The sequence below is a fragment of the Mustela lutreola genome, chromosome 12 (assembly GCF_030435805.1).
Source record: "Mustela lutreola isolate mMusLut2 chromosome 12, mMusLut2.pri, whole genome shotgun sequence".
In the NCBI taxonomy this organism is placed as follows: Eukaryota; Metazoa; Chordata; class Mammalia; order Carnivora; family Mustelidae; genus Mustela; species Mustela lutreola.
Genome location: NC_081301.1, coordinates 53,674,989 through 54,251,704, shown reverse-complemented (window position 1 = coordinate 54,251,704; position 576,716 = coordinate 53,674,989). Strand labels below are relative to the sequence as shown.

The following is a 576,716-nucleotide window of genomic DNA, read 5'->3' as shown; positions in this document are numbered from 1 at the left end:
CCCTTCCGAGTCGTTATTTCCTAGGACACGCAGAACACACCCTGTTTCTCATGGTTAAAATTCAGTTAATTCAAGTCTACATCTCAGTCCCTTTTTTGCCCTGAACTATATTGCTTTTTGGACTTATTTTCAATGTGTTTCCTTTTGCAACACTCCCTCTTGGCATGGCTTACCAGTAGGAATAAGATCATTTTCTTTCTTGTTGCCTTCTTCTACTTTCCGGATCCCTCATGGTTCACTCGTGCTCTGGACTATACTGGATACCTTGTGGCAACGGATACTTTAATATCTGCAGATCAAATACAATGAAACTATTTAAGATTTTAGGATTCTTACCTGCACTTGACTACTACTTTGAAAATGAACCTAGCTCACCCTCTGCTTTAAAAAATGTCCCTTCCTCAGCATCAGTGGTTGCTTCACACAGCGTTCACACAGCCTTCGTTATTACCATGTGACACCCCACCCCGTCATCCCCCATTCCCCACAGCTGATGGGCATGGGATCCAAGGTCTGCAATCAGACTTCCTCACCAGAAAATTTGGAAAAGTACCGAGGATGCTTGAAAACCAGAGCTGGTGTCCATAACTAGCTTTGCGAATTTGGAAGCCAATGGGGCAGCCATGTGCATAAAGAAGCGGAAATAGCCTGTCTACTGAGAGAAACGAAGAAGTGGGAATAGAGAATGTGGTAGAAGAAGCATGTGGGCTCAGAAAAAACAACAAGAGACCTGAAAACGACTGACTTGGCTGCATTCCCATTCCCCCTCTAGTCCTTCCGAAGCCAACCCCTCTTCCTACCTGCACGGACAATCTGAGAGACTCCCCTCTGATCTAATCATGATTTCTGAGGTTTTCTTAATTCTACTTAAGTTAATTTGAAGGGAAATACCATTGCTTCTTTTGACGTGGAGGTGAAAGTTTTATTTGAAAATTTCTAAAGAGGAAATTGTCTTTGTTTTGGAAAAGACCTTGATGAACCAAAGGCTTAGATTAGAAGGGGAGGTCGGACGACTTGGCAGGTGTTCAGGCAACAAAGGAGAACATTTAACTTTTCTGCATAAGCAGGATCTTTTTCTCTTCTGAAATAGAGGGAGTAAAGAGGAGAAACAGGTAAAGGGAAATATAAAAACAGCTATTAAGATGGCTCCAGTCTAAAAGACTTCACAGAGTCCATTGAAAATCCCCAGCTGGTGGAATGAGGCCGTTTTTAACATGGTACTTACTGTCCAGTGTTGAACTTGGATTCTTTGTTACTGCAGGGATGACTCTCCCTTTGTCTGCATTCCACCTTCCGATCTCCCATACCTACCTATGCTTTGTTTGTGAGTGAATTTTTATTGAAATTGAGCAGTGGGCTGAGTTTCACATGTTTATTATGATACAGAATTAACTAGGAGGAATCAGGAGCACAGACATGGAGGTAAGCATGACCTCTTGGTCTAAACTTTTAATTTCTACATATGGTGAAATAGGGATTAAAGACCATCTTATTAGAACCCACTGAGCCCTGCCTCATGTGTGCAACCCATGAAAATTGAGAACACTGATTAACCCCTCATCTGCCTGCAAATTCATCGGATTTGCAAACTTACGAAGCATCTCTAGTTTGATTCTAGTCTTTGTGGATGTGTAAATCTCACCAGAATCCAGAAGCAACACTTCAAATGCATTATTTGCAAAGGCTTTGGAGGTCTTCGGGTGCAATGTGCTGGAGAAGTAAACAAAATGAGGATCACAGCTGAAATAAATTTTACTGAATGGCTTCATGAACTTGGAGCCAAGATATATATTAGAACTAAGATTTCATTTTTAAAATAGATTTGGGTTTTGTTTTGTTTTGTTTCGTTTTGTTTTGTTTTGTTTTGCTTTCCAAAAAGATTTATCCTAGCTTTCCTTTAAATAGCAAACTCATCTAATGCATTTAAAATATGATTTCGTTTCACAAAATTGATTTACAAGTAACTTTTCAAGAACTCATCTATTGACTAAGGAGAGGTGTATCTCTTATGCAAAGCACCATACTTAAGTATGTTAAGGAATAATCCCAGTCCATTATTTCTTAGCCTATCTAGTGGGTATTTGTATTTCTTTTATAGCTTTTTTCCTTCTTTGATTTACGTTTACGAGACAATCGAGGAGGGATGATGTGAAATGGTTTTTATTTTTATGAGCCAGAGGAACCGCACCAACCACAAGTAGTAGAACACAGCCACAACTGAATTATGTAGGACTCTATCGGCAGAGTGAAAATTAAAAGAGTATATTGTTCCTCCTTTCACTTCTTATGGTGAAGTCATGCCCTAAGGATGTCCACTGGACAACTCCATTATAAATATGAAGTTGTGGTTGCACCTACAGTTGCTCATGTTACCAATATAATCTGAAACCAATTTAAATATATTAAACTTCAGTGAAGTTTTGGGGGCTTCATTTGTGGTTATAAGCCAACCACCAATATGACCCCAATTAGTCAAGCAAAATATTGAAGAATGGCTGAATTCGCTTCTTTCATGATTCCATGATAATATATCATAAGAGTACTGAGTTAACATCTAGATGTGCCCACTCTTTCTAAAATAACATGAAGATCAAGACCATGCCATATTTACCTCAGGTTACCTAACTAAACCTTTGCATAAGCGTATTGAATTGCGTCAGTAAATATAATCCCTTCACTACTACTGTCCTAACTTGCCTGTTACACACACACACACACACACACACACACACACACACACCCCAACCTGTATTTTTCAGATGGTACAAGTTGGCAGACATCAGCCAACGCCCCGTCCACAAATGAGCCTTGTTCTGTTCAGATGTTAGAGATCACACTATTATAAGAGCGTTTGAATTCACATTTGAAAATTAGATGTCACACAGAAATTCACATTTCTAGCTCCTCTTTTTAAAAATTCTGGCAATACTTGGCAGGAATTCCACATGGCAACCATCGGCTGGAGCCAAGATGCAAAATTCCCCCAGGGGCCCTCTTGGCTTTGCCAGAGTCCCCACCATATTTCATTATATTGCCCACGTCTTACCTTTAGCTACCCTGCCTCTGGGGAAATTTGGATTTGTGGCTTCTGTCCCCTACTGCTTCCCTCCCTTGTGCCTTTGAAAAAGCCACTTCTCTCCAAACTTACTAAAATCTAAGCTGCTTCCACCAGAAAACCTCAGGAAATCTGCACCTCTATTTTGACTTTTATACTTCTAAAACTTCAAAACAGCATCCCTCTATAGAACTGGAGGCCTAAAAACACAGGTGCATGCCCCTTTAAAAACACAGATTTTAATCAGAAGCATATTTAAGTATTTGTGCAGCAATACAAGACTTCATCTACCTAATTGATTTTCATCCAATGGATTAAAAAAGTAACATAATTGTTTAAAATTATTTTTTTTTTGGAAACTAACATTGCAGTAGAAAAAGGAAACATTGCACTGATAGCTTACCATCTAGGTTAAAGAGCAGTGTGCTTTTCAGTGTGAAACAGAAGGCTAAAAAGTTGACCAAAGGTATGTCAGAGAAAGCCGATATTAACAATAGTGCTGGTATGTTTGGGAAATGAAGGCGATTATTTGTAGGAAAAACTCAGTGTATTCAAATGTTGCGTACATCCAGTGATGCTAACATGTCAGAGCCACACACTCAAGGCCATAAAACACCTTGACTATTGAAATTCCTGAACCAAAAATAGCAACTTTGTTATTGTGCCTCTGAAATGTACAATCCCCAATCTCTTCTTTTCCCCTAGAAGCAATGGTTCAATGCCGCTTGCTTTTCAGGGAGTTCTCCTATTGCTACTTGGTAAAATATTACTGTATTGGAGAATATGGTCTGTATCACAGAAATGTTATTCTTACTCCAGTTAGGGGTTGTGATATTTTTATACAGAGATTTCCTTGGAATATTCAAAGTATACCTCATTGAGGAAAATTTCTTTTTACGTAACTTTTTAGGTTTTTATGTACTTAGTGAAGTCCAGCTGAATGGCATTGTGCTTTCTGAGGAGTTCCAAGCCCCCTGGAAAACATCTCCTTTGTTCTCACCAGACATACAATAAAATGCACCATTATTATCCGATTTCAGATGAGAGAAGTAAGACTCTAAGTCATTTGCTGAGTTTCATTTGGCAAACCAGTGAAAGGAAGAGTCTCTGAACCAAAGGCAAATAGTATATATAGTTCTCAATCTTGATTACCTCCAGATCTAAAACTTTTTCTGACTCACTTTAACATGAATATGTCCGTACCGAAGCACTATAGTTGTTGATACCATAGACTAGTGGTAAAAACAGGCTTCAAAGATGGATTTGCCGGATTTGGGAATCCAGCCATGTGATTTAAATCTCCTTAAATCTCAGTATTCTCATCTATAGAGTGGGTGTGATGGTCCTCATTACTTTTGGCAGGATATAAATTTAAACATATAGTAGTTAAGTCTCTTTGTTACAGTAGACTCATCTTACCCTAAGTCAGTGGAGTAGTTAAGTAGCCACCTTCTCAGTATGTAGTTACCCTAACTCACTCACTAGCTCTCAAACATGAGCGTGCATCAGAACCACCTGAAGGGCTCATTAACAGGCAGATTACTAGCACCCATCCCCAGAGTTTCTGATTCAGGAACTTCTGAAATGAAGCCTGAGAGTCTGAATTTCTAACAGTTTCCCAGGTAATGCTGATGCAGCCAGGGCGCACACTCTGAGAAGTACTGCTTTAACACTATAGCTAAGTCACTAAGCCATAATGCCTGGCACAGCGGGCTCTCAGGAAAAAAAAAAAATCATTATTTCACTATTTGTTGAAATCTTATGGGTAAATAAAAAATTTGTTACAGGTTTTTCAGAAAGGAATTCTAATAAAAATAAGGATAAAATAGCAATATCAGATACACTTTAATTCCAGTTGATTCAGTAAAACATCGTTTTGGCAAAATAGGAAGTTATTATCTGTTCGAGGCAACACGCTGACTTCACCATTGTTTTCTATGTCAGTTTCTATAGGTAATCTTGTGCTTTCTCCATTCTGGCAATTCAAAGGAACTCATAAAAGATAGGTCCAGCTACTTGACCAAATAGAATCCCTTGATAGAGATGACACATGATTGCTTTTATATATTATACGAGTGCATGAATACCTCTGGAACTCAGAAATGATAATATTCTCCCTTCCCACATCAAATCAGGAAGCCGGGTACATTAAGAAGCATTTAAAAACCTGCATGTCTAAAGTTAAAGCATGACTAATGCATTGGAGAAATTGTTCAACAACAGTTCATCCCGGTAAAAATCTGACTTCTGTAGCTATGCCAAGGTTAGCATCGGGTTAGGTTATCTGCAATTCAAGGGCCAAATACATGTACACGTGTGGGTGCACAAGTGTGTGGACACACAGACGCAGATATGAGCATCCCCCTTAAAGAGTTATGGACCCTCCCAGGCATGACTTTACTGAAAGTTTCCCCAACAGAGAGCTATGTTCAGCTCTCCGGATAATTTTGGGTATTTCTGTGCCCTCTGCATTCTCTCTCTATCTTCTCCTGACACTCTTTGTCACGCTAGCTACTGTTTTTCTCCAACCCGCTAGGTTTTCAATAAGTTTCCTGTTGTGCATTGGGATAACTGTGTTCATGGAAAATTGCTTTGCCTAGGTGATCTGAGCCAGCTCCCTCCCACCTTTTCTTTTATTTTCTTTTTAATAATTTAGAGACAAGTAACGAACTGCTTACAGTGCATGAATTTACTCCAGAAGACTCCAGACCATTCCCTGACATGGTACAGTTTAATCCTAGCTTCAATTTCATAACTGGTGCTCAAAGAAGGGCAAAGAGGTGCGGGCTTGAAAAGACATTTAGAGCTTTTCCTTTTAAGGTTTCAAAAACATTAACCAACATTCAAAATGCCCTAAAATTCATACGGACAACTAGTACAGTACACTCTTCAAAGCACTTGGAGAATTAAAGCCAAAGCTGGTTCAGTAAGTACTTGTGAGCGTAACAAAGATTGAAATCGGAATTTTTACAGGAGCCTATTATTTGTAAGAAAACCTTGGGAGTTCAGCTAGTTCCTTCCCCACCATACAGGATTCTATCACAAAGTACCACTTGTGAAGACTAGCTGCTTTGGCCTCTGTGTCAAATTAGGTGACTGGTGGCACTTAAGCAAAAGACAAGAATGTCAGTTAGCACATATACACTATTTTAAGAACTTCACATGTATTAACTCTACAAAAATCTGATAACAAACCTGTGACTGCAGCTCAACTCATTATCATCCCCGCTTTCCACCCAAGGAAGCAGAGACTTGGAAAGGTTAAGTAACTTGCCCAAGGTCACACAGCATGTGAGTGGCAGAACCAAGATTTCAACACAAGTGTTGTAGGTTGAAAGACTCTCACAGTGGAAGCTTCTGAGGACAGAGGGAAGAGAACCCCCCCAAATTTCTCCCCAAACTGCATCCTGGGGGGGGGGGAATGAAATACACTTAAAATAAGCATAAAGCCAAAGCCGTATCTCTTTTAACTTGATTGGTGGTAAGATTCCTTTCTAATCTCCTGAATTGGTTTCTGAGAAGCAGCCCCCAGGGATATACCAACCACCCAAAATCAGCTGTGCTTCTGCCAGGTGACTGGTCAGGCATTTTACCTTATCATCTTAGGGCCTAAATTGAGGCAAAGACCAGAGGCCACCATGCCTTGCGGCCACTGCCCTCACTCCCCTACCCTCTAGGTGTCACAGCTTCTTAGGTGCAGGAACACAGAGAGAAAGCCAACTGAAGGGAAAAACTTTGAACTTTGTGCTCCTCCAACCAAAACTCCATCCCCCTAGTATGACAGCTTCATTGTGTGACCTGAAAAGTCCACGTAGACCTTTTCAAATACCAGAACCTTCCTTTTCCAGTTTCGAATAATGAGGAAGGTGTTGTGTCAGTAACACAAAAGAAGAAAGAGTGGTACCAAGGTCCATCATTCATGTCCCTTGAATTCATCCAAGTAGCTCATGGTCCCCAAAGAGCTCAGGCCCCACCTTTGATACATGTGATCATTACTCAAATCCTTTTGACCCATTCGCTTATCCCACACATATTTACTGAGGGCCTAGCCCCTCCGTTCATGAAGAGTTAGAAGCCTAGACTTCTCTGTGCCTCGTTCTCTCCCGAGCGGAAACAAGAACGACCTGCCACTCCTTCCCAAAGGTGCCACGCAAACTTCTGAGATATGAAAAATGTGGGAAAGAAAGTTTCTGCAAAGCCCGGAGCCTTAGAAAAGCAAACCTCCCCGCCACAGTACACATACAACGCTCCAGCATCACGGGCTGCCAAGTAGCCGGCCAAGACCAGACTCAGCAGGAGCGTTGGAGTCTCCAACTAATGGCCCGCTTTAATTCCTCTCTTCCCTGAACACTTTTAAACTTTTCTTCTGGAGTCAACCCAAGCTCGGCAGAATTTCCAGATCCATGGAAGTGCAGCATGCAAGCAGCCCATTTCCTGACAATGCTGCAAAGCTTCAGGGAACACATTTTGTTATTTCCACATTTATGAGTGGAGCCGGAGCCCTGAGCCTGACTCCTGACCAGGCCATCCCCCACCTGGGAGTCCCGCAGGGCTGGGGGGGGCGGGGGGGGATGCCGCTAAACAAAGAAAGGAGCATGCGCAGACAAGTTAATAAAAATAAATGTTCCAGTGGCTGCCTAGACAGCAACACTGGCATCCATGGGGTCTCTAAAAGGGACTGAGGTGTGAAGATCATTTTCTGAGCCCTATTCAAAACTCTTCCCATGATAACGTCCTGGCATTGGTGCAAAGAAAGCAAAGTTTGGAGAAATGCAGTTCAAACTAGGTGGTACATTCTCTAAATGAGCTCCTTCTTTTTTAAAGCGATCTGAAAAATGAGGCAAAAGAATGATACAGTAGTTCACCAGTAATAAAAATACTAACCCATCATGCTAGGCACTGAGCATGGTACAAACACAATGCAATCGGGAACAAATTATTTTTGAACAAACACAAGGCGTCAGACGTTGTGTTAGCTACCAGCAATGCAAAGACAGATAAGACATGGCTCCATCCCTTGGAGGAATTTTTAATCTGGTTTTAGAGAAATCAAAGAAAATGGAAAGTTGGCTATGTTGACAGATGGTATTTAAGAATCAGAAGTTCTTTGATCTCTCTCTCTTTTTTTTTTTTTTTTCTATTTTCTGGAGAACCGTTGTTGATTGGTTGAAGTGGCTTTTTAAGGAAAGACAATGTCTTTTTGTTGACAAGATGATTAGGAAGGAAGGAGCCCCCTCCACTTCTAAATTGTAACTAAAAATCTTTGAATGGAGGGGAATGAATTTGAAAGGTGAGTCAAAGACAAAATTGGACCTAACAGAGTGCTAGTTCCTGTTGAACTTCCATGACATGGCTGGCCTTGTCAGTATGGCTGATGCTGCCATATATATGGAAACTGGTACTTATCATCCATATGTAGCATTATGTCAAGGAGGACTTTACCAATTGCCTTGAGATTTCTGGGCACCTGGAAGTAGAATTCCATACATTCTAATTTCAAGGAATTACGGCCCGTTTACTTCCTTATGATGTACTTAGAAGTACCAGAGCAGAGCCAGACCTATAGACAATACCTCTTTCTCTTTCCACTATAGTCCCTATGTAAAGAACACTGAGAGATGAGAGGAAGTGGCATCTGTGGGAGGGCAGCATTGAGGAACACAGATTAATTGCTCCCTTTTCATTGCAAAAGGGTTGTACAGTATGTCTTCCTAGTAAGAGAGGGACCCCTTGCAGGAAGCTGTTAGGCATGACACTTTTGGGTGCAAAATCTGGTATGATACAGAGGAAGAGAAGCTGGAATTGAGAACTGTGGAGTGGGAAGCTCCTATAGGTTCCCTGAAGAGCTCAACCCATGAGAGAAAGAACATTTGGATATCTGCAACACAGAGAGACGATTGATGGATGCAGCAGTCTACAGATCTCACCAAGATTTCTACCCCCCCCATCCCACCTTCCCACTCTGACAGCAGATGGTCAGGACAGAGAAGAGGAAGAGCTAGAGTGAGCTTATAATGTATTATGTATGCAAGCCAAGACAATTTTGAGAATTAAGGGAGTTGCTATTAATAACTACACCAAAACAACAGGTACAAACTAGAAATACCACCGAAAATTGAGGTATATGATCACCATGGTGGGATCAAGGGGTATATAAAGAGCAACTGTAGTGTCTCTCCATCTCCTACCATCCCTGCTACAACTTCATCCACTTGACTAGAAGTATACTTCACCTGTGCTGGGGGAGAGGAGAAGAAGAGTGTCAAAACAAGTTTGAGACTAAGGTTTACCAGTGACCAGAACTGAGCCTCAGGTATTAGAATAAGATTTTGCTAATGGCAAACATGGCTGAAATTGATAGAATCTCTCTAAGATGGCACTAAGGGAGCTACTACCCACAGAGAAAGATGATTTTCAACACAAAACCATTGGAGAACTGGGAAAAAAATCTCACTTTTAGGTTTATACTAAGAGTGAGACTTTAGTAAATCAGTTTCAAGTACATAGCAAAGCACAAAAAGTACTTACTGGCCAAACAGGACAGTAAAGGTAGCCTAAAGGAATAAAAATGTATACTGATAAGATAAATATAAGAACACCATTGAATGAGAAGCAAACAGCAACATATGCAAATGCATTCCTTAAAAAAATGAACAAGAAAAGCACACAAAACACAGTAGAAGTGTCCAAGCCGGCACATGCAGTTCAAACTCTAGCCTTCTCTGTTTCTCACTGGGGATCTTTCTGTGAGAGATTTAACCCGGTGAGTTTCCATTTCCACATCTGTAAAATGAGAATTGTATCATTGCCTCCAAGAGTTGTGAAGTTATATAAAAGCACTTAGAAAGATATTTGACTAGTTGTGGTGTGTTCCACAAAGGCTAGCTAGTCTTTGGCTTCCTTTTCCTCTACTTTCCCATAATAATTCCCCAAAGTTCTTTGAGAGTGAATGGAATAATGCTTTAAAGTACCTAGCAGAGCACCCAGCACAACTGATTCCCTTCCTATCCAGATTGCTGAGCTACCATGTAGCTGGACTCTTGAAAGCACCCAAACAGTGGGCCATTTCATGTCCATTTCATGTATTCCTACATGCTCCAACATCCTGGAACAAAACTCGAACACATGTGTGGACTTAGGAGTGGAGGGAAGAGAAAGTCCATAAAGCTCACAGCCTGCCATCAACTTAAAACAGAAAACTGGTACAAAGGATTCATCCTAAGGAAGGAAAAGGATCAGTTCTATAGGACTCAAGGAAAAGGAAATTAGTACATGCTTTCTTCTCCCAACAAAAATCCTATACACTGACAAAACTGATTCAATGAGAATCAATTTGAGTATACAAAGACAAAGTAAGATCAAACACAAACAAGGGTACAACGTTCAACCAGAGAACTATGTGGAGAAGAGGTAAATCTTTCCTGGTTTTGGAGATGGGTGTGGGGATGTCTGGATGAATGGCACATAAATGAGTCTGAACTTCTTTTCTCTTATTTCTACTTGGGCAACCTTTGTACATTCCTCGGTGGAACAGACTTGATATTGAGCAGGGACCATCCATTTAGTTATCCAATAACATCTACTGAGCAGCTACAGTGTTTCAGATACTGTGCCAAGTATGACACATATACTTTGGCACATTCCAATACAGATATGCCTCTGTAGGGGAGAAGAGAGGAAATGGTTGGTTCTATCAAGGTAGGAACTCCTAAAGGAAAGACCACTAATTAGTTACAACATTAAAAGATGACAGATCTTGGGTTCATTTCTAAATGTTTCATGAGAAAACAACACTGCCTGATTGACATGTTCATTTTTATTTTAAGGAAATTATGGCTATTACTTGGTTAAGGTATAGGTTTAACTGTATCAAACATTTGATGACCCAAACCGGGCAATAATATTTGCCTCTACATGTGTTTATGTATCTATGGTAGGAGTGAGAGATAAGTGATAGGTCATTGTAAGATGCTCTAGGGAATCCCAACTGGGTCTTCAATAATTCTCATTCAGATGGGGAAATTGATAAAAATAGAGAGGTCTTTTTGTCATCAAAACTGAACTGGAGATCAATGGAAAAGGATAGAGAGCCTAGAAATAAGCCCACACTGTGACTCATTAATCTATGATAAAAGAGGCCAGAATATACAATGATGAAGAAGCAGTCTCTTCAATAAATGGTGCTTGGAAAACTATACAGCTACATGCAAAAAAAAAATGAAATTAGACCACAAAAATATACAATGTATACTACACACAAAAATGAACCTAAATGGACTAAAGACCTAAATGTGAGATATGAAATCGTAAAACTCCTAGAAGGAGGGCACCTGGGTGGCTCAGTTGGGTACGTACTTCCTTTTTGTTCAGGTCATAGGATCAAGCCCTTTGTCGGGCTCCCTGCCCATTGGGGAATCTGTTTCTCCCTCTCCCTCTGCTCCTACCCCCACTCATGCTCTCTCTTACTCTCTCAAATAAATAAATAAAATCTTTAAAAAAAAAAAAAAACTCCTAGAAGAAAACAGACAGTAATCTCTTGGACATTGGCCATAGCAACATATTTAGGGATAAGTCTCCTGAGGAAAGGAAAACAAAAGCAAAAATAAACTATTGAGACAACATCAAAATGAAAAGCTTTTGTACAGCAAAGGAAATCAACAAAAAAAATGGCAACTTAATGAATTGGAGAAAACATTTGCAAATGATATATCCAATAAATGTTAATATCCAAAGTATATAAAGAACTTAAACAACTCAATACCAAAAAAAAAAAAAAAACACCAAAAACAAACAAACAAACAAGCAAAAAAACACCCAAATAATCTAATTAAAAAATGGGACAGTTGCCCCGAATAGACATTTTTTTTCAAAAAGGACATATAGATGGCCAACAGACTTATGAAAAAAGGTTGAATATCACTAATGATCAGGGAAATGCATACCAAAACCAAAAACACAATGATGTAACATCTCACATCTATCAGAATGGGAAATATCAAAAAGAGAAGAAATAACAAGTATTGGTGACAATGTGGAGAAAGAAGAACCACCTTAGCACACCTTTGGTAGAAATATAAATTGCTACAACCACTGTGGAAAACAATACGGAGTTTTCTCAAAAAATTAAAAATGGAAATACTATATGATCCTTTTCTGGGTATTTACCTAAAGAAAATTAAAATATTAATTTGAAAAGATATATGCACTCCTGTGTTCATTATTTACAATAGCCAAGATATGAAAGCAATCTAAGTGTCCATCAATAGACGATAGATGAAGAAGATGTGGTGTATATATATGTATGTGTATTTCTATAGATAGCTATGATATTTGTCTTTCTCTGACTTATTTCATTCATCATAATATCCTCTAAGTTTATTCATGTTGTTGTGAATAGCAAGATCTCACCCCTTTTAATGGCTGAGTAGTATTCCATTGTGTGTGTATACCAGACACATATGTGTCTATATGTATATATAGTAATAATATATACATACCACACATATACTACATATACATATATGCATATATGGTATATGATAAATATGTTGTATTTGTCATGAATAGTAAGCTCTCATTCTTTTTTATGACGGAATAATATTCCATTTTTCCATTTTGTGTGTGTGTGTGTGTGTATACCACATACGTATGTGTAAATATATATTTATATATGTATATATAGTGAATATATGTGGCATGTGGTATAATAAATATAGTAGTCTATAATATATAATGTAATATATAGTAGTAATAATAATATATTATTAATAATAATAATATATGGTAATAATATACATAAACTTTTACATATATATGTATATGGTATGTGATAACTATGTGGATATATATATGGGATGTGTGTGTGTGTGTATGTGTGTCTGTGTGTGTGTGTACACACAATGGAATATTCGTTGGCTGTGAGAGAGAATGAGAATTTGGCATTCGGGACAACATGGAATGGCCTAGAAGGTATTACACTAGGAGAAGTAAGTCAGCCAGAGAAAGACAGGTGCCATATGATCTCACTTATATATGGATTCTAAAAAACAAAACTGATGAGCAAACAAACAAAAAATAGAAACAAACTCATAGATACAGAGAAAAAACTGGTCGTTGCCAGAGGACAGTAGGGTTGGGGGCTGGGTAAAATTGATAAAGAGGATTAAGAGGTACAAACTTCCAGTTATAAGAGAAATAAGTGAATGAAAATTACAGCATCATTTTCATAGAGGGAACCTGGGTGGCTCAGTTGGTTAAGCGGCCACCTTTGGCTCAGGTCATAATCTCAGCATTGTGGGATAGAGCCCCACGTTGAGCTTCCTGCCCAGTCGGGTGTCTGCTTCTCCCTCTCCTTCTTCCCCTCCCCCACAACTTGTACTCTCTGAGCCACCCAAGCACCCTCAAAATTCCCTTTTTAAAACTGAGCCTGGGTGGTTCAGTGGGTTAAAACCTCTGCCTTCGGCTCAGGTCATGATCCCGGGGTCCTGGGATCGAGCCCCGCATCAGGCTCTCTGCTCCACAGGGAGCCTGCTTCCTCCTCTGTCTGCCTGCCTCTCTGCCTAGTTGTGACTTCTCTGTCAAATAAATAAAATATTTTTTAAAAAAAGAATTGTCAAATCATTATGTTGTGCACCTGAAACTCATATAACATTGTATATCAAAAATATACTTGGGGCGCCTGGGTGGCTCAGAGGGTTAAAGCCTCTGCCTTCCACTCAGGTCATGATCCCAGGGTCCTGGGATCGAGCCTAGCGTCGGGCTTTCTGCTCGGCAGGAGCCTGCTTCCTCCTTTCTCTCTCTGCCTGCCTCTCTCCCTACTTGTGATTGCCCTCTGTCAAATAAAAAAATAACATCTTTAAAGAAAAAGGGAAAAAAAGATATACTTAATAATACTTTTTAAAAAAATACTTTAATAATAAATTTTTTAATGGAATTTGGGGTTACTACTGGCATTTAGCAGAACAGGGCCAAAGTGATTAAAAGTCATACAAGTCACAAAGTTCTCTCAGTGAAAGGAGGGTTGAGAGAGAAAAAGGAGACCTCTTAAATACTTGTTTTAATACCAGCCATTTACCAGATGCTGCAGTTGGAACTTAACGTATATAATCTAATTGAGTCTTTAAAACAAGCCATGAACTCTTCCATCAGATATAGCAATAGCTCCCCCACTGAGAGATTCTTTGGAGTCTAAATCAATGTCCATCACCAGATTCTTTCCAATGAACTAGGCATGCCTCTCAAATTGGTGCCTGAAATTGGCTGAGAAAGGATTTCACAGATCATTTAGGTTTCTTTTAAGCATGTAAGGGGAATCATTTGCTTGCCCCATCATTTCAAAAAACAAGAAACACTGAAATATCAAACAAAGAAGAAGAACATAATCTCAAACTAAATGATGGTCAGTATGAGATGGGTTTAGTGTATGAAAAGCCCACTGGGTTATTCGTTTTTCTCACTCCAACCCAGAGCACTGACTGCCTCATCATGGTCCATGTTCACCCTGTGCACCAGCGTTCGGTGACCACTGACCTAAACATCTTGGGCAATTTGATCTTGGCAAGACTACTTCTTGAAGAATGAGGTAAAAATTCAAAGACTAATTCATAGTTCAGGGAATGCAGAAAGGTCCCAAACCAATGACCCTGAGGAAGTTAGGTGGGAATGACAAAAGGCAAAAAGCAAGGAACCATCTTTGAAAAAAAAAAAAAGTATCTGGGATTCCCCGGAGCTTTTGTCTACTTTTTAATAGGATTATTAGAATTAGAAACCTATCCTCTGGAAAATTCATGCCTTAGGAGTACTGTTTTCTTCTTTCTATACTTTGTCAAAAGCTTAAAGGCTTTTCTCTGCCTGGAAGTCTTTTGTGATTTCCATTGGGTTTTCCTTCTTTCTTTCCACTCTTTTGTTCTTCTCTCCTCCCCTCTACATAATAGTTTTCTAGTCATCTTGTGGTAGTCTTCTGGCACACCAGTAGCTTCTTAGAAGTAACTGCAGTTTAGTGAAAACAGTCAGTGGTAGAATATACTAACAGTGGAACAAAGAGTCCAGGGGGTTCAGAATCATGGGGGAATCCTGGTTTTGAATCCCAGCTAGAGTACCTCATGGTGGCTGTTACCTAACCTCTTTGAGCCTCAGCTTCCCTATCTGTAAGGTGGGTTTAGTATTATCCAGCTCACTGGGATAAAGAGGAAATAATTGTATATATCTAGCATAAGTTGCTTTCAAGAAATGCTAGTTTCTTCAGCTCACTTTTCTCTCCCTTCGGAATTTGTGAGGCATATTCTGCCATTTGCCTATCTAGGAGGTCTTTCCAAGGCTTTTAATTTTTTCATCTCCTGTCACTATATGCTCTCTGTGACAGAAGATAGGCAGGCTACAGTCCAGGCAATCAACCAAGACCTACTGTTTTGCATAAATAATTTTCAAACACAGCTAACAACGCACAGCCTGCTCTTCTTGCCTTTTAGATATGTTCCCAGATGAAAGAACCTCAGCTTCAGTTCAGCATCCTAAATGAAGAGTTTTTAAGGGCTCATCTGACTGGCAAAAAAGATCAAACTGGGAAGAATTCAATATGAATTTATCTGATTGATATAATTTGGGATTTTTCTGTTTGTTGGGATTGGGTGTTACTCTTGTTTTTTTTTTTTTTTTTTTGACACTTCTTTTTTGGATATTGAATAAAAGCTCATTTAAAAGAAGTACTCATTAATTCAATGTAAAAGTACTAATTCTTTTCTTTTGGCCTGTATTTTTCCTAATGAGGAACAGTAAATCGATACCCACTTCTTATAGAGAAGCAGTCAATCTTGGCAGTAAGCCAGACAGTTTGGGTTTAAATGACAGCTCTGCTACTTACTATGTGACTCTTAAAACTATTCAATTGCTCTGTGCCTAGATTTTTCCTCACCTCTATGATAGGATAATATTATTTACCTAGGAAGTCATTGTCAGGAATCAAAAATGAATACAAAGGAAGTATTTAGGACATTGTCAGGCACATGGTATGCACTCAGAGGCTATGACTATTATTAGTAGCTTTTTAACAGTTAGTGAGTTCCTACTAAGTGTTAGGCACAGCCTTAGAGACTATGAAAGATTAAAAAAATAGATTGCCATCTCTGCTTTCAGAGATAGTATACTTAAGGAATAAGAGAACTATTGGAGATTCTTGATTGCCTTACAAAGCACCTTCCTCAGGCAAGTGATACATTATTACTGTGCTTAAATAATGGGAGGCTTAACATTAAGTAGACACTTGTTACCAATGTTAGCCCAATGTTACTTAACTAAAGAGCAATATTCTTTCTAGGATCTGAGACTTGAAAAATCCGTGCTATTTCACGTCCAGTACATTGTGACTCACAAAATGTCTCAGAGAATATATCATTTTCCTTTACCTTTTTAAGAATTTAGTTGGTGCTCAATAATCCAAGTGAAGCCATAACAGTTATGCAGAGAGGATCTTTATCCCCAGCTGTGGGAGGCTCAATAGCCCAGGGCATTCTTCCACTTCAGGGTGGCGCTCCTGGCAACAGAGACATTGCCTTGTCTGGAACCAATGTCAAAAGCCTTCCTTGCCCATGTGAGTCTGAAACTGCAATCAACTCTCTAAAGGAGCATTAAAAGCTTTGGATCAATATTAAGATTGAATAATTGAGCCTTTAAATGGTTCCTGTCTATGGGAACAAATGTATTTATTGATGATAGTAGAAAAAAACAAACAAACATGATAAAAGAGACAAGTTTCATGTGCTCTTTCTTTTGATATCTCCACCTAACACTCTCACAATCATAACAACCCCAGTGTCTAGCACAGGACCTGGTACACAGTAGGGGCTCAACAGGTATTTGTTGGATGAATGAATGACTCTGTCCTATATAAAACACTAAAAAAGTCTTGAAAGTCAGTATTTTATATTTATTATTGAGAAACATGGTCAGCTTCTAAGAATACTTTGTAGAATTGGGGTCCCTGGGTGGCACAGTTGGCTGAGTAGACGACTCTTAGTTTTAGTTAAGGTCATGATCTCAGGATCCTGGGATCGAGTCCCATGTCAGGTTCCATGCTCAGAGCAGAGTCTGCTTAAGACTCTTTCTTCCTTTAGCTCTGTCCTCTGTCCCACTTGTGCCCACACGTGTGTTCTCTCTCTCTCTCTCAAATAAAACAGAATAAATAAAATCTTTAAAAACAAGAATATGGGGTGCCTGCATGGCTCAGTCAGTTAAGCGTCTGCCTACGGCTCAGGTCATGATCCCACTGTCCTGGGATTGAGCCCGGCATTGGGGTCCCTGCTCAGCAGAGAGCCTGCTTCTCCCTCTGCCTCTGCCTACTGCTCTGCCTACTTATGCTATCTCTCAGTCAAATAAATAAATAAAATCTTTTTAAAAAGAAAGAAAGAAAGAAAACAAACCAATCCTCAAAAGAGAATGACATTTAAAAAAATAATAATAAAAAAAATAAAAAAACAAGAATATTTTGTAGAATTTCAGTGGTTCCTAATTTAATCCTAATCCCAATCCTAATCCTAATCCTCTTTCCTTTTTTTTTTTTTTTAACTGTGAAGAGAGAAGTAGCCTGGCACATCTCGAAGCACTGGAGGAGGTTTCCACAGCCTGGGATTCAGTCCAAGCCTCATGACTGTGTTGTTTTGTGACATGAAATTTGTTAACACATTCTCCTCAGGTCTTGGTTGTCTATGCTGTGAAGTGTGAGAGCTGGACTAGGTTAGTTCAGCTCTCACTGTCTGTGCATTTAAGTATCACTTTTATAGTTCCATGACCTGAAAATTAGAATGAAAAAAAGGTCTGATGAAGGTGAGATAGGCAGACATTGCCCTGTACATCTCTCTCGTTCACAGGCAACCTCTTGCAGAATTTGCTCTGTCCTGACAAAGGTGCTTGCCCATTAAAGCCTGCCCTCAAAAAAGATGTTAATTTTGGGACTCCTGGATGGCTCAGTTAGTTAAGCACCCGACTCTTGATTTCACCTCAGGTCATGATCTCAGGTTCGTGGGGTCGAGCCCCGTGTTGGGTCCCATGCTCAGTATAGGGTCTGCTTGTCCCTCTCCCTCTGGTCCTCCCATGCTCACACATTCTCCCTCTCTCTCAAATTAAAAAAAAAAAAATTTTTTTTAATGTTTTGGTTTAATGTTAGCTATCATTTGCTGCATAATAAATTACCCCAAAAGTTACTGGCTTAAAACAATCAAATACTTGGCATTCACTGTTTTCGTGGGTGTGTAGAATCTGGGCATTAACTTAGCTGAGTGCCTCTGGCTCAGGGTATCTCGCGAGGCCGTAGTCAAGCTGTTGGCTAGGGCTGCAGTCATGTCGAGCTCAACTGAGGCTGAAGGATCTGCTTCCACTCTCACTCAGCTGGCTGTTTCCAGACCTCACCTTCTTGCTCTGTGGACCTCTGTATAGGCTGAATGTCCTCATGACATAGCAGCTGGTGGTCTGAGAAGGGAGAGCCAGAGACTGCCCAAAACAGAAGCCATGGTTGCGGTGCCTGGGTGGCTCAATGGGTTAAAGCCTCTGCTTTTGGCCTAGGTTATGATCCCAGGGTCCTGGGATCGAGCCCCACATCAGGCTCTCTGCTCGGCAGGGAGACTGCTTCCCTTCCTCTCTCTCTACCTGCCTCTCTGCCTACTTGTGATCTCTGTCTGACAAATAAATAAATAAAATCTTAAAAAAAAAAAGACAGAAACCATAGTCATTCAATAACTATCCTTGAAAATGACATACCATCTTCTGCCATATTCTATGTGTTAGAATCAGGTCAACAAATCCAGCTCACACTGGATTACACAAGAGTGTGAATACCAGGAGGCAGGACCATAAGCAGCTGTCTTAGAGACTGCCTTTAGCACAGCTATCGTTTACACACTAGCGTGAACTTTAGATATTTGTGTTAATCAGGGTGTCGTAGTTTGTTTAGCCTGCTATAACAAAATACAACAGACTTGGTAACTTATAAACAGCAGAGATTTATTTCTCATGGTTCTGGAAGATAGAAGTTCAAGATCAGGGTACCAGCATTGTTAGGCAAGTGCCCCTGGGTTACAGATTTCCCATTGCATCCTCACATGGCAGAAGGTCAAGGGAGCTCTCTCAGACCTCTTTTATTTTTATATTCATCAATCATCTCCCAAAAGGCCCCACTTCCTATGACCAACACTCTGGTATTAAGATTTCAATATATGAATTTAAGGAGAACACAAATATTCAGACCATAGCACAGGCAATATTTATTTTAAGCGTGGGATGCCAGCCTCTATTCTCTCTACAAGGAATGTAAGCATATTCCTTGAATGGAGGGCAAAAAGTAGGCGATAAGCTAGAAAATAATGTGGAAATGGGGACAGGGAGGATAAGGTTCCAATTAAAAGTGAAACCATAGCCATATCTGTGAGTCCTACCATATGCTAGTCACCATGGTGGGCACCAAGCAGATATGTTTATATATAATTTAGTTGGCTTCCCTAAGGTAAAATGTATTTGCTCTTGGCTGTTTCCCACAAACCTCCACAACCCCACAAAGAGAATTAACTGAAAAAAATTTCTCAACCTATTTGAAGACTAGAGGTAGAATATTATAGTGAATGGAACCCAGGTCTCTTGCAGCATTCCAGTGGTGAGTACATCATTTAAATTCTCTCAGATTTCTTGTGGGAAGGAAAATGGTGATACCATCCAACCAATCTCTTTCACAGACATACGATATATAGTTATTTCCAAGAAAGGGCTTTAAAAATTAAAGCATTAGGGGCATCTGGCTGGCTCAGTCAGTGGAGCATATAACTCCTGATCTCAGAGTTGTGAGTTCAAGCCCCCATTTGGTATAGAGATTACTTAAAAAATAAAATCTTTTTTTTTAATTTTTTTATTATTTTATTTTTTAATTTCTTTTCAGTGTACCAGAATTCATTGTTTATGCACCACACCCAGTGCTCCATGCAATATGTGCCCTCCATAATACCCACCACCAGGCTCACCCAACTTCCCACCCCTTGCCCCTTCAAAACCCTCAGATGGTTTTTCAGAGTCCATAGTCTCTCATGGTTCATCTCCCCCTCTAATTTCCCTCAACTCCCTTCTCCTCTCCATCTCCCCATGTCCTCTGTGTTATTTCTTATGCTCCACAAATAAGTGAAACCACATGATAATTGACTCTCTCTGCTTGACTTATTTCACTCAGCATAATCTCTTCCAGTCCCATCCATGTTGCTACAAAAGTTGGGCATTCATCCTTTCTGATGGAAGCATAATACTCCATAGTGTATAGGGACCACATCTTCCTTATCCATTCATCCATTGAAGAGCATCTTGGTTCTTTCCACAGTTTGGTGACTGTGGCCATTGCTGCTATAAACATTGGGATACAGATGGCCCTTCTTTTCACTGCATCTGTATCTTTGGGGTAAATGCAAAGTAGTGCAATTGCAGGGTCATAGGGAAGCTCTATTTTTAATTTCTTAAGGAGTCTCCACACTGTTCTCCAAAGTGGCTGCTCCAACTTGCATTCCCACCAACAGTGTAGAGGGTTCCCCTTTCTCCATATCCTGTCCAACACATGTTGTTTCCTGTCTTGTTAATTTTGGCCATTCTAACTGGTGTAAGGTGGTATCTCAATGTGGTTTTGATTTGAATCTCCCTGATGGCTAGTGATGATGAACTTTTTTTCATGTGCCTTCGCAGATGACATGATACCTTCTATGGAAAACCCAAAAAACTGCACCACCAAACTACTAGAACTCATACAGCAATTCAGCAATATGGCAGGATACAAAGTCAATGTACAGAAATCAGTTGCTTTCTTATACACTAACAATGAAAACACAGAAAGGGAAATTAGAGAATCGATACCATTTATTAGAGCACCAAGAACCATAAGGTACCTAGGAATAAACCTAACAAAAGAGGTAAAGGATCTGTACTCCAGGAACTACAGAACACTCGTGAAAGAAATCGAAGAAGACACAAAAACAATGGAAGACCATTCCATGCTCATGGATCGGAAGAATAAAAATTGTTAAAATGTCTATACTGTCTAGAGCAATCTATACTTTTAATGCCATTCTGGTCAAAATTCCACCAGTATTTTTCAAAGAGCTGGAGCAAACAATCCTAAAATTTGTATGGAATCAGATTGCTAAGGAAATGTTGAAAAAGAAAAACAAAACTGGCAGCATCATGTCGCCTGATTTCAAGCTTTACTACGAAGCTGTGATCACCAAGACAGCATGGTACTGGCACAAAAACAAACACATAGACCAGTAGAACAGAGTAGAGAGCCCAGATATGGACCCTCAACTCTATGGTCAAATAATCTTCGACAAAGCAGGAAAAAATATGCAGTGGAAAAAAAACAGCCTCTTCAATAAATGGTGCTGGGAAAATTGGACAGCTATATGTAGAAGAATGAAACTCAACCATTCTCTTACAACGTACACAAAGATAAACTCAAAATGGATAAAAGACCTCAACGTGAGACAGGAATCCACCAGAATCATAGAAGAGAACATAGGCAGTAATCTCTTCGATATCAGCCACAGCAACTTCTTTCAAGATATGTCTCCAAAGGCAAAAGATAAAATATTTTTTAAAAAATTAAAACAACATTCAAATTTACAAATATAATTATACAATTTTTCTTGGGGCACCATGAGACCAGCAATTCTTGACCTCTCAGCATTTTTCAACAGATTTGTGCAAACTCAGTCATTGGACATCTACAGAAACATGTCATTCTTATTGAAATGTGTGAACCCATCGACAGGGCTCCACTGGTCAGGATTGCTTAAATTGCACTGTGGCAACAGACAACCCCCTACATCCGTATGGCTTAAAACTGGAAAGCATTGTTTTTCTCTCTCACTCTATGTTCCCGGGCTGACTAACGCTCTGCTCTGCATCATATCAATTGGATGAGTCCTGGACTGATGAAGACCAGAAACGCACAGGCTCTTAAGTGACCCAGAAGTGACACACCATTTCCCCTTTCACTATATTGTCCAAGATGAGTCCTGTGAAAGTCAAAACTAGAGAGTCGATCTCCCCCTGTGCCCAGGGAGGAATGGATGTTCACCAAGGGCATAAGGAAGCAGCACTAACGTCTTCCACATTGCCTTCTGAGAAAACAGAGAGCTTGTATTTTCAAGCTACAAGAGACAATGAACTTGTGACAGAGTTCTAATTTGTAGGCTAAGCCCTCTTATTTATGAACCATCTAAGATGACTTTTGTAAAATGAGTGATTATACAAAACTATTTTTTATTTTAGAAAAACACAAGATTTATTAGGCACTCTTACCATCACGCCTTCCTACAGTAAGTCTCGAACTGTTTTCTCAGAGAAGTGGTCCTCTATGCACATGTGCATATTTTCTTGGGATGTGAGTATTTTCTTGGGATGCTGGGAAATGGAAAGACGTGATGGGCTTAAGGTCAAATTTAGTCAATGCTTATAAGTTTCTATTTGCAAGGTTAATGATGTAGCACCTTCTAATTTAGCAGCACTGAAACTTGTTATAAATTTGTTAGTTCAATTGCATCTGGTTTAGATCGGCCTTCAAATCACAAACTACTCAGATTCCCTCCCCAGGCTTCCTCTCCTTTGGATTTCTAGCACCATGCTAATCCCTAGGAGTCCCCGAGTGGAGCCTCCATTCGTTCTGGCTTCTTGTCCCAGTTCTGCTATTAACTGACTTCACTGCTTGGGGGAAGTTTTTCCACCTCTCCAGGGCTTATCTCTAAAATGAAGGAGCTGGCTGGCAGAATTCCTTCCAGCTACAACTGCTTATGGTTCTAAGTCAGCTATGCAGCTTGAGAGAGAACCTTTGTGTGTTTCCTCCTTTTCCCAAGTTGATCAGCAACGGAAGGAGCTCTCTCAGCAAAGGCAGGTCTCCCTAACGTACAACAGAATGCCTTTGAAGATGACTCATGTTTCAGCACCTCTCAATCTATTATTTCCTGGGCTCCCTCCTTGTCAGCTTTGGTGTCCAGAATCTCGGCAGCCAAGTGTAATTTACATGCATGGTCCTTTTAATACCTTGCTCCTAAGGCACCTGGGGGGGCTCAATGGGTTAAGCCTCTGCCTTTGGCTTAAGTCATGATCTCAGTGTCCTGGGATTGAGCCCACATTAGGCTCTCTGCTCAGCGGGGAGACTGTTTCCTCCTCTCTCTCTGCCTGCCTCTCTGCCTACTTGTGATCTCTCTCTCTCTCTGCCAAATAAATAAATAATTTAAAAAAAAATACCTTGCTCCTGACTTAAAGAAGGAAATACTCAGAAGCTGAAAACTATTCCTCTGATTATGACAGTGACTGTCTTAAGAGATTTTGCTGTGGTAGTGATTTGCTGATCTCAAGCTTGGGTGAAGAAAGTCACTGTTATGACTTTTAATTGTTTATTCTCCTAAATACTTTTTCCATCCACGTATGTCATATTGATGGATTCAAGCATTTTGGAGCACTTGTCTAGAAGAACAGTCATACATATATATGGTTTTGTTGACTTGAGGTCACCGGAGAAATTATTTTTGTAGAAGAAAAATGCTTTGGGGGTGTGCAATAACAAATAGATTTCTAAAAAGTGGCTTCAGGGACAAGTCAATGTTTTGCTCAGAAATGTCTCCAACACCTTGAAAATGTTTGCTCTTAGATGCACAGTCTTTCCTGAATTTTCTGGGTAACTTGGAAAGTCTAAACTTTTTGAAGTCCTGTCCAATTTGAGTGGAGCCAAAGTGACCAAGTAAACTTGAGCAAGTTACACTGACTCTCTGAGCCTCAGTTTCTTTGTCAACAAAATGGAAAGAATACCTCCCTAACCAACATTTGCAAATAGTAAAGAAATGAACCTAAGTAAAGCTCTGAGTACAGAGATTGTACATGACGGACGACCAACACCTTCATTCACACTGAACTGTCAGGATAAGTTGTGTATCATGAGATGAGGTTTGTAATTGGCTACACATGCAGCCCATTCCAAACATGAATGAAAATACTAGGCCAGACATTTAATGAGCATGAAAGGAAAAAGAATGCCGTGATTTAGGCAACTATATCTTATGAGTTAAGACAAACCATGTCTTTGGATTTTGTCACAATTTAACCAGAGGGTTTAAGCTCCTTATTGATCACTGTGAATAAGATTCATTTCTGTTTTACTTTATTCTCCGACTCATTGTTTCCGTAGTGTACAGGGAGTTACAGTATATGGCTAAACCAGAGAGGGTAGGGATGTGAGACATCTATGTTTTCAATGTACCCCGACCTTAGGCAGGCCAGAATGAAAAAGAATGCATACATAACTCATTTTATAAATTTTATAAAGAACTTGAGCTGTTTATTCTCAAAGAGAAAACATTTCACACCATCATTCAAGCAATCGCTCTGAAAAATGTCCTTCCAGTAGATCTGAATTAGGCAGTACATTATTGTGTATTTTTAGTGTTTTTATTTATTTTTATTTTTTTAAGATTTTATTTATTTATTTGATACAGAGAGAGAAAGCACAAGCAGGGGGTACGGTTGGCAGAGGGAAAGGGAGAAGCAAGCTTTCCACCAAGCAGGGAGCCCAATGTCATGGCTCCATCTCAGGACCTTGGAATCATGACCTGAGCCAAAAGCAGACACCTAACCAACTGAGCCATCCAGGTGTGCCTTTTCAGTGCTTTTCAATAGAAATCCTGAGAAGACGTTGAACAAAATAAAATTTCATGCTAACGAAGTTCTGTCTATATTTTTGATCCATTTAGGATCCAAAAGCTATTCTTTCCTAATCTCCATGGGCCAAGTTCGGAATTTCATTGTTTTTATTCCACGTCTTTAGGCCTTTCCTTACATACTTCTATAACTTCTCCCGCCATTTTCTGGGGCGAGGAACCAAACCTACCTCTCCAGATTTAATGTCTTTTGAAAAAACTCGACACAGGGCTTTATTTCCAGGTCTCTCTTCATTCTCATATACTAAGATTTCTTGCTCCAATACAGTCATCCATGCCACCTGCTTGCATTTTTTTTCTGTTGTTGTTGTCCCTCTTCCCAAATTCAGTTTTGTTTCCTCAGATCCTCGCTACAGAATCTTTTGCTGGAGGAGATATCACGTATTTTATAGCCTTTTTTTCTATGCATGGGGAAACAAATGCCCTGAGAAATGACATGAACTATAATTTCTAGTTCCCTGTCCTTAAAAAGGAAGAACCAAGCCTGTCCTCTCTTCTTCTGGCAAAATGCAAAAAGCACCACACCCACCCCCCAATCACGTGCTTTAAAGCAATCGCTTGCTTTAATGAGAGCAGGTAATTTTGATTCTTTAATTTCTTTCCTCATGCCTGAAATGTGGATGTTTGAGTGGATGGGCAGTATGGAGGGGAATCAGAGAAAAGTAGATGCATGGTGGATAAATTCATTGGCAAGTTAAAAATCCATGTCTTGCATCTAATGTAGTCATTTAATCTGTCTAACAGGAAGGGGAGATATCTGACAGGCTTCTTTCTTTTTGCCCAAGTGCCACCTTCCAGCTGTGGTCTTGTGGTCATATGGCTGGTACAATTAGAAACCAAAATTAGAAACCAAGCAACCACAAGAGGAAAAGCCTTTGGAACAACTCTAGGCCCTGACCCAGAATTTCTAGCTAAGGACACTGCAGGAGCCCATGCTCTGCTGTACATATGGTCTCCAGCCTGCAACTAAGCCTCCAAACAGTGGGCAACTCTGCATACCTCACGTGCATACCTGGAAACCTTCATGCTCATTTAACTGAGACTTTTCAACAAATCTCAGAGAAAAAGAAAACTAGATAACCAGTTACTTAACTAAGGGCCATAACTCAACTCATCTTTGGATGTCATCGACAATTCTCCTGCCTGATATGTGTTTTTCATCAGAACCCCTGATACGGGCTTCCCTGATGTTGAGCTAGGGCCTATATTCTTATTTTAAAGAAAAATTATTGTCAAACACATGAATTTCAAAACATCTGTTTTCATTCTGAATTCCTTTTTTCCCAACAAAACTTTCATCAGTCAGAAGTACCATCGAAGACCCGGGAATTTGAAATTGTTCACGAACTCCTACCCCCAAAATAAACGAGCTGTCAAAGTCACAGATTTGGGGGGTGTGGAGGTGTGAAGGAGAGGAAGTTGCAAACCAGTCCCACTGGTGATCTGACCTTAGGAGAGCCAAAGGTGCAAAAGGACCCACTGAATTTCTTCTTTCTACCCAGTTACGCAGTGAAATGAGGACAAATTCCAAGATTTACCATCAGTTTAAAATTATCTCATTATGACTCCGGTTTGTCTGAAATATACATCAGTATCATCTCCCAGGGAATCACGGTGAATCAGAGAAACACTTCCGAACCCTAAAGTCCCGAACTCCAGCCCCTCACCCACCGATGACCCACACCAGGGTCAATAATACTTGCTTTCTAAAAAAAAAACAGGAATGTGATAGTACCCATTTATTAAAACAGCCTTGTGAACTGCTCTGTTTATGGGAATTGAAAAAATATATTGTGTTGGTGAATTATGTGACAATTAGTGAAATTTCAGGAAGGAAAGCATGCAGGAATCATATTTTATGGCCATGCCACACCCGGAATATTATTGTTAGTCTCTGATTTATCCACAGTCTGCTAGAGAGATAATATTCTCCTTCTGTGTTTTTAGGAGAGTTGGAGGGAAGATGAAAACAGTTGTTATATGGCCTAAGATGGGTTTATATTTTTTTACATTGCTTCCTGTTGCATTCACATAATCTTACGTAAAAAGAGGAACAGGGTAATGGTAACACTACAACCTCATGCCGTAAGATATAGAGCCTTTGCTTTATGCAGAGTGTCTCAATGTCAAGTTCCACTGGACTTCCAAGCCAGTGGAAATCACAGTTGTCGTGTAATTACCAAAGGTATATCCTGTGGATTGCAAACCACAACATGATGACGGAGAACAGAGGACCGAAGATACTTGGGGCATGAAGATGCGTGAAATCCTTCTTTTTTTTGGTTTGTTTTTGTTTCTGTTTTTTCATCATAGCTAACAAGCAAAGTAAGGACCAGCTCTGTTGCCCACGGTTTTGACTCAAATACTAGTAACACGTGGGTTCGAAGAATACCACCGAAATCCAACCCCAGCCTGTTGTTAATCATGGGTCTCTGATAGTGTGTCTGAGGCCCTGAGTTCTGTGACCAGGGACAAGCTTAGCGAAAACAACACTGTGGTTTGGAGGAACATGCCTGCCAGGATCCTAATGAACTTAGAGAACCTAGGGCTGGGCTGAGTGTCATTCGGTCGTTTTGCAAGGACAGGGGGCAAACACTATTTTAAGAACAATATGGTTTTTGGTGATCTCTGTGAAGTTTATGAGTAGTTGGAGAAGAGAACATAAAACTAGTTCTACACATGTAATTAAAATACAGGGTAACTAAATGCATGTGTAAGTAATAGGAGAGCTGAGTGGAGCCAAGGAATCATAATAAGCATCCTGGTTGAAATGCAAGGCAATTTGTGGTGGGGCTTTCAAATTCCTATTTTAGTGGACAGATTTGGAAACCTCACCGATAGTCTTCCTGGCTGGGTGTCTTGACTTTCATAGCCCTTTCATTTACAAAATGTCTCTAAAAATAGAAGCTGGGGTTGGTTTTGTTTTTTGTTTTTTTTGGTTTGCTCTCCGGCAGGAGAAATCACAGCTTTATAAATGAATCCGTGTCTTGGGAACAAACAGCAGAGTTCAACAGTGATCAGAGATCCTCTCTTACACTCCGTGGTGGGGCGGGGAAGTTCCCGTGCCTCAGTGGCATCGTCTCCCACTTGTCCACAGGACGTATCAAGTTCCAAAATCTATTCTAAATGCATATTTATGAAATGAAGATAATGGAATAGGGACTTTACAAAAAAAAAAAAAAATAGATACTGCTATCCTGAAATTTGCAGTTATGTGGACCAAACATCTGTACGAAGGACTAAATCGTTCCCTTTGTCCCGGGGCGATGGGGCAGCAGGGAATCACACATTCCTTCCATCCAGAGGTGGGCAGCTAGACTGGCTCCTTTGTTAGTGGTGTGAGATGGTGATGTGGTGGTGCTCCTTTGTTAGTGGTGTGAAACGTTACTGTGAAGTGGTGGGCCTCCTATGTGAGCCAGACTCCCACCACGTAGAGGGGTTTGCCCATTGATTCTTAAAAGCCCTCTACAACAGACCCCAGATAGCCATGGACCGAATTTCTAAGGCACTTGGGCATGGTGGGGTTCGGTGGTTGGATGTGAACAGATTATGAAGGAACAAAAGATCTTCCACGTGGTTTTATATTAGAAAAGATGTGTAAAAAGAAGAATCATGCAAAAAAAAAAAAAAAAAAATCCTTGTCATGGGCTATGGTCTCCAGAATCTCAATGTCTAAACCATATGTGCATATTCTGGAGAGAACAATCTCCCTTCTTCTTAAGTGAGCCATTAGCTTAAACCGTAAACTGTACGGAATAGCAGAACGAAAGAGTGCAAAGGGTCATACGCTTTATCCTTACTAATCACATCATTTCCCCACCTGGGGAAAAACATCCAAAGACACAGAGCAGACAACTTTCAAAACTGCAGTCCAATCCTCTGTACTAAAGTATCATGGTGAGTTCTGGATCAGACAGATCTGGTGTCAGACCCTGAGGCTGTCACTTCCTGACTGTCACCTCCCCTCTCAAAGTCTCCATTCCTATACGTGTCAGGTCAGGGTAATAAGATTGAAGACAGCAAAGGCTGCTTGGCCGTAAGTGTGGTACCAGCCCCTGCCAAAGCAGCATTAATAGTAAGAAATGTGTTGAATTGGGTAAAATGAGAAGATTCAGGGGAAAAAATAATAACTTTTAGTGGATAGGCAGAAAAGGGGAGAAAAAAATCAAACACGCCACTGTTGAAGTTTTCCCCCAGAGCTCTGGGTTTTCTCAAGCCCAGTCTTCCAAGACCACAGGGGCAAAGCCAACCTGGGAGAACGGGCTGCCAGAGCCTCCCACCCCACCCCTACTCCCTCCTCAGCCAGAGAGACTGTGCATCTTTCCCTTTTCCATGCTGAGTTTTTGGCTTCTCCCCTACAGGAGAAGATACAGATAGACGTAAGTACATGCTATCCGCTGCCGAGATACTCCCGTTGCTTCTGGAAGGCACAGCACACACAAGACTGAATGTACGAGGCTGGGCAGCCTCAGACAAGCCAACTACCATTGCTGCATCTCACCTCTGCAATGAGAGGCTTGGACCAACCACCCCTCCACCAGGTCTCCTTTGGGTGCTAACAGCCTCACCTCTTACCCCAAACGCAGAGCCCCGAGACCCCTGTATAACGGAAATGAGTGCTTCCTTTCCCTTTCCAATGGAAAGAAGCCATTGTAGACCTGCCCCGCCCTCCAGCTGGCCCTTCCCGCCCCCGTTAACGCAAAAGACTCAGACACAGCCACCCCCTCACTCGCTCCTCCACTGCCACCTCAGGTTTTTCCTGCAGCCTCTCCTTCCCCTTAGGGCCATGAAGAAGGGGAGGGAGGGAGGGATCCTCAAAAGAAGTCAGGTGTTTCTCCTCATTCTAACTCCCATGAGGGCCCCCAATATCATCCTGGCAAGAGAAAGAAGAGGGGCTCACTCTGCACGTGGGGGAGGCAAAGTGGCTTTGAGCAATCCTGAGGAAGGTTGCCCATGTTTGTTGAACTCAGAGACTTGAATAATATTGTGCACTTTATCTTTATAGCCTCTTTTATGCTAACAGGCCTAGGGGTAGCAAAAAAGGGCAATGTACTGTGGTCTGCTAAAAGCCTTGCCGTTTGATTGCTTCATAATTCCTCCATTCATCTAATTTGGAGTGCGCATTCGAGCAACAAACCTGTCTGTCACCCTTAACAAGCTCTTTGGGACAGACCGGAACAATCTCCCATAATGTAAACAGCCTTCTCCTTAGGCAGGGAAGAAAGCACACAACACGTTCTTAACACTCACAGATGTAATTGCTTTGGACTTTCCACTCGTGGTATTGGATTCCTCAATTCCCCAGACTCCTCATCAACGGGCATCTTTTAAAACCTGCTTTCCCATTATATGTTTATAAAAAAATTTAAAAAGTTTAATAAAAAAAAATTAAATAAAAAATAAAACCTGCTTTCCCCTATTTTTTTCCTCCAAGCTGTTTCATGCACATTTTCTTACCACCTTCCATGCCCAAGCCACCACACAAGAGGAGGCAGGAGATGGGACCCTCTGTAGGATTAGGGCTTGGCTTCTTGGAACAGGAGCCACTGTACTGATGGGTAAGGCCAATGTGGTTGTGACTGCAGGTCTTCCATTCAGAGGTTGTGTGACGTTAGCAAGCGAACAAACCTCTTCCAAGTTCTGTCATTCGTAAAGTGGGGTCCTAATATTATCTGCTACACAGTGTGGAGGTCAAATAGGATATTTCTGCTCACCCACCCGTCCACCCAGCTCCCCTCCTCTCTCTGACCAGCCATTCTTCAGAAACGCAAACACAGACATACCACAAGGGGAAGAGGGAGTGAAGGAGAGTGAGAAGAAGCAAGAGGAATTTCACATCAAGTAAATATGGAATTCATTTCAGTACTTTAATAGCATCCCGGAAGGTCAAGACCCTCCCTCTGTTAACAGAATGTCCTAACTTGCACGATGTGATAGCTGACGTGATTGAGTAGAGGAAGGATCCATGCCCCATTTCAACCAATCTGGGTAAATCGTCCAATGTCTGTAAGAACAGAAATGGTTTAAAATGAAGACAATTCTCAAAAAAGAGGTCTATTGAGTGACATGGGGGAAACTTGAGGAATGCCAAATCAACAACCACAATGCAAATTATGTCCTAAACTTGAAAAGTAACCTGATCAATTGATTTCACTGGATAAGGGTAAGTGATCCAAGGATTCACCTGGATAAGGTTGACCATTTGTTTTGATGTCATAAAAAAACAGTCCCTTGCAAATGTCATGAGAGTCAGGGGACCATTTCTTGACATCCTTCAGAAGTGGGTAAATAGGAATGTGACTCCTTTTTGAATGAGTGAGGGAAGAAGTTGATGACAGAAGAACATTAAAAACAGAGGATCCCGAATATCTTCTTTACTGTGTGGAAATAGTCAATGCTGGTGAAATAATGAGAGAAATAATGAAATCTGAAATAGACAAATAACCGTAGAAGGAGAGAGAATGACCAAAGGTTACTCCAGAAACTTTTACTTAGTCAAGCATTCTACCTAGCTGGGCCTGGAGCTAGGTATTTCAGGGAAGCTAAGAAGCTAACAGAGGTAGAAGTGTTTATTTGTTTGGGTGCTTTGTTTTGTTCTGCTTTAGATCTGCTGGAAGCCACAATTATAAAATTGTGTCTGTCATGCTTACCAAACCAAGATGACCTGTGGGGCTAGGATCTAATCTTGGCATCTTAGGGTCCAGAGCCAGGCCCAGCTTATAGGAAGCTTTTAATAATGATGATGCCAAAAACTATGATGACAGCATTAAGAAGAATAATAGTTATAGCAACTGAAATAGCAGTATTTAATATTTATTCAGCTCTTGCTATGTACCAGACACGTTTCTAAGAATTACATGTAATATATATGCCTATACACAAACACATGCATACACACACGGAGACCCACACTTGCATTTAATACTTACAAACTCCCTCAGTAGAGATAGTACTAGTTTTCTGACATTTGCAGAATTTAATTTAGTATCTTTTTTGTTCCTGAGAATATCCAGTTCCTTGCCAGTCCATTCTACTACTACCAAGGGCCATAGCTATCTAACTGAGTTCACAGGGAATCTCCTGTGGGAGACAGAAAGGACCCTGGCAGCAAGAGGGAAATGGCTAGAAGTGATGAGAAGGCCAACCTTCCCTGCCCTGAGAACTGGAAAGCCAAAATCTTAATGGGGGGCTGTCCCTGAGCAGACCGATTGCAAATAATTTTTATCTTTTTCTTTTGTATGTGATATTCCAAATATCAAACAATAAATGTGTATTACTTTTAAAAGACATCAAGAAAAACACTGAAGAACAATTTTTTGAAGAAAGAAAGATGCTATAGTCTGTAAATTGAATTTGATTCAACAGTAAAATATATGATGCCAGGATATATTACGATCAGTGTCACAATGGCAAGACAGGAAGTAATGTCATTACAAATACTGGCCAGGACTCACTTGATTTTTCTGTCCAGTTTGAGGCCTGACTTCTCCAAGCCCTGAAAATGGTAATAAAAATGATTTTGGGGAAGAAAAACAGGACCTCTCTAGGAAGGTTAAGAAAGCTGGGATGAAGGAAAATAAGAGAGACAACTTATCAACTGAATTCAAGTGTATGAAAATTGTCATAAAAATGACATTGGCCAGCTGTTCACCATCCCCATTGGGGACAACACAAAGAAAAATGTCTCACATTGCAGTGAGAGTTGGTGTTCAACAAGACAACCTTCCTGAAGATAAATGTGACAGACACTGGAAGTTCATAGCTCTCTGTCCCTGGAAATACTTAAAACTAATATAAACAGGCAAATCTTTTGGTCTGCCGGGATAGTTTTGCATGGAGTCTGACACGTTACAATCTTGCATTTCTAACCTAGCTCTGACAGACTTAATCTACTGCATTTGCATTGGAGCTAGGATGGGAGAGTTTAAGGTGGTGTTGTAAGCAAAACAGAATTTCTCTCTGATGTGCTTAAGAGTTAACCCAATTGTAACCACATTACCATCTCACTTACAAAACAGTTGAATAAAACAGTCTCCTCTAAAACGTTCCCTCTGAAAGAAACTTTGTAACAGAAACTATTTTAGAATAATGCTGAATCTCTGCTCATGATGTCTCTCTTGCTGATCTGTATTGACAACTGGAATTGTAATTGGACATGGTAGCGTCATTCAACTGGAACCCATTAAATTGATGTTGCCAAAACCATGGTATTCTGGTTTCCTTTTTAGGGGTAAATTAAAAGAATATCCATGTTCCTTCACAAATAAACTCAAGAGATCTAGTTTGTTATATTTCATACTTCGTATCTAGTCAATGAATGTTCATTAGACATACTACAACAGGCCAAATATTTATGGGATATTTTACAATATTTAAAGAATGTCCCTAGGTATAATCTTATCTGAGCCTTATAACAATATGGCTAAGCAGTCCCAGAATATTATCTTTTTAATGATTCTGAAACTAAGGTTAGGAGAAGTTAAATGACTTACTCATGTCTACTCAGCTCATAAGCATTTAAGACTAAAACTGAGGCCATAAGACTAATCTTTCACATTTCTTTGTTTTTCACCATTCAGTCCTACATTCTCCATCCTTTAGGGTTTACTGAATACTTGGTGACATGCAGTGGAAAAGGTAGAGTATTAAGATTAAATAACTCCATAAGGCAATAAAACGCCACAGGTACCCATAGAATCAAATGCCTAAAGAAAGGCCTAAATCATACAGGCTGCTAGAATTTAGAAAGCCAAGAAATCATGGTGGCCTGAGGGGTCAAGACTTAATTGAGGAAATGGGACTTGATACCCTGAAATATGGATAAAGTTTATAGACTGAGAAATGAAGGGAAAATGTCACAGGTAAAGAAAATGGCAGAAACACTTAATTGGAACATCACCCAAGTCTCAGAAGACCCTGAGGAGTTTAGCAGGAGTGCAGGGTTCACACAGTCACTGGGACCTGGAAGAATTTTGAAGGCAGAATTAATATTGACTGAGTATCTTACTTGAGCACTTTATTTTTTTTTATTTTTTGAAGTAGGCTCCGCTCCTGACACCAAGCACAACCCGAGGTCTGAGCTTACAACCCTGAGATCGAACCCCTGAGATCAACACCTGGGCTGAGATAACAGTTAGATGCCTTACCTGACTGAGCACCTAGGGGTCCCAAGGCATTTTAAAAGCCTGATATTACTACATCTCAAAGTACCCTAGAGGTGGTTATATTGGCTATTTTCTACATGGGTTTCAGCCATTTAAATGGTTTATCAAAGATCACGGAAGTGTTATGGTCAACTGCAAGGAAAAAAAGAAAAGAAGAAAAAACAAAAAAAAAACTCAAATTCCTGCTGTCCTGGAAAGCATTCCCTATTTCATGATGTCTTTACCTCTCCTTCCAGAAAGAAATACAGTCTATTTCTTCACCCCTTGAGTCAGGACTGGATTTGTCATGGAAATGTGGCAAAAGTGACATTACATGACTCCCAAGGCTAGGTCTTAAGAGACCTCATCACTTTGGTTTTTGTCCATTGAAACATTACCTTAAGACCACAATGAAAGGCAGCTGGCCTAGCCTCCTGGAGGATGAGAAGCCATGTGGAGCAGAGCTGAGACACCACAGCCAGCAGACAGCCTCTCTTCCCAGATATGAGTGGGCAAATCTGGGTCTTTCCAGTCCAGCCATCTACGCAGCTGAATGCAACTGTACAGGCGAGCCCAGGTGAAACCAGCAGAGGAACCACTCACCCACCATGCAGGACCATGGGAAATAACAGTTCATGGGTTGGGGATTTTTTTTGTTGTGGGGGTGGTTTCTAAGCCAAATTCTTTCTGTCATAAACACCACTTCCTGAAATGTCAGGCTAGTGCGATTGGGCTTTATCTAGTTATTAATTGAAAATTAATGAAGTATTTGAGCTATGGAATGAAATGAAGAGAGTCCTCTCTAAAACAGGTCAGCATTCTGGACTTCTGGAGAAGAAAGTAGGGGCACTTCATGAGTGATTGTATTAATCCAGGGTCTCGTTCGTGAGTATCACAGAGGTAGTATAGACTGAGAAGGCTAATTGCCTACCTTATTTTCTATTCTCTCCTCTCTTAAAAGAAACCCCCAAATTTTCTGATCACAGGGGCATCCAGAATAGAAGCTACATTTCTAATCCTCCCTTGTTTATAGTTATGGCCATCAGACTACATTCTGGCTGTTCAATTACAGCTGAAGTGTTATATGGGAGCTGCTTTTGTCCCTCTTTTCCTTGGTTTTTCATAGTACCATCAACCTAAAGCACACATACGCAGACTCACACTCATCCAGCATCCTGGATCATGAAGACAAGGGCCACATATTCAATATAGTAGAGCTGACAGATACCTGCATCATTGATGTCCCTGTGGTGCCACCATCCCAACCCTCCCATCACTGCTTTATTCTTATGTCAGAAAAAAGTGAACTATTATCTCCATTAAACTACCATTACTTTGGAGTTTTGTCACATGCAAGTTAGCAGTTATCCTGAGAAATGAGTGCAAGGAAGATGTAGGGAGGGAAACACCAGAGCACCTTGGTGTCTGAGGTAGAGGACACCGAGATGATGTCCACAAATTTGATGAAAGTCACTATAGCACTTCCCCTCTTTTAGCTATTCAGAAGCATAAAAGCCCAGTTGCGGGCATTGGGCAGTCAGCCTTCTCTTTCTGTGCTCTGAACCCTTCAAGGACAAGTTCAGAACGGTTGCCCTTTCCCAAATGCAACAAGGTAGAAAAAGCTTGTGGTATGCATAAGATGGTCATAAGAGAAGCCTGGCCAAGGCCAACATTTCATTTCCTTTCTTATCAGAAATATAGTTCCTCTTATCTAAGATACACTATCAACCTATACTATTAAAAAAAAGTGTTCTTTGGGGTAGAAAGAGATAGGGTTGATAGAGTCAACAAAAGAAAGAAAGACAGAGTTATACATTCCTTCACAGAGCTTACATTCTGGAAAAGAAAAGGCATCAAAGAACAATACCCATGACCGGTAAAGTCAATGACATGGTATGTTAGTGATACATACGCTGTAAAAGAGTCGGGGGAGGAAAGAGCAAGTGGGACCAGCAGTGTCCTCACTGGGACTGGGCGGGGGAAGCAATATTCATTCAGCAAGATCCATACTTGGCTAGAAGGCACATTTGCTAGAGTATTTGGAACTTTCTAGAAAAGAAGTTTGTACACATCCAAAAAAGTTATGTATTTACTCTAGATTAATTTGCAGGAATAATTATAAATGCATTTGCTCTCTGTGGGTCAATGAGACTCCCTGAGTGGTTGAGCTAAACATGTTTAAGAACTTCCCAGTATGGAAAAATAAAAAGCTCAATAGAATTAATATTACCAAGGATACTGTTTAATAATTAAAATCATATAATAACTATAATCATTTTAATATAGCTCATGTTTTTTTGAGCTCCTACTGTGCTAATTGCTTAACAGAGATGAACTTTCGGAGGAGAAGCTCCTTAGGTAGCAGGACACCTTCCTGAAGCATTTTTAAAGAACAAAATCAGAAATGTGTTCTTAACTTCCACAAAAATGTGTGTGTGACTTTTCGTGTGTGTGTGTGTGTGTGTGTGTGTGTGTGTGTGTGTGTGTGTGTTATATACCAGCCCTTTAAACACTGGGGTATGCTTGCCCTGGGCACCTGAAGACTTTAGTAAATACTTAGATGCCAGCTGCTTAAAAGAGCATTAACTGGAACATTTTTTAATATTCTCTGGGATGGGGGATGGGTGGTGATATAAATTTATTGGCTGCTATTTAAATGAAAAGAATTACAATGCACCATAATGTTCATTCTAATCAAGTGATGCTCGAAGATTGAATTTCAGACTATAAATGTGGTGTGCACATTTGTCTCTGAGTGGGACCTTGGGTCCCAGCTGTTGAAACATTTGTGGGAAGGTGAAAGTTTTGTGGACTAATAGATTCCTGCAGCAGGGCGTACGCTTCATGCAGCAGAAGATGTTTTCACTGAACAGACAAATCATCTCTTTCTTCATAGACACACAGTTAATCTGGGTCCGCTTAAGCAAAACTTACTCTCCCAAGAAGAGTTTTGGACAGTGGAGATCTATCTGGGAGGGAAAAGCAGTTTCTCCTTCAGAAATGGGGATAACTTAGGAAAGTAGAATTTGGGGCAACCTTCATGACATTAGCTAAGGGTACCGCCAGTGTTTTTAAGCAATTATTTAATTATCCTGAGATATTGTTTTTATTTGTGGCAGGAGTAAGCAAAAATAGACAAATGAGGTTGTTGATAAAGAACTTACTTATCTTTTCAGAAATGATGCTGAGTTAAATCCACCCCCCCCCCAAATCTCTGTAGAATAAAGCCAAACCAGAATTTTAAATAGCTCATCAAAAAGTCTATGAATATGGGTCTGTTGGTTGAGCAACTGCCTTCATCTCGGGTCATGATCCTGGAGTCCAGAGATCAAGTCCCTCACTGGGCTCCCTGTTTTGCAGGGGGTCTGCTTCTCCCTCTGACCTTCCCCCTCTTGTGCTCACTCACTCCCATTCTCTCTCTCTCTCTCTCTCATATAAATAAATAAAATATTTTTTTAAAAAGTCCATGAGTTTAGTTACTGCTAGAATTAGGATTTGGGTCCAGGATTCTGAAGTTAGTGTATCGGACCAGCATCATTACCAACACATACACACACACAGGCTCATGCACAAACACACAAAATACATACATACATACATACATACATACATTTTGAAACTAATTGACCACATTACCATTGTCCCCTTTAAACATCCAAGACTCCTGCAGTGGATAAGTTTTGGACTGTTGTTTGGACAAGCAGCCTCTGTTCCCTCTTCCTTTAACAACCGTACCCAGATCTTTCTCTTAGAAAGAGCCTTCTCCCAGATGAACCTCAGGCTGCCTCCTAGTCCAGCTTCAAGAACATGATCACTTCAGTCTTGGCCAGAGACCTGCATTCCCCTGGCCACTGCGCTGGTTCATGGTTGCGCATGTGAACTAATCTAAGCCAGACCTGGTGAGACATTTTCTGGGGCTACAAGGAGAAAGCCAGTTTCTCCTTCCTTGCCGACATGACACTGGAAGGGACTCATTCAGTCATCATGCCAATATATGGAGTCTGAGAAAGAAGCCAGACTTAGAAAAAGCAGATATGGGTCAAGATGGAAATGGACCAGCTCCTGGGGACTTTTGAGTCCCTCAATCCAGTCATGACCAAAGCCAGCCCTGCCCCCACACTTTCACATGAACTTATAAAACACCATTTTATGTAAGCCAATTTAGACTATGTTTTCCATTCCTTCCAACAGTGAAAGCCCCAAGGGGTACAGTTCTCCCTCCCAGGAAAGGCAGGATAGGAAAGGGACAGTCCCACGTAAGTGAACAGAACAGGGCTCAGAATCTTAAAGAGGAGTATAGAACAGAAAATGTCAGTTCAGGGGCCAAGAAAGCAGTAAGTCATACCTGAACATCACCTCCCTCCCAACCCCAAACTGTACAGTGGGATGAGGGCTCATTCCTCTCTACACTGTCTCCATCTTTAGGTTTCTGGAGTTTGGAGAAACATGAGGGAGCTAAATATTCTTGTTGAGAAGATAAGGGGCAAAATCAAGGAGTGAAATCTTTATTTGGCTGTGCAGTACCTTCTCTCTTCTCCCTTTTCTCCCTCTCTCTCTCTCTGTCTCTTGTGCACACACACACACACACACACACACACAACCACACAACTTTCAGACCCCACTATAAAGAACTTCGAGAAGAGACACCACGCCTTTTCCTGTTTCTCTCTATCTCCAATCTGTACAGAGAAAAATATCCCAGCATCATGACGGCTGTAACATAATCCAGGCTAAATGCTGAAATTGCAAAGCTGCGGCTGAAATCGACACCACATCCTTAACTCAATCTCCCCGAATCTCTTTAAAACAAAATAAGAAAGGAAAGGACAAAGACAAATCGTCCTGGGGAGAATGGTCGCCTAAGTAAACCGTCGAGTTTGGTCGGTCTGTCTTTTGTCAGTGCGAGCCCAGACTCTGCCTGCACTGTCAATGTACTTTTGTTGAGAATTATCATTGGCTGCATAAACAAGGCATATCTTTTCATGGCAGCAATAACGTGCACACACACACACACACACACATTAGTGCTTTCTGGCCATTCTAGTGCTCTGTCCCAGACCACGACTGAGAGGTTCCGAGGTCTGAATGACTTAAAGGGGAAATGGTATGTTTCCTAAAATGAGGGCACTGTGCTGTCTCTTCTCCTCCCTCTACCTCAAGGCTCCGAGGCTTCGAACACAAACCGAGGCAGACAAAAGCCGGGAAGCCCGGGCAACCGCCTGGCAAGGGTTAAAACCAGATCAAAATCAAATGGCATGCTTCACCACGTCTTCTGCATGACTGGTACTGCAATCGATCTGCAGCGGTTCATTTTCTCCCTGGAATCTCTGCCTACTGAGAACAAACACAAACACAGGTGGAACCAATAGGAAGCAGACTAAGGGCTTTAAGAGTTCTGCACCAACCTGTGTCAGAGAGCTCTCACTTAGCAGATGGGGCAATTAATAAAGGAGTCAAGCGGTATGATTCTGTCAAGGTGCCTTTAAGTGCTAACAATCCTCTTTTGTCTCCCTACTGTAGGGTACAGATGGATTCTGGTGCAGAATAAGAACTGTATTGTGCCCCAGTGGACTCTTGTACGGTGTCCCAGTAATAACAGAGGGCCAGGTGTCCTCCGCCTCCCGCCTTCAAGACAAACATGATACTGGTTCCTTCCCCTTCCTAGCATTTTAAGTGCTGACGTGACCACTAATCTGGGAGAAATTCAACTTTATAAGTAAATTGGTCTTTCAAAAGTATCCAAAAAGGAAGGGCCGGCTATGAAAACATTTGCCGGCTCATGGGCACAGATCTCACTCCCCCTGATGCTAATCACAAGTGTGTAATTCTTACCCTTTAAATGACAGCTGGGGTTTACAAAAGTCATCGAAGAATGAACCTCTAGCAGGTGGAAACACTGAGGTGTCAGGGTCACAGGCGGTCAGGGGAGGTCACGTGGCTCTTTTTGCCAATGTGAGTCCTGGTATTCTGGTGAATTTCCAACTCAGCTAATTGCCTGCTGCCTCAGTCCCTCATCCCAGGTGTTGGCTCCTGAAGCCACCACCATCGTGGACGGTAACCACTGTTCTTCCTTTGTGAACCAGGCCCAGAGCTGTGGAAGTGTGTCTGCCACTCCCAAGGCAGCTACAGGAAACTGAGAAGGTGCACAGTTGCCCAAACTCAATGTCAATCTGAAAATCTGGTTTTCTCCTTGTCACGATGCCAATCTCTCATAACTCCTGTCTCAAAATACCACAAGGAAAAGAGCACATTAGATGTTGCATTGTGTACTCCTTATCTTAAAAACTATGTGGGGGATGAGATAGATCCTGGGTGGCCGTTGGCTATCCATGGACCTTCTCTTGGGACTGGGTTCATCATTCAGAGAAATGGGCATCTGGTGTAGAGAGATGAGAAGAAAACTCATCTCCTCGGCAGCTGAGTAAAGATCACAGAATACTCAGTAGGCTGTTGCTTGTGGTTGCTTCTGTTTTTTAATGTTAGGGGGGTGGGCTCCCCATGTGGGCTGAGGGTCAAGCCACAATTTCCATAGCTAAAATTAAAACCAAAAATTTAGTTAGGTTCGACAAATATTTCTTGAGCTCTAACCCTAACTGCTTCCCACATTCAGTTTTAATGCCTGTTCAAAGTACATTTCTAAACTTCCAGTTTACTTTGTCAAACAACCTAATTTAGAGGTGAATGCCAGAAAGGCCAAGCAATGTGGGAAGAATCATAAATCTAGAGGCAGAGCTAGGGCAAGACCAAGCTCAGACCTCTTGACTGGACCCAAAGGATGCTAATGTTCTCTCATCCATATTCTTTCCTCTCCATCTCTTAGCATAATGACATTCTACTTTTTTTTTTTTTTAAATGCACTAAGTCTCACGGTTAGTGAGACTTACTCTCCCTCTGATCCTGTGCTTTGGAGGAATCCGAAGGTGTTCTTAACTATGCTGTTAATTCCTCCTTCAAGGAAAAGTTGAGACCAACTCATTCACAGTTGTTCTGACAGAGCACTATTCATTTTTACCTCATGTGAGGAGTAAGTAGGAAACAGAAACATCAGCTACACTCAGATAAGAGATCACATCTGTTATGAAAAATACCATGACAAAACAGCATTTCCACATGAAGACCAATATAGTTGTACCACTCACCTCACAGTAAAATTCTCCCTCACAAATTATTTTCTATCGAATTCCTACCATACTTGATGGTCCTCCACAGTTTTCAGAAGAAATTTCTAATACCTTACCTTAGCACTCTATTTATATATGAAAGGATTTCTGCTTCCCACCCTCTCCTCCTTACCTATACTGGAAACATTGTCCCCAAAACCTATTCTTTCTTTCTTCTATCGAGCGGATGTGAGGCATGTAAGTTAGAAACCCTACATTTCCCAGCATCCTGGGTAGTTAGGTATGACCCATGATTAAGTTCCAATGCAAGAAGAAAGGGTATGCAAAACCCCAGTCTGAACATAAAGCAACACACAACTGTTCTCCCAAATTCCTTTTCCCCTTCCCATGGCCTGGAATATAGTGAGAAAACTGCTCCAACCAATTAAATGAGGCAACAGTCAAGGGAGGGATGAAGCAATGAATAGAAGGAAACTGAGTCCTTGAATAATCACATAAAGCAGAGTTGCTTGCCAGCCAAGACCATCCAGACTCGATCATTGGACAGAAATAACATTCTTTCTTACTGAAGCTATTTCATGTTTAGCTCTCTTTGATAGACTAGCATAACCTTTACGTTAATACATACCTATCTGTCTTAGGTTTGGGTTTCCTACAGATCAAATTCTGAGCCTTAGATAGATAGATAGATAGATAGATATAAATATGTGAAGGAGGTTTATTGGGAAGGGCTCTCAAAATTAAGAGGTAGAGGAGCAGAGGATTTGGCAGAGGAAGATTTGAACTACATGCAGCAGTAGCAGAACCCACAGGTAATTCTAGAGGAAACACAGAATTTGAAATGGTTCTTCCGTTGAGGCAAGACTAGACATTGAGACCTCCATAGTGACCAATCATTACATGCAGGTTGTTCCTGGGGAAGAAAGGGGAATATGATTGAACATCCTGTCTTTGGCTAAAGAAAATAACCCAGATATGGGTTCAGTCAACATCCTAGAGCCACCAACATGTCCAGCAGTGAAGGATGAATTCCTCAGCCCTAGAGGCAGATCTAGGTAATGCACCACAGCAGCAACCACTTGAGTCCACACCTAGCAAGCTCTCAGACCCTCTTGTTTCATATCATAAGTTCTTAGAACAGCAAATCCTAGATTCTGGTTGGTCTCTTCCCTTGGGGAAATGTACCCCCAAAATTACATAAACTCCAGCCCTAACCACCACCTCTAACTCCTAACATCCCCTCTTCTGTCATGTTTTCAAAATCCCCTCACCTCAGCTAACATCTCTGCTGGTCCAGGTAGCTTAATGATTCAGAACTTCATCTCTAAAAGAACTTCTGAGTCTCTGGTTTCCAGGCTCTTCTCAGGTTTTTGCCATAACATTTGTCCTTTGGGCAAGGAAGGACTATGAGATACTCCATGGATCACCTGGTACAAAACACAGTTCTCTGCATTCCTGACATAACATCATCCCTCCTTCCACCAGATAATCAGGGTCAACTACTCCTGGAAGAATGGTGATTCCATTTTTTGCTTGTCAATTGGCACAAGGAACCCTAGTGGTCAGATGATAATATAGCCTAAAGTTTAATGGGACATTTGCTGGGTCTCCTGGTGCAAGTGTTTCTCCTTTGAAAACCAGGAATCCTAAATACATGGATGGCAGTGTTGGGCAAAGAAAAAGTACGAATTTCCCAAGTGGGTCCCTGGAAGTGATGGTAAAAGAATCCACTTCTGCTTCCACTCATATATTCCTGAATTTGTGTATTCTTCCTATTGGAAGCCAAACAATATTTAATCATCACTAATAGAGAGTGGATAGTATATCCTAGAGCATGGTGCTTTATTCTTACTGGGTATCATCTTTAAGCTAGTGCTTCCCTTGTGCTAGGCCAGTTTGTAGGCCTGTCAAGTTGTCAGCTTCTGGGTCTGAAGAGTGATAGAATCAGAGTATTCTATGGTCCCATCCTACCACATCCCTTCCTTTGCTGAAAAAGAGTGCCTTGATCTTACCTGATATTATACGAGATTCTTTGTTGGTGTCTATATGCTGTAATGATGACTAAGTCAAACTCATGTATAAATATGTCACGATTTCAGTCAAGATAAATGGTGTCCATTCCAGGATGGTAGGATTCCATTGCAATGAACTTGCCACAACACAGTACCTGCTCTTCTCAAAGGACTGTGTTATACTAGCAACTGAGAATTGATCTGCATTGCTGACACATTGGATATTAACCAGCAGTAGCTAAGTCAATCCTGGTGAGTTAGAGTCCATGCAACTGAGTCCATGAAGAGCCTCTTCCATCCCAATATAATTATTCATTGATGCATCCACTATGTTGATGAAAGAGCTGTCTAACATCAACTGGTGAAGCCCTTCTGTCTACTCACTTCTTTGTTGCTTCTTCCTTGGTAGATGCTTTCTGGAGGCTTTAAGACATGACATGAGGATATTTACTCTTTTTACTCCATCCCATAGGTCTATACATATCTCTTCACCAGATGATTCTGTACCACATCTTCTAACATTTCTCTTTCCAGGCCCTTGACCAACCAACCAACCCATTCACCACTACCCATGAGTTTATATGTACTTTTATCTTGGGATACTTCTCTCCCCACAGAAAATAGATGACCAGGTATACCATTAGAAGCCCTGCTCTTTGGAAGAGTTTCCTCTCAGGTCCTCCCTGTATGGGACTACAATGTAACCACAGTCTACTTTTAATTTGCACTCACATGTTGAGCTGACCCATACATAAACCAAAATTGAGCTTTTCCTCCTCTTTAAGCTCCTGCTATATACGTGGTATATCTTTCAGTGGTCCAGGTCCAAAATCTGTCTCAGATCTGGAGATGAGGCAAGGCAGTTGGCTGTACTCAGGCTTCTAATCATCCATCCTTCATTTCTTTTGCCTGTGTAGAGTAAGCATACTCTTGTTGGGCTATCCATCTGTTTTTCCCCTAGGGCCACTATATTCCATTGACCATCACCATAACTTCCCCACCAAGCTGAAATTCTGATCTTGTGACCCATTATAGAAATCTCATTGCTTCCAATATCAAATGTCATCCCTGACCTCATTACCTGGAATTCTACCATGCTCAGAGACATCAGTAAACCCAATTTTCTAACAACATCCCCTACCGTCAGCCACCACCAAGTTTTTCAGCAATGCTTGAGCCTATCTCACCAGCATATTCCTGGTCACTTAAGTAAATAGAGTGTCCATCAAGCCCTCCTGGTAATTATAGTCAGCTGACAGGTTTTCCAGCCTTATAATACTTCCATTCAAACATACCCACTTCTCTGAACTTTTTGATCCCTTCTAGTACCATTTGCTGGAGGACACCAGCTGGGAGAAGTGTGTAAGCAAAAAGTAAATAAATAAATAAATAAATAAAAATTAAAAATTAATTTAAAAAATAAAAATGAGAAAAGAAGTGTGGTAAACAAGATTAGATAAAGAAGTTGAACTATGGTGCAATTGTAGCAGAGGCTTCAGAAGATCTTACTGGGAGCTTTTGAAATAGATGATATATTCAGAATTGTCTGCCTTGAAGTAAGGAGAACTGGTTTTATACCATGGTATCTTGGATTCATACTGTCCAGCAGAAGGGGTATAAACTTGGACAAGGCAGTTCCCTCTGGTTGAGGGCAATTCTCAAGAAGGTTCAGCTGAGAACAGAACCATAACTCCTTCTAGCACCTGGCAGAACGTATGTTTAAACCCTGAAGAGGGGTCTGAGCTATATATAGCAGTCCTGACTACACCAATGTCCACTACACTGCACTCAAAGCTTATGTCCAACATCATGCCAAAACCGTTCACTTCTGGGAGCCTGGGTGGCTCAGTTTGTTCCAGGATCAAGTCTTGCATCAGGCTCCCTGCTTGGTGGGGAGTCTACTTCTCCCTCTGACCTGCCCCCTCTCATGCTCTCTTTCTCTCTCTCTTTCTCTCTCAAATAAATAAATAAAATCTTTTAAAAAAAAGAGAGAAAGAAAGAAAGAAAGAAAAAGAAACACTCGCTCCTGACTCCACCCATGTTGCTCTCCCGTGATGTCACCCCTGACGTCTATTACCTGGAATTCTACTGTGCTCAGTGACATCAGTAAACCCAATTTTCTAACAACATGCCCTACCATCAGACACCACCAAGTTTTTCAGTGATGCTGGAGAGACTATCTCACCAGCATATTCCTGATCGTTTAAGTAAATAGGATGTCCACCAAGCCCTCCTGGTAATTATAGTCAGCTGACAGGTTTTCCAGCCTTATATTTCCATTCAAACATACCCACTTTTCTGAACTTCTCTGAGTTGAGAACTCCTTCCATATAGCTAATTCCTACTTTTTTCTCAAAACCACTCACATATCTTCTGTCTTCTCTGACCTCCCTTGGGATATTCTGCTTTACGGCCTCTCTCTTTGTGCTCCTGTAGTCACTTTATCATAATTTCATCACATTATATTGGAATAAGGACTTCAACCCACATTAAATTGCAAACTCCTTGAGGGAAGGGACGACTTATTTTCCCTCATACCCCTGATGCTGACATGCTGCCTGACATGTAACAGGCAAGCATCCAATGGGATTTATTAAAAGTGTGAATGAGTAAATGAATGAGTTAATAACTTAATGAATGTTCACATACGTTCTCACTTTATTTCCAAAACGAATATGAGGCAGCCAAGTTCCAAAAACCCAACATACTGCAGCTGATGGAGAAGTAGCTCAAAATATGCAAAATCTGGCAGAAATGCATGTCTCACTCTATGGAATGGTGCACTATTGGGGTATAAATACGAGTCTTGGAAAAACCCTCATTTCAATGCTACAGATACCCAGATTGGTGACAGCAGGGTGTCTTCTCACAAGGACAAGAGTTCCCAGCCAATAGCACTTTCAAGAATGTGCAAGCAAAGAGTTAACAGTCTCACAGCTGCCTTTCACTGGAGGTGTTAATGAGGTGACAGGGGGGAAAGATTTTAAAATTAAATTGCTTTCACTTATTCCAGTTAAATTCCAGTACATTGGAAAGACCTGAGCCTCTCTCCACATATCCTCTCTCCCTACCCCCATTCTAATGAGGTCTGACCTTAGCTCTGTGGTTGCATGCCTTGGAACAGTCCACTAAGAACTTGGAACTTCCCACTTGGTTTCCAAACCTCGGGTTGCCTTGGGGAAGTAACCAAAATTTGGTTACCAGAGATACTTACTGGGGTTAGGGAAAATGATTCAAAAAATAATGTGTGGTGAGACAGAGCCGGGATGTCATCTGTGCAAGCAATCAGAAACTTAGGCATGAAGTCATTCCAACATACTTTCTGCTTGTTTATTTAGAAATTCTCTGTTTCTGTGGCATGAATCAGAAGTAAAGGACAATATTCGAGAAAGAAAGGATTCCTAACATATTGTCCTGACAGAGTCTTTGAAAAAGGTCCCCAATGTGGCCGAAAGACAAGAGAGTCCTGCCAGCTTCCCATAGTACCCACCACTACCAAAAAGTCAGAGATAAAAGATGCTCAGTGGGAGACACTACGTGGCACAGCGATGATTTAAATTTCTGGGGAGATCATTCCTTCAAGGAAGAAGTGGATAAACACTAATATGACATAGACAGAAGGCCACGGTCTAGGGAGTCTGAAAAACGTGTTCATTTGAACAGGGAAAATGACTCACCACAGTTGAGTCTCAAGTTTCACATCTAACCATCCCACCTCAGTGAATTACTGCAAAGCTAAAATACGGTAAGATACAGAAATATTTAGCATAAAGTAGAAGATGATGATGTTTATTATCATTCTTTAAGAGGAGGAGCATTTGCCTATGTATCCTCTATTCATGCATTTTCTTTTCACAGAACGCACATGGCATTTGTGTGCATGTAATAGTAAATTACCCACTATCCTGTGAGTAGAAGAGGCTACTTGATTTTCTCAGGACTAGCTAAAAGCACATGTGACAAGAAATCCTAGTTGTTCAACCGGGATGCTTCACGCTATGGAGAAATTACTTAATCTCTCTGAACCTTAGTTTCCTTATCAATAAAATGGGGCTCATAAGACACAGCTCATAAGGTTTCTGTGTTGTGCAAATGAGTTAGAAAATATAAAGCAAATAGTGCAGTACCTAAGTCACGATAAAGAGTTTTATTGTGACTATTCCTAGGTTTTTGAATCACTCTCTAGTGAGCTCAGTGGTCTTTGTATCAGGATACTACTGAAGAGGTCCCTATTAAGGGGAAAGGAAAGAAGAAAATAAAAAAAGGAATATTCCAGTCAGTTATTTGACTAATTTGACCTGATTTGCTAATTATTTGTTCCAATAACAAATAGCCTTCAATTTAACCCAATTTTCTAATGAACAGATCCACATTTCTTGAACTATATCTATTTCAGCTGCTTACCAACATACAATAAATGAAATTTTCTCATGGGCCTCAAAAATGCTATAAAGGTTAGGAATAGACCAGGGAAGCCACTATGCAAATAACCTGTAAGCCCAATCTACACAGTGGATAGAGACTGCTGAAGGGAAGGGTAACAGGCCTGTAGGCCTGCTATTTGCTTTTCCACTAACACAAAACAAAAAGGGAAAAAAAATCCAAGGAAAGTTTAGGCTAGCAAAGGAAGAACACATTTTTTAAGGATCAGTAAGTCAGAAAATGTTTTGTCATAGTTCAGTTTAATATTTAGAAGAAGCTCTTACCTTCTGTTAGATTTTTCTGTGCACCTTAAGCTATTCTAAAAATTATGTCTTTAAAAAAACAGATGAAGGAAAACTGGGTCAGTCTAGGCATATTTCATAAGGAAATATAACTTCAGATTTACCTTAATTTTTTTAATTTTTAATTTTTTATAAACATATATCTTTAACCCCAGGGGTACAGGTCTGTGAATCACCAGGTTTACACACTTCACAGCACTCACCGTAGCACATACCCTCCCCAATGTCCATAACCCCACCCCCCTTCTCCAACCCCCCTCCCCCCAGCAACCCTCAGTTTGTTTTGTGAGATTAAGAGTCACTTATGGTTTGTCTCCCTCCCAATTCCATCTTGTTTCATTTATTCTTCTCCTACCCCCTTAATTTTTTTAAATTTTAGCAGTATACTTGTATTTTACAAATTTTTATTCTTTATTTTAAAATATTACATAGATGCGATTAATGATACAGAATTCCCTCAAGAATAATAAGAGCATTGAGTTTTTATTCCCTCATCTTTATACAAAACTCAGGGAGACTAATAAGAAGACTAAGATAATAGTAAATTACCAGAGGATTCAGAATTCCCTTTCAAATCTCCTTACTTCTTACTCCAGGCTCTCACTTGCTATATTTCAGACAGAAGGAATATAATACAAGGAATTGCCTACAAACTAGTTGGAAGAGCTGAAGAAACAAAATAGGAGGGAAGCAACATGAGTAGAAAGTAGTGAGTATTCTTGTGGTTAAAGTTGTTGGAAGGAGAAAAGAAGAATGAAGCGAAAGAGAACGAGATGTTCTTAGAGTCTGGTGAGAGGTCTTGATGCCAATTCACTATCCAAATATATGGTTTCTTAGGGAAACTCAATATCCACATCTTATGACATTTAATCCGGCCTCTCTATTGATTTTTGCATTAGAATAAAAATACAAAAAAAAAAAAAAACATAGTAACATAGTAACAGGGCATATACAAGATGTAAAAGCTTTCTTAAGAACTAGAACCATCCTTGGCCATTAGCTCCTCTGAGCTAGCTGTGACAGACCCAAGTAGGGAAGGAGGAGGCAGGCCCACCAAAATATTTTGGGAAAGGGGGATCTCTGGATGTCACTTGTTTTCAGAGGCTTCCTGACCTGGAAAGAATGCATTGTTAGAGGACTGTTCATAGTGAACCACAAAACTGAGATGCAAACATACACAAGTGTTAGCCATATATTCAAGGACAACCCAAAATAAAAATTGTAGCCATTGTGTCCAATAACTGAGTTTTGAGCAATTATAATTGATATTTGTTGAACTGATTACGTGTCCAATACTTTACTAAGTGCTTCTATCTATGATCTTATATAATACTCACCAAAACCAATGTGCAGTAGTTTCTTTTACTATTCCTATTTCCTGAAGATGGGGAAATTGAAGCCAAGAGGTTAAGTGCCTCCCCAACGTTGCTCAACTAATGAATGGAGCTATGATATGAACTCAGACTGTTTAATATGAAAAACACATTCATAACCAGTGCTGTTTTCTTCTATGTCATTGGAAGGATGACTTTTTTTCCCCCCAGTTCCTGTTCTAAACCCCTCCGTCCTTCTGAACATGTGAAATTCCTCTATTGGTTTACAATGGAAAGTTAGGGTATAAGCCACAATTTGCTTCCTGATTACATTATATTCACATACATCCTGTCAAGTATAGCTCTTTACACCAAGCAGTAAGTTGTTTTCTTTTTGTATGCATGTAGTGTACTTTTTCTCATCAAAAGTACATGGCCTAGAGCTGGTACAAAGACTTTTGGAGCGAGTAACATTTCCTGTAGTTTGTTTTGCTAATGGTTTTATTCCTCCTGGAGGAACCCACGGCTGACTTAGAAGTTTGAGTTAGGGAATTAAGAGTACCATGTACAAAGGTACCTATAGCCAACTCAAAACTTTCTAAAGAGACTCTAATAGAAAACTAGTGAAAGGATCAGATGAACTACAAAGCTGGAAATGTAGGGTTTGATTGATCTCAACCAGCTTTATGCTATTTGGGGGATTTTGTTCTCTATTTTTTTGTTTTGCTCTCTCCTTGTGTGTGTGTTTGCAGGGCACAGCTCAAATGGTAATCCATTTCCTAATCTTCTATTAATACAAGAGACTTCCTAATTCCAACCCACAGTCATTACAGTGGCCATTAATACTGTATTCTGCCAATGAATTTGTTAGTTACAAATTATTACATTCTCCAGACATAGATGATGGACATAAATTGGAGAAATCCTATCAAGAAAGAAAAGAGAAATTTAGTAATGGGAACATGCCATCTTCCATTTAATACACGGGAGATTTGCCAAAACAAGATAAGTAGGCTCACCTACTAGGTGTCAAGGATTTTCACCTTTATTACTAACATGCAAGTCCTCCTCTTTCACCTCCTAAGCTCTTGCCAGTGCCGAGACCTACACTGCAGCGACTGGAAAGCTTTTATCCTGCCCTCGAAATCACCCTCTACACAGTCAAGCGTTTGGCACAACCTTGGATTCGGGAGCCCGGAAGGGCTTTGCAAACGTAGTATTTTAATCAGTGCTTTTTAAAACATATGTTTAAATCATATTTTCCAGCTAAGGAGTGGTCTCAGCGATCATCCCTATCCCTCTTACAAAAGAAAGTTCTCAGGCCAACTTGGCAGCTTCAAGCGATTTGGTAGATCTGGAAATCTTTCAGCTCCCTAGTTAACATTCTTTGTGTCCAAATCCAGGTGCCAAAACTTTCACTGAGCGATAGAACTACCGCTTAACTGTCTCTCTCACCTGCTACTGTCACGGAGCTATAACTACTACTATGTTTAGAGCTCCTGCAGGAAAAGGATTGTCAAGCCATATGTTGCAAACTGACAGTTACACGTCCCTTTGCTGCTTCAGTTAGTGCAACCGTGCAGCTTCCCACCCAGCAGCAGCGTTGTGCCCCTGAGATGGATCTGTTAAACCAGGAATTCAGCTCAGGACTAAGAGCACATTCAGGTAATCCATATACCAAGAGTGACCACACACTCACTTTGTCTGAAACAATCCCAGGAGACACTGACTGTCCAAGTATAAATAGCAATGGTGCCTACGTCCACTCACGAACTTGTACCAGTATGGAGAAACATGGGGTCACCCTGCTTATACCTCTAAAAGATCAATGGACCAGGATGAGAAATTTCTTCACCTGGACACCTACACTGGGAACCTTCATAGCTCACCTCACCTCCCTCTTGGCAGTTGCCAACAATTCCACTGTTCAAGAGTCAAACTGTAACTTACCATAGCTCTAGCATTTGCTACACAGTCTGACACAAAGTCTAGCAACTTTATAATTTTCTGAGGTGGAAAATGGCAAGTCAAAGGCATGGTGCTCATTCATACAATCTTTATATATTTATTGTATCCCCACTGTTTGCAGGCACTGTGCTAGGAACCAGGGATCTACAATGAAGCTGGTAAAGGACGAAACTCTGTCCTTAAGGAGATTGTAGTCTCCTGGGAACAGCTACTTTAAGATACAATCTTGGTGCTTGAAGTGATATAAATATCAGGTGTGACTGGGTGTACAGAAGGGCCAACTAACCTAGCCTTGAGAAGCGTAGGGAGACTTCCTAAAACATGTGACCTATAACTAATGAGGATAAAAAAGAGATTGAGGAAGGCTCTTTCCTCCATTTTATGTACAAAGGCACATGAAGAGAACCGGTGGTCTTCAGAGTGTCTACAGTGAAGATGCTAAGATGAGTAGCGGGGCCGGCAGTGGGGACACAGAGGACCACAGAGCAGGCTGCCTACTGCCTGTGTCATTATGGAGATCGGACTCGATCCTGGGGCAATGGAAAACCAGAACCTACCCCTCTATGGAAAAGTGATCTGATCAGATTCGATTTTTGAATGATCCCCCTGGTCACCACATCATAACTGCATAAAATTATGAAGTATTTTGTGTTCTCAGGGAGGGCAGGGGACATTACTTTCGTGTTTTATTTGAAGCTGTTGAGTCATCTATGAAGAATAGTCTCCTTGATAAAGTCAGCCATGACTCAACAGGAAGGCACTCTGGCTTTAGTTACTGGTTCCAGGGTTTAATTTTCTGGTGTCCTCAGCCAAACCACACTACCCTTACTTGGACCTCAATTTCCTTGTCTATAAAATATGGACTGTTGTATTCACCTTTCTCAGAGAGTGGTGTGAGGAACCACTAATGAAAAGCAGCCAACTTTGGGGGGGAAAAAAGTGTTACAAAAAATGCTTAATAAGTCCAAATTACAGCCAAGAAAGATGAACTCTTTGTGTGTCAAATGCTCAAGGGTGCAGTGAAAGGATTTCAACTATAAGATTTAATGATTTGGAGACCCATTTTCACTAGGACTATCTGTCTCAGCTAAATCTGAGGCTGGGGTGACAGTCTTGCTCACCAATTAAAAGATGACAATCTGAAATCATCTCTGCTCTAAGGCGTGTTCCTGCATCGCGCTTGGGCTCACTTCCACAAGAAACCTTCTTTGAATTGAGGAGACGAGCCCACAACTTATCAAATCACATTCTGAAACCAAGTTCTGGAGGAAATTAATGTGTGGTTTAAATGCTTTGTTTTGTTTTTTAAAGAATTGAATGGGGAAAGAAAGAATTGGATGTAAGATGATGAGAGAGAGAGAGACCATTGAATCGTTCCACTACACTCTTTAGATCTCGTAAAAGAACAAACTCGTTAGATTGAAATAAAAGAATTATTGGTAATAATAGCCATCATTCATTGAGATCAGGCTGTGTGCAAGGGGCTATTCCAAGTATTTGCAAGTATTTGCTCATTAGTTGCTCCCACCAGAGAGTTGTAATTGTTCCCTCCTACCATATCTTAGTTCTCAAAACTTGAGTTTGGAGAGGCTAGGTCCCGCCCATCTATAAAGTCACAGAGTTTGAATTACAACCTAGGCTGATATAAATTTAGGTTTATGCTCATTGCCTCTGAACTGCTCTATTAAAAGGCCTATCACACTGCTGTCTCCTTCTTGGGCTCTTGCTTTGTCACCCCTGCCCAACTCTTCTGCTCATCTCATCAATGGTATGTGAAGCTACTGTTTCCAAAATATGAATCAGTCAAGATAGGAGGGTTAATTTATTTTAGTGGATATGTGTCAGTGACACTATTTTTAAAAAGTACATCATGACAACTTGCACATCACACAAAATCTCTCCATTAGGTCATGCCAATAAAACCCTAAAAAGAAGGGAATGATCTGTCCCATTGCACATGTTCCATCAAGAACACCTGTCAGCAATTGATGTTTTGCATCACATATCCAACAATATAAGAAAAATCCAGACTTTTTTTGAGAAATAGATCCAACAAGAGGGAATAAAAATACCCTTAAGATAAACCCCTTTGGGGTATGAATTGCTAAACTCTATAGCTTTTTCTTGCCATACCACACATTAAAAAAAAAAATGATCATGATAATTGTATCAAGTTATACTTTTTACATCAACAGTATCTTGAGTTTTAAAACTGAGCCCCATGGAAGTTCTGAAATTTTAGCTCAGAAATTCTGCAAAAATATGATTCAAATTCATGTTTAAATGTATTCTTAAATTATTCTAAGACAATTTTAAAACCATATGCATATTCAAATTCACACAGCACACACACACATATCCATGCTGAACTCCAGACTTATGTATCCAGCTGCCTACTTGACATCGATCCTTACCATAATGTGTGCAAAATCATACACTTTCCCACCCTGTCCTCAAACCTGTCCCACCTGCAGGGTTCCACAATTCATTAGGGGCAGTCTGTACTTCCAGTGGCTCAGAGTCTTCCCTAACTCACGCTTTCCCTCTCATCTCACATGCAAATGTACCATCATGTGACCAGTTCACATCCCCTCCACTGTCCTGATCTTGGGCAAGTCACCAACATCTGTCACTTGGAGCACTGCAAAAGCTTCTTAATTGGTCTTCTTTCATCTGATCTTTTCCTGTGATCACCTATTTTCAACCCTGTTCTCAAATTGATCCTTTTAAGTTAGTCAGGTCGTTCTTCTCAAATTTTATCTCTCAAAATCTTCCAAAAGGGTCTCGTCTTATTTTGAGAAAAGCCAAAGCCCCTTTCCTGACCTACAGGAGCTTGTCCATTCCCACTCCCTTTGCCTTACTAAACTCAACTTCTACGCCTATCGCCCTTGCTCACTCTACTCTAGCCAGGCAGTACCCCTTACTGTTACTCAAACAGCAAGAGGAAACAGTGTGCTGTTTCCTCCTCTTGTTCTTTCTCACCAGCTTTAAGTCTTTGTTTGTTTGTTTGTTTGTTTGTTGATGAGGACTTCTTTAACCACACAATTTATGTTTATTTTACTTTTTTTCTAATCATAAAATTTAAAGTTGAAATCTCTCATGTAAATCCCAGCACTTTGTGTTTCTGTTTCCTGCATTATTTTTCTTCACAACACTTAACACTACCTGAGGTGCCTGGGTAGCTCAGCAGGTTAAAGCCTCTGCCTTCGACTCAGGTCATGATCCTAGGGTCGGGGGATCAAGCCCTGCATTGGGCTCTCTGCTAAGCAGGGAGCCTGCTTCCCCCTCTCTCTGCCTACCTCTCTGCATACTTGTGATCTCTGTCTGCCAAATAAATAAAAATCTTTAAAAAAGAAAAAAGACATTAAAAGAAAAACCACTTACCACTACCTGATAGAATATGTATTTAGTATGTATTGTTCATTGTCTGTCTCCTTAACCAGAATGTAAAAGTCCCATGAGATCATGATGTAGATTTCTTCTGTTCTGCTGCTCTCTTACCCAGGACATTCTATGGCACCGACATTTGTAGAAGGGAGTTATGAAAGAAAGTAGGATAAAGAGATAGTGTAACAACAGTGGGGACATGAGCATATGACTGTTTCAATGGGGAGTTACAAAAGCTCTTTGAGGGTATAGCACTAGAACCTGAATGTTGAGAAGAGGCCAGCTCTACAAAAATCAGGCAATAAAATATTCCATGTGTGGAGGCTTCAATTCAGGATACATTTAAAAGTTTAAAGAGGGGCACCTGGGCAGCTCAGTGGTTAAGCCTTGCCTTCGGCTCAGGTCATGATCTCAGGGTCCTGGAATGGAGTCCCACGTCGGGCTCTCTGCTCAGCAGGGAGCCTGCTTCCTCCTCTCTCTCTGCCTGCCTCTCTGCCTACTTGTGATCTCTGCAAAATAAATAAATAAAATCTTTTAAAAAAAAGGTTGAAAGAACAAAAAACCACACACATAGATCATGGTGAAAAAGTAGAAACGACTATTTGTTTACTGCAGAATTTTCATTACAAATACAAGAAGAAAGTTTGTCTGGTTGTAACAGCCAAGATTCAGTGGAGGACTAGAGGGAAAAAACATGATAATATAGAGTTTTAAAAAAATAGAAAATTTTTGCAGCATCATAAATAACCTTATAAACAGTAAAAACAACAACAAAAACCTGTTTTACTCCAAAAGTTAAAACAAAAATCTAAAATTTGAATGTCAAAACAGTGAAAAGATCAAGGAGGTTGACAGGAGCTTTATCATATGAGCAATAAAGAAAAGACTGAATTTCATCCTTCTGATAATGGTAAGCTTTTGGAACATTTAAGCAGAGGATTGATGTCATTTGATTTACATGCCTAAAGGAGTGTATTCACTCTTTAAATAATGAATACACGGGCATAGCAAGAGAAGAGTGACTAGGAAGTTACCACCATTAGGAGACATATGATGATGGATAGAGACTGGAAAGCAAGAGAGCAGTAGTGTTCAGATTCTAGGAATGTATTGGAGGCGAAACTGCATTTGCTGATGGAGGCAAAGAATAAATGACCTTTATCCCAGATATGCAAAGCTGGTCCAGCATTTGAAGGTATAGTCCATCATATCAACAGGTTAAAGAAGAGTATTGCATAATCTTATCAATAGATGCAGAAAAATCATTTGACAAAATCTGACAACTATTTGTGATAAGAATTCTCGGTAAACTAGAAATACAGGAAAATTCCCTGGATTTAATCAAGAATAGCCACCAAAAATCCCTACAGTTAACATTATACCTAATGATGAGAAACTCAAAGCTTTCCCAGTAAGATCAGGAGCAAGACAAGGAGGTTTCCTTCCATGAATGTTTTTCAACATTGTACTGCAAGTCCTAAATAATGCTATAAGACAAGAAATATAATAAAAGATATGTAGATTGGGAAGGAAGAGATAAAATTATCTTTATTCACAGATGTCATGATCATCTTTGTAGAAAATCTGAAAGAATCAACAAAAATTTCTGAAAGTAATAAATAATTATAACAATGTTAAAGGATACAAGGTAGAAAAGTCAACTTTCCTAATTACCAATAATGAACAAGTGAAATTTGAACTTTGAAAACACAATGTCACTTACATTCACACCAAAAATAAATATATATACTTGGATAAAAATCTAATAAAATATCTATGATAGCTATAGGAGGAGAACTATAAAACATCAACCAAAACGCTGATCAAAATTCTTAACTAAATCAAAGAATTAAATAGAGAACTAGTCCTATGTTTATAGATAGGAAGACTCAATATGGTCAACATGTCAGTTTTTCCCAACTTGTTTATAGATTCAATGAGGTTCATTTAAAAATCCCAGCAAGTTATTTTGTGTCTATTAACAGAGTCCAAAGTTTATATGAAGAGACAAAAGATCCAAAATAACCAAGACAATATTGAAAAGAACAAAATCAGAGGACTGATCTTACCCAACTGTAAGATTTACTATAAAACTAAATTAATCAAGACAGTGTAGTATTGGTGAAAGAACAAACAAAATTGATCAATAGAACAGAATAGAGAGCCCAGAAATAGACATAAATAAGTCATAAACATAGCAACTGATCTTTGATAAAGCACCAAAGGCAAGACAATGAAGAAAGGATAGTCTTTTCAACAACTGGTTTTGAAACAACTGGATATCAACATGCAAAAAACTGAGTCAAAACACTGATCTTATGCCCTCCACAAAACTCAAAATGGGTAACAGATCTAAATGTAAAATACTAAACAACAAACGTCCCAGAAGATAACACAGGAGAAAATCTAGATGACCTTGAGTTTGGCAGTGATTTTTCAAAAAGGCATGGTCCATCACAATCCCAGATTTAAAGGTATTCTACAAAGCTAAAATAATCAAAACAGTATGGACCTGGCACAAAAATAAACACATAAGTCAATGGAACACAATAGAGACCTCAGAAATAAACCCATGCTTTTTTTTTTTTTTTTCAATTTTATCTTCATTTCTTTTTTTTTTTAATTTTTTATTTTTTATAAACATATATTTTTATCCCCAGGGGTACAGGTCTGTGAATCACCAGGTTTACACACTTCACAGCACTCACCAAATCACATACCCTCCCCAATGTCCATAATCCCACCCCCTTCTCCCAAACCCCCTCCCCCCGGCAACCCTCAGTTTGTTTTGTGAGATTAAGAGTCACTTATGGTTTGTCTCCCTCCCAATCCCATCTTGTTTCATTTATTCTTCTTCTACCCACTTAAGCCTCCATGTTGTATCACCACTTCCTCATATCAGGGAGATCATATGATAGTTGTCTTTCTCTGCTTGACTTATTTCGCTAAGCATGATACGCTCTAGTTCCATCCATGTTGTTGCAAATGGCAAGATTTCATTTCTTTTGATGGCTGCATAGTATTCCATTGTGTATATATACCACATCTTCTTGATCCATTCATCTGTTGATGGACATCTAGGTTCTTTCCATAGTTTGGCTATTGTGGACATTGCTGCTATAAACATTCGGGTGCATGTGCCCCTTTGGATCACTACGTTTGTATCTTTAGGGTAAATACCCAATAGTGCAATTGCTGGGTCATAGGGCAGTTCTATTTTCAACATTTTGAGGAACCTCCATACTGTTTTCCAGAGTGGCTGCACCAGCTTGCATTCCCACCAACAGTGTAGGAGGGTTCCCCTTTCTCCGCATCCTCACCAGCATCTGTCATTTCCTGACTTGTTGATTTTAGCCATTCTGACTGGTGTGAGGTGATATCTCATTGTGGTTTTGATTTGTATTTCCCTGATGCCGAGTGATATGGAGCACTTTTTCATGTGTCTGTTCGCCATCTGGATGTCTTCTTTGCAGAAATGTCTGTTCATGTCCTCTGCCCATTTCTTGATTGGATTATTTGTTCTTTGGGTGTTGAGTTTGCTAAGTTCTTTATAGATTCTGGACACTAGTCCTTTATCTGATATGTCGTTTGCAAATATCTTCTCCCATTCTGTCAGTTGTCTTTTGATTTTGTTAACTGTTTCCTTTGCTGTGCAAAAGCTTTTGATCTTGATGAAATCCCAGTAGTTCATTTTTTCCCTTGCTTCCCTTGCCTTTTGCGTTGTTCCTAGGAAGATGTTGCTGCAGCAGAGGTCAAAGAGGTTGCTGCCCGTGTTCTCCTCAAGGATTTTGATGGATTCCTTTCATACATTGAGGTCCTTCATCCATTTTGAGTCTATTTTTGTGTGTGATGTAAGGGAATGGTCCAATTTCATTTTTCTGCATGTGGCTGTCCAATTTTCCCAGCACCATTTATTGAAGAGGCTGTCATTTTTCCATTGGACATTCTTTCCTGCTTTGTCGAAGATTAGTTGACCATAGAGTTGAGGGTCTATTTCTGGGCTCTCTATTCTGTTCCATTGATCTATGTGTCTGTTTTTGTGCCAGTACCATGCTGTCATGATGATGACAGCTTTGTAATAGAGCCTGAAGACCGGAATTGTGATGCCACCAACGTTGGCTTTCTTTTTCAATATCCCTTTGGCTATTCGAGGTCTTTTCTGGTTCCATATAAATTTTAGCATTATTTGTTCCATTTCTTTGAAAAAGATGGATGGTACTTTGATAGGAATTGCATTAAATGTGTAGATTGCTTTAGGTAGCATAGACATTTTCACAATATTTATTCTTCCAATCCAGGAGCATGGAACATTTTTCCATTTCTTTGTGTCTTCCTCAATTTCTTTCATGAGTACTTTATAGTTTTCTGAGTATAGATTCTGTGTCTCTTTGGTTAGGTTTATTCCTAGGTATCTTATGGTTTTGGATGCAATTGTAAATGGGATTGACTCCTTAATATCTCTTTCTTCTGTCTTGCTGTTGGTGTAGAGAAATGCAACTGATTTCTGTGCATTGATTTTATATCCTGACACTTTACTGAATTCCTGTATAAGTTCTAGCAGTTTTGGAGTGGAGTCTTTTGGGTTTTCCACATATAGTATCATATCATCTGTGAAGAGTGATAATTTGACTTCTTCTTTGCCGATTTGGATGCCTTTAATTTCCTTTTGTTGTCTGATTGCTGAGGCTAGGACCTCTAGTACGATGTTGAATAGCAGTGGTGATAATGGACATCCCTGCCGTGTTCCTGACCTTAGCGGAAAAGCTTTCAGTTTTTCTCCATTGAGAATGATATTTGCGGTGGGTTTTTCATAGATGGCTTTGATGATATTGAGGTATGTGCCCTCTATCCCTACACTTTGAAGAGTTTTGATCAGGAAGGGATGTTGTACTTTGTCAAATGCTTTTTCAGCATCTATTGAGAGTATCATATGGTTCTTGTTCTTTCTTTTATTGATGTGTTGTATCACATTGACTGATTTGCGGATGTTGAACCAAACTTGCAGCCCTGGAATAAATCCCACTTGGTCGTGGTGAATAATCCTTTTAATGTACTGTTGAATCCTATTGGCTAGTATTTTGGTGAGAATTTTCGCATCTGTGTTCATCAAGGATATCGGTCTATAGCTCTCTTTTTTGGTGGGATCCTTGTCTGGTTTGGGGATCAAGGTGATGCTGGCCTCATAAAATGAGTTTGGAAGTTTTCCTTCCATTTCTATTTTTTGGAACAGTTTCAGGAGAATAGGAATTAGTTCTTCTTTAAATGTTTGGTAGAATTCCCCCGGGAAGCCGTCTGGCCCTGGGCTTTTGTTTGTTTGGAGATTTTTAATGACTGTTTCAATCTCCTTACTGGTTATGGGTCTGTTCAGGCTTTCTATTTCTTCCTGGCTCAGTTGTGGTAGTTTATATGTTTCTAGGAATGCATCCATTTCTTCCAGATTGTCAAATTTATTGCCGTAGAGTTGCTCATAGTATGTTCTTATAATAGTTTGTATTTCTTTGGTGTTAGTTGTGATCTCTCCTCTTTCATTCATGATTTTATTTATTTGGGTCCTTTCTCTTTTCTTTTTGATAAGTCGGGCCAGGGGTTTATCAATTTTATTAATTCTTTCAAAGAACCAGCTTCTAGTTTCGTTGATTTGTTCTATTGTTTTTTTGGTTTCTATTTCATTGATTTCTGCTCTGATCTTTATGATTTCTCTTCTCCTGCTGGGCTTAGGGTTTCTTTCTTGTTCTTTCTCCAGCTCCTTTAGGTGTAGGGTTAGGTTGTGTACCTGAGACCTTTCTTGTTTCTTGAGAAAAGCTTGTACCGCTATATATTTTCCTCTCAGGACTGCCTTTGTTGTGTCCCACAGATTTTGAACCGTTGTATTTTCATTATCATTTGTTTCCATGATTTTTTTCAATTCTTCTTTAATTTCCCGGTTGACCCATTCATTCTTTAGAAGGATGCTGTTTAGTCTCCATGTATTTGGGTTCTTTCCAAACTTCCTTTTGTGGTTGAGTTCTAGCTTTAGAGCATTGTGGTCTGAAAATATGCAGGGAATGATCCCAATCTTTTGATACCGGTTGAGTCCTGATTTAGGACCGAGGATGTGATCTATTCTGGAGAATGTTCCATGTGCACTAGAGAAGAATGTGTATTCTGTTGCTTTGGGATGAAATATTCTGAATATATCTGTGATGTCCATCTGGTCCAGTGTGTCGTTTAAGGCCTTTATTTCCTTGCTGATCTTTTGTTTGGATGATCTGTCCATTTCAGTGAGGGGAGTGTTAAAGTCCCCTACTATTATTGTATTATTGTTGATGTGTTTCTTTGATTTTGTTATTAATTGGTTTATATAGTTGGCTGCTCCCACATTGGGGGCATAGATATTTAAAATTATTAAATCTTCTTGTTGGACAGACCCTTTGAGTATGATATAGTGTCCTTCCTCATCTCTTATTATAGTCTTTGGCTTAAAATCTAATTGATCTGATATAAGGATTGCCACTCCTGCTTTCTTCTGATGTCCATTAGCATGGTAAATTCTTTTCCACCCCCTCACTTTAAATCTAGAGGTGTCTTCGGGCTTAAAATGTGTTTCTTGGAGGCAACATATAGATGGGTTTTGTTTTTTTATCCATTCTGATACCCTGTGTCTTTTGACAGGGGCATTTAGCCCATTCACATTCAGGGTAACTATTGAGAGATATGAATTTAGTGCCATTGTATTGCCTGTAACGTGACTGTTACTGTATATGGTCTCTGTTCCTTTCTGATCTACCAGTTGTAGGCTCTCTCTTTGCTTAGAGGATCCCTTTCAATATTTCCTGTAGAGCTGGTTTGGTATTTGCAAATTCTTTCAGTTTTTGTTTGTCCTGGAAGCTTTTAATCTCTCCTTCTATTTTCAATGATAGCCTAGCTGGATATAGTATTCTTGGCTGCATGTTTTTCTCGTTTAGTGCTCTGAAAATATCATGCCAGCTCTTTCTGGCCTGCCAGGTCTCTGTGGATAAGTCAGCTGCCAATCTAATATTTTTACCATTGTATGTTACAGACTTCTTTTCCCGGGCTGCTTTCAGGATTTTCTCTTTGTCATCGAGACTTGTAAATTTTACTATTAGGTGACGGGGTGTGGGCCTATTCTTATTGATTTTGAGGGGCATTCTCTGAACCTCCTGAATTTTGATGCTCGTTCCCTTTGCCATATTGGGGAAATTCTCCCCAATAATTCTCTCCAGTATACCTGCTGCTCCCCTCTCACTTTCTTCTTCTTCTGGAATCCCAATTATTCTAATGTTGTTTCGTCTTATGGTGTCACTTATCTCTCGAATTTTCCCCTCGTGGTCCAGTAGCTGTTTGTCCCTCTTTTGCTCAGCTTCTTTATTCTCTGTCATTTGTTCTTCTATATCACTAATTCTTTCTTCTGCCTCATTTATCCTAGCAGTTAGAGCCTCCATTTTTGATTGCACCTCATTAATAGCTTTTTTGATTTCACCTTGGTTAGATTTTAGTTCTTTTATTTCTCCAGAAAGGGCTTTTATATCTCTCGAGAGGGTTTCTCTAATATCTTCCATGCCTTTTTCGAGCCCGGCTAGAACCTTGAGAATTGTCATTCTGAACTCTAGATCTGACATATTACCGATGTCTGTATTGATTAGGTCCCTAGCCTTCGGTACTGCCTCTTGTTCTTTACTTTGTGTTGAATTTTTACGTCTTGTCATTTTGTCCAGATAAGAGTAAGTGAAGGGGCAAGTAAAATACTAAAAGGGTGGCAACAACCCCAGGAAAATATGCTTTAACCAAATTAGAAGAGATCCAAAATCGTGAGTGGGGAGAAAGGGGATAAAAAGAGGTTGAAAAAGGAAGAAAGAAAAAAAAAAAACAAAAACAAAAACAAAAAGAAAAGAAAAAAAAAAAGAAACGAAAAGAAAAGAATTTTTAAAAAAGAATACACCTAAGAAAAATGTAAAAAAGAAAAAATATATATATTAGATAAACTAGTATAAAATCGTTAAAAAAGAAAAAGGTAACAGTTAAAAAAAAAATTTTACCCGAAGGCGAGAAAAAAAAAAAAAAAAAGAAAAAGAAAAAATTAAATTAACTGCAAGACTAAAAAAAATCACAGGAAAAAAGCCATGAGTTCCGTGCTTGGCTTTCTCCTCCTCTGGAATTCTGCTGCTCTCCTTGGTATTGAAACCGCACTCCTTGGTAGGTGAACTTGGTCTTGGCTGGATTTCTTGTTGATCTTCTGGGGGAGGGGCCTGTTGTAGTGATTCTCAAGTGTCTTTGCCCCAGGCGGAATTACACCGCCCTTACCCGGGGCCGGGGTGAGTAATCCGCTCGGGTTTGCTTTCAGGAGCTTTTGTTCCCTGAGCGCTTTCCGTAGAGTTCCAGAGGACGGGAATACAAATGGCGGCCTCCTGGTCTCCAGCCCGGAGGAGCCGAGAGCCCAGGGCCGCACTCCTCAGTGCGCGCTCAGAGAACCGCGCCCAGTTACTCCCGTCTGCCTGACCTCCGGCCGCGCTCCAAGCTCACCGAGCCTGCGACCGGTTCAAGGTAACACGGAGCTGCGAGCTTACTGTCGGCTCTGTCTCTGTAGCCGGCTTTCCCGTTCCAATACCCGCAAGCTCTGCGACACTCAGACACCCCCGATCCTTCTGTGACCCTGCGGGACCTGAGGCCACGCTGACCCCGCATGGGCTTCGCCCCGGTTTAGCCTCTGGAGCGATGTCCCTCAGCGGAACAGACTTTTAAAAGTCCTGATTTTGTGCGCGGTTGCTCCGCCGCTTGCCGGGAGCCGGCCCCTCCCCCCGGGGTCTATCTTCCCGTCGCTTTGGATTCACTTCTCCGCCGGTCCTACCTTTCAGAAAGTGGTTGTTTTTCTGTTTCCAGAATTGCTGTTCTTCTTCTCTTCGATCTGCCGATGGATTTTCAGGTGTTTGCAATCTTTAGATAAGCTATCTAGCTGATCTCCGGCTAGCTGAAGCAGTCTCAGCTTGCTACTTCTCCGCCATCTTGATTATCTTCTAAACCCATGCTTTTATGGTCAATTAATATTGGAGAATATACAATGGGGAAAAGACAGTCTGTACAATAAATGGTGCTGGGGAAACTGTATAGTTACATGCAAAAGAATAATACTGTACCACTTTCTTACTATAGACAAAAATAAACTCAAGTGAATTAAAGACCTAAATATGAGACCTGACACATAAAACTTATAGATGAAAATGTTAGCAGTAATTTCCTTGATATCAACCTTTGCACATTTTTCTAGATATCTCTCCTCAACCAAGGGAAATAAAAGCAAAAACAAACTATTGGGATTACACTAAAATAAAAAGTCTTTGTATAGCAAATGAAACTATCAACAAAATGAAAAGACAACCTACTGAACGGGAGAAGACATTTGCAAATGATATATTCAAAACGTATAAAGAACTTACATGACTCAATGTAAAAAAATAATAATAATAAGCTGGATTAAGAAGGATTGAATAGACATTTTTCCAAACAAGACGTACAGATGGCCAAGAGAACATGAAATGATGCTCAACATCATTAATCATCAGGAAAATGCATATCAAAACCACGGTATCACCTCACACCTGACAGAATGATAAAATCGAAAACATAAGAAATAATAGGTATTAACAAGTATTCAGAGAAAACCCTTATGCACTGTTGAAGGGAATGTAAGCTTGGTGTAGCCACAGTAGAAAGCAGTATGGAGGTTCCATGAACACTTAAAAATAGAATTTCCATAAGATCCAGTAACTGGGTAAATACTGAGCATTTACCCAAAGTAAACAAAACAAAACTAATTTTGAAAACATATATGCACTCCTATGTTTATAGCAGCATTATTTACAATAGCCAAGATATGGAATCAATCCAAGCATCCATTGACAGATGAATGGATAAAGATGTAGAGAATGTGTGCGTGCATGTGTGTGTGTGTGTGTGTGTGTTCATGAAATGGAATATTATTCAACCATAAAAAAGGATGAGATCTTGCCAATTTCAACAACATGGATGGACCTAGAAGCTATTATGCTAAGTGAAATAAGCCCAAGAAGGACAAATACCATATGACCTCCCTTATATGTGGAATCTGAACAACAACAAAAAATGAATAGACAAAAAATGACTAAAGATAGAAAGAGACTCATAAATACAGAAAACAAACTGATGGTTTCCAGAAGGGAGAGAAGTGGGGGGATTGGCAGAATGGGTGAAGGGGAGTGGGATATATAGGTTTCCAGTTATGACATTAATAATTTATAAAAATAAAAGTATTATGATAACATTGTATAGGGGTAGATGGTAGTTACATTTGTGATAAGCATAATATGTCTACACTTGTTGAATCACTATGTTGTATACCTGGAACTAATATAACATAACAATTATAACAATTATACTTCAGTTAAAAAAAAATAAAATAGGGTGCCTGGGTGGCTCAGTGGGTTAAAGCCTCTGCCTTTGGCTCAGGTCATGATTCCAGGTCGCATGTCGGGCTCTCTGCTCAGCAGGGAGCCTGCTGCTCCCCTCCTCTCTCTCTGCCTGCCTCTCTGCCTACTTGTGATCTCTGTCAAATAAATAAATAAAATCTTTTTAAAAAATAAATAAAATAGAATGGCACAATCCATCAAACAAAGAATTGATAAGCTGGACTTCATTTAAAATTAAAAATGCTCTGGGAAAGACACTGTCAAGAGAATGAGAATACAAGTCATGGACTGGAAAAAAATGTTTGCAAAAGACATAGCAGATAAAGGATTGTTATGCAAAATACAAAGAACTCTTACAATAAGAATACAATACAAAGAATTCAACAATAAGAAAACAAACCACCAGATTTAAAAAATGTTTCAAAGGCCTTAACAGACATTATAGCAGAGAAAAAAATACAGATGACAAAAATAAGCACATGAAAAGTTGCTCCAGGGGCACCTGGGTGTATCTGTGGGTTAAGCAGCTGCCTTTGGCTGAGGTCATGGTTCCCAGAGTCCTAGGATCGAGTCCCACATCAGGTTCCCTGCTCAGGGCGGAGAGCCTCCTTCTTCCTCTCCCTCTGCTGCTCCTTCCACTTATGCTTTAAAAAAAAAAAAAAAAGATATTCCACATCATATTTATCAGGAAAATGCAAATTAAAACAATGATGAAATAATATTATATACCTATAGAATGGCCAAAATCCAGAACACTGACAATCCCAACTGCTGATGAAGACAGGAAGCTATAAGAACTCTAATTCCTGGCTGGTGGAAATGCAAAATAGCTCAGTGTCTTTGGAAGACAGTTTGGTGGTTTCTTATAAAACTGAGTAAGCTTACCATACGGCCCAGCAATTATGCCCCTTGGTATTTACCCAAAGGGGTTGAAACTTCTATCCACACAAAAACCAGCACACAAATACTTGTAGCAGCTTTGTTCACAATTGCCAAAACTTGGAAGCAACCAAAATGTCATCGGTGGCTGAATGGATAGTAAACTGTGGTACAGGCAGACAACAGAATGGTGTTCCACACAAAAAAGAAGTATCGAGTCATGAGAAAACATGGAGGAAACTTAAATGCATGTGACTAAATGAAAAAAGCCAGTCTGAAAAGTCTACATACTATATATACAATTCCAACAACCTGACATTCTTAAAAAGTCAAAGCTATGGAAATAGTAAAAATATCAGGGAGTGCCAGGGGTTGGTGGGAAGGGAGGGATGAACTGGCAGAGCCCAGAGGATTTTTAGGGCAATGAAACTGCTCTGAATGATTCAATACCGGTGGTCACATGACATGAGAAATCAATCAAACCCCACAGGCTGTGCAACATTCTGTGGACCCTAATGGAAACTGTGATAAAGATGTATCAGTGTAGATTCATCAGTTGTAACAAATATACCACTCCTGAGGGGACTGTTAATAACGGGGAGACAGGAGATATATGGGAAATGTCTTTATCTTCTAAATTTTTCTGTGAACCTAAAACTGTTCTAAAAAAAGTTTATTTTTAAAAAAAGTTTTACTTTTAAAAATGAGAGACAAAGAAAAACTAAAGATAACACCTACATTTTTTTACCTGAACAACTGGCAGAATGTTCATAGAATGTTGTACACAATTCTGTGGGGCACAATGGAAGAGAGGCAGGTATTTGGGGCTGGGACAAGAGTTCTATTCTGTAAATCACTCTACCAGTTTTAACCCTTTGAAGACCAAGAACGCAGGTCATAAACATGTGGTTGCCATTTTTTTTTTTTTTTTTTGGTCTAAACTTTGAGATAACGTTTCTCTTTCTATCTTTGTGCATACCTTGAATTGCTCTAGATTCTTCTGCATATCTACACATACAAAGAAGGACACTCTATAGAGATTGCTCAGCTGTCGAGGTATGCTTACATGAAGAAATTCCATCTAGGGAAGGAAGAGGAATGTCGGAGGAGAGTTCCATGCTGGTGTGGGTGTTCACAATATCTGTGGCAAACCCGACTAAATCTTGGAAGAGGAGAGGTACATAGAAGTCCCCAGACAGGTTAAAGGGCCTGAGAGCAAGGCGCTTGTTGTCCTTCTCCTGACCGAGACCCAGACTGCCGAAAGACCCAGCTGTCCATAGCACCCAGGGCAGATGGAACCAGGAAGGCAAGCTAGCAGAAGAGCCTTGGAATGTCCCCACACATCCGTCATTATGGTGAAGTGGTTAGTTCAACAAAATGCTTCCCATGGGCCAGAGGAAGACACAACCACAGGACAGAAGAGGGAGTGGAGAAGGGAAAGGGAGGAGACAGAGAAGGCTGAGGATCTTAGCCTCTAGTGGTTATCCAGTTGGGCCTGGACTGAAAAAGAATGACCTAGGTGAGCAGGCAACCGCTGGCCAGAAGACCAGCAGAAATGGTTGATGATAGGGAAATAGCTGTTCCTCTTCCCACCCTGCCTGGGCACCCTGTAAGCATTCGAGAGATCCAGACACAACCCCATGTAAGGGAAGAAGACCTTGCATTACTGGAAATTTGCACTGGAACTCTTAGAATTACAAAAATAAGTCCAGTTAGAGAAAAAACAAAATTACATGGAAACCTCATATATGCTCTGCATAAATGGTGTTAGTGTTTCCTGAAGGGTCTGTTTGGATTGACAAGGAGTGTGAGCAGGTCCTCTGTTCCAATAATTCACTATTCATCTTCAAACAAAACTGACCTATTGCTCTTCTTTCAAGCTTGTAACTAAGAATATTTGATACATATCTTGAGAATTGCAAGGTGAGGGTTTTTGTTTTTGTTTTTGTTTTTAAGTTATGGTCTGCAATTACTTACATATGTGAATCAAAATTTCCTTCACTCATTGCAACCAAAATAAAATGTAGCCATAAGCAGGATGTCCAAACAGGTATGGGCCAGGCACTGTTATTTAACTTCCAGTTAATTTGTGTCCATCAAAACAAGTGCATGCTGTTTGTCAATTGACCCTTTAATAATTAATGTGTGTTTAAACTTATCATATACTTCTAATTGAAAAGCATTTTGACTATTATTTATTTTATAAATCAGAATGGTTTGAAGATGTCATTTGAAAAACAGTGCTGTTGCAAAAAATATTTACAAGATGCTGTTCTATATGATATTAAATTTTTTCTTTTAAATACAAGATTTTGGCAAATATCACCTTTATTACATAAACTGTTTATATATGTCATTGTACATACTAGATTAATACTAGTGATAGTAATTATTTTCTTTTTGTCTTGTGGTAAGAAGACAACATGAGATCTACTCTCCTAACAGAAATTAAGTGTACCAGACAGTATTGTCGACTCTTACACTGTACAGCAGATCTCTAGACCTTACTCATCTTCCTTAACTGAAACTTTATGCCTGTTGATTCATAATTCCCTAATTCACCTTCCCCATAGCCCTTGGTGATGACCATTTCACTCTTTATTTCTATGAATTCAACTGTTTTGGTACCTCATATAAGTGAAATTATGTCATCTTTGTCTTTCTGCATCTTGTTAATTCCACTTAGCATCATGTCCTCAAGGTCCATTTATGTTGCCACACGTTAAGGAATTTTCTTCTTTTTTTTTTAAGCTGAATTGCCTTCTATTATATGTATATACCACACTGACCTTACCCATTTATCCATCATGGACATTTGGGCTGTTTCCACATCTTAGCTATTGTCAAGAGTGCTTCAAAGAACATGGGAGTGCTAATATCTCTTCGAGATCCTGAATTGAGGTTCTTTGAATAAATACCCAGAAGAAGCATTGCTGGCTCATTTGGTGTTTCTACTTTTAAATTTTTTTGAGGGACTTCCACAGTGAATAACTACTTCTTGATTGGAGCTCTGTGCAAGAAGCCATGCTAAGAATTTGCTTCTATTCTCTCTGAGTCTTCCTCTTAACTCTTTGAGGCAGATCCTCCTGTTACCTCCATTTCAACGTTTGAGAAAAGAGACTTAATGAAGTTGTCCCAAGTCTGAGAGGAGAGAATATTTGGAGCTATCTCACTAAAGAATTTTTTCTCAATCATCTGTCAAAGCCAAATTTAAGAAAGATAAATGAAAAAGCCAGTAAGAGAGCTCTAAACACCAAATTAAGGGATGCCTGGGTGGCTCAGTCAGTTAAGCATCTGCTTGGGTCATGATTCTAGGGTCCTGGAATCGAGTCCTACATTGGACTCCTTGCTCAGCTGGGAGCCTGCTTCTCCCTCTGCCTGCCGCTCCCCTTGCTTGTGTGCTCGTGTGCTCGCTCTCTCTCGCTCTCTCTCTTTCTCTCTGTCTGACAAATAAATTTTAAAAATCTTAAAAATAAATCAGTAGCTAAACACCAAATTAAGTGTACAAGACATGGGATCTTGAGTCACTTTAGAAAACAATGGAACTTTATTGACAACTGTGTTTCATTTTTTAGGACATGGTTCCTCTCTCTCACAGGTCTCCTGGGTTGCAATGGTCTAACGGGAGTTGCCGTCAAACAAAACCTTCCCACACCCGGATGTCATGGGGAACTTAGTTTTTCTATGGAATAACTAAGAATATAGCCATGAGAAAGGATGTTGAGATACCAAAATAAACTGAGAACTCCCCCTCTATGACATGAGTTGAGGCTCAAAAGAGTGCAGTTGGAGGAGAAAAACTAGATATTACCCAAAATAAGCTAGTTCCAAGGAAACTGGTTCTGCCTCAAAATTCACCTTCTATGATTGGGACCATCTCAGTGGGGTCCACAATCCTCGGGGTCTGGTCTCCACAGCATACACTCTGTCAGTGTTCTCATCAGCAGCTGGAACCAAGAGACCTCAAGTTCAAGTGCATTGTCTATTACTGTGCATATTAAAATATATATAATATCCAATTCTCTTGCTTTTCCTCCAACCCAGATCAGCCTCAGTATTTCTCTCTCTCTCTCCCTCTCTCTCTCTCTCTCTCTCTCTCACACACACACACACACACACAACTATAGACTCAACTACAGACTCATCGAAGTGAATTCCTAGTCTTGTCCCCAGATTGTGCTGTATCCATGAGCTTTACCCTATTGGTGGATGGAAACTCATGTAGAAAATCTACAAAAAATGTCATGTAGAAATGCCAAGATCTTTGTTCTTAACTCTTCTATTGCTCTGACAGCTGGTGCCCCAGCCTCTCAGGGAATCCTGTCCTCTCTATGAGCACACCACATGCAGAATCAAACCACTTCGCACACGCCCCTCATTGCTGTCTCACCACCACCTGACCTTGTCATGGTCTCTCTCTCGAGTTCCCTGGATTACAACAGCCTCCTCTTCCTCGGTCTATTTCAACATACCACTCAGAGTCACACTTTTGAAAACAAAGATCACATCACACTCCCAACACCTCACCACGCTATCCCCACTTCACTCCGAGGGAATGACTGGCGAGGCTTGGTATCACCTGTGTGGGCCTCCTACTTCACCTGCTGTACCCCGGCCACATAGGAAGTCCCTAGGCACATTCCCATCTTAAGCCCTTTCTTAACTCGTAGGCTGTGGTCAGAAAGCTCTTCCCTCAATAATGCTGGGCTAACTTCCTAACACTTCTAAGTCTTTGTCAAACATCACCTTCTGCATGAGGCCCTCCTTGACTGCCCTATCTAATCTATGAAACTTCTCAGCCCCTGTACTCCTAATCTACATTACCTTATTTTACATTTTTGATTTTGCACATTAATCCCCTTTTGATAAATAGGCATTTATCAAATTTTTCTTATGGTCCTATTCCCCTGCCAAAAAGTAAGCCCCTAGAGGTCAAGAGTCTAGGTCTGCATTGTTTCTTGTGAATTTCAAGCACCAAGAACAGATCAGAGAGTAGGTATTCAATAAGTATTCGCTGAATGAATAAAAGAAATTGAGTAACACAGTTTAAGACATGGTAAATGTTAACTTTCTTTCCCTTCATTATCTCATGACCATTGGGCCATGTGCCATAGAGTACACTGAGAAATTCTTAAATCTCTCTGAGTACCTAAAAGAGTAGAATCTAGAAGCCTCTTAATTCCTGAGGAAGACCCTGGGACAAATCAGATAGTTTCCATATAATTAAAAAACAATTCGCATATTAGTGAAATAAAATGTTTGATAATTAACAAGTGGTTGGGAAAAGCAAGCATTCTCATGCATTTCTTGAGAGAATAATAATTAGTTAATCTTTATAAAGCCATTTTTAATGCCCTTCAAAATCATAAATACATAAATACTCTGACTCACCAATTACACATCTAGGAATTTCTCCTACATCTATACTCACCTATGTATCAAGTGGAATATACGAGAATATATATTCCTTTTGACATTGTTTTAACAGCCAAAGACTGTGAATCTAAATATCCATTGGTAGGGGACTGGTTTAATTAAGTTTGGGGACATTTATAATGGAATATTCTACAGCCATTAAAGAGAACAAGGCAGTATTTATGCATACAGATATGGAGTGATGTTGTAGTGAAAAAAATTACAAAGCACTAGATGTCACAAGCTTCTGCTTGTATAAAAAAGGTAGATACCCATAGAATATCTCTGGAGAAATAAATACCAATACTGGTAATGTTTGTTACGTTGAGATAGAGGAACTGGGCTCTGGGGAACAATGCTGGAATGGAGGTCTTTGCACTACATACCCTCTGCACTGTTTGGAATGTTTTGCCAAATGGAAAAGCTATTTATTTGAATTCATCACTTTTAAAACTCACATCTCCCTTGCATACAATGATTTTGGAGAGTCACTATTCCTCAGCATTTCTTGAAGTCAATATTTGCTTTTTAAAATTTATCCTTTTTTTTTTTTTAAAGATTTGATTTATTTATTTGACAGACAGAGATCACAAGCAGGCAGAGAGAGAGGGGGAAAGCAGGCTCCCCGCTGAGCAGGGGGCCCGATGTGGGGCTCGATCCCAGGACCCCGAGATCATGACCCGAGCCAAAGGCAGAGGCCCAACCCACTGAGCCACCCAGGTGCCCCTAAAATTTATCCTTTCAATTTCTCTCAAACTAGTCCTATTCTGGTTTATTGCTATTACCACGAAATACATGTTATTGGAATGGAAGCAGTATTGTTTTCTCTTTCACTCTTTTTCCTGCACAAATGTGCTGATGACACTGATGATTTGGGGACTAATAATAACCTTTAGGATCAGGGTTTGGTCTTGAGTACAAAGGAGAGATCAGGAGTAGGAGCAGTTTTGGGACAACACCACCAGCCCCTTTTCCAGTCACTCTTCCTGGTCTTGTGGGGGGAAAAAAAAAATCAAAACACAGCATGTCAAGACAGCATACCTCAGAGGCATGGAAATTGCTTTTGGAGTTAAGATGTAGTGGATTCTAATCTTTATTTCCGGGCCTCTGTGATCTCACTCAAAACTCTCCTAACCCTGCCTGGGCCTCTGTTTTCCTGTTTGCAAAGTAAAAAGTTTATACCTCCTAAGTTCACACAAACACTGTAAGGTAATGAGCATAATTGCCAAATATAATACACAGTAATGTTTCTCAATCCAACAACAAATGTGCCAAAACAGTGGCAGGAAACCACGTCTTAGAAAACAAAGCTGAAAAAACCCTTAAAGGTCAAGGATTACAGCATTGACTCCCACTCATTCTAGCCTTTGCCTTCTCAAAGGATGATGTCACTGAAAAACTGCAGACTTGGAATCTGACAAACCAAAGTGTGGACTCAATTGGGAGCCCCTTTAAACTAGAGGCTGGGTATCATGTTTGTGGGGCCTTCGGGGCTTCCATCAGACCCTGAAATCTGGGATCACTCAGAAGGCTCCCCAGACCACCTTCTCCATTCTCATAGCTTTCATAATTAACCCTACATAGATTTTCATGACTTTCCATCTCAGGCGTCTCCTGGGTGGCTTGGTGGATTGAACACCGGACTGTTGGTTTCGTGGCTCAGGTCATGATCTCAGGGTCCTGAGATGGAGCCCCAACTTCAACTCTGCACTCAGCATGGAGTCTGTCTGTCCCACTCTCTCCGCACTACCCCCGCCCCCGGTTCTCTCTCTCTCATAAGTAAATAAACTCTTTTCAAATAAATAAACAAACCCCAGGCATATTGATGCAAATTAACATCTCCTCTTAAATATCTAAATGATATCTTACAATATATTCAAATCCATTGTTATAAATGTGCACCTCAAACCTGATTGTCTTCACAGTTCCCTGGACAAAGAATGGCCCCATCATCCAGCAACACTTGTAGGCAGAAATTTTAGAATAGTCTGTGTCACTATTCTCTTCCTTATCCCCATGTCCAATCCATCAGCAAGCCTCTCCATTGGACGGCCTCTCCCTTAGCTAACGCATCCCTGGTCTGCATCCAACTCCCATCACCGTCTTTTCAACTGTATTCTCCATCGCCAGACCTGGTATAGCAGTTTCCTACCTGGTTTACCTTCAACCACTGGCTTAGTACTTTCCTCCTGGTTTACCTTCAACCACTGGCTTAGTAGTTTCCTGCCTGGTTTACCTTCACCCACTCTTGCCCTTCCTCTGACTGCTCTCCATATTGCACAGAGTAATCATGTCATGCCCATCCCCCAAAGTCCTGAATGCGTACACGGTTTTCAGGAGGAAGACAAAGACAAGCAGAGAGACTTGTATTTCTAACTTCATACCTCATCAATCTCTCTCTCTCTCTGTGTGTTCCCTTCTTCATCCACACTATACACGCGCACGTGGGTGTGCACAAACACACAAACACACATACACACATATACACAAACACACACACTCCAGTCAAACTGGAATCTTCCAGTCTTTCCTACCTGACATTTTCTCTCTACCACAAGGCCTTTGCACTTGCTGGTGCCTCTCTGAGTGTGTTCTTCCTTCCTCATTCATCTGGTTGACCCTTGCTCATCCTACACATTCAGTCCAGGTATTATTTCAACAAGAAAGAAAAAACCTTTCCTTCCTTCTCCGACCTAGTTCAACAGTCTATTGATCCCCAGTGGGGATCTCTAGCCCAGCACTCCACAGAGTTGCCCTTTTACATTTATTTAAGTCATTTTGTGATTTGTGTATATTTTTCCACTCACCAAAGTACCATGAAAACAAGACCTGGGTAGATTTTCGCTTGTCATTAAATCTCTACTCTGTGAACGTTTGTTTTCATGAATGTTTCCATGAACACAGGGTTGTAGGGGAAGAAAGATAAGCAAGCTCTGACATACACTCTCTGTGTGATCCCAAGCAAAAAGTTCAAAACTTCTAAATGAAATATCTTAATCTGTAAAACTAATATCAAACATAATGGATTTACCAGATTTGAGGAAGAGTTAAATCAGGGTGTATCATGAAACTTTTAGCCCTGTGTCTAATAAATAGCATTTTAATAGATATCAGCTTGCTTCTCTATAACCTTTCATCTGGTAGATTGAAGAGTGAAAATGATCTTTTCAATAAATAAATAAGTAATGTATTAAAGACACATGATTCGCTTAGATAATGCAGTGTTTCGAACAGCTGGGGTAACCAAAACATAGAAGACCAGTTTTTTCAGGCTCTTTGGGAGGTTACAAGACAGTAGAAAATACAAAGTAGAAAAATGAAATGATAATGTGAGTTACACAACAATATCATCCAACAAAAGAATCTTTTGCACAAACCCACGCAGGATTAATTGCCAAATAAGCTCAAAGTGTTGTGAGTTCAAGGAAGAGGGAGATCACTCAAGGTGGAGGTGGGTAGGACTTGGGTGGGGTCCTGTAGGAGGTAGACGAGGAGCGCCTGTGCAACTGGGAGAGAGCATCTGAGTAGGGGTTGGTCAGCTCCGGTAAGATGCCCGAACAAGAACAAAAGGAACAATGGGGAAACCAGGTTGCCTGGGGCAGGGGAGTCAGAGTAGATAAGGCTGGGAGTGTAGTTAAGAACCAGGTGTGCAAAGTTTCCAATGCCAAGACCGGGAATTTTGACTTTCTCCTCTGAGCAGAAGTAGGGAGAACATAAACTGGTACAAATCTAGACGTATCAGAACCATTCTGAAATTAAATACAATATAGCTTCCTCGATATTATCACTAAGTTTCTCCCCAAAATTGCACTTCAAAGGAAGAAGAAGGAAGGAAGGAAAGAAGGAAGGAAGGAAGGGAGGATGGAGGGACAGAGGAAAGAAGGAAAGAAGGGAGGGAGAGAGAGAGAGAAAGAGGGAGGGGGGAGGAGAAGGAACGAGAGTCGACATCTGGCAAACAGCCTATGCCTCATAAAGGTTTCACGTTGCGTATAAATGTGTGGTTGAATCGTATCTCCGTGACTCCCTAAAGTATGCAGATAAAGAGCATGTTGGCTTTTAGTGTCTTGGGGGATATCATCTGTGCTCCAGTGTGTGCTTCTGACACTCTGTTCGCTGGATCTCTCCAAATCACAAGTTACTTGCAAGGCCCACACACACACCCAGTGAAGGGACACAGGGTCCCAGATGGGATGTTCATGTGTAGGACAACAGTCCATGAAATCGTTTCTGAATTACCCCTAAGCATTCTGATTCATGGGATGAATCTGGGTGACCTATTCTGCCTGTTTCACGGCCTCCTTCACCACGCCCACCACCACCCATTTACCCTTGTTTCTCCGCAATCCTAGGAACACCTAAAACAAAGAGTAACTAATCTTCTACAAAGTTAAGGGGAGAAGTTCAGTGCAAAAAAAAAAAAAAAAAATTACGTGTGGTCTGTGTGTGTATGTGTGTGTTCGTAAACACACCACAAGAGCAGTCTCCTTCCTATAGACATGGGGAATTTCCAGGTGAATGCAACCTGAAAAAAAATCTAGGAGTTTCATCACCAGTCTTCAATGCTCTACTGTTTTTCTGACCAAGTATGCAAGAATTAGAGTCGTGCACCTTTCTGTGTTTGATTACTTGGCTTTTCTGAGATTCTACCACCTGAGCAAAGTCAGCAAAATCAAGCACCATTATGAGACTGCCATTCCTTTACTTCCTAGTAGAAGAAGAATCCCCGTCACCCCTTGCCTCCCATGAACAACAGCTATAGGTCTTCCCTTAATAAGGGACCTCATGTCCACCTGACCTCAGGAACTCCTTCGGATTGATTTAACTCTTTACTCTAAAAGTGCACTTCCGACTGCCAACCACTACCTATCAGCTCCCCTGACCAGCTCAGGTCCACCAGAATCATGTTTATATAGACCCCTAGACTTTTTTTTTCATAGTGTTTATCATGATTGTATATTTTGTGTGTTGTATTTATAATGTTTAATTTTATATTAGCTCCATGGGGCAGTGTATCCTCAGTGCATATCCCAGCAACAAAACACTTAAGTGATAATAAATCTTCACGGAAGGAAAAGAGAAAGTGAGAGAGGGAAGGAGGGGGGGAGGAGGGAGGAGGGAGGTGGGAGGCAGAGAGGGAACGGAAGGAAGGAAGGACGGAAGGAAGGACGGAAGGAAGGAAGGAAGGACGGACGGAAGGAAGGACGGACGGAAGGAAGGACGGAAGGAAGGACGGAAGGAAAGAAGGACGGAAGGACGGACAGACGGAAGGACGGAAGGAAGGAAGGAAGGACAGAAGGATGGAAAGGGAAGGGAAGGAAATAAATGTTGGCCAGAACTCCCTTCTTTCCCAACTGGCCCCTTCAGTGCTTCTCCCTACTGTATTTTTTTACATCAATTCATGAAATCCCCTAAGAGCAACTACTGACTAAAAACAGACAACTATTCTTGATAATTCTCAAAAATAGACACATCTATAACGGAGGATTAAAGTCTAATATTTACCTAAGTGGGGCATCATCAAGCTATCAAAAGACAGGACTAAATTTAAACTTGTTGTGTATCTTACACATGGATTAGTAAGAACTACGGGTATTCACCTTTGAAATGACACGTGCTGATTACAACAGAGGTAGGCGCACGTCGCTGTGAGACTGGGAAGGTGAGATCCCCCCTGGGCAGTGAGGGAGCCTAGGGGACATAAGCTCTTTGAGGACACCAGCATGTGGACTGGGCTTTGAAGAGTGGGTGGTGGGTCGTGCTCAAGAGAAGGAAGAGAAAGTCAGGGTGGCAGAGGCAACAACAGGTGAAGACCCAGAGATATCCAAGGACCGATGAGCCAGACAGCCAGGAAAGGTTTGTTTGGGAAGACTGGGAAGGGAGGTGAGAACCAGGAGCTGAGGAGACGGAGCTAGAGAGATACATGCTCTTTGTATTCCCCACAGGGAAGATGCACAGAAAGAAGAGGGCGAGACCCAGGTGGGTTTAGGGAGGAAACAGGAGGGAGGACACGGAACAGGTTGGGGGGAGAGGAAGGAGTCCAAAGGGCAGATGCTTTAACACCAGTTGTTCCACAGTCTAATTTTGTCATGTCAAACAAGGTTATTTAACCTCTTAGAGCCTCAGTTGCATCATGGGAAACAATTCATAGACTACCAGCCTCAAGATAAAAGCCCGCAACAAGACCAAAAGCAAAACGATCTGCAAAATCCCAGCCCATAGCTGGGCTTTAAAACATGTCTGATCTCTCCTCCTCGTGAGTTTCGTTTCAACGGCCTGAACTTCCCCCTGCCAATCATCAGCATCACCCGCCTCACGCCCAGTACCTCTGAGGGACCACTGTTAGCTTTGGTCACGATGGCTGCGGACGACTCTATTTTGCCGCTGTCTGATTTAAGGCGTCATCCCTGATCTCTGCATATCTACTTGTTCCTGTTCCTCAAATGGGAGCATTATCAAAAGGTTTCAGTTCTCTGTTTGTAATTGCTGGGTTGAGTACTAGCTCCTTTTCACTTCCCGCCCAGCCCACATCCTCCCTAACTCGCACCACAACCGTCAGTCAAACTTCCACGCCAGTAGATGGGAAGAGGAATGTGTGACGTTCCCTGGGAGCCTGGCTATTGTTTGGGAGAACTGGAAGCCACCGTGCTCAGAGTGTCCATCCTCTCTCCTCACCACACACCCTGCTTCCTGTCAATCACCCTGGAACACGGAGTGCCGGCCGACAATTTTGTCCACAGGATGTTTGTTTGCAGACACTGCCTTCCAAGTCTCAAAGCTCAAGACTTCCGCTGCCAATCCAAACACCAAAATGGGAGAGGGGGAAAAACCCTTGGGCAGTTCTTTTAATGCCTAATACAGTCTATTTATATTCAAAAATAGCAACAGGTTATCTCAGCTTGCAGAAACTGAAGAGGCTAGGAAGCCTGATCCTTCAAATCCTGAGCCCCTGGGAAGTTGAACTACAGGTTTCCAAGTGTGGCCATCCTGAAAGCATGTCCTTAAAGCACCTTAGGATATTCCATGGTCAGCTTCCATAAATGATCAACCCCTGTTTTTATGGGCACTGCTCAGAGGGTAAATGCCTTGCTACTAAGCCACAAAGCAAAAGAATTTGCAAGAACCATGTGCACAGAAATCCAAGGTGTCCAATCAATGCTTTGGGATAAATTCAATAGCCTGAGGTCACTGCATAAATTTCGGCAATCCTTCCAGAGCTGTAGACGTTCTAAGAAATGTTAGGTTTGAGACTCTAATGATTACATATGAAGCAATTATGTTTGAAAAATGGCTTTAAAACACTGTGATATATGTTCTTCAGGGAGCAGAAAACAGTTTGCCTGCATGTTAATAATGAAAAAAATCACCCAGTTGTCTTCCTGAGTCACTCAGTGGTTTACTCGAGAGCCTTGACTTGTCTATTCCTACAGCTTCTATATAATTACTAAACGGGGATTTGAACCTCTGTGTGTTTACCAGCTACCACTTATAATCTTTATATCTGTAGGGAGGTGACCTATCTCTTGGAGTTATTTATGCCTGTAAAAATGAATCGTTATACAATTGGATACAATTACCATCCAGTGGATGGTAGTGAAGCTGAAACAAAACTGAGTGTGAAAGGTATATGGCATGTAATAGGTGCTCTATAAATGGTAACCTAGAAGACAGGAAAGCAAGGGGAATGTTCGTAGCAGCAATGCCCACGATAGCCAAAATGCAGAAAGAGACAAGGTGCCCTCCAACAGACAAATGGATAAAGAAGATGTGGTCCATATATACAATGGAACATTACTCAGCCATCAGAAAGGATGAATACCCAATTTTTGCATCAACGTGGACGGTACTGGAGGAGATTCTGCTGAGTGAACTAAGTCAAGCAGAGAGAGTCAATTATCACATGGTTTCACTTACTTGTGGAGCATAAGGAATAACAAGGAGGACATTAGGAGAAGGAGGGGAAAATGAAGGGGGAGAAATCAGAGAGGGAGATGAACCATGAGAGACTATGGACTCTGGGAAACAAATGGAGAGTTTTAGAGGGGAGGGGGTGGAGGAAAGGCTGAGCCTGGTGGTGAGTATTAAGGAGGGCGCGGATTGCGGGGAGCACTGGGTATTATACACAAACAATGAATCATGGAACACTGCATCAAAAACTAATGATGTACTGTATGATGACTAACCTAATAAAAAAAACAAATAAATACAAAATAATTTACAAAATTAAAAAAGGAAAGCAAGGGGGGATGTGAAAAGCTGTCCCTGGAATGGCTTTAAAATGACTCCAATTACCACTTTCAGCTTCTTAACCAAGTAGTAAGGATGACCTGGCAATGGTCCTGCTACATTAAAGAAAATCCCAGAGGTCTTCAGTAGGAACAGCTTTAACAGAGGACAGGTAAAGATAAGCAACATCTGCATGGCTTAGTCAGTTAAGTGTCCTGGGATCAAGTCCCGCATTGTGTCAGGGCCCCCTGCTCAGTGGGGGGTCTGCTTCTCCCTTCCTCTCTGCCTGCCCCTTCCCCTGCCCCAGCTCATTCTCTCTCTCTCTCTCTAATAAATATAATCTTTAAGAAGGAAAAAAAGAGAGAGAGAGAGACAGGTAAAGATGATCCAAAAATGCATTTTTGGGGGGAAAAAAGCCTAAGTTCAAGAATTGTCAAATGGGTTACTAGTTTATGAGCAGAATCAAAACCAAAAAGCAATCTGCCCCAGTTCTCTGGACCATTAACACACACCTGTGGAGGATGCTACCACAAAAGCAAGATTTTCACAATCCTTTGGAGAGACTGGCTTGCACTGGGTAGGTCCTGAGTTAGACTGACTTGGGAGGCTTAAGATACCCTTTGGGTTGGTACCACTTGTTCAAGTTCTGGCCAGATTTCCATACAGTACTCAGTGGTTCTAATAGAAAGTTAATTCCCAGGGGCGCCTGGGTGGCTCAGGTGGTTAAGCCGCTGCCTTCGGCTGGGGTCATGATCTCAGGGTCCTGGGATCGAGTCCCACATCGGGCTCTCTGATCGGCAGGGGGCCTGCTTCCCTTCCTCTCTCTGTGATCTCTTCCCTTCCTCTCTCCTACTGTGATCTCTCTCTGTCAAATAAATGAATAAAATCTTTAAAAAAAAAAAAAGAAAGAAAGTTAATTCCCAGGTTGTCAAAGGGACATGTGTAGTCTGAGAGGTTTCAAAAGAAATGTCTAGTATACCAAATGTGGGTTTGGGGAAAGCTTCCTAAACCAAGTCACTAAAAACTCAAAAATTGAAAGATATGTTCTTTTAATAATTATAAGAATGCTGATTAAAATTAATTTTATCATTTTATATATATTGAACTGCAAAAGACTTAAAAAATAACTACCACCCACCAGAGTACTGAAGAATAGAATGAGTTTGACACAAACTTGACCAAGAGCAGTGGTAGTAACTTGTCGTGTAGACTTTCTAAACCCAGGTACAAATATGTACCCAAATTGTTAAGATAGGTTCATAATCTTTGACCTAGTCATGCCAACTGATGGAATATCTGTCCTAATAAAGCAAACAGAAATAGGGCCGAAGCTCCATAAGCATTTATCTCATTGTTATATATAATGACAGTTCCATTAAAACTGGAAATGCGCTGAATGTTCTGTAATAAGGAAACAGTTATGTAGATCATGATGTCATAAATTATGGAGCCATTAGAAACCATGTTTTCAAAGAATATGTAGACATCAAAAAATAATAATGATGGAAGAGAACTTGGAAACCCAAGTACACACTTAGAAGATAAGCAATGCACGTCAACATCAACAAAAATTTCAGCCTTGGACTGTTTTTTTTATTTTTATTATTTATTTTTTATTTTTTTCGGTCCATATTGCTTTATCTAAGCAAACTGAAAATGCCCTGAGAGCCATATGGGAGATGTACTTCTTCACAGCTGCAAGGGAAACATTTGCAGATCAGAAAACACCCGAAATCACAATACATTCTTAGTCATAGTAGATTGGAAAGTGCAGGAAACATTTAAAACATGGAGCTGAGATTTCATTTTTAAATATTTTAATTGCCAGCACAGCACTGCTGTATTTTCTTTCAGGGCTCTGGAGAGGAACAGCCACGAAGTGGGGGTGGGGGGGCGGGGTTTGGAGGACAAAACAGCCATCATTAGAAGTGGAAACAACCCTGAACAAAGGGCAAAGAGGAATGAAGGTTTTCTTTAGTCCGGACGGTGTTTTGTTCCTTGCCCCGGTTTTGGTGCTAAAAAATGCGGCACATTTTAGACTGTGTGCGCTCTCCGAAAAGCCAAACAGAAACCAGTCATCATGGTTTCGAGAGAGAGCAGGGCCTCCCCTTTCTCGTGTTTCAACGACACAGTCTCCACTTGGGCTGGGGAGCATATCCTATATCATAAATCACTCTCTGATAGATATTTGGCATGCACTCAGCCCCCCCAGGCTAGGCAACAACGTACAGGGTGGAAAATTTTTAAGGTGGAATCTTGATTTTTGTAACTTAAAGACTTAATAGCACCTCAAAACATTTTACTACTTCCTGGTACACACGCACAAAAAGCCAAGAAAGCAGAATTCTCCATATGGTTTTTGGTTTTATAGGATATATACACAATAAGCCATACAACCAACCGTAAACCTGGAGGCGTTCGTTCTCTTGCCATGGTTAATTCCACTCCAGTGAAAATGAAAAAAATAAAATAAAATAAAAGGAAAGAGTTTGAGCCTAACACATCCCCCTGAAAGAGTCAAGTCCCCAGGAACTTCTAGAATCTGCTTTTTAACTCTCCATGCCCCCATGGTCAAAAGGTGTCACCATTCGACACCTTTTTGGAAAGTGGAGGAGCAGCAGGACCCGCTGGTTGGGGACAGGTTTTATTGGAGATAATAACAGGCTGTCAAAGGCACTGTCAGGGATTTCAACAGGAAGGCTTAGAAGTTGATGGGGATCGGAGAAACCCCAATAGAGTCTTTCTCCTGATTCCGGGCCCAAATCTGAGCTTTTGAGGGCCCTGAGTGAGCAGTCCCACCTTCTCAGATGTTGCACACCACTGCAGACATGCATGTTCTTCTTCGGGAGCCTCTTTTGATAAATCAGGCTTTTTTTCCCTCTTTTTTCTTTTCTTTTTCTTTTTTTCTTTTTCTTTTTTAGAAATTGCAAACTGTGTTTAACCCCAAAGTCGCATCATCAAGGCAGAAACCAGGAGCCCCAAGTGGGGAGCACAGCTACCAGGAGAGCCCCTCTCTGTGCAAGGAGGGGTTAACGCCACGGTGCTGGGGCTGGGACGTGCCCAAATGTTCTCAGTGTTCTCGGGTTGAGTAATTCTTAGAAGGGCTAAACAGAATGGGGGGGGGGGGGGAGGACCCTGTGGCCTGGAGCTCTCTCAGAGGCAGGAAGACAATGCATGGAAAAAACAAAAGAAAGAAACTGAATAAACCCTTTCTGGAGTTTAAAATAAATGCTGCTTTTGTTGGTGTGGTGTTCACAAATTAGCCAGAGTTCAGACAGGCTAAATATAAAACTTCCAATGCAGTTTATTTAGACACTTTCTGTCCTATCCCAATCAATCCGAGGAAGAAAATTAAAGCAAAATGTAGACAAAATGGGGGTGGGGGGAGGTACGCGTGTGCACGCTAATTCAAAACCAGCTTATACTTTGAGTAAGTTGTTCATCTCCTTCCCCCCTCCCCCTGCCGTCACCAGTCAGCTCATTCTTGAGATTCTGTTTCCCAGCAGCAATGTCTCCGGCCTGGTCCTGATGAACTCGGAGGCTCCCTGCTCCCCCACCGTCACTTGAGAACCAGCCATCAAGTTCAAGACTTGACCTCCTAACCACTTCTGGAAGGCAAAAAAAAAGAAAGAAAGAAAACACTTTGTAAGGAAGCCCCGGGGAATGGTCCTGCCCAAGCCTGACACACCTAACGTCCCTCAGCCACCTCCGTTTCCCCACCTCTTAAATTAGTGGTTCTCTGCCCAGGCTGCAAATTAGAATCCCCTGGGAAGCATTTAAAAATTTCCAAAGCCCAGGCTATATCCCAGACCAATTATATCAGAGTCTCTGTGGGTGGAACAGAGACATCAGTATTTTTTAAATCTCCCCAGGAGACTCCAGGTGCAGCCGGACTGAAAACCACTAGTCTGACTGCTACTGCTGGGTCCGGTCTTGCTCTGCACCCAGCAACGATCCCACCGAAGATTAGGAGCCAGCTTTCTAAAGGCGTACATCCGATCAGGTTTTCTCCCTGTTTAAGAGGCCTGAAGGGTTCCTTATTGCCTACAGGAAAATATCCAAATACCTTAGCAGGACCATCAAGTCTTCCCAGCCTCCATTTCCCTCTCTAGCTGAACTTCCTACCAGTCCCGGCCCCCACGCTCGCCAACCCCAGCAACCAGAAGCTCTGGAAGCTTCACGTGCGCGCGTCCTAGCCTTCCACCGGGCTGCTCTGCTGGGCTGGAAGCTTCTCTTGCCCCCAACCCGGGACCTTCTCACATCTAACTTCCCATCCACTTTTGGTTTCATGTCTGTTGTTTCTCCTTATGAAATCCCACACCTGGGTAGCTGCTCACCATCACCAGCATGGCCCCCGAACCCTAAATGTACCTGGAATCTAGGTGAAGAACATGTCTATCGCGCATCCGTGTTCTCTCCAAATCCTGTGTTTTACTCTAGTCCAGGTAGAAAGCCCCCTTACGTGCTTTCTCTTCCACCGGCTTGTAAACCATCAGGACTAAAGTCAATGCTTTGTCCATCTTCACGTCCTCGGCGCCCAGTTCGGCCCTTGGCAGGTGCTGAAAGCACAGAACCAACAAGGACTGAGCGGTCCCAGCCAGCTCTACCCAGGAAACTTCACTTTCCAATTCAGTGTTATACCATTCCTAGCTGCGAATCTCTCCCGGAATACTTGAATTGTTGCAATAAAATCCAACCTACCTTTCCTACGGTACGTACAAATGGCCAAGGCTCCGCAGCTCCATCCAGCTGATCCTGGGGCAGCCGCGAGAGGACGGCAGTCAGCTCTGGTGTCAGAAACCAAAGGGTCTTGCAGGCCCCTTCCTAAGAAGGTAAGGACCTCTGCTGCAGCGGTCAAGACTCGGACCGTAGTTGAGGCTTGCAAGGCTTCCGACACAGCTTTTTTTGAACTGATTCCCACTGAAGAAGATAGAAAATACTACCAGAACTGATGGAGCATGGGGAGAGATTTAGACCATCAAAGCCTTCTCTGCCTTTGGGATAGCCTGGACTTCAGCATCAGTCATATGAGCATGAAGGTAGATGAAGGCCGGACGTGAATGCTGAAAGCCTTGCGTTCTGGAAAGCCGCACTGTTTGCCCCAGGAGTGGAGGAGGGATGGACAGTTCCTAGAACAGAATGCCCCAAGATGACTTATTGAAAGCATAAAACTAAGTGGGTGGGAGAGGGCCCTGGGCGAGGGCTCATCAGAAAGAGAGGAAGAGGCAGAGACAGAAAGGAGGAAGGAAAAAAGGAAAGGTAAACAAGAGGGAAAAATGAAAAGGTTCACCTACGTTCTCTCCAGGAGCACTCCTACCCATGCCCGTGGGGCTCTGCCCCAGCCAAGCCTGCTAACCAAAAATGAAAGTATTTAAAGATAAGATCCAGGGGCGCCTGGGTGGCTCAGTTGGTTAAGCAACTGCCTTTGGCTCAGGTCATGATCCTGGAGTCCCAGGATCGAGTCCCACTCAGCAGGGAGCCTGCTTCTCCCTCTGACCTTCTCCCCTCTCATGCTCTCTGGTCTCCCTCTCCCTCTCTCGCTCTCAAGTAAATAAATAAAATCTTAAAAGAAAAAGAAAAGAAAAAAGATAGGACTCAGAGAGGACAGGGTAAGGGAGGGGAGGGAGTCAACACATTTGGAATCTGTCTCCAACCTCTGGTGAGTATCTTACTCTCATTTCAGGGATAAGGAAAATGCAACAGAGAGCAGTCAGCACAAGAGGAGGGAAGGCAGCCGGAATAGAACAAGAAAGTCATTGTCCAAGAAAAAGAGCGCAGCAGGGACGCTTCTCAGACATTCTGCATAAACCCTGCGTGGCCCTGGGACCACACCAGCCTGGCTCTTTCCAGAGCTTATGGACCTTTCTTGGGCCTAAGCCCAGGAGCCCATCTGCTACCTATCCAGGTTGTAGACTGGTTGTAGGCTGGCTAACCCTTCGGTTGACTGCAGAGTGTAAGAAGGCAGAATACATTCTCTTAACTTGTGCCCCAGGCCCGGAACTCCTCCAGGCCCGGAGAAGGGGCAGCCAGGCCCCTTCCTGCCCCCCTGACTCCCCTCCCCACCCTCCTTCTCCAGGCCAGACAGAGACAGGAGGTCTTTCTAAGCCACACCCCCACGCCAAACACAAACTGCATCGAAGACCCCCTGACAGAAGCTTTGCCATCCTCATGGCTTTGGCTCTTTTAGTGCACGTTTGTGGGTTTTGAATGCTGATCTGAGTCTGAAGAACCCTCTCTCTTTTCTCTTTTCTCTTTTCTGACATGTTGAAGGGTCACAGCTTTCAGAGAGAATCTGGCCAGCTGGATGGGAAGGATAAATTCAGACTGGAGGTGAGCAGCCCACAAATTTCTCACATTCCTGTTTTCGGTTATCAGCCATCACTTTTCAACAGGTTCCCATAATATGCCCGCCTGACTGCGCAGAGCTCCCAAACTCTAGCGCTTTGCTAGGGAATGTTCCTAAAACAACGAGAACAAGTTGGAACCAAGTACCCAGTTATATCAGGCATTGTGGGGCTAATAATATCAACCATAACAATAATAACAAATTTTATATGGCACTCAACATTTCACAGATGGCTTTCACAAGTGTTATTTAATTTCATTGTCGTTAGCAATCTTAAGTGGTAGGTGGGGCAAATATCTTTCCCCATGCCTAGATAAACAACCTGAGGTCCAGGCAGGTTAAGGCATTTGCTCAAGTTCACATGGTTATTCAAGGAAGGGCATGAAATTGAAACATCCAGCCTTCAGTTTCCTGCTCTTTCCACCATATTACAGATTTTGATACATTTATCTCTCGTTTGAGAAAAAAAATTCTCACCGTAATTCCCACTGGTGGTATTATTTCCGATTCCTAGAGTTTAATAGGAAAAAAGGAAACAGTTTCATGTTTAGTTTTGTTTTGCTTCTCGAAGAGAACTTGAAGCGGCTATTGTCCTGCATATAAGACATCTCTTCTTCGAGTTAAATATCAGCGTTTCCTTCAAGCGGAAAGATCTGAAGAGGTGAACAAACACATATGAAGGAAAGGTCCTAAGACATACCCATCCCAGGAGCCCTAACTTACTAACTTCTTAAAATGACCTAATCCAAAGGCTACCGATCAGCCCTGTTTCTTTCCAACCTCAGAGGCAGGGAAATAAATTGTCGTTTTTCTTTCTTTCAGTGTTTATTTTTTGTTGTTTTTATTCTCATCATTGAGTATTTGGTGACCGCATGTGCTTGGGTGATTTTTAAAATTGTGTTTATAATTCTTGAAAAAGCCAATCCCCCAGGAATGCGTCATCTGCTACAGCAGGTGGGTTTTGTCCACACGCATTTTGTTGGTGCATAACATATTTTAGTTGTAATCGCTTCAGTGTACATTCTGCTTAAAATAGCAATTCTTTGTTGTAAAGAACTACCTGGGTTTCCTCCTCAAAACTAGAAAGGAGTAAATAGACGAAGCACAGAAATCTGCATGCCAGGGAATTATGGTGAGGACACAACTTCTTTAGTATCCCACTGTTGAATGAATACCCTGAGGGCGGGGACTGTGTTTATCTACACCAAGGTTGTGTGATGAAGCCAAGCAGCCCTGAGTTCCAGTCCAAATCGACTCACTTACTAGGTTTCATCTTGGTTAAGTCATGGAACCTCTCTGGAACTCAGTTTCCCCATCTGGACATCAACTTTGCAGAAGTATGGTGAAGACTGTGTGAAATAATGAATACACAAAATCTGGCACAGAAGAAGCACTCAATAAATATTAGCTCCCTGTCCCATTATTCATCTTAGCAACCCCACATGGCAAACACTCAATTACTTGTTTGCTAATGTTCTGAGTATGTCAAACTCCTATTTGAATTTTGTTTATCTCTTAATTTAGAAAAAGAAAAAAATGGGGAGGTGCCTGGATCGCTCAGTCAGTTAAGCATCTGTCTTCTGTTAGTTCATGATCCAGGAGTCCCAGGTTCGAGTCTCACATGGGGCTCACTGCTCAGCAGGGAGTCTGCTTCTCCCTCTGCCCCTCACCCCGCTCCCATACTCTCTCTCTCAAATAATAATAATAATAATGAAAAATTTAAAAAGGGGGGGGGAACGATATTAAAAATAAGGCCAGACAGTGTTAAACACACTAAGAGAATGTAGGAATGTAGGATATGGAACTGGCGGCAAAAAGCAGCTCTGCGCACATGTTTGCCCAACTTTAAGCCCATCTTAAGGTTCTAGATACAGGGATTGGATTGTTATCATCTAGAGTGCTTTTATTTTTATCTTTGTTTTTGGTCTTATAAAATGGTAGTTATAAAGCGTAAAGTAAGATGAACGACATCACCTGACCTCAGGACTCAGAGTTCTTCATGCCGAGTATCTCCTTTCACACAGACCCATTATTAATTAGCACCAGATATTTAACACAAAATATTTAAAATGATTTTTGTCAGGGCATGCTTAAAGTAGTGAAAAATTAGAAACAACATAAATGTCCAAACATAAGAGGATCACTATATAAATTGTTAATGACCCATACAGTGGAGTACTGGGTGGCCATTATGAGGCGGGTCTGTATTTACTGCTCTGGAAAAATGTTCATAATGATAACTGAAATATGCAGGTTACAAACACCCCCATACACCTCAAATGAACACTTTTAAAATGTATTTATCAGTTTAACATGCACAAAAGTTCTGACAGATTATACAGTAAATGATTTTCTTCTGGGTGATGGATTTAGGGTGAATTAACTCATGTTTTCTTTGTTATTTCTTACTATGTTCTACTTTATCAACAATTTTTATTGCCTCCGTGATTTAAAAGAGGGGTGTGGCACACAGTTATTTTTCAGTAATTACATATTTGTTTACAGCTTCTCGCTCCTGATGATCATGCTTTGAGATCAGGCAGCCTGAATCATCTGAAGGACTCTACTTTGGTCACCAGCATCTCATTCTTCTCCTAAATACACATTTTAAAATTTATATTAGATTCACAAGAGAAAAAAATAAATAACTCCTGCCAAATATGGGACATGATGAAAATTTTGAGTTTTTAGTTGTTATCTGCAGTGAATCTGCTTTTTTTGATGTAATTGATATAGAAGGTCATAATGTGCTATTCACAGAGATACAGTAGCTAGCGAATTGGCAAGCCTTAATGGCATTTACAATTAAAACTTAAAAAAATTTCAAAACCAAGCAAATACATTTAAATATAGTGGTTAAAAATGTCATCATAATCACAATAGAAATAAAGTCTATCTCTAAGATTTGAGTTGCCCAGGCAAAGTAATGGGTAAGGCCTACCTAGCTTTCAAAGGACAGATAATTCCTATATTGTATAAATGCTTCCAGAGTGTATAAAAGGATGGAAAGCTTCCCGGTGCAATACAAAAATCTAGCCATAATCTGTATATCAAAATCTATAAGGACATTTATGGAAATGTATAGAGGAAGACGTGGAAGGATATACTTCATCTAGATCAATCTCATTTATGTGTATAGAGGAAAAAACCTTAAAGTATAAGAATATAAGAAAGTCCAATCCAGCTTTGTATGATAGCAATCACAGGAAATAAGATTTTCTCTGAAATACAAGGATACTTCAAAATCAAGTAATCTATTACTGTAATTCCATGAAATGGGGAGATTGAAGGAGAAGTTTTTAAATTACCTAAAGAAATAGATTTTTTAAAATTATTTAATTTAGGAAAAGTTTTTTTTTTTAATCTCAAGAAGAAAAGATACATAATTAAAACTGCATTATACAAAGTGACATCACCAAGATGGCTACATAAGTCATTCCGGACTGCTTCTTCTCACAAGAAGAACAACTAACCCCTATTCAAGAACAAGATGCCATTGAAAGAATCCTAGTACCTGGGGTGAGGCTAAAGCACCTACATACCCCTGCACCCCAGAGACCAAGACAGACTGCATTGGAAGGGTAAGAGGAGTGACTACACACTGGCCACATTGCCCTCCCCTAGGACAACACAACACCACAGAGAGGTCTCTTCCATGCTGCTGATTTTCCAGGAAGGGAAAAAAATTCCAAGAGGACAATCAGCCTCTCCCAGCTTTGTGGGTTGCTATCTGGGAGCCCCTATTCTGATCTCACAATAAAGGGATTACAGGGGAATCTGTAAGGCATAGCCACTGGGAATTGACTGTGACAGAGAAGGGAGGAAAAGCTTGCAACAATCACCACGTGGATACTCACACCAAGTAGGAGTTCACACTCAGAGTGCTCAAGTAGGAATACCAACCTGTGGCTTTACTCATCTGCAGAAACAAGTCCAGAGAACCGAACCAGAGTACATGGGAAGCTGAATAGCCCATCCAGCAGCCCTAAGTCCAATGATACTGGAACAGAGAACACAGCCATGGCTTCCCCCATCTGCAGAACAAAACCCAGGGCCCCACCTGACCAGGGAACTCAGAGTACACTCAAGCCTAATTCAGGCTCTCAAACAATGAACTGTACAAGCTCTGGGTCCTGATTTGATGCCCTGCAAATTCAGAGAAGTTAATTATTAGCCCCATCTACTACTACCCCATCCTAACCATCTAGTAAAACTATCCAGAGAATTCAGAAAACTGTAAAGCCTTTCCTACAACCTTACTTGGGTAAGGAACAAAGACAGTAGTCCCATTCAACTCTTCTCAGCCAATAGTATATGCCCCTCTCCCATCCTCAGAGTTCAAACACGGGGCCCACACAAAAATAGCAGACCTTATGTGCCCAAAGATATTATTAGTACACATACCCAAAAACCCAAACTGAGGCAACTGGTGAAGAATTATCTCTGCCAAAGTAAAACTGTAAAGTCTGGAAGAAGAGTCCCATTACTCAAATGTGCAGACACCAACATAAGAAATCAAGAATCATAAAAAAATCAGATAAGCATGGCATCACCAAAGGAAGCTAATAAAACTCCAACAACTAATCCTAAAGAAAATGAGATGTATAAACTGTCAGTTAAAGAATTCAGAATAATCCTCCTAAAGAAGTCTAGGGAAGTAGAAGCAAAGAAAGACAGACAAGTTTGACAAGGAAATAACAATCATCAAAAAATAAGTAAATCAATCAATCATAGGATTGAAAACTACAAATACTGAACTATAGAATTCATAGAGAGTTTCAAAAGTAGACTCAACCATGCCCAAGAAAAAACTAGCAACTTGGAGGAGGCATTGGAAATTATACAGAGGAACAAAAAGAAAAAAGAAGAAGAAGAAGGAAAAAGAGTGAAGAAAGCCTAAGGGAATTATAGAACACAATGAAAAGAAAGAATATTTGTATCATAAGAATTCCAAAAGAAAAAGGGAATGGGAAAGGGACAGAATGTATTTTTGAAGCAATAAAGGCTGCAAACCTCCACACCTGGAAATAGAAATGAACATCCAGGTCTGTGAGATCCAAAGGATTCCAAAGAAGTTGAACCTGAATAAGGACATCAAGACACATTGTAATTAAATTGTCAAAAGTCAAAGACAAAGAATTTTAAGAGCAGCAAAACAAAAGAAAGAAGTTCCACATAAGGGAACCCTTGTAAAACCAAAAGGATTTCTCAACAGCAATATTCAGACCAGGAGAGAATGGGATGAATATTCAAAATATTGAAAGAAAATAACTCTTAACCAAGAATTCTATACCTGACAAAGCTGTCCTTCAGAAACAAAGAAGGGATAAAAACTTTCTCAAATAAACAAAAGTTGAAGGAATTCACTACCATCAGACCTGCCCTAAAAGAAATGAATAGAAGTAAAAGAACACCAGTTAACATCACAAAAACACACAGAAGAAATATAAATATTACAGATAAGGTAAATGTATATGCATAGATCTCAATATGGTAATAGTGGTGCAACTCATAAATCTAACTTAAAAGCTTTAAAAAAAAAACCCTACACAGTAAAAATAACTATAAATGCAGTAGTCTGTTATTAGTTACACAATTAAAATATGTAAATTGTAACAGCAATAATCTAAAATGTGAGAGGGAGAAGAAGTAAAAGGGTAAAGTATATAAATTCTACTAACGTTAACCCAGTATCAGATTAAAACAGAGTGTTATAAGTTTCAGGTTTCTTATATAAGCATCATTGTAACCACAAAGGAACATATTATAACAATTACACCAGAGAACACAACAAAAATATCAAAGAATACTAGCATCAAGAGATATCAAAAACAAACCAAAAAAGATCACAGGACAAGAAACAAGGAACAGGGGCACCTGGGTGGCTCAGTGGGTTAAAGCCTTTGCCTTTGGCTCAGGTCATGATCTCAGGGTCCTGGGATTGAGCCCCACATTGGGCTCTCTGCTCAGCAGGGAGCTTGCTTCCCACCCACCCTCACCTCTCTGTCTCCTTATGATCTCTGTCAGTCAAATAAATAAATAAAATCTTAAAAAAAAAAAAAAAAGAAAGAAACAAGGACAAGGAACAATCTATAAACCACCAGAAAGCAATTAACAAAATGACAGTAAGCACACACCTATCACTAATTACTTTAAAAATAAATGGACCAAATACTCCAAGCAAGAAACATAGAATGGCTGAATGAATAAAATACAAGATCCAACAACATTCTGCTTACAGGAGACTTTAACCTAAAGGATATGTAAACTGAGAGTTAAAGTATGGGAAAAGACATTTCAAACAAATGGTAACAAAAAGAAAAAAAATCAGAGGTAGCTATACTTACTGATATCAGACAAAATGGACTTTAAGTTAAAAGTGGTAAAAAGAGAAGCAACTGGGTGGCTCAGCTGGTTGAGTTTCCACCTCTTGGTTTTGGTTCATGTCTTCGGGGTGGTGAGATCATGGGGCTCCATCCTCAGCAGGGAGTCTCTCCCTCTCCCTCTGCCCCTCCCCCCCAAAATAAATAAATAAATCTTAAAAATAATAAAAGTGGGAAGAAGAGACAGAGAAGGTCTTTATATAATGATAAAGAGGTCAAAATATTTTTAAAAAGATACATAACCATTGTAAGTCTCTATGTGCCCAACATCAGAGCATCTAATTATATAAAGCAAAAACTAACAGAGCTAAAAGAGGAAATAAACACTTCTACAATAATAAATAGGGACTTTAATATCCCACTATCAACAATGGATAGATCATTCAGATAGAGAATCAATACAGAAACATCAATTTGAGCAACCCTACAGAACAAATAAAACTAACAAACATGTATAGAACATTCTGTCCAATAATAACAGAATACACATATTTCTTAATCACACATGGAACATCTCCTAGGATAGAGCATATGTTGGGTCACAAAACAAATTTTAGCAAATTCAGAAAGATTGAAATCATACCAAGTATCTTCTCTGACAACAAGGGCATGAAACTAGAGAACAAAAACAAGGGGAAGAGGAAAATCCACAAACACATGGAAATTAAACAACACTGCCTTGAACTACCAATGGATCAAAGAAGAAATTGAAGGGAAAATAAAAATTTCTTAAGACAAATGAAGATGAAAACACAACATACTAGAACTTAATGAAATGCAGCAAAGGGAGTACTAAGAAGGAAGGTTGTAAAAAGAAACACCCACTTTAGGAAGCAAGAAAGATCCCAAATAAACCTAACTTGACATCTTAAGGCACTAGACAAAAGAAGAACAAACTGAGCCCAAAGTTAGCAGAAGGAAGGAAATAACAGATTAGAGCAAAAATAAATGAAATAGAGAACAGAAAAGTAGAGAAGAATAACAAAGCTGAGCTGGTTCTTTGAAAAGATAAACAAAACTGACAAACCCTTTGTTAGACTAATCAAGAAAAATAAAGGACCCAAGTCAACAAAATTACAAATGAAAAAGGAGATATTACAACTAATACCACAGAAATTCAAAGGATCATAAGAGGCTACTATGAATGAGTATACACCAACAAACTGGATGACCTAGGAGAAATGGAAAATTCTAGAAACATACAACATACTAAGACTGGATCAAGAAGAAATGGAAGATCTGAATAGACCGATTACCAGTAAGGAAATTGCCGCAGAATGAAATATCTTCCAATGAAGAAAAGCCCAGGATCAGAGGGTTTCTCTGGCAAATTTTACTAAATTTTTAAAGAATTAACACAAATCCTTCTCAAATTCTTCCAAAAAATTGAAGAGGAGGGACCACTCCAAACTCATTTTACAAGGCTAGCATTATCCAGATACAAAAGCCAGAAAAGAACACCAGAAAAGAAAACTACAGGCCAATATCCCTGGTGAGTATAGATGTGAAAGATCTCAAGAAAACACTACCAAACTGAATCAGCAGCATATTAAAAGCATCGTTCACCATTAATCAAGTGGGATTTATCCCTAGGATACAGTGATGTTTCAATATACACAGATTAATTAATGTGAAACATAACATTAATGGAATGGAAGAAAAGAAACAATCATCTTCATAGATCCAGAAAAAGCATTTGACAAAATTCAATATTCATTCATGATAAAATCTCTTAACGAAGTAGATATAGTGGAAATGTACCTCAACATAACAAAGGCCATATATGACAAGCACACATCTGACATCATGTCGAATGATGAAAAGCTAAAAACATTTCTTCTAAGAGCAGGAAAAAGAGAAGGAGTGCCCATTTTTACCACTCCTGTACAACCATACTACTGGAAGTCTTAGCTGGAGCTATAAGACAAGATAAAAAAGATACCAGAATTCAGAAGGAAGAAGTATAATTGTTTATATTTGCAGACAGCATGATTTTATACACTGAAAATCTTAGACTCAAGCAAAAACTGTTATATCTATGGATGAATTCAGTAAGGTTGCAGGGTACAAAATTAACACAAAAATCAGTAGCGTTTCTACATACTAACAACAAAATTTCTGAAAAAGAAATTAAAAAATCAATCTCATTTACAATAGCATTAAAACAATAAAACACTTGGGAATAAATTTAACTAAAAAGGTGAAATATCTCTACACTGAAAACTAGAAGACATTGATGAAAGAAATCAAAGAAGACAGAAAGAAATGGAAAGGTATCTCATATTCACGGATTGGAAGAATTAATATTGTTAAAATGTCAATGCTACCAAAAGCCACCTGTGCATTCAATGCATACCCTATCAAGAGTCTAATGACTTTTTTACAGAAGTAGGAAAAACACTTCTATAATTTGTATGGGACCCCAAAGATCTATATGGATTGCTATATGGATGGCTAAAGAAATCCTGAGAAAGAAGAATAAAGCAGGATATATCACACTTCCTGATTTCAAGCTATACTACAAAGTTCTGTCATCAAAACAATATGGTACTGCATAAAAACAGACAAACAGACAAATGGAACAGAATCAAAAGCTCAGAAATAAACCCAAGCATAGTCAACTAATCTTTGATGAGGGAGCCAAGAATACCCAATGGAGAAGAAACAGTGTCTTCAATGAATGGAGCTGTAATAATTGGATATTCACAAGTAAGAGAATGAAACAGGACCCCTCTCTTATACCACTCATAAAAAGGAAACCCAAATGGGTTAAAGACTTAAATGTAAGACCTGAAACCATGACTCCTAGAAGAAACCACAGGAACAAGCTCCTTGAATGGGGTCTTGGTAATGAATTTTGGATATGACACCTAAAGCACAAGCAACAAAATAAAAGATAAACAAGTGGGACTACATCGAGCTAAAATGCTTCAACATAGCAAAAGAAACTACCAACAAAGTGAAAGGACATATGGGATGGGGAAAAATATTTGCAAACTGTATGCCTAATAGGGGGTTAATATCCAAAAAATAAAGAACAATACAACACATTAACAAAATAATAATAATAACAACCCAATTAAATTGAGCAAAAAACCTGAATTGACATTTCTCCAAAAAGGACATATGAAAGGGCAGCAGCTATATGAAAAGATGTTCAACCTAACCAGTCATTAGGGAAATGCACATTACAACTACAATAAGATATAATTTCACACCTGTTAGAATTGCTGTCTTCAAAAAGGCAAGAGATAACAAAACCTGGCATGGATGTGGAGAAAAGGGAACCTTTGTGCTTTATGGATGGGATTGTAAATTGGTGTAACTCCTATGGAAAACAGTATAGAGGATCCTCAAAAAAACTAAATATAGAGCTGCTGCATGATCTACTAATTCTACTTCTGCGAAATATCCAAAAGTAACAAAAACAATAATTTGAAAAGATATTTGCACCCTCATGTTCACATCAGCATTATTTACAATTGCCAAGACATGGAAACAACCTAGTTGTCCATCAACAGATGAATAGATAGAAATATAACTTACAATATATATGTATATATGAATATTATTCAGCCATAAAAAGACAAGGAAATCCTATCATTTACAACAACATGGACCTTGAAGGTATAAGTTAAGTGAAATAAGTCAAACAGAGAAAGGCACACTGTATGATCTCATTTATGTGTGGAATCTAAAAAAAAAAAAAAAAAACACAAACTCAGAGAAAAGGACACTAGGCTTGTAGTTACCAGAGACCAGGGTGTGGAGTGGGAAGTGGGGTAATTGGAGGAAAGTGACTTTGAGTTATAACCGAAATATGTACTATGCATGTATTGTACAACAGGATGTCTATACTAGCACTATTGTACAGTGTATAGGAAAGTTGTAAAGAGTGTAAACCCTAAGAGTTTTCACAGGGGGGGCATAATGTTTTCCTTCATACTATTCTTCTCTCTTTTCTTTTTATTGTGTCTGTATGAAAAGATAGAGATTAACTGAACCTCCCGTGGTAATCATTTCACAATGTATGGGAACCAAACCATCATGCTGTATGCCTTAAACTTATATGCTGATGAATGTCAATTATTTCTCAATAAAACTGGAAAAAATGCATTTATAATGCAAGATTGCACAATTAGATTAATGAAATAGAATAGAGAGTTCTAGAGATAAACTCACGTCAATGGAAATTCAATATACAAAATGCTATATTCCACAACAATGGAAAAGAACTAAATTATTAAACAAAATCATGTTGAAATAATTTGCTATTTACTGGCCACCTATTTAGGGAAAAAATTGAGTTATACTCTTAATTCTTATTATACTCAAAAATAAATTCCAGATGACTTTAAAACACACACACACACACACATACACACAATAACAAAAACTCTTAGCAAAACAATAAAAGAATTAGAAAAACACATTGGAAAACATTTTATAGACACCATAAAGAAAAAAAATGATGAAAAATTAAAACTGGAGAAATATAACATCTTCAAAGAACAAGGGATAGAGATCTATAAAATATAGGGATGTTACAAATCAGTAAGAGACAAATCAACAAAAAATGGGTAAAGTATATAAAGAGGTAATTCACAGAAAAAGAAATGAAAGGATATATAGAAAACATATATAAAATTTTGTTGCACTTCCCTGTTAACCCATGAAATAGCTTCTCACCTAATAGAGTAGCTAAAATGTACATATTGATAATGTGCAGTGTTGTTTCATGATTTGTTGATGGGGGTGCAATTTGGAAAACCTGAACTGTACCTTTGGAAGGTAATTTGACAATATGTACCTAAGTACATGTAGTAACTATTTGCTTGATCAGTTGCATTCTTAGAATCTCTTCTATAAAAATGCTTGCACATAATTACACAGAATCTAAAACAACTTAACTGTCAGTAAGTGTAATATCTTTAATAACATTAATGGCATTTCTAGTCTATGGAATAATATGCAACAGAGAAAAAGAATAAAATGGGGTTTTTTTACTGTTCTTTAATGATCTGTAAGGCATACTGTTATATCAAAAACAGAAACAAATTTCAGAGCACAAAGTATACTATGATTATTTTGCTTTAAATCCCCAAATATTTGTGTTAACATATGGAGAAAAATGAAAAATATGCTCTAAACCCTTACCCAGGGAGAGGAAAGGTGGCGGTGGAAGGGTGAAGGTCACTTCAGCCAACCAACTTGACCCTGGCACATATTTCATTGGCAGAGTCAAGATGTGGAGATAGTGACTGATTAACAGAAATCAATTCATTCTTGCCTCCAGTTCCCTGTTACTGGCTGAGATCACATTGGTAGACTTCTTTAGAGTTTACTTACAAAAGATTTCAATAATAACACTTCATGACTGAAATACTATACAGTTCAACATACTGTCTTCCTCATGATTGCCTTTGGTGAGGAAAACTGAGCAAATGCTAATACCCTCATTTTCTGGGTGAGGCAGGATTAAAGGGATTGTCTAAAATCTCTCAGCTGGAAGAGCACTGACGTATCTCCATTGCCTGTCATATGCCGGAGTAAAGCTCACTGAATGGACATACTGTGGCTGACAGACTTTATATACTATGAGCCCATGTTAGACCCGACGGAAGGAATACAGTTATTGAAGAACACAGAGTTCCCACTGTGCATTTCTACATGTTAACATCGTCCCAAGTGATGAAGATAACACTAGTTTTTGACTGACGAGCCCAAGAATTTAAGTGGCTTGATCAGTACCACGTGGCTAATGAATAACAGAGTGAGGACTAGACCCCAGCTCTTCTGAACCTCATCCAGATCCTTCCATCACTCCCCTTTCTACTGCATTCCTGTTTTGTACCCGAGTCATTGCAGGTGTAGAATACATGATCGAAGATGGATGCTGTACAAACTTTCAGCTGGCTTTTCTTCCCAAGAACCTCAATCCCATGGTATAGGGATGGAGCCAGTTAAAAGGCACCAGGAGCAGAAAAAGGCAGGAGAAAACAAATGCCAATAGGTTTAATTTTTTAAAGATGTTATTTATTTGTTAGAAAACACGTGCACGAGCGACATGAGTGGGGAGAGGGGCAGAGGGAGAGAAAGAAGCAGACCCCCACTGAGTCGGGAGCCTGGAGCAGGGTTCAGTCCCAGCACGTGAGATCATGACCTGAGCCAAAGGCAGATGCTTAACCCACTGAGCTACCCAGGTGCCCTGAGATTTATTTTTTAGATGAAAGAATGAATGAAAACTAAGGAGGTGAAGTGATTTTTTTCCCATGCTCGACCAGGAAGTGTCACAGACAGTCGCAAAGTGTCCTCCCACTTCCCCAGCCCGTCTCACAGATTAGAAGACCGCACCAAGCATAGGAAAGTCCAGGAAGAGCTGAGAGATGAGAGGATGCTCTCGTGAAAACTGGGAAGAAAGAATCCAGGTTTGGAAAGAGATAATAAAAGGATGAAGAAGCAGAACTAAAGAGATGAAATCAGTGTTTTAAATACAATCTCACATCTTTGCTTTTATCACTGGAGCTCGGTCCACTTATTTAAGGTTTGAATCCATCCCCTAACCCTTCATTTTCTTTTTTCTGCCTATTCTATATTTTCTTTTCACATCTTCTTGCCTCCTTTTGGATTAAATACTTTATTGGCCAAGGTGTCTGGGTGGCTCAGTGGGTTAAAGCCTCTGCCTTTGGCTTAGGTCATGATCTCAGGGTCTTGGGATCGAGCCCTGCATCAGGCTTTCTTCTCAGCAGGGAGCCTGCTTCCCCCCTCCTCTCTCTCTGCCTGCCGCTCTGCCTGCTTGTGATCTCCTCTCTCTGTCAAATAAATAAATAAAATCTTTTAAAAATATATAGTTTATTGACCATTTTTCCCTTTATTAGCTTTTTGGTTATGTATTCTTCTACTCCTTTCCACAGATTATGCTCTGTGCCCTGCATTTACAGGGCCTAGAATAAATTCATATTTTTGTCCTTTTCCAAGCAATGGAAGAGTTTACTTACTTTACTTTAACCAAATTTACTCTACTCACAGCTTTTTTGTTGTTGTGCTCATGTGTTTTCATTCTTCACAAATTTTAAATCCCATAGATATTCCTACATATTTTATAAAATTTACATTTTTTTAAAAAGTTTACTCAAGTCTTTATTGGTTTTGTTGCTCTTCTTTACTTCCTATATTTCCACTCTTCCATATGGGAACATATGTCCTCTCACTGAAAACTTCTTCTAGTATTTCTTTTTTCTTTTCTTCAAAGATTTTATTTATTTATTTGACAGACAGGGATTACAAGTAAGCAGAGAGGCAGGCAGAGAGAGGAAGAAGCAGGCTCCCTGCATAGCAGAGATCCCGATGTGGAGCTCGATCCCAGGACCCTGGGATCATGACCTGAGCCGAAGGCAGAGGCTTTAACCCAGTGAGCCACCCAAGCACCCCTAATATTTCTTATATAGTATGGGACTACTAGCAAGAGTTTTTGAAAGTTTTTGTCTGTCAGAAAATTTCTTTATTTTGCCTTCACTCTTGAAAAAATTCCTTCCTAGATGTACAACATTCCAGGTAGAAGGTTATTTTCTTCCAGCACTTTAAGATGTATTGTCTTTTGACTTCCATCTTTCCTGTTAAAATGTCAGACTTATTGTCCCTTTGCAGATAGTATAACTTTTTATTGGCTGCCTTCAAGATTTTTCTCTTTGTCTTTGTGTCTCACTAATTTTACTAGGATGTGCCTAGGTGGATTTTTCTTAGCATTTATCTGCTTGGGATATAATATGCTTTTTGAATTTTGAGTTTAATATCTTTCATCAGTTTTAGAAAATTCTCAGACATTATCACTTTGAATGTCTTTATGTCTCTTGTTTTTTTTTTTTCCTATACTAGTCATTATTTTTCTTTCTTCTTTTTTTCATGTTTGTATAGTTTTTTTTTTCCTTCTTTTTCTTTTCCCTTTTTCTCACCATTATGCTTCTTAAGTCTGGATACCTTTTAATAAAACTGGGCTATACCCAATCTCCTGGTTTTTTTTTTTTAATTATTTTAAATTTATTTTCAGCATAACAGTATTTATTGTTTTTTGCACCACACCCAGTGCTCCATGCAATCCGTGCCCTCTTCAATACCCACCACCTGGTTTCCCCAACCTCCCACCCCCCGCCCCTTCAAAACCCTCAGATTGTTTTTCAGAGTCCATAGTCTCTCATGGTTCACCTCCCCTTCCAATTTCCCTCAACTCCCTTCTCCTCTCCTACTCCCCTTGTCCTCCATGCTATTTGGTATGCTCCACAAATAAGTGAAACCATATAATTATTGCCTCTCTCTGCTTGACTTACTTCACTCAGCATAATCTCTTCCAGTCCCATCCATGTTGCTAAAAAGTTGGGTATTCATCTTTTCTTATGGAGGCATAATACTCCATAGTGTATATGGACCACATCTTCCTTATCCATTTGTCCGTTGAAGGGCATCTTGGTTTTTTCCACAGTTCGGCAACCGTGGCCATTGCTGCTATAAACATTGGCCACAGCAACTTTTTTCAAGATATGTCTCCAAAGGCAAAGGAAACAAAAACGAAAATGAACTTTTGGGACTTCATCAAAATCAAAAGCTTCTGCACAACAAAGGAAACAGTCAACAAAACAGAGAGACAACCCACGGAATGGGAGAAGATATTTGCAAATAACAGTACAGAGAAAAGGTTGATATCCAGGATCTATAAAGAACTCCTCAAGCTCAACACACACAAAACAGACAATCATATCAAAAAATGGGCAGAAGATATGAACAGACACTTCTCCAACGAAGACATACAAATGGCTATCAGACACATGAAAAAATGTTCATCATCACTAGCCATCAGGGAGATTCAAATTAAAACCACATTGAGATATCACCTTACACCAGTTAGAACGGTCAAAATTAGCAAGACAGGAAACAACATGTGTTGGAGGGGATGTGGAGAAAGGGGAACCCTCTTCCACTGTTGGTGGGAATGCAAGTTGGTGCAGCCACTTTGGAAAACAGTGTGGAGATTCCTCAAGAAATTAAAAATAGAGCTTCCCTATGACCCTGCAATTGCACTCCTGGGTGTTTGCCCGATCTCCTGTTAAGTCTGTCTCCCAAGTTCATTTCAGTTACTGCATTTTCACTTCCAGAACTTCTATTTGATCTTTTATCACTTTTACAGTCTCTTTTTAAAAATATGTTAATTATAGTTACTTTGGCTGATTTTTTGCATGTTTGTTTTTGTTTTGTTTTGTTTTCTTGTTTGTTTGGTTTGTTTGTGGTTTGTTTGGGGAGTTTTTTGTTTTGATTTTTTTGTTTGTTTTTTGTTTTTTTGAGAAAGAGTGAGAAGGGTGGGAGGGGCAGAGGGGAGGAAAGAAAGATTCTTAAGCAGGCTCCATGCTCAGCCTGGACGCAGATCTCGATCTCATGACCCAGAGATCAAGACCTGAGCTGAAATCAGAAGTCAGATACTCAACCAACTGAGCCATGCAGGAGCCCCTTTACTGGCTGTTTTTATTCCTAGTTTCCTTTGGTTTTGTCTCATGGCATTTCTAGTTGTTTGAATGTCAAAAATTGCATATTAAAATTTGTATAGGATCTAGATACCTCTTTAACTTTGTCAGGACATATCACCTTTGTCCAATCAAACAGGAGTTATTTCAGGACTAGATTTCCTCTTTTTTTGAGCCTTGGCTTGTTTCCAGTTTGACCTTACCGCTAGGGCACAGACCTTCAGATGTCCCAGCTGAAAGCCTTGGGTCTTCACTGGTGACCTCCCTTCCTTGGCAGAACCTGAGCTTGAATTTTTATTTCTGTATCACCTTAAGACAACTGAGAGCTCTGTTTGGTTCCTTGGCACTTCTGTGTTCTGAGAGGTTTGGCACTTCCATTCCTGGCTATCTTCATAGCCTTAGATTTCAATTTTTGTCTTCCAAGCTCTGAGGAATGAAGCTCTTATCAACATCTCTCACCCTTAACAGATGCTCTGTGTTTGGCTTCCTTGCTTATCAACCCACACCCCTTATAAATCAAGGGGGAAAAGTTGCCTAAAATACCAACCTTACCTCAATATGTTTCCCTTCTTTACAGGATCTTGTACTCTCCAATCCTGGCTGCCTTGGTAGCTCTTTGATGCCTTAAAACAGATTTGTTTTTAATTTCATAGAGCTTCTCTAGTTGTTCTCACTTGAAAGTTTGATCAGCTATGAGATATTATTATTAGAAGTAGAACTCCTATAGAAGAAATTGATGTGAAATACTATATTAAGTTTTCTGTTAATCTTTTTAAAAATATATTTTCATACAATTACACATATGATATAATTACCTTGAACACACACATAAATAAACACTAGAATAGTGAAATCTGAATAAGGTCTGTTCTACAATATAATGTCAGCTTTGGGGGGAGGCATGCTGAAGAGCCATGACCCAAGTTATAAGGCTAATAAAGTGGAAAAGTTAGTATAGAATTCTTCATTAAATGCTCCTTTTCTTTGATAACAATAATATTACTTGTTCTCTGTAATAAAATTAGAATATTATAGAAACACATACACATAGGAAGTTGGACTCACTTAAGTACCATCATCCAAAGGAAACCACTGTTAACATTTTGCTGCATATTTATCTGACTTTATGTGACTAGTCATTGCGGTTTGCTGGATAATTTCTAAAGTAACAGCTCTTAATTCTTTTTCTTATGACTTTTTAATAATGTTTTCATTTGTTTCTCTTTTTAGTTTCTTTATAATAGACTCAAGATGTATTTTAAATTTAGAATTCTCAGGGCACAGAACTGTTTTATATATTTTCTTTCCAATGTCTTTTTAATCCCTAAATACTCAAGTCCTTCCTTATTTAATATTAGGAGCTTTAATGTTAGGACTTCTACTTTTATGTAGCACAATTAAGTATATACTATGTAACATTTTTAGATTCCTTGCTCTTCTATGTGTTTATATCTACTTTTTTTGTTGTATCTATTATAAATCTGCTAGACATGTCATCTATAGGAAACCCATGTGAAAAATTTGTGTCCCCTGGACATTTTTTTGGCAAATTTCTGTGGATCTATATACTTATTTCAAAAGTAAAAATTAAAAAATACATTTTCCAAATATTATCAAAGGAAACTTCATCTTTGAGAATTGCCCCAATCTTGGTCAAAAGGCACCCTTCTTGACATTATAAGATAAACTTTTAAACAATTTTCCCAGAAGACATTCACTTTATGGCATTTAAGGTGTTCTCCATCCAGACTTAAGGAAGAAGCAATTTTCTTTGCCACATAAACAAGTGAAATTGTGCTAAGGGGGTTTAAGGAAGCCATGGGCCCTTTAAGATATATCTATAGATAGATAGATAGATAGATAGATAGATAGATTTTTTTTTTTTTAAGAAAATAGATGGTGCGAAGTCCACTGCTTTCACAGATCAATCATTTGTGAGCATGCCAGTTCAACCGGAGTAATTTCCGTTAGCCCATTAGAGAAAAGTTATAGAGAAGCCCGGTGTAATCTTCTGAATTTATGGTATCATCTGAGAAGGGATATTCTGTGACTATGAAAAGTTATAGTAGTTTGAGGCTAAAGAGAGTGGGGGCAAATGGTATGATTACACCTTCCTTCATGAATCAATTCCAGATGTTGCCATTAGATTTTTTTGAGTGTTGAAGGAAAAAATATATATATTGGTGCTACAGACATCATAGAGTTAATCTAGCTGAAGCTTCTCCTTTTACAGAGGAGGAAACTGAGGTCTGGAAAGACTAACTGTATGTGCAGATCCTACAGTCAGGTGGGAATGGGTCTAGAACCCAGACTTCCCTGTCTAACCCAATAATATCCAATTTGGGGTTCGCATAAACCATAGCAATCAGGAAGTAGAACTCAGCGTTGAGACAAAAGTTCTTTTTATCCCTTCATTTATCCCTTACAATAGTTCAAAGGCTGTGTTATATAGATAACTGAATAAGAGAAAATGATGAAATGAGAGTTTGGGAGATGCATTGGTGGGAAAACTGAAAAAGATCTAGAGTCTTTGGTGAGAATACAACTAGAAATATACTAATTCACTATATTATACTTTACCTCTTTTTAAATGGGATATCCTTGAAAATTTGACTCTTCATAACTTTTTCTAATAGAAGAAAAGGTATCAAGTATGCCTACCTAGATCTGTTACTCACTTAAATGGTTTCGAAAAGCAATCACTTGAACCATTGTGTGGTTCTTCATATGTCTAATTAAATTATTTTGCCTCATCATCCCTAGAATATTAGTATCACGAATATTAGTATTCAATGTCTGTTTATTTGGAGGCATTTGGGATGGCTCCTCAGTCAGACTCCTTTAGAATGAGCACTTGACGAATGCTCATCCACCATTGTTCTTTCCCAGAGGATCTAGAGTCCAACTAGAAGCCCTCACACAGCTTGGAAGGCACAATTTGCATTTCATGAAAAACAATTTTGAATTTCTGCATTCTAGCAGAGTGGGCAAGTATATGGGCTTGGATCCCGGAGGAGGAAGATGAGGAGGTAAAATCTCAACACGCAGGATTTTGGTTCACTCCAACTGGGTTACAAAATTGCCAACTGGGGGCCCCTAGGTTGCTCAGTGGGTTAAAGCCTCTGCTTTCAGCTCAGGTCACGATCCCAGGCTCCTGGGATCGAGCCCCACAATGGGCTCTCTGCTCAGCAGGGAACCTGCTTCCTTCCTCTCTCTCTGCCTCTCTGTCTACTGTGATCTCTGTCTGTTAAATAAATAAATAAATAAAATCTTAAAAAAGAAAATGACAACTGATCCTAACCCAAGTTCTAACCTGTGGATTAGATTTGGAAATCTCTATTATCATCTTATAGCTCACATCTGAAAAAGTAACTTATTAAAGTATTAATACAAAAAGCAAATATAGCAGCAACTCGATCAAAAGGCACATTTTATGAGTCTAGTTTGTTAAAAGCAAATGGCTTCTAAATTCCAAGCCTCAATTTTCTCATCTGTTAAATGGTGATAATAACCCAGGTATTTTTGGTTTAAGTTCAGTTGAAGTAATGCATGAAAAAGAGCTATTGGGAAATGGGTAGACTATTGAGGGTTTGTTGTTTGATTATTGTTAACAATAGTCCCTCATCTTATAACCACAAAGTACCTGTTCTGAAACCATGGTGCTTATTAACATTTTCTCATTAATGATAATAGGCAGAACCTTTAGTTTGAACAATGACAGAGCACAGAAAGAAAACAACATAAGACAATAACCACAACCATTTTGCACACCAGATGATGTGGACATATGTAAGAATTTACACATTCAGAATGCCCAGGGAGAAAGGAATATCTGGGTATTATAGGCTTTAAAAGGTGCAGGAGGGGTGCCTGCGTGGCTCAGTCGGTTGAGAGTCTGCCTTCAGGTCAGGTTGTGATCCCAGGGTTTTGGGATCAAGCCCAGGGTCAGGCTCCCTGCTCCACAAGGAGTCTGCTTCTCCCTCTCCCTCTGCCCCTTCCCCCTGCTCGTGCATTTTCTCTCTTTCTCTCTCTCTCAAATAAATAAATAAAACCTTTAAAAAATAAAAATATTAAAAGATGCAGAAAACTGATAGTTCATAAATTAGTATTAATCTAGAATGATCCTACTATGCTCCAAAGAATCCATATTTTTGTAGCTTATGTGACAATCAAGCATGTGGGGTTTAAAACAACTTTTTAGTAAGGGCCACAGTATGAGTACACATTCCAACACAGACAATATGGAGAGGGGCGTCCAGGGGTGCACAGTCATTTGAACTACAGAAGATGCTGGGTATTATTAGAATCTGCTCACTGTGTGGTACTTGTATATGTTCAATAAATTCCACCTAAGGGATATTGCAGAGTATAAGTTCTGTCTTCTCTAAACATCCTTTTATTGGCTTCATAAAATCAATTTAAAAGTCTATCTAGATGGTGATAAGAAAATAGTCAGGTTGGTATTATAACCAAGATCTCATTACCAAGAAACAGCAACACAAAATACACAGCAGCCCTTACAGAATGGTCCCTATTTCGTGCCATCAAATCCAGTTCTTAAAATTTCAACATGAATCATACTCTAGTAGGAAATGTGTCAGTATACACTTTTAAGCACTGGCCAAAAAAAGCTGCTTCTGGTAAGTGTTCCTTCCTTCAGGACTTACTCGGAAATAGGTGGCAATGACATTTGCATTCTGAATCCTTTTGGAAACTTTCTCTTACATTTCTCTCCTGGGGCTGCCCTCCAGCAAAGACTCAAGGCCAGTTTAAGCATATGATCTGCCTGTGTTTGAGTGAATGAACAAAGATGAAGCAATTCTTACCTATCAGGAAGCATGGTGATAAAAGGGACCCAGACCCCATGGTCAACTCATCTCATTTCCATTTGCAGCCACTTTAAGACTTAGCAACATCACAGTCGCTGAGTCTTACTCCTTTTCCTAATAATCCACAAAGCTTTTACCCAAAGTAAGTTCATCAGGACCCAAAGAGTGTAATTTTGGAAACATGGCATCAAGATCTTTAATCTAGGAAAAAAGATTCCACAAACTCCATTGAATAAAAGGCCTTCAAGAGAGCTCACTATCCCTGGGCGCCTGGGTGGCTCAGTGGGTTAAGCCGCTGCCTTCGGCTCAGGTTATGATCTCAGGGTCCTGAGATCTCAGGACCGCATAGGGCTCTCTGCTCAGCAGGGAGCCTGCTTCCCTCTCTCTCTCTCTCTCTCTCTCTCTGCCTGCCTCTCCATCTACTTGTGATTTCTCTCTGTCAAATAAATAAATAAAATCTTAAAAAAAAAAAAAGAGAGAGCTCACTAGGAAAACATATTTTTCTTTTACTTATTTTTTTTTTTTCATAGTGCAAATTGATGAGAACACCCAAAATCAGACTCTGGCAAATCAAATCAAGAGGGAATGTATGTTCCGAGGGGCAGCATGTTTTTTGGAAAAGATTTTAGAAGGAAAAAGCAGACCCAGCTTTTTTTTTTTTTTTTTTTACATTACTTACCTTCATTGCCCAAAGCTGAAAATTTCTCGAGTACTGTAGAACGAAGTATTGATCCAAACGTGTCCTATCATACTCAGCTTTGTTACCACTTAGAAAAATGTAACATAAACATCATTTTTTAAAAAACTCTACAAGCTTAGGGCTTAGTCTCACAAATAGCTAGTGGATTTTGCTCAATGACTTAAGTGTCAAAAGCTCAGCCCTAAAATGTATAGATTAAATTCCCCTTGTTTGTATCCTGTGACTGAACGGGACTTCATCAGACATCAGTTAAAGAATTGCTCAGAACGGCAACAAACAGGATACAGTGAGCTTTCTGGGTTCTTGTCGTAACTAATGTGTGTTTCAGGTAGTTAGCCGATAGGAACCGGAGGGGGACTCATCCGACCTGAATGTTCCTCTCAGGGGCAGAGGTCTGGAGTCTGGTGTAATGTTCTCGTAGTTCCCCAGAGGAGGGGGATTGGAGCATCCATTAGCATGATTCCGTGTATCAATAGTGAAATAAAATCAACTGCAGACCCTTAGATGAAATATGGCTTTACCACCAGAGCTGAAATTGCTAATAGAATCCTCTAAGGTACACAGACAAGATGTTTGAAGCAATTTAAGAAGTTGGGACCCGCTTTACAACTATGTGTTTCCATTTTAAACAATGTCCATCAACTCTTTGAAACCTAAGCTGACTCCCCTTACATTATACTTCCTCCCCACTCCCGTACTTGTCTTGTTCCATGTTTCTTGCTTTTGTTCTTGTATGAGGTCAGCGTGACTGACTTTCCTACTCCTTTCTGCAGTTGCTGTTCTCTGCTTTGTCTCATCTTAGTTTCACATTTAAATGAGTGCAGTGTTTCTCACCATTTCACCACAGTTTGTTTCATCCCAAATTCTTGATTTTGACTCATGTTGTTTGGAGTAATTTTCTAACAAGTGTTTTTTGGTTTTTTTTGTTTTTTGTTTTTTTTTTTTCAAGAAGGACTTATGGGTGCTACATCTGTTGCCTTTGTTCATATTTGAGGATGTCTGGAGTAATATTCATATCTGAACGACAGCATCTTGCTTCCTAAGATTCTCCCCACCCCCACCCCTGCCCTGAAAGGTCGAAAGATACTTATCCATTGTTTTCATATTGACCATTACACATCCCACCAAATTTCTCTAGACAAACAGGATGCCCTTTAGAAGGAATTTTCTTTTATTACATTTATAAATATCATTCCAATCACTGGGCTTGCCACCTTAGAAACCGAGAGGGCCCTTTGTTAAATCATCTTCTCTGTCTACTATGCCTTTCATTTCTGCTTTAATTTTTTTAATGTCTTTCCCGTTTTTTCTGTGAATTCCCTGGAAATAGCTCAAGTCTTCTCTACAAGTATCCAACATAATTTCATGTTCAAGTCCTTCTTAAGAACACATGAAAGAATTATTTTAACTCATGCCATGCTAAAGAAGGAACCATATCCAGCCAAAATAGATAGGAATGTCTCATTACATGAGGATAATTTATAGTGGAAAATTCACTTAAAGCAAATACACTGAAGTAAACTGACTGAAATTTAAAATTATGATATGACTGAAATTTAAAATTATGAAGATAAGTTTGTCTCAGTTTAGTTTATGATCTGTTAATTCTTTTTTTTAAAGATTTATTTATTTATTTTAGAGAGTGAGATCGTGGAAGGGAGCACCAAAGAGAGAGGGAGAGAGAGAATGTCAAGCAGACTCCCCACTGAACACAGAACTCCATGGGGGTCTTGATCCCAGGACCCTGAGATCACCATGACCCATGCCAAAATCAAGTCGGGTGCCTAACAGACTGAGCTACCAGGCACCCCTGATCTGTCGATTTTTAAAGGATTGCCTCTTAGAGTTTAAGGGCATCATTCCTTGACAAAATTCTGTGGTTGCTTGTTATAATATCCTTTCCTTCCCACTTGACTTCAGTGAAATGATCATAAGAAGAGCCATTTATAGAAAAACACTGAAGAGCCTCATCAATTCTTCTAAGAGTCTCTCTTATCCCTTTGACATTTAAGTCATTGTTTTCGAGCATACCTATTACATCACTTCTTTGTTGATTTTCTATTTTCTTCAAATGTTAACTGATCTAAAGCTGTGCGATGCTCAAATGCTGTGATTAGAGTGATTCTTCAACATTATTTTCGTGAAATCTCACACTATTGGCAGAGTTTTTTATTTAACTTTGCAATCAATTCCTATTGAATTTTTCCATGTTACTGCTGGATGCTGTGAGAGGACCCATCCAGACACTGATATGAAATATACTAGTCTTAATGTTCAGGTGGATGAAAATTTTATACAAGTTGGGTTTTGTGAATGTTTTTTACTTTTCATTTCCCTATACAACTTATAATTCCAGGAAACTAATTCATAAATTCATTTTTAAACACTTATTACACACCATAAGGAAGACTTTTAGGAAGATTTTGAAAGGAAAGGTTTCAAGAGAAACTACTTTGGTGGGGTTTTGGCAGTAGGGGAGAGAGATGACACTCAACTTAGAACAAGGACAAGAGGAGACTGATAGCCAAGGGGCAGGGTGAGGGCAGAGGATAGAAAATTATCAAGAGGAAACATTGAGCCTAGAGGGATTCTTACAAAACCAATTCAACAAGATTCTTGATAAAGGCAGGCAGGGTGATAAGATACCCAGGGCAGGAGATAAGGAATTTCATCAGGTATTAAGGGTGACCACAGACCAAGGGTAGGAGATTTTCTTGAACAGATTCATCAGGATTCTTCCTAAAACTGAACTAAACAGGACAAGAACAGAGCCTGAGGTCAAGACCTAGTCAAAAAAGAGGGCTCAAGTTGATCAAAGAGAATCTGTCAGTGGTCTTTGTCCCAGTACTGACCAAGGCTTTCTCCTTTTCTTTGTGTTGATATTTGTATGTTGCCCTTTAGCCAATTTTGTAGCAAAGTCTCATATTGGACACATCCTTTCTTGAAATAGGGTTATTAGCCAATTTCAGAATTCTGAACCGCATCCCCCCCGACTACAATTAACCATAGCTTCCTATAATTTGCTAGTTTATGAATTCAAATCAGGCTAGATTCTCCAAAGGGGTCACTTCATCCTGTCAAAAAGTGCTCTTTTACTTATCTCCCCAAAATGTCCCTTTCTCCATGCTGCCGTAGAGTGTGGAGTTTTATATTATAAACCTCTCTGGATTTAGGTAGGAAAAGTCTACTTTCAGGCTGATGGCTAACAGGAAGACACCCCCGTTTTTCAAAATTCCTTTTCCTGTGGCTGTTTCCTGCCTAACTCCCTCTATCAGATATCCCCCTGAAGCAGCTGGAATCAACACTCCTCTGACTCCCGGGCTTGCTGAGGATTTCCTTTTTAACTCTTTCACATCTAAGGATGTGTGGTTAGCTCTGGGCCAATTGTAATGGGCTAAAATTGCAAGATACCATGAGCCTAACTTATAATCAGTCTACTGTCAGCGAAGGAAAGTATAATAGCTCTATTTCAAATGACTTCTTCATGCAGAAAATGTATAAATCACAGCCACGATGGCGTAACATGAGCTGTTCTTGGGTTTATTATTTCCATTTTGAAAGCATATTTAGTGACGCTGTGTGCAAGGTCAAGATTCCCAAAGCATAACAAGCCACTAGATCGATGAAGTCTTTGTAGGCAACTATACATTGATTCAAATTTGGGTTCTGTCACTTACCGTCTTTGGGAACATGACAAGTAATTTAGCCAATGTGCCCCTCAATGACATGTCTTTAATGTGGAGGAACAGTGAGTCCTTCACAAGACCTCTGGGAGGATCAGGAGGTTATATGTCGAGGACTTAACACCATCTGGGCCTTTAGCAGACTCTCGATCATTGGTAACTATCCTGAATTCCAACTTACGTGTTACAGGTAAATACCACTTTTTCTATAAAGACAAAAACTTTAACATTGTTGCCAGAATTTTCATAACCCAGGAACCCAGAGGTCCCTGCTCTGGGCCCAGTTGTTTTGGGGACACACTGGAGAGCACTTACTTAGCAATGTCTTCTCCGCCTTCTTCCCAAGGGGGATGCAAGCCACGAAAGGACCTGAAGCAACAGCATCTCCTTGAACTTCGACTTCTTGGGGTCTCAGGCTTCCCATCCAATGGACTCCCTCATTTCAGCCTCTAGTCACATACTTAAGAGAGATTAATATCTCACCTTAAGGGGCCTATGACAACCAGCTAACAAATAACGGAGTGAATCTTCAATCGGTACCCGGCACCCCTTACCACTGGACAAAACGTGAAAACGGAAAACAGAAAAAGGATTTTCCCTGCAAGAATTCCTGTTAGATATACTACCTTGACCTGCACCTTGCCAGTTCAAATCATGAAACTTAGAATCTTTTATGGTTACTGGGAAAATTCATAGTTTATCATATTTTGTCGGCTGAAGAGGAAGAAACGAATTGGCCAGGTTCCTGGGGGAAAGATAGCCTGTCATATTTGCTGAGATTTATTTATGAAAAAGCACTCGGGATGAGACTTTTGTGCAACACGCTCCCCTCCTGCTCAGAGCACCAATAAGTGCCAAGTGGACAGGAGAGGCTCCCAAACTTGTCGGGACGGGAGGTAAAGGAGGGCACTAAAATAAAGAACGTGGGGGACACTCTCAACTGGCATCACTTAAACTTCTTGATTATTTAAACTTCTGCAGAATAATGATTGCATTTTTGAAAGTAATACATCTGTTCCTTTCCCTCCCCACCCCCATGTGGTTTTCTAATCCCGAGGTAATTACGTTTTGACAAAAATTTATTGGGACATCTGTTTTTTCCCTTAGATCTGCAGGTCACTGTGTGACTCTAACAGCAGCCCAGCGGAGAGCTGAGCTGGGGAAAGAGAGCACAATAGCTGGCAAGATCCAGGGCGCCCTGGGCGGTGGGTTTCAGTTAGAGACAGAAAGGACAGTCCCCTGGTGCCACCAGCCTGCACCTTGTGTGCTGCCTGGCTTGGTGCTCAGCTGGAGATGCTGGCCTCCGAGGGTGAGGGGAATCATAGACGTGGCGGGGGAGGGGACCGGGGAGGGCTGGCTGGTAACAGGCTGCGGCGTGCATCAAGATTCATGCATTTTCTAGGTTGGCATCCAATATAAAAATAATTCATGGAGGGAAGAAGATGGGGATGCAATGCACAGGCCATATGTTTGGAACTCCTGCCCATAATGGCTGGCTGTGGTTACCAGCGTCTGGTGCCACCAACTAGATTAAATGATGGTACCCTACGGAGGCACAGAGACCAGAAAGAGTCCTCTAACTTCAGCATTTGATAAACCAGAATAACCCAAGAGCTTTACCTATCCCTAAAACCTCTCTTTTAATTTTTTAAAAATCACAGCTTTACATCAGCCCTTTTTTCGGTGGATAAACAGCCAAAACTTCCTACCTTCTATTTTTTTCTGCAAATCTCGGCTCCCACAGGAAATGGCTCTATCAGAATTCCACAGGGAGTGCCTTTTCTCCTGTGTTTCCACCTTTAAGCTCTCATAAGGAAGTTCGTTTTCCTGAAGTGTCCAACCCAATATCTTGGCCTCACATTTAAAAGAGTCTGAGTGACTTGCCTTCTGTGCCAAATGAAACCTTGGAACATTGTGGGGGTGTTTCTGCCATTAAGAACGTAATTAAGAATTTCAATAACTAAATGAAGTTCCATTTCCCTTTCCCTAGTTTATTGATTAAAAAAATTAAAGGAATCATAAACATGATATCTCATAGAGACATCATACTCTCTTTTTTCCTGAAAAGGATCAAACTACCATGACAGTGATTACAGATAAATATCCACTCCCCAAACCAAATTTAAGAAAGGAAGATGGCTCTGGATAGAATAGTACATCTCTTCCATGAATAGGAAAGAAAACAGTCATGTTATTTCTTAAATTTCTTTATGAAGTACTGAACAGGAATGAGTTTCCAGTTTTCAGATGGAAACGTTGAGACAGAGGGGCAGGGAATTAAAGGTCATTAAGAATCATGTTCCGGGGCCATGCTGGGCATGGAGCTCAGCTCTGGGTCTCAGTGCTGGGCTCCATTCTTTTGATTATCAAAGTGTCCAGTGATAAGGCACCATCCAGTGGATTCTGCAGAACCCTGGTTTCCCATGAGGTAACTGGTAGTCTGTGGGAGGGGAAAAAAAAAAAAAAAACTTTTTCTTTAGAATGAGTTTGGAAATACTGAATTTAAAAAGAAACTTAAACAAAGGCACCTGGCTGGGTCAGTTTTTAGAGCATGTGACTCTTGATCTCATTTAATCTAATCTTAAGTTTGAGCCCCAGGCTGGGTGTAAAGATGACTTAAAAATAAAATCTTAAGGGGTTCCTGGGTAACTCAGTTGGTTGAGCATCTGACTCTTAATTTCAGCTCAGCTCATGATCTTAGGGGTGTGAGATGGAGCCCTGCATCCAGCTCCATGGTCCGCGCGGAGTCTGATTGTCCCTCTTCCTCTGTTCCTCCCCTGCTTGCTCACTCTCTTTAGCTCTAAAATACATAAATAAAAAATACTTGAAAAATAAAATCTTAAAGAAAAAAAAAGATTAAACAGGTTCTTTAAGGCTGGAAATCTTTCATTTTCTGTGAATTATGGAGCTCAAAGGCAAGAACAGATGATGGGGGGTGGGTATCTTAGCACAGGTTGCCATAGCAGGACACCATGGGGAGGATGGGGCTTAAACCACAGAAAGTCAGTTCTCATAGTTCTGGAGGCTTGAAGTCCAAGATCAGAGTTCCAGCATGTTTGCATTTTGGTGAGATCTCCCTTCCTAGCTTGCAGCTGGCTGTCTTCTTGCTGTGTCCTCACATCAGGGAGAGAGGCTCTGGTGTCTCTCTTCTTCTCAGGGCACTGATACCATTGTGGGGCCTCCGTTCACATGCTCTCTTAAAACCCCATTACCTCCCAAAGGCTTCACATCACCTCCTTACACCATCACATCAGGGGTTATGGACTCAGCAGAAATTTGTGGGGGGGACACATCCATCCCACAACCAGGTGTTGCCCAAACTTTTTGACTGCAGAATAATGAGGTTTAAGAAATGTCAAACTAGACTCCCCCTCATTTGATGATAAAAAATGAATATCCTAATTGTATCCTGGAACAGGGCACATAGGAAGTACTCAGTTATTTTTGGAATGACCTCATTCACTCTTTGTGATATCTATTTATTTATTTATTTATTTAAATTTTTATTTATTTGTTTGTCAGAAGAGAGAGACAGAGCACAAGCAGGAGGAGAGGCAGGCAGAGGGAGAAGCAGGCTCCCCACTGAGCAAGGAGCCTGACGGGGGATTTGATCCGAGGACCCCAGGCTCATGACCTGAGCCACAGGCAGACGCAAAACCAACTGAGCCACCCAGGTGTCCCTTCATGATATTTATTTTCGTGCCAGAGTGTAGACCCAATTTATTCATAAATATAGACAAGAAATCTATTTTACTATGGTGGTTTGGTTTTGTTTGTTTTGCTTCTCTAAAGCAGAGAAATCAAGTTCAATATATAGAACAAAAAGAAACTTCCAGGATAATAAATTTCAACATCTCTGGGTTAGAGCTTATAGAAATACTTGGAAAGAAAATAGACTTGGGCTTTTCACTTAAAAACAAAACAAAACAAAACAAAAAACCTCCAGAATCCATGATATTCCTCACGCTATTTTTCAACATGAAATGCTGCTGCTTTTCAACTCTTCCCCTCAAATCCTAGTCATTCTCTAAGAGGCAACTTAAATACCTCTCCCATAAGCCTTTCCCAGGTCCCCAGGAGAACCTACCTGTTCCTCTCTAGTGCTCCCATAGCCCCTCTTTCTTCCACTGTGTTCACTTTAATCGTGCACGAAATAGGAATAACAATGTTGCCACTGCACTGCTGTAAATCTTGTAGGTTACAATCTCCCATGCTACCTGGGCACTTCCCTTCTCCTTAAGACACAGAATGGTACCAGGAAAGTGCTAGGTGTCTAAAGAACGATTGTTTGTGGAGACCAGCAGAGCACAGAGCTAGGGAATTAGGAAAGCATGGTCGGAGCCCTGCCTCAGCCTCCAACTTGCTGTTTGACATCGGGAAGCTCACTCCACCTCTCTGTGCCACCAACAACCCCCCCCCCCCCAGCTCTCCCTGGAGACAGAGGCATGGGTTGGGTGATCTCTACCTCCAGCCGTCCCCAGACATGGCAGAGCTTTCTATGACGAAAATGCATGAACGTTTCCTTCCCAGATGGCCTCATCAGAAAATAGCCAGTAGCTCAGAGAGAACACTCAGTGCACAGGTCCCACACTGACATTTTAAGTCAAACACAGATGAAAATCTCTCAACGCCCAGATGAAAATAATTTGGTCTTCCCCGAACCTATTTTCCTGTCACCCACGTATTTGCAATCACTGTTTCAATTTTCCTCCTCTTAGACCTCATGGAGACATCTTTCAAGAAAAACAATACGCGCCCAAACCCAGCAGCCTGCCTGGAAGGGCTTGGATGTGCTCATTAGAGCATGGGGGCTGTGTGGGGCTGCGCTCCCTCGGCGCACAAAGAGCAGCAGCTGGATGGACAGCCCGCCGAGGGTGAGCAGAGGGCCCTCTGCCAAACGCTGTTCCTTTAATTCACCTAAACGCTGACCTTGAAAAATTGCCCTTTATGGGATGTGATGAGGTGTGAATTCAATCTCCATCCTCACTTGGGGCTTGTCATTTTCTGTGCTGTGATTGCCAGTTGTCCCAGACAACATCAACCGGCCTGGCAGAGGGTCGGGGAAATTGACAAGGTCCTCTGGGGAAGGCTGACATCCAAAGACCCACCCCACAAACTCATTTCAGTCATGCCCCTCTCTTGCCATTATGATTTCTTTTTTTGTTTTTTTTTTTTCAGTCACACCAGGTTGGTACCCATTCAATGACATCACTGGCATGGCTGAATTATATATACCCTCTTTGATAGGCAGGCAAAAGGGGGTGCTCTTCTGAGAGCAGGCTTGGGAAGTTTCTCTGTGCATTCCCTTTCCTCCTTAAATTCTCCAGCTCCTGACCCAAACCAGCTCACGCCATACTTCTTCTGAATGTTCCAAAAGGGTGAGAGAGGGGAGCGGGCATTCTGCAATTTTTCTTGTGCTCAAAGAATCAAATGCAGTCAATTTAACTTCATCAAATCACTGACAACAGACGCTGATACAGAGGATGGAAAATATGCAAGGCCAGAGAACAGCCAAAATCCTACAGTTTCTATCAGTATTAAAGCCAGATGTTCCATGGGCTTTTCAAATTTGATAAAACCCACCAACGATAAAGGCTTCTCCCTGGATCGGTTGGTCCCAGGGCCCATTCATCAGTATGTGGGTCACGAGGCACCACACCAGGTTAGCAGGTAACATTTAAGGCAACCTGAAGGTTTCTTGGGAGGCTAGACAGGTCCTCCTTTGTGTGTGGGCTGCTATAGGTTGTGGCTCAATCGGTCTGTTTACACTACACTTGCTATGGCAACGTTTATCTGATATGGACAAAAGGCATCTCAATTCTTGAATTAATAACACTTGAGTCAAGCTTATGATTCAACAAGAGGTATTCAAACAGTTTGAGCGAAGGCAATGTTTTCTTTGAGGCCAATGAACACAGCAACAAACCTTTGGCTGAAGTGATCCAAATGTTCAGGAAGCAAGGGTTACCAGGCTCTGAAAACCATCAGCCCATCCTTACAATTAGAGAGCAGATGGGAGAAAAATAAGTAACTGCCCATCCCGTCGGATGGGACCCAGGCGCATTAGAAAGTACAAGAGGGCCCCCGCATGTAGCAGGGACTGCAAATTCACCGCCTAGCCCTTCCTCCTTGTCCCAGTGACGCCCTAAGGCTGCATTTGGCCCCTCCTCCTTGTCTCTGTCCCCAAACTGCTGGGCCCCACAAAAGTCAGGTGATTTGATTTCATGGCAACACTTTTCTGGGAAGCAGATGGAGCCCCAGGGGCTCAGGTAAATGGCTTTCCCCTCCTTCCTCCCCACAGTTCCCAAACAGAGGTTTCCTTTTCTTCCCTCCATTGAAAAGTTGCCAAAACCACTCCATACTGTACAGCTAACCCCAAAACAGGCAACGGAGAATGATGTTAATTTAAACTTCTGCCTTATTAAGTAACAAAACCCAGAAATAATGTGATCAAAGCCAAAAGACACAAACTTCTGCCATCTTTCTTGAGATAAAAGGAGCAAAACACCCATTAACTGAAGGAGGCTTGGACACTTCATAAAAATAGCTAATTAAGTGTTGGAGTAACTTAGCATTTTGCCTCCCGAGCCCTGCAATACTCAGGACTAGCCTGTATCCCCTCCAATCTCACTCCTTCCTGCCGTGACTCAGGGAGTCACATAATTCTTTTCTCATTCCCTTCATTGTGTGCCAAGGCCTGTTGTAGGCGCGGGGAGCACAGGAGCCATCGGTAAACCCGATCCTCACTCTTGAGTACTTACACCAGGATGATTAGTAGGGGGGTGAGCAGGACAGATCAGGCAAGTGTCAAGTGCTTGGATGAAAATAAATGAGCATAAGAGGAGTGAAGGGCAGTGGGGCAGGACAGAGGCTGCTGTTGGCCATCGCATCTGAATCCTGAAACGCTCGCGAGAATTTCTCCCTTGCTACGGAACCATCTCCTCTCGGGTGTGTCATTACCAACTTGGTTTTTCAATGGTGTGAGTGAATTCATTGCTCCAACTCACCATGAGTTCTACTTGCTTTTTACGTTTTAACCTGCAAACAGTTTTGAACACCCACCCTATACCAGATATACAAAAACAAAAGAGGGCTGGTGTCCACTGGACCAGAGTCCATTGCCTGGTTAAGGAGACAGATGCACACATCAGTAGCTCCAATGGATATAAAGCTGGGGTCCCTTAGTATTCCGGGGCCACAGACTCATCTGGGCGGTGAGTTTAAAATGCAGATGCCTGGAATCCAGCCCAGATCTGCCAAATGAAGACCTCTGAGTAGGGAGGGAGAGAGCCACAGTATTTGCATTTTCAATCATGTGCCTCCTTCCCTGAGATTAGTTCTAATACCTAATGAAGACTGAGAACCACTGGTATTGAGAAAAGAACATGAGACTTGGTCAGTGGTTATAGTTCTTTAGGGCAGGTCCCAGGCCCTATCTGCTTTGAAATTTTGGGTTTCTAATATAGTACCTAATCCCAAGTGCAACTCTATCGGTGCAAACATTAATGAGAAAAGAAACAGGTTCAAATGGAGGACACGCTTGATTTAGGTTCCTGGAGAAGGGAGGAAGGAATATCTCCCCCCATGAGTGTTGTGTAATTGAAATGAAAGAAACCCAGGAAGAGCAGCTACCATGGCTCTTTGCAGGTAAGAGATGCTCTGAGACGGTGAGTTCTCACCAGCCGTGGCTTCCCTCTGCAGAACCCTTCATGGTAAATGCTGTTATATTGCAAAATGTCCTCAGGATGATTTCATTTGAAGAAACAATTCTGTTATTAAAGATCATTGAAAAGCACTGCTCTCTAATGTTCTAGACTTTTCCTCCCAGGTCTGTTATCTGTTCCTTTTCCACCACTGAACTTACTGCAGTCAGTATTGGCAAACAACAGGACGAATGTAGACATTGTGCTTGGAGCCTAGCACTTGCATATCTTCCCATCCAAATGTCTTCCTTCCTTATAAGAAGATAAAAACATGATCAGACTTCCACTGAAAAACTGTAAGAGAACAGATGAATCTAATGAGACCCCATGGGCAGGATTACAATTGCTCAGGGGAGGATGGACACCAAAGGAAGGCCAATACATGTCTTCTCCAATGTATTGTTGTAGATTGAAGTATGGTTAATTAGCTCTATATTATTATAAAATACTTTAAATATGCTTACAGTTAGAAGATTAATTAACTTTTCCATTTTTCCCTTATGACTTTTTAACCAAAGAATCTGTGAAAATTCTAGCTAAGATTGTTGATGTGTTAGCAACTGCTACTTGCCTACCAAATAGCCATTCTCTCCTTATGAACAAACACTAATTTTATTATGGAAGGAAATGGGCCCATTCGAATATGTATCCCACATCCCTTATAACTGAAGGATATCATGTGAAAGCATTATGATCGATGGGAAGTGAGTACAAATGGCATAGAGGAACAGAAAATGTCTTAAAATAAAGCTTCCCAGACATATGTTGCCCTTTATGCATCTAGTTTTCTCAGTCTAAACATGGACATGATGGCTGGCATTCCAGCAGTCATCTTGAGAGCATGAGGTCAACCATTACACCCTACAGATGGTAGAGCACAAGGCCAGAGAGACCCTAAGACTTTGATGATATCAGGGAGCTTTCCTAACAGGTTGAATACCTGCTCCAAATGTATTTTACAGGAGAGAAAAACAAACTCTTAATATCTTCAAGTTACTTTTGTGTTTTGCTTTTTCATGTCTGTTACTAGCAACCAAACAGAATTCATAACTAAGACAATAATAAAGCTAATATGCTATAAATGAAGCAAAGCTTAAGAGTATTACCTATATCAGGAAGCATTATCCGCCAGCAGTCTGCCCACAAAAGCGCATTCAGGTGAGATTTCCTGACTTTTTTATGTGTTTCCAGATCTGAAGGTTTTGGAAAGTGTATATGAACAGTAAAGTACATGGGGCTGTTATCCAGAGAGGATCACATTTTGTTTGCCCAGCACTGCACAATGAACAGTGTTAGACATGAGTTGTCAACGATTCTAGAAAGTTACATTTTAAACCATTTTCAAGAGGGGTATATTGTATATGAAAAGGCCACTTAGGGTCATTAACTTTGAGATCATTTTCAGACTTGCCATATGATTGTAACATTAAATGTCACCCCTACCTACCACCTCTTTGCTTAGCCTTTGTATCTGTTCTCTTAAGCAATATGGACTAAAAAGCATGAAAGCACTAGGTCCCCATTAGACATCCTTCCCAAAACCATGCCAAAGCATAGGAAGTGTGCATTGAGCACATTTATATATGTGTCAGGTATAGAAAACAGCAAACTTAAACAGAGCATGCCCTTTGAAGTCCTGAAGTTGACTAATGAGCTGGGTGGGGAATGGCACTGAGAATATTTCCCTCTGGCTTTTGCAAGACAGAGACAAGCAGCCAGGCTCAGGAAATCCACTCAGCAAGGCACTGGGCAAAAAGGGGAGATCAGCTGGGATCCTAGAGGCACTCAGACAAAGCCATCAACAGACGCAGTGGCAAGCAGGAGTGCCAAGAACATGGCCATTAATGATAGAAGCAGCCGACCCCAGAGACCCTCAGTAGACATCCCGAATAGGAGCCATCTTGTCCTGGGCCTTCCTCGCCAGTAGGGACCAGTGATGCTGAAGGATGTATAAAAGACTGTGATGTACCTGGCAGCATTCCTAATTTCCTTAAGCAGGACACACTCTATAGTTACATATAGACATACAGACACCCTATTAGTTAACCAAAGAAAGTGATGCTTAAGGAGATTAAATCAGTTGGCCAACATGACATCGTTTATAAGCAACAAAGCCAATGCTCAGATTTGAGGCTGTCTGCCTCCAAACCCCATATTTACAACTCTCATGCTATATAGGCTTTCTGAGAGGAAGACCTCCCAAAGTTGAGGGCCAAAGGTCCTTACTAAGGAATCATTTAAAAAAAAAAAAAAAAAAGAGTCCTGTTGTTTTAATGAGTAGGTTGGTTTTAATCTTGTAGGCAAGACTTAATGTTCTTGAGCTTATTGAAATATTGAAAGTAGTTCATGGTTCCGACAAGGAATGTAAAGATTCTAATTTGGAAAACAAGGGATCCAGGGGGTATGGGGAGAGTGAGGATGAGAAAAGTCATTATCACAGAGACAGTCAAGCTTTGATAGTCTGAATGTGCCAAGTGATTTCTTTATTTTTCTAATTATGGCTTTCCCATTTCCTGAGGTATAAAATCCAAATGTCAGTATATAGTCACAACTGTCCTAAGAATACAATAAGATACCTTTATATTCCTTGGTTGGAGCCTAAAACTTGAAGATAGCTCCCCACTCACTGTCCTCACACACCTCATGCATTGACTGGAGAATTCACTATGTAACTCAATCATCCCAGAACACAGTGGTGTCCGAGGACATTGCTACATTCCACTACTTTGGATCATTTTCTACCATCACCTGAAATGACCTTCCCCTATTCCCTACATGGCAAAACTTTATCTGTTCTTAAAAAAAAAAAAAAAAAAAAAGAAAGAAAAAAAAAAGAAAAAAAAAGATTTATTGAGGGGTGGGTGGGTAGAGGCAGAGGGAGAGGAAGAATCTGAAGGAGACTCCCCATCCCAAGTGCAGAGCCTCGTGGACTCCACCCCATGCTCCAAGACCATGACCCAAGCCAAAATCAAGAGTCAGATGCCCAACTGACTGAGCCACCCAGGTGTCCCAAAACATCATCTGTTGAAACCCCACTCAAGTACAAACTCTTTCTGAAAGCTTGCCTCAAGCTAGGTGTCTTTACTTTACCTAAACTTTCATTGTCCAAACAGAATTGGCCCAAGAGAATTTATCTCCCTCTGCACTTTGTTTAGGTCTCTGTTTGATAACATTGTAACGTTGTTTATTCATTTTGCTTAAGTGTGTCTATGAGTAACTTATTAGTATGTGAATCTCCAAACTCTGACAAGTACCAGATACACAGTGGGAAGTCAAGGCTGAATGCAGAGATAAATTGTAGTGGTGACTTCAATAGAAATCGAGTAAAAAAAAAAAAAAAATCAGATTTTAACATACTGTGATTCAGATGTTTTCCTGGGTTTGTTAGACCTTCACAATATAAAATATTTTGCAAAAGTCTAATGTATAATTCTATTATAAATCAAAAGGGAATTAATTTTATATACTCAAAAAAGGTTGTGTTCATTTTCTAGCTTGCTCTTTTTCCTGTATATTCCTCTCAAAGTCTGCAATTCCTGTGAAGCTCAGTGTCTTGGTTTATGAGAAACCTTCAAAAGCCACCCTGGTAAGCTTTTGAATATGTAAATCATTGATTCTTCACATCTAATATGGGAACACACCTGAGCAAGAATTTTGGACAAATCTTCAGATTCCTGTCACTAAAATCTCTGATAACCAATATTTATTGAGTGCTCGTGTGTGTTGATGCTTTCCTAAGCACTTTCCATGTATTAACTCCCCTAAACATCTAGAGGCTAAGACAAGGTCCAACTCTAACAGAGAGCATTACACATAGTGAAGAGAAAGGAGAAAGATTATATAGGAATTGCAGCTCAAGACCCCTAAAGATTCACCAGGAGTAGTAAGATTTTTCAGAAAAATCTGCCTGATACCCAGACCAAATATTAGGTACATCACTACCTGTAGGCACATCACTACCTATATTCATACTGAATATAGAATTTACTTCATCTTGAATGGGTAAAAAAGATGTGGTCCATATATACAATGGAATATTACTCAGCCATCACAAAGGATGAATACCCAACTTTTGCATTAGCATGGATGGAAGTGGAGGAGATTATGCTGAGTGAGATAAGTCAAGCAGAGAAAGTCAATTATCATATGGTTTCACTTACTTGTGGAGCAGAAGGAATTATGGAGGACCATAGGAGGAAGAAGGGAAAACTGAAGGGGAGGGGGCGTAATAAGAGGGGAGGATGAAACACAAGAGACCTAGGACTCTGGGAAATGAACTGAGGGATTCAAAGAGGAGGGGTTAGGGGGATGGGGTAGCCAGGTGATGGGTGTTAAGAGGACACACATTGTGATGAATCCTGGGTGTTATACATAACTATGAATCACTGAACACTGTATCAAAAACTCAGACTACAGTGACTAGCTGAACATAAAAAAAAAAAAAAACAAATAAATAAAAGAATTTATTTCATCTTGAAGAGTTTTTAAAACTACAATAGAATTGTAATGTGATGAAACAAATAGCAATATTTTAATTTTTTCAGTTTTTAAAAAATACTTTATTTATTTATTTGCCAGACAGAGAGAGTACAAGCAGGGGGGGCAGCAGGCAGAGGGAGAAGCAGGCTCTCTGCTGAGCAAGGAGCCTGATGCGGGACTAGATCCCAGGACTCTGGGATCATGACCTGAGCCAAAGGCTGATGCTTAACTGACTGAGCCACCCACGTGTACAGACAAATACCACTATCTTTTGAAAAAACAAGCAGAACAGAACCCCTAAGACCGGGATGGATAGCAAAGTGAGGCTGGGGAGATTTCACTTTAAACTCTCGCTCCTGCCGATTAATAAACACGAGGAGAAAGTGACTTAACCTCATGGAGCCTCAGTCTCCTGAGCCCTCCCGCTACAGATAAAGTAGCTTAACCATCTTAGAGGGAAAGCTCCTTCTGAAATTCTCATGACCGTGGGAGGTACTTCCAGATGCGGAATGAATGTATTCCCTTTGCTGCCTCCATCCGGGTTGGTTTCCACACACCGGACTCTGCCGCCGGGTCTTGGGTGTAACCAGCACTCCAGCTGCCCCCACCCCCTTTGAACACTCACCATTCTGACCTTCAGAGGAGAAGTGAGTGAAGGAGAGATGCTCTTGTGCGCTGCTCATTCATTCCGTCCTCCACTGATGGAAGGTGTCTCTTGGACTTGCTAGAAATGTGTCATCTCCTTGTCACTCCTAATCCTTAGTGCTAGTTGTGCTCATCCGAACCTAACAAAACTAGGCACGCCACCCTCCCATGTGACAGAATTTCAATATCGGACAGCGGTGGGTGAGCCAGTCCTTCCTGATCATCCTTCCCGGTCAAATATTCATTGTCATCCACCTCAGTGTTCCTTGACCCTTATGCCGTTTAAGATGAGTTTCATAGTAACTCTTTAGAGTAAAATATGGTTTTCTAAAAATAAAAGGAGGTCATAGCTACATCTTTGCAACAAGAGTGGAAACTTGGTCAACCATTAGTGTGCAGGCTTCACGTGTGGTAGAAGTTCAAGGAGAGGACCTTAGATGACAGAGGCCTCACGGGAGACAAAATGTCTATCACTTGGTGTGAGGTTTTCTGTTTGAGCTAATTGACCCATTCAAAGAAATGGAAAAATCACCCTGGAAGGGTTCCTCCACTTGTCTGAAAAGATTATTTTTAATATCCCCCCATTATTATCTGATATTGCTCCAGAAAGGAACCTAAGTAACGGTTCCTTCTTCCCTTCTTCTCCTTCCTCCTCCTTTTTCTCCTCTTCCTCCTCCTCCTCCTTCTCCTTCTTTTATTTTTTTAATATTTTATTAATTTATTTGAAAAAGGGAGTGTGTGTGCGTGTGTGCATGCATGAGTGGGGGAGGGGCAGAGGAAGAAGCAGATTCCATACTGAGGTGGGAGCCTGACTTGGGGCTCAATCCCAGGACCCAGAGATCATGACCTGAGCCACCACCAAGGGGTCATATGTTTAACTGACTGAGCCACCCAAGTACCCTCTTCTCCTTCTTTTAAATTGGAAAGCTAGAAACATACTGCTTGAGCAAGATGACTATACCACACTAGATTAGGCTTTTTAGAATAAAGAATATATAAAACTTAAAGTAAACAAATGCATGATTTAATGCATGACTCAGATTAAACATCATCTTTAATGGTGATGGAGTGGTCATGACCATTGGGGATCCGTTCTGGGGGGAATGGTAACGTTAGGTCTCCAGAGGGGCTTCTCGACTGGTTGCACGGTAGAGTCACGTGAGGAACTTTCAAAAATGGTGTAGTTCCCCATGAGATTCAAATGTGTAGAGAATCACTGGCATAGAAAGAACATGGTGACCTGTAGAAGCTGGAGTCATTAAGGGGCTTGGGAATCCCTCAGAGATGGAGTCCCCAGCCTCAACAGAGAGCTGAGCTCATTCTGCCCATTTCCAAAGAGGCTTGGTCCACTGAGCCTCTTGTCTCCTCACCAGAATCAAACCCTTATGGCCACAGGTAACCACAGGTGATACATGTTGTCATTGACCCCAAGCAGGACAGCATCCTCGCCTCTCCTTGCTTCTTCTTCATCCTTCTTTGGCTTCTCTGTTTCCCCAAGGCAGCCTGAGTTCACAACACTAATGAGCAGATGAGGACAGCTGTTGCTGCCACCATTGTAGGCCTCCTTAACATTCATCCCTCTCTAGGACTGGTCTGAGGTTGAGATAGAGCAGTCCAAGAATAATGTTCACATGGATGATATATGAAGCATCTTTCATGTAGCACCAAGCTAGAAGCTATACATCATTTCTAAATCTTCACTCTATAGCTGGGGATATCGAACCTCAAAAGGGTTATGCAATTGGACTCCACACCCATGGCTGGGACCCAACTCTATCTGGTTCTGGAAGCCACGTCTTTGTATGAGATACTGTCAGTCTCTAAATCTTGCCCCCTACAGAGTTTCTTTTCCCCGTCATGAAGTTAAATGAAGTCCAATCCAAGGGAAAATAGCTCTGGGGAAGTGGAGAGAAAGGGCAGGGAGAACCGTAACTAGTCGACCATTCCCACTTTAATATGTGCGAGTTCTGTAACCCCCCTGTTACCGCTGGGGACAAGGAGGAAGGAATAGGAGGCGAGAAGAGGGAGGGACCAGCTGGGACACGTGTGAGAACCAGAAACTGCATGGCACTAGCCATGGAAGAGGGAAGCAGAGCAGGAGGAGGGGTAGGGGTGTCCCAAGAAGTTAACATGTAGAAACTTCACTCTGTTTTCTCCCCCCTAGGACCTGCTCCTTCTTTTGCTCCTGCCAAGCAAAACTCATTTAACTCTTATCAGATTTAACCACATCATAGGGAAGGCCAGGAAGAAAAAGGCAGTGAACAGATTTCTGATTTCATAGTAATGATACCAGAGGCCTGGTCAAAATGTTGGTGAGGAAGCGTGGGTAGGGAGGAGTAGGAGAGAGTGTTGGGGCCAGATGTGTTTTAAGTATGGGGGAAAAAATAGAAGTGAAGCTGTGCTCTGTGCTGGGCTAGGTTTCACTCTTTGTGGCCTCTTTGTGGCTGGAGAGAAGGCCTTCGTCCCATGGTGGCTAAGTGGAGGGCCAGCTCCTGCGGGTCAAGCCAAGCCCCAAAGCGAAAAGCCTATCTTTTGTTTTGAGCATGCAGTATTTGTTCCTGAGATCGGGTCAGGTCCTTCCCTGTTCTCATCCTCTTCTCCAGGCCAGGGGAGACTGACAGAGGCCCTCCCTGGAGACCAGATCCACACACGGATTCTTAGGTTCCTCCTTCAGCATCATCAGAAGCCAACTGCAAGAAGCCAGCGGTCAGACGGACTTCCCCACAATCCCCAGTTAGCATAATGTCAGGTCGGAAGGGTTCTCTGGAAACCAATACAACAGAGCCAGACACATTTTCCCTGGGGACCTGACATCCGGCTCTCTCAGCCTGGCTGCTGCCCGCACGTCCGTGCTTGTGAGCCAAGCCCTGGGGTTGGTTTTCAGATCTTTTTCAAGGCAATGACAAGCCTGATCCTCAACAGGGACTCAAAATGAGGGTGATCTTAGCAATCGGGACAGGAGAAACCCCCTCCGTAATACCTACCTGTCCCCTACTCCTATTAGGCAAAAAATGACATAGTGGTACATGAAAAATACGTAAGGAAGGCTCACTGGAGGAGAAGCTAGAATGGGTGTTAATGAGACAAGACTCTGAGGGTTGTAGGAAAGCCAAGTTCCTTTCTCTTGGACTTTGAAACTCCACATGACAAGCTCTTAGAGGGCACAGAGTATGGCCTCAGTCCACAGGGCTGTCCATAAATTCAGCTATTTAAAAAAAGACAGAAGCAAGATCATCAAAACTGATAACAGCAATGACTGGCACCCTTTTGGTCCACTATGTACCTACTATGCACTATGCTGGGGGATGTCCAAGCAGGATCTCATTTAACCCCCCACCACTACCGTTTAAGGTTGGTCTTACTGTTCCCATTTTACAGATGAGGATAGTGAGGCCCCGTGGATTTTAGTAATTCATGCAGAAAGTTTGGCTCTCTGCCAGGCACTTGTCATACTTTGCCTCAACTCTTTCAATGAGTTGGAGTTGCTCTCAGATGCTCATCATCCAAGAAATACTGAAAGGGTACAAGAAGCCCTGTGCCAAGGAAGGAGGAAGACATGTGGAAGGAGGAAGCCACTTTTGCTTCCTCTTCTGTCCTCCATGCAAATCGTGGGGCTGGCCCATGGCTGCTGCCAATAAAGCTTTTTGAGAAAATGAAAGCGGTCATCTCAGCCACAGCTCCAGGGTGAATGATCTTCCACAACTTGGAAACCAGGAAGCCAGAGAAGCTCATGTCAAAGACGGAAAACGTATGTAATGTCATTAATGAAACATAATGAGTTCTATGAGATGAATAAATGTTTCATAAGTGATGGATGAATAAATGAATGATTTCTCTCTTGAAAGTGCTTCCGAGCCTGGCTGGGCTACCTTCTCATGGTCCTTTCTGACCGATTCTGGTTTGTATTGCCCTGTCTCTGGACCCCTGCATAGAAGTTTTTGGTTTAGAAGAATCAGGCCCGAACAAAGCTTAGCCCTGTGAGATTAGGCCCTTAGAACTTCCTCATTGAATTCACTCACAGTCATGATTTTTTTTTAAAAAAATGATTTAAAAACAAAAATCGCAGGATATATTTTACAGTCTCATCTCTATTTATTTCTTCCAGTAAACAAACAAAATTCACACTAATCCAAGAACGTTTCTGTGATTTTTTTTCCTCTTGTATAGGAAAGACAGTTCTCCAGACATACCTTCTTTAAATATAAAGAGCATGTAATTTGCCACATTCAAGACATAGAGTTCTCTGCTTGAGGAAGATGCTGAAAATAGATGTGTGGTCCGTAATCTCAGAGCTTTAGAACTGAGATGTCTGCCCAAACTCACAGACGGGCCTTTTGTAAGCTGCAGGCAGTCGAGGCTCTCGCCTGGCCACGCTGAGCTGAGTCGGAAGGAGGAGGCCATCTTTGATCCTGAACCCCCACCTGGTTATGCCTCACCGTTGACTTCCATGCCTGCCCCCGGCAATGTGCGTTGGCACATGGCTTTGGCACGTGCAGGGCCATGCACCGCCATCAATGGGGTCCATTGTTTCACAGCCGGGCACCTGAACAGCAGGCTCAAACAATGAGGCCATACCAAGAACCCCTCCTTTCTCCTCAGGGCACCCACTGTGAAAGAAAACTTGTCGAGGCCTGGAAGCCCACTTGCATCATAGTTAGACTGCTTGGCCAACAGTGAACCACCAACGGCTCTGGGTGAACACATGAAGATGCTGTCAAATCTCAGGTAGAAGCAAGGCCACAGGCCAGCACCGCGTTTGCATCCGACATGCGTTCGCCCCACCTCCGAATCAAATGTTAGGTGTCGAGATGGAAGGCGCTGCCATGATTCTGGGTGCTTTGGTTTTCACAAGGGCGCAAACACCCTTAGGCCGCCCACCTCTAGGATCATTAGGAGGAGACCCGATAGCCTACCCAAATCAGGTAGGCCACAAAATACCAAATCCCACACTCGCAGAAGGGGCCTGCTCTGAGGAGAGAAGTTAGTACTCTTAGGACAGTCAACCTGATTCAGTTTAAAAATGCTCACTTATGACAAAAAAAGGATTCCATTTAAAAATGGCTTCCTCTTCTTCACATCTTTTTATTTACCTGTTGGTTTCTTTGAATTTAAAAGAAATAACAAAGAAGTAATTAATGATCATGGTATTTGTAATCAGGCATGCCAGGGTTGTAAGCTTGGGTCCGCCGCATCAAAGCCGCGTGAATTGGGAGTAAATTGTTCAGTCTCTAAATCTTTCTTTTTTTCATCTGCAACAGGGGGATAATTATAGCCAAACTATTACTGAGAATTAAACCAAACTACGTACGTAAAATATTTAGCATTGATAGAATAGTGGTTACCATTCTATGGTTTTATTATAAACCCAGTGACCAATTAATAAAAAGTCTGATCGTATATAACTGAGGCCATACTGAGTTCTGAATGTCCACCTTCCCCAAAACTTAACGAGATTTATAAATTTGAAATTAAAATGGGTGACCAAACTATTAGACCTCACGCAAATCCTACAACACAACAAAGGTCAATGGTTGCCTTAACCTCTAATTCAGATCTGGGTTTCAGAGAATTCTAAAGTCTTCAAGTTCTGTACCACTCAAGAAAAAGATAACCAAATTATTTCACCAAACCACATTTTAAGAGATATGGGAAGCGGTTTAGGTCCGCTGGTCAGATGTTGTTTAAACCCTACAATTTCCCACTGTCTGTTGGAGCAATTCACCTCATCCTTCGGTGTGTGTGTTTTCTCATTGGTAACACAAGAATGTTATTAGTACTTTCCTTTTGTGAGTCTTCTGAGGACTAAACAAATAGAATAGATGTGAAATACTTAGCCCAGGGCCTGACTCAGTCATCCTTCAACGCAGGCCAACCCTATGCACTCTGGTATTACGGCCGACAAAGTAGTCTCCCTCTTATTTGAAAACTTTCCTGCACTCAATATGCCCTATTTGGTAGCTCTGTCACTGTGATGGGAAAAATCTTGATATCGGTGGCTCAGTGGGGCCTTTTAACACGTGCTATTAATTTGACATTTGTCCACTCAAACCTCCTTCGAAGTGGATGGAGAATGTGCCCTGGGACTTCTTAACCAGAGGGGCAGCCTGAAGGAACGGTGCTGTAGAAACAGAAAACAAGAAGCAGAAAGCACAGAGCCTGGGGCAGCCCATGTGGATTTCATTAGCACCAGGTAAGGCGCTCACACTTTAATAAGTCCTCCCAAGGAGGACGTCAGCGGGAGCACAGCTCAGTTTGGATTCCAGGCTACCCGGGCAAGAGGTCAAAGAGAAAATCCATACAATCGCCACAGACCCAATGGGTTTCTGTTCTCAGGGAGGTGAGATCATTCCAGTAATCAGATTTTGGAAGTGCCCCTTTATCACCAGCCTTAAAAATTATCTGGGTCTCTTCTGCTTCAGGACACGCAAAGTTTTATAAAGATATAAAAGCTAAATGTAGTTACATTGTGTATGTAGTTTAACTGATTAATCAAAAAAATCAGGGTAGATAAAATCAGAACTTCTCTGAAAAAGCTGAAGATCCGTTTATGTTTTATTTGTGAGGAACCCATAAATGTATCAGAAAAAGGCACGGACTTCAAGGAGCCATTTCTTTCATCTGTGTTGTACTCCACCTACTCTGATTATGATTCAGTGACTGTCATAGAGCTGGATCTACAATGTACCTGGTAAGTTTATATTAAAATTTTTGTGGTCTTCATCCTTTCTTATGACCTATGAGTAACATTTACATTTTTATGTTCTTTACTTTTTCCTAATTTAATAGGACCCTGGTTTTTCCCAGGCCATGCCTCATACATTAAAATGTTTAAGACCATTAAAGGTGGTTGATTACCTTCTGGTTTGTACCTATACTTTCTCCCAAATGAAGGAAGCAAAGGAGAAGAATTATTTCCTCTCCTTTCCCCTGTGTTCACAGAAAGATATAAAGCAGCATTCATTAGGCTTAACCCTTGGCTTCTCAATGTGTGTGTGTTTCTGAAAGCTTATCTACAATGGAAAAGTGTTTATATTTACAAGTAGGGAAGGATATTTTTTCTCTGGGTTCCTATTACCTCATTTGAACACTCTCTTGGAACCGACGGCTCAATCGTGGAATAGCCTCAGCAGTATTTCACAGATAAAAGTTCACAGCTAATGGGAAAGCCAAAAGTGTGTATTTCCCTTTACTGCATGTTCTTAAAATTTCAGTTTACACTGAGTTTTGCATGGAATCTTCTTTACTTAGAAATCAACTCTTTCCGGACCAGAAAAATCAATTATTCCTGACTCAGCCAGTGCCCGATCCTTCAGCAAGACGCATCAGACTATGAAGCAATGGGGATGTTCAACTCTTCTGCATAATTTTGTGTAATGTTGCAAACACCATTACATGTTTGTGTTGACATGTTTGTGTTTTTGCAGATTACACAAGGAACTGCAGTATAAACAGACGCTGGGCTGAAATTTTGTGAGAAGGCATTTGAATTTGGATTTCGTATCCTGTTAAAGTGCCACACTGTGACTCCTCTTTGCTGTGTCTCTGGATAGGTGTAAAGTCACTTTCTTTTTGTGCTAACAAAGAGAAATTTGGATCTAGAGCAGTCGGTAGAAATGTGAGAAAGAGTAATAGGGAAACACATGTGATCGGTACCAGGTGGGTCTGACTCAACAGTCTATGTCTCTCCGAGAAGATTCTCTTGTCTCTCTGAACCCTGTGGGGCACTGGGCCGCTGGTGGAGGTGGTGGGTCTGGATCCCGTGCAGCCCTCGGCCATAAATAGTGCAGGGTTCACCCAGTTTCCTCAGCGGTCCTACTAAGGGGACGGAGGAGGTGGTGAGGGAGCCTCCGTAGGATCTGCCCAGGCCCGGGCAGTTGTTGAATGCAGATGGCCCTCCCCGGGGTCATCAAACCTCACTCACCCTATTTGTTCCCTCTGCCCAGGTTCACCAAGTTAGGCTCCCTGCCCTGCCCTGGGCTGTAGCCATTTGCATTCTTGGCCCCAGGAGTAAAAAAAACTGCATACCACAAAGCCTTCCCCACACAATCTACCCCCAGAGGAATCATCTGTCTTTAAAAAAAAAAAAAAAAATAGCGTAATAACTTCTGGGCAAATACAAGTTCCCCACCTCCACTCTGCCCTCAATCTCTCACTCCAGCCCTAATGTGAACTGCCCTGGTCACATCAAATCCAGCAGTGCAGACTGCCACGGAGGCAGATACTTCGTTGACTTTTTGGAGGAAGAGACAGTGCGAGCAGCCTCGGAGATGCCAACCCTGAGTGGAAAGAAAAAATCTGGGCGACCTAGTAGACAGGAAGTGAAGGGAGAATGCAGAGAAGGGGCTTCCAGAAAGGGGGGGCGGGGAGGGTGGAGGGAAAGAGCATTTTTTTGTTGCCTTTCCCAGGGGAGCAGCTGGTGTGCCTGTGACTCGGTGGGGCTCCTCTGTATGAAGTCTGGAAAGCCGCATATCTCAGGCTTATCCGTCCCAGATTTCACATCCTTATCCAGTCCCCACCTTAAGAGCAAAGAATGGAGCGTCATGTGAAAGGCACAGATGGCAACTGTCAGCTTGTCAGGAGGGAAAAGAGGTCAGACACCTGACTCTCGCCCTGGGCTTCCTCTTCCCTCAACGTCTTCAGTTCGGTTCCCGTGACTTCTTTCTATTCGAGAAAACTTCTATTCCTTGCAAATTCGAGTGCCTCCTATAAAATAAAGCTCCTGAGAGAATGAACACAATTAAGAAATTAATGCTTTTCTTTCCTCATGAAGAAAGGGAAATATTGACATCACCTGGAGGGAACTTCTGGAAGCTACGATCGGATCGTGTACAGGCTTGCAGCTTCCACTCAAGGAACGGTCTCTTGGAAGGGATCGGCTGGAACGTCTATCAGGAGAGGCTTGCTGCCACAGCACTGAAACTAAACGGGAAAGGAAGCCGTGATCTCCAACTAACAGCATCTCAATTATTTTAAAATCACAACAGGAAAAAAAAAAAAAACCCACGATTGCCAATAACAATAGTTCGTGTCCTTATGTGCTCGCTGTAACAGAAATGATCTAATTAATCCATTCGTTCCTGATGTATGTGTCACACTGTCTAATAATAATAATAATAATTAATAATAATAATGGTAATAATCAGTAAGATGTGCCAGCCTCTGTAAGAGCTTTACATAAACAATCTTACCCCCTCAACAGCCTAATGAGACAGGTACTCTCATTGGTGTCTCATTTTACAGACGAGGGAACCGAGGCCAAGAAAGTTTATATACTTTGTTACACAGCTAGTCCAGCCATTCCCTGCAGTTGAAATCCTGCCTTTTCACTCCAGAGCCTGGACTTTAAATTACCACAGTGTTGTCTCCCAACTGCCTGTCTGTCCTCTGTCCCTAAATCCTGATCAATGCCACCAAAGCCCAACATTTTAAAAAGGCAAAAAGTGCCTCTATAGCTAAAAATTTTGTTTCAATTCTAATCTCCGCAAACTATTTCCCAAGAGATGTCTTAATCTTCTAAGACACCCAATTACCGTCTCCCGTGGAACCTTCCAGAACACTCTTTTCTTTCAGTAGATAGTAGTCAACTGCTTTCCACACACCCCTGCATGCTGCTGTGGGGACCCGCTCAGGGGCCTGAGCCGCCAATCAGACTGTCGGCTCTGTCTCAGCAAGTCTTTGCTTGGAATGGTCAAATTCCAGGCATTTTTATCTCCCTCTTTTCAATGAAGCTTGCATTATTTTTGCTTCATTTGTGCACATCACTCAGATAGATCACAAAACCATACCAGCTCATTCCTTTTCAATGAGCTAGTCTTGAACTACAGCTGACTCCATTCCAAAACGCTGACTTCAAGGGGTCTGGGATTCAAGACCCCGTCCTCCCAAATGTGTGTCCCACTTCCTTGTGAATAAGGAACCCCCGCCCTGACTGCCCCAGGCAGCAGCACTGCTTCGTGGAAACCTCAGGTGCTATTCTTTCTCAGGCACTGGAGGGAGACACTGCTCCTCGGGGTCTCCTGTAAGCACTAAACCCACAGTGCAGGGTGGCCCCAGGGCTTACCTCTCCTATCCAGTGTGTGTGCGCTGGAGGCCCTGTGGTTTCCTCTTGGAGGGACCACAGTCTGGTCATCCAGGCACAGTTCCCTTTGCCCTGTTGCTGGAAGGCCTTTCCTGGCGGTGAGTGGGGCCCAACATTCTAGAACCGCACTTGCATTTTTGGAAACTGGGGAAGGCTATACCAGTTGGAGGCGCACAGAGGGTTCACACGTCTATACCTGTGCCGGGCGTCAAGTCACAGGTATTGAACTGAAAGAGTCACTATCCCAGAGGCTACGGAATAAAACCAGTGCTACAAGACTCCCAGATCGGAGGACCGGAGTCATCCTTCAAGATCCTACCGACCCCCAGCACTGACATAGGGAGAGGGTGGCAGGAAGGGGTCGAGGAGGAGGAAAATAAAACATGAGGCCAGAGTCTGTAGCATAGCTCATTTTATTGTTTAAACAGGTTTTGCATAGGAAATATATCCGCTTCCAGTAATTAACTGCAGTATGAGCAGCTGCTAGCAGTATAGGCTGGATATAACAGTAACAATCACATTAAGTCAAGCTTGATTTACACCAGTTTAAAACTTGTGGCAACTGAGTTCATTTGCAACCCACAAAAAGTACCCAAAGAACATTATCCTCCAACCGGGCATCATAAAAACCTTCGCTAACATTCTGGCCCAGTCTGGGGCTGATCCCAGAGGTCCGAACGCCAGAAATTAAGTAACTGTCATATAATACATCCTACCGCTAAAGGTTTGCAACACAGAGATTGTGCATGTGCCTCCTTTTTAAAAAAAATTTAATTAAAATACAAGGTTCTGTATTTATGGCCCATGAGGACAGAATGCCAAAAGTTTTAAAATGGATCAACCCTGGTGTGTAGCTAGCAAGCAGTAACTGACTACTCGTCACCTACAGTTGTACTAAATGTATCTAAAGAAACACACAGTCCTACAAAAGTTGTTCTCAGAGAAATATCATTGAAGTGGGGGTACCTCTTCCCAGGATGCTAAAAGTTCTATATGATATAAGCACAAATTAACAGCTTGATGAAGACATAATCTAATGCAGCTTTGAGAAGCCTATGCCTGGGATGTAGTTACCCCTCACATTCTACAATGTTGTAGAGATTTTTTTTTTTTTTCCCAAGAAAATGTCATTTGAAACATATTTACAACTGAACTCAACAGAGACTGTGAAATTGAACAGGCACTGCTCATTTGTTTGAGTTTTTTGGTAAACATTTTGCTGGTTTTTTTTTTGTTTTGTTTTGTTTCTTTCTCGTTTTGCATCAACTTTTATCAGTCCATGCAACTTCAATGCCCTCGATGAAGAATGCATAATAAGCCATACTTCTTTAAAAAAAAAAAAAAAAGACTTCCTTCTGCATAAAGAGATATATTTGCCACATCAGTCCCTGTAGCACAGTTTTCAAAACCATTCTGTCAAAAATTACAGTAATACAAGACCGCTTTAGTGTCACTAGCTTACTCTGCCCTTGGCATGTGGAGGCCACCTGGTGTCACCGGTAACTGTCATCATTTGAGAGGAGCTCCTCAGAGGCTGGGTCTAGCATCCAGGTAGGCTAGTAGCACTGAAGCACTTTTCACAATCTCAACATACATTTGAATTGCAACACACAGATATTTCTAAAGAGTATTAACTAGTGAACCCTTTTATTATTTAAAAAAAAAAAAACTACTTACAACCATTGAAGAAAAAATTGCAACAAAAAAAAAAAATGTAAAAATTGACCGTCTCCAACTTGTCCCCTTTACTATTAACAATGTAACCAACAGATCTGTGGCACGGACACAGTACAAAGAGTTGTCATGGCAATGAGTTTGGCTGATGCAAAGGTCATTGTGCAGGGTCAAAGGGCAAAAATCAGTGGTCCATGCTCTCCCCCAACTGCAGTGCTCCACCCCACCCACACAATTTTTAAGGAATTCGAAAAAACAGGGGAACTACCAGAAAGTGCAAAATATGAAGGCAGCTTTCAGCTCCTTCAGCATGGAGTAAAACATTCAATTTCGAGTTCGAGCTTTTACTATTGAACTTGAATAGCCTGCACATTAAAAAAAAAAAAAAAAAAGTTTTCTATCGAAACCCAATTTTTTTTAAGTCCAGGAAGCATGCAGCTGGTTAATGTTAACCAAAGACCTTGACAGGAACATGTAAACTATATTGAATGTCATGCTCAGGGCCTATCTGCCAGCAATATTGTAGAGTTGTTTCATTAAAAATGAATACTGTACACTGAATATGGGATAACTTTCTGCAGCCTTCATTGTTTCACATGGTGCCTAGATTTTGAATCTAGGGACAGCACATGTCCTGATGTCCCACCGCTGAAGATGTCCCTGTGCAATCTCCTTTGTTGAGTCCTTATGAAGCTACCAGTCCCAAATCCAATACTCTGCTCCCTGAGGACACATTATGTGAGACATAGCACTGATTTCGTTTTCTGCCTATCCCGAATGCTCTGTGAAACTTAACCTTAAATACCATCACGTAACAATCACAAAAACTTTTGCTAAAGGCCGTATATACTAAAAAAAGACAGTGGTGCTTCTGACATTCTGAAATGCTCTGAAAACCAACTTTCCCAATACTAAATACAACAAAATAACCTTCATAAAATATAACTTTTCTCCATTTACACTTTTTTAAAGGATTAGTATCCCATGCTTTTCAAGCACAGGCATCTGTGAAATAACTCCTAACATGGACAGATTTTTTTTTTTTTTAATACATAACTTAAGAGGCCGGAGAGTTTTAACTCAAGTCCAGTCTCCAAACAAGGAATATTCTTGTTTACTTTAAAAATGGAAACAACATACAGTTCCATTATAATTGTTAAAAAGTTAGCTTTACAAACATGGGAATTTTAATTTAAAAAAAAATTCTTAACAAAACTATACAGTGTACAAATTACTGTCTACAAGGTAGGCGGTTCGTTAAGAAGATCTCTTGCTCTTCTCGCTACTTTGCAGCTTCACAGATTCATTCACATATTTTTTTTTTAAATGGAGCTGCCCACCCGAACATTACCCCATAACTATATTGCTATCATTACGATTTTTGCCATGTCTTTATGTACAGTCTCCTTCACTGCCTTTTATTTATTTATTTTCTTATTTTCCCTTAGACAAGCCTCCAACGCTCATGTCACTCCAGAGGAAACTTCAGAGGCACTGTGAGTGGTGGGCCACGAAGCCACGAAGCCACACAAGGAAAACAGCTGAACAATGCTGTGGAACGCACAGGGGGCGAGGAGGGGCAGAAGACCACCCCGTCCTGATGCCCTTGGGTGACCTTCGCCATCCTGAAGCTCTGAGTTCTGGGGAAGGGAGGGGCGTGCAAGATCTGCAAGAGCGGGCCCTTAGTCAGAAGACAGACTTCCCGGGGAAGAGAGGAGGAGGCCAAAAATTGGATTTGAGATTTTCCATAGATAGTAGTATCTTTAATAGTTTTCTCACAAAAGGGAAGGAGGAAAAAAAATATGGATTAAAAAAAACAAAAACAAAAACAAAAACAAAACCCCAACACTTGAACTAGGCCTTTGTAGTCAAGAGGCAGGCATGAATACCCACAGTGTGTAACTGACTTAGCTAGAACTGCTCATTCTCTGGCAAAAAAAAAAAAAAGAAAAAAGAAAGAAAGAGAGAGAGAGAGAGTCTGCCTTTAAAAAATACTGCGTGTCCTGTGAGGTTCAATGTGTTCACCTACTAGGTCAAAGATACATGAAGAGCTTGGCTGAGATGAGCTGTTTTGTATCAGGGCAAGTATCACAGAAATGATCGGACTTACTTTTCAACCTGCGTGGCTGGGGTCCTGCTGTGCTATCCAGCATGTGGGCTATCAGACTGAATGGGCTAATCAAATACAATTCTAGACCCATAAGCATTGTCCTAAAGTATTCATTATTAAATCATATGCTGTGAGAACAATGGACAGTTTATTTTATTAGGCCGTGGCCCCGGGGGGGGGGGGGTGCCAGGGGGCTCCTCAAGACAGCCCTCTGTATGTGTCACTAATTCTGAAAGATTTTCCTTCTAGTAATGAATTCCCGCATTGGGACTGGGGGGCTGGGAGAGGGGTGTAAGAGCAAAATAAAACCAGCCTCCATTCACCCACTAGCTCTCAGGGGAAACTAAATCAAATATATATTTGAGGCACCATCCCTTAAAAAATCCCATCAGCATCTAATGGGCTTAATTCATCCACAGGAACATTAATTTCTGAATATTCTACATTTCCCTTCTGCTCTGGTTCTCCATTTGAAAGGTCAGGTAAAATGAAAGTGTTAACAAGATTTATTAATTTTTTTGTTCCTTAAAAACTGAACTTTGATTTTAATCTAAAAGTCCAAATACATTTACTATAGCAACCGTCTGTTCAATCCTCTGGATGTAGTAAAAAAAACAAAAAACAAAAAACAAAAACCCAAATGCACTGCCATCCATTTGAAGTAGTGAGTCACAGGTAAATCATCCACTACCAACAAAGAAACGAAGAAATGGCGAAAGAGAAGTGGTGGAGAAAGACTGTGGGAGCACGCCTCCAGCTGGGATGATGGGTTTATAGGAGAAAATAGACCCAAACCCCCAAAGTGTGAAACTTCCACTAAGTGGTTTCTTCCACCGATATTTCTGCCAAATATGAGACAGGCTCACTCTCCACTGTGGATCTGGAACTTTCCAGAAAAACTACCACCATCACCACCACCACCAAACCCCTCCCCCCACAAAAAAAAAGACCCCAAAAAAAAAAAAAAAAAAAAAAAAGAAGGTAAGACAGTTTTAAGCCAAGTCTGCCTCCCGGAGAATTTGTTGTGTTCACTTGTTCTTACTATTTCTGTTGTTACGAATACCAGAAATGAGTTCAGCCTGCACCCCAGGTGGGAAGTTTGAGAAGGGGGAACCTGTGTAAGTTGAAGTTTGTCACAGTAGACAGAACAGTCGCTTTGCAGCCCAGGCCCATCTCAGGGGGCACTGCTTCTTCACAGCTACACTGTAAAGTGTTAAAAATCCTCCCACCCCCCCCCCCCAGAATATATATATATGTATATTAAAAAAAAATCCCCTGTCCATCTCTCAGTACACAAAGGACCTCATCACACTGCAAAAATAGCAGTACCCACTTTGGTCAATTAAAACAAACAAACGAAAAAAAGCATACATTATTTTTTTTTAAATCTGTGTACTTACCTATAATAACCAATACAGCTAAAAGCACTACCTACATAGGCAAAACTTGGTATTGCATAATTCGTATAAATTTGAAACCCCTCCCCCCCAAATATTAATTGGAAGATGAAAAACATGAAAGGTTAATAGAAAAAACACCAAAATACTGAAAATATTGCTGGTCGATTACAATTTTTAAGCGGCAACTATACACAGCCATGATATGCTTTATAAATGTGAGATAAAGGTATAACTGTCTAAAAAATCCAAGATGTCACACATTTTTCTTCGTCTGGAGTACAAAATATTTTGTCATAAAAATGGTAAAGATTTAAAATGATAATAAATGCAGCAAAACAAGTGTAGTGATGTCACTTTTTGTGTTTTTTTTGTTGTTTTTTGTTTTTTTTTTGTTTGTTTTTAGATTTCAAGGCAAGGCACGTAATGTGGACATTATATCTTCGTGCAAATTAGGATTACTGGAAAGAGTATTTTTAATTAAAATTTTAAGAGACATAGAGGCAAAATGTGTCTGCCCATGCACACTACAGATCTGTCAATACAAGAAATTTGTTGAACAAGGCTAATGTCTGAAAGCACCATGCAAGTTTTCAGCACCCTCATTACAACTGTTTTCTCAAGAGTGCGTTTTTACATCCTACACCCTGGCGTTCCCAGTTTGTAAACTGTAAGCTTTACCCTCGTGACATGGATTTGCCTGCCTCTTTGTCTCTGTAATGCAGATTTTATAGAACCTTTTGTACGTACACCCTATGGGTTCTTGATGCAACCAGTAATTTTAAATAAATAAATCCTACCTCCAAGGAGGCTGCAGCTAAACCAACATAAGTGCTGTGTTTTCGTTAATTTTTTTTTTCTCAAGCACATGATTTGTCTTGATTTAATGCCTTTTTAATGCCCTCAAAAACTGAGGGGAAAATAAATTCGTTCAAAATTATTTTAAATTCTTTTTAATCCCCTCAATTTAGAGTCCAAGGGCTGAAGGACTTATAATCATGATTCCCCTTTAGATATAAATTTATAAATTGCACTTGCCTCTGTTAAGTGTTTCTTTTGTGGGGAAAATATTATATTAATTTTTACTGTTGCATGCAGAGATAACACTTTACCTACATAGAGGCATTTCTTCCATAGAGCCTTTGTGTTCAAACTGTTTTTTTTTCTTTTTTCTTTTTTTCTTTTTTTTTCTTTTCTTTTCTTTTTTTTTCCTTTTTTTTTTTTTTTTAAAGGTTTCAAACTGGGTTACACACTGGAAAAGGCTGGGTTAAGGGCCAAAATTGAATAAATCTGTACTGATAACTAAAGGCTACAGAGATTTTATATATATTTTTTTTTAACTTTTAGAAATCAGAGTGCTTAGAAAATGGCTGGCTCATGGCTCCGTCACCCAGCACCTCTGATGCCGCCTCTTAGCCTTCGTTGGTGAGATAACCAGGAATAGTGATTCCATGCGTAAACAACAAGAATACTAAACCAATAAAACTAGCTTATCATGCAAATATTAAGGCATCTAGAAAGTCAGTTAAAATATATTGTCATAGAGACAGAACATCTATTTCCCAGCGGACTTCATGTAACAAAGGCTACGTTGCAGGGGCTGCGATCTACCATCAGCGAAATATCATCGACCCTTTTTTATGTCATTACAGTTTCAACCTTAAGGGAATTAGTGATTGTAAGTGCTGCAATTGCTGGTCTATATATCTTCTTTCTTCAGTTGCTTTCCTTTCTCCCTTTTTGTTTGTTTTGTTTTGTCCAGTCTTCCACTTTTCCTTTTTTTTTTTTTTATTAATTTCTTAAACTACTGTTGTATTTCATTTTCCCTCAGTTGCTCGTTTCTGCTTGAAGGAAAGGTTCTCCGATTATGTTCAAACCGTAATTTTGGACATTTGCCGGTAGGATGGGTGTCCTATTTGATACTTGGAAAGGAACCAAGCTAGCCCAGGTACCAGGACTGTTGACAGGAGAGGAGCAGGAGGGAGGGAAGAGAAAAAGAAGAAACACAATGTTAACATCTACAACGATATTAGAAATATAAATCCCATAGGCATCAAATTACTACTATAACTTTTTTCCATATTACAGTTTCATATGAGTTTAGCGTGCTACATTGTAAATATTATAGATACATACTCCACATGGTCTATTTCTTTCGTGGAAGGGGAAGGCTAATGATGAGGCTGGAGAAATTCAAGTCAGGCTTATACACAACTGTTGAACTCTGATTGAGTGTGTTCCTAAAATATCTGATCTACTTCGATGAAGAAGAAAAAAAAGAAAGAAAGAAAGAAAGAAAGAAAGAAAGAAAGAAAGAAAAAAAGAAAGCAGCAAATACACAATGGTTTGCCCATTATTCTCTGATCTTGCTTTACTTTCAGTTCATAAGCAATTCGGCGATGAGATGGGTTTCAGTGTTTCACGTGCTTATCCACTGAATACAACTGTAAGTTGTCATGAAAGATTTTCCTTTTTCCTCACAATAAGAAAAAAAAAATAACATTTTTAAAGAAGGCCAGTACATAATATGTCATTTGAAATGCTGGCACCAGAGGCCTCGGGTACTCCCTGTCCCTGCCATAAGTTAGGAACTTTACCACATCTGAGCTGTTCTGTGTCTGGAGAGCTGGGGGAGGGGAAGAGGGTTTGCTGGGAGGGGTCCTGGAGGGAGCAAGAAGGCCAAGTTCTTGTCCCCCTTCAACCAACTCCCCTTTCACTTATGTTGGATCTGGAGCTATTTAAAGAAACTTGAGGAACAGTTCTCTCATTGCTACTGGCATAATCTCTCATTAAACAAGTTATCATCTGGAGGAAAATAATCTGAGATCTGCAGATCCCAAAACAACCCTACATACCATACATTTGGGGGGGGGGATACCTAACCAGATCATTATTTGTTTCAGCACCCCACTCAGAATGAATGTCAGCTAATAAATAGATGCATAAATCATCACGAACCAAGAAAACATCAAACAGATAATCTCACAGCCTATTTTATCACAACCTGACTTGGAGACATCATTTCAATGTTTTAAATTTAACATAATATGTTTTACTTTTGAAACCATGAGGTGAGATGGACACTATTATTGTAGATATCAAACTAGATAATCTCATTTTTTCATATGTGAAGACCAAAGGTACAAAAAACCTTTATGGGATATTAATTTGAAGAAAAATTTTGTAAAAAAAAAAAAAAAAGAAAAGAAAGAAAATAAAAGGAAAGGAAAAAAAAGAAGAAGAATAAAAAATAAAGCCTGGATTAAAAGAAGAACCAGGCGTGTGTGTGTGTTGTGTGTGTGTGTGTGTGTGTGTGTGTATTCTTTTACTCTGGTGATACCTCTACACAAATTGTGTCTTATTAGTGCATGTCTAAGTGCTTATTTCTGAGTTGATAATTCAACAGAAAAATTTCACGCTGGAGGGATTTTATGATTAGACTATGAGCTCTACGATAGCAAAGTCCATCTCTCTTTTTGCTCTCCATTTAATGTAATACTAGCACAGGGTGGATTCCACTAAATTTTTGGATATACAAACAAATCACTTAAGGGGTCTCAATCCCATCCAAATCTGTATTTTTTAAAAGTGGGGATCGTCATCATCACGTATTTCCACAAATACGATGTGATTTGTCCCCCTCTAAAAAGAAAAGAGGCATCCTGAGCTTAAAATTAGAGAAGTTTGGTATTAACAAAAACTTAAGATTGAGGAATAATCAAATAAGAGTTTGAACAAGAAATAATTCAAACTAAAAAGAGATTTCCTCGTTATCTGTTTGAAAGTCATAATTCTCAAGAATTAGAATAGTTGCTACTGAAACCTTTTCCAAGAGACTTAATTATTTTCACATATTTCTCTCTTCCCACACACATCTTCCCTTCGCATGACTGACTGGGAGAGAACGTTACATGATCCATCATGAAAGCTATTTTCCCCCAACTGTCCTTTCACTGTATTTTGTTACCATGAGAGTGTTTTTTACTTCCTAGCATAGTCACCTGTAGCTGTGCTTATCTTACTGACTGAAAGGGAAGCCCCACAAAGAAAATGACTGTCTTGTCAATCCCTGTAGAGTCTGGCTATAGCCAATGCTAACTACTTCTTAGCAAATAAAACAAATTAGAAAAACAGATACCCATTATTTTTAACCTGAAATGGAAAGCATGTAGGAAAAATAAAAAGACTAGCTCAAGTTGATGATCCTTGATAGTAAAAGACAGTGTCAACTACAAGCAAATCACTTTGCAAAAGCAAGTCCCAAATCCAATGGACTCTGGAAAGTCATGTATAGGTTGCACACTTTGGGAAAATAAAGTATATTTTAATGATTGAAAATAGATGTGACTCCTTAAATGGAGAAGTCTCTCTAACTGATGGCAAAAAAGACAGGAATTTGGGGTTTATTTTGCAACAGCTTTCTTATGTGGTTCTAAAAAGAGACATGTATTATTCTTTGGAAAATGCTCAGTAAAAACAAATTGATGCTAGTGACTACAGGACTCTTGGTGCAGAATATCTAACAAATTCAATTTAGATGTTTACTTAAACTTTTCAAACCTCCCACCCTACATCAGGACCATGTCAAAATTGCAGAGTGCAATATATTTGTCAATACTATTTATGAACCTTTGGGGGAAATAAATCTCAAACATTAACACTATGCAGACCTCATATATGAGTTTTACAAGTCTCTCATTGCCAATTTATAGGTCAGGTTCAGAACTGTAAGACACAGACATTTCTTAGAGCTTTTTGGTAGTCTCATTGAAAAATAGCTGGTAAAACAAATTCAAAGATTATGATAACAATGTAAAAAAGAGTTTAATCAAACAAAATAACCTAGGTCATTTCATCTCAAAAAGAGAATTGCCTCAAATTGCATAGTTTTTTTAGGTAACATGCTTTTTACATATCTAACTCCCTCTCTATATATCAATGCTTCTGATCACCAGTATGGGTAAAATAAACACACATATTCATATTTATCTCCACATACAAAACTACTTATATGTAATGTGTTTAATAGTCTTAGTTCATAATGAAATAAGAATCATCCTTCGTCCAATCCAATAATCTGTGCCTCTATGTAAAAGGGATGTGCAAACATAACTGAAAGATCTCAAAATATTCAAGGTCAGGTTAAGCTATTTCAGCAACAAATCTTAAAGCATGCACAGACTTTGCTTTCATTCCATTCTCCATTGCCAAATCACCTTTTCTTTTCAGCAAACAGAAGACAGCATGACTAAAAGTTGAAACCACGTCTTTAGAAAATATACATAGGCCATACCATTAAAAAAGGAAAAGAATATAAAGTTATTTTAAAAACCAGGCACAATAAAAGCAAAAAAGAGATTTTGACTATATCTTAACACAAACCAGAATTCACCCTAATGACTTCTACTCTGGGCATATAATGAGACATTTCCTTATATACAGAACAGATACAAGTTAAATCAAAATCTTAAAAAATAAAATGTCTGATACCATGGTTAATATTTTTACATATTCTCACCAAATGTACGATGCGGCTGTCCCAAAAAGGGAAGAAGCAAAGAAATTATTTTGACCTTAGGATGCATTAATGGGAAGTGATGGCCCATTTTATCCTCACCAGACTATTTCTGAAGTATTCTGTTGCTTCTAGGCATCACTCAAGAGAAACAAATGCTATGACATGTCTTTGATGAGGAAACCCACCAAATCATATCTTTTGAGGAACAGCTGAAGGGAGACAGGGAAGACACAACCATTGAATTGGAAAGAAATATAGACTAGTTCTGCATAGTTCAGATGGAAAGAATTAGCATAAAGGGAGAAACTTCCAGAAGAAAACCATGCTGAGTCCCTACCATGAGCAAGATACTATTCTGGGTGTTTCACATCTGCTATCTGACTTGATTTTCTCAATGAACTCTTGAAATTGTCCCCATTTCACAGATGAGAAAACTGAGAGGTTTAAACTTGCCCCAAGTGACCTGCCTAGACCTCAGATATGAACCAATTCTGATTCCCATGGCCATTTCACTATATTATACTGCTTCCCTGGGAAGTCAGACATCGACCCTAGATTAGAAAGAACTTTTGAACAAAGTTCCTGAAGGCAATATATTTTTCAGGAGACATTTCCCATGCCCCACATAGCTGGATTGTAACCTAAATAATGGTGCAGGAGACTTGCTCCCAGAATATGTAGTTGGTCTGGGTGACCAAGCAACTCGGAAAGTCCATATATATCCTCTGAAAACAAATCTAGTTGAAGTTGTATTAGAATAACCTTAGGGTGAGGTTTACAGGGTAAAAAGGTACTCCCTTCTTCCTTTTAAAAATGGCACACTATTTTTACTATAGTTCATATCCTTGGATAAACTAGATAAAGTAGTTGGTCATCGCACTTACAAGTAGTGAACAGACTCTGTATCAATCAGTGAAAGATGGAAAATTGCTCTGGGCAAGTCTACATTTGATGGTTGTACTTTCTCTCTGGAAGACTATGTCTTCTAGGTCAGAAGGAATGAGCCCTCAGTTTTTTACCTCAGTAACCACCCAAGAACCTCGGAATGCCAAATAAATACAAGTGGAACAATAAGTTGAGAAAGGAACCAAATAAACTCAAACACAACACTTCAACTATTTCTTGAAAAAAGAGCTATTTGAGGAATGGCAAAATTCATTTACTATTATTGGTCGGCATTTACCTGATAATGGGTTGGGTCACTCATTTGTCAAGCATTCAATAAACTGTGAAAGTATCCAGCACATTAACACTTTCTAGAGGAGTAATAATATTGCTCATTCAGATTTCACATACTGATTTAATCATAAGCCTACCATATTTACCTCAAAGATAGTAAGTACTCTTTCAAGAAGCTTAACAAAAATAGTATAGGAATGAAGCACAAAGAATTTTAGGTATTCAGGAATACCTCAATTCTACTAGGAGCTACATTACTTATAGACAGCAATAAAAATAAGCAATGGCCCAGAAAGCATGAAAAATAAATAAAATAAAGACCTTAACTAAAAAGAAGGATTCACCTTTCATTCCTTTGCACCTGTTTTAAATATCCCCAAGAAAAAAAGTTTTTTACTTCCTTATCTACATACTTCTATACAGCTTCATATTTTTGCTACAATAATTAACACACAGGTACTAGTACCTTTCCCAAAATTCACAATAAACAATCTCCCCTACTAATAGCTAAAATCTACCTGGAAAAGCCAATCAAGGGCAGGTTAATTAAGTATTAATTGGGTCATGCTGTCTTGGATCATGTGTGTATGAATTTGGACTGGCTGCTTACTTTGACATAATGCAAATGCTATAGTGTCTTGGGAAAATATGCTGGCTCAATTGAAGGAATACATGGGTGGTATTTAAGTACCTACACATTTAAGAATTATTACATGTTGGGAGCACCTGGTTGTCTTGGTGGGTAGTGTATGGGACTCTTGATCTTGGAGTCATTGAGTTCAAGCCCTACATGGAGCATAAAGCTTACTTAAAAAAAAAAAAAAGTTGTTAGAATTATTATATCTTATTATATGAGAAGAACATATTTAAGAATAAATGAATGTATTAGAACAAAAAATGGTAATAAATAAATATAACCATTTCTAGTACTAATATGGTGTGGATTGTTTGCCAGGTACTGTTTTATGAATTTTCCATCCTCCTAGTGAATCTATGAGAAAAGTGCCAATTTTATTCTGATTTTACAGAGGAGGGAACTGGAGCCAGGAAGTTATGTGTCTTGCCCAAGTCATGTTGTTATTAAGTTGCAGAAGCCAGGATGTGAACTCCAGCAGTGTGGTTCTAGGATCTACATTTTTACCCATTACACTTTACCTCTTCTCCCTCTTTTGTGAGCCACACTTTAATCACCGGACAAGAATTTGTATTATCCTTAAATTGTAGACGAGATTCTATGAAGGAAGGTCCACATCATTGGGACACACTGAGACTCCCAGAGAAGTAAAACTCTTGAGTCCAAATCTCAACACAAATAATGGTATCTCATTTATCCAATTCCAGATCCTTTTCAGCTGCATTCAATATCTGCCTTTGTCGATGTACGTAGGGATGTGGCTGTATGTTGATCATTTGCTTATGGAGCTCCATGCAGATGGGGCTACACTACAAGTGAAGTATACAAAGGGCTCTACACGGGTTTTGGATTTCTGCGATGTATTGCCCCCAATTTTAAGGATCATTTTTGCTATCTGACGATCCTATTTGCATGCAAGATGATTTCTAATGATTATTACTATTTGTAATAATCTGTACCAGAAAGCTCCCTGGCCAGCTCTTACCTGAACTGCAAAGTACTCTTGTGGGCTCTTTGGGAAATACCGAATATCATGAACTGCAGGTGGCTCGTGGAATTACTCGAACCAAGCAACAGTACTTCGTGGTAATGAAAAAGAAACGTATTTGTTTCCTAACTAAGTAGGTAAATGGCCTTCTTTATTGCTACTCCTTGGGGACCCACGATTTTGGAAATAACATATCAAAACGGTAGGACATCTAACCTCATTAATTTATATTCAATTGTTTCAGATGTGTTTTCGTTATTGGAGCATGCTGGCGTGGATGTTAACTTTACCATGCGTGCGTCTTAGCAGTTTCTAAGTAAAAATAATGGCTTCTGCCAGCAAAATATGTTATTTAGTGAAGAGCATGGGGCAAGCAGAGTCCTTATGTTTGGACCACTGCAGCTGAAGATAAAATGTGCTCACTGCAGTTCCTGTACGCTCTAAGTAAAAAGCTCTTAAAAATCCCAGAAGACGCTTCAACAAGGCAACCTGTATACTTAAAAGTAATAAGAACGTATTTCCTTAAAATGTTTACTTTAGACGTAAGTAAAATACAAATTCCCCTAAATAGGCCAGGTTAAGTAGATTTAAAAAAACATTGTTTGATATTTTTCATGTTTTAGAACTGAAAATGAAAGAGAATTACTGCCAAGATGGCTAATTGTAAATAAATTATAGGACACACAGGCATACATATGTAACGACTTATGTAGCTGTGGGAGGTTTCAGCCAATTAAAAAATACAGCATCATCAGGCTTGCAGTGGTTATCTGATCTCCTCCCAAAGACTGTGCCATAGCAGAGAACCCTACACATGGGTTTCCGTCCTTTCTCTAGTCTGTATTCCTCTCTGTCCCTGGGTTCCTTTCAGTGCTATTGTTACAAGTGCTACTGCTCCCCTTATTAGCATATGTGAGTCTTCAACAGCAGACGAAATTCTCTATAAAAATAGTGCTCTCAAATAGTGGCTTTCAGTAGAGAAACTCACCTAAGGCATACTAAATTAAAAAGAAATATAAGTTTTATACAAAGCAAAAAGTGACTTTTTCCCAAATGATTTTCATTTTAAAGCCCAAATCAGCATTCATTGTACAATTTCACCTCTAAATAACAGAACTTACTTGTATCAGAATTCCGAATCATAAAATCACAAGTGATGAGGAAACAGAACACATTTTTGAAGCATGCCTACTAATATATGTGCAGAAAGAATCACATGTGCAAAAGAAAAAAAAAAAAAAACCCTTCATGTAAAACGAGAATTAACAAAGGGGAGAATAATTGTAACTTTCGACAGTTGGCGAGTATTCAAAATTCGTGTTCTTCAATTTCTTGAACTCAAACAGGCTTTTATGCCTTTTCTTTTTTCTTCACGTTTGTGAGTGCATGTACTCATTCCTATGCTTTGTTATCTAAGTAAATACGGCTAGAAATTCACGACCTACCTACTCACAGCACTGCCCAACAGGAAAATCAAAAAGGTCAGTTAATAAAAGAGGCGTTGGCTGGTGAGGGCGCCTCCTGGACGTAATACATATGTAAATACGGCACTTTACGTGAAACATCTTCAGATAAAGTAGGTGTTTAAAGTAGGTGGGCTTCTTTCATTGCAAAGGGTTAATCGGCAAGGTTTACGTTTGGGAATTCTCTGAATCGCGCTCCTCCCTCTCTCGTAGTGCAGCCAAAAATCATCTGACAGGAAACATAAGATTAAGTTTGTCCTACCTAAGCGAACAAAGAGTGCTCTGAACAGGCCACCGGTTTACTGCAGAGCGGGAACTTTTCTAATCCTGCTGGAATCTGCAGTGCTGCTCAGAAAATATCACGGAAAACGTTGTTTTCTTTCCTCTAACATCTTGTCTCTGGATCATCTCATTTTGGTCACACTGCAGATCCTGCTGCTTCTCCCATAAAGGTTAACTTAAAGCTCCAAACATAATCATGTGGAAAATGGACATTATTGATTCCTATGGTCCATTGTTCCCCGATCCTAAGTCCCTGAAGTTCAAGTTCAATCTGGAATTACATCATGTCTGGTTTCTCCTGGTTACCAGACGGCTTGAGACGTGACCACAGCTACAGAAAAAACAAACAGCCTTCTTCACGCTTCGGCTCCCCTATCGATTCAAACGTAAACTTTTTTCTTTCTCTCAAGTATGCTTCAAGTATGGAGCATGGTTAATTTAGAGATTAAGTTCCAAATTAGATTATCTAATGGCATCTTAATGGATTGCTGACCCATTTCCTGTGGGATGGCAGCAGGCAAGTCTGGCTGGAATACAATTAATTTCTTAGGAAGTGTTCTGAAGAGTTTCCTAGATAAAAAGGAAATGTTGTGTTGTGCAAATCTTGCTTTACAAATGGAGAAAGTTAGGCAAAACTGCAGCAAATCCCAATGCATTTTCAACAGCCAGATCGCTGATACTGTGTGTTTGTGAACACCCTATCAAGACTGTTTTCAGGAATGGTACCCCTGCTTATTTCATAACAGGTGCAAGTAATTTTTCATGAGAAGGGAGCTCTTCTTTTAGAAAGAAGACTCCGATGCAAAGAACAACACGGGTCAATATTCCCACTGACCAAACAACGGACGTGCGTGTTTTTGGCTCTTGCGATTCTCCTCTTCAACCCAAGATGCTTCCATTCATCTACCTTATCAGCATTTCTATCATATAGTCCCAGAGTGGTGCTAGGGGCCCAGAGTGGTGTGTAAAAAGTTGAACGTTTTGAGCACACTTTAGAGCTGACAGCTGAAAAGGAAATTCAGCACTCTGAAAATAAAGCTCCCCCCAGGAACTCCAGGAACAACCCAGCTGTTGTGCTGTAGTTATGTGTCAAGATAACAAACTGAAAGCAGGAAATGCTAACCTAGTGAATTTGTAGGGATGGTCTAAGTGTAATGTTGAAATAAGACTTAACTCTTAAGACTACCTAGGGGCAGGGCGCATACTGTCCTCATCCTATACAGGCCCTCTGTGAAGACACACGCGTACATATATGCACACGTGCACATGTATGCCTGTGCATGCACACATGCGTGTATATACATCACATACGCACACACACACACGTGTTGACATACAAACATGGTTTGCGACCCAATACTGAAGGTCGTTTTTGTTTAAATCTTCATTCTTCTATCACTGAGGACATGCATCTTACAAAGAACAGTTTAGGGACAAAGCCACAGAGATGGTAAATGGTTGAGGCCAGTGTTAGAGAAACAGGGTTCTACGTGGGAAAGGAACTCCTTCCTTTCTGCCTTCCTCCTCCTGACCAACCAGATCCCAATAATCTTTACTGGCTGCTAAATTTCTCCTGGGAAATCAAGCGACTCTCTAGAATTGCAGTAATAAAGGACAATTTCTTACAAAAACACGTGTAAATTCACTACAGAACGAAGTGTTCAACTCAGAGAAAGGAACTGCTAACACGTGTAACGTAGAAAGTACCTGATAAAAGTCTCTTTGGTGCCATTCAATTACGGCATCAGCAGAGACCCAGAAATCCTTCCAATTATTTCAGTGAAATCTTCATTTATTCATTATTTCAGAGGCTGAGCAAATGGTTTGTGTAAACACATCCTTCAGTAACACGCGCATGTTTATTTTAGCCATCTGAAGGCTTCTTCTATGTTTATATAAGCCATCAGACACATACAGCCACTCACTTGTGGCTTTGCTTCTCTTGAAAGGGGTGAAGGCAGAGAAGAGGGAACGGAACCATAAAGCCAGTTTCTCTTTTGCATAAAGCACTCCCTCCAGTGTTTTAAAATAACTTATGTTTATATTATTCTTGGATTGTCCTTAGGCTTGCTTTTTCATTCAATTGTATTGCTCTTTCATACTTGATAGTGCAAGCCATGTTCAGGCTATAGTTTCGAAGAAAAGAAAGCCAGTTAGGGAGTTCACTGCTATGCTTGTTTGTACCCACATAACTCACATATGCCACAGTGTCATTTGTCCCCCTTGGAGGACAAAGCACAGACACAGCAGTGCCCTTATGAATGGCATCAGCAACTCATCACCTATTACCCTCCAAAGAGTGAAGCCCCTCCTGACTCAAAAAATGAGCCCTTCCCCAAAGCACTGCATTCTGGGATAACTGCAGGAACCCTAGGGTTAGACAGAAAAATTCACATTTTCAAGGTGCAAGCAAACACACACACACATACACACACAAACACAGCTCAGAAAATTCTAAGGTGAAAACAACAAAACACCTTCAGGGTTGCAACCTAGCAAGTCTGTGAAAACTTTCTGATGGAGTCCGCCAGCCTGGGATCCTAAGGGATTGTTTCTCGGCCGGAGTGGGGGTGGGGCAGGGCGGGAGGAGGATGGAGGATGGAGGATGGAGGAAATCTTCCGGCCTTGATGACAGTGGCCCGACTTCTGGGCTCTGCCATTTTCAGTCCTGCACAAGGTGCAGCCTGTGACTTGGAAACACATCTACAGAAGAATTGGCTTAAAGCAGAAAGGGAGGCCACCATGGACAAGAGATTGTGCTAAGAGAAGTAATGGCAACAAACAACAATCAAAACAAAAATAAAACAAAGCAAAGCCAAAACACACAGCAAAACCCAAACACCTTCTTTGCTTTGCCCTTTTCCACTAGGAAGTCTCCAGGGATTGCCTTTTGTTGAGAACAAAAAGCAACTGCCACCACAAAAATAGCCTGATACTTTCTTTATTCCATTGTGACAAAGGCAGATTATTTAATTCTCTGGTTGAACGGCTCTACATTTCTCAGATATTTTTGATTTAATCAGATAATTTTAAAGTTGTAGCAGTTCCCTGATGATTTTAGAAATCTGTTTTCTGCCTTAAAAGTAGTAGTAGTATTGGGGCATCTGGGTGGCTCAGTGGGTTAAGCCTCTGCCTTCAGCTCAGGTCATGCATGATATCAGAGTCTCCTGGGATCGAGCCCCACATCGGGCTCTCTGCTCAGCAGGGAGCCTGCTACCCCCGCCCCTCTGTCTGCCTCTCTGCCTACTTGTGATCTCTCTCTCTCTCTCTCTGTCAAATAAATAAATAAAATCTTTAAAAAAATTGGAGTATTGCAGAAGTTAATGATTTCCTTTTTCAATATCTTTTCTAGAAAAACACACACACACACACACGAAGTTTCATAAAAAAGCACAGAGCACAGACCATGAATACGTTATGAATATATGTTGTGCCACAGACAGGGGCTATCTGTATTATCAGATCTGGACTCAACTTTAGCCCATTAAAAAAACAAAACAAAACAAATCAAAAAACAATACAACAAAGCAAAGCAAATTGCAGTCTTGTTTGAGCATATTTATTGTAAACTGCAGGATATTTAGGTTTTCAGAACTGTGAGCACCTACATCAGTCACCCAACATTTGGGACAGCCTACCCCAGATTTAATAAATACCTGTTGAATGCGTAACTGTGATGGCCGCCATTATGGATGATGTGCCTTCCGAATCATGATAAAAAAGGAACAAACCAAAAGCTACGTTTTTAAAGCTTTCTGAAATATTAAATCCATCCTATGTATCATTATCAGCTAATCAAAAAAGTGAATCTTTGGGAGGGGAAGAAAGAAAATCTTAAAATGAGTTGTGAATTTCTTTCCAACTCTTTCTAACCTGAAGCTGATTACCACACCAATTTTTTCAACCAGAGGGGATTCTGTACCATGAACAATGCTCTCTCCTAAGAACTGGGATTAGTCATCATATCCATTCACCCCGATCGATGAGTTCTGTGGGGATTCACTGTCCACTCACCTTTCCCCTTCCGGGGATATCAACTTTTGATTCAAAAAATGACGAGGAACTGGGTGTAGTTTTATTTCAAATGACAATAACTTATATCTTTAGTTGGCTTTCATGCTCTTTATAGAGGTACTAACCCACTTTAAAGAAGTAAATATCAATCAATAATCCACAGATTAAGAAGTTCACACAGCTATAGCCACATTTAAAAACATAAGTAGAGGGGAGCCTGGGTAGGGCCCAGTGGGTTGGGCCCCTGCCTTCAGCTCAGGTCATGATCTCAGGGTCCTGGGATCGAGCCCCACATCGGGCTCTCTGCTCGGCAGGGAGCCTGCTTCTTCCTCTCTCTCTGCCTGTCTCTCTGCCTACCTATGATCTTTCTGTCAAATAAATATATAAAATCTTTAAAAAACGAAACAAAACAAAAACAAAAAAATGAGTAGACTTCATCTGACTTACAATTCTTATAAATACGGTAAGGCCTATACACAGACACAGTCCATTCTGCTGATTGACAGAGAGAACATAGACTATAAGGAAGTTATTTAATAAAATCAAATCCAATTAAGTTAACTTAAAAATAATTAAGACCACTGAACCACAGTTTCATTGGAGTTAATTCATATTCTTACTAAAACTATTTTTAAAAGATGCTTTCCTTGTGCTTATTTTCTTTTTTATGAGCATATATTGTATTTTTTTTTCCCAAATGGAGGAATTATATAAGCTTCTTGGAGAAAAAAAGTTAAAATACATAAAAATGTATACATCGTAAAGTGGATGTTATACCAATCTTTAAAAAGAGGAAAAGTCATATCATATTCATTTTAGGAAATGTATTAATAAAAACTCATGAAGTTTTTAAAATGGACTCTAAATAATTTTCGTGGTTTTCACCTGAGTAAAAGTGAACATTTTGTTAACTGAATTCTTTTAAACTCTACTCTTCAATAGTCTCTATCAAGTAAAATGGAGATGGTCAGCACGATTACAACTGATATTGGAGTATGTAATTTTAAGACAGGCATTATACTTATAACAGGGTTGGAAAATGATGTTGGCTCTACTTTTGGTGAACTCCTTATGGGATTACCTCACTCTTTTCTATAAATTTATATCTTTTATTACATATGATTATGCCATGAATTTTAATTATTTAATTTGCCCATTTGATACAATTCGTTCTTTATTAAAATAATACATAAGAAGTAGACTTAGCACTACTTACTTTCCAAAACCAATACATGAGACAATATCAAAACTAGTTTTGAAGATGAAGTTTCAGCATAATTTTCTCAGCCAACCAAATAAATTCAGTTCTCAATGATTCATATCAATGATCAGAGTTTAAAACTTTATTTCAATCAAATTCCTTCTTTAACTGCTGATTTCAACGATCTTCTGACCCCCCAATCAATGAGTGGATTGATAACAGTTAACTTGACTAACTGGAAAGTTTTGTCCTAGCTTTTCCCTTCTGACAGGGGAATAAATGAATAGTAAAATGGTTCAAAGTAAGCAGGATAGGAAAGAGCTGAAAAGAGAAGAATCTATAATGCAAAAAAACAATGCTTTATTAAACCTCAAACAGCTGAAAAATCTTCCCTGGAACTATGATTTCACTTTTCAGGTCCTGAGATCTAAGTGTCAAATCTCCTCCCCACCCCCTCCCCCGATTTATAAACTGTTGAAAACATTTGAAAACACTTAGAAATTCCAATGATCAATCAGCATAGGCTACAGTCCCAAATTAATCTGAAGATGCATTTACATAAGAAAGAAAGCAGGAGGAGAGGGAAAGAGGGATGGTAAAGCCAAAACAACGAAATCTTTAACATATATTTTCCGTCAAACTAGTTAAAAACAAACACTATAGCTCATGTAATTTTTAGGTGTAAGTGTAGGGTTGGAAATAATTAAAATGTTACCTTTGCCAAGTAATTCCCAATGTATCCTCACTGGTACTGGGGTATAAATGCCTGCCGTTTTGATTCATGGTCCAGTCACAAATCCTCAGCTGTCAATTGAAACCTAGCAGTCAGATATGGATCGAGCAGTACTACAGTTTTTAGTATTTAAATGAATACATGCAAACTAGTATTGTACATGGCATTAACCTTACTTTCCCAAGAGGCAACTTAAAGAAAAAAAAAAAAGAAAAGCAAAAGAAAAACCTTACTCTGCAAAGCAAAACTTCCCAGACTCTTTGTTTTTTTAGAAAAAGCTACTGCAATATGCTTCTCTATTAATTAAAGCATACGAGAGAAACGAGTGCTTAGAACATCACAATTAGCCATTATTAGAGTACAAATTGAGCTGAAACAAAAGCAAACGTTAATATTCAATAGAGAGATATATTTTAGGAAGAAAATAAAAAAAGCTTTTTTTTTAATGCAGCATACCAAATCATCTGCCCTGAGCAAAATAATCAATAACTTCAAGCATGCGGTTTGCAAAACACAGGAGACATGCAGTTCAGAGGAGTTAAAGCCCACCTCTAAGTTCTCCCTAGCTTCTGCTTAGAAGCATCAAGGCACTCTCTGTTTTAGATGTTCCCTAATTTTATTTTAGCCAAAGTGGCACTGTTTAGGAAGAGTTGATAAGAACTTCTACTTTCATTTTTAAACTCAGAGTAATGGCATTTAAAATACATTACCCCATCGGAATAGAGCGAGGAATGCTCTGAGTACAAGCTGAAACAAATTCTTCCCAGATCTTGGAATCATCAGCTCTGCCCTTCGGAAGAGGGTTCCAGTAACCCTACCCAGCTCTGTTTGGTTCACAGCTGCCCTACAGTGCTAGCAGATTTATTGAAAAAGATATATTGCTTATTTTTATGCTTAAGAAAGTAAACTTATCTGGCTCAGAGGGCTGGGGCAGGGGCGAAGGGGGAGCGCCCACAAGAAGATGATGGTTTTTAATCGTTAGGTAGCCATGCTGTAAATTAGCTGCGTCTCACATTGAAAGATGACTTACAGCAATCCGCTGTACCCTGTTTACTGCTTTTCAGTGAGGATTTCTACAAGATGATGATTGCAGCCAAAGTGCCTTTAAACTGATGGTAAATTATTGTAATCCTTTCTGATAATGTTAAGGCTAAAAAAAATTGGCTATTAAGAACCTTTACGTTTCCTGTTAAACCAATGGGTTTCTACACATTCTAAGTAATAGTGACTCTGGCGTTTTGGAATAATCGTTTTGCGCACTTTTCTACAGATCTATGAGTCTCCAAAAATACCATCTTAAAATTTCCAAAATATGTGTTTTCATTATATTGATAATTTAGTTGAAAGTAATTTTATAAAGAACTGAAAAAATTCCCTTAAGGTAGGCTGGTAGATAGGTAGGTAGGTAGGCAGATGGATAGGTAGATAGACAGATAGATAGATAGATAGATTGAGAGATGGCCAGATAGATTGATAGATACATAGATTCTTCTCAGACTATATTCATAAAGAAGCCATAAACCAGTAAAAAAATTAAATTGGAATGAAAAATATTCTTAAAATGGACCATCAACCTTGCATGATGGAGAAAATGTGTATTTGCTTAGTTTTAAAATCAAACAGATCACAAACTTTATGACGAGATTTTTGACAAGTTCTCCAATTACTTGCATTACTCTAATCAGTAATGCAATGTGATGGGACAGCCTGAACATGGTGGTGGTGGTTGTTGTTGTTTTTATCCCAACAGTAAGCCGATTGTCTATTTCAAAATGTTTTTTAAAAGCAGTACTATGAAAATAATCTAAAAACAGTTTAAAAAAAAAAACAAACACCAAAAAACTTGAGCTCGTGTAAAGATGACCTTAGGGATCACTTATTGATTCTGCTCTAGTCAATGAAAATCCTAGTTTTCACTCAATTAAACATTCTCCAGAATGTAGGTGTCTCTTCAGGCACAGATCATGATAGTTCCGCTAACTTCAGGTTAGCTTCTGTGGGGCCTTCAGCTTAGACTGGAGAGACGTCCGGACAAAGATGCTGTCACAAAGTCACGAGAGCCTAAATGTGACTCGCTGATTAGCGGACTTGTCTCACAAATAATTACAGAACACTGTGTCTCCTTGGAAGGAAGCATTTGTAAACTGCTTAGTTTTTTTGTTGTTCACATGTTGCCCATGTTTCATTTATTTGTTTGTTTACCATCCTAAAAGATGTCAGGTGGGCTATCTTTGGCCACATATATAAGATTTAAAACTAATATATTTTTAGACTTTTCTTTCCTAAGAGTAGTCCCAAAGGGGTTAAACCTGACTACAGCTATTCGCTTTCATCCGCACTTAAGATAAATTCAATTGGAATATTTTCTTCCAAACAGAAAATATGATAAGATACATACAAAACGATCATGGAATACAGTAGCTAGCAATAAGAAATTGGCAAGATATTAATCTGTATTGGATTAATTTCCTCTCTGTTACTGAAAATGAAAAATAAAAAGTATATTTAGTTAGCTACTTAGATTGTGAGGTAACATTTATCAACACTTCCAAAAATTTCGGAGAAGACAGGTGTGTACATGCTTATATGTTATAAATGACTTAAGCCAAGTCACTTAAGCAAGAGACTTTACAGGTACAGGTTTTTTGGTCTTACTTTATTAAGTTTCTTTTGCATTAAGCATCTTTGAATTAATAAACTTCCTGATGAAGTGAAATTTTAAAGGTGATGGTGTGGTGGGGGAAACAAATAATTAAAATAGAAATCACCCCTTCACTAAAGATTTCCATGACATTATTCCTAATAAGATCAATTATGAAGACAGTTTGACAAATTTTGACCAGATTCTAGGTGATAAAAGGTGAATCCTATGTGTATTAAAACTTCTTTGGAGGCCATGTTAAATGTACTTAGTATTACTATAAGTCAGTATCCCCAACAAAAAAAACTTTTTACATTATGCTCTAAATAAATTTAAAATAATAGGTGATAATTGTTATTTAAGGTTGGTATGGGGATTCCTCGCTTTCTGTCCTGCGAGACAGTCAGTGTTACATACTTAAGCTATCAATTTCTTTTAAATTAAAATTTAAAACTTTAATTTTAAGTGGTACCTAAGCTTCAATAACACTGTAATGGCTTTTCCAAGTATTTTCCCTCAAGAATTAGGAAATGACTCACTTTCTCCAATGTAATCAAGCTTAAAACACTAGGTACTGATGAGTTTAGAAATTCAGTCTGTTAAAGTTGTCTGTATGGAGATGGACAGCAATTCTTATTTTTATAACAATAATAGAGTTTGACAGACCTCAGCATATCCATATCTTTATAGAAATGCACACTCACATAAATAATTTTAATTCTTTAATTTATATGCATCTACCAATATGAAATTAGACTACCTAGAAAATTAAGGTAAAATTTATACTAAAACAATTATACTTGGAATTCCAAAAGCACGCAGAAGGTGAAGTACAGAAGTAAGATTCTCTTCCAAAAAAGCTGTGAGTAAAGGGTTAAGGTGGAAATAGTGGAAACAGCTAAGAAAGAAGTGAAGGTAAAGTTTTCACTGCGGATGTTCTTAGGATGGAGTTCTATAAAGTCTCTGGAATGGAAACATTGTTCCTTGCCTACAAGGATGGGTCCAACCAGCTGGCCTCAACAATCTACACAGGAAAAAAAAATATCTACATAAGGGAAAAACACCTGAGATTTGGGTCTTAGCCTTACCTACACTCGACTCACATAGGTAGGTAGCTGACAGCCATAAAGGATCAATATTGCTTGTGATTTCAGAGTTAAGATTTCGTTTATTCCAGTGACGGCCCTCCATTGTTATTAACAGGGGCTTTTGTTAAATGCTTAGCAATTAGCTTTGGGAACAAAGGAAAGAAGGTAAGCAAAATGTTCTATTTTGCTAGACTCAGCAAACAGGCCAATGTACTAACAGTCCTTCATGATGACAACAGCTCTCAGTCGAACCAATAAACCATTAAACTGTAAACAGAATAATCAACACAGGCAAATTTACCTTCTCACTTTTTTTTTTTAAGTTTACAGTGACCCTCAAGGGAATAGCTTGAAAAGTGTGTTTTTGTGTTCTCTCAGGTTTTTTTCATTTCTCCGGATAACCTCAGGGAAACAGATTTTTGAGCAGGAGAGGTGTTTTTGAGGGGGTGCTTAAAAAGATCAACATGCCGATATCCAAACTCTCCTCTAACTCTTAAGTTAGTGGAATTTTATTTTATTGAGATTATTAGTTACTCACCATGGAGCAAATAAAATGGCCTCTGAATGAATGGGGTGTAGCCCGAATGAACAAGCAAAATGTTCAGAATGAAACTGTTATATGTAAGACAGATAACACATTAAAAAAAAAAAAAAAGATATTCAAAATCATCCTGGGACCTTAAGTTCTAATGTCAGTTTCTAAAACTCATGCTTCTTGATATTTAATTGAATTAGTACAGTAGAATTACTTTAAATGGGTATGCATAACCCATGAACAAAGTAAACATAGCTGACCATGAGTCATTAAGTATCAGAAAATGAAAGGCTTTTTTAGATGGAGACTACTTTAACTTGTAAAATTTAAGGTTTCAAGGGAACTCAGAGATTGGGTAATTTAACCTCTACATTTTCCTTTCCAAGATAAAGATACAGGAGAGCAAAGTTTATGGACTTGTCCAAGGTCAGACATGCCCTGATTGTGTCAACATTGAAATACTTGCAAACTCCTAATCCCTGGTTCTCACCCAAGACACTAGATTACCTATCACTGTTCTTTTCCTACCTTGTCCTTCATGGGCAGCCCAAGAATATTTAAGGCTAAAATGGCTGTAATTATAACTTTCAGAATTTCCTCTACTTCCCTGATTCAACTTAGATCTTTTCAAGTAAATATTTTCAGTGAAGAAGACAATTTTTCCCTCGTGATTTTGTTGATTGAATTTAAGGTTACAGCAAACATAACTTTATTTTTACAGTAATTAGAATAGTTTATCTGGATATTAGCATTTGATCCCTTCTCGGGCTTTTGGCTAAGATCAAGTGTGGATATTAGCATTTGATAACTACTCACAGTAAGTGAATAAATAAATGAATGATAAAACAGACCCTGGAAGGTTTTTCTTTTTTTTAAACTTAAGAACTAGCCAAAAAGCTAAACATTTGCATGCCATTATTTTGACTGAAACTTCCTTTAAATGTGTTTCCTCTCCAGCTAGCATATGTGAAGAGTGACCTCTTATCCATTTACATACCTACCCAGAAGTCATGTGATAGGGTTTTACGTCAAGCTGTCAATTATGATAACAGACACAATAAGAACAGCCAGTGTGTTGATAGGCTGCTTCCTGACTTTATTGAAAGGTTTGTTGATCGTCCACTTGTGTCCTTTCAATTGCTTGCCTCTAATAAAAGACTACCTCTTCACAGTGGTCTCAATGTACCTAGCTTTGGCTTTCCCATTTGCCAGGACAAACATCGTAAAGAAATTTCAATTAATTATTTTAATAAAATAAAAAATCCTACAGAGGCAATGTCTTAGGAAGGCCATCTGGTGTAACAGACATGTCCACTATAACGAAAAGTACCTCCAAATTTGAGTTGTGAAACTGTATCAAGGAAAGTGTTGAAAATATTTTTAATATAAGGTGGCCCAGTAATTGAAATTGAAAATAATAGCATTAAATAGTCATGCAAGAGTCGTAACATGCTGAAGCTCAAGCACCAATAAAACCCATGCAGTTGTGTGCATATGTAATGCAAGGACCTGAGATGATCAGGCTGTGCATTCATTAGAGGTAACAGTAAGTACTATATATAGTCAGGAGATTATTATTTTGAGAGATGATGAAAATAAGCCTTATGTCTTACATACTAGAGCTTACTTGACTTTGTTGTCTCCCTTTGGAAAGGCAAGAGGGACCTCCCATTTATTTTATCAAAATCTCAAATCTGTATCAAAAGTTTATATGCTTTCAATAGTTGGTTTGAATTGTAATCTTCTATTTCCAAACGAGAAGCTTCTTAGCTACAAACATTTACTTCCAACTTGCAGTAAGATTTTTTAAATATTTTATGCTGATGTATAATAGTAAAGATTTATATTTTTATTACAACCTTACACTCAAATAGAAGGGTGAAAATCAAGGTAACTAGACCCTCTTTGATCATGCAACTTTCTATGAGAGCAAAGAAAGAAGGCCTGAGACTTAACAAATTCGTGGTGAGGTTGACCAGATAAGGAACTGGTGCTAATTCATGTAAGTTGTCTCATATTCGCCATTTATGCTAAAATAGGTAGACTGGATTACGGAATAATTTCTGTATTTTCAAATACTGAGCAACATCCAAGACTCTGCTATAGAGCTCCCTTTTTCTCAGAGAGACAAAACTTGGGACGTGTACCTCCCCCCTTGCCTATCGTGGTGCATGTGCACATGCCCTCGTGCAGTACAAGGAAAGGAAAGCACTGCGTTCTACTAAACTTCTGTGAGGTTAACTCAGAGAGGAGGTCTTTGACATTTGTGAAAAGTTCCAAATCATAAAAAAGACATTTCTTTTTTAGTCAGGAAAGACTACAGAGTTCAGTTTCCCAAAGCAGGACCCAGGAGTTCCTCAAGCCACCACACCATCTTCCAACAGGAAAGTTAAAGAAGAATATGGAGTTCCAACTGATACCTGCTTTTAAGATCTTCCCAAGCCAACAGTGAGTGCATGAACTAAGCCAATCACCCCAGAGACAGTCTAGTTCCAGACCTTGAACCACACAACACACAAGATTGTAGTAGAGGATAAAAGAAAAATTTCAAGTCCTGATCAGCCGGCATGAGTTGATTATCATGACCAGTTAGAGAGGTTTGTTTTTAATGGCAAATTATCAACTGGTTTACATGAATCTTTTTGAACTATTCTTCATGATTATGGATTTTTTTATTTTTAGATTCAAATGAGATATCATAGTTGCAGTGACAGGTGAAATTCCTGTGTCAGAAAAAATCTAGTATTTCAAGTCAGTTAATGACCGATAAGAATCAGTAATAACCATTATCATGGAGCACAGAGAGGTATAATTACTAATAACAGCTGTATGTGTACCAAGTTGATGGGCATAAAAGCATATACTTTTAGGATTCAAATCTGCCGATATGGATATATTACTCTTACAAGTGGAACATAGGGTTAATTTTAACATTGGCCATCTCAATCAAAGAAGGCCAGTAGCCTTGTGTATTAGAAGTGACTATTTTGAAAGGTCTACTTTATTATCATCTTGTGGAAAGATTATTAATAAGATAGAATGATTCAACAATTTTAAATTTATCGTTAACCCTAATTTATGTAGGCTATATTAAAGTTCTTTTCTGAGAAAAAATAGCACTGCACATTACACATCAATACTTTTCATAACCTAAAAGGATAAATCTTTATAAAGCAGCCGCCAATAAACTGAAGAATGTACCTGGCAACAATATTTATTCTTAAGGGGTCATGTATATTAAAGGCTATGGGGAATGTTTAAAAGAACTCTCTCAGACTAAATCCATTGCCTTTCTAATTTTGAATTTCTCCTAGCTAATATAAAATGATTGATTACCTTTATTTCATGTACCCCTTGATTTTCCTTTTCATTCATCACTGAGTGCTTTAAACCAAATGCATTTAGAACCTGCTGTTACAAGAGTGGTCTCTTTTAAATCTTTGTAAAGTAATGAAAGGACACAGTAAATCAATCTCATTTCTGCTGTGGGAAAGCATAACCTTTACTCTACTGCAGTCACTTAAACTATTCCTGTCCCTCTGTTCCTGGATAGTAAGCCTGAAACTTCAGCTCAATGGTTCTTTTAAAATTTAGAAGCATAAAAGTAATCATCTTTTAACTGGAACCTTACTTCAGTAATATTCGCGTACAGTATGAAATGCACGCACATGTTTTCTGCATGCCTCAAAATTGTAGCTCATTATAACTTTGGTATATTGAGCTGCTTTGTTTCAAAAAGTAGCACAAAGTCTTCCATCATGCGCAGGGCAAATTATCCGTTTGCCTGGTAAATACCAGTACGTTCCATAAACGTCAACTGCATTTGACCAAACAAATATTATTTACATTGTTAACAGGTCTTCACTTGACACTGTCCACTTAAACAAGAAGTGGTGGTCTTTGATAAGAAAAGTCTGTAGCTCCAGAATACATGTGTGTGTGTGTGTGTGTGTGTGTGTGTGTGTATTTTCCAATTAAAATGTGCTCCGACCTCCATCTCTCTGAAGACTCACACTTTGCTGAGGCTTGCTAAGTTTTCTTGATCTATCCTTGGGATAAGTGAAAAAAGTAACTTCTGCACGATGAACTTTTGTGATCATAATAACGTGAATCATAAATACAGATATGAAAAGAATATTAAAGCTGCCGTGGGTGAGCACAGGGGGATGGGAAGACTACTTCTAAATACATGAAACTGGGTATAATCTTAATGTTTTTGGTGCTAAAGGTTTAAATAATGGAGGCATGTGTCTATGAATTAAAAATTAACTAGAAAGTAGAGATGTGTCATAAAGAATAATGCAAATCCCATGGTAAAAATATTTCTGAAAATATGTGGAATGATTTTTAAAAGAGCAAGCCTCTGAACCTATAAATCCTACATATGTTTTTAAAAAATACAGTGAACATATACATTTGTCAAATAGAACCATATTATAGTAATTATAACACATTTCATATTATAGCAATTTTAGAGGTGAAAAAAAGCAACATTCCAGAGAATTATGTTGAAAAGCCAATGGTGGGCAAAACCACTAATTATTATTTGGTATTTTTTGTAACTGTGTACAGATGTTTTCAGTTAGTTCTCACTCTTTTGTTTTGTTTTGCTTTTTAAAACTCTGGCACAGCCTCAAGTATCTTGAATAAGCTATCATCTTTAGGATTTTTCTCTGAACTCTACATGTGGTGACCTTTGATCTACGTGGTCTGCTACCTTGGTCCGCAACTGGGCAGGACTTGGGAATTCCGCAGGAGGCATGGCTAAGAACGACACAACACAAGCTAGGTGGGCGAGTCCAGGACAAAAGAAGCAGGGATGAGTCCCTGCTGCGCAGGCTGACCGTGTACGTAAAAACAGACAGATGCGACATAAGCCCATACATCTTACGAACGAAGAGCCAGTTAGTTACACCAGCTCTTTCTTATTCATAGACTACTTTTCCCTACTTAATATTTTGCACGCTGTTTATTTCGAACCGCTCTGTTATCAGAGTTTGAGAGCAGCAAACATATGCATCATAAAATATATTTAAATTCTGAAGTGTTTAGAATTATTTCTGTTATCCCTTAACTAGAATCGTGGGATTTCTGTATTGGTAAGTTCCATGCTTTTGACTGTGGCTAATTTGTTTATAAGCCACCATTAATCCTGGCTGTATATTTTCACAGTTTGGGTAAACACTTCATTTGCATTAAATTTACAGCATTAATGAGATGTGAAATTTAAAATGCTACTTGAAACATAAATGATGTAAGAAAGCAGAACAAAAAAAAGTGTTTTATCACATCTGAAATCAGTAAACCAATTTAAACCTATTAAAACAGGAATGATGTGTCGCCCGAGATTTTAGCTTCATAACTCATCCTCTTGGACTAAAAGTCCAAAATGAGGAGTAAAACATCTGGAAAATATGAAAGAGCTCAAAAAACACAAATTGTGTACTGCTTCTACCCTAATGGGCTTTTTAATCAGTTTTCAATTTTTTTGTCTTCGGAAGCTAAAGGCTAGTAAGTTCTCAATAGCCAATGAGACTGAGGAAAATACCCTGGCCGAGACCCAGTTTACTCATGGATGTTATGGATAGAGGTCACAGAGATGGAAAAGGTCTTGAGCCAATTTGAGCAAGCCTGTTTAGAGAGGCAAGAAACAAAGGATAAATGAGAAAATATTCTGGAAAATGAAATGATCAGTTTCTTTCCCAGAAGCCCCGGGAGCCCCGTTCTGAGTCCAGATCTGAGAGGCAGCATGGAGAGAGCACCAATGCGAAAGCGTGCTACACCGTCACACCTGGGTGAAGCTTGCCCACCTGTTGCTGATGTAGGAAGGATGGGTCTCTTGGGCTTAGTCCCACATATCGATTGGCTTGAGATGTGCCTGAGGCTGTGTAGGCTGATTAAGGAAGAACAAAAACAAAGATAAAAATTGTGAACTATCAGAATGAACACCCTGTCCATGTAAAAGAAAACCCAGGACGTGGGACAGGCAACCAAAAAAAAAAAAAAAAAGTGTCTCTATTTCTTTATTCTTTCGTCTGAGTGAACACCAAGTGACATTAAAGAATTGGCAGTTGACCTCAACTCAACCCGTTTACCTCCCTCCCCAAAAATCTGTCCAATTAACCACATCCCAGCCTCTGGTATGGGTATCCCACGCTTCTAGGCTCTGGTACAGTCCGGCAGGAGAACCAAGGACTGGCTAAGTAGAAGGGTCCTTTTCCTACATGTCATGTTTCACCAGATAGTAGCTGTCTGATAATGCGAGCATCAATGATAGTCTGTGATTCTAAGTGTAAGACTAAAAGTCTATTGGGAAAAAGTGAAAGCTTGTAATGAATGGGATTTAAGCAGATGTGCTTAATGATACAAAATGAAACATGTCTTACTGAAGAGAAAATCTAATATTCCTAACATGAGGGAGGAGCCTCTCTACTTATTATATTATTTAGAGTGAATTAAGTCAGTATTTCATTTAGTGTGAAAATGACCTTAGATTTGACAGAAATGTTTTTGAAAAAAAAATTCTTTCTTTTCCATAAGCACAAAAAGTCGATTTCTTGCGACTGGTCTAGGGAAGGGGTGGTGACACCTTTGAAAGTCTTGGCCACCCGGCACTAAGGACCAATGGCGAATATTCTTAAAGTTATTTAGTCTCACCCTGCAAGTCCTTTTTGTAGAGGTGCTTTTTGATACACCGTGAATTTTCCAAAGAAAACGTCTCCCTATTCCTAAAGATTTGTTTGTTTTCCCAAGGAAAGGAGTTCCCGGCACGACAGCGTTCTCCTTGCTCCGTGCTGGAATAAACAGAAGCACTACATTTTCACCACTCATGTTACATCTACAGCTCTGAAGGAAGCTAAAATGTTTGGTTTAACACTATCATATTGATAAGAAATCCAGACATTAACCTTTAAAAGGTTTTGGTTTTGTTTTTTTGACCAAATATATTCATTCTGCCATGTTCATTGGAAGGGTTGCAGAATTAGATCCATTGAGGGTTTTGTGAGGTTAACTTTTTAAAACAGTGAAGATGCTCACAATTCATTATTAATTACTCCTGAATAAAGGGCCCATCCAAGGGCAGCCAGAAGAGCCAGGGGCCCCACTGAATGTCCAGGCTCCTGGGAGTCAAAGGACAGCATGGACAGCTGGAGATAGGCCTCATCGTTAGAGAGTCGCAAAACAAGCGCGCAGTATTTTCCTCTTCTCAGCCATGAGAAAGAGGTTTCCCTGGTCTATGTGTTTTCTTTAATTTTATTGACTTATCAGTTCAATGACCCATTTTTCATTATTAGTGCTATCTCGAGAGCTAGAGCTACAAGTCTGTGTAGAGGAAAGAAAAACAAGTCACTCTATTTCTTTTAAGCAGGAGTGGAAAATGGGCTGATACAGCCATCTTCACACAACCAATATATCCCTTCTGAATATTTCGCAATTTTATTAGTCAAATCAGATCCCTTTTTGACCAACCTGTAGGTGAGTACAAGAATAATGTATCAGCAAGCAGGCTGACAGCACTCCCATAGTGAGCTGTGATCATTTGGGTCTGATCTTCACTTGCATGTCATCTATTAATGTCACTAGAAGGGTAGGTAGGTACCTGAAGTTTCTAGAACTTGGTTTGGATCATTTATCCCTTGATAGTCTTTCAAAGACTTAAAAAAAAAGATCTTTGTTTCTATTTGCCTTAATTTAAATTGCTGACTTTGCTGAAAGATGCCAACACATCCACTTTTAAAAGTATTTGGGTGGCTGTACTGTACATAGCTAATCTTTAGAACAAAAGAATTTTTAGTCTTCCTTGACTATGCATTCAGGGAAGTGTTCATTGGACCCTCTACCAACAGACCAGTTAGAAAAATTAATGATTATTGATGGGAATTACAAGTCTACCTGGACTGATTAGGCTATGGGGTCTCATAAATTTTGAGAAAGGAATGCTGAATTCACTGTACCCTCACACTATGTCCTTTTTTCTTGTAGTGTTCCATCCTAGGTTTTCAGAAGCCCCCCTCACCAATAAGTAAATAAATAAATAAATAAATAAAAATAAATAGAAAACGTCTTTCCAAAACCTGAGAAAGAGAGAACAAGTGGGGTTTCTGTAATTTCACTTAGAACAGAGCATGTCAATTTTTTTTGTTCTAGGAAAGAAAATGACACCTCTGAATTTCAGATATGGAATGCGTAATTGATGAGGCGTGGGCTAATTCCTCCTGACTGGAACTTTCTCTATTCCACTGTACTAGTTCTAGGAAGCCCGTTAGTTTGGACGAAGCCAATCGAAAAACTGGGTAATAATTTTCTTTGTATTGATGAGTATTCTGTATGAAGAAGCAAAGGATTCATTGGTTTATTGGTATGTTCTATGTCAAGTTCACCAGCTAAATCTCTGATGTTATGGCCGTGTTCAAAAGCATAGTACCTGATGTATCATGATAAACCAAACAAACAAACAAATAAAAAAAAGTCACAATGACAGTGTAGGTAGCTTACATGTACCTAATACTCAGCTTCCAAATGTCCTCATTTGCACCCAATATTGTGTTAACTGTTTTTTTGCAGTGACATAACCTATGGTAATATAAACGTGCAATTATCTTCCAGAGGCACAGATTCAATCTGCCTTGTGAAGGACACTGATTTCTATAAGAATGCTCCAATAAGTAACAATGATCTGCTCTCTCTCTGGGTGACTGAGAAACCTCAAACACTACATTATGTTATTCGGTGTCTTTTTCAATGTATACCTTGAACGAGCAGGCATGACTTGTCATTTTTGTTAGAGCTGTTTATTCAAACGAATAAGCTTCTCCCTTTTCAAATATGATAGATGGACTGAAATTTGATAAGAGAGAGCTTGTGATAGCCAGGCCACATACATGCCTGCTAGTTCCACATAAATGAGAAATCTCCATCGGGTCCAAAAAGTTGTCCTGTTCTCCACCTTGGATCAGGTATCCAATGGTGCCTTTGATGGACATTTCTCATTTCCTACAGAAATACTTACTGGTTGCTGTAGGTGAAGCTGCCTCACCTTCAGTGGATGTAGTGATGGGTTTAGTATCTGTCATGGTCAGGGTCACAGGTCGCACTGCACTGGGATGGGGAGAGGGTGCCAAGACAGGTGTGAAATGGCCAGGCACTTTCCCTACCACTTGACCACTGCTGTTAGGCTACAAAACAAAAACAGAATGTCCGGTGAAACAATCCAAAAGGCAGTCATATCGTCCAACAGCTCCACTCCGTGCACTTGGACGCGGGAACACTGCATCCTTGCTGGGAAGGCCACAAGCCCTTTCAAGTCTGAGTCACAGAGACCAACCAGCGGTTAGTGGTAAAAAGAAGCAGCAGCATTTCAAAGAAAGTCTTCACCTTCGAAACACTTTGCATGGGTGAGTTTGTCTTTACAACCCCCCTGAGAGTCAGGCAGAACTGATCCTTTCGTTGGGTAGCACAGAAGACTCAAGGAGAGACTTACACGCTCAGCCCAAGACAACAATGTAAGTTCTTCCTGACCTAGGGAGAATTTGAGCCATGCCTCCTTCTCTGCTCTTCGTTTTCTACAGTGAGTCAGTTTGGGCTCTCAGAACACAATTGTCACCCAATGATGATGTCACTTACACAAAGAAGATGAGGTATCAAGGAGATCGAACACATCAAACTCAATGGTTTCCATCATTTCTAGTCAATCTGCATTCAGAAACTCTAGTCTTCCGTCATATGCAAGGATGCTGGGACACACATACCAAACCCTTTAAATTCCAGGATCTCCACTTGCCTTTTGCTGATTTACTCAGACGAGCAGACAGAATGATATTTAAAGCATTTAAAATTTCAGATCCACACAATGATAGCCAATGATGGACTTGGTCTGACCTTACAGCTACAAATAAAAGACTTCCAAAGTCAATTAAAATGTGCTGAAATAAAGCAGAGGGGCAATCAAATATACTTTGTTACTTAAGTTCCTCCCCCATGGCCGGGCATGGAGAGTTACACAAAACATTATTGTTGACACTTGTGGGGAGCAACTGAGAGAATCCCCAGGGCAATGATGGAAAAGATATTAATATCCAACTTTTAGCCCCACGTATGAAAATAGTGTCTGTGGTAGGAGACAAAATCCTAAGGGTACACTGCTTGGAAAAAAAAAAATACTGGAATGCTTTTTTCTAGACAAAGAACACTATTCTTGATGACCCTTCATGTTGGACTTCTCCACTGTACGGTGCTCATCCCAATTCACCATGAGAGTATGCGCCATAAATATTTAGCCTATCTAATCAGAATGTTAAAGGCAAAGAATGCAATGAAGCAGAATATTTATCTAAATACCTGCCCATAAATTACCAGGAGTCATTTCTTTAGACAAAAAGATGAACAGCTAATAACACTTAAATACTGTAACTTACAGACATGAACTAATAAGTCTTCGGTTGGGTTCCTCAGAGGCCACATTATTTATTCTATAAAGAAAATAGACTTCTTGAATATCCTGCCTATTCATCATGAGTAATTTAAAGTATTTAACTTTATGTCAGGAAAATTGACCAGAGCTTCCCCCCCTACGGAAACCTATGAGAGTTGTATCGTTAGACTAATTTTATTTAAAATAATCCACTGAATAGCATGGCTGTCTCACGCTAATCGGTGCAGCAGCAATGCAATTAATCTCCAAATTGCTGTGGGGAGGATGAGGCATCTCAGTGGCTAGACTTGGTAATCAAAATCAGTACAGGGCTGGAGGAAATTTGGGAGGGGATAGTGGACCCCAGGTGAACAAGCCCTCAGCAACCGCCCCCCCTCGTCCTGGCCTAAGCTAAACAGGTAAATATCAAGAGTCCTCTTTTGAAATGCAAATTAACTGGTTTTGAGTTGGAGTTAAAAATCAAAGGAGCTATGATGTGTCCATAAAAACTATTCTGCAGTTGACTAGAAAGATGCCTTTTCCTTTCAAGTGGAAAAAGTAGTTTTTTCTAAAGCAGATTCTGGGGATCTGAACGCTGCAAAAGACCGGTGTATATATCTTCCTCAAGAAAGAAGAGCGATCCTGTTTTATCATTGGTGGTATATTCGGTAGTAAAATACATTTCTCTATACTGTGTTCACCGAAACAGTTCCATAGGACCTAACTGAGAACACAGGACAGAAGAACGACAATAATGCCAAGAAAATGCTGCTCCAGGATCTGATATGACCTCGCTCATTCTGAGAGCTTTGTCTACTGGAACAGCATTGACATGAACCAACAGACATTTCTCTCATTTAAAAAGAATAAAACTGACAAAGAAACAAGTCGGTCCCAAGCCCAACAGACACATTTTCTGGAATTTAGGGTCTGGAAGAATGGAAGGTTATTCCTTTTGGATTTTCTACTGGTTCAGATGAAGTTATACTATAAAGCTTCTCTTTTAAGGCTGTTAGATGAACTTTCATAGCGTAGAAAGGAAAAGAGAGACATTTTATCTGAAAATAAAGTTCAACCGCACTGGGAAAGGATCACCCTGCCTAGTATGTAGTCACTCCTATTATACAAAATCCTGAGAGGGGATTTTTTTTTTTTTTTTTTTTTGATTGAGATGAAAGTAAGATGCTTCTCTCAGAAGCTCAATCTTTACCTTAAAAATAGGAAGAAAAGCAGAACAATAAGGCAGATTATCACCTAATATGCCCTCTTAACTTATAAAGAAATGGAAATATACCTAAAACAAGCACTGAATAATTAAAGAAATGCGTAACACTAAGGGCCTGATTTTAATTTGCATAATTTTTCCCCTAACAGTGCCTAATTAAGACATCAGTTAAAAAAAAAATCCAATGGAACTCTAAGATTTTCCACACTGAATTAACGTTAAGGACTTTTAATGGATGTCTTAATTAGACTTTGTTATTCATGGAAATTCTACTCAAATTAAAATCAGACCTTGTGCGCACTGTTCCCAGCTGAGTCTAGCAAAATGCTCTATGGAACTGAGACTCTTGAATCCATGATCTGACAGCAAATTTTATTTCTCAACTGATATACTAAGATCCCACTTCTTTTACTTAAAAATTCTTATTATAGTCATCAAAAGTGCTATAATGTTTGGACCTTTTCTTCTAAAATGCAAATGGCTTAACTACAAAGTCACAACTCAAGAATGGTGTCTTCAGTTTAGTATTATTAGTCAACAGAACTAAAAGTACAGGTGATTTTTTTAAGCAACCCAAATGGTGTTGGCTATGTTGTTACTCAAAAATAAAACGTTCCCAAAAAAGACCATTTTGCTTCATTCTAACAATTATGACCAAAATTGATTCCTTCAGATCTTTTCTTTGTTAATTCTAAATTAATATGCACATACTAGTCACTGGTATTTGAGTAACTGAACGGCATTAAAGACAGAATGCTTACGACAATCTCGCAGAGCATTAAAAGGTATAGTGAGGAGTGAGCAGGAGTGTTGAAGGTAAAGCAGCAATGTCACATACCAGACCTGAAGATCAAAACTACATTACAGACTTTGGATGTTACAGTTTGTGCCAGCTCTGACACAAAGCCTATCTATTTGATCATGAAAAGTGCTCTTGTATCAAATCACTATTAAGTGAGCTCTCCATAGAAGAAGCCACACTTTTAAGGAGTGAGAAAGGGATAGGAGTCACTACACTTACACAATAAAAGTCCCTAAAACCACTGCATGGTATTTTAATAAATAAATAAGAGAGAGAGAGAGAGAGAGAGAGAGAAAGAAAGAAAGAAAAAAAGAAAAGACCCTTCTGGTAATGTCATTCATTGTTAAATGTAGTCATGTCTGTGCAAAGAATATTCAAGTAGTCATCAAACACTGACAATGTTTACATTACCAAAGCTGATTTTAATACCTAATAGTTGGCCTCTAAATACGACTGTAAGTTCTTTTCTGTGTGTTTATTTTAGCGCATACCTTGCTCCTGCCTGAAATAAGCACTCTGTGTCTGTGCTAAACCCGGTATTTCAGAGGTGTGAACACCAGCTCTGAGCTTTTTTGTCAATGTACTTTCTGCATAAACTTTCTTTGCAGTCAATGAAAATTCAAAAACGTCAAACCAGAGACATCTTCACAAATGTGCCCCTTTGGGGCAAGACTTCCTACCTGTCATTCAGCCACCTTTAAATAAAAACTTACTGAGTCACCCAGAACCTTCCTGAAGATGGCTTTCAAAAGCTCCATGTTCTGCCAGACACAGCGTCTGAATAAGCTTCATGTCTGAGAGTCAGACCTGTTCCATCTCCCTTAGGCCCTCCTCTTATTCGCTCTCGCGTTTTTACCTGGCTGGTTTGCGGACTGGATGGGTCATAAGAAGGTACATAGTTCTTCAGAGTATCCTGAGGATTCAGGTGGGGAGGATATCTGATTGTTGGATGAGAAAAGTAGCTCGATGGGGCTGGCGGAAGAATAGCTTGTGTTGGAAATGGCAGCGGTGAGGGTGGCGGTGGAGTTCGAGTGGAGATGACTGCACGGGACACAAAAGGGGAGACTGAGGTCAGCTGTGGCGCCCGCCCCCCGGCACGCGCAAGGCTCGTCCCTGCTTCCCCGGGACCCACCCACTCGCTGATCCCCTCTGGCGGTAAGAATGCACAGCCCTGACCCCACTCTGGGGAACGAGCAATCTGGCTTCCCGGTCCTATGAACGCTGAACCCAAGGAAGATTTTCTTTTATGGGGGAAGCCAATATTTCATAAGAACGTTCCTTTAAGCAGTCATTTCCCATCAGAATACAATCTTTGATCAGCAAGTGTTTGTCTCTTAAGTCCAGACCAACTCACAGAATTAATTAAAAGGCAGGGGCACACACAGACTCTCTACTGAAATTCAAAACAAAAGTGGACTCTGATTTTAAATAAATATTTTCCCTATACGTCCTAGCGGGAGGTAGGTTAAAAGAGAAGCCAATAATTAGGAAACAATAATGTGCTGAATAATTGTCTGATCATTGGACAAATGCTTATGAACATTTGATCATAGAGTTTGAGACCTCTTTTTCCTAATGAATTTGTTCCTTTCAAAACCAAAAGAACTCTATTCTGTAACTATTTTTTCTTCCTACTCTAACTTTTATTACATGTAGCTTAAAAGATGTTATTACGATAAGACTAAGAATAAAACCTCCAGAAATGTGAATTTAAATGTTCATATACTCGTATTAACTTAACTATAAATCACATATTTTATAAAGGGAAATAATATATAAAACATATGTGATGTAGATGATGTTTAATTGTGCTGTAATTTTTCAGCATCAGTATGACCATAATTTATTTGGTCATATATTTGAAATATAATTCTTAAGTTTGAAATATGGGAAAGAATATAATTGCACAATCATTATCTCTATAATGTTGAGGAAAATAACCACATAAGTACAATTTAAGAGTACCAATGAATATATGTAGAAGTGAAGATTAAATGTCTGTTTCTATTTAATGTTTTGATCCAAATCATAGGAAATTACATATGATAAATGTTTAGTGTTTTATGAAAAAACTTAGCAAACAATATGAAAAATAAATTCTTTCCATGACCTATTAATGAAAATCATCTGGACTAACTTATCTCCAACTTTGTAATCATACACAAACACACACACATACACACACACACACACACACACACACACACATATATATATATATATACACACACACACACACACACACATACTTTTAAAGGGACATTTCTTATCTTCCCCCAAAAAAGCTTTTTTCAGAAAACACGAGAAATTAAGAATATATCTCAACAGGTCATAAATTCAATTTTATGGTCACAACTTTGCTTCCTGAATGTCCGGGTCACTCAGAATCTTCTGGACTGTTGTTACAATGCAGATTCCTGGGCCTAACAACAAACCTACTGGATCTTGAGGCCCTCCAGGGGTAAGGCACCAGAAAGTACAATTTGAACAAGTGCCTTGTGTGATCTTTCCACACATTGAAGTGTGTGTATCCTTTATCAAAGTGATGCATTTCAGAAAACAATTGTATAGTTTTTCAAATGGAACTTCTTTCTGACATACTACTTTGTTGAAGTAGCAGCCACATCTGAAAGTGTAATTTAAGGAGATGGAAACACCTAAGTTAAACTGAGCATCTTTTTTACTTGGTGTTGAAGTGTCCTTAATCTCAGCCAAATGAAGACCATGGTTAAAGACCATGTAACCATGATCTTCACCCACATCTACACAAGCCCTTGAAGGATATATACACACAGCTCCATCTTGGGCCCTCTGGGCTTTGAGATCAGTGTAGTTGGGGAAGAGATCTTTTTCAGGGGAGCCGGCACATATCAAGTCAGGGCTTAGGCTCTGGGCTCCCCTGTACGTGCTCACAGAAGCTGTGGCTGGCTCAATGGAAGCTAGCAGAATGTAGTATTTCAAACTGAAAGTACAAAACAGCTACTTTGTATCAATAAAGGTCATTCTAGTCCTTGAAAATAGGAAAAGCAAAATACAGGCAGAAAATGTTTCCCTTCTTTATGAAAAAATTCATACATGCATACATGTATGTACATGTATTTCCCGCCTATGTCACTGCAAAGCCTTCCTAATTGCCTCCTTTCCTCCAGTCTTGCTCCTTCTGATACAGCCTTTATAGTCTCACATGAATGAATTTTGTAAAATGCCATTTCAAGCAGGTCCCTTCTCTCCTAAAAATCTTTCAATGGCTCCCCACTGCTTCTAGGTTAAAAGCCTAGCAACTTCACAGGTTTGTATGGTCCTCAAGGGCTGTAGGGAACCTGCCCCGCCTCACTTCGGGGGCTTCATATGGCCACTCTCTCTTCCCAGGCCACATGGAGATATTTGTGGATCCTTGGGTAGACGGCAGTTCCTTGTGGCAATGACCTTTCCCAACTCTGATTCAGGCTGTTTTCTCTGTCTGAAACAAACTTCCTCCTGCCTTGTTCTTCCTTCTTGTAGAGAACTCTCTCTCTAAACTTTAGAGAACACATCTCTTGCAGGCATCTAATCCTTTTCCAAGTGTCCACTCCTATTCAGATTTCATGCCTAGCTGATGTGCCTCGTCTTCCTGCTGGACTATGAGCTCTTTAAGGACAGAAACTGTCTCATGACCAAAGTGTTCGCCACAGGCCCCGATACATTACATATTGAGTAAGTATCTGGTTAAGGACCAAGGTGGAAGGCTTATCTAGGTTTCATTATATAAAAGTGTACTATTTAATTTTTTCCCAGTGTCAGGAATCTGAATATTTTAACCAGGTGTCATAATACATGAATGATTGGACTGCTACATGAATTTTGCTCAAATATCAACATTAGAGATCCATGAAATAGTTACTGACTTTTTTGACCTATTTTAGCAGTACGAACAATATAAATATAAAAATTTTATACTGCATTTGATTTGTATATTCCTTCTTAGTTTTATAATTTTCCTAGTGACAGCAGTAAAAACAGCAGTAAAGATATTTAAAGTAGCAACAATACTAATCAACATAAAAAGAAGACAAGGACTTTTTTAGAACTAAAGTTATATCTTTGAATAAAGGTTTAAAAATCAGATTGAATTTGTTTGAAAAATAAGAAATTGCCTATCTATAAATGTAAAGCAATAAGAACGTTGCTACAAATTATATATATATAGAAAATATATATATATAGAAAAATATATATATATATAGAATATATATATATAATATATGGAACTTTCTCCACCAAAAATTCAGTATACTCCCTTCAACGGCTCAAGAATAATAGGTAGAAAGCATACAGTATCGTTTATTAATTTTATCTCATTTAAAATTTTTGAGAGGGGATTTAATTTAGTTGTTCATTCAAGTATATATGTGAAATACTGGTATTCTTTTTCCTATGTAAATTAAGATATTAGACATAATATCAAATATACTAGCCCACATTTATTTGTACACATAAAAAAGTGTCAAAAAACCTCTTTTATTTTTGTGATTAACTTGCCTCCTAAATAAGTAATTAAATATTGATTTTTGTATAGAAAATAACATCTATGGAAATAGTGTCTATATATCGTAATGCCTCTGGAAATGCTCCAAACTCAGCAACATACTTGAAATTCTGTCTTTCTTTACTCAAATATATAGAATGGGGACGAATCCTAAAGCTACAGTTAAGATGACTATGTACCTTCTAATTTCTTATCTATGTACTTTCTAATTTCTTGTGATTGTAATCTTTCCAATAAAGGTAATTAAAAAACATTCACAAATGTCATTTAATTGAATGCCGTGGAAATCTTTTTTCATATATTGGTAAGAAAAAAAATACTGGATTGGCTCAGGACCCTCCCTCTTTCAGCTGAGAAAGTACGGCCACCACAGCTATCATTATAACTCTTGCTGCATCCCTGACAGTGAGCTCTGCCAGCAAGAGGGAGGCTTCTCCTCTACGCTTGAAACTCCTCACCACTGTGTGCAACTCCAGGGATTCCGGGATGATGGTGCTGGGGAAAAGTGCTCAGTCTTGGGGAAGAATCTTGTGGAGATGTAGAGCTGAACAGTGGCTTTTCAGGCTTCTTCATAGTAGTCGGAGAAGACATATCTGCAAAGGAAGAGGGAAAAACCCAAAGTTTATGACCTTCTTCAGCTATAAAATTCATGTTTCTCTAACAAGGGATCTCATTTTCCAACATTTCATTATTTCTGTACTTTGGCTCTTCTACAAAATATGCACTGAGGGCCAAAGACTCAGTTACATCGGAGATTTGAAATCTCTGTCAGAAACAATCTCCACTGAAGTTAACGCAACCCTTTATTAAAATTATCATCAGAATTATTTCTCCTACTAAATAAATCTTGAACTTTTGCAAAACTAAGTATCATGTTTCCCTTGGCGCCTTGGTTCACATCAAGGTCTTTTTTGCCTCAGCATTTCATTCTTAGATTTATACGATTCAGGGCTTTGTCTTTTGACCTGCTGACTACACTGTGGAAAAAAGAACGAAGAAAACCTGGTGCAAATGTGAAAAACAACCTTTGGGAAAGCTGGTAAGTCTATCATTGATTTAACATCTTCTACGGAAAACTCATTACTTGTTTAACAAAAAGTACATTCCTTAATTTGCTCACTCTGCAAGTATTTATTGGCTTCCTCTATTAGACAGGTAAAGTAAGGATGTTACAAAAAATACAAAATAGCTGCTGTAGTGATACTCACTGTCAGTGAAGAAGAAAATGATAAGAAGAAAATGGCTGTCAACAGTTGAGAGGGAGGAAGCGTGCTGAAAGCAAGGGGTGTTGTGATGTGCTGTTTGCTGGCTTCACTGCACAGGGCAGTGACCACTTCAGCCTCCTCAGGTTAAGGAAGGTGCCTCAGTGGCACCATGTGTAAAATGTGGATGGGGATGACGTTCCCAGAGAGAAGAAACGTTCCGAAGAAGGGGAGCATAGAATAAGCACGTGGTACAAGCAGTCTGTGGAGAGGGGAAGTACAGAGGTGGAGGACAGAGCAAGTAGCTGGCAGGACCCACACAGTGAGGGGCCATGGACTTTGTGTATAAACATCTGAATTCTTGCCCTGATTGGGTACAGTTATTGATGAGAAAATATGATCATACGTTTATAGTTTAAAGCCGTCCCTCCCAAAAGTACGTGGAGGATGAACTAGCCAAAATGGAGATAGCAATCATGAAAACCACTTGAGAAGACAGATTTATTAATACCTTCCTTCCATAAATATTTATTGAAGGCTTACTTTATTCCAGACACTGCACTAGTTGCTGGAGACACAAGGGTGAACTAGATTAAGCATCAGGATCTACAAAAATTAAACTAGGGAGAGGATACACCCGAGTTAGAAAAAGGTAGAAAACAGTGTGACAATTGCTTTGGTAGAAAACACTACCATAATTATTGTACCAATTCAGAGCCAATCTATTTCACCTTTAGCCCATCTACACTCCCCTGTTTGGCTTCGAAGCAAACTGCAGACAGCACAGTATTTCATTTAAAAATATTTTGATTTATAGTTCTAAAAAAAGAAGTTATTTTTAAAAAGCCTAAAACTTCATCATATTAAATATATATACATGTATGTAACATTCATTTTTAATAAATACCCCATGGTGTTGTTTTTTAAAAAAGATTTTATGGGGGTGCCTGTGTGGCTCAGTGGGTTAAGCCTCTGCCTTTGGCTCAGGTTGTGATCTCAGGGTCCTGGGATTGAGCCCCACATTGGGCTTTCTGCTCCGCAGGGAGCCTGCTTCCCCCGATCTCTCTCTTTGCCTGACTCTCTGCCTACTTGTCATCTCTCTCTCTATCAAACAAATAAATGAATTTTTTTAAAAAAGTTTTTATGGTGCTATTAATATAAGAAACTAGTTATCATTATGATTTACCATTTGAAAAATTACATAAGCTCTGGTAAAAGCATCCAATAAAATTAAATATGTGTTTTTGGCACATTGGCACTTAAAGAATGGATATGTTACTGTTAAAACAGTAGACATCACATCTACAAAAGTGACAGGTGTCTTCATAGCTAGAATCTGTGACTAGCTGGCTGTCACTGAACTATCAGAACTGCTGAACCATTTCCTTATATTTTTCTTGAGAAGTAAAAATGAAGAAAGGAAACTGCTAATGAAAGCACAGGAATTAATGCTGCTACAAAAAGGAGAAAAAATGTTGAGACCATTTAAAAACAGACCAAAAAAGTTCATTTCAGTGACAATACCTTCAAAATGCCAAAAATAATACTCAATTTCATTTAAGAGCTATGTGATTTTTGAAAGGTAACACTACAAATACAGGTTTTGGCCCACCAGAAGCTCATCATAGATAAATAAGTCTTTAGGAGTGGAAAGCAGCTTTATTCCATCCCTCGCTTTGCAGATAAAGTAATGTTTCTACGCCAAATTTTTAATTTAAAAGTAACTATTAGAAAAAGAAATCTATTGACACTCTTATTAAGCACTATTGCCTGTGCTTAAATACAGATCTCAAAAAAAAATTAACCACTGTAATCAGTTTCTAACGACTCCACTTCTAGGGGAACATGGGTGGCTCAGTTGGTTAAGTGTCCAACTCCTGGTTTTGGCTCAGGTTATGATCTTAGGGTCATGAGATCAAACTCCTCATTGGGCTCCAAGCTCAGCGAGGAGTCTGCTTGGGGGTTCTCACCCGCTGCCCCTCCCCAACTTGCACATGAACGCACAATCTCTTTCTTGTTCTGTCAAATAAGTAAATAAATCTTAAAAAAAAAAAAAAAAAAGACTCCTGGTATGAGTAATAGAGCATTTACTATACATGATTGAAAAACAATGAAATATGACCAGAGTTTGGGAAGCAGAATGAGCGTTATTCTAGTTCTGTCATTTCTGGGGATGTTCAATCAAGGCTACTGCAAGTACTACGACTGTTTCCAAATTCTCATTAAACTTTGCTGGATTCACCTGAGTCACTTTCTGCAAAGAACACATAAATCAAGGGTGTTTGTCCTGCAGTTCAAGAAGATGGGTGATGATGTAATTTTTGAGAAATGAAGCCTCTGCATTTTCTTATTCAAAATAATTCACTTGGCTTTCCTGGGTAATTATTACAGGTCCATTTACTGATTGGGTTCTCCTTAGGCATACACCGAATAATACTGGTACCTTTGTGTTCAGAACACACAAAGGAATTACACAGGATAACACAGTAGAAACAAATAAAAATTCACTCTTCAAGTTCAAAAGGGACCACAAATTGTCTTCTCCTCAAACGCTCAAGTGAACTTATAACAGTAAAAATAAGAATGAGAAGATCCACCGTCCACACAGAAACTACTTCTTTAGGAACAGATAAAGAATGATATTGTAGACAGTGGCTGTCAAGCCACTGTCTTCCTATCAGACTAAATTTTCTTTGAGCCTAGTAATCAATGAAGATATAGGGGTACCTAGCACATACAAGCTATATGCTAAGTGTGCAGGGGACACAAAGGGACCCCTTCCCCACCAAGGTCACCACAAAAAAAAAAAAAAAAAAAAAAAAAAAAAACTCACCAAAAAAAAAAAAAAAAGAATAAAAAAATAAAATGTCAGTTATCTGGGAGGAGGAAGGGTAGAGTTTCTAGCTATTACATTTTAATCATGAATCAAACTTGTATTGTTTTGATTTTAATTTTATTTTGAATGTCTGCAGTCTAGTAGACCTCATGCCAAATGGAAAAATGATACTGTTTCTATTTTTAATGCACTTTTAGGCTACAGATATTAAAAAAAAAATGTTTGAGGAATGAATATATAGGAGAGATGGTTTGATGACCTTTCTGTGGAGAAAAACAAATGTCATGCTTTTCACAGTGTATTGTCCCTCAAGATGGAAGAATAATACATAAAAAGATTAAGTTGAAAATAAGTTGAATAATAATAAAACTGAATAATATATAAATATATAATAAGTTGAATAATAATACATACATAATAATGCATACATTGAATAATACATGAAATAAAGAAGTTGGCAAGAGAAGCAAGATGATAAGAAGAGGATTAGCCGGTGTTTCTAGTGGTGGGAAGGAGGCGGTTGCTGGTGGTCCGTGAGAAAGAAGCAAAGGTCAACACGGGCGTGCCATCAGACAAGGACATTTAAATTTGATTTGGAAAATAAAACTTTATAAATGAATTGATCTCAGGAGGGAAACGCTTCCCAAAAGCTCTCTATTTTTTTTTCCTTTTTCTGTTTCTTGTAGCTTCCACTCAACCTTTTTCACTCGAACCGGTTAAATAAAAAAATTTCCTGTCTAGTCTGTCTAGTCTCCTTGCAGGCCTTCCTCCTCACAGTTCATTATAAAAATAGTCGTGGAAACCCTCTCCTGCAGACAAGACCTTCCTCTCTTTAAGCTCTATGATGGCATCATATTTTTCTTTTCCTTATCATTCCATTTGATTTAAACTTTAGCTAAACTCATTTACTTATGGCCTCCTGGAGGAGGAGGGAACAAGGAGGAATGTGCTTCTAACTCTTCCTTTGCAGATGACATTCCCTTGGGCTGGAAAATGATTCTTCCTACCCTCTTATTCCAGCTACAGAACAGTATTTTTTTTTTTAAAGATTTTATTTATTTATTTGACAGAGAGAGAGAGGAGGAGGAAGCAGGCTCCCTGCTGAGCAGAGAGCCCGATGCGGGACTCGATCCCAGGACCCTGAGATCATGACCCGAGCCAAAGGCAGCGGCCCAACCCACTGAGCCACCCAGGCGCCCCAACAGAACAGTATTTTATCCACTGAACCAACTTGATTTATTTTCTCTTTAAGCATTCCCTCCTGGGATTGTGGAGGTCTAGATCTCCTTAATGATTGTGTGTTTGTGTCTGATATCTTTGGACGGATTTTTTTTATTATTTTGTACTTGTTCTATCCATAGAGTGAGAGAGAGAGAGAGAGAGTGTGTGTGTGTGTGTGTGTGTGTTTGAGTTGACTAATGGCTTATCTCCTACAGAAGATGATTTTATTAAATATGCAAAGACATATGTAGGCTGGAAGGACATGACCAGGAAGAGAATTTTTAAAAATTCTATAACCAAAAGACAGAAGAAGAGGTAGAGCAGACCCTATCAAGGCAGTGTATCTTAGAATCTCTTGCATGTGAAAGCAGGTGGATGGCGAATTGATAACTGGTATATAAGATGAGTAAAATAACCTATTGGTATATCGTCAAATGCACCATCCCATGAGCAGAGACCACTAGATGAGAAGTAACTGAATGTAAATTAAAAAAAAAAAAAAAAGGGAACAGAATCAGTTACTGTGTTTCTAGGAAGGGCAAGGCCTCAAGTTCAAGATGTTGAATAAGACCACCTGCTCCCTGGCTTGGAGATCCTTAGAGCTCAGCAGAGAGGACGGACATTACAAATACAAACACAAAACGTCATTAATTGCAATCGTGACATTAGCTTGTAGAGAAGATTCTTCTTCAGAACAGAAGTCACTGAGGCTAATTTAAAAAAACAAAGGAAGATCACGTCGATGGCGTTATCCTTCATTATCTATACCCTTGTTTAGATTTATAATCGGACAATTAGCCATGGCTTTAGCAACCAGTTGTGAAGTTAAATACATAGTAAAAGACCACCATGTAAGAAGAAGTTCAACTTTTATGAGTAGGTTCTAAAATTTAGATTCAAGCATAGCTTTACATAAGAATTTTGCAAAATCAAGTCCTCCCATAATTTTTACTAGCCATGGTATAATTTTTTTGGCACTGGGATATACATACATCCTGAGCCCTGATGTGTCATTCACTTTGCAGCATCACTTCAAAGAGATAAAGGCTTAAGCAAATAAAGAGTTAGATCAACTCATCTCCCAACAAGGTAATTTCATCTACAAAGGAAGAACGTTGCTGTGAAACACAGCGTATGCACTCGACTCATCAGCAGCTTGCACAAATGGCGCTCCAGATGTATATCTGTTCAAGTCAGCCCAAGGCAACAATTTTGATCAATTCTAATGTGATAAAATGCTGCAGGGAAAGTGTGCAGAAACGTGTTTACGTCAGCCCTTAATTAAACTGTTGTTCACTTCCAAAGAACCTTAGGAAACACTAATGAGACATGAGTTTTGGCAATTTCTTCATCAAAGCAAAGACCCCTTCCTCAGTCTGTAGCAGCCTGTCATCCAAGTCGCTCCCGGGATAAATGTCACATGGCACTCCAATCAGTTAGCCACCTGTTAGTAGAACTCCACTGAAGTCAACTAGTGATCTAGGGCAAGCTCAAACAGCCACCTTAACACCTGCCTGTCTGGGACACCTGCTCCTTTTCCACACAGAGGAGAGCAATATGTTATCTTTTCCAATATGCTGGAGTAGACTGAGGTTACAAATCGAATTTCTATCACCTACATAGAAAACACATCATTTTCTGGGACACGTGGGTGGCTCAGTTGGTGAAGCAGCTGCCTTCGGCTCAGGTCATGATCCCAGTGTCCTGGGATCGAGTCCCACATCGGGGTCCTTGCTCAGCAGGGATCCTGCTTCTCCCTCTGCCTCTGCCTGCCTGTGCTCGCTTTCTCACTCTCCCTCTCTCTTACAAATAAATAAATAAAATCTTAAAAAAAAAAAAAAAAAGAAAACGCATCATTTTCTTTAAAAAAAAAAAGAAAAGTTTATTCTTCTTCCCTATAATGACACTTATGGTTTACAACTATTTATTTCAAATCAATTACATAAGAGCACAGAAGAGTTCTTGAATTTCTGGAAGCTATTAATTTCAGCATGGCATAACAATAAATTAAAATATATTAACTGTGCCATTCCTATAATTTAGAAAAACACATTTCTATCTAGTTAACAAAGAAGCAAATTCAAAGTAATTTTTTAAAATTCAAAGTATTTTAATAGTCCGATCCTTTCCATATTCTTAAATTGTCTTTCTTATTTATACACCACGCTTGTAAACAAGTCCAAATGAACCCTCGAGGTGCAAATCATCATTTGCTGGCTTCTTGTGGTTTCCAGTATTTAAGGTTAAGATGTGTTTTATTAGGAAGTGCTTAAAAAGCCATCATCATTGTTTAAAATGTCTTCTTTATTTTTTACATTATCAAGCTGCTGAGAAAATGTTACAGGATTCTTTTATTTTTTTTTTGTAGAAGGAAACTCAAGGCACAGTGAAAACAGCAACAGGGAAGCTTTTGTTACCCTTGAGACACTTTGGGATGAGCAGGAGAGAGACCAAAGAAGGGAAGTGCCTATGTGGTAACAGTTTTTCAATGGTCCCATGACTAAGATTTGACAAAATTGTGTTATATTGACCAGTCTTACCCAGGTAAGACCTCTCATAGTTTTCTAGGTTTCCTTTTTTTTTTTTTAAGAAAGTTCTAGACTTTCATAGATTTTTTTTTTTCTAGAGGTTTAGAAATTTATGAAAACTCCGGACACAGGAAACCTCCTCAGAGACAGTGACCAAATCCACTGCCGAATGAGGCTAAGGTGGTCAATACATCCATCACTCCGCTGAAACTGTCAAGTAACACAAAACACGGGGAGTGAAAAATGGACTTCAGCTAAACGGAATCTCCGTTGTCCATTACACTGCCAAGGTGGCAGCTGGACGACAACACGAGAAAGGACCGAGCTATCTGCATAAAATAATAACACTATTTATAAGACATGAGAGGCTACCACATCTAGGGTGTGGGACCAGAAATCTGATACTTTCACATCAGGCCATAAATCCAGAGTCAGTCCTGAGAGAAGGAAACAGCTTGGGCCCTGTGCCCAGAGGACAAGGAGAAGGCAAGGAACAGGGATCTGCCAAATGAATGCTCCCAGAGACCAAGGATTCTCGTCCTCTGTTTTTGCCTGGGGGAAGTTTAGAGGTTATTTATAACCGTAAAAGTGTTACATTTATCAAGCCTAGGAGATTCCAGCCCAAAGTCCTGAAGTACTTATTTCTGGTGTTTCCTTGGGGACAACCTAGGGGATCCTTGCCTTAACAAATTCTACCAACAGATAAAGGAGTGTGGGCGGGAAAGTGTCCTGAGGGAATGTGGCCTTGAGCAGAAGAAGGGACACAGAGCCTGTGGGCTATATACCTACACCTTGAAAGCTTCATACAATCCCTGAGGGAAGTTACTGTCTCCATGTCCCCATTTTTTTCCACTATAAAATAGAGCTATCCTGGCTCACGGGGAAGAGAATACGAGGTGATGCACAATGGTTTCAGTGGAATAGACATGACAAAAAAGAGGTGCAAAGGTAGAGTCGAAAAGCCATGGAGACATTGTTCTTTAAATATATTCCAGAGGAGATATTTAAAAATTGCTTATAGAAGGGGAACCTGGGTGGCTCAATCGGTTAAGCCTCTGACACCTGATCTCAGCTCAGGTCTTGATTTCAGGGTCGTGAGTTCAAGCCTTGCATTGGGTGTGGAGCCTACTTAAAATAGATAAATACAAAAAAAAAAAATAGATAAATACAGGCGGACAGACAGGCAGACAGACATAAATATTGCTTATAGAGCCATGTGCTACATTTAAAAATTACGGATACGACAGTGCAGTTAAACCGATAGTAGGAATGTAAATTAATAAGACCTTCCTAGATTCTGTACCAATAATTGGTCAATAGCTTTAGAAATGGACATTTAACTCAGTAATTCCACAGTAGGAACGTATCTATTCCTTTAACAAAATGTCACTATCTACTTGGTCACATGGTACCAGGCAGTATGCTAGGTTTGGGGACAGTGAGTAGAACTAGACAGGAACACAATAATCAAACTGCATCAAGCACAAGGATCCCCATACCATGATGATCACTGTGTCTTTATTATATAAAAACCTGCAAACTACTTACACATCCATAAGCAAAGGAGACATTTAAAAGTGTGTAATACACGCAAGGATGACATATTATGAAGCCATCATAAAGAGGAAATTCAATGACATGATAAAATACCATTATATTATAGAAATCTGTGTGAGTGGCTCAGTGGGTTGAGCCTCTGCCTTCGGCTCAGGTCATGATCTCAGGGTCCTGGGATCGGAGCCCCGCATCGGGCTCTCTGCTCAGCGGGGAGCCTGCTTCCCCTCTCTCTCTGCCTGCCTCTCTGCCTACTTGTGATCTCTGTCAAATAAATAAATAAATTCTTTAAAAAAAATCTATGTAATAGAATTATTGGGGGCTTTTATTTTCTTTTTATACTGACAGCTTTTTTTTTTTTTTCAAAACTCCCATAAGTAATTTTTACTGTTACAATAAACAAAGGTAAATTACATATTTGGGGGAAGGGAAACACTGACTGTGGCTCCATGAAGTATTATAACTGGGTAGACAATGTTGGATCTTGTTATTTCCTTCTTTTCTTTTTTAAAAATTTGTATTTATTTATTTGAGAGAAAGAAAGAGCATGAGCAGGGGGAGGGGCAGAGAGAGGGAGAAGTAGACTCCCCACTGAGCAGGGAGCCCTATGTGGAGTTCAATCTCAGCACCCTGGGACCATGACCTGAACCGAAGGCAGACGCTTAACTGACTGAGCCACCCAGGCACCTCTCATTATTTCCTTCTTAAAGTAAGGAAATGCCTTATTGGTCTTAAGAATTTGATGTTGCAAAAGTATACAATGAAATGCTTAAATGTAACATTTGCAATTTAGTTGGCTAAAGGCAAAACAGTGTATTTTTGAAAACACAAGTGAAGAAAAGAGAATATCTGAATATCTGTTTCTAAAGACTCTTCTAGATGTAAAATTTTATGATTGTGTGGCAAATGCGAATTAAGTCCTTCCCACACGCTCCAAGTTAACAAAAAGCTCGGAATGTTATGACAAGACATATGGACTTAATCCCACTACAGTAGTTTCATGATGATGCCAGATGATTCAAAAAAATAATTAGCTGCCATGTTAAGAAAGTATCTCCATATATATATATATATATATATATATATATATATATATATATTTACATTTTTGACACTCTAAAATAACTCCAAAAAACGGCAAGCTACGTTAAGGAGAGATAAGATAGCATCTTCAATTAAATTTTTCAATCTTTTTTTTTTTTTAAGTGAAATCAGTTCTTTTTTTAAAGGAGAAAATATGGTAGACTTTGTGTTAAATAAATGAAAATTCTTACTTTCATCATTGAGTTATTTAATCTTAACTCCACTTGGGCATATTACTGTATTCTTCAGCAGTTTAAAACATTTGTGATAGTTTAAACCTCTCTCTATTGTGTATTTCAATCCATGCACACAGTAAGCTGCATGTTACTACAAGTCTCTATTTATCACCCCTCTCCAAAGGGAAAAAAAAAAAAGTCTCCAGGCTACACCTACACCCAATACAAAGTTAAAACTCAAACCTCTTTGAAGCTCACAAACACCTTCCTGAGACATTAAAAAAAGAAAAAGAAGGAAAAACAAAAAACCTTTGAATAATGAACAACAGTGCTAAAAGAATAAATACTGAATAAATGAAAACTGCTTTTTAAAAAACACTTCAAAATGCTTTTGTCCATTAAGCAATTTCATTTTAACAGACAGACAATGACAAAGTGTCTTGAGTAATGTCAGAAAACCTCATTTGAAAGAAGGAAAAACACCCCATGATTATGCAGGGTTTGGAGTATATTTTAGTCGCTTATTAAATATTGGCATAGGTAAATAGCTTCTATTCACTATGCCTCTGGGGAAAACCTCTTGGCTATAGAGGCTTATTAGTGTTAAGCATCTGAGAGCCATGGACTATAAAATAAAATCAATACCGTAACCTTAACTGTAAAAGTCAGAAAGATACTGGAAGAGTTCTAATTTAACAAGATTACAGATGAGATTTTAGAGGAGAACATTTGGGGAAAAGCCATGCATTTAGAAACATTTATGCTACAAGACATCTCAAGGTTTCTGTTGTTACTAATGCTGTTATTATCCGTGCTGGTAATGGTTAGGGTTGATTTAACTGATGTGTTACTTTAGTGGATTTACAGGAAAGTCCTAGAAATGATCTGGAACTTATTTCAAATAAAATCATTAAATTGAGGTAGTAAACTAATTGCTTAGGAACAATTATGATTTGATGTGGTTTAGTGTGGTAGAGGGAAAAAAATCACGAAAATGTTAAGGTCGTTAGTTCAGCAGCTCGATGCAAATATGATTACTCTGCACAATATTCTATTTCTCTTAATGGAAAAGTAGTCAAAACCGGTATAAATTGTAGTGTTTAGGTTCAACCTAAATCTATATTTTTCCTCTAACAAATGTAAATGAAGAAAAAAAGAACATTCTGTCAATGAAATTACTATGATGGCATATTTATTATCTTAATGGTTTTAGAAATCACGTGAAATTGATCAGTAACAAAACCTCTATTTAGTAATGGACCAATTACATTTGTGAGATAATGTCAATGAAACAGAATATTGTCACAGGATAATGGTCTCCTATTGCTACATCCCTAGTCATTTAGAGAAAATAAATGTTGCCGTCTGGCTGAGTCATTTATTTTCAAAGTAGGAGACACTGATCCCATAACAAGGTTCTGTTATAATAACTCAATCTCTATCAATCATTTGTTGTACCAGGATGGCGCAGGACAGGACATGTATTTTTAAGAGCTGCACATTCCTCAGCTATACAAAACATATGGTGCCTCCAAGCACATAAACAGCCCAATTATTGCATTATTCAAAGAGAGTATTGAAAATAAACATTTTTTAAAAATTAGGAATCGGAAAACTTTCTGAATTTTCAAAAAAGAGCCATGTTAATGAGAGCTTAAAGACTCAAGTAACTGGAGATCTAAAAATTCTTTGATTCAGGTAATTTAAAAGCTAGAGTTTGGGACCTGAAGAGACCTTAGTATTTAACTCTGTTATTTTACAGATGAGAAAACTCAAAATGTCCTGAAATTAAGTGTATTTCTCTGAGGCCACACTAGTACTTGGACTTTCCAGGTCACCATTATTGTGCTTTAAGCATAAAGCAAAAAATAAAAACAGAACTATTATATATATTTATATATTATATATTTTTCATATATGTATTTAAATATACCATATATCACATATATCTATATGTATCATATATCACTTATATATTTATATATCATATATATTTATATGATATTCAAGACTTTAGGATTATTTCTTTATTTTTATCTTATTTCCTTTTTTTTTTTAAGTAAGCTCTAGGCCCAACACGGGGCTTGAACAGATGATCCCAAGATCAAGAGTCACATGCTTTATCAACTGAGCCAGCCAGGTGCCCCAAGACTTCAGGACTTTATTAACAACATGTCATTATTAAATGGAAATGAGATTCCTAACATGAGTCCAGTCCAAGGACTGCATTCGTGAATCCCTGGAGTCCATGAACCCTTCCGATGTTATGTGCATTTATCTGTATTTAAGTTTCAAACACTGCGGCGGAGGGGGGGTGCATAATAGAGGTTTTATAACTACTTTGCAAATCACACCACAAGGCAGTGCATATAGTATGTGTTCTATAGCTAAATGAACAAGTGTTCCCATTCTACCTCTGCTACTTATCATCTGTGTGATTTATGTCAAATCTCTTAATCACTGTAGCGATTAGTTTAATGAACTGTTAATTTTTTTTTTTAATAGGATTGCAAAGCAAAATACATGTGAAGTCTTGGCCCAGCCCTCAAGGGTAGTACGTGCTCAATAAATGATAGCCAAAAATGGCAAGGGGATCTGGCTTTCCTCACTGATAGGTACTTAACTGCAGAAAGATTTTAAATATCTGCGGTTCCTTCAACAAATAAATGACACAGAAAAGGGGGTTACTGCAAAAATAATTAATAAAGAAAAATAGTTACTATAACTATCATAGGTTAAAAAAGGGCTGAAAACACAAATACAGTAAATGGACCATTTGGGATCCTCATTGAAACAAAACGGCCCATAAGATATTCTGGGGCTTCTGAACATGGAATATATATTATGTGGTATTAAGGAATTATTGTTATGTTTGTTACATTGAAAATAGTATTGGGGTTGTGTTAAAAATAAAAGCCACTGTCTATTAGAAATACTTAGAAGTATTTTATTTATAAGTAAAATGACATAATGTCTGGGATTTACTTTTAAGCAAACTTCAAAAAACTGACAAGACAGTAAATGTAGTAAGATTGGCAAAATGTTGATAACAGTTTAAAGCTGGGCACATTCAAATTCCCTTTATGATGCTCTCTGCTTTAACATTTTCCATAACAAAAAAGCTTTTAAAACATTAGGCTTAAACATTCAATTCAAAGCTCTTCTCCACAATTATCTATCTCAAGCACTCATAGATTCAGTTTTTTGTATTTTTTTTTTTTTTAGTTCTAAAACTTTTAATCATGACACTAAGATTAAGAGATTTTTTTTTTTTTAAAGCAGATAGATGTTTTACTATCTCAAAATTTTGTTTTGACAATTCTTCCGGAACTCTGAAAACTAGTTGAAAAATCACAAAATCACCAAATCACCAATATGATCCCATTTTAGTTCCAAAGAGCTAACATTCATGAAACTCCATAGAAAAACTATCTGCCAGTATTCAAATTTTCCTATTTCTCCATTTCTCCCTATATACATATTTATTCTCTAGATGGGTTGCAGGATAACATGGGGGGAAAAAACCAGCTTTTGAAAAAGAAGACCTCGGCTCTGTTATTCATCATCTGGAGGCATTAGACAAGACAGACCCTTATGGATCCTTAGATGGTTAGCTGTGTAAAATAAGGAGCCTGAACCACATTCTGCTCAATGTTCTTATAATCTGTGTTCTATCTCTGAATAATCAATCTCTTAGTGTATACGATATTCGTCATACACTAAGTCACTCAAAAGAAACTGACTTTCTAAACTACTTCGAAATAAACTTTAACATGACATCAATGTATAAAAGGGGTAGAAATAAAATCTTTTACCACTCCAAGAAACTTTGCATGGCACGCTTTTATACTGAAGTACACTGTCTCCCATGGGTTTTTCACTTTCCTATTGTAGGCTGTGTTCTATCAATCTAGAGATCCAGCATTAATAGCAAGCTGTTATTTTTCAAACTCATTATCCATTGTGGTTTTTCTGCAAAATGCTACATTTTTTTAAAAAGATTTTATGTATTTATTTGACAGAGAGTGAGAGAGAGAGTGAGAAGAAACACAAGCAGAGAGAGTGGGAGAGAAGCAGACTTCCTGCTGAGCAGGAAGCCAGATGTGGGACTCGATCCCAGGACCCTGGAATCATGACCTGAGCCAAACAAAGGCAGACGCTTAACAACCAAGCCTCCAGGGGCCCCTACACTTTCAAATCATGAAGTCTCCAGAGCACTGAAATAGGAGTATAATTTTCCCCTACTAAGTAGTCTTGGTCCTTCTAACATGGACGCAGGTTTGCCCCATCCAAAATGTTCTTCCTGGTTAAAACGCACGAAAGGAACATAAGCTTCTGTTAGTTAGTAGGCAAATGTGAGGAATTCTGACAAAAGCTTTCACCAATAATTTATTGTTTTCCTTTCTGTCTGAAGGATGCTCCTGTTGTGAATTTTCAACTACAGCAGTGTAGCTAAAGAAAATGAAATACGTTATGACAAAAACATTCTTGGAGTTTGCTCTCCAGTGGCATCATGATGCATGGAGAGGTTCATGGAAAGTTTGGCAGGAACTGTAAATCGTTCACTTTCGATATGTTCAATAATAGGTTAAACAAAACAAAACAAAAAAAAAACCCACAAAACTTAAAAATTGTGATTGAACGTTAAATTCAAACCATTTCTTTGCATGTATTCATCAAAAGCACTTGTATCTCTGATTTAGTCTGGCTCAAAATTTGATATTTGAACATTTGACATTTAATCCTTGTGATACAAACCTTAAGAATGTAAGGAATTGTTGGTGTTCTCTCTGGGTCCCAAAGGGGGCTTAAAAATTCTTCCAGGAAGATTACTAAGCATTTGCCTTGCCATTTGCTAAGACTTCATTTAATGTGAGGAACTCCCACACAGAGGTTATTCAACTATTTGTATAAGCTGCTCATTTACCCAGCTCCTAGGTTTCTACAGACATCTTGAGATTCTATCAATTATCAGACTGTAGTTTGGGTTAGAACACTGTTCTCCAAAATTTGAACCTAGAACTTTCCTCCTTATGGATTCTTTTTTTTTTTTTTTAAAGCTTTTATTTATTTATTTGACAGACAGAGATCACAAGTAGGCAGAGAGGCAGGCAGAGAAAAGAGAGAGAGGGAAGCAGGCTTCTTGCGGAGCAGGGAGCCCGATGCGGGGCTCGATCCCAGGACCCTGAGATCATGACCCAAGCCGAAGGCAGCAGCCCAAACCACTGAGCCACCCAGGCGCCCCGTCCTTATGGATTCTTGAATGGAAAAAAAAAAAAAAAAAGGAAATAAAAAAGAGGCCCTAAAGTCACAAACTTAAATGCAATCAAGCAATTTCCACTCATGGAGAGTCACACTGATGGCGCCCAATAGGACATTAAACATTCTACAAATTCAATAATGAATGAAAAAAAGTTTACATTTTCATTCAGATAGAATTTTCCAAACCCAGCCGAATCTTCTTGTGCCTTGTATGCTAAGTAACATTCCTTAAACTCACACTAAGAAATGCTGATTTCTGATTCTAAGTTTCCTGTGCCTGGTTGAACTCATGATGCTGGGCCAGCACTATTATTCTCCAGTCCGTGTTCCCTGTAGACTTTTGGTTTAATTCATTGGCTATTTAACATTGTAACCTCATAGAACGCTACCAAGTGCAAACTGACATTGAGCCCAACATCTAAAACTATATTACTAATGAGAATATTTGAAAAATGAATACTGAATGAGAATATTGAAAACTTATTAGAAAGAAACCTCTAGGGCTCAGAAATCTATTATGATTTCAAAAGACTAATGGAAGAGACTTATTTATATGACAGAACTGTAAATTTTTTAAAAATTAGTGTTAGCATTATTTCCTAATACTCCCAGCAATCATAACATGATGCCTAAATATTGGTTATTTGAGAGTCCAGTGTGCATTTCTAAGCTACCCTTAAAATTGCAATTACATACCAATATACCTACCTCTAAGTAGTGCCAGTTTGTGCTAACATACCAATTCATTGATTTTTACATAAAGATTTACTTCTCATAGTGCTTAAAAGTAAGCTAGTTCTAAAGCATGGAGACAGTCTCCTCCTAGTTTGGCTTACTTGATTTATTCTCTGTTAAGAACCTTTATTCATAAATAGTAAAAAAAAAAAAATTTTTCTGCTCAGCAGGTCAAGGGTTGGAAATTTAATTTATTCATATTTATGTGCCCAATGCCTAGAAAACTTCCTGGCAAATAATAGGCATTTGACAAATGTTAATTGACTCCAATGATCCCAAACCCTAAATGTGTAGGAATTAATAAAATTTTACTGCATACAAAGTCTTTTTGAATTTACATTTTATAAAACTAAGATTACAAGTTATTTAAATATTCATCAGACTGAGAAGCTGCTAAATTTTCCATTTAAAAGCCCAGCTGTATACGACAAATATATTTACTGTATCATAAGTGTCTATTAAATAGAGTTTCGGGAGCCTCAGATGCAGGCCTAGATGAACTGGCAGTGATAGGTGCTGATATTGATAAAGCACTGCTTCAAATGCCCAAGCATACCATCTGTCAGTCTGTGAAATTCCTAGGCATTAACATAAAACAAGATTTAGTCCCCAAAAGTAATTTGAATTGGAGGAAAACAAAGACCCACTTCTTATTTTTCCTCTTTTTTCATAAATTACAAAGAAGCACTCTGATGATTTTGAGAAAAGCATACCAACTAGAAATTGAGTCTCAGGTGGAAAAAAATAAAGGTACAGGTCTCAGATGGTGTTTTTTTCCCGTGGTCTTGGAATAAAGGAAATTGTCAGCATGCACACTGATAAGCTCATTTGGTTCTATTAATTTAACCATTAAAATTGAAAATGGTGGAACACTGTATCCAAAAAACCCAAAGTTTTCAATAGAGGTAGAAGCAGTCAGGAAGTTTAAAACTAGGAAATTCATAGAGAACATTAAGGAGGAAAAAATACTCCAGAATCTAAGAAAGGAATATAACAGTGGCTATACAGTCCTTTGTTAGTAGCCAGTTTCCTGCTTCTTTCCCTTCTCTATGTGTAAAACAACACAAATAAAAATGTGGGTATTACATAATGTGGATGTTGATAAATTTAATTTCCCTCACTGAACATCAGGGGAAACGTAAGCAAATTTTACAGATTCCTACCAAATACTTAATGCTCAGTCTTAAAATGTTCATGTCTTTATTCTGCAAAATTAGAAATTGTAATTCTTTTATGACCAGGACATCGTAATTTTTCTGCGTTATGGGTAAAAAACAGAAAACAAGAAACGAACATATGAAGATAACTAATTATGTTTATAATACCCTAAAATAAAGATACTTTGTCTGGGCACCTGGGTGGCTAGGTGAATTAAGCCTCTGCCTTCGGCTCAGGTCTTGGTCTCAGGCTCAGCAGGGAGCCTGCTTCCCCCACTCTCTCTGACTGCCTCTCTGCCTACTTATGATCTCTGTCTCTGTCAAATAAATAAATAAAATCTTTTTTTTTAAAGATACTTTTTCAATTAAATTATTAAAAGGTACATAAATTTAAAAAGGTACCATAAATATTTGTCATTACATGAACCTAGATTTTGTGTTAAAAAATTGCCTAATTACTTTTGAAAATAGAATGAATATATTAGTTTGGCTATCTTATCTCCTTCATTTTAGCCTAGTTGGAAACAAAATCTCGGTGGCTTAGATTGGTGTTTCAGATTATAAGGAAAAGTAGAATGCCACATATTGTCCATAACTTTGCTATCTTTGCTTCTTCGATTTCAAAAATCAGTGTTGCTAAGGGCTATGGCAAACGTAGATTTAAATACAAAGTCAACACTACCAGAATAAGGCATACCCAGGAAATAATAAATGGTAAATTTTAAACACTTCTGCCAGTTATAAACAGAAGCATATTTTAATCAACCAATAAGTAGTTATTGATTACCAATTTAGTACAGGGCTTTGTGGGAGAAACAAGTAAAAGACACATACCAAAGCTATTACAAATATCGAGTGAAACTCAACATGCCCTTTAGAACCCCTTCGTGACAGCCAAGTGTGTCTGAAGAACATGTGAAGACAGACAAGAACAACCATGGGGCATTTTATTTTCCAAATTTTAAAAAAAGTAATTTTCTAAGAACAAAAGGACGGCATCTGGCTTAGCAAATTTATAAAGATAGTACTGTACATCCCTCATTTTTTTATTGTAGTGCAAGACTTCTTCCCACAATGGCTTATTATGCACATAACAAAGTCTTCAGGGTCTTGAGAATTAAAGTGACAGAGTTTTTTTTAAGCACACTTGAGAATGTATCATTCTTCCTGACTCTTAATAAAATATGCCCTCACAGACTTCTCCAGTAATTCTAGTCATCTTGACAAAAGAAAATCACCAAGACAATACGACGATTTTACAAAGAGAAAGAATGACAGTTTCCCTTCTACTTTTCAAAAATGTTTTATAATATGATTTGAGATTGCCTTTACTCAATAAGCTGAAATAGGAATCAATTTCTACAAAGTGACACTCTCTATAATAAAGAACACCTACACTTCTGAACAAGACACCCGTTCCCACACATTCACAGTGTTATTATTATTACCATTAGAATCTTTCCAGAATCATTTTCTCCAGAGGAAAATATGGCTTTGTTTAAAACAAACTGACAATGCAAGTTAAACAAGCAATAAAATAGAAAGCGTTGAAGGTTTGGTTTTTATTCTTACTTCTGCAAGTCTGGTGAAAGTTCTCGCCTTCATGAATGAGACTGATATTCTGCCTATCAATGTTTCATTTGTCCAAAAGATAACTTTTGTGCCCCTACTATGCACCAGGGTGCTGTTACATAATAGCCAAATCCATAAGGTCCCTGCCTTCATAGTGCAGATGGGCTTAGACAATGAACCCCACAAACAAGTACATAACTATTTATTATGAGAACAATGAAGGAACACTACTGGGTGTCAGGAGAGGAAAACAGGAAGACTGAATTTAGATCGAAATTCCTCAATTTAGGCTGGGGCTTAGAAGATGCCCCCCAGTTTTTGAGATGAAGAGTTAGCAGAGGATAATTCCAGAGGGCGTGGGTGAGAGGAAGGTCTTGGGTTCTGCCTTCCCAAATATTAACAAAGCAACAAGCTAAAGTGCAGAAAACAGCAGCAAGGAACAGGGCCTGCCCCTCCTATGAGAGGATTCTGATTTTCTCCTAAGAGGAGTGGGAAATTACTGAAAGATTTATGCACTGGAGTAATACGTTGTTACCATGTTTTATAGAGATTTTGTCTACCGTTTGATTAATAGATTTGGAAAGGCCAGGGGTTGGGTGGGGGGAGGTCATCTCAGAGCCAAAACTCTTCCAGCTGGTTTTCAGATCCTTCCACAAAATGACCCATCACCTCTCCCTAATTCCTTACACAGAGAGAGCCCAGCCTTGGTGTCCAACATGGCCACTGTGAAACTTACGCTGCCTTTGGCTATGGTTTTCTCTCTGACAACTCTGCTCCCTTTTTCACCAGTTAAAAAATATCACCATGCTAAAGGAGACCCACCGGACTCAAAGTCCAATTCCTCCGTGAAGATTTTTCACTTTTTTTTTTTTCCTAGTGGAATATTTTTTTTTTTTAAGAAGGTGCCACAACTCACAACTCACAACTCACAACCTTGAGATCAAGACCTGAGCTGAGATCTGGAGTCAGTTGCTTAACCCCTGAACCGCCCGGTGCCCTGCTGCAAATGCAGAGTAATAAACATGTCCTGAGTAAGGAACTGATTTGGGCTTGAACTGCTATGCTTCGGTTATCTGCCTCCTGAGATAACTCAGTGTACTGCTCCCCAGCCTTAGAAACATACACTCAAGGCATGGGCTAAAAACCATTGATAAAGAGACTTTTCTTTTTTACATTTTTAGTAAACTGTAAAATTTTATTCAAAAGACAATTTTCAATTATTATTATTTTTTTTGCTGTTGATAGAAATCGTATTTGCACATAATCATATCAACAAGATACTGCAGTTAGTTAATATTTTTTTTTTTCTGTGCTTACTAATCTCCTGCTGGTTGCGGCAAAAAGGAAGGAGGATGTCTGATAAAATATATTTAACCTGACAGACTTTTAAGAACAAAAAAGAGCTAAAAGTTTGGATTTAGAGAGCCAAATAATACCTATGGAGTTATATTTTTTCCCCCCAAGACTGCCCTACAACTGGGTCATAGTTTCACCTAGAAGGAACAACCAGATTGACTTAGACGTGATGTCTGTGGCATTACAATCGAATTTATTGTTTAGGCTGTACCTACTTCCAAAGGGAATTATGTCTTCCTTTAGATGGGAACAGTCAGTAACTGTCTCCTGCAACCTGTTGTAAGTGTGGGTCCTCCCTGAAACACCCATACAGAGTAGCAGACTGATCTAATGGGAGTCGCAATTTATGATTTGGCTGCCATCTGGCCAACGAAAGCAAACAAACCACAGTCGGTCACATGTGTGATTGGGGATTCTAAGAGATCATTCTGTCAGGGAGAATTTTTGTAACTGTGGTGACACGTGACGAGTACATTATCTTCAAAATAATTTTACTGCCATCATTTTATGAAGGATATATCTGTAGCGACTCAATGATGACATCTTGACTAAAGGAAACTTTGGAAACAAGCTGACATCTTACTCTAATGTCCCCCGAGGAATCACCTCATGCCTTACCTTGATCTCTTTCGTGCCATGTTCGGCTTCCAGCAGCTGGTGAATTCGGAGACGGATAGAAGTCTCCTGTAGGACTTGGTTCCATATTTTCGTCTATGGATATAGTTTTGGGTCTTTTGCTGTTAAAATATGACAACAGTTGCTTTAATGGGATGTCTAAGGAGGTGTGCAGCAGATGAAAATACGTAATTTGAGAAAAGTCTTACTAAGAAAATTTCCATAAACACAAGTAATAGCATTTCAGTATCTTTTCTGAAACAATGGAGAGCATTCCAGACTTCAATAGGAGTAGCAAACACTTCTAGTTGTACATGTCATTTATTACACCATATTATACCTATACATGCCTAATCATAGGGTGCTTATTATATTTACCTTTTAAAATGTGTTTCCAAAGAAATATCTGTAGTAAAAAGTGAACTCTTTAAAAAAAAAAAAAAAGATTCTATTTACTTATGCAACAGAGAGAGACACAGTGAGAGAGGGAACACAAGCAGGAGGAGTGGGAGAGGGAGGAGCGGGCTTCCCGTTGAGCAGGTAGCTCAATGCAGGGCTCGATCCCAGGACGCTGGCGTCATGACCTGAGCTAAAGGCAGATGCTTAACAACTGAGCCACCCAAGCAGCCCTAAAAAGTGAATTCTTGATGTGATATGTGTACTAGCTTTAAAATTATTAAGTTTGGAATATAAATAAATAAATAAATAAAATCATTAAGATTGTACCTGACTTATTATTATTATCAATGATAATAATATTCATTAGCATAGCGCTGGCCATACCAGTATAAGTCTTTCACATTAATTCAAACATTAAGTCAAAGGAGTCAGTAGAACATGAGATCTGGAGTGGAACCAGCCTAGTAGCAAATCTCGACTAGGCCACTCACTACTTCTTAATAGTAAGCTCCTTAACCTTTTTAAACTCAGTTTAATCATTTATAAAATGGAAATAATAAAACCTAGTTCAAAGAGGAGTGGATGAGAGGATTTAATGCAAAGCTTTTAGTAAAGTGGTTGGCATTTAGAAGATACTTATTAAGTAGTAATTATTATGAGTAACTAATTAATAATGTAAAATTTTTGTAGGACTTTATTGATTATAAGTTAATTCATATATTCTTCTTTATATTTTTTTTATAAAAAATTAGGTTATGATCTTTTATCCTCAAGATCAACCATGAAAAATAGGTCATTGCCAAATTCATACAAACAGTATGCTTTTGGAATGATACATTTTAGGAGCACCTGGTTGGCTCAGTTGGTTAAGTGTCCGAGTCTTATTTTGGCTCAGGCCATGATCTTAGGGTCGTGAGATTGAGCCCTACGTTTGGCTCCATGCTAGGTGTCGAGCCTGCTTAAGATACTCTCTCTCTCAAAATAAATAAATAAACAAACAATAGAATTTAACAAAGAACACATGGCTCATCCTTATTAAGAAAAGTGACTATTTATAGTAGAGATGAAAAAGTTGTCATGGGGGCACCAGGATGGCTCAGTCTATTAGGCCTCCCACTCTTAATTTCAGCTTAGGTCATGATCTCAACGTCATAAGATTAACTCCTGTGTTGGACTCTGTGCTGGGCATAGAACCCGGTTAAGATTCTCTCTCTCCCTTCCCAAACTGCCCACCTCTCCAACCTCAAAAATAAGTAAACAAATATATATATATATATTTTTTTTCTTTTCATATATACATGAAAAATATGAAAATTTATGTCATGGCATAGGTCATTTTGCATGATATACTATTATCATATATTCCCATCAATATCCTATTAAACAGTCAATTAGGACTATGAAAATGGATTTTTTTTCCTTAAATTAAAAAAATAAAAGACCTCATGTACATTTCTACAGGAAAAAACCAAAGAGAGGTTATCTTCTGAAATAACTCTGTGCAGTGATAATAAACACAATGTCATAAGACTTCAGAGTTGGCACTGACTTCTTAAGTCCTATCCATAAATCAGTCCTCCCTTTTCTTACAAGTGGGGAGACAAATGTGGAGAAATTCAGTGAATTTCCCAGGACATGTTAGTGGAAGCCATCTGCCACAAAGGAAGAACTTCTGAATTCTAAGACTGTTCTTTTTGCTGCACTGTTTCCAAGTCCTAGAAACCTGTGTACATCCGGAATCCTAGAAGCATGTGTACATACAGAGGTACCTGTGATTAATATTTGACTCACAACTCCCAGAGTATTAACATGATGTCGAAGACAACAGTTTCTATCCATGCGAAACCACAGTGGGAGTCAATAACGGTCCTTGAATTTATTCCTGTGGTATCCCAAGTTAGAATGCGTGTCTGTTCGACTCTCCTTTAAACTAATTCTCTCAGCTGTGAATCAGTAGTAAATACATATGAATGACCCGAAGTGGGAGAGAAACGGCTTTCATAAGGAAATAGTAGATGTTTTTCAAACCTTTTTTATTTGAATGGCATAATATCTGAAACCAAATGACTACGAAGAAAGATCTGTGTTGATAACCTACTGATCCATCAGACCAAGTAGAAATGTCCTATTCACATTTCAAATTTAGAAACACTAAAACCGTGTCACAGACAATCTGAGTTACAATAAACCAAATTACCTTGCTATGTAACCTAACCTATATGAAAACACAGTTTGATCATAAATGATATAAAATTGAACTTATTTAATAAACAAAAATGTGCACAGCCCCATAATTAATCCAGATGCAATTAACTTTCGTTATTGAGAAGAACATAGGAAAGTAATTACCCAAATATTCTTTAATTCTTAAAAAATGGCTATTATAAAATGAAATGTTTTGCTCTGAAATTCATGTACACTCTTACATTTAATCATGGGTATAAGTAATGCTCTGAAAATGATATGGCTCTCCATACGTTGAAGATCCAATTAAAAAAAAAATAAAGCTGTAATATTTATTCATCTTACTTTTTAGTAACTCAGTCCTCTTCTGGAGGAAGAGGACTTCCTTCCATAGTGGAAAAGTGGAACGTACCAACACTAAATCCTACACCAACAACTTTCCAGGCTATTTATCCCTCATTTAAATAGGAAATCTCTTTTTAAACTTCTGTGGGACTCAAAGTCACAATGAGAAGATCAAAAAACAAAAGTGAGAATGTCAACAGGGAACTAAAAAGTAAAGTAACATCACTGTAGCTCTTCCCCAACAAAGGCTGATCAAACCAAATCTCAGAGCAAGTAGTATTTTCATTGGGGACTGAGAATCAACTAAATTATTAAAAAAAAAAAATACCAGTTCACTGCAGACATTAGCCGAGTGTGGCCTAGAATAAGGTCTTTACTTTTAAGGTTAAGTAGATGACACATTTTATTTTTCATGTTTTGTTTTACCCAGCTCGGACAAGATAGTAGGGTAAAAGTTACCAGGATGGATCAATCTATAGACCAGGGCTCTCTGCCATGACAACATTGCTTGTAAGTCGCTAAAAGATTTAGTGAACTTGTAGAATTTATAGAAAATTATAAAATCATTCACATTTTTATATAAAGGAAATATAGTTCCCTTGTCCTACCCCAAACCCAAATGTGTTTTTAATGCTTTGAACAATTACATTTTGATTCTCAAATATCAAAATAAATTTAACGAGGTAAGAGTAAAAATTTATGTAGAATCAGCAGAAAGTCTGGAATCCTTGGCTTTGTTTCCCCGATCGCTTTCTCTACCCACCGATCTGCATATCTACCTCTCCACCCAGCTGCACATAGACCAAGAACAAGTGTATATAGACTGAGAACTTCTCTTCCAGTTACCTGCTTGGTGGAGAAGACAGTGACCTCTGAAGATTGACCCCCGAGTTCATGTCATGATAGTATGGTTGGCTCGGGATTTCTCCAATTGGGAAGTTGACTCCAGTTCCCTGGGTTATGGGCGCTGAGGAATAAAACAGAAAGAAACATCAGGAATGACTTTTACATTTATCATTTCTATTTGAATGTAATAATCTAATATGTTCCACACCTCCGGGCAAACTCTCTTTACCCTGAGACTCCAGTATCAACCGTCCACCAGGGTACAACTTGAAGACTTCCTCACAAGGCCAGTGTTCAAGTCTGGAAACTTGAGGCACTCAGACTATAATCATTGGTTACCACTTTCCTATTCCCACTCTCCAACCTTCTTCACTCACTCCTTTGTATTACTTTTCACTACATCTGTCGCCACACTAGTCTATAGATGCGTCAGAGGAAACGACCTGTTTCCTATTACTCAGCACCAAGCAAGGGACATTGTATTAAGCTGGTTCTTTTTTTTTTTAAGGTTTTATTTATTTGAGAGACTGAGAGAGTAAGAGAGCACAAACAGGGGGTGGGGAGAGGGAGAAGCAGACTACCCCTAAGCAGGGATCCCAACGAAGGGAACAATCCCAGGACCCTGGGATCATGACCTGAGCCAAAGGCAGACATTAACCAAATAAGCCAGCAGGTGCCCCCTAAGTTGGTTCTCAAAAACCAAACCCCTGTTAAGTTAATCAAATTAGAATATTAGCATGTTAGAATGCACTACAAACCATATGAATAATTATTTGATATAATGAATTCTTGTATAAGGGCAGGTATACAAGTGAAATGACAAACATGAAATAAGAGTCAAGTTCCCCCCCCCACCAAAAATACATATTTAGATTCATATATGAATAGTTTAGTGTGGCTTTACTCAATAGTTTTTTTGTTTTGTTTTTTTGTTTGTTTGTTTTGTTTTTTAATTGGGGGCACCTGAATGGCTCAGTGGGTTGGGCCTCTGCCTTTGGCTCAGGTCATGATCTCAGGGTCCTGGGATCAAGCCCCACATCAGGCTTTCTGCTCAGCAAGAAGCCTGTTTCCACCTCTCTGCCTGCCTCTCCACCTACTTGCGATCTCTCTATCATATAAATAAATAAAATCTTTTTTTTTTTAAATTTTGTATCCCCAACTTTACAAACATCACTTATAATGACTCATGAAAAAAAATTAAAAATAATTTATTTATTAAAAATAAGAATAAATAAAAGGTACTCATGGAGTTTTATACTTCAAAGTATTATTTTGTATATCAAAAAATCTTTTTGACTTTGCTGATACAGTATGAGCTGAGATTCTTCAATGTAAGTATTGGTTTTTGTATAATGGATTACATGTGTTCAAATTTAAAAAATTTGTTTCTAGACATCTTGAATAGATTCGTGAGGCAGCACATTGTATTAGAATAAGTAGAGCCTTAGGAGGTAGTTTAGTTTGTTTGAACTCAGGATAGTTTGAACTCCCTCTGACACTTCTGAGCCATGTGCCTCAGTTTCTCAAGCTAGAAAATGAGAATACAGGTCACCTACCGCCTATGATTATTTTGAAGATGAAATGAGATAAGGAGTGATAAAAGCCCAGCATCGTGCCCAGTGCATAATAGGTATTCAACCAACGTAAGATCCCTTCTTTCCTTGATTTCTTCCCCACACCTCTTCCCTGGCAGCCTGGAGTGCTTAGCAGAGTGAACAGTTCTAACAGCACTAAAAGCAGAGGAAGGGTTAAAAAGGAACCTATTTGTTGAAAGTCTGTCCCTTCAACAAGTTGTTTGTGTCCATTACTGGCAGGTGCTGCAAGGGATACAAAATAGTCTAAGATAGTTCCTGTCCTTAATAAAACAGATTGGGCAACAAGCTGGGTCAACAAAACACTCATGAAAAAATAGAAATAGCAGCATACTGCAGATTATAATGAAACTGCCCAAATGAATGACAGCCCCAATAAGCGCTATGGGATTTCATGGGAAGAAGAATCCCATACAGGCTCAAATGATCCAAGAATTCTCTGGAGAAGCCAGAGCTTGCACTAGACTTTGCTGAATGAGTAAGTTCTTAAGGAGAGGTCATTCTCAATAGGAGTGACTACAAGACCAACATCTCGGGCTGAGAATATACAAAGTGAGACCGGGCAGCTGGGTATCAAAGGACAGTGCTGAAGAATAGTTTCTTTCCTTACCTTTTTTTTTTTCCTAAATAGATTATTTATTTATTTATTTGACACAGAGAGAGAGAGAAAGAGGGAGAGAGAGAGATCACAAGTAGGCAGAGAGGCAGCCAGAGAGAGGGGGGAAGCAGGCTCCCTGGTGAGCAGAGAGCCCCATGCGGAGCTCAATCCCAGGAGCCTGAGACCATGACCAGAGCCAAAGGCAGAGGCCCAACCCACCAAGCCACCCAGGCGCCTCTCTTTACCTTTTTTAAAATCAGGCCTTCAAAAGCTCTAAGGAGAGAAAGTATGTCCAGGGCTATGGCAACAAAACTCCAGAGCCCCTATGATTCACCCTAAGAACATATAGTCTACTTAATCTTCTTCTCTTCCAACTGTTTCAAATCGAATACATGATTCATAAAGGAATTTCAGGGAATTTTCCTTACCCAGAATTTTAATGGGTTCGCTACATGTGTTCACTGTCAGCTGAATTGTGTGTCAATATCAGGTCGGCCAAGATTTACTTTAAAATATTTTTAAGAAAGTATGATTAGGAAGCACATGTGTTATTGTAGAGAAGTAATCAAAGAATATACGATGAATCTCTCTCTTCCCCTATTAAAAATTAAATCAATATATACAAGATTAGTCTCAGCTCCAAACTTCCGGAGTTTATGCCTTCTGTTAAATTTTTCTTTTTTATATAACGTACTTTACCTTCATTTGAATAACACAGAAAATATTTGTATTCAATGGGTGACTATGCCAAATGGCTTGAGTTCTTTGGGCAGCTAAAATGGAACTGTTTGTTGTGGCTTGAGGTATACCAGAGGTTAAAAAAAAAAAAAAAAAAAAAAAAAAGCGAGGTAAGAAATCCCACAGTAACCACATGCTTTAAAATTTATTATTAGAACCATGTTCTATGTGACATTGGAAAGCAGGGTGTGTGCTAGAAGGAGGCATTTGAGAGACTCGGGGAAAGTCAGTAATCTGTCCAGCCTTCTGCAACAGTAATGGATAGAATTCAAAGGACTGAATTACTAAAAAGGAAACTTACAGGTCATAACTTATGTAAAGTACTTGCAATTTATTAAGCTCATGCAACATTTAAGCAAAGATCTGTAGTTTCTATTTCATACATATGGCTTAAGCGTCAACACAGATTGCTTGGCCATAAACATACTGGATGAAATTTATAGTAGAATAATAATAATAATAATAAAAATCTTTGGAAATTTTGTTTTTCTAAATTTTCTTGCAGAAGGATTATTACAGACTCTCATGACGGCAATCAAAATAATTTACCCACAGATTTACACATGAGCATTGCAAAAATGTAATGTGCCTTCTGACATTAAAGGGGAGAGTACAAGAAGAAGAGTTGCTTAATAATAAACATGGCCAAATTCTAAAGCAGTGCTCACCAAATACATTTCATAATAAAGAGAGTTTGTGTTGGACACCTGGGTGGCACAGTCGGTGAAGCACCTGCTTTCTGCTCAGGTCACGATCCTCAGGGTCCTGGGATCGAGCCCTGCATTGAGTTCCTTGCTCAGCAGGTGGCCTGTTTCTCCTTCTCCCTCTGCCTGCTGCTCTGCCTACTTGTGCTCTCTATCTTGCTGTCAAATAAATAAATAAAATTTTTTAAAATAAATAAATAAATAAATAGAGTATGTGAGCATGGCAAGTCCCAGGCTGATGCTCCTGTTTAAAAGCCTCTGGAAGAATTTCCATCAGGTGCAAAGATCCGAGTTAGCACCTCTCCTGGAGAGCTGCAAAGTCTGAAAGCTGCAAATCATGTTTAAGAGACTGACAATATCCTCTTAGAGACGAAGCTCCAAAGAACCTCAGAATCTAAGGGTGAGAGGCCAACCCTTAATCTCTCTTATTGTTCTTCTCACTCCAAAAGCTGATCCTAAATCAACTTTCAAGATGGAGATAATATCATTCAACAGAATGATCAGTATCCTAAAACAGGGGAGCTTCATTAGCTAAAGTCAACAGACACATTAGTGGGTCACGTGTTAGTCAAACCCAGGAGGCCAGAAACCATTAACATACCGTAAACCCTCAAGAAGTCAGAATTTGTGATATACAGCATAAGGGTCATGCTGAAGTTTCTGTTTACTTGGCAAACGCCTATTTCATAAACAACGAAGTTGAACTGTGTAAATATGATTATGATGTGGATATATTAAAACACTTAGGATAACTTCTCAAGCATTTCAGAGCCACCTATTTACATACAGAGGAGAAAATAAATGTTTGCTGAGTAAATTAATGAATGCATATACATAATTAATATCCTAATTACAGATCAGTAATGTGTGTTGTAACAGATAACTTAAAAACCTCGAAGAGAGGTTTAAAAAGAATGAGTGAAGTATATTAAATCTACCTCACTTTGGAACTGTTCTGGAAAGGTATTTTTTAAGTCATTCTTTATGTGCAGGTTCAGAGTTTTCAAAATATCATTCTGGGCTTTCCAAGGTACTATCTGGCTGTCCTTCTGGAGGGTCTAGCATGATGTTATCTATAATGAGGAACTGGTAATAATTTCTAACAGATGACTCTTCGGTCCATCTCACAAGGAGGAGGAAATAATATCACGAAACTTATGGGGTGCCTCGTGGGTTAAAGCCTCTGCCTTCAGCTCAGGTCATGATCCCAGACTCCTGGGATCGAGCCCCACATCGGGCTCTCTGCTCTGCGGGGAGCCTGCTTCCTCCTTTCTCTCTGCCTGCCTGCCTACTTGTGATCTCTGTCTGTCAAATAAATAAATAAAATCTTAAAAAAAAAAATACCACGAAACTTAGGAAAAGACAAATTTATAACAAATAATGCTATAAAGTCTGGTAATGTAGCAGAACAGTGTAGGAAAAATACCTACCCCCCCAACACACACACCACCCGCCCCACTTTCAAATTCCCCCTTCTTTACATGAATGCCAGAAAGTGGTAGTGAATAAGTCAGGCACGTTCCTTTCCAAATTAAAAATAAACACAGAAAAAACTTTCAAATGTCGGAGGCCTTCCATACCACGTTACTGATCGGGAAAAACACGCAGGGCTCATGGCGGCTTTGGTCAATGGAAAAGACCATCAGAATCCTCTTATCTCGCAAATACTGAATCCTAGAGTTGCTGGGATACAGGATATTAGGTTTTGGTCTCCTGCACTGCCGTAAGTAAACAGATCCATGACAGAAGTCTTTGGGGCATATATTTATCTACCGCGGCATATGTCAGAAAGGATAACTTACTGAAGATCTTAAACATTCGTGTAGGCAACTGCCTGCGATATATGCTATTTTCACTGGCCACTCTAGAAAGAGGAACCCTTTAAGTTAAATCTGGTTTGAAAGACATAGTCACCTACCAGCTGGGGGATTACTGCATGGTCACAACTCTAACTCACTCCCTAAACTTACCCTCAGTAACTTGCTTTGTTCTTTTGGGATCACCACAATTCTTGTTCAAGACCTCTTAATTTGACCCAGATGGAAAACACAACTTAAATAAGGACGAACGCCACTACACCATTTGAGTAACATCATCCAAACCGGTGACGCTCTCTAACAAAATGCCAGGTAAAAATAGAGCCTTCAAAATTACATAAATAAGCTAAATCAAAGAGAATGAGAAGAAATGAGTCACCTCCTTTAACATGATGAATGCCTTAACAGCTACATCTTAGGTATATTTGTACACACGAGAAATACGTAAAAGACTTAAGTCAATAAACTTCTCCCTTGCTTAGGTAGCTGGCCAGGTGAACTTAACCCAAGAAAAATCTCATCTGGCCTATCAAGAACGGTGTCTCAGGTGAGGTGGCCAGTTAAACAATTGGACATTGTTTTGGATCACAATAGCTTTCTATCTATATCCAAACTACAATCTGCAAAGTTAATTTCTGCATCTCTCTACACTCTGCATGTTACTGTGTATATCCTGTACATCTCCAAGCCCCCACTGAAACGTTAGTAAAATGAAAAAGCACTTATCTACAGGAAACTTATGTGGGTTATCATAACAACATAGAGTACATGTAATTAATCACACTTCCTTTGATATAAATGACCATCTATGGTCACAGAGAGAACGTGAATTAAATGAATACTAGTAACACAGCAATCAGAACAACCCCCCAATTATTTTTGAACTACAAAAGTTTGATGACCTAAAGGCAAATATTTTAGAAAATCCGACAAAATATATCCACTTACGATTTTATCAACAAGATGGAAATTTTAAATCTCAGATTTTCCCTATGAGTGGTTATTCTTAATACTGTGTTGAAGGTTCGGAATAGAAAATATTTAAAATCATAATATATAATCAAATAATAACAAAAGAGTTTACTTACTTCTGGATACCCTCACAAGTTCGGACACATTGAAGACTCCAGATTTTACAAAACTATCCTCCAGGTAACCTGAAAATAAATATTGAGAGGAAAAAGATCAGCACAAGCAGGAAGCAAACAAATGATTAAACGCTAGGATTTGTTCAAGTGTTTTTAAACCAAAGGTTAGAACAAAAACTAAGTGTGCTTATAACAAACACAAGTGAAAGCAAAACTCTTTGAATGCAATCCGGGGTCTGTTTAAACAAAAGTAAGAAGTTGAAATGCCAAATAATTTCCTAGGGAAATTTTTCCACAGTCTGCTAAATGTACAGGGCAACTGGATGGTTTTATTTGCCACAGCCCACGCATTGAGAATGAAGTCAGGGGTTCTTACCAAATGTATTCAGCTCAGTAGCACCTGGTAGACCAAAGTCTACCCGTTTATAAAAAAGAAAGAAAGAAAAAGGAAAACCACAACCACAATTAGAACCTTGTTGGAATTACTTCAAAGATCTCTTGAAACCACTGTTCTTTCACAAATCCTTCCCTGATTAAAGAAAAGTGAACTGTTGTTAGCAGCCCTCCCTCACCCTTGTTCCAAGGTCATGAATCACACAAAAGCAGAACTTGTACATACAGCAAATACTTTGCATAGACCTATTTCCACGCAACTTTGATATATCCCACATGACTTCAATGCCCTCTCCCTCTTGCTACTACTTCCTTGGACTCCCTTCATTTCAAGAACTGCATCCTTTTTCTAGCAAACAGTGACCAATCCAGGCCTCCAGAAATGTCACAGGACCCTTTGGTGACATGGCCCACTGTTCAGGGGCCTGAGTAAGTTCTGTGCTGTCTGGGATCTGGTCAAGCTGTGTTCAGGATTAGAAATGAGGGCTTCCACAAATGCCCAGTCATGTCCCCAGCTTCTCATTGATATGCAGGACATGTACTGAGGGCAAAAGAGGGACGGAATACCAGAAGGAGGAGTATGGTCACACTCTGCTTCCCAGGAAGAGAATAAGAAAAGCCTGAAAACCCTCCGAATGCAAAAGTTTCCAGGAAAACAAACTCTGGATTCTAAGAACTGGCAGCTGGATCAGACGGTACATACAGTTTTAGGGCTGACCAAGGGATTCGATTCAGGGCAGGAATGTGAATCAGGGGGCTGGCATTCGACTCCCAACCACACTTTATCAGCGTGGAATCCTGATCATGTTATTAGACTCTTTGTGTCTCAGACTCCCCATTTAAAAACTAGAGTTAATAAAATTATTGTGAATGATAAGTGAGATAAAAACATAAAATCCACACGAGGCACTCATTAAATGTTCCCAACGAGTTAGGATCGGCCAGTTGGGTCAACAACCACTTATACGTTGAATTACGCACACAGGATTCCAGACGGTCTCAAATCACGTGCAAATCTTTATTCAGAAATTTTACCAGAACAAAAGCTACCACACTACTTTTCAACTGTACATAGCATGAAAAGACAGAAAACCATTCAATGAGCTTATATGCATCACTTCTGTGAACCAAGGAGCCATGCCTGTCTGAACACTATTCTACTACCATTCACCTTCTTTAGAAGCAGAACAAAAGAAAGAGTGTGAAAGAATTATTGGATCTCAGCTGGTGATAAAACTTATCATATTATATTATCATATTAAGTATTACTTTGAAAAAATACACATTTTTAAGAAGGTAATGACAAAATGTCCCCATTTGATGTACCTGTATTTTAGGAAACTCCTAGTTCTCTAGCAACTTAATTTTTCACAAGGTTGAATTCATTTCGCTGATTATTGAGAAGCTTTTAGGTAGCCAACACTGTAGAGGTACTTAAAGTCATGAAGACAAAAAAAGGACACTGTATCCCTTTGTGTGATTGGGGGGAAAGATATTTTCAATTTTCTGAACCATGGTAGGTTATTATCATATAAAACCACAACAAACGCAACACACATCTTTGTAAAGTATAACAAATTATACTTTATATACAGTAAATGTAAAATTTTATATTGGCAAATACATTAAACATAAAGACCTTATTTGCTTGATGGCAGCTCACATACTTAACCAACCAGACAGGATTTATTTGTCGTCCCTCAGCTGTGCTCTGTAAATGTCTGTTCTCCTACTTTTCTCGCGCAGTTAGCTCCCCCAGTCAGACGGCTCTCTCTCTACCTACTTTGTTCTCATCCTGCAACGTCCCGCTCGACCACCATCTACCCCGTGACCCGTTCCCCTACCCTCCTCTCCCAATCCCTGTGCCAGTCAGAAATCATCTCTTTCTTCTGAATTCACAGAGCACCTAGTTTGTACTTACTTACATCCCTTTGCACATTCAAGTGTCCAGGATATCTGTTTTCAAGTCTTGTGGTTCTTATGGGATTATCAGCTCCTTTATTTGGGAGAATGCCTGGGTTTTGTTCATCTCTGAATCTCCCTTAACACCACCTCAGTTCCTGTATATACAGTAACTACTAAATCAATGCTTACAGAACAAAATCTTAGATTTTAACCTTTTGGAACAGGGTCATAAGTAAGCATCTTGGTAATTACGTAACGATGTAGGTACAGATGGCTTAAGGTTGAAGGATAATTATACTGACCCTAGTTATTCCCTGGGACTCATCGGCTGAGGACTCATTTAGGCTTTGGGGTAGAGTGGGAAAGAATGATGATCAGATTCAGATTATATATCTAACTTCCTTACGTACTGGTGTACAACTTGAAGCATTTAGTACAAAGTAACTACCCAGAAGCTAGAAGTGCTTAAAGAGTCAGAGTTCAAAAATATTTGTAAAATAAATACACAAATGAGCGACGAGGGAACATTTCAAACATTTCAATATATTTATATACATGAAATCATGCATCATATGTAATAACATTTCAATATGTAGATATCATCTGAAGTTCATTTCCTCATTACTCTAGTGAGTAGTCAGGGCTCCATCAGTGTCTTGGCCATACCCATGAAGACGGAATGGTGTGTGGACATCAGGAGCCGAATCACACGGGTGGGAGAATCCCCCTGAAGCTAATCCTACCAGCGGAAGACAGCCAGTCACACATAAGCAAATACAATAACTATCTCACCAAAGAGGGAAAGCAATTCAGAATGGAGCCGGGTGTTTCTCCATCCCTCATCTCATGTTCTAAGGAATCTGAATCTACAAGGAAACCCGAAAGAGTTATTTTGCTGGAACTATGAAAGGCGCTGGAAATATGTCAGAACTGCTTTGCACCCACTAGACAAGGTGTAACACCCACAAGTCCCACTGGGCTCCAGTCCTGCATGGAACATACTAAGACTTCACTGAAAGCAGGGCTGCCCAGGCTGAGAGGTAACGCAACCACTGCCCCTTCCCCTACCCCCCCAACCCGGCCCCACCAACATGACCTTCTGGGAGTGGGGGATGAGGGGAATCAGGCAACTGGGTAACCTGGGAGAAGTACCAGAAGCCGACTGCCACCTCCTCCATTCGTCTTTGCACACAGCACAGCCTTACAAAGGGGCAGGCATTCCCCAAGATGAGGAGGGCAAAGGAAAGAAAGAGTTCAGGACAGAGTACTTGGAGAACGAATAGCATACAAGAAAGTATGTAGGAAACAACACATAAGGACACTGATAAAACAACCGGGGACAATAACGCAGAGTGCCAGGAGCCCTGTGAATGTACAGAGGATGAGACTCAGCAAAATGCAGGTCATTACTATCAACATAACCCCATCTGTAACCTCCAGGCTGCTGGGGTCTTCCAGAAACATGGTTTTCACGGGGGTCGTAGACCACTGTGAATCTAAATAGCTGATACAAAGGCCAATGATTTTAAAGCAATTTGGAGACATTCATATAGTAAATTCCCTTCATCTACCAAAGGAAATATGAGCATCTCTGAGGCAGAGCAGCTGCTTAATGGTTACAGAGCAATATTACACAACAGTTTAAGCCAAGAAGCAAAGAACAACTCGGCATTTATGTGACGCTGTATTTACACTACATGTAATGCTTTTTAAAAAATAAAATTGAGTAGGAAATAAAGACCTCTGCAAACTGAAGATTCTCAAAGGCAATATCAAATTATATTATTTTACTTCTTTTTTTATTTTTCTCTAACAAAAGCAACAATAAATCACTACTCAGAAGTTAATATAGTGTTTAACCTCCTTTACAAACAATAACAAAGGGACACAATGGCATATCTAACTGTTAATATCTCAAATTATAATCAGCTCCATTTGAATGTTAAACAACATTTACATAGAAAATCCAAAGGAAAACTGATAACGCTCATTTTTATAGTCTACTGTGTTCTATTCTTGAAATTAAAAAAGAAAAAACCACAGAAAGCAGTTATTAAATTCATGAAAGCTGTCTTCAAGTATTAGAAGGACTGTTAATGTAGATGTTGGATAAGACTTCTTCTGCGTAGTTCCAGGAACTGTTTTTTGGCTCAATAACCAGATTTGTCATCCAATAAGAAAAGTCCTAGAATGGAAAGGGAATGGTAACAGCCAACAAAGACCAAGCTACTGTTCTAAGATCTTCAATGCATTCATTCACATAAAGATCCTAATTATCCTACCCATTGTCATGCAAGCATTCCCATTTTACAGATGTGGAAACTTGTGTCTACAGAGGTAGGGAGTTTCCTAGAGGCAGTGAGGACCCCCCATTAGATTTAAGAATTCTCACTTTGGGTAGGAAACTGAATTAAGATCACTTCTGAAGCCTATTGCAATGCTCAGGTTTCACTTTTTTTTTTTTTTTTAAGGTTTTATTTATTTATTTGAGAGAGAGAGAGAGCGATTATGCACACAAGCAGGAAGGAGGGACAGAGGGAAAGGGAGCAGCAGACTCCTTGCTAAGCAGGGAGCCCAAAGCCAGGCTCCATCCCTGGACCCTGAGATCATGACCTGAGCAGAAAGCATAAGCTTACCCCACTGAGCCACCCAGGCGCCACCCCCAGGTTCCGCTTTTTCATTGGGCCCTTTTTGTGTTCGGTTTCTTGCATTGCTTGCTCATTTGGAGAAAGAACAGGACCCCTAGGTATCTCACAGGCTTTTTCCAGCCTTAGGATTCCAATTGTTCACTTCCTTCCGCAGAGTGTAAAAGACGCCTAAATCTTTTTGTTTATGGATGCAAAGGGGGAGAAGATAAGATTATTTTACACTAGCCCTTTGCCAGTCTTCACATAACTTCAGATACCACCACTAACCTACTGGGAATTTTCGGGTAGTGGTGTTGTAAGGCTTGGCTTTATCTGCAGTTTCTCAACTGATCTGCACTGTCCACGGTTAAGAATGGAAAGTGGGATGACGAAATAGACAGACTAATCATTACAAAGATAATGCTTCTCTGCGCAGAGACTGACCCTCAGCGTATAGCCAAGGTTCACATTCCAGTATTAATTTAGATTTAAGTTTATCCTTCACTGTGAAATGTCCCTGTTGGTGATTTAAGTAAGTGATTCAGCAGAAGGACAGCAATTTTCTGATTTTAACATGCTCTGATAGTACTATATTAATGTTATTTGTTTTTTAGTATTTCCTTCTAGTCCATTAAACTTTTTCCTGCATATATGTAAGATATAAAAATATGAATTTTTAAAAACTGGGATCAAATTTAAATGAATTTGTATTTGCTTCTTTTCTAATTCACATTGTATCATTCCCTTTAGATTCAATAGTTTTTCAAAAGCATGATTTTAATGTCTGTATAATATTATACTGCATATCTGTACTTTATTTGACTATTCTCCTTTTTTTGGCATTTTAGGTTATTTCCCATTTTTTAAAATATTATAAACAGAACTGCCATTAACATCCCTGTACACAAATCTTTGTCAGTAATTCTCATGATTTCCTTAGGCTGGAGTTCCCAGAAGTGGAATTGCTGGGTCAAAGGACATAAACTCTTTTTAAAAACTCTCGGTTAAAAACTGTCAAGCTGCTATCCATAAAGATTTTTGCCAATTTCTTCTCCCTCGGGCAGAATGAACGTGTCCATGTCACCACCCTCTGCCACAATTACATGTTAGTCATAATAGGGACTTGTTTTCATTGTAGCAAGCTGATAGAGAAAAGATATCATTACAATAATGTCATAATTTTCATTTAATTATAATAAAGTTGGATTTTTTTCAGATATTTATGCATTTTTTCTTTAAACAAACATTCAAACGTAAGTAAAATAGGGATTGTGTTATCAGGAATATTTTATTCCTAATATTAATGACATTACCGCTAGAGTTTCACAGTTAATGACAGTGTTGGCTATTAATTAATAATTGTTTTTTTTTTCTTATCATTTTATATGTTCAACTTATTCTTAGTTCTCTCAGATTTTTAAAAGTGTTCTGATCAGAAAGATTACTGAATAACACTAAATGCTTTTTTGGAGTCCTTTTTAAATTTCCTTACAATGTTTACTGTTATTATATATTACTGAATTCTTAAGGTAAATTATCTTTGCTTATCCACACAAGGTAGCTCTTTTAATTTACTGCTAAACTGGTTTGCTAACAGTTGCTTCTGAGTTCTATGTAGCTGGTATACTTTTCTGGGGATCTTTGTTTCATTTATGAAATTTTCATACTATGATTACATACATGCTTCATAAAATTATTTGGATGACAGCCATTTTTATTTTTTAAAATATAAACAGTTCAGAAAGTCTGGAAAACCTCGCTGGTAAAACTGTCTTCTCATAATCTGTTTTAGAGAATATTCTTAGAAAACTCTGAGTCTTTCAAGAATTTTCTCTACTCCTGTTTTCTGGTCTTGAGGCAATTTTATTATCTATTATATTATATATATAATATATATATTTTTTCAAGAAAATGATTATTTTCTTTCTTATTTTTAAATTTATTAGCACAGATATTTTATGGTTTACCAAGTGTTTATTTTTAGAATACAGTAAATTAAATAAAAATTAAATTATATTTAATATAATTAACATATTAAATATATTATAATTAATAAAATTATATTGAGTTATGTTAAAGTATACTAAAAGATCAGCTCTGCCACTTACTATGTAAACCTAAGGTAAGCTGAGCAACATTTCCACACCTCACACTTCACTATAACATAGATGATAATCACAGTACCTATGAGTCAGTATGAAAACCTGTAATCATTTTCAAATAATAATAAAGAGAGAGATTTCATTTTAAAAGCAGGGAAAAGGAAGGTAGAACTTCCAAATTAACAAAGGGAGAGCAAAAACACAGTGAATACTAACTTGATCAAGACAAAGAAACTAAGAACATAAGATGTAAAAATAAATAATATAAATAGAACAAATTAAGCATATCCCATTACAATACAGGTAAGTGGATTGAATTAGCCCATAAAGAACATCAGATCAACTGAAGCAAATAAAATTCAGCTATTTTTAAGGAACACATTAAAGACAAAATGACAACAAGAATAAAAAGTTGAAAATAAAATGATGTGCAAAGACATCAGGCAAATTCAAACAAAAAGTAAGCAGTGTCAGTGGTGGTAAAGAGAATTTAAGATGAATTACAATAAACGAGATAAAGAACATTACAACTGAATAAAAAAAGCATATATGATAAAAAGGATAAATCATAAAACTATATGTACACTAAATAATATTGTGCAGAATGCATAAAACAAAATTATTAAAATCCAAGAAAATTTACAAAAACACAATTGTAGTGAGAATTTTGAATACACTCTTTTAGAATTGAATATGGCTATTAGACAATGACTAACTTTATATCATTCAAATACAAAGTGTACTTTCTTAGCACATTCACAAAAATTTTATAAAAATTGATCATGTCCTTGACCAAAGAGATAACTGTTATTACTGTTCACCCTTAGAAAATAAGACCAAAAGTAAAAAATAAAAAGCGACCACATTTTCTGAACTACCTGAAAATTAAGAATATAAGCTATGGATTAAACAGAATCAAAAGAAAAATTATGAACTATCTAGAAAACAATGACAAGAAAGAGACAAAAGGCCAAATTACTTTACCATAATGATAGAAAGAACAGCAAAACATCCCAAGAAAAATTAAAAAGGGAATTAAAGACAAAAGCTGAAATCAATAAAATAGGAAAAGAAGTATTTAAAACAAAACAATAAAAGGGAAGATGATTTTCTGAGAAGATCAGCAAAACACGAACATCATTTGCAAACCTCATTAAGGAAGAAAAGAAAAAGCAAAAATATACAAGAACAGAAGGGAAACATAACCATAGAAACCAAATACGTTAAAAACATTATAAGAGAATAACACATGCAACTTACTGACCACAACTTTGAAAACGTAAATGGGCAATTACTTACTAAAATAAAAGTAACCAAAATTGAGCAAAGTGGAAACCTGAATAGACCAATTACCCCTAGTGCAGTGATTCCCTAAATTTGCTGATCATTGGAACCACCTGGGTTCTTGAAAAACAGCTTATGCTTGGCTTCAACCCTCGGCTATTCTGATTTAATTGGTATGGATGTGTCCTAGACGTGAAGATGTTCCAAAAGTTCCCCTGGTGATTCAAACGTGCAGCAACGTCTGGGAACCACTGGGTTAACATCTTGGTGTTCAAAATATGGTCCCATGACCAACAGTACTGGCATAACTGGGGAACTTGTTAAGCACAGAGAAGTTCAGTGTCAAGCCCAGACCCTCAGAATCAGAATCTGCAGCTTAAAAAGACCACCAGTGACTCATATGCAGTTTAGAAGTGAAAACCCTAGAAGATAATTAAAAGGTGATTTAAAAACCACCTTCAGAATGGCACCAGGTAGAGATGGATTTTATCTTTTACCTAGCCTTTAAAGTCCAGTGATTTTTACACTCTCCCAGGCTTTAGCAAATGATGACAAATTTCTTTACAAAGAACGCTCTCTTAGTAGCCTTTATTAGACCAGCAAAACTTAAGTAACTAAATTTGCAACCTCCCTCATTAAACTAAAGCAAGTAAACAAAACAAAGACCAAGCATATGCATAAATGCAACTTCAAAGATCCTAAATAAAACTGAATATATTCGATGCACATATTTGAATTGAATATAGCAATGTTATCGAAAGAACAATACACCATTATCATTAGGGTTTTATTACTTGACTGGGTGCAGTTCACTGTTAGAAAATCCATCAGTACGATAGAGAGATAAAAAGGAAAGACACACGACCTTATCAAGTGATGCTGAAAATGCACTTGATGCCAACAAGAAAAGGAGGCCTTCCTAATAACAAATCTAAGCAAAACGTGATTAAAAACAAGTAACAAACTGTTTAGCAAAACCCAACAAGTTATCCTAAAAGAAGAAAACTAGTCTGTCATTTCTAGGTACTCAACACCCTCAAGCCTCCTCCTCTTTTTAATCCTTAAAAATGTAAACTGTAAATACACCAGTTGCAAAGACAAAGGCTGTATGACTTCACTTAGACTACATATCCAGACCAGTCGAACTCATAGAAACAAAGTAGAATGGTGGATGCCAAGAGATGGGAGAAGGGAGAATGGGGAGTTGTTATTTGCTGGGTACAGAGTTTCAATTTTGCAAGAGGAGAAAGCTCTGGAAATTGTGCAACAATGTAGATAAACTTAACACTACTGAACTGTACATTTATGAATGATTAAAATGGAAAATGTTATTTTATGTATATTTCACAATTAAAAAATCATGATCTGGAAGTTGGGACTCAGATAATTGTTACTAACTTCTTGTTTATATATATTCAAGAATTACTTTTTTACATTGGTACTAAATTGTTTATATATATTCAAGGATTACATTTTTAGACTGACATTTATGTCTGCAGTCTTATTCATAATAATTACTTAGGTATAATTCTGCTTACTATTCTCATTATTAGTCTAAATCTGTAGCTATATTTATATCTATAGGTATAGATTTGAGAACTTCCTGTTCCTAATTTTTTTTTTTTTGAGTGTATCACTTTGTTAATTGGTATAGGTTTTCAGGTAAAGTTTTTACAAAGAAAATAAAAGACTCTATTTTTTGAGAATAGAGAGTTTTTGAGAAAACTCTCTAAACATAAAAGAAGTTTCATCATAATTTCAAGTAATTCATCATAATTCTAATCCCCCACTCTTCTGTTACTTAAGGTTGACCAAAAGGAAAAAAAAAAAATATAGGTAACTTGTTTTTCCTCCAGGATGATTATAAGATTCTCTTTTTCATCCACAAAATACAAAAACTTCCATAGGATATGTTTAAATATAATTACTATTGGCTAGATATAGTTAGTCCTTTTGATCTAAATATTTAGATCATTTTTAGTTCATTAAAGTGTTCTTAATTTGTCTTTGATTCTATTGCTCTCCTAAATGCTTTGCTTTCTCACCAAGAACGCCTAAATTCATACTCAATTTTCTATTCTTCCACTATAAACGTTCTCATCATGTTAACCTCTCTGTTCTTTTCTTCTGCTTTTAAAGCAAATATCTCAAGTTTGTCCTCTATATCAAGCATTATTTCCACAATATCAGTTCTGTTTCTTATTCCTTCAAATGCAGACTTTAATTACATGAAAGCAACTTCTTGATATTTCTTATCTTATAAGGCACTTTCCTTGAAGTTATTCTTTTATCTCTTCATTTTTCCATGTAAGTACTTTCTTCTAACTCGACAGATTATTTTCTCTGAAATTTTCTTCTGCACTTCATTTTCAAAAATATGTTCTTCTTGATGATGTACCTTTCCCTATGTTCTTCACTATTTTCTTACCAAGGGCATACTCTTGGGATCGTTTTTCTTTTCCTTAGAGGGTATTCTATAGAGATTTAGGGTCTGTCCTTAGAAACGTGTATGGCTTTTCCCTTGGCTTACAATAAGTAAAGGTTTCAATAACAGGATTAGTCAAAGTTGATAACTGCAGCTCCTAACCAGTTCCCACTGACTACTGCTCCTTTGTCTCATAAGCCTCTTACCCCACCACCTAGCTATGTAAGGTCCTACCAGGTACATGCATGAAAACCCTCACTCTCTGTAAAGTGTGGCTGTGGAAGGACAGATGGGACGAGATTTCAAAGGGTCTCTTCGATGGTGTGAAAGAGTTGGACTGGCACAGAATGGAAAAATTGTTTAAGGACTTACATACATACATTAGGAAGTAGAAGCAGATTGCTAGATGTCTTCCCACACTCTTTCTCTTTTCTTCCTCTTCATCCCACATTTCCTAACCCTGTTCTTTGAGTTTACAGCCTTTTAAATCAATACAGAAAAATCTCTGAACCTAGGGGGATGATAGTGGGATTGTCCACAGTTTCTCGAGGAACTAACATGGCTATCTTTTGTAAGATATTAGGTAGGAAAATTATCATTTTTAAATTTAGTCTCAATGCACAGTTCATATAATTATAAGATAAGCCTCTGCGTTTCTAGCTAAGGGTAATTCTTCAGTCTCGGTTTTAGTGTACTTTGCCAAAGGTACAGTTTTACATATTCTTGTAGAAATTTTAGTGTAGAACTGGGAGAAACTGGGCCAGAAGTTAAGCAAGTAATGTGGACTTTATATTAGATAGCTACTGGTAATTATTTTGCTGAATGCCTAAAAAGACAGAGTTGTAAATCTCACTACTCTCAATCAAAATTCTAACAGGGTTTGTTTGTTTGTTTGTTTGTTTTTGTAGAATTTGTCAAGCTGATCCTATTTAGATGAAAATACAAAGGACCTAAAAAATCTTTTTAGAACTTATTATAAATACTTATCAAAAAGTTACAGAAATTAAAAAAAAAAAGTTACAGGAATCAAAAAAGTACTTTGATCTTGGCAAAAGATATGACATATCTATCAGTGGGATGGACCAGAAACAGACAAATAAATGTATCATTGTTGCTACTGGGTAAGTAGCTATGCAATTCAATGGAGGAAAAAAAAATGTCTCTTAAACAAACGGTACTGGATTAATTGGATATCTACATTTTTTTTTAAAAAGGATAACAACCTTTAAAAAGGATATCAACCCTTATGTCACACCATATGTGGCGTATCTATATAATGGAATACTACTCAGCAATAAAAACAAATAAATCATTGACAAATGTAATCACATGGATAAATCAAAGTCTTTAGTCTAGACTAAAGAAGCCAGACAAAAAAGAGTAGGTTTATACAAAATATACATTTATAAATAATTCTAGAAATGTAAAGTCATCTAGAGTGATATAAAGCATCTCAGAGGTCATCTGAGGATGGGGAGTAGAGAAAGGAATAGATTATAAAGTGGTCAGAGGAAACTTCTGAGATTGATGGAAATGCTCATCATCTTGATTATGGTGATATATATATATTATTTTCCTTTTCTTCCCTTTATGTGTGTGTGTGTGTGTTTGTATGTAGATCTATATACACTATAGATAGTTATATAATATGTTGTATATCAATTATACCTCAATAAAGAAAAAAATGACCTTGAGCAAGTGATCTATATATAGTTGGTGTCCAAACTCTCAAAATAACATTATTTCCACATCACACACAAACAAATCACAAATGAGTCCAAAACATTTCATTTAGTCAGTCACATATTTTTTGCAACTTCCAGAAAGATCTTACCTGTTCCCTTCATTCATGATCACATGAACTATAATACCACTAAAGTACACTCCTAAGCAAAAGCATAAAAATAGCAAGAAGGCCTTCTTCACAATTCATCAGATGGTGAGGAGAAACATTTGATTCATCTGAGACTGGTATTCTGAATCAGTAATTATGTTGGGGTACTACAATTCTCAGTCTGATACATCCCTACAAAATTCTTCAGACCATGCCACACAAAGTTAGGAGTCTGTAATGTCCCCAGTCAAGTCTGAGGGGTGGTGTGTCCACAAGGCAGAAGAGACCCACTGTCTCTGGCTATGAAACACCAGGCTTTTCCTGGCTCAGGTCAAGCTGTAGGGATGGACATGGTCTCATTACTGAACAAACAGGTTACAATCTATTTAGTGTACTACTGGTCTAAGCCTCCATCTCATAGATTCTAAACACTGCTGAACATTTTCTCTGGCCAGGTATTTGCCTTAGATGTTAAATGTACAAATGGAAGCTTACTGTTCTCACCTGAAGGCGTCCAGAATCCATGAAGGGAAACAGAGAAGAAAATAGTGGTAAAAAAAAAAAATGCAATAAATGCTATTATTATAAACTGTGCTAAAGGGAGGGCCTGGAGATGTCTCATGGATGAGGTGTCAAGAAAGTACAGGCGTTCTAGGCAGACAAACCATATGTATGGAGACACAAACAACATGGCTAAGGCTAAGGCTAAAAGCAGGTCCATGTGCGCAGTGAAAGGAACATTCAGGACCATGTCATGAAGGGCTGGTTAGATGCCATGCTATAGATCAGGCTTAGCCTAGAGTGGAAATTTTCAAAACATATATGAAGGGGAGTATAATAATCAGATTTGCACATTATGGAAATCACCAGGAGCCTACAATGATTTTCACAGGGTTAGGACCTGAGGCAAAATATGAGCTACAGAGATTGGGAAAATTACTACAATAATCTAGGTGCTCTAGTTAAAAGGACACAGTGTAAATATATTTAAGAGAATCACAATATATTAAGATTTAGCACCAACTATCTTCTTTTTAAAATATTTTGCTTTCCTCGACTGCTGTAAGAGTAACCCTACCAGGGGCCTTTCCTCATCCCTCTGCTCCTCTTTCTACACGTTGTCTCAAAAGCTTGTAGATATTCCCTTCTCCACCTGCCGATGCTAAGCAAAGTAACGTGATTTATATGCGCTCTTTCCAGGTATTGCGAGGACATAGTAAGTATAAAGTAGCAGCATGTTTTATTTGTCTTAATGAAGAAGACATTCTTCTACTCCTTGCTTACTTACTTAGCATCTGTGCAGCATCGTTCTGCACAGAAAGTAGTCCAATTCCAAAAATGACTGCAATCCAAAAGACCCAATTTTGAACTAAAAATCCACTACATTAAGAAAAAAAAAGTGCCACGAAACAACAACAACAATAACAAAAGCCGGAATCAGTATCTTATAATACAACCTGTCACTTGTCATCCATACTTTACCAGAATAAGGGACCTCAACGAGATCTAATGCAGCCCAGAGAAATGCACATGTACAACACCTAAACCATTTGCCATGTGACTTGCTTGTGCCTGGGAGCCCCTTCCTTGATCGTTTGAGCTCACTGATTCCTGGGTTAAGAACCCCCAAATATCTCTCCCAGCCTTGAGTTCCAAACCCTTTTCTGCCAATGGCTCATAAACACTTTGAACAAACAAAAACTACAGCTTTATTGAGATATAATTCACATACAATTTTAAAGTATACAATTCAGTGGTTTTGGGTCTATTCAGAGAGTTGTACAACCATCACCTAATTCCAGAACATTTTCATCACCTCACCAAAAAAACCCATACCTGTTAGCAATCACGTGCCCATGTCCCACAACTCCAAGATCCTTACAACCTCTAATGTCCTTTGCCTTGATAGATCTGCCTATGCCAGACATTTCAAATAAATAAAGCCATATAATTTATGAAAAAAGAAACTCCATCATGTCCCTGTTTGTTTCATTAACAAATGTATGTGATATTTTAATGATGACAAGGTCAAATCTGCAAGCCAGGTGGTTTTTCTGTGTTCTTCCTCCTGAATGCCCTGGAGACATGAACATGCTTGTGGGATGGAATGGGGATGGGTTGGTTGGAAAGGGAACATCTCTGTTGGGTTGAAGAATCAGAAATACTGCAGTGGAAAGAGGAGTACGTTCTTAGTTCTATTACGTAAAATAAAATAAAAGAGGGTATGGTCCCCAAAGACCAGCGAACAAGTCAAAAGACCCCCCAAAATTTTTAACAGCATGGAAGACCAAAACCTAATATTTTTCTTAACTTCTTCTATCTTCCAAGGCATTCTGCAAAAGCCAACAAGACTCAAATTGCCACGCAAAAGTACTTGCCGAAATTGCTTGATACCTTGTCAGTTTTTTATAGTTCCAGAAAAAGAAAGAACTGAAACTTCAATAGGATTTTTGCCTGCTAACTTGAAACCACATTCTTCTATAATGTAGAAACAGATTACAACTTGGGTAGCTATATATCTTTCTCTCCGCTTCATATTTTATTCTGCTTGCAATATATTAGCATAGAATCGATCCCTCTTTCCAAGCATGATGCTCTAATAGGCAATCAGGTCCCCTGGGTGCCTTTGTACGGGACAATACGTCCAGCAGCTTAGCTTCTGCCGAGTTCAAATGATTTTAAAACTGGCCTGGAGCAAGTCCACTCTATGTCTGATATAGAACAATCCCAGCTTTCCAGCTGTGAGGAGGAAAACGCTTTGCATTATTAAATTGTAGCCATATGCTGCAAAAGCAGGCCTTGCAAATATGGAGAGGGACAAGAATTTAAATGGAGAGGAAACTTCAGATGCAGGGAATCGTTGTAAAAAGAACCTGAGATACTTGAGTCATGAGCCTTGGGCGGTGGGTGTGCTCACAGCCTAACTCAGGGTCATCAAGATGGACACCTCTTTCAGAAGAGGACCCGCACCCCCTGCCCCATGTAGGGAACCCAAGGGAAGAAAAATATGGCATACCAACATCTTTTAAAATTTAACAATTTGCAACCCATTCAGGTACAAGGCCTCTTAAAACTTCTCTGGAACTAGGTGTACAATGATGTCGGAGCCCACATCCACATATTGAAATTTCGCTTGCCCTCCAAGTTACTTTACATCATTTCAGATACCAAAAGGTCCTGCAATACAGTTAGAAGACTAGGAAACACAAACATTGGGCTAGATACGGTGTCTCTCTCGGCTAGTCCTTTCCCTCGGAGCGTTCTGAGATGAGAGCATTTGATGTGTTTACATTACCCTGTGACTATGTACCAAGGGGACCCCTGACCTGTACAAATGCAAATCCCTGAGTACCTCGAGAAAAGGGGCGCCTGGGTGGCTCAGTGGGTTAAAGCCTCTGCCTTCAGCTCAGGTCATGTTCCCAGGCGGGGAGCCTACTTCCCTCTTTCTCTCTGCCTGCCTCTCTGCCAACTTGTGATCTCTGTCTCAGATAAATAAATAAAATCTTTTAAAAATTAAAAAAAAGAACCTTGAGAAGAGAAGGAGCAGAAGACAAGATAGAGGCTACAGGGCTCTAGCAACTGGAATAACTTGGCAGAGAGTCCCCCCTTCCTGCATCAGTGTCCCAACCCCACAGCCTCCGGAACTCTCCACTAACATCTCTCCCCAAGCTCATTCCCACCAAGGCCACTGTCACTCAGGATTCACCTCCATCAACTGCTCCCCCTCTGTCCACTGTCCCTTGTCCTAGAAGCTACGGCTATTACAGCTGCCTCCAGAAACTCAAGTGTGGCAGTCAATGGGAGTGACTCAGTCTGCGAAAGGACCTCAACACCAGGATTTCTCGTTTCTTTCTCTGCGTGGCATGGCACACTCATAAACATTCAGGCCAAGCATGGACGAGGCCAGCATTCATTTTTTCACAAGGCCTTGTACAGAGTCAATTGTATTATTCACCAGTTGCAGAGGAGGAGAGGCAAGGAACAAAGTATGAATGACATAGTGGGGTTACTACTGTCTTAAGGTTTAGATCTATGAAAAAATGTAAGCTTTGGCCTCCTCTTGCCAATAACTAATTAGACCTGTGGGCAAATCCCTTGTTCTCTTTGCCCCGTTTTCATAAGTCAAGTGAAGACACTGAATTAGCAGTGTTATAAGCATTGGTGTCCTCTGCTTTCTTGAGTGTGTCAAGTAAAAAAAAAAAAAAAGATATTGGATTACAGTAGCCAATTATTCATTTAGAAAATGTAACTGTCTACTTGGGAAGGGGGAGATGTGTAAGCCAACATAAGCATGACACAAAGCAGCAATCGTAACCGAAACAGGAGTGTCCAGGAGATCCGTTGGGCAACACTGTAACTATATTCACTTCAAAATTTCTTAAGAGAGCAAATCTCATGTTAAGATTCTTATCATAACAAAATAAAACTAAAAAAAGAGAAAAAAAGCAAAGGAACACTGTAAGTAGAGCATGGTCAATTGAATCAAATAAATACTATTAAAAAATATGGAAGCAGAAATAGAATGGAAAAGGGGCACTGGAATCAGATCGTAAAAGTCATGTATAAATAAAAATAAATGAAAATGAATAAATAAAAAGTCAAGAATTTAATGAAAATCATTTCAAGTGGAGACAGAAGCCAAGTTGCAGGAGAGGTTAAGGAGGAAGGTTAGTCTTTTTCATGAGAAAGAAGAGAGCGATGGGACTCTTAGCTGAATGAGGTGTCTGAATGAGGACCAAAACACGCATTTGTTTAAGTAAGAAATAAGCTGGGACACCTGGGTGGCTCAGTGAGTTAAGCCTCTGCCTTCAGCTCAGGTCATGATCTCAGGGTCCTGGGATCGAGCCCCGCATCGGGCTCTTTGCTCAGCCTGCTTTCCCCCCACCCCGCCGCCGCCCGCTGCTCTGATTACTTGTGATCTCTCCCTCTCTCCCTCTCTCTCTCTCTGTCAAATAAATAAATAAATAAATAAATAGGTTGGTTTTTTTTTTTTTTTTTAAGTAAGAAATAAGTTACCAGGAATGAGTTAATAGGATAAAGGAGATATCTGCGGAGAGCCAGGAAGAATAAGGCACACAGAAAAATTTCAACGAAGACAGAAAAGTTGGTGGCTTCAGAAAGTAGGAACACTATTAAAAGGTAAATGGGAAAAATCTTTATAGGATGTGAATACAAGAGGCTAACATACAAAATGTTGCCAAGGGAAAAGCAATCTCTAATGATACATTTGTACTCTTTCTCATGTCACTCTTATAAACTATGTAACAAAATTCATACCACATTTCCTTTGATGTCAAAAACCTTAGAACAAAATTGACTACCTAAAAACTATCAGCCTATCCCATCAAAAGACTTGAAAATACCTCTTTCTTTGCCTCAGATCTTATCTTGACCTGTAACATTGTGTATGTCATCTTAAAGTTTTAGAGGAGAGCAATAAAAAAAAAATCAATGAATTTCTATCTGGATCCACAGCAAATGATACTTCCTGTAGGAAGCCTTTTTGATCAACCCAGCTAGAAGAGAAAGTAGGTTGAAAAAGCCATCACTTTTATCAAGTACCTGCTACTTGCCAAATATGGCCCCCCACCCCCCACCTGATGCTTACAACTGGTGTGGATATAGTTGTGCTGAGTTCAGAGAAGTTGGCTGATATGCTCAGGCTCCTCATGGGCCCCATGATCATGGTAGAACATGGAGCCTTGATTCAGTGGAAAAATTTAATTCTGAAGTTCATGTTCTTCCCACTTCCCCATGTTCCCTATGATAGTTGGAAAGAGTATTTCACAACTTTGAACTCCCATGACACTTGAGTTGTCATGCTGAGTAATATCAGTCTTCACGACATATAAAAAATAGCACACATAATAAATGAACAGAAAAGCTTGTGGAAAGCAAGCTTCATTTGTAACGTAAAACCACTGTAAAACCATCCCCCATTTTACCTTCTACAGCATCTAGCATAGCGCTATGAACAAAATAGATGCTCACCAAATGTCTGTAACTGAATAATCCACCCACAGACAGCTCGTTCTGGGATGTTCATTGTTCTTGGTATAGAATGATGTATATTTCCAACTCCTCCAAGGCAAATGGCTATCTCAACTCATTTAGAGCTGACTCAACCTACACCTTGTCTCTGGGAATGTAATATTTAATTCTTAATTCAGCAACTAGTGGGTACTCAGTGTTATTTTTTGGCTAACAAGGTGGATGATCAAGGAGATACGGGAAAATCTCCTTCATGACCTCATAAGACATTCCTAAATTGTCTTTTTCCGCCCAAAATTAATATTATGAGTGATCAGGCTAGAACCATTACAGAGGCTGGGCATGGTGCTAACTGCTATGTAGATCAATTTTTGAGGAGTGGGTTATATACAAGCACCCATATGCAGCCTATAAAAATAAGGAGCTGAGGGCTATGTGCCCTTCTCGGATTTTAACAGTAATTTGCCAAGAAAACATATTCTTAATCTTTTACTCCTTTACTCTGAATTTTATCCTAAATTTGAACATTTAGGAACTTTGTGATGTCTTGAAAAAAAAATTAAAGGATAAAAAAGAAAACTGTTTCTGAAACAAAATCTGGTAGAAAAAAATCCTTTTATTTTTGCACTGACTTGCACAGACCACATTCTAAAATTACATAAAAGGTTTACCTACGATGTCAAGTCTTACCACAGTTAACCAATCCTTTTAATGTCTTTCTATTTATACTTCCAAGAAGAGAAAGCCTGTTTATAGTTAGTTGCATATTGTCTAATGCCAAAGTTTAAAATTACTTCTAAGTATCATGAAATAGTGTATTTTCCTCTATAAAAGTTTTTATTCTTGTGGCTGCAATAAATGAAAATATGAGAATAAATGGGTATGAACTTATTAACTGAGGATTAAATGAGCTATGATTTTTAAAAATCAGAGTAGAATTTCTTTTCCTTGACTTTGAATATCATATTCAAAAATTAAACATGCTCTATGGACTCTTTCAGGGTCTATGAAAATGTATTTGTCTTCACACACAAATAAAGAAAAACATTGTATTACTTCTATAACTATTAGAAAGTAAAGTTTGTCCCAAATTCTAAGTTAAAAAATAAAAGAAGTCAAGCAAATATGGACTTCCATACTGATTCTAACAGATGATAACTACAGCTACAGATGCTATATTAATTTTATCAATAATTATTTATTTGGTTGCTTTTCATTAGTTTCATGACAATCCTCTGTTGGCTTTAATCTCTGTACCTATAAAATAAAGTTGGGGACAGATTGACTATAAAACTTGATGATTTAAAGAATTTCTTAAATGCAAGGTCAGCTGATTACTATATTACTATGGTAAACATATACTACTATGGGTAAAGAAGAAATGATAAGAGAAATCAAACAATATCTTATAGCAAATGAAAATGGAAATGAAACATATCAAAATGTATGGGATCCCGTGAAGGCAGTTCTATAAGGGAAGTTCTTGGCAATAAATGCTTACCTCAAGAAACAAGAAATGTGTCAAATGAACAACCTATCTTTACACTTCAAGGAACAAGAAAAAATAGAACAAAGCCCAAAGTTAACAAAAGGAAAGAAATAACAAAGATGAGAGCAGAAATAAATGAAACAGAGATTATAAAGGCAATAAAAATAATAAATGAAATTAAGAGCTGGTTTTTTGAAAAGATGAAATTGACAAAACTTTAGCTAAACTCACCAAGAAAAAGGGCTCAAATAAATAAATTCAGAAATGAAAAAGATATCAGTTACAACTGATATCACAGAAATAATAAAAGACTGTTATAAAAAAAATATGCTAACACACTGAATAACCCAGAAAAAGTGGATGAATTAACAGAAACATATAACCTACCATGAGTCATGATGAAATAGAAAATCTGAACAGACCAATTACAAGTAAGGAGATAACCTTATTTGTATCAAAAACCCCCCAATAAACAAAAGTCCAGGACAGACAACTTCACTGGTGAATTCTACCAGTCAAAATAATTAAATAAATAAACAGATAAATAAATAAATAATAAAAAATTTAAGAATTTGACATAATCTCACTCAAACTGTTTCAAAAAAATAAAAGAGGAGGGAAATCTTCCAAATTCATTTTATGAGGCCAGCTTTACCCTGACACTGAAACCAGGATAAGATGTCACAGAAAAAGAAAATTACAGACCAATATTTCTGTGAATGCAGATGCAAAAATCCTCAACAAAATATTAGCAAACCAAATTCAACAATACATTAAAAGGATCATACCCCATGATTAAGTGGGATTTATCCTAGAGATACAAGGATGGTTCAACAGGGCAAATTGGTCAATACACCACATTAACAAAATGAAGCTTATAAATCATATAATCACTTCATAGATGCAGAACAACATGTGACAAAATTCAACATCTGTTTATGATTAAAAACTCTCAACAAGATGGGCTTTCGGGTCCATATCTCAAAATAATAAAGGCCATATACGACAAGTCCACAGCTAGAATCATACTTGGTGGTGAAAATCTAAATGCTTTTCCTCTAAGATCAGGAAATAGATAAGGATACCCACTATTACCATTTTTATTTAACATAGTATCAGGAGTCCTGGCCAGAGGAGTTAGGCAAGAAAAATAAATAAAAGTCATCCAAATTGAAAAGAAGAAAGGAAGGAAGGAAGGAGGGAGGGGGAAGGAAAGGTAGAAAGAAAGAAAGAAGGAAAGAAGAAAGCAGTCATTATTTGTAGGTGACTCATTATCTATATAGAAAACCCTAAAAACTCCATCAGAAAACTGTTAGAACAAATAAATTCAGTAAAGCTGTAGGATGCAATGTCAAAAATCTGTTGTATTACTGTACATTAATAAGAGAGAATAATAATAATAGAGAAATTAAGAAAACATTCTGTTTAAGGGCCTGGGGTGGCTCAGTTAAATGTCTCACTTTTGATTTCAGCTCAAGTCATAATCTCAGGGTTCTGAGATTGAGGCCATGTTGGGTTCTGTGCTGGGTATGGAGCCTGCTTAAGATTCTTGTTCTCTACTATGCAGCCATCAAAAATAATGAAATCTTGCCATTTGCAATAATGTGGATGGAACTAGAGGATGTTATGCTAAGTGAAATAAGTCAGTCAGAGACAGACAATTATCATATGATCTCTCTGATATGAGGAATTTGAGAGGCAGGGCGGGGGGTCGTGGGGGGAAGGGAGGAGGAAAGAATCAAGCAAGATGGGACCAAGGAGGGAGACAAACCATAAGAGACTCCTCATCCCAGGAAACAAACTGAGGGTTGCTGGGAGGTGCAGGGGTGGGGAGGAATAGGGTGGATGGGTTATGGACATTGGGGAGGGTATGTGCTATGGTTGAGTGCTGTGAATTGTGTAAGACTGATGATTCACAGACCTGTACACCTGAAGCAAATAATACATTATATGTTTAAAAAAAAAAAAATTCTTGTTCTCCCTCTCTCTCTGCCCCTCCTCCAATCTAAGGAAGAAAGAAAGAAAGAAAGACATCTTGTTTACAACTGCATCAAAAAAAATTTTTTTTTAGCACCTAGGAATATTTAACCAAAGAAGTGCAAGACCTATAACTAAACACTTAAATACTTTTATGAAAGATATAGATGAAGAAACAACAAATAAATGGAAAAATATTCCATGCTCATGGGTTGGAAGAATTAATATTGTTAACATGTTCATATTACCCAAAGCAACCTGCAGGATCAATGCAATCACTATCAAAATTCCAATGGCAGTTCTCATAGAAATAGAATAAACAGTCCTAAGATTTATATGGAACCATAAAAGACTCCAAATAACCAAAGCAATCTCAAAAAAGAACAAAGCTGGAGGCATCATATGCCTTGATTTCACACTATATTACAAAGCTATACTAACAAGAACAGTGTGATATTATACCAATACGCTGATCACATACACTGCTCAATGTAACTGAATAGGGAGCCTAGAAATAAACTCATATATTTATAATCAATTAATTTATGTTAAAGGAGCCAAGAACACACAATGAGAAAAGGACAGTCTTTTCAAAAAATGGTGTTGGGAATTGTACCATCACATCCAAAAGAATGAAACTAGACCATTATTCACTCCATACACAAAAATTAACTCAAGATAGATTAAAAACTCAAATGTAAGGCTTAAAGCCATAAAACGTCCACATGAAAACATAGGCAGTAAAGTCTCTGACATCAGTCTTGGCAATAATTTTTTTAATCTGACATCAAAAGCAAAAACAATACAAGAAAAAATAGACAAGTGGGATTTTATCAATCTAAAAAGTTTCTGCATAGGAAAGAAACCCTTTAAGAGAAGGAAAAGGAAACCTACTGAATGGAAGAAATATTTGTAAATCATATACCTGATAAGGGGTTAATATCCAAAATATATAAAGAATTCATACAACTCACTAACAAAAAAATCTGATTAAAAAAATGGGCAGAGGATCTAAACAGACATTTTGCAAAAAAGACATACAGATGGCCAACACGTGCACAAATACATGCTCTGCCTTATTATTCACCAGGGAACTGCAAATCGAAACCTAATACCTGTTAGAATGGTTATTACCAAAAAGACTAGAAATATCAAGTTTTGGCAAGACTATGAAGAAAAGGGAACCCTACAACAGTGTTGGTGGGAAGGTAAATTGGTGTAGCCACTATGGAAAATAGTATGGCTTTCCTTAAAAAACTAAAAATATAGCTCTACATGATCCAGCAATTCTACTTCTGGATTTTTGTTTAAAAAAATGAGAACACTAATTTAAAAAGATAAATATACCTAATGTTCATGCAGCATCATTTATAATAGCCAAGATATCAAAATAACCTGTCTCCAACAATGAATGAAAGGATAAAGAAAATGTGGTATGTAAATATAAATATAATATATGTGTGGTGTGTGCATATAAATGGGAGTATGTATATGGAATATTATTCAGCCATGAAAAAGGATGAAATCTTGCTATTTACAAAAACATGGATGGCTCTTGAGGGTATTGTGCTAACTGAAAGAAGTCAGACAGGCAAAGACTGATATCATATGATCTCTCTGGCATGTGGAATATATTTATTATATATTATATACTATAATATGTTAACATATATAATAACATATAATATACTAAATATAAACATATAACTTCTGACTATATCAAAATCAAAGGAAATGAGGAAATGTGTATCATCAAAAAAAAATTAAGTTGTCTAGTGCTTCTTGACTAAAATAACAGTGCTCTATCCTTGGGCACCATCAGAATTTTAAAGCCCCTTAGACCTGAAAAGATGATGATGCCCATCCCCACCATGTAACACAGAATAAAAACAAAACAGGAATTCACAAATAGTATAAGGAAGTGCCATAAAGACACATGCATCTGTTCTTATAGAATGACTGAATGGCATCTACATTCATGTTAACAGCAGGGAACAGATTTCACAGAGCTTCTACCTCCAAAAGGGCTGGAATGTTTGCTATCACTTCCCAAGCTGTTGGGAAGGAGATGGTAGCCATGTCTATGGGTTGCCCATCTCCCAGTGGAAAACTACTGGTGATAAGAAAGTGTTCTCCCTCAAAGTGATCTTTTCCCAAAGTTTAACTTCCCTTTGTTATAACAATACAAGCAGCAAAGTGATTTGATTCTCTCGTTGTTTATGGTAGTAGATTGAATTTTCCCATGAATGCATTGTGTCTTTTTGAGATACTGAATCTGAAAAGTCAGAGATTTCACATTTCAGCCAAAGCTAGAAGACAAAGATGTAAAAAGCCTCCAAAAGATAAATTCTGCTCTAAAATCCCAAACGTGCTTACATTCAAGAAAAGAACTTTTTTTTCTTTTCTTTTCTTTTTTTTTCTTGAGAGAGAGAGTGAGAAGGAGAGCATAAACACAAGCAGGGGAAGGGCAGAAGGAGAGGACAGAAGTAGGTCCACACTCAACCCAGAGCCCGATGAGGGACTTGATCTCATGACCCTGAGATCATGACCTGAGCCAAAATCAAGACTCAGACACTTAACCAACTGAGCTACCCAGGTGCCCCATGAAAAGTATAAAATTAAAAGTATAAAATTTAAAAGTATACATACTTTTAAAAGTATGTATAATTTATTCCAATTGACTACAAAACAAAAACCTTAATAAGTTCTGATTTTTTACATTTCAAATTAGAAGCCATTCTACATTTGATTTATCTCAAGTTACTACAGAACAAACTCTCAACTTTCATCAAATGGGATTCCTTAACAATCTTTATGTTTAAGTCCATAATACAATGATACACAACATATGTTAAAACGGTGGCATGCTTCTGAATCATCAAAGAAAATTCTATATTTCTTCCATTTAATTTTGAAATTATATGTTTTATTATTTTCTAACTATAAAACTGGTAATTGATGTAACATGTATGCATATACAATATTCAACTAATCATAATATGATCTACAACATCCCAATTTTAAGACAGTGTTCTCAAAAAGGATTGATTTCCGAGGAAAATTTAAAAAGGAAAAAAATAGAAGGATTCTACCTTGATTATTTCTGTTTGTCACATTATATGCAAAGAGATGAATTAAGAGATGCTATGCTGAATGTAGCAAAAGAAAAATTGAACCAACCTTCTTGACAAATATTGAAAAATCAAATTCTGGCATTTTACAACTATTCAACAATTATTAATTCAGCATAAGCAGAGAACATTTTTAAGTGAGTGTAATTCTGTACATGTTCAGAAGTACATTTCAAACAATAACAGCTTTATTAATTTCAAATGCAAAGAACATATCCCTGGTTTTAGTTTGACTGACTTACATTATTGATCAACTCCTTTTCTATTAACTACCCTCCCCTACCCCATTCTTTCTAAAATGAGTGAAGAAGCTTTTAAAAAATGTTTGAACACAATTCACTTTGGGTTATTATGTTACAGAGGGAAACTATTACCCAAGTAAAAAGAAGAAATCTTAGTAATGTTAAAAGGATAACCTATTGAAATTTTCCCAACTTTGGGAAATTTTTGCCTTTTTTAAAAGATTTTTTTAAAAGGGTTTTATTTATTTATTTGACAGAGAGAGAGAGAGAGAGGAAGTACAAGCAGGGGGAGCGGCAGGGAGAAAAGAGAAGCAGACTCCCAGACTCCCACTGAACAGAGAGCCCGACATGGGGCTCGACGCCAGGACCCTGGGATCATGATCTGAGCCAAAGGCAGACGCTTAACCGACTGAGCCACCCAGGTGCCCCTCAACTTCAGAAGACTTCTGACAAAACTTATTACGTTCGAAATAGTCCTTTTTATTCTACTCTCCCACCAACACAAAAAATAAAGTAATAAAGTTAACTGGAAATTATATTTAAAATTTCTCTGTTTCCTGCATGTTTTGTTATCAATCTGTATGAATTTTTAATGATTTTGATCAAAGTAGGGAGAAATCAAGTTAGCATACATTTTTCAATCTACCTTAAAACTCTGAATCTTTGACGTATCGGCTACTTTCGCCGAACAGTAAGGTTCTTACTCCGTAAGAGTAAGTTAATATGTATTTGAAAAATACAGTTTTTTTAAGATAAAAATAAAGAGCAAAATAGAGGCAAGACTCAGAGAGAAAAACTATATTGTCTTGACTTTGCATCTTTACTTGCATATTTACATACTGTATCTTTCTAACCCCATTTTCAAATTAAAGACTAGCCTGACATATTTTCTTACAGTTTGGGGTTCTTTAGACAGTTTAACCTCACAGTAGCAAAACCCTATGACAGGGCAGGTCAAGTAACTAAGGACCTAAAACTAAGTCTACTTGAGAAAACTTTTATTATCACCTTTCAAAGACATTTTGTTTATTTTCAATGAAAATAACCAGATCAGATTATTTTGGGAAGTAGAGGGCATGTGTGGTGAGTTTGGATTTTTACGTTCATTTTGCTTTGTTTCTGTTGGTTTATTCTTAGAGCACTCTTTTACCCAAGTTACAGATACAAATGAGACTCTCCTGATAATGAAATATTAGGAATCCTTCTTTGCACACGTTTTATGTCATGAGGGAAAAAACCAAAGTACTCCTGAATCAATAGGTTTAGAAGCAACAAAACTCTGAAGACAGCCAAGTTATAAAAGCCCATTTTCAGATCTGGAACAACCTCTGAACATACAGAGAGTATTCGGCATGCATTAAACTGAAGGAAAAGTCCCACTTTCATTATTTCCTGATTCTTGGAATCCAATAAAAACTTTATGGAACAAAAACTCTTTGGCAAAGAATCCTTCACTGAACGCATAACCAACCACCTCCACAACCCTCCTTTTAAAGTAATGAGAGTTGATAAACTATAATAAGAGTAGGGAAATTTTTACTTTTTCTCATGCGTTTTGAAAGAATGATGAAGTGGTTTTTTGGCTTTTTAAGCCCTGGGGACTTTCAGCACCTGGACAATGCATGTTCACTTTTCAAAAAAACACCAACAAAAATGAAAATGGTGGCGGTTAGGTAAATATCGATGACGTCCGTATACAAGTATTTGCCCCTGTGAAGGGCCTACACAGAATCACATCCCGTCCTGATCATACCAGTCTGCCAGAGAAAAACAGGCAGCTGACCTGTTTTATCTATACAGTGTTTATCTATACAGTGGTACCTTTGTTCTCCAACAATGTTAGATTGCAAACGTCTTGGAGCATATATTTACCTGGAGGATTCTTGGCAGGATCATTGTGGCTTGGACTTCCTGATTGTCCAGAATCTATAAAGAAATCACAGAAAATGTTTTCTTTTTAATTTGTTTTGAACGAATTTCACAATCCTCAGGAGGACTTTAAAAAAAAAAAATTAAGATGCAACAATGAAGCTGAGTGTGTTTCAATAAAGTATACTTTCCCAAGCCTTTCAGCAGCAACACTTTATTTATCAAGCTAGATGAATGTCCATCCATATTTCTGTGTCAAAAGGAAAAGAAAAAAGTAGAGATCTATCATAGTCTCAGAATGGAGCAAGGCTTTTTTGAAACAAAAGGTCTGGCTCCAAAGCCACGAAAGGCGGTTTGGAGGTGGAGCCTGTCAGAAGTAATATGAAATAAAGCAGATACATCCCCTAAAAATGCAATCCGAGTGTAATTAAACATGCTTTTAAGAACCTGAAAATGTTTTTATTCGAGGAGTGAAATACACAGAAACGAGAGTCCGTTTTTCCAGGATTTCACGTGCACACACACATACCCACTCCCATAATCTCCCAACCTACTGGATCCAGGCCCAGATTTGTCTCCATCCCATAATAGCAATCAATTTGCAAACACCAAGAAAAGCATAAATTACTAGGTAGAAACTAACATAGCTTTGTGGCGAGCAAACTGTTGGATCAATTTAATTTCCATCTGTGATAGACAGACTGCAGATAAGGAGAACAAGATCAATGTCGTCTCTCTGAATTTCCTCCTGCACGTTCTTTTTCATTGATGCTTTCTGCAGAAAGCAGCGGAAAGGTTACACTACAGCTAAGCAACACTCCTTTCCCAGCTCATCTAACACTGCTATGTTTTGCTCCTTCCTCTTTTTCCTCTATGTCCCCTCCACACTTATCTGTGTCATTTGCCCTGTATGATTATACACTTCCTTGCAGGTTGCTTTCTCATCTTCTTTTATAGGTTCTAGTATTGAAGTTTTGTCTCCCCAACTAAATCGCATGCTCCCAAGCAGGGAAAGAGATCCTTTCTACTTCTTTTGTGTCCTCCCCGGTGGGCAGTGTGCCGTGAATGCACTAGGCTTTCAGTAAACGCCTGGGAATGGAAGGCTGAGATTCAGCAGCCTTCTCTGCCTGCCTAGGAAAGGCGGTTTTGAACTTGATAGTGAATTTCAACAAAATGTGATCGGTGGCCACAGATAAGTCTCCTTCCTGAAATCTTGCCATGGTACCTAAGCCAAGACAGGAATCCAGTCTCACTGAAGCAGAAATATCTTAGGCTGGTTTTTTTCAGCAGGGTTATTAACTTCTTCCATGGAAGTGATTAGCATACTCCAACTGCTGCTTCCACTGTTAAATGCAAGGGGATCCTATGAGTCTCTTTCTGTACAGAGCTTGGTTTTTCATCTTTGCCTTTTGCCTCATGCCTGCTAAATAGAGTTAATGCTGAGATGGGAATTCTACCTCCTCATCCTATTTCCTTTGTCTTTTTTTTTTCCTCCAGAATAGCTTTCATGAAATCTTCACAAATATATTTAGTGATTCCTACATTATCCTCCAATGATTTCCGATTTCCCAAAACTGTAAACAGTCCCACAGTTTGGTGTTCTCTAAAATGCTTGTCTCCCATCTCTCGTGAATCTGCTTGCTTTTTTCTGGAATTGAGGCAAGACTTGGTGACTTACAACTTAGAAGGTCAATTCTTCTCTTTCTACATTCCTATAAAAGATGGTATATAACATTGGCCACTTTCCAGGCATGCAGTCTGATGGTTACATAAAAATGATAAATGACATTATTTTGCTACAGCTTCAGCTATTTCTGCCTCAAGTTCCTCTGACAAATGTCCTTCAATACTGATACTACATTCCAATTTAATTTCTCAAGTCACTCTAACCTTTTGAGGAGTTCCTACTTATTATTATTATTATTATTAACATACCTACTGGACAGAAGGCTTCTTCATATTGTCTTTTTTCTTCTGAAGTTAACTCACATTTATGGAGATCTAGACATGCATCCCTCAAGGTGGCTAACTGCCACCTTCCTAACGACACAACATGAGGCAGGTTGACCTTGTCCTCAGGGGACAGGGGTTGTAGACCCTCCGTGAGCCTCGCATTTACTTAAATCAGTTCCAAAAGGGCACCACAAAACTCCTTCTCAACATCTGGCTCCTAAAACTTGGGTCAATTAAAGAATGAGTGTCTCTTCTATTCTGAAGAAAGTATTCAGCTAGAACAATAGCACCCCCTGTTACCACAACATCCCGTGGGGAAACCCTTGTCTTTTCAGCTGCACATTACCCCTTCCCCCATTCCCAACAAGTGCACACCAACCTCTTCATTTGAAAACAATATAATTACTAAAACAAAACACAACCAAACCACAAACATTTGAGGGAAAACTGAAGTAGACACTACATTTGAATCACACACTTGCTTTTAATAAGAATTCTACTTTCTAAAATGATCGGGCATTTACCGGCACGCAATGGCAGCTTTTCCTCATATTCCCAAGTCTGCTTCTTCTCATGAAGTAAAAGAGCATATACGAGATCCCAAAATATAGAAGAGAGCCGCCTCAGGGAGGGGGCAAGTTCGCATTTACTTTTCAGACTGTAAATTCTAACACTATAATCTACTCTTAACTCTTATGGCACCTTATACCGGTCACTCAATTCCAACTGCTAGAAAAGGAAGTAACCAGCGAGTCATAGTTGGCAGAGAAACCAAAATGAACTGTTATTGTGGTTAACTTCAGAGAAGGAATTATTCGGACCACATCAAAAACCCAGGTCACATTACTCTATACCCAAAGGTTTTCTTCAACTACTTCCATCATTTGCTCAAGTCCTGTGTGTGGGTCTGTGTGTATTTAATATGTTATCATCAATTCTAGCTCTGTTCCTCACTAGTAGGGGGATTTTGTGCACAATTACTTAACTCTTAAAGCCTTTTGGTCTTGATATTTACAACTGTAATACTGTCTAACTTGTAGAATTGTTGCAAAGCTTTTATTATGTCAACCATCATGCACTGGTCAGATGCATCTGATACAATCAGTAAATCAACGGTATCAAACACAGAGGTCACATTCAAAGAATGATTAGTGTGTTTAATGGGCTAACTCTCAGGAAGAAAGGGATAAAGGGGATATGACTAAATTCTGCCCATCCCAGGCAAATGATTTGTGGACAGGGTACCTGGGTGGCTCAGTCAGTGAGCATGTGCCTTAGGTTCAGGTTGTGAACCCCCTAGGGTCCTGGAATCGAGCCCCATATCGGGCTCCCTGCTCAGTGGGGACCCTGCTTCTCCCTTTCCTTCTGCGGCTCCCCCTGCTTGTGCTCCCTCTCTCTGTGTCAAACAAATAAATAAAAATATTTTAGGGCACCTGGGTGGCTCAGTGGGTTGAAGCCTCTGCCTTCAGCTCAGGTCGTTATCCCAGGGTCCTGGGATGGAACCCTACGTCGGGCTCTCTGCTCAGCGGGGAGCCTGCTTCCCCCCGCCCCTGCTCTCTCTGCCTGCCTCTCTGCCTGCTTGTCATCTCTGTCAAATAAATAAATAAAATCTTAAAAAAAATTTTTTTTAAATTTTTTAAAATAGCCAGATTTTTGGTAAATAGCCAGAACATGAAGGAGACACTTGAAGGATATACACTTCAAGGAGTGTGTGCCTGCGGAGAATTCCTACGTAAAAGCTGTAGGCGCCCTCTCCCCCCAAGGGAGAAAGCTCTGCCACTGCAAGGCTCTCATGAGCTCTCATGCTCAAAAGGCAGCAGATACAAGCCATCTGATGGGGATTACCTTCCAGAAGATGGAAGTCTGTAAAGAACAAGGCTGGTAAGAAGGGGGGTTGGGAGTTGCCCAGCACACTGGGTCTTGAGTCTAGAACAATCCGGATGTAGTGGAGAGGAGGACAGGGGACCAGAACTTAAAAGCAGCTCACCTGAACCAGTCCTCCGTCATTCCCTCCACATTTTATTTTTTCTTCCTTGATCCTAGTCTACATCTTCTACATTTCTGACTTCATTGGACATAATGCAGAGCTGAAATAGTTTGCATTACGTACTTATAAAAATATCTTCTGATCCATTCTTTATGTTTTAATAGTGTGAACTAAACATGTATGTCTTCTTCTTGGAAGAAAATAGTGAAGCCATTTCTAAGTTACTACTTTTTACACTCAATCTATTCCTCCTACCCCAGGAATAAGAAAAGATTCTCATCCCAACTTTTCTTCAATCCCTTTGTGTACTCCCTTTTAGAAAGCAGCCAGCCTTTTATGGCTCTTTTAATAACTAAACTTTTAAACTTTACCCAAAGAATGGCCAGCTTCCCTCCTAACCCAGTTTTATGAAAGACCCTGGGATATTTAAGCGACCAAAATGGCTTGTCCAAAGTTACATGGCAACTATTAAAACATATGTTCTCTACATGGGCCACCCATTCAGACACACTGCCTCTTGAGAGGTTATGATGCAATCTTAAAATCACGTACAGCCAAGCGATCTTTCAGTAGATTAAATGTTTCTGGGAACTTGACCTTCCTCTAACTTCCCTCCTCCTTCCTACCATTTACCAATACATTCAAAACCTTTTTCATACATTTTAAAAGCCCACAGCTATTCTTTCACTCTAAGTTGGAAACAATAATTGTTAAAATCTATACAGTTATCAACGCTTTCAAAAGAGGACACCTCTGAATTAAATTCAGCCTGGATTCTCTCTGCTAAACAAAAAGAAGTCTAATGTTTTACTAATTAATGATCTAGTGAAAGTCCAATAAAATGTTTGTTAAATAGGTAAGATAATAAACAAATAATAACCACTTAAATATTTGTTAATGAGTACTAACTTTCTGAGGTAGGTGAACTCAATTATCTAATGGGGGCAGACCATCAAAACTGAAAGTCTTTCGAAGGTCACTGCTGTGAATCACTACTGATGTGAATCAGTAAGATTCATGGAATCCCTTCTATAGCCCAATGGCTGATGTTTGGGACCATAATAAGTTCTCAATAAGATCTTATTAAATTTCCAATTCATTTATAATAATGACCTTTAACATACTGTTTTAAGAAGAAGAATATACACTCTATGCCTTCGAGAGCTCAGAGGCTGCCCAAAGAGAAATAAATGTATAAATAAAATATTATACATGGTGACAGGTGTTATTAATGAGTATGTATCAAGATCAGCAAGCAGTTTGTTCTTCCTAGGAAGGATGAGTTAGAGTGTTTTATAGATGGTACCAAAGGGAAGGGACCTTAGGGTCTTGAGAAATGAACAGATCTCATATTATGGTGGTAGATATAATTCCACTCTGCTACCAAGGAGATCTTTTTGAAACTTCAAACTGATGAAGCTACTTCACCGCTAAGACCCTGACATGTATTCCAAGTACCCAAGGGGAAATCTCCAAATTTTTCAGTATGCCATTCCGGACCGCTAGTCTTTACCAACTCCCAGGTCCTATATTAGCCTTCTGGTTCCCCATATGTCACTTACACCTGATGCCTCCAAGTCTTTGCACATTCTGTCCCCTTTTTTTCCTCCCCGAAGTCCTCCACGTTGAAGTTATCTTTATTTTAAATTCTGAAATACATGAAAGCGGTATGCTGACCTATTTATTAGCCCTACAGCCCTAATCTTTGATATACTGCCTGACATTCCGTTGAGTAAACTAAATGAGTAGGGAACAAGTGGTCTCTAAAAGTACAGAAGTGTACTAAGAAGAAGGACTAGGCATGCCCCTCAGGACAGAAACATGCATTAGAAGCCAAACAGACACACCTTTTGTGGGGTGGGGGGGAGAGCGGGGGAGGGTTTGGGAAGGTCAGGTGTAGGAGTCCTCGCCTGATGTTCAGGCTCAGTTCTGCTTCCCTTACCTCCAGAAGGAATACTTGGAAATGGGAGGGGGTAGATAAGAGAGACTATTTTGATTGAGAAATTAACTTTGGGGTCTCTCCTCCAAAAGGAAAAAATGTCTGTTGAGGGTCCAGAAACAGGCCCCCAGTTTGTAAGCAGGAGGCCAAGAAGTTTTTAATGGCCTTTATACATAAGCTGTCTTTCTACTCCTAGATGAAACCTATTTCAGGAATTCATTTCATGTTCTGGCACCATGACTGGAGTATCAACAGAAAAATTAAACTTGAGAGGCATGATTTTAATTTACAGTCATGTCAATGCAAAGAAGGGACTGAAGAAGGTAATTTTCAGGTCCCTTCTAGCCCTAAAATTCTATGATTCTGTAACAATATGGCTTTTATATCAAGGGATATCAGAAGAGTAAATGAAACCCACACTGTAACCTGTTAACCTACAGATAGCCTCTCGCAAGAACTAAAATTAGTCATCATGTGATAAAGAGCCCCTTTGTCATATTCTTTTGCTTTAAGCAGGTAAAGAAATAGCCCATTGTCAACTGAAGAATACCATGAGATTTTTTTTTTTTTAAGACTTGGAATGGCCCCCTTCTTTCTCTCCTAAACATTAATTACCAACATATTAAAATAGTATAATTTTACAAATTAAATATATAGCATGCCAGAAAGAATCACTTAAGAAAGAGAAAAGTCAGGATGTAAGGACCAAGCAAAACCCTGAGGGAAAGGAGGCAGATGAATGCATTTTATAATAGGGACACACAAAAACAAGACAAATGATGCATCCTTTTAAAGGTGAAGGGGAAAAAACTCTTAAGTTTTCTAAGTTTCCTAGGGCATATTTCTCTCACCCTCTCGCATTGCCCTCTGCTCAAGTCTTGTGGCTCACTCTTGGCTGTTTACTTTCCCAGTGACTGCTTCCTCGGGATTTACAGAGACTTGGCTTCACGGAATTGCAATTCTGATTACATAATTCGCCATAGTTTTCTTCGGCACGGTTAAAACGTTAGACGGCTTCAGGTTTAATGGAGAACTGCTTCATCAACTGGGGTGACACAAAACTATAGCTTCACAATATTTTCTTTCTCCTCCTTTAAATATTTATTAGAATAACACACACACAAAAAGAACACAGGAAAACCAAGGGCTTTCCTTGTCTCTCGCAAGCACATCGATATGCAGGGAAATGCCTGCTCGTTCTCTCTCTCTCCTCCTCCCTCTGTCTCTCTCTAGCTTCTGTCCCTCTCTCTTCTCAACAGGACATTCCTTTACATGGCACCCACTCCGTTGCAAAACTTGCTTAACCAACTGCCCATGGAAACCATGAACTCTGTCACTTTGTTAATGGAGTCCTTGATACATTTTTACTGAATCGGTGCCCCCTTCCCTAAACTCAGGTCTGAGTACTGAGTACGAAAAGAAATCAAATCTCCCTGAAGATGTTTGGCAGAAGCAAAATACTGTTCAGGAAACATGGCTTCCTATGTATCCTTAATCATGCTCTTTAATCTATATTATTTCCCATCTAAAGGCCCGTACCTTCAGATCCTCCTTTTCATTGGCTAATACAGATTTTTAAGTATCTGTTGAATACAACAGAACTCAGAGTTTTAAAAGAGATTGCTATATTAAGGGTCCTTCCAGATAAATTAGCTTAACCAAAGAAAATATAAAACAAGAGCACAGACATGTCAAATATTAAAAAAAAAGCACAGACATGTCATCCAGCCTCTCTTTCTTATTCCTACACATTCCACTAGTTCTATTTTTAAACTTTGTTTTAAAGAGCTACTTTTTTTTGGTTTAACAGGGTGATTAGGTTCAAAGCATCATATCTCAAGGATTAAAATAAGGATTTATTTGGGCTCAAGACCAAAATTTGTCCACAAGGAATTAGCCGAAAGACAGAGGCCACTGAAATTTAAGGGGGGGAAAAATCTTATATCCATATTAGAGCAAATTAAACCTGTTCACAGGGGGGGACTATTGACTAGAGCAGATACAAACACCCCTGCACAAAAAGTGTTAAATCTGCCAATATCTCTGACCAGAGGTTTGTACTGGCTCATTAACTAGCACCAAAACCTCACGACTGAAAGCAGGGATAATCGTATCTGACCTTGCCGGCCTAAGATTAAGTTCAATGACTCTTTACTGATCCAGGGATTGAGTGAACCAAAGGTCACAGCCAGGATCATCTGCACTTCTTGCTTTCTAAGCCTTTACCCTATAGAACGCACAGACACCATACTGATCATTGTCAAGATTGCAAAGTTCCTACAGTGTGTTTTCAATTAAGTAAATAAAATGTGGTAATTAAATCAAGATTGCGTAATATGTTTTTGATTTGTAATCTCATTTAAATTAATTAACTGACTCAATCCTTGTTTAGTTTTTAAACTGGCCTAGTTAGGGAAAGAGTCCCTGGGAGCAAATCCAGTTTTCTATCTTTAAAAACAAGGCAAAGCAATCTGGCATCCTTAAAAAATTTTTTAATGCACCCAGAAAATATATAAATACAGAGGCAAGGGTGTTAGTGTAGTGGAGGGAGGAGTTTTATGGCATGATTGTGACTAAAAAAAACAGTTCTTGCACTAGAGAGAAATAAACCAAGACATTATTTATTCAAAACATTTCTTTTCCAATTTTATGAAGATTGCATGTTTGTTGGAAGCAAAACATCTCCAGCTGTATTTTAAGTTTCTGAAGAGAGTTGCAAGATTTATAATCTTTCATAAATGCTGCCCATATCTCATAATATTAGATGAACACGCCACTACGTACTTTAAGGAACAATTGGCCAATACGTTTTGCCATATGAAAACAATGAAGTACTTTCCAAAGCCCAGCCAGATCCAGTAGGAAAAGATGAGATGAATGTTCTGTCTTTCCCATCTGGGAGACATTGTGGATTTCAGCTATTCTATGTAATATACTTTTTTTTTCTTGGAAACCAAGAAACCTGCATTTTATAGTAAGGTATGTAGTGCAAAGAGAATGTTGGTGAAATATGAATCTGAAAATGAAAACCAGAATGTCATCAGACTCAAGAACATAATTATGGAGGCAAATTGAAAAAAAAAATCGTTGCAAAATTTCAATATAAACCAAATGCAATGTTTATGATCATATTAGTCTTAGATTTGCTCTTAAAAGGAAAGCACGAAAAAAATAAATGCTCTCATACCTCCAAAGCCCCAAAGAGCACTTGCCATGCTCACTGACACAGTGACTTACTTATTTTATTTTGTCCTGGGGTCCCCACGGATTAGTCTAAATCCCACACATGCCACAGTCCTGTGGACACATGGCCTCTTTGTGCTATGACGTTCCATGTACTTCTCCAAAACTTACTATCATATTGTATATCCAGATCAAAACCAGATACAAGACTTTCTAATATTTCGCCGGCAATTTTTCTTCTCAGGGAGCAGGCTGTGTTTTCTCCAAACTGTCTGGAAAGTCAGAACGCCTGGGTCCCATTCAGTAACTACCAACCACTTGTACTCTGACCCTGAGCAAACCCCTTACCTCAGTTTTCATGTTGCCTGGTCATTTAAAACTGGATAAGAAAAAGGCACAAGTTTTCAGCCTTAGTTCATTTACAACAGAAATAAGGGGGAGGGGGAAATAACTTCACACAACAGTGAAAATATGCACAGTATTTATGGAGAAAGGCTAATGTATTTTTTTTGAAATATACTTTGAGGTCTAATTTCCCACTTACACTCCTGCCTCCACCAAAACCCCACCTAACTGGCCCTCCTCTGTTTTCACTCCACATTTCCCTTTGAAAACTCTAACAGCACTGGAAATTAAAGGGCTAGGTTAACATCCAGCCCATTTGTTATGTTATAAAATTCATGGGGTCAAGATAAATGGAAATTATTATTACTATTTTTAAATTTGAGAGAGAAAGAACATGAGTAGGCAGGGAGGGGCAGAGGCAGAAGGAGAAACAGATGCCCCTCTGAGCAGGGAGCCTGACAATGCGGGACTTGATCCCAGGATCCTGGGATCATGACCTCAGCAGAAGGCAGATGCTCAACCGACTGAGCCACCCACGTGCCCAAGATACATGGCAGTCTTATTCATCACTTAACATAATCCCTGGCATATTAGTTAGGTGCTCAAAAAATATTTGTTGAATAAATGACCACTATTTTACAGTGGGCAAGACCTTGATGGCTGCTCTAACTTAAGCTATTTTTTATCTTCTTCAAATTACAATTAATTGTAATAATGCCAACCGTAACTATTACTTGTCTGATGATTGTCTACACATATTCTATTTTTTGAGAACCTCTCTACAAATACAAATTTAGCAACTGATTCAGTCACAAACTGAAAAGTCATATTCTTATTTGAAAAGTGCTCATTTGATCATAGGCATGAGTTCTTAAAAAGAAATTTTTTACTTGGCTAGACTTCTCCATTATGCCAGGTGAAAGAATACTTTGCCAAATCATTAAAATATTTACATTTAAATCATCATATGAGCTTACAGGAAAGAAACTGAATGGGTTTTTTATATACCTGATTGGTTATATATGATGAATAACCAGACTTTGCCTTATTATTAAATCATGGCTCTTCAGTATATGGTGATATATTCATACAAAAATAAATGTATGTATTTAATCCAGAAGTGTATAGTAATTAGCAGAAAAACAGAGTAAGACAAAATTTATACACCTTCCACCACAGGAAGGCAGATTTGCGTGTCAGACGTTCAGTACTGCTATTGTTTATAAAACAACTTTGTCGTAAAATTGGAGGAAAAAATGAGAGAATTCACTTGATGAAAAAGGAAGTGTGCTGGTGTGACAGAGAATGGAGCAGTATTCAATGTCCTAACAGTTCCTTGATAAATGGTTCAAAGAAGTTCTGTCCCCATGTTTTCAGGGCAAAGGCTAATTTACCAGGAATAAGACTACTTGAATAATACATCATGTGAGTGAACATTTTCAAAAAAGGATAAAATGAGGAAACAAATGAGATAATAATTTCCCCCTGCCAATTAAAATTATGCATGAGAGGAATGTCACTTGATTTTATTGATAAAAACAAATTTTAAAAGCTGGGCTAATGTGATTTTTTTTTCCCCCTGAGAGGGACAAAGAGAATGGGCCTGTGGAGGAGCAGAGGGAGCCGGAGAGCAATCTCAAGCAGACTCCATGCCTGACTCAGGGCTCGATCTCACAACCGTGAGGTCATGACCTGAGCTGAAATCAAGAGTCGGCATGCTCAACCGGCTCAGCCACCCAGGCACCCTAACTTTACTTTTTTTTCTAAGGGAAGGTCAAGATTATGCTAATAAGTAGAACAGTATGTTTGAAAGAACTCTGAAAAGTTTATAACCCAAAAGAAATATGAAGATTTGTTATAATCTGATGTGGCAGTATTCTTTCAAATGTCATTGTGAAAGGAAAGCTGAAAATACAGGTAAGTTTAACCAAAAATAATAAAGAGCCTGATATAGAAGCCTACCATGGAATCTGCTATTCATGCCTTGGTTATTTGGGAAATAAGAAAAAAATGATGCAAGGTATGCCTAATTCTATATATCCATTCTAAAGAAGGGAACCAAGACTATAAGGGTGTAGAGCCATGTACCGTGTGTTCAAAATTCCTTCCATTTTATCATTTTGCTCAGTTTATCTTTAACAGAGATTCAAATGGACTCCTTATGATTAAAAATCTCTAAACTAAGTCTAAAGAGTATGAAAAAGAACCAGTTTCTGCATAATGTCCCATCCATATGTCTTAACCCTGAATGGTATCAAACCTATGTAATTTTATACATCAAATGCCTTCCAGATGTGACAAAACTTTAACACAGACCAACTTCAAGTTCTTTACTGCAGATTCATCTCCCATGCTCATAAAGATTATTTTTACTGCACATACATTACACATGGCTAATGTTCAATTTTGCAAATTGATTATTATGCTGCCATTTCAAGACTGACATTGCATTCCAGTTAAAAAACAGAGTATGCAGCATACCGAGCCTGCAAAGAAGTCACAAAAGAACCAAGAAACCACATCACCATTTCCACATTGTAGGCAGTGCTTGATGACAAGGACAGTTGAACTTCCCTTGTCCGTTCTTGGTACGTCCATAGGATGGAAGAGGGGGAAGTTGAGGCCATCTATGACTCCCTGTCAGAGCTAACCGCCAACAGAACAATCGAGACTCTCACCTGTTGTTTTGGTTTTCAAGATTTGTTCTAACTAGAGAAGATCAAATTCTTCTGACATTTAAAGGATGCTAAAATTTGAAAATTAACCAAAAACAAAAAGTGAGAATTTTCAAAAACATCTAACAATAATGTATAATGACAAATCATAAACTAAATTTTCTAGTGCAATAAAAAAATTAGTAATTTGATGCCATTAAGAAAAAATAGTGTGATAAGCCTTTCAATAATACCGTGCAAATACAATCCCTCACGTGAAATTAATGCTTTGAGTGAGATAAGCCTCACTCAATGCCATCTCTCCACCCGACCTCAAAAGAAAACAGTCAACGAAACAAAGAGGCAACCCACGGAACCCACAGGAGAAGATATTTGCAAATGACACTACAAAGGGCTGATATCCAGATCTATAAAGAACTCCTCAAACTCAACACCCAAAAAACAGATAATCATGTCAAAAAGTGGGCAGAAGACATAGACAGACAATTCTCCGAAGAAGACATACAAATGGCTAACAGACACATGAAAAAATGTTCATCCCCATTAGCCAGCAGGGAAATCAAATCAAAACCACACTGAAATACCACCTTACACCAGTTAGAATGGCAAAGATTAACAAGTCAGGAAACAATAAATGTTGGAGAGGATGTGGAGAAAGGGGAACCCTCTTACACTGTTGGTGGGAATGCCAGTTGGTGCAGCCACTTTGGAAAACAGAGTGGAAATTCCTCAAAAAATTAAAAATAAAGCTACCCTATGACCCTGCAATTGCATTACTGGGTATTTAGCCCAAAGATACAGAGGTAGTGAAAAGAAGGGCCATATGTTCCCCAGTGTTCATAGCAGCAGTGGCATCAATCACTAAACTGTGGAAAGAACCAAAATGCCCTTCAACAAACAAATGGATAAGGAAGATGAGGTCCATATACACAATGGAATATTACTCAGCCATCAGAAAGGATGAATGTTCCATTTTTATATCAGCATGGATGGGACTGGAGGAGATTATGTTGAGTGAAATAAGTCAAGCAGAGAGAGTCAATTATCATATGGTTTCACTTAGTTGTGGAACATGAGGAGTACCATGCAGGACATTCAGAGAAGGAAAGGAAAAGTGAAGTGCAGGAAATTGGAGCAGAGACGAACCATGAGAGACTGCGGACTCTGAAAAACAAACAGGGTTTTGGAGGGGAGGGGAAAGATGGGGGAGCCTGGTGGTGGGTATTAAGGAGGGCACGTATTGCATGGAGGACTGGGTGTGGTGCATAAACAACGAATCTTGGAACACTGAAAAATTTAAATTAAATTAAAAAAAAAAAGTCAGAGTTGCCAAGTAGTAGTAACTTGTCCTCAGAGCCATCCCTCACTCTTTTCCTGCAAACTACATTCCCCAGCTCTGTTAACAAATGGGTTTGGGCCGGTCCAGACCAATGGGGAGGACAGGCGGGAGTTTGGGAAATCAGAGGACAAGAAGAAACGAGAGGGCAAGTATGTCCTCTCTCTGCTTTGACAGGCCTCTCCAAGTGGTGGCCAGGAGTCCTTTATGGTTCTAGCTTTCACTGGGTGGGTCCCTCTCTCTGTGGTCCCCACACCCCTCAGATAACTGTGGCTCAAGGACTCTGTGAACACCAACTTCTCCCCTTACCCCTCGAGCCCGAGTTGAAGTAGGGAGCTCCTGCTGGTGTTGATATCTGGGTGGCCTCACTGTCCAGTTGGTGTCTCACCTGATCTAATATCATTCTAGTTACCTCCTACCCTGCCCTCATAAAAGTCTTTCTATTGTACTCTCTGGTAGAAACTCTATTTTCCTGGATCCTGACAGATATATATGCTTGCTGAAGTTTGACATATTCATCATTCCAAAATATATGTCAGGTAATAGAGTTAACAGTATTAGACAGATTAAATATAAGGCCATTTAGAATTTAATAAATTTCAAGTAATTATTATGATTCTCATAAAAAAGATGAGAAAGCACTGTCACCATTCGGTACTAAGTATGCAATCCTACATCCCAAAATCTTTTGTAAAAAGACTTTAAAAAAAAAAAAAAGACTAATTACTTAGATTTTCAATCACAAGCTCTAAATACATCTCTTCCAAGAGATGTGATAATCCCACACACCCGTCCATGTTTACTATTTCTCCTTTTTACCATCTCATAGTCTCTCTATCCAACAAGTTACATGATACCTGGGTTGTTTTTATTTTTTTTCCCCCTGTGTAAATGACCTTTCTACAAACACGACTGTCTGCTCCTTGTCTGGATCAATTGAGTCTGATTATTTTTATAGAATACTATGCATTTACTTATATCTCATGACATGAACAAATTTGAATCACTTATCAGTTGTCTGAATAGCTAACAATATCATGTGAGGATAATTAAACTGCCTTAAATACACACGAATTTACATCAACATAAGGATAATACATATTTGAAAAGAGAAATAATTTCAACATTACTCTTTTCTCTAAGAAATCATTCATGAAACCTCACTTGACATCTAGCATTTTCACCTCGGCTAATTCATTAAACAAGAACAGACAAAAGTATTTTCTTCTATCAGAACACTAATTTACAACGCTATACTAGAATACTGCACAAATAAGAGACAACATAAAAATACTGATGAACGTAAGCATAAGGAAGTATATAAACTCACAGTGTCAAAACTTTAGAGTTGCAAATGCAAATGACATGGAGCGACTTGATGTCTTAACAGTGTGTTTGATAACAGCCCCGGAAGAAGGAAGTGACACTAAATATTTATTGAAAAAAGAAAATGGGTTATAGTCTAAACAGGCATAAAGTGATCATGAAGGAAGCCTAGCCATAATTTCCACTTTTTGCATTTTCTCTCCTTTCCCTTTGATTTCCAATGAGAAAATTATAGTGCGATGGACATACCACAAGACAACCCCCAGAATATGATGGAAGACATGTTGCACAGACCTTGAAAACCAGAAGAGTAATGTTGACACCACAAGTGTTCAGTGTCTCTGGTAATGGGGGTGACAGGCAGGAAGCATAATACCAGATAGAAATGGACTCTAAACTTTAACCAGTTTTTTTACTGTGCATATATTATTCTAAACTTAAACTTTAATTATAAGTTGCAGTCCAAAAAAAGGCAATAAGAAAAGAGCACCAGTTCTTTTAATGTACTCTATTATGTGGATTCTGGGATTTAAAAACCATCACCTAGGAATATATAATTCAGCTAAAGCCAAGACACAACAAGTGAAACTGCATTGTTTACATTATCCTGAGCAGATAACTGAAATTAGACAGATATACTTGGCCCAGAAATTGGTTTAAAGAGGCACCTTCCTAGAAATAGGCTGATAGTGATTAGGAGAGACGACTAATCTCCACCTTCAAACAATGTATTTGAAGATCTGGCTGAAAGCCAATAAACACAAAATCTCCATCCACTTACAAATGGCACAGCAGATAAAATGCAACAAAGTAACAGGGAAATAGTTTATAAGTAAATTCTGTTTTTAACACCAGAGAAGGGGTTGTACCACTTCAATGCAGCTTTCTCCACCCCCCCACCCCCCCTCACCCCCAAGGGTTAAATCTCAAAGTGTGATATCTCCTGGACATCACGATGTGCTGTGCCTGACCTGGAAGGAAACTGTATTCTCCCAAGCCTGCTTCAACCTTGGCGTGTCCCCTGAGGAGGCCAAGGCAGGGATAGAATGTGCGGATTGTGGTATCTCTGCCGCAAGAATTGGACTGAAACCATTGAACTTCATAGGAGCGTTCAGCGGCTGGAACAGGTGAAGGACATTTTGCACAACTGATGGAGGCAGAAGCAAAACCGGGCAAGGTTTGATGTTACAGTTTCCATTCCTGACCCAAGTAGCTCTGTCACCTGTCAGAGGTTCACAGCCTTTCTTCTGCCCGGGACACGGTTTGAGAAGTGAAATAGGGGCACCTGGGTAGCTCAGTGGATTAAACCTCTGCCTTTGGCTCAGGTCGTGATCTCAGGGTCCTGGGATCGAGCCCCGCATTGGGCTCTCTGCTTAGCAGCGATGAGAGCTCAGCAGCTGCTTCTCTCTCTCTCTCTCTCTCTCTCTCTGCCTGCCTCTCTTCCTACTGGCAATCTCTCTGTCAAGTAAATAAATAAAATCTTAAAAAAAAAAAAAAGAAATGAAATAAAGTGTCACAGCTCTTTATAAGAAAAGTATGCTTGTCTTTCTACCTATTGTTGACAGAATATTAGATTTTTGTAGTAAAAAAATCTACACCTATCTATGTCTAAGGAAGTCTAGGGTATAAAATCTACATCTAAGGAAAACTTCAATGAAGGAAAGATGGAGTACAAACCCAGTTAATTTCGAAAGGATGTGAAACAGAAATAATTTCCCCCAAAAAGGATAACTTTTTTTTTTTTTTGGCTTGAAAATACAAACTCTAAATGGGAAGACCCTGACCTAATACACCATTCTTGTCTGTGCAGTTTTGTTTACTCGATGGCAATATTTGTGATTGCAATAAAGTCAGGGTTCCACGCATGATTGGAATACAAAGGTTAGGGTACCCCCATCTAGATGCCAAGCCAAAGCTTTCTCCCCACGTTAGGGTCCCATTCAAAGGGAACCATGTGTTTTTCAAATGACAACACTGCTCAGCTTTCTTGTCACTGAATTGGAATCTTTTGTGACATTATGTCATTCCATGAAAACCAATATACAATGGGGTGGGGGCATGCCCTGGGATCCAGGGAGGGAGGCCATTTGAAAGAAAAAGGAGGGGGTGCTTAAGAAAACTTTCCTTTAAAAAAAATACATTAACGATAATAAAGCAATAACTGAACATTCTCTATTAATATTATCCACTAATTATCAGAACTGGAATAAATTAGCTGATCTAATTCAATCAACTGATAGAGAATAGCTCTGATCGCCTCAGTCCATTCGCGGGGCTAAAAGTGCTTCCATAAGATGGATGTTTTCTTCCCATGTTCTTTCACACACAGGTTCACATGGGTTGAACTTTAGTTTCTGTTCACCTGTTTACCTGGATTCATTCTCAGCTTAACATTCATTAAGCGTTAAGACACAACAAGAGGTGCACTGCTGAGGAGACGAAGTCTCAAGGCCATTACTCTTCCCAGGAGACAGACAGGGAAGATGGGTGATAAGCAGGAGATCACTTCATTTACTTGAGTTAAAGGGAAGGAATATGAACTCACTCTAGAACCTTGAAAATCAAGAGACAGCTTTAAAATTCTGTGTATTTGTATTTTGCCCAACTTTTCATTTTTTTCCTGTTAAAAGGCAAGGGCTGATAAAATTGGGAGCATTTCTGATTTTTCAGCGCCTCCTAAGTGGAAGGGGACTCCTCTTTCAGGGAAGGAATGCCACCACTCCTTACGCTCCCAACACCGACATGCTGGGCCCTGGGGAAGCCAACAGCCCCCCACCAAAATACGCCACCTTTAATCACAAAGCAAACAATAGTAATTAAGAACATCAAGTTGATTGTGTCTCCTCCCTTGAGAATGTGTCCTCCAAGGCTCCCTGAAATCAGGTTGGAAGATTAGTAGCATTCTACTCCCACTTCTCATATTCCTGGTTAAAAAAAAAAAAAAAAAAGCGCCTCAAATCATCACACCCACCCTGAGATCTATGGAGTCCAAAGTGAAAACCTTAAAGGAGAAGAAGAAGAAGAGAGGAAGAAAGAAAGAAAGAAAGAAGAAAAAAATAAAATCAGAGTACTTGGTTAAGGTTTGTGTCTAGCAGTTAATTCAACAAGAGCAAATTTGATCTTTGGTTTCTTCTCAATCGGTTCAAAGTTTGTTTTCAACCTCACAAAATTCTTTAAGAATTGTGAGGGGCCATAAGATGCTTACGTGTGATATTTTATTTAGACTTATAAATGTAATTTTTCATTAGTCCTTCATTAATGATCAAGAAGACTGATGTTTGGGCCCAAGCAACCCGAATTTGCAAATCTGTGTCCTATCTATGAGAATAACTAGACATTGACAATAAGGCTCTTTCTTACTTTCCATTTGTACTAAGTGATAAAGATAGCAACAATACCTTTACAATTTTCAAAGCACTTTCACCTACATTATTTTGCAATCCTAAAAGAGGCTGTGCTTTATTCTCATCCTTTACAATGGCCGGGAAAGAATGTGGCTTGATAACTTGCAGAGTAACAGGAAACTTTGATTTTTTCGTTGCGGTCCCCCTACTGAGTTTCTTTGTGACCTCTGGGATGTCACTTAACCTCTCTCTGCCTCAATCACCTATCTCAAACAAGCTAGAATAAAACTTTTTTATTCTGGTCCACTGGGTATTAGAACAATGAATCTGATAGGATGTTTCTAACGTGCTTTGATCTCTATAGGGAAGGTTGCCATAAAAATAAAGACATTGTTATTATTCTAATTGAGTTATTTGCAAATGGAGCTTCTTGATGGAGCCCAGTCCTCAGACTATAAGAAAAGAAAATTCTGCCAGTCCTCAAGGGTACAATTGCCTCATGGCAATTATACCCATAACCACATTTCCTTATTACTGTTATAAAAGACTATGGTTCAAGGGGAGGCAAGGGGGGAGTTCAAGAAAAAAAATATGCTGTTTCTTTTCAATGGAAGATGCTGAAGTTGCAAATTTGGAACCCAAGGCTATAGGTAAACTCTGACAGAACATGTGTTCCAAATTAGTGTAGTGTTTGTTAGTCATGTCAGAAAGGCAGAGGTGTCCTGAGGCTGCAACTTTCCAGCGAATTTTGGAAATAATTTAGAAAAAAAAAATGGTAAAATTACAAAGGTAACCTGGACCCATCTTTAGGAATGCTACAGACCAAAGGCAAAAAAAGGTTCAAGGCTATCCCATTCTTATCAACATTTAAAAATAACATTTCATGATACAGAAGGCATACAAGGAAAATTAAACTGAGCTTAGGAAGTAAATTCTATGGACAATTTTACATGAAAAGCCAAAAGGAAATATTGGGGCTGTAGGGGCCACGGGCAGGCCATCCCAAGATGGGCCAAGTTGCACGAACATTATCTTTAGTTAAAAGCAATCAAAACCCAACAGATTTAGGAAAAGTTCTTTAGCTCTCCCTCAACAGCCTGCTTGCATCAGGAAGACAGCTATTAACAGAGATTCTCTTTACTAAGAAAATTACCTGCATGAGGACAACCTTTGTTTTCCAAACATCTCCTTTCACCTTCCTGCTACTGCTCCATCTCCCCTTTGTGTCCCCAGATTCCTACTCCGACCCTTAGCTCATATAAGCCTCATGTTGTCTACCATCTTTGGAATTTCCACGTCTATGTGGATGCCCTATAGGGATGCCATTAAATTTGATTTTTCTCTGGTTAATCTGCCTCATGGCACTTCGATTCTTAGTCCAGCTAGAAGGAACTTGAAGGCAAAGGTAATTATTCCTCCCCAACAGGGCTATGAGTCTACAGGCAGAACACGCAACATCTTCTCTACAGAATGCTAACAGCCACAAACATTCGCATGTGGCTAAGTGCTGGGCACTTTAAGAGCTCCATATCTCTCAAACGGTATTTTTTCAAGTTAGAGAAAAAAACTGTTTTGCGCTATGAAATATTGGAGACACTAAACTTTCCTTTAACGAGACGCATCACTGGGCCCGTCACACTGCACCCCTCCAAGAAGCAACATTCTCAGGGTGGCTACAGAGAGGGAGCCCTCCAGACCTGTTCAGTACACAACTTCCGGTGGCTCTCTGTGTCGCGGAAAAAGCCTTATTTAAAAAAATCTTAAAATATAAGGTTCAGAGAAGGGACAATTATTTAGATAAAGTTTTCTTATATTATTAGCTTCTTTTCATTTCAAACTTCTGAAAAGTGTCCATCATTGCTGTTGGTTTGCGCACAGTCTGAAGAGTCCATTTAAGCTCTAGGTCTCCAAAAAGATCAATTAAAGAGGACACATGGGACAATGCACTGTGTGGTGCAAATAAAAGACTTCTTTTCATTACACACTCAGGGACACATCCAGCCCCCAAATTTTAGTGAGCATCAGAATCATTCAAGATCCTTGTTGCAAATGTAGATTCTTCTACACGCACTCGACGGCTGTGCCAATCAGTGTAACTGGTACCAAGAGAATGGCCCTTTCAATAGACACCCCAGGTAACCCTCTCCTGTACTGTCCTTAGGTCGCTTGCCAGGATGCTTGGTCTCAGACACCAAACTAGAAAGCCAAGGGTAGTATGTGACTATGAAGTCTTAAAATAACAAACCAAAATGCAGCTCTTCAGCCAAGACCAGTCTCTATTTTTCTCCCTCTCCCTGCCATGTGATGCACCAGGAGCCAGCTTCAGCCAAAAATCACATGTGTATAGTGAATCCTAAAAAGCAAACTCAATCCAAATCCAATCCAAATCCACATTGAACCATTCTGAACTCTATCACACTTCCCAGAGCTTTAAATAGAATTCTACTAGAAACATCATACCCTGACCGGCCAAGGGATTCTTTGGGTTCTACTGCTTCATTCAAGTGATCCAAAGTGACCCCCAGGTTCCACTCTCGGCACGTTCACCCGTATACTTTCCTCAAAGCTGAATACAGAAGGACTCAAAAGAAAACACAAATATTGGCACAGGTGACTTGAGGTTACTTGACCTTTCCGAAGGAAGATTTTTGGCAACGGTGTCTTGGCAGTTCCCTGGAAGGCTAGGCCAGGACACAAAGAGGAAGACAGGAAGCCGGGAGCTGGCCATGTGTCCTTGGCAGGCAGCAGTGCGCCCGGGCGAACCACCTCGTCCCCTGCCAAACCAGAAACCGTGGGGAAAGCCCAGCTAATTGGCAAGTCACAGCCGCTACAGTGTACATCCTTCCACTTGAAAGGCCTGATAAAGTGAGATTGTTTGCCAGACCCTAATCGACGTCAACAAGATCCAACTTTACTTTCAGAAACTTCATTTGCTCCTGTCTGTGCCTCCTGGAGAAAGAGGTGAAGCAGCAACTTAGGATGGCAAGGGCTGGGGGCAGAAAGCCAAGAGGGGCTAGTGTCCATTACCCACCTCCTGACAGTTTACTTTTCGAGAGGGCCACGTACATTTACGTTTTTGATTTTAACTAGCAAGGATTTCGCTTGCTCGCTTACTGTCGTTCAGGGGAAACTCCCAAAGTTCACGCAGCATGCTGAGTCTGAACCGGAGCGTGCTTGGAGGCTCCGGGCATTAAAAAATGTTTTAAAACCTTTTAAGAGACCCCGGGAGGATATGGAGCTACACCCCGTTACAGGGAGCTGTTGTTTTTACTTACAAACTAGTTGGCTCAATCGTCCTTTCTCATAATCTGCGTGTACTAGCATAATATCACCACTTTCTGAGTCTTTTACTGCTAAGATGGGGAGTCACACAGGGAGAAGGGGAGCAGAGGGGATTGTGCGAATAAATTGCTGCTAACAGGGTGAATCCAGGGAGGGGTAACATAATTTCCTCCCTAGGGGCATGTCTGAAGGCTTGGTAAGAGCAATTAAAGGGTGTGCTCACTGGTTGGCCACATTTCCTTTTATTTTCTGTGAAACTGTTCATGCCTTCTCCAAACACACACTAAAATTTCTAAGTGGTTTCTGCTTCTTTAAATATAGTAGCCAATGGTGAAATTAGGTGGAGGAAAAAAATGCACATTTCCTCCTCAGAATGACAAGAAGGGAGAGATTACAAATAAATATAATCCATTGTTTTCCACCAGGATTTTCTAAAGATCTGCACAGACTATTCATCCTTTAAGCAGCCCTGGACCCCAGGATGATGGATCTGTTTTGGTAAAGTTATGCTGGGGAGGAAAATGCAAGTGCAAAACTCAATAGTCTCTGATCAGTGTTTAAAATGAATAAATAACAATCCTCATGCCCCAAATCTGCTCTCACAGTCAAGAAGCCCAGATGTGTTTGAATTCCAAAATTGCTATCTCTACACACCACTGTTTGCCCTGACCTTCCCAGACTCCTACCCAAATGACTCTTGACACTAACCACCCCCAACTTTGAAAAATTCTCCTTCCCTTATCCTTCAGGCCACCACCTCTTCCTGTTCCTGAGACTCCCTTTCTGGGCTTTCTTTTCAATCTCTAAGACAATCTCCTTATCTGTCAGCACCCTACCTAAGACAATTCCCCCAGCCCTCCTTCTTGGCTTCTTACCTTCCCAGGGTGAATTCAATCCACCTCATGTTTACAATTACTCATTTGCAGACGACTCCAAATTTCTATTTCTAGCCCTAACCTGTCTTTTTAACTGCAAAATCCCTCTTGCCATTGCTAGGCCCAATCCATACATACTCTCAGTCTCTTCCTGTCCACACCCCAATTAAATATGGTGCCCATATTCAGTCAGTTCTCCAAGCATCTGGGAACCTCATCTCCTGAAAGCCTCCCAGTCAGTTGCTGGCCAGGACTCTATATTTCAAGTCCATTCCTTCGTCTCCACCTGCACTGTAGCACAAGACCTTAATGAACACGCATGTCTCATCCTACAATGGAGCCACCAGCAGGAATCACATCACTTCCCTTCTTAAAATATCAATGGCTCCCTGTTGCTTGGAACAGTCTACAACTTCCTTAGTACAGCTTCAAGGCTCTTGGACATCTGGTCCTGGTCTAGCCTCATCTCTCACTACATCTTTCCGACAAACCATCGTCTTGTATCCCTTTTTACATCTATACCCAACTGCCCAGCACCTAAGCTCTAGCACATTTTTGGAAATTGCTGGAATATGCTGTGCAAGTGCAGGTCTCTTATGCTTTTGCCCATACGGCTTCTACTCTTGGACTATCCCTTCCTTGATGCTAGACAAATTCCTAATTCATCTTCAAGGCACTTGAATGTTACCTGTCTTCTCTGAATCATACGTTTTGCTACTCAGGGAGGCCACCCCTCAGGTCCCCAGCACCTTGAATATACCTCCAATATAAAATTTTTAACATTGTACTCTGGTTGGTTGCATATACACTGCTTCCCTGCATGAGACCATGACCTCCTTGTATCACAATTTACCCTCAGTAATTTTGGGATTCACTTAAGCTGCGGACAGGATGTTATATTGGATATTCTATCCATGAAGAAATTGAGACAAAGGGCATTAATTTCCCAAATAAAGACAAAACAATCTCAAAGAAAGCCTTATAATGAGCTAGAGCTTTTAAGGCTAACACTCAATATTCTGATTCTAGCTTGTACTTACAAGATTTATTCATTTGTTTGCTTCCTGAAAAAAGAAAACAGAATTCAGTACCTACAAGAGCTCAGGTATCATCCCTGGAACTCAGCCTACAATGGTGGAAAAAAATATGATTTATTTCCATCCTCACATAGCTTGCAGTTTAATCTGCACTGTACTGACTTTCGTGCCCTTGCTAACAAGTAAAATGAGCTCTAAGATTTGTAAATAAGCAGTATCCACAATTACTGCAGTTTGAAAATAAAATTGACGTGTCTCAAACACGCATACATCACACAGATTTAGTAGTGAGATGGTCAAATGTTTTCTGCTTGATTTTCATCTTCAGTGAGTAAAAGATCTGAGAGAATAAAGCCCACTGCAAATGCATTGTTTAGCTGTGATAAGGAGAATGCATAACGGCAATACAATGGCAAAATAGTCATTGAGGCATAAGGTAACAAGACTATAAAATAACGAGACCAGAGCTTTAAAATTCTTTGACCTCTGCTGTCTCTCAGGATAGTTAAAAGGGACCTATTGGCTAGCTTTGGAACTGAACAGCCAAATACAACTTCAGATTGGAAATTACTTTGGGGTCACTTCGCCTAGATTGAATGTCGATGGAGCCAGATTAAATGAGGAACCCGAAAGGAGTCCTGAGGGAAAACAGAAGAATGGTTTTCTAATATGGAAAATCTGCCATCAGGAGGAACAGGGGTTAATTTTTCAAAACCATAACCAAAGCAAAATTTCTAAATGGAAAGATAGGAAAATAAGCATTGAAAATCTTTTTCTGTCTCTTCAAAAACCCAAATTATCCATACATATGGTATTCCTGATTTCTCCAAAATATGTGTAAGCAATGTGCGTGTAGAGATACCATGAAATGTGATGTCACATTCCTCATTGAAAAAAATTCCTTTTCACGATGTCAATTAAACCCAAATTTAGCTTTAAAACCCTATGACCTCCACCATTTTTTAGGTTAGCTGAAAAGGATCTATTGACTAGCTTTGTGAGCTGAACAGTTGAATGCTACTTTAGATAGAAAATTATTTCTTTCACTCTATAAGAATAATTATCACGGCGATCACACAATTATTATAATTATATCTGTAAGAACTGTTATCGGGAATTTATCTCTGCAACAGTCTCATGCATTGCAGAGGACATTCATCTTTTTTAATGATCACCAACACAAGTGTCTTTTTGTAGCTATATAAGTGATTTTACCTCTTTCTATTAATATCCTCTTGCAGGCTTTAGAAGCCAAAGGAGACGGCCCCCACGTTTTCTTTCTTCCCTAAAGCATTGTTTCAGCTAAGCCAGGCCTGTGGCATTTCTGAGACAGAGAGCTACACTTCCCCTTCATGGCAACAGAACACGCACAACGTGCTTTCCTAAATGGGTGGAAAGCCCCCCAAAAAGAGCCCCTCAAATCTGTGTTTCATAAACTGTACTCTAAGAGAAGTAGCAATAAAGTTTATTACAGACCTAAAGTATCTGCATAAACCCGGTTAATTGAAAAGTGGGTGGAGAAGGCTGCCAAATTAAATGTTTACATTAGCACAGCTGTATTGTAAAAACATTCTGCCCCCTGTGCTTTGTAATTATAAGATATTTCTGGACTGTGTATCTCTACAAAGTTTATCTCCACTGCCAAGAGTGTCTTGGCACGGAGCGGCGGCAGTTTTTGGCAGCCAGGAGCTCTCTGCGCGGGCAGGATCTAAAATGGCTGCCAAGCGGCCTCCTGAAATGTCGCCGGCCGGCCGCCTCGCCGGGGCAGAGGGCAGACCTGCGGCCAGGAGGGGTCTCGAGTCTGGCTCACATGGAACCAAGAAGCCTACTTCCTGCATGAATAAGAGCTGGTACCACAACTTTTTCTTTCTTTTCTTCTTCTTCTTCTTTTTTTTTTTTTTTTTTTTGTTTTTGTTTTTGTTTTTGAAAGCTGTCTGAAAAGCTAACTACAAAGCAATTTTGGAATACTACAAGTGAGAAAGGGAGGGGGGTTCTTTTATGAAATTTCACTCACCTCAACCTCTCAATGACACATAAGCCCACAACGCTTTCTGCTAATGAAAGAAAACTCAATTTTCTGGAAGAAAAGAAACACACACACACACAAAACTCCCCACCATACGGAAACCTAATTCGAAAAAGCATGAGCAAAGCCAACATTTTGCCATTTGCAATGGCATAATTTTGACATGGATTTATAGTCTTTATCAAAGCATATGTGTATACAAAATGAAAACAAAACAATTTAAATTGGGTTCCTTCTCTTTTTTTAAGAGGCTATGCATCTCCTACATAAGTGACATATTAAAAAAAAAAAAAAAAAATACCCCTCCACAGCAAGCACCCATAGCACAGAACCCACTTAACTGTGAAAATTGAGACCAAATCCACAGTCTCTGCAAGTTCCAAGGGCTGACCAAAAGGAGGGAGGGCAACACGGGGTGGTGTCCTGTGAAACTACAGAGAGACGAATTTGCTCATCGCAGGAATATATAAAACATTTGAAGGATAAAGTAGAGTGCTTCACAAGTACACCTAGATCTCACAAGACGTGTGTTGTCTCTGGCTTTTCTTTTTCTTTATTAAAGCCCCAGCTAAAATACGGTGTCCACAGCTGCCAAATATTGCATAATGAGGTCACTGGATTTTTCTCTTTTAGGTATTCCACAAGTTTAAGCTCAGGTTGAGAGACACATGAGGCCGGCTGTACTATCCTGTAATCATTATTGGCAGTGAGAACTGTTCCGTAACTCTAAGCTTCAACTGAATCCAACGTTGCCTCTGCTGAGAGATCATTCAGAGGGGAAAAATGAATTCCACAATGCTGACAGAGGCCGGTGGCACTTACTACACTCACACAGCTTGTTCACTAAATGCCCAGGCTTTCTAGCTTTCATTGTATGTCCACACAATGTGTATACAATATGGATACTTCTTGGACCTTCTTAATAAAGGCAGGAAAATTGCTCACCATTATTATAATTCTGCAGGAAAGACATTTAGGGACTTTTTAGCCTTTGTTTAATTAGTTATCAGGAGGGTCAAAGTCACATAGTTGTAAAACAGCAGGCCACTTGCCACAGACCAGTGAACCAAAGTTGGTGTGTTCAGAAAATATCTCCAGTTCTCTGTTAACTTGCTAAAGTTTTTAAGGCTTCAGCTATTTGTTCTTTACCTTCATGAGATTTTATAGGATTCCATACTGCTAACTTATCAACTCTTCGACCTTGAGAGTTCTCAAATTCTAAAAGGGCAATCAGTTCAACAGAGGAATTCAATAAATGTTGACTGATCATCTACTATATGCAAAGAGACTTTGCACTAGTAGAGACAGAATTTTGGGATTAAGACAATCCTTTACCAAAAAACAAAAACAAAAACCTTGAAAAATCATTTCAGATTTTGCTCATTTCTTGTTTCTTATGTTGTTCCTTTTGACACATATTGCCAAGGGAGTACATTCAGTGTCCCCACCAAGAATTCAAATTTCTGGATGTTGTATGCTTGCTAAGTACACAAGACATTGCAAAACCTATCAGATTGATTCCTACACTTGAAAAAAATCCTAGTGAGAAAAAATGCAATTGGTTGCATAAAACACTAGTGCGCCATACATTTTATACACTTACATATCACCGTATCCTTCATCAGCAAATATCTGATGGATGAAATAGTAATAAAAGTAATAGTAAGACTAATAGTCATTGGGCATTTGTTTGCATGTCCAAAAGTGTTCTCGATGTGATACATAGATTTCATCCTCAAAATAACACTGTTAGATATTATCGTTATTGCCATTTTCAGAGGGGAAAACTTGCCCAAGGCTATTCTGCTAATAACTGAATCACCTAGAAATTAAACTCAAGCAAACCTGACTCCAGAGTCCTATGTATTTGCTGTCTTCTCAAATTAGAGGTGTCACCATTAGAAACAGAAATACAGTCCAGGTAGATGTTATTCCTCTACAGTTACAGGGTCTTTGGGTGACTTTCCTAATTTTTGACAAGTAACTTCCCAATTTTCCCAGCAGAAGCCTCCCTTGAGTGGTGACTGCTGCTTGTGGTGAGTTTAAGTTGTGGTTTGGTAATGTGCACAAACTAGGAGAAGGGTGAAACCAGAAAACCCTTTTTGCCCATGGCAGGCCACAAATTGAGGACTAAGTCAGGGCCCTGAGTTGAAAGGCAAAGGACCAGCTCAGCATGAGCAGCTCAGTGCCGTGATAACATGTAAATACCAGACACACTTTCCAAAGCCACTACCCTTTTCATTCCCCACAAACCTCCTAATCTCCCACCGAAGTCCTGAGACTTCACCACAGGATCAAGTAATTCCCCCTCTAAGCCACATCTCACAAGTGACAGTCTGATTTCTTCCCATGTGCCATTTTTTTTCCATGAATGTTACTACAGTCTTAGCCGTACTTAATGAGGGTTTAGGGTTTGATGGTTTTTCCTACTGACACAATATGTCTGCTTACAAGAACCTGCTTCCATCACTGCCTGAACGATCCACCAACACCACTTTCACCACTTCCTCCTACTCAGCTGAATGCAACTCAGAGGAAGGTACAAGACCCAAATATGCCTTTGCTTCGAGTGAGGTGGTTAGTTGCAACACAGCGCACAGAATTATCAAATTCACAAGGGCAAGTGCCTCAGCGTGATGACTCAACTTGCAAAAATGGCCAGCTGCCCACAGTGTTCAAAATCTAATTTGAGAGATTTCCCATTCCCCAAATAGCTTTCTCCATACACACACCCCCCACCGGCCCATGCAAAGTCCACTTTGAATTATCTTCCAAATTTCATTCTCATGTCTATAACCTCCTCTTAATGACTTCAAGGTAAGTCATTTTAAAAACTCAAGTCGAGTTCTGGTTCACTGATAACAGAATAAGCCGCTAGGTGTTAAATTCATTGGCTGTGTGGATTTCCATTTCAACAACAGGTTAAATGGTCAAAGAAAGAAAGAAATTACACTTATTTCTAAATCTGTTAAATCAAGAAAATCAAATTATTCTCATTTCTATTAGAGGCAAAACTATACAGATGACTTTAGGAACATTAGTATGAATTAAGATATGCTAACTCCAATTCACAAAAAATTAGTGCTTTAAGAAAATAATGTACTCCTTCTCTTGATACTATTACTCACCAAAGGTATTTTTTTTTAGGGAGAAGGGGTGTTGGTGTTGTTGTTTAAATAACTTTTTTTTAAAGATTTTATTTATTTGAAAGAGAGAGAGTGAGAGAGAGCATGAGAGGTAAGAAGGTCAGAGGGAGAAGCAGACCCCCGGGGAGATGGGAGCCCAATGCAGGACTCGATCCCAGGACTCCGGGACCATGACCTGAGCTGAAGACAGTCGCCCAACCAACTGAGCCACCCAGGCCCCCTTTTAAATAACTCTTGATAAGTACTTCTGATAAAGTGGGATAATATTTTCCCACTCCAATGACCACAATATGAAAATTATTTTGCCAAAAATGCCCTGGAAGTTTTCTTCATCTTTAGGTACTTGGGGCTGTTTTCACAAATTGAAAAAGACCATTCAATATTCTTTTGGAGGTGTGTAATATTCTATTTGGGGGAGCAAGTACATTTCAAAAGATGCAAAAATATTCATCTTTTCTCAAGTAATAGAGCAATAAATTTATGTAAACCCACCCATTCCTCAGCCTATTTTAAAATTCAGTTTCAATGTGATACAATTTCTGCCTTTATTCCCTCCTCAAAACATTCCACCCCAAAGGAGGTAGGGGAAAAAGTCAGAGGTACAAGCGTAATAAAACTATATGAAAATAAAAACGAAATGCTGTCTGGTAACTGACATGTCAGAACAGAGCACATGGTGGTGGGGGGGGGGGGATTTAATGCTGCTTATCCAGTATCAATTTCTTACATGATCTACAGCAAAATTACATTGTCTCCGACTTATGAAGAATCAATACATCATAGATCAGGGGGTTTTTTGTTTGTTTGGTTGTTTGTTTTTTAATAAGCAATGAGAAAATGCTGCAGAGTATGAATAGCTTTTTCACACAAACTTTTTTTTTCCTTAAAAACACAGTCACTCTTACCACTCGCTGAAGAATTTTCTTTTCATCATTAAATAATTACTCATTTCAAATACTAAGCCGGTATCTCTTTAACCAGAGACCACGTTATTGCACTGCTGGTAACTTCAGGTTTTGGAAAGAAAAGGATCAAAATTGATCAGCAAACGCCATAATGAGCTCTGACAAAGACTCAACATTTATTGGAAGGCAATTGCTAGAGAACGTGGCTTTAATTGTGCATACATATTTTCATTCATTAAGATGAATAACCAATAAAATCCCACACTATGGTGTCCCAGCCTCATAACACATTAATAAAGTTTCTTAAAGGTTTTGGCAGGGGGCCAGCACAGTCCATTAACTCTTTGCAAGTTGTAAAAAGAAGTAAAGTCATTTCAGTCTGTTTTGTGGTTATGAATGAAACAGCAGGCAGCCTGTATGGAAACGTCACTTTGGATATGGTATTGTTAATGGATGCTTTGCTGCTCAATCAGAGCAGCCCGAGCGGGAGTTAACGCTCCCAACGCAACCCAAACCCTGACGCCCCGCAATGCTAATCTAGTTAAAAGTGGAGGGAAAAGAGGGGAGGACTCCAAGTTCAGAAGACCTGTTTATTTTGCTAATAGGCTGTCACACTGCATCTGGGTAAACCTGCCCACTGCGAAACCCAAAATTATAGAATGCATTTTAAGTGACTAAGACCGCTTTCCCCGATTTGTCCTTTTCCTAATAAAACCTGGCGACTCGGGCACGCGCTTCAGGAAGTCTAGACCGTAAATTAGTACAATGTCTTTTATTTAATGGAAGAGGCAAAATCCTACCTTGTAACTCCTTGTTTATGCGCTGGAATTAAGTCATAAATAACCGCAACAATTGGTAGCTTCAGAGCCTGCCTCTGACTCTTCCTAACAATTTCAGAGAGCCGTGCCTCTCCCCAGCGCTCTGCAGGCCCATCTGTTCTCGTTTTTCATGACACTACAAACATTTTCCTTTGGAAAAAGGATTCAGTATTTTGCTTCCTTTTCAGAATGAAAAAACGGAAAACTTGAATGAAACTAAATATATAGAGAAGCATCCAAGTTGTACAAGTAGAGTAGTAAATGGAGAAGGCATTTCAAACACTTTTCTTATGGTTAAGATCACTACCCTTCCATCTGTTCTACTTTAAGGACAAAAGTTGCTGGTTGTTGGTTTGGGGGTTTTGGTGGTTTTGGTTTTTTTTTTAATGTTTTGTTCAAAAAATAATTGAAATTTTTTATAAAGATTGAAGGAAAAAAAAAGAATTTCAAAAAAAGATGAAAACCCCTGGGCTTGAAAAGACCAAATATTCAGAGTAGCCTTACAAATTGTTTTTGACATTTCAGTGATGAAGAAAATACACTAAAATATAAACACACGTGCGCATGTGCACCAGCACAAGCTCGCACAATGACTCTCCTTTAATCCCCAACCAAATGTGAATAGCATCATTAGTCAGTTACTTTTGATTGTTAAAACCACAAATTGGCTGTAATGATCTGTCACTTCATATGAGGCCAAAAAATAAAATTTCAAGCAGAAGAGGTAATTATAGTAAGTATAGCGGAAAACATCATTCATTATTTTAATTTTGTTTTATTTAAATTTTTACTAGGGGAAAAAAACAGAAAGAATATTTTTAACTCTCAAGTGTAAATGTTCTTGAATGAGTCCTAAAAAACAAAACAAAACAAAATAAAAAAAAAAACCCTTCCCATTTCAAATTTCATGTATTAGAGTCAGTTTTAACATGTGTCAAAATAACTGTATCTCGTACACACTGGATTTTCTGGGAAGTTATTAGGTAACTCACTAAGTGAAACTAAAAGAAAGCCCAGTTCATAAGTTGAAATTGTACTGAAATTGTGGATCTGTGTGTACATGATTATTTTGTCTCTGTTTAGACTAAAAGCCAGAAACTCAACAATTAGTCTCCAGAGGTTGAGACTATTAATTATATACATATGGTTCTGCCATGTTCGGTTCATCACAACCTGGAAAACACCTGGGATAAAATTGCCATCTCTCATTTATTTCTTTTTTCATGCGTCCGTTGGCTATCTGTAGGTTTTCTCTGGAAAAATGTCTGTTCATGTCTTCTGCCCATTTCTTAACTGGATTATGTGTTTTTTGGGTGTTGAGTTTGATAAGTCCCTTATAAATTTTGGATACTAACTCTTTATCAGATATGTCATTTGCAAATATCTTCTCCCATTCTGAAGATTTCCTTTTAGTTTTATTGATTGTTTCCTTCACTGTGCAGAAGCTTATTCTCTTGATGAAGTCCCAATAGTTCATTTTGCAGCTTTTTCATTTAAAAATCAGACTGCCCTTAGCTTGATGCCCCATGACACTGAATTTAAAAACATGTATTGTGCGTGTGTTTAATAGCAATATAAACTGCACTTTTTTTTTTCTTGGAATTGGAATTAAATTACCAAAGCTGCCTTCAAAAACAATCTGAATTCACATATAAATGGATTTGGGATGTTTCTTAAAAGAAATACATTCCATTTCCTAGAACAGTATTATGAAACAGCATAGAAATGTACAGAAACAGAGAAGACATTGGTGATATATAACTGGGTCTATAGTGGTTAGGAAAGAAAGTAAAATAAAAGAGTCGTAGTCATCTTAAAATGACACTAATATAAAAAGTAGTTCAAATAGAAAGAAGCTTTGACCACCCTATTATCTACCTTAAAAAAAAAAATACTAAACAGTTACTCAAGGCAATGACCCAACAGACTGTAATTTGAGTCAGAAAGACGGAGTCCAGAGGCAGGAGCAAAACGAGGTAAAATGAGTAGGTAATGAGGGTGAAGGCCAGAGATTTGTCTATCACAGAGATACTGAACCACACTGCACAGTTTCCCTGATGATTTTTCCACCTCCCATGACTTCCCAGCTGAGAAGCACCCTCAGGTCAGCCCTCTCGTGGACCCTATAAGGAAATCTGAGTTGAGCCATATGGTGCCACGTTATTAAAAAATGATTACGTTGTGGCAAAGATATTATCCTTAAAGGAAAGGAAGTGCACTCTTTGGAAAGCTCTTGAGCATCAATAAGTGACATTTAGATGATGAAAACATTTAAATCATTATCTCTCAATCAGAAGTTCCACATCAAACGAATGCACCACTGGGCTTTACTGGTAACTTCCGTTTAACTGGTACTGGATGGAACATCGCCTTCGTGTTGATGTAGATAAACTTCCATTTATTAAAGACTAAGTGCCGCCTCCAGAGGTCAGTGGGCATTCCTGAAAAAGGAACTGATCTCACATCACAGAGACGGGAGTTAATAAAATCCCTGAGAGAACACAGCCTTTCTGTGAGGAACTTCCTTACCTGCTTAAATGAGCAAACCAATAGGCTCATACCAATAACCAGGCACTTAATTTTTAATTGATGGAAGAAAAACCATTCCAATTCATTTTAGGGTTTGAAGAGACATAAACTAATCATTGACTGAATTTTATTTAGAAAGTACTCCTATACTTTTGCTGCTGTTCTGGAAGGCTCTAAATAATTATACACTCATTTAACTCTTAAACTGAATCATCTCTTAAAGGACAAAATTAAAAATATTAAAGTAGAAAGCATCTCCCAATGTTTTGGTTAAGTATCTCTCCTGAAATAAGGGTTTAAGCAAAACAATCCAAAATATAAGCTGGGAATTTCAAATAAAAATTTTCTATATTAAGTATATATTAATTTATAAGTATATATTATAATTATAATACTTATTTTCTATGTTAAGTCTGAAGGGCTTTCTTACTGAGTAATAATGTGGAAAACTTCAGAAACCATCTTAAAAGTTGTATATTTCTTCCGACCCAAAACATGTCTCTGAAAAGTCTACACTTAACAATCGTGTCCATACTATGTGTTTGATAAACGTTTGCTACAAGAATGGACTTGCATTTAAATCATATAAAAATAATACCACTCCCATTTACAAAGTTTTACAACTCACAAAACACTTTCACATAAACTACCTTATTCTAACAACCCCGTTAAGGTAGGTATTATTATCCCCATTTTATAGATAAGGAAGTTGAGGTTCAAAGAGATTAAATGCTTGCCCAAGGTCAGAGCTAGTAAATGCACTGCTTAGAGAATAATGAGCTTAAGTTTAGATAAGTCACTTCCTTCTTCCCCATGCCAGTCTCTGAGACTCACAAACATAATATGCATCACGTATGAAATATGATACAGCTCAAAAATTAGGTATCAGTCACTGCATGCATTACAATATTTGCCTATTCCGTTTGAACTTTTGTAGGCGCTCTTTTTGAAAAGTAACATATTACGCCTTCCTTTTAAAAATGCTCTGACAATCCCCTCACTGCCTGGGAAGTTTGCGTAGCAGAAAGACTAGGCAGAGTCAGGATTTGTGTCTTAATTATCACCCACCACAAAGTTAATCTTTGATAAGTTACTTACTCACCCCAGCCCTCAGGTTCATCATTAGTCAAATAAGGCATTTATAATAAATACTTTCTAAGTCCCCTCTGTCATCTATTCTCCAACAGCAGTGGGTCTCAAGCTTCCACATGCCAAAGAATTACCCACAGAGCAGGTTCTGACCCAGCGTCCGGCCCACCCTCGGAGATCCAATTTAGTAGGTCAGAATGGGGCCCATGGATCTGCACTGTCAAGAAGCTAGTGGATGATGGGGCGCTTGGGTGGCTCGGTGGGTTAAAGCCTCTGCCTTTGGCTCAGGGCATGGTCCTAGGGTCCTGGGATCAAGTCCTGCATCATACTCTGCTGAGTGGGGAGCCTGCTTCTTTCTCTGCTTCTCTCTCTCATAAATAAATAAATAAAAACATTAAAAAAAAAAAAAAAAAAAGCAGCAGCAGCAACAGCAGCTGGTGCATGAGGCCCACATTGCCCTCTGAGAATCACTGCTTTATGCTAACAAGGAAAACACTTTCAAAAATGTAAAACTGACCATGCTACCCTCCTGAAGCCTTCAGCTGTCCCCTCACAGTACCTGGTCCTCTGAGTCTCCACAAGACTCATCTCTCAGGATCCCTCCCAGGGCCACATGCAGGGAGCCTCTCTTGGTATCTTAGGCCACCAAGCTGACTGCCATGTCCCTCTGTGGTGTCTGGGAAGGACATATGGTTCCCTCTGTCCTAGCACATCAAGGAACTGGGACCACATTCCTACTGGTGTCTCTTCTCCACATGTCGGACATGGACTGTAAAAGCACCCCCACTCCCATCCCGCAGCACCCAAGGGAGGAGAGCCCCCCTCGCCTCACGCCCTTTCCTCTAATTCCCAGATGCCCCCTTCTAGCTAAGCATCAGCTCTCCAGTCACATTCTCAGTGCTTCTAGCAGAGCCCTCCTCTATGCCTTCCTCCTTCCTCCCCACCCCCCACGCCCCAAGTCGTCCACACCCCAGCTCACGTTCCAAGCCCCTTCTTTCAGAAGTGGCCAAGATCAGGAAAACTCCAAGAGGAGGCATGTGCACTTAGGTGAACACACCCCTGCCCCATCCCTCTACCAGCTCCTGTCCTCACAGCCCCCTGCTCCAGGGTATCCGGGCACACGGGGCTGCCTTCAAGGCCGCCGATCTGGGTAGCCACTTGGTTTGATGCTCTGTCCTGAAATTCTTAATTTTGGTACAACAAACTGCACTCATTATGGAGCTGAATACACCTCATCTTTGGCAGACATACATTACTGCCTACGCCTCTGACCCGCCTTTCTTCAACAGGCCTTCGCCCCAGGACCTGAGAATAACAGTCCCCCATTAAAATTTGAGCAATCCAGACTAAGAGCTTTCTTCTAAGAACCTGTCATACTCCTTCCTTTCAGATGAAAAAACAATATAGTGCTGATTTTCTTTTCTTTATCATATTAAGTACAAAAACATTTTGTTTACATGATGCTTATTAACCTGGCAGGCAACATTGTTGAACGATTTATAATCCAAAAATAGTATCCTTTTCCTTATTTTGATTCTCTACTTCTACCTCCATGGTCCTGATTTCTTTTCCATTTAAAACTTATTCTTGGGCTGCCTGGGTGACTCAGTAGGTTAAGCATCTGTCTTTGGCTCAGGTCATGATCTCGGGGTCCTGGGATCAAGTCCCGTGACGGGCTCCCTGCTCAGCGGGGAGCCTGCTGCTTCTCTCTCTCTCTCCTTCTGTTCCTCTCACTCTACTCCTCCCCTGCTCTCTCTCTCACTCTCTCTCCCTGAAATAAATAAAATCTTTTTAAAATATACAGAACCTCTTCTTTTATTTTACTGAATATGAATGTCCTACTTATTCCTGCTTATTCCCCAGTCAGTGAACACAGGAGGGAGACAGGCACTGTGAAGACAGACGACTTATCTAAACTTAAAAACACCCACTACTTAGAATGAATATGGACATAGAGGTACATACCTATGTGAATATTCCATTAAGAAAAGCTGGAAACAGAAGAAATTTAGGACTGGGAAGAAGAGGAACAGGACCAAGAAAGAAACAGGAGGAAAGAGGACACCTTATTTTCCATTTTTACCTGTATGTAGTACTATTCAATATTTGCTGCAAATGTATTACTTTTCATTTTTCAAAGTAAACAGCTGGGTAAAAAATAACTTTTGTCAAGCTCATTAATTGGGTGCTTAGTAGAGCAAGAAATAGAAAAATAATGGCTAAAGCAGTCTTTACTGAATCTCCAAAGACACCAGTTTTCCCACAGATTTCTCATAGACATTTCTATTACATGTGTAACAGAAAAAAAGAGCACACATACTTAAAACAAGCAATTGAAAAAATCTCTGGTTATGCATTTAATAGTGTTAAACAAAAAATACATGTGACAACTTTAAACACCTGAGCATACTATCTGAAAACTATTTTAAGAAAAGATGATTGATAAATGTTAATAAATAAGAAGGGACTTGAGTATTTGAAAGCAAAAAAAATGTCAGAAAGCAAATTGTAAAGCTATGCTGCCCTGAGACTTCTCTCTCACTCTGAATCTAAAATATATTCTGATTCAATTGTAAAGAAACTAAAAAGTAGGGGCGCCTGGGTGGCTCAGTGGGTTAAAGCCTCTGCTTTCGGCTCGGGTCATGATCCTAGGGTCCTGGGATCGAGCCCCGCATCGGGCTCTCTGCTCGGTGGGGAGCCTGCTTCCTCCTCTCTCTCTCTGCCTGCCTCTCTGCCTACTTGTGATCTTTCTCTGTCGAATGAATAAAATCTTTAAAAAAAAAAAAAAAAAAAGAAACTAAAAAGTACATCAACAAAAAGGCGTAAGAGGAAGTATTAGAAACTGTTACTCGAAAAGTCATCAGATAAACTACAAGGATTATTCTCAAGAAGTCAAGTAAAGATGCACCACTGCTAACAGTGGTTTTCTCTGAATGCTGTACTGAGAAGAGTCTAACTTGTTATGTTAGTATTTCTGCAATACTCCAATAATTATTATAAAAAGAAAATATTACTCTTCTCAAAGCAGAATTTAATAAAGAATTCTCAACCTACTTGTCCACTCATTTGCTGTAACTTGGGTAAATGGCCCATTATCTCAGAGTTCCTCTTATCGTCTTGTAAAAAGCAAATAGTTGTCTCTTGAAGCAGGACTGTAGTGAGAATTAGTTGAAGGACTTTATGTAAATTGCCAGCACAGTGCCTTGTTCATAGTGAGAGTACAATAAATGGTAGGCATTATTGTCATTCTTAGAAATTATGATAAAACTGATAATATTTCGATTCTACTGGGTACAGTAGAACTCAAATATAGTCAAAAATAATGTTCAACATTAAGAAATAACCCAGACTTTGACTTAGAAATGATGGCATAGCAACAGCTGGCTGAGAAATGAATTAATTGCCCCTGGCCAATTTTTTTAAAAATTTTCTAAAATAGATTTAACTGAAAAATGAAGTATCTAAAATCATTTTAAAGTAAGAATTATTGACAAAAAATAAAAATGGACAGCAAGCTGGGCTTACCCCACAAGGAAAGTCTGCATTAACATAGTGGCTCGTATCAATTTGAGTCACTCTGCTGACCCCAAAAATACCCCGTGAGAATGGGGCAAAAACTACGGAAGCTCACATAGGAGAAAGGCCAGAAACAGGATTCAAGTGAATCCTTCTAGGGTTCATCTGTATCCATGGGTAAGAATGAAGTGTGTGTGTGGGGGGGGAGGGTGTGTATACAAAGCTGAGAAGGAAGTAAGCCCCAGAGGAAAAGGTGAGCTCCAGAGAAAAAAAATAAAAGATGCTGTATTTCCTTTTTTGTTGTTTATTTATTTATTTGTCAGAGAGAGAGAGAGCCCAAACGGGGGAGGAGCAGACAGGAGAGCTCGGCAGACAGCCGAGCAGGGAACCTGACATGGGACGTGATCCCAGGATCATGACCTGAGCCGAAGGCAGACACTTAACCGACTGAGCCACTCAGGCGTCCCAACGATGTTATTATTTCAAAAGGGCTCCCATCACCCTGATCTCAATGCCCAGGTCAGGGACAACTTCAGAGTCACTTCAATTCCATCATTCTCAACTGACACTAAGGACTATATTGTATTTGCCAAAATTCCTCTCGGAGTCATGCTCAAGAAAGGAAAATAAGAAAGCTCTTCTAGTAAAATCTACATCAAAGAGACCAACAACTGAAACTCACTTGTTTCATGAGGAATACCCCAGACGGTCTATAGGACATGGTGCTTTACAATGAAAACTGAAAACCGCTATCCCCATCCATCTTCTGAAATATTGCCATAACAGCAGAAGTAAATTATGAATAATGTTTGGAAAGTGCTATTGGGAAGAACTTAATAAAGTGGAAGCTATGATTTAATATTCAAATTCATAAGCACATTATGCCCAAAAGTCATATTCTTTGTATTAAGTTGACCATTTTGATCAATTGCCTTACGATGCTCAAAGGAAGAATAGTATTAATTTCCAAACCTTCCGGGCAATAACTTTTTCCCAGGTTCCATCTTTCACATACATTATATTCAACCCACACTAATTCCTATTTAAAGCAGATAGAATCTAAATTAGATTGTCTTACAAATTATTTCTGGAGTGGGCATGAGCCACCAAAAGATAAGATATAAATTGTTTAATTATTTAATAGTGCTAGGAGATAGAAAAAAGATACAAACTAAGCAAACTCTGTATTATCGCGGACAGCTCACCAAGTCCTGCTCTGAAGGGTGAAATTGCTCATTATCTCATTTAAGATAGAGCTTCACCATACCGGTATGTGGTATTTATCTATTTGCTTATACTCCCCTTTGTTTCCCTAAACATTTGGGAACACTTCCCAAACTAGGCAGACCACTAAGACAAAATAACCAGGAGGGTCCATCTGAGTGAACAGCAAGTTAAGGTGAGAAAATACAATAAATATGGAGAGGGACAGGGCACAAAAATGTAATCCTTGGGGTCTGAGAGTTTGCCAATAGGGTGTCCTTTCTCCATCTCCTGGGCTCGCTGAGAGTCCCCGAATTATTCTGCAGAACTAAGGGCACTTTCAAGGAGAAGGCGAGGGCTGCTGAGTCTAACAGGGGAATAAGAATAATGAGGTGTGAGCTATAAAGCAGCATTTGAAAGGCTTCTACTTTCCCAAAGGAAAAATACCGAAGGAAAAGACTAGTTGTCCAGGAAATAGGAACAAACACTATCACCATAACCATACTGAAGTCAAACATCAAATCAAATGATAATTTTTTGAAAAAGTTGAAAATGGTTTTGTTTCCATGATCCTCTCAATCTGACTCCCGACCACCATCCCAAAACCCGGTTTCTGTTTCCAAAGTATTCTTGAACAGCCCTGAAGTGTTTCCCTTCCAGTGGCACCAGATCAAACTCGGTTTCCACCCACTGGCATTTTGTCCAAGCCGGCATGGCTCTAATAAGGAGTTTGAAAAAGACTTTTCATTCGTTAATGGGAGACTTCGAAGGTTCTGGGCAAGCAGGAGTGGTCTGTTCTAAAACTCCGAGCTTGGCCTCCTGAAAGACCACTGACGAACCACATCGCTCAGCCAGTCCACAGACTTCCCTTCATTTTTTATATTTGATTTTGGTATTTAGTTTATTGGGGATTTCACCAAAGGCCTAAAGAGGCTATTACAACTGCCCAGATTTGGTCAGGGGTTTGGCCTCTGAAGTGCACTGTCCCTTTTTTCCCATGAGCTCAACGTGGAAACACATTTTTTTTTTAAGATTTTATTATTTATTTGACAGACAGAGATCACAAGTAGGCAGAGGCAGAGAGAGAAAGGAGGAAGCAGGCTCCCTGCTAAGCGGAGAGCCCAATGTGGGGCTCAATACCAGGACCCTGTGATCATGACCTAAGCCGAAGGCAGAGGCTTTAGCCCACTGAGCCACCCAGGCGCCCCTGGAAACACATATATTAAGGGCACTGGACTGCATCATAGCTGATGCCTAGACTTTGATTAGGTTTTAGTCTTGTAAATCCAGGTAATTTCAGTTCTTGATCTACCCTCCATCTGACCATAGCCATCACCAAAAGACATTTATTAAGTGCCCATTTGTTTATGTTGCTCTTGGAGGCACCACATAGGGGATTTTTAAAGAAACACTTCTTGCCCTTTAGGGAACCTGAAACTTTTCTTCTCTTAGCCTCCTGCTAACTTTAACTGGACACCACGAAATAATTGCCTAATTCTCCATCTGCATGGACATTTCTAAAATGCTCATCTTTCATTAAAGTGCGGCTGATGAAACTCACATAGATAACCCAACTTGGTAGAAATTTTTTTTGCTTTAGCCTTTTTCTCCCCCTAAAACGTTGCATCCTATGGAGTTCAGTGCATCTTCTGACTCTTCTCCTCCCCCTCTGCCGTATTCAAATTTTTTCTAATTCTTTCAAAATGTGGTGTATTTAGGACTGCCAGGATTTTCAACAAGAAGAGCAAACCTAAGCTCCAAGAAATGATATTATGTATTATCTTGATGATAAATATTACTATTTATTATCTACATATTGATTTATGTGAGTGGATAGATAGAGCTCTATTATCTTCAGAAAAATTTTAATATGGAGTTATCTTGTGGTGCTAGGGTAAAAAAGAGAAAAAAAAAAAGTCCGCGTTGAAGAGATTTTTTCCGAATAAGATGTAATTTAGGGTTACAATGTCAAAACCGTAAACCTAAAATTAAACCTACAAACTATTTTGGTTTGCAGACTCATTTACTCAAAATTACAACTTTACAATTGTTGCAAGAGAACTGATTCAAGCCAGGATTTTGTTCATTCACATGTTATTCCTGTTTTATATGTATTTTATGGAGGAGTATTTTTTGCTGGCGTTTGTTTCTGTTTTGTTTCTTTTACTAAATGGTGAGTAATGTTACAGAGATAAATGTAACTGCCTATAAGCACTCCAGGGCAGAATTCAGATAAAAGTTTGAGTAAATAACACTACACTTGATGAGATTTAAGGAACTCGGAGTTCTTAAGATGATGGGAAAAATGGCATATTCTTGTTTATATAGTGGAATTAAGGCTATGGTAAATAGAGCAATATATCAAGAATTCTCCTGAAAGCCAATGCCTTGATTCATAACATGAGACTCTACCCTGTGACTCTGAAGGAAAAGGTTCCATGTCTGGGAACTGGAATAACCTCCATGTGATTGGACAGATCTGCACCAAAGCCTCTTCTCCATCTCTAGTCTTGAGAGAGCATCAAAGCAGCCAGCCTTTCTCCCTGGTAAACAGTAATCTCAGCAAACCATGCCTTCATCTCTCGGAGCCAAGGAATTTCCTCTCCACAGACTGTGGTCTGATGGGCTCATCTGCTTCCTTTCCAGGTGGAGAGAAGGCAAAGTCGGGGAACAAGATCCCCTAAATTCTCTCCACCAAGGATTACCAGACACCTGTTCGAAATGTTCATCTCATTAATTATTATTGATATTAATGATGATGTAGATCTACTGCAAAGTCCTACACCACAAAGAGAACACAGCTCTTTCTAATTAGTACATGCTTCGTAAACAAGGTAGACACACCTCTCGGAAGCTGTCTTAAAGCCCCAGTTGCAGTTCACGGGCTTGGGGGAGATGCTTTGATTCTGTTTCCGTGTACCACACTAGGGGAAGACATGACATTCTCCAAGTATCTCAAGGCGAGCATTAAAGGTGGGACTGCTCTGCACAAGGAGCCCTCCTTGACATCTGACCTGGAGTTCTAGGGAAATCAAGAGGCCTGGCCTGGAGCCCTGGTTTCCTCCCTGAGGCACTGTCGCTGCCTATGGATCACGGCCAAGAGCTCTCTCATCTCTGAGTACCCATCACCCCCCATGTCCTCAACACTAACAAACAACCCTTCCCCATGTTTCCTCCCCTTCCTCCTGCCCCTCCCCCAGCTTTCTACTCGTCCCTAAGGAAACTTCCAGAAGAAAAACCTTAATCGAAGTGTAACTTCCGCATTTCTTGTCCCTTTCATCATGAAGTTTCAGTCCCATCCGATGAGTTTCCACAACCCAGAGCTTCTCTTCATCCAATGAGATCTAGTCTCCTCTTCCTCCTCACCCTCAATAAATATCCCATCTCTGTCCCCTTCTTGTCCCTCTGTCTCCTCCCAGGAAGAGTTTTCCGCTCCAGACTAGGTTTTATCCTGTCTACCAGCCCCTCTACTCCCACCCAAGTCTGTGAGCTCCTCCAGAACCACAGTCAGCAGCCAGTTATTAAACTCGGCGCCCCTGGAGCAAGCCAAATGTTGATATGCCAAGAGTCTTTCTGCCCTCTGACCTCAGCTTCCAGGTGATATTTTGACATTTCACATGAAATCCAGAACCCTCTCCCCCATAGCCTGTCTACTGTCCTATACCTCAAAGCGAAAGACTTCTCTTGAGTTAAAGGGTTAAATAATTTAAATAATACTCCACAATGAATAACAGTACAAGTCGTTATTACACATTCAGTACTGATTATGCGCTGAGTACTATGCTAAACACGCATCATCTCGCCCAGGGCTCCCAAGGAGGAGGTTTTGACCCATGAAACTGTTACGTATTTATATGGACATAATTATTAGCCCTATTTTACAGCTAAACGAACTAAAGCTCAATGAGACAAAATACCTTCTCCCGTGTCACACAGCTCAAATACGTAAGATCCCAGTGTTCAGAACCACGAAACCACACTGCCTCTTGAGCTTCTCTTACCCCAGCTTTGCACAGAGCCGGCCCTGCCTGCAGACCTTCACCTAGGCAATTCTCACTTTCTCTCATTACCTCCTTTAACAAGCCAGGCTAAGAGCCGCTTTGTGCCATGCCGTTTTCCTGACAAATCCCAAGCCAAGCTAATCCCAGCCTCCCCTGAATCCATGATATCCCTGATATCATCATGTGAGCGGCCCTGTCTTCCGACCTCGCTGCTCTCAGCTCGTTCTTCACCAGCAACTTGTTTGTTCTCAAATGATACCGCGTACCCGGCAGAACAAAGACGCTCTTGCAGGTACATCCTTTCCCTCTCTGTGCCACCATTTTCCCATCGATAGAATGAAGATATTACAAAGGTCCAGCAGTCTTCAAACACACTTTTAGATTAAATAATAGAAGTGAAGTCATGAATTTCATTTAAAATGAAATGCCAGTACATGAAACAAATAAAGGCTTATAGGGAGTGGAAGGCACCAGGAGATTAGGCGGCCCGACCCGTTACCTTTCCCTCTATAAAACACACGCCGATAAAATCGTGGCTGAGACAAGGAGCTGGCAAGTTGTCAAGCCCTCCTTTTGATCCTGAGACCTCTATTTCCCAATGTCTTGAAGCCTTTCTTAAATTAAATTGTACTAGGTCAGGGCACCTGGGTGGCTCAGTGGGTTAAGCCTCTGCCTTCAGCTCAGTTCATGATCTTAGGGTCCTGGGATCGAGTCCCGCATCAGGTTCTCTGCTCAGCAGGGAGCCTGCCTCCCCCTCTCTCTCTGCCTGCCTCTCTGCCTACTTGCGATCTCTGTCTGTCAAATAAATAAATAAAAACTTTAAAAGAAAAAAAAAATAGAAAAAAATAAAAATAAATTGTACTAGGTCAATACTAAACAGCACGTAATCAGCACTAAAGCCCTCTCGATATTGCACAGATTTCTTCTTCTAGTCATCTGCTTCCACGCTTTCATTTTTCCAAAATGCTTCCTGTATTCCACTAGTGTTAACTTTCTAAACACCGCTTGGAACATGGAACTCTCGCCCAGACACCGGCAGTAGCTCCCCATTACCTATTGCACAATGCAGAATTCCAAGCTGGACTCTAAAATGTCCTGCCCCCTGGTCTAAATGCTCTGCAGAGTCCCCAGGACAATGAATATGATGGATTTTAATCCCACGATTAGATTCGATGGCAAATTTGACCTTAAGTTAGGAAGTAATCCTGATCTAACCACATGAGCTCTTTAAAAGCAGAGAATTTCTCTGCCTGGTTGCAGAAGATAAGTCAGAGTGATTCAAAGCACAAGAAGGAACTGATGCGCCATTATTGGCTTAAAGACGGAAGGAATGGGGACAGCAGGCAAAGGAATAGAGACCTCAGTCCTACAGCCATAGGAGCTAAATTCTGCCAACAACAAGAATGAGCTTAAAAAGAGATTTTCCCCCAGAGCCTCCAAACGAGAGCTAACCCCAGGGGACACCTTGACTTCAGTCTTATAATAGCCTAGAGAATGCAGCCAGAGAATGTGCTGGACTTCTGACCAACAGAGCTGTATGCTAATACTTGGGTGTCGCTTTAAATCACTGAATTTGTGGTAATCTGTTACAAAACGTAAGAAACATATACACCTACTGAATAAAATCACTTCATATGGCACGTGGGATCCTCAAGGGATCCAGGCTCAGCTCCCCTGACATTAATTCACGCCCTAGGGAGCTGGGCCACTCTGCCTTCGCCCATGCTACTCCCCCAGCCAAATCTGTCCTCTTTATCCACTGAGTTTAGACACCCTCACTCCATGCAGACCAGACTAAATGCCACTTTTTTTCCTAGAACCTTTCCTGCTCCTTGGGCTCGGCATTAATCCCACTGCTTTTCTGCTGCTCCCTCAGAATGTTCCCTGCACCTCATCCTAGTGAGTTACACAACCTAACAGAAGCCTCAAGAGGTGAGGTCCTCTGCCCAGATCATAGAGTAGGGACTTGATGACAAAAATCTTATCATGATAGAAGCCAGGCTGCACTCTGGGGTACAGCAAACAGCAGAGCACATTACTGAGCTGGTCTACTCCGACCGCGTCCCCTGCTACTGATAAGTGACTATATAAAATTCTAGTTCCAACTTGTGATAAGAACTAACTTCGACACTGCATTGTTCTTCTGAATTGCAACCTGTCTGCAACAATTTTAGGATGTCCAGTGCCCACTCACATTTCCTGTCTGAAACATGGTTCAACAGGAACACTGTTAAAATCTGCATTCCAGAATTTTCTCTTTTAGATTAGGTATCAGAGAAAATGTGATAGCTATTAATTATTTAATAATGACACTGCCTTCTTTCATACTTCGATTACTTTCCCTGTTGTGCAATTCAACAGGAGACAGAAATCTAAGGGGAAAACTGAAAAATCAAGTTTTCCATCCATGTTTAAAAAAAGAAGGGAAAGATGTGTTAACGAAAAGAGTTAGAGGCCAATCTAAGTGCAGAGAAATGCAAACTAGAACATTCTTCCTATGAGCTCTAGTTCAATTCCTCTACATCTAATAAGGAAATGCAAGTGACCATGATGGATAGAGAAGTGAATATGAGGACCCCACCTGGGCTCACAGGCTCTGGCTTTGGTTTCCTCCCCGGCCACGCAGCCTCCTATCAACCACTCCACTCCACTCTGGTTGGCCAAGGAGCCACAATGGGTATTCTGCGTAAGTACATTCTAGGATTTTTGCCCCTCAAACAAACAAGCTTCTGCCTGCCCCTATAAATAACCTAAAACAATATTCAAAGAAATACGCTCATAATAAAAGAAAAGAAAAAAAAAGTCCCTCCTCAAATTTCTCCTTCCCATCTCTCCCCTTATTGTAATCCCCTGAACAATTAGCAGCTTTTAAGGTATTTCTAGCCTACGCAGAAAGCCACCTTCAAACCAGCATAAAGTGGAAAACAAATCCTACGTGGCAAACATTCCACACCAGCATTTGCTGAGACCTCTGTTCACGGATCTCACAGTCAAATACCGGCTGTGTTCTAGTTCCCACATCATCGCTCCTTGGGGGAGATCCACCTTCCCTAATCATGGAAAGCTGGGATCTAACCACTAAAAATAAACAGCTGAGAACCAAAGAGAATAATTAAAATTAATAAGTGTCCTGAACAAAAATCAAGAGACATCTGATCCCAGTTGAATGATCTGTCCTGTCTTATTCTCTTCCAGAATTATGCATTTCCTTTACATGTAGAATTATAATGTTATATTATATTTTCTTTATTATATTTCTTTACCACTAATGTAGGTATATAGCTTTTCTCTTTCCCTTTGAGGATACTGTTTATTCAATTTTATAAATTTTCCTTTGAAAGCATGTGTTTTTTTTTTGTTTTTTTTTTTTTTTTTTGGTTAGAGAGTATGAGCAAGTCTGAGGGCAAGACAAGGGGAGGGACACCGGGAGCGGGCGGGAGAGAGTCTTCAGCAGGTTTCATGCCCAGTGCAGAGCCCGACGCAGTGCTTAATCTCACCACCCTGAGATCATGACCTAAGCAGAAATCAAGAGTTGGATGCTTAGCCGATTGAGACACCCAGGTCCCCCCTTTGAAAGCATTTTTTTAAAGCATGGATTGTAGCTTTTCTGGAATGCATTTGATTTGGATATTTAAGGATCCAAATCCTAAGAAACACTACGCAAAATTAAATGAATACAAATGTTGTTCTTAGGACACAAGTGATTATTTGGCACTGGGCTCATCTATGCACTATATTCTTCCTCAAGAACAGGTCATTTTATATGATGCACTTGTAAGCAATGATTGAACTTGAGGTGGAACAAAGTGATGGATTGTGTCTGGGGTTTCTGTGACTTAGTGGCTTCAAGTATATTTTAAATATTTGTCTTATAAAAAAATGACATAAAAAGACCATCGCTGCTTATAATATTAAAGAGAGATATAAAAATAACAAATTCTCCTGCCTGTGCTTTGAGACAGAGCTGGCTTTACCAAAGTATCAAGATTTACTCTCAAATTTATGGGATTCTCCATGAAAACAGAGCCAAAATGTATTCAGAAAGACGGAACAAAATATTTAAAGGTCCAAGCCAATATATTTGTTTTGAATGATTTTTTTCTATTATGCTGATTATATGTAATATTTGGTCACTGTAATAAAATATGTGTCATTTCCTTTTGAATGGGTTTGAGTTCAATAAAACTGATTAAGATATGACTTAGAACACTGATCAGGTAAATTTTTTAACACTAGGTTCAGAAGACTGAATTATTATAATCTTGCATTGCCCCTCATTGTTCAATATAGCATTAACAAGATAATTAATTGAGGAAGTATGTACCATCCATTTTAAAGAGCTCATTACTTTTTTTCTAAAATCATTTAATGATGACAATTTGGCTTTCTAACAAAAGCCGAAAATATTAATTCATTGAAAGATGAATCATCTCCCTCTTAAATGGCTAATAAGTAATACTTGAAAAACATTTTCGGTCAAAATCTATTCAGTAAAATCAACATCAAGAAAAGCAATCAATATACAAGCCTATGATTCTTCCAAAAAAAAACTTACATGACTTTTATTAATACAAATATATTTTAAAAATTATTCCAGATAACTGCTAATAGCACTGTAAAATAAACACTAAACTAATGCTGCCAGAGAAACCTTAGAAATGAACAACTGAGTTATTCGGATAATTCTGCCTTTGCCACTAACTAAAAATAACTTTTTGTTCAGATTTCAAATGGTTTCCTAGTTTATCACAAATTCCAAGATATATGTATGTGTATGTGCATGTGTGTGTATGAGAAATTCTTCTTAAATGTGCCCAGAAAACTACTACGATTTTAAAAGCTTTAGTTATCAGTTCAAAGGTTTCCCACTTACCATTGTCTAAATGGACCACCCGTTCACTGATGAGACTTTATTTTTAGACCGTGATATCCTTACAGACAGTGTCTGTGTTTTTCATTCCTAGAGGTTAGGACATGGCATAAAATAGTAGTAGGTGCTTAGGAATTGTTTGTTGAGTGAACAAATAATTGACAAAATTTTTTAAATTTTGATGAATTTAATGAAGAATAAGAATTCTTCATTAAGAATGAATGAAAGAATGAGAATGAGAATGAGAAAACACAGTTCCGGAATGTCTGTATTTATAATACGTTTTAAAAAAAAAAAAAAGTGAGGCTGCTTTAGATTTTCGTGAATTGGATATTTTCGCTGGACCTGAGCAATGGGAATACTATCACGAAAAGAATAATAGTACATTATGACTTATTTGTCATCATTTTAAAAAGTATCTATTTTCTCCAATGCTATATAATAGTTGGTAATAACCCCTATTTGTAGATGTCAAGGATAAGCAAATATTTTACAAGAAGCTTCCCAAAAGTTGGCTTTAATTCTCAGTACAGCCTGTCAAGGTGAATACTATTCTTATCAGCCCATCTTACAGGTGAGGAAGGAGAGGCCTAAGGAGGTTGAAGGGTTTGCTGGTGAGCTGCAGAAAGGAGCCTCTTGAGTCTCCAGAGCCCACACTCCAACCATGAACCGAAGTGTCTCTGAATTTTTTCAAGCAACCTGTGCCCACTGATTTAATTTTACATTTCTTTCTATGAATACACTTTACCGCAATAGTTTTAAAAGGTGTGAGTTTTCATTTTTAACCCCTTTAAATAATACCTTTACTCTTCCCTTAATCAGATTTCTGATCCAACGTTGTATTGTGAATGTATCTTATTTAATATGTATAGCAACCGTAGAAGTAACCCCAAAGATCCTGTTTGAGGCTGGCTTTAAAAATAATTATATAGGAAGAGAATCCCACTAATCAAAGACATTAGACTCTTGACTGAACCTTACATTTCTTCATAGTAATTGCTATCTTGACCAAACAATGTTCTGCTTGAACCCATACAAGCAACCCACTCACGGCCACTACCCACCCAATCTCAGTGGTCAAAATAGCAAACATTCCCTTCTTCGTCTACTATCTTTGAGATATATTAATTACATATAAATTCATTAATTACATATAAATTGTATACTTAGCTTTGCCAAACATTCCAGTGGAAAAAACTTCCTTTCTAGCCAGGCTTTACCATGACAAAAGAAAGGGTCTTATGGTTTGGTTCTCCCTTCTTTGCCCTTGTATACTAATCTATTAGAGTTCATCACTCCCGTGGTTTCTCTTTCCATTCAGTCCAACCGAAGTCAGTTTATTATCATGTTCCTGTTAATATGAAATGGGAACATATCAAAAGATCTCATATTTTTGGAATCTTAGAAATCATCTCATCTCTCTCACTCCTTTTGAATCTTTTTTGGTATTAACTTTTATCACTATTGTTATTATTGTATCACCTACTTATAAAAAGTCTCTGGGGAGGTTTGCAGTTAAAAAAACAACAACAGAGAAAGAGCCACTTCAACTCAGAATTATAAAAGAAGTGCCCTAAATATCATAAGAGAATAGAATACACAAGATAAAACTCATATAAGTTCTGTATTCACATACGGGTAATCCCAATTTACGAGGAAACAGAGCTCTGCAGATCATAGGTGAGTCAATGGTCTGGAACTCCCACTGAATTCTGCTGTTGAAACAACATCGATGATGATTAGCTTTTCATACCATCACAAAGTACAACTCAACTCTGAATGCAACTTGACTATCCAGCAGTAGTGCCAATATAATTCTGAGTCTAGGGAAACTGGCTTAAAGAATTAGGCCAAAATGGAGATCAAGCATTTTTACAGTAAATTCATTCATTCAGTGACATTAATGGATCACCAAGAGGCTACAGAATGTCAGTTTTACTTGCTCTCATCCTGGAATTAAGGAAACCTGATTCTTGTATATAAACTGGAGATAAAACAAGGTTTGGAAAAAAAAAAAAAATACATGTAAAGTCCCTGGCACATACAAGATTCTTAACTGATGTTAGTCCCCTTCCTTTATTCCCAAAGGACAAAAAAGAAAAGAGGTTCTTAGCTTTTCTCTGTAAATTCCTTTTTTTTTTTTTTTTATTTGTTTGACAGAGAGAGACACAGCAAGAGAAGGAACACAAGCAGGGGAATGGGAGAGGGAGAAGCAGGCTTCCAGCTGAGCAGGGAGCCCGATCCGGGGCTCAATCCCAAGACCCTGGGATCATGACCTGAGCCGAAGGCAGACGCTTAACAACTGAACAACCCAGACGCCCCTCTTTATAAATTCCCGAAGTCAGCCAGGCCTAATCTCAAAACCTCTTCTCTCCCTGGTTCCATCCTCTCCCATCTCTTTGGGACCCACCTTCCCATCTCCAGCACCCTACAAGACTCTCCCTGGGTCACACACCTCAGGCTTCCCACTGTCCTAGACCCTAAAACTATCACGTCTTGGCCCAACCTCATCCCCCTTCCTGCAGTCACTCCTAACTGCCAGGTGCCAAAAGAAAAGCGGAGAATAGGAATTCAGAGTGATCACTTTCAGTAACTGACATTTTTTTAAGAGAAAGTCTATTGATCCCAATCAATTTCTAATTAGGGTAATACTTAAGAGAGTATAACAGAGCGACATAGAATTCAGGCAGACAGCTGGAAGGTGTTTGGAGACAGGCTGAAAACCACTGCTTTACACACTCATTTGGCATCTACTGAGGGTCCCTGGGATGGACACGTGACAGGTGAAGTCTGATCATGTCTCACAGAGCTGAGACCTTATCGGGGAAGAGCGAACATGTCCATGTTTGATTAACATTTCCTAATAAGTATTTAAAAATAACTTGCTGAACAGGATGAAAAGCCACTAGGAAGAATCAGAGAGTGGTATGGAAATGCAGCATAAAGGGATGAAATGGAATGTCAAGAGAGACTTCTTTGTGGTCTCCTAGAATAGCACACTGCCTCCTAGAATAGAAGCCCCCTGAAAGCAGGGATGTCATCTGTGTAAATCAACCCCGATCTCAAGGACCTAGAATGATATCTGGCACACTGCAGGCACGGAATGAAAAATCTGTGGAAGAAAGAAGGAAGACTGGCTTAAGCTCAGACCTAAATAAGGAGGTAAATTTAGCTGGGTAAAAAGGAATTAGTACAAGTGAAGGCCCTTTGGTAGAAAAAAGTAGTGCTTTTTGGTAAATGTAAAGAAGAGAATGGAGATTATAAATATGATGAGCCAGAAGCTCAAGGGAGAGAAGTGAGACATGAGTCTGGAGAGGTGGTCAGAAACCGGATCATTCTGGGCCTTTCCGAATATTTAAGGACTGAGCCGTTTTTCTGACACTACCTAACCCCGCACCTAAAAGTCCCAACTTGGACTGAACTTCCCACAAGCACCACCACAGCTGTGAGGCAATGGCTAATGGATTCCAGGGGTAGGAGGCAAAGAGGGAGTATGGAAGTGACCCTTGTATGTTAGAAAGTTGAGTAACTGAGGCTATGCCTTTAGAGCTGTTGTACCTATTCCAGAACAAACCGCTAATGAATAAATACACCAGATATTTGAGTCCATTGCATATGGCTCTTCCATGAAAGAAAACCCATTCTTGGAGACATTGTTTCTACATTCAGATTGCTGGCTAACTAGCTAGAGCATGTTGAGATAGGCCACAGAAAGAAAGGCTTAAAAAGGAAAACAATTTGCTTTTGAATATGTGTGTATGCATGTATGTGTGTACGTGCACACGTGTGTGTGTGTGCGTGCGTGCGGCGGGGTGGGTGTGGAGAGAAAGAAGAGACAGAGAGAGGAAGAGAGAGGGAGTTTTGTCAGGGGCTGACTCTAAAAAGAATGGAGGATTACACACTTCACCGTTCAAGGGTGACAGAGAGAAGGAGGCTGGCACCGAGCAGGAAGCCCGAGCCCGTGTGAATAAAACACTGCACATTTATGTATCCCCGGGACCAGATCTTTTATCACAAACTATTTTGATTGCATAGAGAGAAAAGCGCTCAGTAAAAATTATTTACTCTGGGTCTATTATGAAAAGAACAGATTAACTCCCTAACACTTCGTTCTTTTTGAAGGTGTATTTTCTACCTTCCCGGTATGATTTATATTAATGAGAGGTTTAAAACAGGTTTTAACTTAAGAATGATTGCTGATGGCGAAGTGCGGTAATTATACACCTTGTGACAGGACACGTGAATGGCTCACACAGGAGAACTGCATAACACGCCAAGCTAATCCTCCTTGCATAAAAAGGGAGAATACTTTGCAAGCTGGCCGATTTTAAGCTCCAGTTAACAAAAACCCTTTTTTGTTGGAGTCTCAAACAAGAATGGGTTAACAAAAGCAAGGAGGAAAAAAATCTCATTTTTTCCCCCCTTCTTCGCAAAATATAGTATTACAGGACTTAAAGGTTCTGAGAGGCCATGATGGGGCTCAGAGACTTGAGAAAGAAACAAGGTCTTTGCCAACAACCACAAACTTAAAAGATCCCAAGGTAAATCAGACCCTCTTATCAGCAAGGCACAGGACAATCGGAGTCTCGTTGGTGGGTGTTGTTTTATTTTTGTATTTTTAACAAGGTCAAGGCGGAGAGACGGAAAGGGCGACGGTCTCTGGCGAGGTGAAGATGGAGTAGGCTCGTGGGTGTTGAAAAAGAAAAAACCAGAAGCCATGGCGGGAGAGGGAATGGTGTTTGTGCCATTTCTGCATGGCTGCGTTTTCTCATACGAGAGCCCTTGCTGGACAATAACAAGGCCGCGTCCAGCATCTGCTTCGGGATTTCTACCCCGCCACACACACCGGTAATGTTCGGTTACTACGGGGGAGCCCCAGGCTTAACTCTGTGCGTGCCTGGTCTCCCCCAACCCGGCAAAGCACAGTCAGCGCACATTAGTGGTCCTGTGTCCTTGCTGTGTCATTTGCCACCAGGGGCACCAGTCACTCGCACAGGGAGAGAAGAAAAGACATAAAAGCCACCCAATCGACTCCAGATCTTGGAAATCATTAAGAAAAGGAAGACTGCTTCCCTGACTCCACGTCATAAATAAGGCCACGATAAACACGGGGGTGCATATGTCTTTTTGAACGCATGCTTTCATTTTCTTGGGGATAAATAGCCAGAAGTAGTTAAGGACAAGGATTGCAGTGAGCACGGCGTCATGTCGAGAGCCCTCGAATCACGATGTTGACAACCTGAAACTGATCTAACGCGGGATGTCAACTCCACCTCAGTTAAGAAGGGAAAGGAAAGGGAGACGGGTGACAAAGTGGAAGCTGTGAAGAATGAAGCCTGGAGGTCCGCTGAAAAGCTTGGAGGGTCAAGGGTCAACGCTCCGTGCTATATTTTCTATGGTGGACATTACCTTAGAAAATTTTAAATTACTAATGTAGGGAGGGGCACCTGGGTGGTTCAGTGGGTTAAGCCTCTGCCTTCAGTTCAGGTCATGATCGCAGGTTCCTGGGATGGAGCCCTGCATCAGGCTCCCTGCTCAGCAAGCGTCTGCTTCCTCCTCTCTCTCTCTCTCTCTCTCTCTCTCTCTCTCTGCTTGCCTCTCTGTCTACTTGTGATCTCTGTCTGTCAAATAAATAAATCTTAAAAAAAGAAAGAAAGAAAGAAAGAAACGTAAGGCACCAAACCCTGAGATTCTTCTACGTCTCTTCAATAATTCATAGAATCCTAAATTTTGACCAGCTCCCATTATGAGCTGAACTATCCATCTTATTTTATTTAAATGTGTGTATTTAAATTTATTTATTTAAATATATTTATTTAAATATATATATATATATATATTTGGCCTCTGTGCAGCTTGAGTGACCTGTAATCACAGGAATCAGGAGTACTTGTAGGATTCCCTGCAGCAGAGCCCAGGGCTGCCAGTTCTCCTCTAGCAAACAGACTCACACAGCAGGTCAGGTCAAGAGAGGAGGCCTGCCTCTGGTTCCTTCCACTAACACATGCTGTACTTGTTCTTGACAGGACAGAGCAGAAAGTCTTCCCTTTGTAAGAAAATCAAGGCAAAGGACAGGAAGCTTAAGTCGTGGCATTTCCTAAACTAACTGTAATATGATTGCTTTTCAAAAGATCCTTTATTGACATGAGGTTAGCCCTAGAGATAGAAATGTGAAAATGTGAAATCCACACAAACAGAGCTTGAAATACTCTCTTTCCCAATGCAAATAACAATTAAACGATTTATATTCCTTCATGGGCAACTGGAAGCTGAAATTTCCAGATGTGAAGGAATTTCTCAGAAAGCAGTCCCAAAACTTTTCATACAAAATATTTAAAATCTATCATAAGGAGGTTTGGTAAGGTTTGAGGTTCAGCATTTGGCTATTTGGTTGGTATTCTTTACTATCTGTTAACAGGGTACCTGTTGATTAAGCGTCTGCCTTTTGCTCAGGTCATGATCCCAGGGTCCTGGGATCGAGTTCCACCTCAGGCTCCCTGCTCAGCAGGGAGTCTGCTTCTCCCTCTCCCTCTGGCCCCTCCCCCGTCCGTGTTCGTGCTCTCTCTCCCACTCTTTCTATCCAAATAAATAAATAAATTCTTTTAAAAAATGATCTGTTTGCAAACGGCAGATATTACAAAGTGAGCATATGTACAAGTCGGAATAAATTAAGCAGGACTGTGAGCTGAAATATTTCAGATGACCTCCGGTCTATCCATTTTGATCTGGAACAACAACCCAGAGGGCCTTTTCATCATTATCCCACCAATCCAATACTCAAAAAGGAAACTTCTCTGTAATTTATATATCATCTTACATATATAAAACATGTATCGATTATAATGACCAAAATAAGAGTCAAGGGCAATGCTTTATGATTATGTTACATGTCAAGGGAAAGATGTGTGGAGAACTTCTATGACTCTTGGAAAACCCAGGACTGGAGCGTGAGGTCCTTTGACTCCTCCAACTGTCAAACCCAGGAGAAATTATACTTCAGTAAAATGTCAGAGGATCACTCTCTAGATGGGATGGCAGAGAGATGAGGGTTCTCAGGAGCAAAAGCCTTATAAAATGCATGTGCAAGAAAGTACATGTCATACAGATCCTGGGAACAATAACCTCAAAATTTAAGAGAGAAGCTACTTCTTGGTGTAGTAGGATGAAAGGGAAGGAGGCTGAGAAGAGAAGGCATTCAGGTACGTTTTTCATCTTTTTAGTAATGTTACGTATTCATTCTTTTTGAATTTTTACTTAATTGTTTTTAACTTCATTCAAATAAATTTAAAGTATTTTTTAAGACTTTATTAATTTATTTGACAGAGAGAAATCAGAAGTAGGCAGAGAGGCAGGCGGAGAGAAAGGGGGAAGCAGGCTTCCGTTGAGCGGAGAGCCCAATGTGGGGCTCGATCCCAAGACCCTGAGATCATGACCTGAGCCGAAAACAGAGGCTTAAACCACTGAGCCACCCAGGAACCCCCAAATAAATTTAAACAAAAAACTATTTCTTAAATCAGGAGATGCATGCGTATGTTGAGATATTTACACTTTCCATGTCTTAAATGTTTCAGAATACCTTTTTAAAAAACTGATTCAATTAGAATAGAAATAAGGAGGTAGCATCACCAGATCAAAAAATCATAAGGAACCAAAAAAAAAGAGACAGAGACAGAGAGATTGCTGCAAGGATGCACACTTAGTCGCAGTCAGAACAGACCTAGAACAACCAAATCTTTTACCATGATTATGGTTCAGATGTGGTACTCTCAGTGCTTCTCAACGAGTAGGTACTTAATAAAGACAATGTCTATTGATGGTAATGATCATTGCACTTGATAATGGGAATCAAATAAGATATTACAGAGAATGTTATATGATTGGAAAACAATATAAAGAACAAACACTACAGTCAGAAAAACAAACAAACAAACTTCACTTACGGTTGAAGAGCTTGCAATGGGAACTCAAAAAAACAGTATCAGACCAATTCTTTTGAGGAATTCCTGAAAACACTTGTATGCATATTTGCGTATTGAGGTTTCCCGTTTACTGACCTTCTATCCAGTCCTGGGCTCTCTCTGAGCTTTCAGGCATTCTGTTCTCCCTTCCCACGCGAACTTCCGTTCTTTCTCCTGGTTAACTTTGTTCAGGAAGCCTTCACTGATCTGGTGTCCGGCTCTCTCTTCCATTTGTTCCCACAAGAGTCTGTATGTCAACATAATAACTTTTCCCATACTTTTATCAAACTTGGTTCATTGTCTCCCTATCCATCCCCTACAACTACTGGAGGAATATAAATTTCCATAAAGCCAAGGGCTGTGGCAGTCTTTTTCATTTTGCATTCCCGCTATTCCTACATCCGTTGAGGGACTGGTTGAATGAGCACCAAGACACTTAAGATCTCTCTACTTAACTCCTCAATTTAAAGGACACAGAGAACACTCCTGCCATCTTCCCCCTCCAACACCAGGAAGTACGTAGGTATGTAAATATACACGTGTATCCATGTATATGGCTGTCAGATAAACAGATGACACAGAACAAATGACTTTCTTAGACCTACGGCTTGACTGTTCTATGAAGGTGTGAGCTAAAAGCTGAAAGCAGTCTCTGACACTAATTCTTCAGAAAATTATCACTCATTGTCTACATTTGATTCCTTTATGCTCAGACCTGGAAACTTTTATTTTAGAAAAAAAAAAAAAGATCTGGTGCTCAAGGAACGCCATTCAAAATTTGGGAGGCAGCCTGATAGAGCCGGCTGCGTTCTGTATTCAGGAAGTCTGCCCTTCTGAACTTCAACATTGCTCCTCACCAGCCGCAGGAGGCTATGGCAGACCTTTCCCGCTGAAGGCCTCAGGTTCCTTATCTGTAAATGATGAGATTAGATAACAAGGCCAACAGCCCATGTTTATACAGCTTTTGGTTGACAACTCTGCATATGGTATCTCATCCTAAAAAATCCCTTTGGGTTTTCATGGGCTATGATGTTGGTTTTATTGAAAACTATTATTTGGTTATATGCCATTTACCTAACTAAATCCAAGGAGTAAATTTGTTCAGATAATTAATTTCTTATTAAGAAAAAAAATAAAAAAGGCACTGTTATACTGCAGGAGATGGAAGGACTCGAATCTTAACGTTGACGTCGAATTACAATTAGGTGTTAAATCACCTTCAGAGAACCAGCTACCTCTTGTTTTGCTGCTCACACAGAAGGATCCCTGGGACCTGCCTGACAGGAAAGGTCCAGAGGCCAACTTTCTTTGCGCAAAGAGAGAGAAGAAGTAGTCACCTCAACAGTAAGACTTCTGCCAGGAATGGCCGTTTTATTTTGGACTACACCACTTTTCTCCAAGGCTTGAACTTGAACCGCTTAACTGTACAATACTCACAGGGTTTCAGTGTAATTACCGCTGAAAACTCAATGCATTTATTTAAACTCACATTAAACATTCAATGATGAATATCACATTAGTTTCTCAAAGCAGGTTTTGATAAAAGGTAAGAGTTGGCATTGAATGAGTCGGTTCCAGTATAGAGAGGATGCGGGATTTTTTTTTTAACGGTTTTATTTATTTATTTAACAAACAGAGATCACAAGTAGGCAAACAGGCAGGCAGAGACAGAGAGAAAGAGGGGGAAGCAGGCTCCCCGCTGAGCAGAGAGCCCGATGTGGGACTCGATCCCAGGACCCTGAGATCATGACCTGAGCTGAAGACGGAGGCTTAATCCACTGAGCCACCCAAGTGCCCCTGGATTTTTTTTAAAGGCAAATTTAAACCACGACAGTAATAACCCAATAATCATCCCACCTCCGTCTTGCTGTCCTACAACAAAGCTTCCCAACAAAGACATACATATATAAGATAGATCCCAATTTTACATGAAACCACTCACCAGCTGAAGTATACTGGCATCCTTATGAATTTAAGCTCTCCATAATGTTCATTATAGCTACTGCTGTTGAATTTATTTTCCAAAAGGGACTGACCACAAAATAAAAGCTTCTCATTACAACTTCTCTTTGCCCTTGTTAGCAGTCTCCAGAGGAAGCTCTCCCTAATTTCATCTTGAGAACTTCCTTGTCAGTAATCTTTAGTGATTGAGACAGAAATTAAAATTGATTCTTTGAATTCTACAAGCTGCTTATGCTTGTAATTATAATAAAACTATGTTATACCCCAAATGTCCTAGTCCCCTGGGAATGTGGGTGAGGGGCTGATATGAAATAATCCATTTCCATCTCTCTTGGTTTCAGTCGGTACATGTGGGGTTGTTTGGCTACTTAAAAACACGTTCCTCCATGCCAGACCAACCGAGGGAGCGAGTCATCATCCTCTCTTAATTGACCAAACAGTCCCCACTTCATCGCTAGAATTAAATTCCAGAGAATTTTTTGGATTCAATTTAATGAATGAGGATATATTTTTCATGTGGTGTCATTGTTTTACTACTTCCCATGTTTATTTGGACAGATTCATAGCACTGGGTAGGATATGTATTGGTTGGCAACTTCAGTTTTGGAAGAGAAAGTAAACACATGCTGATTAGCAAACAGTAAACTCTACTGTGTTTAATTTTGGCTTCTCTTAAAAAAAAAAAAAAAAACACACACACAAAAAAACCACTATTTGGTGTTGTGTTCCAAGTAGGAGCATTTGTCCCTAAGTTCTTTCCTAACCCCTTACTGGAGGGCTTCCAGAATTACTCTCATTTTTTTTCCCTTCTTCCCCTAACACCAGTGGCAAACGCCAACATTATTTAAGAAAATACTTGTGCATATGGTATCCTCCTAGCACAGATTTGCCATCCAGTTGAACAGTAGGGCCACTAACCCACACAAACTAAGCTGCAAAATTATGAACTACATAAACATAAACAATTGTTTTCAGCCCTGATACATTCAAGGTAAAATCACACTTCCGAAAATCCCAGAAAGGCTCCTTGACTGAAAACTAACATGTCCAAGAATGGTCGGAGGTAAGAGGACAACGACCTAGAATTTCAAGTGCTCCCTTTAGAACCAGTTTCTTTCATTTATCTCATTCTCTTGCTTTACTATAACCCCCAAATTATCCTTCAAGCAGTAGCTAGACCTGGCTCTCCATTCATCCATCTTCAGAAGCGCATCACAAGCATCATTACTGAAAAAGTTCTGTAAGACAACACACCCACACGGAAAACCCCAAACACCTAAAAAATACCACTGCCACAGGGCACATACTCTTTTCATTATTTCTGGGCTCCTTTTCATAAAAGGAAACGGGTGTTTGATCCTTTCTTCCTCATGATTAAAATTCAATTCCCGTTATTGGACCCATTGTAATGCCTGCGAGGTGTGCAAAAGTTGGTCATCACTAACCAAATGGCAAAGCCAAGGCATCCAGAAATTACGTAATAGCAAATGGCCCCATGGAAAAGGTTAGCACCATCTCTGGAAGATCTACATTGTTTGTTTATTTAAAAGACATTTTTTTTTCATCTTACAGGTTCTACTTAGTGGTAGACAGATGATACGATGATAGATAGATAGATAGATAGATAGATGATAGATAGATAGATTCTACTATGTTCTACGCCCAGGTGAGAGAGTACAAAACGACCAAAGTCCCAACCCACATCAGGCTTACGTCAGTGGAGGTGACAAACAGTAAAGCAAGAATCAAGTGAAAATGAAATGTGTCAGGAGTCAGGTAGTGACAAGGTAAATGAGAAAGAGAGTTGGGGGTGAAGAGGGGGATGACAGATGGCGTGGTAGTTGATCCCCTGAGCACATGTCCTCTGATCAGACCTCCGTCTGAAGTGAGGGCACAAGCCTGTGACAACCTGGGGGAGAAGGGGTCTCAGGAGAAGAACAGGTAGAGCCAAGTGCCTGGGACCCGGCAGTGCTGGCAGAAGAGCGAAAAGACCAAGGCCCGGCACTGAGACACAGGTAGAGTGTGACCCAGGTGGGAAGAGAGGCAGGCGCCAGGTCTAACAGCACCTGGAAGTCACTCTTAGAGGTGGAGGCTGCAAAGAGAGATGAGCCTGATCAAGACGGAGAGAAGTGGTGTGATGAGTTCACTCCATCAGCTCGTGTTCCAAACGCACTGCGCTAAAAGGACTGCATGCTTCTCTCTGCAGTCAGGTGAGGACTCTAGGGTCACAAACAGGCGGAAGGGTCCAGGGGCTGTAGTTTATATGTTCTAAGAAACATTTTCACATTGGCTGATTCAATCAAATCCAAAGAAGTTGCTAAACAGCACCCAGTACCTAAGAGAGACCAAAAAGCATTTCCTTCTGTAAAGCCCAGCAGCTGAGAGCTTACATCCGCCTGGTCCAATCAGTTCATTGCTAAACAAAGGTAGGAAATGGCTGCATCCTAGTATTTCATTGTGGACTCATGAGTCAGTGCTTTGGAACTTGGTATCTTTGGGAGTGAGTGTCTATTCTTCACGTCTCTTGCCACAGGGGGAAAAAGGTACAGATAAACAGCAACACAGTTTCACCCTACTGAGATACAGATCTGTGGGCTTTTCCACCCTTCTCAAAAATAAATGAATGAATGAATGAAATTCAGTGCCTGCTTGTTTTTCTTTCTTTACTTCACTCTTTGTTTCTTAATTCCCAGCTTTCCCTTGCATCTCCTAAACAACATAAAGTCAATTAATGGTGAAAATACAACATATGATCATTATTCAAAAGCTGTTACATTACACAACGTAGTTTATAGTAAGAAATCTGTAATCTACAAAAGCAGATCACAATGTATCCCATTACGTAGGGACTGGAGAAGCTAAAATGAAGAAATATATTGTAAAGAACAAAATGATTCCCCACGCTTTAACCAAAAAGATCTGTAGCATTTTATTTTCAAAATGTTAGAATAGCAAGTTAACTTTGAAAGCTGTTTTCACGGAATGGTTGCAAAGAAAGCAGTATGTACATTTGATTGTCTTTTTGTGAGAAGTTTCCAGCATTTCTGCATACACGGTGTTCAGCGAGCCAAAGAAGAAAAGGGCACATGTGTGCATCCAAAGAACTTCACTCTAAGTGTAAATGCATCAGAGGTGTACTTGAACCTACCAGCTACTTCCTTCAGGAAAAAGTACAGCAACACCTGGCTTGACCCAGCACTTCCACTTCTGATGAAAGTTACAGAAGGAACTACTTACTGTATGCGATCTAATAATAGAAGTCATTTATTATCTATGATGGAAAAAGGAAAGAAGAAAAGATAAGGAACTAAGCTTTAAGTGAGAATGAGAATGGGGCTCCTGTTCTAACTTAAATATATATAAACATATCAACCCAAATATCAGCCAAATTAATGTATAATGATATCCATGTGATCAATGCAGCATAGCCACAAGAAGTCTACACGATTATAATAAGAAAAGTTCAGAAACAGGATATTTCCATCAAAGCAAAGTAGAAATTATTTTCAGAATATTGGAGAAATCTGGTGTTTTCTACTCAGGCAGAATGGATTATGAAAACAGTAAAAAATATCCTCCAGAGAGACAGAGTGAAAGAGTTATGTGTTAAGAAGAATATTGCACTTCACTTTTCCAATGTAGAAAGAAACAGAAAAATTGAGATGCAAAGGCAAGAATGGAGAGGAATGAAATCATAAAAAAAGAATGAGAAAAAATGTAATAAAATAGGAACATAATTTTAACTTATATTAGTTTTTGTTCTTCCATTAAAAATTATACCTTAAAGTTCATTCCTCTTGACTATATTGCCAATTTCTCAAATAATATACTGGTAAAGTTCCAAAATCTCATTAGAGATCTAAATTGCATATATAAAGGTTCCTGTATAGCCTGTGGAAACATTTTAAACTTCTTCTGCAATATTATTTTCTTCAGCAAAATTGGGCCTAAAGTTTGGAAAAATTCCTAGAGAGCGAAACCCCCCTTTTCCTCTCCTTCTCCCTGTCTTCCTCTCTTCAAAAAGGATAATAGTTCCCCACTATACACCCAGTCATATATCTTCACGCTCCAATTTCCTACCTATTTCCCCATCCATACATGTATAATGCTTCCATTTTGAAGCATATGGCTGGGGAGCCAAAAGAATTTAAATTGCCTTCAAAATGTGCATCGCATTATAAATGGTGTGAAAAAAGATCTCGCTATTCAGCTCTCAACTTGGAGCATAAAGCAAAGAGGAAGCAACACAAGACTGCTTCAAACTTTATCCAAAAACTCAACAGCTTCACTTGTTTATAGAGGTACAAAAAGTATGCGACACAGTTTATAAAACAAGGACGACGTACTGTATGCAAAAGTCAAGTTAAAAGCAAAGTATCGTAACAGCCCTATCTCGTTACAAACACTTGGCAGAGTGTCTAAAGTACCATGGTCAAAAACACGATACTGTCTGAGCTGTACTTCTGCCAGAAAGCACTCCCTAAGTCCAAGTCTCCTAGCCATCATCACCACCTCATTTGGCAATCCCTCCCACGCCTCAGTTCATCTACTCAAAATTACTCCGCAGAAACGCAGAAAGCAGACGAACTCTCTAGCGTACTCTCTGCAAATATCACAATGAGGCGGCAGTGGCAAATGACAGGGACCCACGTCCCTGCGAGGTTAGAAAGCCAGGGCCCACTACACCGCGCGCTCAGAGCCAGTCTGCGTGTCAAGTTGAGCCGGGCTGTCTTCATTTCGGTAATCCAAGGCTTCTCCTCTACTCTCGGAGAATTTCCCAAGGTTTTCTCTGAAGCTGTAGTGGCTGAGAAAGAAGGTACGTGGTAAGGATACACTCGGGCCCCAAATACATAGCAGGCAAAAGAGGAGCCTGTGGATGTGGCAACAACCTGCCGTGTAACCATTCTGGGCTGGGCTCCTGAATCATTCCAGACCATAGAAGACTCCTGCCCCAGCTCCGCGTACACAGTGTAGAGGGCAGTACCGAGATGGGAAACATCAAGACTTGGGTAATAGGAAGTAAACAGAGTATGTCAATGGGGTATCTATACACTTGGCATTTATAACTAAGAAATGACAAGGTGTGAGAGAAGAGTTTACACAGGGCAATGAAAAGATGAGCCATGGGAGAGCACTGGCCATGAGAATGATTGCTTTTCTTTGGGCACGTTAAGAATTGGCTTCCAAACTTTTCGATAATTCCCTTCTCTCCTAAGTAGCATAGAACCTAATTCAAAAGCACAGATATTCGGATCTTAAGTTTACAGCTTGCCATATTTCCCAGAAAATAAACAATAATTAACAACAAATCTCATAGTTGCCCCCCCCTTCAAGAAATCTGATACTTTGAAATGTAGATACATAAGCTACTTTTGGATCAGGGCCCACAGACATATGTTTCCAAAGGATTAATATATACAGGTTAGTCTGGTGTGTACCAGATGTAAGAAAAAGCAAATTCAAAAACAGAAATACCAGTATTCAACAGAGAAATATTATTTTAAATTAAATCCCATTCTTCCTTTCCTTATAGACACAGAATCACGGGTAGCATTTTAAAACCTTTTACCTGAAAAGCAGTGTTTCCGTTTGCCTTCCGAATCTAGGGTCCCTACACACAGAGGGTTACAAAGGGTAATAAGATGGTCACTTATGAATTGCTTCTCTGAGCGGCTGGTAGTCCACCCAAAAAAATCAAAAATCAAAAAACAAAAATCTGCATGAAAGAGCCAGAAATTTCCAAACATCGAACTTACAAGGTACACTCGTGGGATAAAGCCCGGGAGTCTATCAAATCTTTAATATGGTAAGCTTGATTTACCAAAAACTCTGTCGCTTACTGGGCATGACTAGTGAGTCTTCATTCACACCATCACTCTGGATGCAGAATGAGCCCATCACCTGCACCCCGAAACAACTGAGCTATTCTTTCCTCAGAGAGGGGAACATGCCTCTAGTAGGAAAATCAAACTACAAAATATCCAGTCCGGAAGTCCCAAGCATCTGACGTTTGGGGTGTATTTATCTCTTCCTACGCAAGCCTACAGGGCTCGGTCCAGCACACAACAATCCTTAGGAGAAGTCCTACAGGAAGAAACAGCAAGGCAATGCTCAACCTTTTCAGGGCATTGTGATCCCTCCCCTTGTTCTATACATCAGCGATGTCACTGTAGTGGAAGCCAAGTTTTAATTTAGAATTTAATAAAAATTGATTAAGCATCACGGAGCACACACAAAGCTGCTCCATTAATCTTTCAGCTCTTTTTGTGCTAGGAAGAAAGCAAGCAATGTCTGCTAAAGCAGATGACAGATGCTGGCTTAAAGATAAGTATTATTTATACTTCTGTACCAGATTTCTTCTTATGCATATCTTATCATGCATGGGTATATGATCAACAAAGCAATTTTATATCAGTCAAAAATGTTCAAATGTACCGACTCCATAGGAATTTCCTCAAAGAGTGCGGGCCTGGAGTTCGACTAAACCACGAGGGAGACAGAAGAAAGTTTTAAAAGAAGAACAAATATCGCAATGGTTGTTATTTGAAATGTACTTCCACAAATGGGCTAATGAATATATATGCACTGAAAATAACTTTGTTCGGAACATATGCCTATGCATTTTAAATAAATGATGCGTGTTTGAAAGATAAGAGGGTGAACCAAATCTAACCACCTCGAGAGAGAGCTATATTAAACTGCATTTCTTTGCCCGGTATGTCGGTAAGGAGACAGCACCTTGAAAGAAATCCAATAATTATGTAAAGAGAATGCTGACTTAACCAAGCTGGCAAATAATTTAGTCAGAAAGGCTACGGTTTAAAACCGTCAATCGTAAAGAAAATAAATAAATAAATAGCGTGAAGCTCACTTTTTCACTCTTCATCGATGCAGAATGGATGAAAATCTCTATCCATCTCTATCTATCTCTTTTGGTCTTTTCCAAAAAGACCATATTCCGCATTGTCATGTTCTTGCAAGCAAAGCATGGGGCATGTGATTCCCAGCAAATGGAACTCAGGAAGAGAAGCCACCAGGTGGGAAGAAAGCCCCAACCACAGCTGGCCTGCCCTCCTCCTCCTTCCCAATTCCAAAGCCCTTCTGGAATCTAAAAGAGGGGCAGGTTTTTGTGTTTGTGTTTGTGTTTTTGAGGGAAGAGAAACGAGATAGAGACAAATGAGTCTTGAGGCCGGCCAGGAAATTAATCTACGTTTAAATACCCCTAACGTGGGTGGGAAGCAAACCAGACCTGTGTCCGCCTATTTCTTTATAAGGCACCTCATTGTGTTCTGTTACCCTGAGCGTTTTCTCTGCAAGAGTTCCTCCTGGGAAACCTCAGCCTCATCTTGGATGGCCTAACAGGTGGAGACAGTCACCCACTTCAAGGCCAGGAAACCCCACGTGGTGAGGTGAAGGGGGGGGGGGGCGCTGGGTGGGAATAAAACGTCTGGGAGAAGCCCAGACCAAAGTCCTTGCTGCTGGAAGGTTTCCTGCACAAAGACCAGCCAAAGCCACAGCTACAGCTGCAAACATACGCCAATGCTTTAAAATGACACTAGCCGCGAAATTAAACTGTCTGGTTTCTTAGAAATTACTGTACGGTTATCTCTTGAGAATTAGCAAAGCATGAAAATAGGATACACAAATCAGTACTTTTATGTGGTAATACTCATCTATCATACGCAATAATTTTTCTTTCCTGAATTATATATGAAAACACATCCATAAGAGTGCAGCGATTATGAGCAAATATTTTCAGGAATCGCTATGGTGTGTATCTCTTAAGCGTACAACTCAACGTGGAAAGCACTAAACCAAATAACTGCTAAGAATAGTCAGGTTTCTCTTCTCAACTTAAATAATTCCCTTTATTATATAAAAAGTTAGGATGTAGAGGAAATGGTAGATCAGAATGGTTTTTAAATGACCTTATGATAGAACACAAGGTAAAAATACACACCACATACTAAGCAGTCAGGTTTCTTATAGCCACTAATATATTTTGATTTAGCGGATTTAAATGGGAATGTAACACATCCCCATATTCTCTCATCCATGTATGGGAGAAAAAGTTTTATTTCGTCTGAGTTTACAGGGATGGCTCTAGCAACTTTTACAGTTAACCTGAATTTCCATAATCTCTGCAGACTTCCCCCACTAAAAAAGGTAAAATAATTGCTTAGTGCTCTTTGCAGCATCGGAAAGTTCACAACCCATGCCCAGTTTGAATGCTTATTAGATGTTGGGCCTTGGACAATGACTTGACCTCTTGGAGTCTGATTTTGGATATTCAAGGATACCAGGCTTAATGTTTGAATTAAATGAAATATTTAGGAAAAGCATTTAGCAAAATGCCTGGAATGTAGCAAGTACTGAGAACTTGGTAAATACTATTATGTTTATCTTTGCTGATATTGCTCTTGTTATTAAAGTCCTTTTATGAATAAAACTCTGGCCAGAGTCTGGCCTAGCCTGGGCTTCATTTCTCATCTCTTTGATTCTATGACATTGAGCTGCCCTGATTCTCCTCCTACTTCTCTGAGCTCTCACTTCTCTTTTGCTTTATGAATTCCAGTTCTTCCACCGTGGCCTTAAAAGTCAGCATTCTCAAAGATACACCCCTGGCCCACCTTCTCTTTCAACAATAGCAATCACACCTTTGGCTTCAATGGTCTGGGGTAACAGCAAAGCTAAATTCAGACCTGTATTGTCACTTGCCTACTAGATGTCAGCTCTTGGAATGTCCCTAAGCAACCAAGGAAAATCCAAATGCATCTTCTCTCTTCCAAATGCAATGGTCCTTTCATGTTCCTTGTCACTCTTAACTAACCTTTACCCAGATGACCAAGTCAGAAACCTCACAGTATCCCCAGCTCCTTCTCTCTGCACTCATAACGTGCCCTCCCCTTTCTATTCTTACCTCATCCCTGTTCTCGCTTCTCTCCTGACTTTCACAGCGGGCTGAGTTCGACTTGGTTGTGTTCAACAAATCAGAACAGAGCACCTACAATGTGCCAAGCATTGTAGACTATGAATGCAAAACAGGACTGAACAAAACAAAACAGAAAATATATACATCTATATACAACCCCTCTCTTAAGGTCTTTCATGTCAAGTAGTGGGAGAGATGTGTAAACACAATTATCCTGAAACGTTAATCAAGCCGTAACAGGCACACCTAAGAATACGATGGAGGAAGGAGTCATGAGTCCATCCGGGCAGGTCAGGAATCCCTTGGCAGTGGACACTGCTCTAGAACAGTGCTTTGAGGATGAATGGAGTTCAGGAGGTGCACAAAAAGAAGGAAAGGCATTCTGGGTAGCAGGAACAGCATGTTGTAAGTCTCCAACTCTAGGCTCTCTAGCCACCAAATCAACTTGCATATTTTAAAAAACTTGCCCATTCAAAATCCAGATCTAGCAATGACACTTCCTCTTTTCTAAAAGATCTTCAAGGGCTTTCCACTGCCTTTTGAATAAAGACCGAATACCCTGGATGAGCCAGGGACTCGAGGGACTCCTAATTCTGACGCCTCAGCTTTCCATGGCCCTTCTGTCTCGGGACACCTATACAAAAGGCTGTGTCCCCATGATCAGAACACCTTTCTGCCTGGCTCCCTGTGAAATCCCAGTTAGCCTGTGACATCAGCATCTAATTTCACTTTTCTCAAGTCCTCCCCATTGACTCTTGATTAGTTCTTCCTCTGAGCTTTCACTCAGCCCCTTTGATCATACCTGTATTTCCACACATTCCACCTCTGGATTTGTCGAGCAGATGACCATATGTTTGTCATACCACCTTCCAAGTGGCAAGGGACCCCGCGGGTGAAAGGCTGCTCTTGCCACTGCTGACTAGCTGGGGTGCCCCACACAAGTAATTAAAGTGACTTTCCCCAAAAGAAAGATGGTCAGTTTTAGGAACATATCCTCCAACAAGCCCCCTTATTTGGTGCCGCTGGCAGACCTGAAGGGCTAGAGTGTGCTGAACAGCAATGGAAATGTGTGGTTCTCACAAGAGCCCACTGCTGGGGACTGAACTGTGCTTCCCAGCCCCCACCATGTTAGAGCCCCTCCCCCACCCGAGCATGGCTGCATTTGGAGGAAAGGACCTTAAGGAGGTATGGGGTATGGGAGGTAAAAGAAGGAACAAAGGATGGGGCCACGGTAGGACAGGATTAGTGTTCTTCTAAGGAGAGATTCCAAAGAGTCAGCTCTCAAGCTCTCTTCTCTGACACGGGAGAATATGCGAGAAGGCAGCTATCTGCGGGGTCCAGACATGATCACACCAGCAGCCTGATCTTAGACATCCAACCTCCAAAACTGGGAAAAAATAGACAAATGTTTAAGGCCCTCGGTCTCTGGTATTTGGCGGCAGTGGCAGGAACTCAGACCCATCTTCTCGCCCGGGGAGCCTGGGTGGTCCACACTGAAGCCCTGAGATTTGAGTTTTAAAACCTCTGGAGTGATGCTCGGGGCATCCAACTTTTCAGATGCATCTCCCAACAGGAGAACAGGATCATCGCCAGTTTGCAGACAGATAAAACGAGGAGGTGAGGCTTTACATGAGTCACTCAGTCACTGGGAGAGAGTCCGTGTGACCACATATACCCAGAACAGGACTCCAAAGTCCTGGTGTTCCCAAACCCAGTCGTGGAAGAGAAGACTCCCCTGTTTCCCACAGGAAAACGCACCAGCCATCCAGCCTGAGTGGCACACGTCTGCACTGCCTCGGGCTCGGGGGGCTATCCCACAGCACTCAGGCACCCCTGCGGGGCAAGGTGATGATCAGGGAGTTAGGGCCTCCCAAGCCTGGGCTTCAGGGGAGGGACCCTGCGGGTGAAAGGCTGCTCTTGCTACTGCTGACTAGCTGGGGTGCCCCACACAAGTTATAACACTTCCCTAGACGTCACTTTGCTCTTCTGCCGCAGGAGAATTTTCGAGTTCTTGCCTTCCTAGGTTATCGTGTATATTAGACATAACACACCAAAGCACCCAGGCCACTGTCCGGCATGCAGTCAAAACTCCCCAGGGAGTGGATACCGGGTCTCCGTGTCACCTCACCGATCGTACTACTGCCTGAGCTAAAAGCAGGAACGGGGTAGTTTGAATTTCTTATCTATCGTGGATTTCTGCCTGTTTGCGTGTTTGATCAGAATGCTGCTGTCTGTACCACATTTACTAGTTCCTCAGAGTAGTAACATGGTCATTTTTCTTTTTTTCTGGCAAGCCCCTCATCCCCACTTTCTGGAATCAGGTGGTTTGGGGGTCTTGCCCTCCTCCCCTCGCTCCAAGAGCAGGCAGGTGACTCGGGCCCTCCCACCGAAAGCCTGCACCAGTTCCTTGAGTGGCCTGGTGAGAGCCCACCCTGAAACTTTCCCTCCCCACCCCCTGGGGCTGCTTCAGCGGATAGAAGGTAAGCCTGGAGCTCACCTCAGGGAAGGGAGAGCCTTAAAGAACAAAGGTGAGAGGCCCTGGGAGGGGAGTGAGAGCCATTCCTAAGCCCATCATCAGAGCCCTTGAGTCAAGTTACGCCAGAGGACGAACTGGACTTTTCAATTACAGCAGCCAATAACTCCCCGCCCCCGCTCGCTGCCTTCGGCATGACTTCAGTTTCTGACACCTGCAATTAATACACAACCCAAGTGCCAGCAAGAATTTGACACCTTTCAGTGACCAAAAGGACCCCTGAAAGTAAACAGAAAAAAAAAGTTAGGAGAGACAGACAAAGCTCTAGGCAGCGTTTTTCAGGAAATGTCAATGGGTTATTACATACCTCAAAAATGCGCGTTAAATGAGTGGATTAAACACTACTGGGTTCCCATCATAGCGTGGACACTGCTTATGACATTTTAGTAGACTGGTCACGGAAGTAATCGCTATGCAGGAAACTGGGTTGTTAGTGGCATGTTAATACCAGAGCGGGTGGGAAAAAAAAAATCCAATAGGATATCTCTAATTCAGCTCACTGAATTATAGCATTAATAATAGTAAGAGAGAACTTTGTTAAATTCTTACTGTGTCGACTAAATGTTTCAAATTTAGTATTTCCAATCACATATAAACCCTGGGGAGCAGCTATTATTATCCTCATTTAACGGATAAGGAAATTAAGGCTCAAAGAGCCCAAGTCCATCCCTCAGGTTTCAATACTAACTTGCAGAGCTGAGACACCGCCTCAGGTCTAACTTCCCGCTTGTTCTTCACTCCGAGAAATGTCATCACCCAGATCTTCCACAAGAATATACTAAGATCTTCTTGCTTTATGTCCTGGTAGCATCATCTGCCTTTTCATCAAATTAATTACCATGATCATTCATTCTGCATTTATTTTTGTAATCAACCGATTAGAGACCCCTTGGCCTCCCACGAGACTACAAACTCCCTGAGTGCAGGATAGACACGGCTTTGTCCATCATTGCGCATTGTCTGGTGAGAGGAGATGCTCAGTAAGTAGTTTTTAAAAACTAAAAAGGGGGGAGACACCTGGGTGGCTCAGTGTGTTAAAGCCTCTGCCTTCAGCTCAGGTCATGATCTCAGGGTCCTGGAATCGAGTCCCGCATCGGGCTCCTTGCTCAGCAAGGAGCTTGATTCTCCCTCTCCCTTTACCCACCCCCCGACTCTTTCTCTCTCTCAAATAAATGAAATATTTTTAAAAAATAAATTTTAAAAAAGGAAAAAACAAGAAGAAGGAGAAAAGAGAGCAGGAGGAGAGTGAAGGGAGCCATGAGCAGGTTGGAGCAGAAGGTGGGTCCCCAACCCCGACCTGCTCTCTCGCCCCCAAGCCCTTACTTAGGATAAATGGGGGTTCCGTGACAATGGTGACACTGTCCTCACACAAAGGGGCTAGAGAGACGAATACCTGAACCAAGAAGGAATGTCATCAGGAAGGCCAAAGTCTTGGGATATTTGCCCTGGCTCCTCCCCCAAACCACACCCAGTAGGAATAAACACGCTAAAAAGCTCCACCTACTTATAAATCCTCACTCAAACCCCTGGAGTCGCTTTCGTCTTCTCCTGATATGTCTTCGGGTGACAAGCCAAATGAAAAAACTGTCTTTAACGATGCACCTGCAAGGTTGTCACTCTTGACCCCCGACTCTACTACAGAGGAGGGCTCCTCTGAGGCCACGGCCCGTCAAGCTTTAGAGCGCTGGGGGACGGGAGCCAGGAGGTGTGCGGAACAAGAAGAGCCTGTGAAATATTACCAATGCCTGTGTCATCTTTCTGTTCCCTTTACTAAATTCTCTGACGGACAGTCATGTCCCCAAGTGGCTGATGTCACAAACCGCTCAAACATGAGAAACTGTACCATCTCTCAAATATGGCTTTTTGGAAGAAAAGAGCAAAGAGGAGTCAGACTTCAAGCCGCCACTCAGTAGGGAGAAAGAAGTCCAGAACTTTAGCTTTTGCCATTAATAGTCCCAGAAGTGGACATAGGTTCACAAGACATCATTGGGATGCTCGCTGCCTCTGACCGGCCATGTGCAGGAGTATGGATATCCTGTCACAGCGCTTTGGTATCCAATGGAAATGGCCATAGATTGCAAGAGAAGAGGCAGCACACCTTAGGAAGAATTCCAATATAAAGCAAGACTAAACCTTACTTACACTACGTGAGAAGAGGAACAAAATTTACCAAGGCATCACCTTTTCTAGTAGAAGATAGGCAGATAAGTACTTTGAGAAGTCAGGTTTATCCGAAAGATTTGGTTTCTCTGGATGACGACACACTGACTGCAAATACCTCCTTTCTTATAAATTACTCTGAATTATCAAGTTTTATTGGAAATAATATGCATGGATATATCTATCATAAGAAATAAGTCTTAAATGCTCGTGGTTTTGCGAAAGGTTCCCTAAGGTGGTATCTGTTCCCAAGGGAGGGTTGGGATGCAACAGTGGACATTTTGCCTAATTAAAAATTATAGCATTTCGTTTAAAAAAAAATTAGAAATTTCAAGGAAAACTCACCCACTGGCATCGCTCTGAAACCTGCATACAGTGTTTCTCCTTGCTTATGGGTGTTGGTTGCACCAAAGAGGAATTCTGCGAGGCATCATTGAATGAGGAATGGGACCCTTCCCTCCGAAGTTCTATCTAATTGCATACCAACACGTAACGAAGGACACAGTAATAAGCACAGGAGCTGAAGAGTTAATCGTTAGCAACTCTGCTAAAAAATCCTAATGGCAGACTGCCCATCATTCTTTTAGACAGAGCTTGTCAGAAAAACTAGGGCAGCTTGTCCAGCTCAGCAGTCAACTGATTACTAGTGAGCTCAATGGGGCTCCCAGCCAACCCCTGAGATTGCTGCCAGCCCCTTGGGTATTCAAAGGCCAAGTTCCAATGTGGTTTACTTTGCCAGAATCACATGATGTCAGTGCTATTTTCTCCTGACCAGAATAACCAGTCATTCAGGTTACCGCGAATGGTATCAGGGAGCCGGCCGGCACTTTGCTGTTGGAGGTCACATACAGAGCTGAGGTACTGCTCCTTCTCACCCAGACCCCGGGGCCTCCGCAGCCTCCTCTAGGGGGACAGCTAGTCCCCGCTGGTCATTCTCCGGTCCACTCTGTGATCAGGAATGACTCCAGCTCGGTGGATGAGGGGCACTTAGAACACGTAATAAACAGGCTCGACTTTCATAAATAACCAGCCGGGATGGAAAAAACAACAGCCCAAAGCGGGCCTTGGCTTTCACTTATTGGAGGGCTCACAGTATTGGAGGTTTAATAGGCAAGTTGCACAAATTCTGTGGGATTTAGTTAGCTTTATCCACTTGTGCCTACATTCTTCACATGGTAGCAACACATTAATTAATCTCTACATCTATCTGCAGATTTTTCCATTGTTACAGGATTTGCAAGAGTACATGCATTTAGGGGGCAGCCAATTTTTAACACTGTGGTTACCCTTCTCTCTCAATGGGAGAAACCATTTTGCTCCCCCAAACAAGAATCAGAATTAAAAATAAGAGCCTCTTTTTAACCTCCATCCTCGAGGAGGAAATATAAGTGCCAGGAACAGCAAAAAGGGTTGGGGTAGCCAGTGGACTCCACATTCAAAGTCTGTAACATATCTCCCAATGTTCTAAGTACCTGGAAATATTTCTAACTTTCTTCTTTATTTTTACTTTCTTTGGGCATTATGAAGTCTACTAAGGATAAATCCATTTCAGAACTCATCCACTATAATTCATGAAAACGTTACTAAAAAATTATAGAGAGATTAAGTCTTGACAATACTTTTCGATTTAAAAGCATTATACACAGATGTTAAATTATATCATGATATTTATAGTTTTTTTTTTTTTATCTTTTCCTGATTGGGTCAGTAAATAAAATAGTGAAGTTTTAACTGCTGAGACAGAACATGCAGTAATAAAAGAGTTATCTTGATATTTAAGCATTCACATGTTTTAAAAGAAAACACAAACTGCCTCGTCATAATATGTGAGAAAAATATAAAGAAATGTAATAATTCCATTAACTGTGCTATTAGCATGAGACAGTGCATACTTGATGAATGAAGGAGTGAATGAATTCTCTGTTATTTACAAGATATTTTCTTACTATTCACTAGTAAGACTAGGTGCAGTCTTACCACATAAAACCTTGGGGAAACTCTAAGCAGAGTGACTGAGAGCAAGAGGATGAGAATGAGGTGTCTTAAGTTTAACCGACGTAGCTTTCCGTCTCCCTCTCTGTCACAGCTTTGTGGCAGAGGGAAAATGGCCTTTCTACCTTCTTGCAGCAAAAGTTTGCACCTGTGACAATCATCTGTATTAAATTCAGATCAATTTTGACAAGCAGAAGTCAATCAGTCCAGGAAATTGTGCAGTTAGAAAAGCCTGGAGAAGGAGGGAGGGAGAGTAGAAGGGAGGGTTGGATGGACAGATGGACAGAAGGGAGATAGGATGAGGAAGGAAGGAAGGCTGGTTGCTTTGAAAGAGAGAAAAAGAAAGAAAGAAAGAGAGAGAGAAGACAAAGAATTATTTTTACATCAATGCTTCATAATTTTCATTCATTCCACCCATGAAGAAAGTTGAGGCAGATTGGCAACAAGTTCAAAGCCAACGCTATCACCAGTTATTCAATCATAATCAGGTGCTATAGTGAGCTTTCCATGATGCTTATTGCTCATCTTTGACTATTCAACTTGTCTTTTGTCCTCGTCTCTTACTTCCTTCTCAGATGCATCATCGTATCTTACCTCTAACATAACATCTTTAATGAACTAACAAACGTTTGAAAGAAAGAAGCTTGCTGGATACAAGTTCTTTGGTGCTAAGGGACTCAGCAGTCACCACCAATTAGATTATAGCTGGATAATTTGACAGTTCGCAAGGTGATTGTTTCTAGGAAGGCTGGAAATGTACAGAGAGAACACGGCCTATGGCTGCATGGTTTTCTCTGATGTACGTAATATACTCCCAGAAATCCCAGAAATAAAAAAGCCATGGAGATTTAGATCTTTTGGACTGCGAAGAAATATTATACAAACAAAATGTATTAAGTCAAGTTGTCTGAAACCCTTGGGAGAATTAGTAATATCTGAGGAGCTGCCTCTAGATATCTTCTAGGAATTAGTCCAATAAGTACAAATCTCTCAATCCAACATTCAAGGCTCTCCATGAGGTAGCCTCAGTCTCTTTTCCCCATATGGCCCCCTGCTGCCTGGTGTCCACCTCCCACCCATAAGCTGAATGTTCTGGCCACATTGCATAACTTCTCACGCATTCTCCTGCCCTTTCCCTTTTGGCCGTGCCGTTCTCCTGGTTGAAATATCTCCCACACACTTCTCAAAATCCATCACTTAAGGTCAATCAAAAATACCACTTCTCCAAAGCAGCTCCTTCCTCCCCCACAACCAGATGTGAGCCAGCCACTGCATCTTAATAGCCCCACATTTATACCTGTCTTAGAGACCGACCTGACTTGGTCTTGCGTCACTTACTGATCTTATCTCCTCCACCAGACATAAGCATATAAGCGTGGAGACGTTCATCTTCAGGGACTTGCACTCAATAACTGTTTGCTGATTTGAAGTGAACTGATGAGGCTCATTTCTTTTAAAGGACTCCAGTGCATTGGTTCTCTAATAGCTGCTCAAGGGCCTTCCACTGATCCAAAATCTCATCTGCACTCATGTCAGTGTGGTTTATAATAACACACAGGTATCAGAGATAAATAGTTGAATTACCATATGTTGATAAATCTCACCAAGAACAGAACCATTTACCTCTTCATTGGAATAAGGTTTGTTTTGCTTTATGTTGCTTGGTTGGGACTCTGGGGGTGGGTGGACAGTATACAAGTGTGTGCACATGTGCGTGTGTGGATAGGCGTGTTAACAGTCAGGGGCTAGGGGGCTAAGTGATAACAATGACCTTCTGCCCCTCTTGAACTTCAGACAAAAACATTTAATAAGCTACAAGGCTCGACATACTGGAATATGAAAGTACCAACCCAACTTCCAAATTCCAAAATGAAATGAACTTGGCTGAACCACCAGGAGTCAGCCCTTGGGTACTTCTTCAGCAACTATGAGAGAATCTTGCAGAATTTGTCTAACATTCTCCTTCTAACACTTCAGCGGCCTATCTTTAGTGTAAAACCACATCGGGACTAAGTCTCAACTATAAACTTCACAATGACTTTGAGCAACTGGCTTTGCCTTATTATGCACAAATAAATGGGTATCCAGTCCATGACGCAGCAGGGTAGGAACCTTCATAGTCACCAAGCACAATATGAAAGCTCCGGGCGGGCGTGGGGTAAGAATCAGACCTGACATAGCTACTGTGGGCCTGTGCTTCAACTAAGGTATTTTATAGGTAGTAACAGATTAACCCCCCTAAAGTCCTTTAAAAAGATAAAAAATTCTGATTCATTTTTACTGATGAAACAGCTGGAGTGAGGAGAATTTTCACAAGGTCCTTAAAAGTTACCTTTGAACAACACAGCTCACTGATGAGTCTGGGTATGTCTTGTCGTGTATTTAATTGATCATAAGGATGCCATCTATGGGATGTGATCAAGGAATGACCCGAGTGCCTTTCCAAAACTTCTAGTTCAACGGTATCCTATTCAGCTTAACTCCAGACCCCAGGGGCGTTTCAATCCTCTCTCCCACAGTTATGCTGGTATAGGAGTGAAGAAGCACAGATTCTGGAACCAAAGCACCTCATCTAAACCCCCCACCGGTTGGCTGTGTGATGTTGGAAAGTCCCTTCCCTCTACCCTTGGATGGCAAATGAGGCCAATAACCATGCCTGCCCCCCTACGGCTGTTGTGCGGATACAGCGAAACATTCTGTGCAGCTCCTCTTTAACCGAAAACATTCACCTTGACCTACTTTTCCAGAGGAAAAGGTGATAAAAAGTCTTACTGATTTCTTTTTTTGCCTTAATTACCCAGCTTTCATTGTTAGTCTCAAATCCAAATGCCGTTAAGAGGGAAAAATGTGGCCAAGAGAAAAATTTACTAACTACATAGCTATGCTGTATTTTAGAAATCAATTTATATCCCTAAGAACTTTAACTGAACAAGATCCCCTCCTTTCAGAAAAGAAATTCTTCCACCTCATCTACAATACTGATATATTAAAGAGAGAGAGAGAGAAGAAAAATTCGGAAAAAAGGAAAAAATGCACAGAAAGATGCAGAGAAAGAGAAAGGAAGCGCCATGAAATATAATATTCCTATTCCTGCCTCCAAGCCTCTAACTTTCAAAAAGAAAGAGAATATTCATACCATTAAAATATTTTAGAAACCCCAGCCTCCTTGGCGGCATGGCAAAACCATGAGAATCGTGGTTACTCAATCACCATGAGTTCGTGAAATTGGACCCAAAGTGACAAGACGGATGGGGTGAGAGGGTGAGAGGGACCGGAGCGGGGGGTGATTCGCTCCAGCCCTGCGCCAGAGGCCCTCCCTAAAACCTGACCAGAGAGCTCAGCATGCCCCTGTTCTTGGCCTCCTGACCCCACTGCCTTCCCATCAGCACCATGAACCAGGACCCCATGACTTGGTCCGACCTGGCTTTGTCACCACCTCAGTTCTCCCCTCAGAACCGAGGAGAGCTGCGAGTCAAGCTGCCCTTCTGGAGCCTCGCAGCAGGAGCAACTGAAGGAAGGGCCCAGCTGGTGACAAAGACTCCGAAATATCTAAAAATGAGGCAGTAACGCCTCGTGGTTGAGCCACTCAGGGCCCCAACGCCAGACAGGCCTGATTCTAAACCTGGCTTGGACACCTAGGAGTTGTGTGGTCTTGAGCAAGTCAGTTCAACCCACAGCCTCTGGTTCCCCAGCCCTAAAACGGGGATAAAAGCGAGGTGATTGTGAAATAAGGCAATAAGCACATAAAACTGCATACAGTCCCAGGAAGTGGGGAACCCCGGGGGCCTGCTGCTCCTCGTTCCAGCTACCGTGCACCTCCAAGAGGCGGAAGGAGGCAGGTGGCTCTCAGTCGCGCAGGACGTGGGACCAGGAATTCTAGCACCAGCCACAACCAGCCTCCCTGCTCTTTGTTTGGCGCCAAAAGAACAAATAAAGCCTTCCAAACCTCTGAGCAATAAAGAGACAACTACAGAGATGAGGTCTACTAGCGCACTTTCTACGGGATCTTTGTCTTTGAATTTACTCATAGACAGAGCCAGAATTACTTGTTGCAGTGCTAAGGAAAGATAAGATTTTTAAAAGGGACAAGTTTGGCCTTTTTTTTTTTTTTTAAGGAACATTTTATCAATATCTCCCATAACAAGGTTTTGGTTAAATAATGCAATTTATTGAACTGTCTGAACAGCGTGGGCTTTCTTCCCGCATTTATGTTTTTAGTGTCGGTAGCTCGTCGTTATAGTCAAGCCTCTCCAGTGTTCTTTTATGGATGTAGTAAGCTATAAAAGAACTTCTTTGATGACTCAGTTTAGAATGTAAATTCAATGGAAGCAAAGGTACTGCTTATCATTGTTGAGAACTTCCATTCAGAACTACTACATTTATAAATGCTCCAATCTAGCAGGGCAATTGAGTCCAACATGCAATTTAGCCAATAGGCTGTTTAACTTTAGATGCTTATTAGTAAGGCAACAATGCATTCAGGATTATGCTGAATAATTCAGCCCTTCCAGTCAAAGAGTTTTGCTGGTGGGTGAGAACACGGTCTTGTCTATGTATCTAAGAACATTTCTACACATCTGGGGCACGTGGCCCTCAGCTGCCTTTCTGGATCTGCTCTCTGAGCCAGGTCTCTCTTCTGCCACAGGACAAGGAGGTGGCATAAAACTCGCCCATCCCTCTTGTATGAATACTGATGGGGTCTCACTGCCGTGGGCCCTGTGAATTGCTGATGTCACCCAGCAATGCATGTTTTATTTGCTCCTGGATACCTTATGATGGAAACCATTCCAAATGATATTTTACTGAATGTTCAGGATGAACTAGGAAATGATGTGGAGAAAGAAAACCACCAGATATTTTTTATCCTTTTCTATCACATAGTCACTTCCAAAATAATTTTTTAAAATAAGTTTACACCATGGTTGCATAAATCGGGATAGTATGGATACCATTCCATTTTAAAGCAGGTTGCGTGGAAATGCTGTAACAATAATAGAGGTGAACACACATGTACACATACAAATTCATACAAACACACCCACTTGCTCATACTTTACACTGAGTCCCAGGACTAACACACAGTCGTGGACTGCTCTTTCCACTGCACCTTCCTCTGAGGATCTGCCTTCATTCGGGCTCATGTAGAACACCAGTATTTCCCTAAACCATGTTCTAGGGACCATAGAACTCCCTAGGGAGAGTTTTATAATCAGGTCGGTAATTTTGCTGAAAACAAATCCAAGTCACGGGAATGCAAGCCTGGAGAGAATGACTTTGGCATTTCATAAATCTGGCCATCTGGTCAACAACCGCATCTCAGGGTGAATTTGTTGCTCTCCTTATTCATTGTTATAAAGTTTATAAAGTGATAATATTATCTCTTTGTTTAAAATGTAAAAGGTCACTGGAAGAAAAGCCAATTGCCTATGCTGGTGACAGAAGCAAAGAGAAGGTTAAGAGGTCCATGTACATGGTGGTGCTTTGATACCTGGAGAGGAAATTATTTTCCAAAGGGTTGACTATAAGTTTAGAAACTCATGATCACTCCTGAATAAATCTCTCATACGTGTCAGGGATATATAATCAAAATGGCTTAAAATAAGAACCTAAGCATCTTGGAAATATACAGGAAGTGACTGCGGGCGCAGCTTGAACAAGATCCTATCTTCAATACGATGGATGAGAAGTTTCTCACACAAATGGGGACCCACTGGCTTAGGCTCTGGAAAAAGGGGCCCAGGCACATTGTGACATATTACTGTTGGAAAGGTCTTCTGTCTGAATGGTATCAATGAAAAACAGACACTTTAGTTGACTGAGGTTGAATGTGAGAAGGAGACCTCCACTATAGCGTCCAGATAGATTCACAATGGCTTGGGATTAGCTTCTGTAGAACAGTCTCTGATGGCAGTTTGAAGTGGGAGATGCTCTGGAGGGAGAGCCCTCATGAAGAGGTGTAGAGCTCTTGAATCCTGACAGAACCTAAAAGACACCCCAGTAAAGACAACAGGTAGGGCGGAACCCAAGTACATTGAGATAAGTGAGGCCCTGAAGATGGACTTCAGAGATTGGGATCTAGCTAACTTAAGGCAATGCGACCTCCAAGAGAACCCTCTGGACTCCTAATTCACAGCTCCTTGGGGAGTGTGCCAGCACTGTAAGAGGCCCATCTGAGTATCTGACTCTTGGTTTGGGCTCAGGTCGTGATCTCAGGGTTGTGAGATCGAGTCCTACACTGGGCTCTGTGCTCAGTGGGGAGTCTGCTTGGAATTCTCTCTCTCCCTCTCCCTCTGCCCCTCCCTGCTTATGCTCTCTTTCTCTGGGGGGGAAAAAAAGTGTCCAAAGTCTTCCATTTAAAATCATGTAAGTGTCTTTTTAATTCCTGCTCTCTCATTTTTAGAGCTTTTATAAAACCCCTTTGTCACTTTCCAAAGATTTATTTTTACTGGGCTACAGGAAGGATCGTCTAACTTTTCCCCAAATCTCCCTAAAATCTCATGGCGCTTTAAATACTAGGAACTTTCCCCACCTCTCCAGAGTTTTGAAGACAGCCATGGAAGCCGGCCAATAAGAAAAGTCACTTGCATGCAGATACATGCTGCTAACTAAACCTTTCTGGCCCTACAACTAAGGCAACGTGTAGGTGCGTTAGTCAAGCACATCTAGTACTGAGACTACAACTGATTTCTACCGGGAGTGACAGGCAAAATGTAGAGTTTTGCAGGATAGATCAGATTCTGCCATCTGGGAGACCACTCACAGATCTGTCACCTGCATGAGGTTCAGACAGAGGCGACATGAGTACTAGTGGGAGGCCCAGTGGACCAGCTTTTTCTGAACTCGTGGACAACAGGTTCCGGTTGTTGTGTTGTGTTGTGTTGCTACACAGACAGTGACAAAAGTTGGCTTGCCTCATTGATTCCTGTCTCTCCATCACAGAATATCTTGGCCTTTTAATGGCAAGAAATACTCAGGTATTCTAGACTGGTGGGATTAAGGAAAGGTGGGGGGAGGGTCAAGACTGCAGAATTTAAGACTGAACAGAAAAGGTTGATGAGGGGGAGAAAAAAGGAACTCAAGAGCAGCCACATCCCAAAATTGTTTGAAAGTCACTACAGACCATTCCCATCCCAAGTCAGCCTTTAACAAGGAGGTTCCGTTGAGTTGATCACATTTGTCATTTTTCACACTCCCACAACGTTCACCCTGAAAAACTGCACCTTCCTTCATGGGGCTCCTCCTTCTGGCTGCCTTCCCCACCCTGGCCTCCTAGACACAGGCCCCGGATTTGATGGGATATTTCAATCCTGGCTTTGATGAAGAGGGTCAGCTTGGCACCCAGGTGATTTCCGTGTAGATTTAGAACATTTGCTTTCTTCCTGCTGGATTGCCTCCCAGAGATACCATCAAACCTCTACCTACGCAATTAGTTTTCACAGGTGGCTGTTTTGCCTCCAGTAAAATTACTTGCTTTCTCCTCCTGCAAGTCAAAGCAGAGCGAATGCACACGAAAACATTTCAGATATGAAATAAACACTTTCATAAAGGCAGCTATGGTGCAAGCCTTTGTCGGGGACTGACCCCAGCTACAGAGTGAACTCCGCACGCCAGGACCCAAGCTGAGGAGGGATCAGTGAGATGTGCGGCTGGACATGACAAAGGGAGGGGCCACAAATAAGGCTGGTCCATAATCTCTAGGGGTTTCCTGAGGTGAGTAGACACTTAACTATCGAAAGTCACCATGCACAGGCCTGAGAGGGGGGAAAAGAAGATGTCCCCTCCACCCGGAACAGGAGTGGCTGAGGAGGCAGCTATTTGTTTCTTTGTTCGGTTCCTGTGGCACCAGAGCGGTTTCTACACGAAAGGAGAAAGTTGTGAGAAAGAGTTGTTTCTTCTAGAAAAAAAAGTTCCGGTTTTAGAGGCAGCCATTTGCAAAGGGAAAAAAAGGTTCAATGTCGACATAAATCCCTTGAACTACACATCTGTTTAAACGGTTTCTAGGTCAGGGGTCTAAAACTGTGACACACCAGGGGTGCAGACATGATTTCTTTCCCAAGGTCTCCGAGTCCCGTGGCGTGCACAAGAGCCCGCAATATTGTTTAAACATCTGGCCCACTACCCCCAAAAGAAAAGGGCTGAGAGGGAGGGTTGTTGCGGTTTTTTGTTTTAACCTATAACAGGATTTTGTTATTTATACAGCCTCTAAAGAAACTACCGTTAAAACAAGGTGGGTTTTTTTTCTTTAATGTATTATTCAAAGGTACACGTTCCAGCAGCATCTTAATGGCACGAGGGGGTTTGGTTTCACAAAAGCTGCACACTCAGGGATGTTCATGAAGAAATGGCTGCCATCGATCCTTCCCTGTGAAGAAAAATTCTTCTGGAATTCCCACTTTCTGCATTTTCCTTCATCACTCTGACAAAATAAAGCACGTACCCTTATTTTTGAGTCAATTTCCTGTACCTTGAATTTGTCTATGCAAGAAAGACTGGGTTTAAGATATGATAATATAAACTCATCCCAAAATGGTGGGGTAAAGGGGGTACAGCCTCCCTAACGGCCTCGTTCAACCCCTAATACATGTGAAATTCAACACTGGTGACCACAAAGGGATCTAAGTGACCATAAACAGGATTGCTACCCAGATTTCTCACACTCACAGCTCGAATCACCCAAAGAATTTGTGTTATGTATTCATTATGAATAACAATTACGGACTTACACTATCACGTTCGTGACTGAAGGGCTTAGGAAAAGCAAGAAGGAAAGGGAGTCCCAGACAAATCGAGTGGCCTGTTCAGTTTTAAAAGGGGGGTTTGAAAGGTATGATCTATGAACCCAAATACCAGGTTTTATGCTCGGGGATTGGTAGTTACTCATTGCCCCCAGCCCCTGAAAATATTATTGCTCCTGTGTTATGTCTCTGCCCCCCAAAACATGCTGGAGGTTAAAAGGCAATCCCCCCCAACAAAATTCTTAGTTCAGGTGAGAAGGAGTGATTCTGCTGACATAGGGTAGAACAATACTCCATGCTTGTCAAATATAATAAAGGGATTAGAGTTTTGTTTTGATTTATGTTAATGTACAGAGGAAGAAAGGAGATGAACTCCAAACGTCTCGCCTCAAGCCCAGATTTCCGGCCTATGGGAAAAAATTCTCCCAAAGAACATTAGAGAAAAATAGAAGTACCTACTCAAACCTGACCAAAACAGAGAAGCAAGCAGATATTCCCACTAATATTAGATTATATGTTATATTTCAAAAAGTCAAATGCTTTTTGCCCCTTTCTCTGATTCCAAGAGAGGGAACCCACTACACTCTCCTGCCTTTTCCACCCATCCCGTCAACAAGCACTCCTCCATCCAGGGAAAGCTCTTTCTAGATTTAGGCCATTTTTTACAATTTGAAGTGTATATAATAATAAATAACATCATCGGAATAAAGAAAGTGACTGAAAGAGGTTTAAATAATATTATCACAAAAGACCTGTACCTCTGAAACAAATAATACAATATATGTTAATAAAAAAATAATAATATCAAAATAGAAAAATGAAAGGAACCCCTACTGTCTATGCACCTAAGATATCTTGCCATGGTTTCTTCAGGAAAATGAAAACGATCAGTGACGATTTTTTATGTATCTGAGGATTATACAGTGGATCATAAGACAAACATTTTCATTAATTATCCAAAAGCTCTGTTCTGCAACATCTTCTACAATGTTATATAGATACTCTTTCCCGGATCTGTCTTATTTCCAACAGACTATATCTGTAGGAGATAGAGAAGAGAAGAATTTCAAACAACCCTGCAAATATAAATTTAAAAATTCCAGTCACAGAATGTCGGGGCCAAGAAGAAACTTGAAAGGAAATCTGGGCTATCCCCCCACCTAAGGCAAAACCACACCTACAGCAGCCTAGGCAGATAACCATCTAATCTAATTTTAAAAGAAATCAGGTTCCATAAATTCCCTCCCTAATGCATTCCTGTGCCTGACACCCTTCTCCTCATGAAATTCCTTTTCAAGCTGAGCCTAAGCACATCCAGTCATTATTAATTGTGTTAGGTGAGCAAAAAGGCAGATTTAGTGGACAACGCGAGCGGCTCTGTGAGATCAATCCTAAGAAATTACCGGATCAGCTGGGATTGATTTTGGCTACATATATCTGGGTCCCAGCAACGTCCTTTGGATCAGGATCTGGAACAAAGGCAGAGGCTTCCCATTGTGTGGATCAGACATTATATACCATACTTGCAACTAGGCATATATATCACCTATCTATCTCTCTGTCTACAAACCATAAATAGGAGCCAGCTACTAGAAGGATGTTACGCACTTAATGGTTGGGAACCTCCCCCCAACACATACCAGAATTCATATGTTGAAGCCCCAACTTCCAACACGATCCTCTTCGGACACAGGGTCTCTACGGGGGTAATTAAGATTAGATGAGGTGACAAGGGTTGGGTGCTCATCTGGTAGGATTCGTGTGCTTCTGAGAAAAAAAGAACACCCGGGATCTTGTTTGCTTTCTCTCTGCCACAGTGAGGACACTGTGAGAAGGCAGCCTCAGAAAAGAACCTCCTGGCCCATGCCTCGATCTTGAACCTCTCGGCCTCCAGAACCATGAGAAATAAACTGATGCTGTTGAAGCCACCCAGGTGTTTGGTTAGGGCAGCTCGAGCAGACCAAGACCGGGTAGATGCAGATCATGAACACCGCTCTGTTGACTCTGTGTCCTTCTCTGCAGACACTCATCTCCTTCTCCTAACAGGTCTGAGACAGCCTCTCTCTCAATTTCAGGATGACTCCTTCCAGTTTACTTGCTCGCTTAGCTCAAGCACACTGAGCAGCAGCGATGTGGCGGCATGGAGCTACAAGCTGGAGAAGCATGTGTCAACAAGTTTGCAATGGAGTGTGGGGAAGGAGACTCAAATAAGCAATCCCATTCCCCTGTGGTAAGCCCTGTGACAGGAAAGTGTGAGGAGCTGTAAGAGCCCATAGGACAAGCAACCATCTCAGGCAATGGTGGGGAGAACCAACCTACTGCAACATAAAATGTCTCAGAAGGGCCCAGAAGGAAGAGTGAACACAAGTCAGCTGAAGGATTGAGGATAGGGGTCTTGGTTGGATAAAAGTATACAAACGTTCCGGGCTGGAGAGTGTGGGTACCTCTCCTCTCCTCTCCCCTAGTCGCTCACTTGTAAACATCCCTCAAGGACCATCTGCAGCACCTCTCCAGAAACCATCCTTCCTCCGACAGCCCCAATGACTTCCAGGTCCTCAGTTATTCTCAAATCCGTATTCCAAGTCATAAACTTCCTCTTGTGTTCTAAGCATTCTTTTTAATTGGCTGGTCATCAGTTCAGCAGGGCATGGGACCAAGAGCTTCTCTAAAATCCAAGTCTTTACCCTGCTGCAGATCTAATCTTCCTCTTTATAGCCTGTATAGTATTCACCCAGGAGAGCAGACCTCTGCCTGCCACCAACCTTCAGGTCCTTCCAACCCTCAAGGTTTCGTTTCTCAGTACTTTCAGAATCTATTCATTCCTGTCGTTCCTGTTCTCAGCTGAATCCTAAGCATCAAATTTGAGGACCAATTTTTTTTTAATTTCTTATTATAAATAAGGAATTGACACTTCATTAACTGAAAGCTAGAATAATCCACTGGTGAAAACACAAAATCCAAGGGACAAAGACAGACACAAAGTAGAAGATACTATCTTAGAATCCAAACAGAAAAACAGACAAATGAACACACACCTTAAGCTTTGAGCTTCCTGGTGCACCAGGAAAAGGAAAAAACTAGATTGGCTGCACAATTCTCATCACAGGATAAAAAGAAGCATGCCAACAAATCTATTCCCTGGAAGGGATTTCTCAGAAAAATAGATTACTGGGAGTAGAACAAGGGACACTGAAAAATATCACAGAAAAAAGTAGCCTTTCTGTAAAATGAGCAAAGGTCTTCCATATACGGATCTTTTACACATGAAATGTTTCTTATATATTTCATTTACGGTGAAACTCACCTAAGATTAAATCAGGATTCTGCAAATGCCGTTTATACTGAAATACAGCAAGCCTGCTCCTTACGGAGAGGTTTCTAATAAACCTGAAGAGTTAACCTGTTCCTGAGGTTATCTCTGTAAGTGCAAACGCCTCGAAGGGACTTTTAACCAAGGCCATATTAATAAATGAGGTCACAAATCAATATCAAAAATACTACAATATTAGGCTACTTTTTTTTTCATATTTCATTCCAACAGAAAGGCTTTCCCAGAGGACCTTAAGTAACAAAGACCCCATACTCAACCTCCAGTTTAACCTACACACTGGTATTGTATCATTCTATTTGCTTCCTCATAGCAAGTACCCCAATCTAAATTACTTATTACTTTGTTGGCTTGATGATCATTCTCCCCCAAGAGAAGGTAAGCTCCCTGAGGGCAGAGGTCATGTCTTTCTTGTTGACTGCTGTATATACAGCCCTCAGAAATGTCACTAGCAGGTAGCAGGTATTCAATAAAAAGTTTATTTAATCATTGAAATGTATAGGCATGTTGTCCATGGTTTTTGCTCTAAATCTTTTATGCTGTACCACATATGTGTGGAGAAAACAAAGATAATATTTCATATGAAAATGTAAAAGCTTGATTTAAAATGCCTTCCTCCCCCGACTCCATTTTCTCTCTTCTCTAATCCATCCTCCATTTTGCTATCGGGGTTGTCTTCTAAAAGACAAGCTGATCATAACCACTCAAACACTTGAAGAGTTACCCACTGGCAACTCTTCATCATGGCAGCCAAAGCCCTCAGCAGCCCTAACGCATCAGCCTACTCTCTTACAGCTCTCCCCACTCCCCCTCCCCCATATTGTTCATGAAGCTCAACTGCCCACTCACCTTATCCATTCCAATGACACCTCTTCTAATGCTTTTCTCAGCCTCCAGGACCCCCATTACTCACACTCCCATCTGAGGAAACTGTACACCTTTTTCAAGCACTTTCCTTGAGTCACACAACCTTCACTGACTTCTTGTAAATTACTGAATCCTCTCTAGTGGAAGCCAATGGCTCTTTTTAGCTACCTATATGGCATCATCTACCATCTGTCTTATATGATATAGGTAGTTAGCTTTCTGTTTCCTTTGCTAGATTAGATTATAAACTTGAGAGGAACGATCACGGGTCTTTGTATTTCCCCAACCTTTAGCACATGGCAAGACATAGAGTAGGCACTAATCAAATATTCGTTGAATTAAACATCTACATAATTTGAAGAACTACAGAGGCATTGATGGTGGTTGCTCTGGACTTCAATTTTATACCCAGGTATAAATTGGTTGTACCCAGCACAACCATTTACTGGACTAGAGGTCATCTTAGTGCCCACTTTACTAGCTAGCAGTGTTATATTAGTAATTGTTGCACGTAATTCTCCTGTTGTAGGCAAATTACTTAAGTTCCAGCATTCAAATGCTCATTTCTTCCTAACAGTGACTCACGTTTTGAGGTGCTCTACTATATTAAACACAGTTCTACAGACTGCATCCATAGACTGACCTCTTATTTTTTTTTTAATCTGACATCCCTTATAACACCGTATCTCTTTCTGTGCATATTTAAAATGATGCAGGAGCTTTCTCATCTGTCTTCACTGATAAAAAGACAGGCATTTTTCAAATTCTGCATCAAATGTGACACTAGGGTTTTTTCTTCCCTCTTTTTTAACATTACAGAGTACCAAAAACCTTGTATGTGAAGAAGTCTTATAACTCTAAGTATTGGGTTCGAGACCATAATGGTGCCACTTCTTCAGTACTTTCCACACTGCCCCCCCACCACGATTCAGTTTGCCAAATTACAACATCATTTCCAAAAGTACTACCCATCAGCAGAGATGGCAATGAATGAATTCGTCCATATGCATCTGTCAGGCTATTGAGCGATAAAGCATACAGGCTAGGAGAATGGTATTGAGACATATGTGTTCTTACCATCTGCACACGTTGCAGCAACGCATTTCACACATAAGATATGTCTGAAGCCTCATTTTACACATGAAGAAGAAAAGCATTCATGCCAACCCCCAGCACAATTCACGTCACATTGGACTCACAGTTGGTGGCTTTATGTTACTTTACGTTACATATGCCTGTGTGTCTAAAATTTTTTTCTTCTGAAAAATGATGCAGAAGTAAAATCAGACATCTCCTTCAGCCAGAGGATACTGGCTTTCATTATGCTACCAAAATCCCAGTCACACGAAAACGGAGTATTAGGAAACAAATTTGTGTGCCTCCTCCGAACTTCAAACTTTTACTTTAATCATGCCTCAAAGCTGAAGAAAGGAAAGGAAGTTGAACTGAATTAAAAAAACAAAGTGGCAAACTATGTATGTTAATTTTGCATTACCTATTTTGGAAGGACAGATTCGTTATTTATACAGGTGCTACCTGACCTCTGTCCCACGAGTTATTCATTTTAACCTATTAATAAGCTACACTATAAACAACAATGAAAGTTACGTGACCTCGCACAGCTGTCTCAAGCCACTGTACTTCTATCGTTAAGGAAACTGTTAGATGACCCTGTTGTCAGAACACACTAAATCTGTCTCAGTCAGAGAAAACAAGACTTTTTCTCCAAAGGATTAAAACAAAAATCCTGGGCAGACTTGCTGCTCCCACTGTACTGTTCATTCCCATTGTTATTTATCATTTATTATTTACCTATGTTTTTCGTATAAGCATTACAGGAAGCTTTTATGCTGCTTGTGGCCCATAATCAGTTGCTTATTGCCAAGGGAAAGACTTTTTCCCCAGAAAGACAATCTGTGCACACACTAATTTGAAAGACAGGATAGGAGCTGCAAGTGTTTTAATAGCCCATTATCAAAAATTATCCCTTGGCTATAAAATCCCCAGACCATTGGCTTGAGATCAGCTCAAAGAAAAAATGAGATTACAGAATTTAATCTAGTGAAGGGGAGTGAGAGATGAGTTTTAAAAAGCCTTAGATCACCAAAAAAAAAAAAAAAAGAAGAAGAAGAAGGCACAGGACAGAAACAAGATCAGTTTAGATTAACCCTCTGCATGTTTACCTCATACAAATTTGACATGTTCCAAGATTGATTTTAATTTTTCAAAGTGTGCTGTTACTTTGCAACATTTTAATAAAGAGTGGGAAATGCTCAGGGAAAAAAAATTATATAGTGAGGTGACAGGAAACAAAACAGCATTTTGTCTTAAATTTGCACAACTTGATTCATAGCAATAAAGCAGAACCTATGAGTTCTGGCAAATGTCAGGGCCGTCATGTCCATTACATATGTGGGTAGGTATGAAGCAGAGTCTCCGTAGGGCCCTTCAAAAATTGCACACAGCCACCCTAATGCAAACCAGAAGTCTCAGACTGCTGGATGAACACTCAGATTCATTCCCATGTGGATATTTAGAGACGGTCCCCTCCACCCCCCACCCCATCCTCATCTATGTACATTTCAAGAGACCAACCCACGGCCATGACCATGGAGGTGGCTCATGAGAAGACAACTCCCACAGCAACAAAATGTGGCCCAACCCCTGCAAAGAGAGCATCAGAGTCCTGTAGAACCTCCCCCTCTCCCCACAACCTCTGCTCTCTTACATCTCCTCCCCCTTCTCCTCCCCCCTCCCCTCCCCACGAGCATCTGCCTTGCCCAATCTCGCCTGGGCCAGCTCCAATAACAACATCTGCTTGGCAGCTTTTCAAGCCCACGGATAGTTATCTAACTGAGGCTTTTGTGCTGTACTGTTTATTCTATGTGAAGAAATGCCTCCTTAGTTGAAAGAGTACTTTAGAAAAACTGTGCGGCTATTAGCAAGTGAAGCACAAGGCTAATAACCCCCACCTGCTCATCAAATTAATTATGACATCTGAGTCATTATAACTCAGAAAGAAAACACGACTGCAGATTTGTCACATGTAGGAATAAACATGTATTAGGACCGGGAAAAAAAAAATCAGACCGAGAGACTCAGCTGGACAAAACACATGCTTCCACCTTTCAGAGACTGGAAATATGGATCCTAGCTTTCCAAGGGAACTGACGAAGAAGGATGAGCGGTTGGCCAGCCACACTATTGCTAAATGGAGCAAAATGAGATCAAGTCAGGGAATATGGAACCTCACGGAAAACACTTAAGGAGTCAATAGTAATTTCTTTAAACAAACCAAAACGCTGTACGATGCCATCCTGCAGAGGAAAATACACTGTCTATAATGAAGGCGACCCCGTGTCATTTGGCCCATCTTAAATATACTCACAAAGACTCAGGATAGAGGATTTTCTCCCCTACATACAGAAGAATATTTTAGTGATGGCAGTAACAGTCTAGGAAAAAAATACATTAAGGATGAAAATAAAAACTTGTCATAAAGTTATTTCACATTTAAAACTTGCAAGATTACAAGGCAAATTCCGTTCAATAGCCCTAAAAACTATTACATTTAAAAGTCAGACATTTAATATTAATTCTCATAGCCAATACTGTTTTGTTAATATTTCATAGTATTGAACGTAGCAAGTGTTCATTATAAGCTTTCGAGAAACTTAAAATCGCAACCAGTCTCTTAAGTCTTCCCATCTATTTCTGGCATTTGCAACTATAACATATATTTTACAGTCACTTATCCCTAAATTTGGGGGGATAAAATATTCTTTTTATTGTGCTTTAGAAGTAAGTGCAGGTAAATTTTAATTAAAGTAAATTTTTAAAAAATAGAACATGAATTAATAGATGATGACCCATCCAATACAGGCATGACAGTTTTCTCTGCTGTTATTTTAAGAGAAATTAATCTCTGAAAAGGTTATTTGCATGAATCAAAATCAATCACTATTACGTGAAAAACACCTCTACTTAAATATTGACAGATGTAACTGTGAAGTCTCTTCACACTTCCGCATTGCCTTTATTATCGAAGAGACCTTTTTATTCTTTTAGAGCCCCTGTGCTGCTGATCAGAAAACACAAATCCTTCTTTTAAAGCACACTACTATTTGCTAAATGACATCTACCTCCACAAAAGTCATCCCATTGTAGTAACAGCTACAACCAGTTCTTGCAAGTAAAATTTTTTCCATTCTGTTTTCCAGAACCAAAACCCACAGAAGAGTTGGTTTTAATGCAGGACATGTTATATTTAGAAATCCTTCCTATAAAATGAAAGCAAATCTCGGAAGCAATACAATTACTTTTTCTCTCAGAAGAACAACTTCGTTTCAGAGGCTAGTGCTGAGTTGATTTATGTAAATGCGTTACTTAACCTCAACTTAAGATATAAATCCAGAGCAAACACGAGCATGACACTCGACTCTGCCAAATCAGAAGATTTAGCCAACCTAGACCAAAAATGAATTAAGATTATATTGAGAGTGTCAGTCCTGAGTCAAGAAAACAGACACAGGCTGAGCAGACCAGGGAGATCACTCATTAACCAGCCAACAATGCTACAGGGCTTTGGACGTCTGGGAAAACATGTTCCCGGTTTTCAGCTCCACAGCAAATCAAGGCACCCTTTCTAAATGGGTGAATTTTCTGGGTTTTTTTCCACCTCGTCAGTCCTGAAAAGAAACGCCAGTTCTCTGTTTATGATCTGCATAACTCTCCACAGGTCAAACGGGACTAGGCCTCACGTCTTTTAAGGTGAACCGACCAGTGCCCAAGGTGGAGTGATCGACCTGGTTGTGAGGAGTTAAGGCCTCCCTTTCTGAAAATAACTTCCGAGTTGTTTTTTAACAACTGGTTCCCACAATTATTAAATTCCTTTACCGTGCTAGGGAACAGTTATGTATCCCAAAGTACAACCGTGGATGATCCAGCAGCAGATTTCTATGTCTACACACATACACACACACACACACACACACACACACACACACACACACGAGTTACAGCCACACTAGTCAGGCATGCTGTACAGGAGTCCGTCTGTCCAAGCCTGAAGAGTCAATACATTATTTCATGAAAAATATCTTTAGCCAGTACCCGTATTCTTGTCGGCCTGACTGAAAATTCTAGAAGGCATGCCAGAAAGAAAGCTACATAAAATCTAGCAGTTCCCAGATCATACACAGTACAGAGAATCTCGTATCCACTTAATCTCAGCACGAATCTCCACCCCTACTTCCTTCCCAATGGTATGTGGTCTTGAAAACACAAATGTTCACGTTTCCTGGAGCTGAGCTGCAAAGGAAAAGTCCCCTCCCAAGAGGCAGAGCTGCACGCTTTTGGGGCCCCTGAAATTGTTCACTATGGTACAACCTAATGTGGCTCTCACCACAATGAGCCCCAGGGAAACAGTCTTTTTTTTTCCACCTCTGATGTCATATAACAGATAAGGCCACGATCTGGGTTCCTATCAGTGTTATCTACAAACAAAGTATTTTAGGAAGAGTTTGTGAAGAGGGCCGTGATATTGCAAGGCTAATTTAAAGTGCCTCATGGCTACTCTCATCCTCACAAATACGGGAGAGCAGAAGAGTAACAGACGTAAAGTGCGGTCCAGAAATTAGACACTTCGACATTTCACTGGTAGTTCTTCAACCTAAGTGATCTTTTCTCTCTCACTGTCTCCCCCTTCTCTCTCTGGCAGCCTTCTTCCCTACACACACACACACACACACACACACACACACACACAGGAAGACATCCATTAATATTAAGGACAGTCTTCTGTAATGTTTTTCAGAATTTCTCAGGGGCTTAGGAGGGCTGTAGCCATGCCAAAATCACAAGCTTTCCTCTAGTCAGAAGGGATGTCTTTTCAAAGCCCAGCCCTCATTTTTCAGTCTGATGTCAGTAAATTTACCTCTGTGTGCTGAGCTGAGCAGCTTTTCTCGGTCGTTTTTGTTTTTCTAATAGCTGCTTCTCTGGCGGAGCTATTCATTTCAAAGGGAAGTTAGAAGCATTCTTTACTCTTCCCCTTTTAGATTATTTGCAGTTACTGACTCTTCTGAAATCTAAGATTTGAACAGAAACCTAAAGCATAGCACCATTTTGAAACAGCAAATCACCAGCATTCCTGGGATCACGTTTCCCCCAGAACAAGTATTCAATATGAGGCCCAAGAATTAAGCCCACATCGGCTAGAACTCACCAAAGAAAGATGGAGCATTATCTTTTTTTTTTTTTTTTTTTTAAAGTGGGGCCTCCTCCACTCTGATAGCATGCTGAGGGATTGGAATCTTATGGAAACTCTAAGCACCAGGCAAGAGGTGGTAGAGTTACCTTTGCTTTTTAACTAAATTAACTGATTTCTTAAGAAAGTCAAATCAACAGTACCAAGGTAGTTAACTTTCAGAAACATTGTTTAGACAACAGATAGGGGATGTTTTTGTTTTAGTTGACTTATTCCATGAGAAATCACATTAACTGTTGCAAACCATTAATTGATGAAATCTATGCTAAAACCCAGAGGATGGGACATCACAAGAAGTTCCTAATTTGTCCAGGCCTCCATCCTCCCCATGGGCCTCAGTCTGTAAGGCAGACCTTGCTGTTGATCCTTCTGACGGCAGTTCTACACAGACAGGGCCAAGACTACCTCTCTGCACACGCCAGGCTCGGCAAATTCTTCACCTGCGTCCCATATTTAGATGAGTAATCCAGAGTTCATTACTTTTCTGGTTATCTCACGTCAACTTCTTCACCAGCCAACATTTACCGCCTCTAATCACTGAACACACTTGAATTCATAATGGTTTTGAGGTTGCGGCAATTGTCAATCTCGAAGTCAGAGTAAGAGAGATAATAGAGGGGATGTTAGTGCAGCTGGAGTAAACAGTGAGGGAAAGGTACATGGAGCCGTGGTGAGGAAACACCGCCAGGCCAGGGAGACTCTCATGACTACCTCCTGAGTCACTCCACTCACCAGCACTGACACCTTGAAGAATAACGCGAGCATACCAAGTGCAAGCCCTGTTACTCACCTGGGACTCAGGGTGCTTAAGTCCTTAGCATCTTCATTTCCTCGTTGTGCCTGTCTACCTGAAGGGCTGGAGTGGGATACTGTCCTACATTGCCTACCAAGGGCCTCATGCAAAAGGAAGCAAGTAGAAGGAGGGAAAGGACCGCATTACTGGGACGGATTTCCAACAGCACTACAAACAGATCAAAGCAATGAGAATTAACTCCTTCTTTTCCTCCTTTCCTCACCCCTCCCTTTTTTTACATTGATGCAAATTCAATCATCTTAATCTTTGTAACCCTATTATGCCTAAAGAAACCAAAGGACTAAAAGTTGCTGATGTTGGGGTGCCTGGGTTAAAGCCTCTGCCTTAGGCTCAGGTCATGATCCCAGGGTCCCAGGATCCAGCCCCACGTCGGGCTCTCTGCTCAGAGGGGAGCCTGCTTCCTCCTCTCTCTCTGCCTGCCTCTCTGCCTGCTTGTGATCTCCGTTTGTCAAACAAATAAATAAAGTTGCTGATGTTGAAAACCCCATTAGTACACCTCAAAAACACAGATGACAACAGATCGACCAGTTATCAATTTGCACCTGGAATGTAAGAAGAATGCTCAAAAGACACACATGATTACATACTGCAGGTCCACTTTGTTTTTAAATTAAGCCAGAAAGTTCTCGATTTCCCCATATTCAGTTTTTCCGTTTGAGGTGGAAGACAAGCACAGCTTGCCCTTGGATCCGAGGCATTCGAAACACTTAAACACCCCTCCCCAACCCCAGCCACTGGGTGAATTACTTAATGGTTCTCAGCTGTAAAATGGGAACAATAATATCTCAAACAGGATACATATGAAGTAAGATACCGTAAACAAAAGACAAAAGTGCTAAGTAATTTACAAATATAAAGTATATTTTAAAACCCTTTAAAAAGTCCTTAATAAGGAAATACATTCAGGTAACCTGCATACAATGATCTTCAGAGACATAGGGCTTAAAATTCGAGAGATGGAGGGGAGATGATTATCCAAATTTGTAATATTTACCTCCCTCAGAGAAAGCTGTAGGTATTATCTGTGGAGTCCAACAGCCTTTGGATTAATCCTGCCTTTGCCACTTCCTAGCTGGACGACCTGGAGCAGCTTAAATTCTTTGAGCTATGATTTTTCTCATCTTTATGTGAGGAAAAATAGTACTCATCTTGTAAAGGAAGATGGAAAGTTTAAACAAAATACTACACATAAACACACGTGACTTTTAAAAATAATATTCGTGCAAGGGAAAGGGGACCACACCAAAGATCTCTTATGGACTCTGTCCTCCACTTCTGCCTTGTAATAAAGTTACTGTCTAAATATCTTCATGTATCCTGGATTGAATTCAAATTATACGCTTTCTTTTTTTAAGTGCATGATTTTCTATACCAAGCAGAAACCTGACAAAGAAAAAATACTTTTGTAAAAATCTTAGAAAAGAAGAATTTACTGTAGGAAATTTCTTCACGGTGCTACAAAGAATTTTTTCTTGTACTGAATTACTCTTTGCGACCTACAGGTTAGAAGAAAATTGAAACCTCGAAACACATTTTAAAAACAAACAGGATGCTTTAACTTTCCAAAGTAAAGACTGTTGTAAAGATATGTTGTATTTAGAGGAGGATTTTTAAGTAGCAAGTCTGTACTTGAATATAAAAGAGAAAGTAACTGCCCAATAAACAGCTTTATTTTTTTGTTTTCTACAATTCAGAATCTTAAAAGAAAGTCCTCAAACTACCCCCACCCCCCACCAAGCAACTGTAATACATATGGTTTGCTGGCAGAAATTATTTCAAAAGTCTCCAGGCAATCTGAATGTGCACTCGCGCGCGCACACACACACACACACACACTCTCTCTCTCTCTCTCTCTCTCTCTCTCTCTCTCTCTCTCAAATTTTTGAATCAATAAGTCATTTGGAAGAATCTCCAGAAGTGTGCCGAGGCATGTTTCTGGTGTTTTGCCAAATTATGTGCTTCTGTTTGTGGCTTTCAAATATGGATTAGACAGACGCACAAGCACGTACTATTTGGCAAGTAGCGACAATGGTCTAGTCTGAATTTAGTAATTTAAGCTTTTCATTAGTCCTCTTAGGTGAAAGAAAGAATTAACAACAACTTGTTTGAGCTCTATCTTTATATCCCTTTGTCATCCATTCTTGTTCACTTGCCATCCACTGGAAGCCAAAGGAATTTCAGATGTCCTCTGAAGATAGACCTAAAGCAAGGCCTTCAAACAAGGGGTTCAAATGTCAAGTATATTTAAACTGGAACCTGAACTTTTGTTCATTGTTATTCTAAGGCTATAACCTGGCTTTTTCTAAGTTCCCCATTGTACTTAAACATCCAGTGTGCCCTCTTTTTTTCCTGATGGAAAAATAAAGATAGACATTTACCTAAAGAGGTAAAAGGTCCCTTGAGAGCTCTGTGTTTCTCATGTCTTGAAATGATCAGACCCAGAAGTAGACTTATACATGACAAAGTGCTCCCAAAGATGAGTCTGCCAGCTGTGACTGTTCCTGGGAGAAGCTATGTCCTTGCTGCCCTGCTTCGTCCCACAGGCACTCCAAACGTCAGAGCTCAGCTCTTCGGGACCAGGAACCCTGGTGCTAAATTCAGAAACAATTCCAAAGCCAAGTTAATCCCAAATTCTGTCACAGCCATCCTGATGACCTGTTTATCTTTCTAATTAGGACCAATAAAGTAACCATGATCATTGCCAGCCTTCCTCCATATCACCTTAGAAAGCACCAAGGGGAATTCAGCTGACTGGTAGTCTTTGACATTTTCTTCTGTTTGCGGGTCAGAATGATCCTGATGTCCAGTAGAAAAGTTCACAGGAACCAAGAGGTAAAAAGGATTAAATGCTGACAGAGTGGTCCATTGTTAATGGAGTCCCCTGTGTGAAACTACAGAAAGACTAGTTTATACAGCTGCTGTGATTTGTCATAACATTGCTAACAAGATACATATGTTCGATCGAAGTCTTATTTTGGATCTCTGAAATCGGACAGTCCAATGGTCGGAAACATATGTGGAAATCAACAAACACCACTATGGAGAAGGAGGGCCAATGTATCCCCACTGGTCATCTCAATGGCCAAGGAAAGAAGACACGTGAGCTTCGGAATAAGCACAACCTAGAACATGAGCAAAACAGGAAAAACACAGGTGGTCTAGCAACCAGGGCAGGACCCTTCTAGCAGCAAAGTGTCACGTTTAGATTGTATAGTATGGAATTTAGACCTTTAACCCCAGCGTGATTCATAAGTGGTGACTTTCTCTAAAGAAAGTGAAAAACAAGAACTGAGAGGAACTATTTCTAGTTAGGGCATGAGGTGAACCATGTCGTCGGGCCCTTGCATCTTCCCATGGTAGAAGTCTGGTCTATTTAAAACTTAAGGCACAACAAGGAAAAAAAAAAAAAAAAAAAAATATATATATATATATATATAAACTAACCTTAGGAGATTTCCAGTAAAACCTCTAAGATATGCTAGAAATCCAAAGTAAGCTCAATATAAAAATATTATCACTACTATGTATTAAGCAAGGTGTTGAGTCAGATTCCATGTTCTCAGGAATTTTTCATTTGAGTGCAAAGGATATAGAAAAATAATTATAAACATTTCCATATATTCACACATACATACACATGTGTGTGTATGGATATGATGAAAACAGTGCATCATGCCTGAAAACCATGAATCCTATTTTCAATGTTAATAAATACATTCTCGAAGTTGTATCCCCTTCCCCATTACCTTTCAAACGACCACTTTATCTAAGACTCAACTACTGAGATGGGGAGCTTACTGAAAACCCAAGTAAGCGGAAGTTAAGGCTCACAGTGATCAGACTGTCTCCATACAGAAGGTAGGTCCATGCTAGGAAAGAAAAGTATTTGAAGCAGCAGGAACTGAAATAACTTAATTCGGTGAACAAAATATAATGCAATTTGCTGTAAGGTGCTCATCCACAGCTCAATGCACCTAAGAAATTTTCTTAGATGAATATTTATGGGCCACCACACGTACTGCAGTGTGAATTTGCGCCTCCACACTCTCCTTTCATACTCTTCCTCTCCACTTCATTATCCCATTATGAGCGGCCTGAAGAGCCATCTTGAACCTCAATGGAAGGTACAATTACCATAAAGCTTCCAACTGTAAACAACGGTCTTATAAAAATAACGCAACCTCAAGAGGTCAGAATGGTGTTCCAACTCCCTTTGCATATTCCTCATCTAAAACAATCCTTCCTCCCCCACATCTTTTGTGCATTTGACTAAAGCACGAAAATACACTTTCAACATAAGTAGCAGGATTGCTTTGCCGGTAGCTGAAGTGGCCATTCCAACCCTATTCACTTGATCTAAGATGGTACTTCAAAACAACACACTTTGGAAATGACAGGTAGAATCCAATATTTTATTTCCCAGGAAGAGAAATTAGTCTGAGTCCCGTATACCTAAACTGAGTACCAAGTCTGCTCAAGGGCTTATTCCTATCCTGGATTAGCTTCACTAAGCCCATTGAAGAGCTGACCTCAAATAATAGTTTAACAAAATCGCCTATGTCCAAATCCTGATCCCATTGCTTATAGTTATGTGACCCTGGGCAGATTATTTAACTTCTGTTCCTCAGTTTCCCCACACGTAAAAAAGAGTTAAGAGCAGGCCTTGCTTCACCGGGCTGATGGAAGGAAGAGCTCAGTAGGCATCAACGGGTGTGCGCATGAGCTCACCCAAGTGCCTGACGGACGATACGGACCCCCTCCCTCGAGTCTTCTCAGACGCTGCCTCCTCCATCAGACCGACCCTAAGCCCGGATCTCAGGAGTGCCTGGGAGGTTCAGGACGTTGAGAACTGGACTCTTGGTTTTCGCTCAGGTCTTAATCTCAGGGTCGGGAGATCGAGCCCCCTCTCAGCACGGGGCTTAAGGAGCCCGCTTGGGATTCTCTCTCTCTCTCTCCCTCTCCCTCGGTTCCTCTCTCCTGTCACTCGCTCGCTCGCTCTCTCAAATAAATAAATAAAATCTTTAAAAGCCTGGGTCTCAAAGATATAGTACTGTCAAAGTTATACTCTGAAATTCACGACCTGGAAAGAACTCTTGATATTTCTCAGTATAACATTCTCATAAAATTGAGTTGCAGCGTATACGGAGAAAACAAAAAGAGCACTCAAATATAGTATAAATCTGTATCCCATCCATGTAAACTCTTCGAAGATTTGTTTGCAAACATTATTTATTCATTCTAACTTTGCCACTATACACCTGACCAACTGTTTTCTCCATCCAGTACCAAAATACAAGCATATAAAAACACAAAATTGTAACTGTCAGGTCAAATATCAAAAATACAAACCAATTACAATTACAAAAGGAAAAACAAGTATGTTTTTGTCCCTTAAGCACACTGACAGGCACTTAAAGCAAAAGAGACAAGAAATCTTAAGGGTGCCTGAGAGTTATTTATGTTTGAATAGAATTGTCTGCTATCCTAATCCCGATGTTCATTTCGTGTCATATAAGACCCATATGACCCGAGCATACACTGGCAAAAGAACACTGATCTACATAACTCAGTCCTAGTTCCAGGGTCCAATACCAAATATTCCTCATGTGTATGGCAGTTCTCTTTCCGTTACCTCTTCCAAACCACGGGCTCAAATCAATACCATTTCAAAAGCAAAGATTCTCTTTTCTATTTTATATCACTGAGATCATAAAAAGTATAAGAAGACTTTCTTATTTTTCTGGAGGTTGATTCAACTGTATTATTCCCTGGGCAGAACAAAGGAGGGCAGTCCACAGATTGCGCGGCTTCTCTCTGCCACCATATATAAGCCGAGCCCAAATGAGAGATTGTGTATATTTTTCTAGAGAAATCATTTGCACCCTCTCAAATAATCACGAGGATGGCAACAAAAACAAAACAACAACAATAATAACAACAAAAAGTCTGTGCTGCGGTTGCTAACTTGAACCATGCCAATGAACATTGAAAAGATTAATCAAAGGCTTGACAGTTGTTAACAGTTCAACATGGTTCCCATAATTATCCAATTAAACATATAATGCAAATAGTGGAAGTCTTATGGGTTCCATAGAGCATGAATATCAGGCCGCTTCAGAAAACTATTAACTGTAATGTACTGTCTGCTGAGTCAAAGAAAAGTGAAAGGAGAACCAGTACATTTATAGAGGGAGGCAAGCAGAAGAAAAATAGAGTGGAGAGACACGTAACTCAACCACTCTTTATGTGGTCATATAAACACAACAGACAGTGGTAAAATCCAGAAAACAAAATTAAAGTAACAATTATTGTAAAACCAAAAGAATGCAAAGCAATGACTTTACCCTATAATTCCTACTGGCTGCACTCTACCCACGGCATACTTCAACCACACTTGTCTAGCTCACTGCTAAGTTAGAAACATGGATGTAATTATAGTCGTTGGCTTTTGACTCTGTCTATAAACCATGCAGAGATAAACTGCTATTAGTGAACATACCAACTCCATATAATTGTGTTTTGACATTATAGGTAAAAACAGTGAGAAGGAAAACTAACCACAGCAATTATAAACAGCATGCTCAAGGGCACATCAGGTCACTTATGACCTTGACTAAACTGTTATAATCCCTAAGCTGCGTTTCACACGTTCAGATGTACATGCATGCGTGCAAAGACTCCACACCTGTCTTTTTAGGGAAATGGATTTAGTAAACATAAGAACTACCAAATGACATAAATACTCTAAGGGATATAAAATACATACAGTATGGGTCAGATATTTGTGCTTTAAAAAAAAAAAAGCTATTATATTTTAAAATGCCAAAATAAATTTTAGAAGAAACACTTTGTAGTAAGCATTCATTCTAAAAATATTCTATTTTGCAGCTGTAGCTAGTCGGGGAAAAGAAGAATTGAGGAGATGGGATTCAGTATTAAAACTTCAGCTACTGGGCGCCTGGGTGGCTCAGTGGGTTAAGCCGCTGCCTTCGGCTCAGGTCATGATCTCAGGGTCCTGGGATCGAGTCCCGCATCGGGCTCTCTGCTCAGCAGGGAGCCTGCTTCCCCCTCTCTCTCTCTGCCTGCTTCTCTATCTACTTGTGATTTCTCTCTGTCAAATAAATAAATAAAATCTTTAAAAAAAAAAAAAAACTTCAGCTACTGGGGCATCTGGGTGGCTCAGTGGGTTAAAGCCTCTGCCTTCGGCTCAGGTCATGGTCCCAGGGTCCTGGGATCGAGCCCCACATCGGGCTCTCTGCTCAGTGGAGAGACTGTTTCCCCTCCTCTCTCTCTGCCTGCCTCTCTGCCTACTTGTGATCTCTGTCTGTCAAATACATAAAATATTAAAAAAAAAAAAAAACGGCTACTGTACATGTTTAGGCTACATTATTTGGGGGTAATTCTTAAATTTTTAAACCATCTATTTACACTGTTAACATTTCTGCAATAATTATCCAACAGTTTATCTCATTTCACTGGCTGCAGACAGAACTATTACATCCATTCCTTTTTTTTTTTTTTTTTCAATAATTGTCAGTCCTCTCCTTCCCCTCCAAAGTGGTTCCTAAGGGCATCCAGAGGCCAATAAATATTCAATAAATATTATTTAAGCATGCCAGGCTGGAATAAAATGCAGTATTGTGCTCAACGAATTTTCTCTAAAGTACAAAATTATTTGTACCATCAGCAATAATATAAATGTGAAAATCACAACCATGTTGCACTAGACGTGGTGGCCCACTTTGCTGAGGTCCAACCTCTAAGCGATGCGGTTTCTTATGAGATTATTCACAGAAACATGATCTTTAGAATGTGTTAATGCTATTAAAATAATCTCATTTATTTGTACATTTCTTAAGAGTGTGCAGTTTTGCTCATGTGCTTTTCTTATCTGGTCTTCTTGATAATCTGATCAAGGAGGCAAGAGTCTGCTCTTGCAGTAGATCAGAACACGGGTCTCGGAAGGTGGGCTGCCCTGCCCAAAACCACGGGCCTGATGAGCTGGGCAGCCCAGTGAGGTCCTTGGGCAGGGTTCCAGAACCCGAATATTTAGGCTCAATCCGCTGTTCCTACTCTTACCCACTGCTGTGTAAACCTAGGACATGAATGAATCTCTCTCTGCCTGAGTAGTTTGATTTCCAACAAGACGACAAGGATGATGATAGTGATGGCTTCCGCATCAGGGACATGTGAGAATTAAAGGTGACATGCTGTATGAGGCCTTACCACAGGGCCTGGCATACAGTAGGTGCTTAATAAATACAAGGTGTTATTATTGCAACCTCCATCTTAGAGCTGGCTAAGACAATTCTGAAGTGGTTAAAAGATTAAATAAGCAGCCACATAAATATCAAACCCAGAGATTCAAGTTTGGCACACATTCTCAAAGAAACCTAACTGACATAACTAAACATCACTGTAATTCTTAACTAGGGGGTCTTGGAGAATGAGCCACACTGGCTCTTCTTAAAGATTTTCTAACAAAATGCTCATTTATTTACATCATCCCACCACGCACTGGGCGCAGGTTTAGACATTTAGATTAAACCGAGAAAAAAACTCTAAACAAATTCAAACTGTGGTAAGATGATAACAGTGCACTAGTGTCTGTCCCCACTTTATCTTGGGGATCAAAGTCCCCCTGTTTAAACTGCCACATTCCAGCCTGGACAGAATAGTTTCTGTGTAACTAACTGGCAAGTCTAGCATCTTGACTGAAAGTTCACAGTTAAGGGCTTTAACATAATGTCTTTGAGGACAATGAACTCCTCATTCAGGGCAAGAGTGATCCCAATAGTGTTCGGGGCTGCCACAAACTCAAGTCGATTCAGCCTGGGCCTCCACTGTGCTTTTTATACGCCATCTCTGAAAGGAACTGGAAGGAATAAGAAGAGAAAAGTATCTCTATTCGTGTTTGGGGGCCAGATATATAAAGTCAGTATGTTTCATTGTTTTGTGCGGGTACATAGGAATGCCACAGAAATTTCTGTCACTGTTGCTCACTGAAGAGCAGGGCCTGTGGAACAAACCAACGCACACCCAGGCCAGTAGAAGGAAGAAATATTTACAGTGGACAGAAAAAAAGAAGCCATATAGTTACTTCCTCCTTTCGGCAGGACCACACTGAGATTCGAGGACCATTTTCTAACTCTGCTATGGCATATATTGATTATATGATGCAACCTGTATCTTTGGAAAATAAAGAAAATACCCTTAAAAAAAGACATCATCTAACTTGAAGACAACTGAAGAGAGATAGTAGTGGAGTTGGGAATATGAGATGGGAAAGGGGCACTCCTGGGCTCAAACCTTAGCTCTGTCACTTAACTAAGCCATCGACTGGAGATTTCCCTAACATTTCTTTTCTTTTCGCTAACACATTTCGATTTCTTTACCTACCAAATATTGAGACTAACTCCTACTTCTTTGGTACCTATAATGATTACATTAATTCAGGGGGGCCCATAGGACATTCTCAACAGGCTATAGTTATTTTTATTATACTACTATGACTACCAATTATTGCTGGCAAAATAATAAAGCAGTCATAAGAGGGATCTCTGTCTTTCTGAAGAGAAAGGGGAGTCTCTGCTGGATCTTTCCATCGTATCTTTCTCCCTAATATTCACTGTCTTATCTAAGAAGGAAATCGATCCACTGAACCAAAAAAGTGAATGAAATGTGACAGGGGAGGAGGGCGGCAGGTCTGTCCTTCACACCCCTAGAGTGAGCTACAAATCTCAAAACCTCTGATCTGAATTATCCATAAAGCAAGTACCCATAATTCAAATAAGTCTTGACTCTGTTTGAAAAAATTCAACAAGGAAATTATTATCAAAATCAAAATTCATGTCCTTTGTTCATGTCATCACAGAAAGATCTCAAGAGTACATTTACTCAGGTGTAAGCTGATGTCAATAAATCTCACAAAAATATCCCAACTTTCCCCCAAAAATAACAAGAACAGAAGAAAAATATTCCAAGACTTCTAAGAAAAACCATTACTTTAGCTTGGTGTGAGTGGAAGAGGGAGTGTTTTATCATAGATCAATCATAAGGACCATGATGCCTGTTCTTAAAGATCTGGATTTCTATGTATGGCTCTTGACTTGTTAATCCTCTCTCTAAGACTGTTTTATTTTCCCTATGTATCCTTTGTGGTCTACACAATAAACACATCCGATTTCAGGACCTCCATACAAAAGCACGATAGAACAGGGGAAACAACAAATGAGAAAGACTGCTTAGTTTCGGAGAAAAGATTAGCTTGGAAACTGCTATAACTTTACTTTGTATATCAGATATCAGAATTAATAAATCCAAACTTGAAAGAGACATCTACAAATCCAAGATAACAAGTGATCGTGTCAATCCTTTTTAAAATATGTGAATAAGTTAAAATGGGCTTATCTTTTTAGTATGCAGAAATCATCCCTCACTATATAGTATTTTCTGTTATTTCTACCACCCTACTGTGGACAGAGTCACTTCACTAACTAGAAGTAGGGTTAAGAAAGCACTCTAGAGGCACACTACAAGGGTTCAAATTTGGGCTCTGTCACCTAACTTACTTGAAGGTGAGGTTTTCATTTATGAAAGGACAGTAAAGTTAGCTACCTCACATGGTTACTGAGGGTTAAGAAAGTCACACAGATAAAACTGAAAGAAAATACACAGTACGTGTTCACTGAATGTCAGCGGGACCACTACATATTAAAAAAACAGGGTGGAAAATCATCACAGCCTAGAAAACCCTACCCACCTTTACTACAATATGGATTGAGCACCTTACAAGACATCATCGACTGTCACTGCACAAGGCCTTTCAAAGCCCTTAACTCATCGTGCCTGACAAAAACCTAAGGTTGGTAGTATCTCCATTTTTCGGCAGAAGAAATAGAGTCATGGAGACTTTGCAACACTTGCTGAAAGTCATACAGCTAAAAGTGATCAAAACTGGGTTTCAGACTCAGTACTCCTGATTCCAACTTAATGACACTGTTTCATGGCTCCTTCCAGCAAGTTCCAACTTCCTCTGTTCCTAGCTCACTTCCTCCAGTGATCGTCACCCCTCATACTGACACGTTGATTGCAAAACCAGCAATGAATCTACCGATGTCTGAGGAGTTGGAAAAATTATTGGGTGTGTACCCCCAATGCCAGAATAGTCTTCTGCTTGTTGCATCCCTTGTAATCAGCATCACAAAGCCCAGCTTTACTCCCTAAAGCTTCACCAGAGTTCTCCACTTGCTCACTTCTGAAGAGCATGGTGCTAACGCCACTCAGAGCCAGGGCCACGGCTCCAGTCTGGAGCTAGGACCGAGCTCAGAAAGGCATCCTGACACACTTCCAATTCCCTGTAAGAAAAGCTACACGCTACATACAAGATGTCATAGAGCAAGCTTAGTGTTACTGTATATGGCCTACAAAAATATTTTTTATCACACAGATGCAAAAAATTATAGTTGTTCATCAGAATAATCCATTCTCATGGTCTCACTATTTCCTTAGAAATTGTCACAAGTTTTCATTAAGTCATTTCCCTCAGATGGTGTTTGAATAGTCACTGCCATTACTCTTTGCACAAAGTAGTTACTGAACGTCTAATGGCAATGCTTTTCAGTGAAGGAAAAAAGAACCATAAACATTGGATACTTCTTAAATTGTCTTTCCCTACTGGAAAGTTAGTAAAATGCCCATCTTCTCGATACTGTAATTCCAGTACCTGGCACAAGTGCCTGATACATTGTAAGTATTCAGTGAATATTTATTGAACGACTAAGCAACCTATGTGTAGATAGAATGGCTTTGAAAGGCCATCCATGTAATGGCACCCGGAGACAGATGTCTCTTTACATTTCTTTGGTCATAATCTCGTCACATCTGTGAGTTAGAATCAACATTCAACTAAACAATCAACATTGTATATTCCCTTATGGAGAATCAGGGGAAGTATGAAAAAAGAAAACCTGATCACTGCCCTCTAAGAACTTACATTCATGTTGTATTTGTCTCTGGGAGTGGGGGACACGGAGAGAAATAGAATCTCACACACTGGATTCAATTCTATCTTTAGGGGTTAAGCTTGATAACCTTTCAAGTTTGAAAGCTACTTTAAAAGAGTTAAATACAGCAATAGTCAAAGAATTACCATAGTTTTCCTTTTATATTTTTTCTCTATCTATAAGGAAACGCTATGCTCTGAAACAGATGTCATTTACAGAGAGCAAAATATATTAGGAAAATTTGACATATAAAGCCCGGGGTTACTTTATTATTGGGTATGTTGTTATATCAATCCATCGCTTTTAGTAGCAAAAGTATAAATTTGCCTCAAAAGAGATAGGTTAGCTCAACAATAAAGCACATCTTAACCATTGAAACCATTCTTTTTCCTTTCTACTGAGTTGGGGAGCCACACTTGATTTTTAAAATAATAATAATAATAATAATAATAATAATAATAATAGTAATAATAATAGGGATGTAAATTGGACACAAAATTCAATTCCATGAACTTCAGAATAATTTTTAAATAAAATTATTTTTTGCAGAATGTTCTAGTCTCTAGTTTTTACCTGACTATAGAATTATCTTCTCAATTCTAAAACACCTAAAATGGGGGCTCCTGGGTGGCTCAGTGGGTTAAGCCTCTGCCTTCGGCTCAGGTCATGATATCAGGGTCCTGGGATCAAGCCCCACATCAGGCTCTCTGCTCAGTGGGGAGCATGCTTTCTTCTACCCTTCTGCCTGCCTCTCTGCCTACTTGTGATCTCTCTCTCTATATCAAATAAATAAATAAAATCTTAAAAAAATAAATAAAACACCTAAAATGAATCATTAGATATATATACCCCAAATATATTCCCATCTTTCATTCAAGATTATAATTACAAACAATAAAAACACGAGAATTAATTTTAAAGGATATTATATAAAAATGTTTAAACAATGTGTATAGGATTACATTGAAATCTAAGAGCTAAGATATACATAGAAATAATTTAAATATTCAGATTCAATTTATTAACCATACTGAAAGTAAAAAAACAGAGATGAACCAACTAAAGCTATTTAGTATTGAGTATCTCAGCATCTTGGTGAAAGCTCTCTACCAGGTTTTTCTTTTACTAAAAATATTTTTAAACAAAATGCCAAATTTGTTGCCCCCCAAATCCCCAGGATATATCAACCTCCGTACAGTATTCTATCATCGCCAAGCAGAATTCATTTATATGAGAGGTAGATCCTTGGTTATCTGTTTCATTGTTTTATTTTTGTGATAGAACCCCTGAGAAAACCCTGCAGGAGAATCACCTCCTCTCTGTGACCTTTCTGTTACAGTCCCACAGGGTCTCCTCCCAGAGAGCTCAGCAAATCTATCTATATATAGTAGTTGGTTAGATCATTAGTTAGTTGCTTGCTTATTCCAATATCTGGCGTTTTTCTTTCTCATAAACACTGCAAGTGACCATTGTCCTTTCTTTTCTACTTGTAAATTATTTGGGAGAGATCATCTCTATTTGCAGTATTATTTCCTAACACTTTAAAATACTAAAAGTGCTCAGCTCAGAGTTCCTACTCAATAAACACACTTGTCAACCATTTTCCACCTTTTATTCTACCAAGTGTTTTGTATTTTCTTTGAAAGACAAATTTAAATAAATTCATATATGTCTACTTCCCTAACTATATGATGTGTGTAGAATTTAATAATCACATAGCAAAAAAAGAAATAAAATTAAAAAATAATACACTATATATTTGTGCTTACTCACACACACTTTGGAAAAACTTAGTAACTGATAAAATGAATAACAACGAGATAAAGATTATTAACTAGTGACTACTGAAGAAATGTTGCCAGCACCAAAATTTTTCGGCACTTAAGATACATTGTCAATGAAGTGATTTTTTAAATTATGTAACATTTTGGGGTGCCTGGGTGGCTCAGTGGGTTAAGCCACTGCCTTCGGCTCGGGTCATGATCTCAGGGTCTCTGCTCAGCAGGGAGCCTGCTTCCTCCTCTCTCTCTGCCTGCCTCTCTGCCTGCTTGTGTTCTCTCTCTGTCAAATAAATAAATAAAATCTTTTAAAAAATTAAAAAATAAATAAATAAATTATGTAACATTTTTAATGAATAAGACAAAGCAACCAATTTCCTTCTTCAAAGGAAAATCTTACAGAAAATACGGAGATACCGCTCCCAAACTTTTGTGAGGCAATAATTCCGTGCTATTGGAGACATAAAGGAGAAAAATTATGTATCACTATTCAAGCCCATGAAAACGTTTGGGATTTTAAAGTGTTGGTTTCCTGCATAAACACCATTTGCCTTGAGTGTTCCCTGCTAGGCAAAAGTTATGGGTATGTTCCTTTTTATTTCTGATTATGTTTATGTCTGGGATTTCCTTATAACCCAAATGAAGGGCCTTATGAAAAATGGGCAGTTGTGAACCATACTGGATTCTAAGGAGACATTTACGTAGGAATCTAGCCTGTTAGTAGGCTCCTAGGAGATGCTGTTCCCTTAAGTCACCTGCAAACACTGAAGTCAGCATTATGATGTGCTAGAGTTCTATACAGTCCACTTTCGGAGGGCTCCATTTTGAGACATTACAGAGCAAGGACAATATTTTAATTTTTGCCACATTAGTATTTTTTTCTTCCCACTTTCGGCACAGTGCCATCCCTGACTGAATGCTCTGCCCCACCAAAGGGAGACCAAGTCTTCCGGAATCCTCAGAAGAGGTGGTGAGCATTCACTCACTGAACAAATAAGTACTCAGGACCTACTGTGTGCAAGCCCCATACCAGCTGCTGAGTAAATCACAGCACCTGACTTGCAAGCTTCTCGTGGAAGAGCCACAACATGGCAGGCGCTGTACCAAGCACCCTGCGAGCACCTTCCCGGGTCACCCTCCCAAGCACCAAGTAAAGCAGGTGCCACCTCAGGAGCTCAGGAACCGAAACTCACAAGACATAACTAATGTGCCCAGTCCCATAGTGAACAGGAGTAGGAGAAACATTTAAACCTGCAACTTGGTTCCAGGACAGGCTCTACGGCTAATATTAGGGACACTGTGCTTCCTACGTTGTTATTCTACTCACTCTTGACATGGAAAGTACATATGGGGTGGGGAAGACAGTACCAACATCAGACATCGGTAAAAAGTCAATTTTCCCAGCTGGAGGAACCTCCTTTGAATCACTTCAGTAATACTCACCTTATTTGCCCATGACATTCTGTATTCGATTTAAATAATCTATATTCATTTAACAAATAAATCTGATCAATTTCATAGTGTGCTCCCCTAACATTTCCATTGATGCTGGTGTGATACTCTTGCACAGTAACCACTTTTTATGCATCTATTTTTCCACCTATAGCTGTGCCTTTAAAACATGCCTTCTTCAAGTTCTCTCCACAAAATATCAGACTAGAAACTGGCTCCTGATAGTAGCTGATGTTAAACTTTTCTAATACTGTTAGTGTCTCTGCTTTAATTTATTAATCTCTGCTAACTTCAGGGGACCTGATATATGTAAGCACATTACAGGACACTCATAAAACAATTTAACTTACAGATAAATCTTCTATGTTATAAAAAGAATTCTTACCTTAGCAAAAAGATTCACTAAAAGTTTCCTTTTGAAATTGAATTACCCTTGTAAATTTAATGTTTTGGTTTCTAAAAATTAAACTAAAAAAAAAAAGTCCTCAGAAACATCTCCTCAATAAAAGAAGGTATATGGATGTTTTAAACTTGAAAAAAAAAAAAGCATTTTTTTAAACTACGATGAGAGACATATACCACACAAAGGAAAATGGAGGTATAGCAATTATCCAGCTAATCTGAAAATTGTAGACATCCAGGAAGCAGAGCTTAAACCAACTCATTACCAGCTCCCACTTTTTCTTCCAATATCTAATTCCAAAAACCAGTTTTTTCTACAAACAATCTCAAACGTGACCTACAATGTGGCTGGAAATCTGGCAATGCATTTTTAACAGATCCTCTCTTTTCCAATTAGTATCCAACCCTTATTAGTTGCCCATAATCTAAGAAGTATTTTGCGTGCACTGAAAAAAAGAAAGGCAGTCATTCTCATGAAGACCAAGGCTTCAGAATGACTTCATTAGAATATATCCTATGAAAAGGTATGAAAGAAAAAAATGGACTCTTGAAACAATGGATTTCAATAAGTCACAAAGATCTATAGTCATGATTTCCCTCTATGTTCCTCTAAAAAAACAAAAACAAAAACAAAAACAAAAAACACTGCTGCTATGTCCACAAGATAATACTTTCCATTATTTATGCTTCTTTATGTCCTTGTAGCAGTAAAACTAACACAAACAACTGAAGAGGCTTTGGGCCTCTCTTAGACTCAGGACCCACAGCCATAAAGTGAGAAGGTCTCTAGAGAGTCTCGAAGCTTTAAGCTTCTATGAGTTAAAGACCTCTTTCTTTAAAAAAAAAAAAAAAAAAAAAAAAAGCAAGCTTTTTATCTTGATTGAACCAAATGATCTGACTATTGGACTTTGAATTGAGCAACATGAAAGTGTTACCCAACTGGCAAGTTACACATTTTCTACTTCTTTTTAATAAATAAAATGTATTAAAATCCCCAAATTTAACAAGAGCATGCTAAACTTTATTAAATATTGCTTAACCTGGAGGGGAGAGCCCCTTTGCCAAGGTAACCAGAAGTTAGATTCCTAAGATGCCAGAGCCAAGAGGGATAGTGGAAGTCTTCTAACCAAATACCCTCCCTTGACAGATAGAGAAACAGAGGCCCTGAGAGGCTCAAAATCTCATGGGGACTTGCATGTAGTAGGGCTACGGTTTGCCTTCTCTTCCTCTTCAGCACTCTGCTGCAGTCACAATGTGGCACAGACTGGAACTCCACATCAGTAAACAAAGGGCTAGAAGGAAGTCTTTCCATTACCAGGTCACTAAATAATTTAAAGCCTAATTTTTCTTTCTTCTTCTTCTTCTTCTTCTTCTTCTTCTTCTTCTTCTTTTTTTAAATACAAAGACCTTATGTTCAGAAACTTACAGTTCAAAGTACATTAAGGAAAACCATGTCCTTATGCAGAGATGTGTTCTCCCACACGCATCTTAAGAAAATAGCAAACAACAACAAAAAAATAACTTATCAGCAGCCCCTAGAAAACAAAAACTGAAATTAAAAGAAAGAATGGAGTAAATCTAAATTGTATATTTTCATTCCTTCTAAAAGGATTAAATAACAGAATTCTAAATGGTTTGTTTGTACTTTCCATGCAATATGTAGATTAACCATGAAATTCTGTTTGGGACACTTTGACATCTGTTTTCAGTGCATTACAATGAAATCTGGGGACTTGATACATACATTTGCTGTAATAAAACTGTCACTAATCAGTGTTTTCCAAAATATTGCCCATAACTATTACTATTCAGTAGTCTCATTTGCATGATCTAATATTGTTGCTACATCATGTTTTTCCCTGACAATGTGTTAGCTGGTCCCAGGCACATGGTCTAAAATGGCTGCAAACCACTCGATACTTTGAGCACTTCCATACTTCTCTGTGCAGACGCTCGCATTCTGTCCGAGAAGGGAACCAATCTTTCATCCTTCGCAAAATATCTCCCCTGGAATGGGCACACCCAAGGCTGACTTCAAGTGTGTGGAAAACTCTACAGTAAAATAGCCCACAACTGTGGAGGAAATTACGCCTCGTGGGGCTTTGCAACAGAAGATGTCAACATTACCCTGTCTCGAAGTCCCTTCCGCAAATCTGGAATAATGCGGTGGGAAGGAAGAGTCTGCCATTAACTTGAAACCATTTCTAGCAAAACGCTAAGACTGGACCAGAGTTTAAAATTGAGTCCATCTCATTTTCTCTGGGATTAATAAACAGCCATACCAATGCAGGTACCAAGAAACCCCAGCTCCTAAGGTGTTAACACAACCTCCTGGATATTGGATGGAAAAGCTCCCATTTCATGCTGCGTGTATCTGGTGGATTGCTTACAAAACTTGGATTTTAAGGGGAAAATAACTGTGAGAGACCAAACATCATATTCACCAAAATACAAAAACTTACCAAAAACAATCTGTCTACCTACGCTGACTGTAAATGAATTCCGGATTTTATCAGGACTTGGAATCATATTCCAATATAATTTCATTTTGTCCTTCCATGAACTCATCTTAAACCCGAAATAGGTTTCTCTATACACATGTTTTATATTATAAAATGTTGGATACCAAGAGCAGATTAATTTTAGGACCTAATGCTATGTTTGTTAGTACTAAGAAGTCATTCCAAATGTTCCAAAAGGGATTAATGTAGTATAACAAGTCTATTTAATTATTGTAAGACCAGTGATCCTCATATTACTATAAGCAGCTTTTCCCTTATTTGGAGACTGTAAATAGAACAGATATTGTTACACGATAACTCTAAGTCTTATCCAAAAATATTAATATTTTACCATCAGGAAATTTAAAGAACTATGTTAGCATCTCCAGGAGGCTAAGAAAGGCAACCAGTATTTAAGAACCACGAACCCTCTATGCATCGCTATTTTAGGTCGATATCAACTTTAATTCGTAAGTGCAAACAAAGCTTTCCCAAGGTATTAGAGAGATAAAATACCAAATCCTTCTGCCATCAACAACAACTCATTTTATGTATGTTAAAATATTGGGGTAGAACTCGCTTCCTGTACTAAAATACATGCTTTTTTACTTTTGTGCAACCAAGGAACAGAGGAAAAGCAACTGAATACCAGGGATGTTCTCAAAAAGAAAACGCACAACACAGGTTATTTAAAAGTATGTTACCAGAATGTAAACAAGCTAATCAATGTTCTGATACTGCTTGCTGCACATTCCAGTTATCCTTTAACTGATGAACAAACAGTGCGACAGCTTTTCCTATGAACTCCTGGCCAGAACCCCCAGGTATTATTATAAAATGCTTCATGTAAGAATATGATTTATTATTTATTTATTTATTTATTTATTTGGTACAGCACCAATGTGACATGTGATTTAAGGCACTTCTCTAGCACACACCATGGGTATGGGTGAATCCGTCCACTTTCCGAACCCGCTGTGCAGAGAGTCAAGGGAGCAACCCACCAACCATGGCCAAGCTCCCGGCATATCCGGCCCACAGAAGTGGCTTCGTGACCACAAGGACCCAGCCACCGAAAGCCACGGAAGTCAAGCACTAATCCCAAATCTAGCTTGAGAAGCAGAGAATAGTTTAACCCCCTTCCCTTTGGCTCCCTGTTGTTCTCAGTAAATATGAAATCACTTTAAGTAAGAAATAAGAACTTTTTCCCTCTAGAGATCATGTAATTAATTTGCTTCACACCACAAAAAGGACAAATAGGGAAGACTGACTTAAAATAGAAGGAGCTAAATGGTAATAAAGTCAAAACAATTCATGTAACTATTGAACATTTTGAGTTTTGACACAACTGGGGGTCATTTTTGAATGACACGCTTTCAGACATAAAGTCTGAAAACCAGCAGCATGCTCTTCGTCAAGAACAATCCAGTCTAGCCACACATCATCACTTCTGTCCAATCAAATTTAAAACTTAAGTGTAGTTCTCCCAAATGCTGGCAATGTGATTTTTTGGTAAACAAAAGTCTTCTGCTTTTACTGTAATGTAGTGAATTACAAGTCTTGCTAGGACACCCTCCATTTGATACCAAAGTTGCATTATTTATTTATTCAGAGAGCTACTAATAAAATTATTTTACTCCTTCCTTGGAAATATTCCTAATTTGACCAAGAAGTTACTTCTCTGGTAAACTGGATACAAAGGATTGCTTGAACCCTACAGTAATCCCAATTCAAGCAGATTTTAAAACTGTATACAACTAGCTAACTTCATATGCCTACATTCAGAAGTTTAATTAACAAATATCTATTCACATCACTGGGATCAGAGACTTTCATTTTCTCTTGGGAATGTCTTATCACCTGATATGTAAAAACTAATGATGACCTTTTGCTTCAACACCCAATCACCCATTTTCTCCAACATCAGCCTAGTTTCTTTGCAAGTATCTATTACGCTATGTCACTTTACACAGAGTAGTGATGTGTATTGTTAACACTACTGCTTTTGCTTACATGAATTATTTCATTTAATCACTAAACAGTCCTGTGAAGCAGACATTTTAATCCCCATTTTAGAGAACAGGAAACCAAAGCACATGGTGCTTAAGTAACTTGACCAAGGTCACAAAGCTGCGAAAGGGTAGAACCAAGAGTAGACCCCTAAACGTGAGATTTGTGCACTTAATTTTCAATGCTGGAAAAAAATCTCTAACAGCAGGAAGAAGCAATCCCAACTTCAGAGGATGACAGACTATTTTAAACTGCATTATATTTGCTCTCCGATCTATGATGGAACTATCCTTCTCAATTCCTGCAAGATCTAAGCCCTACCTCTCTCTTTTTCTCCAACTTTACTTTTCCTCTTTGGTGAGCATGTGCGCGTGGGCACACACACACAAACACACACACATGCATCCACCAATTACCCATGGTCCAGAAACTTAACCTCTTCAACTCAACAGCTGAGTTCCATTGTAAAGCCTTTCAGTGGAGGAACTTCCACTAGAGCTTCCACTGAACTTCCAGTGGAGGCTGACTTCAAGAAGTCGTAGACATGTTTGAAACCCTCAGGGGCTGCTCACTGTCTTCCAACCATGGTCCCACTGCCTCTGACCCATGAGCCTCCTAACCACATCCAAACCCAATAACTCTGCATTGGCTCTACCACTGAGAAAGCCAACGAGGGAACAGAAAATCGAGAGAGATGTATGTCTTTGAGTCTAGACTGGTTTTTACAGAACAGAGAGGAACTGAAGCTACCAAGTAAAATCAGATTCAGTGTATTTTATTCACCTTTCTTCCTCAAACCCCTGGGAAGCTGGAATATCAACACAATTAATGCTGAGAAGCATTTAAATTCCCTCATCTTCGGAACATTCCTGGGGGAAAAATAGTTTGAAACAACAGCCACCACCCCCAAAAAAAAGAAAGAAAAGAAAAAGTAAAATCTTCTCACCTGCCATTTCAGATATTTTTTTTAAATGGAAATAGAAAAATCTAGGGCTTTTTTTCCCAAGGTTCTAGTGCCTGTGCCACATTGTCTCTCATCTGTCAGTGTATCCACACACATGTATAAACAGTATGCGGCATACAAGTCAGGAAATGCACAGTCTAACTTAAACTTCCTTTTTTCCTCTAATAATTTAAAAATAAAATGTAACAGCTTGGATTTTAAATATTTAATCTGGCAAATATAGGAAAAATCATGAACTACAATGTCATATTTGGCAAAGAAAAATTTGGTAGGATAAAAATATCTGCGTTTTAACATTTTAGAAGGCATTTCCAATATTTTAAAAATAAAATTATTTCACTGCTTCAGAAGAGAACAGAGGTAAAACTCCATTTTTGCACATGAGTCTTCATAAAGAATAGAAAAACAATTTTTATATTCGTCAAAATAAATATTTAAATTTTACATGCTGGCAAAAGTCCCCACAGAAATAAAAACTTCAGATCTACCAATGGTTTGCTACTATGTATTGGGACTTGGCTATTTAAGTCACAAAGAATAGGCTTCGCCTAAAACTATAAACCGAGTTTTAAGGTCACATACATCAAGTTATGACATGACTCTGATTTTTTGAAAAATTTTGTCTTGTCCTACATGGTTAGTATAAGACTTTTTCCAATACTGGGCAAAGATTTATAGGGTGAAGTTTAAACGTCATTTATTTTAGGACTTAGATATTGGTAACGAAAAGCATAACTAAATTTATCACTTTTACCCTATGTAATGACAATAAAATATTTTTATTGTAACAGCTAAAAATGTTGAAAAGCAATTATTAAGGAAATCATAAATATAAAAAGCTGCAAAGTCGACCTCAGAAGAGTGGGGGAAAGGAAATTGTGATATGCATCATCATAAAACACGGAAACTGGGAATCTAAGCAGAAGGCATTCAAATCCCTCCAAAGGCCAGAAGACTATCCCCCACCTCTTGTAGCAAGGAGGGCTGCAAATTTGTCCCCATCACTGTCAGCAAACAAAAGAAAGTCACTTTCTACAGCCAGACCATGTCAAACAGAAGACATGGCTACAGCAGAGGGACGCCTTGAATCCACTGGGGTGTAAAGCCAGGGCTGGGGCTTTTTGTCAGCTATTACCATAAAAGAATAAGAGGAAACAGTGACATTACTGCACAATAGAAAGGTCAAACAGCTTGCAGCCATTTCATGACCCAGACAAGTCAAGGTCAAAGGATTCAGGTAGCAAGTTAGCCAGAGCATAAGTTACAGCACAAATGAATTGTTTTAACACATCAGCTTTGGTCAATTAAACCTAACAAGGCAAGTTGCATCACGTAGCAGGGTTCCTGACACCAAGGCCAGGAGCTGAGACCGACCTCATAAAACAAGGCTTTTAACATAGCATAGCAAATTTAAGGTAATCCATCCAGAAACTGCAGATGTCAGAATAATAAAATACAAGTTGTCCTAAGCAGGAACATTTTTCACACTTTAGATTTCACTAATAGAGGGGTATAGACTTCATGTTGACATACTCATGGTATTAACATAGGCATAAATGTAATCCCCTACTCACTGGAATTAGAGAATACACCCCATTTCCAATAACTTTCTTAACATCTGCGCTCATGATTAGATTTTTGTTCTAAGCTCTGCCGTTCCCTGTGAACAGCGATACATTTTTCTATGTATGTTTTCTTTTTTCCAATGTGACTTTTGAAAAATCAAGTTTTTAAAGAAATCTTAAGCTTCACTCAGTATTGGAATATATACGAGTGTCACCGAATATTAACTGACACTGGTTAAATGCTTTTTGTGTCGTTTTGTGGGAGATTTGTGCATTTTGAAACTCAGCTGAATGCTGTTCATTAAATTTTCTATTTTGAGAAACAGACTAAAGCGAACCAAAAATTTGAAACTGCACGTACTTAGAATAAGGAATTTTTTTCAAGGGCAATTCTTCCTTTCCTTTTTGCACTTGTTTAAACAAATCCCATTTTCAAATGATTTGTGCTGTATCCATAACTTACTACATGCTCCGAACTGCCTTAAAATGGGATTCTGAAAATATACAACCTCCGGGCAACTCTCAGCTAGTAAAATTACTTCATCCATCACCCCATATTTTCAATTATATAGTCCTTATTCAGAGTTCTTTAATTTGTCTGTGATTCATCAATGCTGTCCTGTTTAAACTATCATCATAAAAGAGAGAATATGTGTTTCTAAGTGTTTTATTATAAACAATATATTTATGCACAAGACAAGTTTGCATTCCTATCTTGGAACACTGCTTGATGTAAATTTTGAGGTTTTTGTTGTTTTTTTTTTCCAACGTGTGGCCTTCAATTCAGCCTCAAGGTCTTTCCACCTCATTGGTTAATTGCTAGCCATTTCTTCCAATTTTCTGAATAATATAACAACCAAAAGCCGAGCCATTCAAGTCCCATTAGCCTCACACCCTGTACCGTTCAGTCTAATACAAGCTAATCCCACAGACTCACTTCTCACTCCACGCACTTCATTTTCACAAGTTCTCTGCAGTCTGATGATTTATTCTCTATGCCAAATCCTAACAACTGAATTCAGTTAAATTAACCACATCACGTGATGAGAGTTCAAGGACCCAAGAATGTTCCTTAAAATGAGACAGCATACCACGCTGCCACAGAAGAGCGTGCCTGATTCGGAGGAAGCGCCCCTCTTGCTATGCTTGGCGAAGAGACCGGCTGCTGTAATCACTCCGGCTTCCCATCGCACAACCGCTAGTCCTTGAGATTTCTATTTCTATCCTTCTAGATTTTTATTCCTCCTCCAAAGGACGGAGGGAAAAAAGTTGGAAAACTTTGCTTTGAACATGACATTGGCTGATCACTTGCTCTGACTTAGCCCATAATAAAAACGCCTGGAGGGTCGCAGGCTCTGCTTTCAACTTCAAACTAGAAAATGCTATTCTTTGCCAAGCTGAAGAGAAATTTCTATCCAAGAAGCCAGTTTCGCTACAAGGGATCACCTTTCATTTTGCCCCCAGAAGTTCGGATAGTTAACAATCTCTATCTATCTCAGAAAGTTTTGCCTATGCTATTTCCACTCTCTGTCACCCCAAGCTCCCAACAAAGTGATAATTATCGCTTTGATTAAAAAGCCAGTTATCATACAAGCCACTGGGATGCCAGAAATGAAAACTTACTTATCTCAACTTTTAAGAATTCCAGAGAATTCTGACTCAGCCTCGCACTGGGTCCGTCCCTCCCTCTTCAGGTGCTGAAATCCTAACAGATCAGCAGAGAAGTAAAGGGCAAAAGAGCGCCCTGATAGAGTTTGGGGTTTTTTTTTTTCTTGTTTTGTTTTTTTTTTTAAGCCCACTGGCCTAATTTTTCAGGTCAATCAAGCATAATGAATGTTTATGGGGAGAAAGGCTTTCCTAAGTTAGTTAACCTGGACTATTTCAAACCCTAATGCCAAATTTGAAAGGAAAAAGTTAACGGAGAACTAAAACTTTAATTTCCTTTTGGCAACTCCTAAGTTCCAGAGTTAGGCAAAAACAACTAAGTAAATAAGAGATCCTACCCACTCTACATTACCTCTATGCATGGAAACACTCCCTCTGACCACTTTGGAAAAGAGTGACTTTAAAGAACTTGGGCCATGGCTACAGGGGGCCTCCCTATATGTGGCCCTCCCTAGCTCCAAGGCCCATGCTAAATCTGTCAGGAAGTCAACCCTTGGGAAACCAACCACTATCTCCTGTCACTGCAATTCACAGATCCTCCAAATTACCATTATTCCTGAATAACGAACAGCATCTCTGTTCTTTTACATATAAAGTCATTTTACCACGCAAGAGGCAGAGTGCACCAAATTTGCAAATCCAACCCATATCTAGGTGAACAATATTTTTTAGTATAAAATGTGTACTGCTGTGTATGGGGGGGAGGGTTAGGAAGGGCTTAAGGTGGGAGGGAAGCCTCATGCTGTCGGTAGGACATTTTTCCAACCTTTGCTGCCTCCAGAAAGTGGGTCACTGTATTTTTTTTTAATATTCGAAATCATAATTGATGTAACAAATGAGCCTCTCCCCCCCAACCCCCCTTTCCCTTTGAAAACTGAAATCATATTAACAGCAATGCAATAGCTTAGTTTGCCATATCAGAACATAGATGCCAAGCTTCCCCAGCTGGTAACTGGGGCCTCCGAGTTTAACTCTTGAATTGTCTGGCAGAGTTATCTTATGGCAGGGACATCACGGCATACACAGAGGGTGAGTTTCTGGCCCCGTAGACTGTGTTTTCTTCTTATCAGTGAGAAAATGGCTAAGTATCTTATCTTACAATATATGTTCCCACAAAAGTCTCATTAAGCCTAGGAGCAAGACATGTCAGTAAGAGCCATTCTTTATCTGGTGAATTGTGTGTGAGCCAGAATGCAAGCAACTGTGCATTGGAGTTCAGGAGTTCAGTCAAGGACAGGATGCTAGATGGGAAAACTTTGCAGTGTCCCCCCTAAATCCCATGTGCACATGAATTCTCTGCTCTCTGAGCCCTTCGCAGTCCACGCACACCAGACCATCCTGGAGAATGGCCTCATTTTAACAAATTACAAAAGCTTAGTTTTCCCCATAATGGGAAATACCTGAAAATGAAGTGGAATTTATTAAAATGTTAAAATACGCCGTCAACTAGCAAACAATTATCTGCGTCAGCTTTTCATAAAGAAATAATGGTTACCCAAAAGGGTTCTAAAAGTCAGTAACTGAGGGAGGAAAATAATTCTTAGCATTTGTTTCCTAGCTAATGATATGTGACAACCGGGAAGGATTCTATTTCAAAAACAGTAACAATGATTACAACCTCCCCTGTAAACAAGTCACATTTTTCACAACTGCAAAATGTACTTTAATTATCATCACACTTAACAATAAAACAACAAACGTTGCCACCCAGCAGTGGATCGTGGCTTTAAAGTTTCCCCAAGGCTAAAGGAAACTCCTCCTTGATGACAGCCATGAGCCATGAGAGGACTCTCTTCAATATCCGAAACATGTTTAATAGGAGTGCAAAGTACGGTCCAAAAATCAGTTAGGCTGACTTAGTTTAAACTCTGATCTGTTAAATTCAGGACAACAGTTACTATCTCTTGAGATCTTTAAACTTCTTAGTGTGTTTTGACCTCCTTCTTCAAAACCCTTCCTTGCCTCAGAGAAAGCCCAGTCCCCCCCCAATTCCACCCCACCCCTCCCCATTTCCCCTTCAGACAGGACACAGCCTGGACTCAAGGCCTCGCATAGGCCAGACTTCCTTCTCTGCAGCCCTTTGGGGTGGAACTGCTAATCCTTCTTATTAATTAATGAGATAATGGTGGTTAACCGGAAAGCAATATTAATGCTCACTATCTAGGAAACGTCAACCAAAATTATTTTAGCCTTTTGGTTGGTTTTCCTGGTGTGCAGGACCGTGCTGAGAATCTGGCAATGTTTTGATACAGAATTGAGAAATTCAGGATTGGAGGATTTGTATCTGACCTGAACACATAGGTTTCCTCATGAAGTTTTGCTTTTTTTTTTTTTTTAACATTTACACTGTTACACATAAGTCACTAGGAAGAAAAGTTAGATCCTCTCAACATGTCACTGTAAAATTTGGAAGGGTGGAAACTGAGGGAACTACAAATTGCATGAGAAATAAGCAGTGACAGGACTGAAAGCGAGAGTCAGTCATAACGAATGCATTAAATATCACTACATTCAGCAAGTCTTCCCCACATCCTCAGTGCACACCCCACACCCTACAGCACACTTACATCCCAGGAAGGTGTCCTGTGCAAGCCTTGCCTGCTTTTTGTTTTGTTTTGTTTTGCTTTGCTTTCATGAATGCAATAACAAAGACAATATGGGGACTAGGTACCACCTGCCCAAGAATCATTGGACATCTTTAACATCTTTGGGGAAATGGAGGCCACTTTAGAGCTATTTTTTCCCTCTGATCTATCACACAGATTTAAAAGAAAGAAAGAAAAAAAAAACCTAAAAAATAAAAAGGAAGGGTTTTATATTAGCTAAGATTTGCTGCAGCAAACAAGCAAGCAGCTTTCATTCAGGGATTGTCAAAAACTTTCCAGTGTGCCCACTGCAATGCGGATGCCAACCAACGAATCAAAGGCATTCAGCAACTAGACAAAGAGGGTCTGATGCCAACCTCGGTGCCACTGGCAACCATTATTGGCATCAAGCACAGTGTCTGCCTTTTTTTTCCCCCTCGCCTGGCACTTCACAAACAAAATGGCGGTTCTTGTAGCAACGGAACAGCCGAAGCGCAGCCCTCTGAATCAATAACGTCAAATGATTTTATGGATTTAAATGCAGTTACTCCCCCATGATGCGTATATGGGAGGTAAAGCGGGGGGCTTATATAATTTTATAAATGACTGTATTGAACATGACCCTTTACTAATGTGGAAAAATAGAAAAATGGACTAAAAATTGCGGTCAGTCGGGCTATATGCATAGGAGAAGCTGAATAACAAAGAGATTTAGCTTTAAAGAAAATACTGCCTCGTGGCCATGGGATGCAAAGGTCTAATGAACTCTATATCAAAAGTGATTTTGAAATGCATAAATTTTTCCCAAAACCATATCAGATGCAGATGTAGTACTAGAGCTTGTGTCAAAGCTCTAGTAACTCTTTCCACATTTCAAAAAAGATGAGGCTGCTGGGCATGAAGAAAAAAAAAAAAGAAGTGTGGGTTGAACCAAAAGAGAAAGAGGGAAAAAGAAAAGCATAGGAAGTTGGCCAACAATGGAACTTTATTATATGTTGGTCTTTATTTCATCCTCCAGAAGAGATGCAGTTTGTGATCTTGTATAAATAACCAAGAGGACTATTGACATTTCTAGATCTGGAAATTGTCAATATATTGTAACATCACTCCACTCTGCAATGCGGATGCCAACTAACAAATCACAGGCATCCTGAGCTAAACAAAGAGGGTCTGATGCCAATCCTGGTGCCAGTGGCAACCATCTTTGGCATTCTCTCTGTTCTTTCTCATGTTTTCCTCCCAGTCGTTTAGAAGTGGAGAGACAGAGAGAAAGGGGGAGAAAGGTAGTTTTGCTGCTCATTCTGTTGTAAACATTACAGCTTTCTTTTCTTATTTTTCCTTCATGTTACTCTTCATACTTCTTTGCCTGATTTATAAAACTGACTTAAGTGGGTTTTCATGTACTTAGAAGAGAAATAAAGAGTCATAATGAGAGATAGGCAGCACTTTGATTGACTACAGACTTATCTTTGTAAATGCCTTCTTCAATCAATTGCACTGCAAAACAACATAATTAACCTACATTTGACCAAAAAAAAAAAAAAAAAAAAAAAAGATATGAAATGTGAAAAAAGGAAAACGCAAAAGCTTCCTGATATGACTTTTTCAAAGAAAGAGCCAACAGATGTTAAGAAGAGACGCCGCGCTGGCAGGTAGGAGGGATACAAATGAGACATACAGGGTCAGATAATGAAAGCTTTTTATGACAGAGACTCAAAACAACAACAAAATCAATGTTCGGTCTGAAAACATGGTCTCCAAGAGTTGCTTAAAACTTCATGATTATCATGACCAATGGTGCAATGCAGAAGGCATTTACGCATTTTTCTTTCTTCAATCTATCTCCACGAATCCAAAGGATATGTTCTTTATTGTCAGTTCATCAACCAAGAGAGTTGGCTGCCTGCCCCGGGAATGGGGAATGAATACACATGCATGTGCACCTCAAGGACTAGCCTTCGAGCAACTTAAAATGTGAGCAGCAGGGAAGTGGTTACAAATCTTCCCTCCCTGTACTAAAAAGTTGCATGACCCACTTTTTAAAACTTTACTTCCAGCCTCGACTTTCACAACACACTTACAACACAGCGACAGTCAACCCAACACAGATCTACAGCCCACCTTAGGATGTCACCTCCTAGACAGCTGTCAATCAAATTAAGTGTCATGTGTTAATGAGCTTTTATTTTAGGACGCACAGAGCGAAAATATATTTTTCCCTAAACCATCATTATTTGGGCCTTAATTCTTAAATCCATGGTGATGGCAAAAGCAATGTTTAAAAAAAAAAAAACGGTAGTTTCAAATATATGATTTTGAGCATCTTATTTAAAATCAAACTAGGAATTTTTTTTTAAATGACATTTAAGCATATCTCTAAAACTATATCAAGGAAATATAAAGACAAAAAAACATGTAACAAGTACCTAGATTTCTGAGCCAAAAGAGTAATTTTGATTTTTTTTTTTTCTGGATAATGATAAGGTTCACACCAATTTGCTGAATCCCAGATTTATATAACGAACAACAGATAACCCGTCTGCCACCTCGCTATCTGCAGGCCATTTCCCTATGACCAGGCCAAGTTAGGAAATGACCCACCATCTGTGGCAGATCAAACTTCAGTCCACTTTTGGTATGCTGCTTTCTTAAAATGATGTTTTACTACAGACTATTGCTAATACGTGGAAATCCATATCCTGACACATTTATTTGAAGAAAAGAAACTGTCAGTTATTTAAAGGAAAGTACAAAATAATAATTTTAAAAAAACATATTTCATTAACTCAAAAAATGCTTAGGAAAAATACCCCCTATTTTTGACTCACCCAGGCAACATTTATACCACTGTCTTTATCAAGTCTTTTTTTTAATAGGTACGGTATGTGGTTTCTGCATTCTTTTTGAGATTTATTTTAAACCAGTGTAACCAGTCCACTTTCTGTTTTTGTTCTGTAAGAAGAGCTGCAACTTCTCTCCTCAGTAAGTTTTGTGAATTCACATTCAAGTAAATTAATGATATTAAGTATTCCCAAGTCATGTTGGGAAAATATTATACCATAAATTATTTAAACAAGAACTATCATCCATTTAATCTATGGCGAATATTACACAATCAATAGGAGGTGTCGATAGAAATATTTAAATTAAATAAATTCAGGTTCACGTAAGATACACTTTCTGATATTGGCTATCTTAAGCATTTTGTAACAGGAAAACGTAAATTCTATTTTCGTTGCAACAGGACTAGATTCGTGAACAAAGTTCATCTACCTTGCTAGTTACGAGGCCAATACAAAGATTATTAAAAAGCGGTTTGACTCTTCATAAATAAAGTTACATTTTCAAATGGAGAAACGATGACTAGACGCAAGGAATGCAGCCGAGGACAAAAAGTGAATTGTAATAAACTCCAGTTTTCAGACTAGTCTGTGCCTTTGAAAAGGTATATTATTTCAAAGACATCTGAAAACGCATCTCTTTGTGGTCTTTTGCAAAATACCCACACCTATCCAGGTACAAAAGCTCCACGCCTGTGTCCATGGCTGGCCCATGGCAATGGACGTGGCAGTGGAAGAGGGCAGGCCACTCCACCCAGCATGGATGAAGGAGACCTAGGGGCCTCGAGGACCATCTAACCCAAGCCAGCTATTTCGTATACGGGGTTTGCGGGCAGTGTTTGCCCTACTAGAAGAAAGAATGATCTGCTCCTACCTTGCTCCTGCACGTAGTATGCCAAAAACAAATCAAGCTCCTTAACTGATACTGTGATATGATGTGGCTGGACACAAAGTGCTGGGTTTGTGCAATGAGGGGATTTCATGAGCCGCTCTCCATCGGTACTTTCCAAGGGGATGCCTTTGAACAGGATCACCATGACTAGATCCAGACGCCAGACTTTGTCTGCCTGTCGCAGGCAGTCGATTCTCCTAATCTTACCCTTCTGGTCGGGATTGGATAAGACACAGCACGGGTGCTTCTTGCCAGTCACGGTGAGCACAAAGTCCTCTCGGTACTCCTGGCGGATGTCTTTGCGCAGCTTGGCCAGGAGCCTGGATGCCCACTTCTGTTTGATTTCAGGCTTTTCACTGAGAAGCTCATCTTTGACTGCTCTTTCTTCGTCCTTTGACATTCGCTTCTCGTGCTTTTTAAAGTACTTGCGTTTCCGAGCCTGCAGGTTGAACCAAGTGTAGGCGATTGCACGGACATGTGGAAGGAGTGCCTCGATGAATGGGTGAAATTCATCCTGTTGAAGATGAAGGTTGGGGCGGGGGGAGGGGGGAGACAGACACAGTCAGCTTAATTTTAAAGGATCAAAAATAAATAAATAAATAAATAAAACTATAATCCATTCCCAATTCACTCCAAAAAGTTATGCATTAAAAATCACATTTCTTTCTTATTTAAAATTATCAAAACAGCAGGAAAAGAAGAAAACAAAGTCCGCCAAGCAGTCCCTTTTCCACCAAAATTTACAGGTTGATCGTGCCTCCTAAAAAGAAAATAAGATTTATATTTGTATTTCCACTCTGGCCCCATCCCCCTCATTCCCACCATGCATCCTACATTCTCTAAAACGTAAGTAACCAAAGTGCCTGGCACCCAATTTAATATTTAAATATATGATTGACCAACTAACACGAAGCAGTACCATTTTACAAAGAACACAGTGAGATTGGTTTTTTTTTTTTTTAATCGGAGCAGAGCTGTTCAGAAGGCAGGAGCGATGCCACAGTTCATTTCTCTTCTCTGTGGCACAGAAACACAAAGCATATAGATGCTCAGTGTAATGCCACACAGTTCCCGCTTTTGGAGCATGCTCTCAGCAAGAGGCTGCTGGTGGCACAAAGAGCATGCGCCATTAAACTTGATCCATTTTCTTATCAAACGTCCAACATTCCAACACTGAAACAGCACCATTCCAAGAGTGGTAACTAGAGAAACCGGTATACAGTGAGGGAAAGTGGGCAAAGGACACAGCTTGCCGTATCAGTGTCCTGAACAGAAGGTTTCCATACTTTGAGCCGTGCATTCTCTTCCCCCCTCACCAACACCAGCCTCCAAGGCACACACACACACACACACACACACACACACTCACACTCTCCTATTCTCTCACAGACACACCGACACACTCTTTTCATTTTTCAATAGAAGTTTCCAAAGTTGAAAACAAAAATTATGTGAAGGTTCTTCAGGCAGCTTTCCTAGAGAATCTGAAGCCCCACGGAGTCCGTTAATTTGTTAACCGATCACATGAGTACGGCAATTATTCTAAACCCCTTAAAAATCAATCTGAGGTGAACAATGAGAAATGGCAACTTGGCACCAACTTTATATGCTTTGTGTCTCTGCGTGCGGTGGCAGGGGGACACCAGGAGTGCACCACTGGTCACTTACTGCTTTTGTGGAATCAATACAATTCATTTGCTACGTGTGTGAATTCTTCGGCCAGAGTGTGGGTGCACGTATGCACGGCTTGTGAGTCTGCACGTGCATCAACTCTACAGTATCCCATCTTTTGAATGAAGTGGTTTACCTTAGGCTCCTGCATTTTCCCAGCCTGTTCCATCTAAGCCTTTTTTTAAGGGCGGGGGGCAGTGTGGAACGGCAGATTATCTTCACCTACGGATATTCCAAGTTACTTCCCAAAGCAGTTCGTGTTTCATTACTTCCTGCCATAGGTAAATCCTGTCTCATAAGCTGAGGCCCTATTACTGCTCAGAGAAAGAGCTAACATCCTGGGCAGGCATACTGTACAGGAGCAATAAACCAAGATCCGAAGCAAATAAGAACTTCCCACTGCACCCACTTTTCTGAACGCCCTGACTATACTGTCACCCCAACCAGGAAAATAACTTTCACTAACTTATCGGATCCCAACTTGGAATTGACACACTAGGGCTGGTCACCCTGAATTACGAGAAATAAATTCTATCTAACCAGCAGTCTGATGAATGCCATGAGGGTAAAGATGAAGAAAGTGCAACTAATGACACTGGAACAAAGAAGGGGGCCAAAGAAAATCCCCAATGGGTTTGAATCCATTTTTAAGATGAAATTCGAGTTTTCGGTGCTAAAGACTGCAGCATGTTCACGGTATGTGCATCACACCCGGAAAAGGTGCACGTCCCATCCAATCAATAATGCAGTTATCAAGTGTTTTAACATATTGCTGTAAAAACGTTCCTCCGGCAGAATGAGTATAAATCAAAATTTCATAACAATACAGAATGCAGATGATTACATCACAGCATGAGGCATAACCAAATGCCATAGAGGAAATCATTAAACCGATCAGTAGTTTCCAGCAGAGATTTGAACAATTCGGTTACTATGTGAGCACATTAAACTAGGCCATGGAAAGAGTTAAACCACAATCTGTTCTTTGTGTGGGAAGGCAGCCCTGCTCACAGCAACCACAGCCCCATGATAAGACCTCCCTATCTCCATATACTTTCTGATGCCATGCTTTCAGCTTTCACTGTAACTACAAAAACTTTGTTTATCCCCCTTAGAAATAATGCAAAGAAAGCCCTGTTGAAGGAAGTGTGGACCTAAACATGCTTTGGGAACTCACTTCCTATAATCTGACTTTTACTACCATTTATTGATACGATTAAAAAACATACATACATACTCATCAGCTAAGGGGTTGAGAATGTAAAGAATACATGGGGATGGGAGGGGGTAGTTTTACCGTTGCCATGCTTTTTAAAATGCTGTATTACTGCAACAGATATTAAGTGGTGCGGTAACTCTTAAGTGCTTACATCCTTAAGTACTATGTTCAGTGACATTTCATTTTCTTATTAAGACATCAAACATACTTTTGATTAAATTTGTTTGAGTTGCAAATCATCTGTCATGTAATCCCAAAATTTTAGTAACTTATTTTAAACAATCAAAATGCAAATTTGAGAACTGAATTTGGAATTTCTTAGCAAATGCACACAAAACAACGTGGGTTTTTTTTTGAAGGTTGCCTTGAGTTTGTTGCCAATGTTGCTAAATAATGTTTTATTAAAACATACTTTTTTTCCTTATTGACAAATAGAAGTAGCAAACTTTCTCAGTCCACAAAGTTGCCTTATAAATAGTTTCAGGGCTTTAATATTCTGTGGATTCCTTTCAAGCGAAACACTTGACAAGGAGACATAACCTCCAAAAAAATGATGATAAGTACAGGTTTGTTATAAGTCACATATACTTCTGTACTAAACAAGCCTAAAATGTTACCTCTCAAGTGTAACTGTTTTGTAGCACGAAGTTGCAATATATTTTTAGTAATTTTGAGTGACATGAATATGAAGCATAGTAACTGTCTTCATCCAAAAAAGAAGTGATTAAGGTATTCAAATGTCCTAATTAATAGGTTATCACAATAACACTTTAAACCATTATGAAAGTTTTTTTTTTGTTGTTTTTTGTTTTTTTTTTAAAGCTAAGCATATAAGTAACCTAAGATATAATGGCTCTATACTAAGGCAATATGCCACCTCACTCTTTTAGAATTTTTATTGAAATTCATTGACATTTCTCTTTTGAAACTTCCTTTAGTTGAAATAAATTGATAAAATAGCCAAGTTACAAATATCAAATATAAAAGTAAACAATCTTAATTTCACCAGAAATATTTATTTTTCTTTATAGAAACAATGGTTTCCATGAAAGGAAAACAGAAAATTAGATCAATATAGAGGTGTAAGAGTAAATACTAGATATTCTTGGGACACTGCTACAATAATAAACCATTTAAAATATGTTCCATGAAGAACCTGAAATTTTAATAATTCAATGCAATCATGCCAAGTAAAAGTTTTATTAAGGGTTTACATTATTTTTAGAAAAAGCAAAATATTAAATCATATATGATGGTTCTGATTTTTCCTTTTATACCTGATTTGTACTGAGGTATATGTACTGATTTATAGGGGAATCCTGATGCTTTTACATAGCATTTTGCTACATATTAACAACTTAAACTGTAGTTCCTTTTGAAATTAAAATTCTTTCTAAAACCTAGATACTTTATTGCAACAACTGAGACACTTTGTAAAGTTTTCTGCCAATAAGAATGTTTCTCCATTCTGTATTTACATATCCTAAAAAACATTTTGCCATAGCTAATAGACTTTTATAATACAAAGCTAAACTACTGGTCTAATATAAAAGTAACACTGTTCATGTGCTCTTACTTTTGCAACACCTTACATTACCTATAAAGTCACAGAGATATTAAAAGAGAATTGGAAAGCTACAGTTCCTTCTGGAGTATAGGCCTGAAATCCCCAAAACAGTTTTAATACGTCAACCTAAATTTACATTATTAAAACAAGAGAGAATGTTAGTCATCATGAATTAGTGTTGGTAAGTATGTGTTCTTGAATACTAATGTGATAGCTGAATGATTGTGCTATATATGCTCCTAATATTCCATATGTCACGATGCTACAATGTTATCTCCAACTTATTGAAATTAAGATAAAGCTAGTGACTTTACAATGCATATTTAGAGGAAATAAAAAATGCAGTGTAATCGCTAGCAAGGTTTCTGAGCAGCTGATGCTAGAAATACAAATTAATATAGAAAAGCAATCCTTTACAGGTGAGAATAAGTCATGCAGTTACTTTGTAAGCGAAAAATCTTGCCTCAATTTGTTTTATTTGAACTGTGCTTCAATAATGTAAAAATATTACCAAATGAATATGGATTACCAGAAAGGGAAAAAAAAAAAATCCTGCTGATAGGTAATATGAAAGGTAACTTTTACAACTAAAGGCAATCCCTTATACCTGAAACAATTTCATCATCATATTTATTGGCCATTATACATAGCTTTTAAAATACAAATAACTCAGCAACTCATTTTTCCAGTTTTGTTAAATTAAAGTGCACATTACTTGCTGAAAATAGCCATATCTAAGTTAATCATACACAGATGCCAAACAAAATATAAACAATAAAAAATGTGTCAGCCAAAAAGCTACAGGACTGTATCCAATCACTGAATAAGCCTTATCATTGTTTTCATCTTCATTCACAATTTATGAATGCCTCGGTCCTTTCCAATCACAATGGCTTCTAATTGTCATACAATTGAAATCTTAATCATTTGTCCATTATAAAAATGCATCATCGTGATATTTGATTTTTAAAAAATTGTAACACACCTAAGACCTGGCGACACTTCTTTAACTGTGTAGTTTTCTACACCAACGTCCAAGAAAATGGTTATCAATTATCAATGGTGACACTTCCTCCTCAAAGCTGAAGTCAACAGTCCCACACTTTTCGAGGTTTAAAATAATGCTTCAAATAACCACTCTGGGCTAAGATATTTAATTAGTTCGCCAGTTGGTTAGTTAGCTGGGCAGCGATGAAAACTGCCCCCAGGTAAGTCCGTTCGGTCTCACCAGTTTTGCATTCGACCGTCTGGTTTAAAATTATATAAATTGTGCTCTTAAAAATGCACCAAGCCAGAGTTTCATTTCATAACGTTGTTCCTAAAATCTTAGGACAATTTTCAAAGTGAATTTTTCAAAAATGACCTTACTTTTCCAGCATTACTTTCTGCCTTCCGAGCTACGCCCAAATATTGTCAAATGAACAGGTCTCCACAAAATGAACATGTTCTAAAGTCTTTAACTTTCACCACGACCAACTAACTCGTGTCAACATAAAGACTGCCTTTGTGGTGTGGTCACTGGAAACCTCAAAGTGCGGATCACGATGGACCAGAGTTTCAGATCCCCAAATTAAGCAAAGGAATGGGTCTCCGGACCACAACCTCCGACTCGCTTCGTCGCCCGCCCACTGCCTGCAGCGGAGTCCAGAGGCGCCCACAAGGACTCGTGCTAGAGTCCCCTCGCCCAAGTTCACTGGTTGTTTATTAGGGCTCAGTCCCCCCGTAAAAGCTCCTCTAAAGCTGGAGTGGGTCTCGGCGCTCCAGCGACCGACAGGGGCGACAGGCACCCTGGGCAGGGGCGCCGCACAGCAGCAGGCACTCGGGGGGCCGCGCAGAGGCTAGCGCTCCCGGCCCGGGGCCCTGCCCACCCCCGGCGGCCTCGCCCGGCCCAGCAGCCCTGGCAGTGTGCGGGCGCCCGCTCCCCATGCCCAGGGCGCGGGGCCGGGCGCGCGGGGTGGCCTCGGGCGAGCGGCCGCGCGCCGGCTCCCACGCCGCCCCGCAAATCCCGCCGCAACTCCGGGCCACTTCTGCGAAGGACAGCGGTGTGCGGAGGTTAACTAAAGCCGTTAATTGTCCGCAGACGCGAGCAACAAAACAAAACAAAGGCATTTCGGACTAGAGAGAAAGCTCGAGAGAGCGACCGAGACATGTACCTGAGTGAGACAGATGGGAGAATACATCATGACTTCGCCTTAAAACGCACTTTCCCGGAGATGCCCAAGAAAATCTTCAAGAAGCAAGAATTTCATCTATTCATTTTACAGTCATCTGAGCCCCGCGATGCGATCAATCAGGACGGGGCTTTGCGCTGGATCACCGCAACTTCACAACAAACCCAGTCCTCCTTAAATAGCCAAAGATTCAAGTTCACTCGGCGTGCTAGATTTCCCGGGGTGAAATCCAATCTACACTTTTAACCCTCTTGCAGTCCGAGCGCGCTGGCCCTGCTCGCCGAGGCCGCCGCCGCCGCCGCCGCCGGTGTTGGCTGCTTTTCGCCTGGGTTTGGGGATTTATTTTCTGTTTTGCAGTTGTTGTTGTTGTTGGGGGCTAGGGGGTGCGCGAAGCTTCGGGGTGGGTTGGATTGGGGTGGTGGTTGGTGGTGAAATGCTTTTTAAAAAAGGCGGGGAGGGGGACGCAAGAGAGAGCGCGGGAGGGAGAGCGAGGAGAATGTGTCACCGCGCTGGGAAAGTTCAAGGTTACAGCCCCGAGCACTGCGGCAGGATTCCGGAGTGGCGATCGCAGGCGAAACTTTGCCGCGAGCCGACCATGTGTGTGCGCGAAGGGGAGCGTGAGCGAGTGCGCGCGGGTGGCGGGGCGCGCGCGGGAGAGGGCCGGGTGGGGGCGGGGTGGGTGGGGGAGAAGGGAGAGGCCGGGGTGAGGGAGGGGGCTCGGGCGCAGGTCTCCCGGGCGGAAGAGGCTCGCGGCGCGGTCCCCGGCTGCAGCCGCCGCCGCCCGCGCCGGCTCTTCCACGCCCGGCCGCCCGCCCGCCCGCCTCGCCCCGCGTCTGACCCGGCCGAGCGAGGAGGCTGCTGCTGCTGCCGCCGCTGCCCAGAGCCCAGGGGGATCGGAACGAGCTCCTGAAAAATCCCAAACGATAAATCCCGCTCTCCCGCTCGGCTCCAAACTCCGCTCTTTTCTGCTCTGGGCTCTTTTTTCCCCTCCCTCTCTCGCTTTCTTTCGTTGCAAAACTTGGAAGTTGAAAATTTCACCGGTTCCACCCTCTGGACCCCGCTCGAGCTCTCTCCAAATCAGACTTAAGGATTGTTTTATTATTTAATTACACAATCATCGCTTTACTCCTCCTCCTGCAAACGCGCATTCCTTTTGCACCAGCCTCTCCACACCCCCCGCCCCCCACCTTCCTCCTCCTCCTCTTGCTTCTCTTTCTCTTCTCTCTCTCTCTCTCTCCCTCTCATTTGTTAAAGGTCTCATGTCGGTGCCACAGAACCATGACTTTTTTTTTTTCAAACTAGATCTTCTTTCCGCCCTTTGGGCAAGTCCTGCAGTCTCCCCACACCACCGCACACACATACACACCCCCGAAAACCCGCCCTGGAAGAGGTATTTCTGTGCTCGCTGCGGACTCTTTAAGCCGCGGGAACATCCGAGTGGGAGAAGCACTGAGCCGGTCTGGGCCCGAGAAAGGAACGAATGGAAAATTCCCTCACACCCAGGCCGCCCCGGGGCCCAGGCTGGGGCGCCGACTCTCGCACCCGGGGCGGGCGCGGTCTGCCAAGCCCGCCGGCTGAAGGGAGGAGGGGCAGGCCGAGGAGGCGGGGGCCTGAGCGAACTTCGGCTCAAGTAGTTGGGGAGCGCCGGCGCGGACGGGGGCGAGGGGCGGGGTCCTCCGGGGTCTCCCCAGCGCGGGTCCGCGCCCCGGGGCAGCTCCGCAGAAGCGGCGCGCCGCGCTCCGCCGCGGTTTGCCGCCCTCCTGGGGGTGCCCCGTGCACGTGGCCTCTCTCGGAGCGGGAGGATCGGGCAGAGCTGCCGCCGCCGCCTCCTGCTCCCTCCTCCTTTTCCTCCTTCTCCTCCTCCTCCCGCAGCCCGCTCGGTTCTCCTCCTCCTGCGGCCCCGCTGGCTCGCTCCCAATCCCCACCCCCCGGGGCCCCGGGCGCCGGCGGAAAGCGTCTCCCTCCCCGCCGGGGTGCAGGCAGGGCGGGGCGGCGGCGCGCCCGAAGCTGCGGGGAGGACGGGCGCGCGCGCGCGAGCGGGGTGCGTGTGCCGCTACAGCCCTGCAGAGGCGGCCGCGCCTGCCTCGCTCCCGCGCGGAGGGCCCCGCCCCCACCCCGGCCGCAAGCCGCGGGGTCCCGAGTGAATGAACTTGATTTTGGGTATTTGGAGGGAGGCGATTTGCCTTGCACTCTTTCTGTACTCGTGCGCGCGCGCACACTTACACACACACACACACACTCTCTCGCTCGCTCCCTCGCTCTCTCTCTCTCTCTCTCTCTCTCTCTCACTCCCCGCCCCCCAAATTCCAGTTTTCGGCAAGGGGTGGGTGGGGAAGAGGTGGAAGCAAAGGCTGTCCAGACAATGGAGAGAGGAAAAGTGAGTGCCAGGGGCTCCGCGTCTACCTAGCTAGTGGCTGCCGGGGCGGTCGGGGCGAAGAAGGGGACTCGACTGCCCCAGCGCCAGGGCGGGGCCGCCCCTGCTCCCAACGGTGCTGTTGGGGTCTGGCAGGGCTCTCTGACTCTCCTTCCTTCTTCTCTCCCTCTCTCCCGGTTTTCTTCCTCAACTTTCTCCTTTCTCTAGCTCTCCCGCTTCTGTCCACCGTCCCCCCCTTCCCGTCCCCCCAGCGGACCTGAAGGAACCAGTGACTTTTTCCTTCACCAAGTGGGAGTTATCCACATCAAGCATTTCACAACGACACATCAAGAAAAGTAGGCAGGTTCAAGTCAACCATGAAATGGTCACTTTTTAACCCCGTCCTGTCCTCATTAGGGAAATGCTCACAGTCCGTTTTCAAAGAGCGCTCTTAATGAGGCCAGCTTGCCAAGTCTACCAGCTGCAGCCCCCGTAAACCCAGAGCCCAAAGAAGAAAGGCGCTGGGGGGCGGGGAACTGAGGAGGCCGGAGAGAGGGGGAGCGGTGGGTCTGGGAAGACAGGTAAAGTCGGGGAAATTTCGAGAACTCCCCCGAGTTAACCCTTCAGGGCACCCACCACTAGGAGGAGCCTCCCTGCTCCCCCCACCTCACCCCAGGCAAATCCTCTAGTCAGCGTTCTGACAACGTTAATTTCCTTTGTGTGGGTCATTTCTTCTTTTTGAAAATCCAAGATAAAGTTGACAGTCTTTATAGATGAAAGGAGGGAGGTGACAGTCGGGATTAATCCAAATAAATACTCATTTCTCTCTCAGAAATTTTTAGGCAATCTCAGATTAAAAATAAAACCCCCAAAGCATCACTTTTGTATTGCACATTATGCTGCCTCCCTCTTCTCACCCTTGTAGCGAAGTCTGAGGGGAGGAGGCGGGGAAGCGCTACTGATAATACCAGCTTTAACTACTGGAGTTTCCCTTTGAACAAATATTCAATTTAACCGGAGTTAATTTACCATAAAAGACATTCCCCTTGGCACGAATGCACTCATGTCCTTGAACACACCTCTTTGAATGCCTGGACTCTTACAGAAGCCATTATTTCGGGTCTCTTTAAAAATCCGGAGCCCATCTCTCTCTCTTTCTCTCCCTCCCTCCTTTCTTCCCTCCCTCCACACCACACCACCCCCAGTGAAATCCTGGCACCCAGAGAGCGCTCCTTTCAGCCAGAGATCCCAGAACCAGCCGCTGTCCCCTGGCAAAAGAGGCCCAGGGCTGAGCCCTGGGCAAGTGTCTGCAGACAACGTACCCCTCCTCTCCTGTTAGTTTCCCTTACCAACAGAAATCATTTCCCTCTGCCACCCAAACCAGATTGCATCCAAAAGTTTCTCATAAGCTTAAAAACGAAAAGCGAAAAATTGACAACTGTTACACAGAAGAGCCCACAAATCTACAGCAGCAGCAGGGTGAAGAAGCAGCGACAGACCCAGGTAAGAACCCAGACAAGTGGAGATGTTTGGGGCTTCCCAGGCCTAGCACTGAGGGGTTCAAATCTCTCTTAGGTGCTCCCTGTTTGTAGAGCGCTTGTGGTTGGGGACAGTCTGATGAGCATGGAGGATGCTTGGGAGTTTTGAGTTTTGATTTGTTTCCAAGAAAAGGAGTAATTTGAGTAAAATTGAGAAAGGAGTACTGCTGAGATGGGGTAAACCAAAAGGAGAGAAAGAATGAGCAACAGAGACATCCTGGAAGGGCTTCCTGGGTGCTCAGTTCATACGGCTTTGACTGGACACTCAGGCCTCGGAACCATGCACAGGTTGGCTGACACTCCCCACCCCCTCCAAAACACTGCTTCTTGTCCAGCCCATGTCAAGGTCACACTGCAGGCCTCCCAAGATGAACTTTAAGGGAGCCTTTGTAAAGACAGACTGGTAGATTTGGGGGTGTGGGACATCTGGCTTCTCAGCATACTCATCCACTATCTTGGATTTTAAAAGTACCAATCTTTTAAATTCCAGGTAGAAAAATAGAGAGAGAAAGTGAGAAAATACATGCATTTAATTCACCTTCCCTTTTTTCCTGCATGTCTGTTCCATGGTATTAAGAGTGGTGCTAAAGTATCTTTGAGAAGTTTCTGATACTATCAGAGATGGCCAAACACTTCTTAGACTTGGATACTTACCTCTCCCTAAACCCTCTTTTTTCTCTCTCTCACACTGAAAGGTAATGAATGGCCAATCGCATTCACCCCAAAATCTGGTTTGAAGAGCTAGAAAGAAGTGAAAGCCTCTTGTGGCAACAGGAATATTTGATAGTTCAGAATTACTAAAGATCTCCTCCCTAGATCACTTATTCTCTGCCACCTTAGAGGGGAAAAAGGTTTCTTTGCTGACAGTTTGTTGTCAAGAAGGAATGCCAGTGCTTCTGGAGACAGGATTTTTCAAAACTCAATCGTATATTTGAAAAATTAAGCAAGTTACCCAATTGGAGCCTTTCACTGACTTCCAGAGAGGACTTGACATCTCAAGTATCTATCAATATTGATTTTCTTTAAACCTTCCCCCTTCTAAAGAAACTCAGTGACAGGTTGCAAATCCTGGGCAGTGTAGGGAAAGGTTTCTTGGAGCTTAACAAAGCTGTCATTTTCAATACCCCCATGACTTTTTTTTTTTTTAGCTCTTGAATGTGATTTGAGGGGAGGCTCAACAACCACACACCCTAGCTGCTTCGCCAATATCAATATTTTAAAACTAAATACAAAAGAGACAGATGACCTCCTGACCCCAGGACCCAGGCCTGCAAAACTGCAAGTATTCACCACACCAGGCCCAGGGTCCTATCCTCCTGCCAGGTGAACCACAAAAATCATATGCGTGTAGCCCAGAAAACACAATTTCATATCCACAAGGGGGAACACCAAAAATCCACTCAAAAGCACATATATAAACAACCAACAAGTACTGAAATTGCCTGCACTTGATGGGAATTACAGAATCATGCCCAGCTCTCTCAGCCCTTAAACTACTAACTGTCAAATTAGGGTAGCAATTTTTCCCTCCTAGAAAATTCACAACTGGTTAGCTCCCCACCCCCACCCCCCCACTGCCAGCGCTTTGCCTTTCACTGAAAGGAATAAATAACCGTGGACTTTTCTTCCCTCCTCTGGGAGCTGTTTGGTGTCCCCTGAGGACAAAACTAAATGAGAAAAATGACGCTGTTAATAATGTCGCTGCTGAAATGCCTGTACTCGACTGTTAAAAAAAAAAAAAAAAAAAAAAAAACCATCCCACTAAGTGTGCTTACATTTCGGGCACATTTAAAAGCTACGACAGAATGTGAACAGCCACTAGGCCAGACTCCTCTATTAAGGTTAGCCGGTTTCCACTTCTCTCCAGAGATGAAACGAGTTCATCAGCAGAGTCCCAACTTCTGAAGACATTTGCTCCCGGATTACAAAGTCAGCAGTTGCCTGAAACTTTTGCATGATTTATTTTAAACCTTGAAAATCACGGTAATAATTGCCTTGCTTCATTCACAGTTCTTCAAAAGTTCCTTGCAGTCTCTTCTCTGCTGAGGCTGAGAATGTACTTATAGTCGTTTTTCAAAACAGTTGACCTTTAAAGTAAAACTATACTATCATTTTATTTCTACATATAAACTGATTTTTTTGTTACTTATCTACATACGCCGATGTGACAGGAAAACAGATCAGTTTTAAGGAGGTGTTTAAAAGCTTTATCCTTATTTTGGATAAGGAGTCTTTACATTCTATATTAATAAGTATAGAAGGTGTACTGCAAAGAAACTCAAACTTTTTGCACCCATTTCTCTAAGTCTTCCTTTGAAAACTGCCATTCTGTTTCAAAATCAAAATAACACATGACAACAGAATTGAGCATTTTAACTTTCAAATTAAAAATTTAACAAACAATTGTGTAATTACAAAGAGAAAGACAAACTATTGGGCCTACACAAAATATATGTTCAGTAAACTTCATCTCTGAAATGTTTTAACAACACAGAAAGTTAATAAATTTCAAAGCAATAAAATTGTCAAATCACGTGATGTCACAAACTCTAAAAGCAAGGTTACAGATGTTCATGACATCATATTCACTCATAATTATACTGCTGCTCAGTCTGATCATATTAAAATTAAAAGATGTCTATGTCTGCTAAAGAATAAAAGGAATTTATTTTGGACATCAAACAATGAAACTGTCACCATTTATTGTATGAAACACTCAGCTAATCAATTTCCTATTAAAACAGCTTTCAACAATACTCAGCTTTAAAATTCATCGGGGCCAGTAAAAACCTTTTCCCAGTGCACAAGAATGCAGTCCCAACCACGACGATAATTACCCTTCTAATACTTTTATTGCCCAAGCACTTTTTCTTATGCTCCCCATCAGTTAGGCAAGAATCTGCAGTATATTGTATCAGTGAGTTGGAGTGCTTGACCTTTGCCCACGTATGATTTAATAGGGACTTTTCAGCACTGGAGCTTTCTCCATCTCTCATACCATTAAATGAAAACATCAAACCTCAAATGTAAAACTGGAAACCACAACGTTTTGTGTTTCATAACTCTTTGCAGTTTTTACTTAAGCTGCTTAAAGGTCAGCTTTCTAGCCTCAGGATCCTAACTCCCCCAACCCACCCCCATACAAGTAAAGGTACTCAAAAGTCACACTATAATTCTGATTTTGATTAAATCTTGAACTCCCCAATCAGATACACACATGCACCCTGCTTATTTACACGTGCATTCTTTTTCTAACCACATAAGCAAGCCTGTATGGCTTTCTGGATTTATTCCATTTAAATTGTCTGTTCAATATGGTTTCAAAAGTTAACTTTTTCCCGCCTGTTGGAAAATTAAAATTAAAAAGGATGGTGCTATAAGATTCACTCAAAGAACGTTAGAGTTAATCTTGTGTATTTTGGCGCCTTTTCCCTGCCAGCTACTGTACTTGGGGGGGTGGGGGTGGGGCGGGACTTGGAGATCTTGTCTGTCCCGTCTCAAGTTCAATGGCAGTTCTTCTAACCGGAGGAGAAGATGGCCATGTTCACAGCCCTAATAATAATTCCAATCACACCACTTCGGCATCTTGTGTCAAAGTCGAAACTGGCTTCCCCGCCCCCTTCAACCTGAAAGCTGCCAAGTCCTCACACACTCCGCATTCAACCACAACTTAATGGATGGGATATTGTGCATTAAAATGTGTCCCAGACGTACTGGCGAAGAGAGCACAAGGGAAAAGGGAGGCGCGCAGGCGCGCGCACACACACACACACACACACACACACATACACACACACACACACACTCTTAGACGGGTAAAAATCCTAGAGCAAAAACAGCGGGACTTAAAAAATGTATTAGGAGCGGGAAGAAATCCATCATAATCTTTTTTTAAACGGGGAGGGTGGTGTGGGAGGACTAACAATTTGATCCTGCAACTTCAGGGGCAAGATGGGGTGGGGGGGACTAAACTTGGGAATATTGATTTTAAAAACTCTTAACACACCAACCAGAGCTAAATAAATACTACTACCCTCACTTATTTTTTTTTTCAAATGCACTTTTAAATGAGAATATTTAACAAAGCTGTGCACATTCGCCTTGAAGTGGTGGAAAGAATGCTATGAAAAGACAGAATAGACTACAGGGTACAACTAAAATATCATTTGTACAGGAATTTTTTCCGGCTTTGGGAGGAGGAGGAAGTAGGGAATTAAACAGGGAAAATGTTACATTTCACAGTTTGGGCTCACAATGTTATCCACTGATTCCCGCCATAAAAGTGTGACACATATAGTAAAGTTGCTAAGGCTAAAAAAATAAAATAAAATAAAATACATATTTGCATTGGCCTGAAAATCCAGCACTATAGCTCAACCTATAAAGCAGATGACATTTTAAGTATAAAACAGTCACTTCACAATGCACAAACAGGGGAAAAGTAAACTGTGTTTGGGGTGAAGGGGGTGCAAGGGACGAACAAGACGAGCAAATAAAACCCATCATTCAAAGCCACATACCATTGCACCGTATTGCATTAAATAAAAGAGATCTTGAGTCTGCAACAGAACCCTGGGCCGCGGATTTCACGTGTCTCAGGTACAGATTTGAGGATTTTCTCAAGGGTTGTTTGGGTGTCGCTTTTTGTGCTTAGTTTAAAAAAAAAAAAAATGCAATCCGGGAGTAGTCTTTTATTTTTAAAATTATTATTTCTGCAATGCCCCAGTTCTTGGCCCGAGAAGAAAAAGTCAAGTCTAAAAGCAAGCAGCCCCCTCAGTCTGGATATCCCGTTTTCCTTCCTCTCACTTGCTGAAGTCTGTTTCTCGTGGTTAACTTGAACGCCGTCCAGAGCGATGTGTGTGTGTGTGTGTGTGTGTGTGTGTGTGTGTGTCCGTGTGTGTGCGTGTGCGTGTTCGGTGGGTTTTATTGTTGTTTTAGCAGGGCCGCTCTAGGGGTGGGGGCTGCCTCCCCTCTCGGGCCCGGGCGCGCTCCGCAAGGACAGCGGGCGCGGCCGCGGGGTCGCGCGCTCGCCCCTTCCCAGCCCTCGGATTGGCCTGGCCGGCGGCGGGGCTGCCCCGGAACCACCACCCACCCGCGCACCCTTTCCGCGCCCGGGCCCCGCGCGTCCCGCCGCCGCCGCCTCCCAGCCTTTCTCTTTCTCCCGGCTCCCGGGCCGCCCTGCCCCCGCCCCGCCCCGACCGCCCCGGCGCGCGGGAAGCGCGGCTCTTCGCTTCCGCCTGGCGGCGGGAAGGAAGCCGAAAGGAGGAGCCGGGGGCGGGCGCGCGGCGATGCATATTCATCAGGGCGCCGGCGGCGGCGGAGGCGGGAGCGGGCCCGAGTGGGTGTGGCGGCCTGCGCGGCGCGGGCGCCCCTCGCGAGTGGCGGTTCTGCTCTTTGTGCGGCCCGGGAGGGGCAGGAGCGCGGCGAGGGCGGGCGAGGAGGGCGGCGCCGCCTGTCTGCGGGGCCGCGCCGCGCCGCTCCGCGCGCCTTTGTGCTCCCCGGGTCACGGGGCCTCCCCGCCGGCTTGCGGGAGAGGGGTGCGGGGCCGAACTGCGGCGCAAGACTCTTCACCAAATACTAGCGATGCTTACGGAGTCGGTGGTACTCCCCTACTTCCCGCCACGTTGCTCGGTCAACTTCGCAAGGCCGCGTTTGTTTTTGTGTAACAGGACTTCTGAAATGTGCCTCCCGGCCAGGCGTTATCATGACAACAAACCCACCAGAAAAGAGGGCACTCTTGACTTCTCTGTGTATGCATCCCTGCGAATGTCAATAATCTAGGGGAAGGTGCAAGAAATAATTAGCACCAAAGAAATAACACCACCTTTGGGGCCCCAGAAGTAAACACTCTAGGTGAGCTTTGGTAGACAGTTGATGTTCGTAAACAAAGAGGATTTGATGAGTTGGTTTTTTTTTTTTTTTTTTTTAAGTTAAATGTATGTAGTGGTTTTGCTTAGTTTTAAAGTAATCCAGTTATTTTCATTTTAAGCGTCTGTGGGGCGGTAACGTGCTTCACGGTTAAGTTGTTACAGAATTCTAATTTAAAATCGAAGTATTAGAAGTAGAAATATAACATTGACCCGAAATTTACATGGTACTAACCCACGTGTGTTTAGAAAAGATTTTATTACAGAGATTTTGACTAATTATGTAATTGCACAACAGACAATGGCTTCAAATATCCTTTAAAATCCCTGTTCAATTATGTGATTACCAGCGGGACCGGAATAGCTCCCGATGAATTGTTCTTATCTCTCCACTAAATGTGAGCATGGCAGTATTTTAATCCCAGTTATGTTACCCTTCAAAGTCCAAGAGAACTTAAACAACAGTGTTCAGGTTCTTGGTTTCTACAATATACATTATAAAACAAGGAAGATATTTTGGCCTCATCACCCCCCAAAAAGCGTTTTTTTCTAATACACACATTATATAGATCCTTGGCTGTATGTGAATAATATACATACCTATGTTAATGATAATAAGCAGAAAAGTAGTAATTATATTGACCCCATTGGATTTCAGAAAATCCCGAATTTAAAGACAGGTTATTAAACCAAAGGTTTAACAGACCCCAATTTCCCCTCTAGGAAAAATTAGCATATTATTTCCTATATAACTTTGGGAAGGGAGTTGAGGATGTGATCACACACATGTACACATACATCTATGTATGTATGTCTCTCCACACTCAACTATAACTTCCCAAGGAAAATTAATTTTTAACGTCTATCTTGATCCAAGTTAGGTAATTTTAACCACTCAGCTAGTGTAGCCATAATTCAGTCTTCTCAGGCAGTCAATTCAAGTGGGTAACGAACAGATCTGTTTCCGTTCTAGCATTTCCTAATAGTAGTTTCATGGTGAAGTAAATCACATTTAAGCAACCAAATATAAAATATGAAAATTTAATGCAGCTAAACTTTAAAAAATTGTTGAGGATGCAAAGGGAGTGTTTACATTGGCCATGTTACCAAATTCTAAAACTTTTGTACAGAAGTGTGCCTCCGAAAGGTTTTCTTTTGCGATTATTTGAAGTCCATAGAGGACTTCATAGTTACCAATCCTTCCCAACATCTTTCATTCAAAAGAGAAATAATATTACAGGAAGAATCCAGTTTTGTTTAAGAAATATTCAAAGGGATGAAATGGGGAAAGGAATAGAAAAGGGACGAGGGAAGGATTTCCTGAGCTTTTCTACTGATGACTTGAATGAATCTGGAGTTAGTGTCACCTGTCAGCGGATTTCTCCCTGAGCATATTATTTAGTAATAGAATTTACCATTGTATGTCATGTTCAGTCTTTCATAGATTATCTTTTTATTTGCATGTAATTTGTTTCTTTTGACATGTGACGCTTATAATACCTATTCTTCTACCGATGACTCTTCTGTCTGTCAAGTATGTACACATATGATAAGTAAATGATAGCTAGCCACTGCTCATAAAAAGAGGAAACTGTTTTCCAATCATGTCTTAGAGAAATCGGATGCACTAATTTATATTACCTCAGTGAGATGTTGTTCCTATGTCTCTTATTTGGCTAATGTTAATAGTCTTCTAATCTACACAATTGATTGATTTTCTGGTTTTCATATTTTGCATTATAAATCAATATATAGAAATTAGGGAGTACTTTTTTAAAATTAAAATTATCTTGGTTAAAAAACTTTCCTAGAATATAATTAAGATCAAGTATCTTTTTATATTCATTTTTCTAGAAATAATAACTCATCATTTTTTAAAAATAAGGATTGTCCAATGTTACTCAGGCATTTTGGCCCTCTGGCATATCTAACTGAAGTGATTCCAGTAGAAAAGCTAATTTTTTTCTGCCTTCAGTTGCAGGCACAATTGATTTCTTAGAACTAACTAGAAGCTTCGCGAGTATACTGATACTTTAGATTTTCTGGTTCTTCTTAAAGCCAATTAACTGGTAATGCAGTTTCTGTATGTTTTCTTCAAATTAAGAAATTTTTTTAATGTAGTACAACATCTGCATGTGTTTATCTTTGAGAATAATCACTATATAATTATTTCTAAAAGCATGCATTATTACAATGCTTTATGTCATAATTGAAGTAATTCTTCTACCCCATCTAAACTAGTAATTTTCAGTCATTATCCCAAAGGTGTTTATCACTATTTCTCAAAAATATAGGAAGTGTTTTTATTTCTATTATTTTTTATTATTAAAGGGCACACACTAACTTATTAGATTATTATATTTAGTCTGTTATTGTGCTAGCATGTATGCAAACTTAATTTATATAATAAAGATAGTGGAATACTCAAGACATGATGCTAAATAAAACACACCATCTTTTCAAACAATTGGATAATGTTTTTTAGAATTTAAAAACTGTGTGATGTATAAACCTGTGTAAGCATCCATATCGCCTATTGCCTCCAGGAAATAGTTTCAAATATTCCTTAATTATCTAAAAATATTTAGGGAGTCTTCAAGTAGGACACGTGTAAAGTGCCAAGTTTGGGCACTTTGTTTTAGTTCTGTAGATGAGAGCTGTCTTAGCACAACTTCTACGGAGGAAAGGAGGACGCGTATCTGGTATATTGTTGTAGAAGTGGAACACCCAAGTATAAACAACCACCTCTGGTAATTACTTTTATTTTCTACTGGTCCTAGCAGTCTTTAACTATAATCCATTGTGCCCCTTCTTCAGACATTGATTATAAAAAATAAACACAGCGTTTTTCCTACAAGACATAGTTGCTCACCCTATAGAATTATACCTGGGGAAGAAACTTCAAGAGATCACTAGCCATGGAGTCGAAACCCCACACTGCCCAAGAGAGGCACACCAGGTCCCTTTCTAACCATTGAGAGTATGGGTACAAAAATAAATACACGCAGTGTTCCTTCTTTCACTAACTGCACGCTGCACCTGTGCACACATGTATCTGATGACATCTGCTAACAAAATAAATCTCAAGTGGTTTGTGGTGTCATCAAAAACCTGAGATGGTGGTATGGCTCATAGTCTCCCCAACCCACGGCCATGGTCTTGTTAAATTTCACAGGCAAAACAGAGACAGACTTAGACTCATTCTGTACAAGAACCAGGGGTTTTCGAGAGCAGGTTGAGGTGGTTTACCAAAAGGGGAAAAAAAAGGAAGAAAAAGCTTCTAGTTATGACTCAGTGTGTGAAAAATTTGCTCTCCGATTCAAGGGTGATAAATCAAGGATGTCTCCCAGCTTTGAAAACACCATTTTTATCGCAATCGTTGTGAATTCTCAACTCAAAGTATCCACCCTTCCCTAGCCTACTTATGTTCTAAAGACTTACTTTAGGAAAGAAAAGCGAGGAGCAGTTAAATCTTCCTATCTTGCTTACTCACACTTTTATATAACTTTAGTTTCAACCATCAAAATGCCCATAAAAAGAAAACAATAAACTTGAATGAATTTAGGCTGTAATGATGATTAAATTGAGCAAAGGAAACACAAGTGTTTTCTCAAAAAATGTTCGGGATATTTTGTGCCATATGTAAGGTTTCTGAAACAACAGAATCACTAAGGTATTTTTTTAACCATTTTCAAAAAACAGAAGCATCTGGCAATCCAGAAATCAGCGAGGCAACAGGATGTAAGAAAGCGCTAGACAGTCTACTGATCCTTCAGTACAGTCCTGGCAAAGGACCATCCTGACTCTTGCTCAGTGGGCCATTTTCAACAAGAAAACGAAAGTCAAGCCCCCTGTGTCCATATCCTGTGGCTACTTGTCCTCAGGGTCAAACATGCTTCTTGGCATATCTAGAACATGGCGACATCGTTTCAAATTGCCCACTAGTAAAGAAGATCAATAACCCCATTTTGTGTCTTCATTCTGTAACTAAGAAAGCCTTGATCCAGCCTGAGGCATAGAGGAAGAATGCAATTCTTCTACAAACATGTATCACATGCTTCCTGTGGGTCTCGACCTGGGGCTGGGCACTCCAGTACAAGGATGAATACATTTTTGAAGATTTCTGCATTTATGGTACAAAGGCCTTCCACTGCTTTGTGCTAATATTCTCTTCTACATTAGTCAAAAAAAGAGTAAACCTCCCGTGGGTTATCTTAAAAGCCTTCAAATAAACACACTAAATAACCACCTTTGGTTTTTTTGCTCACTTTACAGGTAGTTGATGTGGGTTTGTAGAATGAGAATAGTGTGGATAGAAACCAAAGAAAAATGTAATTAGGGAAGATAAGTCAGGTGCCCTTCCCCACCCACCCACTGAAAACAAAACCAAACCCTCGAATAATGCACACAAAAGCCAAACTAACAAAGTCAGGAAACTTTTGATACCACTCTTCTTCATGATGTGGGAAGTGTTTTTATAAACAACCGGGGGGAAAAAAGAGGAGCAATGTTAGGTGGGAAAACTCTGGCGCCCAGGGTTTACCTATGTGAAATTAACACTGTCTTAACAGCTTATTGTTTAAGGATGGTTGACAAGCAAATACACAGAGCAGGGTAGAAATACAAGTTTCAAGAACATACCTAATATCACAACCCCTCCCATTTTCTTTTCAGGTCAGGCACCATTCTGAACTGCCCTCAATATTACTTTCACCGTTATCTTTTTAATTTATTTGTTATTACACATGTTTCTTGTTATTACACAAGCAAACAAGAGTGAGACTCTTGGTTTATTCTTTTCAAGAGTAGAGACACTTTAAGTGGACAATTAGCAAAATGTAAGTGTCATCCCCCCCCCCCAGTACCATCACCAAAAAACCTGTTTCATTTGCATATATTTCAATTCAGTATTTGCTTCTGTGCTTGTATATTACTTGGCAGAGTTATAAGACCGTAAGGTCGATAGAATTTTGTTCCGCAACTCTTCCATTTAACCTTCTATTCCTATCCTTGATATTAGCGAAAGGGTGTAAAATTGTTAAGATGCTGAAACTTAGAAGAGACTTTGAGGACTTCTAGACAAGAGATGAAGAAAACCAAACTGGCAGCATCCCGCACTTTGCCCTGTTATCTTTTGAATGTTGGAATTCATTTAAAAGGTTGGGGCAGAGTCGCTGTCCCCTTTAGATAGGGCCTGATCTCCTGGGCCCCCTGTCGCATTCCACTGGCCCGCTTTCCTCATGTGGGTCTACCCGCTGCCTCTCACACCCACGAGTTTACAACCCTTAATCTAAACCAACTGCTCTTCTTATAGATGAGAAGTCAAAACAAGGTTCAGGGAGATAATGATTTGGTTTAGTCTATGAGGCTAATTAACAGCCCCGCTGCTGTTAGAGAAGAGGCCCTCACTCTAAGCAAGGGCTCTTTTTATTAATGTTTATTTCAGAGCATGTGAGAAGTGGGGTCCTGTGATTCCTCATGACAAACCCACCAGAACTACTGTGACCTCAAGCTCCTTTATATGCCGAATCCCAGGTAGGCCACTCACCACTTTTTGTGCTCCAGGTCGTAATCAACATTTGATGTCCAAGAGCCAGACACCTGAACCCCCATAAATCCTGGCCGTACTCACAGTGTTTGTTCTCTCTTTAAAAAGAAAAATGTCAGAATGCAAGTCAGGGGAGCTGAATACTTTATAGAGATAATGTCAAATCTGCTCTCCTTGGTAAAATACTTTACAGTATTCCTATCAGATATATCTCACAAAGGTGTGATGTTCTGTCCCTACCCTAGTAGACAACCACTGTTCTAGAAAATCTAAAACTCCCTGATGGGTGCAGCGACTGTATTTTCTGAATGTTGAATCAGGACACATGGTAAAACTAAGGGCTTTTTTGGAAACAAAGTCAAGATTTTGGAAAGTTTTACACAAGTTTGTAAAAATGAATCATTGTGAGCTATGGTTTAATGGATGGGTTTCATGAAATACAATAAACATGTACACCGTCTAGGAATGCCTGATCTCTAATGTTAATGTAGGCAGTTAGAAATTTGCCCAGGCATAGGATTTGATGACAGGGACTGCCACATTATCATAGCTGTTGGTGTCCTGTGCAGTTTGGTTGTAATGTTTCATTCATCAGACCGGACTCTCTAGGTTCTTCTCTCAAATGGACATCAGTGAACACCTCCCACATACGACGTCACAGTCAAAACAGGAAATAACCAAGAAGTTTGTACATTACGTACATGGGGAAAGGCACAGAAGAGCTTCATATTTGATCAGGCCCTAGGCTCATTCACATAAGTGATCTTCATGGCCCTTTTTCGTGGCCAGCACACCATCTTAGTTGAGCAGGGTGGGCACACCCCTGTGCACATAGGAGGCCAGACCCTATAGGCCAGGTTTCCCTGTAGTCCAGAGATGCAGGCTCCTTCCAGCCCATTTTACATGACTACCTACAAGCTGGATCATCTCTTCTGCTTTGACCAACGGCAGCACCTTAATTAAGCAAGGTCTCCCCTAGGGCAACGATTTTCCCCAACCTTCGGTTAAAATGAGTGTCATAACAAGTGATAATAATTACCGCATACTCAGATCGAACCATGGCTCTGCTCTGTGCTCAGTAGGTCACCTCCATGATCTCAGCTCTTTTAAAGACGAGGAGCCTGAGGCTCAGGGAGGTGAGTAACAGTGAAAGGTTATGGGACTCCTAAACCAGGGCTTTCTATTTCCAAAGCCTCTGGCCAAAGCTGCAGCGAGGACCTAGTGCAAGACCGTAACCACCCAGGCGAGTGTGACCCCTTTATAGGAGTGGACCTTGGAAGGCTTTGCAAGTATTCCTTAAAGCATTTTTATCACTCTTCTTTTGAAATTGCTTTTAGAACTCAAGGCACATTCTTTTAAATATTATCAATGGGATAGATCTTCCTCCTTTGAATGTGGATTTGAGTTTTGGATATAGCTATGATTCATTCAATACCCCGTGGTGATGAAAGAACCTCTCAAGCTGGGCAAACCAGTTTAGGGCGCAAACAAGGCATGACAGAATGTAACAAGATTATCTTCATTCTCCAGCATTTCTGAAGGAATGGAATAGAGGAATGGAAGTGAATAGACTTGGACTTAGACGCCCCACGGGTTGGGGTTCAAATCCTGACCTAGTCACTCAAAAGCTATGTGATTCTGGGAAAGGCATGTAATAATTCATAGCCAAGCTTGCCTGATCTTCAAAAAGAGCATAAACATCTAAAGTACCTGCTTCATTGTTGTTTGGGAATCAAAAAAATCACGGATGTCAAAATATGTGTCAAAATACGTCAAGATGTGTCTGAAATGGAGTCCTTTCACAAGAAATATTTCTTGAACCTGATTATCAGGTTATTATTTATCTCTGTCCTTGTCCTTCGGATGTGGTGAGAGATGGCCAACAAGAGTTACCATTGTCTGTGACAATGACCAAACGTCAGGGCTCCTCTGAGTGCCACTGGGCCTAGCATATAGCCTTTATTTGCAATTAGAATTTAAAAAGCAAGATGGAGGTCCTGAGTTCCCCCATGCAGAGATGAAGTTGAAGGAGGCTGTGGCGTAGTCTGAAGTTTGTGGTAGGTAGTTTCTATCTAAAGTTTACTCCTAGACTCTCTAGAACAGTGGGAGATATAATTGTAGTTTGAGCAAGGGCCCTTCCTACACACTTACGGAATGCCTGCCCTGTGGCAGGTTGAGGCTCAAGGTGGGACCGGAAGGTTGCTCCTGTCATCAAGAACAGTGTCCAAAGGGCTGGTTAGTGACAGGCATGGAACGATGCTACCCAAATGATAAGAACTGAGAACACTCCAGAACCCACTGACACAAACAGTGTCGTCCATCTATTGACTAAGATGTTGCAACTCTTTAGGCACCAAATAAGTACCTGCGATGTCCAGGAGTTCAATGCGAACAAAACCGACAATATTCTAGCATGGAAGAGAGAGACCTGGAAGTGGGAGACAGGGAAGAAAATACCAGAAGAGTTAACAGAAATAGAAGCCTTGTGTAGTGTTGTTCTGAATTCATACACCTGTCAGGTTTCTTTGTGGAGTCAGAAGGGTGATTGGAGATTTCCAGAAAATTGGCATAGGGGGTTTATCAAAAGCTGGGAAAGAGGAGTGTTAAAGCGTTTTGCAACATGCAATAAATCAGGGGTATCTATCTACTGAAAATAGGGAACAGGAGCAGCCTCTGAGGGGCTCTGTGGAGCTTTGGCAATTGATCTAAAACCTTTAAACATGCTTTATCCTTTGCAGTGCCCCATAGTACAGGTACAATATTATTTCCATTTGATAGATGAGAAAACTAAGGTACAGGGAAGTAAATAACTTACCCAAGTCCAATACCTCCCAAGTATCCGAGGCAGGATTTGAACCTAGGGTTCAAATCCCTTGGGTCTTAACCAATTTCATACAAATTTTTCTTCTCCCCTACATGCCCCAGCCTCAATGGAGTGGCTCCGTCCTGTAGGGACGTCCTGTAGGGCTCATTCTAGGCCTCCATCTCCCTAACAGGGAGCCATAATGTGGGCAACCTTAGCACAACTGTATAGCATGACAATGACGTCTAGCCAAGACTTAGTCCCCAAGGAGAAAGGAAGCAGCCGAAGCCTTGGCCTAATGCTTTGGATCCCTCTGGGGTGAGATACAGTGACTGCCCAGTCTCTCTTCCTGTGCTTCAGAGAAATGAATAAATGGCTGCCCAATCACACAATGTAGGAACAAAAAGAACAAACTTCTCTAGAGCATGCATGTAGAAAAGGGCACATCCTAGGCGTGCAGCTAGAGGACTGATCTGTGTCAACACCATGCACATGAAGAAGTGGAAAATAGCTGGCAACCCAGAAACCACATTCAGCTCTCTGCCAATACAACCCCACCATCCCTCCCAAAGATACCCACTGTCCTGATTCTAACATACAAAGTTATATTGTCTGGTTTTGAACTTCATACAGAGGGAAGCATATGATAGTTGCTTTTTTATGGCTGAGCTACTTTGGTCAACATTTCATATGATATTCCTTCTTGCTATTGCAGATAACAAATGTCCTCTCCACCCTCCACTTTGCAGTCTGGAGTCTATTGTATGATATTTTGTATGTATGTATGTATATTGTAGGATATTTTGCAGTATGGATTCTATTTTATGAATACAACACAATTTATCTACTCTTTGTGGGGTCTTGACAATCCCTGGGTTATTTCCAGTTTGGAGCCAATACAAATAACAGAGAGATGGTCATACTTCTACCTGTGTTCCAGAGTTCATACATAGGCATTCTCTTGCCTAATAGTAGAATTTCCGGGTTATGAAGTAGCCTACGACAAATTTTCATACATAATGCCAAATAGATCTTCTAAAGTGATTGTACTAATCTACACTCCCACCAGCACTGCATGAGAGTTCTAGTTGTTTTACATGTTCGTCAACACTGTTTAATTGGTCTTTTTTTTCTGTTTCTGGAGTATAGTATCTCAATGTGGTTTTAATTTGCATTTCTGGATGACTGATGAGGTTAGCTGCTTTTCATCTGTTTATTGGCCATTTGGACAGCTTCTTTGATGAAATGTCTGTTCAAATATTTTGCCCATTTTTAGTTGGGCTTTCCTGTGCTTTTCTTATTCATTTGTCGGTGTTCTTTATATATTCAGGATGTGAGACCTTTGTCCTTTCCATCTGGTGCAGATTTCTCTCCTATTTTGTAGCTTGCGACTTCACTCATTCAATGTTGTAATGTTTTGGGGAGTTTCTAAAAGAACATTTATTAATTCTTAGTGCCATATAATAAATGGTACATATTTAAGGTGTATGACTTGTTAAGTTTAAACATATGTATATGCTAGTGAAACCATCACCACAATCAAGATGGGAAATGTTTCAATCACCTTCGAGGGGTTTTCTGTGCCTCTCTGTAATCCCTCCTAGCTGATCTGCTGTCTGTTATTATAACTTTGTTTGCATATTTTAGAATTTTATGTAAATGGAATCACCCAACAGGTACTCTTCTTTTGTCTGGCTTCTTTCATTCAGCATATTTTGACATTTATTCACGTCGTTATGTATATCAGTAGTTCATTTATTTTTACTATTTGAGTAGAAGTTCATTGTATAGCTTGGCACAATTTAGCCATCACCTGTTGATGGGCAATTCAATTGTTTACAGTTTGGGGCTCTTACAAATAAAGGTGCTATGAACATTTCATGTACAGGACTTTACATGGACATAAGCTTTTGATTCTCTCGGGTAAATACCTAGGAATGAAATTTCTGGGCACATGGCAGGTATCTCTTTAAGGGTTTAACTTTTTAAGGAGCTGTCAAACGGTTACCCAAAATGGCTATACCATTTCACAATTCCATTAACAATATATGAGAATTCTAGTTCCTTCATATCCTCACCATCTTAGTATGATCAAGTCTTTAATTTGTCACCATTCTAATAGTAATGTAGTGTGTTCCACAACCATTTTACTATTTGTTTCCCTAATATTTGTTTCCCTCATGACTAATAGAGTTAAGCATCTTTTTACATGTGTATTTAACATTCTTAGATCTTAGGTAAAGCATCCGCTCAAATATTTTGTTAATTTAAAAAAAACTAAGGTGTTGGCTTTCTGATTGTTGAATTATTGTAGTTTTATTTTTTACATGTTGTGGATACAAATCTTTCACCAGATATTTGATATGCAATATTTTCTCCCAAACAATGTCTTTTCTTTTCAGTCTCTTAACCATATCTTTTGAAGAGTCGAATTATTGAGTTGTGATGAAGTCAAAATTATGGATCATGCTTTTGGTTTTATATCTAAGACATTTTGCCTAATCCAACAGGACAAAGATTTTTCTCCCTATTTCTTTTGGAATTTTTATAATTTTATGTTTTACTTTGAGGTCTACAATCCATTTTGAGATACCTTTTATATATAGTGCAAGGGATGCACTGAAAATTCATTTTTTTTCACATGGATATTCAATTTTTCTGATACCATTTACTAAAAAGACTCTTTTTTTCCTCCACTGAATTTCCTTTATGCCCTTGTTGAAAGTCAGTTGTCCACGTATGTGTGGGTCTATTCTATTTCTTTGATTGATTGATGCCAATAGCACACTGTCTTAGTTATTCTAACATAGTAACACTTGAAATCGAGTAGCAATTAGTTCTCTAAATTTGGTCTTTTAAATCTTATCTTTTGATGAACTCTTCTGTTGTACTGTTCTTTGGATAAACTCTTCTGGCGTTTGGTTTGATTTTCAACAAATTTTCTCTAAGAAATCTTGAATCTACTCAGACAGACACTCTTCCAACTTGGAGCTGGAAATTACACCTGTGGGATTTTAATGCCATCGTTCATTTGGGCTTAAAAGTCGTTTTTACACAAAGACCTTTTATTAAAATGCACGGACCCTGGAGTGGGGTTGTGGCGATAAGTCAAATAGTCATCAGCTATTATGGTAACTGACTGCCAGCTGACAATCTGACTTTTTTGGAAAGGGATTCTTTCAACTGACCTCTTGGAGGCGGTGGGGAAGCCTGGGTGGAAGGTGGGAGGGAAAGACGTCTCCGGTTCATAGGAACTCCTGCAAGTTACCCCTCAGTATGCTGACTTTTTCACTTAGCATCCTCTTTTACTTAAGGTCCTTATAATTTCCCTTCTAGGACTATGCTCTAGAGCAGGGTCCTCTTCTGTAAAGGGACCAAACATGAGCCTGTGCATTCACACAGCCCAGAATATCTCTCAGGTTTAAGGCTCTGCAGGCCATACGGTGAGTCTCGGATGCCTCCATCCAGCTCTTTCCGTGTCACACAAAAACAGCCATCCATGATATTTAAACAATGAACCTGGCTGTGTTTCAATAACCTGTACTTATGGACATTGACATTGGAATTTAATATTATCTTTACACATCATAAGATATTTTTCCTTTTTTTTCCTTTTGGTCTCAATCATTTGAAAACACTGAAACCGGTCTTAGGTGGTAAGTCATACAAAAAGCAATGGGTTCTCTTTGGCCTGAGGATGATAGCTTCCTCACCCCTCCCTAGGGAAACTCCCTCACATCTGCATGATGAGGTCACATATATGGGACGTTCACATCAAAATTGTTCTTGAATGCTCCAAGCTAGAAATAACCAAAAGTCCCCGCAAAGGTAGAGCAGTTAAATGTACTGTAGTTTACTTTTACATATAACATATGGTTGAAAAAAAAAAAAAGCAAGTCTTGAAAGAATATATACAGTATGATTTTATTTATATAAAGTTCAAAAACAGACCTGCATAACTGCTAAAACTAAAATTAAAAAAAAAAAAAAACTTTAAAAATAAAAGCAAAGAAATGATCACAAGAAAAATCAGGGAGGGGAGTTGTGAGGTCCTGGGAATGTTGCATTTCTTGACCTGGGTCATGTTTACAATGGTGTTTGCTTTATATTTATTCTTTGAACTGTACCTTTTATGTATCTACTCTGAAATGTATATTTCATCAGTTTAAAAATCTCAGTTCCTCATTCTAACTCTGAGTTGGCATTTGGAGCCCCCTTTCATAGCGAGGTTGAGGAAGGGGGGGAGCTGCACGCCCAGGCCACATGTTTCCAACTTCCTAAAGCTCCTTTGATATAATTTTGAAGACCTTTGGCATCCATCTGGCCCTGGGCTTCACATTTGCCAAGAAGAGTCTTGGCTTTTATAGCATTCAAATGTTTTTCTTCTCAGTTTACTTTTGTCTCAGATACTAATGCTCTCTGCCAAATTCCCTCAAGGTCAAATCCACATTATTATGGGTTCCATTGTCTTGAAGCCTTTCTTGTTTGCAAATTCCATTTTTCCTAATTTCAAAATATAATTATAAATAATTCAATCACATTGAATTGGGCAGCGGATGCGTATACTGGCTACTTTCCCTTTATCCCTCTGCTCCTCAGTGTTTATTCTCCTCTTAATATTTCTACCTTCTGGCTCTCTATGCGTGGCTGTATGTTGTCATTAACCAGGCAGGGCTGAAATGAAAGAAGAGAAATTATGTATTCATGGTTGGAGAGGACATGAGTTTAAGAGTAAACCAACTGCTGTTTGAACCTCCACTCGATCCATAGGCTGTGTGTTCATGGCCGGTGACCTAACCTCTCTGAGTCTTTCCTTTCATTAATAGGAGTGAGAGCCAACAACTATGAGAGAGAGTCATTGTGACAATTAGACATGTAAAGGTTAAACAAGAAAATCTGTGCAGTGTATGAAGTTTAACACCTCCTGCTACTACTGCTTCATGACTTGGGATAGGGCTGCAAGAAACGTTAGTTTTCTTTCTCTTTCTTTTCCCTCTTCCCTTCCTTCCTCCCTCCCTCTTTCCTTCCTTCCTTCCTCCATTTTGCAAGATTTTTCCATCTACCCTCACCAAGCAATGGCTTCATGAGAGAAAAGGATGGCAGGTGGGTTGGGGACAGGAAGAATCAATGGTGGAAAGAGAAATTCTACTCAAGAGCCTGGGGAAAGAGCCCAGGTCACATCCTCCACTTTCCTTGTCCATACCTCTTCATACTCCTCATTCTCCCATAAGCACATATGTCTTTTCACCCCTAGAAATCCAAGAATCCTGGTAAGGCCGCTGTCAGAACCTTTAGAGAGCCTACAAGAACTCTATGGTGATTAAAATATCAGGAATAAAAAAAAAAAATCAGGAATAAAAATCGCCTCCCTAGAAATCACTTAGAACCCCGACTGGCATATTGTCTGCTCTGATTCAATGTTGGGTATTATTACCGCGATCGTCAGCGTCATGATTATTGTTGTTGTTCGGGACAACATCTCAGGGTGCCCACCAGAAGTGGCGAGGCCATCGGCCGCCTCATTTGCCAAATGCACACCCAAGTTACAAACGATAGCCGTTGTTTATTTCTCTCAGCATCTCTCAGTCTCCCTTGTCATTCCCCGCCTCCCCCTGCCCCCGAAACATTTCATTCTGCCTTTTCCAGAACAAACATCATTATAATCACTTCTTGTTCACATCTCTGATATCCCCATGGCTCCTGCTGCTCTCACTGGTAGTAGCAACACCTCAGAATTTACTACCATCTGCAAATATCATTAGCTATTGTTTATTCCCTCTCCCACACTATTAATGAAGATGTTAATTAAGACCAGAACTAACACTGACCCCAGCAGCAATCCACTAGACATTTATCCAACTGGATAAACTTCTGTTAGTCATTACCCACTGCTCATAGACATTACCACTACTCCAGTCCCTTCATCCGCTAATTTGTAAGAGACCAGGGGAGAGAATTAAGGGAGCCCAGTATTATTTAAAAATTAACACTCTGATACTTAGGGGTTTTGGAAAGGGATTTGGTGGAACATCAGAAGGACGGTTGTCAGTAATACGCATGAGTGGAGGGAGCTAGCCTCCAAAAGAATTTGGTAATTGCCTGGCTGAGCTTATGGGTTTCTGAGAGTTTGGCAATACACCGTAAGGCTAGAGGACACCAACATAAATTATAGTTTTCTTTCCAGACACTTCCATTTACAGATGAGCAGACTAAGGTCCAGAGACTTGTCCAAGGTCACTCCGCTCATTAGTGATAGGACCTGAATTGGAACTTGGGGCTTGAACTTCCTGTCCTGAGCTCCGGGTAGAAACAAAGAGCTCCCCGTGGGTTTCATCTATTTGTTTTCAGCAAACCGTCTGTAGTAGGAGTTCTTTACGTATTCGTTAAAGGAAAGAGCATTATTCACCACGATGCCCTGTTCTTCCCACCTATGTATTAGCCGTATTAGCCGTTCTCAACCCTGGCTAAACACTAGAATCACCTCGGGGAACTTTAAAAAAAAATACCAATGCCCGCACCACACCCCTGGAAAGTTGGATTTTTAATTGGACTGAGGAGAGGCCCAGGCCCTGGCAACTTTTTAAAGCTCCCCAGGTGATTCTAATGTGCAGCCAGAGCTGAGAGCCACCTCAGACGATAAAGTGATTTTCCAAAGGCTCCTAAATTGGGAGGTTTCTGGTTCTGTAGAATCGGGTCAGTACAGAGCTGCTGTCACTTAGCACACGGGAGCAAACCTTTCTCCTAGACCAGAAACTGACAGCCCTTAGGACTTTTCCCTGGTGAAGAAGGCGAATTACATCATCACCTCAGAATGATGTCACTTGGAATCTTTGCACCCAGTCGGGGGTATTGAGACTGGGCAGTTTTTCCAGATTTAGACTGTGGGGGGCAGTAGTGCCCACTTCAAGGCTCTCAGGCAGCCCTAAGGGGAGTTACTGGTTCAGTAGGGAAGCTGGCCCACTGGAAGCAAAGGCAAGCAAAGGACAGAGGACCTACCAGGCTCTACGGGGTTTGCTATTTCCACACTAATACCCACTTGTCCCCCTGCCGCTGGTATGACAATGAAGCCCGAGTAGATGAAGAATGTAGGTCAAAGACAAAATAAGGAAACATAATCTCAGGCTTTTGCCTGGACAAGAGCCCAAGGAGAATCAAGACAAGACTTTGGAAGGTTTCAGAGGCTGTTAGTTTTCTGATGTCGCACTTTGTGGCCTCCTCCATTTTAAGCAGACATCTCTAAAGGACTAATGGCCCAGCAACACTCACACCTGTCAGAACTGGGGGATTCACAGTGCTCAAGTTTGCTGCTGCGGGATGTTCACTGCCCCCACCCCGCCCCGGGACCTGGTACACCACACCAGGGCTGCCATCGGCAGTGAGAAGCTGTGCTTCCAGGAAGGATAGAAGACTCTCTCTGTAGTTCACAGAAAGACACTACGTGGAAATTAGAACACTCGAGGAGGGAGAAAGACCCAACAGTCTTCCACATCCTTGCCATAAGTAGTAGAGGCGTCATGATGAAATCAGGGGAAAAGAGAGAAGAGCAAAGAGAAGACTGGAAGCCTTAGGGAGGGGCCGTAGGGATCACTCTCCCTCCCCAGATATGCTCCAGGATCAGCGCCTCTCCACGGTTGTTAAGGCTGGGCGAACACAGGAAAATGTCCAGGAAGCTGGTGAAATGTGGAAATGGGATATCTGTAGAACAGACAATAAGACTCGGGGGAAAAAGGAAGTGTAAGGTGGGAACATTTTTTACGTGTTCACTCTCTTACCAACGGAAGCTGGGGGCCCAGGCATGGGTCACAGGCTAGCCTGCTACTGTGACAACCTGGTTCAGCTTCTGGAAGAGAGAAAGAAAGAGAAGGAGTCCCAGCCACAAGTCACTGGTGGAAGGCCAGGACAAGGGGCTGCCACCAGTGAACGCATCCAGATGCACTGAAGTGTTGTCCCAAAAACACTTCTTGAGAGAAACAGCTTAGGTAGAGAGTGACTCCTCTGGAGGAAAAAAAAAAAAAAAATCAGTCATTTTGACAAGGTCAAAATACCAAGAAAACAGCATTCCCTATTGAGAAGTTACGGGTCAGGACCATACTCCATTAGAAAATACTCTTTTCTGCTTCTCCCTTAGGCATTCTGGCTATGGCGTGATTTTTAATACGTTCCCTCAAACAGAGACTCTCCGGGCACACAGTCTCAACTAAAAACATGAAAGTGGTTGGATTTTAGGGTAAGAGTTCTCTCCCCCCTTAACTGATAAAAAGAAAGACTCTAGAGGAGGGAGTGGACTAATGATCTAAATAATTCCATAAGAACGTATGATCCCTGGTGGTATTTGGGCACAAACTTAGTGGGCTGTGGTATGGTCTGCACTTGTCCAATATTGGGACTCAGAGGGAAGTCAAGTTTCCCTTGGGATCTGGAAATTGGGGCAATTTGGATGATTTCCGCTTTGCTTGCACCTTGGGAAGCTAGCCAGGGAGGAAGCCAGTGGAGAGAGGAGGGAAGGAGGAAAGAAAGGAAGGAGGGAGGGAGGAACAGAGGGAGGGAAGGGGACTCAGCTCTTGCGCATCTTGCGCACACACAGCTTGCCGGACATTGCTTCTGGCATTCTCATATATGCAATCCCACTTAATCTCTAGAACACCACTGTGAGGTAGGTATAATTGCTTAGCTAGTAAGTAGCCAGGTTATATTCCATTCAGGTTTACCTGATTTCAAAATTCTTCCCTTTTCCTCTTGACAACTAGTCACCACCAGCTAAGTGTACCTACATGGACACTTGTGTATACGTCTGTGGATAGGTGTCTTTGGTTACTTAAGCCTTTCTCAACACTGCCCTATCGCTAAGCAACCAAACAATGAGGGTAAATTCCCTATCTCTGGTTTTTGTGCTCTTCTCAGACTAGAAATGATTTTCCTCTCTTCAGAGTTGCCCCTAATGTTGTTTTCATCTGGCTTTGTTCGTACAGTGTTGAAGAAAGGAGGAAAAGAGGAAGGGTGAGGGCTGAAGGAGATCGCTGGTCCAGGTTCTGTTGTTTACTGGGCAAAGACTATGGGGGGGGGGGCAGGCAGAGGTCAGGTCCGGTGAGGATGCCACCATTTTGCCAACCCCCCTTCCACGCCCCTGTGGGACTTCTCTGATAAACAGTTCAGCTCTGTTTTACCCACAACTTCTTGATAACTGGAATCTCCTCCTTTACTGAGAGACCTTCTCCATCCTTGGAGAAGCTTCTCTATACTTCTCTGAAAGAGGAATGGCAGACCATGCCCACCGCCCACCCAGCCCACCCATCGTTGGGGCCTCTATGTGTGTGTGTGTGTGTTTTTTTTTTTTAAAGATTTTAGTTATTTATCAGAGAAAGAGAGGGGGAGAGAGCAAGCACAGGCAGACAGAATGGCAGGCAGAGGCAGAGGGAGAAGCAGGCTCCCTGCTGAGCAAGGAGCCCAATGTGGGACTCGATCCCAGGACGCTGGGATCATGACCTGAGCCAAAGGCAGCTGCTTAACTAACTGAGCCACCCAGGCTTCCCAGGGCCTCTATGTTTTTGTTTTTGTTTTGTTTTTTCCTCACAGGAAGTAGAGAGAGGGGTTGGGAAGGTGGGAATGTGCCTGAGGAGGCTGCAGCCTCCCTCCCCATTGGTCACCTGCTGCCCAGTGGAGAAGAGCCATGGCCAGGTTTTCCCTGCATCTCCCTGGAGCAGACACAGAGGATTCAGGAAATGCTATCACAAAAGGGTTTATTGGGGGGAGGAACATGTGGAAGAGGAGGGGGTGTTGGCAGGGACCCTTGTTCCAGGCTAAGCCTCTGCTGCCTGCAGTCTCCATATATTAATTCTCTCCTTTCTCCACCCCTGACTTTCCAAGTGTTTGTATTCACTCCCTAAAGGAAAGCACTCCCCCAGGCAAAAGTGTTTGCAGCATTTTTATTAAAGTTTAGTGGAGAGGAGGGAAGAGGAAGGAAAAGGCTGGACTTGGAGGGGGCACGCGGTGGTGGTGAGGGGGGTTGATAATGGCTGCCGGAGAGAGAGGAAGAGAGAGGGAGAGAAAGGGAAGGCAGGCATGCATGAGAGCCTCAAGTCGCAGCCAAGAAGCAGAGAAAGGGCTGGTGGGGACAAGGGCGGGGTGTGTGCGTGTGCCAAAAGCCTTATAGAAAAAGAGCAGAGATCTGAACAGGGGGAATGGTGAAAAGCAGAAGTGCAAATGGACTTTGGGATCCTCCTGGCAAAGAGGGCTCCGAACAAAATACAAAACAGGCCACCGTGTCATCTCAGGGAGACCCAAGTCTGGAGGAGGCAGGCTTACTTGGAGATGCACAGAAAAGGCCTAGCAAATAAATAAATAAATGCCAGAGTATGCTAATATGCTGCGGGCCTTTAAAGAGAGGGTGAGAAAGAGAGGGAGAGAATGGAGGTCTTGATACACAGAGCGACATCAAGTGAAAGCAGCAGCAGAACAGAGACAGACAGGGACAAAACACACACACATAGCCAGACCCCAAGAGAGGGACACAGAGAGAGTCGCACACAGAGAGAGACAGAAAGGGCTGGGAGAGGGGGGCGACAGGGGCGGGAGCGGGGCGGGAGCGGGGCGAGAGAGGGAAAGTCTCCAGCCAAATGCGGGAGACTTGGCAGGTGGACAGCAGCCGCTGGCCCAGGCAGTCCCTGCACTCTCTCCGTCTAGTCTATTGTTGTCTGGAGGGGGGGGAGAGGGACTTGTTTGTTTGTTTTGTTGTTTGGCCTCTTTGTCTCTTTTGTTCCAAGCAGTTAGTTTGCTCCTTTCCCAGACACTGGGCTGATGGAAGTGCTTTATGGATTTTTCTTAAAGGGACAGGATTAGCTAGTTTACCAGTACAGTTTCTGAGATTTCTTAGTCCTAATCAGTTTCCATCTAAATGGATATGTGTGTGTGTGTGTGTGTGTGTATACATATACATATATATATATATACATATATATATATACATATAAAATCTCCATCCGTATTTTAAAAGATCTTAGTAAGTGTGGAGGGTTCATATTTATCATATTTACGCTGCTTTTGTGACTGGTTATTAAGAATAAAGGGGTCAAGTTCAGCCTCCCCACCAAGCCTCCTCCTCCAAGGTTGTCAACACTGCAGGGGGTAGACGGAAGGAAAGACAAAAAGAAGAAAACCTACAAACAAAAGTAAATGGAGAACATACATGAATAACTCCAAACCTTGGTATATGTTCTTACCCACCCCTTTTTTTAACATCAAGATGAGAAATTTAAACTTGAGGCCTAGATGGGCTTGGAAGGACCACGGGCGGCCTGGACATTCCTCCCCACACTGGCAAGGTGCTATAGGCCTCTGGGCTTCACCCCCAGGCCGTTTCCTGCAGGCCCTTCCCAGGCTCCATCCCAGAAGACAGACACTGTGCTAGGGACTTGGGGAACCCAGCTTGTCTTGGGTCACTCCTTTTCTGAAGGATAGGACTATTAGGGATGGACTCAGGCAGCCCAGTGACAGTGCTGGGGAGTACTGAGTCACTGAGCTGAGCAGAGAGCTGCTTTTTCTTTATTTGAGGAGAGGTGCTGGTGGCAGGAGAAGGGGTATCCTACAAGCCTTTGACTTTTTTGTTTCACAGAGACTCCCAGCTTCCTGTCCTTCATGATAATTTCAATAAGTTTTGGTCTAAAGCAGACAGCTCCTGAAGGAAATGAGATTTCAAAACACTTCCAAATTCATCCACATTCAATTTTGAATTCATCTCTAGCCGTCCCCTGAAAAGAATGCCCTGTCCTTTTACTTAATCCTAACTTCATCTTCTCCTCCCTGTCTTAAAATTTCTTAGTGAAATCTAGGGTGCTCTGCCCAGACATTAAAAATTAATGCATACAATCCAAGCACTTGGGGTTCTAGGAAATGTTCAGAGGGGGTGGAGGTGGGAGAGGGAAGTGGGTGCCCCTTTGTGAATAGGATCCTTTATATTCCAAGCAAACACAAATCAGAGTGGGCGTGTCTGACCCTTGAAAGTGCGTCTGCCACAGTTGTAGGGTACAGGCCGGCTCTGGGAGACTTGGCAGGTGGGAGCACAGTGTGCCCTCAGCTCCACCCCACCCCCTGGGAGTTTGATACTGTAAAGAAAAGATATACAATTCCGTCAGGCGCTGGATTTTGGGGGTGGTGGGGTGAGGAGTTAAGAAGCAAGCTGCTCACACACACACAACTTATCTACCTCTATCGCATTTTTCTCCTCTCCACTTCCGCGACCCCCTCCCCTCAAAGCGGCCATAGGTGTCCCGTTATCATCACCAGGAAGTTTTGTTTCTGCTAGGGTGCCAATAGAAGGATCCAGATAACCCCCGCCTTTCCAGGCCTCCTCCCTCTCCGACACAACCTTGGTGACAATGTGGGCCAAGGCTTGCTGGGACCAGTCCGGAGTCAGAGGTTGGGGGTGGGGGAGGGGGGCAAGGCGACAAGGCCGTGCGACCTTGGTTCCCGGAGGGCCCAGTGAGAGTGAGGCCTCTGGGAGGTGCAGCCCAAAGGAAGCTGCACGGGGGACACGTGTTTGCCCAGAGTTTGGAAAGAGAGAATGTTGTAGGGCGCGGGTCTCCTGAGACTCTTGGGGGAGGGGGCATTTGTAGCCAGCTTTGATTTGGGCAGACAGCTCACGTTCCGGGTCACACGAGGTAACCGACGTCCTCCTAACCTCGAGCATAAACTTGATTCTGATTTGGGCACGTAGGCGCAGCCCCGCTGAACCCGTTAGTTTCTGCGGACGTCGCTTAGGGGCAAGCATCATCTGTGGCCAATGATCGTAGGATCACAATCTCGGCACGTGGAAAGATCAAAGCAAAGTGCTGGCCTTGACCCTGGCGGGGTCAAATCCGATTCCAAGCCCAATCCGGCAGGTTTCAGAAACGGCCCTGCAACCCCAGGCCCGGGAGTCCACACGGCGCCACCGGAGGAGAATTTCGTTTCTATTCCCCGCACGCGTCCTAGCAGCGCACCAGAAGATCTTGTTTCGCCGGAACGTTCTCGTTGACTTGTTGGTTTGAAAGTTGAAGCCCCGGGAGGGTAAGGCTGGCCACAAAAATTTCAAACCCCGCTAATCCTAGACAAAATAAAAACATAATAGGCCACAAACCAACCAACTTGGGACAAAGTCTGTGGTGGTCCCCTGGCTGGGCACATGGAGCCCCGGGACCTGGAGAGAGTGAACCTTTCTACCGCCAATTCCCAGTCTGTGGGAAGACCTCAGGATGGTGTTAGAGCCGGGTCTCCTCTCCGTTGCGCACTCCAGTCTTCTAAAGAAGTATAAAACAAACCCCCAAACCCGCCGCATCCACAGCTCCGGGAGGTGGGGGACAAGGGGCACAGGAAGCTTGACTCGAGCCCGAGTTTTGGCACGAGTTTGCCTCACACCAAGACGTAGGGTCTCCCAGGGAGACGAAACCAAGGCGGAGAAATCGCGGCCTGGGAGCCCCTGGCCCCCCACTCGGGAGCCAACCCGCCCAGCACGAAGAGTGCGTCTCCCGATCCCCACCCCGGGGAACTGGAAGGCAGGCGGGCGCTCGGGGCTCCAGCAGGGTGGAAGAATCCTAAAGAAAAAAATCTGCAAAGAGAAAAAAATAAATTTGATTCAAACCAAACTCCAAGCCCGAAGGTCCCCGCCGAAAGCGAGGTGGGGGAGGAGGGGGCGGGAACGGCCGAGGCGCGGAGAGTGGGGGATGCGGAACGAACGCCGTCCCCTGCAGAGTCGGTGCCTCCGGGGGCTCACAGCGCGCGCTCCCACCCGCAAGGTTTGGACTCACGGGGGTGGAGGAGGGTGGGAGGGAGAGGAAAGGAGGCAAGGTGGAGGGAAGGGGGTGGGGGAGGAAGTGGTGGTTCTCTTGCTCGTCCTGCCAGCGTCAGCCGAGGCGAACTTGACTGAGGTGGCAGAGCTCGAGAAAACTTTGGAAAGTTTAGGTAGCACGGTTAGTGGTGGAGGCGCAGGGCAAACAAGCAGCGCTGGGGTGGGTGTGGGGGAGCGGGCCGGGTGCCATTGGGAAGCCAGGTCGTGAGGTAGTTAAAGATCCAAGAATCCTGGGTCAGGTCCGCCCGCGGCCCCAGAGGCTTCGAGGGGCTGACTGTGAGCCGTTACTTTAAGAGACGGACAAGACAGAGCCGGTAGTTCGGCGGTTCGTGCCAGTGCCGAAAGCACTACGCGGAGAAGGCTCAGAGCAACGGCGGCAAAGGCTCGTCCGTCAAGGCGGGATTAGATCCGCCTGCCCGGGGGGCCCCGTCCCCCACCTTCCCCCGCCCTGCGAGAGCCGCGCGCGCCAGGGATCTTTGGGGCGACGCGCGCCGTTTCGAGTCGCGCTTCGGGTCTCTGCGCACCACGTGCGCCCACGGCCTCAGGCGGGGACGTTTGGGCGAGTGTCCCGGCAGGGAAGGGGGCCACGCAGCCGGGACGGTGCTGCGGCGACGTCCCAGCCCGCCCACCCTTGCTGGGGGGCAGGACAAAATGGCCCAACCCAACTTCTCCCTGCGCCCTGGGGAAGAAAGCGTAGTGCGCCCGCTGGAGCGCGAGGCCGCCGCCGCCCGTTCCACACACGGCCTGGCATTCTGCTTTTCCTCACTGCGCACCAGGGAAAGGCATAATTCAATTATATCGTTCAAGTGCCACGCAGCTTTTCCCTCTTTTGCTCTGCAACCTAGTGCATTTCGAAGGGAACTCTCCCAATCCTCAAATAAATCTCTCTCTCTCAAGTCACTCTGGGTTCTTTAGTAATTATTGGGGGGAAAAAAGAAAAAAGAAGGAAAAGAAAAGAAAGACCGCCCCAAATCAGATATGAGTTTACCGTCTGAGCTGCATATTTGGGCTCATCGAGCTTGGTTCCAAACCGCGCAGCTCACGCTATTTCGGGAGAAGCTGGAGAATGGGGAGAATACAAGGTTATTTAAAGTTGACTCCCAGAACGCGACTTTCCTTCCAGGACTCCCTAGGAGTCTGCGTCTAGGCTCCAGCTTGAATATTGAACCCGGGCTAGCTCCCCGGTGACACTACCTGTTGGGAGAATGCGCAGTCTAGACCGTTGGCCTTCCTTTCTCCCGCGCAATCCCGGCAGCGACGGGATGAATCTGGGTTTGGCAGGGAAGGGGAGAAGACAGAAGAGCTAGGGGCACAGCACAAAGTCAGCAGCGCCTGGTACTACCCAGCAAACTGCTCTGGCTCTTTAGGAACTGGAAGCAGTCCCCAGTACGCTGTGCGGGGTCCCTGGCCGCAGGGATGCGCCCAAACTCTGCACGATTCTCGAAATTCGGAAACCACAAAGCAGTGCCGTTCGTGTTTACGGCTTAGTGCAAGCCTAACTTTAAAAAAAAAAAAAAAAAGGCAAACAAAACAAAAAATCAGAAGCCTCTTGGCAGCTTCCTCGGCGCCCACCCCAACTCCGCACTCCAGCCCCCAGCACTTTTCCCTGCACCGAAAATCACTTTACTACTTCTTAAAATTCGGAAAAGTCCGCGGCGGCTTGGACTCGCGGCAACCCAGAAGCTGCTTCGAGCTCCTGCACGAGTTGCTTGAGGGAAATCACTCTGCTCTTTCGAGCAAACTGAATCTCTGAATCTTAAAACAACCTAACTGGACGAGGAAGCGGATCTCTCAATATATATTCGAGCCGTCTTTGTAGGGATTTTTGGAGGCCGGGGGACGGGGGCTGGTATCTCACAGGAACCTGTGGGAAGGACAGTTCGGGCCGGGCCCTGGGGCTGGAAGTCTCATTTGGGAAGCGCACAGCGCGGGTTGAGCGCGCGCGTTTGATTGCATTCTTTCCGGCAAACGCTCCAGCGGAGCCGGCACCGACAGGACAGGGGGCGGGGGTGATGTAGAGGCACAGGCTGGGCTAAACCGGGGAAATTTCCCCCTAGACGTGGGAAGCACTCCGCGTTGTGTCTCCGATGCGGGTTTCTGCTTTTTGATAGCGAATCCCGCTCAGTTTGGGGAGCTGTGGAACTTGGGAGAAGCCCTACGGGCCGGCCCATTTGGGGTCCGAGGGTACGGAAAGCCTTTGTGATCGGGGGCACAGCGGGGCTGTATTTCTCAGGGCCTGCGCTCACATTCTCCACGGTTACAAAGCACTCGGCTTAAAACGAAATGGGGACAAATATTAGGCCACTGCAGGGAAGGAGGGCGGTGAGCCTCGTCTTGTTTAGGGTACTCGTTTTGACAGCGAAGACTGCTGGGCTACGCGGAAGAACGAGACTTTATTAATGAGAATTTATTGCACAGGAACGAGAGTGGAGACTTCGAGCTAAAGGACGGCGCAGGACGCTTCCCGCGCGGCGGTCTTTTATGATCCTGGCGATATTCTTCTGTTCGGGGCCCCTAAGTCACACCCCTATTCCCAGTCTTAAGTGGCATTTCCCTTCCCAGTGTGCCTCTTTCCTGTGCCCACTCATCCGGGCTTCGTGCTGCCCGGGATCTTTCGGCGGCTGGAAAAACTCTTGCAAACTTGCCCTTCACCAGGCGCTTACGCGGGTGGGCTCTCCCCGCGCCGCCGCGCCGCTACCCCGGAACCCTCCGGGGCCTGGGAAACCCGGCGTATTTTCCAGCGCTCAGCCTCGGCGCTCCTGTTTTATTTCAGTTCCATCCCAGGGGCACGGACCCAAGGATAATAAACAGTGCTGCTTATTACAGATACAAACGGGCGCAGAAAAAGAACCACGCGGAAAAGCAAGCACGGAGACATTTTTGCAAGTAGCCATACATTCAGAACTGACTTTGAAAGTGAGTTGTACAGTGGAAGGTATCTCTTCAAAATTATGGAAATTCGCAAAAGTATAGGTTTGTCAAAGTATGATGGTTGGAACTCTTTTTATTTATTTGGTTTTGCCTCTGGAAATCCGGCGGAGTTGTTGCTACCTGCCCCTACCTCTCTACAAGCCGCCTCCTCCTACTTTATCCCCCTCTTAGATCGCTAGGCCTCACCTAAAAAGGGGAGGGAGGGTCTTCCAGGTGTCAGCATACTTTGCTACCGTTATTTCAGATCCTTCAAGAGTTGAAAACACTACTTTCCCTTTAGGCAGTGACAACGCGGGCTTTGGGGGGGGGCAGGGAGAATGTCATTGTAACGGGTGTGGTCAAATAATTCAGAGATAAGGGGGGAAAATTCTACGCCCCCCCTTTTTTTAAAATATAAACGAAGATACCCTCTGAGTGTTGACTGGGAGTAGGGGCTGGTGATTCCTCAGGGTGCGGGTGCGGGTGAAACCCATTTCTGCCCTGCCTGATGGCCTTGGGAAAGGGCCTCCCATCTGCTCTGATCACCAACCGCCCCCCCCCACCCATGTCAGAAAATCTTTCTGCCTGCAAATATTGGCAGGACGCTGCTGCGACAGGCGGTGGTTCTTTAAATAGGAAGGAGACCGCAGGGCGAAAAGAAAGTCACAACCTTCCTACCCACCAGACTACCTGCCTCCCGTCCCCAAAGGCTGAGCGCTGGCAAAGGAGTCTTAATAAGGAAAACCTCCAATCTCCAGCAGGATGGGAGGTGAATTAGCAGTGTGTCCCAGGAACGAATCTGTATTTGATTCTCAGGGGCTGGGGTGCCCCAGAACAGGTCTCCCTGTTTCAGTGCCAGAGCATCCGATCTGCCCTTCCAATAGCCCTCCCAGTTTCTCCACTTTTCCGTTGTTGTGCAGATAAATGTAAAACTGGACAAAATTTCTGAGGGTGCTTTAGTCCTATTCTCCTGGGCAGCGGGTGACTTCTGACTTTATCCAAAGGGCCTGCTCTGCTTTTGGTGGTGCTAAGTGGAGGGTCTGGTCTCACCAGAGCTAGCCCTTGTGCCCCACACAGAACTCTTCACCGACCAACCTCCTGGGGCTTCCTCTGGCTGGACCGGCCCCTCTGACAATCAAGGGCATCTCTCTGGAAACGATTGGGGCCCAGTGCACCCAGGGAACAGCCTAAACCTTCTCTCCCCAGCTCCTACCTAAGTTGATGGCTTTGCATGGTGTTCACAAATTTTTGTTTCCTCCCTTAATTTCTGTATCATCTCCAGACTTTGCTCAGCTGTCTCCAGCTCTCTCTGCCCATCCTCGAGGCCAGCTTCTAGGAAGAGAAGGATTTGTGCCTGATGAGCTCCAGCTTGCGAAGCCTCCTCTGCAGAGACTGGCTGCGTTTTCTAGGGGGTACTTGAGGCACTTTTGGTGGCGAGCTTGGCTCTGGCCTTCCCATTATTTTCCAATTCAGTTGGACCATATCTTGTCATTTGATAGAGGAGGGAACTGAGGGACAAAGAAGGGACTTGACTTCCCCAAGGGCAGGCGGTGAGCTGAGAGCAGAGTCTGCATCAGACCCCAGGATTCTTGATTCTGAGTCCGTCTGCTCAGTACTGGGGCCGGTGTCGCTGACAGTTCACTACTGTTCAGGAAGCTTCTGTTGCGTGCCAGGCCACTTGCCGTGTGCCAGACACTTTACATAGGTTATCATTACAGTAACTCTAAAGAGCATTATTAGCCCCAATAAAAATTTTTTAAAATTATAAGAGTAACATATACATAAATCAAAATACTTCGAATAACTCAAAAAGGCCTAAACTGAAAGTAAGCCTCTTACTCTCCCCCCTTTTCCAGAATGAGGCTGGTATTTTTCATCCCTTGAGCGTCTCTGTCCATATCTAATAAACGTTACCATGACCTTCTGAATGAGGACAGAGAGGCTCCCAGTCAAGGTCACCAGCCGTGGCTACCTGTCTCCAACCCAGCACTGCCATCACTCTCTATGGGAGCGAAGGAGAGTGGGGAGATGAGTAGTAAGTAGTGAGGCTACAGATAAAAGAAGGATCAGATCAGAGTTCACGTCACCCCTTCCTTTTCCCGTCCACCTACACCTGCTAATGCTACAGGTTTTCAGGAGCTGAGACCATAAACTTTCTTGGTGCAGGTAACCTGACGCTCGTTTGGGAGGGCTGCATTCCTTCCAGGCCTCTGTGCAACTGGACAGACAGCTTTCCTTGGGCCCCTGTCACCTAGCGGCTGTCACCCCAGTGCGGCCTCCAGCCTGTGCTAGCTCTGGGAGTGGGGCAAGCTCCGGAAGCTTCAATTTCCCTGCCTGTCCCTCTGGGTTGTTGGGAGGCTCAAACCAGAGAGATCCTGGGGAGAGGACTGGAAACTTGAAATCACTTTCTGTAAATAGAGCAGCTGCTTTTCAAAGGCCTGGTTTAGGACCCTGTGGCCCTTCAGTTCAAAACAGTGAATGTTTAGGGTTCTTTGCAAAAGGGTGCGTCTGTCTTTCGGATATGGGGTTCACGTTTTGGGTGTGTTGTGTCTATAGAAGCAGGTACAGAAGTGTGTCTCAAAGTGTGAGCAAAGTGGGCGTTCCTTTATCTGTGAAAGAGGGGAACACTGAGCCGTTGGAATCAGAGACGTTGGTGAATGTGAAGCGGATTTCCTTCTGCTGGAGGACACTTAAAGCCAGGTTGGTGAGGGTAGAAGGAGACACTGATCCTGCTTGGGGTGCACAGTGGGATGCTTTAGCCTGTCCCTTGGGGTAGGCAGATGATCAGAAGCAGACAGAGGGCAGCAGGGGTGCCTGCTGGGTGGCATGAGCTTTCCAGAACCAGTAATTTCATTTGTTTGTTAGTATTTTTGTGAGTGGAAACGAAAGGGACTTGGAAGGATGGCATGTGATCATTTTTTCAGGAAAAGCTAGTTCTGTCCTTGAGAGTTCTTCATTCTGGAAGAGTTGCTAGAAAATCCTGAGTTGGGGGGGGAGGCCTCCAGGTGAGAACAAATGATGGGGCGGTGGCCGTGGGCTCCAGGGCTTTGCAGTGGAGGAGCTGTTGGGGAGGGGGTGCTGTCTCTGAAAAGCCCTTCTAGAAACATGCATAAATCTGAGATAGTACAGGGGGAAAGTCTGAGCGTCCAGGAGGAAAGAGAAAAAAAAAAGCAAAAATGGTTTTAAGATGAATGAGGGGGGCTGGGGAGTGGGCCGGTTCCAGAGAGAAACCGTGAAAGGAGGGAAAGTCAGATTTTTTTTTTTTTTTGAGGCCCAGCCAGCCTTCAGAGCCTGCTTTCAGTGTCTGTCAGGACAAAGGATGCTGCGCCCCCTGGTGTCAGACTGGCAGTCAGCACCGCTCGCAGCGGCAGAGACCTGAGGGCGGAGAGCCCCAGGGTCCTGCTGGAAAAGTCCACGGATCAGGCAGATGCCTTTCCTTCTGTTTGTGAAGGGTGTTGCAGTTGAAATAGCCTTTGCTTCTCCACTCTGGAATTTAAATAGAGACTCTAATGGAGAGAGAGGGGGGTTTTGTTGTTGTTTTACATGCAATTTAGGCCAATAGGACAATGCCTGCTTCAAAGCCTGGTGGGGTGGGAAGTCCACGGACCTGAGAAAAAGACCTGCTTTTGAGGTGGAGTGTTGGTCTGGGGGTGAGTCATTCGATCGACATTTTAGAGCCTCCCTTTCCTTGTCTTAGAAACAAAGGGGTTGGAGTACCAAGCTCCAAAATTGGGATTTATTAATTAAGATATTCCAAGAACCTGGCAAATTGGACATTCTTTTTATTTTTATTAGCATGCAGGTACCCATGTTCTGTGGTTCAGCACAAGCTCCCTGATTCTGAGCAAAGGTTTTTGTGTCCCCTTTCCCTTTTAAAAAAGGCAAAATATGGCTCTTTGCAGCACAGAAGCCACCCCTTCCACCTTTTATGGAGTCTCCTGCAAAAAGCAACTGAGCGAGCCAGTCTTCAGTCTCTGCTCTGTTTCTTTTAAAAATAAAGTAGGAAAGTGTCGTGCTGGAAATTATGCTACTGAGTGTTACATGTGGTAGGTGTGAGTATATGCTTCAACAGTTCCAGGCACAAGACCAAAAACGTCCCCAGAATTAGCAGAGTTTTCAGCTATAATCTGGCTAACATTTCTACAAATAGGGTACAAAGACCAATTTGAGAGTATGCAGTCTCTAAGGGGCTGTATGGTTGGGATTCCGCTGGAATTTAGGGCCGTCCCTTACACAGTCATGTGATTTTTAGTAGGCTGGGCCCCAGGAAAAATTTTGCAGCGGCTGAGAGTACCCTCTCCTAAGCCCACAAATCTAATCACTGGGATGGGTCCTCAGTCATACCTCAGGGCGATTACTTCCCTCTATGCTGCCCTTGAATCCGATCTCTGCATAAGGGCTGCATTTTGGGTTTGTTTTTAAGGAAACTGGTTGTAGCCCCATGAAGGGTTACTTGAGTCGTCATGTAGATGTGGAGGGTGTGCGCAGCCGTGGTTGTGTAAAGGACGTGGTGTCACTATTCCAGATGCAACACCAGGGAAGCAGGTCCCTCTGCAGGGGAGAGGTGACAGAAGGAAGAAGAGCAGCACAAAGAAGAGGACCCATGGCAATGGTTGGGGACCAGGCCTGAGAAGAGAGTTGGAGTTTTGGCCCCTCTGAAGTGAGCAGCTATGTTGTGGGACTGACTTGACCTCCAAAATTCGTATGTTGAAGGCCCAACCCCCAACACTTTGGAATGAGTCTGTATTTAGAGATGGAGCCTTTAAAGGTGTTACTAAGTTAAGAGGAGGTCATTGAGGTAGCGCTATTCCAGTGGGACTGGGGAAATCCTTTTAAGAGGAGGAGGTTAGGACACAGACTGGTGTGGTGGGAAGACCGTACGAAGACACACCAATATGGCAGCAGGTGAGCCAGGGAGTGAAGCCTTAGGAAAAAAACACTTCCACGGACACCTTGTTCTCAGACTTCTAGCCTCTAGTATCATGAAGAAATAAATTTCTGCCACTCAGTCTATGGCACTTTGTGGTAGCCCCCACAAAGGAATACAAGTCACAACCTGGCACCAACCAATTTGGGGGATCCATCAAGGGGCGCGGACCTAGAGTCACTGATTTCTTTCGTTTTTAAGAGAGGTTCAGAATCTTTCACTTTTTAAAATGTTGGGAGCAGAGCTTAGCTTCATGGACATGCAGCCTGTGTGCCATCACCCAGCACTCAACCTTGGCCCCAGAAGGGTCTCTGTACTTGGCTTCAGGCTCTGCTACAGCCATCCAGAAATTCTTTTTTTTTTTTTAAGATTTTATTTATTTTATTTGATAGATAGAGATCACAAGTAGGCAGAGAGGCAGGCAGAGAGAGAGGGAAGAGGAAGCAGGCTCCCCACCAAGCAGAGAGCCTGATGCGGGGCTCAATCCCAGGACCCTGAGATCATGACCTGAGCTAAAGGCAGAGGCTTTAACCCACTGAGCCACCCCACCCAGGCGCCCCGCCATCCAGAAATTCTTAAATTTTGAACAAGGGGTCTGCATTTTCATGCCACACTGGGCGCTACAAACTACGGAGTTAGTCTTTGTTGACAACCTACACGAATTTAAAATCAAGTGCTAGTTCAGAGTATGGGGGCCAAAACGATCTATGTCTGTGGCTGGATATAGCATGAGACTCCAGTATGGACTCTTTGTCATCCACTGGATTAAGATATTCCATTCTCTGAGAATCCCTGGGAAGGACATGATGGCGCCCAGAGATTTTTGGGGGGTGGGAGGGAAGGCACAGATATTCTTCAGGTGTGATTCCCTGAGATTCTGCATGAGCTAGTGGGGCCCTGATCAAGATCCCACCTCCCCCTAGCCTCAGGGAGGGGCAGTGAGAACGTCATAAGAAAATGCCGAGGAAGGGATCAACACAAGGAACTAAGTGGTTTGGGATGGAGGGTTGGGGAGGACCCTGCATGTGGATGACGCTGGAGGCTTCCCCAGAGTCATCGCCCATCCAGCACTGGAGTCAGGCTTTGGAAATTGGAACGGTGGATGCTTGTTCCTTGGTCTGAGTGGTAGGACTGTGAGGGGTGCTACAGCCTCACGTCAAGGCTACACAGAGACAGACCAGATAACAGCAGTGTGAGAGGACTGGCTAGACCCCAGTTTTCTGCAGGTGGTTTGTAAGCAAGACTCTTGCTTTGGAGTGGGTCGGTCCCAGGATTCTTGAGGGGTTTTCGGTTGGGCTGGATTAGGAGTGTTGAGCTGCTAGAGGGAAACACTTCCTGTTGGAAGGAAGACCTGAGCACTTAATTGTAAGTCAATAATACATTTCATTTCGTGGGGCATGCCATGCCGGTTGAGTCTGACTTGGAGGGGGAAGCTTTGCCCCTGATGAAAGGAATGTGGCCAACAGTGAGTAGAGTCATGGGGCTGATACAGAGAGATCCTGTTTCTCAGGAGATGCATTCACTTCTAGCAGCTCACTGAAAATATTAGAGTGGGATGTTTGGTCAGTAGGTTCACTTTTCTGGTTCTTTCTGCCCAGTACTGGCTAACTGGAGAATGTACGTTTTAAAAGAAGTAATTTCTAATGGACATTCTTGCAAACTCCCTGAGGGAAATGAAAGACTGTTTGAGACACTGAATTTCTTGGAAGAAAGTTGCTATATAAACTAGTATAGAGCTTTTTTTCTCTCCCATCCCCCCATGGCAGGTTTGCAGGACCCACCAAAGAACTCTCCCATCATGCAAGAGAGAATATGAAACTCTCTCCGGGCCACTATCAGGGAAACTAAAATTCCCTCTTTCTTTCGTGTTTCTCCAATCTCGTGAGTCTGATTTCCAGATCAACAAGGAAGGTTGTATTTTTATTATTTTTTACACTTTGCATATGGAGAGTCCCTGAAGGAACCCTGAGATGAGCTAATTATGTGACTTATCGTGGGTTCGGGTTAGTGTGGCCCCGAGCTAGCTCCTCCTCCTAACTAACGGTGCCCTCCTCTTCCCTGAAGTGTATGAGCAGGGCTCCTCCTTTTGGCTGAGCCAGTCCCCATAATTCTTAAGGGGTTGGATCCACTGGCCCAATATGTAAGAGGACTGAAATTCTGTGTGTGGCATTTCTGATCTAATTCCTAAATGACAGCTCCGTTAAACATGTGGGAGATAAGAAAGCTTACTAAACATTAGAAGACCATTATTTTCAGAGAAATGAAATCTGGGTCCACCAAAAACCTTGTCCACAACTGTTTGCAGGAGCATTATTCATAATAGTCCAAAAGGGGAAACAATCCAAATGTCCATCTACTAATGAATGGGTAAACAAAAACGTGGTACAGCTACACAGTGGAATACTACTTGGCAATAAAAATATGGTAGGGCACCTGGGTGGCTCAGTGGGTTAAGCCTCTGCTGTCAGCTCAGGTCATAATCTCAGGGTCCTGGGATCGAGCCCTTCATTGGGCTCTCTGCTCAGCAGGGAGCCTGCTTCCCCCCACCCCCTGCCTGCCGATCTGCTTACTTGTGATCAGTCTGTCAAATAAATAAATAAATAAAATCTTTAAAAGAAATATGATATGAGATGTTGCTTTATGCTACACTGATGAACTTTAAAACATTATGCCAGTCACAGTGAAACATATCATAGGATTTCATTTGTATGACATCCCTAGAATAAACAATCCTACAGAGAGGAAATAGGCAAGTGGTTGCCGAGACCTGGGGGTCAGAGTCCGGGCATCGGAAGACGACAGTACCATGGTACAGAGTTTCTTTTTAAGGTGACAAAAATCTCCTAAAATTGATTGTGGTGGAGAATGAACAACTCTGAAGATGTATCAAAAGATCGAATTTTGCATTTTAAATGGTGAGTTGCATGGTGTGCAAATGATATTTTAATAAAGCTGTTAAATTATTTTTAAAAATGCTTTTTTAAAAAGATTTTATTTATTTCCGAGAGAGAGGGACAGACAGAGAGGGTGCGAGGGTGGGGGACGAGTGAGGTGGGGGGGGTGAGAGGGAGAGAGAATCTGAAACAGATGCCAGGCTCATTGGGGAGCCTGACAAGGGACCTTGATCCTATCACCCCACAAGATCAGGACTGAGCCGAAGCCAAGAGTTGGACACTTCACCGACTCAACCACCCAGGCACCCCAAGAAATGATGCTTTTAAAAAGACCACTCGTTTATGTCTCTTTCTGAAGCTGGTCACCTTGGGACACATGTATCCAGGCTTAAAAACAGATTTTATGAGCTAAGTAAAATGACAATGTGAAAAATACTGATTTCCCCTTAGGTAGAGAGCTGACTTGCAGATCCAGGTACAGCCACAATATTTATACCTGCACCTACTTTGAACTTGGCTGAAAATTTTTTCCTTGGCCTGAAATCATTAGAATATATTTAAACGATACTGAAGTGACTGCTGTGTTTGTCTTCCTAATACTCCTTTTCCCTGCTTAATGTCATAGCACCCCAACTTTCTCCTAAAGAACCATCCACTTTAATTTCAGTTCATGTGGTTTAAATATTGTTGACCCCAGGCCCCAGGCTCTATGAGTCAGTCCTGATCAATCAGCACATTTTATCCAGTGGCATGTTGGAGCTGCCTCATACCAGCTTATTCAAACCAACTGGAAAATTTTTAGGAATTTTGTGAGCCAGTTGTTAACTATTACTACTATTAAAATTTAAAGTATATACATTTATAATTAAGTTATATTTGAAACAGTTATTAGGCACGCAAAACTCACTTCTTAATTATTTGAATACATTTTATGATTACCCATGCTCTTGAGGTTACTTATACCTATTGGACCTGCATGATTTAAGGGCACAACTGTGGATCTCTTAGCATCTCCACGGCTCAGTGACTTCCTGTTGGCAGCTTGAAATTGACCAACAGTAGTATTAAGACCACACAACTATGTAAATGTGGTATATTGGGGCTTCTTCTTCTTTGTCGAGGAGATTGTTCATCATTTACCAGCAGAAATGGGTTAAATAATGTCCCTCTTCTCCCCCAAAATAGATGTTTGTGTCCAAATCCCTGGTGTATGTGAATATGACTTTGGGAAAAGGATCTTTGCAGGTGCATTTAAATTAAGGCTCCCGAGATAAGGCCACCCTGGATTATCCCAATGAGCCCTAAATACAATCACATATGTCCTTATAAGATGTGGCAGAGGGGGTTTGACACAGACATGCAGGGGAGACGCGCAGATAGGACAAGGAGGCCGCAGAGACTGACTGAAGTGGTACACCCACAAGCCAAGGAATGCCTAAAGCTACCAGAAACCAGAAGGGGCAAGAAACAGAATCTCCCCTTGGAACCTCTAGAGGGAGCACAGCCCCGCTGACGCCTTGACTTTGGATCGCTGGCCTCCAGAAATATGAAAGAACACATTTCTGTTGGTAAGCCTTCCTACCTGTGGTAATTTGTGACGGCAGCCACACAGCTATGTCAAATTGACACAACCCTGTCAAACTGACACACCCCATACCACTGGAAGACTATCATAGGGTCAGGGATGGGCACATCACCCCAGTTAGGACAACAGGAGGTCAGCTTCTATTGTCAAAGAAACAATCTCCTTCTACTTAGGGATTGCCGAACGGTGCCATCTTTGCCATCATATTTGCCTAAGAATGAACACAGCACAGAAAGTCATCAAGTTGGGATCTAGAGAGAGAAAGAGCGAGACATTTTGGACAATGTTGTTTGAGAAGCTGGATCCAGTCTTCTACTGGAATTCTCTATCACAAAAATAAATTCATGTATTCTCTTTTGAAACCAAGCTTCGAACCAATATACACCTGTGAACTTTCATGGAACATTGGAAAGCGTTCACTTGTACAGACAAGGTTGTAAATATATACAATTGCTATTCTTTGATCAGTTACTGTTGAAATCAGGCCTAATAACAAAGACAATCCGGGAAACCTGGATCAGACAGTAAACAATCTGATACCTACCTGAATTCAGTCGTGTTCATTTGCTCCAGAAACATTTATTGTACCCAACCATGTTTAAAGGGTTCAATTCAGGACATAGATCCGTACATTTAAGAGCTTACAACGTATTTGCCAGTAAGGAGTTTAGGATAGCTCACATTACTGAGGTCACCAACAGTATTAACTTTTCATTATAGCCCATATTTTTCTAGACAGTACTAAATTCATATAATTTCATTATTTTTGCTAAGGAGAATTTGTTTAATGCACAATTAAAATATTTTAACTTCTTTATGAGATTACATTTAAGTGCATTCACAAATCATAAAAGAGCTTTTGGCAAATCGAATGGTTTTGGGGTTGGGAAAATATTCTAGCGACTTTCTTTTTTTTCTTTTCTTTTTTAAGATTATGTTTATTTACTTGACAGAGAGAGAGAGAAAGAGAGACAGCACAAGCCAAGGGGAGAAGCAGAGAGAGAAGCAGACTCCCCACTGAGCAGGGAGACCCACTTGGAGGCTCAATCCAGGACCCTTGTGATCATGACCTGAGTCAAAGGCAGATGCTTAACCACTGAACCATCCAGGGGCCCTCTTCTAGTGATTTCCAATGATACTGTGCTTTTGGTAATTTTTAACTTCTCAAGAATTTTTATTTTCCATTATCTTAGTAATTTGTTGGCGTGGATAGGCACATTTCTGAAAGGACGGAGTCATAGGAAGTCCCAGAGATAGACACACTGTACTGAACATTTTTAAAATAAAAGTAGTATCTTTTAACATATAGCATTTCTACCTTTATTTTTTCAGTTCAGGAGATTCAAAATTAATATTGCCCCATAATTCTATTTCTTTTCTATGCCTTTTTTTTTTAAGATTTTATTTATTTATTTTACAGACAGAGGGCACAGGTAGGCAGAGAGGCAGGCAGAGAGAGAGAGAAGAGGAAGCAGGCTCCCTGTTGAGCAGAAACCCAGATACAGGACTCAATCCCAGGACCCTGGGATCACGACCTGAGCCAAAGGCAGTGGCTTAACCCACTGAGCCAACCAGGCACCCAGCTTTTTTTCTTTTTTTTGGTAAGATTTTATTTATTTATTTGGCAGAGAGAAAGAGAGAGAACACAAGCAGGCAGAGTGGCAGGCAGAAGCAGAGAGAGAAGCAGACACCCCAGTGAGCAAGGAGCCCAATGCAGGACTTGGTACCAGGACCCTGGGATCCTGTCCTGAGCCTAAGGCAGCCGCTTAACCCACTGAGGGTAACCCCCTTTACTATACTTTGGCAAATAGTTGTGTTTCTGTTGTTGTTTCTTTGTTTGTTTTTTGCTGAGCACATTTTTCATTTTGAATAAATTCTCAACTTTTTAAATCTAATTAAAGTCTCCTAAGTTTAACTCAGCATTTGTGGTTAGTTTATTTTTTAAAAAGTTATTTTACATTTATTTATTTATTATCTATTTATTTATTTTGGGGTTTGGGAGAGGCAGAGGGAGAGAGAGAATCTTCAGCAGGCTCCACACCCAGCCTGGCGCAAAGCCTTGCGGTTAGTTTCTTGATGATTGATAAACCGGAAGTCCATCTTTGGGAATTGAAAAAAATAAAAAAGGTTCCTGAGGGTTGCTTGTTGCTAAAAGAGCCCATTACTAAAAATAATGTCACTAGCATCCATTAACTAATGTCCACTTGTCTTGACTTAAAATAGAAATGAATTCTCAAATGCAAATATCCAAATAGATTATTGTTTAGCACTTTATATTTGCTAATGGCATTACTTATCAAAGAAAGAATTCTTCTGAGTATTTTCAAGGCAGACAACAACAAAATAAACAATCCCATAAACCGCCAAACACATAAAGAATAAGCAAGCCGACCCCACACAGGCCATCACACACTCGTGAGGCACAAGGATAAGAGATTTCACTGGGACATACAGCAGACATTCACCAGTGGATAACGACTCAAGTCTACTCTCCTTCCAGTCTAGAACAATCCTCTCTGTGCTCCAAAAAAAGTAGCCATCAGAAGCTTTTGGGAATGAGCTTCATTATCAGTATGGACTGCAAGGAGAACATGAGAAAATAAAAACTTAACTTTCAGAACCCCCCCTTTTTTTTTAAAGATTTTATTTATTTATTCAACAGAGAGAGAGAGAGAGAGCAGAGCAGGGTACAGGAGGAAGGGCAGAAGGACAAGCAGGCCCCCGCTGAGCAGGGAGCCTGATGCGGGGCTGAATCCCAGGACTCTGGGGTCATAACCTGAGCCAAAGGCAGATGCTTAACCTACTGAGCCACCCAGACACCCTCAGATCCCCCATTTTTATACTGCCATAAAAACCTAACCTAAAAATCGGGAACACATCAAGTTCGCCAAAGACAGGTAAATAGACCCAAAATAAGTGTTTAGGAAGTCACTTTCTATTAACAAAAGCAGCTTTTCATTATTACCCTTTCTTGGTAATGCTGGCTATGGAGGACCCCAGCAAGTTAGCTTTTTTCCCAAGGCTAAAAAGAAACTCACCACCAAAGTTGAAATACAAGGAACCGGAAAAAATCAGTGATTTGTTCCCTGATGGCAACTTTATGCCGGAGACCAAGAGTTTCTTTACACTAAATCGTTTTCTTCATGTGGAAAACACTGATAGAAATCTAGGTGAATGGATATAATTAAGTATTTGTGTGGTTCCAACTCTAAACTGCTTTTTTTTTTTCCCCTTCTTCAAACACCTCCACAACTTGCCCAGTAACCAGAAGAGAGGAACAGCCTTCTAAGAGTGAGGCCCTCAAGACATTTCCAGGCTGCCTGGACAAAGGCTTGGAATGACTACAATAGTGAACCATCCTGTCTTGGACCTGAATCTAGATTGATAACCTAATACATCTTTTCCAACTCTGACTGCCATGGTTTTATGAGCATCAAAAACTGGGCGTCTGCCACTGTCAACAAGTACAGATTCTTCAGAGCTCGAACGTCTGCAGAAACTTAAGTGTCCCCCAAAGAACAGAGATCGCACAGTGTCCCAGGGCTCTGGGGTGCTGCCTCTAGCTTTTACGCATGACACCGGAACTCCTCTTCGGCAGGGTAATTTTTAAAGGAGAGGAAGTGTGCCCGTTACTCACCCCTGTTAGATTGGTTGAAGAACTCTGAGTCAGAGCGGGGCAGATCTCTGGGAAGCTAATTAAGCTTAGTTTAAGGCCCTGTCCTTTCCAGGGGCCCCTTCAGAATGCTGTACCTAATTTTGTACTTGTAATTTTGCATTCTTTGCAACGAACAGGCCCCTTAATTGTATAAGCGGTAGTTCCCCTGCCACCATCACTGCCACCGTAGGAATCGGCCCCAGAGCTAGGTGACTTGCACCAAATCTTAGTTTGGTGAAAGTGCAAAAATTAAACAAACTCTTCTTCCCTCCACCCCACCTGGGGCAAGTCGCAGTTAAAGAGGAGACCTCTTCGAGTGCCAGTCCTCAGACGGCCTGTCAGCGACAGCAGTGGTTCAAAAACTGGCTGCGTTTTTAATTTATCCTCCTTAGCTCCTCTTTAAAAGAACATTTCGTTGTGGGCTAATTATTACAAAGGCTTGTAGACTCTAAAGGCAGAAGAATTTCCATGAGTGACCTCCCTTTGGTTAAGCAGCATCTCCATTCCAATTTCAGCTAAGTTTTGTTTTCCAGCAAAGTTAATGGGTTTGGACTAGCCTTCTACACTTTTGTAACAGGGCTCTCAAGGGACCAAGCTACAGCAACATTTATTTTTTCTGATTACAAAAGTAATGACATATCTATATAAATATATATACACACATATATAAATAGCTTGAAACATTATAGCATTGAAAGTGAAAATCTTCCATAATCCCACACAGCTGAGAAAACCAGTTAACATTTTTTTCAAGGCATATATTAAAAATTTCATTTATTATTTTAAAAAAATGGGATTATACTTCAGCTTTGAAGCATGCTGTTTTCCACCTAGCAATATGTCTCAGACATCTTTCTATGCCAGTCTGAAAAAAGTGAGCCTCTTTTTAATCTTCTTTTTAATGGCTCCACGGTATGGTCCTGTATGGCCAAACCATACTATCTCTAACCAATTGCCTGTTAATGCACACTTGGGTTCTTTCCAGTTTTCCCTGTACCAAATATTCTTGCAAACATCATTTTACTCTTACATCTTTGAGCTGTTGTACGAGTATTTCTCTATGATGAATTCCCAGAAGGTGAATTATTATTGGGTCAAAGGGTATGAGCATTTCATTTTTAATAGCTATTGCCAAATTGCCCTCCAATAATTTTATACCGATTTACACCTTCACCCACACTGTGAGAAGGAGCCTGTTTCCCCACCCCACCCCCCCCTTAGCAACACTAAAACCATGCAATTTAGGGATGTCTGATGTGAGTTAGAAGTTAAGAGGTTCAGCCTGTGGAGGTTTTTTTGCCTTTGTGAAAAAGCTAACAAAGACATCAAAAGTCTCCCCCTTTCCCTGATGAACCCCCTGCTCTGAGTGAGCCGATACCCAGACAGACATCCAGCTAATGTGAGAGGTAAAAATGCTAATACCTAATGCTTATTTTTTGGCTGGATTTTAGCTGTTTTGTTTCTAGCTGGATTTTTCAGAGATAATTTGTTGTTGAGTGCATAAACAAATGTGTTATAGAATACTTAATAACTTAATTATTCAGGAAATGGATATCGGTCCTGACCTCAGCACTGCAGTTTTAACGTAAGCAACATATTTAATCTTAGAGCGCCAGTATGTTTACATCTGAAACAGTCCTTGATTTCATCTTTATGTTTATTGGTGCAGAGCAATTTGAAAAAGCGATTCTTTAAAGACATGGGAAAGGGGCTTAGTCGGCCCTATGAAAGAAGAGCAAGGTTTGCCAATATCCAGGTTTTAGGAACTTGTTTTGGAGATTACTATGGTTTACATCCCCAGAATTAGGATCACCGGGCATTAGAGCAGGTTGGGGGGGGGGGGGTCTTTAGGGGTTACCCGGCCAAAAGATTTTGAAACCCTGCTCCGCAAAGCCTGGGGGTTGCTTCAGGGAAACAGAAGAGGTTGGTGGAAGAGGAAAGCAGATGACGGCTAAAGATTCATGGTATTCCAATCCTAATTGCACCACAAGTGCCCTGCTTTGATCAACGTCATGTGGTGGGTCATATATTATGTCATTTGGAGCAAGTTGATCTTTTATTTTCCTCTTCTGTAAAACAGACACAGTAACAGTGTCTATTTAAGAGTAGTGAAGATTAAATTAAGTAATATTATACACATGTAGCTCTTAGCCCAGTGCCTGGCACATGCCAAGGACCCAATAAATGTTTGTTAATGTATTAGTTAAGATTTTCCTTTGAAAAAGGATTCTGTTGCTTACCTCTCAAAACCACCCATTTACTTTTGCATCTATACAATAAGGCGATTTGTTTCAGATGGAGTGGTTTTAGATTTGATTGATTTCCTGCTTCTCAATCCAATGATCTTACTACCCTCAGATCCCAGGACCCGTCCACTTTGCTGGAGATGCTGGGAGCTCTGAGGATAACTGGCCTCCAAGACACCAGGTGGCGCTATTTGCCACCCAGCTGGCCAAGATCAAGGCTCCTCTATCTGTCTTGCTCTTTCTTGGTTTGTGAAAGAAATATGACCTTGTGAAGAAAAGTTTTCTTTGCCCTGTGGGCGAAGTTGTCTACAGGGTTCACCCTGAGAATCAAACATGAAAGTTGCAAACTCTTAGGCAGCTTTCCTAGGGGCCATCTTTTCCATGATTAGGAGGACAGTTGAAAGGAGTTCAGAAATGGGCCCTCAAACCTTCTAAAACGGACTGCATTTTCTATTCTTGGCCAGACACTTTTAAAAGGAAGAACTCATCCAACAAACATACAGCCTTATCAATCCTTTTTTTAGGAAAGCTTGTCTTTGTGTAGGGGAAGTTTTCAAGTTCTCCTAATGAATCACAGACGTGAGGCGGGACGGGGAGAACTTCAAGCATTTTCCTTTTTGAATATGTCTAACATGAGACCAAAAACCAGGGAGCGAGTGTATCTGTGTATCTCTTCTGCCCAAGAACTCTTTCCATGCCAGTCACTGCTGCCGTCTGAGAGCCAGACGTGGGCTGGGGGAGGGGTCTCTCTGTGTCAGGGCCATTCAGGGTCTGTGGTAGACTTAGCAGCAAGTAGACGTAAAAGCTGTAGAATTAAGAGTTGAAAACAGTGTTTAATGAAACCCCTCCCACCAGACGCTCTTGATCAAAGTCTATCCTTGCACTAAGACAATTGATCTACAGTTGCATACATAAAATTTTGGCAACACTCTGTCCTCATGGCTTTCAACAGAGGCTTTAGACCTCTGAGACTGGGCATTGTCCCAGAATTGAGATCCAGTTGCATTACGCATACCAGAAGACACACCACCACAGCCGAGGCCCGTGCAACCACTTTCTTTTAACCTCGCGTCTGTGAAAAATTACTTTCCAAAAAAATAAGTGAAACCTGATGTCTTCTTCGGGTGGTTATTCTTGCGCCTATGAAGTCAATAAAACTCTCCAGATTTATTAGACAGCCCTGCTGTGGAAGGCAAGACCACTTCCTATTCCCTAGCAGAAACGTGTGCCTTTCCTTTCTGTAACCTTCTGACCACAGATTTTCATTTTGCTCGTTTCTTTTCTTTTTATCAGAAAACTGGTCAGAATCCTATAAGATAAGTGGCTTGGCCTGCACTAACATCCCCATTTCTGGCCTCCAGGAGGGACAAAGTGAGCATAGTTCAGGCTCTTCTACCATTTCTTGTTTACCTCCCATTTTCAAGTAGCCCTTTTTTCTTTAGGCCAGAAGTAGCAGAGTTTGGATGTCTCTCCTGCCACCACACTAAGCATGAAATGCAGAACCTACCAACAAATTATACTCCTGTGAGAGCCCACTAACCAGCGGGTGATGACAATGGGATTCGGTTCTATTTAATACAACAATATTTATTGAGCTCCTACTATATACGCCGGGGCTTCCCTGGATATGAAGATGCAAAGATATGGAGGATGATGTTGCCTTCTTTCAAGGGGGAAGTCAACACTTACTGAGTGAAACTCTGAGTGGGACAGATTCGGAAATAAACAGAATGTTGTGGGATACAAAAACTAGAAAATAGAATGATTTCTCAGAGAGGATGACTCTCGGACTCTGTGTTTAAAGATGATTAGGAGGTTATCAGATGAACCTGGAGAAGGGCAACCCCAGCAGAGGGACCAGCAAGCACAGAGAATCAGAGGTGTGGACTAACACAGATTTGGGACCTAAGAAGTTGTGTGCAGTGAATGAAGGCCAAAAGGTTGTAAGTAACCTGTGCTCTTACATGAATGTGGGTATATTTTTTGGCGATGAGGATCTACTAGATGGGTTAGAGGCTTGGAGAACTTGTGGTAGCATAAGCAACCAGGTGGGGGACAAGTGGCCAAGTGCTATCTTGGGAGGCGTGAAGACAACCTAAACCTGGCCAGTGTGGTCAAAAGGCAGTCAAATGCTCTGCCACTGAGCTATACCCCCATAGTATGGTCAAAATGAGGAGGGTGATTCAGAGTGAGAGCAAAGAGAAGACATAGAAAGGAGGTGGAGTTACAAAGATTCTCACCCCAGAAAGACTTCTATGCAGTTGTATTCCATTATTTAAGAGTGCAAATTACCTCCGAAATGCTTTTAATTGTAAGTTATTGACTCACTAGTTCTTTTTATTCCTACCCATTTTCGGAAATGGTCTGCGGAAGGAACCAATTCTGTACCTAGAGTCAGGTCCATTCTGAGTGACTGTGGGGCCTGTGGCCAATCTACGAGTTGCTGAAGAGCATTTGTAGAACATTATCCCTGGTTCAGACATTCTGCATATCATGGTAAGATATTTATACCAGTGGAATCTTCACTAGTTTCAGTTTTGATTATCCTCGTGTTAATGTCCCATATATCTTAACTGGCACTTCCTTGGATGATAACTTTTAGTTCACTTACTTATATTTTCAGGCATTAAGGGAGAAGGCGCTCTTGCCTACATCACTCATCTGACAAAGGAAAAATGAAGTGTGGCATCTGGGGAATCAGAGAACTCTTCGTTTGTTCCCCGTGAACTTGGGCAAGGGGCCCAAGCTTAGTTTCTCCAATTGCATAATGGAACGACATCAATATCTACCTCATAGTTTTGGTGTAAGAATAAATGAGCTAATGACGAGAAAGGACTTGGCACTTAGAAGGTGATAAGTTCATAGTATTCTCTAAGTATCATGCATCACGCTGATTGCTAGACGGTAGTGTCTCATTGCAGTCTTCAAGTTTTTTCAAAAAAGATCATTTAAACTCTTTTTTTTTTTTTTTGAGGGCAGCGTTTAATCATTATATTCCCATTCCGCATAATAGGGTCTGCCTCAAAGCACATAAAGTGTCTTGCTAAGAAGGATTGAATAATAATTTGTTCAAAGTCAAACATCTAAAAAATAACATGATCAGGACTCAGATATGTGTCTGCCTGATTCTGAGCCCAGTGCATCTTTAACCATCTCCCAAGTTTGTTGTTTTTTTCTTTTTTCCCAAAAGAAAATATTGTGGAAGCAGAATATAGTGCTATTCTGTGTTTTCTTTCATTATTAGCTTTCGAATTATTTAACTACCGTAAGCAGGTGTTCTCAGTGTAAGTAGTTTCCGTCCCTATGATTTAAAGCTCATTTTCAGAGTATTTCTACATGGGTCAAGCTCTTGGCTGATCATCGTCCTTCTTGAGCCTCAGTTCCAGTTTTAATGCTTTCTTGGTGAGGTTCACCTATTAGAGTCCTCTATTTTTTTTTAAACACATAAAACTTTATTGAGTGTTGAAAATCTCATATGAGATCAGAGTCCTCTGAAGGCATTTCAGCTTTAATAGCTCCAAGCTCCTCCTCATCAACCAGCCCCCCATTTCTCCCTTCTCCCACCTACCCTCCAAAAGCCCTGCGTCCCCCTAGATCCTGATAGATGGCATTTTTTAAAAAGATTTATTTATTTATTTGACAGACAGAGATCACAAGTGGGCAGAGAGGCAGACAGAGAAGAGGAGGAAGCAGGCTCCCTGCTGAGCAGAGAGCCCGATGTGGGGCTCGATCCCAGGATCCTGGGATCATGACCTGAGCTGAAGGCAGAGGCTTTAACCCACTGAGCCACCCAGGCGCCCCAGATGGCATTTTTTATCCACGCAGACACATTAAAGGTTTTGCGTTCAGTCTTCCCTCTTTCCATTTTCCTTATTGAACTGGTCACCATGCGTTATTGTTTCTCCCTCAAACAAACACGGGTTCAAACCTGGCTTTTCCTTTTCCTCCCAGCTGCTACTCTCAATCAGTGCTTCACCATCCTTGGCCTGAGGAGTTTGGAGCGCTTCCGAATTGACCTTCTTACCTTCAGCCCCTTCCCTCACCAGCCTTTTGAAGGCAAAATTATCTTCCTATGACACCGAGCAGATCAGACGCTCTCCTGACCTAAGACCTCTGGCCGTGCTCCTTCACCTTCGGTGTCCACGTCTCTGCTCCCTCCTATGTAACTGTGTATTTACAACCAAGCCCAGTCAGATTTTCCTGCCACTCTCCGCATGTGTCTTTGGCTTTAGCTGGACTGTACCACTCCTGATTCTCCCAAACACCCAACACACTTTAGTAGGACTCTGTGCCTCTCTTCCAGGTGCTTCTTCTGCCTCCTTTTCCTCCTTTTCACCCTTAGAAATTCCTGCTCATTCCACAAGTCTCAACCAACATCACATACCAGGTGAAGCCCCCTCCACCTCTCTGTGCGACTCAAAGAAAATTCATGGCTCCCCTTCTGCTTGTATCATAGCACTCCCGTCACTTCTACTTTAGAAGTTTATTTAGTTCTTTAGTATCAATGGTCCATGGAGTCTCAAGGTCAAGGGCTACTTAATTCATTGATATAACTGCAATCCCAACACAAAAATAGTTCCTTTCTTTTCTTTTCTTTTCCTCTCTTTCTTTTCTTAAAGATTTATTTATTTGGGGGCCCTTGGGTGGCTCAGTCTCTTAAGTATCTGCCTTCGGCTTAGGTCATGATCCCAGGGTCCTGGGATGGAGCCCTTTCAACCTCCCTGCTCAGTGGGGGGCTCTGCTTCTCCCTCTTCCCCTGCCCCTCCTCCTGTTATCTCTCTCACACACATACTCTCATGCATGTGAGCTTTCTCTCTCTAATAAATAAATAAAATCTTAAATCTTCTAAAGAAAGATGTATTTATTTATTAGAGAGAGACAGAGAGTGCACGTGTGTGGGGCAGGGAGGGATAGAAGCAGAGAATCTTCAAGTGGACTCTCCGCTCGGTGTGGAGCCCACTATGGCGCTCGATCTCACCACCCATAAGATCATGACCTGAACAGAAATCAAGATTCTGATACTTAACCAACTGAGTCACCCAGGTGCCCCAAGTTTTTTTTCTACTTAAGGAACAAGAACACGTAGCTTTTTTGAAAAATAAGTGGGCAAATTAAAGCAGTAGAAGAGAGGTAAATCATGTAGAAGTTACAACAATATTGGATGTTGGGGAATTCTGGTCTAGCCTGTAGCCAATCCTGAACAAATGTGAGTTAATCTATGGACAAATCTGTTTTTGGTTTTTGTTTTTGTTTTGTTTTGTTTTTTGTTTTTTGCTTTTTTGGTTTTGGTTTGTTTTTGAGGTTCTCTATTCTTTTTTTTATTAAGTATTTCTTAAATTTTAACTCCAGTATAGTTAACATACAATATTATATTAGTTTCAGGTGCACGATAGAGTGATGTCACACTTCTGTACATTACTCCATGCTCATCATGATAAATGTATGAACCAATGTATTTTACAAATACTTGACGTCACCCTGGGCACAATCCTGTTTAATAACAAAGGTAAAGAACAGGTGTGAAGAAAGAGCAGATTGGTCTCAGGACCATGTGGAACTAGAGATCCATTAAATTTAGATGACCCCTACCAGTGGAATTTCTTCAGACCTTGATGTTTTTCTCACTCTGCCTGGGGTCACCCTCGCCATGGAGATGTTTTCAAACCCTGCTTGGAGTTCTGTCAATGCCTTTGTTTAAAAAGTGATTTCCAAGCCGCCAGAGGACCAACCTTTCCTTGCAGTTGGGCAAGGCTGTTATCTCTGGAACTTCTGCCCTTGTTTCTGTCTTTAGGTGTTAGCTTTGGAGGGACTCCCCTTCATTTTGCTATTGCCAGGAGCTAACACTAACAGAAATGACTGTAATCCTAACATATCAATGCTTCTACTTAATGCGGTTTACAGATCTCTCCTGAAGGTACTCCATGGTGCATAGAACCTGTTTCAAAGAAAGTCAGCTCTCACTGGAGGGGAAGTCAGGGGCTCTAGATTCTAGTTCTGACCCTGCCACTAGATCACTTGAGTGACCTGGGGGTGTGGGTGAGTCACTCCAACGCCAGTCCTCTCCTCCGTCTCAGGAATGGGAAGGGTTGCAAATTTGCAGCACCTAGACCAGATGGGAACCACAAAAGCATGCTGTTTACCCCTTACAGTGTTTGAATGAGGTGACACTTTCTTTGGAAGATTTTATATAAGGACACAGGGTCTTATTTTCTCTTAAGAAATCAGAAGATCTCGCTACATGGGTCCCATATTTCTACTCAATTTCTGCCCCTTTAACAGAGCATGGGCTCTCCTGGGTCCCAATGACCTTATCAAGTTGATTTGCCCTTTTGTCTATCCTACACAGAGGTAAAAATACCAGTTGCTATTTGTCATTGTGCTTGTACTCAAATATTGAAAATATTTCACTACTAAGGCCTGGGGACTGACCTATCAGAATGGACACCTTTGTGCTAGAACGACATCCTGGGGGTGACTTGCTCTTCCCAGCTTCTGGATCATGGGAAGATCTGAGTTCCTGGAGAAAGGGGAGATGCCCAGTGAAGGGCATCACTCAGTGGCCTGAGAGCACCCTGAGACCTCAATCGGTAAGGACAGTCCTAGCCTCAGGTGCACAGCAACTAAACATCAGCTCTGCTCGGACGGTGGTTTCCTCCCAGTAGAGAGATCTATTCCTGCACCCATGTCTCTTACTGCAAACAAGAAAATGAATGAAAACTAGAGAGAAAAGGCAGAATGATTGTTCTTCCCCTTGGTTGCTCTGTTCGTTGACCCACTGGAGACTATGGCATCTGAGTCTGAGGCCCCGGTCCTAACCAATCTGTAAACCCTTTTCCAGTCTAAGCACAAGGAGCCTCTCATTTTATCCATTTCATAAATGGAGTGAAAATTCTGCAAATCATCTTGGAGAATTTTGCAAATCATTGTACGGAATTTATATAAGGGCTAAAACACTGTGTGAAATAATAAATCACCAATAAATTATCTCCATTTTATAATCGGGTTTTTCAATTTTAAAAGCACTCTGATGTTCTTTTTTTTTTTTTTTCCTTTTTTAATTTAGCTATGGCTATTTTTCAAATGGAATTAATGACCAAAAGCTAGCCCCATTCTCTAATTACAGTAAGAGACACTAGACAGGAGTTGTTCCAGACACTGACCCATCTTGGCTCAGGGAGAAGCTCTGGGCAGTTTTCCTATGAGCTGGCTTAGTACCTGGGGCCAGGAAACATCTGTTTTAACATGGAGTCCAGCGGGTGCTCTGTTTAATTATAAAATGGCCTTGCAGTGTCCCTCTGAATTGGCTGACCTTAGCTTCTCATGCTATACTACCAAGCAAAATGAAATTCTCCATGTTCCACTAACAGAATGTCCAATCCCAGTGTTGAAATGCCTGGAGGAGAGCGAAAAAGTTAGAACTTTGCCCTCTGGGAAGGTGTGGGGAAAGACAAAACAAAGAAACGCTTCCTACAAGTAACTGAGAAGCTTAGATAGGCCTGGGTGTCCGCTTGTATAGGGAAAGGGGGAGCTGATTCAGGAATGACTCACACTCGGAGAATGAGCTGTTTATATAATACTTCCTCCTCTTCACTCCAGGGATCCTGTTTGGAAGGTCAGGGGCAATGACAATGGAGAAGCAAAGAGAAACCTGGAGAAGAGTGGAGGAATGCTGGAACACGGAAAGACTCACTCACCTTGAAGAAGAGGACACACACTGGTGTGATGAGTTCGTGTAATCAGTTATGGCTCAGGACTTAGAGTTTATTCTTAGAACACGTACGCTTGGGATTTCTTCATGATGGCATGAATCTGTTATTTAATAATTATGAGAACTTACCTTCCCAAATCTTCTTCTATGTTAATGGGAAAAGAGCCCATTGTCAGCAGCGTCTGCTTAGGAATATCTTTTGTCTTGGAGCTTGTTGTAATCACTTCCAGACCGGTGGTATATTTATGATTTACATAATGTTACAAAGGAAGAAGTCTTAAGGATTTTTCTTTCTCTAAATCTTTGTAAATTATTATTTTAGACTCATTGCCAGATTTTTGTTAAAGGGGGAAGTTGATGAACTTTTAAACATGTCATTACATGCCCCGAAATAGCAACTCTTTGTTCTTACAAAGATTTTTGTGGGAATTTAAAGGACTGTGTGTGTATGTGTGTGCATATGTGTGTGTGCGTGTGTTTAGAAACAGGTAGGAAAGGAAATAGGCAAAAAGGAACACTTGAGGTTCACTGATAAAGTTAAATACATATTTTGTTTTTCTGTTAGAACAAAAGTTGGCAGATTTGGGGGAATCTACCTAACATTTGGTGTGGGTTTAGGAAGCAGGCTCTACATTCATTTCCAATCATGTTTCAATAATTAGGGGTAGCAACAAAAGGGTTAAGCCCTAAATCAAGGAAATATCTCTAAGTCAGAAAACAAAGGGAAACTTGCATATTTCTGAAGATGACATCGGATAGGCCTGTGAATTTCAAGCAATTATGCAATATTATGATTCCCACTGAGTACGCATTAGTTGGAATACTGATCTTTTTATTTCTCCATGTCCCGGGGTTGTACACTGAAAGAGCCCTGTTCAACTTTGCATGTCAGAATTTTGAAGGAAAAATTATAGTAAAATATGTTTAAAACAGTGGGGCCTTATGTGAGTGAACACAACATTTCCCAAGGCTTTCAAAAATCCTTTTGTTAAAAATATGGTTTTTATTTTGTTTCTTTTTTTTCTTTCTTTCTTTAATTTTTTTTTTCCTTTTACTCAGGCTTTTACCTCCCCTCCTTCCTGGAGGAAAGAAGAAACAAGTTTCAAAGGATATACATAACACAGCCTACATCTAGGGCCTGGGGACTTACAATGGGTTTGTTTTAAAATGAGACACCCCACATGGAAAATAAACAAGTGAGAAAAGTTCATCTGTGTATATAACTTCAGTTCCAACAACTATGGTGACAGTCACAGTGTCTGAGTAAGTGTCCCCTAGAGTCATCTTGTGAGCAAAATGATTATTAATTGAGGTTTCTGTGAGTCTAAAGACGGTTGTTCACAAAGGGTAGGAATTTTGCTAGCGTGAGGAACTAAAGACGGAGCCCCTGGGTTGTTCTAAGATAAAATGTCTTTTTCAAATTGAATTAATTGAAAACAAAACAAAACAAAAAACAGGCACAGCGAGGTGCCAGGATTAGGAATGATGATGAACGAATGTCCAATTCATTTCATCCTGATAGCCTTTCTTCCAAAGAAGAGAAGTAATTGGTTTGATCAGTTAGGAATTGCATTTAGCTGTCAGTGATAGACACTTAAGGTCAATGGGTTATTTTTAACAGAAAAGAAATCCTACCTCTGGCTATCTGGGGCTCATATGGTGACTCTTCAAAGTCATCGGGGACCCAGGCTCTTTCTAGATCTCTATTCTTCCCTCCTTAGGCCATGACGTCCTTCTAGTTATTAAATGTTCTCTCCAAGCATGAAAGAGGAAAGGGGAGGGCAAAAGGGATGCCCTCTTAGCTAAGTTAACTCCTTTAGAGAGCTTCCCCTGAAATGCCTCAAAATGATTTCACTTATAATTTATTAGCCCAACTTTTGTCACAGGGCCACACCCAGCTGCAAGGGAGCCTGGAAGGTGTGGTCTCTTAGAAGGAAAACAATCCCGGCCCCAAATGAACTCAGGGTTCTGTAACCAGTAATAAGGGAAGGTCAGGTATTGGGTGGGAAATCAAGTCTCTGTCATACTCCTATAAAACGTCTGTAATGCCAATGCATTGTCCAAGGCTTATGGATTGCTTCTGTTTGAATCATGCGGTATTTAAGACACTAGTTTAAGGACATAGTTTTGCATTGCATTGTCTCAAAGCATATGGCCAAAATAAATACTTTTGCCCATCATTGATCCTTTCCTCCACTATTTGCATAGTTTAATCTTGGAAGTGTTTGTGTTCATAACTAACGAGCAGAAAATTTCACATCCTCTTGAAATTCCAAATTAGGCAAGTGCCATTTCTTGTCTAGAAGTTATATTTATAAATGGTTATATATTCCGCAATCTTTTTCTTTTCCACACTGTGGTTGGAGCTTAAACTTCCTTCATTGTAAAAAAAAAAAAAAAAAAAAAAAAAAAAAGGACATTTTAGAAAACCTGTGGGTTCATAATTAGAGAAAAGAAAGAAACTAACAAAGAGTATAAAGTATGTAGAGCGCATAGAGTAGGGCCAACTTGCGAGCCCCTCCCCCTGCCAGAGTGACCACTTGGACTTCACTTGAATTTCTTCACTTTCCTTACTTATGCTGCTTAAAATTCTACCAATTAAAGATTCACTTCCGTTCTCAGCCATCCCTTCTAAAAGGTCACTTTTTTTTTTTTTTTTTTTTTTTTTTTTAAGATGTGAAGTTATGAGTCAAGCAGAAATCGGTGCAATAACTTTAATCGGATTGCTTTCTTACTGGCTAGGATACAGTCACACTGAACGGGAAGTATGTATTTTTCTCCTCACTTCATTGGAGAAAGAAACATACTCATGGCAAACAATTCAATGTGAGCAAAAAGAGGTACTGTGTAAATAAGTCTCTATTCCCCACTCCCCCCATCCTCTCTACCCTTTTACCCCCAAATCCAAGATCCTTTCCCTTCCTAATGCCAACAGTGAGGAGACATTTCTTACGGGTATTACCCAGAGATATATGTAGGTATTAACACACACACAGTGTCAAAGTATAAAAATAATTTTGTTCTAACCAAATAGTCATATATCATATGCATTTTTTAAAATGCATTTTTTAAAAAAATGCCTTTTTTTAAAAAAAAGTTAAAGTATCATTGAAGAATTAAAAAAAATAAGCACACACACCTGCTACATTAGAGAAAGAAAGATTCCTTGTTAAACAGGAGTTCTAGTGTGTGTAGGGGGGAGTTCTATATTTTTGGAGTGGAGATATTTCACTTCCATATATTTTTAAAAGATTTTATTTATTGATTTGGGAGAGAGAGTAAGAGAAAGAGCATAAGCAGGAAGAGAGGCAGAGGGAGAAGGAGAAGCAGATTCCCCGTTGAGCTGGGAGCCCGATGTGGGGCTTGATCCCAGGACTCTGGGGTCCTGACCCAAGCGGAAGACAGACATTTAACTGACTGAGCCAGCAGGTGTCCCTACTTCAATATTTTCTTGTGAGGACAGCAGTGGCCTGGAGTCTGTGAAGGAAAACCTTAAGGAAATGGTGAAGGGTCGACCTGGGGCTCTAATGCCCATGAAGGACATTGCCCCTACAGAAGGTAATGTTCCAAGTCCCTAACAACTAAGTGGACAACACATCCAGATTTCTGAAAGAACAGCCCGTACTTACGCCGGTTGTCCTGGCAGTTTCTAAGAGCTCCCTCTTTTATTCTTGAAATGGTCCCAGTTTGGATGACAAATTATGTGATCATCTCAGTAATAGCTAACTGACCAATTAACAAGGTAGGATCAGCTGCAAAGTTGAAAAAAACAGTCTAAACGCCTAGACAGTGAGGGTTTGACTGGTTGGGACCCTGGTGCAGTAACTTATGAGCCATATGACCTGGGTAAATTATTTAGCTACTACTTGTCTCAATTTCCTCAGCTGTCTAAAGGGAAGACTAGCTGCCTCCAGGTGGTATTACAAACATTTGATTAAGTAATACACGTGAGAAGCTCATCCCAATGGCTGGTTCATATGTAGGACTCCACGTGCATAGCTTTTCTATTATTATTTTCACGATGCCCCCCCCCCACCTTCATCCTTACACTGTATAAAACTCCACTGATTGAGATTGATTTAGGTCAACCGTCATCATGTTCTATAAATGGATCATGGTATAGCCATTCATGAAGATAAATTAGGTGAGTCAACTGGAGGGACCCACCATCCTCACCCACCCCCAGCCCTTACGGAAGAGAGGATCAGAGTGTAGTTTGAAAATACAGCAGTTTGACAAGTTCTTTATAGAATTTTGGATACTAGCCCTTTATCTGACTCAATACCCAAAGAACAAAGAATCCAATCAAGAAATGGGCAGAAGACATGAACAGACATTTCGGCAAAGAAGACATCCAGGGGGTCAACAGACACATGAAAAAAAGCTCCACATCACTCGGTATCACGGAAATATGAATCAAAACCACAGTGAGATACCACCTCACACCAGTCAGAATGGCTAAAATTAACAAGTCAGGAAACAACAGGTGTTGGCCATGATGCAGAGAAAGGGGAACCCTCCTACACTACAGGTGGGAATGCAAGCGGTGCAGCCACTCTGGAAAACAGTATGTATGTTCCTCAAAAAGTTGAAAATAGAGCTACCCTATGACCCAGCAATTGCACTACTGGGTATTTACCCCAAAGATACAAATGCAGAGATCCGAAGGGGCATGTGCACCCAAATGTTTATAGCAGCAATGTCCACAATAGCCAAACTATGGAAAGAACCTAGATGTTCATCAACAGATGAATGGATAAAGAAGATATATACAATGGAATACTATGCAGCCCCAAAATCTTGCCATTTGCAATGACGTGGATGGAACAAGAAGGTATTATGCTAAGCGAAATGAGTTAATTGGAGAAAAATATTTATCAGATGATCTCACTGATACGAAGAGTTTGAGAAACAAGACAGAGGCTCATAGGGGAAGGGAGGGAAAAATGAAACAAGATGAAACCAGAGAAGGAGACCAAGCATAAGAGACTCTTAATCTCAGGAAACAAACTGAGGGTTGCTGGAGGGGAGGGAGTGGGAGGAAAGGGGTGGCTGGGTGATGGACATTGGGGAGGGTATGTGCTATGGTGAGTGCTGTGAACTGTGTAAGACTGATGGTTCACAGACTTGTACCCCGGAAACAAATAATACAGTATACGTTAATTTAACAAAAAGAAAAAGAAAAAGAAAACACAGTAGCACTTTGCACATCTGAGTTGTTTCAATTCTGGCGTTGATATGAACATTTAAAAGATCTCAACAACACTAGAGAAGAAAGCAAGTGTATCATCTAGCAAAGGTGAAACGCATTTGATATGCCGGGGAGACACTTTCTTTCCTTTTTTTTTTTTTTTTTTTTTTTGAGAGGGAGGGAGGTAAGGGTGGCGTGGAGGAGCAGAGGGAGAGGGAGAGAGAGAATCTTGAGCTGTTCCACAACCAGTGTGGAGACTGACCTCACCACTGACCTCACCACCATTCTTCTGAGTGGAAATTAACAGTCTGAGGCTCAAGGGACTAAACCAGCCAGGCACCCCCTGGAGAGACACTCTCATGGGCTTTTTTACTATATAAGCAGAGTATTAATCTACAGATAATGGAGCTACTTCAAAGAGTGTTTCAGGAAAACTTACAACCAATCATATCTCAGTACGTCCTACCATTGTGTGTAACTTTCCATACATTTATTATTTTCCCAAAGAGTGCACCTTAATGGCTCTCCCTCTGGCAGAAGCCACATCTCAAACAATGAATGACAACTGTTTGTTTTCACACCTGGGGACTTCTGAGGTCTTTTAGGGAAGGATAAAGGAACCTGGCCTCAGAGTAGGAGTGGAGGGGGAGGACAGAGTGATTGAAAGAGCAAAAGCAGGTATTTTCCCTTCATATTCATTTTCTTAAAATTGAATTAGGTTTCTATGAAAAGGTGTTTTGTAGAATAACAACCTCTTTATAGTTTCACCAGCTGAGACATAAAAGGCCATTTGTGGTGTGCTGTAAGTTCTGAACTGCAAGAGAAAATTTCCTGCTTACTGGTTATTTTCATGATAATAAGAATAATGTTTGTAAATAACCTGACCCATTTAACCAAGAATCCTAAAGTCTGCCTGTCACCATGGTATATCATCACTGTGACTCTGGGTGAGAGGGTTGCCCAGAGCTTGATTTATTTTCACATTACAAAATCCCCTTCTCATCCTTCATAGGTAGTTAAAATTTTTTTAAAGCATCATTTGACCTTTTGAAAACAGAACATTGGAATACTTCTGGCTTCTGCCATTACTTCTTATCCAAATAATGTACAATTTTCTAAGTATATTTGAAATAATGGACTCAATCCAATAACTAGATTTACCTCTGAGCTATAGACCAATGGAAAATTTTGGATGGCACACAACACCATGGGAAGGTCCATTTCACATAGCTCTAGAATGCTTCTGGGTCTGTAACCTAGGGAAGCCCAGAAGAAGCAAGGGACAGTTAGTTAATCATACTCATTAGGATGGCACAGGGGGTTGTGGAAGGTGAATTGAGAGCTTGAAGACTAAAGCAAGGTACAAAAAAACAGAAACAAAACCAAAACAAATCAGGAAGGAGTTGTCGGCTAATATACCACTTATTGCCCCCCGTAACCTGGTGATGTAAATAGAAAAATGTATCAAGGCGGGTCAGAACCAAGGGGTAATGTCTTCATTGACTTTGAGCCAATTCTGAAGTTAGCTACAAGGGTAAACAAGAAAGCTGAGTAATCCTGACAGAGTTAAGACCGCTGTGCCCTACGTGGGAGATGATAGACTGAGTTCTTCCTGAGCAAGGCATCTCCGCCGGACCACCGGTGCCTTGAACCATGTGCTAGAACACGGAGTCATTACAGTACACATGGTCCCATCTCTGGGGCTGGGGGAGGGTGCTGTATGCTCGGTTTGGTGCTTTTAAGACGTCACCTCTAATCCACACAATCACACCCAGAGGAGGCCTTTCCTCCTCTCCAGAGGAGGAATCTGAGTAATTTGCACAGAGCCACACAGCCAGGAGCAGAGGAGTGGGGATTCGAACCCAAGTCGGGGAAGTGGGGGCTCTTCCACTAGCCCACCTTGTCCTTTCCCACATCACCCTGGTCCTGCCACTCTTGTTGTCTTCACTGTGACCATCTGATTTCCCTCGCTGCAGATTATTAAAGTACCTGCCAAATGAAACCCTGGGTCTCGATGACTGGCTGGTTTAACGTTCCCTAACAGAACAGGTGTTACTGCCTTCCTGGCCACGTCCAGCTAACCCACAAATTTTGTTTCTGTTCCTCTTTTTCAAGGCCATGTCTTTGCTTCCCCCTATTTTATTCCTTGCCCGCAGCTTCTACCTGTTTTTCTTTAAAACAAAAACAAAACCCATAGGCCTTAGCCCATAATCCTCAGTTCCAACCAGTCTTCATGACTAAAACCCCCTTATGAGCAAGTGGTTATCACATCCATGCTGCAGGGGAGAGTGCTGAAACCAGCACCGTCTTCAGAACATTCTACAGCAGTGACAGCATTCCGCGATTGGCTCTGGCTCACGAAGTGGCCGCTGGATTTGTGGCTGATGTGATTGCGAAACTGAATTTTAAATTTGGTTGAACTTGAATTTGAATTTAAGCAGCCACGTGTAGCTAGTGACTATATAGTGGAGAGCACAGGATGGGCATCCCAGGAAGGTTGAAAGATCTGTATTACTGAAGATCTGGGGATCTCTGGAAACCCCCAGAAGCCCAGACTCAACATGGGCCAGGCCTGGGGCTTGCACCTTCCTCTGGCAAGGGCTACGTCACTCGTGGGAGGACCCAAGAATCCAGAGTCACATATAAGAATAAAGATCTGGGTAGGCCTAGAGCTGGCCATGGGAATGGGAGTTAGGAGCAGGCCTGGATGTAGTCAGAATTATCTGAGGGATAGAAGATGAGGACAAATTACAGAAGGAAACATTCAGGACAAAACCTTGAGCTTTACACTCATTAGCTGTGTGATCTTGGGCACTCAGGAGCCCCTCAGTAAGGAGATGTCTAGGACAATCATTCTGGGAAGCCTTTTCTATGAAAAGGCCTGGTAAGAGAGCTCATGGCACAGCAATTCTACTTTGAGGTGTGAATCTTCAAATCGCTCTTGCAAGTGTATCAGCTTACATGTGCAAGAAAGTTCATGGCAGAGCTGCGGGTTGGAGCCCCCAAATGGAACTCACCTTTATTTTTAAGATTTTATTAATTTATGTGACAGAGAGAGAGCACAAGCGGGGGGAATAGCTGGCAGAGAAAGAGGGAGAAGCAGCCTCCCCACTGAGCAAGGAGCGCAATGTAGGACCCGATCCTAGGATCCTGAGATTATGACCTGAGCAAAAGGCAGACGCCTAACCGACTGAGCCACCCAAGCACCCACTACCGTGTCTTGAATACCACCTTTTTCTTTGGGCTGGGAACCAGGAAGCTTCCCGACAGCATGGAAATGAGACAACTTGGAAATGAGTAGCTCAGAGATGTTAGCTTAGCCTGAGGCTCCACAGAACAGTGTTGAGTTCTTACAAGGGTATTACTTGGCAAGAGGAAAATGCCAAAACTGGAAAACAAAAGGTAACAGGCTCACGCCAACCTTGGAACTCTTAACAGCAGTTTAACAAAGAGAGCCTGGTAGCAAATTCATTGAGAAATATCTGTAATTGATCATATACAGGAAGTTTAACGGCTTAGGAAATTTGTTTACAAGTTTACCCATTGAGTAGATATTGACTTACTCTCAAATAAAGCTCCTTTCACGAAGGGCTCGATACTGAAACACAAGTGGATCCTAACATACCATTGATTACTCTTTTGGTGCCCAGAATGGGTGGATCTGTTTGCCTTCCAGGTTGAGAGGAAGGAGGTATTCCAGAATTAATAATTCAAATAGGGCTGTTGCACCAGGAGAGGAGAGAAGAGTGTCAGAGGCAGTGTTAAGAGCCTGGGAAGGCTGCCAGCACGGTTTGCATGATAAGGGCGGATAAAAACATAAAGAGAAATATGATCCAGTGGTTGGTCTGTTTCCTTTTCATTTTTAAGGGTGGTTTACTTTAAAACAAAATTGTGCCATGTTCAAGTTACTATAAGAACACAGCTGATTACTGATTGTTTTTAAAAGCAGAGTTTCTGCAAGCGGCATGCTGACAATCAGAGAATTTGATGTTTCTGCCTTTATTTTATTTTATTTTATTTTATCTTATTTTATTTTATTTTCAGCACCTTTCATGATGGCAGGGGGTGTACCCTGAAGATTTACACCGGGCCATCCTCTCTGGCCACCTTGCAGAGTCCCACCTATAATGCCATATCTGAAGCCCATTAAAATTTACAAATTAAAAGCCAGTGGGAAAGAACATAATCTTGGCAACTGCCTCTTGGGAAATCTTACAACTGCAAGAGCGCCATGGAAGAGTGCTTTAAATACCATTGTGGTTCATCCAGTCTCCGCACAATTGTATAGGAGGGCATCTGGCCAAGGCCTTGCAGGGAAGAGGCCGGGGTGCCCGAGCCCGTGATTGGCTGGGGGGGCCGTGATGCTAAGCGAGCCACTTAGCCCACTTTTGCTTCATGAGGAGCACGCCACATGCTTCTTTGCACATTCTTTTAAATCCTCGTGTAGTTGGCATTTGGAAAAATATCGGCTGCAACCAGACCTCGCAATCTTGATGACAGCTCTTGAAATCCCATCTTTCTCACAGCAACATCTCCTGTCAGCTCCCCACCCCTGTCACCAGAGAGCCTTCCCCACCCAAGTTGTGCTCCAAATAGAAAGAATTTCAGATGTACATGTTTGGCTGCCTCCTCCAGAGGCCTCGACAAAAATCCAGGTGGTAAATAGCCTGAGAGAAGTGCCGCTGGTAAAATTAGTTCAGATATTTCGCAGAAAACAAACCTGACACCACCATGACACTTGATAGCTCGGCCTCAGCAGTTCCGAACCTTTCCAAACCCTCTTGCCTGCAAAGCCCAAATGTCTTGTTTTCAATTGAAAACTATTTTTTTTCCTTTTCAAATACAACCCTTACAACCTCCTCCTCTCAAAAAAACCAAACCACCCCCCCCCCCAACAACAACAGCAAACAAACAAACAAAAAAACCATATGGTTATAGGCAGGATGTTCTGACCAGGAATTTTACATTACAAACGACTCCATTGAAGGTTAATATCCAAGGTCAGGTGTTATTAATCTCGATTTGAATTTTGTTCGTCTGGTCTATGATATCATCTGAGTCACCTCATTGATTTATAACATGTTAATCCCAGACCATCATTCATTTTCCTGAAATTCTGTTCAGGGCTTGGTGGCAGACCTTCTCTTTAATACCCTTTTTGGTCTTCTCTGACCGGTAGCTTTGCAGTCCTTGCTTTTATCACCTTCCCACAGGTCACACTAGACCTGGTGTCCAATCGCTTGACTGATTTTTCACTGTGTCTCCTTTTCCTTTACCTACATCTTACTATAGAAAAAAATATATACCCTTCTCTTGAGAAGTGTTTCATGCTATTTCTCTGCCTGAAGCCAGTGCTCCACCCTGGTTTCCAGGTAAACAGCCTCTGTAAGTACACGGGCCTGCTAGCATGTCTGTCACATATGAGACGGTGTTTGCAATTTAGCTGAAAGTCTTGGGCTCAAACCCCTGGTGGGAATTAACAATCCTCGGGATTTACACTGTGTTTGCTACGCCAAGGGCTGAGGGCTTGGATGGATTCTCTAGCTAACGTTCATGGCAAACTTATGGGGGACATGTCATTATTTTACCTACTCAGCAAGTAAGGAAACGGGGTTTAGAGAAGTTTAGGGGACTTACCCAAGGTCAGCCAGGGATAAGTGGCAAACTTGGGACCCAAACCCTTGGTCTCTCTATTTCCAAAGCTTGTGGATATCATTACTTTCTAACTGCCTTCCTTCCTCTAATAATTATGCTAATAATTAGTGCCCCATCATTATACATGATACAGTTATTATACCAAAGTCGGCGGGGAGGTCTTTGCAAAACATATATTAACACTAAAATTATATCAGCATCTGGCATACTCATATACATTTTTTTTCTTGTACCTCTAAAAATAAAATCAACTTTTGAAACCATTGGAAAAGTAGCATATGCTAATATAGAACGTTCCTAATTAGAAGGGAGGAGAAAACCACCCTCCACCAGTATTTCTAGCGATTCAAAGACTACCACAGTTAAAATTTTGAAACTTCTTGCTATTTTTCTACGCATAATTTATATATTTATTATCTTCTGTATATATACATTTGCATCCCTACATGGGGCCAGAAACCCAGTATGATCTTGATAAACATACTGAAGCATAAGACAAAATCCAGTCAATCACTATTAATCTCAGTGATTAAGTTATTGAATAGATAATATATATACTTGTTCAAAATTTCAAATATAGAGAATGATACATAATAAAAATCTCTTACTCATAAAGTCAGTACCCTTAGTCTTGACTCATAAAGATAGCTTGCTGTCCAGTGTTTGAAGGCCCAAGCTCCCAAGTGTCCTTCTTGGGAGTACATGCCTGGATAAGCATATGTCAGTTACTGAAATTCTGGACCCAAGAGAATAGCGTTCAGAGAGAAAATTTTCTCCTAGCAAACATCCAACTTCTGAGTTTCTGCCTTCTGCCCTAGAATTCCAGATCTTTGGCTAAGTCAGAGACACTCCCAAAGGGCCATACCTTATGCTACAGAACTCAAGAAGCAATCCCAATCCCGTATGCCACAACAATTCCCACATTATTAGACATGCACCCACGGAGGAAGGGGAGAGGGTAGTTTTATTATGCATCCTCATGGCATAACACACAGGATTCTACTGGGAACGCAATTAGCCTTATTATTTCTCTTTACAACATACCAGTGCGTGAAGTTCAATAACATGGATGCTAGTACTTCCATCTTCGTACATTTGCTAGAATGTTTAGACAAACTACCAACACAGGGAAAGCAGTGTTAGAGACCCAAAATGAAGGTTTTCAAGAGAAGAGAGTCTCAACATCTCTTCCATGGGATATTAGTTTCTTGAGATGTTGTTGGGCATTATACAGGAAAGGGAGATCCCACAGACTAATACGTTTAAAAAATTTTAAGAGAAAAAAAAAAAAAAGAAAATTGGCCACAGAATACTTTTTAAGGAAGAGGGTTCCATACAGCACACTTTGGGAAGTGGTGTGGGATTTTGGCAGCTTAACTAGAAGAAGCAGGTTGAGATGACATCTGTAAGCTTAGGTTCAGATCCGTGCTCTTTTCGAGCTCACTGCATCACTAGAATGGTAGACCTGGGGACACCATCCAGTACTGTATGACCATGAACCTCAAGTTTCTTCATTTGAAGCATAAATTAGGAAGCAAACATTTTTACAAAAAAATGACCCTAAAAATAAAAGGTAAGCCATAGACTGGAGCAAAATATTTGCAAATGCATAGAGCCAACACAATATTAATAATATCCAGAACACAGGTAATCATGGCAAATCAGTAAGAAGGAGAAATGAACAATGCCATGGAGAAACAAGCAAAGGATAGAAACAGGCACCTCACAAGCCATTAACATATGCCAACAAATATATTGAAAGACTCCCTGATTGATCAGGAAAATGCAAATGAAAACAAAGTATCATTTCCCATCTCTCGACTGGCAGAAAATTTTCAAGTCCAGCAAGGTGGGCATGTAGATTGGTACAATTATTTTGGAGAATAATGTAGCAGTAATGGTAGAGTAAAACGTGTACCTGTTTCACAGTGGGGGCAGAGGGGCTCAACCCCACAACTCTGAGATCAATCAGGGCATCCACTTGTAGGTACATTTCTTGGGGCAGTGTTTCCCAATCTCTTTCCCATCGTGACACACATAGAGAATGATAATTCACACAACTCATTGGCATAGCCCGAGGAGACCGCTGCCAGCAGAAGCTGCCCCATCTTGAGGGCTGTATTCACCCCAGTTCCCCCATACCTTTCCTGAGGCCTGAGAGGTTCCACATCCTCTACACAACTGAGAGAGACACTGCTGGTAGGAAAGCTTCACCTTGGAGAACACTGCTGTCTGTGTGTTCAAGGAGATAGGTATAGAAATGTCCACAGTAGAATTTTTATGATACCAAGAAATGAAGCAAAATGGAAACAACTTTCACGCCTCTCATTAGGGGAATCAGTCAATAAATTCCCATACACTTCCGCAAGGGAATATCATAGAGCAGGAGAATTAATGAACTTGGATAAAGGGCTGAGTTGCAAAACCGTAATGTTGAGCAAAAGGGAAGCACGAAAGAATACATTTACTATAGTATAATATATGCTTGGAAAATTTTAAAACAAACAAAACCATATGTACCTACATACCTATTAGGTAAAGATATGAAAACATGGGTGGGCAGAACATCACCACCTTCAGAGAGGCAAGTGTCTCTGGAAACAGAGGAAAAGCACTACGATTTGGTGGTGGGCAAAGGACTCAAGATATCTGAGTCCCTGTTTCTTAAAAAGCAAAAGTAAATGAAACCAATGTCGCTATAAGTTATGTGTTTTTAATCTAGGTAGTGAACACACTGGTTCCTAATACATTTTCACTATACTTTTGGTGCATTTGAAATATTTGGTAATTTAAAAAAAATCTAGATTGATGGTTTCAAGCTTGGGTGCATATTAAAATTATGGCGGTGTTTAAAGCTTTTTCCATGCCCTGGCTGTCCCACAGACCAATTAATTCAGAAACTTAGGAGGGAGGGCCTGGGCATCAGTATTGTCAAAAGGTTTTCCCAGTGATTCTAACATGCCACCCAGAGTTGAGAAGCACTGAACCTGATGATCTCAAAAGTTTCTTTCCAATGGTATCCTCTATCTCTAAAAATCTCAATTGCACGGTTTCCTCATACGGTTTCATGTGAACAAAACTGTGGGCCAAGCCAGGCTCTGTCCATATTCGCTAAGAACTTTCCTTCTATCAAAACTAGTTATATTCTCCTGGTGCTCAGGCTTCTTTTGTTTTCTAGAACCACATGTTACTCCTCCCCTGTTCAAGTCCACTCTCCCCCTTTCTCCTCCCACCTTTCGGAGTCCATCCGAACAGGCAATTCATCCAAGCACCACAAACAGGCTCTGAGTCATTCATATGCATTGCTTTTGAACATATTAAATAGATCCATATGCTTATCTACAGTAAGATATAGGTTTTTCCTTCAGAAAATAGAATACAAAAAAAAAATCATTCCAATGTGTATACTTTAAAAATTTTAAGCAGGCATCTAAAATGAAGCAGAAATTAAAAGTAACTTGGACCAGAATTTTGAACATTAAAACATTACAGCAAATTGGTAAAACACAAACCAAATATATAGATGTCTACTTTATATCCAAAAAAGTTACCCTTTCCCTGCCGCATACACGTAGACAGCCCTCATAATGGCTCCACTTCAATCAGAGTTGGATCACAAGTAGAACGGTAACGAATGTGGCCTTTTCCAGCATTTCTACCCCTAAAGACTCTTTATTATCCTCTCCAACTTCAAAAATTCCAATGAAGTCATCATCAGCCAATCTGAGCTTCCAGTGCTCTGAAATAACTGATGTATCCAGCCATATTGAGTTGATACAGAATCAAAGAAATGTGACATTCGCCTTAGCCTGGGCAGTTGTGTCATGGATACATGTATGATTTCCATTAGATTTCCCAAATATGGAAAAATCACTTTCAGATCCTCCCCGTACCTCTGGGGATACTTATTTTAGATTAGAACCACTAACCCAAGTACCATTGTCTTGCGGAAACCCTACCAAAATCTGTTCTCAGAGACAGTAAGAAAGGGAATACTGGAACACAATATATGTCAAGAGCCTAGGAAATCTTCCAGCACTACCTAGTTCATTGGAAGGCAGACTGACATCCCAGAGGGGAAGGAAAAGCAGGAAATCGTGCCGTAGTTATAAGATCAGACAGACCCGAGTTTTAATCTAGGTTCCACAGCTTTCTAAATCATGGTCTTGGGTAGGTTACTTAATATTTCTAAGTTCAGTTTCCTCATGTATAAAATACAGCAAATAAAAAGTGACTTTCCTACCAGCATCCAGATCATGGCTTTTAATACGAGTCTCTGAAAGGGGAGCCAGGACTCTTTGGAGAAATGGCTAGTTCCATGTTGGGGCTATATGAGGATTCTGGAGCATCTTGCAGTGCCAGAAAGTAAGGCAGTAACTCCAAAAAAACAAGGAGGGTATGTCAAAGGGACATGAGAGCCAACTCAAAGTGCTCCCAATGGCCAAATCAGAGGCAATTTAATCAACAAAATAAAAGTGGTATTGGCTTATAACCGAAAGTATAAAATAATATCCTTTTTTTAATTTATTTTTTATTTACAAAAATATTTTTAAAAGATATTATTCATTTATTTGACAGAGAGATCACAAGTAGGCAGAGAGGGAAGCAGAGAGAGAGAGAGAAGCAGGCTCTCCACTGAGCAGAGAGCACATGTGGGGCTTGATCCCAGGACTCTGAGACCATGACCCAAGCCGAAGGCAGAGGCTTTAACCCACTGAGCCACCTAGGTGCCCCTAAAAGAATATCTGTGAGTCCATACTGTTACAAATAAATGATGAAATCAAAGAATGGGGAAGAATGGACAAATCATTCACATAGAAAACTTCCAAATAATTCACAGAGATATTGCTCCCTCAAAGAGGTGTGCTTAACTTCCTTTCCCTTAAACATGGGCTGGGCATTTCTTCCAAAGTACAGTATGGAAAGAAGGTTGGTGGGGAGTAAATTTTCAGTGGAGAAACCTGGCAAACACTACTTCAGCCATGTGTTCAAGCAGCTTAACGTTATCAGTGATAAATCATGTTGGTAGTGGACACTCTTTTCTTTCCAAGGTTTTATTTATTTATTTACTTATTAGACACAGAGAGAGCGAGCAAGGGAGGAGCATAGGGAGAGGGACAAGCAGACTCCTCACTGAGTGTGGAGCTTGAAATAGGGGGAGGGGAACTCGATCCCACAACCCTGAGATCAGTGACCTGAGCCAAAATCAAGAGTGGGATGGTTAACCGACTGAGCCACCCAGGGCTCCGGTATGGACACTCTTGACATGCTGTGATGAGAACAGCACTTGACCTCTGTGGTCTTCCTCCCAAGGACTCATTAATCAGTCTGATCATGGGAAAAATTCAAATTGGGGGACATGCTACAAAATACCCGATCCATACTCCTCAGAACTGTCCAGGTTAAAAAAAAAAAAAAAAAAAAAGAACTGTTAAGGTCATGGAAAAAGAAGAAAAATCTGAGAAATTGCCATGGCCAAGAGAAGCCTGAGAAGACATGCAGTGTCCTGGGACAGGAAAAGTAAAAGGACAGTAGGTTAAAATGAAGGAAATTTGAACAAAGTATGGACCATAGTTAATGAGAACATATCAGAATGGTTCATTAATTGGGCAAAATGTACCATACTGATGTATGATGTTAATAACAGGGGAAACTGGGTGGAGGGGTATACTGGAAATCTCTATATTATCTTTGCAACCATTCTGTAAGTCTAAAACTATTCTAAAATAAAACAGTCATTAAGAGAAATAATGACCTCATAGGGTGGTGGCGAGGCTTAAATGAAATAACACGTCTAAACCATTGCGCACGGTGCCTGGCACACGCACAGACTAATCCTTGGTAATTATTACTGGCGAGCGATATCGCAGTTAATTCATGAACTGCTTACCACTCTAGTCCAGAAGCAGAATACACACATTACTTGAGGAGCATTAGAGAGAGATCTCCCAGCTCCCACCATCTTCAGTGTGTGCGTTTGTAAAGTTCAATGATCCTGAGGTTTCTGTGGTCGTCGTCCTTGCTAGGTGAGTCTATCCCATCACTTTCATTTTTCCACCATTATTCTGCGTGTTAGGTAGGATAGAATTCTGAGTAATGAATTGGACAACGCTTCTGGATTATTAAAACTTCTTCTGCACATGGAGAGATCTGGGCAATGCTCCTTTAATAACTTTCCTCCAACCCTGTCTCCTTATCCAACAAATTCAACTTCAGTCATTTTATAAGACACGTGCTGCATACACCTCTGGGATATTGGAGCATCTCAATTGCGCTAGAGCACTGGCTATAGTCTAAACGGTCCATCTCTCCATCTGGTATTTGCTTCTCCCAATATCTCTGGCTCCTACTTACATATCCATTCCTTCTACTTCGGCCCTGAAGCCTCTTTGACCCAGCTCCCAACTTCTATTAGAAGTCACAGCCACCTCCTTGGAGGGCTTGATTTGGACTTGCTTTTAGGCACAGGGGCACAGGGCTGTACGGAAGGCATCTGCAGGCATTCTCGGAATCTCTTCTAGTCTGTCAGCTCCCTCTGGGCTGTGGCCAACTCCAGCTCAACCTGGTCACCTTCTCCACATTGAGCACCAAGTCGGGCACGTCCAGGGCTCCAGTAAACCTTTAGGGAAGTGATCTTAATTTGGACGCCATCCAAAAGGTAACTGAAGCCCTCAAATGGGAGGATTCATCTCCCTTAGCAGAGAACTCCAGACAGGACTATACGGCGTTGTCTGCAGGAATGATTCCCAAAAACCTATAAAAAAATTAAATTAAAATAAAAAGTCTCCCATGACTGCCTTCTTTCTCCTATCATTTGTGTGTGTGTGTGTGTGCCTAATGTCATTAGAATTCTTCCCCCTCATTTATCAGAATCAGTCATCTCTTCTTTTTGTTTCTTGTTAACCTTAGGGAGAGTATTTTTGGCAAATTAGCAAATATTGAAATGGGTAAACCCAACATGTTCCATTTCTTCAAGCCACGGGGGTACGGGTTGAGGTCAGACTGTGGATTGCTAAATGATGACATAGCTAAAGTAAGACTTTTATCATCCATTGGTCTGTCCATCCAACATCCATCCTCTTTCAATAGTATTTACTGATCGAGAGGACACACAGGTGTTATCCCAGGTACTGGAGCTTCAAGGATGCATAAGGAAGTCACCACCCTCAAGAATCTCCCAATGCAGCACAGGGAGCCAGACAAATAAGTAAGCACAAATGCAACATGGCAAGTGCCATCCTGAGTGTAAAGAGGACACTCTAGTTGGAGGGACATATTCATAGAGGAAATGATGCTTGGGCCCCAAAACAAATCAATACAATCACCAATTGTTTTCCTGGATTTCTTCAAACAACTTCCATGTCTTGCAGAGGATCTAAAAGGCTCGGAAAGACAGCTGTCTGACTATCAGCAAGTCACCGACCACCCTGAGTCTCAGCTTCCTCCTCTGCACAATTGTATCTCTGCAACCATTGCCTAAAAGGATCTTGGATTTACTGGGAAGATCAAATGGACACTCTCCATAACCCCTGAAGGGCCACCAGCACATAAGTGGGTTATTATTACCGTGTTTATAGTCAAAGGAGAATGGCAAAGGAGAATTTTCCCCTTATAACCTCTTCTGCCCCACTCAACCTCTACAAGAAATGAAAATTTTATCAGGATCCGCTCTTTCTCTTAGATGATCTATTTCCTTTTCTGTTTTCACTAGACTGGCGTTGGGTGGCTTTTTCAGTCCCCTGGGTGCCCCAGAGAGCAAGGCGAGTGAGAGCGCGGGCTGAGAGAGGCGTGCCCGGGTCCAGGCATCGTCACAGAAGCTACCCGCATGACTACTCAGAACAGAATTCCCAGACAGCAGTCGTGGGTGGTCCGATTTTAGAACCCGGTGTTTCCGTCTAGTCGGACCTGGATTCCTATTTTGTGGCAGCAAAGGAACAAAAACGAATACAAAATCAAGAGATGGTGCATCATAAGGAAGGAAGCTTGGATCCCGCTTGAAAAGAGATAGCAGTGATTGAGAAGTTGGATGCCAGGGGAAGAGGAGGGGGCCGCGGCGGCAAAAGCAATCTCAGGGGTCCAAAAACCATCTCTGACAGGCTGGCAAGGGCTTGGCGTCCTGGATAAATCCCGAGCAAACAGGCCTACAGGACCTGGAGCCACATGCTTTTCTTGTGAGCCCAGCAAATGTAAAGCTCCCTTAATCCACACAAAAATAAACCTGAAATGTAAACCGGCCCAGATCTGGACCCATTATGACCTCTTTCCACCACCCCAGGGACCCTTCGCCAACCTCCCAGGCGACTGCCTCGCGCCCGCGCTCATTTCACCCAAAATTCGCCCCCCTCCCACCCCTACCCCCTCTCATATTCTTTTGACATTTTTGCCACCCAAACAGCATCCCAAAATGCCTCATTTGGTGACATCACAGATAGCCATGGGTTGTTTCTGCTATCCCATCTGTTCCTGCAGGCCTTGCCTCGGTGAGGGCGATATGAAGGGAGTGTTCAGTCGAGGCTGGGGTGGGGGTGGGGTGGGGAGCGGGCCTTTGAAGCTGTTTTCTATCGGGGCACTGCAGCTGTCAGTGTTGGCTGCGGAAGCCAGCGATTGTCCTTGGAGCTCCCCGTTGCCGGCAGCGCACTGTGCTTTGGGATATTAATTGGGCTTTCATTATGTGGATGTACCCAGAGGCTTTACAGTCGATTCCTATACCTATATTGATTCATAAAAAATGCCAATAAATACGAGCTCTCTCAGAGCCGCTTTTCATCTTTTTCGATAATGAGTTGGTTTATGTTTTCCCCCAACGTTCTTTCTTTCCTTCTTTCTTTTTCCCCCCTCTTCTTCTTCTTCTTCTTCTTCTTCTTCTTTTTTTTCCTTTTTACACATTACCGCATAATAGATCACAGAATCTTTGGGACAATGGACAGGCACATTGGCTAAATCACCTTATTACAGTTCCATATAGTTGAAAAGAGGCTTAAGGCTAAATTATCAGATCCCAGCTATTGTGGAAACCGAGGAAGAATAATGCTCTGAAATAAAACTGCGGTGCCTGTGTGTGCTGATTGTCCTAGGAGCCCATCGGCCCGCCTCCCACGGGAGCGCCGCATTGAGTCAGCAATCCCCTGAAATGAACTGTGGGGCCCAAATTCCGCCTGGGAGTGAGTCTCCTTACTTTTTGCCAATATTATAGGTTATAAGATATTTTAGGGCCAGGGCTTTCAGGAAAAAAAAAAAAATCTTGCTTTGCATTTGTGTGTCACTATGGGCGAAATTATTGTATTAGCTTCGAAATGCCCCGCATTAGGCATGTCTCAGACGACTTCGGCAGGCAGAATGACTGTATATTCTCCCACACAAAGTGGAGACGAAAGCAGAAATTGCACATCCGTTTCATTTCACTGAAACTTTTCAAAGGAAGGAAGGATGTTCATTAAAAGTTAACAGTGACACAGCTGTGCAGAACTCCCAGAGAAAATGTCATTGTCAAGGGAACCTGACTGTGACCAAGTATCATTCTCCGTAGCAGAATGTGAGGGTCCTGTGGACTGGTGAGCTGTTAATGGCATTGAAAAAAGAAGAGCAGTGCCCCCAAGAGTGTGGGGGTGCAGATGGGTTTGGGGAGGCCATTGTTCCAGCCCGCATGCCATGACTTTAACAAGGAGTAAACAGAATTTTGTTTCCAAAAACTAGGTAGAGCCAGAGAGCCTAACGAAGCTCTTCCTCTTGTTTCTGGGAAGACGGGTGGACACCATCTCTTCATAATAAACTTTGTACATCCAATTCTCTGTCCGGCCCCCTCTCTCTTTCTTCCTCTTTAAATAAAAGACCCACGGATATTAAGTGGGCAACGGGTGGGAATGCAAAAACAAAGAAACCAAACAAAAAATCCGACTCCCACCGACACTGAACTTTAGTAAGACTGCTGTTACTATGTCCGACTCTGTGCTATTTCCGCGGGATAGTACTCGGTTGTTTCTCACGCGATCTCTGAGAAAAACAAAAATCAGGGCGAACAACAGCAGCTTCGGTAAATACGCTATGATAACTGTGTATTCCTGCCATTAGATAAGTTCCCCTTAAACTGCTTGCAAATGTTCGGTGATGGCTACGGAAATTCGGGTAGGAGTAAAGAAAATAAGTAAGTGCTAATTTTGGAGAAAACCCATAGTTCCTGATTCCAAGAAATTTAAAAATATCCAATGTGATACATCTCTTTATGAATCGAAAAATGGGTAGGGGATTAAAAAAAATTTTCCCCAAGATTTAAGAAATCCTTCTCAAGTCTTCACCTGACCCAAGACTAAGAAGGGACTCAGAACCAATTTAAGAAAACCATTAAATTTCCATTCAAGGCCATATGGAGTCATGATTATACCATGGTACAAATATTTTCCTTAAACTTAATAGGGGAATAACAAATCAGCCAGCAATATGATGCAAAACCTTTATCCTACTGAGGTGTTCTGCCTCCAGTAGGTATACAAATGCACCTCTATTAATTAAGGTATGTTAATAAGGAAGAAAATAAGATTCCATTCAGAAGTGTACAAAGAAGATATAATGGGCATGCACTGCTTTTCAGAGCGCACAGATAAAACAGAAAAATGACAGATATTAAAGAGATGGCGCCATTCTGTCTTTCTTCTGGTTTTCTCATGTTGCTCGGATGGTTCATCACCAATGTGTTTATAGTAATGACCTCCATTTATTTAGAGCCCACTGTGTTCCAGGTTCCATGCAATGTGCTGACCAAATGGAACAATTTCCCACACCATGACGGGTTACATTCTTGAAACTGGCAAAGATCAATGGCTTTTTATTTATTTTTGATAAGGACTTTGGAGTGGTGTATAATAGTAGAAGACGAAAAGGACAAAGAAAGGTATTTCTCTGCATTTTGTCGATTCTTTTCCATTTTTCAGCTTAATTGCTTCTTGACTAAACTCACAGCCTGCAGGAAGGGGATAAACCTCAGAATATCTGTGCTATTTCTTCTCCCTGAAATAGCAGCAATTTATCCCCAAGCCTCTTCTATTCTTTCCCTTACCATTTCCAAATCATCCTAGGCCAGCTCGGAATGCCTGGGAAGCCAGCCCTGCCACCTGAGGGAACTTTGCCCGAGTGGCCACATTTCCTGAACCTCCAATCGAGACATGTGGCCTAAGAAGGGCATTTGAAAGAAAAACTGCCTGAACGATGTGAAACTCACACTCTCCCAAAATATCCCAGGCACAGAGTTGGCATCCTGTTAGGAATCACAGGGTTACGTTTCAGGATCCCGCACCAGACTACTCCCAAGTCGGCAGACACAAGGATTCTTTCCATCTCCCAAGCACATCTCTGACAAGATTCCTGTAGGCTCTGCCTCTCCCAGTTGGGGCCACTTTAGAATGTTTGTTTCGGGTCACTTTCTCCAGAGCAACTCAACTCCGTAGGCACGAACAAGCAGAGGATCCCACACCTTGAGAGTGACTGGGGCATCTTTATGGAGCAAAGCGAGCTGTGAAAAGCAAAATAGAACAAGAACAAAGAGTTCCTGCGCATGCCAGGACTCTGTTCTCCTGATCCTTGAGCTCTGACACAGAAATCTTTTAGATTGGTGTCAGAGCAACAGTAATATTCTAAAAAGTCATTTGGCCCATGCATTGGGAGGGTAGGGATTTGATCATCGGGGACCTATATTGTCCAAAACAATAACCTCTTGCCATATGTGGCCACTGAGCCCTCGAACGTGGCTGGTGACTATTGAGATGTGCCGTAGGTGGAATATATGCACGGGATTTGGAAGATTTAGAACACAAACAAAAAGGAAGTAAAAGATCTCTTGTACGATTTAAATAGATACAATTTCAATACCAATACTGATTATATTTCAAGATATTTTGGAAAATCAATTTCACCTGTTTCTTGCTCCTTTTTAAAACGTGGCTGTTAGAAAATTTAAAATTATACGGGTGGCTTGTGTTTACGGTTCACATTACATATTTCCGTTGAACATCGCTGATCTAGACAGCTGAACGGAGAAGTAGCATGTGATTTTATAGGCTAAGGCGACAAATTTTTAGAAATTACCTCTGCTTTACTCTTAAATTTGCGGTTAACACTAACACAAAAATCCTACGTACAGGTTGAGAAAATATTTGACATGCATACTTTTATTTTCTATGTGTGTATTTTTCATTAACATTGAGTCTCATTTTTAATTAAAATAGGAAAAGATCTTTTAAACAATTAAAATAGCATGAATTACAAAATTATAGATACTTAGACTTTGGTTTTTCATATTTCATATTCCAAGAATTAGAAATAATGATTTTGTCTCTCTGACCCGGACGATTATTAAAATAACTTTACTTGGATTAGATTTTTTAATTCCTTAAATTCAGAAGTTATGTTCAAGTGAAAAAAGGCAATGTTATGCCTCTAGTTGTTACAGTCATTACTTTGAAAAGAAATAAAATACTACACTATTATTCAGTGGGAATTATTTAAAAGTTGCACATATATTTTAGGTTTTATTATTATTTTTAACAAATCAAGAAAGTTCTCTCTCTCTCTCTTTTTTTTTTTTTTTTTTTTTAAACTAAGCAACTGGGTAAATAAAAACTTAACATTTAATTTCAGCAACAGAGTATTGTCCAAATGTGTGCTGTGCCGGGCCAACTCACAATGTCCATATTCTTTCACAGAATGTCAAAATCATCTTATATGACAGTTTCACCTTGATGTGAGCAACAGCTAATCAGCGATAACAAACAAGTACTAGATCAAAGGCAAAATAACACATTTTTCTTCACTAGCCAGTCCCGAAGTCTAAAACTTCCATAGTAAATTTAAAGCCTGCTTTCACAATAAATAGTATAACACAAATAGCAGAATACATTATAAAGAGTAGCTTTAGATTCTGTTTACTTTAAATGATTCCATTTTGCACTCCTGATAAATACTCAGTCTTTATACATAAAATATTTTCACTCGAGGACAAGATTCTTGATTGATAAATGTGCAGGGATACTATTATTTCTTAATCAGAAAGCTTAAAAAGTGTGCATTCAAAATTTTTGCCGTGTTATTTGCCAACCAAAGTTGTTTCATGCTAAAAGAGATCAGTCTAAAGGGGGATGGTTTTGCAGAATAAAAACCATATGATTTTCCCCTTGGATTTTCTGTTGTTGTTGTTTCAGTTTGTTTTATTTATTTATTTTCTGGCCCAACTTTGGATTATTGAAGCGTCAGGTAAGAATCCATAAAATATACATGCTACCCACCCTGAGTAACATACAGACCACAGCTGTAACTCAAGTTAAGCCTCCAGCTAAGAATAAAAGCACCAGAAAACAAACCAACCAAAACCTAAAGCAAACAACATGCTTATCACATAATAACTATTGAATAATGCAAATATTAACAAAGCAAACCAAGCAGGGGGCCTCCATCTCAGGAAGAAGAAAAGCCAGCAAAGAGAAGGCAGTGATTGGGAAATCAGATCTGCTCTTCCTCCCTGGTTCATTACTGTGAAAAAGTGGATCAGGACTGACATCTGCTGGCCTTGTTAATGGGATTTACCCATTGAAACAAGGGTCTTGGAGAACAAAACATTCTGGTGGGATGGTATTGCATCACTGGCCTAGGGAGGAGGCGATGGTTTGGCGAAGTCTTGCTGGTGAGCCACCTGCGAAGTGACCAAGAAGCCGCCACGCCTCCAGCCCAGTAGCCTCAGTTTTTCACCTCTTTGGTATTTCACCCTCATAACCAGAAGTGTTTTTCTAATCACCCCGAGAGGGGACAGGATATTTCATAAGCGGGTTTCTGGTTAGAATCACACAAGTTCCAAAGAGCGGTGGTCAACTAGATGCTCAGTAGATAGGACAAGACAATGCCAAATCTTCATCCAAGGGCTCACTGGAGAATCAGTTACTTTAAAAAGCCAACAATGTGTCCACACCCTGACAACCTTAGTAGCTTTCAGCAGTACCTGCTGGAGGTAGCAACTGCTCCGGTGTTCATCAGGTCAACTGCCCAAATCCGGCTTCTGTCATTCCCTCTTCCACTCCCACCGTTTCTCGGATGGATTCCGTCTCACCGTACGGACAGCAGGGTTGTGAGATTCTGTCCTCATGAGGTCTTGCTTCTAATCACTAGAGTCTTGGTGTTTCTGAGCACAGCGTTATCCATCAATGGGGAAGGCCAGCTCTCACTGGCTTGAAGCTTCAAGATGCCTGGGACAAGTTCTATCTTAGTCATCTTCTCGGTGCCTAGCTCACTGCCTACTACATAATAGTCACTCAACAAATACTCGTTGGCTTATGTGGATTATTCTTATTTTCCCCAGGTTGCTTTTAGGAAGGCAGTTTCTTGATGGTGGATCCAAATGGAGCTCAGTACTCCTGTGTTTCACTGGAAACGCTAGTTTAAATTGGAAATGAGTGGTGATGCTGAGTACTTTGTATCTCCCACCTATGCCACTTCCTTATCATTTTAATCCAATCTCTTCTGGGAGGCGCAGTCCTAGCATGTACAATTGCAAATTAGGCCACGGTTTAAAGAAATTCTTCTCCAGAACAATCCTTCAAATGCTTCATTTTAATGATCAAAGTGAGACTGATGGGCTAGAAATCTCCACACACACCCCCACTCTTTGCTTATGTGAATTCCAAAGTATGTCAAAAGTGTGTATGACTGCTGTCACATACGTGTGTGTGCCTTCTGGTGTATGTGTGCGTGTCTCTGGACATAAACAACTTAATTTTTTTTTTTTTTTTTGGTAAAGCATATGGAAGAAATGAAGCCTGGAAAACTTTCCCCAGAGACAGAAGGAGAAAGCCTGAAACTTTGACTGCTGAACGTTTAAGAAGCGTGCTGATCATACACTGTCTTTAAAGACTCGAACAAAAACTACCCAACTTAGAACAGAGCTCAATCAGATTGCCACCTCAAACTGCATTTTCAGAGGGAGAGGCAAAATAGTGCATATAAATCATTAGATGTAAGGTGAAAGTTACTGTCTCATGTCAAAAAGTGTACAGATCCAATTTTCTCCTTTTACCTTCTTCCAGCTTCTGTACTTTGTTCCCAGCTTATGCAAAAGAAGAACAAGATAGTTTCACTTCTCTTAAATATAGTTGAAGCAAAGGCCCTTTTTTAAAGGAAAAAAATTCCAAGGAGATAAATTCTGAGTATTTGTTTCATGGTTAGGAAAGCTGCGAATTTCATAATTTCTCTACATTCATATAGAGGACTTTTTAAATCCTTGAAACTTTAGGATCATTCTCAGATTTAAAAAATTAAGATCTTAAGAGGAAATAAAGGACTTAAATTATTGGGTAGTATCATCTCAATATTTATAACTCTAATCTCAACAGTTTTGTTGAAAACATGTTAATTTACATTTTAGAAAAAAAATTGAAGGAGGAAATAAAAATGGTCTTGTTCAAAAACTTTGCAGAGCATTTTGCTTTTTATATACCATGGTAACCTAATAAAGACACCATCACTTGGCAGATGGCGTGGCATATTAGCCTTGAAATAAAACACGAGATGCCAAAACTATTAACTCCAACGTGCTCAGAAATTAAAATAATTTTTTTGATTCTTTTTTCCAGCATTTTTTTTCTTCTTTCATCCTACAACATAAAAGTTGTAAACTTGGGAGAAAAAAAAAAACTTTCAGAACTTCCTTAAAGGCCACTGGCAATACCAAGAAACGTTTGAAATACGGAACCTGTTTTAGGCCAACACATAGGGACTCTCCACTTCTGAATGGCTTGAGCAAAAACATTTCTTTTGTCTTGCTCTCGCATCTTTGTCCCAGCCCCTGTTCAGGCATGACCGTCTGGAATCTAAGGATCCATAGCCATGAAACACTACAGAAGGGATCCAGGCCATGATGAACCTCGTTCAAAATACAGTCTTGTCTCTTTAAGGGATGGGAGCCTTGTGCATTTCAGCCTCAGCAGGCAACGCAAGCCACCGGTCAGGTGGAGATGCTCCATAGCCCTGTTTTAGGATGTTATTGAAGAGATGGGATACCCCTTTCCTTGAAATTTCTCTGGTGTTTATGGAGGCTGACATTCTTAGAATTTTTAGGATCTTAATTCTGAATATAAGTTATATTGGATCGTTCCCTTCTTTCTTTCTTCCTGAAGATCGGATTCCGAACAGGACTTTTTAACCTTGTCTGCATCAGGGCCAAAAAAAGTGCAAGCAAGTAATGAATGTCATAGTTTTTGTGCTGAAATTATATGGGATGAAAGGAGATGGTCTTGTCAGAGAGGAAAATTAAACGTCTTTGCCCCATATTAGCCGGATGTCTTTTTAAATGTCATATGATCTCAGCAGCACCTAAAATGTCTATAAATGTGAATCTTCTTCTGCCAAAGGGATGTCAGAATTTACAACCCCAGAAAGGAATTCTATGCCCAAAAGAGACAAACACAGATTCCCAGAACCCATACTCAAGTCCACTATCCTTCTAAGAAAAAAGAAACACCTCAAAGAGAACATTCCAAATATATAGATCAAAGCCATAAACCTCTTTGCATTCTTTTTTTTTTTTTTTTTTTTTGCATTTCTGGATTGAAATATCAGTATGTCCTTGATAAAAAGTGAGATTTAAAAAAATCTTAAAAATAATCTAGCAGCGTTTTCTGATCTTTCGTCCCACCTCCGGTTTTTACTTTCCTTTCGGTCATGTGACTCTATCACATAACTAGGCAAGGGCTCCCACAGCCAGCACTCAGGCAGGGGATATGTCTGTGCTTGGTCTAGCTGATACTGAAGTTCTATTCCATTTGTTGCTTTAAGTCTTACCAGCCCCTACTAGTCATCGGAGGAGCCAAGAACAGAAGCATCAATAAACACACTTACTAGGTCAAGGATTCTTTCATTCAATAAATATTGACTGAGTGACTACTAAGTTCCAGGCACTATTCTCGGCCCTGGAGTTACTGTGGTGCACAAGACAGGTCGGGATGAGGGCAAAACCTCAAAATTCTGGGTGGATAAGAACCAAGACCACATGCATAGACATAGACAGAATAAAGTAGGTCACTTCCCACTTGCTCAAAATACTCTCTGCTACCAGCTTGCCATGTTGGCCAAAATTTCCATCATGAAATCAATTCCTTTGATTTAGTTTGATTCCCCATCTTTATTTGGAGAATTTCTCATCTTAGGAGTTATAACGGGGACAGAGTCTGTTGCTCACTCTATGAGCTAAAAATGCAGAATCTGTCCTTCCAGGCTTATTTGCAATAAGGGGGTAGAAGTTGCACGATCTGAGTTCAACTAATCTAGTACTTCCGCCCTGGGTTTTGATGTGGAGCTAGTGACTTAGAGAAGCTAAAACTATAGAGAACCCATTCAAGCTACAGACAGGGTGACAGCAGCAGCAAGACTGTCCTTTCACGGGGAGCAATGTTATGTCAGCACCCTGTTTCGATGCTGGCGGCACTGGTGGTACGAGCTTCAGTGTCTAGCCTTCATGCGGCAGTAGCTCACTCGTCTATTGCCTACCATGATTTTGGCTGTGGTTTTAGTTTCTGTTAGAGACTCTACAGTTTTTCACCCATTTTCCCTTACTTTTTCTTACTCTTGGGCAAACAGCTGGACTATATCTTTCATGTCTACAGAGGCTCCCTTTTATTTTATTTTTTTTATATGTTAAAAACATCCCCTCCCACTTTTCTTTTCTTTTTAAAATTTATTTCTTTTCAGCATAACAGTATTCATTGTTTTTACAACACACCCAGTGCTCCATGCAATACGTGCCCTCTCCAATACCCACCACCTGGGTCCCCCAACCTCCCACCCCCCGCCCCTTCAAAACACCCAGATTGTTTTTCAGAGTCCACAGTCTCTCATGGTTCACCTCCCCTTCCAATTTCCCTCAACTCCCTTCTCCTCTCCATCTCCCTGTCCTCCATGCTATTTGTTATGCTCCACAAATAAGAGAAATCATATGATAATTGACTCTCTCTGCTTGACCTATTTCACTCAGCATAATCCCTTCCAGTCCCTTCCATGTTGCTACAAAAGTTGAGTATTCATCCTTTCTGATGGAGGCATAATACTCCATAGTGTATATGGCAGAGTATCCCTTTTAAATCAGGTGTGACCTTGTTACTAAGTTCTGGCTAATAAATTGCAGTCAAAAGTGTATTTGACACATCCAAGTTAGACCCAGAAAGCCCTCCTACTGCATCCTCCATGGTCTTTCCACTTCCATCCAGTGAGGGTCACAATAACCCAGTGTCACATGTTGGCAATCGTACAACCTTCATCAGCCTGGGTCCCTGAATGGCTGTAAGATGCACAGCCTCCTCAATGATTTTAGTGAATGAGAAATTCTTATTAGATTATGGTACTGAGATTTCAAGGTTTAACCTTTACAGCAGCTAACTTTCTCTAACTGATGTTCTCATTTGTACCAGAAGTGGAATGTTGCCATGACAAAAACCTAAAATACACGTGGGTGGCAAGGAAACTGGCTTGGAGGCTGGACAGATGAAGGTCTAGGTTACACACTGGCAAAATCTTTGATAAAACTGACCCTGCTATAACTCAAAAGACAGGTCAAGTGTATGCAGAATCTTTAGCTCTAGAGGAAAGGGTCGGAAAGCAAAATATTAGCAGCAATTTACAAAAAGGTGGATGAACTCAAGAAAGAACTGGCTGGTTTTCAGACAAAAGTGCAACTGGGATGTCAGAAACTAGAGGTGTTGAAAACTTGGAAAAATCGACTGCTTCCAAAAATGAAAGAGTAACAAATCAGATTGTATAAGTTTCAGCCCTGCCGGTCAGACCAAATCAAAGGAGAGGTATTCCTAGCTAGGCTCTATGGCCATAGGCTGTAGATAGAGAGAACATCTCGGGGACCAGGAGGCCAAAACAGAAATCAGACTTGAGGATCCTGACAAGGAAAGGACTTTGGGTATGGTTACTAGCATGGGAGGCTGATGGAAAGCAAAATGGGTGAGAAGTCTACTAGGTTTTTGAGGAAATTATATTGCCAAAGAAACTGTAAGTCTGGACTAAAACAAGCCTTTGAGTAACAAAATACATTCTGGGCTCCCAAATTTATCAGAAATATGTGGGTTTTGAAAGCTATGCAAACTCCAAGGAGGAAATACTTTCCTCTGTCCCTAGCAAACTGGTCAAGGAGGAAAAGGACAAACAAGAAACTTCCAGATGGTAGAATTAGGAACCATGAAGAACAATGAAGAAAATAATTTCTCCCAGAAAACAGATCTAGGGTCTCTTCTCCAAACTTTTCTCACTCTCAGGGCAAGGCTTTTCACAAAGCCTACCCACGAGGATTTAAAATCTTTATGGACTCAGTGATTGCTGTAACTCTTCTCTTTTCCACAGGAGGGGAGTTACCATGATTATTCTGCCCTTGTTCCACTACTGTATATTAGATGTGTTGGGCAGAAGACAGTAGGAACCTTGTCTTTCTAGTTTTAGGTAGCTGGACCACGATGAGTCATGGATCTGGACCTGCTGGAGAAGACTGAGCATCCCTAGGAACCTGGGCTTAAATCCAGTGATTGGATTTAATCACTGACCTACTCAGTGATTGGACAGTACTTTGGTTTATCCTTCCTGGGTGTGTGTGTTGGGGGAGGGGGAGTGGCTACTGTATTCTTCATGTGGGAGGAAGCATGGCATAGATATTTCGTGACAAGAGGATAGGCTGGGACAGAGACTAGAATAGCTAGCTATTCCTCTTTCTGACTGAGCTCAGCTGGACTATTATTTTTCAACCTCTCTGGCAGTTAAGTGTGGTCACATGACTGAGTTCTGACCAACAGAATGAGTAAATAAGTGATGTATGTTGCTTCACACATGGGTCTCCATTCCCTTCCTTCTCCCATCTACGGATAGAATGTTGAGGCTCAAAGTGTTCTTGGAAGTCATATGCTGAAATGTTAAAGCTCTTGTCAGGCTGACTTCCTTAGTGACTGGAACAAAGCCTCTCCCCCTCTAACCCTCGTCGTCGTCGTCAAACACCAATTGAACTTTGAGTTAGAAACTCATCATTTTAAGGCATTGAGATTTCATGGTTCATCTGTTAACACAAATAGTGTTTCATGGACAGAGATAACACACTTTGAAATGGATATACTGGTACTGTCTTATCTTTATTCCTGCCCATTTTCCAAGCCTGGTTCTGTGCCCCTCCTAGCAATCCTGTGAGCTTCTGAAACATCCTTTCAATTTCTCTTTACCGTTTGTCACCCAGAATTAGTTTTTCCCGTCGGCAACTAAAAACTTTGATTGGTACATTAGTTGTAAAAACTTAAATAAAAGAGTGTCTGTAGCACAATGCCTGACACCTAAGTAGTCTACAAATATTAAATTTCCTTTTGTTTTAACTGGAGGGACGAGTTTAAAACATCTCTAGGAGTCAATGGCGGGTTCCATCATAGAGTCAGATAATATCTCGATGCAAGTCAAACTGTTGTCTCTGATTAACGGACCAGCTATTGAGCAATGTTGTGAGGAAAATATTATACATTTTCAGTGAATTGTGATGAGACAGAGAGGGGAAGTCTGTGGTATTACTTAGTTGGAGTAGCTCTGAGGAGCAGGTAACAGGTACCTGATCTTCTGATCTTGCTCAACTCAGGAGCTGAGCTCAAGTGGGAATGAAGAATAAAAGGTGGTAGAAGAGAAGCAAATTCTCTCTATTTGATTTTTCCCCAGGGCAACATCAATTATGAATAATATATAACAACCCAGAGAGTGTGGAATAGAAGCTCAGGGTCTTTCTTGAGATGGGAAAGGGACAGGTGCAACTTGAGGCCCAGGGTCCACATGAGGACACAGAATGTCCTCAGTTCCTGTGGTGTAAGTTTGTCTGTGCAGGAGAATGTTCATGAGCAAAATGAAGCTGCAGGCAGGTAAATTACACCTTTATGGCTGTATTACGAACCATAAGGTTTAGTTAGTTTTGGCTTGCTTACAAGGAATAGAATGCTGACTACCTTAGCTCATGTAATGAAGGTTTACTATAAGGAAGCACAGGGCCGTAAGGGAGCTGGAATTGTCCAGAAATCCAAGACCATGAGCCATTTTAGCTGGGTTTCATGGATCTGGATTTAAAAGATCATTCAGGCAAAATTAAGTTCTAAAGACCTCTGAAACCTGAATCCATATAACTTCATTCTTCTTTCAAACCATGAACATGTTTCAGCTATTTTTAAAATATTTTTCTTGCCATCAACTCTGACTTATTTCATGTTTCTTTGTTCAAATTTCTGTCATCCCTAGGGTATGACTTTCTTCCTCATGGTCCAATATGTTGACTTGCATTCCAGCCATCACCTCCAAGCTTCAGCCACCAGAATGGAAGAAGGAATAAAAGAGAAAAGCAGCGAAAAGAATGTGCCAACTGTCACTGAAGATAAATTCCTGGAAACTACCACTAATACGTCTGTTTATAGTGTCTAGATCAGAATTTATGCATGAGAGGCTGAGAAATCTAATCTTTATTTTGCATGGTCATGTGTACAGCAAAAATCAAATGTTTTATTATTGTAGGAGAAGAATAGAACAGATTTTGAGAGATGGAAACAAACAAGATAGAAGCAAAGAAGGGAATAGCAGCCCTTTGGATTTTATTTAAAAAACACATAGTGCTTAACAGTTTTCAGGCAATGTTCCAAAATGCTTTACAAATATCAGCTCTTTTAGTCCTCATATAACCCTCTGAAGTAGATGCCATATTATCTCCATTTACAGGCAATGAAACTAAGGCCAACGAAACTAACGAGCCCCAATCACAGACCTGGTTAAATAAGAAAACTCAGGTAAAAACCCAATCAGTCTGGCTCAACTACTATCACAAAACCTGGGAGTAAAGAAAGATGTTCCTGGGACTTGCTGGCAAATGGCTAACACCTGGTTCTCGCGGCAGGGGAATCCCGGATCTGTAGTGTTTGCTGATACCCGTGGTGCAAATGCTCTCACTGCGGATCAAGAGCCTCCAGAATATCGGTAACAATAGAATTTAGCCGAGTCATTAGGAAGTGATGGGTTTTGAGTATTGAGTTTTCGTTTTAATGTAACTTCTTGAATCGTAAGTGTACATGATTTAATTTTTAATCCTGGCTATGTTTAATTATTGGCTTGCAAATTTCCTGAACATTTAACAACTGGCTCTTTGAGCCAGCACAACGTTGCCCTGGATATTGTGGTGAGAGAAGAGTCAAGAATCAGGGAGAATAAAGAAGTTCAAGGTTATGAGCAGAGATGGTGGGTATTCATTCCTGAGTCCTCAGGTAGACACTGCCCTTACTGTCCTAGGAGCATCCATATTCTTTACATGCTACATACCATTTTGACAGAGAGCAGTTTGCACTCTCTTAAATGTGACTCATTTCAGAGCGCCTGGGTGGCCCAGTCAGGTAAGTGCCCGACTTTTGGTTTCAGCTCAAGTCATTATCTCTATCTCGGGGTCGTGAGATCAAGCCTCACGCTGAACTGTGCTCTGGACATGGAGCCTGCTTGGGATTCTCTCTCTTCCACTCCCTCCCCAGCTTCCCCCTCCTCTGTCTCTCCCTTTCTAAAAAAAACTGTGACATCATTCCTGTGTTCTGAGGACTACAGTGCCAGACTCACATGCATTCAGACTCAAATCACAGACGCACACAAAAAATGATGACCTTAAAATTCAGACTCCATTAGGTTTTTTTTCTCATTTCTATTGATATAGGGAGTATCAATTTTAAAGATAACCAGTCTCTAGGATTAGTCTTTTGCTGACGCCTTGTAGATGTCAGCAAACTTTAGCAGACCTATAACTGACACTTTAATACTGTCGGTTAGTGATAAGTAAGAAGTAATGAACTGTGATTGTTGTAGATGTCTGTTTCCATTCTGACAATGTTGTAACAATAAGCATAAATGTTAAGATGCTATTCACTAGGAACTCTACTAGACATCCTGACCATCAGTCACTTTTCATTAAGTCGGTATTAAAGGAAGACAAAAATAAGTCTTAGTGAACGCAGGTGACTGGATATTAGCAAGTTTGGTTGGTAGTTCTGGATACTGATCCTTGGAATGACATCATTTTGGTCTCAACATTGCATCAGTAATAATGACATGTACATATCTATGACCAATACAATTTATCAGTTGATCTACTGCAAGGGTCTTAGCAGAGTTCAGATAAAGCTCCCAATGCTGGGGGTTAGGGTGGCCAGAGTTTAGTATACTCTCTGTTGCACTTTCCTTTTGACTCAGAAAGTGATGGGGCCTTAGATTAGATGAGCCCAATATAGGGGCATGTGGCCATCTAAAGCATTCAGAGAAGGAAAAGATGATGGCAGGAGAGAAATGATCTCTTGTTAGCGAATTGGAAAGACTTTCAGTAATGTATCTTTTGAACTACGAAAGGATTCTGGGGTTCAAATTCTACTCCTCCTGTGGTCTTGGTTTCTGTTGGGGGCCTTCCCTAATCCTCGTGACTGGGTGTGATAGCAGCGCCCACAATGGCCCCCAAAACCCCCCTTGCTGGTGTTTATGCCCTCACATTGTTCCCTCCTACACTGTGTCAGGGATGGTTCTGTGACCAATAGAACATAGCAGAAGAGAGGTGCCTGCATGGCTCAGTCCGTTAAGCATCGGCCTTTGGCCCATGGGTCTTTGGCCTTTGGCCTAGGTCATGATCCCAGGGTCTTGGGATTGAGCATCTCATGGGATGCCCTGCTCAGCAGGGAGTCTGCTTCTCCCATTCCCTCTGCCATTCTCCCTGTTTGTGCTCACTCTCTGTCAAATAAATAAAAATAAAATCTTAATTTTAAAAAAAAAAAAACACAGCAGAAAATTGTGAGTCACTTCCAAGGCCAGGTTATAAAAACATTGCAGCTTCCGTTTCTCTCTCGATCTCCGGCCAGATCTGAGGCAAGATGGCTGTAGCACCCTCATGACTGACTTTGAGCTAGACCTACCCAGTGAAGCTACTCCCTGATTCTTGACTCTCAGAATCCGTACAAATAACAAATGCTTGTTGTTTTAAGCTACCAAATTTGGGGTTAGTTGTTATGAAGCAACAAATACCTAATACATGCACTTAAGCTGTCCTTCTACGTGGTCCCACATCATCTATTATTTAGATTACAATCACTTAGTCATGTGTCCGACTCCTCCATTGAGCCATTTCTGCTCTGAGGAAAGGAATTCAGTTGACTGTTGAATCCCCACTCCTGGAATCATGCTTGGCACCCCGAAGGGCCTCAGTGAATGTCACCGAGCAAACGAATGAAGTGAGAGGAAGAGAGTGGACACAGTTTCAGACAGCTTGGTGAGAGCTGCCAGCTGAGGGATGAGTCAGCACAGGTCAAGCTGGGTTATTTATTCTCTCCAAGTGTGAGAAATTCAAATTGAATATTCGTTTCCTCTCTTCTTTCCTCTATCCTCCCAAATGCCTTACAAGTCCATTTCTACTCTTTTCTCACCAGCCATGGGGCTCTTGGAGAGGTCATCTGGGGTCTCCCAGTTCTAAGAGGGACGTTTCCTCACCTTGAAGTCCAGACACAGAAGACTCAGTTTGTGGGGGCCCTCCCCTCAGGGGTCTGCTCAGGGCATGGGATACATATTGAAACTAGATCAAAGGCAAAGCAAAAGTAGGGGCAGGTATAGGGGCTTTTGCATTTCTGTAGTTAGGAACTTTTACTTTATTTTTAAAAAGATTTATTTATGTATTTATTTGAGAGAGAGAGAGCATGAGCAGGGAAAGGGGCGAGGGGCGGAGGAAGAGGGAGAAGCAGAACCCTCACTGAGCAGGGAGCCATCCCAGGGCTCTATCCCAGAACCCCGAGATCAAGACCTGAGCCACAGGCAGACGCTTAACTTACTGAGCCACCCAGGCACCCCTGTATTTAGGAACTGCTAAAAATATTTGTTAAAGGAGGCTAGAAGTTCAGTGACTAGTCTAAATGGTATGGTGTCTGGTTACAAATGTTCTAGGGCAGGCACTTCCCCCGCAGGGCTCAGCCCTGCCCATCAAGGAAAGCCACATTACAAAGCCCTCCTCTGGCCCCCTACCCCAAATCACACCTTTCCAACCCGCAGCTGGGAAGAGTTTCTGTGGGAGTTTTTCAAAGAACCACTGGATGGCTCTGAACTCCCGCTTTCCATCAAGCTCTAGCTCTCCTAATCTGCTGATAAAGTCCTCATGAAACTGATAAAGACTAAAAAAACTTTTGGATCCAAAGAACTCCGTCTCCAGCAGAGTGCATGATAATGGAGATCACATTTCGGGGCAGGTGGGAGCCTTTCCTGTGTGCTGGAAAAAACACACCGTTTTAGGGCAGAGGATCAGGCGAATATAAATAACTTTTACTTTATTTTTCTGCCTGCTCCAGAACGTGGGGACGAGGGGAAATGTGGTCCATCACATTATCATTTCCCATTAAGGAATTTTTTTTGGGGGGTGGGGTGGGGAAGAAGACACCCCGCACTCAGCTTGGTACTGTGAACAGAGTCCTGAGTACAGAGCAAGACAGTCATCTGATATTTCTAACTGTTAACCACGGGAGGCTCAGCTTTTCAGAGTCTCAGTTTTTTTAATCTGTAAAGTGAAGACACTAGTAATTACCCCCTAGCACTCACTAAAAACATGTTCGGTGACTTGGAATAGGGTTCTGCAGGCCAAAAGAAATAAAAAAAAAAAAAGAAAAGAAAAGAAAGAAAGAAAAGAAAAGCTGCTAGTAGAATTTGGGAATGCTTGATTAAATTTAAGGCCTGCAGAAAAAAGTAAATCATAGGAGGCCTACCAGCGAGGATGTTGCGCTACTTTTTCCAAAGGTAATTTAATATCATTCCCGGGTAGATTAAAAACAGCACGACCCAGAACACCACAGAACCGCCCTTCCACTGACCATGTCAAGCTCAGCCTTTTGTTTCTACGTTTTCAAAAGAATATTAGTAAAACTGAGAGTGGGCTGGAAAAAGTCACTAAGAGACAGCATTGCAAACCACTTGCCAAAGTTAATAGGCCTGTGAGACTCCTTTTTGGTCCAAGAGTTTGAGCTGTCACCATTTCTACCTTTATAGGTTTACTCAAGGGTTTACTGGTTCTACTCAGGACTTTGCTATCATGAGGTAAAATATCCCTGTGACGAATTCTCACAGACCTTCTCAGAAGTCTATTGAGGCTCACGCCATGTCCAATTTTCATTACAGCTAGACATGATTCTAAAGATGAAGATACATGGAAACATAATTAGACATCAAAAGGCCAAAAGCCTGTTTGCCTTTTGCCCCATCTTTTCTCTTTTCTTTTCTTTTCTCTTTTCTTTTCCTCCCCCCCCCCCAATTCACTTAATAATGAACTGTTGGTCTTACTTCTCCATAAGCCTCAGCTTCCTCATCTGTAAAATGGGATGAATAATACTGCCTATCTGCCAGGACAGTTAAGATGATTCAATGAATCAGAACACAAAGCACTTCAAAGTGTGACTAGCATATCGTAAAAGTACATAAATGTTAGTTGTTATAATAACTATTACTATTTTTTAAAGGAAAATAGCTTTTTTGTAAAAGTCATAAGAGATTTCAAGCACGGGTCTGATCCACCGAAACTTGAAATATTTATGAGTATATAAATACGACGTCTCCTTGGGGCCTGGAACCCAGGCTAAATGTTTCTCTGGAGGCCTTTACAAGTGAGCGTTGTATATTTCTCTCTACACACTGCAAAGTAAGTCAAATAAAAGGGTCATCCTATTCATTCACTGTTGCTGAGTAATAAATTACCACAAGTCTAGAAGCTTAAAACAATGCATACTTCGTACCTCACAGTTTATGTGGGGCAGGGGTCTGAACACAGCTTACCGTGCTCAGGGTCCCACAAACCACAGTCAAGTCACCAGGCACGCTGCATTCACATAGGAAGCCTACACCAGGAAGAATCTACTTCCAAACTCATTGAGGTTGTTGACAGAATTCATTTTCTTGCAACTGTAGGACTGAGGGCCCTAGTTTCCTGCCTGCTGTTGGCTTGAGACTGAGCTCAGCTCCTAGAGGCCACCTATGGTTACCTGCCCATGGGGTTTCCCAACATGGCCTCTTTCTTCATCAAGCCATCAAGGAGAGTCTCTGGGGCATGTTTTCTTGCCAGGCAGAGTCTTGTATAATATTATACAGTCACATGAATGACATCCCATCACCTTCACTATAGTCTACTGGTTAGATGCACGTTACAGGCCCTGGCCACACTCAAATAGGGGGGAATTACACAAGACACAGACCCCCAGAGGCCACCTCAGAGCTGTCCACCCCTGCCACAGACAGAAAAAGTCATTGCCTAATTTTCATTTCAGTTTCTCATTTCATTTTCTACAAAAGTTGATCACACCAGTCAGGCAAGATTTTACAGTCTGTTTGTTAGAGGGATAAAACTTAGGGAAGGTGAACAGAAACAGAAAGAACTGGGTTTAATCTCAAAGAAGAGGGCTACTCTGTGTGTGAACTGTGGAAGTGGTGATATCAATGTCCAAAACCAGTTCCTTAAAGCCCCAGAATCCTCCAAGATGGAGGCCATCTGAGGAGGAACCCAACGTGTTTGAGATCCAGGCCTAATTCAGCAATCTTTGGACCTGCTGGTTGGAGACTTAAATAAGGAGACTGGCCCCTGACCATGAGCATATCTGTCTGCCTTGTGGATCAATGGGAAGATAACTCTACCCTCCTTTAAAAATATAAAAGATTACTATTAAGTAACCATCTAGGGCACCTGGGTGACTCAGTGGGTTAAGCCTCTGCCTTTGGCTCAGGTCATGATCTCAGGGTCCTGGGATGGAGCCCCACATCAGGTTCTCTACTCAGTGGGGAGTCTGCTTCCTCCCCCCTCTCTCTGCCTGCCTCTCTGCTTACTTGTGATCTCTGTTTGTCAAATAAATAAATAAATAAATCTTTAAAACAAAAAAAAAGAAGAAAAGAAACCATCCAATTACTCTCCATCCCTTCTGAGGAGGGAACAAGGGGGAATGGGCTTGAATTTTAGTAAGCAGGCATTTCTATAAGCCTAAGGAAAAAAAACTTTAATAGTAACAATGATTAAGCACTGACTGGGTTATAAAAGGAAGCTATGAAATATCTGTCCCTGAGTTTTTAAAAACTAGGCTTAGGTACCGAACTAGATGGCAGTCCAAACGCCATGGAGGAGATGTCCCAGACCTTTCCCTGGACACATAGTAACAGCTCACAAATAAACACTTAGTAATGTCTTAGCTTGGGATGCTATAAACTAGAGGAGGTGGATTCAATAGAACACATTTATTTCTCATAGTTTTGGAGGCTGGGAAGTCCAAGAGCAAGGCACTGGCGGATTCAGTGTCTGATGAGAGCCTGACTTCTATCTTATCGACGACCACCTTCTCACTGCGTCCTTACAGGGCAGAAGGGCTAGAGGAGCTCTCCTGGGGCTCTCCGGAACTCCACCCTCGGCTCCGCCACCTAAAAACCATCACACTGGGGGGTCAGGGTTCCACACATGAATTTGGGAGTACAGGAACACAAATATTCTGTCTATAACAATTAAACATATTGAGGTTTTTTGTTGTTGTTGACAACCACCCTGATAGCAATAGTTTTCATACGGAGATCCTTGGACCACCTGGGCCAACTTCCTCGGAGCTATTATTTAAAATCCAGGTGCATCCCTGGATGTAACGAATTAAGATATCTTGAGGCGGGGGCCTCCATTTTTACTTTTTTAACAGGCACCCCAGGAAGTTCGGTGCCCATGAGTCTGCCAGCTCTGATAAATGAAATATAATTCATATCGGAACTTGAATTCTCTCCTCCCCATCTCCTCATCCCCACACCATCCCCTCAACCCTAAGTCTCAAAGGCACAAATATTGCCTCCTCCTCCAAGCTTCTGCAAAGTATCCCGCAGGCCCCGGGCTTCCCTCCCTAAAGATGGTCAAGTGACCAAGCGTTAGGGACGCAGGCCGTGGAGGCTGCCATGTTGGCTCCCCTGGGAAATTACATAATAGGTCTCTGGCACATATCATGGTTGCTAGAATTACAAATGAACCCCCACCCCCCTCTCTCCAGGAGTCCCATGTACTGCATAAAACCACAACAATATGTCTGTCACTGAGACCCTGGGGTGAAGGGCGGAGGGGCGTGCTTGGGAAAGTGTGTGTGGTTTGCTGCACCGAGGCTTGGGGTGCCCCATCCTGCCTGCTGCGGAGCTGTCGTCTGAACTTGGTGCCTCTGCACACTGTACTTGAATTTTTGCAGGACCCCATTAGGGTCCCCAGGAGACCACGCCTATGAAGTCCAAGAAATCTGAGGAAAATGTGGAGCTTACATGATGGACTAATTTCATTTCAATAAAATTCCCATATTACATTCAATGCGCCTGGCTTTATTAAGTTTTGTCATAAACGCTGGGAACCCTTCCAAATTTAGGCTTGCACAATTATTTTTATTGGTGCGTTAACTAAAAATGGTATATGCATAAGTCAGAGTGTACATTTGACTTCATCTGGGGAGCCAAAATGAGCTTTTGGTTGATTTATAGTCATTTTACCCCTGTAAATGAGATACAGGAAATGGGGCTTAGTGTTTCTGATCACAGCATTCCTAACCCCTCCGCCAGTTCCATCCACCACTCTGCCATGGATCTAATGAATTTAAATTCCAAATGTCTATCGGCAACCCACAAAGTCACCAAACAAAGAAGCTGGCTTATTTTCAGACCCAGAGCCATCCAAACTGGGCAAAAAAAAATAGAGGTTTGTTGCACTAACGTGAGACTGGGGAACTCTCGGTGCTTTGAAAGGTTTTAATTGCTATGGAAAAAATCCTTTCAAAGATTTTTTCCTTAACATGGGCCCCTTGGAAACTTTTCATAGGGGAACTGTAAAATATTTATACAGCTAGCAGCACTGTTAAAAAAAAAAAAAAAAAAAAAAAGCAAGCAAGAAAGAAACATAGCACTGAATGAAAAGCAGACTTGACTTGAAGCGAGTCCTGCAGATTCGGGGGAGCCGGGGAGGGGAGGTTACTGTGATTTCAAACCCTGGAAAACAGGATTAATCCCTCCCAGCCAGGCCCACAGACCGAGCCAACACGTAGAAGGCATTTAGTTTAAAGCCGCCCTGTTGCCATTTTGAAATTCTTAATTTTTGGAGAAGGGGTCACACGTTTCCATTCTGCGCTGAGTCCTGAACATCTTGTGGCTCGCTGGGCCCACGGAACGAACTTCCCAGGGCTGCTGTTTCCAGACGTTTCAGGATGGTTTCCCATCCCTTCTTTTCTGTTGCCTTCTCTTTTGTTCGGTTGTTATTGTTGTTGTTGTTGTTATGTTTGTTGTTGTTTTTCTCCTAGAGAAATCTTCAATTCTGGCCCTCGATTTTGACAATCTTAAGTGCATAAGCTATCCTTCCTATCCATCAGTTTGGCTGGCATACATTCTGTCCATACAGCTTGATCACCCCAGGGCACGGGAGGCTAACAATCCATCTTCAAATTCTTAGAAAACATGGTGCCGACTTTGTGAATAGACCAAAAAATGGTAGAATTTTGGAGTGAAAAGGAACCGTGGTGATCTCATTTTATAAACTAAATGTAGCCCTGAAGAGAGGAAGGAAACTTCCCCAGGCGAGTTTGTTTATTAGTATCAGGTTAGGGTCACAGCAAGCTCCTTCTACGGCAACTGTAAAGAGGGGTTAATGTGGACAAGGGCAGTCCACAACGGTTCCCAAACTCATGCAAACGTGCCAGCTCCTTCAGTATTCTCTCAATCCTTCATTTGGCAATGACATTATTAAAGAAAGGGCTGAAAAGATAATCACTTTCTCCACACTAGCTGCTTCTCCCCCACCCCCACCCCACCCCTAGATATTTTCATTTCCTTCCACACACACCTTCTCTTTTACTGATGAAGCTATTTGGGAGTAAAAATAACAGATGGAAGTCCCATGGCCTCTCCCCGGCTCCAGTCTCCCCATCCATGCTGACAACCTGGGAACCTGCAGAAAGGGGCCAGAAGAATCCAGGGGCTCAGAAAACCCACAAAGTGGATAATCACACCAGAGAAATCAAGATTTGCCTACATCATGGAAGCTAAAGCTCTAAGGGGCAGGATAAAACATAGTCCCGAAACTTTCTAACAGGGGAAGATGGTTATGAAACAAACATGATTCCTTCAGTCAGAAGGGACCCTCTCGTCTCAAGGCTGACTTAATTGCCATAATTCAATTAACATGCATCCACTAATTATATAAGCTTCTAGATGACAGTTCAACAGGAGTACCCTGAGAGTAGGCCAATTTTTTTTTCATTTTTAAGTTAATCTTAAATTAATCATAAGTAAATTACGTTGATTTCTTTTTCACAGCCTGCTCTCAACTGTTTTGTTGCAGAATGCTATCACGCAATTTTAAAACTCTGAGTCTTATGCAAAAAAAAAAAAAATGGCATTTAGTGCCATGTGAAATAATTGTAGCATTCATAAATATAGAGAAGCAAGTTCCTTCTTTCCTTCCTGACTGCTTTCCTCTTTCTAGATGACAGATCTTATGAAATGTTAAATGAGATAAATAACAATCCCATCAATTGAAAGAACATTTATTTTCCAAATTCTCAGACCTAGAAAGTGTCTGCTACACGTTAAGAGCTCAATAAGTATTTGTTAAATAATTATCAATACTAGTTATTGGATGAGATGCTTTAGGCATGACGTAAAAAGGCTAAAGAGGTATCAAAGCCTTGGTCCCTGGTTTCAAAAAAGAGTGGAGATATCCTTTCAGGAGATAAAATGTAAACACATGAACATAAGGAGTCATTGGAAAACAATCTGAAATTCAAGATACTGAAGAGAAATGCATACCCTATGGTATAAAAATGGTAAAGCAGATTAGCTCTCCCACTGAGGGAGACAAGAAAATGGGCTTTCAATATATGAGTTACCATATCTGCATACAAATCAGAGTGAGGAATGTAAATTACCTGCAGCAAGTCCATGGACAATGGATCCATCACACTTGGAAACATTTCAACAAAGCAAAGGATGCTGCCTTACGATTGGCCAGATGCTAATTTGCATTGCAGCGTAAACTCATCTTGATATACTTGGAGAATTCACCCCCAATAAAAGTACACATTCTTTGCACCAAAACACAATCAGTTTTTCTACATTTTCATTTTTGCTTGAGTAAAAATCGAGATACGTCAGAATTTTTATAGACATTGAAGACTCCAAAGATAATTCATGACCGAAGAACTAGAATTATTATTTTTATCCTGCCAAGGTCATTCGTCCCGTTTTTCCACCTGGTACTTCATTTTCCTCAGAGCAAATGTTTCTCTTACGCATTTGCTAGAGTGAGAGAAAATTTTTAAAAGTACAGAAAAATTCATATTCCCACAAATATTACCAGATAAAACAGGCAGGTGTCCGCTCAGTTAGTCAGAAAAGCAAAAAAAAAAAAAAAAAAAACATTTCAAAATGTAGGAAATCACCATGCCTGAAAACTTAAGTAGTTACCAGGGGTTAAAATGGCAAAAGAGACCTTGGCCCATGAGGATGATGCTCACCCCCAGCCCTCTTCAGGTCAGCCAGCCTAGAGGAAACTTTGTTGCCCCTTCCCCACACACAAGGCCTCTGATGATTCATTGCTTTTTCTTAGAGAAACTTGAAATGTATTGATTATTAGCGATCGTTGAATGCCTTTTTTTTTTTTTTTTTTAAGATTTTTATTTATTTATTTGACAGAGAGAAATCACAAGTAGATGGAGAGGCAGACAGAGAGAGAGAGGGAAGCAGGCTCTCTGCTGAGCAGAGAGCCCGATGCGGGACTCGATCCCAGGACTCTGAGATCATGACCTGAGCCGAAGGCAGCGGCTTAACCCACTGAGCCACCCAGGCGCCCCCCTGAATGTCAACAGAGCCTGTATCTCCTCATCCCTCCATTTCCGGTCTGGCTCAGAGGAGCCTCCTATGAATACTCTTAAGGAGTAAGAAAAAAGAAAGCAAAGCTCCTTCTTCATTCTGCCAAACTCCTTGTGTATGCTGGAGGTCTTTTTCGATTGCACGTGATAAACATCCAGCTTGAACTGCTTTATAAAGGCAATAAGGCTTATAGGCCAATAGGTTCATAAAACCCAACCTTGGAAACCAGGCCTCGAGGCAATACTCAGTCACCAAGGCAAGACTCAGATCGACTCAGCATAGTCCTGCATCTGCCCCTTGGGTGGATGGCTCTGGCTCCAAGGATAGGATCCCCAGAAGGCCCAAGCTGAGTCAGACTCCCATCTCTGGGCCTAAAGGGGTGCAGAGTACTGCTTTCCCAGTCCCCATGGTGTAAGGAAACAGGAAGAAGGGTGAGGAGCCCAGTTAGGCACAGAACACAGTGATGCTCACAGACTCTCCTCTTCTCAGCCGTTCTGGATTCTCAACCACAGCAAGTCTCGGTATGGGCAGCTTTTATTGTATTTTGTTTGTTTGAGAGCCAAATGAATTCAGGACAGCTCAAATTACCATTCCTACTACTACTGACTCTTTGCTGAGGGACAAGTGTGCCCACAGGCCAATGGCTGTGTTGCAATTCCATTCAGAGTGCTACCAATATAACCGGTTTTGACTGATCGACTTAGAAAATAAAGCATACAAAGTGTTTTTGTTTTGAGGAAATCAGAGCGGCAGCAGTGGTGACAGGGAAAGGGGCAAAAATTCCCCTAGTTTATTTTTAAGGGTGCTTTATTGCTCCTCCACAGGAAAGCACCGAGGGACCAGGGATGGCTGATTCTTCTGGGACTCTGGAATGCCCTCCTGTTCTGCTCTGCGTTTCTCATGTGAAAGCTGCTCTTCTAAATCAATCCTTCTGATGTCAAGATGTGTACGATGGGGCGGGTTTTTTTTCTTTGTGAGTTATACTTTCGACCCACACGGGGCTGCACGTGAAATATCAATTTTTTCCCCTTTTTCACTTTGCATGTCGAGTTGGGCCTCTTCTCTGTTTATACAAGGCCAGAAGACAAGTTTGAGGAAGGTAAAAGGGTCACTGGGCCCATTATCCTGGCCCTCTACGGTTTTCTCCTGCCATTTCCTCTCATCCATCATTGTCCTCCCTCGAAACTCATCTGTATCCCTTGAGATTCGATTATTTTTCCTAGGTAATGCCCCTTTTAGGGAACCTATTTTAAGATCGTTATGTTCTCTGCAAAGCAGTTTTGCCAGAACTTTCCTGTTGATCCCAATTTTCTGTCTCCTCAGATTCTGTTTTCATTGTTCAAGCCGTGCAGGGAATATTTGCATTCTTTCTGATTGTGGGGAACTGTGCAGTAATCTTACACCATATGTATTTTTATATGGAAAGTCATAAGATCTTTATTTTGCATTCCTTAACCATGAGCCATCATCCATTCCCATCCTTCACAAGGGCAACTGAGGCACCCATGCATCTCGGCTAGAGATTTCCCAGAGAAGCCCAGGAATGTGCTTACCCATTTCTCCCTCTGACATAGAGGCATTCATACTTGTTTCCTTTCGTTTTTTTAACTTCGGGATAAACACTTTTAATTTCTACCATCTCCAACTGTCTAACCCCCAAGTACTTCACGCTCGTGACACTGATGTCACAGTGGTTTTAGTTAAAAAGAAGCACCGAGCACCAGGAAATGAAGAAAAGGCCCAGTTAGGAAACAAATAAAATACAGAACCCTTTTGCCCTAACACTTTGCCCTGCTCACATAGTGAAAACGGAACAGAGGGGTGGAGGTAGAATCTCCTTGGATTCTGGGGACAAAGGATTTCTCAGTATCCTCCGTTTCTGGAGCCTACAGAACAGTATTTCCAGAAGATGGGGAAACAAGTGTTCCATGGTCAAAGAAGTTGGCGAAACAGCCCAGCAGAATTCACAGAGCACATTAGGGTAGTAAAGGCCTTGCTGGGTTCACATTAAATAAACCCATTTAACTTTGTTTAATTTAGCATTCTGTGAACTTATTTGAGTTTGAAACACTTGCCATAGTTTACCGAGAGGCTACCTGCAGAACAACATCCCTCAGACTATCCAATTACGAGATAAAGAAATAATAATTCCATTATATTAAAGCTGATATGCTTTTTGTAGATATTGAAGACATGCTTTTAATTTCCTTATATCATTGCTTCACTGAATCTCTCAAAGACCTGGGCCATGAAATTTAATTATTCAGAGGCAGAGCCTCAAGAATGGGTTCTTGACATCTTCAGTGAGATAACAGGTTTTGAGGAAGGAAAGAATTTTATTTCTGTAGCTTCAAGTTGACCTATCTGGGGTGGACTTAAGCTTGGGGGACTCAGTAGAGTTTACGTAGGGTACATCTAGGTAGGAAGAGGCAGTGGTAAAGGGAAGCCCATTTCTCCCAGTGCCATCAGCATGAGAGGGACAATGGAGGGTGAGCTGATCAGCTCTGTTGGTGAAGACAGAAGAGTTGGGTAAACATGGTGTGTTCTTACTTAAGGGATGAGAGTTCAGTGTGTGGTGTGGATAGGCAGAGGAACTGCAGTTACTTTCATTGCTCTGCCTTGTTTCTGGATGGCATGGGTAACAACCCCAAAGTGTTCCCAAAGCATTCCCAAGGCCTCCTGAACTATGCCTAGGAAGGAGTCTCACATTTCTATGGCAGTGCACGGCTGAAATAAAGCATTTAGCCTTCTATGCACAGTTTGAGGAGCTAGTTAATCTCTAAATAACTTTCATGTCCCTGCCTTCATCCTGCACCCTATCCCCTCCCCCACTGAAATCTCGATAGGCCAGGTAGAGATTGGTATGGCTTTATGGCTTCTATACCCTTCCCTGTGTTCTGAGGAGGGTTTACGATGGTCCGCTTTGTGGAATTATAAGTGAATTTATGCATGTTTTCTCTTTTAGATTGTAAAACCATGGAGAGTTTTGTTTTGCTTATTGGATCTCCATACTCTATGGTGTGGGCATTTGATTTTTGTTTGCTAACTGATTAAACTGGATATTTTATGATTCCTTAAAAGCAAGAAAAAGAGAAACTTACTTTCCCAATGTTTATAGGGAAATGCATTTCCTGTCCCAGCTGGTTCATCAAGCCTACCAGATGTAGAACTTCTGACCCCCCTAGCCATCCTTCTAGCTAAAGGGATGCCTGGGTGTTTCAGGGAGTGCACAGGAGGACAATCAGAAATAAGTCCATTTTTATCCTTTTGCTCTGACCACTTTGATATAGGCCCTGAACTTATGAAACCCTCTGATTGCAAAATGGTGCTGGGTGTTCTATGGACCTCACGGCATTGAAGCCAGACTGAGTCCCAGCAGAAATGGGAGCAAGACTCCCACCTTCCCCTTTATGCTTTTCCCACAAATCCATAAGAGAGAAGTGTAATGACCACTAACCCTGTAAAGATTACTCCTTGATCCCTTTCAGGTCTCAGCACCAAAGGGAGAGATTCTCTCGACTTCCAGCTAGGGGCTCTATGTCTGTGTGCACTCTTATTATTAAACCTGTGACTGTCTTGCTCATAAGTACTATTGCACCTGACATGTGAAATAGTAATAATTACATCAATTGTCATAATAACAACAGTCATAGTGAAATTTTATGTAGTACTTTCTCTGTGCCAGATACTCTTCTTCTTCTTCTTCTTTTTTTTTTTTTTTTTTAAGAATATTTATTTAGGGACACCTGGGTGGCTCAGTTGGTTAGGCGGCTGCCTTCAGCACAGGTCGTGATCCCGGGGTCCTGTGATCGAGTCCCACATTGGGCTCCTTGCTCGGCAGGGAGACTGCTTCTCCCTCTGCCTCTGCCTGCCTCTCTGTCTGCCTGTGCTCACTCCCTCTGACAAATAAATAAATAAAATCTTAAAAAAAAAAAGAGAGAGAGAATATTTATTTATTGGACAGAGAGACACCGTGAGGGGGACACAAGCAGGCAGAGTGGGAGAGGGAGAAGCAGGCTTCTTGCTGAGCAGGAAGCCCAATTCGGGGCTCGATCCCAGGACCCTGGGATCATGACCTGAGCTGAAGGCAGACACTTAACAACTGAACCACCCAGGCATCACCCCCCCCCCCGCCTTTTTTAAGATTTTGTTTTTAAGAAATCTCTACACCCAACATAGGGCTTGAACCCACAACCTTGAGATCAAGAGTCTCATGCTCCACTGACTGAGCCAGCCAGGTGCCCCTGAACCAGGCACTTTTCTAAGGGCTTTGCTATACTAGCCCATTTATTACTCACAACAACCTTTTGAAATAGGTACTATTATCACCTACATTTTATATATGAATAAAACTGAGGCGCAAAGAGGTTCAGTAACTTGCCCAAGGTCACGCAGGAAGTAATTGGTGAAGCTGGAATTTAAATACAGGAATCTCATGTACTTTATCATTAGACTACACCCACAACTCTGCATTGACAACATGGAACTGTACTCAGCATTGCTCCTCTGAATAATGGGCTCATTCTTGGAAGCAGGTACGGTCAGACTGGGCTGAGGAGAATTTCGGGGGAGGTGGAGGGTTCCGAGGGGACTCCCAGCATGAAATGGAACAAGGACCCCAAGTTTATGAACAAGGCAGGGAATTGAGTAGGATATAGGAGTAGAGAAAGGCAATTAAAGAGCTGATGTTTGGGGCGCCTGGGTGGCTCAGTGGGTTAAGCCTCTGCCTTCGGCTCGGGTCATGATCTCAGGGTCCTGGGATGGAGCCCCGCATTGGGCTTTCTGCTCAGCAGGGAGCCTGCTTCCTCCTTTCTCTCCGCCTACTTGTGGTCTCTGTCTGTCAAATAAATAAATAAAATCTTAAAAAAAAAAAGAGCTGATGTTTGGAGAAGCGGGAGGAGAGGAGGGAGCACCCACTGAAGCTGGGATAAGTGGGAAATTTGACAGAGATATGTCTAATGGAAACTTTTGGATACATTTCCATGTGAAGTGTCCCTAGAGTCCTACACCAGCTGTTCTAGAAAACCTTCAGTAAAGCTCTATATGGTTTTTAAATGAGGCTTCCCGTAAGCCACCTTACAAAGACTGGGCTACTCAGAACTCCAGAAGTGATCTACAGTTTACGAGTAGTTTGTGGGGTGCGGTGCAAGTTCAACCCTGGCTTTGGGTCTTTTGTGGGGAAAATGAGGAGATGTGTCTGTGGCTGGAGCCTGACACCATGTACCCAGGATTTCTGATCAAGCTCTCTCCTGTTCTGGAGTTTGGGGTAAAGCAAAAGACTGCACAAGAGAAAGAAGGAAGGAGAGGATGAGATGGTGAGGAAATAGGAGTAAGAGAAAGTGAGAGAGGATGTAGGAAAGCCCGTTCCTTTGATTTGTATGGTGTGACTTCTGAAATTGCTCCAGCCTCTACATAAATCTAGGGGATTTATGTGGCTTCATTCATCACACTTGCTTTTGAAATGGAATTTTCTGCCTTGGAGCCTTTGAACGTTGACATCCAAATACAATATATTCTTTTAAAATCACCTATGGATAAAGACAACACTGTTGAGGTAATTCCCCCAGATTGTAGGTGGAGTCTGTTTGGTCCTCAGATCTTAATGATAATATGCTGAAAATAGGACCTCTCTTCAGAGAACAGAAGAGTTCTGGTATGATTAGAATCCCAGTTGCAGACACCCTGAGCCAGGAACCCAGGGAGGAAAAAAAAGCAAGCAAGCAAGCAAGAAAGAAAGAAAGAAAAAAGGAAGGAAGGAAGAGAGTGGATGAAAAGAAAAAAAAAAAAAAAAAAAAAGCCCCATGGTCCTTGATGAACAATGAGCAGTGCCATCTAGTGGCGATCCATGTTCACCGTGGAGTGGGCTTGAGCATGACCCTACTTTAGCTCTTTGCTCATTACCAAATGGTCTGAGAAACGTGTATTGGCCTTACTGGTGGCGACAGGACCTGAAACCAAATGGCAGAGTCTAAGTGAAGACACAAATGTGTCAGAGCTGCTGCCAATCCGAGGCTGAATCTGAGGCATGTTTTTCTTTTGGTTTTGGGGGTGGGGGGAGGGGGTTGTTGCAGTTGTTGACTTTTGAATTCTGGGAAGTCTCCACCAACAACGGAGAACAAAGATTGTATTCGCAAGAAGGAACAGAATCATCGGGATTCACACTCCAGACACATCACCTTATCTAACCCTCATAATCTCCCTGTTTTGCTAATGAACCAAGGCACGGAGAGTTCAAGTCCAAATTCAAGCTGTCAGAAGTAGCTGAGGGATGGAATTTGAATCGAGGTCTGTTTAGAAAAGCTTTCTCTCTGATTTAGCTTTTGTGGATGTTTTCCTCGGCCAGTTACTTCCCAGAAAGCCCACATTTCCAGGCCCTGCCACAGCTCCTCAGCCTTTTAGGGTGATGTGACTGAGATGCTAACATGTCACAGCAGAGAGGGCCAAAGGAAGGACCGTCAGCTCATGCTCCCTATGAGCTGAGCTAGAAGAGAAGGGAATGCCCACTCGTCATCTCTCAATACTCAGATCCTTGAGTGAAGTTACAACTGCTGGCAGAGAAGTGCTCTTTCAGCAAAGTCACCACCAGCAGCCACACTTGGGGACACTACTGATCCGATGGGCTGGGCCTCAAGACCTCCTACCTACCCCCACAATGGTGCAGGCAGCAACAATTCCCACCATTCTTCCTGCTCAGTGCTGCTCCCTGCCAGGGAGTTCTATCCATCCTGACTTGGTTCTAATAAATCATGTCCTGTGCGCAAGTGTAGTTTTATTGCACAAAAACAATCTGTGCTCTTTATAATTAGGGAAGAGACAGATGTTGATTTTTAAAATAATATTCATCTTGTTACTAATTTACCTTAGGCTGTTCAAGACTTGAACAGAAAAATTTTTGTTAATTTCTCCTGTTTCTGAAAGCTCACTGAAGTGTAGACACAGAAATGTTGGAATATAAACTCTTCAATTTGGTAGCTTAACAGTGGAGATGAGAAAGAGAGTTCTGCCTTACTATATTGTAGAGAGGTAAAAAGAGGCCTTTAGCTAAAGCCATAAGCTTCTGGTGATAAAGCAAGCAAAGTAGTTCTGAATTTTTAATTTAGCTACTCAATTACAGGTATAGCTACAGCTATTTTATTTTATAAAAGATTTTATTTATTTAATTGAGAGAGAGAAAAGGAGAGAAAGAGAGAGGAAAGCACCAGCAGGGGGAAGGGCAAGGGAGAAGCAGGCTTCTCACTGAGCAGAGAGCCCAACTCGGGGCTCAATCCCAGAACCCTGGGATCATGACCTGAGCCAAAGGCAGATGCTTAACCACCTGGGCCACCCAGCCCTCTCTACCTCTTGCTATGTTCATTGACTTCCAAGATGAGAAGAAAAAGGTTTCCCCACTTTTCAATGAGTACATGATCTTACAGTTTGTAGACACAAATCTAGGGGGTAACAATGTCATTGATTGGTGAAACCTATTGCCATTGAAGCCGCACCATCAAAACAAGAATTCTGTTAGTATTCCGATGTTTCATCATTAATGGTAAAAATACTGTTAAGGAATCCAGTTGTGAGTGGCTTATCTTCGCCCTGAAATGCTTTATAGCTGACATGGTGGAGAGACAACTTTTGAAGGTTATTATCAGAGACACCTGATTTTCACCAGCACCTACTGGCTTTGGTATCGAATGTAGACAATGTGAGTATGGAAACAAGAGTGGGGTCTGTTTAGATATTTGTAAGACACTTTTAAAAAAGGAGATTCTGTCTCAGACTTATTGTAATTAAACATCAGAATTAATTTCCTCTGACAATTCAGGCTTTCACATTTCTGAAAACCAACTTGATATAGAGTTGGTTTTAAAATGAAAGCCCCAAATATTTTAACATCAGCAAGAAAAACAGATAGGAAACCCAATGTCAACAGATCTTTTGTTGATGAAAACAACCATTGATTTTTATGATCCATGCTCATGGTAACCATGTGAAGAGGGAGTGAACCAAGATGGCAAACTTGGATAGGATATGGTCACTCAGTGGACCTGATTTTTCTATTTCTGGTTCAGCGTCTACTGTGTCACTTTTTTAAACTTCTGAAACCCATGGTAAAGAGCCCTTTCCCTAAGGGAAAGTCTCATTCTGGAGTTTCTACCACTGGAGGCCGGATGGAGGATAAGGGTACCATGCAGCCTTGGAATAGTAAGTAAGAATAAGTACTATTTGCTGCATCCTACCTAGGTGTCAACATTGCCTTCCTATTATGAGTCTCCTTACTGGTTTTTGCTTATTTATTTATTTAGGTACATTATCCTTTGAATTCTTGCATTAACATCCCCTGTTGTTTTTTTTTTTTAATTTTTAAAAAATTTTTTTAAATTCTGAGAGGTCAGACAATTTGCCCAATTCAGGTGAATTTCTATTGGCAGAGTCAGATGAGTTTGCACTCTTGCACTTGGCCAAGCCGGGTGAAGACTCCTCCAGAGCAAGTAGTCCCCTTTCTGGCAGAGACAGAAGAAAGAGAACATCAAGTGTTCCATTCGGCTGTCTTCTTAGAAACAGTGTTAGTGCTAGCCAGCAGGTGCTCTGACTGTATCCCTAAGCTCCAAGTTGAGTCCAGACTAATTATCAGATTCTGACCACCAGGGCTGCTTTCTGTTTTTCACAAGACAGGGAGGAGGTTAACAGTCTAGGAATGGAACACGTGGGTTTGTGGAAGTAGACAGCCACCAAATGGTGTACTCCAGTAATGCAATGGTAAGACTGCTCAGGGAGATCAGTGAATTGGCTCCAGGGCCTCCAATTCTCTAGCTTCGGGACTGATCTCAAGACGAGGGAAGGGCTCTCTGCGAGATGTGACTCCACTCTCAAGGATGAGCTGATTGCTCATCAGCTCCATCTGGACATCTGACCCAGACCAAGTCAATCAAATCCTTCCCTAGGATTTTTTGACTAGTAACCAAGAGGGGTCCGGTAGGTAACAGTGCTATAAGACATAGAAAGCAGGGATTGCTGCTGGCTGCCATGTTTCCAGCCAACTAAGAGTTAGCCTGAGAAAATAAAAGCAACATTCAGAAAGAAGTGTGGGATGAGATGGAGTATATCCTGGTCATCTTTAAAAACACGATGCCAGCTACATCTGAAGCCCCCTTGGACCCTGGGTACAGCTCTCTCTTTAAACCAGCACATGTTGTATTTCTGTCACTTGCAACCACAGAGTTCTGATGGACACAATCTCCTTCCTCAAAGGATGCCATTCTCAGTATCCTTGTAAAAGATAAAGAACCTTGGATGAGCTTATTCTAGAAGCTGTTTTTGACTAAAGAACAGTTGCCATTCGGCTGTCTTCTTAGAAACAGTGTTAGTGCTAGCCAGCCAAGAAGGCCCTGCAGGCTTGAGACAGAGCCCAGGCAAGGCCCGTTGGAGAAGGGGAGGCCAAATTTTTGAGGAATTTGGGGAGGGGGGGAGATTAGGGAATAAGTTATAGGAAGACGAGCCCTCAGAGTAGAAAATGAGTCTTGGAGGACACAAAAAAACACATCTTTTTCCCTGCCTGATATTCTGAGGCTGATCTTTTGAACACACAATGAGACCAAAATTGTTCCTTTTAGGGGGGGAGTGATATTTATTACAATTTTGTGGAATATCATTTGTAACGATTCACTGACTCTGAAAGAGCTTAATAGATTCTGTGTCTCCCCTTGACACATATTTTTATTTGAATTTCCTTTTTTTTTTTTTTTTTTTTTAGTATTACAGAAATAAGAAACATGAGTTTTTGCTAGGCCATCCATGAAACAAGGGCAATATGCATTAAAAAGCGACTTCGAGTGATCCCTTATTTAAAACATGGTGGGCTATAATTTTAGAGCAGTAAACCTCATTATAACATACTTATATTTGACATTTTCAGGCTGTATTGTTCATGTTTTTAAGTCCTGGAGAAAGGCCCATTAAAGCCGTGTTACTCACATTAATTCAACATTTAGCCATTTATAACACAAACCCCAGTCTTTTGGAAAATGTCATTAAAAAAGTTTCGCCATATATGGACATTATTTACTGCTCGATCCCCATTGTCTCCTTACAACGTGCCCTTTATCAGACCCAAATGCCCACTTCGGAGAATTTCGTTGTGAGCCACAACCGGCTTCTTACATTACCCAATGATGCAGGGAAGTTAAATTACAGCCAGTTCATATCATAGAAACAAAATGTTTCCTGCAATTACAGATAAGGGACAGTTCATTTTCTCTCTGTCATCCTGAAAAAAAACTCTCCTAACAACAATTCATGCCTGGTTAAACAGGATTTCCACATCTACTGCTGACATCTTTCCAAATAATTCAGGCTTGTTATTACTGTAGAGCCTGGCAAGGCTCAAAAGCAAGCCGACTTGACGAGTCTGCTCAAAGCAGGGCTTAAGTAGTTGTAATTAATAATAATTACATGCCCACTACACTCCAGTTTTATCATATTATCCGTCAATGCAAATAAAAAAACCCACACACAACATGCTTCCAACAGGATTAGTGCATTAATAAAGCCACTCCACCTATGCCATCCCTCTAAAGTTTAAAATATTTGCAGTGGTTTCTGTTTTCTTGATTTTCACCGCTCTACCTCTGGTTGCACAATGTTGGTTGGCTACAGGACGACTTGGGGTCGGTGCTGATCTCTCCACAAAGCCTTCTCCCCTCCTGCCAGGACCCGGATTCGAGCTGAGGTTGCTGTGACCACAAAGCCGAGTACCAACCACTATAAGATGGGGCGCGCGACAGACTGGAGAGCTGGGCGCTCTGCTTCCTTTAGGAGCTATTTCAGTATTAAAATTTGTGGAAACACTGCCCTCTATTGCCTGAATACGTACATTTTCTTAACACTGGCAAAGAGGAGCAGCATCTCAGCCCTCTCTCCTGAGTTAGAGGAACAATAACAAAGTGCCAGGACATGAAACCCACATTGGGCAGATTGTAGGAGGGGAGATGCATGGTCCTGTTCAGAATAACAGGACCAAGGGGAGCTAGTCTGTTGACTCATGCTTCCCACTTTTAAGCAATAATGAATAGACATTTCTTGCCCCCAGCTGCCACCACTAGTTACGTTGCACTGGATGGCAGACGAGTGTGAGCCCCTTTTGTGGTTTCTCTACCAACAATTGGATTGCTGTGTGCCGGAGGGGAGTGGGGGATCCACAGCCATAAAAATAATAGGGCAACAAGAAAACGGTCTGAGGACTGGGGACAGTCAGAAAGACTTGGTTTTCCTAGGAGAGAGGAAGCCGGGCGGACCGTACCCTGACTGATCAATGTCAGACTCGTTGATTCCCCAAAGCTGATTTTCCCCTGGATATACAGGTTTTAAAGCCACAATAATTTGAAGGGAAATAAAGGAATCTTCCCAATCAAATTGGTAACCCACCACGCAAATAAACCGGAGAATTTCACGCTAAAGAAGTTTTCAAGGGGGAAATTTTAAGTAAGTTCTTTTGTTATAAAAATTAAAAAGGGGTCTACACAAGACATTGTGGGGACTGAAAACCTTAAAAGAAAACACACAGAAAAACTTATTGCTTAAAAAAAAAAAAAAAAAAAAAAAAGTCTTATTTATTTTAGGCAGAGAGAGACAGAGGGCAGGGAGGGGCAGAGAGAGACTTTTCAGCAGACTCCCAGTTGAGTACGGGGCCGCGACCTGGGGCTCGATCTCACCATGCTGAGATCATGACCTGAGCCCAAATCAAGAATTGGTCGTCCAACTGACTAAGCCACCGAGGCACTCCCAGAGAAACCTGTTTCTAATTGATGGATTGTCATCAGGGCGTCGAAGCCCCCTAAACAGAGAGGACCTGGTGCAGCTGGGGCTAGCTGGCACGGTGCATGGAGTGACCAGAACCTAAGCCCTCTGTTGACGGGGTGCTATCATCCTGTGTTTCTGGAAGGAGGGTATTTCTGAAGATGAAAGCCTGAGACACAAATGGGCACTTACTAACCCTCCCCTCTAGTCATCTAGACCTCTTCTGTCTTCAAATTCTCCCAAATCCGTTTTCCTTCTGCGGTCACGGAGAGGAATACGGCCCCAGGTTCCTGAGCTCTAGACATTCTGCCTAGGGCCTGGGGTCGAGTGCTCTCTGGCGGGGACAGGAGCGCCGCTCGGGGGACCGGTAAGCCGCTGCTCCTGGCAAGGGGGCCACGCAAGCCTCCTGGTTGGCAAAAAGCAGCCTGTGTTCCAGGCATGGACCAGGTGAACAAGAAGGGAAATATTGTTCAAGAAATCAACTCGCAGAGGACTAGCTGGAAAGCGGACTGTCAAGATTCTAACTGTGGCTCTGTCACTTGCTAACCAGGGGACCTTAGGCTGCGTGTTTCACCCCCACGCCTCAACGGTCTCATCTGTAAAGGGGGCAGAATAATCTCACCTACTGCACAGGACTGTTATGACGACTACATAGTTTATGACACGCCGAAACCCTTAAAATCAGGCTGTACGCACTCCAGAAATATTCCTTATAGGATTATTTAAATAAACATCTTTTCAAAGGACATTCTTTAACCTGCCATGTATTTAAAATACACAATATCCCATTCCCTAAATCAAGGGCACTGGAAAATAAAATGTGGACGTGAAACAATCAGAATGAAATTCTGGCCGGATACCCTGAGCTCCGAGCCCAAGTTCCGCGCCGTGTGAAAAAGGAAAGAGAGGCACGGAGCAGAGCCGGTGACGACGCCGCGGCCTCTCACCGAGGCTTCTCGTCACCTAAATGACTGGAGAGATTTGACAAAGGGAACAACCTTCTCTTCTAGACCCAAGGCTATGAAGTGCCCTCGTCATTATTCTGCTTCTCCTGCCCGCCTCCCCCAATTACCCCCCACACTGGACCCACCAGGCTAGGTTATGTTGTGAGACAACACCTGCATCTTAGTGGCTTCCGTTGGAAAGGTTTCACCCTTACTTGTACTCTGTTCACTGGAGGACCCTGCTCGTGTCTCCTCACTCAGGCACCGAGGTGGAAGGAACAGCCCCTACCGGGAACATTGCCGACCGCTTTGCAAATGGCAACCAGGAACTAAAAGCACTTCTCGCAGCTCATTGGCTAGGACTGGTCACGTAGCTCCACCCACCCTGCCACAGAAGCGCGGGAGCGTGCCGGGACTTCTGGTTTAGTTGACCATGACAGTCATCTTGTAGACAGACTCTGAAATATTTAGGCCTTTTTTTTTTTTTTTTTTAAGATTTTATTTATTTGAGATAGAACGAGCAAGGAGGGGGGCAGAGGGAGACAGAGAGGGAAACAGACTCCCTGCTGAGCAGGGGTTCCCAAGGTAGGGCTCAAACCCAGGACCCTGAGATCATGACCCAAGCTGAAAGCAGATGCTTAACTGACTAATCCTCCAATGTGCCCCTGTTTGTGCCTATTAAAGTGAAATGGGCTTTTGAACAACTACCAGGCTGTTCCCCCACCCATTCTCTGTCTTCCTGGGGATATAGTTCTTCTACCAATACCTACAACTCACTTCAAAGGGGGAAAACTGATGAAATCAAAACATGGTTTCAGGGGCGCCTGGGTGGCCCAGTCGTTAAGCCTCTGCCTTCAGCTCAGGACATGATCCCAGTGTTCTGGGATCAAGCTCCACATCGGGCTCCCTGCTCAGCAAGAAGCCTGCTTCCTTCTCTCCCACTCCCCCTGCTTGGATTCCCTCTCTCTGTCAAATAAATAAGTAAATTCCTAAAAAAAAAAACAAAAACAAAAAACAAAAAAACATGGCTTCTGATGGCATTTATAGCTTTTTTGCAATCTACCACCTGATCATTATTTTTCTTCAGACTTTACTGTATCAACACCAATGTTATCGCTTTCCCACTAAAGTATCATTCACAAATACTCATTGGAGATCTTCTCTAGGACACTCATTGTTCTGGATCTTTAGGATTCAACACAGAACAAGAGAGATATGTACCCTAATTTCATGTAATTTATAGTCTACTGAGAGAGACAGATGAGTAACATGAATAAACAGAATATTTAAGTTGGTATCATGGAAAGGAATACTATATACTGATATTGCTTAAAGATTTCAAATTAGGTTGAAGTACTGAAAGGCAGGGAAGGCATGTGTATGGGGGAGGGGGAGAGAGAGCCGGGGAGGGAGAGAGAGAGAAGCAGTCTGCTTGGTCTGGATTCAAGTCCGTTCTCCAACCCTTCTACCTGTGTGACCTTGGGCTGGTCACTAGACCTCTCTGGGTCTCCATTTTCTCATCGGTGAGGTATGGGAAAGTGGACTAGATAAGCGCCCAGATTCCTCACATCTCTGATGTTTGTCATTCATTCAATTTAGAGCAATAAATGCACAAACAAGAGCCAAACGTAACAATTTTCAAGGAAGAAAAACCCAATCACAACAAGTGAGTCCCATGGCTATTGTAGCTGTCCTTGATGTTTTCTAAGTTCACAGAAGTTGTCACCTTCTAAATAGTGTCAGCTTTATTTCCCTGCTGATGGCAACAAATTTGGAATACGCTGGGGCTGGTCTCTTGATTTAAGTTGGGTGTAAAAAAGAATTTCTCGCTTGTGAGGGAGGATTTAGCCACAGAATTTCTTTTCAAAGAAGACTCTGAGCTTCTCTTTTCAAGAAGTCTTTAAAAATAAGATCGCTGCTTTCCAACATCCACTTGTTAGAAGTAAGGGGCAACAGCCTTCGTGTCTCTCCTTTGGCTGCCTGACTGTGAGATTGGCCTTCTGATAGAGTCATGACTTGCCTTGATTTTTCATGGTGGATTCTAATAGGAGAGCAGAGGCTGACAAGAGGGCCCCGAGAGTGATGGAGGCCCCCACCGCCCCAGCTGAGTCCTGCCCCCTGTGTCGCCACTCCTACCTCTTTTCCCAGACCAAGCTCTGTGTTCTCCTCCTCATCCCTCTCCTCCGCTTGCCTCCTGCCTCAGTGGGGGTAGGGAAATGACAGTCAGATCCATCACTGGGCTGGAGGCCAAGAGCGGCAATCCGCTGGGTTGGGGCTGGCCCAGTGCCCAGTTTTCAGACAAAGACAGGTTGGGAACCCCTCCCTGCAAAGACAGCTCGCTCCTCAGTCCCCTCCTCCCAGAGTCCTGTTTTCAGTTGGGGCCCAGCCAGCAATGTCCTTATAGGGACCTTAAAACCCTTTCTTTTCTTGGGATCTTGCTAGAACCTCATCTTCATCCCAGTGAGCTTTGTGTGTGTGTGTGTGTGTGTGTGTGTGTGTTAACAGAGAGAAATTGAGGGAGAGGCAGGGGGAAGAGAGAAGAAATAGGGAAGGAGGGAAAAGCTGGACAAATCTAGTACATTTAAGGGAATTTGGTACATGTAAGGGAACCACGCGTTCTTATACATGCCCTTGGGAATATTTTCAGGGAAAAAGCTAAGATAGTTGAAAGCAGAGGAAGTTCAAGTGAATGGTAGCTCCAGATTTCAGATTTCAAACTCTCAAGCATGTGACCTTTACCCGAGAGAATGTTGGAAGCTACACGCTCTCCTGCTTCACCGTCTCTGCCTTTCCCCGCGTGTATCAGAAAATCTTCGATTCTAAGAAATCTCAAAGCACGAGAGAAAATGCATCATTTTCAAGACGCTTGTAACCACAAAATATTTTAACAGTTTACATTTTCAAGAGTAAACTGCCTGGAGTGCTTTCTCCCCCTTGCTTATTAATGAATTCTATTTAACCAAGTCAGAACTCTTGCTGTGGGGGAAGCTGGGATGGTGGCAGGGTGGGGGGGGGAGGGGCTGTGGGTTGTTGGTTTCATTTTAATTTTTTTTGCCCGAAGGCACCATTAGAAAACTCCAGATGCAAAGCTTTCTAATAGAATTCCTCATCTGACACAGCCCTCCTGAATACGGAGGCCTAACCTTTACGATCTGGCGGGCCAGACCTCTATTTGGAAACCTGACGAGGGGGCCTGATCCATTAATGATAATGTGCAATCACTCGGAGCCCCAGAACAGCTGAAGGCCTGGGGCAGCAAAGAATTAACGCTCTGCATATAGGAAAAGCGGTGGCAACAGGACCCCCCACCCCCACTCCAAGGGAGGGGGGTGGAGAGCAGGATCACCTAACAGTGGAGAGCCCGGGAATGCCCCAGAACCACATTTTCTCTTTCCATGACATCAGGGATCTGAGGTTTTCACAAAAAGAAGTGTTGGCAGGTCGGGGACCACTTAGCATTCTGGACTTAACGCCAAGAGCGTTCTCACCAATCACCGTGGAGTTCCTAGAAGCTCTGGGACAGATAGCCTTGGACCCATGGACTTAATCTCCCCGCACTTAAGTGTCCCTCATGAAAGGGGACAATGACGATCCTGATCTCTACTTTAGAGAATAGTTCTGAGGATTTAAAGAGTGAGCACTTCTAAGGGACTGCCGAGTGCATAGTAAGTGCTTAATGACTATGAGCAGGCATTTAATCAAACCAGATCTGGGAGAAAGCTGCTCTGAGCCTCAGGCTAGGACAGAGAGGTGCTGGAAGAGCTCGCATAGGCCAGGACACAGAGGTGGCCTCAGGATTACTAAGTGGCTTCAGGACCAAGCAGGCTAGCAGGATGCCGGGGGAAGGACAGCTTTGAGTCTGGACAGGTGGCTCCAAGGCCTGAGATAGGAGCATAGCTGGGACACACGGTAAGAGTTAAATAGCAAGGCAGAAACACAGCAAAAGAATCAAGAAGGCTCCCAAGTGGAGACTGCTGGCCTGACTTTCAGGCAGTCGTGGGGTCCCTTCTGCCCAAAAGAGGCCAACTTTGGAACCAGAGCAGTCAGGAGGCAAGTGTGGGCAGGGGCTGAGAAGGGCTTTAGGATGGGGTCGGGGGAAGAAGGTGAGCCAGGAGTCACTCTTCCACGTCCTTCTGTATAGAATGATTCAGGCACTTGGTCGCCAGTTGGGCCGACTCTGTCTAGATCTTTTTCTCGTAGTGGCAATGATAAATTTGCTCTTAAAGTGACTGAGCTCTTACACATATGAGGTGCCTGGCCCGAGCTGGGGTGGAGTTGGGGGAAATCCATGGCCACAGATCTCTGCAAAGGAGAAGACTCTAGCTTATTCCTCTTTCTCTCTCCCATACACTTAACCTTAGTGTCTAGTACACAGCACAGGCTAACTAGATAAAAATAAATTAATTTGGACCACATATGGATCTCAACTCCGAGGTCTGGTCTCACTTTAGAGTTGCAGAATGAGCTGGGAAGTATTTAGGAACTCTCTTGTCCTTAGGTGTTTTTTTAACGGATGAGTTTAATTTTGCCTCTCCTGAAATACATTCCACAAGTACACTTATGTTGAATTGCCTGGGGTCTCTGTCCTTTTCTGATCTCCTCTGGGAATGTCAGTAATTGTTAGGGTCACCAACTCTCCTGATTGAAGCGGGGCTATGAAATAAACAATAAATAAACAAGCACACTTCCCTGGATAGGGAACAGTACACTGGATAGGTACTGCTATCCAACTGATCAGACCTCCACAGTATGGAAATAAGAAATATGTGGAAATACTATTAGCATCCCCTGAAATCAATTCTTCAGTCACTGGAGAGAGAGAGAGAGAGAGAGAGAGAGAGAGAGAGAGACCAGGGAACTGGTTAGCCTGATGGAATGAGAGCTATATTATGTTTTGTTCTGTTTTATCCATGATGAAGTTTATAGTCTACAGATGTTCAACTTTTTTTTTCAATTTGTCTTATTGACTTTAAAAAGAATAATAAATCTACTCCTTATCTACTACCTAACGGTCTTAAGGGAAAATGTGAAATATTCAGGATGGTTTGAAAGGTGTTGGCATGGAACATACAACCACAATTATTCTTACTGTTACCTTCATTATGATAGCCTACACTGATGTAGAAGATAGATATTAAGTTTACAGGATGGAGCCAAAGTCTACCCTAGGTCACCCTAGAGCCATAAAGATATCTTGAATGAAAATCCTGGCCCCCTGACAGTTTTTCCTTAATTATCATCAATTCTTTGATTAGGTTGAAAAAGGGAGAGAGGGAAGTAAACAGAGTCAGAGAGAGAGGGAGGGAGAGAGACCCCGAGAGGTGGGGGAGAGAGAGAGAGAAAGAAAGAAAAACCAGCCTAATTGAGTGTAGGATAAACTATTCATTAGCAGCTAAATAGTTACGACATTTAATAACCTATCGTGCCTCATGGAAAACCAAGACATTGCCAAAAGTAATTGAAGTTTGTGATTCTCCAAACTGTTATTTAAAGCAGGGTTTGGCAAGGCTCAGTGGGTCTGCACCAATTTTAATTGCATTTTTAAAATTCAGAATGGTGATTGCATTCCTTTACTTGTTCCTTGTGTAGTGAAATCCCTTTATGGTGAACTTGCTTATAGTGAAACCTTATGCAGTGATTTTGAAGTTCAAAGCATGTGGGCTCCATCTATACTCAAACCCGTGCTTTACTTTCTGACCTTTTAACTGATTCATTCCCAGTTGCATATAACCCCTAACTCTTTCTCTTTTTGTTTGCAGGACATCCAAAGAAATAACTGGAGTCCTTATTACCACCACAAATAGCTTCTTAGGAAGTTAAGATGAACTTGATCTAGGGAGAGGACCTTCCCCAATGATGACTGGATGGGTGCAGGAGTGGAATAACCAGGTAGCAATGTCTGCCTGTGAATAAGCAGCAGCTGCCACGCATCCCTCACCCCTAAATGGCTAGAGACCATTAAATACACACGGCACACTCAGCATTGACCTTTTGCACAGTACTTTCACCATGCAACTACAGGCAATGATGATTACATTACCCTCATATTGACCGAAGGGCTTCTCCACTCCCTTGCAATTTCCCATGAATAATTTTCTAAAATAGCTATCTGTTGAGCACATAGTAACGCAGCAAGCATTGTGCTAAACATTGCACAGGAATGAGCTCATTCATCCTCAGGAGAACCTTCGGTTCTACTAATCTCTGTTGCACCGCATTGCAGAGTTGTTTAAGGAACAAGCGCAGGACAAAAGCTGGAGCCACCAGATCCAGGGTTGGAACCGAGGAGACTGACTCCAGACCCTTGCTGAACCAGCAGACTCTGGCACTATACCATTCACGTGGGTCTGTGCCCCACAGATGAAATGTCCCGCCTTTCTCCCCATTAAAATTCCCCTGTCTTATTGCACAGAAACCCAGATATCTGACAGTTTTCATTTCCGACTCTGAGAAAAGGGTCACTGATAATGCCTTCCACGGGAGGTTGTGAGGAATTAACTGAGAATGAGCAAAAAAATCCGTATGTTCAATATTGCATAATACACAACCACGCGCTAGTTTGAGGGGGCTTCTATAACAAAGTCCTGCACACGAGGTGGCAACAGCAACAGGAATGGGCTGTCTCCCAGTTCTGGAAGCTAGAAGATGTCAGCAGGGCTGGTTCCTTCCGAGGGCTGGGAGGGAGCACTAGTGCCTCTCCTCTAGCTACTGCTGAGTCCTTGGTGGGCATTTCTCAGCTGCTGGATGCCTCAGCCACACTCGTACCTGTATCTTCTCTGCTATTCTCCCAAGCGCTTGTGTGTTTCTATGTCCAAATTTCCCTTTCTTTTCTTTTTTAAAGATTTTATTTATCTATTTGACACAGAGAAAGAGAGGGAGAGGAAGAGAGCACGCAGTAGCAGGGGGAGCAGCAGAGGGAGAGGGAGAAGCAGGCTCCTCGCTGAGCAGGGAGTCCGATGCAAGGCTCCATCCCAGGACCCTGGCTGGCATCATGACCTGAGCCGAAGGCAGATGCCTAACAGACTGAGCCACCCAGGCGCCCCAAACTTTTCTGTCAGTTTAAAAACCTACCAACCTGCAACTGTCCAGTTGACGTGTGGTGGTGGCTTTCTACTTCCCAGAATAAGTAGCAGGATGGTAAGAGGCACACTCACAGAAATTTGGCAAAGGGAAGTCAAGGCTATAGAGCTCGTTATGGTGCAATACTGGGACTAATTGGTTCACTGATGGCTTTATTTCCCCCCTTGCATGTAGTATGATTGATCGCTCTCTCGTTTCCCATTGGTAATCTCCTGCCACCTGCCTCCAGCCACCATGCTCAACTCTCACTTCCTACAGATGAAGTCCCAAACCAATGTCTCTGTCTTCAGCTTCTCTCAAAACACAAACCCATGCTCCCAACTAGCTACTGGAAAGCAGGTGCCTCCCACAGCCCCCTTTCACCTCCTTCTCTATCACCTGCTTTAAAGGCATTGCCATCCCCCAGGGGCCCACAAATTTTGGTACCATCCCCAGTCCCGTTCCCTGGCTGCATTTTCCCATCCTGTTTGTGCTAACCTGACACAAATTCCAGTGCATTCTACCTCCTAACACTCAGGAATCCCTCTCCGCCTAACTCTGGCTTAAACACAAATGTGCAGAGCATAGTTCCCAGCACATTGTAGGTCAGCACTTAATACATATTCTGTGGTCGTTCAGTTAGTTAGCTCTCTGCCTTTGGCTCAGGTCATGATCCTGGGGTCCTGGGATCAAGCTCCACTTCGGGCTCCCTGATCAGTGGGAAGCCTGCTTCTCCCTCTCCCTCTGCCCCTCCTCCCCACTCACGCTCGCTCTCTCTCTCTCGCTCTTGAGTCAAAAAAAGAGCATTCAAACCCAACATAGGTTGTCAAACCAGACCTGTAGTCTCAGGTGACAGTAAGTCATTCGGGTGGCAATACCTAGAAAGCAGTGTCTAGAAGAAACTGATATATGGGCAACAGAAGCAATAGAAATTGCGTTTTGGAAGTCATAAGCACATTGGTAATTCTTTTTTTTTTTTTTAAGATTTTATTTATTTATTTGACAGAAATCACAAGTAGATGGAGAGGCAGGCAGAGAGAGAGAGAGAGGGAAGCAGGCTCCCTGCTGAGCAGAGAGCCCGATGCGGGACTCGATCCCAGGACCCTGAGATCATGACCCGAGCCGAAGGCAGCGGCTTAACCCACTGAGCCACCCAGGCGCCCCCATTGGTAATTCTTAATGTTCTGACCAATAAGAGTCAATTATCCCTGAAGGTATTACCAATTTCGTGCCTCATCATGATCAGATGTTGGAAAACTCAGAAAAATAAAATGTAGCTGTTAGAGCTACGATTTCCTTTAGCAGGCATTTGGCATAGACTCAATTTTGTTCTTGCCGACATTTACTCTTTGACTTTTAAAAATTGTGAAATATGTCAGAAGAGTATAAAAACATTAGGTACATTACTAATGACTAAAAGCTGAAAATCAGTTCAACAGAGTCCAAAAGAGCACATTGCTGGAATCGTATAACCCCTTATGGTCCACTGTCTGTCTTCTCCCAGGAAAACCAACATCCTCATGTTTGCGATAATCATTCCTTTGCTCTTTGTGCCTTCTGCAACCACAAACTGACTATGTTTGTCTTTGAACTTTATATAAGGGGACAATACAGAAAATATTCCTTTGCGAGTTCCTTCTTATACTCTGCATTATGCCTGTCAGTTTGATCCGTGTCACTGTGTGTAACTATAGATGGTTTGTTCATAGGACCCTTTTGTCTTGAGTGTTTGATGCTGGTATTTAGGAATTAGTTGATTTTTCCTATTTATTTTTAATTTTATTATTATTTTTTAGAGGAGTGGGGAAAGCGGCAGAGGGAGAGGGAGAGAGAGAATCTTCAGCAGGCTCCATACCCAGCCTGGAGACAGACGCAGGGCTTGAGCTCACGACCCTGAGATCATGACTTGAGCCAAAACCAACAGTCCAATACTCAACTGACTAAGCCACCCAGGTGCCCCTATAGTTGATTTTTCTACATTGGTTTTTATCTGGCAGGCTTGCCAAATGTTCTCATCAATTCTAATGATTAAGCTATACATGTTTTGGATTTTCTCTATTCATACTCATACTATCATGTGCAAATAGTGACAGTTTTAGTAAATTCTCTCCTTTTCTATTTCCTTTCTCAGTTTTATGTGCTGGCCAGGATGTACAGTGCAAGTTTGAACAAAAGGGGTAGTAGCAGATATTCTTGTCTTTTTCCTAATCTTAAAGTAAATGCTTTTAACATCTTAATCATTATTAAATATGATATTCACTTTAAGTTTTTATAGATAGCTTTTCTTAGGCCAAGGGAGTAACCCTCTATTGCCCATTTGAATAAAATATTTTTATCTTTAGTAGAATTTAGATCATAAAATTAATATCTAATAATTTTAGCAAATTTTTTTGGTATCTGTTGAAGCTATCATACAATTCTCTTTTTAATCCATCAGTGTGTACACTAATTTTCAAATATTAAACAACCTTGCATTCCTGAAATAAACCCAGGATCTATTTTCCTTTGGGGCGTGGATGGTACAGTTTCTAAGAATTTCCTTGGGACCCATGCTATGTTCTTGTGTGTGATTGGCCTGACATATTTTTTTTTTTAAACCTGGCCAATACTTCATTCTTTATTTATTTTATTTTATTTTATTTATTTATTTGACAGAGATCACAAGTAGGCAGAGAGGCAGGAAGAGAGAGAGGAAGGGAAGCAGGCTCCCTGTTGAGCAGAGAGCCCAATGCGGGGCTCAATCCCAGGACCCTGGGATCATAACCTGAGCCAAAGGCAGAGGCTTTAACCCACTGAGCCACCCAGGCGTCCCCAATACTTCATTCCATTTGCTTTCATATTTACCGCATTCTGTGCTCTTCTTTTCTTCTGGAGTCTCAGATTTGTGTATGATTTGGGAACACTTTCCTGATGACCAAATAATGTCCTCCAGCATTGCCATCAGAGAGCCTGCTGGCAACAAACTGCCCCAGAGTCTGCGTCTGAAATGTCTTGACTTAATCTTCATTTCTGAAGCACATTTTTAGTAGGCAGAAAATTTCAGGTTGTTCTTTGTCCTCAGGACACTGGAGATATTGTTGTATTCCCTTCTGGCTTTCATTGTGGGGAAGGGAGCTCTCAAACCTGCTTCTCTAACGAACACACCTTTGATACCTGGTCCCTTCTTAGGTCTTTCTTCATTTTGGTTCTGGCTGAGTTTGCTGAGTTTTCTTTCTGTTTTGATTTCACCACCATGTGTCCAGGTACAAATTTCTTTTTCATTATACTTCTTGGGATTTGTTGGGCTTCTGAATTTGGGGGTTGGTATGTTTTATCAGTTCCGTCCAGAACTTAGCCATTCTCTCTTCAAATTCTGTGGCTGCCTCATTCTCATGCTGCTGTCCTTCCAGGACCCCCGAGAGACCCACAGCACACCTTCTCATTACATCTCTCCAAGTGTCTTTGTCTCCACTCATATTTTCTATGATTTTGTTATGCTGTGCTGCTTTCTGGATAATTTCCAGAGATCTCTATTTCAGTTTCTACAGTTCGCAAGCTTTCCTTCTAGTTTTCATTAATCTATTGTGAAACCTCCCCTTTTCACTTTTTTCCCCCAATACAGCATCCATTTATAATCTGTAGCAGCCTGTGAAAATGTATACATGTATCATACCCATAGTAACATGACTTGAAATTACTTAAGATAATCACACTTTAAAAAAAATCATACTTGAAAGAACTAATTTAGAGGACACAAAAGAAATATCTGGGCCCACAATACAGAAGCAAATACACTTCCTATTTCTTAAATAAGCAAACTTAATATATAATTTTTCAGGCATACACAAGAGTAGTGGGAACAGGATTAAAAAACCTTCCTTATGCCTAATACTCAGCTTCAATAATTATTCACATTTTAACAATCTTATTCAATATTTCTCTACATTCAATCTTTAAACAAACTTTTCTTAGAGCATTTTAAAGCAAATCCCAGACATCATATAATTTCATTCGAGATAACATTTGATCTGAAAATATCTTGGCACTGATCTCTAACTGGCAAGAATATTTATTTTTTGGTGGAGAACCACCACACTATTACTCTACCTAAACAAACAAACAAACAAACAAAACAAAAACAACAACAACAACAAAAACCAATAATTCCTATTTCACTGAGTTTTTTTTAAAAAGATTTTATTTATTTATTTGAGCGAGAGAGAGTGAGAGAAAAGATGAGAGGGGAGAAGGTCAGAGGGAGAAGCAGATTCCCCATGGAGCCAGAAGCCTGATGCAGGACTCAATTCCAGGACTCCGGGACCATGACTTGATCAAAGGCAGTTGCCCAACCAGCTGAGCCACCCAGGCACCCCTCATGAAGTTTTTTATTTAAAGACTTTTGTATTTCATTTCTAGAAGTTCAATTTGGTTCTTTAAAAATCTGCTTCATTGTATTTTATGGTTTGTTTCTTGCACATATTTCTGAGCCTGCCATTTATTTCTTTAAAGATATTAAACAGTTTTTTTTTATTGTTTGTGTCTGAAACTCCCATGATCTAAAGTCCTTATGAGTCAGTCTCTGTTTTGTGTATGTGGATTATTTTGTTTGTTTGTTTTCGTTTTTGCTCATGGTGCTTAATTTCCTTTGCATTTAGTTAATTTTTTATGGTGATTTGCTCCTTATTCTTGGAATTCTGTTTGAGAATTCTTTGGGGCTTAGAGAGAAGATGAGTTCTTTCAAAGGGATCTGCAATTATTTCTACCATGCATTTTGTGACATGACTAGTCTGGGGTCACTCTCAACTAAATTCTTGGCTTGAGGTTTTGCAGACCACTCAGAAGTCAGACTTCAGACTCTGAACCTAACATGAGCTGTCGCTCCAAGTTCTCAATAGTGATTTTTTTCTTTTTTCACCTTTGGTCAGCATTGAGATTATAAACAATGTATTTTCTTGACTGAGGGTGGGGTCAAGGAGAAGTGGTAGTGTTGTTTCTAGTTCATTTTTAACTCAGAGGGTATAGCTCTTTGGAATACAGGTTTGTGGGTTCTCCATCTTGGTAAGCCCTGGACTTGTCTCCTATTCCCTGGACCTTGGAAGTTGTGAAAACATGAATAACAGGAATTCAAGTTCATCTGGCTCAACAAGTGGCCTCAACAAGTGGTTAAAAGTTTCTTCCTTTCTTGAGAGTTCAGTGATTATATATATACATGTATATATGTATGGATATGTGTGTATGAATTTTAATTGTGTACTGAAGGAGGGTTGATCCAGGTACCTACTCTGGAAATGAAAGTTCCGCATTCATTAAGCCATACCGATCTGGCCTTCTGACCAGTGAAGTCATAAATTTGGCCAAAAGTTCAAAAAGTATACAAATCATGGTTTGGCCATATATATTACTAAAAATGGGATTGTGAAAAAGCCTGGTCCTTTGCAAACATCTAATATTTGAGAATATGGATCTCAGAAAGGTGAAGGTCAATGAATTGAAATAAATTCTTGGAATGCCTAGTTCACTGAATATACAAATAAATCTCTTACATTATATCTTAACTAGGTATTAGGAGTCTGTCTTAAGCCTCAGTGAAACGGATTCTTCCTGGATGATTTGTCATCCATGCAGATTTCTTATCACCTGCCATAATGACCATAATTATTAGCTGAGTTAAGAAACTAAATGGCTGTAGCAGGAAAAAAAAAAGATGTTTTTATTTAAAATCTAAATGAATTTAACTGTTTATCTATTCTAAGAGATTAGGAAAGGATTGCCCAAATTCTCATAAGAGTGGTAGTAACATTTCTCTAGTGCTTTCTTTTCCTTAAAGGATCCAGTGGGAGTGGAGAAGGCACTACCTGGAACAGAAGTTTCACTGTTTATCAGAGAACATGAGTGAATTTTGGATATGCAAAGAGAATTCCAAAGCTGAGTAAGGGGACGAGGCTAGAAACAACTGGCACGTGCTGCATGAAACAATGGCAGGAAATTTCATTTTCTCTTGAGAAAGAGGCGAAGAAGAAAGAAGAGTGGGAGCAGGAAGGAGGGTAGGACAGTCACGGTACAGCCTGCGAAGCGGCCAAAGGACTTGTCCACTCATGGGTATCTGACATTAAGGTTTTTAGGCTTCTGCAGCATGAAACCTCCTCTATCTTCCCAACCTCCAGCAAAACTGACTACACCTGCTTATATGTGCATTTGTGAGGGGCAGGGGAGAGGTGCCGGGATGGGGGGGTACATGTGCCAATCAAAGAAAAGGAGTCAAGGCCAAAGGAGAATAAAGGAACGACACTCTGAGAAGACAGAGAAGAAAAGGAAGTTAGTGGAATGGGTCATCAAAGATGAGGGCTGCCACAAAACTTGAAGTCCCAGAGGGATTTGAAGCTAGACCTTAAAGGGTAGGATGTTTGCATATAACACCTGTGCCGTGATTAATATTTCTATGACGTTTAAGGGCACCAGAAAGCTGCTCCAATTTCTAGCAGTCAGTAGTTAGTGTCAGGGTCTAACCAAGGTCTCCTAATTCCCCAGGCAAGTGTTTCTCTCTCCAGCTAGCCATCAAGCCATTGTTCTCCAGCTTACATGCACATCGGGAGGGTTGAACTTGCTGATGTCCAGGCCCCACTCCAGATCTTCTGATTTAACTGACCTGGGTTTGGGGACTTTCAAAACCCCCTTATGGCATTCTAACATCCAGGCAAGGTTGAGGGCCAAGGGTATGAAGCTAAAATAATATCCTAAGGACAGGCTGAAACATTCAGATGAGATCACAAAAAGCAATAGAGAATGTGTGAGTTGCAAGTGTAATCCTAAAGGAAGCTAATTTTGAGGAAATGTATTTTTAAATCATATAATCCCTGTGCATGTTGGGACCTAGAAATAAAAAGTACGGAAGATAAAAATATTTCTGAAAGCCCCTATATAAATGAGGACAGAAATAATCTCTCCCCATTCAGCTTACCGTTTACATGAGTATAATTTCACTATTCGGCTGTATTCATCTAACTTTACTTTTCCAGAAAACTCTTGCTCAGAAAGCTGGAGTTGCAGATGATTTACTGTTTGTTTCAAGAAATCCCCCCCCATCCATTTATCCCTTCCTTCTCCATTCATCACCCCTATCCCTGGACAATAGATCACTTCAAAAGATGATTCATTCTTTGAGACTGCTTTTGAAATCCTCCCAACTCTGTCTACCAATCTACCAATCTTGAACTATGATATAATAAATTTCCCCCAATTTTAATTAAGTGCCCCCTTACACTGCCATTGAAACACTCACCTTAAATCAGACCCCCTCAAACTCGTAAATACCCTAACTTGGTCTCCCCCCACTTCTGGATGCTGCTAACAGTCTTTCAAGGTGATGATGACTTACTTCTCCTCTGATAAGCAGCAGACTGAGCTTTGTTTCATCAACTAGCCATATAGTACTTATTTACTGCTTCTTCAGAGATGGAAACACATTTCAGTTAGGAAATGTCCACATGTCTTTTTTTAATATGTCAAATAAAAAAGCTATTTGCCCAGTGCCAACTAAGCAATTTCCAGACATCGCCTGTAATCCTTCCAGGTTGGGGTTACTAAATATATTTTTTTCCATTTTATTTTATTTTATTTTATTTCTCTTCAGTTAAACATATATTTATATATGAGGTCATGGGACTCAGAGAAGTCTGGAACTTTCCTGGAGGTCACACAACCATAGTTAGACCAAGGATTTCGATCCAGATGTTTGTGATTCTCAAGGCTGCCACGTTGCCTCATTGAAGCCCGAATCCGGCTCTCCTCTAGCTAACTGCAAATTACCTGCCACATTTAAGTGTTACCAGTTTTAATGAGTCAACACTAGCCACTACGTTCCCAATGGCACTGCACACATGTAGCCAGATAACCAAAGTGAAGGGTACTTGTCTAAAATTTTCAACCACATTTCTCTGTTTTAATTCTTCAGATGGAGAGTGGGGAGGTAAGTGTCCACCAGATTGCTCTTTATGACGTCTTTGTGTATCTGATCTATTTTATAATAATTTTTTCCTTTCTTTTAAAATTTTATTATGAAGCATTTCGTTACATACATAAATAGTCAGAATAACGTACTGAACTTTTAATGTGCCCCTCACCCAGCTTCCACACCAATCAACTACAGGTTAATCTTGTTTTATCCAAATCCCTGTGCACCTCCTTCTATGACTGCTGTGAAACAGATTGAAGATAAAATAGAATTATTTTCATAAATATTTTCATATGTATCTCTAAAATATTAGGACTTCTTCAGTAGCTATCTCTAAAAGAGAAGTACCTTTAACAAAAAACAAAAAAACAAAAAAACCATTTTGTATCAAGTTGACAGTAGTTTGCTAATATCATCCAAATCTAGAGCCAATGTCCAAACATCCAACTGCCATGTAAGTATCACAATATCTTAGAGTTTGTACAATTTGATTAACTTCCAGTGACTCAAGTTCCTTCCAGTTAAGTTAGAATGTGAAAACTCATCCTAGTGGGGATATTTCTCTTGTGAAGGAGTTCCTATTATCCTCCCCTACCCTGACCGTGGTCTCAGTTCCCAATTTTTTAATTTGGATTTTCATGAAAATTTTTATTTTCAGGAAGCCTAAGTTTTTTAAGCAAGGCCCGCTTTCTTTCAAGTTCTGAACCTAGGGTCTCATTTTAATTTGCATGTCTGGACCAGATAATATCTTGATAGGCAAAACTCCTTGGGGGTTTGGAAGGGGATGCAGTTAAGAGGTCTTATTAATACAAGTTAATCTGGGTGGTCTGCTCTTATTTTTTCATGTCTAACTAAGTAAGTACTTGGACAAATAAATCTGACATTTTTCTTGCAGCAATTTACATTCCTGTTCTTACAAAGCATTTCTTTCTTATTCCTTCATGGTTCTCTGTGTTTCTAATGAGCAACGCAGACACTGTCAACAGCGGATGTGAACTGAGAGGGAAAACACCAAGATTATATAATATAGTTAGAGAGGGTTGAGCTATAAAGTTCCCCATGCATTTTAATCGAAGTGCACCTTTACTGGTTCATTGTATCCAAGGCAGTTTTTACATTAAAAAAAAAAAAAAAAAAAAAAAAGTAAACGAAGAAAGAAAGAGATAAAGGTGAAAGGGAGGAGAACGCAGAGAGGGACCGAGGGAGAGACTCGCTCAGGCCTCTGAAGTTAGAGGGTGATAGATGAATCTTGTCTTTCTTTCTTCAGGAGTGGTATAGTCAGGAGCCCTACAGGTCACCTGTCAGCACACAATTAGGCAATCTCAGTCCTGGGATGTTACATTCCTCCGCGCAGCAGAAATGTCTATTTCTGACGAGGGGTCCCAACTTGGTAGTAGCTCCGTAAGCTAAATTTCTGCCAAACATTAGGCAGATGGTTTATCAACTGATTTTCCCATTCCCTATATGAAGATCGCTGTGCCCTGCTGTTGATAGGATTACAGAGGGACTAAAGCAAATTAATGGCAAGCAGGGGAGAATCCTATTAGTTTGGACCACACATGTGGTTAAATAAATGCAGGAACAATCATAGCATTGGGTTTTATTTAGATCCGTGCACCCCTTTCTCAAAGGGACTGAAAATATTTGCAATGAGATTTGTCCTCTTCTGCCCACACCGCTCGCTCTGTAGCACGATGCGTGTTTAAGAAACCTCGCGGACACACAATCCCATTGCAGTGCAGCGTTCACTCAAGAGGTCCTACATGAAGGTGGGCTCCTTGTTCGGAGCTCAGAATCTTGCCCACGGTGTTTTTTCGAGTGGAAAAGACACTCAGTCCTCTCTGGTGATCCCTGCCCAGAGACAGGATCTGTGCAACTACTACGAGCAAAGAATAAAACAGACACCATCCAGTCTGTGGATTATATAACAAACACTTGGCAGATTTCTCATTCTGTGCTTAACTTTGACATGAAGCTAGACAGTAATGTTTGCAGATCAAATGAGATTTTTTGCCAGCCTACTCCTAGATAGGGAGGATTTATCTACAACCACACTATGATGTTCCCTTAATACCTTTCAAAAACACAAGTGCTTACATCCTAATAGGTTTTTAGCTTAAGATCTAATCATCCACTCTTGAATTAAGATGCTTGAATGAAGCCAACTCATTTGGAACTAAGCATTTTAATGTCAACAGAGACATATGGTATGGAGACAGAATTACAAAGGCTCTCTTCTGAAGCATCCATTAGGAAAGCAAGACTAAGACCCCAGCATCATTATGAGTTTACTCATTTATTTCTCAGTAAATAATTGAGCATAATATCATCTTATGAAAGTGGAAATGGTCTAATAATTACATGTTAGGGACAGGGTACATTCCCATTTGAAATGATTAAACCATTCTCTTGCTCTCTAATTACTACCAACTGTTTTTGTGAATGGCATTGCATTTTTAGACCAAGGAAGATACAATATATATTACATACATTGTGCAAATATATAGGTAACGTAAATATCGAGATCTCTATATTGCTATTTGTAGAAAAGGACATCTCGGCTTAATTACAAGTTGTCATTTAGGATCCCTTAAAACCAATGAAAATGTCAATGCAATAATCCAATTATAAAGTCCTCTCTGACTTATTTTATGGGAAAAACATATTAGTAAGGAACTGTAGAACACTGAGCCCTTGCAAAGATTATTTTCATTGAACTTAGATGTAGGAAATCTGCAAATTAGAAGGATGCTAATCTAGGTCGTCTTTGTCAAATTAGTATGTTCAACAGTTTTGAATGACTTGGTTATCTGAAGAGTTTGAGCAAGAGGCATCTCTCTCTTTCCTGCCTAGTTAATTTCTATTAACCTTAAAATATTTCTTGGTGGTGATAGAAAGGGAATCTTTTAAACCACCCAGGCTATGGTGGCTCACCATTTTATGTTTCCTTAACATCCCCTCCCTCTCTCTGGGAGCATTGTCACTATTGTATTATTATTTGGTGAGTGTCCCTATTTCCTGCTAGCTTGTAAGCTCAGTGAGTCTGTCTTTTTCACCACTGTATTGTTGCGCTAAATTGTGCTATTCATTAAAAAAAATTAAATGTTTTTAAAACAAATTAAAAAAAAAAAAAGAAAAAGAAAACATTGAAGTATTCAATACCTTTCACTACAGTGCTCCTCCCTACCAAAACATTATGTTTCTAGTTCCACTGATCTCAAGCTTAGACATATGGCTTGCTTTGGCTGATAAAATATGAGTGGAATTGTCATGTGGCACTTCTGAGCAGAAGCCTTAAGAATTTCCACATGGTTTCACCATTGCTCTTTCCCTTTGCCACAAGACCAGCATATCCCGGATAGGGCAGCGCCTGTAATCAGTGTCTTGAGATGAAGATCTGGAGTGGAGTCAAAGCTGAATAGGGATGGACATGTAGTGAGCGAAAAATAAACCTTTCTGGCTGTAAACCACGATGATTAGGTATTTGTAACTGCTGCTTGACATAGCCTAATCTGATTGCTACAAATATCTAATGACTATCAAAATGTGGGACATGCGGGAGGCAAGCAATACATTTGTTGACAGACTGACTGGAGGAGTGGATGGAGACATAGATCTATACACACAAGAAGTTAAGGCATATGCAAATGCGAAGTAATAAAAATCTGAGTATCCATCATTTCAACCACAGTGATCTGGGTTTAATACAATATAATTAAATGTTTAATTATTGCTTTTGAAACCTAAGCCACTCAAAATACGTCATGCATAATTCAGTGTCAATGGGTGACACAGAGCAGGGACTCCATGGAAGGGAGGGAAGAGGGGAGTGTCATACGAGCAAGGCAAGGTGTCACCAGAAGATGCGAACTTCAAGGACGAGTGGATTCATCAGGGCTTTTCGTTAGTGGAGGGGTGAGAGGAGGACATGGCAGATTTCTTAAGGGAAAAACGCATGGAAACAAGGAAAGGTGTGGATTAGGGAAAACCAGGGACGTGATTTAATGAAGCTGGTGCTTGAGGCAGATTAGTCAGGTGGCCGTGGATTAGAGAAGGGATAGAGGGGACACAGTTAAGAAGCTCCTTCAGAAAATGTAATGTCATGAAAATGGCGCTTCATTCTCGGCTAATCTATAAACTCAAAGTGATCTTAATAAAAACACAAACAAGGTTATTATTAGCTTTTTTTTTTTTTTTTTTGGAACCAGACTAGAAAATTCTAAGTTCACATGGAGAAATACATAAGAGGAAAATAGTGACAAAATTAATAAGGAGATATTAAAACATACAAAATCTAAGTAACAGTAATTTGAATGGGCAGGCAGATTAACAGGAAAGTTTCGGAAGTTAGAAACAAATACAACCTCATTTACCAAATTGGTATATGAGAGTTAGCATTAAAAATGAGTGGGAAAGGAAGAAGGGGAACCCTCCTACTCTGTTGGTGGGAATGCAATCTGGTCACTCCAGAAAACACCATGGAGGTTCCTCAAAAAGTTACAAATAGAACTACCCTATGACCCAGCAATTACACTACTAGGTATTTACACAAAGAATACAAAAATACTAATTCAAAGGGATACACGCAGCCCAATGTATACAGCAGCATTACTAACAATAGCCAAACTGTGGAAATAGCCCAAGCATCCATCAACGGATGGACAAAGAAGATCTCTCTCACACAGTCTCACACAGTCTCACACACACACACACACACACACACACACACACAGGAATATTACTCAGCCATAAAAAAGAGTGAAATTTTCCCATCTGCAACAACATGGACAGAGTGAGAGAGTATCATGCTAAGTAAAATAAGTCAGTCAAAGAAAAATACCATATGATCTCACTCATATGTGGAATTTAAGAAACAAAACAAAAGGGCAAGAGGGAAAAAGAGAGTGAGAGGCAAACCAAGGAACAGATTCTTTTTCTTTTTTAATATTTTATTTATTTATTTGTCAGAGAGAGAGAGAGAGAGAGAGAGAGCACAGGCAGACAGGGTGGCAGGCAGAGTCAGAGGGAGAAGCAGGCTCCCCGCTGAGCAAGGAGCCCGATACTGGACTCGATCCCAGGACGCCGGGGTCATGACCTGACCCAAAGGCAGCCGCTTAACAAACTGAGCCACCCAGGCGTCCTGGAACAGATTCTTAATTATAGAAGAGAAACTGATGGTTACCAGAGGTGAGGGCATGGGTGAAATAGGGGATGGGAATTAAGGAGAGCACTTGTGATGAGCACTGGGTGCTGTATGAAAGTGTTGAATGACTAAATTGTACATGTGAAACAAGTATCACACTGTATGTTCAGTAATTAGAATTTAAACAAAAACTTTAAAGAAATGAAAGATGGCAATAGTCAAGGTGGTATCAGCAAAAATATTAAGTTGGACTTGACCTCATATCTTGCACTAGAAAAACTCCAAGTGGATCAGAGAGAATTAAATATACTAGATTGACCATATGACAATTGCTGTAGGTCAAAATTGTTAAATATTGGTAATTTCACATGGTTCCCTTAATAAAAACGGAAGTCATGGAAGTATTCAAAGAAACGATCTTTTTTTTTTTGTAATCTTGAGATGGGAAATATTTTTAAGCTGTTACACAGAATTCAAAGACCTACAAAACAATATATGGCTAAATTCAACTACTGAAAAATAACCTTTTTCTGCCTGGCAGAAATCACCAAAAACACAGTCAAAGCAAATGATAAAACATGGAAAACCATTTCCAAATCATATCATATATAGAGGGCTAATGTCTCTTTATCTTTACAAAGAACTTCTATAAATTTATACGCAAAAGACCAAGCACCTACTAGGAGAATGAGAGGAGGATATGGACAGATAGTTCAAAGGACAAGAAAATCAATTGACTCTTATTCATATGAAAGGAGGCCTGGTCTCACTCATTATATGCATTAAAGTAAGGTAGAGGCACTTGGGTGGCTCAGTCGCTTAAGTGTCAGGGTCCATTGATCCCAGAGTCGTGAGTTCAAGCCCCACGCTGGGCTCCATGCGGGGCATGGACATACTTTATTTTATTTTTTTAATTAATTAATTTTTTCTAAAAGATTTTACTTATTTATTTGACCGAGAGAGAGAGAGACCACAAGTAGGCAGAGAGGCAGGCAGAGAGAGAGAAGGACGCAGGCTCCCTGCCGAGCAGAGAGCCCGATGTGGGGCTTGATCCCAGGTCCCTGAGATCATGACCTGAGCTGAAGGCAGAGGCTTAATCCACTGAGCCACCTAGGCACCCCGGGGCATGGACATATTTTAAAAAATTAAAATAAGATAGTATTTTTTCACCTACTATATTTCAGAGATCTAGGAATTGGATAACATACTCTATTGGCAAATACAAACCTTTCTGGTGGGAATCTAAATTGTCACTACTTTTATGAAGGGAAATTTGGTCCTATCAGTCAAAATTACTGAAGTACATACTTTGGTCCAGCCATCCTATGTTTGGAATTTATACCACAGATGCACCTTCATATGTGAGAAATAAAAATGACAATGTTACTAATTGGAGCATTACTTGCAAAATCTGAAGACTGGAAATAATCTCACTTGATCTTAGCCAAAAGGCCGAGAAGCGATGAAGACTGGAAATAATCTCAATGTTCATTACGAGACGATGGCTAATTAAGCAAGGACAGGTCCACAACCACCACTATGCATCTGTTAACAATGACTGAGAAACTTAATACTGACAGAAGGGGCACCTGGGTGGCTCAGTGGGTTAAGCCTCTGCCTTTCGCTTGGGTCAAGATCCCAGGGTCCTCGGATCGAACCCCTTTCCCTTTCTTCTCCCTGCTTCTCCCTCTCCCACTACCCCTGCTCATGTTCCCTCTCTCGCTATCTCTCTCTGTCAAAGAAATAAGTAAAATCTTTAAATAATAAATAAATAAATACTGACATAAGATGTCTAAATCAGGTTGTGTGAGAAAGGAAGACAAAGGATAATGTGTATTTACACTACCATCGGTCTTGAAAGGTAAAGAGAGAATATATAAGCAAATATATCTTATAAAAAGTATATACATATATATAGTTTTTATAAATATAAAGTTTCTATGTAAGAATATAAAGAGGTTAATAACATTGGTTGCTGTAGGAAGAGGAACTGGATAGTTACAGAATGGGATGAAATTTTGCTTTTCACGTCCTTTGCACTTTTTGGTGTTTGAAGCATTTTCATAGATTACCTAGTCACAGAATTAAATAAAAAATGCTATTTCAGGGAGCACCTGGGTGGCTCAGTGGGTTAAACCTCTGCCTTCGGCTCGGGTCACGATCCCAGTGTTCTGGGATCGAGCCCCATATCAGACTCCCTGTTTGGTGGGAAGCCTGCTTCTCCCTCGCCAACTCTCCCTGCTCGTATACCCTCTTTCGCTGTGTCTCTCTCTGTCAAATAAATAAATAAAATCTTTAAAAAAAGAGCTATTTCAGTTAAAACGAATTGGCTTCAACATCCTTTGAAAGAGAGTTATTTCTGCTGCAGATAAAGTTATATCTGATTTATGAAAAGCAAAACCCAAACACCACATAAAAAATTATCATAATGTTCTATGTGTGACCTATATACAATTATAATAATTAAATTTTAAGTAAATGATTATACAGAAAATCTATTTCCCACACTGCAGTTAGAATGATCTTTTTAAAACATAAATTTAACAATGTTAGTCCTGTGCTTAAAGTCCTCTTATGGGTCTCCACTGATTTAAAGATGATAAAATCCAGGGGCACCTGGGTGGCTCAGTCAGTTCAGCGTCTGCCTTTGGCTCAGGTCATGATCTCAGGGTCCCGGGTTGGAGTCCCGCATCGGGCTCCCTGCTTAGCGGGGAATCGGCTTCTCTGCTTCTCTCTCTCTCATCTCCCTGTTCATTTTCTCTCTCTCTCAAATAAATAACTAAAATCTTAAAAAAAAAATAAAGATAATAAAATCCAAATTCCTATATGATGTGTAGGTTTGCTGTTGGTCTGGGCTCTACATCCTCACTCCAGCTTCACATCTCACTCCTCTCTCCACCTTGTTCCATTAACCTTGAACTTGCTTTGTCTTTATGAACCAAGCTCCACAGTAGACTTTACACATATCTGCCCACCTGCCACTTTTCTCTCTTTTTTTTTTTTCTTTTTGCCTTAGGAGATTCCCACCTCCTTTCCCCCTTTCTTCCCCCTTCCCCTTGTTTTTCAGTAATTAGACATCAAGTGTCCTTGACCCCCCCAAACTGGAGAAGCCCAAGCTCTTCCATGGTGCCATCGCACCCTGCTCTGTTCTCTCTGCCTGCCCTTCCCTCACTATTTGGTCATCAGTACACTTGTCTCCTTCAGTAGAGTGTGAGTTCCCTGAGAGAGCCCTGTGCTTGGCCCAACAACTGGCTCACGGTAAATGCTTATTGAACGAGAATGCGACGTGCCATCTGTTGAAGAAATCCAACTATGCAGTGGCAATGGGGATCGAGTGACACAGGTGATAGGGAGAAGTAATCCGAAAGAGAAGCAAATAGGACTTGGTGACAGATATGCCATAGCCAACTGATCAAGTGTCTAAAATTGGCCAGAGCTGATATTCTCGGCCATGCCTAATCTTACAGATCAGCAGCAAGCAGGAGCTTCTCTGGCCCCACTGACTCTCTTCCACCGGAGAAGTACTTGCAAAAATGTGGTTTTTCCCCTTCACCTTCCATCAGCCAGCTCATCCAGGTAGGTACACAATACGAAGGCGTCACACAGAAGGTCAGTCACTGTACTTTGTAATCTAATCTCTGCACTTCAGTCCCCATCAGTCACGGGAACTTGACTGTGGCCGGTGCTCCAGGACCACTGGACCAAATGGTATGAAAGTTTGCTAACAGCATCAGAGAGTCTTACACTAGAGCACAACAAGCAGCCAGCACATAGCAAAAGCAACGTGAGGACTGGGGTCTGGTGTCAGGTGTCAGGTGTATGTATCCTTCTTGACACTTAACCCCAGGGGCATGTCAGTCCTTCTCCCAAAGAAAGCCAACGGCAGAGAGGACTGAATGGGAACCTCCGAGAAACCTGGACCATGTGTCTGGTACTTTAAAAAATATATAGGTCTACCCCATTGTATTGTGCTTCACTGTATCAGTGCTTTACAGATACTGCATTTGCTAGAAATTGAAAGTCTGTAGCAACCCTGCACCTAGCAAGTCCACTGGTGCCATTTTTTTCCAACGGCATTTGCTCACTTTGTATCTGTGTCACATTTTGGTATTTCTGGCAATATTTCAAGCTCTTTTTGTCATTATATTCATTATGCTGGTCAATGATCTTTAATGTTACTGTTACAATTGTCATGGGGCACCACAAACAATCCCCATATATGACAGACCTTGATAAATTTTGTGTATCTTCTAACCACTCTACTGACCAGCAGTTTGCCTCTCTCTCTCCCTGTCCTCAGGCCTCCCTACTACCTGAGATACAATATTAAAATTAGGCCAATTAATAACCCTTCAATGGGGGTGCCTGGGTGGCTCAGTGGGTTAAAGCCTCTGCCTTCGGCTCAGGTCATGATCCCAGGGTCCTGAGATCGAGCCCCCCATGGGGCTCTCTGCTCAATGGGGAGCCTGCTTCCTCCTCTCTCTCTGACTACTTGTGACCTCTCTCTCTCTGTCAAATAAATAAAAAATATCTTTAAAAATTAAAAAAAATATAACCCTTCAATGGACTCCAAGTGTTCAAGTAAAAGGAAGAATCGCACGTCTCTCACTTTATTTCTTTTAAAGATTTTTTTAATTTATTTATGTCAGAAAGAGGGAGAGAACAGGTAGCAGGGGCAGACGGAGAGGGAGAGAGACTCTTAAACAGGCCCTACAACCAGGGTGGAGCTAGGTCTCATGACCCTAAGATCATAACCTGAGCAGAAAATAAGAGCCAGATGCTTATCCAACTCCGCCACCCAGGTGACCCTTGTCTCTCACTGTAAATCAAAAACAGAATTGATTAAGCTTATCGAGGAAGGCATGACAAAAGCTGAGATGGAAGAGAGCTAGGCCTCTTGAGCCAAACCTCTGGCCAAACTGTGCACACAAAGGCAACATTCTTGTAGGAAATTAAAAGTACTATTTCAGTGAACACAGGAATGATAAGAACATGAAGCATCCTTATTGCTGAGACGGAGAGAATCACAACATTCCCTCATGCCAAAGCTCAGTTTAGAGGAAGGCCCTCCTCCCTTCAGCTCTGGGAAGGCAGAGAGAGAGATGAGGGAGCTGCAGGAGAAAAGCCTGAAGGTGAGAGAGGTTGGTTGATGAGGCTGAAGGAAAGAAGCCGTCTCTGTGATATAAAAGTTCAAAATGAAGCAGCAGATGCTGATGTAGAAGCTGCAGAAAGTTCTCCAGAAGGTCTGGTGGCTAAGATCATTCATAAAGGTGGTTCCACTGAACAACAGATTTTCTGTTGGAAGAAGATGCCATCTAGGACTTTCATAGCTGGCAAGGAGAAGTCAATGCCTGGCTTCAGAGTTTCAAAGGACCCTCTTATTTGGGTTAATGCATCTGATGACTTTAAGTTGAAGCCAATGTAATTTACCATTCAGAAAAATCCCTTGAGAATATGCTAAATCTGCTCTATTATGCTAAATGTGCTCTATTCATGGAACAATAAAGCACATCTGTTTACAACATGGTTTACTGAATTTTTTAAAGCCTGTTGTTAAGAACTACTGCCCAGAAAAAATAGTCCTCTCAGAATATGACTACTCATTGACAATGCACCTGGTCACCTAAGAGCGCTGATGGAAGTGGACAACAAAGTTAATGTCTTCATGTCTGCTAATATGACGTCCATTTACAGCCCATGAATCGAGAAGACATTTTGACTTTCAAGTCTTATTACTTAAGAAATACATTCTAGGAAGCTATGGGTGCTGTAGATAATGATCCCTTAGATGTACCTGGGCAAAGTAAATTGAAAAGCTTCTGGAAAGGAGTCACTATTCTAGATACCATTAAGAACAGTCACGATTCAGAGAAAGGGGTCAAAGTACCAACATTACCAGGAGCTTGGAAAAAGGTGATTCTAGCCCTCATGGATGACTTTGAGGGGCTCACGTCTTCAGTGGAGGAAATCAATGTGGATGATGTAGAAATAGCAAAAGAACTAGAACCAGAAGTGGAGTCTGAAGGTGGGATTGAACTGCTGCACTCTCAGGATAAAATGTTAATGGCTGAGGAGCTGTTTCTTACGGATGAGCAACGAAAGCAGTTTCTTGAGTTGGAGTCTAGTCGTGGAGGAGATGAGGTGAAGATTGTTGAAGAGACAGCAAAGGATTTAGAATATTGCCTAAACTTAGTTCAGAAAGCAGCAGCAGGGTTTGAGAAGACTGACTCCACTTTGACAGAAGTTCTACAGGAGGTAAAATGCTATCCAACAGCATCACATGCTGCAGAATTTACTCAATAAATATGATAATGACCACGAGAAAGAACTATGGAAGTAACATGATCCCAGGCTGCTAAGTAAAAGATGGAGATCAGTCAGACCTCCAACAATCCTTTAACAGGTGTTGCTTGGGTGGGAAGCCCATCTGTCATAGATGAGACCTGTTTTGCAGATTCTTCACTATAAATGCATTTGAGTGGCTGGTGTAAGATCTGCACTACTTAGGGTTCATATGGATTAGAATCGGAAACTTAAAATTACCTTCCACCCTCTATCCTCACCCCTTCCAAAATGCATGTGGAATTATTACCTACAAGCTGTCCATTCGGAGTGCTTCTAATGTTCTCTTTCTAAAAGTGAGACCAGGAAACATGAGGAAAACTTTTGGAGTTGCTGAGGAATGGCTGCTCTCTTTGGGGGGTTCTGTTTAGGAAGGAAACAAAAAGAAAGCACACAAATTCACACTCAAGTGCTCCTCTAGATGAGAACAGCACTTTAAAACATAAACCCTCTGTCTGAATAACCAGAAGGAAATCTGTTCTAGGGGTGCCTGGGTGGCTCAGTTGGGTAAGCATCTGACTTGATTTCGGCTCAGGTCCCATCTCAGGGCGGTGGGATCAAGCCCATCATTGGGCTCTGCTCTCAGCATGGAGTCTGCTGGAGATTCTCTTCTTCTCCCTTTGCTCTTCCCCCATCTCTCTCTCTCCGTCTCCCAAATAAACAAAAATAAATAAAATCTTTAAAAAAAAAAAAAAAAAGAAGGAAATCTGCTCTCAACGCAAAGGCTTCTGCATAGATATTAACAACATGGAGAGAAGATGGCTCATCAATGATTCATGAAAATGGCTGTCACCATCAACCAAAGCATGTTTCATAATGGGTAAAATGTCTTGTTTAAAACTCTCTCTCTCTCTCTCTCTCTCTCTCTCTCTCTCCCCTCCGCTATCCAAACCTGCAGCTTCGGAATTTCTTGGCTGTCATAGTGTGAATCACCACTCGAGGGAGCCCAAGTGTCTTTGGTCCTGGGCTCACTCCGGACACCAGGACACACTGAAACTCGGTGAGGGGCTCAGGGCTCTGTGACTCTATAGCAGGGTGGACATTTTGAATGAGCAGATGCTCTGTTGTGCGGTGGGGGGCTGTCCTGCACCTTGCAGGTTATATAGAGCATTCCTGGCTTCCGCTCCCTCACCGGAAGCCAATAGCAACAACCACCCCTCTCCCAGTTGTGACAACGAAAATAGCTCCAGGCAACCCCAAATGTCCCTTGGGTTAGGGGGTGCGGGGGAGTTGTCTTCCTGCCCCGCAGCTGAACCACGGCTCTAATGGAGCTCACCCCCAAAACTTTGGTCTCAGAACTGAGAGAGTCAAGCTGCCCACCCTATTTGTGTCTCTGTTCTGGGAACAGCCTCATGAGAAGCAGGGTGTGGGAAGGAGTAATTGGGTCCCCTACCAGCCTCAAAGGTGTTATAGGAGACCTGGCATCTTGGCCAGCCTTGCTGAGAGAGAAAACACTGTCAAGGACTGGCTAGGGTGGCGGGAGCCGGGGCCCTGCTGTTCTCCTTAGGCTTTTGGTAGCCGCTCAAATGATTTGTTAATTATTCATTACTATTTGTCATAAAATCCTGAAGGGCTGCCAAGTGGTAGCATGCGGGCAATACTAAAGCAGGGGACGTGTCTTCTCTTATTTTCCAGTGACAATCAGACATGGACAGACTGGGCTGCTTTGAAAACACACACAGGACCCGGGGCGCCCAAGCTGGAGCGTGCAGATGGAAGGTCCAGGAGCAAGGTCTCAACTGCACCGTCCTCGTGGGCCCTGTGGTTGGCACTCTCCCTTCACTGAGCCCTGCTCCATTTGCCCGGAGATCATAAGGCCAGAGGAAAAAGCCTCGGAGGCGGGGGCTTCCAGAATGAAAACAAAATCTGAGGCACAGTCAGTGGTGAGACTCTCCTGTCTCCTTCCCTCCTCCGCCCTGCAGGGATGGACACAGTCAGACCAGCGAGGGGCCCTCCCTCCCCTTTCTCTTCTCCCCACCCCCCTCCCCTGCCCCCCAAGGTCCCTATTGTGATCACCCCTCCCTCTTTATTCCCCTTGATGGCTACCTTTGATGTTCATTTTAACCAGATAAAAAATATGTGGGTTCTGGCAGGGGAGCTGGGGCTGAAGTGACAGGAGACACAGTGTCATTTGCCCCAGATCACAAGAACACCCGAGGGAGGTAGGGAAGGGGGAAAGCCTTGCTTTCAGCCCCACAGAAAGCCCCACAAGGCCGAATTCCACCTCGCCTGAAAAGGAGCCAAGGCTCTGTTGGGCGGTGAATTTCCATGAAGTTAGAAAGTTAAATTCCAGAGTCACAAAGAGTTCCCCCCACCCCAGGAGTGAGAACTGAGGCCTTGTTGCTCTGAGGCGCCTGAAGGGAATGTGGGTTCCCAGAATACCGGGCCCATGGGGCAGGAGAAACTGCAAAGGTCCATCCCAGGTCTTTACGGATCCGCCTCAAGGAGTTATGGGGAAAATAGTGGCTGTTTTCCCGAGCAGGGTTATTTAGAACCCAGAGTTCGTCACTTGACAAGTTCCCACGGGTCAGCAAGGACGCCGCAGGCTGTCCTGATGGGAGCCAAGGGCTGATTCTGTACCAAAGGGAGCAGCCTCACTTTTCTCTGTGACCTGCACCCCACCGGACCCCTGGGATGATGTCCTTGTTCAGGGGACAGTGTCCTTGTTCGGGGCACCGTCAGCACCCAGGAGCAGATCCATTCACAGATGGATCCAAGCACGTCGTCGAGGTATTAAGAAACTTCTAAAATTCGGTGATGCCTAAGCGGGAGAAACACACAGAGAGAAGCCAGAGAGAGGCTGGAAATAGCTTTAGGGCTGTCAGATTTTGAGTAAGGGACAACTGGTTCCCATTAACAACACTTAAGTGAGTCTCCAGGGGTGTGTGTCTCTGTTCTGATGTGATAGATTTTAGTAAACTGTTTATTCATTCACTACTTATCATTTGTTTATTCATTCAATAATGATTCACTCAATACATACTTATTCAAGAATATTTATTTATTCACTCAAGAATATTTATTTGTTCATTCAATACATATTTACTGATTCAACATCTGTTCAATAAATACTTACTGAGCACCTACTATGGGCAGTCACTATTTTTGGGTTTGGGGATCTGTCAGTGAAAAAAACAGAGACCCATGTCTGTTGAGCTTTTGCACACTGCCAGGCATCTCACTTTTTAAATTTAAATTTAAAGGCATCTCACTTTTTAAATTTTAAATTTAAAATAAGTAACATATAGCATATTATTAATTTCAGAGGTAGAGGTCAGTGATTCACCAGTCTTATATAACGCCCAGTGCTCATTACATCACATGCCCTCCTTAATGTCCACCACCCAGTTACCCCATCCCCCCACCCCCACCCCTCCAGCAACCCTGTTTGCTTCCTGAGATTAAGAGTCTCTTATGGTTTGGCTCCCTCTCTGCTTTCATCTTGTTTCATTTTTTCCTCCCTTTCCCTATGCTCCTCTGTTTTGCTTCTTAAATTCCACATATGAGTGAGATCACTTAATAATTATCTTTCTCTGATTGACTTATTTCACTTAGCGTAATACCCTCCCATTTAATCCACATCCTTGCAAATGGCAAGATTTCATTTTTTTTGATGGCTGCATAACATTCCATTGTATAAACACACCACATCTTTGTCCATTCATCTGTTGATGGACATCTGGGCTCTTTTCATAGTTTGGCTATTGTGGACATTGCTGCTATAGACATTGGGGTGTATCAGGCACCTCACATTTGAGTCAATTCTCACAAGCAACATATAAGGGATGCATTCTTGTCCTCATTTTACAAATGGAGAAACTGAAGTTTAGTAAAATCAAGTAACAATGTAGCTATTAAATGGTAGAAGGGATAATCAAGCCCAGGTTTGTGTGACTTCTAGTCTGTGTTTTTTTCAACATGATGGTCATCCTGTGGGGATGTCATCTTACCCAAGGAAACTGTGCAGGGATTTATCCAGAGAGGAACAAACCAACTTACACACAAAGTGCCAAGTGCAGAAAACCACTCAGTTCAGCCAACCTACTCAAAGTGAGTGCCCAAGGATGTACGTTCACTGGAAAGCATGATACTATCAGATCTTAGTTGCATGACACAGTATTTAGCAAGAATTTATGAATGAATAGGGAGCTTTCTAGAAGGGATCGCCAAATTTAAAATAAAGGTAGCCAATGCAGATAAAATGTTTGTACTTGTATTTCCTTGTGGGAGGGAGGGAAAAAAAAAAAAGCTAATTAAAAGAAACCCCTTTGCCAGTAAGATAAGACGGGAAGATATGGATTTGGGTTTCAGGGGCTGGGCAACTATTTTCAACAGGTAGCATAATATAGACACAAGAAACACATACATATATGTGAAAGAGGTTCTTCGTTAACAAGGACCCTGATGGCGTAGAGAGGTGGAAGTGGGTATTCCATTTGGTTTGGGGAGCTTTAAATGTGTTTGCACTGTTTGTGAGTGTGTGAAAATCACTGTCTGTAGCAACTGTTATCTTGTTCCTTCTCTTTGTCCTTCTCTCAGGAAGGCCTTGAAACATGAGATACATTCTATTTTAGTAAGACATGGCAGGGACTTGTTGGGAGACAGAGCAGAAAGGGAGAAGGTATACATGAAGAAGGAGCTAACATCTGTGAGGGTCTTTTGTATGCTAGGTGTTTTAGACACACATTTCTTTAACATTCAAGACAACTTCAAGAGGCAGATATGATTACACTCATTGATAGATACTGATAGAGAATTAAGACTCTAACAAGCAAATGGCCCAAGATCTCACAGCTGGGAAGATACTGAACCAAACCCTCCACCTCTATGGTTTCCCCAAAGAAATCATAGGCTGTTTTCATTTTAAAGATCGTATTGCTAATCACAGTGGTAGCACAGGCAGGGAGTAATACCTACAACAAGTGTAAAGAGTTGCAAAGTCTAGCCTCATCTAAAATCTTTCTCCGAAACCAGAGGTGAGAGAAGAGTTACCATTTGGAATGAAAGTAATTCCAGAGATACTGGTAGCTTCTTGCTCCCCAGGCTCTGCACTCCCCTATGCTCTTCTTCATCCCTCACTCTAGTCCTGACCTCACCCCTGCCTACTTGTTCCATACTCAGCCACCAGGTAGTATAAGTGCAACAGGGACAGCAAACACAACCACATCCAAGTCTCATGTTCTGCACACTTCGGGTTGAATGCCTTCTAGCCTCTGTCTATGGTCCTTAGGCTACCTCTTTCCCTCTCCATGGAATTATTTTCTTGATGTCCACTTTTTTCAAAGTTGTCAAGTATGCAGAGAGGTAAAATGAACATGGCAGGGCCCTGAATTCCTGAGGCAATGGGTTGACAATAAAGCACTCCTCGCGGAGGGCCCCAACTTTTCTCTTCCTTCAGACCAGGTAACACACAGGTTTGGCAAAACCCAGTCACAGCCACAGAGTACAGGGGGTAGGGGGCCAGTTAAAACCAAGACCTGGAACATCAACTAAGCTCTATCACCTCCTAACCTGTGTAGCCTGCAGGGCCCGGTTTCATCATGTGGCAAGGGGACAGCACATACCATCAACCTGAAGGAGTTGGTGTGAGGATGACATCAGAAGATAGTGACCAACAGTCTGGTGCTTCACAAACTTCCCTGATGAGAATCACCAAGAAGCTTAGTGATGTACACATTTCCAGGGCTCTTCCCTCCAAGTGTGGATTTGGTGGGATTAGGTTGTGGGTCTATGATTTAGTTTTGCTAATTTATTGACTAATTGATTCATTAATGTATTTAAAGATTTATCTATTTGAGAGAGAGAAAGTATGAGTGGGGCAGTGGGAGAGAATCCTCAAGCAGACTCTGCGCTGAGCAGGGAGCTCCCCGTGAGGCTTGATCGCAGGACCCTGAGATCATGATCTGAGCTGAAACCAGGAGTCGGACACTCAACCAACTAAGCCACCCAGGCGCCCCTACTTATTTATTATATTAAGCTCCAAAGCATATTCTAATATTTAGCATAATGAAGGTGTGGGGAACATTGTTTCAGCAACTGATGAATATTGCTGATGTATATTGATGTTCTCATTCTGTCTCCTATTCACCTCTTCACAGTTATTAAAATTCTGCCACCCCCTCAGTTTGCTATACGTTATGACTCTTCAAAGGACTCGTTCCTCAGAATCACTGCTTTGGTTTTGGCTCTTCTGAGATTCCTATATTCCTCTCATGGATATAATTCAGGCACTGAGTCGGTGACTTTACCTTTGCTCCAGTCATCCTCAAATGACTCTTTGATTCCAAGTTTGGGTATGACTTAGTCTTGTACATTTCACCAGTTTCTTGCCTTAGCTCCTAAATCTTTCAGCAGATGCCTGAGACTCATTGGTTAGAAGCTGAGATGTGGGCTCTTTTGTGTTTAATGAGCTATGTTTCTACTTAACCCCATGTTTCTACCCGTTTTATATTCTCTTTCTGACACTAGGTTGCAAGAAACTCATTTGCAGCCTAACTCCTTAGGAAGGTCTCCCCCATAGCTTAGCTATCATCGTGGTTCTGCCGGGGAGATTTCAAACTCTAAGTCAAATAAAGGATTGAGAGATGAAGACCATTAGGACTGGAATACATAAATGATGATGCTTTTTTCTAAGTGAGTTTTTATTGTAGACTTGAATATTTCAAATCAAAATTTTCACAAACATTCCAATTTTGTTGTGGCCAAATAGATAACTACATTTTTTATTATTAAAGAAAAAAAGAGTTATATTGGGGATTACCATATGGGATACAGACAGAGCAGCAGGCACTATAGCAGTGAAGTGAGCAGTATGACCTTTAGCAAGTTCATTACCTCTCCATACCTCAGTTTACCTGAAAATAAACATAAAATCAATAGCCAGCTCATGGGTTGCTGGGAGGGTTAAAATGAGCTCATACAGGAGAGACATTAAGAAGAGTGCCAGGCAGAGTTAGCACTGGCTGCTTCTGCCACTGAGGTAGATAGACCACAAGGTACAGTCTGTGCCTAACTTTATGTCCCATTTTCTTCTCTCTTTCCTCACTGGCTTTCCCTGCTTGCTCTTGGTTCCTGCTCTCTCAAAACTCTGAATTGCTATGGTTTTGTTTGCCATAGTTGTGATCTTTCTACTTATTCTTATTTCCACTTCATGATCCTGGTTCTCAAAGGTAACTTTCTCTCTTCCTTGGTTTACCCTCCTGGAAGAAAGAATCTGATTGTCCTAGCTTGCCTTTTTACCCCTTCTATGGATGAACTTCCTAGATCCAGATGATCAGCTCCAGACTAATTAACAATAGCGGGATTAGAGGAATTACACGGTTCAAAATCTGGCTGCTCAGGCAGTGGGGGTTTGGGGTCGGGCAATTTTCTTTAGAGATGGCAGGGGCAGGCAGACAGACAATGATTAGCATCCTGTAGTATAAATTCGAGACCATATGTCCACAGCAATAATACTCAGAGTTTCTTTCATGAACCCTGATTCCTGCGAAAACCAGGAGGTAATGCCTAAAAGAAGAGTGGACAAGGGGCCAGGGGAGTGGATCTTAGATTCTACCCACAATTGGTTGTAACACCTTTGGTAACTCATTTCATCCCCCATGGGCCTCAGCTTCCTCCTCTGGAAAGAGAATGGAAGGGAGCGATGAACTCTAAATTTCTTTTCACCTCCAAGATGAAAAAAGAATGGAAATGGAGGGGCATGGTGCCTATAATCTGACCTTGGACCAGAAATAGTTAGATAATTGAGCTTGATGCAGAATTTAAAGCATTAATGATCTGAAAAATTCCATATGTATTGATATTCTTGGAGATAATTATCTATACAGTAAGCATATGCTGAATTAGCATAAGGTTGCTATTAAAAAATACTGTGGAAATGAAATATAAACTTCTATAACCAGAGGAAGCAACAAGCTCAAAATCACTGCTCCAGTATTTTGCTTAAACAGGTTTGATGACTAAAGCTCCAACTTCCTTCCTCACAGCACTGACATGGCACATTTAGGACGAGAAGTCTAGATGCAAGCTGAATGCTTCTCAGTAGACTTGCCTCCTCCCGGAGGTCAGGTGTCGGCTAGTCTTTAATCACTGTTGTCTTGTGGCTCGGCTTATTTATAAACAAGTCAGATAGTCAAATGTAAACCACATGTGGAACGCAACCCAGAAGTGTTGCCAAGGCTTGGGCCAAATATTGATTTGATAGGAATAGAAATGTGCAGTAAGTGACGTGGGGAAAATGAGACCATTTTCCCCCAATAAGCAAGAAGACGGCAAAGCTACTAAATTATAGCTACTCTTTAGGAAGAACACTAAATTTGCCCATCTTAGGACACTGGATACCTTTGCCAGACTTTATCCATATAGTTCTTTTTCCTAATTGGGAGTAGAATTTAAAGTCTGTCTGGTTTCACTTTTGCTGCTTTAAAGGTAGTAAATACCTGCTCTTTCCCTTGTTTTGTCTGTCAGAGAGCCCTGGAACTTAACCAGGAAATTTAGTCTGCCACTTTACCAAACCAGTTAGTGATGTCCCGTGTCAGAGTATCCAGACACCATGGTTGTGGCCAGTCTGAGCTGCCTCCCAGCTGGAAAGTAGACTTACTGTCCGAGGCCCCTGAAGTGAATGGTCTACCCACATTGCTCAGACCTAGAGTCTTTGCGTCTTACTACCTTGAGCTACTTGGCAAACCTCATTCTCTGCTTTATCCCAAGTCCATAGGTTACGTTCTTGCCTTTAGTGAGTTCCCCTGCTCTTGCGCCTACCCCCTGGCTCTTGTAGTAGGCATTTTCACATGTGAAAAATAGTAACTATAGAGGGTCATAAACAACAATTTGCCTTGATCAGTAGATTCCTTATGGATCATGGGGCTGACTGAAATTTTGAGGTGGATTTTGTGTTCCTTGTGGTAGAATACTTTCCAACACAGTTATTTCTCTCTTCCCCCCTTCCCTTCCCCTTCTCCTTCCTTCCTTCTGTCCTTCCTTCCTTCCTTTTTAAAGATTTTATTTATTTATTTGTCAGAGAGAGAATGAGAACAAGCAGGGGGGGAGTGGGAGAGAGAGGGAGAATAATCCTTGCTCCCCACCAAGCAAAAGGAGCCTAATGTGGGACTCAATCCCAGGACTCTGGGATCATGACCTGAGCTGAAGGCAGACACTTAAACTACGGAGCCACCCAGGTGTCCCAAACAGTATTTTCTGATGATGTGCTTATTCAGATGAACACTATTAATGCACATGTTGCTGTGTGTTCTGAAATGATTCCAAGCTAGGTCTGTATTAGGGATGACAATCACTTAAAGGGGTGACCCAGGGAGTGGTACCCATATGTAAAACCCATTCCAGTTCTGCAATGGGATAAGTACAGAAAAGGAATGTATAAGTTTAGAAATGTTACAGCAATTTTACAGAGTGGGTTTTATGTCCATTGACCCCATTAATTAAAATTTGGAGCTTGCATTTGAGTAAGTTTTAAGGTTTCATTTGTCTAGCTGTTCATTTGAATCACAATTTATAAAAGTGTTTTATGTAATTGGTTGAAAACAACAAACCATATCCAAACTCTTTCTTTCCCATAGATAATTCGAGAAGCATCGCTCTAAAATTATTTCAGCTTTTCCCCCCTAACTTTTATGAACCACATCAAGTGAGGTATCTTAACATCTAGGCTTTAAAGAGAGAACTCAGTGTTCAGATTTCATGGTACAGGTTTTCTCCCGCACCCTACACACACGCCAAGAATAGGGAATTTTCATAGTTCAGAGGTAATGGAAGGAATACCTCTTAGGTCTCAGAGGCCCTGGGTGTTTCAGAATACTCCTCAATACTGCTGGGGAAACACTGAAGGGCAGGTAAGAAGCCCTGGGAAAGTCTAGCTATAAAATGAACATTACACATACCATCTGTCACCACGGGATTTAATTTTGACCTAGTGGTAGTAGAAAATCAATAGCCATCTGACACATGCCCTAGATTCTAAGACTAGAATTAAAGGTCATATTTTGGATTCTGCCATTTCATAATTTTTAGGGAAACAAGTTTTGAAGAGGGTTCTAGTTTACTAGAGAAGTCATCTAATCATATTAAAAATGGCTATTTGCAAAAGTCGGTACTGTTCATTAACAAGCTAATCAGGCCAAAAGGAGTGAGTTTTTCATGAATGGATCTTTCTTTTCTATTATTTATTTGTTTGTTTGTTTGTTTATTCTTAACAGAGAGAGAGAGAGATGGCACGAGCATGGCAGGGCTAAGGTAGACAGAGAGAAATCTCTAGTAGGCTCCATGGCCCTGATGCGTGCTCAATCTCATGAGCTCATGGTCATGACCTGAGCCAAAATCAAGAAGTGGATCCTTAACGACTGAGCCACCCAAGTGCCCCCAAAATGGACCTTGCCAGCTTCATTTCCATGCTGGATTTTCATAGCTTTCTCTCCTAGCATCACAGTCCTGCAATACTGGTCCCATATCTGGTTTCCATTTCTCCCCCTGCCATAAAGTACCCCCTCCAATCCCTGAATCAGGCACTGAGTGCCATGTGTCCTGCATGCCACTTGCCACACCTGATCTCCAAGAATGTTTCTTTACAAAGAATCCACATGCTTTTCATTCTTTTTTCATTTCATCTAAGTCCATACTGATTTTCTTCATGTCACCAGTTTTACTGAAAAATTAGTAGATGTGGTTTCCGGTTAGGAAAAGGAAAGAGTTCCCACATGCAAAGCATAACTTTTCTTTAGTAACTGTCCCTCATCAGTGCTCGTCCTGGTACTGGCCACACTCTAAACAGGGGTCCCTGGGCAGTCTTCAGGGGGCTGCTGGGCACATGTAAAGAGGGAATGAGGCTACATAACCTTGATGTAAACTCCACAGTACAGAACTGTAAGACGGACACTAAGAACATGTGCTCTGCTTTCAAGGAGAGTTTTTCCACTAACATTTACTGGGCACTTAATATGTGCTCAATATCTAATTTAATCTTCATAAAAGCTCATAAAGGAGGTACTATTTTCATCCAGATTTCGTAAGTGAAGAAACAAAGCACAGAATGGTTGAGTGATTTATCCAAGGTCACTCAGCAGGAAACTGCAGAGCTGTGACTTGGACCCACGCTGGCTCCAGCGCCTAAACCTCTCAGGTTTCCCAGACGACACAAATTCAAAACAGCTTTTTCACCTCTAAGGTGACAAAACAAGAGGCCATGGGCCTCTTAGCCTCAAGAAGTGAGGAGAAAAACTTTCTATCCTGAGTGGTTCAGTCCAAAAACTGAAAACCTGTAGCAGTCAGGTGCCAAAGGCAGAAGAGAAAAGAGAAAAAAGGCTGACAAGTCTTGACTGCTCGCTCTTTCCTGTCCTTCATTGCTGGCCACCTCAGAGCTCTGAGGCTGCTTAGTGGAAGCCCTAATTCCCCACTCCACATAATTTTCCACTTTTCGCCACCCTTCCACTCAATGACAGGTTCCATCTTCTTGACCCCATCCAACTTCTCACAGGAGCATACATTTCAGCGTCTACCAACCCACCCACAAACTGCTACAAAGGAGTGTGAATCTGATACTTCCAAACACCCCTTCTTACATTGTTTTGGCAAAAGGATCAAATTGCTCAGAAAATTTTGTGATTTTTACATGATTATCAGTTTCAGCATCTTCAAGCCTATATAATGTGATTAGCATACCTCTTTTCTTCAACTATAATACCACTGGAGAAAGGAATTCAACTCAGTAGGTTTGTCCCACATTATTCACATTAGCTTCCTTAGTTACAAAGTATCTGGGTCATCAATCAGCAAAGCTATTAGGATTATCAATAATGAAAAATGACTTAATGAATCCAAACTCAGAAAACACATTCTTGACCTGTCAAAACAATTAGGAGTCAGAGCTAAGGATCAATAGTATGCAAATCTGAAACGAAATAAAATCAATTCTGACCACCATCCCTAAACCAAATATAAAGAATTCAAAAAGAAGGCAATAGTATTTTTTCTGGTTAATTTGCAAATGACAAGAATATGGTCAATTTCTGGAGTTTTTCCTATGTGTTTTTCCTTTTTCACCAAGGAAGATCAATTGGGAAAAAAATCTTTAATGTTAGTTTGCAAAGAAAAATAATAAGTTTAGCCTATATTTTGAAAACTGCAAGAAATTAGTGAAAGAAACTGAAGAAGATACAAGTAAATAGAAAGACATTCCATGCTCAAAGATTATAAGAAATAATATTGTTAAAATGTCCATACTACCCAAAGCAGTACACAGATTCAATGTAATTCCTATCAAGATTCCAATGGCATTTTTCACAGAAATAGAACAAATTATCCTAAAATTTGAATGGAACTACGAAAACCAACAAACAGACAGCAATCTTGAAAAAGAAGAACAAATCTGGAGGTATCATACTCCCTGATTTCAAACTATATTACAAAGCTATAATAATTTAAATAGTATGGTTTTAGGGGGGAAACGTACACTTAGGTCAATGGAACAGAATGAAGAGCCCAGAACTAAACCCACACATATATGGTCAATTAATTTATAACAAAGAAGCCAAGCATATACAATGGGGAGAGGATGGTCTCTTCAATAATCATGTTTAGAACCTTAGACAGACACACCCAAAAGAATGAAACTGAATCACTGTTTTATACTACACACAAAAATTAACTCAAAATGTTCTTTAAAGACTTGAATGTAAGATTTGAATCCTCAAAACTCCTAGAAGAAAACATGGGCAGTAAATTCCTTGACACAGGTCTTGGTGATAATTTTTTTTAATCTGACACTGAAAGCAAAGGCAACAAAAGCAAAAATCAACAAATGAGACAGCATCAAATGAAAACCTTCTGCAGAGCAAGGGAAACCGTCAACAAAATAAAAACACAACCTGAGTGGGAGAATATATTTGCAAATCAAATATCTGATAAATGTCCAATATCCAAAATACATAAAGAACTCGTGTAACTCAATAGCAAAACAAAACAGAACCAAAAAAAATAATTTGATTAAGAATGGGCAGAAGATCTGAATAGACATTTTTCCAAAGAAGACATACAGATGACCAAGAAGTGCATGAAAAGATGCTCAACATCATTAGTCATCAGGAAAAAGCAAATTAAAACTCAATGAGACATCATGTCCCACCAGCTAGAATGGCTGTTTCCAAAAGGATAAGAAATAACAAGTATCAGTGAGGACAGGGAGAAAAAGGAAGCTTGTGCACTGTTGGTGGGAATGTGAATTGGTATACCTACTTTGGAAAACAGTAGAGAAGTTCCTCAAAAAAATCAAAAATAGAACTACCATATGATCCAGCAATTCCACTTCTAGATTTTATTCAAAGAAAACGAAAACACTAACTCGAAAAGATAATGCATGACCCTGTTCATTTCAGCATTATTTGCAACAACCAAGGTGTGGGACAACCTAGGTAACCTTAATGTCTATGGATGGATGAATGGCTAAAGAAATTGTGGTATATATAAAAAAGAATAAAATCTTGTCAGTTGCAACAACATGGATGCACCTTGAGGGCATTCTGCAAGAGACAGAGAAAGACAAATACCATATAATCTCACTCATATGTGAAATCTAAAAAAAAAAACAGATACAGACAACAGATTGGTGGTTGTCAGAGGCGGGGTGTGGGGAGTGAGAGAAATGGGTGAACTGGTTGGTTCCTTGGTTTTAGCTCAGCTTTTTAGTTTAAATAAATTATAGAAAAGGAAAAGAAAAAAATAAAGTAGGAGAGGTGGGTGAAGGTGATCAAAAGGTAAAAAACTTCTAGGTATATAAGATAAATTCTGGGAATCTGAAATGAAGCCGGACGACTACAGTTAACAGTATTGTACTATATACTTGGAAGTAACTAAGAATAGGTCTCAAAAGTTCTCACCACACACAAAAAAAGTGTTAAGTATGTGAAGTGATGGATATGTTAATTAACCTTATTGTGGTAATCATTGCACAGTATATATGTATATAAAATCGTGTTGTATGCCTTAAACTTATACAAAGTTATATGCCAATTATATCTCAGTAAAGCTGGAAAAAAGGAAAAAGAAAAATGAAAAAAGTAATAGAAAGTAGAAAAAAGGAAAAAATACTAACAGTTTAATATTTTATTTATTTGTAGCCATGAACTAACAGGGGATATTGATGGCACCCACCCGAAGCATTGTGTTTAGAGTTGTAAGCCAGACCCATTTTCATGGTCAGATACTGGCTTACTGGCCTCTCATGATTTCCATGAATAAGCTGATTACTGGGCTATGTGATAGGATTTAAAATTCCCATATGCTATTATGTATAGTCTTCTGGCTAATTTCTGGAGGCTTTTCCTTGCTTCAGGATTCTTTGTCTTTTTAAACGCACCATGTAAAATTCTAGATTTTTTTTTTTAAGATTTTATTTATTTATTTGAGAGAGAGAGAGAGAGAAAGCTGGGTGAAGGGCAGAGGGAGAAGCTGACTCCCTAGTACGGGGCTCAATCCTGGGACTCCAGGATCATGACCTGAGCCAAAGGCAAAGCCACCAGGCACCCACTGTGTCACCATTGAGCCACCCAGGCACACCTCTAGATTATTTTCTTAATGTTAACATCATAAACGGATTTAGGCACCAGTACAAACACTGGGAACTTGAATAAAAACCCAACAACCAATCAAAAGACAGCAGAAAAACCCAACAGTCCCCAAGAACGGAATATGGAGGTGACACAGCCACCCATGATCTTCTCGGCTGTTAAAGACCATAGCCCTTTCTCAAGTTAAAATTCTGGGAATACATGAAAATGTTGCAGAATGCAACATTATAGAAGAAATTATCATGATAGAAGAAATTATCATGATAAAAACAATCCACTTTGTAAATTCTGGTTTATAATGTTTAAGTTAATGACGATTACATCAGGAATTGGAATTTCTCAGTGCTCTTATTTAAAGTACCAGAATATGTGTATGTCTCTTTCTTTGCTTTTAGGGATATGTGCCATTGTTAGGAGGAATGCTCATCCTAACAGTACACTGAAAAGTTGGAGGTTCTTAAAAATTTCTTAAAACAACTAGCATCTAGCTGCAATAATTCCCCACATGACAGTCCATTCTTCTTGAGGTAGACAGAACAGTATTGCATATGGATATGACATCAGGAGGACACTATCTACTAAATATGGTATATGTTGGCTGAGGTGGAGAGCAAAAAGTACCTTTTTAAATTATTTTAATTATAAAATAATATATGCTAATACGGTAGGATATAAGGTAAAATTAAAAATTCCCCTCTCAAATGGTGGTAGATATTATTTCAAATATTTTTCTAGGCATATATGTTTGAATATATACCTAAATAACAGAATGTTACCTATTCAGACTTGTAAACATCAGCACTACCCATATCATGGAATTGGTCTAAAAGAATTTTTAAAAAATTATTACTTAAACTGTCATGTCAAGTGCTAAACAGAGTGGATGTTTTGGGTTTGTTTTTTGTTTTTTGCGTTTTTTTGGTGTGTGGTTATAAAATGGGAGATGAATTGGTTAGTTGCCATGGAGATTCATTGGGTTGAATATTGTGCAGAGAGGTTGGTGGTCATTTGGTGATTCATGAGCTGGGCTGCTTTAGGGTTATCTATCTGTTGTAGTAATAATAACATTTAAGACATGCACTTGGAATTGTACGAATTTATTCCGTATCCCACTCTTAATCCATAATCCATATAATAGAAAGGAAAACTAAGAAGACACATTGGGTTCTTTGGTACTTAGATAGTAGATCTAGATTAGTTAATCTGGTCATATTGTAACCCCATGATATTTAAATCAAAGGCTTGTAACCCCTGATTTCATGCTGTGAAGAAATCTAATGACTTCTTCAAGATCTCTGCAGCTTTTCATGATGGGGTGGGGGGTTAGATGTGACCAAAGCCAAGAGGGACCTCTGCTTTAGTACTTGTCTCAGCCACAGAGATGGCCAGCTGGGCCCCTTCTTGGATTTATACCTACATGTGCACACCTCCTCACACACTCGACACAGATGAGCGTACTCAGGCATACACATGTCCATACAAAGAAATAGTGACCATATTAATAATCTGAGCTTTATAAGGCAGAGTTCCTACCATGATGTATGCAGCAAACAATCCAAAAATCACTCTTTCTTTTTGTTTGGTTGGTTTTTACTCATTAACTATTTCTGTTCTTAAAAGTACTTGCTGCCATCTTGCCCAGGTAGCTGTTGCTGCTTTTTGCTTCAGACACTGCCAGCCTCTCACCACTTCTCTCTTTTCTCTTCCTTTTCCTAATCTTTCCTGCTCTCCCCTCCCCATTTCTTCAAATACAAGGAGCAAGTGAGATATCCTCACCTCTTTGAGTTAAATCTGCATCTCCAATTGGCTAGGATCTTGTTGAATATTATGGCAGTAAGGATGCAGAGAAAGCGGAACCCTCCTGCACTATTGGTGGGAATGCAAGCTGGTGCAGCCATTTTGGAAAATAGCATGGAGGTTCCTCAAAAAGTTAAAAATAGAGCTACCCTACAACCCAGCAATTGCTCTACTGGGTATTTACCCCAAAGATACAGATGTGGTAAAAAGAAGGGGTACATGCACCCTGCAATGTTCATAGCAGCAATGTGCACAATACCCAAACTGTGGACAGAGATAAGATACCCTTCAACAGGGGTGTCTGGGTAGCTCAGTGGGTTCAGGCCTCCGCCTTCAGCTCAGGTCATAATCCCAGAGTCCTGGGATTGAGCCTGCTTCCTCTCTGTCTGCCTGCCTCTCTGCCTACTTGTGATCTCTGTCTGTCAAATGAATAAATAAAATTTTAAAAAAAGATGCCCTTCAACAGATGAATGGATAATGAAGATGTGTTTTATATATACAATGGAATATTACTCAGCCATCAGAAAGGATGAATACCTACCATTTGCATTGACATGGATGGAACCGGAGGGAATTATGCTGAGTGAAATAAATCAAACAGAGAAAGGCAATCATTATATGGTTTCACTTATATGTGGAATATAAGGACTAGCTTGGAGGACCATAGTGGAAGGGAGGGAAAACTGAAGGGGGGAAATCAGAGAGGGAGACAAATCATGGGAGACTGTGGACTCCAGGAAAAAAAAAAATGAGAGTTTCAGAGGGCAGGGGGGTGGGGGGTGGGTCACTGGGTGATGGGTATAAAAGAGGGCACGTGTTGTGATGAGCACTGAGTATTTTATGCAACTAATGAATCATTGAACACTACATCAAAAACTCATGATGTAATGTCTAGTCGCTAACTGAACATAAAAAAAATAAAATCTGCATCACCAAATCCAATAAAGCCCAGAGCAAAATCATCTAACAGGGTCCATCCTAAAGAAGCCTTATGAGTGTAAAAAGGGAAAAAGTCACAAATGTGTATAGGTCATTTTGGTACTGTTATGTTTTGCAAGATGGGATCATACGATACATACTGTTCGGCAATTTGTTTTTTATCTCTCATCACAAAAACATTATGGATAATATTACATCTCATTTACAGCAACTTCATGGGCTATATTCCAAATACATTATATTTAGGAATCCTGTCTATCAATATATATTTAGCTTTACCCTCCAATTATAATGATATTTTCACATATGTATGAGTGAATTGCTATAGGAAAAATCCTAGAAGCAGAATTATAGGTTAAGTGGGGCACCTGGGTGGCTCAGTCAGTTAAGTGTCTTCTTTGGCTCAGGTCATGATCTCGGGGTCCTGGGATTGAGCCCCGTGTCAGGATCCCTGCTCAGTGGAGAGTCTGTCTCTCCCCATCCCTTCGCCCCTCCCCACAGCTTGTGTGCACTCTGTCTCTCAAATAAAATCTTTTTTAAAAATTAATTTAAAAAGAATTACAGGTTAAGAGATATGCACACTTAAAATTTTGTTCATAAAAGAGAATATGTATTCATTCCTATCAACAGGGTACACATCACAGGGGATATTTTTAAAGCCTCTTATAACAATTTTAAACAGCCGCTGGCATATTACATCATCCTTGCAGAAGCTAAATGGTTAGGATTAGACCAAAAAGTGATTTCTAAACATGACCACCTGAATCCCTCTGCAATCCTACCTCACAGAAAAAAAAAGAAAAAAAAAAAAAAGATAGGAAATAAAACTGAATAGAGATCCAAAATCTTTGGCCTAATGAATGAAAAGAGAATCTAGGTCTGGTTAGAGTTTAAGTATGTGTCTAATTTTAGAGACATTGACCTTGAATCTTGCAGGAAAGGTGAAAACCAGTGCCCCATGCCAAGATTACTGGAGCCCAAGACTGTGGGGTCAGGCTCCCCAACTATCAGTGGACTCGATCTCTTTTCCTCTTTTATACGGGCAGTGCCCTCCTGGGACTGAAATCTGTACTAGCAGATTTCAGACCTGAAGCCCCTACTGAGAAAGAGCTGTGGCAGTAATGGGGGACCACCCGGAAATTCTGCAGGCATGAGTAGGGCTGGGCCTTTGGCCACATTCCTTCTGACAACCCGTCTGTACTTCTGAGACTTAACCCTGGAATTTACAACCTGCTTCATCCCCAGGATGGTGCTTTGCACACGTTGGCAAAGTTTCTGGGGTAAAATGTTACCACTGAGTACTATTTTGGGAAGGGAAACAGGAGATCTGATATCTGGCTCAGACACCGCCACTCACCCACATTTTGTCCTTAGGTCACCTCTTAGTGTCTTAACTTTGTTCATCTGGAAAAGGGCTCTGTAATGCCTCCCGTACCTTCCAGACAAAGACCACAGGAGGTTATACTATGAATGCAGTCTGTAGCACAAACTGCCTTTCAAATGTAAGATTTTGTGAGTAAAGGAAGTTCTCCTACAGCTCTTTGTAAACACCGACAACACAAACACACAAAGCCCGTTGTGAACAAGTCAAAAGAAAAGAGAAATCTGGAATTAGATAGTGGTGGTGCTTGCACAATATTGGGAATATAGTGGAAACCACCAACTGCAAAGAATATAAAAAGAAGAAAGAAAAGAAAAAGAGAGACATCTTTCTAAGCTGGAAAGACCACAAAAGATGAAGGAAAATCACTTCATTATGTACATATTATACACATCAGTATCTCTTCAGTTCTTTAGAAATGGTGTCTTAATTTCGTCTTCCTCCTAACCTGAGATATAGAATTTCTTTTTTTTTTTTTTTTAGGAAAATGAGAGAGTTTGAACGCTTTGCCCAAAGTTGCAAGGCAATTAATTACCTTGCCCAGAACTTGAATTTAACTCTCCTTGACTCTTAAACCTAAGCCCTTGCTGCCTCTAGACCAGGCTGCTTCTAGACCTACTCTGAAGTTCAAAGGAAGTATAAGAATCGTCAATGACCCAGACCCATGTATTCAGTCTCCCCTCAAGAGACCCTACATGGAGGAACTTGAGGGTTCTCCCAGATGTCAACCTTCAAAACCTCAATGAAGTGTCCCTGCCTGAGAAGGACAGTCCATTATGTGTCTAGTGCTTACATATTCATCACGACCTCTCTGGGTCTATTTGCATTTTCAGTCCAAAACACTGTTTTGGGTTAATGAGCCCCCCGAGTTCACCAGCCAAATGTTTACTGGCTTCCAGCTTAACATAAGCTTGTATCTAATCAGTGTAGACGTTGAAACAAGTTCCGTGCTGGCAAATTCCCAAAGCAAAAGGAGGTAAATGAGAACAACATGAATGAGACAAACAAGGGACCCACCATGGGGAAAGAGTTTAATCAACACTTACAGAAACATGGCTGCCTCCTGCTGAGATGGAACTACATCTGTTCCATAGATGTCCTGGTGCCTTTAACCACACTCTCTCCCTCAAATACAAAGCCTTTCTGCCTTTCACACCCCTCCTGCTGAAGATCGTTTTGTAACAAGAAGAGTTGAGAAATCTCAGATCCAGGTTTTTAAATTAACATTTAAAAATAAGCACAGAAGTAGACACTGTTGGTGCCTTACCCCTGACTCCGGGGAAGCTCACCGTGAGTCCTGGGTCAGCAAAATCCCTGAGGATTTTGTCAGACTGGGGAGTAGGCTAGGCCTGGGTGCAAGGTAAATAGAAAGTGCTAGAGAGCTAATCCAATGACTGCTTTTATCTAGAAGCTGCTCTCACCCAGTTGGTGAGTTGATGGGTAGCTAATCTGATGGACAAATAGTCAAAGAGTGGGTTGATATATATCAACAAATAGCTCAGCGTCTTGACCCCATCGCTAGGATAACCCATAGGCATGTACTACATTATTCCTGAGTTCTCAAGTTCTAGGCAACTGGCATGATTGAGGCACACTTTATGGGCATCCTGTTCTTCTCCTTCTCCATTCCTCATTCTCCTCTTGCCTGTTCCTCAGGTAATCTCTACTTGCATTGGAATCTTTGTCTCAGAGTCTCCTTCAGGAAAAACCCAGACCAGACAATGGTGACTCACGTGCTCTGGGTGAAAGAAGGGAACAGTCATTACAAAAGTAAGAAAATAAGCCTTCAACCCTTGTCTTTATTCACCCTGCTGACTTTGGATTTCTTTCACCCCTTCAGAAACTTCCCTCCCTCAATTAGTCTCCTAAAGTACCAAGGTTTTCCCAGCCATCTGTAACGGAAGTGGGCTCTTCCTCCGTGGCCACTCTTACGGGTAGATGGTAGTATCCACTAGGTCTCTCTTTACTTGAAAAATTAAACGTTTGTTTTCACCTTTGGTTCTCTTCTAGGTACCAGTCCCACCAGATTACTCCCAAATCCCTGCACATTTTTCTATCCCCCATGACCTACACCCATATTCTAACTGAGAGCTGGAATACAGAGGCAACCCCAAAGGAAATGACCACTAGACTGTTCCTGAAATGCCATGTTCTAGGACATCACTCCTTTCCCCCACAAACTTCGCTCATCAAGGAGCTGAAGAAATTCTTCTTGATTCATGTTATCTTGCTTCTGTTAAATTTCTTTGCCTTTATCAGAAATAGTTCCTCTATTTCTCTCCTTTCAAACAAATCCCTGCCAAATACAGTGCCATAGCCAAGGGCAGAGGTAGCCATGAAATCACCATATTTCTGCACCAACTGCATTCAGATGGCACTGGGGGCAGGAGGAGATACAATGCTCACATCCACTCCGTGTCCTCCCTCTGGGATACCTTTACTAATTCACCTTTGCAGGAACCTGCTTATAGGGAAGTTACCATCTTTAGGAAGATGGATTGGGAGTGGACCATCTGGCTGTTCGTTAGGTTCTCCTTTGATTATATAGAAGAACACAACACAAAGAATGTTGGGAAGAGTGACACAATGCATTACTCAAGCATGTGAGTCTGGGCAAGGCCTTTAAGGGCTGCCTTGTTTACCCAAACTGCTAGGGCCCCCTCCTAGTTATTACAGGGAATGCTGTTTATAGCAATATTTAAATATGCTATTTCTCCCAAATGAACCACAACAGCTTCACTTAAAGTTATTTTATTATGCTGAACAGATATTTGGACAGTTTAAAATTCCACTTGCTATACAAACAACTCCAATAATGCCTCAGGTTAGCATGTAAATACATATTTAAACAATTTAAAAACACACTGACTCCATAATTTGTATTTGTTACTGCTCAAAAGAAAGGACTTTCTATTTAGTGTGCCAAATAATGTGAATTTGGATGCCTTCTGAAAGGACCCATTATTCATGAACGAGAGAAAAAAAATCAATAAATGAAAATTCGAATCAAAAAGAAAACCCATTATGATGCTGCACTCAGACAATGATCATCTTGTGCATTATTTGCTCAAGGAAAAGACACAGGAAAATGGCCCTTTTGGAACCGAGCTATGGACTGAATCATAAACTCCTGCTTAGGCTGTTTGAAAATAAACAGAATTATACATCTCTAAAATTCTATTCAGTTTCTTCTTGTGTGTGAATATAAAAATATATAAAAGTCCAACCACAAAATATGCTTGGAAGATTAAGTTGCTATTATTATCATTAATTATTTTATTTTCAGTTGTTATCACATCACTTTTTCGTGGCTGACAAGGTGTCTAGAATGCAGTAAGGTCCTGAGGAAGATAATATATCTCTGCTTATAGGGAGTACTCATCAAGTGTGTCTGTGTTGTGGGGGAGGAATAGAGGGGTGTCTATCCAAGCACACCTTGGAAGCTCTCCCCTTCCCCTCTTCACATGGGCATCAACAGCGGCCGAAAGGTCAGAGTTCCTGGCTCAAATCTTGCCTCCAACATCTCTACTACTTCTGTGGTTTCCCTCCTTAGCCTCTTTCTCTAAGCCTTTGTTACCTGTAAAACAGGGGGTTGATGGTAGTACCTGCCTCAAGATTTGGGGGAAGATTAACAGAAACTGATAGTCCAGCACCTGGTCCATGGAGGTTACCCAACAATGTTAGCAATAAGCATGTCCAAGCGTCACCCCACCTTTCGTTACAGGCAGCTGATGGGCAGAGCCTACCGCGATCTTACATCAGCAACACTGGGCACCTGGGCTTCGGTTCCTTGCTGAAGACGAGGATTTCAGACTCTGCACTGCTCCTTTCTTTTCAAGTGCCAAGAGAAATAACCTTCACAGAACATTGCCTGAGAGTAGTCTGCAGTCCATCCTTCGGTCAGGACGGATCCTTTTATCCTTAGGTCAGGACAGATCATCAAAAAGCCATACCTGATAGAACTTCGAGGAACTGATATTACCGAATTCATTTTGGTGAATTACATTTGATGCTGTCAGTTTACAGATCATTGTGAAAATTAACAGCTCTGGGGAATTAAACATTTCATTATCGTCGGGATGTCTGGAGGGTCATGTGCTTTATTACAGGATTTCTTCTTTTTTGAAGATCCTTTTGTGCCTCAAACTAGGAAAATATGTATTAATTCAATCAAAAATTGTATCTTGCTCACTCAGTTTTTGCTGGGCACTGTTCTGGGTACTAAAAATACAATGGCGAACAAAAGAGATAAAAAAAAAAAATCCCTGCCCTGAGTAACACAGTTTACACTCTAACTCCTTGGCAACTGGTTTATTTTTATCTTATGGATACTGCAAATCTTATAACTGACTTGGTTCAAGTCTTTGTTTGGGCTTCTAGAAAATTCAGAGCCAAATGACATAGGTCCTTATAGCATACAACCTTGAGTCCTAACTTTCCTCCAATTTCTCATTCATTTATTATTCTCCTAAAAATTCATGTTTCTATAAGCAACCTCAAAATTCTTTGGGAGAAAAAAAGTTAAGAATTTGTAAATTCATCAAAAAATGAATAAATATACAAACATAAAAGCGCATAGATCTCCGTAGATACAAATAACTGTAAATTAAATGTACCGAGGTCTTCAGTGGCCATCTAGTTTTACATCCCATTACCTCTCATCTCCAGCCTCAGGGCAGGAATGCACTGAACGCCATTCATTAATTTAACAGGTAATCTCTGACCATCGGCAATATGCCAGACTCCATTCAAAGTGGAGGGGTTAATAGTTAACAAGACAGATCACGGCAATGCTCTCTGGAAGCTGGGTCTATATGGAGACCTCGCAAACACTTGCTCAATGTTCAGACACCTCCAGGGAAGGGACATTACAAGTTCATTCCCTTGCTGCTTCCTGGGTTGTAAGTGTCTCACTATTCGGTGTATGTCTTCATACAAACCCTAGGGTTGCAAGTAAAGGGCAATTTTCCTTATTTTGTCTTCAGAAGAGATTTCATTTTTAAAAAATTGTACATCTATCATCTTGCTATGGACAGAGTGTTTTTGTCCCCCACCCCCGCCACCAATTCATATGTTGACATCCTTAATAGGCTGGTATATGGTGGTGGGGCCTCTGAGAGGGAATGAGGGGAAGATGGTGATGGTGAGGTCCTCGTGAGGGAATTAATGCTCTTATAAGAAGAGGAAGGTATGCAAGAATGATCTGTTGACTCTCTCTCTCTCTCTCTCTGTTCATTAACCCATTTAGACCACGTGAGGACATACCAGGAAGAGGACCCTCACCAGCTACAGACCATGTCAGCAGCTCTGACCTTAGACTTCCAGCTTCCAGGAACTGTGAGAAATTAACTTCCATTGTTTGAGCCACCTAGTCTCCAGGGTTTTGTTACAGCAGCCCATACAGGCTAGGACACATCCAATGAAGGAATTCAGCTGATAAAAATTGTCAGTCTTCACTGATTAAACTACACGGTATGCCACAGAGAATGGTGTTAAGAGTTGTGTAGGCATCAATTTATTCAACAAATATCGTGAGACTACCAAATTCCAGACAGTGCCAGGAGCTGGGGATGTGAGGACTCATGAACATGAACTCTAGGCTTAGAGTTTTAGGGGACACACAGACACATAAATAGGTCATGAAAGAGCAGGAACAGGACAGAGTATTATGGGTGTTATACACAAACAATGAATCATGGAACACTACATCAAAAACTAATGATGTACTTTATGGTGACTAATGTAATATGATAAAAAAAAAAAAAAGAAGAAGAAGAAGCACACTGTCTTGGGGTGTCAGCCAGGACTTTCCAGATGCAGGAATATCTAAACTGAAATCTTAAATCCAAGTAAGGGTCATCCAGGTACAGTGTGTACAGGGGCATGGGGAAAGAGGGCAAGGCCTTCCAGAAGCAGGGAAGAACTAAAGGCAAGGAAACCAGAGGTTGGCAGCTTCTTAAGGGAAACCAGCAGTAGCACAATAAGGATGAAGAGTGGAGAAGGGTAGATCTAGGACAGAGTGCTCAGGAGAAGCAACTTTTACAAATAGAGGAGAAGAGTCAGTGCCATCAGCAATGAGTGGCCCAGAGGTTCATGGTCATGGAGGTCAAGGCAAGAGACAGTTCTAAAATGGGGAGGGTGGGAACTGGGTAAAAAGCTGAAAGTAAAAAGAGACAAGCATCCAGGGATTGAGCAAAAAGGAATGAAAGTGACTGAGAACATGAGAAGCGTATGTCTAAAGAAGTGGTGGGAAGAGATGGCATTAGTCCTGTTCACATTGACCTTGTTATTTGTTAGGAGGGGAACTGATTAGCTATCGGGCCTTCCCTAGGTGAAACCTCTGATCAAACTAGAGCAGGCATGTCACCTGTACACGTATAAGTACACACACACACACACACACACACACTTGTATAGGGTAGGCCCATCGTCCATGGGCGGTAGGGTAATCTGCAATTTTTATCTGCTTCTTTATCCTTTTCTATATTTTATATGCTCCTACATTGAACATCTACTATTTTTATAATCATAAAAGCCATGAAATTAATTTCAAAATTGATTCACACAGGAGATTTATGGCAGGTATCAAAGCTGCAAAGCTGGGTTGCATCCTCAATGAACTAAAACATTACTGTATCTTTATGTTCATATCAATTTATCCAAAGGCATTTTTCTTTCTCCGCACCCCCCTCCTTAATCAGTGATGTTTCACATACTTAGATACCAGGGAAGGTTTTGTCTGAATAAGACAAATTGGTTTTATGAGGCTGAAAGGCGTCTTCCAATTTGGGGTAATTATTATATTGAAAATTTGCCCTGCATTCAGACGAGCTTTGAGCACATACAAAAACTGCCTTTCTTCCCTTGCTGCAGAGCAGGAATTTTTAAAAAAGAAATCATTAAGGTAATATTTCAGCCAAAACTGGGGGAAAAAGGCAGAAAACTAAAAATGATCAGCTTACATTACAGTTCCCCCCTTTCAATTAGAATATTTAAAGAAAGTAAATACCTGGCAGAGAAGAGTGCTTTTCAGATCTAATGGAAAAAAATATCCTGTCAAAATTTCAGATCTTTTGGGAAATAAACTGGTAATTGACTCACACGGCAGAATCCAGGCAGTTAGGATCCTGCTGAATTAAGTTGCCTTGATGCCTGATGCCCAGCACCCACCCCTTCTCTCCCTGTCCCCCAGCTCCTTAACAAACTCTCAGGGGGATGGCAATGGGGTGCTCCAACTGGAAAACAGAAAAATCAAAGAATGTAAGGCCCTTGCTGGAACCCATCAGACATGTGACTAAAAAGGGAACCAGAATTCTTTCTTCCTTCCTCCTACATCCCACACACCTCCCACAGCTAACTCAGCAGCCAGTACCACGAATTCCCGAGCTAATCAATACTTTCTGCAAACCTTTTCCTAAGCAAGTACTCTTAGACTGGATTAAGAAATACATGTAACTTCTTTATTTGATCATGTTCTGTGTTCTTCAACCACCGGATAAAGGATGTTTACAAAGATTTTTAAAACAATGCAAAGAAAAGCAGATTACCTATTTAGGCATGTCCTATGATCACAACATTTATATAAACTCATGGATGCCCCATGGGACCATCTGACTGGGATTGTATCAGTGGAACAATAGGCAGAAGCCAAAAATAACAAGAAGCAGTTGCAGTTTTACAGGTGTTTCATAAAGAATGTTAGAGAGTACGTGCACAGATGCTGTGTATCCCATGTAGACTGCCCCCTCCCAGCTGGAGACGGTCCTCCAGCTTGAGGAATTGAAGAAAATTGCCCTTGACCAGAGGAAGCCACCCAGCTGCAGGTCAAAGACCATTCTGGGAGAGACCCTCCTCCAGGGACTGGCCCGTGCTGCCAACACACATCCAAGCTCCTTGCCTCAATTCGGGAAAACAGTGAAGGACCATTCCAGGATCCCCTCCGGATCACCTGGGCCCTTAGTTGAGACTATGTCATAGTTCAGTTCTCTCCGTCTGATGCTGTTTCTCCTACTCACTTACAGATGCTATTCCAACAGCACCCCCAAGAAAATCCCTGAGAGCAAATCTCTGTTGAAGAAGGAGGATTCAACTTACTATACAGCATGATAGATGATTATTATTTGCAGATACGTGGCTTTCCCTATCCATGAGAGTCCCGCATCTCCGCACCTGTTCACGTCAGGCTGGGCCACGTGACTCACTTTAGCACAGACACGTGAGCAGAAGTGATCAATGTCGCCTCTGAGCAGAAGCGTTAAGAGCCATCATGTGGTTCTCCCATCTTTATTGTCCTTCTGGGTCATGATAGGAGCCTATAGGGCTTGTCCTTCAGCCTGGGCTCAGCAATCAAGAGTTCCTAGAGCTGAGTCAGTGGTGGCCCACAACTACTGACACGTAGTTGTGAGTGAAAATCAATGTGGCTACAGCCGCTAAGATTTGGGGATTAGATGAAACTCCAGCATGACAATCTAAGCGGGGTGATATGAAGGGAATCAAAGTATAACCACAAAAGATACTTTTAAAAATTCCCTTTCCTATTGAAAATAGAGCTACCCTATGACCCAGCAATTGCACTACTGAGTATTTACCCTAAAGATACAAAGGTAGTCATCCGAAGGGATGCACCTGCATGTTTATAGCAGCAATGTCCACAATAGCCAAACTATGGAAAGAACCTAGATGTCTATCAACAGATGAATGGATAAAGATGCGGTATATACACATAATGGAATACTATGCAGCCATCAAAAGAAATGAAATCTTGCCATTTGCAACGACCCAGAAGGAACTAGAGGGTATTACGCTTAGTGAGATAAGTCAATCGGAGAAAGACAACTATCATATGATCTCCCTGATATGAGGAAGTGGAGATGCAACGTGGGGGGTTTCGGAGGTAGGAAAAGAATAAATGAAAAAAGATGGGATTGGGAGGGAGACAAAACATAAGAGACTCTTAATCTCACAAAATAAACTGAGGGTTGTCGGTGTGGGGGTGGTAGGGAGAGGGTGGTGGGGAAGGAATGTGCTAAGGTAAATTTATAAAGAATAATTTTTAAAAATTCCTTTTCCCCATTCTTCCTACTCTCTCTCTAGCCTTTAGCACCCATGAAACCTCTCTTGCCCCGGCTGAATTTCAATGCCTACAGAAATGTAACTCCATCTCTCCTGAACCCCCCTAAGCGACACAAGGTTAAAAAACAAGGAAAGAACTCTGAATCTCCTTAGCGGTTAAGGCAGAAGAGGGAATGGAAGGATAAGAAAAGAATGAGACCCAGCACCAAAGGATGGAATTCCCTTAGCAGATTGCAGAGGAAGGGGGCAAAGAGTGGAAAAGAGTGTAGGTTTAATTCAAATGTAATACCTTTCCCTTCATCCTTATGACATACATAAGATCACGGAAGAAACTACACCAAGAAATATGACTGCACTGACCAAGACCCAAAGGTTCGCAGTACCGAGCAGAGGGATTATGGGGAAATTCTTTCTTCTGTTGCGTTTTCTACAGTTATAAAAGTATTTCTAATGAACACGTAACCTTCTGTGCTTAGAAGAAATCAAATGTCTTAAGAAAAATATCCCCGAGCCCGGCAACTGCCCACGGTCATCACCCATCCGCCCGTGCTACCTGATGCAGGCGTGAGAGCAGACGCAGGTGTTAGGGAACGGAGCTGGGGGGAGAGGTTCTCAACCCGGGAATAAAACTGTGTCTCAACCAGGAAGAAGGACCAAGATGTAAAGCGTCAGGCAACGCGGAAGAGCGTGATGTGCTAGGTCAGTGATCACCATTCTGAGGCAGGGAATGCGGCCATGTGGAGGAACGGTAGAAGACGCTGCTGAGAGAACACTGAGAGGCCCGGCGTGGAGTCCCAGCGACTGGGCAGGAGGCCTCTCAACATTCTACAGCCAGCCTGTGGCCTCGTGGCCTCCTCGAGACGCTCACAGCTTTCTGAATTTGAAAGGGATAAAATCCTGGTGGGATCATCTAGAAGTTTCTCCTTACCTTGTGGAAATTGCTCCTTACCTTGAGAGTTTTTGTTTTTTTGTGGGGTTTTTTGGTTTATGTTTTCCACACACTGGCCAGAAGTTGAATTATTATTGGTCTGTCCATTTTTTTTTTTGTAACCCAAGGTAATAATGAGCTATGACTTTTATGGATGAAACCTGCACCCATTTTCTTCATGAAGGGGACCCCAAGCTTCAAAATCGTGATGGTGAGGGGATAAGTGAATGATGACTTTGTTTCTGAATTCATGCGCTATGATGTGCTCAGCCCGTGAAGTCCTGTCTCGGAATCTCAAGCATCTTGAGGACACTTTGGGTCCTTATAGCTGTGCTGTCACAGGAAGGAGGGACCTGGCTCAGGCTGGAAGGCCCTGCATTGTCCTGACATGGAGCAGCGCTCTCTCTCCTTTGTTACAACGTAGATGCGTCCCCGAGGATGGGCCACACGGGGACGCCCCTTGTTACGTGTCTAAGAGATTTGGCCTGCCTCCTTACCATTAGGGCTAGAATTTTCCTGTCCTGTTTCAGAAGATACTGTCATTATTTCACTCTAAATTATCACCCCACGTTACACGAGTGAATAGAATTATAGATTTTGTTTTCATTTCTGGATTACCAGCAGTAAGTACTGGAGATTGAGGCAGAAGCAGTTTTTGCTCGCTAAATATGATTTCAGACTTTTAGAAAGGAAAAGCCATGCTCTAATATAACTTTCTCATTAGCTCTTTTAAAAGAGGAAAATCCCTGAATGTCTTCCATTATGAAATTCTCCCACAATGGCATAACCTTAATGCTTAAATCATTCATTTTAAGGCTGTAATAGATTATTAACTAAACACCCAGGAGGCAAGGATGTCGTAACTCCTTTCTCGGTTCAACCCCGGGCGCAGAACTCTCTGGGCTCCTACTCAGCTCAAAGTAGGTCTCTGTAAAGATTCCTTGGATGGATATTGAATCGCGAATGAAAATATGGCCGAATGAGCCTTCCACAGGATGGGGACGAGCTTTAGCGTGTCTGGCACAAATTAAAAAATATGAAAGACTTTCTTTAATCTCCATGTGAGGCGATCTTCCTTCTTCTTCCCTCCTTACTCTTACCCCCCTTGTAGGTAAAGGTTGTTTCACAATATGGGGAAGGTCTTTTGAGGCAAAAGGATTATTATTTATTTCTCATTAATTAAAATGGCAGAATCAGAGAGGACTAGCTTTTCCTTTGAAGTAGATCAGTTCTTTTAAGTTAGATCAGATTTCACATCCATTAAAGGTCCCATCCCTGAGCATGCCTCCGGAAATACACCTCTTCTTTCAAACCCTTGAAGGTTTTGGCTAATACATGAGAGATTTTCTTAGGGGAAGGGGTTTTCTGGTTGTGCCTTTTATTTTAAGAGTTCCTGGTGCGGTGGTGGGGCAGAATTTACACCTTCAGCCTTCTGCTCATGGGGCAAATGATATTTTCCCATGTTTAAATTCAGCAAAAAACAAAAACAAGAACAACAACAATCCCAACCCTCACAGAAGGAGTTTATGTTCAGGATAATAATATTCTCCTATGTGATTCAACATGTTCAGAGTTCGTATTAGGAAAAGTTATATGTTCTTGGGCTAATCGTCAGATTTCTTGGTGTCCCTTTGTCTCTTTTATCATAGGACGAGTCAAAGACAAATATCACATTTTTTTTCTTTTCCACCAGCATCATGGAACCAAAAGAGTCCTTGAATTGCTGCGGTGCGCAGAGGTCCTTCTGAGCCTGCACTGGCCTCCTCGAGGCTCTTTGCATCTGGGCAGGGCAAGGGAGCAGGTTCTTTTCACATGAAAAATGGTACAAAAATAGAATGCTACAAAGCTGGCAAAGCAATGGTTCCTGGAATATAGCTCCACATTTCTAGCTCCTTCTGTTATAACTATCAAGAATCTGCTACCACTTTTAATCCTGAAGGAGGCCGTCAAGGCATCCACTCTTTCTCACCCAGTGATTGTATCTTAGCAAAAACCAAGCAGACGCAGAGCCCTGTCCTTGAGGCATAAATCCTAATTCCTTGAGGCAATTAAATCCTAATTGTAGAAGGACAAGTTCTGGCCTTGCTCCTCCTGGGTGTTTGTGCCTGAGGCCCTCTAGGCTCTACCTTCCCTGAGAATCGATCCCCCGGGGGTCTTCCCCACCCACTACGCAAAGTCACTCAGAACCCTCATTTAAGTATCACCACAACAAAAGTGAGTGATTCCTTTTCTTTTTTCAAATCGTGCTTGTGCCTTTGACACTTTTGAAAAGCCATTCCCCTTACAGATTATGAACACATTCTTCTTAAACCTTCAGTGGGGAAAAATACTAAAAAACCTTAGTTTCCATGCATGTAGTACCTTCTGGTGTGGTTTGTGATACAGACAAAATGACCTGCTACCTGGGCTTTTCCCTATCCACAGGAGTCCTGCTGACGACCATCTTCCAGCTCCCAGGAAAGAAAATCCTGGAGTCCCGGAGAGACAGTTGTGGACCAAGGAAGGCTGCCCTTGTAGGTGGACTGACTATACCCACGGCTTGTGGGAAAAGAGCCACAGGGCAAATGACGCCAGGCTCAAGGGTTCTGGGAGATTCCAGCAAAGGCATACTGAGGTCAAGGTGAAGGAAAATCAAAAGAATCTTGCACATGCCTAACACAGCCTCAGGGATTTCGGGATCAGCAGAGCAACTCAATGTTTCTGCCAATATCACCGTGACAGTAGATCAAGAAGAGAATCAGACCATGTGTGTCTGAGAGAGAGCGAGACATCAATTACAATTGCTGGGCCCTTTGGACCAGTCCAATGCCTAATTTCCTAAATTCTTCAAGAAAGACTGCTTGTCTTTTGAGGGCAAAGCAAACCATCCCAAGTATCAGCTGGGAGCAAAGATGAATCTGTATATTCTTTCAGGTCTCCAGGTGCAGTACAATTATAAACGAGAAGGTCTGCTTGAATCAAGGTGACCCTAATTATCTTTATTAAAAACACAGATGGGGAAGCAATATAAGCTAGTGTACAAGAAAAGCCTGTTCTCAGACCAGAACTATGTTTAAAGACAGATTAAAAGCTTGGGAAATCCCATTACAGGTCGAACCCCCCATATTTAACTTTTTTTCACAGAGTATCTTAAATCTCTCCAGCTCTAATTCAGAAATTATTACGGTGCAGCGGTCAAGGCTCTAGTACTACCTAGAGTTTATGTTTCACGTCTTCTATTTATTAATTGTGGAATATTGGGCAAGTTATTGAAGCTTCCCCAGCCTCAGTTTCTTCACCTATAAAACGGGAATAATAAAAAGGGTCTGGCAGAATTGCTCTGAGGTTTTTCAAAAGGCAACGCATCTAAAGTTCTCGGCTCTGGGCTCAAGAAGCAAAAAGCATTTACTGAGCGCCCTCTCTGGTTGTCATTACGTAATGTGGATGATTTTTGTTAACTTCAGCAGAAGTGAACCCGCGTGAACTTCCTCGTCTTCAGAATCCATGAGCTCTCCTTCTCTTTCCTTTATACCATCACAGTTTCTTCTTGTAGTAAGATTGAGAAACCTTGGCACCTTGCTTTTCATGGCCCATCCAAGCCATTTCCATATTTCCTAATAAGCGAGGTACCCACACAATCCCTGTGGCATTCACCATTCCCCAGGGAAAAAAAAAAAAAAAGTCTAATTAGAAACATTTAAGACGTCCCCTCCCAGAGCTGGATTCCTCCCCAAGGGTTTTCCTCTTATCTCAGCCAGTGATCGCTGGCAGGGAGTTCACTGGGAAGGAAAAGATCAACCCTGGCATTCCACTTTGTTTCCTGCAAACATAAAATGGCCCAAGCTTCCCACTTGGCTTATAACGCACCTATAGGACGAGCCCTGCATCTTGCCCTCTCTGGATATCGAGGTGCTCATCGAGTCAACACGGTTTGGCTTGTCGTGGCCTTCAAGATCCAGCTACAGGGCACTCACATGTTCAGAGGTCCTATATGATAAGTCTGTAAGTCACAAGGTGCCCACAAAGTCGTAAGAACCCACACGTGGGTTGACTTTGCCCTGCCTGCACCTTCTAGCATGGAATGCCAAATTTAATAGACAAATACTTTGGGAAGGGGAGCCTTAAGTTATACTCCAGGTGCCGAGGTTCCTGTTCTTTGTCTTGTTAGTGGGAAGCACCTTGCCAAATGTTACTTTGTCTGGGGCTATTTCATGCTATATTCTGTCAGTGTTGCCCAGTTGAAATTCTGAGGAACCCCCCAGGAGCTGAACATGGGACAAGAGCCAAGGGGCACACATGCGTAAATAAAGGTCCTTACAAGCAGGGGCAAGTTGTTTAGGTCAAGGCAGTCCCCACAGTTCTGCCTTGGAATAGTTGGAATAGTTCATCAGCTTCTGGGAGGCTGTGTCCAAGAGACTCCGTCACTCACAGCATACAGCCCAGGATCTAGAACGGAGATGCTCTAATCTTAAGAAGGAGATGGAGAAAAGGAGGGAAAGAATGAAAGCCTATTGAACTCTACTGTGTGTCTGAATTTAAAATTTCAGGGACTTTAAAATTTCATCTCACAACACATGAAGCCCCTTATGTGTGCTTCATAAGAAGCCCAGCAAAGGCCTTCTGTAATGAACTTATATTTGTCTTCCACATCCTTCCCATGGAGAGACCCTCCCTCACGTGTGCCTTTAGCTCTGGAAAGCTGTCAAGTACCAAGCTTTAAGCCCTTGGACCCAGAGATGGTGAGATTGCCATGGATCTCCCACTGTTTTTCTCCTGAATCTGTTTTTTTTTTTTTTTTAATGTCATTTGTAACCGAAAGAGTCCTAGACAAATAAAAGAGCTATTATATTCATTTTATGAGTGAACAAACCAAGGCTCAGAGAAGAAAATCTTCTTGCCCCCAAAGTGGCAGGGCTGAGATTAAATCCAGATCTTTTTGTCTCCAAAGTGTGTGCTCTTTCTATCCTGATGCCTGCTTAGAAGGTCAGGAGAAGCTGTGGAACACTTTCCAGATGTCTGAATTCTCTAAGATTTGAATTATGACTGCAAAACACACAAAAGATCCACTGTGGGTTTCACATTCGGTTTGAGCCCATGTTAGCCCAGTCAGAAGAGCTCAGTAGCAAAAGGCTCTGGAATGGAGTCAACCTGTGTGTGCTGAGTGACTCCAACTTCCCATTGGGCAGCTTAGGTGAGCAGGGAGGGTAAGGACTAGCAGAACACTAAATCCCAGCTGAAAGACAAGTGGATAAGCTCTCTTTAGAACGAGATGGGCCAAATGCCTTGAGGATACACCTAAAGATAGCTCCAAACGATGAGAAATAGCTCAGGCCATCCCAGGATGCAGATCAAGTCTGTACAGAAGAGTTGGAGATGGATTTCAGAGGAAATCAGGGCATCTGGTTGTTCCCAATCAGAGGAAGTGTCATGGGGTTCGGTGGGAGGAGACACTGGTGTTAGAGGGGAGAAGGGAATCCTAGTTATAGTAGCTAGTCCAAGCCTTCTGTCTACAACCTTGGAGAGCACTGGAAACACTCACAGTCATCTTTAGTCACGGATTCATTCATTCACATCCACGGCAAACACTTAGGAGGCACCAACTCTATATTGGGCTTTGTCCTAAGCCCTTGGAATTCTGCAGTTAAGATGGGGTTCCTGACTTCAGAGTTTAATAGTTGCAAGCCATGTATGGCAGTCACTGGCAATTGTGTGAGTGTGTGTATGTGCGTGTGTGTCCATGTAAGAAAGAGAGAGAGAGAGGCAGAGAGACACGGAGAGACAGAATGTTGATACTGAGGATTTCTGAACCACGAGTAGAGACAAAGTACAGTACATGACAAATATTCCTAGAAGGAGTAAAGCTTTATTTAGCCACACCTGGGTGGATTAGAAAGTCTGATGGCTGGCCCCAGAAAGACCTGGGTATGTGGATCGGGACGGTAGGGGTAGAAGGAATAGGACCCAGCCGGAGGAGAAAAAGAGCTTCCCAAATGGGAGCTGGGAAGATTGTCAAACACAGTCAGGCCCCTTCCCCTCCTGACTCCCTGACTTGAATGTGGCATTTGGCTTGGGCCCAGTACAGTGCTTAGATCCCGAACGCCAGGGCAGAAGTCGGCTCTTAATGGGTAACCAACTGGTCAGTAACATTAGATGCTGCTTTATGGAGTCTAGGAATGTTGTACATTAACCCCCTGATCTTATAGCAACTTAGAGAGGCAGCTCTGATTTGCGTAATTTTCAGATATGGAAAATGAAGGCTGGTGAAAGAGAACTGATTTGCCTAATATCACGCAGCTGAAAACATGGCCGGGGTGGGACCCATCTCCCCATCTTTTGGGTGCAAAGCTCATCTCTTCCAACTAACTGTACCCGTTACTTCTGCAGCCACCCGGGAGGCTCTGCCCTGGGCACTGGCTGAGAAAAGAGGCTAATTATCAGAGAGTTATTCAGGTGGTACAGTTCCTTTTTGAAGAAGAAACCTAGCCTGAAGGCATGACTGCTTTGGACTCACTCAATAATTTGGTTAATGAGCATTTCTGCGCGGAGCAGTGACTCACCGGAGGAGAAGGTGTGAAGCTCCAGTGCCCAGCCAGCCACACAGGACGCACATTCAGCTCTGGCTGATTCTGCAGCCTGCCTGCCTCTCCCGCCAGATCCCACACCCCTCCTCCAGCAGTCATGCTGGTCTGCTTTCAGTCGTCCAGCACATGCAGGTACTATTATGATCCCAGTATAACAGATGACAGAACAGAAGCACAGAGAGGTCGGGAACTTGCCTGAGGTCACAGAGCAAATCAGCAGGGCAGTGAGGATTCAGGCTTCATAGCCTGTGTTCTACCCCACTGACTTGTCCAAGGAATTAAGTGGGCAAACGGAGAGAACGTTCCAGTGAAAAGCAAGAAGATGTGTTTACCTCACAGTGTAGTGCAAGTGAGACCTGCACGAATTTACATATAGTAAGAACTTGGCTGGCCTAGTTAACAGTAGCCATCATTATTGTTCATCAGAGTTGGAGTCAAGAACTAGTTCCTCTGGGAAACTTACAGTTCCCGCCCTCTGGATCAGTTCCTCTTGTCAGACCTTTTAAAGTCCTACTACACTTTAGAGCACTTACTCCATTTGTTACTATATATCCATGTGTGATTTGTTTCATGTTTCCTTTTTGTCTCTATCTCAATGCCCAGCCCCAGCAAAAACAAACAAACAAACAAAACGAGCAAAAACCCCAACTTAATAAGCATTTCTTGAATGAATGGATGAGTGAATGAAACATTCCTTGCCGCCCTAGAGTCCTGCATATTTCTCCCCTCAGTGGGAGGAGGATATTCTTCTTTGTTTCTCTTCATGCCATCTCGGGACTCTCACGCGTTTCCCACAGCTAATCTACATGGTGTTTACAGGTGCCTTCTGAAAACCGCCCACTCCCGTGCTTCTAAACTCAGCTAAGCTATGTCTCTGAAATGTCAGCCTCTCCCGTTAAGTCTCCTTCTCAAAAGCAGCGAGAAATTCAGACAAGGAAAGTTTTCAGTTCCTCTCCTCATCGTGCCAATTGCATAATGAATCTGTGGGATTGAGTTTATTTCCAAATTTAGACCCACTCTGAGCACAATGGAAGCTTCTAAACCCATCCCAGTGGATCTCAAACCCACTTTTGACTTTTAAAGATTACAGATTTTTCTGGGTTTTGATGAGGGGTGAGTGGGCACAGAAAGTTCCAGACAACATAGTGGTGTCGTTTCTGCTCATCATGACTGTTTTCCTTCTTGTTTAGATGTGGTTCTTTAGAAATTGCACTCTCTGCACCTATGGTTGTACCTTTTAGAAACAACTGCTTACCTTGCCTTTTAAAGAAGCTCTTTTATTTCTGGTTGCTCATAAAATGAAGAGGCATGAATTCCTTCAAACTCACCTTTTTGGTTTTCTTGATATAGAGATTTTCTTAGAGCCTCATTTCCTTATGTTCTTTTCTCCCTTAATCTTGGCATTTTAATTTTCTTTCTTTTGAAATCACTTTACTCACCAGAGTAAAGATTGCCTTACCTACTTCAAAGGTTAATTACAAGCATTAAAAATAAGATAATGTAGAATGGCCATCATCATCAAACGCGCGCACGTGTGCACGCGCACACTCACTCACACACACACACACACACAGGAAGAAAGAACAAGAGCTAGCAAGTGTTAGAAAGGGAACCCTCTTGCACCACTGGTGGGGCTGTAATTGGTGAAGCCACTGTGGAAAACAGTACAAAGGTTCTTCAAAAATTAAAAATAGAACTACCACCTCCAGGACTTGGTGGGGTTGGGGAGGGAGCACCGGGAACAGCAAGAATGGATCAAGAGGAGATGGACCAGCTCCAGCAGCCACCAGGGGCACCCCACCAGGGGATCAAATGGCTTGATTTCTTCAAGGGCCCACTACGAATGCTACCTGATCAAGAAACTGGAGAGGAAATTGTAGATATATCATTACAGAAAACAAGTTGTGTCTGTATAAAATATAAATCATTTTTTGGGCAACTTTGCTAGAAGCCCAAATTATCTTTCCATTATCTCCATAGAAAAATTGTATTACAGCACTGCTATCATAGAGAGATATAATACAAAATATGCAGCCAGATATGAAGAAAAAGGTATTTTTGAAACATGCTGGGCCAAACCAGCATGTTCTTTTCCTGGATTTTGTAAGGCTTATTATATATGTCAGCAAAAAGTTTGTGATATGGTGTGCTATCTTTCTTATTCAAAATAATTTCATATTCATACCTAATTTTGTACTTGTAAAATTTTATTCTATTAACACTATTTTCTTTTTTTACAAAGGGTCTCCAAACCGTGTAAGTTTCAGATCCTACAAACTTAAGGCACCCGACTTCCCACTTTCTATTATCCCTAACCTTTGCATTTTTATTTTGATTATTTTCTCTGCTGGCTGGGGAAAAGAGAGAATCCCCAAAGGGGAGGTGGTTATAGCGGAAGATTCATGCTCTGAAATGCATGGACCTGCTGCCTTTAAGACCAGTCAGGACCTGGGGCGCCTGGGTGGCTCAGGCGGTTGGGTGTCTGCCTTCTGCTTGGTCATGATCCCCACGTCCTGGGAATGAGTTCTGCACTGGGCTTCCTGCTCAGCAGGGAGTCTGAATCTCCCAGCGACCCTCCCTCTATGCTTGTGCCGCCTCTCCTTTTCTCTCTCTCAAATCAATAAAATCTTTAAAAAAAAAAAAAAAAAAAAAAAAAGACCAGAAAGGACCAGTCATGTAAAGTACTCAGGAGGATGGAAAGATCTGCCAAAGTTCAGACCTTTAGAGAGGAGCTACCCATCTCTGGAAGAAAGGGAAGGTGGGGATGCGCTGCTCCATGAGATTTAATGGTCTTGACAAAGTCTCTGTTGACAAGAATCCCAGAGGTGGTAAGAGTGAAGGCTTCATAAGGACAATATAATATGAAACGAATAATTAAAGGGGATTATTTTATTTTATTTATTATTTTGTTTTATATATACTAATTTAGTTATTTTTATTTCTACTTCATTCATCATTTTTAAAAAGTTTTTATTTAGTTAACATACAGAGTAGTACTAGCTTCAGCTGTACAATATAGCGATTGAACACTTGCAAACCTGCCCCAGAACTCATCCAGAGGGGATTATTTTTGGAAACTCTGTTGAAAGTAAATAAATACGAAGAGATGCTGGAAGGACACGGTCATTGAGGTGTTACATGTATACATCAGTTTATTCTAAGTGGCCTCATCCTTCTCTTTTTCCTCAATTCCCCTTCCTCACTCCACCCCTAAAATGAGAAAGGTTTCAAAGAGAAAGAAAATTTTCACTGCATTTTGCTGCGATTTGGGAGATTAGGTGAGGGTGCCTGGCTGAAAGGGAAGAGAAATAACTTCTGGAAAGCTGGATTTTCTGGAAAGGTGGAAGTGTCTTCTGGGAAGGTGGGTTTTCAGGAAGGAGAAATATTTTCTAGAAAGGTAGTGGCTGATAGGAGGAAAAAGCTCATGGCTTTGTTAGGTTTTCTGAGGGGAGAGAGGGAAGAAAAAAGAAACGAGAGGTCAGTCTTTGGCTGGCAGGAAGAGAGAGAAAAAGGAACCTTCGAAACAAGCGCGGGCAGTTCATTTCAATAGACAGATACCCCCAGGAGAGGATCTCCTGCCAACACCCGATCCTTGAGGCTGTCAGCCTCCATGGCATGGCCTGCTTACATAAGAAATGGATAGATGAAGGGCACCTGGGTGGCCCAAATGGTTAAGCGTCTGCCTCCGGTTCAGGTCATGATCTCAAGATCCTGGGATTAAGTCCTGTGTCAGACTCTCTGCTCAGTGGGGAGTCTGCTTCTCCTTTGCCCTTCCCCCTTCTGTGCTTTCTCTCTCTCTCTCTCAAAAAAAAATAAAATCTTTTGAAAAAAGAAAAGGAAATGGACATGTGATATAATTTTCTTTCCTTTGTGACACAGGTTAGACAAGGAATCCAGACAGTCTGGCACATATGTCTGATGTTTGTGTCATAAGGGGTGACCTGTCACATGGCAGGGGCAACGGCGAGCCCAGCAGACATGGAGGGGATTGCCTGCCCAGAATCCCCTCTCCTGCTTCCCCTGGAAACTACCCATTCCTCATGCACAAATCTCCTCTGGGAAACTTCATAGACTTATGTAACCTCATCCTTTTGTCAGTTGTAGATTGGGCTAATGGTAAGGATCTAATCCAAGCTAATCTAATTAGAAACCTTCCCAGTGCCTTTAATAAAATCTAGAAGTGAGTCCAGGATGTGCGAGACCTGTGTTCTGTCTCAGGGACAAAATGTCTCTGCAACCAGTGGGAATGAAGCAAGCCCCCAGTCTCTGGGATGTGAGCCAGAGCAAGGGCCTGGTGTTGCTGACCTCTGGTTCCACCGTGGCCCCGGCCTATGCCTCTCTGTTCTCCACTGTAATTCTTCCAACATCTCCATGGACTCCAGGAACGCATCAGTCCACCTTTCTGCCTGTGCTAGTTCAAGCTGCTGTGGGTCACTTAGAACCAAAAGGGTCCTGTCTAACAAGCAGCTAACTTAAAATGTGTGATTTAGTCGAGAATTGAAACTTCTTTGCTTGAACCCTGCTCACAAACTAAAACTTTGGTTTCCTGCCTTACAAAATGCAAGGTACTGACATATGATGATTCTTGGATGCTTTGCTATTTCCCTGGGGTCAGAGCACATCAGTTATTTGGAGCAGTGAGAAGGAAGGTGTAAGACACACAGACATGCCAGAAAAGAGAACAGATATTGCTTCAAATACGTGTTGGAAAGGAGCTGTGTTCTTGAAATGAATGGACTGATTCAGCGTGTGATTCCGAAGGGCTTTCGCTCTGCTGTGTGCCGCTCCTCGTGCTGGGGAGGTTCTCAATCAACAAAACCACCCTGAACCCATCTATCCCCTTGTAGAGCCTGTATCCTAGCTCTTTCTTCTACAGAAGTAAATCAGAAACTTTCTGGATACTTTAGAAGGACAGCTAGCCGTGTGCTGATTATTCTGGAAGCACTGGCACCACTATGAGTGGCCTACCCACCACACGTTCTGCAGAAGGTGAATGATGAAGATTCTCCTCCACCCACGTTTCCCACCCAAGATAATTCAGCAAAAATTAGTTCCTTATGTTCAATCAACAAAAAACATACTGTCGTACCACTTCTTGCCTCTGCGAAATTGGGCTCCATTTCATCAAAAATTTTAAGGTAGAAAATGAATGTCCGCCCTCCTCCGTTTTCTCTCTGCTACACCCTGAAGTATGTTTTTATTTGTGTCACTGACACCACTGTCATAGGCCAGTAAAATCTGCCTCGCAAATTCCAAATAGAATCCAAATAGGAAGATGCACAAAGTAAACACATGTTTCCTTGGGTCCAATCTGGAAGTCATTCTGTTGTCAAAAGACCAGGGGATGATGAAACCACCCTCCCACCCCTGCAGCAAAATGGAGAGGGATGGCGGAGTTGGAAGACAGAAAGCCACAGGACCCAACCCATGCTGAACATGGCTCTTCCAAGTTGAAAACTAGCAGGTGCAGACAGTTCTCAGAGCTGTTTCGTGGAAGCAGTGTTTCTTCACCATGGAGTTTATTAGGACTTGTTTTAAATCTGAGACATGACTGGTTAGAGTTTAAGACTTTGAATTATCTGCCAATAGCAATTAAAGCCCTGATAAAAGCAATACCTCAGTGTGGACAGACAAAAACCACAGGAGAACAAGGAAAAGGGCGGGAAGAAGGTGTCCTGTGAGAGACTAGATCCACACCCACCCTCTAGAATTTTCTTTGAAGGTGTTGACTAAAGTATGTGCTTGGGTTTGTAACAAAAGTCACGTTTATTTTAAACCCAAGTCTTAGGGGAGAAATCTACAGAACCCCCATGTAGTATTTGCAGCTTTTCTGCATATGAGATGCATTGTAACAGCAGAGGACACTGTGTATAGACTTCTTTCCCTCGAGGACATTCAATTAATCTCTCTTTTTCAAAGTAAGGCTTTTACCACTTGAAAAACAAATACATTTTCATTGTTTTCTTACTATAAAATCGCAGAACTTGGAAAAGCACTAAAAAATTAAAATCACATTTTAAGAAACCAGTGATCGTTATCACATTGTTGGGAAACAACTATTATTAGATATTTGGTGTGCATTTTTTTCAGCCTTTGTTTCCATGTGTTTTCCTGTCTTCTTGGTGATCATATGGTAATATTGAATTGTAACCTTTTCTTTCCCCTTATTGATGGTATATCGTGAATATTTCCCTTACAGCATTAATATTTCAGATGCTTCCAGCTTTATAACAATGCTGCTTCAGTTCCTTACAACTAAATTTGTATCCCACATCTGGGATAATTTCCTTACTGAATTGCTAAGTTAAAAGATGTGCCAATTTTAAAGATTTTTTAAAATAAATATTGCCCATCTCTCCTCCAAAGAGTTGTGTTATGCCTACATATTTATTCTCCCAGCAGCAATGTTTAAAAATGACTCTTTCTCCCTCTAGTACTGGGAATCATCCATTTTTTACCAATTATATAGTAGAAAAAAAAGTTGCTCACTGGTTCCATTTGAATTTCTTTGAATACCATAAAAGATTTTCCTATATATTCAAGTCATTTTGCATTTCTTTTTTGTGCAATGTATTGCTTCTTCATATTTTTTTCATAATTTTTGAGTATTTTAAAATTAATGATCTTGTAGTAGTTTTTATAATCTTTATTATACAAATTTTCCATTCACTTTGTAAATTATAAACTACATATTTATATCATTAATATTTTATTTATAATATAAATATACTATTTACAACAGTTTCTATATCTTTTATAATATTTTATATTGATAATTTAGGTAAATACTATCTGTAATATTTTATAATTTTTTTAATATAATCCAGTTTACTGGCTCTTTCCATTATAGATTCTGCCTTGATGGTACACTGAGATTCACTTTTTCTCTTGTTGTTTCATGGTTTTCTTCTTTTTTTTCTTTAATTTGCAGTTTTTAATCTTTAACCATTAATGTTTGATTTTAGTGTATAGTATAAATATTTGGATGATCTTTTTCCAAATATTTTACCAGTTGCCCCATCTTCTATTATGTCATTTATCTCAATTGATCTAAAAGTTTCATTTGCCACATAATAATCATATAATAATAATAATAATAATAATAGCAAGTACTTATTCAGTGCTTATGATGTACCAATTTGTTTTTTAATAAATGTTATTTCATCAGTTCACATTAATTTATGATATGCTAGAATTATTTTTATTTTGTATTCACTTATTTTCATTTTAAAAAATAGACATGAAAAATAACAAAAAGCAACAGTTTTTCTTCATGATTTTGACTTAATCTCATAAGTTTTGATACTAAGTATAGCATACTGGCAAAAAATGCAAACTCTGCAAACTTGTTTCTGCAAATTTAGCTCTATTACTTATTCTCTGGGTGACCTTGAAAAATTTACTTGATCTCTCTGTGCTTCAGTTCATTTAAAGTGTAACACAAATAATGCCCATGTCAAGACATTTGAGAGGATTAAGTGAGATAATATGTGCAAAGTAGATACAATAGCAATTGACATAGAGTGAGTACTGAATAAATGTGTATTGTGTTACCTATTTATTGTCTAAACAATCTATGTCTTTACTTTGAACCTTGTCTCATTTATTAAGCTTTAATGATTTTTATTAATTGCTAGTCTTACTATGCTTCAGCTAGAGAATTAGGCCTATAAAATTTATGGCAATGTGGCTTTTATAGTAGATGGATGAATGAGGAAGATAATCACGTTTATTGAATGTTGTTAGAAGTTGTGTCAATGTGTTTGTTTTCAGAGCTCTAGCATGGGAATGCGGGAGTCTGACACACATTGGTCTGTTACCAAACCTTGCAATTCCCCCACTGGGATGTTATACTTCAGTTTCTTGGTGTGTAATTTATCTTTGAAGTGTGCACATGCGCACATACACAGAACACATCCACTGTCTTCCTGGGCTTGCACACCTGCTTGGCTCTCTTCCAAAAATAGTTTACTGAAAACAGAAGGAAGATGTTTTGGAATTACTTAGGTACTAAATAGATATTCCTAATGTTCCTAGATTCATTTATAAAGGAGGAAATGGCTTTCCCACGGGGTTTTTTAAGTGATTTAACAAAGGGGACCCAGACTCTACAGCTAATTCCAGGACACATTTCTCATGAGAAAACTAAAAATGGTACAGAGGATCACTGAATGAGATGTGGGGCCACATTCAGCCCCCATTTCATCTGAGAGGTAGTTGAAGTGGTCTAATCTGATGTGAGCAAAAGAGCTTTCTGGGCGGGACACCTGGGTGGCTCAGTGGGTTAAAGCCTCTGCTTTCGGCTCAGGTCGTGATCCCAGGGTCCTGGGATCGGGTCCCGCATCGGGCTCTCTGCTTCGGCGGGAAGCCTGCTTCCTCCTCTCTCTCTCTGCCTGCATCTCTCCTACTTGTGATCTCTATCTGTCAAATAAATTAATTAATTTTAAAAAAAAAGAGCTTTCTGGGCTAAAAACATCTTTTTTATTGGCCTCTTTGATATCTCTTACTAAGGCATTTATGCTTGGCTGCTCCTTTTTAACCACCCCTGGGGAACTTTAAAAAATGTACAGATCCTGGGTCTCACCCCAGCCAAATGAACTGTGAATCAGAAACTCGGGGGAAGAGGAGACTTGGATTTTTTTTTTTCAATGATCTTCAGATGATTCCAGTGTGTAGCCCAGACTGACAGTTACCAAGCTAAGACAGTATCTCCTACGTCCCCAATAAAATGGAATCTTTAAGACATTGCAATTAGCTTTGTATCATCTTTTTTTTTTTTTTTAAGATTTTATTTATTTATTTGACAGAGAGAGATGACAAGCAGGCAGAGGCAGGCAGAGAGAGAGGAGGAAGCAGGCTCCCTGCTGAGCAGAGAGCCTGATGCGGGGCTCAATCCCAGGACCCTGAGATCATGACCTGAGCCAAAGGCAGAGGCTTAACCCACTGAGCCACCCAGGCACCCCGCTTTGTATCACCTTTCAGTTTAGCAGAGAACAGAGAGACTGAAAGTATAGGCAATGGGCAGATACCTTTTGGGTGGGTTTAGAAAAAGCCTGGAGTTTGGAGACTAGTCAGAAGCACAGAACTGAACAGGTGTTGATGTAGAAGCCATGGGGCAGTTGCCGCTAGGGTAGGAAACTTCAGGGGCATGCGGAAGGACCTGGGGCAGGAAAACACAGAAGGGTCAGCTGGAGGAAGCTAGTTGCTAAGCCCAGAGGAGGAGATAGAGAGCCCGGCGGCAATGCACAAGATGCTGTGATAAAAACCTGAGCTCAATCAGTTCTCACAACCCTCTAAAACAGGATCAGTTTTCCCATGTGAAATATGAGGAAATTAGACTTAAAGTCAATAACCAACTTTCCCACTAACCCAGCAGGCAAAGGTGGATTTGAATCCATGTTCATTCTTTAGTTTCTTCAGTGTATTTCTTTAATGTGGTTCTAGGGACCTACCTTCCACCGACCTCCTAAAACCAAATCTTGGGCCCAGGAATGTGAGTTGTAACAAGTCCTGGGCGTGACAGTTATGCCACTAAACGCTCCAGGCCTAGAATCTTATACACCAGCTCTTCTCAAATTCTAATGAGCCTATGAGTCTCCTGGGCTCAGTGATTCCGACTCAGTGGATCTAGGGTAGGAACCAAGAATCAGCATTCCCAAAAGCCTACCGGTATTGCCAGAGTTCCTCATTTCCAGCTCGCACTCGGAGCAACAAGTTTGTAACCACCCTGCCCTGAAGCTCATCCCCGCTGAGGCCAAAGACTAAATCCCAAACAGTCAGGATTCTGCAAGCAGCTGGCTAGCCTGGACATCCAAAGGCGTGTCTGCTAATGGCTGCTCAGCGGGCTTCTCACCAGGAGAACAGGGTTAGCTTGCTCATCTGTCAGAGGGAGAAGCCAAACTCATTGGCAAGCACCTGCTCCCAGCCCTCAGGAAGCCAGCACTGAATTTAGCCCCACAGCAGCAGAGCCCCGCGCAGCAGCCGAGCTGCGGAAAGACAGGATTTACAGACAATTGCCAGCAACCACAGTCCAGCGTAGGCCCCAGCATTCAGCCTGCAACCAATTCCACTTACGCCAAATGGCTAGACCTGAAAAACTGCAAGGAAAATAGCCCAGCCACCAGGAGGTGGCGGGGGGGGGGGGGGGGGGGGTGCCATTTTATTATGATTTTTTTTAAAAAATCAGAACAGCATTTGGAATCTATTGCTGTGACTTTTTAGGTTTTCCCAGTGTGTGGGCTTTATGGGATTTCACCTTGATTTGGGGTATTTCAGACTTCGGAGTTTAATTCTGTTATCTTCATTCTATGATGGTAAGAACAACGGCACAGACCTATACGCTGTTACTCCACAAGAGAAAGAAGTTGTGTTTTTTTATTATCTCAAAAAAAGCCATGGTTCTTTCTGAAAAATTAATCACCCTATATTTAACACATTTAAGCTCCTTGGCATTGCACGGGAAATTATCTGTTCCACACTTGAATCAACCAAAAACAAGCACACGCCTGATCCTTAATCTCTCTTAGTTTTCTTCCAATTTGATACAATCTTTTTCCAATACTCTAATTAATACTTCCACATTAAATATTAGGCCTTGTAAGAAAAAATCATCTGTAATATAGTCGCATCAAGCCAAACAGGATTTTGAGGCTCTTGCCCTTAATCTTTCTTTCAATTTTCTGCCATTTAGAAACAATTTTTTCCCCAACACTCTAATGAATGCAAATGATATTCGTGATTAGTTAGTATTATGCTAATCTGAGCCTGGAATTTACCTAAATCTGCATGGTGTTGTCTGAGCACCAGATTGCTTTGGGTTTCTGAGGAAAATTACATTAGCCTGCCAGATGTACAAAACATGATAGAGTAGAAATCTGAGCAAATAATCAAGATTACATTAGTTTTGTTTCTTAATGAACAACTGTTGGCATTAGGGATTACAGACAAATTATGGTTTTCCTCTCTGAGCTCAAGCAGCTAAGCAGCTGTTGTGAAGGTCCCCTTTTCCTGACTAACCCTAAAGAGATTGGGAGCCGCCAGGGCAGGGGGAAAGCATCTAAAATTTCACATAATTTAATTTGTTCCATTACAAAGTAATCATCACCCCGAGGCCCACAGCTAACCTCCAAATTTCCCCCCACCAACCTCTCTCTGGAATGCGGGAGCAATTCAAGTGAGTATCTGGGGCAGAAACTCAATGTGTTTTTCTTCTCTCCCAGCTTAGAAGGATGTGGGTTACATGCCTCTGAGGCATACCTGCTTTCTGTACCCTTTGGGCTACTTTCCAAAAGGGTGCCTGCCTAATTCCTGCTACTTGGGTGACACAGATGGAATGCTGCTGATAAGGATTATGTAGGTAACACAGTACATCTGGCTACAGTCTAATAGGCTGGCTAAACCAGAAACTTGCAGAAACAGCAGCCATCTGAGCTTAGACCCCTGTCCTGTGTTATTTGATCTACGTCTGTGAAGTTTCAGTATAATGAAATCCTTGTCTTTCAGTGGATATGTGGTGTGCGGCATGGTGATGCCGGTGGTAGTGGCAGTGGTGGCATGTAGGTCGAATTGTTTCAATAGACCATGGCCCTGCTCTTGGACATTTCTCCCTTTACATCAGTCAGCAAAATACCAAGGCTGTTGGTCTGGAGTTTTCTACTCAATGTAAGTGTCCTCACATACAGCATGACATCTTCTCTGTGCTATTTTCAAGCCAAGAGCCATAGTCTTTCTGCCACTGGGCCTTGACACATGCTGATCCCTCTGCAGAAATTAATCTTCTCCCCTCCGTTACTGGCATCATTGGGAGAAACTATGGCCCCTCCAAAATGAGTTAGCTGCCTCTCTTAGATAGTTCCATGACAGCTAATATCTGACCAACAAAGGACTTGCCACACTGCATTCTTCTCTCTATGTAAGCTCCATGAGGATGGAACTAAGTCTGCCTGGTGCATACACCATTTTTTGTAAATGCTCTATGAAAGTTTGTTGACAGAATAAGCAGATTTATGCAGTTGAAAATACAGTGTTAACAGGAAAGAAAATGTCTGGGTCTCTATACCATTGTAAAGATGAATGTTCTAAATGATGAGACATTAATAACAAGGTTATCACAAAGACCCTTGTGTTTTATGTAGAGGGCCAGTGTTGGGGATAAGATAAGGAACTGAAGGACAGGTGTTTATGTTTATGGACACGGTAGTTCTCGACTTGCTCTAGCTGGCTGAGCTTAGCTGCCTTAAGAATAGAACTTCTCTTTCTACCTCCTATACCCTATACTCCTATACCCACCTCTATAATCATTCCCTACCAACTGACAGTCCCCTTGCTGTCAAGACTCTCACTGATCAACACTACCCATTAGTCAGCTGGAGAGTCTAGATTCCCCAACTCTCATTGTGATCTAGTGTCCAGTAGTGGGATTGGGGATGGACTGGTGAGACAGAGGAATAGAGTAAAAACGAGAAAGGGGAATAGGAAGATGATGTCAGTTAGGTCCACCTTCAGTCCTAACCCTTGACTCTTACTACTTCCATCCTACAGTTTTGGGGCTGAAGACAGCCATGGGAAGAAACACAAGAGAGGAAAATGGAGAGAAGGGGAAACCAAGTCATAGAAGAAAAGCTGTAGAATTACCCCCTTTTTCCTGGAGGAAATAATAGGCAAACAGGTGACAGAGAAAGGGGGTAGTAATGGCTACCTGCAGCTCCTCCGGCACCTTCTTTGCACTCTCCAAGGCCTTAGGCCATATTGTCAGTTCTCAACTCCTCTTTCTAGATTAGAGCAGTGGAGTCTATGCTCAGTCACTTGGAGATGGGAAATTCCTTGTTCCTGCTGAGAAGGACACTGTTGGAAAGAGGAAGGTCCTTCCCTGGGACCAGAAAGAGCTATGCTCCTGGCTCTGGCTCCTTGGAGCCATTACTGCATCTGGTACGCTCTTAGATGGGTCTTTTGAGGATCTATTGCACACGTTACAAAATTTCTAATGACGGACTTATAGTGAGCTTTTAGAGCACAGCTCATTTGTAAGCTGTGTGTATGTGTGTTGGGGGTACCTATATAAAAAGCAGGACTGACTTTATTTATAAATTTATAAATTGGCATATTTATTCTTATTTAATATATTATTATTATTATTTTAAATAATTTTTATTATAATTATAAGTTGTGTGCCCAAAGCACTGATGGGCTAAGAAGCTGAAACTTAAGGCAAGTTCAGTCTCATTCAACAAGACTTCTAGAATGATCCCCTTCCGTACAAGGATAATGGTGGTTGGAAGAAGAAGCTAGGAGAGGAAATACAAGGCTAAGTAAGATTCGATCTGTTTCCCAGAAAAACACCATTGAGTTCAGTAAAAAAATAGAAAAAGTGGCATTAGTAGTATGCAGAATAAATTGAACAGGAGCTCAAAATCCAGGAGATAGCACTTCGTTAGAATAAATGATAAAGTGAAGTCTTACTGGAACTCTATTGAGCTAATTGCTCAGTTAACGCTAAAGTCACTGACTTGACTACTGAGAATCATTTCCCCAACATGCAGTATCTGTTTGGTTTTTTTGAGAGGGGAGTTTTGTAACCTCATCTTTTGTTTTCCCTTATTTATGAACCTTACTAAGGTAAAACATTTTATTGTAAACCACTGTGACTACATTTTTACTTACAGTTAACAGTCAATGTTAACATGGGGTCCTGCTATATACCAGGCAAAGTGCTTTGTGTATATTACCTCATTTAATCTTTGCAACAATGCTATAAAGCAGATACTGCTTCCATCCCCATATTTAACAGTTGATGGAAGTGAGGCACAGAGAGATTAAGTCATTTGCCTAAGTTTATCCAGCTGGTCAACAATATATTTGGGATTTGAACCACGGTAGTTCAGTCTTAGAAGCCTGACTCAACTATGATGTTATTCTGACTCTCAGCATTATCTGAGACACCCTTGAAAAGCTATTTTTATAGTCTACATTCTCTTTCATTTTAATTTAACTTACTTCAGTTCTCTGCCTTACTGATATTAAAAAATGCACATTGGTAAGAATGTGAAGTGTCCATATTCTAAAGAATTATAATCTTCCACTTTCTTCCATCCACACAATACTTATATAATGTGTAGTAGATATCCATAGTCCTAGGATTTCTTTCTACTAAAAATTCTGCGGCTGGGAGGCCTCTTTAGGAAAACACTTATTCTGCCCATGTGCTTTGATGTTTACCAAAAGGCCATTTATTTATGTTTTCAGTGTCAACTGAACAGTAAAATCTGTACACAACATTTCTCCCCTCAAACTCTTCAGTTGCATTCTATTGCCTTACATGCAAACTAAAGAGGTCTCCTAATAATTGCTATTTCTCTGATGAAGATAAGAAATCAACACATGTTATGAACACAGACTCAGCCCAGTAGCCAGTTCCTACTTTGCTACCTGTTCTTCTGCCAAGGTCTGACTGGACTGACTTTGTCATCCTTAGAGTAGCTCTGAGGAGAAACACCACAGTGGACGGTTCAACAATGGGGCTACAGACCAGGACCACAGTCCCCCAAATAATCACATTCTTCCAAAACTATGAAAGTCCTTTAAAAGTTGGGGCTCCAAAAAGCAAATAATCTAGTCAAGAAATGAGTAGAAGACATGAACAGGTATTTCTCCAAAGAAGACATACAAACAGACACATGAAACTGTGCCATTGTGCCAACAGACACATGAAAAAGTGCTCCATATCTCTTGGAATCAGGGAAATACAAATCAAAACCACAGTGAGATACCACCTCACACCAGTCAGAATGGTTAAAATTAACTATCAGGAAACAACAGATATTGGCGAGGATGTGGAGAAAGGGAAACTCTCTTACACTGCAGGTGGGAATGCAAGTTGTTGCAGCCACTTTGGAAAACAGTGTGGGGAGGTTCCTCAAAAAATTAAAAATAGAGCTACCTTATGACCTGGCAATTGCACTACTGGGTATTTACCCCAAAGATACAAATGTAGTAATCCAAAGGGGCACCTGCACCCCAATGTTCATAGCAGCAATGCCCACAAGAGCCAAACTATGGAAAGAGCCCAGATGTACACTGACAGATGAATGGATAAAGAAGATATGGTATATATACACAATGGAATATTATTCAGCCATCGGAAAGGAAGAATACTTACTGTTTATATCAGTGTGGATGGAACCAGAGGGTTTTATGCTGAGTGAAATAAGTCAAGCAGAGAAAGACAATTATCAAATGATTCCACTCATATATATAATATAAGAAACAGGGCAGAGGACCATAGGAGAAGGGAAGGAAAACTGAATGGGAAGTCATCAGATAGTGAGACAAACCATGAAAGACTCTTAACTATAGGAAACAAACTGAGGGTTGCTAAAAGGGAGGTTGGGGGATGGCGTAACTGGGTGATGGGCATGGGATGTGATGAGCACTGGGTGTTACACGGAACTAATAAATTATTGAACACTACATCTGACACTAATGATGTACCATAAGTTGGATAATTGAATTTAAATTTAAAAAATAATAATTTTAGGGGTGCTTGTATGGCTCAGTTCTTAAGCATCTGCCTTTGGCTCAGGTTGCGATCCCAGGGTCCTGGGATCCAGCCCCATGTCAAGCTCCCTGCTCAGTGGAGGCCAGCTTCTCCCTCTTCCACTCCCCCTGCTTGTATTTCCTCCCTCACTGTGTGTCTCTCTGTTAAATAAATAAATAAAATCTTTAAAAAAATAAAAATAAGAAATAATTTTTAAAATGTGGGGGCTCAAATAATAAAAGGCCTTTAAACACAAGAATCCAAAGCACTTCTGTGTAGATAATGAATTTGAGCTCACTGAAAACTTAACACATTTCAGTATTTTTCAAACCATGTATCATGATGCACTAGTGGATTAAGATACCATTTTAAATAAATAACACTTTTATTTAAAAAGGCAAAATAAAATGAAATAAAAACTTTTAATAGTACATTTCAGGCATGAAGGGTGAAGACTGTTCTATGAATATTCAACTTTCATTCTCTCTCTATATATATATACGTGTGTATGCTAGGTTCTGATGGAAGGCCCCCCAAAAGTTGGAAGCCACTGCACTCATCTGCTCAAAGCAGGCAGCAGGGCTCACAGGTCAAATGGCTTGCTTATGCTTGCAGACCAGTTTAGGGACATCCGTCTAGCTTTTTCAATTCTCAGTGTAACTGTCATTCCACGGTTCTCATTGATTCAGGACAAGAAAATGAAGCAAAACAAAAGAAAGCAATAACAGCCTGTTAAGACAGCAGTGGATCCTGCTGCTGAAGTTAGCAGAAACAAAGGACATAGTGAACACGACAAAGAAGGGTTCACTGGTCCCCCTCCCCCCCTTTTGAAACTCTTGAAAGTAGATTCCAGAAAGGTATCCAAGAACTTCCAGCTATAAGATAAATAAGTTCTAGGCATCTAATGTACAGTATGGTGACTAGTCAGCAATACTATATTGTATACTTGAAAATTGTTAAGACAATGGATCTTAAATGTCCTCACCACACACACACACACACACACACACACACACACAGAGGCAACTATGTGAGGTGATAGGGTGTTGACTAACCTTACGGTAATCATTTCACAGTATACACATATGTCAAATCATCACGTTGTACTCCTTAAGCTTATATAATGGTGTCAAATATATCCCAATACAGCTGGAAAATAAATAAATAGTACCCAAAAACTATTTTTTAGTATATCACAAAGCCTCTTAGAAATGGTAGGTTTACCCAGAATAAGTTCTCTAATTGAAATGTCAAGTTTTTTGGTTTGGGCTAGAATTGCTTCAACTTCGCACATTGCTGAGAAGTGCTTGGATGTCTCTGGTTAATTGCAGTGGAGAGAAAAGTGCCAATGACCAGACTTTTAATCACGGCTCTGCCTGTTGTGAGCTATGTAAATGTGGACAGACCATTTAAACCCTTGACCCGCCATTTCTTCTGCTGTAAAATGGGACTTACATCTACTTTTCAGGGTTGTTGCAAGAATTAAATAAGATAGTATATATGAAGTACTTAATGGGGCACCTGGCATACAGGATGACAATTGTGGCTGAACATGCAGTACCTCCAAGTCTGGTTAATGGAGTATTTCAAAGTATAGGATAGGAATGGAAACATAAACAAAGAAGTACTTTTTTGAGACAACTGACAGAATGGGAGAAGATATTTGCAAACGACATATCAGATAAAGGGCTGGTATCCAAAATCTATAAAGAGCTTATCAAACTCAACACCCAAAGAACAAATAATCCAATCAAGAAATGGGCAGAGGACATGAACAGACATTTCTGCAAAGAAGACATCCAGATGGCCAACAGACACATGAAAAAAGGCTCCACATTGCTTGGCCTCAGGGAAATACAAATCAAAACCACAATGAGATACCACCTCACAGCAGTCAGAATGGCTAAAATTAACAAGTCAGGAAATGACAGATGCTGGTGAGGATGCGGAGAAAGGCGAACCCTCCTACACTGTTGGTGGGAATGCAAGCTGGTGCAACCACTCTGGAAAACAGCACGGAGGTTCCTCAAAAAGTTGAAAATAGAGCTACGCTATGACCCAGCAATTGCACTACTGGGTATTTACCCTAAAGATACAAACGTAGTGCTCGAAATGGGTACATGCACCCGAATGTTTATAATAGCAATGTCCACAATAGCCAAACTATGGAAAGAACCTAGATGTCCATTGACAGATGAATGGATAAAGAAGATGTGGTATATATACACAATGGAATACTATGCAGCCATCAAAAGAAATGAGATCTTGCCATTTGTGATGACGTAGATGGAACTAGAGGGTATTATGCTTAGCGAAATAAGTCAATCAGAGAAAGACAACTATCATATGATCTCCCTGACATGAGGAAGTAGAGATGCAACGTGGAGGGTTTGGGAGGTAGGAAAAGAATAAATGAAACAAGATGGGATCAGGAGGGAGACAAACCATAAGAGACTCTTAATCTCACAAAACAAACTGAGGGTTGCTGCGGGGAGGGTTGTCAGGAGAGGGGGGTGGGGTTATGGAAACTGGGGAGGGTATGTGCTATGATGAGTGCTGTGAAATGTGTAAACCTGGTGATTCACAGACCTGTACCCCTGGGGATAAAAATACATTATATGTTTATTAAAAAATTAAAAAAAAAAAAGAAGTACTTTTTTGGCCAATGCTGGAAACTGCTACCTTCGCAATCACGTAGCCTCTAAATGCTGCCTATTTGCTGGAAGACTGGAACGTTATTTTCTTATTCCTTACCTGGGGAGGTGGCCAAAAGCATCTGAAAGCTCAATAATTATTTTTTCTACCCACTAATAGCCCTATGGCCAAGAGTTTTGAGAATATTAACTAATATATCGGCAACATTTCCTTCCCCATGCTATTGTTTAGAATTCTCTCTTCAAGCTTAAGAAATAGTTAATCTGGCACAAGTGAACGTTTTCAAAACCCCTGACAGGAACAGCACAAGTGAAAGAGGTAAAATGAAGGGAAGTATGTGAAACTGAGAAATGTGGTTGGACTGCAGGTTCTGAACTGATTGATTGATTTGTTAATTAATTTACGATGGTGCAACAATAATTACAAGCTACTGTTTGTCAGCCAAATCACTTGTGATGAAGTCAAAGGTTCACATCTGTGTGCATGTCCCAAGGATCAATGCATCAAATTAGCTCTGTTGGCTTTTTTCCCACTAAAAGCTAACACGTGTCATCAATATTCCAGCGTTTTTGTGTGTAAACTAATTGATTGAACATTCGTGCTACATAAACATGCGGTTTGTGTTATATGGGGTACCATTTATAAACATCTTCAGTGCCAAAAAAATGAAAAGCCTCACACAAGATAATTAATATCTTACTGGACAAATAAAATGGCAATTTCGTGTTATTCCTTCAACTTATGGATAAAAGCGCATTGCTGTTTCTTCTGAAGTCTTGAGCATTATCGCACTGCATAGTATCTTACAATTCTGCCTTAGAGCAACCCCAAGGAACTTTAGAGAGAGTGAAAGAATTTTGCATGAGGCTGCTCATGTCTATCAATAAGAGAAAATTACCATATTATTATTATTATAATTATTATTGTCCTCCGCAATGCATGCTATGACACATATGCTATTTTCAGTCTCCTAATCTCCCACCAATATCCACCCAAAGTTCAAGTTTGAGGAATGTAAATTTATCCCCCTGCCCCCGCATAACATCCTGTAGATTAGCTGTCAGCATCAGCATTAACCTGGAAACTCTGTAAGAACAGCTGAAGTCTCCTGGAAGGCAAAGGGAAGACTGTCCGTCCTGTAGTCGCAGACCTTCTCCGGCTCTTCAGCCAGAGGCTCTGCTCCCGAAGCAACAAGGAACGGCGATGCTGGTTGTAGCAGGGGATAGGGGTCAGGAGCAAAAGTGACAGTCCACAGTCGATTTTTCCTCTGCATCGCTCTATCATCATTTCACACTAAAATCTCTGCAAAGCAGCATGGAAGGGGGGAAGTAAACAAAACCAGTTGCAGTCTCACTGGTGTCTACCAGATGTGGAAGTGCCCTCATACGGAAGGGCAACGTCTAGCTGAGAGGGCTCCTGTATCTGCCAAGGACCTCGAGAACACTCCAGATTCATTCTATAACAGCACCAAAGAAAACAGGTCATGAGAGTAAGGACGAGTGACCTTCCAGACTCTGGAAGATTGGGCTGCAGAGCATTCAGCCCAGACATTGGGTAGCAGGGTCTTATTTCTCATCCCCACATTGACTTAAATGGCTGAAACAGGCTCTGGTCCAAAGAGGAGGTATTTTTCACTTTCTTGCTCTTTCCAAAGAGATCATTTAAAAGCAGTTACTTCTTAACACTTCTGGGGACCTTCTTTCTCTCTTTCCCAAAGACGTGTGTCCCTCCATATTGTACCCATTCCATTTTTAGGTTTCTGTGAGTCTTGGCATGCTCAGGAGCCTTCACCCAAATGCTGTTAAAATGCCAGGCCCCCGGGCGCCTGGGTGGCTCAGTGGGTTAAGCCGCTGCCTTCGGCTCAGGTCATGATCTCAGGGTCCTGGGATCGAGTCCCGCATCAGGCTCTCTGCTCGGCAGAGAGTCTGCTTCCTCCTCTCTCTCTCCCTGCCTGCCTCTCTGACTACTTGTGATCTCTCTCTGTCAAATAAATAAATAAAATCTTTAAAAAAAAAAAAAATGCCAGGCCCCGACCAAGGCCTTTCCCAACATTGCAATCTAGGGAAGACATGTGGAAAAATCAATGAAACCTTCGAGTGGAAAAAATAATCAGTCCTCTGAAATGAAACTGATTTCATCAAAAATAAGAAAATAGACAACAAGCTCACTTATTCAAGATCACCTTGCTTTGGTCAATTGTCCCCCCAGGACATTATCCTTTTTCAAATTCTCTAACGTATTAGATGCCTGCAAGGTCTTAGTCACAATGATAAAGGCAGAGTTGAGAAAGCAGGAGAGGATCCTTGCTGGCAAAGATGGGTTATTCATCTGCTGCTTAACACTTGGTAATGACCATGAGCCTGTCTGCTTGAAGGGAAATTTGAATTTGCTGCTTTTGTTTTGGGGCTTTCTTCCCTACCTAGCCCTCTGCCTTAAAACTTTGATGCTAATTTCATCATAATTCCTCCACACTTCTAGCACATTTAAGTCTTATCTTGGAAAGGGCAGGTGGTAATTCATAATGGGGACCACGGATTGGGAGCCCATCATCATTGATCAATGTGCAGCCTGGGTATCCACTGAGATCACTGTCTCCATTAGTAAAATGGAAAAGCTATAGTCTCGATACAACTTGACAATTATTTATTAAGGGCCTTTTATGTGCAAAATACTGGCTAGAGCTGGTAAATAGGACCTGGTCCCCATCCTCTTGGGACTTATAATTTTGGCGGAACAACTAAATAACATAAGACAAATCTTATATTCCTAATTACGAGTGTCATATAATAAAGTAGTTTCATTTGTATTAGAACATTCATACACCTACATACAGTATAAAAAGTTATCAAAGATGCTAAGGTGTTGCAATTCAAACAGTTCCTGATGATATGGTTACCTCTAACAATCCCCAAAATTAGAGAGAAAAAATTCCCTTAATAGCATAATATGCTGCCCCTATATTATGTGATAAACTAAATCTTACCTATTATAATACATACTAAGTGCAGGTTAAAATACTAACCTCATTAAAGAATTGTTACAACAAGTCTTGTGGTACAAGAGAATTCTAGAGCAAATTTACATCAATAAAAAAAAAATGAAAGGGAGGGAGAATACCTGGGTGGCTCAGTCTGTTAAGCATCTGCCTTCAGGTCAAGTCAAAATCCCAGAGTCCTGGGATCGAGTCCTGCATCGGGCTCCCTGCTCACAGGGAGTCTGCTTCTCTGCCCCTCCCCTGGCTTGTGCTCTCTCTCTCTCTTCCTTTCTCTCTCAAAAAAAAAAAAAAAAAAAATTTAAAATTTTAAAAATTAAAAAATAAGGGACCAATTTGCAAGATGGTACAGACGGCATTTGGGAAACATTGCTTATGTCATGCCTTCCAATTATATGTACAAAAGGGGGTGACTGCTAGCACTGCTATTGTCTAGAATGTTGGAAAACTAGTGGTGCATTGTTATGTGAAGGATTAATCCCTCTGAGTTTAGCAAGAGAATTTGCAAAGAGCATCCTCCAACGTCTTAGACAGCCAGCATTTTCCATGTTGCCTGGTGGAAATTTAGCATTATCTCATGCTCCAGAACACTGGCAAAATTCTGGAAAGCTTTTCTTCACCTACCCATGTTTAACACTGCTAGATAATAATACGTGTACCTTCGACTGGTTTTGCATTTTACAGATTTCAAGTCGTTTATTATGTTTGATCTCACTGAAGCCTCACAACAGCCCCATGAGGTAAACAGATATTATCAAAACCTGAAAATGAAAATGCTTTGCTTGCCAATTTCTTTCCAAAAAATTTCCCCCAGATGGCTTATGCCTATAGCGAATCTAATTGTCTTGAGGAAAGATGAATGGAATCACATTTCCAAAGAATTCAGCCACCTCCAATCCTAGAGCTGTACAATCTCGGATGCAGCTTGGGAGTGAGCGAAGCAGCTCACTGAACACAGAGAGAGCAGAGTCTCCCAGAGAGGTCAGGCTTGAAGCTGGGAAGGGGGGCCAGGCAGGTGCAGAGCGGGCAGTGGCAAAACACTTGACCATGGCCGCAAATCATGAGTCATAGCCCAGGTCATTGGATGACAGACCTGATGGCGGGGTTGTGGAAGAGAGGCAGGCACACCTCAAATGTGGTGGCTTTTGGTGTTCTTCTGCCCCTTCCCCCCTTATTAGAGAACATACTTCAGCATATGGCTGATCCTCAGAGTCCAATGGCCTCATCTATAGAGCGAGGCTGGTAATGTCAATTGCATGGTCCCATACCTCCCAAGAACGCAGCAAACACCTGACAAAGAGAAGGCCCTCCATAATCACTGATTTTTTTTTTACCCTTAAAATCACAGCATTTAATGTTGAAAACTAAGCTAATGTGGAACATTAGCTATCGAATCTTGCTAAGTCCAAGGAGGCTCTGCTTTAAGAAATCTGCTACAGGGCACCTGGGGGTCTTAGTCAGTTAAGCATCTGCCTTCAGCTCAGGTCATGATCCTGGGGTCCTGGGATCGAGTCGTGTGTTGGGCTCCCTGCTGAGTGGGGAGTCGCTTCTCCTTCTCTCTCTGCCAAATAAATAAATAAAGCCCTAAAGAAAAGGAAAGAAATCTGCTAAAATTTGCCTTTTTTTTTTTTTTTGAGATTTTATGTATTTAAGAGAGAGAGAGAGCACCAGAACAGGGGCAGAAGCAGACTCCCCACTGAGCAGGAAGCTGGCACAGGACTTGATCCCAGAACCCTGAGATCATGACCTGAGCCAAGGGCAGAGGCTTAACTGACCGAGCCACCCAGGTGCCCAAGAAATCTGCTACAATTTGAAACAGAAAATATTGAATTTTTCAGATTCATTTAATATACACAGTTCCCACAAATAAAGTTTGCATGAATTTAGAAAGTTGACATGATTATGAAAGCCCCATAGAAAATGTTACAATTGCATTCACTTAATAGGCCCTCCGTGTTTTTTGAGCACCTACTAAGTGCTCGGGCCCAAGACTGTAGAATAGTCATGGCTTATATACGCCCCCGTGGGTACGTGTCATGAACTTGGTATTTACTCTGCACGCACCAGGTGCCTCACTGGCTCCATCCCATTCATCCTCACGACAGGTTGGAATGACTAGTAATGAGTATGATTATCTGCACTTTACAGCTGGCTCTACCAGCCGTGAGAGGAGCAGATTCATTTGCCAGAGGTCACCAAATCTACATTTCCCAGGATTCAGCTCTGTGCTCATAAACATATCCATTATATTATAACCCCAGAAAATGAACATAGTAGTGGGAAGTTAAAAAATAATTGCTTTCTGAATAAAGTCATTTTTTCAGAGAAGTACTGGGATAAATTTATTTTAGAACAGTGAGAAATAAAAATTATTATTAAAGCTGCCCATGACATGATAGGCTAAGTCTGTCCCTTTTACAAAGCATGCAAAGCATAAGTTAAAAAAATAATTATCCTAACAAACACTGATTGATAACTTTCTATTCTCCTGACTCTTTGCTTAAGCATTTAAAATGCAGTAAGATTTAAAATGTTTCCCAACCAAGTAATAACCAGACTTAAAACTAGTGCAATATAGAGTACAGCCATATATATCCCTTACCTGATCTTCTGGTGAAAACACTTTCTCCCCTGAAGGTGCATTACTTTATTTTGCACATTGCTTACAACAAAGGAATGTAATTCTTTTTTGCTGGCCTCATACATTTTCACCAGTACATTTTCCTACATCCAACTTCACTTTCTCAGCCCCTCAGAATATATATTAGATATAATACAAATGATAGTATAGAAAATGTCAAAAAATAACAATCTTGGGGAATTTTAAAATGCTCAACGGTAGTGATTGACATCATTCCGCTCTGTTCCAGAAATACGCTGTAGTTTCAATGACGTTGTGAGCATCGGATATCTCTCTTTGTTGACTAGTCTCTACACTGGAAAATCAACACCAGCTTTCCCACAGATAGAAGAGATAATACTCCTTGAGAACATGACCCTTTGCTTCCAAAAAAGAACTGGGAAAAGAGGATGGACAGGCACTTGTGTTTCCTTACTCTCTGATTAAATTAATAACCATCTAATGACTATTTATTAGGATAGGATCCAAAGGATATTTCCCGTATCCAAAGTTTATATGTTGCATTTGTTAGTCAAGCACACAAGTGAAAATAAATCATGGAAAATAAAATAAAAAGCACTCCCTGATAAGAAAGTATCTTGGAAGAATATTAATATATTGAACCACATCAGTCATATGGTTCATTTTTATTTAAATATGCTAGAATGATATTATAAATGAAAACACATCACTGAAAAATATAGGTATAGAAGATGCATAATGAAAAAATGCAAACTATCTATGACAAAATTTGAAATATTAAAAATGTGGTAACATCATTTACAGATATCAAAATCATTTTTTTCACTCAGACATCATCATCATCATAGTTGTTGTTTTTTCAGTCAGAAACCGATATGTAATAAATTATGAGTTTTTACCAATGCTACTAATTGCACAGAAACTGGCTTTGGTAATGGCAATGTTAACATTTACTCACAAGATTGAGAAACAGTGTTAACTACCATTGACAATGAGTCATGAATGAAAAGAGGTATTAACCACCTTTGACACTCAGTGACAAATCTGCAAATGTAATAGCTACGCATTCCCCAACATTATAGAGAAAATAGAAATCATTTAGAAACCTTCGCTAATGTGATGAGTATTCCCCCATCTATAACACTGGGAAATGGGTTTGATTCCAGAACAAAGATAGCATTGGTTGTCCCTATACTAAGACCACTTCCTGGCCATGGTAAGTTCTTAACAAAGATTTGTTGAGTGAGGCATAAATTTTATAGCTTCTAATTCTGGAAATATATTTAATGGATAGACATAATATCTTCAGGCAACTAGTTGATGCGGTTATTATCTGTATGGTGTCTATCAGTTTCAATTACATTTCCACATTCAATTATACCTCTAAAGGAAATAAAACAAAATTTGAAATTAAGTAAGAATTGAATTTTGATTTTCAGATATATCTTCTGATGCTTGGTAGATTACCACAGGCGTCTAAATGTGGTCATTAGGCTACACAGGGGTTTTCTCAAATATATTTTTAGCATACTAATTGGGCTGTTTAGGAACTCTTTTGTTTGTAGTAAAGTAAAATAAAATACAGACTTTTAAGATACCCTGTGTTAGCATTTGTAAGAAGATTAATTTTCAGATTTTCGGTTAAAAATAATTCATTGTAAACCCAAGTACACCTCAACTTCTCAAAGACTTTTAAAGAAACATTTGCCGTGAAAACAATCCCTTCCATTTTGTCTTACCTGTAGTGACATTTGTTGTCAAATTATTTAATTCAACTTTGTATTGAAAACAGAATTTTATCTTTAAAATAGATGCATTTTCACCTTATTGATACTGTCTAAAAACAAATGATGACATATGTAGAAGTACCATATTTTAATACACCAGCTTCTCAAAAAATAAATTTCCTTTCAAGAACAATAAAAAGTACATTACAACTGAGTAGATTGATTAGTGTTCAAGCAAGAGTCTGCTTTGTGTCTTTGACACTATGAGATCTAGTTTAATTTCTATGTTTATCTGCCTGTTTAACTTGATTAATATTTGTAAGACTGAGGATTTCAAATCTCATAGACCAGCATTTCATTTTTCAGATAAATTTCCTGGTTTAATATTTAAATAATCGCCCGTCACTATTAGGGCAAACTTATGAGTGTTCTGGCCTGGTTCTGATGGGATCAAAGGATTAGACTTAGAAAATTTAGGGGAAAAAAATAATGTCTGGTGACTACCCATCATCCTGAAGTTCCAAATAGCTAACGAAGAAGTTCTAAGTCTTACAGAGAGCTTCAAATAAATAGGGCAAAATAGAATGGAAAGTCCCCAAATTGCTTTTGTTGGTTATAACATTTTTCAGTGGTTCAAAAGGAAACCTATAGCCTCATCAATAACCATTAATGAAATAGTGCTATTTACCAGACACAGCTTTCATATATTCCAAGTGGTATTTTTAAATATTGTAAAAGGTCATCAACAGAACTCTAAATATAGCCAACCAACTGTGAGTTAAACTGCTCACATGATTTTTCTCCATGAAGGAGTTACATGCAAAATAATCTAAAGAAGTAAAACCTCTAAGATGCACCATTTAAAAAACTGTACGTATGTAGATGATATTTAACATACACACACACACACACACATACACACACACACACACACACACACACACGAGTTTACTCTTTTTGTGCTTGTTTATTTTTAGCTGTCTCAATAAAATGTTTTTCCTCTCCTCTGTTTTACTAAAACATGCCTATCTAGGAAGGAAAACAGATGTAGAATTGGACAACTATGTCTTGTTTGGGTTTTTTCCCTGTCAAGTAGAATTTATGATCATTGTCACACAACAAGAGAATCTAAGTGAAACAGACAATAAGTCAGGAAGCAATTGCCAGAGACTTTACACTGCAGCTTTCGCATTCAGGATTTGGTTACCTAAAACTTCATTCGATTAAGCCAAATAAGGATACAATATCCTTTCTTACACAGAAACCCCAGAATAATTGTAAAAATAAAAGGAACAGTGTCATAGTAAGAGCAGCATCACAGAAAACAAAACAAAACAAAAAAACCAATTTATAAGAACCTTAAAACACCTTTCAAAAATATTCCTGAAATCAAAAACAACAGAATAGTGGTAAGCGGCCACAACACTTTTCTTCTCTTTTCCAGTATATTACTGACAGGATACAAGAATCACTTTGATTAAACTTTCCACAAAGCCTCTGTCATTCCAAGTTTTCAAGGACACATGAAATATTAATCTCTTAGACGTTTTCCCCAAATTAACCAAGTGTATGAAAATTGAGTTTTCCTTAAGAAGAAACATACGTACCTCTCATGTAAACCTAATGAAGATTATATATGAAAATCATTTATGCAAAATTTTTTTACTTAATATTTTGCCTCTGAACCTGTGCTTACATATATTCTGCATTTTCTCAGGCAATGCAGGAAGATCATCTTTCAAAACTTTAACAACAGTATTTACAACATGCTTCTCTTGGGACTCTATGGTCTTTCTGTACAGAACTTGATGAAATTTAATTGTGAAATATTTATAGGGATTATCTCTTTTTACCCACATCGATCCAGTTTTTAAGTAAAAAAAATCAGAGTAAATTTTTTTGCTTTTTTCCCAACAGAAACACTGTTTCATTTTAAATACTGATGTTTAAAACTTACTTCTAGGAACATCATAAAATTATCATTAAGGGTCAGAGTAACTATTAAAATACCACTTCCAAGTCTTGGTGCAGTCGCATCAAGCAAATAAATCTTTTATGTAAACATTTGTGCCATATCTTTCTCCAAGTATCTGCCAGTATTTTAAGACTTCATTTCACCCATGTACGCACACTGTGCTGAAGTCTAATAAGAGATGTAATCATAAACAAAAATCTGCCACTGTAGAGTTTTTAATCACTTATAAAATATACTCCAACTTGGAAGAAAGTAGTTGAGAGCCAGAGAGAAGGGAGGCAGGCTTTTCTGTCTCTCCTTGAGGAACTGGACTCTTTTTTTTTTTTTTTTTCTGAAACAGAGCACTCAAAGCAGCAACAAGTAGCAACAGAAAAGTTTTCCTGCAGGCTCCCACACCTCACATTACTGAGAACGCGCACCAGAAGAACTGCAGGGTAGAGTGAAGCCTCTTTGCACATTAGGCGCTTAGGAAGAGCCTAGAAGCAACAGCATAACTTCCACCTTTCAGGAAATTCACACATTAATCAGAAATCCTCTTGCCTAGCAGAGCCAGAAGCCAGGACTAATGAGAAGGCGCTCCCTCCTGTCTGGGCACTGGGGACGGGCTGACCACCGGGGCTGGCCATACCCCTCCCCACCCCGAATAAAGTGCCCATTGTCTCACACTGTACTAATTGTGAGAAAACAGCCCTTGTCCTAAGCATAATAATTATCAAAGAGAGCAAGCAAAAGCAGTCAAGACTTCAATGAAAGGGGCAGAGAAGAAAGAAAGAAAAGCAAAGCAGAGCAAAGAAAAGGAAGGAAGAAAAATAAATAAATGCTCAGCTGAATTAACCCAAGAATGAATTTAATATTCATACTAGAAGGCTTGTCTGCAAAAGGTTTGACCATTCATGTCACGACTATTGCCTACAAGAGACCATTGTCCCCACAACAGAAATCAGTAGATTGGAAATTTTCACATAGCACTTTTTTGATGGGAAAGGTTTTCTCTCCCAAAACTATGGCCCTCTAATCCCAGCACTCTGATGAAAGAAAGTCACAACTTCTCAGATTCTCTTGATATTATTTTGCAAGTTGAATCATAGAACTCATCAGTGTCCTGAATTTTTATGGCTTTTTTTTTCCTCTTCCCCAAATTTGCAGCTGGACAAATATGGGGATAAAAACAACAACAACAACAACAACAAAAAAAAAACCCACACACATTTGCCCGAGCAAAGAAAAATAATGAACTGAATATGCATATCCTTATTAACTAAATTTAATTACGCTGAGTGGCATAGTAATCAGTGGTTGCTCCCGTTACAGTATTCATTGAAAGGGAGGTGGATTCCAAATTAAGGCAAAGCGTGGGGGACAGTCGCATACTGATGAGGGAACTGCACACAACATGATACAAAACACTATCTAAATCATTATTCAGAGAAGCCGAAGAAAGAAGTATATTACTCTGTTTTAAGACTAATGCAAGAACAATTAGCCAAGAAGGCTCCAGTCCCCCACTGACTGCCCCACCTCCGTACATTTCACACCAGCCAGCCTGGGGCTGACTGTACCATTTACATTTTTCTTTTCTTTTCTTCTTTTTTAAGTGAACAAAACTCACACTGCCCTTTTAAAAAAGAAAAAAGAAAAAAAAAAAAAAAAAAGGCCTACGTCCCTGGCCACAATAGCAGGGAAATCCTATCTAGCACACTGGTGTGCGAAGGCACCCCAGGCTCCCACAACTTGAGCTTGAACTTTCCGCAGGCAGGGAACTTTATAACACGTGCATGGAACAATAAAGGAGGAGCTCAAAAGAAAGGAGGGGGGAGGTTTGGGGAAGGGAGGTGGGAGAAAAAAAAAATGTGAACACGCCAAACTTACCATCCACCAGGTCCTGGCTGACATGTCATAACATAGCTGCCATTTTATGGAGCTGTCCGATGCTTTCCCAGCCATTATGCTGTCAGCAATCTTCATCAGATGCCGCTCAATTGCAGATAAGACACCTAATCAAGGACACATCAGCGGTGGCTTTCTGGACTACATGTAGGCCAATCCTTATCACACTGCATCATGGGAAAAGCTTCTTTATTAGCAGGAGGAACTGCAACCTCACAGATAGAAAGACAAGGATCAGTTCTTTTGCCTTTTTTTTTTTTTTTTTTTTGGTCTAAAGGGATTGGTGAAAGTAGCTAGCGTTCTTTGTGTATCATGTGTACAAGAGTTAAGTATCTTGCAAGTGGGCGGCTAACTGCTTTGCTGGGCTATGCAGACTAAAGTTTATTTGCATTCTTCTCTGTTGTATATTGTTTGACATGGTCCATGGTCCTTGCTGAGCAGATGAAGGGAGGGGAAGGGGGGGTGGGAGGGAGTGAGGAAAGAGGGAGCTGTAATTGCTCAGAATTAATATCTCCCCCAACAAAGACATAACAGTTTCATTGACACGGTCGGAACATGGTTCAGATGTCACTGCACACGGGCGTGCGTGTGTGTGTGTGTGTGCGCGCGTGCGCACACACACACACACACACACACACACACACAGAATGGAACACACAGGTAGCAGCTGCAGCTGGATTGAGCCGAGGTTGCCAAAGGCTACAAACTCCACTCCCATGCTGGACATATGGAAGCAGTTTAACTCTTTGAAATCACTGCTCAAGAAGAGCTCTGCCGTCTGCAAGGATGAATCAGCCTCGGGAACAGCTTCTCCATCAGGAGACGGCAGGCCCGGTGGGTGCTCACTCCCTGCCAAAGATGGCCTAGATGTGTTGTGGCCTTCGAGGAAGATCTGACAACAACAAGGAGGGATGGGCAGCATTGGCCCGTCATCCCGACCCGAGACTGAATTCCCCAGAGCCCCTCACCGCCCTGCACTTGGAAGGGAATGTGTGTTCTCCTCGGCACCGATCCTTTTTTGCTTCATTCTCAGCTCTCCACCAGTTCTTGCCATCAGCACATGCAGAACACAGGAACTCCCGTTTACTAATGCAACACACGCTCTGACGGGCCTTTCGTCTTTTCTAGAGAGTAAAGATCTGAGTCCTGCCACTACAATTAGAAATCCAGGCTAGGACGAGCAGACGGATTCCTGCCCTTTCTTTTGCTGAAATACAAAAAGGCAAGGGCAGCCTCTACCCATGGCAATACCGACTCACCAGACCCCAGGGCACCCCCTCCAGGCCCTGAGACCCCTCTCAGGGCATTTGTCCTTTTTCCTGGGTGTGTGCCGCTAGGATTCTCCCATAATGACTTAGGCTTAGAATTTACATTGGCTGCAGACAATTTAAAAGGACAAACTCCTATTCGATTCAGCCAAAGTGAAGGGGAAAAAAAATTACTGTATTACCAGGCATTTCTTTTTCTCTGCGGGCAGTGTGTGTGAGGCTGCAAAGGCAACTCGCTTCAGCCTGTGAACTCCAAAGATGAAAAGCAACTGCTGGGAGGAGCTTGGTCCTGCGGGTATTTTTATATTCACTGGGGAGGCATGTGAGCCTCTGTCTCAGACAGGACGGGAGCTTAGGGTAGCCTGACTCTGGGCCGGCAGGGTAATAACCTGGCCTGGGAAGCTGGTTTCTCCTTAGGTTTGTTTGGTTTATTCTCCTGCGAGTTGGGGGGTGGGGACTGGATGCCCCACCCTGGCCTCTTCCTTTGAAGCACCCCCACGATCCCAATGCTTCCTCTCTCCTCTTTCTCCACCCCATTCTCCAATTCTTATTTGTACTTTTTTTTTTGAGCAACTATCAGATAATAAGTCCATTCATGGTAATCATAGTTTCCTGCTTGGATTTGCTCAGGTAACAGCAGCACAGATGAGTGCCTACTGTGTGCGGGGCAGCCCACTGTAGACATTGGGGCTGCAGAGATAGTCTGTCTCGTTCCTGTCCCAAATGCCTTCACCCAAAGCTGTGACAGGCATAAGGAAATTGGGTTTCTGTGCTGGGGTGGGAGGAAGGGATGGGCCAGCTGCCCTCTGGAGTCCAGGACCTTGTATGCATTTCCAGAACACTCTTCTGGGGTATTCTGAAGGTTTCCTCCCTCTCCCCTACAGTCCGTATCTGCCGCACCCCGCCTCTCTCAGTGGCTCTAGGTGGAAGGAGGCCCCCCAACTACTTTTCTCCACTGCTGCCTTCTAGGAGCTCTTTCGGGGCGTAGTCCGACTTGGGGCCCATTTGAGACCACTGCTCAGCCCACCAACACTTGGCTGCCTGCCTCGGAATCCTTTTAAAACTCCCGGCCCACTGCACGACTAATACACAGGTGTATATGCTGAGGGTGTCCGTCGTCACTGTCACTGTGGGGACCCCTCCTCTGATTAGTGGGAACTGATGAAAGAGGGCGAGGGAAGCAAGCGGAAGGAGAAGCCTGTGGGAGAGAGGCTGCAGCGCTTGTACACAAACTATGAACTGTGGGGAACAAAGAGACCGGGATAGAACCGACAAATCCGTGCGCTTCACTTGCCTGGCTGGGGAGCCCAGAGGGCTGGGGACTGCCAGTCCCAGGCGGAGCCGGAAAGGAAACGGGTGCCGGATTCCTCCGAAGTGCGGAAGTTTCACGACGCATTCACGACGCATGCCCAGGGGCCGGCCTGTCCCCACTTGGGGTCCTGGGGAACGTCTTTCATTGCGAGTGAAAACTTCTGGGCAAGCAGACCTAGTTTGTAAATGGAAGAGATCAGGCAAACTGGGCTCACCAGCGGGAGCCAGTGCGACTGGATTCATGAGTGGAGTGAATCTCACCTGATACATGTCTAAGGGCCAACTCGACGTTAAATAATATGCATTAAACTCCAAAAGCACTAATGACTCAGGAGGAAACTTTGCGGGGAGTTTGGTTAAGTGTTACATCCCACCTGACTCACGGTCCTTAAGTACCTCTAATCTCAAAGGTCCACCCCCCAGTCCCTCCTCCCCCCCAATTCCTCTCTCTATTGCTGCTGCCCTTGCCCGGTGTTCTCTCCCACCCCCTAGCTGTTCCCCCCCCCCACCCCCAAAAGTTCCACGCCTCACCCTGAGAAATGAAACCTTGTCACAGCCAACTTTTTATTAGCCCAAAGTAACCACGGATCCTCGCTCAGTTATGTTCTCCAAGTTCTTTGATTTCTCCCTTTGGCAAAACAAAGCAAAAAAAAAAAAAAAACTAGGGGTAAGCCTAGATCTAAGCGAAAGGAGGCTGATATTTGCTGACAGGCTACTGTGTGCCCCTCGCTGCTTTCAAGGATTCACAGTCCTGCCCTCATTGACAAGCAGCACGGATGTGCTCAACGGCTGTAATTCAGAAGCCCGTGTGTGGCCAGGGTTCAAATCACAGTGTTGTTGCTTACTGTTGTTACTAGAAGCAGGTAAGTTAACCTCTGAGCCTCAGCGTTCTCACTTGGAAAATGGAATTAGTGCTAATAAAGTACCTTATAATTGACATGAGGATTCCAGCAGTTACTTTAAGTAAAGTGCTTAACACAGTTCCTGATGGATAAGAGCTACGTATGTAGTTACTGCCATCATGCTTTATTTACAGATAAGGAAATTGAGGCCCATAAATTGACCCAAATCATATAGCTAATAATTAAGGGGGAATGAGAGCAGGGAAGGAAGAAATAATTAAAAAGAGAGAGAGAGAGATAAAGTAAAACATGAAAAAGAGAGCTATAAAGATAACCAGAGAAAAGAGAGTGAGAAATAGGTAAAGAGATAAGGAGAGGCAGAAAGAAAGGAAAGGACAGAATGAGAAAGCAAACATGAAGCCCCTTCTGGTCTCCAGAGCCCTTGGTCAGGGCCCCCAAGCCCAGTCTGCCCACACTGACCCTCCCGGGGGCTCTCCCCAGCTTTCCATCCACCTGCCCCCCACCTCCACAACCCTGGACGTGGGGTTGTTCCACCTCCTGTTGGGATCCATGGATGGAAGTAATCCCTCTTCATAGAAACCTACAAGTTTAGATGTGATTTGGAGGATCACTTTGTGAAAGTATTTTATTGTGATTTATTCAATGTTTAGCTTTTTGGCTCTGGTGTTCAATTCTACTGAATGCTGTGCTGAGCGAGTGAGTCCTGTGCTCAAGAAACCATAACAGACTGTAGTGGAGAGAAGAGCCCCACTGTGGGATGTTACTCCCCAGTCCTTGTCTGCCACTTGTTAGCTGTATGGTCTGGAACTAGTTACTAAATTTGGTGAACGTCAGGTTTTTTTTTTTACCCAAAAGAGGGATTGAAAATAACCTCCCTCAACACAAAGATGAAATAAGACTGCATAAAGCTCCATCCTAAGCTGTAGTTATTATTAAAATCAGTGTAGGGCACCTGGGTGGCTCAGTCAGCTAAGCATCAGCCTTCTCCTTGGGTCATGATCCCAGGGTTCTGGTATTGAGCCCCGCATCAGGCTCCCTGCTCAGTGGGGAACCTGCTTCTCCCTCTACATCTGCAGCTCCCCCTGTTTGTACACTCTCCCCCCCACTCTGTTAAATGAGTAAATAAAATAAAATCAGGGTAAATTTCAATATTGGTGTTACCTGTTCCCCCTCCATCTTCAACTTTAGGGAACTAAGGCTCGTTGCAAGGCACACAGGTGCTCAGTGAAAGCACTAGAATTCAGCCTTTGCTCTCTCCCCTCTTCATCTAGTGCTTCTTTCCTTCCTGCCACCAGCAAGAGAATGAGGATTCACGTCAGGGTTGGGGTTTTGTTTGTTTGTTGTCTTTTTCAGTTTGGTTAAAGTGCTGGTGACTCCTCAGAGGATGAATGAGGCTCTGGGGAGAAGGCTTTGGAGAAACTGAGGAAGACTTTAGTTTCCTAAACCATGCCTTCTAGGAGAGAGAAGGTGACACGGACCAAGCTTACTCATCTCCCACACACACAGGCCGGCCCACAAACACAGAGATCTTTGTCAAACAGATGACTGAAGTCAGGCAATAGGGCAGAGAGTTGATTAGGGAAAACAGAAGAACAGGCCTTGGGTGTATGGGCTGATGGACAGAGGACCCCTGGGGACGCCTGGTGGATCCAAAATGGAAAGCAAATGGGAGAATGGCAAGTCCACTAATATTCAGAAGAGAATATTAGCCTTAAGAACCTGTCTGCGATAGCCACGCATGTTATCCAATTATTTAGGTCACAGAAGTTCAGGTACCTAGTCACTGGACCCCTCTGCAAGCAAGAGGGCAACCGGGAGGAGAATAGGCAGCATGCGAAGTGGGACGGGGCAAAGAAGTATTAAATCAGACTGACTCTCCTCCCAAGTGAAGCCGTCCCAGCTTTCTACCATCCCTGAGAGTTCAGGGAGAGACCTGTGGCCATTTTAGGAGCCACACGCACTCATCCTCAGGCGCTGTCAGCAGACACCGCAATCCGTGCGCGCTCAGAGCCCCCTGACCTGAGCTCGGCAGAGAAGAGATGGGGCTGACGGTCCCACATGTGCACCATGAGGATTTCCTGCCTCTCAGGCCGTATCTCCACTACCCGAGACCATCCAAACGGCCAGCCACCCTCCTCAGTGCTCTACCTTCACTGTCTCCCTTCAGTGATACTATCTGAAGTGGGTCTGGAACCACTTGGTACAGAAGGAAGCCCATGCCATGGGGGTGTGGGGGGTAGTGCGGGAACACTCGGAAAGACCTAGCTCCCCACCCCCTGCAGCAATGGCTTCTGGTTGCCTTCCACTGCAGCCCTTGTGTCCCCAACTCAACTGATCTCACCCATCCTGAATGGCTCCCAAAGGAACTCCCCAGCTCTGTCCAGTATGCTCAACAAAAGGCCTTTTTTTTTTTTTTTTTCTTTTGAGACAATTAGCCAACCTCCCAAACAAGGAGATCGAGCGCTTTGGAGAATGGAAACAACTGGTTATGAAAGTTGGAGTCATACCAGTAATGATTCACCTGCAGCTTTTCCCAAAGACAGGTATTTATTTCCAGAGAAGA

General features: G+C 40.8%; 1 protein-coding gene and 3 long non-coding RNA genes across 21 annotated transcripts; 2 read left to right on the top strand and 2 right to left on the bottom strand.

The window, feature by feature from the left end:
- Nucleotides 1-82,684: 82,684 nt before the first annotated feature.
- On the bottom strand, nucleotides 82,685-85,239 carry LOC131812529 (uncharacterized). Of its 2 annotated transcripts, XR_009346387.1 has the most exons (4): nucleotides 84,699-85,239; nucleotides 84,106-84,324; nucleotides 83,867-83,963; nucleotides 82,685-83,012 (listed from the first exon to the last, which is right to left on the bottom strand). It is a non-coding gene; the product is annotated as an uncharacterized LOC131812529 (long non-coding RNA). The 2 variants fall into 2 exon arrangements; XR_009346386.1 differs by lacking the exon at nucleotides 84,699-85,239 and having other exon boundaries at nucleotides 84,106-84,673.
- Nucleotides 85,240-134,154: 48,915 nt separating this feature from the next.
- Nucleotides 134,155-570,844, bottom strand: NFIB (nuclear factor I B). Of its 13 annotated transcripts, none has more exons than XM_059142332.1 (12): nucleotides 570,694-570,844; nucleotides 358,629-359,160; nucleotides 235,060-235,113; nucleotides 207,788-207,856; nucleotides 201,251-201,371; nucleotides 197,480-197,598; nucleotides 176,641-176,772; nucleotides 172,511-172,695; nucleotides 168,227-168,392; nucleotides 165,027-165,109; nucleotides 154,935-155,023; nucleotides 134,155-140,897 (listed from the first exon to the last, which is right to left on the bottom strand). In XM_059142332.1, the coding sequence occupies exons 1-12, from the start codon at nucleotides 570,787-570,789 to the stop codon at nucleotides 140,768-140,770; spliced, it is 1,776 nt and encodes a 591-aa protein (XP_058998315.1). In that variant the 5' UTR covers nucleotides 570,790-570,844; the 3' UTR covers nucleotides 134,155-140,767. The 13 variants fall into 13 exon arrangements, 12 of the variants coding, with proteins under 12 accessions (XP_058998315.1, XP_058998314.1, XP_058998316.1 ...); XM_059142331.1 differs by having other exon boundaries at nucleotides 176,638-176,772; nucleotides 570,694-570,805; XM_059142333.1 differs by having other exon boundaries at nucleotides 168,254-168,392; nucleotides 176,638-176,772; nucleotides 570,694-570,805.
- On the top strand, nucleotides 368,126-371,855 carry LOC131812603 (uncharacterized). Its single transcript, XR_009346417.1, has 2 exons — nucleotides 368,126-369,130; nucleotides 370,314-371,855. It is a non-coding gene; the product is annotated as an uncharacterized LOC131812603 (long non-coding RNA).
- LOC131812602 (uncharacterized) lies at nucleotides 397,017-425,296 on the top strand. Of its 5 annotated transcripts, none has more exons than XR_009346414.1 (7): nucleotides 397,017-397,149; nucleotides 397,497-402,812; nucleotides 404,638-404,772; nucleotides 410,472-410,667; nucleotides 412,780-417,362; nucleotides 417,793-417,915; nucleotides 423,016-425,296. It is a non-coding gene; the product is annotated as an uncharacterized LOC131812602 (long non-coding RNA). The 5 variants fall into 5 exon arrangements; XR_009346416.1 differs by lacking the exon at nucleotides 397,017-397,149 and having other exon boundaries at nucleotides 397,203-402,812; nucleotides 412,780-413,117; nucleotides 416,862-417,362; XR_009346415.1 differs by lacking the exon at nucleotides 397,017-397,149 and having other exon boundaries at nucleotides 397,203-402,812; nucleotides 412,780-413,117; nucleotides 415,532-417,362.
- Nucleotides 570,845-576,716: the final 5,872 nt, after the last annotated feature.

What these genes read in the sequence shown, in the direction of transcription:
- NFIB (XM_059142331.1), bottom strand. Translation starts at nt 570,789, where the DNA reads ATGAAGATTGCTGACAGCATAATGGCTGGGAAAGCATCGGACAGCTCC. An exon ending in CTGTCTTCTCCACCAAGCAG is followed by an intron (nt 197,599 to 201,250) that starts GTAACTGGAAGA and finishes ATATTTTAACAG; the next exon opens with CAAAAGACCCAAAACTATAT. An exon ending in CCAGTCCGCAAACCAGCCAG is followed by an intron (nt 168,393 to 172,510) that starts GTAAAAACGCGA and finishes TTTGTTTTGTAG; the next exon opens with CCTAACAGCAGTGGTCAAGT.